The 511,937-nt window shown below is 52.7% G+C and overlaps 25 protein-coding genes, 5 long non-coding RNA genes and 2 other non-coding genes across 70 annotated transcripts; 14 read left to right on the top strand and 18 right to left on the bottom strand.

Moving 5' to 3' along the window:
- Positions 1 to 17,158: 17,158 nt before the first annotated feature.
- Positions 17,159 to 17,231, bottom strand: TRNAV-GAC (transfer RNA valine (anticodon GAC)). Its single transcript has one exon. It is a non-coding gene; the product is annotated as a tRNA-Val (tRNA).
- A 3,520-nt stretch (positions 17,232 to 20,751) lies between these two features.
- YJU2B (YJU2 splicing factor homolog B) lies at positions 20,752 to 33,740 on the top strand. Of its 4 annotated transcripts, none has more exons than XM_072947566.1 (11): positions 20,878 to 21,099; positions 21,580 to 21,624; positions 23,133 to 23,348; positions 24,870 to 24,923; positions 26,044 to 26,126; positions 27,925 to 27,980; positions 29,575 to 29,635; positions 30,476 to 30,618; positions 30,714 to 30,886; positions 32,789 to 32,927; positions 33,025 to 33,740. In XM_072947566.1, exons 3-11 carry the CDS (start codon positions 23,346 to 23,348, stop codon positions 33,519 to 33,521), a joined length of 1,209 nt encoding a protein of 402 aa, XP_072803667.1. In that variant the 5' UTR covers positions 20,878 to 21,099; positions 21,580 to 21,624; positions 23,133 to 23,345; the 3' UTR covers positions 33,522 to 33,740. The 4 variants fall into 4 exon arrangements, with proteins under 4 accessions (XP_015096469.1, XP_072803667.1, XP_072803666.1 ...); XM_072947565.1 differs by having other exon boundaries at positions 21,550 to 21,624; XM_015240983.3 differs by lacking the exons at positions 20,878 to 21,099; positions 21,580 to 21,624 and adding an exon at positions 20,752 to 20,862.
- An 833-nt stretch (positions 33,741 to 34,573) lies between these two features.
- Positions 34,574 to 40,630, top strand: MRI1 (methylthioribose-1-phosphate isomerase 1). 2 transcript variants are annotated; one of them, XM_072947562.1, is made up of 7 exons: positions 34,574 to 34,806; positions 34,883 to 35,121; positions 35,938 to 36,113; positions 37,099 to 37,275; positions 37,353 to 37,577; positions 39,401 to 39,574; positions 40,510 to 40,630. In XM_072947562.1, the coding sequence occupies exons 1-6, from the start codon at positions 34,675 to 34,677 to the stop codon at positions 39,526 to 39,528; spliced, it is 1,077 nt and encodes a 358-aa protein (XP_072803663.1). In that variant the 5' UTR covers positions 34,574 to 34,674; the 3' UTR covers positions 39,529 to 39,574; positions 40,510 to 40,630. The 2 variants fall into 2 exon arrangements, with proteins under 2 accessions (XP_072803663.1, XP_006206282.1); XM_006206220.4 differs by lacking the exon at positions 40,510 to 40,630 and having other exon boundaries at positions 34,575 to 34,806; positions 39,401 to 40,497.
- C22H19orf53 (chromosome 22 C19orf53 homolog) lies at positions 40,564 to 43,144 on the top strand. Its single transcript, XM_006206219.4, has 3 exons — positions 40,564 to 40,719; positions 40,796 to 40,851; positions 42,700 to 43,144. The coding sequence occupies exons 1-3, from the start codon at positions 40,623 to 40,625 to the stop codon at positions 42,841 to 42,843; spliced, it is 297 nt and encodes a 98-aa protein (XP_006206281.1). The 5' UTR covers positions 40,564 to 40,622; the 3' UTR covers positions 42,844 to 43,144.
- A 6,281-nt stretch (positions 43,145 to 49,425) lies between these two features.
- ZSWIM4 (zinc finger SWIM-type containing 4) lies at positions 49,426 to 67,837 on the top strand. 4 transcript variants are annotated; one of them, XM_072947560.1, is made up of 15 exons: positions 49,426 to 49,524; positions 49,638 to 49,817; positions 51,819 to 52,020; positions 53,420 to 53,776; positions 55,106 to 55,254; positions 55,335 to 55,485; positions 56,346 to 56,513; positions 57,153 to 57,515; positions 58,790 to 58,927; positions 59,244 to 59,498; positions 60,017 to 60,152; positions 62,633 to 62,787; positions 64,108 to 64,271; positions 65,361 to 65,442; positions 65,865 to 67,837. In XM_072947560.1, exons 2-15 carry the CDS (start codon positions 49,665 to 49,667, stop codon positions 66,722 to 66,724), a joined length of 3,333 nt encoding a protein of 1,110 aa, XP_072803661.1. In that variant the 5' UTR covers positions 49,426 to 49,524; positions 49,638 to 49,664; the 3' UTR covers positions 66,725 to 67,837. The 4 variants fall into 4 exon arrangements, 3 of the variants coding, with proteins under 3 accessions (XP_072803661.1, XP_072803659.1, XP_072803662.1); XR_012063165.1 differs by having other exon boundaries at positions 49,464 to 49,817; positions 65,865 to 67,053; positions 67,669 to 67,837; XM_072947558.1 differs by having other exon boundaries at positions 49,464 to 49,817.
- Positions 62,410 to 64,116, bottom strand: LOC140688454 (uncharacterized). The gene is made up of 3 exons (XR_012063167.1): positions 63,870 to 64,116; positions 63,220 to 63,318; positions 62,410 to 62,735 (listed from the first exon to the last, which is right to left on the bottom strand). It is a non-coding gene; the product is annotated as an uncharacterized lncRNA (long non-coding RNA).
- Positions 67,838 to 67,962: 125 nt separating the features above from the next.
- LOC116285079 (uncharacterized) lies at positions 67,963 to 82,221 on the bottom strand. The gene is made up of 4 exons (XR_012063166.1): positions 82,067 to 82,221; positions 77,583 to 77,637; positions 69,002 to 70,977; positions 67,963 to 68,912 (listed from the first exon to the last, which is right to left on the bottom strand). It is a non-coding gene; the product is annotated as an uncharacterized lncRNA (long non-coding RNA).
- A 14,541-nt stretch (positions 82,222 to 96,762) lies between these two features.
- NANOS3 (nanos C2HC-type zinc finger 3) lies at positions 96,763 to 99,814 on the top strand. The gene is made up of 2 exons (XM_006206457.4): positions 96,763 to 97,545; positions 99,517 to 99,814. The coding sequence occupies exons 1-2, from the start codon at positions 97,083 to 97,085 to the stop codon at positions 99,582 to 99,584; spliced, it is 531 nt and encodes a 176-aa protein (XP_006206519.1). The 5' UTR covers positions 96,763 to 97,082; the 3' UTR covers positions 99,585 to 99,814.
- Positions 99,815 to 101,694: 1,880 nt separating this feature from the next.
- Positions 101,695 to 118,473, bottom strand: BRME1 (break repair meiotic recombinase recruitment factor 1). Of its 6 annotated transcripts, none has more exons than XM_072947555.1 (11): positions 118,399 to 118,473; positions 118,002 to 118,065; positions 117,412 to 117,463; positions 113,793 to 113,970; positions 111,232 to 111,313; positions 110,892 to 110,996; positions 108,089 to 109,384; positions 104,999 to 105,124; positions 104,687 to 104,775; positions 102,799 to 102,891; positions 101,695 to 102,406 (listed from the first exon to the last, which is right to left on the bottom strand). In XM_072947555.1, exons 3-11 carry the CDS (start codon positions 117,440 to 117,442, stop codon positions 102,253 to 102,255), a joined length of 2,154 nt encoding a protein of 717 aa, XP_072803656.1. In that variant the 5' UTR covers positions 117,443 to 117,463; positions 118,002 to 118,065; positions 118,399 to 118,473; the 3' UTR covers positions 101,695 to 102,252. The 6 variants fall into 6 exon arrangements, with proteins under 6 accessions (XP_072803656.1, XP_072803655.1, XP_072803658.1 ...); XM_072947554.1 differs by lacking the exon at positions 118,399 to 118,473 and adding an exon at positions 118,258 to 118,359; XM_072947557.1 differs by lacking the exon at positions 118,399 to 118,473 and adding an exon at positions 118,316 to 118,349.
- Positions 118,474 to 118,500: 27 nt separating this feature from the next.
- On the top strand, positions 118,501 to 134,613 carry CC2D1A (coiled-coil and C2 domain containing 1A). 4 transcript variants are annotated; one of them, XM_006206217.3, is made up of 29 exons: positions 118,501 to 118,791; positions 120,175 to 120,310; positions 122,014 to 122,129; positions 122,223 to 122,288; positions 122,552 to 122,686; positions 122,782 to 123,016; positions 126,544 to 126,668; positions 126,974 to 127,046; positions 127,223 to 127,294; positions 127,393 to 127,523; positions 127,603 to 127,675; positions 128,354 to 128,487; positions 128,831 to 128,945; positions 129,027 to 129,199; positions 129,887 to 130,009; positions 130,092 to 130,150; positions 130,242 to 130,358; positions 131,553 to 131,626; positions 131,702 to 131,760; positions 131,879 to 131,930; positions 132,017 to 132,116; positions 132,204 to 132,294; positions 132,590 to 132,727; positions 132,816 to 132,880; positions 133,424 to 133,487; positions 133,580 to 133,706; positions 133,782 to 133,858; positions 133,949 to 133,996; positions 134,079 to 134,613. In XM_006206217.3, exons 1-29 carry the CDS (start codon positions 118,732 to 118,734, stop codon positions 134,097 to 134,099), a joined length of 2,859 nt encoding a protein of 952 aa, XP_006206279.2. In that variant the 5' UTR covers positions 118,501 to 118,731; the 3' UTR covers positions 134,100 to 134,613. The 4 variants fall into 4 exon arrangements, with proteins under 4 accessions (XP_006206279.2, XP_072803653.1, XP_072803651.1 ...); XM_072947552.1 differs by having other exon boundaries at positions 118,508 to 118,791; positions 128,834 to 128,945; positions 132,819 to 132,880; XM_072947550.1 differs by having other exon boundaries at positions 118,508 to 118,791; positions 128,834 to 128,945.
- Positions 134,614 to 135,058: 445 nt separating this feature from the next.
- On the bottom strand, positions 135,059 to 140,205 carry PODNL1 (podocan like 1). Its single transcript, XM_072947549.1, has 11 exons — positions 140,158 to 140,205; positions 139,984 to 140,034; positions 139,629 to 139,853; positions 139,023 to 139,116; positions 138,679 to 138,743; positions 138,429 to 138,538; positions 138,002 to 138,158; positions 137,620 to 137,735; positions 136,514 to 137,171; positions 135,658 to 135,806; positions 135,059 to 135,513 (listed from the first exon to the last, which is right to left on the bottom strand). Exons 2-11 carry the CDS (start codon positions 139,984 to 139,986, stop codon positions 135,363 to 135,365), a joined length of 1,728 nt encoding a protein of 575 aa, XP_072803650.1. The 5' UTR covers positions 139,987 to 140,034; positions 140,158 to 140,205; the 3' UTR covers positions 135,059 to 135,362.
- A 14,512-nt stretch (positions 140,206 to 154,717) lies between these two features.
- Positions 154,718 to 162,491, top strand: DCAF15 (DDB1 and CUL4 associated factor 15). Its single transcript, XM_072947548.1, has 13 exons — positions 154,718 to 154,883; positions 156,494 to 156,591; positions 156,681 to 156,816; positions 157,478 to 157,584; positions 157,666 to 157,805; positions 157,890 to 158,060; positions 160,044 to 160,478; positions 160,588 to 160,679; positions 160,784 to 160,912; positions 161,005 to 161,090; positions 161,307 to 161,411; positions 161,493 to 161,608; positions 161,954 to 162,491. The coding sequence occupies exons 1-13, from the start codon at positions 154,752 to 154,754 to the stop codon at positions 162,007 to 162,009; spliced, it is 1,803 nt and encodes a 600-aa protein (XP_072803649.1). The 5' UTR covers positions 154,718 to 154,751; the 3' UTR covers positions 162,010 to 162,491.
- Positions 162,492 to 162,593: 102 nt separating this feature from the next.
- RFX1 (regulatory factor X1) lies at positions 162,594 to 193,005 on the bottom strand. Its single transcript, XM_072947542.1, has 22 exons — positions 192,957 to 193,005; positions 192,310 to 192,762; positions 185,455 to 185,834; positions 178,549 to 178,658; positions 178,251 to 178,334; positions 177,459 to 177,566; positions 176,468 to 176,584; positions 175,417 to 175,512; positions 173,802 to 173,896; positions 170,676 to 171,048; positions 169,034 to 169,215; positions 167,907 to 168,026; positions 167,701 to 167,816; positions 167,355 to 167,473; positions 167,164 to 167,273; positions 166,557 to 166,708; positions 166,380 to 166,477; positions 165,161 to 165,310; positions 164,857 to 165,065; positions 164,292 to 164,445; positions 164,164 to 164,209; positions 162,594 to 164,028 (listed from the first exon to the last, which is right to left on the bottom strand). The coding sequence occupies exons 3-22, from the start codon at positions 185,771 to 185,773 to the stop codon at positions 163,859 to 163,861; spliced, it is 2,928 nt and encodes a 975-aa protein (XP_072803643.1). The 5' UTR covers positions 185,774 to 185,834; positions 192,310 to 192,762; positions 192,957 to 193,005; the 3' UTR covers positions 162,594 to 163,858.
- RLN3 (relaxin 3) lies at positions 192,094 to 205,180 on the top strand. Of its 2 annotated transcripts, XM_072947547.1 has the most exons (4): positions 192,094 to 192,352; positions 193,152 to 193,566; positions 202,820 to 203,024; positions 204,428 to 205,180. In XM_072947547.1, the coding sequence occupies exons 3-4, from the start codon at positions 202,835 to 202,837 to the stop codon at positions 204,655 to 204,657; spliced, it is 420 nt and encodes a 139-aa protein (XP_072803648.1). In that variant the 5' UTR covers positions 192,094 to 192,352; positions 193,152 to 193,566; positions 202,820 to 202,834; the 3' UTR covers positions 204,658 to 205,180. The 2 variants fall into 2 exon arrangements, with proteins under 2 accessions (XP_072803648.1, XP_072803647.1); XM_072947546.1 differs by lacking the exon at positions 192,094 to 192,352 and having other exon boundaries at positions 192,756 to 193,415.
- A 211-nt stretch (positions 205,181 to 205,391) lies between these two features.
- Positions 205,392 to 220,916, top strand: IL27RA (interleukin 27 receptor subunit alpha). Of its 3 annotated transcripts, none has more exons than XM_006206216.2 (14): positions 205,392 to 205,602; positions 206,039 to 206,156; positions 209,000 to 209,157; positions 209,247 to 209,404; positions 210,927 to 211,086; positions 211,181 to 211,254; positions 213,635 to 213,815; positions 213,911 to 214,099; positions 216,327 to 216,428; positions 216,503 to 216,661; positions 219,220 to 219,345; positions 219,711 to 219,804; positions 219,991 to 220,084; positions 220,205 to 220,916. In XM_006206216.2, exons 1-14 carry the CDS (start codon positions 205,509 to 205,511, stop codon positions 220,457 to 220,459), a joined length of 1,962 nt encoding a protein of 653 aa, XP_006206278.2. In that variant the 5' UTR covers positions 205,392 to 205,508; the 3' UTR covers positions 220,460 to 220,916. The 3 variants fall into 3 exon arrangements, with proteins under 3 accessions (XP_006206278.2, XP_072803646.1, XP_031545375.2); XM_031689515.2 differs by lacking the exon at positions 205,392 to 205,602 and adding an exon at positions 206,468 to 206,666 and having other exon boundaries at positions 206,054 to 206,156; XM_072947545.1 differs by lacking the exons at positions 205,392 to 205,602; positions 209,000 to 209,157 and having other exon boundaries at positions 206,043 to 206,156.
- A 151-nt stretch (positions 220,917 to 221,067) lies between these two features.
- On the bottom strand, positions 221,068 to 229,323 carry PALM3 (paralemmin 3). Its single transcript, XM_072947543.1, has 7 exons — positions 229,227 to 229,323; positions 226,703 to 226,751; positions 225,720 to 225,800; positions 225,070 to 225,212; positions 224,822 to 224,906; positions 223,064 to 223,109; positions 221,068 to 222,967 (listed from the first exon to the last, which is right to left on the bottom strand). The coding sequence occupies exons 1-7, from the start codon at positions 229,265 to 229,267 to the stop codon at positions 221,304 to 221,306; spliced, it is 2,109 nt and encodes a 702-aa protein (XP_072803644.1). The 5' UTR covers positions 229,268 to 229,323; the 3' UTR covers positions 221,068 to 221,303.
- Positions 229,324 to 233,775: 4,452 nt separating this feature from the next.
- Positions 233,776 to 236,162, top strand: MISP3 (MISP family member 3). 3 transcript variants are annotated; one of them, XM_031689510.2, is made up of 3 exons: positions 233,802 to 234,949; positions 235,457 to 235,530; positions 235,785 to 236,162. In XM_031689510.2, exons 1-3 carry the CDS (start codon positions 234,382 to 234,384, stop codon positions 235,800 to 235,802), a joined length of 660 nt encoding a protein of 219 aa, XP_031545370.2. In that variant the 5' UTR covers positions 233,802 to 234,381; the 3' UTR covers positions 235,803 to 236,162. The 3 variants fall into 3 exon arrangements, with proteins under 3 accessions (XP_072803642.1, XP_072803641.1, XP_031545370.2); XM_072947541.1 differs by lacking the exon at positions 235,785 to 236,162 and having other exon boundaries at positions 233,776 to 234,949; positions 235,410 to 235,498; XM_072947540.1 differs by lacking the exon at positions 235,785 to 236,162 and having other exon boundaries at positions 233,776 to 234,949; positions 235,373 to 235,461.
- A 2,877-nt stretch (positions 236,163 to 239,039) lies between these two features.
- C22H19orf67 (chromosome 22 C19orf67 homolog) lies at positions 239,040 to 242,460 on the bottom strand. 3 transcript variants are annotated; one of them, XM_072947001.1, is made up of 7 exons: positions 242,122 to 242,460; positions 241,698 to 242,030; positions 240,842 to 240,986; positions 240,628 to 240,728; positions 240,359 to 240,544; positions 239,885 to 240,019; positions 239,040 to 239,425 (listed from the first exon to the last, which is right to left on the bottom strand). In XM_072947001.1, exons 2-7 carry the CDS (start codon positions 242,027 to 242,029, stop codon positions 239,251 to 239,253), a joined length of 1,074 nt encoding a protein of 357 aa, XP_072803102.1. In that variant the 5' UTR covers position 242,030; positions 242,122 to 242,460; the 3' UTR covers positions 239,040 to 239,250. The 3 variants fall into 3 exon arrangements, with proteins under 3 accessions (XP_072803102.1, XP_006206275.2, XP_072803103.1); XM_006206213.4 differs by having other exon boundaries at positions 241,698 to 242,147; XM_072947002.1 differs by having other exon boundaries at positions 240,842 to 240,983; positions 241,698 to 242,147.
- Positions 242,461 to 243,229: 769 nt separating this feature from the next.
- On the bottom strand, positions 243,230 to 246,564 carry SAMD1 (sterile alpha motif domain containing 1). The gene is made up of 5 exons (XM_072947539.1): positions 245,182 to 246,564; positions 244,469 to 244,763; positions 244,282 to 244,378; positions 244,073 to 244,184; positions 243,230 to 243,971 (listed from the first exon to the last, which is right to left on the bottom strand). The coding sequence occupies exons 1-5, from the start codon at positions 246,133 to 246,135 to the stop codon at positions 243,813 to 243,815; spliced, it is 1,617 nt and encodes a 538-aa protein (XP_072803640.1). The 5' UTR covers positions 246,136 to 246,564; the 3' UTR covers positions 243,230 to 243,812.
- Positions 246,565 to 247,874: 1,310 nt separating this feature from the next.
- Positions 247,875 to 264,145, bottom strand: PRKACA (protein kinase cAMP-activated catalytic subunit alpha). 2 transcript variants are annotated; one of them, XM_072947536.1, is made up of 11 exons: positions 263,851 to 264,145; positions 260,419 to 260,536; positions 256,228 to 256,289; positions 255,636 to 255,764; positions 253,853 to 253,951; positions 252,719 to 252,801; positions 251,798 to 251,924; positions 251,609 to 251,704; positions 251,388 to 251,510; positions 249,343 to 249,507; positions 247,875 to 248,922 (listed from the first exon to the last, which is right to left on the bottom strand). In XM_072947536.1, exons 2-11 carry the CDS (start codon positions 260,438 to 260,440, stop codon positions 248,797 to 248,799), a joined length of 1,032 nt encoding a protein of 343 aa, XP_072803637.1. In that variant the 5' UTR covers positions 260,441 to 260,536; positions 263,851 to 264,145; the 3' UTR covers positions 247,875 to 248,796. The 2 variants fall into 2 exon arrangements, with proteins under 2 accessions (XP_072803637.1, XP_072803636.1); XM_072947535.1 differs by lacking the exon at positions 260,419 to 260,536 and having other exon boundaries at positions 263,851 to 264,144.
- On the bottom strand, positions 256,342 to 260,408 carry SMIM46 (small integral membrane protein 46). The gene has a single exon (XM_072947537.1). The coding sequence runs from the start codon at positions 258,870 to 258,872 to the stop codon at positions 258,588 to 258,590; it is 285 nt and encodes a 94-aa protein (XP_072803638.1). The 5' UTR covers positions 258,873 to 260,408; the 3' UTR covers positions 256,342 to 258,587.
- A 1,775-nt stretch (positions 264,146 to 265,920) lies between the features above and the next one.
- ASF1B (anti-silencing function 1B histone chaperone) lies at positions 265,921 to 274,384 on the bottom strand. Its single transcript, XM_006206207.4, has 4 exons — positions 274,126 to 274,384; positions 269,422 to 269,537; positions 267,519 to 267,695; positions 265,921 to 267,137 (listed from the first exon to the last, which is right to left on the bottom strand). The coding sequence occupies exons 1-4, from the start codon at positions 274,232 to 274,234 to the stop codon at positions 266,931 to 266,933; spliced, it is 609 nt and encodes a 202-aa protein (XP_006206269.1). The 5' UTR covers positions 274,235 to 274,384; the 3' UTR covers positions 265,921 to 266,930.
- Positions 274,385 to 274,854: 470 nt separating this feature from the next.
- Positions 274,855 to 294,394, top strand: LOC116285078 (uncharacterized). Its single transcript, XR_004194757.2, has 3 exons — positions 274,855 to 274,983; positions 292,440 to 292,616; positions 294,258 to 294,394. It is a non-coding gene; the product is annotated as an uncharacterized lncRNA (long non-coding RNA).
- On the bottom strand, positions 285,958 to 329,670 carry ADGRL1 (adhesion G protein-coupled receptor L1). Of its 2 annotated transcripts, XM_006206206.4 has the most exons (23): positions 328,548 to 329,670; positions 314,794 to 314,958; positions 311,209 to 311,422; positions 307,488 to 307,597; positions 299,632 to 300,432; positions 298,428 to 298,742; positions 297,591 to 297,694; positions 297,096 to 297,281; positions 296,736 to 296,774; positions 296,388 to 296,571; positions 296,121 to 296,243; positions 295,344 to 295,558; positions 294,872 to 295,042; positions 294,228 to 294,437; positions 293,913 to 294,133; positions 293,690 to 293,756; positions 293,218 to 293,309; positions 292,496 to 292,664; positions 291,008 to 291,136; positions 290,726 to 290,822; positions 290,505 to 290,633; positions 290,331 to 290,348; positions 285,958 to 289,880 (listed from the first exon to the last, which is right to left on the bottom strand). In XM_006206206.4, the coding sequence occupies exons 2-23, from the start codon at positions 314,861 to 314,863 to the stop codon at positions 289,138 to 289,140; spliced, it is 4,407 nt and encodes a 1,468-aa protein (XP_006206268.2). In that variant the 5' UTR covers positions 314,864 to 314,958; positions 328,548 to 329,670; the 3' UTR covers positions 285,958 to 289,137. The 2 variants fall into 2 exon arrangements, with proteins under 2 accessions (XP_006206268.2, XP_015096465.2); XM_015240979.3 differs by lacking the exons at positions 311,209 to 311,422; positions 314,794 to 314,958; positions 328,548 to 329,670 and adding an exon at positions 301,553 to 301,638 and having other exon boundaries at positions 307,488 to 307,518.
- Positions 329,671 to 352,639: 22,969 nt separating this feature from the next.
- TRNAV-CAC (transfer RNA valine (anticodon CAC)) lies at positions 352,640 to 352,712 on the top strand. The gene has a single exon. It is a non-coding gene; the product is annotated as a tRNA-Val (tRNA).
- A 22,912-nt stretch (positions 352,713 to 375,624) lies between these two features.
- LOC140688361 (uncharacterized) lies at positions 375,625 to 376,693 on the bottom strand. The gene is made up of 2 exons (XR_012062999.1): positions 376,637 to 376,693; positions 375,625 to 375,962 (listed from the first exon to the last, which is right to left on the bottom strand). It is a non-coding gene; the product is annotated as an uncharacterized lncRNA (long non-coding RNA).
- Positions 376,694 to 434,516: 57,823 nt separating this feature from the next.
- Positions 434,517 to 449,489, top strand: ADGRE5 (adhesion G protein-coupled receptor E5). 8 transcript variants are annotated; one of them, XM_072947521.1, is made up of 20 exons: positions 434,517 to 434,790; positions 437,906 to 437,956; positions 438,144 to 438,266; positions 438,787 to 438,942; positions 441,663 to 441,794; positions 442,357 to 442,596; positions 442,971 to 443,117; positions 443,205 to 443,248; positions 443,379 to 443,456; positions 444,856 to 445,027; positions 445,109 to 445,222; positions 445,435 to 445,658; positions 446,306 to 446,494; positions 447,241 to 447,432; positions 447,695 to 447,921; positions 448,026 to 448,092; positions 448,231 to 448,322; positions 448,409 to 448,577; positions 448,665 to 448,769; positions 448,859 to 449,489. In XM_072947521.1, exons 1-20 carry the CDS (start codon positions 434,739 to 434,741, stop codon positions 448,886 to 448,888), a joined length of 2,604 nt encoding a protein of 867 aa, XP_072803622.1. In that variant the 5' UTR covers positions 434,517 to 434,738; the 3' UTR covers positions 448,889 to 449,489. The 8 variants fall into 8 exon arrangements, with proteins under 8 accessions (XP_072803622.1, XP_072803624.1, XP_072803623.1 ...); XM_072947523.1 differs by having other exon boundaries at positions 434,519 to 434,790; positions 442,357 to 442,503; XM_072947522.1 differs by having other exon boundaries at positions 434,519 to 434,790; positions 445,109 to 445,216.
- A 76-nt stretch (positions 449,490 to 449,565) lies between these two features.
- On the bottom strand, positions 449,566 to 457,543 carry DDX39A (DExD-box helicase 39A). Of its 4 annotated transcripts, none has more exons than XM_006218305.4 (11): positions 457,405 to 457,543; positions 453,538 to 453,749; positions 453,270 to 453,397; positions 452,344 to 452,436; positions 451,786 to 451,969; positions 451,017 to 451,135; positions 450,540 to 450,671; positions 450,342 to 450,451; positions 450,095 to 450,239; positions 449,810 to 449,957; positions 449,566 to 449,717 (listed from the first exon to the last, which is right to left on the bottom strand). In XM_006218305.4, the coding sequence occupies exons 2-11, from the start codon at positions 453,743 to 453,745 to the stop codon at positions 449,701 to 449,703; spliced, it is 1,284 nt and encodes a 427-aa protein (XP_006218367.1). In that variant the 5' UTR covers positions 453,746 to 453,749; positions 457,405 to 457,543; the 3' UTR covers positions 449,566 to 449,700. The 4 variants fall into 4 exon arrangements, with proteins under 4 accessions (XP_006218367.1, XP_015106718.1, XP_072803630.1 ...); XM_015251232.3 differs by having other exon boundaries at positions 457,344 to 457,451; XM_072947529.1 differs by lacking the exon at positions 457,405 to 457,543 and adding an exon at positions 455,371 to 457,003.
- Positions 457,544 to 461,797: 4,254 nt separating this feature from the next.
- LOC116285076 (uncharacterized) lies at positions 461,798 to 469,012 on the bottom strand. Its single transcript, XR_004194755.2, has 3 exons — positions 468,776 to 469,012; positions 462,862 to 463,022; positions 461,798 to 461,927 (listed from the first exon to the last, which is right to left on the bottom strand). It is a non-coding gene; the product is annotated as an uncharacterized lncRNA (long non-coding RNA).
- PKN1 (protein kinase N1) lies at positions 467,768 to 490,493 on the top strand. 4 transcript variants are annotated; one of them, XM_072947517.1, is made up of 22 exons: positions 467,768 to 468,452; positions 472,984 to 473,287; positions 474,759 to 474,910; positions 476,472 to 476,607; positions 479,444 to 479,589; positions 479,824 to 480,037; positions 480,547 to 480,741; positions 482,589 to 482,698; positions 482,790 to 482,933; positions 484,677 to 484,752; positions 484,835 to 484,976; positions 485,065 to 485,158; positions 486,796 to 486,875; positions 486,951 to 487,026; positions 487,117 to 487,208; positions 488,346 to 488,522; positions 488,695 to 488,757; positions 488,884 to 488,960; positions 489,162 to 489,304; positions 489,565 to 489,672; positions 489,758 to 489,838; positions 490,212 to 490,493. In XM_072947517.1, the coding sequence occupies exons 1-22, from the start codon at positions 467,811 to 467,813 to the stop codon at positions 490,413 to 490,415; spliced, it is 3,456 nt and encodes a 1,151-aa protein (XP_072803618.1). In that variant the 5' UTR covers positions 467,768 to 467,810; the 3' UTR covers positions 490,416 to 490,493. The 4 variants fall into 4 exon arrangements, with proteins under 4 accessions (XP_072803618.1, XP_072803619.1, XP_072803620.1 ...); XM_072947518.1 differs by lacking the exon at positions 467,768 to 468,452 and adding an exon at positions 469,453 to 469,517; XM_072947519.1 differs by lacking the exon at positions 467,768 to 468,452 and adding an exon at positions 471,891 to 471,984.
- A 575-nt stretch (positions 490,494 to 491,068) lies between these two features.
- On the bottom strand, positions 491,069 to 494,015 carry PTGER1 (prostaglandin E receptor 1). Its single transcript, XM_072947531.1, has 3 exons — positions 493,925 to 494,015; positions 492,013 to 492,983; positions 491,069 to 491,419 (listed from the first exon to the last, which is right to left on the bottom strand). The coding sequence occupies exons 2-3, from the start codon at positions 492,961 to 492,963 to the stop codon at positions 491,153 to 491,155; spliced, it is 1,218 nt and encodes a 405-aa protein (XP_072803632.1). The 5' UTR covers positions 492,964 to 492,983; positions 493,925 to 494,015; the 3' UTR covers positions 491,069 to 491,152.
- Positions 494,016 to 496,333: 2,318 nt separating this feature from the next.
- Positions 496,334 to 506,660, bottom strand: GIPC1 (GIPC PDZ domain containing family member 1). 2 transcript variants are annotated; one of them, XM_072947534.1, is made up of 9 exons: positions 506,560 to 506,660; positions 504,290 to 504,344; positions 502,693 to 502,779; positions 499,630 to 499,950; positions 498,758 to 498,989; positions 498,495 to 498,675; positions 497,653 to 497,765; positions 497,279 to 497,360; positions 496,334 to 497,146 (listed from the first exon to the last, which is right to left on the bottom strand). In XM_072947534.1, the coding sequence occupies exons 4-9, from the start codon at positions 499,866 to 499,868 to the stop codon at positions 496,995 to 496,997; spliced, it is 999 nt and encodes a 332-aa protein (XP_072803635.1). In that variant the 5' UTR covers positions 499,869 to 499,950; positions 502,693 to 502,779; positions 504,290 to 504,344; positions 506,560 to 506,660; the 3' UTR covers positions 496,334 to 496,994. The 2 variants fall into 2 exon arrangements, with proteins under 2 accessions (XP_072803635.1, XP_072803634.1); XM_072947533.1 differs by having other exon boundaries at positions 498,758 to 498,943.
- Between the last annotated feature and the right edge of the window lie 5,277 nt (positions 506,661 to 511,937).

Genomic DNA, 511,937 nt, shown 5'->3' with positions numbered 1-511,937 from the left:
TAAGCAAAATAAGCCAGACACAAAAGGACAAATGTTGCATGATTCCACTTACATGAGGTCCCTAGAATAGTCAAATTCATAGAGATAGAAAATAGAATGGTGGCTGCCAGAGGCTGAGTGGAGGGGAAACAGGGGGTTACTGTTTCATGGGTATAGTACTTCAGTTTGGGAGGATAAAAAGGTTCTGAAGATAGATGGTGGTTTGCACATGGTGATGGAGTGTATTTAATAACACTGAACTGTGTTTCTAAAAATGGTTTAAATAGTATTTTTATGTTGTCTATTTTACCACTATTTTTTTTAAATCCAGGGATACAATAATAATTGTTTCAGGCAAGAACCATAGTAGATACTAAAATTAGTGCTCAAGCGTTTGATGAGAGGCGTGGGTATAGCTCAGTGGTAGAACTGGCTTCAATCCCCAATACTTCCAAAAAAAACTTTTAAAAAATTAAAAAAGAAATAGGATATTTGATATTTGCAAAATCTCATAGTGTCTCCCCACAAGACAGTGCTTCATTCCTTTTTATGGCTGAATAATTTTCCCATTGTGTGGATATACAATGTTCAACTTTTCATCCATTGATGAATATTTAGATTGTCTCCACCTTTTGGCAATTGTGAATAATGCTGCTATAAACATTTGTGTATAAGTTTTTGCTTCCAAAATACTTGTTTCCAGTTCTTTGGGGGTACATACCTAGTAATGGAATTCCTTGTGCTATTTCTGCAACTTTTTTTTTTTTTTGGTAAGGCTGAGATTCTTCCCAAATAAAATGTTAGAAAAAAAATTATCAAAATCCAGATAGGATTTGGGAATAAATTCACACTGTTGGAGTGAAATAGAAGGAAAGGTTTTTTTAAAAAAAAGGAAACGGTAAGTAAAAGAACTCCTCCTGAGACAACATATAAAATCAGAATGTGGCGACAGATTTCCTGTGCCCTCCAGTGGGCATCAGGTGCCAGAATGGGTAGCGCAGCTGGAAGTCCGGACTGGTGAGAATCACAGGGGCTCTGAGCCTTTCAGACACTCAAGAGCAGCCGCCAGTGGAGTTGCAGGCAGCAGCGAGGGGAACAAATTGGAAGGACACAGCAGGAGAGTGCAAGTGAAAAGCTGGATGTGGCATGTGTCTTACAACACAGCGCCCTTTACACTAATGATTTTGGGAGCCTCCTAGGGGCTGGAAATGTCTTATCTCTGTATCCTAGTGCTGATAACTTGGATGTATACTATTAATGAAAAATTAATCAGTTGATCTAAGAAAGAAATGGAAAAGTTTATTTGGACCAAATTTGAGGATTATAAGCCAGGAAGGTCATCTCAGAAAGCTCTAAAAACTGTTCTATGAGTTAGAAATCAAGGCACAGTTTTATAAATTTTTGAGACGTAGGGCTGTACATCAAATGATGTATACTTGACAGTTTACATAATCCAGATCTAAGCGTCATCCTGGTGGGTCATGTGACCCCTCACAAGATCAAGAAGGAAAGTTATCTATTTAAGGAGTTGTCTTGTCGATGCTTGGAGAATATTGCTGTTTATGGCTGAGCAGGTATTCCTGCCGATGGGAGAGGTTTGGTCCGTGTAATACAGATACACAACACACAGTGCGGGGAGAGGAGGTCAAGTGGCAGCAAAGAATTTTTTATGTTTAATTTTTTTCTTGCTTTGCCACAAAATATGAAGTTTATTTCACAATACATATGTAAAAATTTCATTAAGCTGTATATTTAAGATTTCTGCATTAATGAACCTGTTTTAGCACCAGCAAGCCTTTCCTGGTCATGCAACCGTTCCCATTCCCAGCTATTTGCCCCTTCACGGTTTTGAAGTCTTTATGTCCACATTTTAAATTTGCCATAATTATATATACCAAGGATTGGCCCACCTTTATCCTTAAAAGACCAGGAAGCAAACATTTTCAGATTTTTAGTGAGATGGTCTTTTTCAAAATGACTCAACTCTGCCCTTGTAGCATGAAAGTGACCATTGACAATAGGTAAACAAATACGCACGTCTGTGTTCCAATAAAACTTTATTTATAAACACAGGTGGAGGGCCGGATTTGGCCCTGGGGCCATAGTTTGTCAGCCGCTGATATTTACCATGTTTGAATTGCTTCATCTATCTTCTCTATAAAGTCTACCTTGAGGCAAGGACAAGTTTTTCCATTCCTGTAGCTTCACCATCTGGTCCAGTGCCTGACACAAAATAAATGATTGTCCACAGACAAATCAGTGAGTGAGTGAGTTAATTGTTTACTCAGCTCACACCTAAATGAGAAAAGGGAGAAAAGCAAAATTAAGCAATATAAGGGCATGGCAAAGGATGCAGCCCCAACACTAGGCATAAAAAAAAAAAAAACCCTCCAATTAGCCATAGTACTATAGGGGTCTGGCTATTGCATTCAATTCATGTTTATTGAGTGCAAGGTTTCCCTCCGTGGTGATGAAAATGTTCTGGAACTAGATAGAGGTGATGGTTGTGTTACCTTAAAACTGGGTTTGCCCCTTGGTGGGCATTAAAGCCAAAGATACATCCAAGCCAAAGAGCAGAAGAAAGGGCTTATTACTTGCCGCAAGTGAGGTGATAATCAGGGATCATTCCCGAAGCAGTGTCTCCCAAACAGCGGAATTGGGGAAATTTTAAGCTAACGGCAGTACATGCACATTTATGAAGGGCTTGAGCAGAGGAGAATTCAGCATCAAAATGGGGCAAAGGTCAACAGAGTCCAAGCTTTAGTTGAATGAAGTCAGGAGGGTCAACAGCATCATTCTGTCCCCCACTTAGGATTGGGGCTTAGCTCCAGCAGACCCCAAAGACCTTATCAGATTGATATGTGCACCCTTGGGGAGGAACTAGGACTCTGTTTTATCTGAACTATTGTTTCTTGACTGCTTTTTCTTTGCTCCTGCACTGTCTCACTTCCTTTAAGATCACTGATTACTGAGACCTAGTCAAGGGCCTGCAATGTAGCTGGGTTGAGATCACAAAATAGCTTAGGCCAAAGATGGCTTCTCTTATGTCAAGAAAGCCATGCCTGGTTCTCTTTTTCTAGGGACCCCCTACCCTATTTGCTTATAGCTGCAAAACCCTGTGAATGTACTAAAGGACACTGAGTTGTTCATTTTTAAATGGTTAATTTTATCTTTTGTGAAACTTTGCTTCAATTTGTTAAAGCAAAGAGAAAAAATAACAATGTGAAAACTTTGCTATAAAGGAAAAACAAAAGCTCCCTCTGGCTGCTGTGTGGAGAATAGACTCATTATGAGGCAGGAGCAGAAGGCAGAGGTACCTAAGTCCTCAAGCATCAGTCATTTGACTTTCATTAGTTCTATTATTTCTAAAATAGTTCTCTCTTTTTTTGTAGTTTTATTTTGGGGGGGTGGGGAGGGAGATAATTAGGTTTATGTATTTATTTTTGATGGAGGTACTAGGAATTGAACCCAGGACCTCATGCCTGCTAAACAGGCACTCCACCACTGAGCTAAACCCTCCCCCTGAAATATTTCTTGAGGGACACAAAATATTGGATCTCATTGCTACTGAGAAGGCTTAGCTTCTTGGTCTTAAGAAATGCCAAGAAATAAAGGTGCTGTCATTGGGGAAGCTGGTGGGGTCCACAATTTGATAGTCTCAGACAGATACTGCCTCCGTATTGGCATCCAACATAATGATAGCTAACACCATCGGAGCACTTGCTAGGTACCAAGTGCTACATTAATTTATTGAATCTTGAGCATACTCTTGTGAGCTGATGGACTGTTTCATCATCACTTCTACAGCGGACCCTCTAGTGCCCCACATCCCTTCCCCTCAGCCCCTTCTGCCTTTGTTACTGTGTGCCTGATGCACGGTGAGCCCAAATAAACTGAAACATCAAAGTTTAGAGCAGAGAAAGGTTTGTTGCAGGGCCAAGCAAGAAGGATGCTTTGAAATCCCAAACTTCCCTGATTGGGGAGAAAGTTTTTATAGGCAAAATTTGGGGTGAGGGCAGCAGGGTGTGTTGCTTTCTTTTTTTTTTTAATTTTTTTTATTTTTGGTGAGGGTCAGGTAACTAGGAGCTGTATCCTCCCTCCTCCATGTGACTGTCTTCTGATTGGTTGGTGTGAGGTAACAGGGCGGTGCTCAGCCTGAAGTTGCCAGCCTCCACCTGGCTGGGAGCCTCAGTTCCTGCAGAAGAACACAAAGGCATCATTCTGTCTATCCCTTGAGGAGGAGCCAGGACCCCGCCCCAAGGCTACACTATTGTTTCCCCAACTGTTCTTCCTTTGTCTTTGTCTCCCTTCCCTTCCCTGATTAGCGATTGTTTGAATCTGCTTGTTGGACCTCAGGGAAGGTCAAGGAGGCTGAATGAAGCCTGTGTCCCACAAACAAGAAATGAGGGATAGATACAAGGAATGACCCCACAGGGTCCTGCTCTGTTTCACTTTCAGCCTCAGTTTCCTGCAAGCTCTGAGTCACCTCCTGCTGACCATATCCCACCTTGAGATTCTGCCACATATCTTTCCACCATCTCCAGCCTTCTCCAATCCATGGGATCGGAGAAAAGTGTGGGGTTAAAGAGCTCCAGGGTGCAGCTAATATCGGTATGTCATATCACATGTTCCCCAGTAGGATATGCTCAAAAGGATTGTTACTTCCAAATTTCATAGGTTAAAATGTAAGCCCCATTGGATGGTATTAGGAGGCAGGTCTTTGTGGTGATTGGGTCATGAAGGTGGAGCTCTCATGAATGGAGTTCCCTTGACCCTTGTGCTACGTGAAAACATAGCAAGAAGATGCCATCTATGAACCAGGAAGCCCTCACCGGATAACAAATCTGCCTGTGCCTTGATCTTGGACTTTCTAGCCTCCAGAACTGTGAGAAGTAAGTGTTGTTTAAGCCACTCCATCTATGGTATTTTGTTATTGCAGCTGGAACAGACCTAAGACAAGGGCACAACATCTATGAACTCCTGCCAGCGATGCATAAACATAGACCTATAATAGTAAAATCCATAGAGACAAAGAAGTAGATGATGGTTGCCAGAGACGAGGAAGAGGGGAATGGGGAGTTAATATTTAATGGGGACAGAGTTTCAGTTTGGGATGATGAAAAAATGTTCTGGAGACAGATGGTGGTGATGGTTGCACAACAGTGTGAGTGCATTTAATGCCACCAGGACACTTAATATGGTAAAGTTTATGTTTAACCTATTTTACCACAATTTTTTAAATTGAAGTATAGTTGATATACAATGTTGTGTTAGTTTCAGGTATATGGCAAATTGATTCAGAGAGATAGACAGATGGATAGATTTTTTTTCAGATCCTTTTCCATTATAGGTTATTACAAGGTATTGACTATAGTTCCCTGTGCTCTACAGTAGGACCTTGTTGTTTACAGAGCTATTTATTTTTGATAGAACATGGCATAGCCCTAAACACCCAGAAAGTGCTTCACACTCAGACTCACTAAAGATTTCTTCCATACAGATGTTGCCGAAATCCTGGCCTCTGTGCCTGCAGCGGAAATAGAAATGGAGACAGAGTTTTGGGAGAATTAGAAAAGAACAGCTTTATTCCTCTGCCTGGCACAGGGAGTACCAGCAGGATAAAGCTTTAAAGACTGTGAGCCCATCTTGGAGTAAGGGTCCTGGGGTTTTACAGAAAAATGGGAACAGAAAGGTGATAACGAACAGGGTGTGAGCAAGAGCTACATTCCTTTCATCTTGATAAGAATTTGTTGTTGTTATGGAGGAATTTAGGAGAGTCTGCCCATTTTCTTGAGGTTATCAGTCCATGATCTTTCAAGATCTCTAGGGTAAAAGGATAAGTTATTCTAGAAAAAGAATGCACAGGGAGGGAAGCGTGTTAGTCATAAGATCAGTTTAGTTACAAGTACAGGCCTGAACAACTCAGTAGCTGTCTTGTTAGTTTCCTACTCATTCACAAATATTTCTATGCCAATATGTTTTCTATGCCAATATATGTGTATGTATGTATGTGTGTATATATATATATATATACACACAGTCTGTTTAGAGAAGCCTCTTAATCAGCCATTTGCTGACATCATATGATGTCATTTAGAATTTATGTCTGAAGGAAAAAAACTGACGAGTCATATGCACAGCCTCTGAGGGGGAGGCATTACATACAACATTCCACAGAAACCGTCCCAAACACCACTAGGGGTCAAGGAACCCAGTTAAGATCCTTTGATCTAGGGTGTCAATAAAAATTCTACCAAAATAAATAAATAAATAAATAAGTAAATTAAAAAAAATTTTTTCAGATTCTTTTTCATTATAGGTTATTACTAGCTATTGAATATAGTTCCCTGTGCTATACAGTAGGACCTTGTTGTTTATCTATTTTATATGGTAGTTTGTATCTGCAAATCCAAAACTCCCAGTTTATCCCTCCCCCACTTTCCTCTGGCAATCATTGTTTTGTGTGTCTGTGAGTCTCTTTCTGCTTTATAAATAAGTTCATTTGGGTCATTTTTTTAGATTCCACATATAAATGATATCATATGATATTTGTCTTTCTCTTTCTGGCTTATATTACTTAGTGTGATAATCTCGAGGTCTATCCACTGCAAATGACATTATTTCATTCTTTTTATGGCCAAGTAATATTCCATTATGTATATATACCACATCTTCTTTATCCAATCATCTATCAATGGACATTTAGGTTGCTTTCATGTCTTGGCTATTGTATAGAACTATGGCCCTATTTCTACAAGCACTTGTAAAATTTAAAAAAAAAAAGCGTAACTCCATTCTAATTGAGAAAACATCAGAAGGGAGGGACATTCTACAAAATACCTGGCCAGGACATGTCAAAAATGTTAAAATCATGAAAGGTAAGGAAAGACAGAGGAACCATCACAGACTGGAGGAGAGGAAGGAGATGTGACAACTAAATGAAACATGCTATCCTGGATGGGTTCCTGGTCCAGATAAAGGACACTCGTGGAAAATCTGGTGATCTCTTAAGAAATTTAGTTAATAGTATTGTCCTAATGTTGATTTCTTAGTTTTGATCAATCTCTGCTTATATCAGATGTTAACATTCAGGGAAGCTGGGTTAAGTATATAAGAACTTTTTGTACTATACTTGCAACCTTCCTGTAAGTCTAAAATTATTTCAAAATAAAAAATTTAAAAAGAAAGACTTCAGCGGGTGGAGGTATAGACAGTGGTAGAGCACGTGCTTGGCATGTACAAGGTCATTGGTTCAATCCCTAGTGCCACAGTTAAGGGGAAAAAAAAAGACTTCAGGTTTGAACCTCAGCCAATGTAGAATATGACCTAGTAGATAAATGTTTCTGCTTCCAGCTTTACAACAGACATTGTTGGGAGAAATCTTTACCCTGCAGCCCATAGCTGTGACCACAGTAATGCACCTTGTCTTGGCTTTCCCCCTTCTCGGTCATATTAACCCAGTTCTCTCACTCTTGCTCCCTGGGATCATCTCTGACAAGACCTCTTTCCTTAACCAAACTTTAGTTAGACTCTTCTGAGCTCTCTTTCTGGCCAGCCCTTGTTCTTGTCCTGCTGAGCCCAGTTGAGCAAGAATCTCCCCAACCTTAACATCTAATCAAATTCCTCTTAATAATTTTCCAACCACAGATTTCCCCACCCTGCCAACCGGCAATAACCCCCCAGCTGTCCATGCTGTATTAGGAGTTGAAGTCAGTCTCTCTCCCCTATTGCCACAGTCTTGAATAAAATATTCCTTGACTGTTTAACATTGTCAGGTGCAATTTTTCTTTAATGTCTCCCAAATAAACAACCTGAACCCAAGTCCTTGTCTCAAGGGGACCCAAACTAAGATAATCCCCATTTAACAAATGAGGAAAGTGAGGCACAGAGAAGTTAAGGAGTTCTCCTAAGGTCACACAGCCAGGAAATGCTAGAGATAAGGCATCAACTAGACAGCCCAGCACCAGAGTCTGCCCTCTTGATGACTACACCATACTGCCTCTAAGAATTAAAGGATTTTCCATTTTTAATTTCACTTATTTAAACCTAGGTTTATGTCCCCATGAGTCCCTAATACAAACGCAAACATCACTGTTCTGCCAACTTATTTGAATAACAAGTGTAGGGCAGAGAAAAGTGACAGCTTGAAACTACTCTAATTTTACCTACAAATAATTGAGGTTGATTCATGCTGTTTTCTCCAAAACCTTCCCAAAAAAAACTGTTAATCTGGTTGGTGTTACAGGATGCCAAATTTGTCACATACATCTCACAACTTCTACAATTCTCCCTTGAAAGCAACACTCAAAAGCAGTCAGTCACAAAACTAGGGTAGTAAACAAGGGCTATTCCAAGACAGGAGAAAGTTTGCTTTCTAAAGCAGATGGAATGAGCAAAAAAAAGAAGGAGGAGGGAAGTGAAAGAGCAGCTTCTGGGAGAAAGAAACTTCAGTGTTCCATGATGTAAAGATCATTGACAGCGGGAAAAAAAACAATACCACCACCTACATTGCTATAACAGACATTCAAAAATGTAGTTTAAATGTAGAAATATGAACGTTCCTCAGGTAACGTTCCCAGATAAGTGGTCCCGGTGTCCATGGCAGCTGCTCTCTGTTTGATCACTCGGGACCCAGGTTCTTTCTATTTTCTTGCTCTGCTATAGTATTAGATTCCTAGGGCTGCTGTTAACAAAGTGTCACAAACTGGGTGGCTTAAAACACCATTTAATCTCTCACGGTTTTGGGGGCCAAGAGTCCAAAAGCAAGGTGTTGGAAGGGCCATGCTTCCTTGACCCGTGACAGCCTCACTTCAATCTCTGCCTCTGTCTTCACGTGGCCGTCTTCTGTCTCTCTCTGTGGTATCCTCTTCTTATAAGGATACCAATCATATTGGATTAGAGCCCCTTTAATGACCTCATCTTAATGTGATTATATCTGCAAAGATCCTATTTCCAAATAAGGTCACTACTGAGATCTTTTTACTCACAATTTTGACACCAAATGTGTGTATTCTTTCCACGCCAATAATCAATTTTCCAACTCTCTGGACACCAACTGGGTGTCCAACAATTCAGTTCAGTTCTGACACTAACTACCCAGACTTCAAGCTGGACCCCAAAGGTTAAAGACTCAGTTCCACAAGACTATTCTTCACGTCAAATGCCAATCACAAATCCTGGGCCTCCTGTACTTATGATCAATTATCTATAAATCAGAGATTCCCATGATTTCCTCCCTAGGTTCAATGATTCACTAGATAAGATCGTGTAATGTAGGGAAACAGTTTAGTTACTAGTACTGGTTTATCATAAAGGATATTATAAAGGATACAGATGAACAACCAGATGAAAAGGTACATAGGGCAAAATCTGGGAGGGTCCCAAGTGCAGGACCTTCTGTCCTGTGGAGTTGGGGTGCACCACATTCCAGGAACATGGATATTTCACCAACCCAGAAGCTCTCTGGACCCCACAGTTTAGAGGTTGTGATGGAGGTCACATTATGCAGGCATGATTGATTAAATCATCAGACACCCATTGGTGATTAACTCAATCTCCATCCCTTCTCCCCCACCCAGAAGTCAGGGAGGTGGAGCTGAAAGTTGCAACCCTCTCATCATACCTTGGTCTTTCTGGTGACCAGCCCACATCCTGAAGCTATCTAGGGGCCCCCAATTACGACTCATCTCATTAGCATCCTTAAGACTCTTATCCTTCTGGAGTTTCCAAGGATCTTAGAAGTTCTTGTGTCAAGAACTAGGGACTAAGACCAAACATTATAACAAAAGATGTTTCTATCACCCCTATTACTCAGGAAATTGCTAGTGTTTTAGGAACTCTGTACCAGGAACCAGGGATGAAAACCAAATATTTTTTTAGTCATATCACAGTCCCATTCACAGGTACCAGGGGTTAGGCTTTCAACATATCTTTTGGGGGAACACAATACAACCCATAACAGCCATCATCTAGGGTATTGTCCCCACTGCAGGGCTGATGCTGGGTTGGAGAAATATCCATGTTCCAGCTCCAAGAAAGCAGAAGAGAGCACAGAGGAGCATACACCTGGAGTATCAAGGTCCAGGTCTGGAGACGCCATGCCTCGCTAGCATTTGTTTTCCATTGAAGAGACAGTGCTTCATGGCTATGCCTGGGCAGTAGGGGCTGCAAAAGGTGGACTCCAGCTGAGCCACCTGCACCGGAAAACAGCAACAGCACTACTGCTAAGGAAGCAAAAGAAGACAGATTTTGGAAGACAGCTGCCATCTTTGTCACCAAAAAAGCAATTGTTGAATAAGTTCAAACTTGTGTATCACTTTTTTAAAAACTTGTGTATTTTTTTATTTTTGTTTAAACTTGTGTATTTTGATATCACTGTAGATTTTCAGAAGAGTTGCAGGGACAGTACCGAGAGCTCCCATATATGTGTCATCCAGTTTCCCCTAATGTTAGCATCTTAAATAACCATGATATATTTGCCAAAACTAAGAAATTAATATTGGTACAATATTATTAACTAAACTATAGACTTTATTCAATATCACCACTTTTTCCACTAATACCCTTTTTCTGGTCCAGGAACCTTTGTTGCATTTAGTCATCACATCTCTTTCACCTGCTCCAGTCTGTGTCAGTCCTCAGTCTTTCCTTATCTTTCATGACTCTGGCACTCTATAAGAGTACTTACTGGTCACATATTTTGTAAAAGGCCTTTCAAGTTGGTTTCTCTGATGTCTGTATTACTCTTTGGTAATGATAGCATTTAAATTTATTTCCTTTGAAACTGACAATCTGTTGCCCCAACAGGTTAAGTGACAGGCATGGTTTCCACATATTTTTCTAATAGCGATAAGGTGTGATGCTAACATTTCAATACTCTTATCTATTTTCCCTTTGACTATATATTTTTGTGCAGCTTCCTGGAATTAGGAGCATACTGGGAAGAAAAAGGTAAGATGTTTTTACTACAGATAAGGTTCAGAAGGCAACACCCAAGTGAGCACCATGCTAAAACTTTCATATTTGTTTCTTGCATTATCCCTCACCACACCCTCTCCAAAGTGGGCATGTAAGCCGTTTTACAGATTAGATTGGAGGTCATCTCCTTAAGTACAAAACTACTTGCCCTAGACTTCCACCTCCAACTTTCCGCTGGGAACTTGGATGTGGAGGCAAGCCAGTTCCTACTGTGTATCTGAGGACAGGCCCTAGGAAATGTAGAAGCAACAAGACGCAAGGAATCTAGGTTCCTGGATGATTTGATGGAGCAGAGAAAAGAGTTAATATCCAACCCTACATGACCTTCTTTGCATCATGTTTAATTTTCATCAAAGACTTGAGTCCACACGAAGTTTGTGGTATGAATGAAATGGAATGAAACATTATAATAGCTTGTCATAAACATTCCATAAAGCTCTCAAAGCCATGCAACTAATTACGGTAAGATTATTATGTGCAGGAAGGTAGCTGGCATATATGGGAACTTCATGCAAATAGAAAAAGGCATACACTGTCATAGAATTAGAAGAAGGTGCGCTGTCCTTCAACTTGGGGAACACAGTCTAGGCTGAATTTCAATTCCTTTTCTAGCCTCTCAGACAAGCACAACATGAACAGCCATACAGAGCGATTTATATCTATATGCAAAATAGGGGGTAGGATCTTGTATATAAATGAATTTTATATAGAGTAAATCGTTGTCAGTGCACTGAAGAAGTTTCCTATTTAAAGAAATCTAGCTGTGAATTCCTTTGCAAAGAATGCTTTCCTAATGGAATCAGTCAACACCGATTCATCGCTGCAAAATTCAGATTCGAGCATGGTCTAAGCAAGATCTGGCCGGAGAAGTCAGATAAATCATAGATGCCGTTAATAAATTATACAGTACTCAAAGGCAAAAGAGGAAGGAAAAAAGTGACGTGAATGTGAACCGGATTGACATCGGGAGATCTGTAAAGTGGTCTACATCAGCGCCTAACCGTGACCGAGATCCGCCGCCCCCGTTGTCATTTAATTAACACATGGTCCTAGGAACAGACAATCAGCTTCTGTCCAACTGGAAAGTGAATGAATGACGGGACAACAAAGAACAACTCGGAGAAGCGTCACCAAATTGAGGGAAAAGGCTGAATCAACAAATTAAGCAGATGCGGTCCAGTTCCCGCCCCGCCGGCCCCACCCCGATTGCGCTGACAACCGCGCTGGCGTCAGGGCGGCGCCTCGGGCATGAGGCCAACCTCCCATAGGGCCCTGCGCGCTCGCGCATGCGCCTCGGAACGGACGTAGCGTCGCAGAGGCCTGATCTGCTGTTAACCCCATGAGTGCTTTGTTTACCTGCTCCTCCTGTAGAGCCTCGTCGAGCGTGGAAGCGGGGTCGCAGGGGCCCAGGAGGGATGAGAAGCCTGTCTGGGTCCCCCTATAGTGCTGAGGGCCCTCCGGGGGAGCTCTGGAGAAGACCCTCACCATCCAGGCCAGCGCCTTCCTTCAAAGCTGTGAGACCGTGCTCCAGGTCCGTGGCCAGTCTCAGTTTCCCCATTAACAGAGCGCGGGTTCACAGCTAGTTCCTACTTCAGAGGCCGAAGAAGAGTCAGAAAACTGGGAACAGGGCGGGCTCCGTGGTGAGCGCTCAGGAGGCCTTTGTGGTGGGGTGAAGGGGGCCCCTTCAACAGCCCGAAGAGGTGGGCATATTATTCTCCTCATTTTACTTGGAAGGAAACAGACCAAAAAAGTGAAGTGAGAGCCACCCAAGGGGCTCAGCTAGTGCCTGGCAGGACGAGGAGGGGGAAAGTGCCCGCCCTGGGGGAACCCCCACTGGAGGGTCTGGGGGTGCGGTGAGCCTTGTGCCTTGTGGCAGGAATGAGCGGGTTGTGTTTAAATGTTGGGGGTGGGGAGAAGGGATGAGGGCAAGAAACAGCAGCCCAGAATGCCCCGAATACCATCCGGACTGTCAAAGGGGTGGGAAAAGTGTTGAGTTTCGGAGCCCAGAGATGCTTACCAATTGAAATACCTTTGCTGGCAAATTCTTCAGCCCACTTGGCATCTCCACCGTCGTCCAGACAGTCCACCAGATTCCAGTCTGAGCTTTTTTTTCTCTCTCTCTCTTTTTTCTGTTAGCTTTTTTTGTTTCCTTTCTTTCTTTCTTTCTTTTCTTTTTATTTATTTATTTTTTTGTGGGCTTTTTGTTTGTTTTTGGTTTGTTGGAGGGGGTGTTTTAGCACCCATCTTGGTTCCTGTACCTCCATCGCGGGGTTTCTCAACATCCGTACTTTCTGGCATTTGGGGCCAGATCGTTCTCTGTGGTGGAGGCCTGTCCTGTGCACCGTAAGATGTTTATATGTCTAGAAGCATATCCAGCCTCTCCACACTTAGATGTGGTGAACAAGATGTCACAGCCAAAGATGCCCCCAGTTGAGAACCACTGACCAGAGCCAAAAATTAAAAGATCAATTGTTTGTTTTCACTAAATTTTGAATTCTTGAACCCAAAGTATATATTATATTCATCCTCTCTCTCTAGAGAGTCTTAAAATACCCTGATTTTCTGGAAACTGGTTATGCCAATTGGATTCTATGAAACACAGTGGATGATGTAGTGGGCAAGTCACCTGTGGAACAAGAATTGGCCAAGAATCAGGAGAGCTGGGTTCTGTACCAAGTTCTGTCATTACTAGCGCTGTGGCCTTGTCCCTTAACCTCTCTGGACTGGTTTTCCCCTCTGTCAGTGAGGATAGTGAAATGACTTCTAAGGACCTGGGAATGCTCAGTTTCTGACAAGACATTCCACCCCACCCCCACCCCCACCCCCACCCCACACCTTAAAGTTATTTAAACGACCCAGCCTCTCTCCCAGTGCCCTCTTCACCTCCAAATATCTTTTGTAACTTCCCTCAGCCTTCTCGCCTGGTCCCTTAAGCACATCTTTCAGAGTCAGTTCTTCCAGGCTGTTGTTACCACTCAGACAAACTCATTATTATTCCTGACTCTAACAAGTAAATTACGGTGGTGTTTACCGCAGCAGTGGCAGGGGCTGGTTTGTGGGAAATTACGGTGTTTAAGCACAAGACACCCTGATGTTTGCATGAAGAAAAAGAAAATAAAATTGAAACTGGCCTTATAAAATGCTCCATGATGTGGTGCTTAAATTATAGGAATGTCCCAAGCCATCCACATAAATTTTTCTGACCTGGCTGGTATTCACACAGAAAGCTGTAGATCATCCCTTAAATTCATCTTCTTCAGCACCCACCTGCCTTTCCACGCACTCTGCAATCGCCAGTTGGGCGGGTAAAAGGTCAGAAGATTCTATGTTCTATCTTCAAAGAGCAGGACCTTGGAGTAAGGAATTGGGATCCAGCTCATAGAGAATGGATGACCCAACCTGAGTTCACTAGAATGTAAGCTCAAGAGGGCAAAGATTGCCTGTTTTGTTTATCCATTTATCACTGTATCTCCAGTGCTTAGAACAAAGCTTGACACCTAGTAGCATTCAATAAATGTGTCAAATCCTAATGGAGGGGGCGGGGGTTGCTGGGTGTAGGTCAGTGGCAGAGCACATGCATGCTTAGCATGCATAGGGTCCTGGATCCAACCCCCAGTGCCTCCATTAAATAAATAAATAAACTTAATTACCTACCCCCCCAACCAAAAAAGAAAAAAAAACAAAAAAACAACGAGCTGTCTATAATAAAAGTCTCTATGTGGCCCAGGGGAGGGTATGGGTAGGGAAGGTCCACTCCATTTCTCCCGTATTTCGACTGTCTGTATATAATGGCTATATCAAGCCTAACTCCCAAACTTTATTTAAGATTTTAATTTGTTTTAAAGGTGATATTCTGGACACAGTTTTCTTTTTCTTTGTGGCCATTTCTCCTACAGGTAATGTTTACCATCATGAATTGATGTAGTGACTCAACTTAGGTGTCCCACATCCAGAAGACCAAAAGTTAAAAGTAGCGGTCTTCTCATTTCAATTGTGATAATAAACATCAGTTAATTGATACAATGGGAAAGGAAAAGCCTATTTTCTAAGCCAAAGACTACAGATTCAACATTTGTGGAATCTAGACTTAAGTACCAAGCATCCTACTAAATGCCTTCCCAGTGTTATCTCATGAAACCTCCTGTGTAACTCTGTGAGTTTTAAGGGTCATCATCTCCATCTTCAGGTGATAGAATTAAGCCTTATTGTAGTTAACAGCTTGCCCAGGTCCCAAAATTAAGAAGTGATGGGGCCCAAATTCAAACCCCTGGATTTGAAGGTCAGATCTCTGTAACAACCAGCACACAGATGATCACAGTTCAAACACAGGACTTCCCTGCACCCTGTCCACAGCTGCTTTACTTGAAAGGGGTCAGACTGGTAGATGCTCTGAAGATAAAGATTACATCTTTTCAGTCCCTTGGACCAGGGCTAAGCAAACCATCCGACCCACAGCCTGGTTTTAGAAATACAGTTTCATTCGCACACAGTCACACTGATTCGTGTATGTACTGTCTGTGACTGCTTTATTCAACAGCCCCGGAGCTGAGTAGTTGCTGCGGAGCTGTGTGGCCCCCAAGTGTAAAATGTTTACTCTTTGGTCCTTTACAGAAAGTGTGCTTACCCTGCTTTAGACTCTAAAGCTTCAAGCCAAGACCAAAGCATGTGTTAGCCCAAATTCTGGCCTACTTGCCTATGACTGATTGCAGGACCCCTGCGCTCATTGTCCCCGGGTCCTTCAGACTGGCCATCAGAGAGCCATGAGTAAATTCAGGCGTTTGTGGGCATTTAATGGTAAATAAAGCACCACTGCAACAGAGCCACCAAGAGAACAGGAAATGCCTTCCTCACGCGCCATCATTCCTGGCCTCCTCCCAGCCATAAGCAGAAATATGTTGAGTTATTCTTTCAAAGGCTTAGAGAGAAACAGAAATGTTATGGGTATCTCTGTGTTCCCAGATCCTTGCTGTCTTCTCAGATTTCTAGAACAGTAGGCTGCGAGAGATTGTCAAAACCTTCCTATGGCAACTCAGTTCAACTAAAATAGCAAGCAGTGGAGCCAAGAATAGAACCCACTGCTCCCGAGAATCCAGTTTTCCTAAACCCACAAAGGCGCAGGCCTCCTTTAAATGTCCTTTGAACTTGGTACAATAAAAGCAGTGCCTGAGTGAAGCGTAGTATTCTTGTTTGGAGGTAGTTTGCAGATGGCATTGAAGTCTTCAAGGTCCAGACCTCTTCCGTGTTCTCTCTTGCTGTTACAGAGCCACAAAGCATGATGGCTCCAAGGTGCCCTTCCACCGCTGGGAAGGGAGGCTCCCTCATGTAAGCCAGTCCTGTCTTCTCTTTAGAGACACAGTCCAATTAAGTAGCTCCCACTACCCTGCGTGGACCCAAAGCCCTTTGCATCACCACTCTCCTCTTGCCACAAATGAAACGAATAGTTCTTTCTTTTCTTAGCTTTAATGATTTTCTTTATTCTAAGAGTAATATTTTTAATTGAAATATAGTTGATTTACAATGTGTTATTTTCTGGTGTACAGCATAGTGTTTCAGTTACATATATTATTCTTTTTCAGGTTCTTTTCCATTATAAGTTGTTACAAGATACTGAATATAGTTTCCTGTGCTGTACAGTAGGACCTAGTTGTTTATCTATTTCGTATAGAGTAGTGTGCATCTGTTAATCCCAAACTCCTAATTTATCCCTCCCCCCATTCCCCTTTGGTAACCATAAATTTGTTTTCTATGTCTCAGTGTCTTTCTGTTTTTGTAACTAAGTTCATTTGTGTCATTTTTTAAGATTCAATACATATAAGTTATATCATATGACATTTGGTTTTCTCTGTCTGATTTACTTCACTTAGTATGATAATCTCTAGGTCCATCTATGTTGCTGCAAATGGCATTATTTCATTTTTATGGCTGAGTAGTATTCCAGTGTGTGTGTGTGTGTGTGTGTGTGTGTGCATGTGTGTATCACAACTTCTTTATCCAGTCATCTGTTGATGGACATTTAGGTTGCTTCCATGACTTGGCTATTGTAAATAATGCTGCTGTGAACACTGGAGTGCATGCATCTTTCCAAGTTAGTGTTCTCTAGATAGATGCCCAGGAGTGGGATTGCTGGACCATACTGTCAAGTCTGTTTTTAGTTTTTTTCTTTTTTGTCGGGGGACATAATTAGATTTTTATATATCTTTAATGGAGGTACTGAGGATTGAACCCAGGACCTCGTGCATGTCAAGCACTTGCTCTACCACTGAGCTATACCTTCCCCCTTATTTTTAGTTTTTTAAGGAAACTCCGTACTGTTTTGCCTACTGGTTGCACCAAATTACATTCCCACCAACAGTGTAGGAGGGTTGCCTTTTCTCCACAACCTCACCAGCATTTATCATTTGTAGACTTTTTAATGATGGCCATTCTGACCAGTGTGAGGTGATACCTCATTGTAGTTTTCATTTGCATTTCTCTGATAATTAATGATGTTGAGCATCTTTTCTTGTGCCTGTTGGCCATCTGTGTGTCTTCATTGGAGAAATGTCTGTTTAGGTCTCCTGCCCATTTTTTGATTGAGTGTTTGGGGTTTTTTGTTATTGAGTTGTATTAGCTGTTTGTATATTCTGGAAGTTAAGCCCTTGTCAGTCACATCAACAAAATGTACATTTCTAAAAAGATGTTCCTTTTTAAGATTGTGTTTCACCCAAAGGCTTTAGCTGCAGAATAAGCCAGGTTCTACAGCTCACAAGTGGAGGTGTGGCACTGAACTTGTTCGCTTTGCAGGTCCTCTCCTTCCCCCTCCTCTGGAGTTGCAGGATCATGCCCAGGACACAAAGTCTCCCTGAGTGCCTCATGTGCTCAGTGCCTGACCACTGGAGGAGTGGCCCACCAGGGACCTGGCTCTGTCCTCTCTGTCTTCTGGCTTGCACCAGGAAGAGGATTTTCTAGAATAACTGGGAAACCCAAGTGTTGCCCTGATCACATCAGGATCTTATAGAGGCAAATATATTGGTCTGTCATTGAGTTTTCTGTTTAGTCTGCAGTTGATTTGAAAATGTGTCAAGCTTCCTTGAGGTCTTGATTCTAGCTTTCATTTTCTCTCTGGACTTGGGCCCCATCAACCACCAAGTACTCCTGGAAAATGTGTTCTCACACAAAGGGAGGGATGGGGGCTGGGCAGGCTCCTCAGATGGTTTTGGTCACAGCCACAGATAAATATAAAATGTCTAACTTATTGGGCCTGCTTTCTGAGCTGCTTGGTGATTGAGAGGATGAAGACAGAAATAGGTTCAAACCCGCAAACCAGACTCTTAAAGGCGGGAGGGAGCTGGAGGGCTGTCATGTGGAAGAGGGATCAGTCCTCTGTGGCCCTCGAAGGCAGGAATAGGGCCACACAGTGGGTGCCAATAGCAGGGAAGTGGGTTTCAGTTTTGTGTAAGAAACTTCCTGATGCTTAGAGTTCACCTCTTCCTCAGTCATTCTGCTCTTGTCCCCAAAAGCCACACCATGGTCTTGGAACACCCTTCCTGGCCCACTGGTTTCCCTCTTCCTATTCAAACTGTTTACAGATACGTTTATGGGCATTTATTGCACTCACTCGTTCCCATGGGCAGAATCGAGATACTCACTTTATAGATGACCAAACAGAGGTGAGGTGATTTGGTCAGGGTCCCCAGAGCTGGAATCCGGGTCCCTTCCTGCCACCCTGCCCAGCGGGCTAATTGCTCTCCTATCCCCGAGTCAGTTCCCTTGGCCTCACAGGAACTGGCCTGCATTTGGCATCTTTATAGAATGGTCTCTTCACGTCTCAGCCTGCCATTTGTCTCCATCACCTGCCCTGCGTGTGAGTAGTAAGAGTGAGGCTCTACATGTCCCTTGAAAGCCAAGGGACATGTAGAGCCTCAGACTTCTCCTCCCCCAAAATATTACTCACAACATAATATTTTGTGACTTTTCAGTAATTAGCTCTTGTGAATGAAAACCATTGCCTGCCATATCAATAAATAAAGGATGCTGTGGCCACCAAGTCATCAGCCACTATTGCCACCCCCAATAGTGAGCAGAAGGAACTCAGGATGGAGACAAGCGGGCAGCCCAGCCTCTGCAGCCACTCCCAACAGTGCACCTTGAGGGAACTCAGGATGTGGAAGAACAGGATACTGGCCCTACATAACTAGATGCATATCAAAGGAATGATTTCAATGAGCCCAGAACTCCTCTGAACCTTCTCATACAGAGAAAAATGCTAAACTCTTGAACTTGGGATATCTGGCTTTCTTCAATTAACAGTACTCTTTTGTAGGTGCCAACTACCTAGTCTTTGTGGCAAAACCTATATAACCTGGCTCCTCCCCTGCCTCTTTGGAACAGTCTTTTAGAGCAATCTGAGAGGCAGCCTCCCAGACTCAAGTCCTCAGAAAGTCCACTGAATAAAACATAACTCTCAACTTTTAGGTTGTGCATTTTTTTTCAGTTGACACTCTCCTTTCAGGTGCAGGACAAGGACTCAAGCAAAATCCAACTGTAGCAAGCGAAATTACTGGGATTGAGTGCAGCTCCATCTCAGAATGTGAGCATTCCTCTGCCCTGCCCTCCTTCCTCTGCCTCCCTCCTCATTCAGCTCACGTGTCACCTCTCACAGGGGTCTCGCTGACCCTCACTCCTGCCCACTCCTAAACACCCCACCCTCGTTAAAGATTCCTCCTGGTTCTCAAAGTCCTTATGTTTAATGCATATAACCCAAAGTAGTATAGTTCAGAGGTTAAGGGAACAAGATTTAGTGTCAGCAGATGGAGGTCAAATCCTCCGTCCCTCACTAGCTGTGTGACCTTGGGCCAGTTGCTTAACCTCTCTGAGCCTGTCTCAACAGTAAAATGGGCATGACAGAGTATCCATCTCCTAGGAATAGCATTCCCTGAGGTGCTACATGTGAATACTGCACTGATGAATGATGCCTTGTAAGTAGTGAGCACTTCATGTGCAGCACTATTGATTCCACGAGATCTGACTTATGAGATCTTTAGAACAGGGCCTGACACTGAATACTACAGGAATAATAGTGGTAGTAATGTCATCATTTTCCACACTGTCCTTGATAAATTGCCATTTGACATGCCTGCCTCATCAGTGAGAAAAGGGTGTATCTCTTGCTTTCGAATCCCTGTAGCCTGGCATCTAGCAGGCACCTGGTAAACATCTGTTGAATGAACAAATGAACAGACAGATTCTGTTAAGGCATAAAAGTACATTCAAAAGCCACTCCCTAGTGCAGAAGGGGCAACAGGCTGGTCTGAAATCTCTAAAGGGCTGACCCACTTCTGTCAAGCTAGATAGTAAACTTTAAGCTCCGTGAGCCATAGGCTCTCTGATGCAACCATTTGACTCTGCCACTGTAATGGGAAAGCAGCCGTAAACAATAGGTAAAGGAATGGGCGCAGGTATATTCCAATAAAATTTTATATACCGGCACTAAAATGTGAACTTCACATCATTTTCACAAGTCATAAAATATTTTACTTCTGACTTTTCTCCCCCAATTATTTAGAAATGGAAAAACAATTCTTAGCTCGCTAACCGTTGAAAAATAAGTTTTCCGATCCTCGCTCCGCAACTTCAGCGAGATCCAGACGGCGCCATCAGAATTGGATGGCTTGCGTGAGGTAAAGTGGGCGGAGCCGAGGGTGGGGCGTCGTGTAGTGCTCGAGGTCGAGAAGGGCAGGCCCGGATTGGTCTACTCCGGCAGCGAGCAGCGTGCAGCGTGTTCCACATTCAGCCAATCAGCGCGGCGCTGCCTCCTCGCCCCGCCTCGCGCAGGCGTCCCTATCACGCAGGGAGTGCGCCACGCCCCCGTGCGCGGTCACCAGGGACTTCCGGGAGAGGCGCGGAGTGACGTCAGGAGGAGGGCAGGTAAGTACGCGCGGGCAGAGGGGCGGGAAGGCCTGAGAGAACTGGGGGTCCGTCCACTGCCTAATCCAGCTTCGGAGCCGCCCAGTGGGGACGAACGTGCTAGGGGCCGCGGAGCTGTGCGGACGTGGGCCCGATTCTCGGAGGCAGCCCACGTTCCAGCCGCGACCCCCGACCTAAAACCCCGGGCCCCGGCCACGACCCCAGACCCAGACGCGACCCCGGCGCATGTTATACCGCGTAAGGGTTTCCTCATCTGGGAAATGGGACAGTAAACCCTTACCTCATTGGGTCGTCGTGAAGATTTTGTAAAATGACGCTTGTAAAACGGTTTGGCATAAGAAATAATCAAAACTACCAATGTTTAAGCCGTCGTCAGGTGCTGAGTCTCACTGAGACTTGACAGCAACCTAATCAGGTTGATACTTTTATAAACCCCATTTTGCAAATGAGGAAACTCAGGCTCAGAGAGAGAGGCAATTTGCCCAAAGTCAAGCCGCTAGCAAGCAGCAGAGTCGGGATCCAAGCCCAAGCACTATGCCCTTAGCCAATGGGGTTTATAATTATCCTTGACACCGAGGAACAGATATTTCTGTACAGCCACCTTATAGTCCCCCTGGGCCACTCACTGGGGTGGTAAAACCACCGTAAGACCCCCAACTCCTGTAAATGAAGTACTTTGCTGTGCAGGCACATCCCAGTGTATTATTTCACTTATAGCAACCCCAGGAAGTCAGTCTTCTTGCCGTGTTCCACTCCTTACAGGTGAGAAAATAAAACCTCAGGGAGGCTAGTGAGATTCAAGCCCAGGGAACCGTGCCCCCAAGCCTGAGTGGGCACTTAAGCCATTTTGTTGGCAAAAGCATTTTTGGTTTGGAAGTGACTTTAGGGAAATCTCTTCCAAGGGCACACTTTACAGATGGAGGATCCAAGGTAAAGAGAGGTTCGGGGCAGTAGGGGAGGTGGAACACTTTGTATCTGAGGCTTTGCACCCCGGCTCTGCCTTCCCATCAGCTTCTGATCGTGGGCAAGTTACTTAAGCTCCCACATCCTCATTTGTCAACTGGAAGTAATAATAACATGGTATAGTGTAAAGAAGGCAATGATAGGCTCAGTGCGGCATGTGGAACATAGTAACAGAGAACACACAGCTAAGTTGACAGAAACAAGTGGGCACTTCCTGACTCTAGCACAGGGAGCCATTAAACTACACCCACAGGCCAAAACCAGACCACTGCCTGATTTTGTATAGCCTGCGGACTAAGAATGGTTTTAACTTCTTAAATGGTTGGGAAAAAATCAAAAGAAGAATAATATTTTGTGACAATCATGTGAAATTCACATTTCAGTGTCCATAAATGAAGTTTTATTGTAATGCAGCCACACCCATTTGCTTACATATTATCTCTGGTTGCTTCTAGTTATGACAGCATAGTTAAATCCTTGGGACAGAAATTCTGGCCCTTGTTGGAGAAAATTTGCCAATCCCCACACTAGAATACACTTCAGTCTCTCATAGTATCTCTCTTTAGTGTCAAGTTGAACTTTTTATTTAACCTGAAAGTCTCCCCTCCTAATACGCAGGGGGAGGAAGTCTCCCTGTCCCCACTTAAAGGAGCCCTGTATTTGATACCTCTGTCACCTGCACTGATTCTTATGGAACCTCAATCAGGTGTCAGTGGTTCATGCAGTCAGTGTTTATCAGGAGCCAGTGATTTAGCACAGTGTGACCTGGCGGAGGAGACAGACTGAAGTAAACAGATACAGGGTGATGCGATAGACATTCCAGGGAAGAAGTGACTTTACATCAGGTGGTCAGATGACGCCTCTAACAGAGAGGATATTTGAGCCAAGACCTGTGGCAAAGAGCGGACAGCTAGTCAAGAGCATTCAGGGCAGTTGGCCTTTGAAGGCAGCTAGGAAGCCAGTGTGCCTGGAACAGAGTGAGCAAGAGGGAAAGGGATAAGAGATGGGCTTGGAGAGGCAGATGGGGGTCCCACAGGCCATGGGGAGGGGTTTGACTTGATTCTCAAAGCAATGGGAATCACTGGAGGGGTTTAAGCAGGAGAGCAATATTTCAGATTTATATTTTAAGAGATCCTTCTGGCCCCTATGGGGAAAGCAGACCATGAGAGTCAAGGGCAGAGCCAGGAGACCAGGGAGGACTATACACATCCAGGCAAGGGATGCTGGGGGCCATGGAGGGATGAGAAGTGTCAGCTGGGAAAAACATGTTGGATGGAGAGTGAACAGGACGTTCCCTTCCCACATAGGCAAACACAGCCCCTTGGATGCCACCTCCACCTGGGGGGAAGATCGTCTGAACCTCCACCACCACACACAGCCCAGCACATCTTTGCAGGGAAGCCGTGGACTCTGCCAGGCTGCCCAGGCACTGGGCAGTGAGTCAACAAAGCACAATCAGCGTCTCATCATCTTTTCAGATTGGCCGTGTTAAAGGCGAGAACCAGTAGGCAGCTCCCAAGATGGTGAGTAAACAGGCTGTGCTCATTGGGTTTCTCTTCTGGTCTTTAGGTGGCGGAAAGGGGTCCTCTAAGTAACCCCTTCCCTCCCCTGAAAGTCTCCTCTCCCTGCCCACCCCCTGCCCTGAACCCAAGCTCTAAGGTATTTTCAAACTCTGAATCATGGTCTTTTGATGCAGTGGTTCTCAAACTTTGCTGTGTACTAAAATCACCCAGGGAGCTTATATCTGCCCCCTCTCCCCCTTTTTTTAATTCTTATTTTTTTAGAAGCATAGTCGATTTACAATGTCAGTTTTAGGTGTACAGCAAAGAAATTCAATTATACATATACATACATTTTTTTCAGACTCTTTTCCATTACAGCTCATTATAAGAACTTGAATATAGTTCCTTGTGCAATACAGTAGGTCTTGTTGCTTATCTATTTTATATATAGTAATAATGTATCTATGAATCCCAAACCTCTAATCTATCCCTCCCTTTTCCCTTTTTTTTTAAATGAAGTTAAATTCACATGACATTAAATTAACATTTTAAAGCATACATTACGATTCAGTGGCATTTTGCACATTCACAGTATTGCACGATGACCACCTCTGTTTATTTCCAAAATTTCCATCACCCCAAAAGGAAACCCTATACCCAGTAGCATTCACTCCCGTTCCCCTGTCCCCAGGCCCCTGGCAACCACCAATCTGCTTTCTGTCTCTGGATTTGCCTGCTCTAGACATTTCATATCAGTGGAATGGTGTACCATGTGTCCTTTTGTATCCAGCTTCCTGCACTTAACATGAAGTTCTTAAGGTTCATCTACATTGTAGCATGTATCAGAGCTTCATTCCTTTTTATGGCTGAATAATATCCCATTTTATGGATGGACCACATTTGGTTTCTGCATTCATCCACTGGTGGACGTTTGGGTCATTTCCACTGTTTGGCTGTTGGAATGAACATGCACATACAAGGAAGTGTATATAAACATGTGTTTTCCAGGTTGCTTTTGAAAAGCCCCTGTGTCCAGGCACGGTATCCCGGAGCAGGTCTTCCTGTCAGGAGAACCCCTGGTGGGGTGGGTGCAGGGCATCAGTATTTTAGAAACTCCTTGGATGGTTGCTAAGTTGCAGCCAAGTTTGAGACCCACTGCTTTGGTGGTTCATTAAGTCAATTCAGCCAGTGGCTGCCAGCATTTAAAAGAGAGCTCGGTAAGCATTCTTTCCTGAAACCCGGGCTACAGCTGTATTATATGTGTATTTGCTTGGCTGCAGTGTTAAATATGTCTTACTGTAAGTCACGGTCCCAAAATAACCATGAAAGCCATTACTCTAGGAGAGTCTGACCTCCATGGAATTTTCCACAGCGACGACAGTGGGTTTTTTTCCCAAGTTGTCAGGCCTCGATCGGACACAGAACCCAGGGCTGTCCTCTAGGATGTCCCTGTCTGCCTCGTCCTGGTCTCGCCCCACAAGGCTGCATGAGTAGGTCTCCTGCAGGACCCTCTCTGAGTCAAGTCTCTCTTCTGCTTTCCAGGGTGAAAGGAAAGGTGTAAACAAGTACTACCCTCCGGATTTCAACCCTGAAAAGGTAAGGGCGCAGGCTTCCTTCTCCATCTCCATGATAGCAAAGCAACCGCAGAAGGCAGGGTCCCCACGCACATCGTCCCCTCCTGGAGTCACAGCCATGGCTGCAGAAGCTGGGTGGCCAAGCTGAGGTCTCAGTACCTTGCACTTGTCACTCGAGTCTCCAGGCAGCCTTTCCTCCTGGATGGCAGATGTGGCTCTCACCTATGACCCATGTAAACGCCAGCCCAGCATCGAGCTTGGCATGTTTCCAGCAGAGTCCAAGATGAAGACCCTCACACAGGCTCTGGGTCAGATCCCCTCACCCACCCAGCTCCAGCTCTCTGTCCTTCTCATTGTTCCCTCTGCCCAGAACCTCTTCCTCCTTTTGACCACAAGGCTCCTTCCCTCCCTTTAGGTCTCTCCTCACAGAGGGCCTCCCTGACCACCATCTCGTTCTCTACTGCAGGATTTAGTGCTTTATTTCTCTTCGTAGCCTTAATAACTCCCTGACGTGTCGTCCCTTTACTTGCTTATTGTCCATATCCCCCGTCTAGAATGTCCATTCCTTGAGGGCAGGGAGGTCTATCTGTCTCATTTATGGCTGTGTCCCCACCCAGGGGCGCTCGGTGAGGGCCTGCTGAATGAATCAGCACATCCCAGCTGCGTGGTCAGGCACACGACTTGGCCTCTCTACACCAGTTTTCCCCCATGTTTCCAAGGGGGAAATAAAGACGACCTGACCTCCCAGAATCGTTGAGGAATTCAGATGAGATGACGCACATGAAATACCCAGCAAACGATTGCCGGTCTTGTCATCTCCCCGAATCCTCCCCATGACACCGGGAGGCCATTGTGATCCGCATCTCCAGTTGACTGACAGGAGAAACCCAGGCTCAGAAAGGCAAATAGTGAGGTCACTACCCAGGGTCACGCAGCTCTTTTAGCTCACAAATGGGAGAAGAAGGATTCAGACTCAAGCATTCTGATTCCAACCCCGCTTCCTTCACCAGAGCATCAGTGCCTCCCATTTTGCTGTTAAAACTCCCATCAGGATGTAAGAATGAGGCCTCTCTCACCTGTGAGAGAGCATGAGCTCCCCCAGCTCAGCAGTGCTAATCTCCTCCCTTGTCCTCTCCACACAGCATGGCTCGCTCAACCGCTACCACAACAGCCACCCTCTTCGGGAACGGGCTCGGAAGCTATCCCAGGGCATCCTCATCATCAGGTAAGGCCCTGGCATCACCTGAGGACCCCTGTTTGTTGTGTTCCATGGCATCAACCTCAAGGAGATTTCAGCAGCCCCTGATTTTGCCCAGTATTGCAGGGTCTTAATTCCATAAAGCAGCAAGTTGCTGTATCAATCAGCGGTTGCTGTGTAACAAAATGATAAGTGTGTATTATGTGTTGGTTATGAGTCTGCAGCTCAGCTGGATGCCTCTGCTGGCCCTTCTGGCCCTGGCTGGGCTTGGCTGACCTGGGCTGGGCTATCTCACATGTTTGGGGATTGCCTAGCTGGGGGCTTGGTTGTTATGACTCGACTTCATTCCAAGTGTCTCTCATCCTCCAGCCAGCTAGCCTGGGCTTGTTCGCATAGCAGTATCCAGGTTCCAAAAGAGAGTCAGCAGAGGCATGCAAGGCTTCTTGAGGCAAAGACCCTGAGCTGGTACCCTGCCACTTCTGTCTTATCAGTTGTCCAAAGCAAGTCATGATGCAGGGGATGGGGCAGCACACTCCACCGCTTGACAAGAATTGCTGCAGAGCCCCATTGCAAAGGGCATGGATATGGGCTGGATAAAGGATCACAGCCATTACTGCAGTCACACCAGGATGATGGCCCTTTCTGCAGGGTTCTTCTCTTATTTGTGGCCAGCACCCTGTGGGTCGTCCATGGTGAGAAAGAGCCAGCTTGTGTCACCCCAGAGGACACAGTGAGGGCAAGCCCTGCCCTGTGGACTCTGCCCTCAGCCTCTAGGGTCCGCCCTGGCCTGAGCAGAGGATCTAGTGGCAAAACCATCAGAGGCAGACATTGAGGGAGGGTAATAGCTCAGGGGTAGAGTGCACGTTTAGCGTACACGAGGTCCTGGGTTCAATCCCCAGTACCTCCATTAAAATAAACAAATAATTAAATAAACCTAATTACCTCTCCCTGCCAAAAAATAATAAAAAAGAAAAGAAAAGAAAAAAAAAATCACAGACAGGAGTGTCTATGAAAAAGGAGTCAAATCAACTACAATTTAAAAAAAATTTTTTGAACACTGCATTTAAAAGACTTAGTATGGAAAAATGTAAAATATCCTCAATTTTTATATTAACTATATATTTAAATGATACCGTTTTATGGATATTGGGTTAAAAATGATACATGATTAAAGTTAACTCTACTTGTTAAAAAAAAAAGAAAAAGAGTCAAGATGCAGAGATCCCAGCAGTGGTCTCAGGAGGCACAGAGCTAAAGGTCAACTCCTGCCCTGCCTCTAGTTCCAGAGCTCGCCTGCCTCGGGCCTGCCCTCATCCACTGTGTGTGCTGAGCCCTCATCTCATCTGTACAATCTCTTTGTTTTGGGTTTTTTGGGGGGTGAGGGAGGTAATTAGGTGTCTATTTATTTAATGGAGGGACTGGGGATTGAACCCAGGACCTCGTGCATACTAAGCACGGGCTCTACCACTGAGCTATACCCCTACCCCCAGACAGACCTGGGGTAAAAAGAAATCCAGTGCTGGCACAACAGCTTAGCTCGGCTGGAATCGGACCCCGGGCCCCTGGCTGCCTGCTGCTGCCTCTGCTTGGAACCCTGTGCGGCTGATGTGGTGGGGCATGGAAGGCCCGGCAGCACCTGGCGGAGCCTCGCACCCAGCCTGGGTCAGCTGGCCAGAGAGTCGCAGATGGGCCTGGCCGGGCTGTAGGAATGGCTATGGTTCTCTACCCTCCTGTGTACAGGCCCCCTTGCAGTGTAGAGCCACGGGCGTGGAGGCCCGGGGGAGCCCAGGTGGACAGGGACCAATGAGCTGTTTTCTGTCTGTAGGTTTGAGATGCCGTATAACATCTGGTGCGACGGCTGCAAGAACCACATTGGCATGGGTGAGCTTCTACACACTCCGCCGCTCCCCTCGCCCCAGCCCCCACCAACACCCCCAACCCGGACAGCGAGCCCCTTAACTGCTGGGCACCGCAAGCGACTGGCTCTGCCAGGGCCGTGATCCGGAGTCCAGGAGGAGGCAGGCCCCTCAAGTGACTGGCGGGCCATGGATGCCTCATTACAGAGCAGTTAGGAGGCCCTGGGTCCAGATCCCATCGCTGCCACTTCCCAGCTGGGTGACCCTCGGCAAGGGACTGAGCCTCTGTGCGCCTCAGTTTAGCCATCTGTGAAATTCAGATGGTAGGAGTGCCTGCCCATGGGGCATCTAAAGGACTTAGCACACAGCACGTAGCACGTATGAGGGCTCAGAAACTCTAGCTGCCACTGCCCTTACTTTAGCGTTTGGACCCCTATGTGCCTGCATGTGCACAGGTGGACAGACAGACGTGGGTCCATGGCCCAGGTGACTCAAACTTCGGGCTTCCATTTCCTTCTCTGTAATACAGGAGTCCTCAGCCCTTCCTACAGTGCCTGACCCCGGGCATCCCGCTTTGAAAACAGGAGCCAGCTGCTGCTCTCAGTGGGAGGGCCCAGGACAAGAAGGAGGGGCCAGGCGACCCCACTGCTGAGGAGGGCGAGTGAGCCCCTAACACATCCCCTGAGTCAGACCCAGCCAGGGGCACATGCCCTAAAGGCCACCAGGCACTCAGGGGACAAAGAGCAGGGCTGGGCCTGACCCCACACATGGGTCACCCCCAGGGTCATGCACGGAAGCAGCCCCCCAAGTAAGGGAAACCCAGCCAGGCCGCACCACCTGCCAGCCTGAGCTCTGCTTTTCTGGTTTAAGCTTTTTCACCCAGTAAGCAAGATCAAACAGTCAAGAGTATAAAATCTAATCAGCAAAAACCAAAACAAACAAAAAAACCTGGATATTCTCTAGAAAAATAATGAAAGCCAACTCCTCTTTTTTTTTTTATAGACAGGCTTTGTTCACTTTATTTTTTGCATATAAAACTGTGTGGTGGCCACAGCTGGAGCCTGAGTCCTCTGCACAGAAACTCTGGTGTGGGTCTTTACGAGATGGTCAGTGAATTCCTGACAGGGAGACTTGGTGAACACAGTTCTTTCCAAAGATCGGGGGTGAGATAGCTGTAGGTCTTGGAGATGGCATCAAAGGTGGCATTAAGCCAACCCCTCTTGAATGCTCGCCGAGTGCCCAGCCCTGTGTTAAGCAATCTGCGTGCATTATTTGCTCCTCAGTTCTCACTTCAGCCCTGTGTGGCAGGCATTATAGCCACCTCTGTCCCATAGATGGGGCCACTGAGGCCAGAGGGCCGGGCAGCTGGCCTCAGGTCGCTCAGGTGGTAGTGTGTGGAACCGGGATTTGACCCCAGACCCACAGTCTTCAACGACCCACCCTTGTCTGTGATTTGAGCACCTGTCACACAGCCATGGCTCTTTCCCACCTGGAATTTCAGTGTCCTCCAGAGGTGTTTCCCTTGCAGGGGGTGGAATACCAGCCCGTCTGCCCCTGACCCCAGGAATAAACATTGGGGTGGACTGAGCCCCAGCCTCATTCTCTCCCCCTCATCCCAGGTGTTCGTTACAACGCAGAAAAGAAGAAGGTTGGCAATTACTACACGACCCCGATCTACAGGTAGAGGCAGCCCGGGGGCCCGGGAGTGAAGGAGTCTGAGGGGAGGGAAGCTTGTACCCTCTGCCTAATGGCCATTCCCTATGGGCCTCTCCTGTAAACTGTCATGGCCTGTCAGTCAGGGGACAGCCTTCTGCCCAGAACCCTCTATGGCTCCCACCTTCCTCGGAGTAAAAGCCTGAGTCCTCCCCATGGCCTTCAAGGCCCTGAAGGCTCTGCTCAGTCCCCTCCCTGCCCTTACCTTCTTCCACCTTCCCACTCATTCACCCTTCTCCAGCCACATGGCTGCCTCACTGGCCCTCACACACCCTAGGAAGGCTCCCACCCCAGTGCCCTCCATCTAGAATGCTCTTCCCTAGACATCTACAAGGCTCCCTCTCCCTCCCGGGGTTTCTGATTCAACAGCACCCCTCAGAGATGACTTTTCTAAAGTGGCGCTCACCGCCAGATACTCTGGTTGCTTGTGCTGAAACATCAGCCCCAACAAGAGCAGGTTGGCTTACTTCACTGCTGTGTCCTCAACAGCTGGTGCCAAGCCCGCCACAGAGCAGCCTAGCTCTGGAGGGTTTGTTGAATGAATGCATGAACAAATGAATGAACAAATGAATAAATGCCTAGATGAACTAGTGATCAGACTCCAGACAGAAAGTCAGTGCTGGGTTGATGGGACCACATCTGTCTCACCCACGACTGTACCCCCAGTTACGGAGCCCAGCATGTCTTAGGTGCTCAGTGACACTTGCCTATGGCACGCACAGATTGAAGGAAGCAGGCGGGGTCACAGGGTGTCCTTGGGGGGCCACAACGTCCTGACTTCTGCCCACTGCCCTCCCCACTGTCCAGATTCCGAATGAAATGCCACCTCTGCGTCAATTACATCGAGATGCAGACAGACCCCGCCAACTGCGACTATGTGATCGTGAGCGGCGCCCAGCGCAAGGAGGAGCGCTGGGACATGGCGGACAATGAGCAGGTGCTGACAACAGGTGAGTACCATAGGTGGACTCCCAGCCTGACCCCAACCCCGACCCCAGCCCCCAGCCGGGGCCCCGAAGGTCCAGCCACGCTGTCACCATTGCAGAGCACGAGAAGAAGCAGAAGCTGGAGACAGATGCCATGTTCCGCCTGGAGCACGGCGAGGCCGACCGGAGCACACTCAAGAAGGCCCTCCCCACCCTGAGCCACATCCAGGAGGCCCAGAGCGCCTGGAAGGACGACTTTGCCCTCAACAGCATGCTGCGGAAAAGGTTCCGGGTGAGCAGAGCTCTGGCCCCTGGTCTGGACCACAGGCAGGCAGTGGGTGCCCAGCATCACCAACATCAGAGCAGGGAGAGCTCCGAACATATTTCATGGGCCCACTCATCTGTCCTGAAACAAAATCCATAGATTAGCAACCTGCCCCCAACATAATTTCCAAAATCATCCCTAGAGTCAATCCCTGGAAAGAAAAAGGGAAAGTCACCTACAGCAAAATATATAACGTGTATCTCAATATGTAAATGCTTGGGCAAGACACCTGTGCCTGATTACAGAGCCACTGAGGGCGCAGGTGCAAACGCAGACCCGGGACCCCAGGGGACGTGGTCCTGGCTGGAGGACACCCCGAGGCATTGTTGTCAGTGACACAGTGGCTACTACAGTTGTGCCAAAAATGCTTGATGGAGCTAAATCACAGGGAGTGGGGGTCTGGGGTCAGATGAGTATAATGTAAATAGGTTTTTCACCTTTGTGGGCATCCGGCGGGGCTCTGGAGAGTCCCTCAGGACAGGAGGACCTCTGCCTCTTCCCTTGCTCTGTGGGGCAGCTCACGCCCAAATGGAGCCCAGACAGGAGTGCCCGGGTGACCCCATAGCAGGGCACAAGCTCTGGTTTCATCATCCTGCTGCCGCCTTCTTTCCACATCTCTTCTTCTGATCATCCTGTGGTCGTTATTATTAGAGGTAAAACTGCTGGTTTTCTTACTAATTATTTGTTACTAAAAGTGTATCCCTCTGGCCAAGCCTGTGCCCTGGGCTCTTGTGTCCCCTGCTTTCTGAGCATCCCCAAATGTTTGAGGGTCTCAGGGTCTAAGGACCCTCAAAGTAACATCCCAAAGAACCCCCTTCAGTCCCTAACCCACCCTGCCTACATCCTCCCCTTCTCAGTAAGGGAGGCATCTCTCTTGTTACAGGCTCTCAGCCCCCAAAGCCCAGAGCCAGCTTTGGTTCGTCTTGTTGTAACCACCACTCCTGCTTCCCCATCTGTCAGCAGATTCTGTCAGGCTCTGACCACTTTCCACAGCCTTCATCAGCTCCTGCCTGGACCAGCACAGTCCCTCCACCCTGGTCCCCAGGCCTGAGCCCTCATTGTCCCCACAGCCTGTTCCCCTCAAAGCCACCAGGGGGCGCCGGCAAGCACCTGAATCATAACATCCTTCCTGTGGTCAGAACCCTCTATGGCTCCCACTTACTTAAAGCAGAAGCCAAAGTCCTCCTCATGGCGCACCAGGCCCAAATGATCTGCCCCTTCCCCTCCCTACCCCCATCTCCACCTTCCCCTTGCTCATTCTTCTCCAGCCACACTGGCCGCCTCATTGTCAACCGCACTAAGCATGCTTCTGCCTCAGGGCTTTTGCACAGGCTGTTCCCTCCGCCTTGAAACACTTTTCCACCAGATACCCACAGGGATCCCTTACTCACATCTTTTCTCAAACATGATCTTCTCAGGGAGACTGTCCCTGACCCTTGCCTCCTGCCCACATGCCCCATTTAAGGTTGAACTCTGCCCACTCCCTGTCCCTACCCAGCACTCTTCTTCCCCTCGTCACTTTGTCTCACTCACCCACTGGAATGTCATCTCCACCAGGACAAGGGTTTTGTCTGCTCACTGCTGTGTCCCTAGTGTCTAGAACAAGACCTGGCACCAGGTGGGCGTTCTGTAAATACTTGTGAATGAGTGAAGGACCCAGTGGCCCACATATTAATGATAGTGTCTCTTGCTTGTTGAGCGACTTCTGTCCCGGGCACTGTGTAAGGCCCTTTCCTCACATAAGCTTAAAGGGAAGGAAATTGAGACGCTGCTGGCTGGAGGGACGCCCCCACCTCAGGTTAGAGGGCATGAGAGAGGCATGGGTTTGACACCCGCCATCCCTCCCCACCCCTTGTCTCCTCCACACAGGAGAAGAAAAAAGCCATGCAGGAGGAGGAGGAGAGGGACCAGGCACTGCAGGCCAAGGCGAGCCTGGCCATCCCGCTGGTGCCGGAGACGGAGGACGACCGCAGGCTGGCCGCCCTGCTTAAGTTCCACACCCTCGACTGTGCGTGGGGGCCGATGGGCACGAGGGGAAGGGGAGGGGGCTGCTGGGGCAGAGGGCAGCTCTGGACCTCCTTCTTCCCCCTCCCTCTCCCCCCCAGCATATGAGGACAAGCAGAAACTCAAGCGGACCGAGATCATCAGCCGCTCCTGGTTCCCCTCCACCCCGGGACCTGGCGGCACCGGCAGCAGCAGCAGCAACAGTAAAGCCGGCAGTGTCCTGAAGCTGCTGGCCCAGAACCGCAGATCTGCTCCCACCGGCTCCCCCATCACTGTGGGACACCTGGGCATTGTGCGGCGGCGGTCCCGGGAGGTCCCAGAGAGCCCCCAGCACACGGCTGAGACCCCCAAGTCTGGGGAACCCCGGGAGCCAAAGGGGACTGCCCAGGACAGGTCCGCATCCCCCCGAGACTGCTCTCAGGAAACAGCTGAGTCCCCCCAGAACAGTGGACCACTGGGGCAGGAGGGGAGCTGTCAGGACAGGCCCCAGTCCTTGCCTGGCTCCTCCCAGAAGGGAGCCAGCCTCCAGGACACACCACAGCTCTGCAGCCTCAGTTCCTCCCTTGTGGCTGACTACTCAGGTTCGGAGAGTGAGTAATTCCCGGAACTGGACCCATTTCGGAGGCCAAGACGCCCAGGAAGCAACTCACAGACTGCAGCCCTGCTCTCCCACCAGCCCTTGGAGAGCTCAGTCACTGCCCCCTCCCCAGACCTTACCTTCTCACAGTGATGAACTTGTTATTTATTTGGTCCTGGAGAGGGTGTTTGTGCCTTGTAGGACGCCCAGCCTCCCGACATTAAAGCCCTGCTTCTTTGCCCCCGCCTCAGGTTACTAGATGAGCCCAGGGACTACACCCCTACCCACCACCCAACCAAGCTTGCCCCACATCTCACCAGCCAGTGCCGATGCTATGATCACAGCGCGGTCCCCACCCAACTTGAGGAGGGTTTTAAGGTTGCTGGATGCAGGGTTGTTTATTATCCCCAGCCTATGGGGACACCTTGGAAGGGTCGTGAAAGAGTCCCAAGCACGTTCCTTCTCCTGAAGGAAATGAGTAAACTGAGAAAACAGCCCAGAAACAGCTGAGCATCCACCAGGAGACTCATGGCCCACCACCTGCCCCAAACTTCCGGAGAAAGGTCACTTCGCAGATATCGATGGAGCACTTGCAGTGCACCAGGCACTATCCTAGCTCCTGGAGATACAGCAGTGAACAAATCAGACACACGGCCCTCTTGGGGCTGATGGTTCTGGCGGCCCCGAGGTGGTGGTAGTAAAGTAAAGCCCTCAGGCCTTTACACCCCGCCGAGATGGGAAAGTCTCAGGGCAGCAGTAAGGGTTCTTTTGGTCTTGGAACGTCCAATTAGGGCCTTACTCTACGTCAGGCGACAAGCAGCATTCACTCTGGCTAGAGGAGTCTGGCACCTAAGGGTGCCCACCTGGGACTCGGGGGTCTTGCTATAGCCAAGCGCTAAAGACAAGACCTGGCATGCGGTAGTTGCCCCATAAATGGTGGCACCTTTGTGGTTCCGAGGGGGTGGCTAACTGTCCAGGCTTGGCGGGGAAGGTTAGGTAGTATCCGCCACGTGGGTGGCTGGTACCGAGAACCTGCGGGGTTGGTGTGCGCACGCGCTTCCTCCTGGAGGCCCGCCCCTGGGGCCCCGGCCTCGCCCCCTTCGCGCGTTCTGGCCCCGCCCCTGGTGCGCGCTGGCCCCCGGAGCGCTCTTGTGGTGAACTTGGCGGCGACAAGATGACTTTGGAGGCGATCCGCTACTCACGGGGCTCACTACAGATCCTTGACCAGCTGCTGCTGCCCCAGCAGAGCCGCTACGAGGCGGTGGGCTCAGTGCGCCAGGCCTGGGAGGCCATCCGCGCTATGAAGGTGGGGCCACGCGGCGGGCCCGGGGTGGGAGGGATCATGGTGCCTGCGGTCCCTGACGCCCCCATTCCCCAACCAGGTGCGGGGTGCCCCAGCCATTGCGCTCGTGGGCTGCCTCAGCCTTGCGGTGGAGCTGCAGGCGGGCGCCGGGGGACCGGGACTCGCCGCGCTCGTGGCCTTTGTGCGCGACGCGCTAAGCTTCCTTGTCACCGCCCGGCCCACTGCCGTCAACATGGCCCGCGCCGCCCGAGACCTGTCCGAGGCTGCAGCCCAGGAGGCGGAGCAGGAGGGCGCCACCGAGGAGACAGTCCGGGAGAGGTAGAGGACCCTTGTGCCAGGCACTGCTCTAACCAGAAGCTATTCATTCAGTTTTTTAGCACGGCGACCTGTTCTACAGATGGGGAAACTGAGGCAGGGCGCGCTTAGTCCAAGCCCATACAGGCAGGGCTGGGACTCGACACCGGGCAGCCTGGCCCTGAGGCCCTTGAACTCAGTCCCTTGACTTACCTTCCCTGAATATGCCCAGCTCTGTCTGCCCTTCAAGGCCCTTTCAGGTGCCACTTCGTTTACCTGGTTTTTGCTTTTGAGGAATTTTGTTCCCAGCCCTGATCCTTTCCCTGCCTTCTTCTCACTCACTCTCCACATCTGCTACACACTCTCCATGTTCCTTAACTGCCAGGCTTGCTCCTGCCTCAGGGCCTTTGCACACACTGTTTATGCAAGCCAGATATCCACCTAGCCAATCCCCTCTCCTTCAGATTTCAGCCTTCCCACCCACTGTATAATGCGGCTCATCCCCTGTCCTCTGTCTCCTGACTCTGCTGCCTTTTCCTTTGCTTTATTGACTACTCATCTGCTTTCCCCACCCCCGTGTCAGCTCCATAGGGGCAGAGATTTTTGTTTTGTTCACTGCTGTGTCCCCCAGCACCTGACACACAGGAGGTGCTTGATAAACATGTGTCTTGAGAGCAAATGAAGTGACAGTTTGGTGGCTGTGACAAAGGATCCAGCCCCACAGCTGTGAGAGGCTTTCAGCACGAAGAGCCCCCACAGAGCAGTGTTGGGCAGGGAAGAGGGGCTAGTGTGGGCCCTAAAGCCTGGTGGCTGATGCTGAGAGTCCCTTGTTGGCCCCAGAGTGATCCACTGGGCTGAGGACATGCTGGAGAAAGACCTCAGGGACAATCGAAGCATTGGGGACCTGGGAGCCCGCCACCTCCTGGAGCGGGCAGCACCCGAGGGGGACAAGGTGACAGTACTGACCCACTGCAACACTGGTGCACTGGCCACTGCTGGCTATGGCACAGCCCTAGGTGAGTGGGCATCCACAGGGATGTGGGAGGGCCATTTTTGGATGCAAGAGAAAGAAACCCAAACCACTTTGTACACCCCCCAAAATATGAATTTATTAGTTCTTGTGCAGAAATGCTCAGAGGTTGTGTTCAGGTATGGCTAGATCCAGGGGTTCAAATAATAGCATCAGGATCCATCTATCCGTGTCCCTAAGCTCTGAACTCCTCCATGGTGGCATCATCCTCACGCTCTGCTAGTCAGTCAAGATTCAACTCATGAGGAAAAGCCAAAGGTCTCTATTCCAACTGTCAAGAGGTTTCCTAATATATCAGGGCCTCTGATGGAGTCCCCTACCCATCCACGATCAGTCACTTGATAGGCCTGGCCTGAGCCATGTGCCTAGAAAGTGTTTTGGATGTGGACTCCAGGAGAACTAAGGGCAAGGACGTAGCCTCCTAAAGAAAGATTAGGTTAGCTGTGACCAGGACTGGGAGGACTGGGTCCTGGGGGTCAAGGCAGCAGATTCCACTTGATCCTAAATTCTCCAGGAGATTTCCTTTCCTGCCTCATCCCACCCTTGTGCCTGGAGACTAAGGCCCTCATGGTAAGACATTCATTTATTCATTCGTTGAACAAATATTTATGCTTAATAAATGCTGATTTACTGTGTACCCCATCATTCATGCAGGCATCTATTCCTTCAGTCACTCAACATTTATTAAGTACTTTCTGTGTGCCCCATCATTCACTCATGCATGCATTCCTTCATTCACTCAACAAACATTTATTAATGTCATGTGAGATGGAGGAATCAGGAAGGCCTCACCAAGAAAGTGTTCTCTAAGCACACATGTACCGGGCAGAGGGAACAACCACTGCAAGGGCCCAGGGTTGGGACTGCCTGGCCAGCCTTTGGAGAACTGTGCCCCTAACCAATGGGCCACCCTGCCTATCTGTCCCTTCTCGTCTCATCCTGGCCTGCTCCCGATGCGCCGGGCCCCACAGGTGTGATCCGCTCACTGCACAACTTGGGCCGTCTGGAGCGTGCCTTCTGCACGGAGACTCGGCCTTACAACCAGGGAGCCCGGCTGACAGCCTTCGAACTGGTCTACGAGCAAATCCCCGCCACCCTCATTGCAGACAGCATGGCGGCAGCTGCCATGGCCCACCAGGGCGTGTCAGGTCAGCAGGCGGGGCGCCGGTGGGCAGGGCTCCAGGTTTCCGGGGCAGGTTGTCACTCACAACATCTCATTCCCTAGCCGTGGTTGTGGGAGCAGACCGCGTGGTTGCCAATGGCGACACAGCCAACAAAGTGGGCACCTACCAGCTAGCCATCGCCGCCAAGCACCATGGCATCCCCTTCTATGTGGCTGCCCCCAGCTCCTCCTGTGACCTCCGTCTGGAGACAGGCCAGGAGATCATCATTGAGGAGCGCCCCGGCCAGGAGCTGACCGATGTCAATGGGGTCCGGATTGCGGCACCTGGTAAGCCATGTGCTCAGCAGGGCACCACAGTGCCTGGGCACCTCAGTTTAGGCACCCTGGCCCGTTTACGGGTGGCAGGTGGCATCTGCGGTGTCATCAACCTTCCTTGGGGTGTCATAAGCAGCTTCTTCAAGCCATTTTTTTAGAGCAGAAGCATCTTGGAGGTCAGATTCAAGGTCAGAAGGTATAACTGATGAGTTGGGAAACCTTGAGCAAATTGTCTTGCTATTCTCTGTTTTCTCACCTGAAGAAGAAATAAGAGTATCTCCTGGCCAGATGCCTATGAAGAGACACAGATATTTCTCATTTTTCCCACACTTCCTGGCTGTGTAGCCAGGTTGCCTAAAACTCTCTCATCTTGGCTGTGACCTCCCCCATACACCCCAGGGCGTTCAGTGAATGAACCCATGTGACATGGAGAACAGTGCCTGGCCCTTAGTGCTCATTAAATATTAACAAGTAGGATTGAAAACCTTTTATGAAAGGGACCGGTTAAAACCTCTAAGCACTGAAAATACTGTGGGGCCACTACTTTCTAGTCCGAATATGGAGTCAGAGTAGAAATAACACTCTACAGCTAAGTGGAGGGAAGTCTTAATATTCTGTTGTTTTCTGCTGTGGTTCCTTACAGCTTTTTAAAAATAGATCCATTAATTCTGAAATATTTTTTTCTCTTTTTTTTTTTTTTGGTGCCCCTGCTTTTCTGGAGGCTTAATTAGCACTGGTCAAAATCCCTAAGACCATGAAAAGCGGAGTTGACAACTCACCTTGCCCCTCCCCCAAGAAAACCGAGTAACGCAGGTTGTCCCGGGGCCCCGACAGTCTGCTCTGGCAATGGTGACAGAGATGCAGACCCCAGGGGGATGGATCTTCTGATTTTTCCAAGAGAAGCCATACTTTTTTTTTAAACAAAATAAGTGCATTTAATGTGTTTAAAGAAATTAACTTCTTTTTTAAGTATTACTTTTTAAATCTTTTTTACCACCTTTATTGTGGTATAATTCCTGTACAGTAAACTACACATATTTCAGATGTACAATTTGACGAATTTTGATAGATGTATATACACCTATGAAACCACCACCACAATCAAGACAGCTACTATGAAATTTCCCACATTTTGAAAGCTGGCAGCTAATTCAGTGGTCTTAAAAAACGGTGAGCCAGAGACAAGAAAGTTACAGGCCACCAGTTTGCAGTCTCTTGTGTAAGAGATTGTTATTCATTCAGTAACTATTTTTGAGCACCTGACCAGTGCTAGGGTCTGGGGATACAGGAGTGAAAAAAGATACAAAAGTTCCTGCCCTCATGGAACTGACAGTCCAGTGGGGAGACAGATGACAAACACAATAAATAATAAAATGAGTACATGTTAGGAAGGAGAAATAAATGAGGTGAGGAAGGATTAAACAGGATGATCAGAGAAGTTCTCACTGAGAAGGTGACATTTGAGCAAAGATCTAGAGGAAATGAGACATCAAATCACATGCCTATCTGAGAGAAAGCATCCAGGCAGAGGGCACAGCCTGTGCAGAGGCCCTGAGGTGGGTTGTTGGAGGTTCCTGGGAGCAGGCATAAGTGGGGTGGGTGTATATAAGACTTTGAAGCTTTCTTCTTGAACAGCAACAATGCAGGAATGGTAGGGGATCTAAATTCATTACTAGGTGTCAAAACCCATGCCTTTGTGAATTTGTGGGATGAGGATCCCCAGATTCTCAAGGATCCCCAACCCCAAGAACCACCATGGGAGAAACAGGTGACAATAGCTTGAGAACTTTCACTGAACCAAATACCTGCGCTCTTGCCTCTCCTTGCCCCTGCAGGAATTGCGGTTTGGAATCCTGCCTTCGATGTCACCCCGCACGACCTCATCACCGGCGGCATCATCACGGAGCTGGGTGTCTTTGCCCCTGAGGAGCTCCGGGCAGCCCTAAGTGCCAGGGGCTCCTGAGTGGGAGACCCTAGATGGACTCCAGAAGTAACCAACCCAGCTCTCCATATCCTGCCCTCATCCCTCTAGGTTTTATAATAAACATATTGAATGGCCTGCCCAAAAGCTGACCTCCTTCCCCAAACCAGTTCTTCCCAGAGCAGGGAAAGCAGACAGGACCTTTGCATGGCTCCCAAGAGCCCAGCAGTTGGAGCCAGGCTGCCCGAGTCCATACCCTAGTCCTGCCACTTTTTCTGCTATGTGATTTTGGCCAAGTCACTTCACCTCTCCATGCTTTTGTTTCCTCAGGACCAATACTAGTACCACCTTCTTAGGTTGCTCTCAGGTGCAAAATTTTAAAGCGGGCACTAAGAAGCTCAGTAATCAAGGTAAATAATAGTTTCATGCAATATTTTTGAAAAGTCAAAATTAATGCAAAAAAAAATCCAACATGAACAAAATATCAAGATATTAAAGGGGTCGGGGGTTATAGCTCACTGGTAGAGCATGTGCTTGGCATGCACATGGTCCTGGGTTCAATCCCTAGCGCCTCTGTGAAGGGTAAAAAATACACATATTTAAAGAGCTTTAAAAAAAAGTTTTTTTAAAGATAATAAGTAAAGTGGAACACTGACCTTCCCTCACTCCTGATACCAAACTCATTCCAATAAAACTTTATTTACAACATCAGGTAGTCAGTCTGCAGGCTGTAGTTTGACGACTTGATTTAATAGTAAAATACTGTTAATACTGAACATATTATTTATCTTGATTACTGAAGTTTGGGGGACCCTAACTTTTGCACCACAGTGCCTCACTCGCCTCACCCTGGATCCTAGACTTGAATTTTATGTATAAAGAGCATAAGACAGTATAAGTTTTACAAAACAAATAAGCGCCCAGTGTTAGCTTATCATTAAAACCTTTACTTCGAAAGTTTTGCTAAACGCTGGGTATGATGAGCCACCATCGTGGGTAACTGTCCCTTTAACTCTTTGCCACGTTGTATCCCGTGAGCCACTGCGCCCTCCGGGCCCACTGTATCCCATCGTGCCCCGCGCCATCCGGCGGCGGCCGCGGCGCACAGCCCCTCCTCTTCCGGTGCGTGCCTGATCATGGCGCAGGGGCAGCGCAAGTTCCAGGCGCAGAAGCCGGCGAAGAGCAAGACTGCGGCGGTGGCCTCAGCGCGGAACCGGGGCCCGAGGAAGGGCGGTGAGGAGCGGGCCAAGGGCTGGGGGCGAGGTGGGCCCGGGGATCTCCGGCCTCACGAGAGCGCATCTCTCCCCAGGTCGCGTTATCGCACCCAAGAAGGCACGCATCGTGCTGCAGGAAAAGCTCAGGAAGGTGAGTGCTGGCGTGCGGGGGTCAAAAGACGAAGCGTGGAGGCTGGTGAGGGGCCCAGTGCTGTGAGCCTCAGTTTCTTCCCCTGTGCAGTGGGTACAGAAACATTACGTACCAATCAACAGGCCTCCCAAAGCAAGGACTGGCTTGCAAAAAGTGTTGAATACACGGTAGCTGCTGCTATTATGCTACTTGATAGTAACTTAGTGGAGTAGAATGCGTGGGAAAGGAGTTGAAAACCCAGCTTTGCAAGAGAGTGCTGCGTGCAAAGCGCAGCTCCATTGACAGTATTTCTTCATCCTGAGCCTCTTCCCTATGAAATAGTCTTAATTTCCTCCTAAAATTGTAAAGATTCGATGCCATAGGATACCTGTAAAACCCTGAGAACAGCATAGAACTGAAGTAAACGTCATTTTTATGATTGTCTACAAGTGTAGCTTTTTAATATACAGATAAGTAGGTTTGAGCTTATAAAGAAGTTAAGAGAGTTTTTTTAATTATAAAGAGAAATTATAAAATATTCTATGGTGGCGTCAAAAATCTGAGTTCAGATTGTACTCCACATCCTAACTTGACCCATACTCTTAAGCAAATTGTTTAGTGCCCCTAGAGCCTTAGTTTTCTTAGACCCTGGTACCCAGTGGTTTGCTTACCTCCCTCTGGCAGGCAGAGAGGGAAAGTGTCTCATGGGCATCTCCGACTCAGTATGTCCAAAACCAAACCAGGCTCCCGATCCCCCCTCTCTGCTTCCTCACCCCATCACCATCCTGCCACAGTCTCTTTCCAGATACTCAAGATTCTCCCATTTCTCTCACATCCAGATTGGATCTCATCCTTTTTGCCTTCTGGATTAATCTGGAATCCACCCACTTCCCACCTCCCTGATCCCCTACCTGTTCCCACCCCATCATCTCCCACCTGGACCAGGACAGTGGTGGCATCCTCCCTGATCTTCTGCCCTGCACCCCCACACCATTCCCCGTAGCAGCCAGGGGGCGCCCGTGAGCACCTGAATCAGGGCACTTCCTCCAAACCCTCCATGGCTCCCACCTCACTCAGTAAGGGCTCAGTTCCTCCCACAGCCCATAAGACCCGGCGTGCTCTGCTCCTGTCTTGTCCCTGCCCTCACCTCTTCCCCTTATTCCCTTCCTCCAGCCTCATTGGCCCCTTGTTTTCTTTTCTTCCTAGCAGCCCTTATCACCTGTAACCATTTTAATAGCTTGACAGAGTGTGTCATTGACAATTACGTTGTCCACACACACACTGAATGTCAGCTCCATGAGGGCAGAGGTTTTTCTTTGTCTTCACTGTTGTGTCCCCTGTGCCCAGGCATGTGGTGACGGTCATGGTGGTCCTGGTTCATTGGAACTTAGAGATGGGGCAAGGGAGCAGGTTAGATAATAATGATTAAACTACTAGTTTTGGACCCAAACACTTGGGTTCTGATTCCTATGCCTTTACTTGCTCACATCTGTATCTCTCAGAGCCCCAGTTCACCATTTGCAAAGGAGAGATGATAAGGGACATGAGAGGGCTGCCTGCCTGGAAGCTGAGGCCAGAGACCCTGGGCAAGTGCCTCCTTGCTGCAGGTGCCTCAATTTCCCATCTGTAATGGGGGTGCATGGAGGTTTAGAAGCTGAGGTTCAAAGATGAGAAGGCATTTTTTGTGTGCAGTGCCCTAAAGACTGCAGGGCAGGAGCAGGACTTCAACACCAGCCACCAGACTCTCGGGTGCAGTTGGCAGGGGAGTTGCCGATCCACCCTGCTCTGAGCTCACAGGAAAAAGTGAGCAGGTCAGGCCCTCCCTCCATCTCAGGTCCCAGTCTGATTGCACCGTGGTTGCTCTCTCAGAACCTGGAGGTTGGGATCCGGAAGAAGATCGAACATGACATGGTCATGAAAGCCAGCAGCAGTCTGCCCAAGAAGCTGGCACTGTTGAAGGCCCCTGCCAAGAAGAAGGCAGCAGCCTCCTCCTCCACCAAGACGCCTTCCTAAGGATGCCGCCCTGGCAGAGGCCATCACCGCAGCCCCCTCTTCTGTGCTCAGACCTGTTCAGGTGACCCCCCGTAGGGAGGAGGGGCCATGCTCCCCAGAGCCTTGTGTTGCTCTTCGAACTCTAGTGGGGGCCAGGCCCGTGACCAGGTGATCAGCAGGTCAGAAGTGCACTGGTTGACTTCCCACGGTGCCGAGAACTCAGGGCAGGCTAAGGCCCAAGGCCAGGAGGATGTCTTCACAAATTTCCTGTCACCACATCCTGCCTCCACTGGTTTAGCGAATAAACCTGACTTTGTCTTTCCTTCTGTGGTCACCTGGTTACATGCTTCTGTGAGCCGACCATGCTGGGGCCTGGGGCCAGTGTCCTAACTGGGTCAGCCCCAGCAGTTTCCACAGGAGACCAGCCACGTGCCCAGGGAAGGACAAATGGGCTTCTGTACCTCCAGGCTCGGAGCTAGGGGAGAGTCTTCTATCCCAGCTTGGGTGACTCACCTGCACACCCTCCATGGACATCCCCGGGGCCATTTCCTCTGGCAGGCACAAACCAGGCAGCTGAGAGAGCCACTTTCCCATCCTCAGGACAAGTACTGCCACCATCTTGTAGAGAATATGCCAGTTAAACCAGAATGTGCTTAGAAACTTCTCGGTGCCACCTCAGTCTTGAAAAGGCAGAACAGCTAGTACTGATGTAGCACTGTCCGTGGCCCTGGCATTGCTCTGGTGCTGTCCACACATCTCAGCTCTCAACGTCAGTAACATTTCAGAGCTGGGACTTGAACCCGCCACTGGCAGAGTCCCAGTTTGTGCTCTCAGCTGCCTGTCTGCTGCCTCTCTCACAAGACCCATTTCTGTCCTATTCTGTCTGGGGCTCCCCCTTCCCTAAATTGTCTGCTGGACTGGACAGTGCCTGTGGAGTCTGCTAGGAACTCTGGTCTGAAGACCTCCCTCCCTCCCTCCCTCCCTCTAATGGGAGCTGGGGAGCAGGTCACAGCTCAGGGACCAAGCAGGGGCTATAGTCTGGGTGACACTGAGTTGCTGTCTTTGGGGGCAGGGGGTGGGGTCTTTGATGTGCAGTGACTGTCTCCCCTCCCTTGAAGTGGGTGACTGGTCCCCTGGTGGCCCGTCCTTTCCCGGCCACCGCCACCCACCCCGGGTGGGTTTTCTTCGTCCCACACTATGGTGTTCAAAAATTTCTGAACTCCAACATTTTTCTAAAAAGCAGAGGACAACCACTGCAGGAAACAGTTTGGTGGCTCCTCGGTAAGTTCAGCCTGGAGTTACCACATGACCCGGCCATCCCCACCCCCAGCCACACACCCCAAGGGATCAGACACAGACCCCCGACACCTCGGACTGGCACGTTCACAGCAGCAACGGTCACAAGTCACCCAAAGGTGGCAGCAACCGAGATGTCCAGCAGAAGGCTGGATAAACAAAATGTAGTTTATCCACGAGAGAATATTATTGGGCCATAATGATGAGCACTTGATACAGGCTCCACCGTGGGTGAACCTCGAAAGCATTCTGAAAAGAAGCCAGACATAATGTGTGGTTGCATTTACGTGCAATGTCGGGAAGAGGCATTTCCATAGGGAGCGCCAGGAACTGGGGGAGGGGTGATGGGGACTGGCAGCCAGTGGTATGGGATCATCTTTGGGGGCGATGAGAAGTTTTGCAACTAGATAGAAGTGGTTGCTAGACACTGAATGTACTAGATGGTGAATTGTACACTTCTAAAGGATGAATTTTCCCTGTGAATTTTAACCACTGGAGAAAAGGCAGGGAGGGCAATTTCACACGCAAAGAAAAAAATCCTAATTTACATCTCAAAAAACCAGGCATCTTGGCATCAGAACCCTAATTTGATGGCGAGACTTTGCAGTTTGGAGTTGCCTGGGCCCAGCACTCAGGGTTTCTGCGGGGAAGGAGGGGCTGGGGGATGCAGCCCAGACCTGGAACTGAGGGGCGAGGCTGCTAGCTTGGCTCTGTGACCCACAGGGCACACCCTTCCTTGAGCCCCATTTACAGGACCTGGCCTTCTTGCCGTCTGCCCACTTCCCCAGCAGTTTCTCCCCTAAGCAGGCAGCGAGTGACTTTAGCCCTTTGAGATGGAGTCAGTTTGCACGTTGGGCATTTAGTGTGTGTCTACTGCATGCCAGCGTCTGAGCTAGATAGAGCTGAGAACTCATATTTTAGTGGGGAAAACAGAAAACAAGCCCCAGGCCACCCCCTCCAGACCCCTGCCTCCTCCCTGTCCTGCCTCCTGGCCTTTTGCACCTCCTGCTCCCTTCCCCTCCCAGGTGTCACCTCAGAGAACCCTTCTCTGTTCCCTGCTTCTGGAAGTGGTCACACTGCCCCTCTCCATTTTCTGCTTTGCATCTTTGTTGTGTTCCCTGCTGTGTCTCCAGCACCTCAGAGGGCGCACAATAGGTCCCCTGTGAACAGGTGTTGGTTGAATGAAAGAAAGAATGAATTGTTTCTTCTTTCTGCAAGGAGCATTTTGCGTCTCAGTGAATCAGTTCTGACCATTCAACACATTGTCTCTAAACAACACGCCCTTCCGGGTTAGCTGATGCATTAAGTCGCCTTTGAACTATTTTACAGCTCCATGAATTGCAAGCAACTAACTGATAGCAACACAAAACCACTCTTATCTGTAGACACGTTCATTCCGGCCCGTCCAGCAGAGGTTCCATTGCAACCCTCCCCTGTGGAAAAACCAATATGCCTCTGTTAGCACGTTTATTTACTGGAGTAGTCTGAGCTGTTGTACAAGTGCCCGTTTTCCAGACTCTCTTTTGAACCTCGTATAACATCTGCCTGGTTCCCACAGGAGTTCAGTGTAAAAATTTAATATGTTTTCATCTTTGTCTGTGAGCGTCATGATTGCACCGCTTTTGAAAATTATCTTTTAGCCTTTTTATCTGGAATCTCCAAAGGGTGAGGGCTGGGAATGGCTGGGCCCTGGCTGCCATCTGGCGCCTCCCTTGGCCACCAGGAGGCGCCTCAAACCCGGGCCAAGTCCACTGCAGCTGGTGGTGCTCCGGGCAGGCCAAGGACCCCTGTAAACTGGCTGCCTTTGGCCCTCTTGACGCCAGCCCCTTTGAGGGGGACCCCAGGGGTGAGGAAGGGCATTCAGGCGTGACAGATAAGAGATCTGGAATACCAACCCCCCCCGTTCCCTCTTCACCCCACTCCCTTGGCCTCCCCAGCCTCGCCACCCCCCCCATATCACTGATCTGGAAAACTTTTCCCTCCCATGCTAGATTTTTCCACCTGTCCACAAATCCCCCACTAGTGCTGCAGCTGAGGGCCCCAAACTTCAGGAAATCCCTCCACCCCTTGTTCTCTTCAAGTCTCTTCACTTCTCTGAGCCTCAGTCTGCATCTGTTAAATGGGGACCCTCACACCCCTCCCCTAGTGTGGAAAATTCGGGAGCCTGAAGGCTGTGAGAGCTGCTTTTGTGCCCTGGGCCGGGAAGGAAGCCCAGTTCCAGCCACCAGGCCCATCTTCTCCCGGCCTGTTCCCTGGCCCCTCCCTGCCAGCTCCAGGGCAGTCATTAAATGTGGCTTTTCAGACACAATTATTCCTGCTCAAGCCTTTTCCTCTCCTGCCTCCACCTTCCCCCTTTGCCTGGAATGCCCATTTTTTCCTGGCACAGCCCTGACACTCTGCCCATGAACTTCTGTTTCAAACAAAAAAGAAAAGAAATGTAAGAAGCAGATCTTGCCAGCCCAGCAGGCCAGAGGGGCTACATCGGGACAGGGACCAGGAAGTGAAACTGCTTTGGCTGGTTTCCTGCCTGAGTCAACACAGGCATTAGGGTGCTGCAAGGGGCTAGCAGAGGGAGTGACCCTCAGAAAGTTAGAGTGGGGTGGCCACAGAACTGGGGGGCCGTGGTCCCCTTATCTGAGCCCTCAGGGTCGCCCTGTTTCCCCTGGGTCTCAAGGACACGTGGGTTTGGGGTCAGGAGCTATGGATGCCTAGACAATGAGCTCATCAAGCGGGCGGGATAAATGTGGTTCCATGTCCCTGAAGCCCAAACTTGCTGGCTGCACTGAGAAGGGAGGACTTGCCGGTGGCTGGAACCCTGCTCTCAACCTCTCTTTTCCTAAAAGTGTTGCTAGGAAGGGGGCAGGCTTGAAATAGGAATGGAGACCTCATCTTGGCACCCCCATTTTCCCAGGGGCCCTTCTGACTTCTCATGTTCTCCTGGGTCGCTGTGTGGCTTGGGCAACTTTCTAACCCTCTCTGGGTCTCATTCCCCTCATCTGTAAAATTCAGGGATCAGAATAGAATGTTGATGTTTCCCAAACTGTGCATTTGATTCCCCAGCCAATGTGACAAGACCAGCCCCCCCACCAGGACTTAAATGCTGATCCTACCTTTGCCTCTGTGGTCAAGTCACCTGACCTTCCTGTTCCTCAGTTTTCTCACCCATGAGATGGAGATGATGACAGTATTAGTATCCACTGTTAGAGAATAAAATAAAACATCTTCACCCTGTGATGACCCATCCTCTGTTCGACTAGCCTGGAGTGCCTTCTCTGATTCAACATCTCAGTACACCCACTGAAGCATCCTCGGGGACAAGGACCAGCCACAAACTAGATGCTGTAGGTGGCCTCTTGGAAAAGCCAGCCCCTGGGTCCTGTTTGCCAGGAAAGCACCTAAAAGACTTGTGTCGCTGAAGTCCTCACTGTTCCCCGCCACCATTACTCTTTCCCCATAAGGCTTTCTTTGCCTCAAATCCTTGCAAGAAAGGCACACTCTAGTAAGTCTAGGGCTTTCCAGTTTAGGTGAGTTCAGGCAAAGATTCCACCTCTCCAAGCCTCAGTTTCCTTTTTGAACACTGTCAGAAGGCTTCAACTTGATAATATGTATGAACAACTAAAGCACCGCAGGAGCAGTCAGTACAGTACTATTATTGTTATTTCCGTTGTCATTGTGGCCTGCTGTGGTTTCTCAAGACCACTGCTGTCTATAGAAACAATGCAAGTCGCATATGTAACTTTAAATGCCCTGATACTACATAGGATAAAATAAAATAAATACAATACAATGAAACAAGTGGGATTAATTTTAATAATGTATTTTACTTAACCCAAACTTACCTAAAATAGTATCATTTCAACATGTAATCAATACAAAAAATTCTTAATGAGGTATTTTTGCTTTCTTTCTTTTTCCTACTAAGTCTGAGAAATTCAGTGCATTTTACATTAACAGCACAGCCCAATTCAGGCCAGTCCCATTTCAAGAACTCAAAGGCCACTTGTGACCAGTGGTGACTGTACTGGACAGTGCAGGTGGGAGGGAGTTTACTAAAGGATGGGTTGGGGACTGGCCAGGAAGTGCAGCTGTGAAACTGGAAATTCCTGGAAGGAAAAAGCCAGAGTTTCCATTTGCGAAGGAGCAGGGGGCCTGCATTCAGGCCACTTAGGGGCCAGCTTGGGTTTTTCCTGCTCTGCAGATCATTGCAGCGGAATGAGAGCAAAGCATGAGTTGGTTCAGTCAACAAGTTATATATAGATTGAATGGCTGCAGCATGTCGGGAGCTATTCAGGTGCTGGTGGTAAAGCAGTGCACCAGACAGACTATTGCCCCTTGGACCTCAAGATGGGAGTGCAGAAGAGAGAGATTAAACAACTGCTGAAATTGATAAAGAAATGTAATGACAATGGAGAGAAGTGTGGTGAAGGGGAAATGTAGGGTTCTCTAAGGACATGGAGAGGAAGGATAGTGGGGCAGGGGGTGAGAGTGGTCTGGGGAGCCACGATGAAGACCACCACTTGCTTCAAAGTCAGAGATGTGTCCTGGATAAGCTGAATCAGAAAAAATAATCATAAGTGATCGGATTTGACAACTATTACGTTGAAGCTTATGAAATTGTCATTTAGTGTATCAAATATGGTCGAAAATCAGTAATTTCATATGACTCAGTGTAATATTTAGGGCATAGAATGGATTGGAGGTTTTTAGCTTGGGGCTCAGGGGCGGGCTTGAATTGAGCTCTATTTCCAGAGGAGTCCGCAGCCCCCATGAGCTCTACCAAGGGGCCTGTTGATCCCTCCATCCCACAAAGCATCAAAACTTGACCCGGCGCCCAGAGAGGCTTTCTCGCGTCACACAGCCCAGAGGGAGGAGGGGCTGAGACGCTCTCCGGGGATCCCGCCGCTCTGTCTCGCTCCCGGGCCGAGCCATGTTGATTGTCCCCTCGCGGCGCCCGGAAGCGACCCTCAGTAAACAAAGCCGTGTGTGGGCGCAGCCCCAGCTGCTGGGGGAGCGCTGTCCAGCCCGAGGAGGGCGGGGGAGGAATGTTGTGAATGAACCCAGGACCCGCCCCGAAACTCTACTTAAGGCCGGCGCCGCGGGGGGTCCTCCCACTGTGATTGGTCTCCGGCGCCCGGTGATTGACAGCACCTCTCGCTGAGCACTCTGACTGGGTCGTTCCAGAAAGACAGGCAGCACATGCAACGAATGAGCAGTGGCGACTTGGAGACGGGTCTGCTTGTGCAGCCCTCGGAGGAGGAGGGCCTCGGAGGCCGGAGGGGGGCCAATGGGGACCGGTGGTGGGGGCGGGACGACGGCGGAGGATAAAGCGGCGGCCGAGGCAGCTTCATTGTTGTGAAGAGTCTTAAAGGGGCCGCATCACCCGACCGGCCCGGCTCGGGGGCGGGGGTGGGTGCGGCGGGAGTCCCGGGGCTACCGAGCGCGAACGAAGGACAAGAGGGCGGGAAGGGGTTGTGGGCGCCGGCGAAGCAGAGCAGGCATCGGACTGACCCCCCCAACAGGCCCCGCCCCAGCCCCGGCCCGTCCGGATGGACCCCCCTGCGGCCAAGCGGAGCCGGGGCTGCCCCGCGGGACTGGAGGAGCGCGACGCCGGGGCCGGGGCCGTGCGCGGCAGGGGCCGGCCCGAGGCGCTGCTGGACCTCAGCGCCAAGCGAGTAGCCGAGAGCTGGGCCTTCGAGCAGGTGACTGAGGTGGGGGGTGGGGAGGGACTCATCCCCAGCCCCTTCCCAGAGGTGCCTTCTTCTCCCCCTATCCAGACTCAGTCTCCGGACCTGCCCCTATCGGAGACACTCCCAGAGATCTCCTCCAGGATCCTTAACCCTGTCCCAGGACACCTCATCCTCCCATTTCACCCCTTTAAACCCTGACCCACCCCCATCCCTTCCCCAGCCAGCCCTGCGCTTCAGCCCACAAGAGTCAGGGATGCGCTCAGTGCCCCAGATCCCAACTCGGGACGCTTTCTCTCCTCCTGCCCCATGATTCTCTCACAATTCTAGACACCTCTCTATTCCCACCTCATCCTCATCCCCCAATTAGGGCACCACATTCAGTCCTCACTCTTCTCTCCAACTACTACAACACGCCCCCACCTGGCGTGAGTCTACATCTCTGTCCCCCAGTAGAGGACTCCCCCATTTATATAGCTCCCAGCCTCAAGACAGCCCTCTCCTATCCCCCATCCTTGCATCCAGCATCCAGAGCCCACCTGTCCCATGGAGACCCCTCTCTTCCCCTGCTGATGCTTCCCTCAAGCCGTGATAACCACTCACCCTCAGTATTTCTGGGACCACCTCCCACCTGGGGCTACCTAGCCCCTCCTGGCAGATTACTTCACGTCAGAGTCTCTCCTCCCCATTACCCCATGCTCACCCTCTTCTTGCCCCCCAGACACCCGAGTTTTTACAGAGTTTGGCAGCAGGTGTAGGGCATGGGTCTCCGTGTCTATAAACAGGTGCACCTGGAATCCTGCCCCAATAGCTTCTGGGGGCCCTGCCAGGATACCCCAGGGCTGGGACAGTAAAGTCTGCTTTCCCAGCTTTCAGGGTGGTCCCCCGGGGAACTGGAGTGGTGGCCAGGACCTGACCAAGACTTCCTCAGCCCCTGTAGTCTCTGTCCTCAATTTGGCTTGGGGTCGGGGGGGCATTCTTTGCTCCCTGGCCTCTCCAGAGTTAGGAATTCTGCTGGGACTGATGGGTCCGGGCCAAGTGTGGATGGGGCAGGCTCTGATTCATGGCCTGGAAATTCCCTCCTTAGTCATCTGCCAACTGTCCCCAAGGCCAGGGCCAGTCACTGGTCCTTCCACTTCCCCCTGAAACCCAGGGCTGGGGGCCTTGGAATGTCCCTGCGCCTTCATTGCATGTGAGACCCACTATCCTAAAACCTTCTCCAGGGTTCTCATGTACCTGCCCTGGGCAGGTCTGGCCCTGGGAAAGCTCTTACCCCACAGAAGCTCATGGAATCCTCTGCAACCCTTTGGAAGTTGTTCTCCTTCTCACTTTGAGGAAACTGGGGCACAGAGAGGTTGAGAAACTTGCCCAAGGACACCCAGCCAGTGAATAGCAAGTCTGTATTGGAACACAGGCTCAACCAGCTTGGTTCATTGCCCAGAGCCCCCAGGGGTGGCCAGGACACCCCTCCCTCCCTGGGGACCCTTAGAAGCTAGAACAGAGATCCTGTCTTAGGACCTGGAGTTTGCCAGCTATGGGACCCTGAACAAGTGAATTCACCTCATCTCTGAGCCTCAGATTCCCCAGGCTGCAAAAGTATCACTGGGTTGTTGCTATGAGAATTAAGGGAAATCGCACTCGTAAAGCATTTAGCACGGTGTAGGCTAAGAATAAATAGGCCTAGTCTTCTTACCACTTTTGTCTTCCTTCCTCCTGCCCCCTCAAAGCCTGAGAGGGGAGACTGCCTTACGTTAGGACTCTGGGACCTGACTTCCAGGAAGGAAGCGGCAGAAAGTTCCAGAACACTAACTATGGGCCAGGTGTTATTGTAAGCGCTGTACACATATTAATGCATATTTAATACTCGTGATACCCAGGAGGCAGATGCCCTTAACATCTCCTTGAGAAAACCAAAGCTCAGAGGGGCAAGTGACTTGCTCAAGGTTATACTACTTGTAGGTGGCAAAGCCAGGATTCCAAGCACCGGAGTATGTAACACACCGGCCCTCCCCATAGGTTGAGGAGCGGTTCTCCCGGGTGCCGGAGCCAGTCCAGAAGCGCATCGTGTTCTGGTCATTTCCACGCAGCGAGCGGGAGATATGCATGTACTCATCACTGGGCTACCAGCCCCCAGAGGGCGAGCACGATGCCCGGGTCCCCTTCACCCGCGGGCTGCACCTGCTGCAGAGCGGGGCTGTGGACCGTGTGCTGCAAGTGGGTGAGTGGCTGCCCCCTACCCCTGCCGGGGAGGCCGGGAGGTCCAGAGCAGGCATGAAAGAGCAGGGAGTTGGAGGGAAGCCTGGGTCAGGGGGAGGGAAGGTTCAAAACTTCAGGCTTTGATGTTCAGGAGGGTTGTACAAGATACTGTGAGCTTAAGAGCAGGGATCTGCCTCGACCTCAGACAGCTTATTTGGGAGTGGGGGTAGCTGTGATGAGGCAGGAAGGCAGGACCGAGGCAGTAGTTTTGAGGAGTGATTGTAAACTGGAAGTGATAGGAGGTTCTAGACCTCAGACTGGGCTCCAGGGATGCTCTGATGCCGAGGTTTAGAACCAGAGGTAACAATGATCCTAGACCTCAGGCAGCAGGGTCCTAGGTCAGAGTTGGTGGCGAAGTTTTAGATCCAGTGTTGAGAGACAGTCTTACACCTCAGGCAGAGAGACTCGGGTTGAGGTTGGGTTCAGAGGTTTAGGGATAGTCTCAGACCTCAGGCTTCGATGGAGGCTAGGGTGGAAGTTTAGGATCATCTGGGAGGAATGATCTTAGAGCTCAGGCAGCAGGGTCCAGGGGAGGGGAGTGGGCAGAGGTTTAAAGCTAGAGATGAAAGATGATTCTAGACCTCAAGCAGCAGGGCTCAGAAGGGAACCAGTGGAGGCTGAGCCGGAAGGCAGGTGCCCTGGAATACCACACGTCCCATGGGAAAAGGTCATGTCTGCCTGCTGGAGGCAGGGGCTCAGCCAACATGACCCTTTCTGAACCCTGTCAGCCTGGGGGCCCCCTTGCCTGGACATGACCCAGCTGGCCACAGGCTCGGCCACCTCCAGCCGGTATGAGGAAGCCGCCGTCTCCCTGCATGACGCAGCCAGGGCCGGCTGGGGCCTGAGCTACCCAACCAGTCGGATGAGCCTGGCATCTGGGCTCCCCAGGGGCCAGGGAGGGGCAGGGGGTGAGGGGGTGACCTGGCCCCTGGCTTGCCACATCCACCCCTCGCCCCCAAGTGTCACTCACAGGCCTTTGGTATCTTTCCAGGAAGGTCCAAGGAGCTTGGAGCCTGGGCTGTATCCACAATTACCCAAGGGCTAAGAAAACCATCTTCAGCAGCATTGCTATAATATTATTCAGAATTAGAGCAAGAATAAGCATTCACTTAGGACTTACTGTATGCCAACAGTGTTCTAAGCACTTGGCAAATATTAACCCATTTAATACTCAGTACAAATGCATGAGGAGGATGTTACTATTTATTCCCATTTCACAGAAGAGGAAACCGAGGCACAGCAAGTTTAAGTGGCTTATGTTAGGTGGCTCAGCTGGGACTGGCCCCTGGTCTTGTGCACCACGGACCAGCACCACCCATCTTTAGGGTGACGCAGCAGTGACCGTTTGGTTTTGGTCTTAGGGTTCCACCTGAGCGGAAACATCCGGGAGCTGGGGGGCCCCGGAGAGCCCGAGCGCCTTTACCACGTCTCCATCAGCTTTGACCGCTGCAAGATCACATCCGTGAGCTGCGGCTGCGACAACCGTGACCTCTTCTACTGTGCCCACGTGGTAGCCCTGTCACTGTACCGCATTCGGCATGCCCGCCAGGTAGAGCTGCGGCTGCCCATCTCTGAGACACTTTCCCAGATGAACCGGGACCAGCTGCAGAAGTTCGTGCAGTACCTCATCAGCGCCCACCATACCGAGGTGCTTCCCACTGCCCAGCGCTTGGCAGACGAGATCCTCCTCCTGGGCTCTGAGATCAACCTGGTTCATGGTAAGGGCACCCAGGGCTCTGATCGGGGTGGTGAGGCCCAGCTAGCAGCCACGTTGCTTGCTATGTGCTGGGCATTTGTCACAGCATCCAAAGGTACCCTTGATCCGTGAGCAGGGATTGGGGAGCATCACTACCTGAGGTCAAGGTCACATACCTAGTAAGTGGCAGATCTTGGATTTAATCTGGCCCTCCCTGGGCAGATGAATGGTCAGAAATCAGCCAATGGGAAGATCCAACCCCTGGGTGGGGGTGTCCCAAGATCACAGGAGCAGACCTGAGCATGGATGGGCGGAGGGCATGAGGAGTGTGTGTGGACATTAGTGGGTGTCAGGTGGAGATAGACCAGGAGGTGTTATGAGTTCTGGGGTGGTTTGGAGCTACAAATTGTGTTGCTTAACTATAATGGTGGGAGGATGGAGTAGGATGGAGGGTGGGTAGATGGATGAATAGTGGGTGGAGGCATGGGTGGATATTTGAGGGTGGCGATGGGTAGATGCAGAAGGTGTTCATGATGGGGTGTTGGGGTGAACTGATGGTGTGGAAAAATAGATGGAATGATTGACTAGGATGGTAGGTGAATGGGGAATTGGTGATAACTGGCGATGGGGTTGGATGGGATAGGCTTTGATTGGAGAGTTTGAGATAGTGGGTAGATGGGATTGTGTGGAAGATTGGAAGGACCAATAGGTGCATGATTGGGGGTAAATTGATGGGTGCATAGAATGTTCTTATGTGTGGTTGACATGGTGGATGTATCATGTGAATGGGTGTTTTGTGTAGGATGGATGGATGGACTAATGGGCTAGTGGGTGTTTTCAGAGATACATATGAATGGGTGGTTAATGGAGAAAGAATGATGGAAAGTTAGGTTTAGTTGGACGGATGATAGCACAACTGTGTGGGTCAGTGGATGAACAGGTCAGTGGGTATTTTGAATGGTTGGTACAGATGAATTATAAAGACAAATAGGGGTGAGTAGGTCAATAGATGGATGGACTAGTGGGTTGGGTATATAGATAGATGAGCAGGTGGGAGTTATGGTAGGGTGGATGGTGGACTAATGGGGTAGGTAGTTATGCTAAGGGTTATGGATCTGTGGGTGGAAAGATGCATGGCATGACATAGGGGTGTGGATAGACAGTTGAGTGGTTTGGATAGGTAGGTGATATTTGGGGTAAGATGGATGGATGGATGAATAGGTGGATGGATGGATGGTGGGTTTTCAGGTGGGATGGATGGAACTTTGGGATGGGTTGGGTGATGTGGAGGACTGGACGACAGTGCCCCTTTTCCCCAGCCCCAGCCTCAGCGTCCCCTCCCTCCCCACAGGTGCCCCAGACCCCACGGCGGGAGCCGGCATCGAGGACGCCAACTGCTGGCACCTGGATGAGGAGCAGATCCAGGAGCAGGTGAAGCAACTGCTGTCCAACGGCGGCTACTATGGCGCCAGCCAGCAGCTGCGCTCCATGTTTTGCAAGGTGCTGCTTGGGCACTGTGGGCGGGGCTAAATGGCCCTGGCGCAGGAGCCCCGCCCCTCCTCACCACCCTTCCCGCACAGGTGCGGGAGATGCTGCGGATGAGGGACTCCAACGGGGCGCGCATGCTGATCCTCATGACTGAGCAGTTCCTACAGGACCCGCGCCTGGCCCTGTGGCGGCAACAGGGCGCCGGCATGACGGACAAGTGCCGCCAGCTGTGGGACGAGCTGGGTAAGTCCCAGACCTCGGAGCGTGGTAGGCACCAGGGCTCACTCGCCCTGAGATTAGGGTCTGGCCCCCTAATCGTTCCTCCACTCATTAGCACCTCCTGTGTACTAAGCTCAGGGGCTGCAGCAAGAAACAAGAGGGATTAAATACCTGCCCTTAAGAGCTGACACCTAATAGGGGAGACAGACAGGAAAATCCTACAAACACATTAGACTAGGGATCGGCACACATTTTCCATAGGGCCAGATAGTTAATGGATCTGGCTTTTCCAGCCTTTTGGTTTTTGTCTCAGCTGCTTGATTTTATCTGTTGGAGCAGGAAAGCAGCCACAGACGCACGTAACCAAGTGGGTGTGGCAGCGTTCCAACAAAACTGTGTTTAGGGGCACTATTTATTTATTTGAATTTCATATCATTTTCCTGAGTCACAAAACATTCTTTTGATTTATTCTCCCCACACCCCCACACATCATTTAAAACACCATTTAAAATGAATTTTAGTTCACAAGCCACTCAAAAACAGGTGGCAGGTTTGATTTTCCCCACGGGCAGTAGTTTGCTGACCCCTGTGATAGACGGTGATAAGTGCTAAAAGGGAAAAAAGAAAAACAACAGCAAGAGGATCTGGCAGCCTGGGTTTGAGTCCTGACTTCTGACTTCCCAGCTGTGTGACCTTCAGCAAGTGGTTTACCTCTCTGTGCAGTAAAGTGAAGAGAGGTTCTGTGGCAACCTCAGAGGCCTGAGGTGAGCATTAAGGGGAGAGCAGGGCCCAGCATAAAGCAGGTACTCCATAAGTGTGTGCTGTTCCTGTTGGCATGAATGTTGAGCCTCCCCATGCCCATGTTCGCCACTCTCCCTCCCCAGGGGCCCTGTGGGTGTGTGTCGTCCTGAGCCCTCACTGCAAACCAGAAGAGCAGAAGAGCTGGCTCCAGCTGCTTGGCAAATGGGACAGGCTGGATGTGTGCCCACTGGAGGAGGGCAACTACTCTTTCGACGGACCCAGCCTGCAGCCCACTGCCACCCTCAACCCAGGTAGGAGAGGGGTTCCTGCCACTCCCCCCACAAACCGTCATCACTGCCTGTGGCCCAACCACCTCATCATACTGTTCTGGGGGAGAATGGGGTCGGGAGTGGGACTAACCCTTTCCTGTCCTCCCAGCCAGGAGGGAGTGAGCACCCAGGGCAGGGGCAGCAGGCAGCCCGAGGGACAGTGACGTGAAATACTTAAGATGCCTGTAGTTCTGGGCTGGTCTTCTGACTCAGCCTCCCGGCCTTGGAGGCAGGAGTTGGGGGTGGGGTGGGCAGGCCAGAGAGAAAAGGAAACAGGTATTGAGAAGAAAGAGACAAGTGAAGAGAAGCAGAGATGGAGGGAGAGAGAAAGATAGAGGAGGAGGGAAAAGGAATGGAGTGGAGGGTGAAGAAAGATGGATGGACAGACATAGTTATTCAACTTCAATTGTCCATTTGTATGAGGGGTTATAGCAGCTCGCCTGACACACACACAACTACACATGCCTTTGAAAGGCTGCCGGAAAGATTTGGGGAGATGACACACAGTCATTGCTGCACCTAGCATCTAGCCCTGAGCTGGCACTCGGTGGTGGTAAGTTGACCACCACCTGATTGCTAGGGCCCCCCTCACGGGGCTGCATTTGGGCACCTTTCCCACAGGCCCGGAGGAGGAGGAGGAAGTGGAGGAGGAGGTGGTGGCTGCAGGTTCCCGCCACACTGTGTTTGGCCGTGCCCTGCAGGCTGGGTCACTGCATTGGAGTGACACCCACCTGCAGAGGATCCTGGCCAGTGACTCCTACGGCCCCAGCCTCACCGGCAACGTGGGCGGTGACAAGCCAACCTTCGACCCCCAGGGCCGCCCACTCTGGTTGGGCGAGCCCTTCCCCACTGCCTGCGCCCGTGTGGACACCCTGCGGGCCCACGGGTACCCCCGCCAGGCCCTGCGGCTGGCAAGCGCTATAGTCAACACACTCCGGCTGCAGCGGCGACATCAGCTTGAGAGCTACAAGCAGCAGAAGAAAGGTGGGCATCAATATTATCATTGTCTCCCAGGGGCTACAGACACAAAAGCCAACTGCGGGGGCTGTGACAACCTGGAGGGTCTGTGGGTAGAACAGGAAAACAGACCACTCTAGGTGTCTTGAGCAGAAAGGAATTTAATAGAGGAGATTACAAAACCAATGGAAGGGCTGCAGGATTGAAAGTCAGGGGAGCCACTGCTTGGGTTCACAAGTTTGAACTTCAGAAGCGCACGAAGTTATGCAGCCTGTAGCCCTCACAGGGGGGCAGTTCCAAAGAGAACAAGTCAGAACCTGCTGACAAACCTCATGTCCGTGTGGTGCAGACAGCCATACACCTGCTGTAGCCACTGCAGGAGTCATGGCCTCATTCCCTCCCACCTTCCACACATCACACAAAGGGGTCTGGGAAGTATGAATGCCTCCAACCACATGCCTTTCAGGAACATGGACCCAGTGTGGCCAGATCTGATTTTTCAAGAGAGACCAGAAATCTGGATTATTTGATGTGGAATTTACTGTTTTTTTTTCCAATACAGGCAACAACTTCAAAATTATATTAGGAAGAACAAAAACCCATAGACTATATTTGTGAACTGGATATGGCAGGCAAGAGGGTGGCCAGTTGTGTCCTCTGGGCGATGGGGTTGGGTTGATGGGTCAGTTACCAGGAAATTAAACACAGGGTGTAATGGGGGAGGAATGGAGTTTCTGGGATCCCAGCAGAGCCCTGACTCAGCCTGGAGGCATAAGGAAAGCCCCCTAGAGGAGGTGAGAGCTAAGCTGAGATCTTAAATATGTATAGGAGTTTCCCAGGAGAGGGGGAGGGAGCAACAATGTTCCAGGTAGAAGGAACAGCATTGGCAGGAGCTCAGAGGCAAGGGAGAGCTCAGCTTGGGAGGAGAGGATGGGCTTCCAGATGGAGTGGGTGACCACCATGGGGAAACTTTTCTATCAGTCCTTAGGAGCCCTGAAAGCTGGTTGGGCCTGAGACAGGTGGGAAGGATTAAGGGTTATAAGGAAAGGATGGGCGCTGGCTGGATGTTTTAGAAAGCACTCTGTGTCCTGCCAGGCCTGGGTCTGGCTGTGGGACAGGAGGCCAGGGCCATGGAGGTGACAGCTACTGTCGAGCTCAAGGGGCAGAGAAGATGGATGCTGGAGGGGCAGGTGGTGGGCGGGCACTGGGAGGCTGGGCTGGGGGTTTAGGGAAAGGAAGCCCTTGCCCCAGGGGCTTGGAGTGGAGGTAGGCATTGAGCCTCCCCCACTTCCTACCTGCAGAGCTGCTGCAGAAAGGCTCCACCTGTATCACCAACATGGAAGGATGGGTGGGCCACCCCCTGGACCCCATTGGCTGCCTCTGCAAGGCACTCCTGGAGGCCTGTCGCCTAGAAGAGGAAACTCTTGCCCTTTATCCAGGTACTACAGTGGGGACTCCTTGGTGGGGGGACAATCATCACCCTTTGGCCATGCCCCTCTCCTGGTACCTCTAGAAAGGGAGGCCACACCCCCTACAATTGGCCGTGCCCTCTGGCCAGTGCCAGGTGCCAGTAGTGAAAGTGAGGCCGCCATAGGCCTATCTGCTGCTAGAAGGTGGGCCCCACCACCTGGTGTGTGCAGAAGCAGCGGGGCTCTCCCTAAACCTCACCCCACGTTGGGCCATGTTTGGGGTCAAGTACCACTGGAGTCCCAGGAAAGGGGGTTCTCCAGCAGCCCTGATGCCCTTCTCCCTCAGACTCAGGCCCCGAGAAGCGGAAGGTGGCCTACCAGCATGTGCCAGTGCCCGGGAGCCCTGGGGAGTCCTACTTGGCCATGGCGCTAGAGGTGGCACTGCTGGGCCTGGGACAACAGCGGGTCCTGCCCGAGGGGCTGTACGCCCAGGACAAGGTGGTGCGCAACGAGGAGCAGCTGCTGGCCCTACTGGAGGAGGTAGAGCTGGACGAGCGGCTGGTGCAGGTGCTGCGCAAGCAGGCGGGACAGCTGCTGGAAGGTGAGGCCCCGCCCCTAGCCCCACCTCCTTGTCCTTACCGTCTCCTGAAAGGTGAGCCCCAGACCTTGGCCCCGCCCCCCAAAGTGCTGGCAGCCTTTAACTGTTGGAAGTGAAGAGGCTCCCATACCCTTCCCAACCCTGTAGCCAATGAGCCTAGTCGCTGATGCCCAGCTGAACTTTATTGGCTCTGCCCATAGTCCTGCCCTGTGAGGCCCCACCCCCTATCTCAGACGTAAGCTGGCTTGACCCCGCCCCCAGAGCAGATGCCACCTCCACCCTCTGCCCCTGCCCTGCATCTGAGTCCTGCCCTCTACCCAGGGGTGCCCAGGGTCTCCTTTTGGATCTTTCAGTGTTTGGCTCAGTCTCAGCCCTGCGCTTCCACCCCGGGGAACTCTCGAGCCCCAGACACTCTATCCTTGGTCTATCCATCCCCCATTGGGAGCCTGGGATGTTAAGAGACCTAGGGAGGGGCCGATGCAAGCCCACACGTGGGGACTGAGCTCAGCCTGCCCCTGCAGGGGGTCCCTTCAGCGGCTTTGGAGAGGTGCTGTTCCGGGAGAGCGTGCCCATGCACACCTGTGCCCGCTACCTGTTCACCGCGCTGCTGCCCCACGACCCTGACCTGGCTTACCGCCTCGCGCTGCGAGCCATGAGGTGAGGAGAGACTGGGGACTCCCCCTGGGCCGGGCAGGATTGGGGGATGGGAGCCTTCTGGGAACCCCATCCTTCCACCTAAACTCACAGCTTGGTTCACTCACTCTCCCTCATGCTGGCATTCCACATTCCAGGCTGCCCTATACTCTTGATTACTAAATATAAATGTGTCCTATTATTTTGAATTTGAGAAATATCCGCACGACATAGATTCAGAGTCCTTTTCTCGGCAGGTTTTTCCAACCTACCCAAATCCCTCTGGAGGCAAGCAATGTTACCAGTTTCTTCTCTATATCACAGGAGACAAGATTTCTGTAAACCTGTAATCTGAAAATTGAAAGTTGGTTCTCCTTCACACCCTGATACATCCTGAACCTATTCTTTGCACCTTGTTTTCACTGAACATTTGCATCTTAAAAGCTTTACCTTATCATATAGCATGTGAACCACTGTAGGGATGCACCACCAAAAAATCGTTCTGGAGCTGATAGACAGACATTTCTGATGTTTCCCAAAAGATGTTGCGTTGAATAACCAGGTTATCATTTCCCATGTGCACCAGCAGATCACAGAAGCAGATTTTTTTTTAATTGAAGTATAGTCGATTTATAATATTGTATTAATTTCTAGTGTACAGCATAGTGATTCAGTTATACACAGATACATATTCCTTTTCATATTTTTTTTCATTATAGGCCATTACAAGGTATTGAATATAGTTCCCTGTGCTGTACAGTGGGACCTTGTCGTTTACTATTTTATGTACAAGAAGCAGATTTCTAAAAGGCTCTCTTTGTAGTAAGCCACACCCAACAAATACAGTGAAATCTGTCCCCCATCCTCTTATCCAGTCCCCAAGAGATACCCATTAACAATTTGGGGTGCATTTTTCCAGAGTATTTGGAAAGAATAATCTGTTAAGAGGCATGATTTAGAGAACACTCTTTCATGTTCTGGACTGTTTTCTAAGCCAGGGCCAGCAAATTACAGTCCACGGACCAAATTTGGCCTGCCACCTGCTTTTGTACAGCCCATGAGATGAGTGTTTCTTATATCTTTATCTTTAGATGGTTGGGAAAAAAAAAAAAACTAATATTCTGTGACATGAAAAATATGTGACACTCAAATTTCAGTGTCCAGAAATAAAATTTTACTGGCACACAGCACCACTCATTCATTTACTTACTGTCTGTGACTGCTTTTGCACGACAGTCACAACAGAGACCAAATGGCCCAAGGAGCTGAAGATACTGACTGTCCAGTCCTCTGCAGAAAAGAGATGCCAACCCCTCATCTAAATCCATGACTCATGTTACCCCATATAATCTACACAACCCAGCAAAATAAATATGTTTACCTTCATTTTACACACAAACAGGCTTAAGGTGTATCCAAACTCACATAGTGAAATTATTTAGATATTTGGAACTAGAATAATCTTGACTCCTATTCCAAGCTGTCAGCTACATCTGACAACTTTGAAGAACTTTCTAAACACAAAATGCATGTAAATAGTGAGCTGCTGAGGGGAGGGTATAGCCCAGTCGTACAGCATGTGCTTAGCAGGCACGAGGCCCTGGGTTCAATCCCCAGCCTAAATAGATTAATAAATACCTAATTACCTCCACCCCAAAATTTTTTTAAAGACATACATGTAAAGAAAAATAGCTGCTTAATAATATATCTTAGGGGGACATTGAGTCAGTCAACAAACATTTGTTGTTTACTTGCTGTGTGTGTGCCAGGCATTGTGCTGGAGATGCAGCAGTGAACAAAATTGTCAAAAATTCCTGCCCTTGTGGGACTGACATTGTAGTGAGGGAGAGATAGTAATTAAATTTATAGGTAGAAAAAGAATATGAAAAAGAAAATATATATGTATAACTGAATCACTGTGCTGTACACTAGGAACTAACACAACATTGTAAATCAACTATACTTCAAGTAAAAAATAATTTATTGGTAAACTGTTGTATGTCAGATGGTGACATGCAAGAAAGGGATGGGAAGAGTTGGGAGTGGGAACCTGCCGTCTGACACGTGTTGGGGATGTCAGGGAAGAGCTCGCTGAAAAATATTTGAGCAAAGACCTGAAAGAAGTAAGGGAGAACCACAGGAGTCTAGGGGAGAGTGTTCCAGGCTTGTGCAAAGGCCCTGAGGTACATGAGGGACATCAAGGGGGGATAGTGGCTGGAATAGTGTGAGCAAAAGGGGCGGGGCCACTTCAGGACACAGATAATCCCCTTACCTATCAGCCTGTGGTGCATGAATAGAGCATCATTTATTTAAGCAACCCCGCAGTGTTTATTTAACAACACTGCAGTGAAAATCTTGAGCTCACATCTTCCATCTTCCTGGGTGCCCAGGGCTTTGCTGGCCCCAGGGCGTAGGCTCTGGCTGTGCAGGAGAACTCTCTCTCCTTGAGAGGATGGAGATTCCAGCCTTGTCCCACTGCAGGCTTGTTCCTTTTCTCACCCCAGGCTACCCGTCCTGGAGACAGCATTTCCAGCTGGAGAACCTCACGGCAACCCACTGGACTCCATCATGAGCAACCGCTTCCCTCGCTGGTTCATCCTTGGCCACCTGGAGACCCGGCAGTGTGAGCTGGCCTCCGCCATGCTGACCGCTGCCAAGGGTGAGGATGGCGGCTGCCCACACCCCCATCCCCTGCCCCATCCTCCTCCTCCACATTTCTCTCCTCCTCCCTTTCCCTCATTCTTGCCCCCCTACTTTTTATCCTTTTACCAAATTCCACAGTTTTCCTTGAGAACTTTCTAGATATATCAGGCACTGTCCCAGGTTCTGAGCCTGTAGCAGTGAACAAAATTCCCAAATCCCTTGCTCTGTAGTGTTAATTCTACTGGGGACAGACAGATGATGAATAAGGTAAAGAAGACTGTTACGTGGTGAGAGGTAGTTAGTGCTACGGAGGGGAATAAAGCAAGTTGACATTTAAGCCAAGACGTGAAGGTGAGGGTGGAGCCATGCCAATATTTGGTGTCTTAACTCAGCTGCCACAACAAAATACCGTCGACTCAGTGGTTTAAACAACAGAAATTTTTCTCACAGTTCTAGAGGCTGGAAGTCCAAGGTCAGGGTGCCAGCATGGTCAGTTCCTAGTGAGGGCTCTCTCTTCCTGGCTTGTAGACAGCTGCTTTCTCACTGTCTGCACATGGCAGAGAAAGCAAGAGCTCTGGTCTCCTCCTCTACTTAGAAGGACACTAATCCCATCCTATGGGCCCCACCCTCAGGATGTCATCTAAATCAAATTACCTCCCAAAGGCCCCACCTCCAATACCATCACACTGGGTGGTTAGGGCTTCAATATATGAATTTTAGGAGGGCACTATTCAGTCCATACCATCTGGGAAGAGCATTCCAGGCAGGGGGAACAGCTAGTGCAAGGACCCTGAGGCTGGACCGTGCCTGGTGTATTTGAGGAACAGAGAGGAGGCTGGGGTGGTTGGAGCAGGATGACAGAATTGTAGGATCTGGGCCAATGATAATTAACAATAGTAATAAAAGCTCACATCTGTGTAGCTCTTGCCATATTAAGGCCTTTACAAGTATGGGCTCACCACAGCCCTGTGAGACACATGCCATTGCAACAGTATTACCCGTTGTACAGATGGGGCAGCCAAGGCACAGAGAGGTGAAATTACTTGCTCAAGGTCACGCAGCTAGTGAGTGGATAGGCAAGGATTTGAACATTAGTACCTGGGTCCAGAATTGATGCCCTTGACAATTAGGGGTCCAGTGGGTCCCTGGATGGCTTTCTCCTACAGGAGGGAAAAGGCCAGTGCCAAGAGTGGTCTAGATCTTCATAGGACTACTGTCAGGTGTGTCACCCTCACACCTTTGCGCCTGTGTAGAGAAATCTGCGAGCAGGTCAGGCAGCAGCAGGGATTGGGGCCAGGTATACCTACAGTGTCCTCTGTCCCCCCCCCCACCACAGGAGACCCCAAGTGGCTGCACGCAGTATTGGGCTCCATCCAACAGAACATCCACTCTCCAGCCCTGCTCTTCAAGCTGGCGCAGGACGCCTGCAAGACAGCCACCCCGGCCAGCGCACCACCGGACACCACGCTGCTGGGCATCGCTCTGGAGCTGGGCCTGCAGGTGAGGGCCGCCAGGAGGATGAGGTGGGGGGGTGATGTTGGGGGAATACATCCTGAGGGCGGGGCCGAGTGAGAGCCACTTGGGGGTGGGGTCTGAGTGTGAGGTCAGCCTTTGGGGGCGGGGCCTGGATGCAAGTGCCTGTAGGACGGGGCTACAGAGGAACAGGGTCTGTGAGTGAGAGTCCTGAGAGTGAGGGAATGGAGTCACTAATGAGGGTGGGGCCTATGAATGAGTGACTCAGTAGCAGAGCCTAAAGTTGAGACTCTACCTCCTGGGATGTGGCTGAGGGCGAGGGCGAGATAGAGGGCTTGGTGACGGAGCCTGCAGTTGAGTGGGTGGGTCACAAGAGGGTGGGCGGGGCTGAAGCTGAGTGGGCAGCCTGCCAATAAGGAGCTTTCTTGGGGGCAGGGCCTGTAGGGGCCCCTCTGGTCACCACTGAGGGGCGAGGTTTGGGGATGGTCCTGCGAATGAAGAAGCACCTGTTTGTGGGGAGGAGCCATTGTAGGGGTAATGTGGGGGTTGAGATAAGGGTGGAGCTTTAGAGAGGTGACCCACTGTTTAGGGGCTTCCAGACGGGACCTGGGGATGGGGCCTCAGGGGAGGGGCCAGCAAGGAAGGTACTTTTAGGGGGTGGGACCTGAAGAAAGTGGAGCCTGAAGGGCAGGTGCTTTGGAGTTACAGGGGAAATGTGCTGACAGGAAGCATGGAACTTTCCAGAGAGGGAGGACAGGTTGGTTTGTCATCCCAGGTGGGATCCACGGGGCCTTAGGATAACACCAACAATAACAGTAACAGTAATGTTGGTGTCAGCTGAGCACTTTGGAGCAGTAGGCACTGTGCATAGAGCTTTACCTACATGCTTTCATTCAGTTCTCACAACTCTATGAGGTAGATACTATTTTTATCTCCATTTTACAGATGAGGAAACTGAGGTCCAGAGAGGTGACACCCTTTTCCCAGATTTTATGGCTCATTGATTCAGCTCTTAACTTCCGAGTTTTCCGGGGCCCCTCGAGATCGCCAACCCCCTCCTATAGGCCAGCCCTGGCTTGAGGTGACCCCATCTCTCCTCCCTGTCCCATGCTGCAGGTGATGCGGATGACCCTGAACACCATGACCTGGCGCCGGAGGGAGATGGTGCGCTGGCTGGTCAGCTGTGCTACAGAAATCGGTGAGAGTCCCCAGGGGGACCTGGCACCCATCTCCTTGTGGAAATGAGCAGTCACAAGGGAGACTCAGAGCAATTTCCCTGACTCGGGCCTATGGTCAGGGATAGGCCATAAGGGAATGTTGGGCAGGGGAACCAAGCTGGAGAAAGGCCTGGAGGCTGGCCAGGCTAAAGTGGCTTGGAGAAAGGGCCATAGCTCCAAAGGTTAGCCCCACCCCCAGCCCACACCCCCAGTTCCCGCCCAGATCAGCTGCCCTATTCTCCTTTGGAAAGGTAAAGTGCAGTTTCTGTCAAGCCTGGAGTGGAGGCAGAGAGGATATGGCTTCAGCCGTGGCTGGTGAGGACGGCAGGCCAGGGTAGACCCATGCACACATCCACATCCCTGCCCCTCTTCCTGACCCGCGTCACCCTCTCACCTTCCCCAGGCCCGCAAGCCCTGATGAACATCATGCAAAACTGGTACTCCTTATTCACGCCAGTGGAGGCGGCCACCATCGTGGCAGTGACGGGTACCACTCATGCCACCCTGTTGAGGCTGCAGCTGGACGCGCCCCGTAGGGAGGAGCTCTGGGCCTGCGCCCGCACCCTAGCCCTCCAGTGCGCCATGAAGGACCCGCAGAACTGCGCCTTGCCCGCCCTCACCCTGTGCGAGAAGAACCACGCGGCCTTCGAGGCGGCCTACCAGATCGTGCTGGACGCGGCGGCCGGCGGCCTGGGCCACGCCCACCTCTTCACCGTGGCCCGCTACATGGAGCACCGCGGCCTGCCGCTGCGGGCCTACAAGCTGGCGACACTGGCCCTGGCGCAGCTGAGCATCGCCTTCAACCAGGACAGCCACCCTGCTGTCAACGACGTGCTCTGGGCCTGCTCGCTCAGCCACTCTTTAGGCCGGCACGAGCTCTCTGCCATCGTCCCCCTCATCATCCGCAGCATCCACTGTGCCCCCATGCTCTCCGACATCCTGCGCCGCTGGACCCTCTCAGCGCCCGGCCTGGGTCCCCTCGGGGCCCGGCGGGCTGCCAAGCCCCTGGGCGCCGACCGGGCACCGCTCTGCCAGCTGCTGGACGCGGCGGTGGCGGCCTACATCACCACCAGCCACTCCCGCCTGACGCACATCAGCCCGCGGCACTACGGCGACTTCATTGAGTTCCTGGGCAAGGCCCGCGAGACCTTCCTGCTGGCGCCCGATGGGCACCTTCAGTTCACCCAGTTCTTGGAGAACCTCAAACAGACCTACAAGGGCAAGAAGAAGCTCATGCTCTTGGTGCGGGAGCGTTTCGGCTGAGGCGCAGCAGGCAGGCAGTGGCGGGGGGTACCCCCTTCACTCCTGCCTCTGTGACACTCACTCTCCATCGGGCGGCCTCAACACTGGAGGCCTATGTGGCATTTCAGTATTAAGTCAGGGAAGGAGCCCGGCTGGAGCCGGGTGGTCTTGCCTGCCATCCCCCACACCCAGAAGGAGGTGGGAGGCGGGGGTGGCATCCTGCCACGTGCGTGCCTAGGAGTGTGCAAGACGCAAGGATCAGAAGCCATGCCACCACCCAGAGGCCTGGAAGGGAGTGTGTGCTTGTGCAGCTGGTATGACCCCGCCTTGGGCATCCCCAAAAGCAACAGGCAAGCTGTCCCACCCCAAACTCCCAGGTCTGGCTGGGGCTGGGAGGCAGGACTTTCCAGAAACCGGCTCTCAAAATCAGTGGAGCAGACCCTCCCCACACCCAACTTTGGGTGGCCAAGGGGCTGGTATTAGGGCATCTAAACTACTTTTGTACCCTCTCCTCACTGCCTCAGGGGCCCCATCCACAGCCCTGCACCCCCTCCAGGCTGCCCAACTGGGACCAATGGCTCACCCCCACTGAAGGATTTGAAGAGGCTTCAGGCCTCGGCCACATACCTCACCCCCCATCCTGCCAGGACTTCCATTCCCTTGGGTGCCAGGGTCCCAGGGCCGGCGGGGGGATCATTAATGTCCCTCCCCCTACCTGCTAGTCACTGGACATAGAACTCAGGAACAGAGCCAGGCTCACACTGTCCTCCAAACCTGGTGTCAAGGGGAGACAAGCACAGGCGAGCCAGGTACCCCTGCCCACGCTAGAAAGGAAAGAGGCCAGCGTGGTGGCATTTTCTGGCTGTCTGTCTCTCTCTTTCTCTTCCTCCCCCTCCCTGCTCCACCCTTCAGCTTACTCTCCCCTCCCATATGTCTCACCATCTAACCTGTCTTTCTGTTTGCAGCCCCAGGTCCCAGCTGCTGTCTCTTTGGCCTCCCTTCCCCAACCTTGGCCCAGGGAGGAGGAGGGAGAGTGTCCTACCCCCAATCACCCTCCTGTCTTCTCCTCCTGTAATTAAGGACAAAGATCACATTTTGTAACTTTTTTTTCTATTTATTGAACCATATATTGTATTTCCTTTTTCCTTTTTTTTTTTAAAAAAGATTGAACACAGCTTGTTCTTTTTAATTTTATTTTGAGACTAAGGTGCATTCCCCCATCTCATTACGGCCCCCTGCCAGGGCCCCCTGTTCACCTCCACAGAAAATCTCCAGCCTCATCTCTGGGCACAGCTTCAGCAAGGGATGCAGTGGGAGCAACTGCTGGTTCCATCCAGTGGTAACAGTATGGATGACAGCAGACAAGCATGGAGAGCTCTCTATGAGCAAGCCTTGTGCTGACACCTATGCTTTACACCTGTCATCAGTTACAGCACTTGTCACAACAGCCCTACAAGGCAGTTGGATTATCATTCCTATTTTACAGATGAGAAAAATGAGGCTTCAAAGTTTAAGGAAAGGGCACGCGTTTTATTTGTTTGTTTTTATTTATTTTTGGCCCTCGTTTTAGAAAGCGACAGAGCTTGATTTAGTACCGTGCTGGGGCGGGGTGACTGATTGCCTACTTCTGGCAAAATGGCCCTGCGGCGCTGGGAATGGCCACTAGGGGGTGTCCGGGCTCCAGATACCCGTTATGGGGGCGTACTTGTCAGCAAGTTTCTGAGCACCAGGCGGGGACGGTGGGCGGTGCGTGTCAGGTGTTGGGTGCAGCTGGGTGGGGAAGGCATGCCGCCCAAAGGTAGGAATTCTGTGTAGACTAGCCTTCGGTGGGCGAGGTTCTGACAAGGCGGGGTGGGCGTGGTCAATAGGGCCGCGGCCAGGACGTGTCTGGGCTCCCAAACCGCGGATGAGGCTCCTAGTCCCCAAATAATGAGATCTGGAGGATAGCAGTAAGGCCCTTAGTTACCTTGCTTTACTGGCTCCCTGAGAAGTCAGGAACCTCCCTGCCTTTAGAGACAGACAGACAGAGGAACAGACTATCTGGGTCACTGTCGGGGCCGGGGCAGACGAGGACAGAGGCTTCCCGAAGGGGCGGGGCTCAGAGCGAGGCTGGACGGGGGCCGACCGCTAGAGGGCGCCGAGGTCCCGTGCGCAGCCGTGGGCGGGGCATCGGTGGCGCTGGGCATAGCGATTGGCTCGTGGCGCCGACCTGCGCTGGAGGAAACCAGTTGGAGTTGGCTCCACCTCCAGCCCCGCCTCTCCAGTTTCCGCAGGTATGCGAGTGGGACCCCAACTGACCTGCATGCACGCTCCTTAGCGCCGCCTGGAGGCCTGGGAGGGTGAGGTGGCAGTCCTGAGAGTTCTGCATCAGCTTTGACCCTTGTGGTCCCAGCTGTCTCCAAGTGTCCTCGGACCTGGGGCACCACTCGGGTCCAAGTCACAGCCATGTCCCTCTTGGGCTCACACACACACACACACCTCAAGCCCAAGTTCCCTGCCAGCGTTCTCAGATACTAGACACCCCAAGTCTTACCCCCAGCCCGAGTTTCCCTTATGTCTGTCACCCTCAACTGTCTTTAGCTCAAACCCTCAGGTCCCAGTTATCTCCAAATGTCCCCTCAGGGTCACCCCACCACCGCCAGCTTAGATTGGGTCCCATCCCCCCAACCCCCAGCCTTGAACATGAGGCATTCCTCATCATAATCTAGTCTAGGTCCTTCCAAGAACAGCTCTTCCTGTCACCACACCAACCCTGAAAGTCAGTCTCCAGCCCAGAACTTCCTACAAGGTCACCCCCCCAACCCCAGGACACTCCTCCAGGTCACCCTTCTACACCAAGGGCACCCTCTCCACCTACATGACTAAAGTGTCACCTTCCTAGAGCAGGTGGGGGAGAGATGGGGCTCCTATGAGGTCAGAAGACCAGGATGCCAGGGCAGTAAATTCAGGCCAATCAACCTTCCCCATCCCAAAAGCCAGGGATGGCGGTGGGAATAAATCACAAACCACCAGACCTTCAGAATGAGGCAGGCAGCTTTTATTTAATTGGACAAAAGAAAGGCTCAACATGTGGCGTAGAGTCTACCCCAAGCTGTTGTCTGCTCCTGCCCCGATGGGGAAAGTGTACACTGGGTCAACCCTGACAGCCTGGGGGGCTTCACTCTGCCTCCCCAGTCTCATCCCCAAAAGAGCCCTACTCTATCTGATCAAGGACAGAGTCTCAATTCTTCTATGCGCTGGGACCACCCAAGGACAAAGCAGGCCTGCTGATCTCCTTTCTGGGCCCACAGGGACCTCATTCCCTGCCCCATGTGTCAGAAGGGTGTCATGGCTCCTCTTCCAAGTTAGGAAGCTGCAGGGCCCAGGGAGAAGGGGCCAGGCAGGGTCAGGGCAGGCAGCCTGGTTCCGGAAGCCCGGAGTTGGCATTTAACGGTCTGAGGGCCCAAGGCAGCTTCCTCTTGGGTAACTGGCTGCTGTGAAGGTGCGGGCCAGCAGTGCCCCAACCAGCCTTGGGAGAGGAGGGGCCGAGGGTCGGCAAGGCAGGGCACTGTTGGCTTCCCTTTTTCATGGAAGGGCCACCCACCTGCCCATCTCCCCATCCTCCCTGCAAGCACAGCCCAGCCTGTGATGGGACTGTGTGGGGGTTCTGAAGTGCAGAATTGGAGGAGGGGGCCTGCAGCAGACAGCTGAGTTAACCCATCCGAGGCCCCACCCATCTCCAATTTCCTCCAGACACAGGTCTGGGGCCGGGTCCTCATCTCTTCCCCCAGGCAGCGACTGGCCCACCCAGGGAAGGCAAGGGCCACAGACTCCAAGGGGGCTCGACTCCTGTTCCTGCTGAACTGAGCCAGTCTGCACAAATCAACTGTGTTTCAGCTCAGTAGGCACGGGAGGCAGAGCCCAGGGAGGCCCGGGTGGTGGGACAGGCAGGCCCAGGGGAGAGGTGGCAGGGCCAGAGGAGGCGGGGCCGTGGGGGGCGGAACTTAGCCACTGTGAACACACTTGCTGTGGACCTGCTCACAAGCAGCTAAGCCCTGCTCCCCAGGCCAGACGCAGGTGGTGGGGGCCTCTCTGCCACCCCTTCCCCATCCCTATCCCTGGGTCGGGGTCCTCGGTAGTGGCAGTGACAGCAGCGGCCCCAGAGGCAGGGCTCAGGGTCGGTTGGAAATCCCTGGCAATGTGATTTGTGACAGGCAGCAAATCCCATCCCCAGGAACCCCAGCCGGCCATGGCACAGGGGTGGGGGGACACCGGGCAGGGCCAGCGGCTGGCACCTAGGAGAGACAAAAGGAGGTAATGAGATTTGAGGACATCTGCCCTCCAAGTCCCCACTTGCTGCCATCCTTTGAGTTCTTGTAGGGAAGCCCTCTTCCCTAAGAGAGAGCTGGACCACCTGGCTAGACACCCTTAGCCACAGCCATGCCTCCAAGGCCCAGAGAGGTAGAGGTGCCTAGAGGGTCACTTTCGGCCAAGGAGCCTGCAGGAACTCCCAGAGCCAAGTTCCCTCCCGCTTTTGTCGCCACCCCCCCACCACCACTGAGCCCTGGGCAGGCTAAATGGGGCCATGGGGAGAGGAAGCTGAGGGGGTGGCGGGCAGGCGGGTGAGGAAGTGATCTCACCCCAGCTGGCGCCACTTCCTAGAAGCCTGAAGGGCAGGAGGAAACCACCAGGGCCTCCCCCCCGTGGCCCTGTCTCCTCGGCGGCCAGGCCTCAGCCCGCGCCCCACCAGAGCGGATGCCGGCAGCCAGGATCCAGCTCTCCCCCCTGGCACACACGCCGCCAGAGCACTGGACCCAGGCTCGAGATTCACATCCCAGCTCGGCCGTTTCCCAAATACCCTCCAAGCCTCAGTTTCCCTATCTGTGAAATGGAGCCAAGAGTCTCTGGGGCATATCACAGTGAGGTTTCACCAAGAGTGTCGCTCAGTAAGTACCTGACACCAGGACCACTGACTGAATTTGTGGAGTTCAATGCAAAATGAAAACCTGGGGCCTCTTGTTCACAAATTAAGAATTTCAAGACATCAACAGCAGAGCATCACACCAAGCTCCCTCCTTCTGAGTTGGGGGAGACCCTGTGAAGCTGGCCTTGTGTTCAGTAAACAGAGACTTCCTGTATAGGAGACCCCAACTCTGGAGCCAGTCTGGCCACATTTGAACCCTAGCTATTCAGCTTCCCAGCTGGTGACTATGAGCAAGTCACTCACCCTCTCTGGGCCTCCATTTCCCCATCAGCAAAGCAGGGCTAATGTCATGGTAAGGGTTCCATGAGTGCTACGTATAATTAAGACGGGGCTACTCTGTCATCATTCACCAGGCAGAAACAGGAAGGATGATGGAACTGAGGATGCTGCACATGGGTAGGACCCCAGCACCCAGATCTGGTGGCTCCCACCACTGGGAGACAGGTGGAGTGAGGTGCCCTGCTGTGTTCCCACCCCTTCCACACACACATACACACACAAACACACACAAACACATACACTGGCCTCCGCTTTATCGTCGGGCCCTAGCCCAGCCCTGTCCCCTCCAGGTCTAGGGGCACCAGCCAGGAGCAGACGAGGCCCCGCAGGGCGGCCAGCCTCCCTGGGCCGCCTCCGGAAGTGAGACAGCACATTCGTGTCCCAGGGACAAGAACGGGAAGGGCGGCCATTTGGCCAGGCCCGTTTCCTGTGGGGTTTCCCCTGCACAGAGCCCCGGGCCGGGGCCAAGGCCACTCCCCGTCCCCGCAGGCGCAAAAGGCCTGGGTCTCAAGTGGAGGGGGCACTGCCATGCAGGTGGCCAGGATCCGGGACCCCGTCACCATAGGCAGGTGACTTGGGCTCACGGGAGATGCTGTCCAGGGAGGGCCAAGGTCCTGGCCGCTGAAAGGGTCGGGGCAGGGCGGGCCCCTGGGCCAGGGGAGCACGGCAGGCCCCAGGCCACATCGATGGATGGATGGATGGATGTCTGAGTATGCGCTGCAGACAGGGCGTGGACTCGTGAGACGGACTCAGGCTCCGTAATGCTACCCCCCCACACCCCATGCTCCAAGAATGAATCAGGGGCAGCTTCCGCCGGGGGCGCCACCACCACCGCCCCCAAGCCTGGTCCCCAAATACTTTCCACCCTCTCAGAGCAGCTGGGATCGGAAAATACCAAGGGCTGCAGGCCCCGCCCTGCCCGCCGCCGCTGCCCGCCCTCCCAGCCTGTCACTAACGCTTTGCCTAATGGGCCTAGACTCTCCGCAGAGGCTCCCTGGCCGGGCCCCAAGCCAGCCGCTAACCTGGGCTGCCCAGCCAAGTGCCGCCTGACCACCAGCCCCCCACCCCTCACCCAAGTCCCAGCGTCCGGCCCGATGGGCAGACTGCAGAGGCTGGCACCCAGGTGGAAGAAGGCAGGGCACTGGCAAGTGGGTGGGCCCCGCTGCCCACCCAGGGCTAGAGGGGAGGGGGGCAGGCTCAGGAAGGGGTGAGTAAGTGAGGACTGAATCACTTGTTATAAATAGGGGAACCATGCAAGTCACATCCCAGCCCCCATTGTGGCCAGTCACACAACGCCACGCTTCAACCCCTGCCTTCAACTTCAGTCCCCCTCAGGCCAGTCCGAGAATTCCTAGGGGACCCCTACCATCCCCACTGTGAGCCCTTAACTGTGGGGTGCCCCCTTCCGCCATGTCTACTTCTGCCTTATCCTCAGATAGATCCTTGTCCAGGCCCTCCTGACCTGCCTTTTGGGGGCCACTGGCCTCAAGGGCAGTCACTGGCTTCCAGGCCCTGTCCTTCTCCCTCGGCACCCCGACAATTCCGAGGCCCAAAGCTCAGGGTTCCCGGGCTCCCCAAGACATTTTCGTGGTGTGGAAGACAACAGTCATTGATGGTGATGCCAGACCAAGGCCCAAGGGGTCGAGCATACCGGAAGTCAGGACTCTGGCCCCTCACCACCCAGGACCCCATCCCAGACCACCCAGGCCTGCTCTACCCAGGGCCACAGCTCAGTGACCACACCCAGGGTGGCGCCAGCTCCAGCACCCTGGGGCAAGGCGCCGATGGAGCATGACTCAGCCATGCCCAGCATGGCGGCATCCTTCTCTGCCCAAGGATTCTCACACACCCACACCCACTGGCCTCCGAGGACGTCCTTCATCAATGACCAGCCTTTCCCTGACACACCTCCGTGTTCACCCAGGACACCCGCTGGCAGGAGGGAAGATGGCCAGGGTGCCCTCACAGGGATCTGAAGGTAAGGGCCTGGGACAGGGAGGGGACGTGCATACGTCTCTCCGCTGGCTTTCCCAATGCTCCCCATATACAGATGGAGAAACCGAGGACCAGAGGATTCAGAGCCAGGCCCAAGGTCACGCGGTAAGTCGAATAAGGAAAAGCCAGGCCTGATTCTGGCATAAAGTGCATCCGAAGTGGGAAAGGGACAGAAGGAGTTTTCTTCAGACCGCCCAGGGATTCTTGCGGCCTTCTTCACTTGGAACAGACTCCCCCACCCACCCTCCCAAGGTGAAGGGCAAACTCTGCAAAATGCCTTACAGTCTATCAAAGCATCACTCGGACCCATGGAGAGCAGGTCACTCCACTATACCCATGGGGCCAGTTACCCCTGGGCTGCAAATGGGACAAGGGTCTGTCCCACAGCTGCGGCCTGCACAGAACATCTGGCCTCCACTTGCAACAGGCAGGAGTTCGTACGGGGGGGAGGTCCCCAGGAGGACCCCTAGAGCATCCAGCTCTGCTGTTTCTTTCCAGTGGGCAAGGGTCAGTGGAGACTCATAGGCCGGGCTAGCACAGACAGGCCCGAACCCCCTGGACACGCCCTGTCACGCATGTGCTCCGCGTGCCAGCCCCGAGCCAGGCCGGCAGCTATTTTAGGGCCCCCTCCAGGCCCACAGACAAGGCCTGCCCTTTGGGGTCTTGAGGGAGCTCCCAGAGGACATTCTGCAAGGACAGAGGGCAATGGATACCCCCGGGCACTAGGACAGAGCTGGCACCAGGCCCTGGGGCTCGTGCCTTCCCAGGACGGTGGCGTGTGAACACATGCACACAGGCTGGCCTGGGCATGGTGCGTGGGCGAGCGGACAGGGTGTGTCCCACATCACCTCGCCTCTAAGCCCGGGCACCTGTTGGGTACTGACCTCCAGCTCAAGCTGGCATGGGCAGGGCTACCAGAAGATACCCCTCATGCCAAGGGTCCCACACACCCCAGCCTCACCCTCAAACAACAGCCATCATAAGCAGGCAGCTGGTTGGGGTTGGGGCAGAGGGGACAGGTGACAGGGAACCAACTGCACCTTCAAGGCATTCAGGAGCCACTGGGTCTGGATCTGGCTGGGTTGCATAGGAAATTCAGTGTAGGACCGGGGACTTTGGGAGCAGTCAAGTCCAATGCTGAGGTCAGAGGTCAGTCTGGGGCTAGGATGGAGGTGTCGGGGTTCCATCTGGGCCCTTTCACCCTCTTCCTGCAGCCCAAGGGCACGGAGACCCCAAAATACACAGGGCTAGGGAGTCAGTTCTCCAAGAATCTCCCAAACCTGGCCCCCTTCCTCTGAATGAGCCCTTCTCCACTGGGCCAGGAGGAGCGAGAAAGGAGGAGGGGGTCCCCCAAGCCCTCCGAAGCCCAGCTGTACTGCTGGGCCCCCAACCCTCTCCTCTATGGAAGGCCTTCCCCCCACTCACCGGCTGACATGTCAAGAACTTGAACCCTTGTCCCCTGCCCCCACAGACAAAACTCTGGGAGACCCCCATCCACAAAGCCCAGACAGGCACCCCCAGGGGCCCCTGCACAGTATAGCCATTCCCCCCACCCCAAGCCAGGGCACATACTCTCCCACCCTGCGGCCAACTCCTGCCCACTGTGACCAGACCAAGAAGCGTTGGGACCCGCCCTCCCCACCACGCTCTGACGAATCTCTGTACGGGGAGTGGTTGGGGGACCCGCAGCGGGCCCCTGGGGACGGGGTAGAGGTGGGCTGCCCTTCCCTCGCTCCGTAGGGGGCGCCCCGGGACTCTGCCACCGCCACCAGCAGATGCCCGGGCCACGCTGTCCCCCCAGCCACCGGCGGCGGGCCGCGGGGCGGCGCCCTCCCCTTCGCCAGGGCCTGGGGGGCCCGCTGGGCGCACCCCCACTCCGCCCACCAGTCCGGCGCGGAAAAGTTGCCGCCGCCGCCACGGCGCCGCCGCCGCCTCCCTCCCGGTTCCCTCCCCGACTCACCCGCGGGGGAGGGGAGCCGGCACTCGGGGCTCCGGCCGCCGCCCCGGCCCGGCCGGCTGGGACGCAAGCCGGCGGGCGGCGGGTCCGAGACGGGCCAGGGGTGGTCGCCGGCCGCGTTCCATCCCACTAACTGGCCGGCCCGCCGCGGGGCCGAATCGCTTTTAAAACCTCCCCGTCTCCTCCCCCCGGGCCGGGCAGGGGGCGGGCGCGGGGCGGGGCGGGCACGCCGTCATGTGCCCCCGGAGCCGGTCCGCCCCCACTTTCTCTCTCCGAGGTCCCCCAACTCAGTCCCGTCCCCAACTCAGCCCTAACTTACTCCTTCCTTGTCCCAACTGTTCCTGGGCCCCAGACTGAGCCCGACTTCCCCCTTCGGGACCTGGACTTGGGTCCAGCCCGTTTTTCAGCGAAGGCTCTGCCGGGATCGGGCGAAAGCAGGGGTCCTAATACCCAGTGTACCCCCAAACCCTTTTTGGCCTAAGTCCTGTCCCTGCGCAGGAAAAGAAACCCAAGAGGCCGTGGACAAGGGGAGAGGAGATGGAGGCACGGTGCCACACTGCCACTGTGGACCCCCTCCTTTCCCTGGGAGGGCATGGGCCTGGGGATTCTGGGATCTGGCCAAACGCGAATCCCTGCTCTCTCCAGTTCCACAGTGCACTCCACAGCCTCAGAGAGTCCCTCCTTTTATCCCACCCAACCCTCTCCTGCTGCACTTGAAGACTTTCTGACCCCAGTCCAGGTGGTCCCTGGGTCTAGGTCCCCTCCCCCCTCAGGCTTCCCGGCATCCCCATCCCCTCACCCACCCAGGGCCTCTGGGAAACTCCCCAGCTCCTAGAGGATCCCTGGGAGAGAGGCCCTGCCTGGATCCCTCCCTCCTTCCCTGCATGCGTGTCTGTCCCACCTCATCCTCCGCGGACCTCCCCTCCACCGGGAGGAACACGGCCGCATTGTTCCCCAGGACCGGGCCCTGCCTTGGGGCCTGGCTCCTTGCCCAGGTGGGGGGCTGGGAACAAAACTCAGCAAAGGAGGGGCGGGGTGCCCTCTGCCGCCAAGCCAGCCTCCTTGGGCATGCCCGGATGCCACTTTGCTCTCTCTAAGATGGGACCTGGACCAATGGTCCCCAGACCACCACCACCACCATCACATCACAGGGTTCTGCAGCCAGAGGATCACTCACCGACCTGTGTGGACACTGCTTTGGGGCACAGTTTTTCTCCCACCCCCAACATTTCTGAAGTCTTATAATTGGGGCTGGGGCTCATAATCTTCACCACCCACCTCCCAGGCAGTAAGAGTAATGCTGAGGGTGGGGGGACCCAGCAGCAGGCCCAGGCAGAAGACTGGAGTGGCCGGTTGGATGCCTCTGGGTCACCTCACACCCCCAAATTCCTCCAGAGCCCCCTATTTCCTCAGTTCAGTTCAACAGGCTCCCACTTTGGATTTTGGTGGGATTAGGGTGAGGGGGCAGAAGCCACACCTAACTACTATCCCATGGGGCCCAGCCCTGGGGGGTTCCTGGGTCTTTCTTCTCTGTGGGGCCCAAGAGGCAGGCTGGCTCAGGCTGCAGGATCTGGCAGGTTGGGGCAGGAGGGGGCAGAGCTGCCTGTGGGGCCCCAGGGGAAGATTTGGGGTGGCACAGAATTCCCCAACTCAGGGTGGGGCCCGAGGGGGGAGGGGGCACTAACCACATGGCCTCCTGAGCAGCTTCAAACAGAGGGATGGAGTTCCTAGGTCCAGGGTCTTCCTGTGGAGACACACACACAATCATTTCAGAAGTATAAAGTGATCAAATTACAATGAGGCATCCCCTCCACTCTGCCCCTCCAGAACACTCCCTTCACACTCCAGGACAAGTTCTCCCATCAGAACCACCCTTCTCTCTTCTCATTATTAGTCCAATCAGGCACACATTAAGGGGAAATGTCTCCTCCATGCTGGCCTCCAGGGATACCTGTGCCAAGGGCCCTCAGCCCATATAAACCATTTTGCCGTTTCCCTGCACATGGCTTAAACCACCCTGACTCACTTAGCATCCCTCAGTCCACGCTTGGAGAGTCCTCCCAGTACCCTCAGTCCTCTATTTGCAGTCCAATGCTCCACCACCGAGCAATACCCCCATCAGCCCTCCATCTAGATCCCCGACATTTGCCCCCACATACCCTAGTTCTCAGCTGGCCAACTGACCCAGGGACAGCAGCCAACAGGGATCGGAGCTCTCCAAACTGGCCAACAGATCCTTTGTAATGACAGGGAGGAGTGAGAGGACAGGGCCAGGGTGAGGCCAGGCCAAGCGGTCAAGTGGCACAAGGCACACACACGCACGCGCACGCGCACACACACACACGCCCATTTGTTCATTCTTCAAACATTCATTGAGTGCCTGCTGTGTGCCAGGTGAAGTGCTGTTCTGGGCACTAAAGACACAGCAGAGAACAAGCCAGAAAAAAACCCTGCCCTCATGGGGCCGACACAATAAACAGACAGGTATAAAGATCTATGGTGTGTTGGGTGGCATGTGTTGGGAGAGGTAATAGAAGGGGGCAAAGGAGATGGAGTGAGGGGGTGGTGAGAAGGTCAGGAAAGGCTACCTTGAGGAGGAAGTGACATTTGAACAAAGATTTATAGGAGGTGAGGGAGAAGCCATGCAGACTTCTAGAGGAAAAGAATTCCAAGTGGAGCAGGAACAGCCAGTGCAAAGGCCCTGCAGCAGCATGTGCCTGGAACATTTGAGAAACAGGGAGGAGACCAGTGTGATGGAGGAGAGAAGGGAGCAGAGTGGACAACTAAGTTTCAAATTCTTGCTTCTCCACTTCTAGTTGGGTGTCTTTGGCCAAATGATCACAACTCTCAGTCTTGCTTTCTTGATCTGTAAAATGGGCCTGAAAATGCGTTTTGAGGTCTGAGGGCCTGAGATGGAGTAGAAGCTGGATAAGCTTTTGCATGCAGTTACACCAAGTTTATGCCACCATGCAGACCTGGGGTGGGGGGCTGGGTCAAGGGACCCTGACAGACCCAGTCACCCTGTAGGTCACCCTGGTGGCTCATACGCAGGGCTGCCTGCCGGGCCCCATGGCAACGCTGCACACAGAGACATCAAACAGGCCCTGCCGAGGAAGTCCCACGTCACTGTGGTTAGGGTAGCTCCTCCCAGCCCAGCCCCCGGCTGGCGCTGTGCTCCTCCTTGCCAGTCAGGGCCCCTGCCTCCTGTCACCCTGGTGACAGGCTGTGTTATGGACTAAGCAGGGATCCCACCACCTGCCCCCTCACTAGGGCACCGGCCACTCCCCACATCCGGGGAAGGACATTATGTGGTGGCCCCCATTCACTGCCACTAACCCTTTCATTCAACCGCCCCAAAATGGTGTTGGGAGCATCAGGAAAGCCCTTACCTACCCACATACAACTCAGAGAGACAGAGTTCCTAGGGACCTGTGGGGACCCCGAGCTAGGTGCCTGAAATCCTAAGGGCAGGGTCCTTCCTGGTGTTGCTCCCAAGGCACTGGAGGGGTGAGTCAAATAGGAATAGCCCCCAAGCCTGGCCCAGCCCCCACCCGGGGACTGAGTCACTACCCACCCAGCACCAGATGACATCAGGGCCTGGCTGGCCACCCTCACTTGGCACCGGGCCAGAATGGGGGCGCCCAAGAGGTGTAACATCTGGCTGCCCTCTCCCCTCTGACTAGGGCCCGGCAGGCTCAGGGTTAAGAAGGGGCCCTCCTGGGGGGTCTCCCCTCTAATCCCATCCCCCCCTTTCCCGGGGATTTCGGGCCCCAGCCCCTCTGACGTCACTGGGGGTTGCTATGGCAACTGGCCGAAGTTCCCAAATAAAATTACCGCGGGCGGGTTAAGTTTCCTAGGAGGCAGCCGACGGGTAAACAATGGCGGTGGCAGGCGGGGCCGGCGCGGGGCCGTCTCCCTCTCCCACCCTTCACTCTGCTGGGACCCGGGGGTCCCCAGGTCGAGGAGCAGGGCCCCCTCTCCGCCCGGTTCGGAGAGCCCGTGGATATCAGGGGCACTGGCGCACAGATGGGGGACAGTGAGGCCACCGCCGAGATGAGCGGGGGCGGGGTAGGTGAGGGGGGATCTCGGAGGGGAGGCTGGGGCGGCTGGGAACAAAGGGGAGACCTGAGGCCTGGGATCCGCCCCCTGCACACCCTGCCTTCCCCCGCCCCCGGCCGGCCGCCAGTCCAGCTGTGGCTGCTCCCAGCTGCCTGGCTCCCCGCATCTGGCGGGCCGCGCGCTCACTTCCTGTCGCCCCGGCTGCATGGAGGGAGGTAAAAATAACCCACCCCCTCCCCCTGCCGGCGGGCGCAGACGGCGGATCCTGCCGGCTTGGAGGAGGGCGAGGCCGAGCCACAGCCGGGGAGAGGAGCCCCCCTGAGGCCGACTGCCGTCCCTCCCACTGCCTCGGTGTCCTGGGAGGAGGGGCTCAAGGGGAGGTGACAGCCTAGGCTGCAGGGGAGGCTGGGGAGTCTACTGCATTAAGAAGGCCAGTACCTGGGCCACCAGAAACCGGGGAAACCCCTCACCCCTTGGAGAAGGGTGGGGGTACCAGCTCTAACTGGCTGGTGAAATGTAACCAACATGCCTGGATTCCAATCGGTCCCACTTACTAACTGTATAGAAAAGTTTCTTCTCTGGGCCTCAGTTTACCTATCTGCAGAATGAGGATGATAGTAGTATCCACTCCAAAGTGCATTTGCTCCATTATTGTTAGCTATTATTATTTCCCCATCCCCAGGGCCCTGAGAACTTAAAGTACTCTTGCCAGATAAAATACAAGACACTTAGTTAAATTTGATTTTCAGATAAACAATGAATCATTTAGTATCTATATGTCCCATGCAATATTTGGGACATAATTTTACCCAAAAAAAATTGTACTTACTCTGTATCCGAAAATCAAATTTAACTGGGCCTCCTGTATTTTTATTTGCTAAATCTGGTATTTCCAAGCCACCATCATCTCTGGCCTGAAAACACTCCAACAGTCTGGTCTCCCTGGTCTCCTTGCTTCCAGCCTTACTCCTTCCATCCATTCTCTAGAGAGAGCCAATTAAATCAAATCACATCTCCCTTCTACCACCCACTGTGAGAAGTTCCTCCATGGTCCCCCCTTGTCAGTCACAAGGCCCCTGCTGATGAGGTCCCTGCCTTCTCTCCAACCTGCCTTTCATACCCACCTGCCAACTCATGGGCATCTTTCAATTCCTAGGCCATCACCTCCTCCAGGAAGCCTTCCTTACCTCTCACCATGATCCTCTGACTTTAGATTCTCCAGAGACTCTGAACTCCTCTGTCTTTCCACTCAACCATTTGAGTGATTTACTCAGTCATTTGAGTAACATGAACACTTCTTAAAGGATGCAAAGGTGGCGACTTCCTAGGCAGCTGGTCACTTTCATGACAGAGGCAGGGTGCCAGGGGGCACGTGCCTGCTCATCCTGCCCCAGTGTTGGCACCTGCTCTTTTCCACACTCCACAATGACTGGGGTCCTGTGGGCAGCTGAGTGGTGACTTGTATGGGTGCTGGGGAGCCTAGAGTGAAGTGATGCTGCCTCTTGGGGAACTCTCCCCCTGCCCTCATTTGAGCCTTGGAGGGAGCCTGGCACAGTCTCCGGAGGACACAACCCTGTGTCACCAGTCCCCAAGGAGCCCACCCACCTGCTACAACTTACATGTCCCAGCCAAGCTCCGACATGGACTTGTCACTCATATCTACGCTGGAGCCTCCCACAGATGTGACCATCCCCAAGAGGGAGCATCCTCATGCAGATAGGTAAACTGAGGCCCCTGTCTGGCTTCAAGCTTGGTTAAGGATTTTGCCTCTCTGTGACTCGGTTTCCCCATGTGTCAAATGCGAATAATACCCATGGAGCATCAGAGGGCTATTGTTAACATTATTAGTATATCCGTAGGTATATACGTGTGTAGAACAGAGCTTGGAACATAGAACGTCCTCATTAAGTGTTAGATCCTTTGAGAGTGAGGGGAGGGTGAAAAGCCAAAAGCCCCCACCGCAGCCCTCCTGATACCCACCCCCAGGCCGGCTCCCCAGATCCCTCTAGGAAAATGGCTTCGACCCCCCCCCCATCGCAGCTTTGGCCCAGCTCCTCAGGGCATGTCTCACCCCACATCGAGTCCCCAGTGCCATCCCCGACCCTGATACCTGCCTCCTGAGAACAAGGGGTGGGCCTGGCTTGGGGAAAGACACCTTCCGTTCGTCCATCCCGCACTGGGCCACTGCTGTTTCCTTCGCCCTCATCCGTGCTAACCATGACTGCAGGTCTGACCTGAACCCCTAATTTGAGTAAAGCCAACGGCTCCCACCAGGCTGGAGACTCGAACTCCGGCCCTAGCACGCTGACTGGGCGGGCGACCGGCGGCGGTTGCCAGGCAACACGCTGTTTGTTGGCGCGGGGGGGCGGGGCCGGCGCGCGAGGTGACTCACAGCGGCGTGATGCGGGCGGGCTCGGCGCCCGGCAGCCTGGCGGGCGGCCCGGCCCCGGCGGGCCCCGGCGGCTGGAGGGGCCCGGCGGCGGGGGCGCCGCAGCCCCCAGGTGGGCGCCCGAAGCCTGTTGGGAAACGGCGGAGCAAGCCTGGGCTCCCGGGGCTTGGTTCGAATCCTGACCCAGCCTCTCACTTTCGGGTGCGACTTCTGCGCTCATTACCTCAGTTTGCTTATCAGTAAAATGGACGCGACATTGTAGGACGCAGTAATCCATTTCTGGTGCACAAGGCAGCTGGGATCATTACCCATTTACACTCCCAGGAACCACTTTGGTATGCCCTGACTTTGGGTTTGATCTTCTTGTGTCTTTCGGCAAACTTCATAATCTCACCAAGCCTCAGTTTCACCATCTGTTAAAGGAGGTAGCAGGAACGCCCCGGTGGTTTCTCCGGTGGTTTGGGGATTCCATGAATCAATAGTGAGACAATAGCCGGCGCATCTCAATACCAAGGGGTCTGCCCCTCTCCCCTCCCGCAAGAAGAGATGGAGTGTGGGAAGTTTTCTCCGTGGTCTAAGCCCTATAGGGCAAGGAGGTCAGGGCAGGGCGGACGCCCTTGGAAATGAGTGCGGGTCACAGGCCAAGAGTTGGGTGGTATGAACCTCGCTGCGGAGGCCCCCATCCCGAAGCTGGCCCTGGCAGCACCTGCTGCAAGCGGGCAGGAGGCCGGGGGGGGGGCGGGGGGGGCTGGGCGTGAGTCACCGCCCAGCAATGAGGCGTGAGTCACGCAGGGCGGGGTCCCCCGGCAGCCCCCCCGCCCCCCCAGCGTCTCAGCCGCTCCCACAAAGGCCCTTTGAGAAGATTTCCCCACCCACCCCCCCCCAGCCCCTAGGCCCTTTGGGGGAGGTGGGCTCTGGGGCCAAGGTCCTGGTGGGCTGCCCCCAGGAGCCCGGCTTGCGCCCGGGAGGCGCCAGCCTGCTTCCGCAGTGTCTGTGAAAAGTCACCGTGGGCAGCTGGGCGTCCCCAGGGAGGGGGCTTCCAGGCTGCCTGAGTCACTCAAGGGACAGCAGAGGGTCACACGTATACAGCGGGCAAATTGAGTCAGGCTGTCTGGTTGGGCGGGTAGCCGGGGCCCTTGGAATCAAGCTTCAGAGCCATCATTCCTCCTACTCTGCGGAGCCTGCAATTCAGGGAAGCCCATGACTTCTGGTAGGAAACAAGGGTGCTGGGGACACACCTGGCCACATCTCCTGGCTTTACTACCTCTGTACCTAGACCTCCCCTCCTTGTCTACCCTGGGGCCTTCTCCCCACCTTAGCTGTCCCTCTTAAGCTTGGTGTGGGAGGAGCAGCAGGGCCTGGACTGGGTTAAGAAGAGTGAGGCCCTCCACTGGGAAGCAAAATTTAAGAGGGCACCAAAACACTCAGTAATCAAGGTTAAGTATTTTTTTTTTATAACAGCTTGACTGAGATAAAATTCACATACCACACAATCAACCTATTTAAAGTATAGGATTCAAATTGTATAGTGTATTCACAGAATTGTGTAAGCATCACCACAATCAATTTCAGAACATTTTCATCACCTGCAAAAGAAACCCAGTACGCATTGGCGGTCACTCCCCCAGACCCCTCATCCTCCCCCAGCCCTGGGTGCCCCTAATCTACTTTCTGTCTCTGTGTATGAATGAACGATACAATGTGACTTGTGACTGGCTTCATTCACTTCTCAAGATGCATTCACGTTGTAGCATGTTACCACTATTTCATTCCTTTTTATTGCCAAATAGTATCTGGTAGAGATATACCACATTTTCTTTTAATCCATTCATCAGTTAATGGACATTTGGGTGTTTTTCCCTTTTTGGCTAGCATGAGTAATGCTGCTATGAACATTTGTGTACAAGTTTTGGTGTGGGAAGTCAAATAATAAAGGCATGATAGGGCTGGGATTACGGAGATGTGAGGTGAGGTGAGTCACACGAGAGCAAAACTGGGTCCTGTCTAGATCTGTGCTTTGCCAGTGTCACTTGGCTGCTGAGCACCTGAAACATGGCTAGTCCAGAATGAGATATGTTGAAAAAAAATTTTTTTAAAGAATGTGAAATATCAAGAGTTTTTTTCATGTTGATTACATGTTGAAACAATGCTACTTGTGATATGTCACATTGAGTCACCTACATTATTGTCAACATTTATTTCACCTGTTTCTTTTTACTTTTTTTTAATGGAGGGACTGGGGATTGAACCCAGGATCTCATGCATGCTAAGCATGCGCTCTACCACTGAGCTATTACCCTCCTCTACTTTACTTTTTGTAATGGGGCTACTAAAATTTTTTTTAATTACACTTGTGGCAGCTCAACTTTGTGGCTCACAGTATACAGTACTTCTGTTGGATAGTCTTGCACTGGGCTCACTGCCTGTTTCCTTCCCTTCTATTTACTTCTCGAGGGGCTGCCTGATCACACCACTGACACCAAGCTGCTAAATCAGGCCAACTTTCCCAGTCATTGCTGTCCTCGGGAGGCTATCACCTTTGCCCACTTCCTCCTTGGCTGCAGAACACTATATTCTCCTGGTGGCTCTCCTCCTCTTCAGTCTTCTTTGTGAAATGCCTCTCAAATGCTCTCCCTTCTGGGCCATACTGGGCCATTGGTCACCACATACTAATCATAATCAACCCCTCTCTGAATATCTCCTTCCCGGTGGCCCGCAGGCTCCTCTGACTCAGCCTGCCTGCCCTTCCTCCTTCGTTCCTCAGCATCTGCACTTAGTCCATCTCTAAGACCTGTCCTTCCCTCTTCCTGAAGATACCCATTTCCACCTGTCCCCCAGGCCTCTGTCCTAATTCAGGCCCAGGTCTTCTCATCTGGTCCACCACAATGATCTCCCCACTGGCCCTCTGCTTCCACCCTGTCCCCCTTGCTGTGTGTGCATGGCTTGGTGCACGTGACCTCACACTCTTGTTTATAACCTCGCACCAAATCTGCTATATTGTGATTCAGGTGGTGGTTATACAACTGCATGCATTTGTCAAAACTCACCTAACTGTATAAAGGCTGAATTTTCCTCTAGGTAAATGATAGCTCAATAAACTTAACTGCAAATGAAAACCCTCTAAATCTTCCCATCCTTCTTAAATGCAAACTCCTCATTGGCTCTCAAGGCCCCACAGGACCTCCCTTCCTCCAGAAGCCTTCCCTGATTACACCTCATCCTCTAGGCTGGCCCCATGACTCCTCTACACTCCCCTGTGCTTCTGGCTTTCAGCACTGAAAACTCTTCATTGCAGTCAGCTAGCTAAGTGACTGCCACCACCCTACCCGCTTTGCCCCACCACAGTGGCAGGCCAATGCCACGTGTTTTTTGTTTCCTAACACATCAGGAACATGGTAATTATCAATATGCCCAAGCAACAGATACTGTCTGAGACTCCGCTCTCAGTGCTACAACAGTGATCCAGAGAAAGCTTCCTGCCCTGAAGGAGCTGACACATGACTACAGGAGTCAGAAACAAGAATATGCAGTAAAACATACATTGTGTTCAAAGGGGGATAGGGTGATGAAAAAAACAGAGCAGGATAAAGCAAGGGGTGTGATTTTAAATAGGGGGCATCAGGGAAAGTCTTACTGAGGAGGTAATGTTTAAGCAGAGACCTGAAGGAGGTGAGGGAGGCAGCCATGTGGGTATCTAGGAGAAGAGAGTCCTTAGCAGAGAGAACAGCTTGTGCAAAGGCCTTGAGGCTGGACCATACAAGATGTATTTAAGGAACAGTGGAGAGGCCCATGGGCTGGAGCAGAGGGAGCAAGGGAGGGAGAAGAGGTGAAGCAGGGAGGGGACAGGGTAGAGTGTGCAGGGCCGAGGAGAGGACGTGGGCTTTTCGTGTGAATGAAATGGGAGCCATGGAGGGTTCTGAGCAGGGAAGGAACATGATGAGACTAAGGTGTTCACAGGTGCCCTTGAACTGCGGTGGAATAGATGATGTGAGGTTGAGGCACGGAGAGCAAGGTAGTGACAACTGCATCAGAGGTCCAGGGGAGAGATGATGGGGGTTGGACCCGGGTGGGGGCCCTGGAGAGGGTAGGATTCTAGATGACTTTAGAAGGGACAGTAACCGAATTTGTTAACGGATTGCATTTGTTAAGAAAGGTTCTGCCCCCAGCTGGAAGAATGGAGCTGCCATTTCCAGAGACAGGGAGGATGGCTGGAGAAGCTGGTTTGTGGTTGAGGGAATGAGCTGCCAGCCCAGGGCCTTGTATGGACCTGGAGCAGCCCTGTCCAGACTCCAGTGGGGTGCAGAGGAAAGCATCCTCACAGCCGGGGGGTCCTTGCCTTCTGGAGCTTTCCTCCCAGATGATTCCTGAGTGTGCAAGCTACACACATATCTGGGCACATATGGGCACCACCCAAGACCCCCACGGCCAGGCATGCCCAACCATGGCCACAGCCTTGGGGGTCCCTAGGGGCTGGGGCTTGCGGGTGATGGAGCTGAGAAGGGCCTTCTGGTTTACACACCCACCACGCCTACATCTGGGTCCCTGAGGAGACCCCCCCCAAGGGGACAGGAGGTGACATGGGGTAGGAAATCTCTCAGGGAGAGGTTCAGGAAGGGCTGCTGCTGAGTCACAGCCGTGGGTCCCCTATGAGTCAGCACTGGCAGGGGCCCCAGGAACTGGGGGCTGGGGTAGGGTGGGGAGGGCAGTTCCCACGCCAAAAGGAACCAGGCGGCTCGGGCACTGGGGCTTCCCCCACTGCCACTCCCGTCCTGTGCTGGGCTCCAGGGGATATTCACAGGACTTTGGGGGTGGGGGTGGGACTGACCACCGGGCCAGGATCCAGCAATCCTCTCTCCTGGCCTGACCCAACTGAGGAATGTAGCGGCTGCCTGCCCAGTCTGTGTTGCAGCAAGAAGGAGGAGAGCTAGACTTGAAGAGAAACCACGTGCAAATGAGTAGGGACGTCGGTTCTAGGAGGCTTTAAGAAGAGCTTCTTTTTTCTGGGGTCCCTGCATTTTGGCAGTGGAGATTCCAGCCTTGGGATAGGGGCGTCCTGGCAGAGTCCTCAACTGCTGGGGGTGGGGGGGGAGGAAGAAGGAACCGAGAGCCAACTTGCCTCCACAGCTGGACAGCTCTGGAGTCTACTGCCCCCTGCTGGTGGCCATGGGAAGCTCAATGGGCTGGAGAGCTGGCTGAAGGGCTTCTTCAAGCTCATCCTGGAAGGAAGGTGGGGAAAGGCCTTGCACAGAATCCCACCTCTGCAGTCTACAGGCTGTGTCTCCCCAGGTTAGGGCAGTCCCTCTCTGGGCTTCAGATGCCCATCTGTAAACATTACAGTATTCACTTCATTGGCTTGCTGTAGAGTCTGAAATGATGGGGATTGAATGAATCACGTTGTACATTTCAAAGCAATCCCCTCCTTTTCAGTTAGAAGGGGGAGGCTACATAGGGGACATCAACAAAGCTGTCCCCACCCACAGAGGCCCAATTACTATTTACTCCTATCCTCTTCCTTGCATGCTCCTCCCCTCCAGGGAAGTATCCCCTACTTGGGGGACGGCAGGTATAGAAGTAGGGCTGAATCCCAATAGCCCCTGAGAGGTCTGGGGATATCAATCCTCCTGGGCCAGCTGGAGCTTGGCTTTCTGGGCTGAGACCTAAAGGGAGCAGGGAGAGTGTGAGAAAGGGAGACCCATCAAGGAGAAACTGAGGCAGGGATGTGGTGAGGGGGCCGAAGGGGAGGGGCATGGCCAGGTGGAGCAGGGCCCTGGTCCCACAGGGGTTAAGACCTGGGCTTGTAGGGGGTGGGGAGGGGCTCAGAGTTTTTCTTTACCCCTTCTGACTGTAGTGGGGGATAAATAACTGAACAGAATGAGAAATCTATCAGCTCAGTCCTGGCCAATAGGAGGCCAGCTGGCACCACAGTCTCCCCAGAAGTGACCTCCTTCTATCAGCCTCGGTGGCCACGGCAGGCAGGGGCTGTGTATGGTTGGGGAGTAAAGAGTCCCTGGAAGAATCTCAGCTAGTGTACTATTCCTGCTGTGTGTGCCCATGTACCTGGTGTGTGTGTGTGTGTGCACGCATGTGTGAATATGGGGGCTCCATGTAAGCATCTCCAGGAGATCAGGAGAGCCCCAACCTGTGTACCTCCTCCTGTATGTGACCTGTGTACCTGGCCTGTGTGTATGCCTACACCAGAGGGTCCCAGGTATACAAGTTCCCAAGTGTCCCTGTATTTTGTGTGCCCTTACAGACCCTTGTGGCCCAGGGGACCTGCTGCCTGGGAGTTTTGTGGGTGTGTTGGTTCTATGAATTCCAGTGAGCCTCTGCCCTTTGTGCATGAATGATTGCGCATATATTTGTGTGTCTGTGAGTTTTGTGTGTCTGTATTTGCCCCTAAGATTGTGTGACTGACATGTCTCTAATGAATGCTTCTGTTCTATGCATGTATCTGTGTGTTGTGTCTGTGTATATCCATGTGCCCTGAGGTGTTGTGTGCCAGGGTCTTCCCAAGGCTGTGCACCTTGGAGAGATATGTCGGTTCTGTGTTTACACCTGAGTATTGGTGTAACTTGTGTGTGCCCCTGGGCTTGTCTCTGTGTGTTTGTGTTCTGTGGCCATTCCTGCTAGCAAGTATATGTGTGTGTCAGTATTTTCTGTGTGTGCCCCTGGGATCCTCTCTATGCACTATGTTTCAGTTCTGAGGACACTCCTGTCCCTTCGATGTGGTGTCTGTATCTTGCATGTATCTGTGTGGCCCTGGTGTCCCTATGTGTGTAGCTGGGTTTTATGGACATCCTCGTATAGCGGGTGCCCCTGCATGTCCTACCATTCCCTCCGGTGCGTTTGTGTCCTGAAGCCCCTTGAACAGCCTTCCTTATGTTTTCGGTCCGCGTGCCTTTGTGCGCGTGTGCTCCCCGTGCGCCTTTGAGGTCTGCGTGCATCTGGGTTCCTGCGTGTGCCCGCTCGCGCCCCCGTGTCCCCATGTCCCCTGAGAGGGGCCTGGGAGCTGCGTCCTGGAGCCCCACGGGCATCCCCGCTTGCGTCCCGGTGAGACAGGCAGGAGGCCTCGGGGCGCACACGGCCGCGGCTGGACCCACCGCCCGGCAGGGCGCGGGGAGGAGGGAGGGGGCGGCGGCGGCGGGGAGCGCGGGCACGTCACCGAGACAGACAGGCGGGCAGGCGGGAGGCGGCGGCCGCGGGTTCGAGTCGGCGCCGGAGCCCGGCGGCCCCCTCCCCCTGCTCGCGGCCAGGGGAGCCCCCGCCCAGCCCCGGAGCCGCCAAAATGTAATTTCCCGTGCAGGCGGCTCGGCTCGGGGGGCTTTTCCGGGCGGGTTTTGGACAGAAGAGGAGAAACGCGGCGGCGGCCCAAAACGAGGTGAGCGCGGGCGCCCGGCGGGCTGGGGGCGCGGGCTGGGAGGGGCGGCCCATGGGGAGGGGGCGCGGCGGGGCGGGGCGGCGGCGGGGCCCGGCCGCAGCCCCCGCGCGCACCTGCTCGCGGCCGGGGGGCGGGCGCCCCGGCCTCTGCAGCCCGGCCCTCCATTGTTGCGGCAGCTGGGGAAGGGGGGCGGGGAGGCCCCGGCGGCATCTCTGCGTCTCGCCTTCCCCGAGAAGCGGCCCCGAGAGGACCAGACCCCCCCACAGGGGACAGACCCACAAGTCCCGAGCCAGAGCCGCCGGGGGGAGGGCGGGCTAAGATGCCCCTGCAGGGCGGGGACGCATGATGAGGGTCGTAGGGGGCAGCAGTACCCCGGCCGCCTGACACCTGACCGCGGGAGGCCCCGGGACAGGGCGGCGGCGAGCTTTGTTCTTGGGGGCGCAGAGCGGGTGGGGACCTCGGATACCCGGGACCAGGAGAAGCTCCGGCCCGGCGCGCACATTCGGGAAGGCGCTCCTGGCCAAGTTCACGGGCGCGCAGGCCTGCACGGGCCCTGCGGAGACCGATCCCGGCGGGGGCCCCGCTCGGGCCTGGCTGCGGCCACGGGTCCTGGGCTGCAGCGGCGCCGCCTGTCGGAGCCCCGGCGCCCTCCGCGGGCTCCCCGCCGGCCTGTCATTACCGGCGGCGTCTGCAGGGTATTTACTGGGGCCAGGGTTTGCTAACAGGAACACGCCCTCCAAAAATGACCATAAAAAGGAAAAAGGGTCTGGAATCCCACTGCTGGGGAGCCCTTTTAAAGCGACAGGGCGCCTTGCACAGGGACCTCGCCCTGGAGGGCATGCGGGGGCGGGGGGAGGGGACGACAGAGAAGACCCTTCATTGGTTGATGGGAGCTGAGAAGTACCCCCACCCCACTACATTTCAGTTCCCCCATCTCCTTTCCCACCCATTCCCCACCTCCCTGCACCGCTCACAGAAACCTTTACAGAATCACAATTAGATATTCTCAACTCGCTGATGAAGACCCGAAAACCCGCACCCTATGCTCGGACATACATCACCCCCATTATTACTCACATCACCTGGAAGAACGCTCACACACACATGCAAACACACAGTCACCCATCATAACACTGCCACGTGGGCACACACATCATCCACAATGACGCGGACATCCAGGGCGGACCCCCGTGAAAACAGTGCCACACAAAAATGAAGCTGCCACCGACCATGGTAGACACAGCCTTGAATATAACACTGACACACATATAGTTTTCTATTGCACACACAGGTACTCCCATGCTCACGGTCTTGTGGGCACCCATGGGCTGTCACCCAGAATAATCATGACAACCACAAATATGTAAATGCTCCAACACAAGTACATATAGGTACCATTATTCACAAGAAGTTGGACATGCACACATGGATATCCACGTGCCCCTGCCCAGGCAAGGACACACCCACAGTCACCCAGGCAACCTGACACACACACACAGATGGTACAAGACCTGCCCAGATGCTGACATCCTGACATCAGGTTATGGTAATCTTGACCTACACACATATAGTTAAACTGATCCTCCTAGACAGCCATTATAACACTGGCACCCACAAACAGATATGAACACTCCAACAGTACCTACACCCAGAGTCACCCACCCTGACACTTGATTATACCCTTGGACACCTACATTAATACTGACCCACAGACAGACACAATAACACATGCACCAGGAAACTGACACATAGGAAAATGACCTAGGTGCATGCAGAAATCCAGAGTCACCTGGACTCCCACAAAGCCAGCACTTGCTTACTGAGGTTGCAGGCACTGTTACAGCACTGGGGATATAAAAGGTCAAAATCCCTGCCCTCCTGGAGCGGAAATTTTAGTAAGGAGGGTCAGGGGCACCATTATTGGGTGATACAGGCCACAGTCACCCACAGTGACACTGACAGATGCCAGACACCCACGTACATTGGCTCACACAACGACCTGCAATTACCCACAATTAGCCTGACACACACCCACAGTCACACTGACATCCACACACAAACAGAAGCTCACGGGAGTGCAGACACACAACTGGCTTAGAGACGGCCGCCCACTATGTTACACACCCACCTGGACTTACAGACACTCACAGACCTCTCAAAATAGCCCACCAGAGTAGCTCAGACCCCAAGCCCAGCGCAGCCCCCCAGTAACAGGCCCAGAGGAAGCAGCTGCTGTCTGCATTTTTGCAGATGAAGCCAACCTTGACCCTGACCCGGGTCACCCTGCACTACGAGCCTCCTCCGTAGGAGTGTCTGAATTTCTCATCAACCTGCCCAGGCCCCTCCACAGCCCCTAACCCAAACGCCGGGCCACCATCTCACCTCCTGCAGCCCTGGCCCCACATCTGGTGGGCTTGGGAAGGAAGCTCAGACTCCTGGCCCACTGGCCGCCCCCAGGTCTGGGAAGGACAGAGGAGCCCCTTGTCTGAAGACAGGCATCAAAAGCCTGAATATCCAGCAGCGGGAGAGGAAGCTGAGGAGACGGCCTGGGAGGGTGGGGTCAGAACCTGAGAGGCCACGCAGGTATCATGGAAATGAGGGGCCCCCTGCCCCAGCCATCAGCAGGCCCCCACATGGGGACCTCCGTGGACGGTGCCACTCCGCATCCCATAATGGGCTCTTTGTCTGCCAAGCCCTGACCATCTCCTCCCCCGTGTGCCCCCCAGGTGCAAGCACATGCACACACAGGGGCACACACACAGGGACACACAGGCCACTAGACACCCCCTGGAAGCTCTGCATCTCTGACCTCACGGTGTGTCCCTGCCACCCTCCCCTGCTGCTCCCTGCACTCCCCAACCACCACCTTGTTCTTCAACTTGACAGCAAAGCTGCCTCCATCCACAGCAGAGCCTGCCCATCTGGCTCTGCTGGGACCTCTCACCTCTGACCCTGACCCCCAGCCTGAGCCAGCTGCCCTGCCTTCCTGAAGCTCAAGGTGGGGGCAGGGATAGGCTCTGGGTCAGCATGGCTTCTGAAAGGCTGCCCACCCCACCCCACTCATTCCCAGCCCCCTGCCCAGACAGACCCAGCTAGGGTGTAGGCCCCAGGGACTAAGGATGAGGAAGAAGCAGGCCCTGAAGGACACTACTGCTTTGCACCAGGACCCAGGATTGGGGGTGGGAGGAGACTGCTCCCTGCTTCCCATCCTGCTGGGCTTCAAAGTCACACTGGAAGCCCAGTCAGCCCCTGAGAAGGCCTCAGGACACTGGGCAGGAGGAACAGTCAGTGCCCCCCTGCCTAAGGGCCCCAGGTCCGGACAGTGAAATGCAGACAGATCAGAGGCCACCTTTCACCAAAGGCCAGCCCCAGACATGGAGGGGACAGGCCGACAGACACAGAGGGGAGATCAGGTGTACTGGGCCAGACACACACAGGCCTAACCCAGACAGCCACAGACAGGCGCACACTGCAGGGCTGGGGACCCAGACAAATCCAGGTCTGTGAGGGGAACAGTCAGACCCAGACAGGAGGACCCAGACAGACACCGAGGGCGGGAAGCCCACACCGACCACCACAGACAAAGGGAGAGTCAGACCGTAGCCTGGGCCCAGAGAGCCCCTCCCCCATAGGATGGGTCTGGGGTCTGCGGGCCTCCCCTTGGCCCGAAGACCCGCCCTCTTGCCCCAGCCCCGCTTTCTTGACTGTCTTCCCCCCGCCCCACCCACCCCCGAGTCAGAGAGACCTCTTTCAGGGACTTACCTCCTTGGTAGGTCAAGGTCAAAGTCCTCAGGGAAGCAAGAGGAGAGAAGCCACAGAAGAAATGGTGTCTTGGGGAGCCCTCCGCCTTGTGGCCAGAGGGCCTCCTGCCCAATTCTAGCTTCATGGTCATTAAGAACAGAGCTTTTGAGGAACCGCCGAGAGAGTTCTGTTCCAAACTCCTAAAACCTCACCTTCCTCATCGATAAAATGGGTATCCTAATAATAGGGCGATGTATGTAAAGCATTATTATTATTATTACCCCTATCCTCCCAACCCACCCTCCTTTCCCAGCATTCTGATTGTTAGAACCACCATCCTCAAAGCAGGAGATCCCCACATGCTCCTTCAGAAGGGCTGGACACCCTGTGCCTGAATGGGGCCCTGCAGGCCCAGAGCTCCAGACAAGGGTAGGAACGTGATTGGACCTGTGGTCCTGGGAGTGAGGGTGGTAGGCGACAGAGTGGCCTCTGGGGAAGGGGCTGCATGAAGTTGGGGAATTTCACGGGAGGCGGATTCTTGCGGGGGTCCGGTTCCGAGGGGGTGGGAGGCCAGAAGGGGTGGGCTCTGAGGGCGGGGCCCCAGGGCAGGCCTTAGGGGAGCTGGGCTCTTTGAGGACCAGTTTAGGGGGCGGATTTTAAGGAGGTTGAGTTTGGGGGCGGGCTACATGGGAGTCTATCTGGGCGGGCTTTAGAAGCGGAGAGCTGTGGGTGGGCTTTGAGGGGGCGGGTCTTGGAGGAGGAGCCTGAGTCGGCGGCTTCCGAGGGGCGGATCTCTGGAGGCGGGCTCTAGCAGGGGATCTCTGGGGTGGGGCTTAGAAGGCTGTGCCGGCTCTGGCCGCCCCCGTCGAGGTTATTTTGTCATTCACTCTATTCAGCACACCTGGAGCCCAGGATCCGCATTAGGTCTAGGCCAGGCGGGGCGGGGGGGGGGGTTTCATGCTTTAGGGCTCAAAATTGCCCTCAGTGAAATAGGAGGGGGCTGGAAATTTGAAGTCCCGTCCCAGGAGGTCTTTGGGGGTCCTCAGATTCAGTTGGGGAGCGGCATCCCTCCCCTGAGACTGCAGGTGGGGGCACCTGAAGGGGCGGGCGCCCAACCCTGCGCCGCCCCTGGAGGGAGAGACTGGGGGCCCGGTTTGCCGATGAAGAAATGGGGAAGGGGCAGCATCTTGCCCCAGTCAGAGTCTGAGCAGGGATTTGACCGCAGCTTACTTTGAGCCTGCATCCCGGGGCACCCCTCGAGGGGCTGTGCACTTGGGCGCTGACCTCCAGAAGGGCCTGAGACCCCGCAGGAGGGCGGCCGGTATCCCCCCTGGTCCTCGGGCTTCTCTCCGGTCCAATGGGCAGGTGGGTCCGCTGGCGGGGACACTGCCGGCCCGAATTTGCAAAGTGGAGCCTCTGCCAGCCCCCCGGGGTTGTTGTGATTCATGAACAATCGTGCCCGGAACACGGTGAGGCTCACAGAAGGTATTACATTGTATTAAAATGACTTGTTTATCGCCTGGTTGCATCGATGCCCCGGGGGCCAGAACCGCTTGGCAGCCAGACATCTTGGGGCCACTAGGAATCCTTCCTCTGCCTCTCACCGGAGGTGCCTTCTGGTCTCAAGTCTCCTAAACTGACAAATGGAAGTAGTATGCACCTTCGAGGGTGAGTTTTGAGGATGATTTAAGAAAATGGGTGGGGAAAAAAACAACCAACCCACCCCACAAGCCCAGGGCCCAGTACTGCTACATTTACACAGCAAAGGCATCATAAATATCTACTGTTATTATTCCTTACATTTATCTCTTGCATTTTTCCCACATCCTGGAACAGAGTTGGCGCCTAATAACTGCTGACTTAATGATTCTATAGGTCCCTCATTCCCTCCCCTCTCTTCCCTCACCCTATCTGGTTCCCTGACCCCCACCCACCCTCCACTCACAGTCCCCCAAGAAATTGCCAAGGGTTTGGGGGAACATTCAACCTGTCGGTGAGTTTGGGCAGCTCAGGCAAACCATCGACCGTTGAGTGGACCCCGAGGCCTGGAACTGCCGTCCACCCATCACGACCCCCCACATTCCAGATCTGGGGGAATCCCGAACACATCCCCTCCCTTAGCCACAGCGAAGGTCACAATCAACATTCATTGTTGTCGGTGGGTTGTGAGGACAGGAGGCCAGACCCACCGAGGGATGAATGTCACTGTGGCTGGGCCATACACAGCGAAAGGGGAATGGGATGGGGGACAGAACCCACCCTTGGACTCCCCCACAAAATTACTCAGCCAGTACTTGACCCTGACCCCAGCCTCTCACCCCTTGTGGAGGGTGGTGTCTGGGATTGCTATGAACACAGGCTGGGTTTGGTGAATAAATCCTGGAGGGTTGGCGGAATGAACCACAGGCTCGGGACTGAGCAGCTGAAAAACTCTTCTGAAAGGGACGAGTGAGCCCTGCTCCCGGAAAAGTCAATAAAGGTTTCTTGAAAAAAATGAATGAATGAGGTGGGTAGGTGGCATAACTCCTCTTCTCTGCGTTCAAGTCCCAGGCCCAGCTTTCTCAGCTCTTTGCCCAGATCCCGCAGAATCCTGCTTTACCTTCTAATTGCCCACCTAGCACCTTGATGCCAGTGGATCCCTCCACCTGCCAGTCTGTGCCCCACCTGGGTGTCTCCTAAGCACACCCTATCCTCCTGAGACTGAGCTGAGGTCTCATTTGAGGGAGAGAGCAAAGCGCTGGCCAGTGCTAGGAGTCCCCCCATTGGCCCAACCTGCGCCTCTGCTCCCCTCCACCCCGGTAATGTTTTGCCTCACCCCCTTTCCACCCCAGGACCAGGAAGGGCTGCCTCCTCTATACCTAGTAACTGGATGGGGTAGGCAGGCTGTGTGTTTGTCTTTGTGAATAACCTTATGGGCAAGTGGCTTCCTACCTCACTTTGTTCATCCATTAAATGGGGGTTCCACTGACCAAGGGTGTGAAAACTCCCTGAGGGAGATCAGAGCTGGAAGCCTTTGTCCTTGTACCCCCACCCCATAAGTTAGACCCATCTTCCTTCCAAAGACAGCTGGAGTATCAGCAGCTCCCCCCTACCCCCCAGCCACAGAGCCCTAGGGTACTTGGCCCCTCCCCAGCCCAGAAGAAGAAAGAAAGAAGTTACTAAGTTACTGGTTACAGCAATGCTAGTCTTTGGGGCAGGGCTTCCAACCCCCCCAACACCCTGTAGGGCAGGAGTGGCAGGCCTCCTTCTAGGAGGGGTAGGCAGGGGTAGCCCTCCCCATGCCCTCTGGGGGGGGGTGTGTAGCTCCGTATTGCTGGTGCCCCCTGCAGCCTGTCTGGTCACCACCCCCTGCCCCCAGCCCACCCGGAGACTATGCATCCCCTTGGCAGGTGCATTTTTGGGGGAGCGGCAGCAAGCTCCCCAGTGCCAATAAGGAATCTCCCACAGCCTGATCCTCCCTCTTCACACCCCCTTGGAGATATAAGGAGGGGACTGACAGCCTAGACTCCTCGGCTCCAGAGAGGGAAAGGGAGGGGCAAGGAGGAAGGGGTAGAAAGGCTAGCTTTGGGGCAGGTTTCTTCTCTCTCTGCCCCTCGGTCTGGCACACGTTGCCCAGCCATGGGGACCTTCAACCTATGGACAGATTACCTGGGTTTGGCACGCCTAGTGAGGGCTATGCGTGGGGAAGAGGAGCCCGAGACCAGGCTAGACCCCCAGCCAGAATCCATGCCAGGACCGGAGGATCAGAGGCCCAGCCCGGAATCCTCACCAGCTCCTGAACGCCTGTGCTCTTTCTGCAAACACAACGGCGAGTCCCGGGCCATCTACCAGTCCCACGTGCTCAAGGACGAAGCGGGCCGGGTCCTGTGCCCTATTCTTCGCGACTACGTGTGCCCCCAGTGCGGTGCCACTCGCGAGCGCGCCCACACCCGCCGCTTCTGCCCGCTCACCGGCCAGGGCTACACCTCAGTCTACAGCTACACCACCCGCAACTCGGCCGGCAAGAAGCTGGCCCGCCCAGACAAGGCGAGGACGCAGGACTCGGGACACCGCCGAGGAGGAGGAGGAGGTGCCTGTGCAGGTAGCTGGGGGGACTTGCTTCGGAGGTGGCCTGCCTTGGGCTGAGCCCCCTGGGGCCTCTGTGAAGTGGGGTTGACCCCAGGGGTTACCCACTTCAGAGGGTTGCGGGGACATAATCCATGTAGGAAGCTTAGAACCATACTCTGGAACTGCTGCCCAGTGTGGGTAAACTGGGGCTGGGCTTCCCTGTGCGGCCTGGGGCAAGGCATTATCCTCGGGGCCCAAAGGGGAAATGCCAACCTCTTCCAGGCACGGGGTGATCTGGCAGGGAGGCGGTGGGGACTAGCGGTGGACTGCGGACAGGTCCAACAGGGACTCCAATCTTGTTGGCATTTAGGAGCTGTGTGGCCAGACACAAATTGCTGAGTTTAGAGAAACCGAGCCTCATTTGTTCACTCATTTGCTAAACAGTGCTGGGCTGGTAGACGGGAGAGTGACAGTTCAAACACAGGAATGGGGGAATCTAGAGAAAGCCTCTGATCCAATGAAGGGGTCCAGGAGGGCTTCCTGGACAAAGTAACTTCTGGGAGCTGAATTCGGTTTGGCGGAGCTCTGGAAGTGTGGCCCAGGCATTTCGGCTTGTTCAGGAACTTTGCCAAGTTCATTGTGTCTGGGACAGAACATGCGTGCATATATAGTAGAGCAGAAGGTGTCAGGAGATTTCAGGGACAGCAAAAGGGCCTATAGGTCCTTACCACTGACCTTAAAGAGTTTGGATTTGGGCACCAGGGGGCCGAGGAAGTGGACAAGAGCAGGTCTGCGGGTTAGCAGCATGTTAGACTGTGAGTGTGTTAGACCCTGGCTAACAAGCTGGACTGCAGGGACAGATCTGAATGTCGGAAGAGGCTGGTTCTCCAGGCAGAGGTGTTCAAGGCAGTGAGGAGGGTGAGTCCCAGCATCCGGGGAAACGTCAGGTTGGAGGGGAGTGCCACAACTTCACTGTGTGTGGATCAGCTCAGGCAGGTGGCTAGGGATGAAACTTGGAAGAGAGCTGTAGCTGGAGCCTCCCTGAGGTCTAAAAGGGCTCTCCCCACACTGCACCGCCCACCACACAGGGTCGCGGATCTTGCCCATCAAATGTGGATTCCAGTTCTGCATGTCTGGGTGCAGGCTGAGCACCTGAGTTTCTAGCCAGCTCCCTCTGACACTGCCATGCTGCAAGGTCATGGGCCCAGCAGGCTCTGAGTAGCTCTGGCTTAAATGGCAGCAGTTATTACAGATGCGAAAGACTTCAGCTTCTACAGGATTTTAAAAGAGAAATCCGTTTTAGCAACTTTAATTGCCTTTGGGGAAGTCAGCCAACAGAGATGGGTCTGACAGGGTGGTGCCGCTGTCCATTTGGGTGCCCTGTGTGGGTGCTGCCGCTCCCATCAGACTGTGAGCCCCTCTGGAAGTGACTAGGGGGGAGGACCCCTCCCCATCTGGGCAGCTGTGCGGTGAACATTTGTTAGAAGGGTGAGAGATTGCCTCCAAGAGAAGATAGTATTTATTCCCTGTGAAGTCTGATGAGAGACCAGGAGAGGTGGGAAGCTGAAGGGACGTAGAGATCATGGTCTCAGAACCTTCCTCTTTCCCCTTAAGTCCGAGCCGAGGGAACACGGAAACTTGCCTCCTGCGGGCGGTGGGGGGAGTGGGGCACGGGGAGACTTCATCACGATATTGGCACAAAAAGGCTGCTTGTCCTCCCTGGTAACATTCTAGGTGTAACAAATCCGGGGTTCTCGAGCCCTGCGGCCGCGAGGGGGCAGCACGACAGCGCTGAGTTGTAGTTTCTGCGCTTTGTGTTTGGCTCTGGGTCCCACCTGGTGCTGCCCTGGTCCGGGAATGTCACAGGGGTGCTATTCCAGAAGTAGCCTCCAGGTGGCGCCAGAGCTCCGACAGTCTCGCAAGTCGAGTCGGTACTTCGGGAACATTGAATCATCGCCTATTATTAAATGTTTTTCTCCTCTCCGCTCTGCTTTTTAAAACCCAGGTTCCAAAGGTGCCGGGACGCCTTCCGGAACTTCTCCTTCTTCCTGCAGTCCCTCCACTTCTGCCTAAGAGGCTGGCGCCGGCAGGACGGGAATGCTGCCTTCACCTGGGGGTGGGGGTGGGGGAAGATCCACCCTTTGAAGATCCGCCCCTAGGCCCTGCCCCCAGCCTGGTGGCCTGGCAGGAGGGCCCGGCCTGGGAGCACAGACGAAAGAGCTCCCCTGAAAGGAAGGAAGTGGTCTCCGGTACCCCCACCCTCCGTCCCCAGCGCTGAGCACCCAGTCAGCACTCAATAAATGCTTGTGAATGGATCAGCGTCAGATGTGGGACAAGGTAGTGTGAACAGCGCCGAAGGGGCTTGGGGAACCTTCCTCTCCTGGCTGCATTCATCAGCCCCCACATGTTACTGTGACCTCTGTTTTCCCCAACTATTTGGATTTCCATTCACCCTGGGGTGCAGGGGTGAGCTGCTTTGTGCTGAGCAATGGGAGTGGGCACCGCTGGGCAGCTGTGGGGTTCTGAGGGCAGCCCCAGCTGGGAGCTTCTGAGCACTTGCTGCTAGGTTAGTGCCATGAGGCTGTTTCTGTGACGTCTGGTGTTTGCAAGCTCTTCCAGCCACCTCTTTCATGTTGACATGTCAGATGGGTGGCATCGCCCACACTAGGTGCCCGATTTGAGGGGAAAATGGAGACAATTAGAGTATCCCCCCACCTGCTGCCATCATCCTCATCTAAGAGGCCCTCAGTGAATGTTTAAGTCACCATGGTGCCCCAGCAACTGGGGGCCATAAAGTAACATGTCAGGGCCTTCAGAGCAAGGGAAGGACTTCTGGGCTGGGGTAGTGGGGCAGTAAGGAGTATGTCCTGGGGGGTGGGGCCAGGCGAGGCCTTGGGTAGGGAGCACCACAGAGGTGATCTGGCTGTGCTAGGGCAGGAGGCCTTGGGTAGGGGGGTGTACTTGGGGACCAGGGCATCCCCATCTCCTGTGCCTCCTCCACCCCCAGCCTCCAGGGGGCAGCAGGTGGCAAGTGTTAACTCACATTCCTCCCCCAAGTGGAGGGCTGGCCTGAGGGCCTGCGCTCCACCTTCAGCTCACAAGCTCTCCCAGGGTTGAGTGGGGACAGGATTTGGAATCACAGGTCCTCTTTGCCCTTGATTTTTCCACCTCAGCTGGAAGCTGAGGCCACCCAAGAGGGCTGGGGAGAGCCAGGGATGGGAGACAACCCTTGAAGACAGCCTGCTGCCCAGGCTTGGAGAGGAGCGGGAAGGTGGAGAAAGACACAGAGGAGGCCTCCTTAGCAGCCCCAAGAGTTTCAAACTCAGTCAGGGGACACGACACTCCAGCCAGCCCCAGCTGCCTGCAGCTGCTAATTGTATAAGCCAGAGCCACTGGGGCTTGATACCCACGGATTGGGCACGTCCTTTTAGGTTCAAGGAAGGAGCTGTACATTCAGCTGGAAGAAGTGTTGGGGGCTCCTGACCCGCCTTGCTCCCTCCTGAATGGGGTCTCCCAGGGTGTAAGAAGGCAGTGGGAGGAGGGCTCTGCCTTGGCTGTAGGAGTTGGGGTGTAGGAGTCACAGGCAAAGCAACTGATAAAGTCTTGGGTCTAGTCAACTTTGTGGTAACCAGTTTAACACACGTCTTCTGTAAAATGGGTTTCACAGCAACACCTGGGACTGCTCACGATGGGATGGCATCAGGGCTGTGTTAAGGCTTGGTGGGGCAGGGTGTGCAAAGCCTGCCTTCGAGACCCTCCAGGTATTAGCTGTGTTTGCATCGGTTACAAGTCCCCAGGACTGCCTCCCTCTGGGCTGGGCCCTCCAAGCAGTTTGTCCCATGGAGAGAAGAAGCCATCTGAGCACTGAATGCAAACTCACAAGCTCTCCAGCTGGACAGTCAGCCAAGATGTCTCATTGGACTGTTCCTTCACTGAAACTGTGTCTGAATGTGAGCACACACGTGCGCATGCGCACATACAGCCACCTGCTCCTGGAGAGTCCTACACAGTCAGTAACTCATGGTGACCCCTGCACTCCTGGGGCCCAGCAGCAGCCCAGCTTGCCTTCCCAGGGAGGATGAGAAGTAGAAGTAAAAGGAGAAAGGGGTGGTTAGGGAGTTCTGTGGGCAGAACATCAAGGAAGTGAAAATGCCTCAAACCCCAAACAACAGGTCACAAGGTCTGAGGTCTGGCTAGGGAATCATTTATTAATGGTCTTCCCAGAAGAAATAAAATGGAAATCTGGAGAAAAACAAGGGTACAACCAACAAAGAGAGCCCTTTTCTCCTCCAGGAAAGAAACAAATTCTGAACCTTCCATAACCTCAGCTAAGGAGCCGAAATTTGCAAACCCAGATAAACATCTGGGTGGCTTTTGGTCCCTGCTCAGAAGCAGCCCGCTTCCTGGGGCCCCAGCCCGCCTCCCGCCTCCAGGCCTCCGCCACAGGGAGGAGCAGGCTCCCTCCCCCATGGCTCCCAAGGGAGGCTGTTGACATGGGCAGGGCCTTCTGGGTGTCCCACGGGAAGCTGACTTCCGGTTTGGCTGAGGGGAGGTTTCTGGGGCCCACCGCTGGAGCATCTTGGAGAGTAACAGAAGACCAGGGGGCACATAGGGGCCTGAGAGCTTTCTGGGGTCTGCTGAGGGATTGTTTCCAACTGTTTGGCAGGAACATCAGGCCCTTCTGGGGGCCGGCAAGCTCGTGTGCACACACACTGCCATCCCCCAGCAGTTGGGAAGCAGTCTACAAATCCCTCCAGGACTGCTCCCCTCGAGGGAGGTTCCCAGCCCCCTTTGGCGTGTAAGGTGCAGGGCCCTTCCTTGCTGTCTTTGCTTTCCAGTAGCAGCTGAGGCGCTTGGAGGCCTCCAGGTCCCGATGGGCGCTCATGATCAGCCGGCTGCATGGAAATGCACATGAGCTATGCGCCACCTCGAGACAGCGGGACCGCACCTCACACCACACACCAGCCTGCTCAGACACGCACGCACACACACGCAGCCTCACACAGGCACACGCACCCCCATAATCAGAATCGGCCTGTTTCAGGGCAGGTTGTAACCCTTCTAGACCCTCTTCAGAACCTAACAGCTCTGTGAAAGATGGGTCTGTGACACACTGAACGGGCTGGGGCCCAGGTGCGGTGGAGATTCCCGGAGGCCCCTCTCTGGGGGGCCCTGGCCCACCCTGGGACCTGAGCCTCACCGCTGCTCTGGGCCCTCTCGCCATCCTCCTGTGGCCCCATCCCCTCCGCCCGTCAGGAGGATCTGTGGCCCCAAGCCCAACCCTTACTTCAGGCTGGAGAGCTCGATGACAAGGCCCCGCACAGTGTCTGTTGCATCCTCCATCCTGGCGGCTTCACAGGTCTTGATCCCCATTTGGGTCCTGGTGGGAAGGGAGGGAGGACGAGAGTCCTGACCTCACTGGACAGCTCCACCAGACTCCGTCCTGGGGGCTGTCTTCTCTAGAGATGAATTATTTTGACAACTATGAAGCCATCATGGGTAGGCCCAGAATCCAGCCGCTTCTCCCACTGCCAGGGCCCTTGGCTGACAGTTGCCACAGCCTTCCCAGTCCCAGCTCCTGCCTCTACTATTATTTGAGCAAAGAGGAGGGAGATTTGTGTCTGAATCTCTGATGGTCTCCATGCAACCCCACATGGATGGCTGGAAGTCTCCAGGTGGGTCCCAGGGAATGGTTCTGTGGCCTGTGAATGGGACAGGCAAGGGACTAAGACCCAGGCTAGCCAGTCATCTCAGGGTGGCCAAGCCAGGTGGAGCAGAACTGGAGTTCCCACAGTGAGAGCCCAGGAAATGCTGCCAGGCTGGGGTGAGAGGCCAGGAAGGCGACCCTCTGCCCGGCACAGGCTGTACACGTTAAATCTGGTGGGTGCCGCGGCCACCTCTTCCATAGATACCAACATCGTGCAGTGCCAGCCCTTCCAGGAACTGCTCTGGGCACTGGGGAGGCTGCGAGGGACAAAACACTTAGTTTCTGTCTAGCTGGGGTGGGAGCAGGGGCGAGTGAGAGGCAGACAATGAGGTGGTCAGATGGCAGAGTGGGGTGGGGGAGAAAAAGACGGCAGGGAAGGGGTTAAAGTTACAACCTGTGGTTATCAGGAAGGCTGCCTCCCCCCCCCCCAAGGAGGAGACATTTGGGAAAGAACATTCCAGAGCCCTAAGAAGTGCTCAGGGAATGGCCAGGAATTCCCTGTCCCCCCATGCGGCATGGAGGGTGGAGGGCTGTGGAAAAGGAAACCCAGCCAAAGTCCCGCCTCACAGCCCTGCACCATCTGCCGCACCTCCAGACCCCATCCCTTCCCTCCCTAACCCCTCCTCCACACTTGCAAGCCAGAAACAGAAACTTGGCCATAAATAATTGATAGGCCACCACTCTGCAGAGAAGCCAGTTCAAGTACAAGGTAATAGGAGAGGATGGTCCCCCAGTGCTACCCACCAGCATGGCTGGGAGAAAGAACACGAAAGGACACAAAGGAGGTGATGGACTGTGAGAGGCTCTGGGGTGGGGGGAGAGGACCCTCCAAAACACACACACCCACACACACACACTCCACAGGCTGGAGGGACAGTGCACCCGGTGGCCTGCAGGAGGGAGAAAAGGTAGACTGCCTTGGGGAAACATAACCAAGCAGGACATAAGACGATGGCAGAGGTCAGAGACTCCGGAGGGCCCGCGGGTGCCAGAGCGGGCATGGCCCCCAAGCTCATGTGGGCCAGTGGTTCTCAAGCCCTGTCTGGGTCCCCTCCCCCTCCTCAGAGACTCAGGGAAAGCTCTGGATCTTCTTTTCAGAAAAATACACAATGCGCATTAAAACAACCCACAGAACTGTGGGCATCTCATCATCCTATGGGTCCTTGGGAGAGATTCTGGCTTGGGTACAGATTGCTGACCACCAGTTCTCCACCTCCAGGGAGCACGGGACATGTGCAGTTTGAAAGCTGGGACTTAGCATACTTACTGGACTGAGGAAAGTACCTCCGAGGGGAGAGCCAGGGCCTCCTCAATCACCCTCACCAGCAAAGTGGGAGCTCACGGGGCTGGGGTGAGGGGGAGCGCAGGGACTCTAGCACCAGGAAGGCAGCCACACTCTCCCCTCCCAGGAACAAGGGAGGACTCTTGCCAAAGCAAGGGTCCTGGGGTGGCCTCCCACCCTGCCTACCTCGGCTGGGCCTTGGCAAGAGGGCCTCCATCAGCATGTGGGCTGGTGCTAGGCCAGCAAGGCTCCAGCCCACTCCCTGCAGGAAACAACTGGAAAGAGAGAGCACACACAGGTGAACGGCCCAGCTGCGCGATCCCTGCATGGGGAAGAAGTCACGCAGGGGAGGCTGGGCTTCTCCTCTGCCACTGAGGCCGGACTACTGCAGGGGAAGAGTGGTGTCGCGGAGGGACGCCTGACCTAGGGGCCACCAGCCCGGGCTGCTCTCACCCTCCCTCCTCAGAAAGAGAGCAGAAGGACAATACTGGGCCTGACCCTGGGGTCCTCTTCCAGGCCTGCGCCTTCTGACGTGCTGATCTGTCCTGGTGCATGGCTCCATCCACACGGTCTCTGTCCCTGACGACTGAGGCGTGGTGCTGCCTCTGGCTTGCCCTGCAGTATCTAAAAGGGTAAAGAGAAGACCCTAGGGTGAGGGGTGACAGCAGCGAGGCGGACATCTGGCGTGGACGGGAAGAGGTCGGCCAGATAAGCCTCACGAGTTTCATGTCAGGAAAAGATTCTGCAAATATATTTTGAAGGGAAAATTCATAATTAATAGGGGGGAAGAGCCAGATAACCCTGAGAAGCTTAAATTTCAAAATGTCAATGGTGGTTTAATTTTCATGGAAAATGTCAGGCTAAATTGTGGAGGTGACATACATCCTTCTGAAAAGAGGCAGGGAGGCTGAGGTAGAATGACAGGCCCAGGGTTGCCGGGCCTCTAGTGAGGAGACCAAAGTCCTGGAGTGGGAGATGGGGTGAAGGGCTTGAGCTTGATCTGCAAAGGGCCCCCGAATCCAAAGGAATGGGCACAATGGACAGCTTGCAGCCTAGCACCTGTGACTTGGGGACAACCCTGCCCCGAGACACTTCACAAAGCCTGGAAACAGTTTTGGTTGTCACGTCCAGGGGAGAGGGTGCTCCTAGTACCTGGAGGGTGGGGGCTGGGGGTGCTGCTCAACACCCTGCAGTGCACAGGAGGCGACCCAGCCCCTAGCACCAGTGGTGCCGAGGTCAGGACAAGGTGCCCGCTGTAGACTATACAGTTTTGGCCAACTGTTCATGGACGTGACTCTGACTTAAAATACAGGCTGATGGCCACAGATTCAGCCAACGTGCAGCACCATTCTTGGTCATGAGGAATAATCTTCCCCAAAGGTACCACAGCTCCAACCAGGGTAGTGTAAATGTCAACAGAGGTGGCACTTGTATCGAATGTGTGGGGGCTGCCCCTGCAGGCCCTGAGAGGGACCTGGGAGCCAGCGTTTTAAATGACACTCTTTATGGGAGGCTCCATTGGCCCTGGGGTGAGCATCATGTCCCAAGGGAGCTCCTATGAGAATAAAACCCCAGCTTTCCTGGGAGGGCACCTGGGTTTGAAACCTGTCCATCATTGCTGCGAGTCCCTAAGTCCCCTCTTCTGAAGTGGTGCTCACAGCTGTGCCACAGTGAGGTCGACGGCTGTACCTCCACCCACCTGTGTTCTGTTCCCATGTGTCCCTGCGCACTCGGCCTTCCTGCCAGGGGCAGTCTGGAACCTTCCCATGGGAACCTGCAGCTGGGTCGCCTGACTTGTTCAGGAACGCCCGGTGTCAAAACAAAACGCGCCTGGGCGTCAGCGGCCTTGTCAGGACAGCGCCTCCTCCCCCAGCAGGCCTGTCGGGTCTGACCACCCCGTTGTCTGCCGGGTCCCCTGAGCTGGCACTGCCGATGCCTTGGTGCTTTCAGAGCGCAGTGGCTGGCGGCATGTCTGGGAGCGCTCGCTCCTTCACCAGCTGGATGATGCCCAATGTCCCACTGCTCCCCCAGCCTTCCCCCCCCAGACACTATCCAAGGGGCCAGAGACTGTGGACAACTTAGCTCTTCTTTCCAAGTGAGGGGTTTGCACTTTTCAAGAGATGAGGCTTTCATGAGAGTTTCAGCTCTGCTCAGCACCTGAATGCCTCCCTCTCCCAGGCAATTGTTTTCAAATGCTGCATCTGAACTGCACTGTGACTTGTGTTCTCGCTTGTCTGGTGATCACAGCAACGCGCGAAGGGTGGTACAAGAAATCTGAGGCAGGGCAGGGAGGGCTAGATTTCAAAAGTCACCAAGTAGGCAAAAGTCACAAGTGACCCTTGGCCATCCCATGGGAAGGCAGCACCTGAGACCCACATTCGCTCAGCCCAGCCGCACTCCCCTCCGCAGCCAGAACAGCTGGCTTTCTTCAGCTGGGCACCAGATGAAGTCCTTTGCCATGTTTCGGGGCTGTGTCATATGAAAAAACTCTTTTAAGTGCCGAAATGACATGGTACAAAACGCTCACTCTGGGAGCGTCAGGCAGGAATGGTGCTACTGAAAACTTCACAGGGGCAGGGACCACACCTGGTCTGTTCACTCTGGGCTCTAACATCTTGAAGCAAAAACACTTTTTTTAAAAACTGGAGTTTTAAAACAGGGCTGGCCAAAGAAACAGAGGCCACACTTGTGAAGCGACTTGGGCTCGTGTTCATTCTGCAGCAGAATGGCTGAGATGCAGCTGTAGAATCAGGCTGACCTGGAGGCAGACCCGGCCTCCTCCCCTCCTGGCTGCCTCACCTTGCACAGGTGTCTGACCTTCTCCAGCCTCTCAGCCACACCCAGTGTGTGGAAAGAGAACCGCCCACCTCTCAGGCACTCAGCTCAGGCTCAGGTGCGCCAGGCAGCGGCCAGGGATGTGGTGCTTTCTCAGGGGGCGGGGCCAAAGCAGGGAAGCCACCTGCCCTGACAGGTGGTGGCCCAGGGCCAGCCCAGGCTCAGCAGGCAGATGCCTGAAGGAAGCAAAGCCCCAACAAATTCTAGCAGACAAACTAAATTCCATGTATATGTTTGAACAACAATCATATCGGGGACCTCAATGACCCTAAAGATGGGAAAAGGTTCCTTCTGGTTGGGAAGTGAAGTCCCCTCCCCCAGGCCCAGCTTTGCAGTTACTCTAGGTCACCCCTTTTGGTCGGCCGCTCTCCATACACCCCTTGGGAACCTGCAGCCAGAGCAGGCACTGAAGAGTGGGGGTGGAGAGCAGGAGCTCCAGGGATTCCAGTTGGGGTTGGGGGCGGAGGGGAGGACCACCGTCGGCTCTGCCTGGGCTGACAAAATACGTGTATGTCACGTCTTGGGGCTCTTCAGCTCCCACACAGAAGGGAGAAAGACAGGCCTCATAGAGAAAGACAGGCCTGTCCTGTCCTTTCCGGAATGTCACTGACTCCACACCCACCGAAGCTGTGACTCAGACCCCTGAACTCACCTGCTGTCTGAACAGACCGCCGCCATGTGCCCATCGTGCAAGATCGTGACAATTTGGAGCTTGCCCTGGGACATCTGGCTGTAACTCAGGGAAGCTCTTACCTGCTCAGGTGGGGCCTCAAAGCCAGGGGCTTCCAGGGCATCCTGTATCTGGCTGTCTGGCAGGAAGTCAAGCTCCATGGCTGGGGACCACCCCCAGATGGCCGGGTCTGAAGAGTCGGGAGGATGTTCCGGCTGGCCAGCTGGGGTGTCTGGGCTGCCCTGGTGTGCCCCGGCATTCCACGGAGCGCCGTCCACTGCTTCTCTGTATACTGGTGAAGCAGTGGCTCCAAGGGACAGACTGAGCCCCTTGAGGTCTTGTTTGTGGCTCTGGCTCCCTAACTCAGCTGCCTTTTCACCCACAGGCTGCGACGGCACAGGCAGCGCGCACACATCTCCCAGTCCCTCTTGATCTGGGCTTGGCACCTGTGTCTGACCTACACTTGGACCCATTTCCCGGGCTAAAGAGCTAGAATCTCCAGCACCAATTGTGGGCTCCTGGATCTCACGAGCCAGACGCAGGGAGGCTGCAAGGCCGCCCGAGACATCACCAGGGGGCTTGTCCTCCTGCCTTGCCTCCCCTCTGCCTCCTGTGGTCTCCCCAGCGAGAGGCGTGCAGCTGAGCAGGGCCCCACTGAGGCCTCCATCAGGAGCCTTCCCACTGGGAGAGGCAGGCACCCTGGCGCTGACCTCCCTGTCTGGCTTGGCTACCTCTGGAGCTCTCTGTTCTGGCTCAGCGGGGTCTGTGCCCATGTCTGCAATGACAACGGCTCCAAGTGGGGAGTGTCTTGGGCTGCTACAGCTCCATTCTGCCTCCCCGCCAGTCCCACTGGGTGTCTGCAGGGGGTCAGGAGGGCCCTGGGCTGCAGATCCCAGCACTGGGCCTGAAGTGTCCCAGCCCAGGATGCCATCTCCTTCCTCCTGGTGCTCCTCAGGCAGGCCAGCCCCTGCTCCCCATTGGGCACTTCCCCCGTGGGGGGCTCCTTGGTCTGGCTCCTTCTCTTCAGCATCACTATTTGGCAGGTGCCCTGTCTGGCTGTGATCGCCTGGGACACAACCCTCCTCCGTGCTTCCACCATCTGGCACATTGGTCCCTTGCTCTGACAGGTGGTCCTGGCTGGCCCCCTCTGAGGCTGAGGACATTGTCCCCCACTTCGGGGAAGCATTGCTGGAGGCTACAGGCTCAGGATCCCCACTGCTGGGCACAGGCATCACAGGGTTTTGGCCATTGGGCTCGGGGCAGGTGCCATCTGCCTGGGTCTGGTCTCCTGGGTCCCTGGCCTCCTGGAGAGAAAGCCCTGGGGACCCCTTCTGAGGCTGGCTTCCAGCCTGCTGGTCACTGGGCTCTGGCAGTGTTTCCTGTGGAGAGAGAAAGACTCAGTCTGGAGCCTTCAGTGATCAACCGCCCTGAAGATTTTTCTGGTCATGACTGCCTCTGCACAAAGTCTCAGGTGCTCCGTGGATGACAGTGCACCCAGACAGGGATCAGAACCAATGCCAGGCAGGGCTTCTCGTGCCAGGGGCTGCAGGGTACCGGAAGCTCAGGAGCCCCTCCTCCTACCAGCTCCTTCTCCCCACCAGCACGAGTCATGTGGGGGCTCTCGGGAAGATCAAGGATAGAAAAATCAAGGAGGTCCTGTGGATTACACCAGGGTCATCAATTGCGTGGTGTTGCTGATGGATCAAGTTATATTAACATGTTACCACTGGGGGATGCTGCGGGAGGGCACACAGGGGCCTCTCTGTGCTGTTCTGTTTTTGTGGTAAAACACAGATAACCTAAAATTCACCATTTTAATCATTTTAAAGTGTACAATTCAGTGGCATTAAGTATATTCACATTGCGTGCAATGATCACCACCATCTGTCTCCAGAACTCTTTCATCTTCCCCAACTGAATCTCTGCTCCCATTAAACACTAACCCTCCCCCAGCTCCCAGCAACCCCAATTCTACTTTCGTGGACTCAGTAGAATTTGACTACTCTAGGGACCTCGTTTAAGCCGGATCATATAGTATTTGTTGCTTTGTGACTGGCTTCTTATCCTACCCCTGATGTCCTCCAGGCTCAACCATGCTGTAGTATGTGTCAGAATTTTCTTCCTTTTAAAGGCTGAATAATATTCCATTGTGTGAATATACCACATTTTGTTTACTCATTCATCTGCTCATGGACCCTTGGGTTTCTCCCACCTTTAGGCTACTGTGAATAATGCTGCAGTGACCACAGATGTACAAATATCTGTTCTGTTGTACGGCTGTAGCACAATTTGCTCATCTATTCAGGTGGTTATGTGTATCACACTAGTTTGTTCCTTTTTTATTGCTGGGTTGTGTTTTATTGTTGGTGTGGATGGACTATGATTTCTCCAACCATTCACTCATTGAAGGACATCGGGGTTTCCCAGTTACAAACACAGCTGCTCGGAATGCCCATCACTCACTTTTTTAGGGGCATGTGTTCCAGAGACAACATGACCCCTGGAGCTCATGGTGGCAAGGACAAGAGAGCACACTGTAATACATACCCCACTCACACAGAAGCCTCTGATAAGCAAAGGGGTTCAGGGGTAGAACGTGGGCTGCCTTTCTGAGTTTCACTACTTTCCTGCAACCTGGGGAAGAGAGCTCTGGCCTCGACAGCTTTAGTGCAGGCACAGCTGTCTGAACACCTCTCACAGGCCGCCAAGCTCCTGGCACAGCACCTGTCTGTCCACAGACATCTATAGCGCTGAAAATGTGGAGGTGGGTGCGGAGATACAGGACTAGCCACTGCCAAGGACAACCATGGTTGAACTCAATTGCCAAGGTTGGGCCAAGAGGTGGAGCATCTGTAGGGCCCAGCCTGGCTGATGGTAGGGTCTTACCGAGCTGAAGGCCCCACTCCTGAGGTCCTCTTCCCTCCTCTCTGCTTGTCTTGTCATTATCTTCCTGGGTTTTGCAAACTGGGGGACAAACCTCCCAACTGAGTTCTGTGAACCAGATATAAAAAGAATAAAGCAGCAATAAAGATAAGGGAGGAATGAGGTCTCAGAGATAAAACAAACACTAGAACTGGTTTCCTTCTTGCAGTCTCAGACCTGGCCCTTGCCTTCCTCCCCAGCACACACTCTCACCAGCAGCTGTTGACGATGAACAGAGACAAGAACTCCAGCTTAAGGGAGGCAGCATCTTTTGTACATACATGAGGCCATAAAACAGGCTCACCTGGGAAGGAGGAAAGGGAACGGGTTCCTTTTCTGGTTGCCCGGGGAGCCTGGAGGGAGCTCCTGCTTCCTTATCAGGAGAGCTGGGAGAAGAAAGACAAAACAGAGGAGGTTCTTAAGTCCTCCTAACGCTGCCTGTTAATTTGCAGAGTAAGACAACAAAGAACGAAATCCAAAGGCAAAGTAGTGCTCAGGGTCTCCTAAGAGGGTGGCCCTGGAGCACCTGCTTGTGGGGGGAGGTGGGTAAGGGGAGCAGCGCCCTGGGGAACATCGGACTGCCAAGAAGGGTACCGAATCCCACATCCCAGATCAAGCTGCCTGCTCTGGTGGCACTTTACTCTTATAATCCCAGGAATTGGCTCCTGAAGTCAGAACGGGAATTCTCATTTGGACTGACTCTCCAGCTCCCAACTCTGCAAATTCTAAAGAAGTTGTAGATACAAAAAAAACACAGTGTCTAAATAAATGGGTGTATTCATAATCAATGAAATGTGGAAGCAACCAAGATGGCCTTCAGTGGGTGAGTAGATAAATAAACTGGTACACCCAGGCAATGGGACAGTATTTTGGTGCTAAAAAGAAATGAGCTCTCAAGCCATGAAGACACATGGAGATGCCTCAAATGCACATTACCAAGTGAAAGGAGCCAATCTGAAAAGGCTACTGTATAATTCCAACTACTTGATATTCCAGAAAGAACATGCTATGGGGACAGTGAAAAGATCAGTGATTTCCAGGGGCTGAGGGGAGAGATGAACAGGCTAGGATTTCTACAGCAGTGAAAACACTCAGTGTGATACTGAGTGATGGATACATGTCATTGCACTTTTGTCCAAACCTACAGAATGTACAACACACAGAATGAACTCTAAAGTAAACCGTGGACTGTGGGTGATTATCATGGGTCAATGTAGGCTCACCTTGGTGAGAAATGTACCATTCTGGTGAGTGGTGGTGGTAACGGGCAGGCTATCCATGCGTGGAGGTGGGGGTGAGGTAAGTGGGAAACCACTGCTCCTTTCTCTCAGTTTTATTGTAAACCTAAAACTGCTCTAAAAAAATACAGTCTTTAAAAAAAAAACTGGTGACACTGATGGTTATAGCTAAATAAATGTGGCTATGTATATTGTAAAAAAAAAAAGGATCAAAATCTGGAACTGAAACTTCACAATTTCAACTTTGGAAGTGGAACAGAAAAAAAGCATGAGGACACACGGTAATAGGCTTGAATTGTGCCAAGAGGGGTTATGGAGACAGAATCAGTCTAGATACTGATAGCAACCGTCTGTTCGAAAATTTTTAATTGGGATGGGTTGTTTGGGCGGCTTCTGGAGTGCTGGCAAGACTTCACTGCTCAACATAAATGTGTTAAGCTGACTGCTTTATGTTGGTTTTTTTTCTGTTATATTTCTGTGCATGCCGTATTTCTTAATAAAACATCAAAAAAGCAAAAACAGAAGACAACAGCGGGAACCCACGTCTGTGGATTCTGACTAGTCTTATGGACTCAGCATGGTGGGCAGCAGCTGCGACCCCAACAGCCCTGTTGGCCTCTCCAGGAGTGACACAGCGACACTGTCGTGTCTGTCTGGGAGAATGGCTTACGTGTGACATGTGGCCCCTCTCTTCATGCCACACATACAGCAGGGCCACCTTTACCCCTAAGACTGCAAAGTCCTGAGATCAGACAGACATACACCTGAGAAAACAGCTCTATCAGTTGGATTGCATGCCTCAATTTTTCACTCAGAAAATATGCTAGTCCAATCCATGATTCTTCTACTGAAGACTTCAGGGAGCAGGAACCTGGCTTCTCCCAATTCCTGCTAACCCCTTCTACTTTGCTACAGTTACATGTGGTTTAACCCTGTGGAGACTAAGCGGTTCTCCAGATCTTCCTTTTCTTTCCACACCCCCTCTACTATGCTTAATTAGATATTTTCTGAAAAAATTAGGGAACTAGGAAACCTCAGTGGTGAAGAGCACAGAAGCCAGACACAGCCAGAACCCCAGCCTGCCTTGTACCAGCTCAGTGGTCTTAGGCAAGTCATTTGACCTCTTGAAGCCTCAGAGTCCTTATCTGCCAAATGGGGATAAAAACCCATGTCACAGTGCCATGAAGATTAAATGAGATGATGTGTGAGAAGTATTTATTATATTATTATAGCTAATAAGCATGCTGCCTGGAACATGAAGATCATTATTCTCTCTTGTGGGTTACTATTTCACAGACCCACGACTCCTTCAGTCCCTTCCTGATTAAGAGGGAGCGTGGGATAACTATGGATTTGACCTGCAGGCAGGACAAGTTGTATTCTGTAACTAAGTGACCTTGAAAAAATCAAGGTTTTCCTTGCCTGTGATTAAAATATTGACTTTTTTTTTGCTAGAGGGGAGAGTCCCCGGAGCAAAACTTTGAGAAGCTCAATCCAAGAACACTGAGCCCCTGATGGGGAAGCATGGCCCTGGATGGGTCATGTCAGTTGGTCCCCTCCCCTTTGCATCCACTGGCCGTGCCCACTGTCAGCAGAGAGGCTTGCTGGAATGTTCCGAGCCACCTACCTGGGGGCTGCCTGTCCTGGTTCCTCCCTGCTCTGCTCTGCAGAGGGAGCGGGTCCTGATCTGCCTGCTGACTCTTCAGGGTGATGCAGATGGCCCAATGTGGAATTCTGGGGGGCCCTATCAGAGTCTCCTCGCCTTGGGTTCTTTGGAAATTTCAGAGGACGGGTTCCTTCTCCTCCTGATTTAGAGACAAAAGAAGATGAAGGGGTTGGGGGTAGCGGGAGCAGGCACTGCCATGGCTGACAACCAAACACATGAGGGCCACTGAGGCAATGTGAGCAAACGTGTGCAATGGGCAGGAAATTCTTGCTCTGACACTTGCCTGGAGAGCAAAAGATGGGATGGAATCTCATCCAGGTGGGACCCAGGAGCTTACCTGACCATGGGATGCAAAGGCTTTTTATCGATTGACTAGTCATGACTGATGCTGGATTCTGAGGTGACCTGGCCTGGCTCGGAAACACCTGGGACAACCTGGCCCAGCTGACTGTCTCTCTGGGGAAGTGGTGAGGTGTGCTATCTCCTGTGTGCCTCAAATGTCCCTGCAGAGGGGCCATCCTTGACTTTTCCTTAGAGCAACTCCTCCCAGGCCCATGCTCTGTTCTATTCACTTCACATCTTTTCTCTACAAGTATCTGATGTACTGGGTCATTTTCTGTCTCCCCTACTACAACCTGTTCCATGCAAGGAGGGGCCTTATCTTTCTCACACTCTGCTGGGTCTCAAGCAGCTAGGAGAGCATCTAGTAAACCGTCGGTGCCCAATAAATACTTGGTAGACAACCGAATGAATGCACATGAAAACAAAAATCAGTTCCCAGGAAATGCAGAGAACAGTAAATTATGTACCACTCTGGCTTTCCATGACACTTGCAGAATATCCATCCTAGGAAAACTGGGGCCCAGAGTCATCAAGTGCTAAGGAGGTGACTTCTCCACTGCCTCTCGGTCCCTTATATCCCCACAATACCTTTTCCCATCACTGAAAGCAATTTAGAGCTTTAAAGGCACTTATTAATATCCATTTGTTGAATGAAGGAAATTCCCTTACACAGAAACTGCCAATAGTGGCTGGCTTGTAAGACCTCTTCATATCTGGCCCCAACCGAACCATCTGTCAATAAATAAAAAAAAGGGTTGACTCTAGTGAGTTCCATGCCAGACACTGTCCTGAGAACTCAGCTGTGTTACGATAAAACCCTGAGGTAGGGTCCTGATGTTATAACCATCTTACAGATGAGAAAGCTGAGGCACAGAGAGGCCAAGGAAGCTGGTATCAGATCCAGGCAGTCCAGCTCCAGAGCCTGTACACTTAACAGTACTTGAGCATTTACTGAGCACCTACTGTGTACTGAACTTCTGACCAGGCAGCAAGAACAAAAAGACAAACCATATCCAGGTCTGATTTTCCTGGAGGTCAGTCACATAGACCCCCGCCGGCGTCAGCTCCTTACACATCTTGAAATAAACCCATTGAAGGAGTTCCCTCCCCACAACATTGAATGGCTAGGGTCTGCCTTAGCATTCAGCTTTTTGGGCTCCACTAGACCACAGTGGCTTTCCTGTAATTTCTCCTAATTCTGTCAGTTACAGTTCTTGTGTGCCCATTTAGAACTTTACCCAACTGCTGTGCGTTTGATTAGCTCTCTCGGTGAGAAGCATTTTTCTTCCCACCCTCCCAACTAGATCTTGAAGCTGTCAAGGGCGGGAACTGAGTCTGCTGCACCCTTTGATCATTGCCCTGCTCCCACCCCCATCTCAGATACCCACCCAGCACCGCATCCAGAGCAAGGCTCCGATGAATGTTTCTTACACACATTCCCACCTTGTGGTCTGTCAGAAAATGCAAAAATACAGCGGCTTCATTTATTTAATTTCTTAAGATGTTTGCTTTGTTCATCCAATGGACATTTGTACCAAATAAAAAGGGAAAATATCAACAGACATGAAGAGGCTTCCATTTCCTTCCTGTGATCTGTCCCCACCGGATTAATTTAAGAAAAACTAACGCAGAACCTTGTGTTCAACACCAAAGGCCAAAGACATCAGGAGGGAAAGGGCTCCTTTCACCCTCTGCCAGAATCATCTTCCTCTCTCCCCACCCCATCCAGGACACACAGAAAGAGCTGTCCTGGGCCAATCTAAGGTCCACTGAGCTGGGAGTCCACTGCCAAGAGAGGCCCCAAATGATCTGCTGTGGGTGGGCCTGGCTGTCCTCAGCTTCCTCCTCCAAGGTCAGAGGAATTCCTGTGTCTCCAAGCAGCCTGCTGCTCATCTCTGTACAAAACATCTTCGATCTGTTGAAAAAATTTCTTTCCTGTCCCACATCTTGGGGGAAAAAAATGAGTGCTACTCTCAAAGTTCATTAACCACTCACTGGTTACTTCTAAATTTTTGAGAAATTTAAATTACCTTAGACAATGACAGGGAAATGGAGCTGTACTATGTAATACAGGGTAAGCTTTCCTTTCCAATGAGGAAATTCTACATGTATATTGACAAGTAAAGATGGTCTTGAAACACACAAAGTGAAAAACAAAGGATGAAGCTCAGTATGTGTGATGATTCTATTTTCCAATAAAATCCCTGTTATTTGTGTATACAAAGGGAAAGTCTGGAAAAGTAGCAGACTGAGGCTCATTTCCTGTTTTTTTTTGTTTTTTTTATGTTCCACTACATGGGCCATCATCATCCTATGGTGATGGGGGATGTTAACATTTGGGGAAGCTGGGGAAAGGGTAGACAGAACTCTGAACAATTTTTGCAACTTTTCTGTAAACTTAAAATTGTTTCAAAATGAAGCTTTCTTTTAATCTGAAAGGATAATCATAACAGCAGCATATGTTTGTGTACTACCATGAGTCTATTCTTGGCGCTTTATAAATTCTAATCCACATGTGAGCTCTAGGGCATGGTTCTCAACTCTGGTACTATTGACACTTGGGGGCCAGGTCATTCTGTGTCGTGTGGGCTGTCCTCCATATTCCACGATTTTGAGCAGCATTCCTGGCCTACACCCACTAAAATGCCACTACCATCCTCCCCTGCCCCCCAACACACATACATCCACACCAGTTCTGAAAACCAAAAGTCTCAAGACATTGCCAGATGTCCTCTGGAGGTCAAACTACTTCCCCCCAACAGGTTGCAAATCACTGTTCTAACTGAAAGGATACATGCCCTTATTATCCCCTACTTATAGGAGGAAAGTGAGGCCCAGAGTGTCATCCGCCATCACACAGTGAGACGAACCCAGGTTTTGGGTTCAAAAGTGAAGCACTTAGCCACACACCAGATGGCCTTACAGTACATCTCTATACACGTGACATCTGGGAGAGTGGGCCTGCCTAGAGGCTGCACTCCTGCCCTGAAGGCTGGGGGCGTCCCCCAGGCTGTGGGATCTCACTAAAGGCTGAAGAAAGTGCCACAAAGCTTTCACTTTTTACGGTAAGTACTCCTCCATATTTTACACTTTTCTACTAGCGTGGATTAAGTCACTGTTACAGCTGTTGTTGTTTTAAGGAGCTTGGTGTGGTCATATTAGCATTTCTGCAATAACCCACACTCCTCCTATAAGCAGAAGCAGCAATAAAGAGGTGTCAACTTAAACATCCAAATACCTGAGGTCCGAAGCTTCTTCCTCTTACTCATTTTATCCCTCCCTAGAGAAATCTGAAAACAAGGAACAAATTTCATCATTACAAGCAGTTCCTGTCCCTGAGTACAGACCCACTGACCTTGGCTGAGGCCACCCCACCCTCACCTGGGCCCATCTGGCTGCCCCAGGGGTCAGTTGGGCCCCCAAGAGGACACAGGGTGGGAGTCATAGCTATGGCTTGGGCTGTGGGTAGGAATTCAAAACTCCTCCATGCTGCAGAGAGCAGAGAGGGAACTGCCTATCTTCCGCCCAGAGTCTAAGAGCACCTGGGCCAGGAGCTGGGGCCGTGGGAAGCTCTGGGACACTCCTTCTAGTCTCTAAGATGGAGCAGCCAGTGTGAAGCCTTCTCCCTCCAGGCTGGGGTACCTGGGGCCCTTCCAGGGACACCCCAGGACTTTCGAGGTGACACCTGGGGTCCTTCAGGGTCATCTGGGGACTTTAGAGGGGCCACCTGGGGTCCTTCAGGGGATGCCTGGGGCCCTGGAGAGGCAGGAGTCGCCACAGGTCAATCAGTTCTTTCCAGCCTAGGGGGCCAGACAAGACCAAACCAACCTGGGGCACAGAAGTTGTCAAGGTCTCTCTGTCCTTATCAGGAACTGGAAAGGTCTATCTGGATCTGTTGGGGGAATAATTTGATTACATTATTTGCGTAAAATCTTTTTGAAAAAAGAAAAGTCAAAGTTGGCCCTCACGGAGGCTGGGCAGCTGGGGTTCCAAGGCCCGAGCGCTGTGGACGCGGCTTCCGGTGACCAAGCCCACAGTAACCCTACCCCAGGCACTGAAAAGTGAGGACTGCCCAGATCAGAACCTCCAGGAGAGGCCGCAGCTCGCAGGTGACCTCGCAAAGAGAACCCAGAGGCCCTCACACCTGCAAACGCTCCTCCTCTTTCCCGCGTACTACAAGGCCCTCTCGCTCGCGCACGCGCGATACCAGCACCGCCTGTCTTACTTGAGGACGCTCCGCCTCTTTCCCGCGCGACTCTGCGGCACCGCCCACTGCTCTGCAGCGCGCATGCGAGCTCGCGCACTGCCTGCTGGGAATTGTAGTTTCAGTGGGGCGGGCCCGGCAAGTCCAGTGGCTGCGCTCCGGTACCGCGGCGCCCAAGGGCCGAGGCGGAAGTTGGGCCGCCACCCGTGGGGCTGAGGGCGCGGGACGGCGGTCGCCAGGCGCCAACGAGGGGCGCGGGGTTCAGGAAGGTCGCGTGCGCGGCCATAGGCCCGGGGGGAGGAGTCAGGGCAAGGCCAGGCCAGGGGCCAGTGGTCCAAGTATCCAGCCTGGAAGATGCACAAGAGGAAGGGACCCCCGGGACCTCCAGGCCGAGGCGCTGCCACCGCCCGCCAGGTGAGTCTGTATCCCATGGCTCGACTGAGGGAAACCTTCCCACCCTTCCGATCCTTTTCACACGTTCAAAGGAGCCCTGCCCACCCCTGCCCCCGCCCCCCGTGGAATCTGATCTTCACCCCCAGGTGAGCCCGGGTCCCCGCCCCCCAGGTTAGGTTCAACTCCCCCCAAAGTGCGGCCTACTAGCCCCGGCTCCCCAGCTCCTGGCGCCCCGCCCAGAGCTCAGAGCCACCTGTTGCCGCAGCAGCTCCAGTCTAGGAGAGGAAGGCCTCGGACCTTGGGTAGTGCTCACCTGACCTGAGCACTTGCAGAACCCTCGCATTAGCCGGGCCAGGTCAGACTTTTTTCATCCCCATTGTACAGACGAGGACACTGAGGCCCAGAGAGGTAAAGACACCTGCCCAAGGTCATAGGGATTAACTGCTTGGCCAGAGCTAAGCGCAAATCCAGAGCTGCTGCCATGAGCCCACAGGACTGTGTTTGGGCCTCGTCTTACTCTCTCATCTCTTTTGCCCCAGGCACTGGGAGAGTTTGATTTTCCTCAGCTTTGATGGAAGGAGCCTAGGCCATAGCTTAGTGCCCAAGTTTTAGAGTCTGGCTGACCTGAAATTTTCTCCTGGCTTCTGCACATTGGACACTTGACTTCATGGCTCTAAGCCTCAGTTTCCTCATATGTAAAATGGAGGCCCTAAGAGTCCCTATGTCACAGGACAATTATGAAAATTCATTGAGATAGTTTATGGAAAGTGCTAGAACATAGCACATAATAAGTGCTGTCATCATCATTGCTAGTAGATGGAGCCATATATAATTGCTGATACTTGACCATTTTTGACTCACAGAAAGGGGGATAATTTTGTGTAGGTCAACTTAATATTATCGCACCATGACTGGCCATTAACCAGAATAGGATAGGAAGACAGGTATATTACACAGCAAAGACCCCACTTTCAACTTCTTTGTTGTCTGGGCTTCTAATTGCTCTTGACACCTCCAGCCTTCCTGCGTGGCTCCCTCTGCTGAAGATGCTGGAAAGGAAAAGACTAGATGTGCAGAGTGGCTTTGCTTTGGAAAGGGCATGGGGCCTTCTTTCCCCCACTGAACTTGGCTAGCAGCGCATCAAGGGTATGGGCTCACAGCCGGGAGCTGGGTCGCTCCACCTGCCCTTTGCCCCACGTTGATCTGTGCCAGAGGGCCTGGCCCATCTTGGGACACCTGTTGTGTTCTGAGCCTGTTCCAGCTTCCTGGCACTCCCCAGGGAAATAGCTTTCCCCAGGAGCCCTGGGTTCCCTTTCTCCCAAGGGAACTCCAGGTCCATCATGGTTGCCTCTGGCCAGTTGAGGTGCATCCCAAGGTCTGACTGTACCCTCCCTGTTCCCCAAGCTGGGCCTGCTGGTTGACCTCTCCCCAGATGGCCTGATGATCCCTGAGGATGGAGTTAATGATGAGGAACTGGAGGCTGAGTTCTTGGCCTTGGTGGGGGGCCAACCCCAAGCCCTGGAGAAGCTTAAAGGCAAAGGTGAGAGTTTCAACACACCCCTGAACATTTTCTGAACTCCTGCTATGGGCAGGGTGTGGAGCTGGGTGCTGGGAAGATGGGGGAATGGAGATAGCGAAGGTCCCTGCCTTCCTGGAACCTACAGTCTGGGTAAGAGGTTAAGAGATTAACTCTGGACCCAGAATGAGGGTTTGAATCCCACCTCTGCAACATACTGTCTGTGTGACTTGATGAATCTCAGCACCTGTGTGGGCTTCGGTTTCCCTGTCTGTAAAATGGGAATAATGACCATGCTTTTATCATAGGAGTTAGTCTTCTAAGTTTATCAGACACTTCACACAGGACCTGGCATGTCCTCCAACCCGAAGCACAGAACAATGGGGGAGGCCTGTGAGCTGGACTGGGATTCCTGGAGGAGGCACACTCAAAGGCACGGGCCATGTGAAGACTTGGGGAGCGCTTCTGTGAGGAAAGGGGTCGGGGCACATGCAGAGGCCCTGGCAGTGATGGCGGGGGTCAGGGGACTCTGCAGTGATCAAGTGGGGCTGGAGCTCAGGGCAAACAGAGCCTTTATACTTTTTAGTAACATAGCTGATCCTCATTAACGATCCCCATATCCATCATTCCTATATTTCAAATTTGTTAATTCACCTACTGGCTTAACTTTATTTGTAACCCCCAAATCAGTGCTTGTAGCGCTTTTGCAGTCCTTCACAGACATGCACAGAGCTGCAAAAAGTTTGAGTCACACCATTTGCATGTTTCCAGCTGAGGCGATACTCTGCCTCCTTGTCTCAGCACATACTATAAGTGTACCCTTTTCTTGATCTGCTTGGTGCCATGTTTTTCTCCTTTTTCTGCTTTTGTTGGTGATTTTGCTGATCCAAATGTTCCCCATGTGTAGTGCTGGCTGTCTGCTGTCCCTAAGTATAAGAAGGCTGGGATGTACCTTACAGATAAGTTTCATTCAGGCATGAGTTACTGTGCTGTTGGCTTCAAAGTTCAATGTTAACAAATCAACTATATTAAGTTAGATGTGTTTTCTTTAATGAGTGTGTAATGCGTGTGGGTGTCTGTGTACGTCTATGTGTATGAGTGTGTGTGTCTATGTGTGTGTGTGTTTGTGTGTATAAATTAGGTATCTTTAAATAGAAACGCACATAAAGCAAGGTTATGTATGACCAGTTGACAAAAATGTTGTGCCCAGAGGCTCACGGGAACTTAGCGCTGTATTTCCTCCAGGGGCAATGGTTCAGTGTTCACTAACTCTGTGTTTGTGGCAACTTCATAAAACATAGATACCACGAATAATGAGAATAACAGGAATAACAAAATGCTGATAATAAGCTATTCTAAGAGCTTCACTTACCTTTAGTCCCCACAGTCTACCTGTGAGGGAGAGACCGTTGTGTCCCCATCTAACACATGGGAAGACTGAGGCCCAGGGAGGTGAAGTGACTTGCCGGAGGTCACACAGTGAGAAAGTTGCAGATCTGGGGCTCCAATTCCAGTTTGATAAGGAAGAGTTCAGGCCAGGGAGGTTGGCGGGGAGTGGGGTCATGCCTGATGGGTCCGAGGGCAGTGGAGTGCCATGGAAAGCCTGGGAGGGGGACTTGCTGCCCTACAGCCTGCTATCCTATTTTTCGGGGCTGTGGGTCACCGGGATAGGAGGCTGGGGGCTCTTCAAGGATCCTGGTCCAGCTGGGGCCTCCCCCTGCTTCCAGGTCCCCTTCCCATGGAGGCCATTGAGAAGATGGCCAGCCTGTGCATGAGAGACCCAGATGAGGATGACGAGGAGGGGACGGACGAGGAGGATGTGGAGGCTGATGACGACCTGCTGGTGAGCACGCAGGATGGGACAGGGGACCTTTCTCCTGCTGTTGCCCCGTCCAGCAGGCCCTCATGACTGGTCCCCGACCATGTGTCCCTGCAGGCGGAACTGAATGAGGTCCTAGGGGAGGAACAGAAGGCTTCGGAGTCCCACCCTCCTGTGGCCCAGGTATACTTCTGATGACACTGGTCCCTGCAGCCCAGGGTTCAAGGCCCTGCTTTTCTTCCCCTCTCAGCCATGGGGCCTGGGGCAGGTGGCAGGATGCCTCTGAGCCCCAGTTCTCTGCCCCGGGAAATGGGATGATGATTTCGTCCCCTCTGGGATTAGAGCAGCCACATGCCTGGTGTGTAGTAGGTATTCAACCAAGGCCGCTGTCGGGGCGGGCCCGAGTAGGGTCACCACCCAGACCATCCGCCTGGCCCCTCCCGCAGCCAAAGGCCACAACCCCCAGCCCAGGGGTGGAGGCCACCTTGCAGGAGAGGCTGGCCCTCTACCAGACAGCGATCGAAAGCGCTCGACAAGCCGGAGATGGTGCCAAGATGCGGCGCTACGACCGGGGGCTCAAGGTAAGCGGGCAGACAGGAGGGTGCTGGGACCTCACCACTGCCCCCTGCACCCAGCTCCAGGCTCCCCGCAAACCCACGTTCACACCTTCTCTCAGACGCTTGAAAACCTGCTGGCCTCCGTCCGGAAGGGCAACACCATCGATGAAGGGGACATCCCGCCGCCTGTGGCTGTGGGGAAGGGCCCAGTGGCCACACCCAGCTGCACCCCTGCACCTGCCCAGCCGACCCCTACAAACCTGCCGGCCCCAGATCCCAAGGTCATCGTGGAGGGTCCTCCTTCCACTGCCCCAGCTTCATCCCTGGTGTCGGCTAAGCCCCAGCTGCCCCCAGGTAGGCCAGGGGCAGGGCTGGGCTGACATGGGGTGGGGGGTTTTCAGTGGTAGGCCTGTCTGTGGAGCTGCAGGCCCTGCACTGAGTGTTAGGCATTTTTAACACCCTTCTCTCCTCAAATCCTACCTTCCAAGGGGTACACGGCGCACAGAGAGGTTTTTTGTGTGGTGACAGCAGAATATGTGTAACAAAACATTTGTGAGAGGCTAATACTGAAAAAGCTCTGTGTCCTTTCATTGGTCACATGTCTCTTCCTAAAGGGTTTATAGTATATGGGCATATTGTTTTTATAAAATGCATGGCTTTGCTGTGTTACCTATGTTACCAAACAGGAGGTAGAGCTTGGCAGTATCTGATTAAGATCTGATTACTTTCTGCCTCAGAAAGAGGGACAATAAATGTCTCAGTTTAAAAAATTAAAAAACAAGTAACTATTTGCCATTTAACCATTTTTCATTGTGCAACTGAGTGGCATTTAGCACATTCACAATGTTATGCAACCATCGCTTCTATCTATTTCTAAAACTTTTTCATCACCCCAAAGAGAAACTCTGTCCCCATGAAGCACTAACTCCCCATTCCCTCTTCTCCAGCCCTCAGTAACCTCTATTCTACTTTCTGTCTCTGGATTTGCCCCCCGTAGATATTTCACGTAAGGAGACCCGTATACTGTTTGTCCTTCTGTGTCTGGCTTCCTTCACTTGGCATGTTGCAGCTAATGTATGTCAGAACTCCATTTATTTCAGGGCTGAGTAACATTCCCACACCTAGAGTTTTAAATGAATAATTCCCAACCCTCAGCTTGTCTGTCTTTTTTCCTAAAACTCACCTCCTGGAGGATGCATTTCCCAAGAAGTTTTGTTTCCCAACTTCTCCCTCTCCCACTTCAGGAAAGGAGTGCCCACGTAATATGGATGCTTCTAGAATATGAACATGGGGCTCTGCCCCAGGGGCAAATTCTATCCCAGCAGGAAACAGAGAAATACTTAAAACAACAGCCGGGGGTTCAGAAACTGAACACCTGGTCTCTAAATCATAATGGGGTGTTTGGTATATAGTTTGGCCAGGGCTCAGGGAATCGCATGATGTCACAATAATGACTCTGTCTCTTCCCATCTATTTGTTGGTGTGAAGCAGGTTTCTCTACACATTAAAAAAAAAAGGAAAGTAGAAAAAAAAATGGAGGAAACAGGAGCTAAATTTTAGGGGGTGGACTCAGCCCCCACCATGTCAGCAAGCGCTACCTTGCCAATAAAATGTTACTCTTGGTATATAAAAATTATTTATCAGAAAGCTCAATATATTTAGGCTTTGCTCAATTTCATGCTAGTAATAATTGTGACAATAATTCGACCCAGGAAGAAAAATTCTTTAACCCTGAGAGAGACTTGCAATGACAGGAAATGAAGCCAGTCAAATGTCAAGGTGTTTTGCTTCAACCTGCAGACACCTTCTCAGGCAAGGCCGCCGAAACTTAAAACTGGGTCCAGTCAGTCTGAAAAAGTCCAACGCGTGCTGTTTTCTGGGTGTTTCTAGGATCTGTAGACGCTGGGTGGTGTATCTATTGTACTTTGGGTTTTTTTATACCAACAATTGTACCTATTGCTTTCAAGTTAGGGATACTTCCCCCTGAAAAGGCATTGAGCCTATCATTTGAAACTGTAAGTAATGCACCATTTAAAAAGCAGCTTAACCGTCTGTTTCCCAACTCTGTTGACACACTGCATAGATGTACATTTCAGCGTGCAATAAGGTAGCCACAGAAAGGCTTTCAAGTGCCCACATATATCACGTTAGGTTAGAGTTCTGTGGGAGACGTGGAGGTAAATAAAAGATCTAAAATTCCCAATTGCTGAAAGTGAACCCTGCATGTGTTTAAAAGTAAATATTGGTATATACACAAGAGAATTAAAAGCAGGGGCTTGGAGAGGTATTTGTACACTCGTGTTCACAGTAATATTATCTATAATAGTCAAAAGGTAGAAAAAAATCCAGTGTCCATTGACAGATACAGACACACCTCGTTCTCAAGCTTTGCTTTATTGCAGTTCGCCAACTTTGTTTTTTTTTTTTTTTTTTTAACAAATTGAAGGTTTGTGGTAGTCTTACTTTGAGCAAGTTTATTGGCACTGTTTTCCCAACAGCATTTGTTCACTTTGTGTCTCTGTGTCTCATTTTGGTAATTCTCGCAGTATTTCAAGCTTTTTCGTTACTATTATATTTGTTATGGGCATTTGTGATCAATGATGTTTTTTTTTTCTTGTGGTAGACAAGCCAAGTATTATCAGTTTTACAATTCACTTGTGCACTCATGCACACACGCACTCACTCACTGATTTGTTCAAACGTTTACTGAGCACTTCTTATGTGCCAGGCATGGTACAAGGCATTGGGTTTAACAATGATTAAGACAAAATCCCTCAAGGAGCTCGCAGTCTAATGGTTCAGTGGTCTCTGATGTTACTACTACGACTTGCTAAAGGCTCAGGGGTTAGTTAGCACTTTTTAACAATGAAGTATTTTTTGATTAAAGTATGAATGTTGTTTTTTTTAGAAATAATGCTGTTGCATACTTAATAGACTATAGTGTAGTGTGAACATAACATTTATGTGCACTGGGAAACCAAAAACATTGTGTGACTCACTTTATTTTGATAACTGCTGTATTGCGGTGGTCTGAAACTGAACATGTAATACCTCGGTGGTGTGCTTGTAAATGGATAAACAAACGTGGACCATCCATACAATAGAATATTATTCAGCCTTAAAAAGGAAGGAAATTCTGACACATGCTACAACATGGATGAACCTGGAAGACATTATGCTGAGTGAAATAAGCCAGTCACAAAAGGACAAATACTGTATGATTCTAACTACACAAGGTCCCTAAAGTAGTCAAGTTCATAGAGAAAGTAGAATGGTGAATGCCCTGGGATAGGGGAGGGGGAATCGGAAATTAGCATTTAATGGAGGCAGAGTTTCAGTTTGGGAAGATGAGAAGTTCTAGAGGTGGATGGTGGTAATGGTTGCACAATAATGTGAATGTACTTAATTTCATTGAACCATACACTTAAAAAGGGTTAAGATGGTGAATTTTAGGTTATGTGTATTTTACCGCGATTTAAAAAAATAAAATGAAAAGTAAATATTGGTGAGTTTCAAATCTCCGTAGTAGTTGGGACACATGAGATTTAAAAGAGTGGAGTGATGGTTTTCTTTTTCGAGTGTCAGTATTTAAAGACACTGGGAATGACAACCCTCACCACTTTTTAAACTTTAAATAAAGTTTTAGATGTCAACTTAGAAACAGGTAGGGATACATAAAGTTTTCCAAAATTCTCTTGGGGGCAAAACAGTAGTGGCTCCAGAGACTGTCATGGGGTTGAGTCCCCATCATGCCATCTTCAGGCTGTGTGACCTTGGGGAGGCAACATTCCCTCTCTGAGCCTTAATTCTCACATCTAAAAAGTGAGCCTAAGCCTAAGAGACTTAAGTAGAAATGGTTTGTGTGCTGTTCTCCCTTCCAGCTCCATGCAGCCCTGGCCCCCTGGCCCAGTTGCAGAGCCGCCAGCGTGAGTACAAGCTAGCCGCCCTCCACACGAAGCAGCAGGGAGATACTGCTGCTGCCGCCAGATACTTCCGTGTGGCCAAGGTGTGTCCAGAGAGAGGGCAGGATGCTTCTGACAAAGCATGAGGGCAAAGATCAGGGCCTCTGGGGTCAGAAAGATGCAAATTTGAATCCTGGTCACTCTATAGCTATAGTTTGCTGCACCTCTTGAAGCCTCAGTTTACCCTCTCTGTGAAATGGGCATAGGTGTCCGGAAGAGGCTTGGGTAAGCTGCTGGAAAGGAAGGGACAGTGCTGGGATTCCTCCATTACGTGGCAGAGCATGGAGGCTCCCCGGGGGGCCTGACTCCCAGCTGCAGCCTCCTCCCCTGATCTCCTTCCTTCTCCCAGAGCTTTGATGCAGTCTTGGAGGCCCTGAGCCGAGGGGAGCCTGTGGACCTATCTCGCCTGCCCCCTCCACCTGGTGAGGACCCCTCCCTGACACCCTCCAGGACGGCTGGAGGCCTCTGCTAAGTTCTTCCTGATGCTGCAACCCCATTGGTCAGGTCCAGGGACCCCCGCCAGGCCAGACCAGCCTGGTTGAGGGGAGGGGGCAACCACAAGCAAGCCCCTCATTGGACGGGCACTGTCTGCTCCTAGACCAGCTGCCCCCGGACCCGCCATCACCGCCACCACAGCCTCCAGCGCCTGCTGCAGTGCCATCCATGCCAGGTGTGTTCCTGGGACCCTGTGGGCTGGGCAGGCTAGAACGAGACAGTCTACCCTTCTCTAGAGTCTTAATCCTGCCCCACTCTCCCGGTCCCGCCCAGAGGTTCCTCCACCCCCAAAGACTCTCCTGGAGGCACTAGAGCAGCGGATGGAGCGGTACCGCGTGGCGGCAGCTCAGGCCAAGACCAAGGGGGACCAGCGGAAAGCTCGCATGCACGAGCGCATCGTCAAGGTGGGTGGAGGCCGAGTGGGTGGGTTGGCAGCCCCTGGAGACCTCACCCAGAAGCCCTAACAACCTGTGTTCCCTGCAGCAATACCAAGACGCCGTCCGAGCCCACAAGGCTGGGCGAGCCGTGGACGTGGCCGAGCTGCCAGTGCCCCCGGGTAGGCCCCGCCCCCGGTCCCCACCCCCCAGCCTCAGAGACTTTGCAGGTGCTATTCCTTCCGACTGTACAGTCTCAGAGAGCTGATTGCTGTACATTCAGAAATTCTGTAAGCTTCTTAAACAATTAGTAGCTTAAGATAAGTCAGAGTGGCAGTGTTTACACCGTGGAAATTGGCAAACACTAAAAATCAGGGGGTTTCATTTGGAGAGCCTGTTCACCAGCCACCACTCCCAATCCCTCCATCTCCTCTTTGTTCAGCTCCCGCCTTCCTAGTCATCAGCTCTCAGCTGTACAGATACCTCCTCAGCCATACACCAGCCCCTCGGTGGGTTGGAGGCATCCGCTGGGATCTCAGAGCTGCCTGTGTGTCCCTCACAAGAGCAATTAGGTCTCTGTACCTTGGCCCCCCGGGAGTCCCTCCAGGCCCAGGACTACCTCTTACGCCCAGCACACCACCTCACAGTGCTTGCCTGTTGGAGTCTGGTCAAGGCCCTGGGTCAGGCAAGCAGAGCCAAAGGCAGGAGGGAGGTTGGAATGGTCTGGTGTCGCCACTGAACCAGCAGCAGCTCCTTCCTGGTGTTCAATGGCCTGAGGCTCCTTAGTGGGGGAGGAACCTTTGTCTCCCCCATTATGGTGTGGGTCTTCCCCTCCTGACTGGTCCCAACTGGCCACCCAGGCTTTCCCCCGATCCAGGGCCTGGAGGCCACTGAGCCCACCCAACAGAGCCTGGTGGGGGTCCTAGAGACTGCCATGAAGCTGGCCAACCAGGACGAAGGCCCAGAGGACGAAGACGATGAGGAGCCTAAGAAGGTGTGAGGGGCTGGGGCCGTGGGGTGAGGCAAGGGAAACAAAGCCCCAGTAGTCCTGACCCTGAGCCAGAAAGAACTGGCTTCACACCCGGCCCTGCCGCTTCCTGGCTGGGGCAAGTCCCTGTGCTCTCGGAGCCTTGGGCTCCTCTGTGCTGAGCACAGTAACAGTCGCCCTCTCCCAGGGCTGTTGCAGAGATTCAGTGTGAACAAGATCCTATGTTGTGTTCACTGCTGAGGAAATAGTAACTAAGACGGTTAGTGTTGTCAGTGTCGGCCCTGACTCTTTTGGGGAGTGGGCTCATCATAGGCTCTGGGAAAGCCCTGACTTCGTCTCCACCTCTCAGCAGCCCAACAGCCCTGCAGCCCCCACGGCTCAGCCCAAAGCCCCACCCTCAAGGGCGCCCCAGTCAGGATCCACCCCAGCAGCCAAATCAGCCCCCAAAGGCACATCCACCAGAGGTAAGTACACCCTCTCCACCCCGGCTGCCTGTTGCCTGGCCATGGTCTGGGCAGCACCTGAAGATGCCACTGTGCCCACAGCCCAGCAGCAGCTGGCTTTCCTGGAGAGCCGAAAGAAGCAGCTCCTGCAGGCTGCGCTGCGAGCCAAGCAGAAGAACGATGTGGAGGGCGCCAAGATGCACCTGCGCCAGGCCAAGGGGCTGGAGCCCATGCTGGAGGCCTCACGCAATGGGCTGCCTGTGGACATTGCCAAGGTGAACCCTCCAGGCCTACCGGACCTTCCCAGGCGCTCGCCCATCAGGCTTGTGCCACTTAGCAGCCATGTGACTTGGAGTGTATTAGTCAGGGTCAGGTTAAAAGTACTCCCTTCCCCCATAAGACAGTGGCTGAAACAAGACAGACATTTGTATTTCTTCCATGTAACATTCAAGGCATGCTGGTCTCTGAAAGACAAAGCCCTCCAGGGCCCAGGTTCTTTCTATCTTGTTGCTTTGCTACCCTAGGAGGTCATTCTTGTCCATATGGTTAAAGTGGAGTCATGTCTTATCTGCATCCAGGCTATGGGAAGTTACGTGGATTTGCCATCACTTCTGCTTGTCTCCCATTGGCCAGAACTGAGTCACATGGTCACACCTAGCTGGGACATGTAGTCTCTTGCTAGGCTGCTGTGTACCCAGCCAGAACTCCATTATTAGGGAAGAGAGGATGGAGATCAGGCTTGGGGGAAAATGGTTAACAGATTCTGCCATTTTGGGCAGGACCATCTGCTTTTCTTTGAGCATTGCTTTTCTCCTTGGGCAAGAAGAAAGAACAGGGACTGGGGGATGGAGCAGTAGTCAGGGAAGGGCTCTCTAAGGAGAGGTGACATTTCCACAGAGCCCTAGGTGGGTCTACCCGTTGCTGACCAGCAGGCCCTTCCCCATGAGCCTCCTTCTCCCCAGGTGCCGCCCGCCCCCGTCAACAAGGATGACTTCGCCCTGGTCCAGCGGCCCGGCCCAGGTCTGTCTCAGGAGTCTGCCCGGCGCTATGGTGAACTCACCAAGCTCATAAGGCAGCAGCACGAGGTGATGGGGGATTCCTTGCCCAGGTCAGCACAAGGGCATGCCCCCCGCCCAACCCTCCCCTCACTGTCTTCTGCTCCCCCAGATGTGCCTGAACCACTCCAACCAGTTCACCCACCTGGGCAACATTGCAGAAACCACCAAGTAAGAAGTCCTGCCCCCATCCCCACCAGACTTCTGCACCCCTAGCCTGGCCCCGAGACCAGGGACCTGAGCAGGGCCCTCTTGCTGGCAGATTTGAGAAGCTGGCGGAGGACTGTAAGCGGAGCATGGAGATTCTGAAGCAGGCCTTTGCCCGGGGTCTCCCTACGCCCACAGCTCGCTTTGAGCAGAGAACCTTCAGCGTCATCAAGTAAGGCCCCGGTGCCCCATGGCCTGGGCACCCCTTTGGAGAGGGGTTTGTGCTCCCTGGAAGCCAGCAGAGGACTTGTCTCTGGAGAAGAGTTTGGGTGGGTGGTGGAAGCACAGTACATGCAAGGGTCCTGAGGCACACATGACATGCCTCCGAGTGAAAGATGGTGATGGGGTATTGACAGTGACATGTTTGGAAATGGGGACGATCTAGTGAGTGCAGAGATGTGCCTCATCCCAAAGGCCTGGACAAGCTTGTGGGATGGTTGTTATTGGTCGTGCTCCTGTTCAGTCTTCTCACCCCAGGGAGTCGGGACCATTTCCCCCACTTACAGATGAAGTTAGGTGCAGCCACTGGGATAACCTGAGGTCACCACCTCAGATAACCCGCATCCCTTACCCTGGCTCCCCCACACCTGCACACCCTGGCTCCCTGTCACCTCATCTCCTCCCACTGTCCCCACTTCACTCATCTCCTGCCACACAGACCTCGTTTTGATTAATCAGACTCACCAGCCACGTTCCCACTCAGGACCTTTGCACCAGCTGTTTCCTCTGCTCAGACCTTGTTCCTCAGGTCTGCACATAGCGGTCTCTTCTTGATGTTCAGAGTGAACTACGATGTTACCTCCCCTGAGAAGCCCTCCCTGACCACTCTGTCAGAAGCAGCCCAACCCTCCTGAGCACACTCCACTCTCTCCCCTGATTTAATTCTCTGCAGAGTTGTTGTTTTGTTTGTTTCTCTACTTACGTGTTCATTGGCCATCTGTCCACTCAGCTGGCCCGGGCTCCATGAGCACAGGGATGGGGTCTCCCTCATTTACTTCTGCATCCCCAGCAGTGAGGACATTGGCTGGCATGTAGTAGGTGTACAAGAAGCATTGTCCAAGGAAGAGAAGACCCCACAGCAGTTAGGTCATTTGTTGGTGAACTCTAGAAGATTCCAGAAATCTTATGCAAGGAAGGAAAGGTCCCATAGCACTGAGGCCACATAGTAGGTCCCAAATAAATCTGTGCCGACTGAAGAAAGGACTTGAAATGTAGCCAGTGGTGGACCTGGATGGAGAATTCTAGGCTAGTTTTAAAACTCAGGCCTAGAGCCTGGGGTGGGGGTTATACCCTGCCCTGCTGAGGGCAGAGAAGGTGGGCAGGCAATGACACTGAGATGCCTGTCTCCCACCTGCCCTCCTGGAAGGATCTTCCCTGACCTCAGCAGCAACGACATGCTCCTGTTCATCGTGAAGGGCATCAACCTGCCCACACCCCCAGGTGAGGGGCTGGCAGGCAGGGGTGGGGCCATGGGGGCCACCCCTCTGCCCAGCTTTGACCCTTGTTTGCCCACAGGGCTGTCCCCCGGTGACCTGGATGTCTTTGTTCGGTTCGACTTCCCCTATCCCAATGTGGTATGTAGAGAGCTGGGGAGGGACAGGCTCAGGCCCCATCAGGCTGGGGAGTGGGTCCATCAGGGGTTCAAGTGCAGGCCCCAGCCCCTGAGTTTTTTTGCCTCCTGCCTGGTCCCAGGAAGAAGCTCAGAAAGACAAGACCAGCGTGATCAAGAACACAGATTCCCCTGGTGAGCCTTGGCAGGAGGCAGTCCCCTTGCAGAAAGAATGTGGAACCATAGCCTGACCCTTCCCTCCTTCCTCCTTCCCCTGGCAGAGTTCAAGGAGCAGTTCAAACTCTGCATCAACCGCAGTCACCGTGGCTTCCGAAGGGCCATCCAGACCAAAGGCATCAAGTTCGAAGTGGTCCACAAGGGGTGAGCTGGGGCCGCCGGTTTTGCATGGGCTCTGGAGGAGGGGGAGCTGCCCTGGGCCCACCATCCTGTCCCCTCCCACACACACAGGGGGCTCTTCAAGACCGACCGGGTCCTGGGCACAGCCCAACTGAAGCTGGATGCCCTGGAGACGGCATGCGAGGTCCGGGAGATCCTTGAGGTGAGAGGTGGACTTCATCTGAATGCTCCAGTGTAGCCATGCCACTCATGAGCGTCACTCACATGCTCCTGCTCTGAGCCTCCCAGGGGTCCCTTCCACTGACCCAGGCCCTCCCCTGGAGTCCCAGAGCTCCCCATTGCCCAGCCCTAACCACTCTCAGCTCTCTGCTTGTTCTGACCAGCTCATGTCTCAGCTGTACCCATGGGCTCCTATTTTGGAAATTGCTCTGGTTTTCCCTGATTCTGGCCCTGAGTCACTGCCTGCTTCCTAACAGCCTCCCCTCACTCCCACCCAGGTCCTGGATGGTCGCAGGCCCACAGGGGGGCGGCTGGAGGTGATGGTTCGGATTCGGGAACCCCTGACGGCCCAGCAGTTGGAGACGACAACTGAGAGGTGGCTGGTCATTGACCCTGTGCCGGCAGCTGTGCCCACAGTGAGACCCCTGCTCATCAGTAGCCCGAGGGAGGGAGGTTTGGTTCAAGGAGGGCCGAGACTCACAAGACTGATTCTGTCCCCTGAAGCAGGTTTCTGGGTCCAAGGGAAAGGCCCCCGCCTTGCCTGCTCCTACGAGGGAGCCAGGGAACAGGTAGGTGGCTGGGCCAGGCTGTGCTGGGGAGACCCCCCTTCTTCTTGCCTCAGCTCTTCTTGGACAGCTTCCCATCAGGCGCAAAGTGGAGCATGTCCCTCCCCCACTCCAAAACCTCTCCTGGCTCCCCTTTTCCTGGAACATCTCATTTAAACTCCTCAGCTTGATCTTTAGGATCTTTTGTGATCTGACCGTTGTCATATATCCAGCTTTCTCCCCGCTTCCTCCTGTTGGTTCCTGGCTACACTTAGTTTTCACTGGCCTTTGGGCTTCTCTGTGTTATAGTGCACTGAGCACCTGTATCCCTACACTTGCTCCCTGCTCCTCTGCCCAACTGTGTTTGAGTACCAACTTGACTGTCACCTTCTCCAGGAAGCCCTTCCTGACACGTGGTATACAGTCATTGTCCCTATTAGGTTGTTGGCTCAAGCAGCACTGAGGTGGGCCTGGCTTATCTCCCTCTGTTCTCTGGTGTGTCTGTTGAATTAACGGGGTCGGGGATGGGGTATCCCTGCAGCCCCTCATCCCTCCCCAACCCCATAGATCAGCCCGGCCCCTGCATAGTCTCAGCGTGCTGGCCTTCGACCAAGAGCGTCTGGAGCGGAAGGTGGGTACCCACCTGGCTAGGCTCAGTGGGGTGGGATTGAGGAGGTCAGCGGGCCCAGGCAGGGCCCTCATAGCTCCATCTGCACCCCCTAGATCCTGGCCCTCAGGCAGGCAAGGCGGCCGGTGCCCCCGGAGGTGGCCCAGCAGTACCAGGACATCACACAACGCAGCCAGTGGCAGAGGGCACAGCTGGAGCAAGGGGGCCCAGGCATCCGGCGGGGTAGGAGCTCAGGGATGGGCCCGTGGGGGAGGGCCGGGGGCAGCCAGCCCCATCCTGACCCCCTTCCTCCCTCAGAGTACGCGGCCCAGCTGGAGCGTCAGCTGCAGTTCTACACAGAGGCCGCCCGGCGCCTGGGCAGTGACGGCAGCAGGGTGAGCCGGGCGAGGGCTGGACGGGTGTTTGGGGGTCAGGGCTGCCAGGGGCTGCCCCTTGACCACCTGTTGCCCACCGCCCCACCCCAGGAGGCCGCAAAGGAGGCCCTGTATCGACGGAACCTGGTCGAGAGTGAGGTGAGCAGATTGGGCACTGGGGGCAGGGGCTGGGCAGCTGCGGCCCTGTCCCATACTCTGACCCCAGCGGCCTCTCCCTCAGCTGCAACGGCTCCGCAGGTGAGGGGCTGACAGCACGGGCGGCCCCTGGAGAGCGGGGAGCAAGCCCGAGGCCCCCGCTCTGGGAGGAGCTAACATGGCCACAGACTCCGACCAGATGAGCAGACAATCAATGGACAATCGGCTCTGGATGGACATGTTCCCCCGCTGGGCCCACCCAGCCTGGCTGGAGCCTCCCTGGCAGGGGGCGTTGGGGATGGTATCCGCCAGCCTGTGTGTGCCCCTCACCCAGGCCTGGCTGGGGGGGGCCCAGAGAGTCCGTTTGCACAGCCCAGGGGTGTGCGGCGCCTTGCCTTCCTCCAAGGTGGGAGGGCTGCTAGGACCAAGCCCCAAGGGCCCCTGCAAGCACTTTACTTCCTGCCCCTCCCAGCCTTAACCCCGAAGTCCACCTACACCCCAAAGAAGCCACTGAGGCCAGCCAGAGCCTGGTTGGCTCCGCAGAGGGTTGCCCTGGCCCAGCTGGGCCCCCAGGGCTGACACACAGAATAAACAGCCAGGGCCACACCCGGCTCACTCTGTCCTGCCTTTGTGTCTTGCTCCTGCCCTCAGTGCCTGGCTGGGTGTCCCCCGACAGCTCCCCTGGGAGCAGACGGAGAGGTGCCCGCGAGGGGGGCAGGCTGAGGGGAGTGTGCCTGTGAGGGATGTGTTCTCCTCACACACTTGCTGTGGGGATACATGTGAAGGCCTTCACGTGTGTCACGAGGGCCTGAGGGCATCTGCGTATGTTTCTTCAGCTGGTGGCCTTGGGACTATCTTGGTTTACCCATGTGGTCAGGTCACACGTGGTGGTGCTTAGTGACCCATGTGTGTCTCAAGGCCTCGAAAGCCAGCCCTCTCGCTCACTGGCCGCAGGACCTGGACCAAGTTGCTTGACCCACTTAGCGTCCCAGAGCTTCAGCTTCCCCAGCTGCACGCGGGGGCGACAAGGGCCCCTCCCCCAAGCTGAAGGGCACTGGTCGGTGGTGAGCACTTGAAAGGGCTAGGCTTTATTATTGCCGTCTCCATCTGCCTGGGCAGTCGGGAAGTGTCTAGCAGAGTCAGAGTTGCCTGCACGTCTGGCGTGTGAGGTGCACGCTTCAGTCTCTCCCGGGCTCCCTGTGTGTCGCTGTGGCGCCCCGTCCCAGCGTCCTGGCCAGCACAGGTCAGGCAGGCCCAACTCTCCATCCCTGGGAGAGCCAGATCGAGGCTCCAGGTGGGTGCTGTCTCCTTAGTCCACGGCCCAGCTGAGCCCCAGGGGTCTGGCTGCTCTGCTTGGGCCCCTCCAGGCTCAGGGGCCCCCTGCCCATGGCCGACGTGGGGCTGTGGGCGGCAGCCGGACCAAGACATGCTCGAGGTTGCCTGTCGTGTCCACCATGCGCAGATGCGGGAGGCCCAGGAAGGCCTCAGGGGCGATGCTGGTCATGTGAAGCCTGTTTGCCCTGGACCGAGAGGCAGGCGTGAGAGTGGGTTGGAGGGGAGGAAGCCACAATTACCCTGATACCCCTGAACCTGCTTGCATCCACCACAGCCCATAGCCTGCCCCGTCCACCTGGACCTGCCTGGCCCAGCCACCCACAGGGCACCTGAGGAAGAGGGCACGCAGGCGGGGCGTGCTGAGGAAGGCTTCGGGGCCCACATGGCTGATGCGGTTGCCCTGCAGGTGCAGCTCCTCTAGGGCCTCGGGCAGGTCGGGGGGCACGAAGGACAGCTCGTTGTGGCTGAGGTCCAGCACCTGGGCAAGCAGGCAGAGATGGCACCATGGCTGCCTCAAGCCCTGGGCTACCCATTCAGCCAAGCCCCAAACCACTCTCCCCCCAGGGCCTCCTGCCCCTCTACCTCCAGCCCAGTCTTTCTGCCCCCTCCCCTCACCTACTTCATGGCTGCCAAATTCCTCTTCTCAACAGAAATAAACTGAGTCCCCTTTGGGCTGGCCCTGTCCTAGATGGTGGAAGGGCCAGACAGACAGGGTCCCTGCCTGCTGTGGGCGCCAGCGATTCAGTCTGTCACTCACAGAGATGGTACTCCCTTGCCTCCTTGTGCCCTTTAACCCTCCACTGTTCACTTGTGGTTGTTGGTTGCTTTCCCCCTAACTAGGGTGTTTGTGCCAGGGACCAGGAGTTGTGTCGTTCTGTGCCCAGCAGCATCTCCAGTGTCTAGAACAGTGCTTGGCACCCACAGGTGCACTAAATTCTGTGGCATCAGCAGTGCTCAGAAGGAGCCAGAGACTGCGGAATTCACTGGGGACTGTGAGGGGGTGGTCGCAGAGGCCAAGGCCTGGAGCCTGGATCTGTCTTGCCCACCCCAGGACTGGCCTACAGTGGGGGCTCTCTTTTTAGCCTCCAGGGCCCTGTCAGGGAGGACTGGGCAGGCCGGGGGCTGCTGGAGGGGCTGTGGGGACACCCATGGACATTCAGCGTGGCTAACCAGTCTACCCCTGACCTGGAGGGCCTGCAGCTCGTGCCAGGTGCCAGGCCCGATGTCGCCCACACGCAGCCGGTTATGTGCCAGGCTGAGCTCCTGAAGTTGGTCCAGGCCAGCCAGCGGCTCAGGCTCAAGGGCTCGCAGCTGGTTTCGCTGCAGCCGCAGGGTGTGCAGGCCAGCGGGCAGGCCGGTGGGCAGCCGGGTCAGCTGGTTGCCGGCCAGGTCGAGGCTGCGCAGGGCACGCAGCCGGCGGAAGGCCCGGGGGTGCACGCGGGCGCTGGCCAGGCAGTTATAGGCCAGGTTGAGCTCAGTCAGGCGGGGGGTGGCGGCCAGGTCGTGGGCACCCAGAGTGGTCACACGGTTGTGGGGCAGCACCAGGGCCCGCAGGCGGCGGGGCAGCGCCTGGGGCACGTGGTCTAGCCCGTTGCCGTACAGGTGCAGCGTGTGCAGGCCACGCAGTGGCCGCAGCGCCCCGGCCGGCAGCCCCGCTGTCCCCAGCTGGTTGTGCTGCAGCAGCAGGTAGCGCAGGCCTCGCATGCCACGCAGCCGGGCCGCCTCCACCCAGCGGATGCGGTTGCGGCCCAGGTGCAGCACGGCCAGGGTGCGGGGCAGGCCGGCGGGCACGGCAGCCAGCTGGTTGTGGGACAGGTCCAGGTACTCAAGGCAGTGCAGCTTGCTGGCAGGAGAGAGAGGGCCAGCGTGGGGCTGGGCACCCAGAATGGGGGGTCAGGGGGATCTTGAGGGTAGGGAGTTGAGGAGGGGTCCTGGGAGTTGTAAGCTGGAGATTCCACCTTGGGAATGATGAGCTGAGAGACCAGAGCAGAAGGTAAACGTGGGGTGATCAGGGCAGATTCCAGTCTGAGGGTTAGAGGTGGGGGTGACCAGGACAGAGTCCTGGGTCTGAGATCTTCTTGTGGCAGCTATGACATCGGGTAATAAGACCATGGCATAGGGTGCCTCCAGGTGCTTGGCTGAGCCTGGCACATAGCAGGCGCTCACCAAGTGAGGCCTTGAGTCAGGAATCTTAGCGGGGAGATGGAGGGCTGGGGTCCCAGACTCTGAGTTCTCATCCTCTCCTGCCAACATGAGGCTGCACTCCCAACCCAACCTGTCCCAGGCCCCACCTGAAGGTGGTGGCATCCAGGCCACTGTCTGCCAGCCGGTTGTGCTGGAGGTAGAGCTCACGGAGGTGGGTCTGGCGGCTTAGGGCTCCTCGGGGCACCTTGGAGATGAGGTTGTCCTGGGAAGGGAGAAGAGAATGAGACTGAGGGTCCAGGATAGAGGGCAGCAGGGAGCCACGGAGGGTTCTAGAGTAAGGGAGGAGGAGCTCGCCTGAGCACATCTGCTCAGAGAGCACCTGTGTATGACCCATGCACAGGGAAGAGACTTGGAGAGAGACATTTCCTATGGCCGGAATTGTGAGGAGGTGGAGGGGTCCCCTAGGAGAGAGGTGCAGGGGGCCCGAGGAGGTGGGGACACGGGGGTGGTGAGGTGAAGGAGGGGTACCTGCAGGTGGAGTCGCTCCAGCGAGGGCGGCAGGCTGGGCGGCACATAGCTGAGCCGGTTGCTGGAAAGGCTGAGGGTGGTGACTGCCTCGGAGCCGCGGAAGGCGTCGGGGGGCAGGCCGGCATTGCTCAGCTGGTTGTTGTGGAGGTACACGGACCTGAGGGGAGCCAGGCTCCGGCCACCAGCCTGGCCCTGGCCTCCCCACCACCCTGCACCCCAGGTCAGGGCTGCCTTCAGTGTGGGGGTGTGAGTGTGTGTGTGCTCCCTCCACTTCAGTCTGGAATTCTCCAGACAGAGCATCCAGGGTCCTGTCTCCCCTCCAGATCCCCGCAGAGTGGGCTCACGATCCCCCTCAGATCCCCAGGGTAAGGAGTGATCCCAGGCATGTCTGAGACCCCAGGGGGACCTGGGCTGGGCCAGGGGCTACCTGAGAGCCGGCTTCTCCCCAAAGGTGAGCGGGAAGATCTCTGTCACTTCATTGGCAGCCAGATCAGCAACACGGAGGGAGCGGGGCAGAAATTGGGGAGCCACAGAGAGCTGCGGGAGCACAGCTGCAATGGTCCAGGTGGTCCCCTTCTAGCCCCACGCTGTCCCATCTGCACCCCTCCTGGGCTGCACCCCTGCCGGGCCAGGCCTGGGCAGGGGATTCGAGGAGTTGGGGTGAGGAGGGGGCTCACCTTGTTGTGGGCCACGTAGATGTGCTGCAGCTGGGTGAGGGACTCAAAGGCCTCATCCGGCAGGCCTGTGAGTGAGGTGGGCGGTGAGGGGACCCCAGTCCTGGTGGGGGAGGGCAGGGGAGAGCCTGTGCTCCCATCCAGCCGGGGACTGGCAGAGGTTCCTCCGAGCACTGCCCCTCCTTGTCCTCAAAAGCCACAGCTCCCACCCCCACCCCCTGAGTTTCCATCCTGCTCAGCAAAGGGCAGTTCTGGGAACTACCGCAGAGCTGCCCACAGACCAAGCCACAGAGAGAGGGCAGCGGGGACCGTGCTGGGGAGAGGCGGCCTCCCGTTGTCCCCCTCACCCTCGGAGGAGATGAGGTTGTTGTGGAGGTTGAGGGTCCGCAGACCACTGAGGCGTGACAGCTCGTTGTAGGGGAGCTCCTGGAGCTGGTTGTTCTGTGGGGCAGGGTGGGGGCACTCACACCCTGACGCCCGTGACCCTGAGCCCTCAACAGATGACCCCGAGCTCTGAGTCTCAGCTTCCCATCAGCCTAAACAGTGAGCCCCAAGGCCCCATCACCCCATACTCGATCCGAAATGCCTTGTTACCTCTTTATCCAGTAACAGCCCAGTAACCAAAAAGACATTAGCCCCCCCACACCCCATCCACCCCTACAGTTGACCCCAAATGCCCCATCACACCAATCCTAAGCAACTCCTAATCACCAAGACATCCACCCCTAAACTCTCAGCCCCTCTCCCACTTCCAACATCTGTACCCCCGCCTCCTCTCACCTCTGACATACAGACCCCTGCGCTCTCAAGGCCAGCTTTCACCAGTGCCAAGACCCACATGCCCAGTGCCTCATCCCTGCACAGGGACCCCACGCCCCAACACCCTCAACTCCAGCACTTCCCATTCTCCTCCCCGCTTCCCCTGGGTGCTACCCTGCACCCCCAGGCCCCACCTGCAGGGAGAGGTGCTGAGCTGCCCTGGTGATATTGTCCGGGAACACCCGTAGGTCCAGGCCATCGCAGTCCACTGTGTCAGCTCGGGGACAGGAGCAGCGTGGGGGGCAGGCCCGGGGCGGGGGCTGCGAGCTCTCCCCTAGGTGGGGGAAGGAGGCGTCCTCCATGCCGAGGGTGGGTGGGTGGCCAGGCAGCAGCAGGAGCAGCAGCAATATGCTCAGCCGCTGGGAGTTGAGGGACGGGTCAGGGTGTCCTCAGATGGGCACTGGGTCACCATGGCAACAGGAGCATCCCTACAGTGGGGTGGGTGGGCAGGCAGGCCCCACCCTCAGACCCTCCCCTGCCCTACCTTACCATAGCCAGCCTCAGCTCTGCCGTCTTGCCCGAACTTCTGACCAGGGCTCCCTAATGGAAACCAGGCGGTCACCTCCTGGAGGTTCTGCTGTGGCCACCACCGCCCCCCATCTCTCGGCACAGGCCACCCTCCCCCCAGCCTGTCCTCCCAGGGGCTCAGGGAAGCTGGCCCACCCTTTCCCCGCCTTGCAGAGGGCGGGCAGGCGCCAGATGGGGTGGTGAGGACAGGCCAGCCCATCCCCTCCGTCCCACCCGCCTCCCCCCACCCTCCGCGCCCCTCCACCACCCCAGCTCTGCTTGCGTAACCTCGGCCAGCCTGGGCCGGGCCACAGGAGCAAAGAATGTTTGGGGGAAAGCTGAGATTCGCCCTGTCTGGTATTTGGGCCGACCGCAGGAGTAGGGGTGGGGGCAGAGGAGTGGAGGACACTTCAGGGCACAGGAGAGTCCTCAAGGAACTGGGGCTGGCAGCGAGGGGTCAGGGCAGGACTGGGCTCAGCCTGCCAGTCCAGACACCAGCCTGGGAGCTCCCAGCCAGGTCTGCCATCTAGGCCTCTCCTCCCCCACTGCCCGCTGGCCTCACTGGCAGTGAGATTCCCCCCTCCCCAAATGGCCACAGCTGCCGCCCAAAGGAAATTACACGTATTGAGGCACCAGCCCTGTGGTTAAGGATGTGCACTCAGGGGCAGCCTGCCTGGGTTTGAACCTGGGCTCTGCCACCTCTCTGGCCTTGGTTTCCTGCTCTGCAAAGTGGGGGAATGGTTGTCTCGCCTCTCGGGAGTGGTGTAAGGATTAAATGGGATGATGCATCAGAAGTAGGTGAGACAATGAATACCCGGCAGCCCCAGGCCCTCAACAGCAGAGTGACATTGTGTGCAGAGGGGTGAGGAAGCCTGTCTCTGCCCAAAGTCTGATCCCCGGAAATGCTCCACTCACCAGTACGGTGACTTCAGACAAGAAGTTTTCCTGCCCGAATATCAGCTTTTCCACGTATAAAATAGAGATGACAGAAGACCCTTCCTCTAAAGGCTGTCACAAGGCAAAACCAGAAAGTTCTCAGCACAGAATCTGCCCCTCCCCCCGTGCTCAGCTTGGCTGCTCGAAGGGCATGAAGGAAGTTGGGATCTCTCAGAAAAAGACTGAGATGAGGATTGAGTGCATTTGTCCTGGAGACAGCAGCTATAGGGGAGCAGCAATGTGGCAGAGGGAAGGAAGGGAGCAGTCAAAAATCAATGAGTTATCACAAGTGAAATCAACTTGTCTGGAACTTGCCAGTTCTAGACCTCAAAATCCTACACCCCATGGACCCTCAGTCCTGGGCAGGTTGGGATTGTTGGTCACTCTCGTTATCAAGCAAATTCCTGCCATAGGCAGCTGGGGTTCAGTCCTGCTGGGGAACACTGGGAGATCAGAATCATCCCACCCAAGGGGTGAGACAGCTGAGGTATTGATCCTCCAACTCTCTCCATCAGTCACTGGTTGAGGGCTGCCCCCAAGGGGCCTAAATTCCCTGGCACTCTGGGTAGAGCAGGCCCCATCCCTAAAGAGATATTAGGTGCCTGATGTTGAGGCCTGAGGGGGCCATGGTAGGCCCTAGACAGTATCTACTATAGGGGACTTGGGGGTCAAGCCATGGAGAGATAAAAGTGAAGTATCTCAGGTGGGTGGGAAGAAGGGACCAAGATGTGGGAGAATGATGAAGAGACAGAGTGTCTGTATTTTGTTTTTAATTTTAACTATTTATCTATTTATTTAGTGGAGGCACTGCAGATTGAACCAAGGACCTTGTGCATGCTAAGCATGCACTCTACCACTAAACTATACCCTCCCCCCAGGGTGTCTGTATTATTAACCCCCACTTCCACAGAGGAGGAAACTTGGACCCAAAGAGGTAGTCATTTGACCATATTTCCCAGGACTGTGTGGCCTCCTGTGAGAGGACCCTCAGGGCTGGGACAGAAGACAGGTCTTAGCTTTGATGAGAAGAGAACAGCAGGCCCCACTCCAAGTTCTCCAGGTGGGACTACAGCCACTAGCTTGGACATCGTGTAGAAGCGACTCAGGCTTCCTAGCAGTATAATGGGACCAGACCCAAGGAGCTACTGAACTATGACACTGATCCTAGCCCCAAGGGAAACAGCAGTGAGAACCAAGCTGTGTGAATTTCTGGCAGGCCTCTTACAGTTGCAAAGGACAGAGAATCCAATTCAAATTAACTAACGCAAACAAGGGTATTTATTAACTCATGAAAGGAAACGTTGAGGGGGGTGTCCTTCAGGCATAGCTGGATCCAGGGGCTCAAATGACATCCTCAGGATGGAGTCTCTCACTTAACTCTCAGTTCTACCAGCAGGCTTCTCTGTGTAGTGCCAAGATATCCCCAGCTTTGTCCAGCTGAAAGCCCCAAGCTATCATTGGCCTAAGCTTTGGTCACATATCCATCTGGAATCAGTCCCTGTGGCCAGAGAGATAGACTGTGTTGATTGGCTAGAAACTTAACCACTACTCTTATAAATGACCCACTGGCTTTATCATCATGTAACGAACTCCCTGCTCTATGCTCTGCCGTGCTCAGCCCAGTTCTGCCCATTCCAGCTCTGCCCAGCCCAACCCAGTCCTCCGCTGCCCTGCCCTGCCCAGGAGGGAGTTCTGCAGGGATAGCAACAGAGTATGGTCCACCAACATAGAGCCTGGCAGAATCAGCATTTAGTACGCTTTTATGAACTGCATGTACGATTGTGTCTGTACCTATGGGGAGATTTGCATAGGGAAGGGTGTCTCTTGGTTCCCCTGAGGCTCTGATCTCAGAGTAGGGAGGACTGTTGAGTCAGGGGGACAAGGGACAGTTGCAGTAACACAGAGTAGATGGTGCAGCAACCTGGTCTCATTTTGGTTAGTGGGGAAGAAGGGGCAGGATTGATGTGGGAGGGAGCAAGAAGCTTATGGAAAATACAATTTCCCAGTTGGAAAGGGAAAGGAGGGATCTTAACTCAGTACCAGTTAACAATCCCAAGACACACCTTGGGCCTGCCCCTCCTCATCTTCTGATGGCATCCAGTCCTGAGACACAGACTAAGGCCAAACTCCTCAATGAGCCTTCGTCTTACTGATGAGCCCTTCAGGATCTGGACCCAATCCATAATACTACTGATACTAAGCTGGGCGTATGGCTGCCTAAAATAAAGAACTACATTTCCCAGGCTCCCTTGCAGGTAGATGTGGTCACATGACTGTGTAAGCAGCTGTGGTATGTGCAACTTTGAGGAAGTGGGGGGTGCCTTTCTGTTTCCTACTGCTGCAATGTAGATGTGATGGCTGGAACTCTATCAGCCATATTGGGCCATGACATTGTCTTGGAACTAGAGGCCTTGAATGGTAGGGCAACAAAATAGAAGGAACTTGGGTCTCACATACCATGGAAGTCTGCGCTATCCATGGACTGACCAGTGTTTTGATCTCTTGCTATTTGCCCTACTGAAAGAGGAATCACATGCCCTAAATAGTATAGATGGCCAAACACATGACACCTAACATTGGATAGCTGAGCTCATCATCATTTAATTAGTCACAAATACTCACAGGCCAGAATTGGAAGAGGACATTGTACACAATGTAGAGCCATATGTGGGAGGTGCACTTGGGAGCAGAGCCAAGAAGTAAGGGCTACGAGAGGTGGACTTGGTGGTGACAAAAGGGTGGGGTGACCTCTGGTTCCCATAGGAGGATGTGATTGGCTTGTTTGAATAACTTCTTGGTGTGGCAGAGAGGTGAAACCCATTAGGGGACCAGATGAGGTGTGGCTGGTCTGGGTGATAGAGAACTAGTCAGGTGGGGAGCCTTTCCCACTGGTTGGGGTAGGGGTGCCTATCTGACAAAAGCACAGAAACTCACATCTAGGCCTTTGGGGCCCTGTGAGGCTCAAAGACACCAAAGCAACACATGGAATTTCAGGCCTTTTCACACAAACAGTGCCAGTCAGCCTGACAGTGAGAGAAAAACATATCTCTCTTGTTTGAGTCATCACTTCTCTTTTATTTCTTTTCTTCTCTTTTAAAAACTGAATCTCGTCCTAGTGGACACAGGGGATACCCACAGACGTGAGAGTTGAAGCCACAGCACGGGTGCTGTTTGCCAAAGAGAAAGCTTAGAAGGAGAAGAGAAGGGAGTCAAAGGGAGATCCCTCAAGGGTGCTTATACTTGAGGTGGGGGCAGAAGAGAAGCACGCGATGGCTGTGGAGAAGGAGGGTGAGAAAGGAACCTGAAGGTATCTGGTAAAACTGAAGATGTGCCTGCCATGTACTTGTGATGGTTCATGTGTATGTGTCAAATATAAAATCATATGATAACATTTTATTGGGTCATGGGATGCCCGGATTAAACATTCTTTCTGGGCTCCTCAGTCCGGTGTTTCCAGAGGAGATTAGCATTTGAATCCATGGACTCAATAAGCTAGATGGCCCTCCCCAGTGTGCCTGGGCATCAACTGAAAGGCAGAGGAAGGAGGAACTCATCCCTTTTACCGTCCTGTGGGGACATGCGTCTTCTCTTGCATCAGGACTGGGACGTACACCATTGGTTCTTCTGGTTCTCAGGCCTCAGACTGGAATTATACCACCAGCTTTCCTGGGTCCCCAGCTTCCAGACAGCAGCTCATGGGACTTAGCCTCTAAAATCACATGAGTCATTTCCTCATAATAAATCTCCTTGTATGTATAGATTTTATATATGTAAAAGGATATACATATCTCAGCTGTATTATATATGTATACATATATACAGGTATATATTTCCTACATATGTATATGTGTATATATACATATGTATAGTATCTCCTTGAACAACATGGATCCACTTATATGCAGATTCTTTTCATTGAATTTGTACTACAGTTGTACATGATCTATGGTGGGTTGAATCTGCAAACCTGGAACCTCAGATTCGCAGGGCCAACTGTAGAGTTATACACGGATTTTTGACTGTGCAGAGGGTCAGCCCCCTAACCCCCAGGCTGTTCAAGGGTTATATATATATATATATATATATATATATATATATATATATATCTCCAAGATCATTCTGCATTACAAACAGCCCCAAACGTCAGTGACTAACATCGGAGCTGGTCATCCCCACGACAGAATCTCAACAGATAAGCAGCAGGACCTCTGAGCCACAGAGTCACCCAGGGACCCCGTCCAACAGGGGCTGCACCGTCTTGAACAGCAAGCAGTCCTTGCTCAGCTGATCCTGTGACACAGCCAGATTCGCCATCACATCTTTTGTGTTTCCACTCTGAAGGGCCACCCGACCCTCCTGCTCCCATTTCATTGGCCAGAATTGGTCACGTGGTCCTACCTGACCGCAGGGAACCAAGAAATGGCTGGGGGCGGGGCGGATCTGGTCCGGGAAAAGGAGCAAGTGAATTATTTGGATTATTACCCTCTCTGCAACACCCAACGACCGGCAATCTGTTCTGGAAGAGTTCTTACACAGCCCCCAACAGGTACGTACAAGGATGTTCCCATACGGGCTTGTTTATAATAGTAAAAATTCCCTCTTTCCCTCCATCCCACAGGGCTAGCAACTTCACTTCATTTCATTCACACAGAGAACCCCCCCTCACCAAATCCGCCGATCAGAAGCAATTTTTTTGACTCTATCTCCTCTTCCCTGCCTTACTTTTGTAAGGGCCGTTGTAACCAATGACCACAAACTGGGTGGCTTTACACAACAGAAATGAATTCATTTCAGAAGGCCAGATTATTTCTTTGGGCTTGTGGAGGCTCGAAGTCCAAAGTCAAGGTGTTGTCAGGGTTGATTCCTTTGGAGACTCCTTCCTGGGCTCTCTTCCAGCTTCTCATGGCTGCTGGCAATCTTTGACGTTCCTGGGCCTGGAGCTGCGTCAGGGAACTCCCCACCTCGGTTTTCACGTGGTCTTTTATCCGCGTATGTCAGTTTTTCTACCCTTCTCCTTACCTTCCTTCCTTTCTTTCTGAGAATAGAAGAGGTGTTTATTGGGTTACGCTGCCATAGACAACAGCGGGCCACATGGATGGAGAGGTGCCTGTGTGAGCGCAGAGGGTCCTCTTAAGCTTTTAAGGACACTGGTCATTGGATTTAGGGCACACCTGGTTAATCCAAGATAATCTCAAAATCCTTCACTAAATTACATCTTTTTTCCAAATAAGTTCATACTCACGTGGTCTGAGGGTTAGGATATCAGCACATCTTTTTGTGGCTCACCATTCAAACCACGACATGGATTAGTCAGTAGAGCTCATCTTGTGAGAAAAAAAAAGTTTCAGAGCAAGGCCAACAGTATTCATTGTTTCTATAAACTAAAAATTTTCATAGCTTGGTGGTCTCTACGGGGAGAACTGGGAGGCTGGGGCCCAGCGGGAAGGGGAGCCTGCCACCATATATCCTTGTATCCCTGTTGAACTAAAGACTTGACTGGGGTGTATATGACATACAATAAAAATGAAAATATTTAAAATATACATGAGACAAAACTCATCATTTCAAAACTCAACATGGATGCACCTGGGAAAAACCATCACCATGGTTCGTGAACATTTCCGTCACCCCCAAAAGCATCCTTATGCTTGTCAGCCCTCCCTCCCTCCTTTCACCTCCAGCCCCAGGCCACCACTGATCTGTTGTCCATCACCATGGACTATGGTACATTTTCTAGAAATTAATAAATGGAATCAAAGAGTGTATCATTTCTGCTGTCCAGCTTATTCCATTTGGTAGCTGTTATGAGATTCATTCATGTTGTCACATGTAACTATAGTGGTTTTTTAAAAAGTCCATTTAATATTAATTGAGATATAATTGACATATAACATTGTATTCGTTTTAAGTGTACCATAGTTCATTCTTTTCTATTATTTGGTAGTATCCACTGAATGGATGAACCAACTTTTTTTTTTAAATCACAGGTAGAGGGACTTTTGGCTTGTTTCCCTTTTTTGGATAATACAAATAAAGCAGGTGTGGATAGTCATATATGAGTCTTTGAGGAAATGTGTCTTTTTTAAAAATTTATTTTATTTACTTTGGGGGGGGGGAGGAAATTAGGCTCACTCATTTGCTTATTATTTTTAGTGGAGGTATCGGGGATTGAACCCAGGACCTCAGTCATGCCAAACACGCATTATACCACTGAGTTATACCCTCCCCTCAAAAGACACAGTATTTGTCCTTTTGTGACTGGTTTATTTCACTTCATATAATGTCCTCATGTGTCTTTTAAAAAGCTTCTCTTAGGTAAATATGTAAGAGTTAAATAGCCGGATCATATGGTAGGTGTGCATTTAACTTTTTGAAAACCTGAGAAACTGTATTCCAGCTTGGTTGTGTCATTTTTCATTCCCACCAGCAGCCTAACAGAGTCCCAGTTCCCTCACATCCTTGCCAGCACTTGGTATAGTCAGTCTGTTTAATTGGAGCCTTTTTAGAGGGTATGTAGCGGTCTATGATTGTGACTTTATTTGCTTTTCCTTAATGCCTAATAATGTTGAGTATCTTTTCATGTGCTTATTGCCCATTCTAGGTCTTCCTCGTGTTGAATTTTGAATTGTGTGAATCTAATACTTATTTAAAAAGTAAACGATCTCACCCATTAGGTTAGCTTGTATTAAAAAACAAAAAAAGAAAACCCAAACCCAGAAGGTAACAAGTGTTAACAAGGATATAGGGAAATTGCAAACCTTGCACACCTTGAGGAATGTAAAATGGTACAGCTGGGGTGGAAAACAGTATGGCAGTTCCTCAAAAAAAAAATTAAACATAGAATTATGTTCCAGCAATTGCACTTCTGGATATACACCCAAAGAAACCATAGCAAGGAACTGACCAGATATTTGCATACCATGTTCATAGCAGCACTATTCACAGTAGCCAAGAGGTGGAAGCAACCCAAGTGTCCATCAGTGGATGAATGGATAAACAAAATGTGGTGTATTCACACTACAAAATATTATTCAGCACTGAAAAGGAAGGCAATGCTGACACACGCTACAACATGCATGAACTTGAGGACATTAGATGAAGTGAAATAAACCAGTCACAAAAGGACAAATACTGTATGATTATACTTACTTGAGGTCCCTAGAGTTTTGAACTCATAGAGACAGAAAATAGAATGGTGGGTGCCAGGGGCTGGGGGAGACAAGGTTAGGAGTAGGTGTTTAATGAGGACAGAGGTCCTGTTTGGAGTGATGGAGAAGTTCTGCAGATGGAGGTGGTGATGATTGCACAATACAAATGTACTTAATGCCACTGAATTGTACACTTAAAAAAAGCCAAGATGGTAAATTTTATGTTATATACATGTCACCACAATTTTTTTAATGTGATAAAGAAAATTTTTACTACAAACAGGCAAGCTTAAATGAAGTTTCTTCAATAAATTGTATTCCAATGAACTTGTTACATATATATTTATACATACACACATATACATAAAACTTAAGTATAGTGGAACAAATTTATTTGTATATGTAACAAACTTAAGTACACTGGAATACAATACATATGTAAAATGTATATACACTATGTACAATGTGTATTTGAAATATGTATATTAAACAATTTCATATACATATTAGTTTGCATACAGGTTTGGCCACAGTAATTAATGGCTTCATGAGGACATCTGTGTCCTTCTTTTGTTCAAGGGGTGTCCCATGCCTGTCCCTGCCCCAGCAGAGGGACCCCTCCTCAGAATCTACAGTGCCTTTCTGTGGGTTCTGCACATGCAGTAGAATGGACATATCTACCTGTGTGTCAACCACAACTCCACAGAAGCAGTAACAGTGTCGTGTTGGGAGGAGGAAGCTCAGGGAGGGCACCAAGTTTGGGGGAGGCCGCTTTTGGGCACAGGTTATATATTTTTACAACAAGAATATGAATACATTGCTTGATTGGGATGTTCCTAGCAGACATGAATGACACAACATGGCTGTGTTTCTGACCTGGTAAAGGACACATCTAAAGAAATCTGACAGTGGCAAGTATTGCTCAGGATGTGGAGCAACTGGAACGCTCATTGTTGTTACAGGTGTAGATTGGTACAACTTCTTTGGACAAGCAATTTGGCACATACCAGCAACTCCAATCCAAGATATGAGCCTCAGATAAACTCTTGCAAAATTTCCCTGGGAGATACAAGAGTGAAGCATTGATAATGATTAGCCCTCAAACTGGAAATATCTGCACTTTCCACCCACAGGACCACGGATAAATCAATTACGGGGCATTCACTACACGGTAGTGAAAATAACTCACTCCCAACTACACGTCATTATAAATCCATTTGCATGAAAGTACGAAACAGGCCAAACAAGTAATATACTATTTAGGGGTCTGAACATGTGAGAATGATAGAACAAAATTCCAGGATGTTGCTACCTTGAGGGCAAATAAAGGTGATGAGATGTTCAAGAATCCTGGTAATACTTTTAGTCTCAAGACAAGACATATGTATTTTAAAATATTATTTTGTATATTCAATATTTGATCATTCAGATGTATCAACATTTGATAAAAGATGACTGGCAGGTTGTAATTTCCAAAGGTGGTCATCATAATATCTCACATTCCACATGCTTTTTAAAAAATATATTAAAATGTTATTGCATAGTTATTTAAATTCTTTTGGGACCATGTGATTTTCTATTTTTTTTTCCTCTAAAAAATTTTTATTTCTAATTTATCCCTCCCCACCACCTTTCTTCTCTGGTAACCAGAAGTTTGTTTTCTGTGTCTGTGAGTCTATTTCTGTTTTTAAATAAGTTCATTTGTATCATATTATAGAGTACACATAAAAGTTATATTATGTGATGTTTGTCTTTCTCTTTCTGATTTACTTCACTTAGCATGATCATTTCTAAGGCCATATGTGTTGCTGCAAACATTATTTCATTTTTTTTTTTATGGTTGAGTAGTATTTTATTATATATATATACCACAACTTCTTTATCCAATCATCTGTCGATGGACATGTAGGTTACTTCCATGTCTTTGCTTTTGTAAATAGTTCTGCTATGTACACTGGGGTGTGTGTATCTTTTTAAATTAGAGTTTTCTCTGGATATATGCCCAGGAGTGGGATTGCTGGATTATATGGCAACTCTATTTTTAGTTTTTTAAGGAATCTCTATACAGCTTTTCTTTTTTTCACATATAACACATTTGTTTCCAAAGAGTGTTTCCCATAGTAAGTTTTTGAAAATAGAAAGTAAACGTAAGTATTCTGTGAAACTATATTCAAGGACTGACAGATTTAGGGGAGAAACACTTTATATACTATATGATATATATATTGAGAACAAAAACAAACATTATAAAAAGTATAAAAATAGACAAAGATACAAATATTTTTAGTTTTGTAACAAACCTCCATACTGTTTTCTGTAGTGGCTGCACCAATTTAAATTCCCATCAACAGTGTCGGAAGGTTCCCTTTTCTCCATACCCTCTCCAGCATTTATTGTTTGTAGACTTTTTAATGATGGCTATTCTGACTGGTGTGAGATGATACTTCATTGTAGTTTTCACTTGCATTTCTCGAGTAATTAGTGATGTTGAATGTCTTTCATGTGCCTGTTAGCCATCTGTATGTCTTCTTTGGAGAAATGTCTGTTTAGGTCTGGGACCATGTGATTTTCTGACAATGCGTCCTTCCATTCTCCCATTAAGAGTTGGAGTCTATGTCCTTTCCGTTGAATCTGGGTGGACCTTTGTGACTAATGCAATCAATAGACTTAGGTAGATGTAATTTAATACCATTTCTGAGCCTAGAGCATAAAAGCGGATACACATTGCTTCTGGTTCTCTCTCACGGGAGTTGCCCTTTGCACCCCTCCACCATGCTGTGAAGAAGCCCAAGACACTTGGACCAGCCACTCGGTTCTGTTCTGACCAACAGACAGCATGTGAAGCACGAAGAAGCCTTTGAGGTGACTCCAGCCCCAGCCACCATCTGACTCTAGCTGCATAAAACACCTCAAGTGAGAATTGCCCAGCCGAGCCCAGCCAACACTTAGGACTGTGCAAGATAATAAGACTAAATATTATTGTTATTTTACACCACTGTGTTTGGTGTTGCTTTTTATATAACAATGGATAACTGATACAAGGTCTCTTTATTGGGGTGGGTGGAGCTCTGGAAAGAGGATGAGGGGGACCCCCTGTCTGCTTTCCTTCATCCCGCTTAAATGGGTCACTGGTTGAAAGGGCTTCAGGCTGCCAGGAGGTGGGCAATTTGGTCAACTTGTTGGGAAGTCACCAAGTGTGGATTCCTAGGAGCTTTCAGGAAAAGCTTTGCTCTCCCAAGACCTGGGGTCTGCATGAGGGAGTGGAACCTCTTGTAAACACATGTCCAACTGACTTGGCTCAAATTGTGTCCTCCCTGTCCTTTCCCACATCAGAAAATGGCAACGCCTTCCCCACAGGCGCTAAAGCCATATTTAACTCCTTTCTCACCTCTACAGTCCATGAGCATCACCCGACAGCTCTGAACATAACCACATTTCTCCATTTTTACTGCTACTATCAGAATTCAAGCCACCATCACCTCCTTCTCTAGCCCCTCTGGAGCCATTCTTGTCCCCGTCACAAACCATCCTATACACAGTGGCCATAGTGTCCTTCCCCCCAGCTCCTTAAAACCTATTTACTTTGAAATAATTTCTGATTTACAGAAGATCTTTGCTATGGACTGAATTCTTGTGTCCCCCCAGAAATTTATATGTTGAAGCCCTAATCCCCAGTGTGATGGTATTAGGAGGTGGGGGCCTTTGGGAGATAATTAGGTCATGAGGGTGGAGCCTTTATGAATGGGATTAGTGCCCTTATAAGGAAGCTTTGGCTCTCGCGCTCTCTCTGTCTGCCTGCCTCTCTCTTGCTCTCTCTTTCTGCAATGTGAGGGTATAGCTAGGTGGCATCTGTCCACAATCCAGGAAGTGGACCCTCACCAGACACCAGGTCTGCCAGCATCTTGATCTTGGATATTCCAGCCTCCGAAACTGTGAGAAATGTGTTTGTTGTAAAACCACTCAGTCTATAGTATTTTTGTTATGGCAGCCTAAACAGACTAAGATAATCTGCAGAGGTGGTTGGTACAGAGAATTCTTGTCAACTCTTCACCCAACTGCTCCAAATGTTAACATCTTGTACAACCACAGTAAATTAACTAAGTTGGTACCATACTATGCACTAAACTACAGACTTATATGAATTTCACCAGTTTTCACTCCAGTGTCCTTTTCTGGTCCAGGATCCCATCTGAGATGTCACATTTCATTTGATTATCACATCTTAGACTCCTCTAAACTGTGCCAGGTTCTTGGTCATGGTTTCTCATGACCCTGACACTTTTGAAGTATATTAGTCTGGTCTTTTGTAGAATGTCCTGTCCCTCCATTTGGGACAAGCATCTGATGTTTTCTCATTAGACTGAGATTATGGGGTTTGGAGAGGATACCAGACAGCTGAGTGTCCTTCTAAATAGGTCACATCAAGGGCCCTTGACATGCACATGACTTATCACTACAATGGTAACCTGGATCCCTTGATTGTGCTGGTATCTTGCCAGGTTTCTTCACTGTCAGCTTACTTTTTCCCATTCTATGCTTTCTTCCTTAAAGGTGAGTAACTACAAATAATCATATGATATCACTCCTATGTGGAACCTAAAAAAATGATACAAATTCTATTTACAAACCAAAAACAGACTCATGGACATAGAAAACAAACTATGGTTACCAAAGGGGAAAGGGCAGGGGAGGGATAAATTAGGAATTTGGGATTAACAGATGCACATTACTACATATAAAACAGATAAACAACAAGGACCTACTCTATAGCACAGGGAATGATATTCAGTTTCTTGTTATAACATGTAATGGAAAAGAATCTGAAAAGAAAAAAAATATAAAACTGAATCGCTTCGCTGTATACCTGAAACTAACATTATAAATCAACTACACTTCAATAAAAACTTTTTTTGAAAAATGAATCACTAAATCCAGCCCACATCCAAGGAGGGGAATTAACTTCCACCTCCCAGAGGGAGGCATATCAAAGAATTTATGAACATTTTAAAAAACTCCCAGTAATTCATAAATATTTTAGGAGACATACTTTTAGGGTAGGCAAGTTTCATCCACTAATTTTAGCATCCATTGGTAGATCTTGCCTGCTGCACTGATTTCTGTGGTAATTGAGAGATGGTAATTTTCTACTTCCCTCATTCCTTCTACATTTATTAATTGGACATCTTCTATAAGGAAGATTGGCCCCTTTCCCCCATTTATTTATTCAATCATTTATTTATATCAGTATGGGCTCATGGGTATTTATTTAATACTTTGAATCACAATGATCTTTAAAATCTCATCTCAGATTCCATAATCTTCTATTAAAAACCTTCCAGGGGCTTCCCTTTATGCTTCAGAGTAAAATCCAAGTGTTTTATTTACCTACAAGCCTCATACGCTCCCTACCTGCTTCTAAGTCCTTGTCTATTTTCCTTCCTTCCTTTTTCCCTTGCTCATTCCTGCTCTGGCCCAACTGGCCTTTTTGTGGTACCTCAGTCATGCCACCCTCATCCCCCTGAAACCTTTGTCTTTGCTGGAATATTCCTCCTCCTCACCTTCACAGGGCCCCTCTCTGACTGTCCTAAGCAGCCTTCTTCCTTCCTCTCTAATCCTACCTGGAATTAGATGATATAAACTTATACCCTTGATTATTATCTGTCTTGTTCATTGCCATATCTCCAGGGCTTAGAACATATTAGGTGCTCAATAAGTATTTGTTGGATAAATGAATGCATGAGGCTGGAAGAATTTGAGAGCCAGATCCACTTGATTCTTCTCTGATTATAGTCACAACAGGTCGCATCTGAGGTATATATGTGCCAGGTATTCAGGAGCGCTACATTGTAGGCCTTAGTTTTAGCATGTGTCAAATGGAGATAATGAAAGGACCTATCTCCAAAATGGCTACGAAAGTTAAATGAGCTAAGGCACAGGAAGAGGATGTACATATCAGACATCAAACAATTGTTATTACTATCATCTATAAAATGGGCATAACAGCGACCTGCTTCATAGAATTGTAAATTCGGAATTGTTTCTGGCAAATGTAAAGCGCTATACAAGTGAATGATGCTGTTATTATCCATCATCATGCCTCCTGGCCGCCACCTCCCCCGCAACCAACCCATCTGAAAGATGTTTTAATCGAATTATATCCTTTTATTTTGCAAATCCCTTTCCTCGGCCCTGCCCGGTGGCCCGGGGATGCTTGCCAGGCCTCCGTGCACCGGGACTTGGCGCGGACATCCCTGGGCTGGGGTTTCGGGCCCTTCTGGACCACAGGCTCCCATCGCCCCGCCTACAGGCCTGGACCGCCTGGGTCTCCATGGAAACCCACCAGCCACAAGGGGGCGTGACGCCGTGGAGACAGATCTGGGCCTCTGCCTATCCGGTCAAAGTCAGCTCGGCGAGGGGCGCAAATGGAGCCTCTGATGGGTGCGTCTTTGCGGGAAGGCGGGAACACGGCGACGGGCCGCGGGGACTGTACAGTCTTTACCAATCAAAGGCCGAGTTGGCTGTGATGGACAGGCGTAGCGGGAAAAGGCCCCGAGTGCGGGCTTTCACCCAACCCGCGGGCCGCAGTGCCGAGAACGGGCCAATGAGGAGGCGACGGGGGTGGGGCGAAGAGACCGGTTGCTCCGGAAGTGGAGGGAGGGGGTGAAAATGGCGCCCAGCTCGAAATCGGAGCGGAACAGCGGGGCCGGGAGCGGCGGCGGCGGCCCCGGGGGCGCCGGAGGGAAGCGGGCAGTGGGGCGGCGGCGGGAGCACGTCCTCAAACAGCTGGAGCGGGTCAAGGTGAGCCCTGGAGTCTGGGAGGAGCGCGCCGGGGGGTGTGGAGGAGGGAGGAGGGAGGGCGTTCGCGGGGTGAGGGGTTGGGGGCGGAGCTCCGGGGGAGGGGGCTCGGATGAAGGGGGTTGGGCGGGGCCCCGGGGAGAGGGATGGATTGGGGGTGCCGGAGGGGGAGCTTGGATGAAGGGAGCTAGGGGCGGGGCCCCGGGAAGGAGCTTGGACGGAGGGGCTGGGTGCGGGGCCCCGGGGAGGGGGCTTGGATGGAGGGGGCCTTAGAGGCCGCTGGGGGAATAAGGAGGAAGGGGGCGATCCAGGGTCAGACTCATTTTTCAAAACCCTGCTCCCGTAGCCTCTCCGTTACGGAGCCTTCCCGCCTCCTTGGCAAAGCCCCTACCGGCTTTGAGATTTCTCCGCCTGGGGTTCCTCTCTCTGTCCAGCGTTCACCACACGGGAGCTGGGAGTTCCTGTAACTGCGTTTGCCTCCCCATTGAATGGGAGGGAGCTCCCTGGAGAAGGCCTGATCTTCAGCTACCTGAGCAGGGCTCTGTCTCCCCCATCAGACTTTAAACTCTCAGTGTGCCCGGGATCTTTCCCCCATCAATCTGGGAGCTCTGGGAGGGCAGACATGTGAATCTGCTGTCAGGTCAGCAGCAACTGGGGCAGGACTGTCTCCGTGGATAGTGGGTAGTGTGCCTTCTCCATTAGGCTGGGAACTCTGTGAGGACAGGGCTATGTCTTCTCCTTTTGACTAGAGTTCTTTGGGCAGGGACAGTCTCCACCCTCAGACTGATTGCTCCTTGGGTTGGGCTGTGGCTCCGCCCTTAACTTGGAAGCTCCCTGGACAGGGATTGTGTCTCCCTGTCAGCCTGGGCCTCACTGACAGGGCTGTTCCACCAGACTGGGATCTCCTTGAAGACTGGGCTGTTTTCCCCCATTAGACTGGGTAGTAGGACCCAAGGTGCTCTGATTCCTCAGTGACCAACTTATACCTGTCTGGCCCCCCAGATCCTTCCTTGGTGAAGTTTTTGGGGTGAGGGAGTTGGTTAGAAGGCAGCAGTTGAGAAGGGGGAGTTGGGACACTTGGTTAGACTCATCCTTCTGTCTGCCTTGATTGGCCCCCAGCTGAGGCCGGGGATGTCCCGAGGAAGCACCCCATGTGTAGGCTAGTGAGTTAGGGACAGCTGAGTGTAGTTGATCAAGCCCCCATCCCAGCCACCTTAGTGGTCCTGGACATCCGCAACTCATTGTGCAGAGTGGCAGCCTTCAGGAAGGCTGCTAGGTGGCCCAGTGTGGGCCAGGGGTGACTGGGGAACCTTTCTGGGGGAGTGATGCTAGTGCTAGTTCTCAGACCCCAGGGGCTTGGGCAAGAGGAACCCTAAGGTTCCCTAAGAGATACGGAGTCAGGAGGGTGGCACGCGTCCCTGGTAGAGAATCAGGCTCGAGCGGTTCGCACCTTCCAGAGCTTGGACCACCTAGACCATTATGGTTGGCAGGGAATGGGCCCGTATGGCTGGGCTGGGCTGAGCTGGACACCAAGGGTGCGGCTCTGCCTTGGGTGAGGGGACTAGGGGGCTGCAGGCCACCTGCGTCAAGAGCCCTGGCTGTCCCTTCCGCAGATCAGTGGGCAGCTCTCTCCTCGCCTCTTCCGAAAGCTGCCACCCAGGGTATGCGTCTCTCTCAAGAATATTGTGGATGAAGACTTCCTCTATGCAGGGTGAGGCTGGGGCCAAGCAGGGGGGGCGGCTGGGTGGGTGGCAGGCTGTCCTCTGACCTGGCCACTCGACGCTTCCCACCACCCCACAGACACATCTTCCTGGGCTTTTCCAAGTGCGGCCGTTACGTTCTCTCCTACACCAGCAGCAGCGGGGATGACGACTTCTCTTTCTACATCTACCACCTCTACTGGTGGGAGTTCAACGTCCACAGCAAGCTCAAGCTGGTAGGGCTGGGCCTGGCACTGGGCTGTCCCTTCTAACAGCATGACTCCTGCAGGTCATGGCACCCCTCTGAGCTGCAGGTTCCATGGCTGTAAAATGGAGACAGTGTACCCATGGAGTCATTGTCAAGACTCCAAGTGTTGAGTCGAACTATAGGAAATTGCCATTTTTAGAGTTGAAAATGGGTAAACAGCAGTAATTTCATATGGTTCAATGGCTCAGGCCAGGAGGGACCCATTAGCTTTGTTAGGACCAAGCGGGCTGCCACTGCCCCTTTAGCCCTGACCTTGACTCCTCAAATGCCCCACCCCAGGAGGTGAGTGCTGTTACCCCAGTTCGCACATGAGCTCAGAGAGGTGAGCAGGTCTCAGGGTGGGTCAGGCCTGGAACTGATGTGTCTGGCTGAGCCCCCTCTGCTTGGGCAGAGCTCCCATTGGCTGCATCCTGTCCTGGGCCCAGCCTCCCTCCCTGTGTCCCCAGCTTGTGAAGGGAAGCACTTGGGAGCTTCCTCAGCCTGTTCTCAGGAAGGCAGAGGGATTTGGGGTGGGGGCGGCTTGGGGATCCCTGGCCTGACATTGGCTGCATCATTCAGCCTCGGGTGGGGCCCCCCCGTAGGCCCCCGGGTATGCTCCCACCCTACCCTTACCCAAACATGCTGCTCAGGTCCGGCAGGTGCGGCTCTTCCAAGACGAAGAGATCTACAGTGACCTGTACCTGACCGTGTGTGAATGGCCCAGTGATGCCTCCAAGGTCATTGTCTTCGGCTTCAAGTGAGACTTGGGGCCAGGGAGGCCGAGGGTGGGTGAGGGTGGGCGCTTGGGCCGGGCTGCTGAGGCTGTGCTGGCCCCCAGCACCCGCTCAGCCAATGGCATGCTCATGAACATGATGATGATGAGTGACGAGAACCACCGGGACATCTACATCAGCACTGTGGCCGTGCCACCACCAGGCCGCTGTGCCGCCTGCCGGGATGCCATCCGGGCCCACCCAGGTGAGGGGCTGCAGCCCGGGGTGCGGGCTGCCTGCCTCTCCGCCCCGGGGCCACAACTGAGCCATGTGGCCTGTGTTGCTGCAGGTGACCCGAGCGCGCAGTGCCTGCGGCATGGCTTCATGCTGCACACCAAGTACCAGGTGGTCTACCCCTTCCCCACTTTCCAGCCCGCCTTCCAGCTCAAGAAGGACCAGGTGGTGCTGCTCAACACCAGCTACTCCCTGGTGGCCTGTGCTGTCTCGGTCCACTCGGCAGGTAAGCCCCGGGAGCTGCCCCTTAGCCTACCCGCTGCCAGCACCAACCTGGACAGCAGGCAGGCCCCCCACGCACTGTCAGCCTCAGGGCCTGTGATCCATGGACTTGGCCAAGCAGCCCCAGGAGGTCGGTCTTGTCACTACCCCCACATCACAGATGAGGAGACCGAGGCCGGGAGAGGTGAAGTCCCTCTCCAGGGTCACAGCCAGGAAGCGGGAAAGTGGGAACCCAGCCATACCCCACCCCAGTGCTGTTCACTAGAACTTTCCACAGGGGCTGGGATGTTCCATATCTGCAGTGTCTGCTATAGTTGCCACCAGTAGCCACTTGAAAGTGTCTCATGTGATTAAATTTAATTTTAGTTAATGTTAGTTCAAATAGTCACATGTAGTCAGCAGCTACCATACTAGACGGTGCAGTGCTTCCTTCTCTTCAGAAAGAGAAATGTTAATTTAAAAATTTCAAGGAGTGGTTAGTGGACAGATGGCTATCTTACATCTTTGTGTTTGGAGAAATGCCAGTAAAAATCAGATGATGTTGCTTGACAGAGTGGCAAACGTTAGGAAGCTGGATAATGCCACTGGCTGGTGACAACATGGGGCCCTGGGGGCTCTCTGATACTCATGGCAACAGAGGGTACCTTTGGCCCAGCAGCCCCACAGCCACGCATGTCCAAGGCTCTGGTGGCAGGAGCTGGGGGCAGCCTGGTATCCACCCCCGGGGATTGGAGAGGTAGGACAGGGTGGGCACTCCCCTTGGATCAGCAGGCCCAAGGAGAGCCCGAGCATGCATGGCTGTAGAGAGCATGCCTTGAAGACATGCTCATACAGAAAGAACACAGGGAGGTCTAGAATCTGATACAGATGCCGCTTATAGATAAATTAGAAATGTGTTCCACTTTTGACAAGAATCCGGTAAATAAAGATCCCTGTTGCCCCTGTGGAGGGGAGGGAGAATGGACATGAAAGGAAAATTGCATGTATATAACTAAGCCCACGAACCAGCCAGGGGCCTCCCGCCCCTGCCCTGGCCTCCTGTGCCGGCGTGGACAAGGCCTTGCTTCTCGCCATGCTGTGAGTCCCCAGCAAGCCAGGCCTGGATGGGGCTGAGGGCCCCTGCCCAGTTAGGAAGGACCACATGGCACAAGATCCGGCCGTGTGCACAAGGCCCAGGTGAGGGGCATTGTTACCCGTGTCTTAACCCTCATCTCACCATAGGAGGGTATTTACACAGACGGGGAGTTTTAACTCGAACATCATCCCCCTTCCCTCTGGAAGTGCTGCCACTCTGGCAGACAAGAGTGCATTGGTTGGCTTGCATTATCTCTCAGCGTGACCTTGGACAAGTTTCTCTGAGCCTCAGCCTCGAGTCTCTGAGCTGGGAGGACAGTTCTCCTATCCAGGGGTTGCTTGTGGTGGCCCAAAGGAGGCAGGGCAGGCAGAGCCCAGGGCCCAGCCACGGTGCTGCTTGGTGAATGTGTTGGGGTCCTCCACACTGACCATACATTCCCCAGGGGTTCTGGCCCCCCGTCAGGTGGAGTCATAGACAGAGGTTTGGGATTCCGCCAGGCTGTGCCTGTGCTGGTCTGGCTCAGGTTGGGGAGGACAGAGGGCTGTGTAGTAAACTCTCAGACTTATGTGGCTTCTATCTTTCATCATCATAGACTGTCAGCTCCCCAAGGGCAGGGGTTTTTGTTTTGTTCACTCCTGTGACCTGAGTGTGGCATACAGCAGATGCCCAAGAATAAGGTTTGAATGAACAAGTCAGTGCATGTGTGCACACACACACGTTTGTGTCTAAAAGTCCTTTTTCTCTTCTGGGTGTTTCAGACTGATCTCAGCATATGTAAGTCTTCTAGAAGGGTCTCCTCAAGGAAGATTTCTAAGAACCCTCCAGAGTTAAGGAGGTCAGGAGAGCGTCCTGATCTTGAACCCATCTGTTGACCCCTTTCCACCTCCATCACTTTTTATTTTTATGTTCCAGGCGATAGCAGCTTCTGCCAAATCCTGTATGACCACACCACGTACCCCCCGGCCCCTCCCAGCTCCCCTGGGCCCCAGAGCCCAGAGATGCCCCCTGTCCTCCCCAGCGTCTGCCCTGAAGCAGCCCCAGCCCGGCCCTCTGGAGCTCCCGAGCCCTCACCCGCCATCGCCAAAGCCAAGGAGTTTGTGGCCGACATCTTCCGCAGGGCCAAAGAGGCCAAGGGTGGAGCCTCAGAGGAAGTCCGGCCACCCCCCTGCCCAGGGCCCTCAGACAGCCGCTGCCGCCTGCCCTCTGAGCCCCTAGCCCCAGGTGGGGAGGCAGTGCCCCGGGACAGCCCCACTGCCACAGAGGCACCTGCCCCTGAGCCTGGATATGTCAACTACACCAAGCTGTATTACGTGCTGGGGTCCAGCGAGGGGACGGAGCCAGAGGATGGTGAGCAGGGGGCCTACTCGGCGGGCAGGGTCCCAGGTGTGGGAGGCTGGCCTGGAGGGGCCTCTAGGCCTCCCACTGCCATCCCTACCCCCACATCCTGCCCCCTCAGAGTTTGAGGATGACAAGATCTCCCTGCCTTTCGTGGTGACTGATCTCCGAGGTCGCAACCTGCGGCCCATGCGGGAGCAAGCTGCTGTCCAGGTTGGTGCTGGCAGCGGGCAGGCCGAGGGGCAGCTCCTGGGGAACTTGCTGGTCTGGCAGTTGGTGCAGGCCTCCTCTTACAAGCCTCTGGCCACTCTCCACAGGGTCAGTACCTGACAGTGGAACAGCTCACGCTGGACTTCGAGTATGTCATCAACGAGGTCATCCGCCATGATGCCACTTGGGGTCACCAGTTCTGTTCCTTCAGTGACTATGACATCGTCATCCTGGAGGTGGGCCCAGGGGTGGGGCAGGGCAGGCCCAGGACCTCCCTCTCTGGGCGGCTTTCTCAATAGCTGTCACCATCCACGCCCCCCAAACCCAGGTCTGCCCAGAAACCAACCAGGTCCTCATTAACATCGGCCTGCTGCTCCTGGCGTTCCCGTCCCCCACCGAGGAAGGCCAGCTCCGGTGAGAGGGCAGGGAGCCCGCCCTCACCCTTGCCCAGTAGGGTCCTGCACTCAAGACACCTCAGTGCTGGGGGTGGGGTGGGAGAAGACTCTCCTGCTCCTAAAACTTTGTTACTGCTCCAAAGACGAAAGCCCCTCAGGGTAGCTGGGTTTCAAGCTCAGGGACCAAGTGGTCCCACCCCCTTTATCTTCTGCTCACCACCCCTCCTCACTGTAGACCAAAGACCTATCACACCAGCCTCAAGGTGGCATGGGACCTCAACACAGGCATCTTTGTGACAGTCAGCGTGGGCGACCTCACTGAGGTCAAAGGGCAGACCAGGTGAGGCAGGGCTGGGGTTGGGGGGGCCAGGGCTGGGGGCAGGTTGGGCTGGTTTGAGAGCTGCGCACCTGTCTCTCTCAGCGGCAGCGTCTGGAGCTCATACCGCAAGAGCTGTGTGGACATGGTCATGAAGTGGCTGGTGCCTGAGAGCAGCGGCCGATATGTCAACAGGATGACCAACGAGGCACTGCACAAAGGTGGGCCCTGTGACCTGACAACAGTCAGGACTGAAGTCCTTATCCTGGGGCTTGGGCCCAGAGCAGGTGCTCACTCCTAAGTGTTGCTGGATGGTGGAGCACGTTGGCTGTGCTAGTGGACACTGTGGCATTGGGGTGAGGGGAGGCAGCTCAGGTGTGACACCTGGGGGCCCTGGCCAGTCACTCATTCATTCAGCAGACATTTATTAACTGGCTGTAGGCAGGAGTCAGAAGATAACTCAGTAGGGTGCTTGCCTTCCAGAACCTTCTGGGCCCATATCAAGTTAGGGGGACAGGCCTGGGTGAGCAGAAGTTCCAAGGCTCCGTCCTCATCCTTCCCTGCAGGGTGCTCACTGAAGGTTCTGGCGGACAGTGAGCGGTACACGTGGATTGTGCTGTGAGGGCCCGGCCACCCTGGACATTGACTCCAACTACCTCCGCGGCCTGGGAGCTGGCCGCCTTCCCAGCAGCCTCTGCCCAGCTGACCGGCTGACCGACTGATGAGACCGATGAGCGGCACTAGTGTTAAGCTGCGGGAAGGGGGCTGGGCAGGGCAGCCCCTGGTGGCCTGAGAGTCTGGACACTTCTTATTTATGCCTATTTAAGTTGGGAAGGGGCAGAGGGAGGGAGTCCCCTGCCCCACCAGCCTTGGGCACCTGCCTTCACCCTAAGCTGGGCACGGGCACTCGTTCATTGTGAGCTTGCCCCTTTCCTCGGCTACAGGTGTGGACATTGCCCCCCAACCCCTAGAGGCCAGATGGACCCTGTATCCTTGCCCTGACCACCCCCAGCACCACCCTCCCAATGGTGAACCTCGTGGCCATCACCCCTCTCCTCCACCCTGTTCCTCTTCACATAATAAATGTTTAATTTCTGAACGTCACTGAGTTCCCTATACTGCCTGCCACTCAGGTGCTTGGGGGTCCAGCTGGAGCCCTCATCCCCAAGGCCCCCACCAAGGCCCGGCAAGTCAGCAGTAGCCAAATATCACAGCGGAATTTATTGTGTTTTAAGAAAGACTACAAAAAGGTAGAAAACAGCTCGGCACACTAGACTACCACACCTGTGGACACTTTCACCGCCAGGGGAGGGGAGGCCCCGAGGGGTAGGGAGGGAGAGTGGGCAAGCCACCCCAAAAGCTGTAGCACACGGAGCACACAAAATAGTGATTTTTATACAATAGGTCAGGTTTTTCTTTTTTTTTCTTTTTTCCTTTTTTTTTTTTTCGCTTTTTGCCAGAAACATCTGTCTCACAGGTTGAAAACACTGAGAAAACCGGAACAGATAAGGCCATGATGGTTGGAAAAAAACCCAACAAGTTACCAACTCCGCTCAGGCGGCGCTCACAAATCGCACAATAGTCATGTGGGGGGCAGGGTCGCACGCACGGAGGAGAAGCAAGGTCTCCAGGGGGAGTAGGAGCATGGAGGTTCCATTACAAACCAGCGGCGAGGAGGGCCCGGGACTCAGGGTCTTGGATCTGATCAAGCGGAGTACCTGGCCCTGGCTGGGGCAGGCACGGGCACTTGGAGCAGGCCCGCTGCCCGCGGCAGGCCCCTCCGGGCTCCGTTGCCCGGTCCAGCCTGCTGCTCTTTGGAAGCTGGAGGCAGTGCCCCTGCTGCCCTCCCCCTATCCAGGCCAGGCAGTGCCCCGCTCTAGGGCTGTGGGGCAAGGGAGGGCCCAGCTCTGGAGAAGATGCGACACCCACGGCTTTAATTGCACTTATACCAAGAAAGGGGAAGCGGTGGGGTTGCTGGGGGAGGGGTCCCGGGACTGCTGCTGACAGTGACGGGTCCCCAGGTGATGCCCACCTGAGCCCACCCGGGGCTCAGGGCTGGGCCCAGGACAGGCTGTGCAAAGCCAGCGAGCTGAATAAGTTAACAGTTCCGCAAGGGAGGGGGCCTGCCTGCCTGCCCCCTGGGGTGGTGGGGGGAGGGGGAGGGGAGAGAGATGCTGTGGCCTTAGGGCCAAGGGGCCAAGCTGGCTGCCCCAGGGGGCACCTGGGCACGGCGGCGGGTTCCTTAAGGCACGTCTTTTGTGTCAGAGTTTGCAGCTGCGGCTCCGCCCGGCCCTGTGATTGTGCGGCCCCATAGGGGGCGGGGACCCCCTTGCCTTCCCTGTCTCGGAGGCCCCCTCCCGGCCCTGGCCGAAACTGGAGCGGTGACAGCGAAGCCACAGAAGCTGTGAGGGACCCTGGCGAGGAGGGGCGGCGGGGTAGGGTGGGCGGGCGGGGCGGGGGAGGCCGCGGTCTTAGCTGGAGGGCAGCGCTTGCACGAAGAGGCCGCGCGCGTCCGTCCGCGCCAGCTTGGCCGGTGGCTCCAGAGCCTCGGGGCCCAGCGCGGGCGACTCGCTGCCGGCCGCGAGCGAGATGTCCTGCGGCAGCTCATCCTCGCTCTCGTCCTCCTCTTCCTCCTCCTCGTCTGTGGCACACGGGCCAGGCCTGGCTCAGTGCGGGGCAGCGGCGCCACCAGGCCTCCGCTGGCACCTCCTCCACCCCAGCCCCCCTGTACGCCGCCGCCTCACTCAGGCCCTGGGTAGGGAAGCTCTTCACCTACCTTTGTCCGGGTCCAAGGAGTTCAGGGAGGTAGCCAGGTTGGCGAACTGGAAGGAGGGGAGAGGAGAAGGGGTGAGGGTCCAGCTGAGGGACGCCCCGCCCGTGCCCTCAGCGTCCCGCCGCGCGCACCTCGCCCATGACGGCGATGGGGGTCTCGCCCTTGGCCTGGGCTACGCGATGCTCGATCAGGTAGTACATGTACTCATCGTAGAGCAGTCGGATGAGGTGGAAGGAGCCGAAGCTGGCGGCGCTGCGCAGGGTCAGGTCCCGGATCACCATGGAGCTGGGGCAGTGGCAGAGAGGAGACCCTCAGACCCGGACTCACCCCTTCGCCCCCATGCCCTGCCGCAAAGACCCGAGGCTTGAGCAAGCCTAGCTACCACAGCGGGGCCCCGTCCAGGCTTCCCTAGGGCGTCCATGAAAGATGGAGGAGGGCCCTAGCCCCGCCCATCGTCAGCAAGACCCCGGCCTTCAGAAAAGGCCCGTGAGCCCTCTGGAGGCAGGGCTTTCTGTGGTCCCACCCTCAAGGGGGCGTGTTCTCATATAGGCCCACCCCACCCCCCCGAGGAGGCGGGGCCTTCTCTGGTCCAATTTTGGCCTGGCCCCAGAACCTTTTCTGGGTCCAGCCGCGGTAGGAGGAGCCTCCTCTGGCCCAGCCCCTTTCCCGCCCGTATCCCGCCCAGCCAGCGCGCACCTGTAGAAGGACCACTTGAGGAGGAAGAGCTTAGCGGCCTTGGGGAAGCCGGCGCTGCCCTGGTATGGCTTGAGCACCTGGCTCACGACGCCGTCCAGCCAGGCTGCCCACTGCTCCAGTGAATTCTGCTGCTGCAGCGTCACTTTGAAGTCCTGCTCTAGCCGCTGCACCACGCGGTCCTCGCAGCGGCACACCCATGAGGCCTGCTCCTGGGACACAGCGGAGCGAGTGCCCGCGGCTCAGCTGACGCCCCAGGCCTGTCCCACAGGACCTACCCGTGCTCGCCTGCCCCGTCCGCGCTCACCTGCACGTTGGCGAAGTCCACACGGTTGAGATCGCTCAGCATCTGGTTGATCTGCGCGGTGTTCTGCAGCACAGCGCGCGCCGCTTGCGCCAAGTGGTTGAGCGACGTGTAGCGCCGCAGTGTCTGCGCGAAGGCGCCGGCCGCTGCCACCTGTGGGGCCCGAGGCTTGTGGCTTCAGCGGAACCCACCCGCGCCGTCCCGGCCCCACCCACTGCAACCTCTGTGAGCCTTCCTCCTAAAAGAGAGGGATGTACCTTTTGCTTTTACTGGGGGGGGCCAAAGGGTCGGGATTTCCAAACTTTGGGTGTCCACCAACTCAAAGAATGGGTGCAGATAAATCAATGTGGGTCTGAACAGCATTATTATTTTTAATGAAAAAACACAAGAAAATACCAGAAGCCACGGCTCAGAAAGGGCATTGCTTCCATAACCTTCTGTTTCATTTTGTTTGGATATTATTCCCCTGAATGTCAGCTCCGGAAGGGCCAGGGTTTTGTCCATCTTGGTCACTGCTATGGTCCCAACACTGAGAACCATGCTGGGCACACAGCAGGTGCTCAATAAATGCATATATAATAAATGAATATCTAAATCTTGCCAGATCAGAAGGGCTTCCCCCCTAGATCCAGCTTCTACTCTCCCGGGGCCCTGCCCTGTGTCCAGCATACCCAAGGGTCATTCTTCAGACATTTAGTTCTGTTTAGCTGTCTTGTTAGCATCTTAAAGACTTAAAAAAAACAACTTTTTCTTTCTTTTTATTATTATTGTTTGCTCAAGAGCAAGCACATCCCATCTAATTCCTCACATCTTGGTAGTTAGTGAATGTGCAGCCTTGATGAAGAGGGCCAATATTGTTGCCTTATAGATTTTCTTTTTTTTTTTTTTTGTCTTAGATTTTATCTCATTCTGAACACAAAAGCACTTTCTGTTGAAGTTATCTGAAAAGAACTAGTTCAAGTTTGCACTGGGTTTTTATTTTTTTAAGATGCTGTGTTGCATACAAAAATACCACAAATGGGTTGTTTCAGAAGTGTGCACCCGAGGAAGCTCGTTTGTAAAGACAACGCCCAAAGTTCATTCCGAGGGAACAACATGGGGACAAATCTTACTGCCTCTGTCGGGCACAGAAGACCGAGGCCCCAGCCCACAGCCCCTTAGCCAGAAAGGAGGAGCCAGGCTGTGGGCCCAAGCTGGCCCTCAGCCTCCCTCACACACTCACCTTCACCCGCAGCATCTCCTCGGGTATGTTCACCATGGCATGGGTGAGCCAGCTCTCCAGGCTCTTGGCAAAGTTCCGGATCGCTTGGGTCAAGGCACCTGTGGGTGGTAGCGGGGACTGGTCGGGACTCGGGGGTGGGGTGGGGCGGGGTGGGGGGACCAGGGGCTGCGCACTCACTGGGGATGGGCCGCAGCACATCAGGGATAAGGATCTCCACCAGGCCCTGGTACAGCACGTTGTCACAGTGCTTGGTCCACTGGAGCACAGGCTCGAATTTGGAGAGGAGCACCAGGATGGCCTTTGGCAGCCGCTTCTCAGCCTCATCGTGCCTGTGGGCACCCACCCCACCCCAGGGTCACAAGGACATTCCATGGTCTCATATCCAGAGTCAGAAGGGCACAGCACCCCCACCCCACCCAGGGATCAGGCAGGTACTCCCTGCTTCTCGCAGACCCCCAGGGTGAGGCTGACCCAGGCCACGATGCCCCTAGGGTCAGAGAGGGACCTTACACCCTGCATACCAGGGCACAGGCACCTACCCACCCACAGGGAGGAAATGGCTTGGGGGTCATGTCATCCCATACACCGAGCATCAGACTGGTACACATGCACATGCTTGAGCGGGGCTCAGAAGGCATGTGCACCCCACAAACTGCAGGGGCAGACAGGAGCCCCCACCCCTGCACGAAGTCTGAGCTCTGGCCCCCTCAGCCTTGGATGCTGACTCACATGGTGCCCAACCAACTTCCTTTCCCACACCCTGCCTCAATGCAGAGGCACTCACACAGCCAGCGGCGGCGCCTCGCTGGGCTGGCTGAGGTTGTACCTCCAGAAGGTTTTCCACAGCGTCTCCACCAGGGTGAACTGCAGGTTCACCATGACATCGACGATGGCCTGTTGGGGAGGCTGGGTGTTCATGAGGCTGGGCGGCTGCATGGCCCTCCCTTGCCCCTGCCCGCTGCCCACAAGCCCTACCTCACAGTGTTCCCGGTACAGGACCTGGAAGGCCTTGATGTCCCCAGGCCCGACGCCCTCGGGCAGCACTTTGCCCTGGAGGTCAAGCTCTGAGAAGTCAGGGAGGCTCCTTGAGGCATCTGGGGACAGAAGAGACACCATGAGGCCCCTCATCCCCCACATGCCTGCCCCCTCAAGCCTCATCCTGGGACCCCATTAAGTTGGCACCACGCTGCTATGAAACAGAAGTTCCCCCATGTGCAGTGGGGCTGATGAGGTCCAGGGAGGGCAAGTGAACCATGCACACACTCTCCAGGACCCGAAGACCCTGCCATAGGCCCCACCCCAGAGCCCAGGGAGCCCTCACCCAGAAACTGCTGGTACTGCTGGACCTGGGCACTGATGTCCGACAGCCCAGTGGCCTGCTGTGGGCCCACGGCCACACCGTTGGTCATGCCCTCCATTTTCTGAATGGGTTTGAGCCTGGGGAAAGGATGGGCAGGAGACTGGAGCAGGTACGGGCTGCCATGCCCTTCCCTGCCCACCAGCACTGGGCCCGGCCCATCCTCCTACCTCTGCTTCTGTGAGAAGGGTTGGCCCCGCATGGCCATGTGCTGCTGGTCTTCCATCAGCCGCAGCAGGGGAGAGCTGGCCTTGATGCGCAGGCCGTAGTAGTGGTACTTAGAGTTGCCCCTAGAAGGGAGGCAGAGGGTGAGGGCTGGGTTGGGGGAGGCCACCAGTCGTCCCCTGAGAGGGTCACATCACACCCACCTCCCCTCTGCTAGGGGGCCAAACAGAGCCCCATTTTCCACATAGCTAGGGGTGCTGGGCTGGGGAAGTGCAGGGACTGTGGGTGCCAGGAGAGGCCCCCACCTGCAGACTGAGCCCTGTGAAGCCAGGGCCAGCGTCAGGGAGCGAGTGCTTAGCAGTTATTTGCTGACTGCTACTCGTAACAACGTGCCAGGCACTGTTCTGAGCACTTAGCACATACGAATCCATGTGTTCCTCATCCCTACCCTACGAAGCGTGCTCCTGGCATCCTGGATTGACAGATGAGGAAACTGAGACACAAAGAGATGCAGTACTTTGCTCAAGGTTATGCATGTACGTATGCTTGAATGAATGAATGAGGTGCTGCCTAAGGCCTAAGCTGGGAGCTGGAACCAAGTGACGAGCAGGGCTCAGTCTGGAGAGGTGTGAGGGGGTCACAGAGGAGAAGCGGGGAAGGGTGGGATCACAGGATGGCTCCTTGCTCCTTCCTAAGGGAATTCACTGCCCCACGGCCCTGAGTAAGTACTGACTGTGTACAACCCCCGCCCTCTCAAGGGATGTGCATTTCAGCACTGGAAGACAGATCAGAAACAAGAGAAGAAACATAAAAGGCCTGTGGAAGGTGCTAAGTGCTGAGGAGAAAAAGTAAGGGGGAGTGGATGTCAGAGAGGTGGTGGAAGGCTGCAGTTTTATTTAAGTGGGCCAGGAGGTGTTTGACCAGGAGATGGGGAAAGACACACAAGGCACATGGCACAGCCAGTGGACAGGTCCTAGGGTGGGAGCATGCACGTGTCAGAGGAGCTGTGAAGAGGCCAAATGGGGCTGGAGAGGAGTGAGTGAGGGTACAAAGGGGAGCTGAAGCCCTCAATAATGTGGGGGGAGGGTGAGCCTTGTGGCTGCTGGGGGCTGTCAGGGGCAGGTGGCCCCACCTGGTACCGAGACGTCGGGTGCGCAGGCCCATGAAGACTGAGCGGATGAGCTTGCCGAAGGACGCGGCGTTGACGGGCTCCAGCTTCTGCTCCTGGCAGTGCAGCAGGTAGTGGCAGTAGAGGGTGCTCCGCGGCAGGCTCACGCCCTCAGCAGTCTCGTAGTTGTCCAGAAGCCACTGGACCTGGGGCCCGATGGGGGACAGGAGAATGCTAACTGCTACCATTTCTCAACTGCTCGCTGCTCAGCACTCTCTATATTTCTGACTGTGATCCTGACAACCCCACGAGAGGGCACGTTGTCTCACAGTCACCCATGGGAACTAAATCCGATGGAATTCTCTAGGACTGCACTGTCCAAATCAGTCACCACCAGCCACATAGAACTATTTAAATTAATTTATGCTGAATGGAAAATGCCAATGTCAAAAGGTCACATGAAGTAGGATTCCGCTCACAGAACACTCTTGAAATGACAGTGTTACAGAAATGGGGAACCAATTCATGATTGCGAGGGGTTAGGGATGATCGGAAGGAGGAGGGCAGGGGTGACTCTAAAGGCGGGAGATCTTTGCGGTGATGGAACAGTTCTGCATGTTGATTATGGTGGTGGTTTCCCACATCTTTCCATGTGATACAAAGACAGAAGCAGACACCAGCCTGGTACCAATGTCAGTTTTCTAGTTAGATACTGAACTGCAGTTACATAAAATATAATTAGTGGGGAACCTGGGGGAAGGGGCCACAGGGATCTCTGTACTATTTCAGCAGCTTCTGTGACTTTACAATTTTTTCAAAATAGTTTTTTAAAAAACCACTCAACTCAGTTCCTGGGGCCTGGAAACTCACATTTCAAGTGCTCAATAGCCTCACGCAGCCAGAGGCCTCTGCACTGGGCGGCACAGAGAGAACATTTCCATCACTGGAGAACGTGCTGTCAGATAGCACTGTTCTAGTGAGCCATGTTTTCAGGACCCATTAGTGGGTCATGAGATCAGTTATGTCAGCATTTAATAAAACAGACTAGAAGCCAGGCCACATGGCTTGAGGGAAGGTTGGCCTTCCTAGAAAGCTTCCGTCTTGGTTATGGGGTCCACAGTGGGTCGCCATGGGAGAGGGCAGTAGTTAAAAATGAGGGGAAGCCATCGTTCCAGACCCCAAGCTCCAAGAGGGACAGGGACCACTCCAGGAGCACCCCGCCACAGTAACAGAGCTGGTGAGGGGCCCGGTCAGCGTTAGGATCTAGGGCTGCTCCACAGAGCTGCCTCTGGGCAGAGGGAGTTTATCTCTCTGCCTGCCAGATGGACACAAAACCTTGTTCAGAGCAGCTCCTCCCATGGTGGCGTCTGCCTCTCCATCCCCTTGCCGTCTATCCGCCATCACCATCTACTATCTGAGTAGATGATGCTTCTGGGGTATCACCTCTGAGAGCTTCATGCAATTAGCTGAGGCCCAGAGAGGCTGAGTAACTTGTCTGACTCCACACAGCGAAGATTTAATTCCAGGCCACCTTCACCTGAGCACCCTGGCACCAGGCCACCCAGGCTCCTGTTGATGGTGGCCCACAACCACCACCCACCACCTCCAGCCAGGGTCTCCCCACCCCCACTGCCCTGCCTCCTCCGGGCCCTGGGCTGGCACTTACAGTGGCTGGTGAGGCACGGGTGGTGTGAGAGTAGGACTGGCTGGCACTGCCCAGCATGTAGCCGCCTTGGATCACGTAGGTGCCTGCTCCACTGCCACTGCTGCTGCCACCGCCGCCGCCCCCACCACCGCCTCCGCCGCCGCCACTGCCGCCGCTACCACCGCTGCTGTTGCTGGCCCCACTCCCACTGCTGGTGGAGCTGGCGACCACCTGGCTGCCAGACACGTACATGGGCACAGAGCCACTGCTGGCCACCGCCTGGGAGGTGGCAGGAGTGCTGACCTGGGCAGCTGTGCCCGCGGCCTCGTAGTAGCTGGTGCTGGCGGTCTGCGTGTACAGCGGCGTTTCGGGGTAGGGGTAGGTGCTGGAGCGGCTGTGAAAGGAGAGGGAGAGAGTCAGGGGACAAGAGGTGGGCGGCCGAGGGGCATGACTGAGGGGAGTTCTGCAGCAGGGGGCCTCCCAGAAGGGGAGGGTGAAGCAATAGCCCTCCATATTGGACCAGTCATCACCCCAAGTGCTTGACGAGCAATTTTTCATTTAATCCTCAGAGCAGCCCCTGACTTGGGAGTCCCCACTTCAGACATGAGCAAGTGGAGCTAGAAGGGCTAGGTAACTTGCAACAGGCCACACACTTCACTCAATCATAAAAAGAACTACTGAGAGCTTGCTGTATGCTGGACACTGTTCAAGGTATGGGAAATCCAATAGTGGACAAAGCAGAAAAGGCCCTGCCCTAGAGGAGTTAACGTCCTAGGCGAGGGAGCCAGAGAAGAAGCCAAGTGCAAGGGTAAGTCAACAGCACTGCGGAAGGTGGTGTGCACCAAGGTACACGAGTCAGGAAGGGGGTGTGGGGGGCTCTGCTTCTAAGTCCAGTAGCCACCTGGAGGGGCTGGTTGGTGATGACTGTCGGAGTATAGATGGGTTTCCCTTTGACCCAGTGATATATCCCGCCCCAGAGAGTTCTCCAGCTACCCCAGAACCTGCATCAGGTGAGGTGGGCTCAAGGCTGCAAGTCACTGCAAGAGAGTAAAAATGACTGGGGCTGCATCTTTAGTGGGTTGTTAAGGTAAAAGGTGATGGAATCCTACACAGGGGTAAGGGAGGAGGAGGGAGGTTTTGAGGTCCTGCCAAAGAACAAGCCCCAGAACATCCCATTAGGTGAACAAAAGAGGTAGGGAAGGGTGTGGATGGTGCCTTGGGAAGAAAGGAGGGATGATGTGGCATTTCATAGCTACATCTGCCATCTGAGGGGGTGGAGGGCCCATGGACATGGGGCAGGCACCTCACTAGACATGGTTGGACACAGTTTTGATTTTTCAGTCCCTCCTAATATATTTATTAGTGATTTTAAAACATACATTCAACTTTTCAAATTCAGAAAGAGAGGGAGGCCAGTCAGGAATAGCCTGGCTCAGAAGGTGCCAAAGGATGAAGGGGAGGGAGTCTTGCGGGCCTCTGGGGGCAGCAAGGAGAGGGATTGGGGTGGGGGGGGTGTGGTCACTCAAGGTGAGCATCGCCCATCAGACCCCAGGATACAGCTCTTGCTCACTATTTCCTGGTTCAGATGCATCCACATCTACTACTCAAGTGACACCGAGTGCGTGAACTGAGCCAAGTGCTGCGCTCCTGCCGGCCCTCCTCCCCCAGCAGGGACCACAGTGTGCCCAGCACCCCACACGCAACACGTGCTCCCAAGAAAACATTGCTTCAAGAGCTATTTGCTGAAAGAATAAACAAACGTGTGTGTCTCTGGACACAACCTGGACAGGCCCAGGGATGGAGGCCCAGAGACTATGACTTTGGTTAGGGCGAGGAACAGGGCCGACAAAGGGCTGGGAACATGGTAATGACCCACTGTGAGGGAGAGACAAGAGATACAAGAACTTCACAGCAGAAGAAGCCGATGGCATCGGTGGACTATGTGTGATCACGCACTATAATCAACAGAGGAAAGAATTCAATCAGAAGCAAAAACAGACCAGGGGAGGCAGAAGGAGCCCCTATGGGCCTCGAGAGCCAGGCTCCTCTCTGGAATGCCCTCTGTGGTCCCTGCCAGCTCTGGTCAACTGCACAGATAAGACTGGCAGCACCAGAAATAAACTGACAGAACTCCAAGGAAACTGGATGCCACGACTCAGGTGCTGGGGCCACTCCCCTGGGGTCAGCCACAGCATCATGACCCAGGGTCCGAGTCATTCCATGAACTAATCCACCCCCAGTGGCATGCCCAGAGGGACAGGCGACAGGGATATAAGGAAAAAAAATCAGGTAAATGCAAAGAAAGCCAAATGAAACTTCCAAAACACAGACACAACAACTACAGTAACTCTAAGTCCTGGAATTATTACCACAGAAACTGGGAGATGGAAGGTGGTGTATGGAGGGTCCCCGGTAAGAAGCCAGAGCCAGGGTGAGGGCAGGCCTGGGGCACGACATCTGCTGATGCGGCCCATGCTAATGCTGAGATGTGTGCAGCACCAGGGAGTGGAAGTCACCTACGGGTTGCCTGGGTGGGGACTGGCTACGTCATTCAGGCTGTGGCTGTACAGAGGAGTATCATACAGCGGTTAAGAGGTGACTGGTACCCACATGGTCTAATTAATAGTGGAAGAGCTTTGAGATAGGTGGCTAGGGAAGAAATTAGGGACAGAACATGCTGCCTCTATTTCTGAACAAAGAATGTGGGTAACTTCAATTCTCAGTTCCTCTGGGAGGAAACAAAGAAACAGATCACAGCATCCCCTCCGGGGCAGGGTTGCGGGTCAGGAGTGAAAGTTCTTTTTTCACCATTTAGCACTCCCTATTACTTAGAAATTCTTATCTTGTAAAATTTTTTTTTAATTTTTCACTTTTGTTTTTTGGGTTTTTTTGCAAAGAACCAGCCCCACCTGACTCCAAAGCCCTAAGCTATGCTGAGATGCTTTTCCCAACGTGCCAGGGTCCCTCTGTTTTGCCTCTTCCTGGTGGTGGCAGGCTGCCGTTTGGGAGTACCCACCATCTGATTTGTCACCTGAGGCCTTGAAGGCTGGCTGCTTCACTGAAGGCTGAGGCCTCAAGTCCTGGGGGATCCTGGGCAGACCCATGCCCCTCCTCCTGTCCCCTCCCCCAGCACTCCCCCCCACTCACATGGCGCTGGCCGTGTAACTGGCATCGCCGCCCTCCACATACTGCACTTGGCTGGAGTACACATGTGGGACTGGCACCTGCTGGAGCTGCTGCACCTGGTGTGGGAGGAAGGGTATACAGGGTCAGGGGTGGGCCAACTCCTTGCCTCTGCTTCTAAAGGTCTGGCAGCTGCCTAAGTTCGCTGGGACACCTAGCTGGAAGGCTGCACTTCTGGGCTCTCTGAACACCCTGGACTGGGCCAGGGGTCAGAGGCCCACAAGCTGGGAATTAGGCACAACTGTGTCAGGAGAAGCCAAGACTCTCTGCTTGGGCTGGGGACAGCAAGGGTGGGGCCTGAGGTAAGGTGGCCAGAGGGGACCCCAGACTCCTACTGTTGAGTGTGAAAGTTGAACTCCAGGGGCAGAGCCAAGTTCTGGGACAAGGCTGTCACTAAAGTCGATGCCTGGAACTACAGACAAGGCCTCAGAGTTGGAGCCTGCATCAGGGACATACTCCTATGAACAGGGTCGGGGGGGGGTGCGGGGGGGTTCACAGGATGCTAGGGGTGGAGTCGGGGCCAGGGGTGGGGCCCCATTTGTGGGCCAGAACCTGGAACTACAGACAAAGCCTTAGGGGCGGGGCCTGAATTCCCCCACCCCATCCCCCACCCCAGTCTGTAGGGGCGGAGCCTGGGACATGGAGCCCACTTTAGGGGAATCAGAGGCAGGTCACCAGACTGGCTGGGTGGAGGTGGGGGTCTACAAGGCCTGCGGGGGCCGGGCACGGGCCGGGGCCAGCGCATCCCGCCCCGCCCGCCCCTTGCACCCTGCCCGTGCGTCCGCCACCTACTTTGAGGGCCGTGGCGGCCGTGCCGAACACTAGCACCTGGGGGACTCTCTGGATCCTGACCCTCTGGTCGGGGCTGGCTTGGGCCGGGAGCCCGGGCAGTGGCTCGAGGACCACTTTCTGCTGCGGCAGGAGCAGGTGCGGGGGCAGCACACCCACCAGCTCCACCCATTGCTCGGCGCCCGGCTCGTAATGGGGCGGCGGCGGCTCGGGGCTGCCTAGCTGCGGGGCCTCGCCGCTGCACGCGGGCGGGAGCGGCGGTGGCTCCTGGGCCAGCACGCCCGGCCGGGGCCCGGGCGTGGGCGGCCGGGGCGGCGGCTCCGGTGGCGGCGTGGGCCGGGGCTCTTGCTGCTCTGCCTTCCTAGCGGGAAACTGACTGCCTGAGCTCTGGAGGACAAACAGAGACACTGTGGGGTCACCGGGGGCGGCCGCGGGCGGGGCTCCAGGCCTCCACCGCCCACCAGGCTGCTGAGCTCAGGCAGCAACCCGACCAGAAGATGCCCACCCCGAGTCAGGGAGGGGAGAATCCGGTATCTCTTAGCAAATCCTGGGCCCTGAACTGCCAGGTGCGGGGAAAGAGGAAGGCTACAGGACCGCGTCTGCAGCCCACGGAGCCCAGGGTGAGGCTGGGGTTCTGAAGGCTCCAGCTGCCTCCCCCACACCCAACTAAATCCCCTCAGGGTAGCTCCACACCCTCCCTGCGGCCTGAAGGGACTGCACCTCTCCCCTCCCCAGCCCAGCCCGGGGCCCAGCCCTAGTTTGCCCAGAAGTAGGTGGGGGAGACACACACCTCTTGAGCCACATGGACTGGCTGGAGCCCTTGCACTGTGAGCTGCTGCACGGGGCCAGCTTTGGGCACCTGTGGAGTGGCCTGGACCACAGACCTCTGGGGAAGGAAAGGTGAGTCAGAATATGGTAACCATGGTGAGGATGGCTGCCCACTTGTCCCCAAGCACCACCCTCTGCCCACATGAACTCGTAAGCCTCACAGCAGCCCGGTAAGAAAAGAGTGAGTCCCTGCTCTCCACCCCAGCTCCCTATGTGGGTTATCTCACACCCACACCTCCATGATGCGGACTGTCCTCACTTCTGTTCTCACTCTGCGTCCTCAGGCACAGAGTGAGGGACAGAGGCTGGGGGGAGGGTAGATGCTGAGTGATGGAGCCAGGTCTTGAACCTAGGTCTAGAGGTTGAGGGAGGCTGGGAGGCCAGGCAGCAGAATACCTATGAATCCCAGGGTGGGATTTCTGCTCTCCTCCAGGGAAAGGGTCTGTGGCTTTCATCTGGTTTTCCAAGGGGCTGGGAACCCCTCAACTTGAGTGCTACCAACCAGATGACAGACAACCTTTGCTTCTTAACCTGCTCTGGCCGCCATGGCTGGCAGCTCGAATGAGGCCTTCTGCAGAAGATTGGGCATGGATTTGGAGGCTGAGGCCTCTCCCTGAGCCCTTTAGGGGTGAGCCAAGATTTGGCCTTGGGGTTTTCTCCAGGCAAATGGGCTCAAAGAGGCTCAGGTTGTTTTCTGAAGCCATTTCCAGGGCCCGTTCAATGCGAGGTGCTTTCCACCAGGACGGCATCTCATCCTCACAGCAGCCCCAACCACACTGCTCCCAGGCCCCCAGGCCCCCAGGGCAGAAGCCATTATTTAGATGAGAATGCACAGTCTGGAGAGAAGCAGAGGTGCTTGCCAAAGGCCCAGGTGGCAAGGTGGGGCTGGACCCCCATCTGCTTGTCTGTCACTGGCCTTCCCTACTGCAAATCCCACGGACAGCTGAAGGAGGACGCAGAGGCCGCCTGGCCAGGACCCCTCGCCCCTGCCACTGCCCGCCTTGGCCTGGTACCTCTTGGGTGACGGGGACACTCTGCGGGACACTGTGGACTTGCAGCTGCTGCGACACCGTGCCCGTGGGAGCCCCAGCCGTCTTGCTGGAGGAGCTATTGGCCTGCACCGGCGACCGCTGCAAGGGAAGGAGACACAGGACTGTTGTGTGGGGCAGCCAGGACCTGAAGCAATTCTGCTCAGGAGGGCTGTCCTGAGAGCTATCTGGAGAGGGTAGCAGCCAGTGGGGATGTACCCAAACCACCAAAGCTGGTAACCAAGTGCATCCCATGGTCCCTCCCACAACCCCAGTCATCCCAGGGCAAGGCTCAGAGTTCATCCCAGAAATGCTGCCCTGGGATGAGAGAGGGTAGATGAGGGGATCCCCACTTTCCAGATGAGGCACAGATGGGAAGGGATGTGTGCAGAGCCACACACATGTGAGTGGTGGCGCCAGGCACTGAACCCAAGTGTCCTGGCTACAGAGCCCCCATTAGCTCTGGGCCATGTTATGTCAGCACGCCAATGGGCAGTTTGTATCATCAGCTATTTTACACACAGAGCACTTTGCGCTCAGAAGGCTCCGAGGGCCTTCCCAGAGTCCCCCAGGACTAAAGGTCTGAGCTGGGGGTCTGACCTTGAGCTCCTGATGCTGACACCCATGCTCCTGGCCACCCATGGCTTGCCTGCCTCCAAACCCTCCTTGGTGGTTGGGGGTCCCCAGAATCACCCTGTGCTTGGAGGAGGAGCCTCTCCCCACCCTGTCAAGGGTAAAGGGGCCCACTTTGCTGCCTGGGATGCAGTGCCCTGAGCCAGAGCTTCGAGGCTTATCTTGACCCAGTGAGGGAAGCTGCCTCCTCCTCCTGGAGCCCGACACTCAACTCAAAGCCAGCAGAGCTAAGAATCTAGTGGTCAAGCCATCCCACCCAGGGTCTGCAAGGAGTCTGGGGGAGTGAGTCCTCATGCCTTTGGGGAGAGGGGCAGGGAGGGTAGCCAAAGGGGCCACCACCTACCTCAGGGGGCGAGTGCACCTGCTGGGTGCCATGCACTGTCAGGGAGACCTGGCCACCCTTGCCGCCCGGGGCTGTGCTCTGCACCACCAGACGCTGCGTGGGGAGAGCCTGGAGCCGGGAGGGAGAAGGACCACAGTTCACTGGTGACAGCGCATATGGTTTTAACAAGCACCTGTGTGGTACCTGGCGACGTCCTGGTACTGCACACATATTAGCTCACGGAATCGTCCCAACAGTCCTGATGCCACAGTCGCTCCCCCACTTCACAGAGGGTGACAGTGAGGCCCAGGAGAGCGGAAGTACTTGCCCCAGGTCCTGGATCCCATAAGAGACAGAGCCAAGGTTTGTGTCCAGGGAGCCTGGCTCCACAGGCCACTTGAAATGTGCTCTCACCCTTGAAACCAGACAGGACTTTGTCCCAGACTGTGCTGGGCCCCGGCACCCACTGTGCAGCCTTCCAGGGGACAGACCACGGTGCACTCACAGCCCCTGTGCTGGCTATGGGCTCTTGGTTCCTAACTGGCTCTGGTTCTCTGCTTTGGGACATTGGGACTGGACCCACAAGCCACACTCCTTACAGTCAATCCTTAGTTCTGTTAAGATGACTCCTGCAGTTCCTCCTTCCCTGACGGGCCCTGACACAGCCTCACCAGCTGGAAGCAGCAGGCGGGGCAGCCCCTGGATAGGACCCATGTCCTCGATGCTGGTGACAGCCCATCCAAGTAGGCCATAGGGGTTGCTTCTCCACCCTGCGGAGGCTGCAAGGGCGGGGACTGGATGCGGAGCCCTTACCTGCTGGGGCACTGGGATGTTGGTGAGCTGGAGGGGTGACACGTGGCCCGGCTTGGCCTGCACACTTGTCTGGACCAGCAGCCGCTGCAGGGGAAGGAGTAAGGACCTGAGCCATGCTGGCTTCCCCAGGGAGGCCAGGCCCGGGTGGGTGGAGGGGCGGTAGCAATGAACATCTTGATAAGAGCAGGTGAGCAGATGGTTCTGGCAGCGGAGGGGGGAGCAAGGTACCTGCGGCCACAGCCCCACTGCCCCCTCATGTGCCCCCTCTACCCACCCCTGGGGGAGGGGCGTGTCCTACCTGCTGGGTGCCCTGCACCTGCTGAACCACCTGAGTGGGGACTCCAGTCTGGCTGGCCGTGGAGCCTGGGCTGGCCTCTGACACAGTCTCGCTGGCCCGCATGGCACCTTCTGTGAGGAAAAGGTCACCAGGTCAGCTCTGCCTGCTGCCCCTGCCCCTATCCTGAGCCTGAGCCCCATGGGGATGGGACGATGCAGCCTGAAGCCACAGCTACAATGGGGCCAAGCCTCTCCGAGAATCCTGCCTGGCCCCCACCAGAGCTGTGGCTTCAGAACACTGCCCATTGGGGAGGACTGGGGGCCACAAGGAATTATAATCCTTAACCTCCTCCTAGAAGCAGCCTCACCCCCACCCCTACCCTCATCGACCCGAAGTCAGACCAGAAGGGGTGACTGAAAAGCCATGGTGAGGCTCAGAGGGATGATGGATTCCTTTAACCAACAGACAGGACTGTGGATAGTAACTAACACCGCCCTCCCCACCCCCTACCCCGGCCAGGGTCCTGGCAGCCTTGGAAGGTGTTGGAGCCACCATCCTTGAGATAATCCCTGGCTTCCCAGGTATGGAAGCTGGTCAGAGGAGTAGCCCCAGAAGGCCTCCTAGCCTATGGCCAAACACCCCCTTCCTCTCCAGCATCCCGGCCCCCCTATCCTCAGAGCGGTGGGGGTGGCTGAGGGCTTGGAGCCGGGCAGGCAGGTACTCACGCTGACAGGCAGCCGAGAAGAGGGAATCATGGAACATGGTGCCCACCCGCTCCCACCCAGCCCCTGCCCCTCATCCATCCAGGGGAGCCTGCCTGGCACTCCTTGCTCCTTGCCCACCTCTTCAGGAACAACAGGGCGCGTGGGCGGCTTTATACCGGCAACCTTGGGGAGCTAATCCCCCCAGTGGATGCAGAGCTCCTGGCTGCCCTCTTGGGATAAACATGTCCCTCCCAGCAGGCACAGCCCGAGCAGGGCCCTTGCAGGGCTGGGGCCACGCTGTGGGGTCAGGAGGGAGGCTGGTACCTGGAGATGTTATCAGGAAGGCGCAGGTCAAGTTTCAAGCATGGATTGCTAAGCGATTAACGGGGAGCTGGGGTGGGGAGAGGCATGGAGTTCAAGTGTCCCTGACAGGCACTGGCTGGGAGACCCTCATCCTAGCCAGGACACCATCTATCCCACCTGCTGTGTGGCCTGGTTGCTCCCAGTAGTTTCTGAGGCATGGTGGGGCTAGAGGCGCACATGTACCTGTCCTTCCGCCAGCGTGTGGCTGGAAGGAGCCAAGGTCCCAGCCCTGCCCTCTGGGGGCCCCCTGGCAGGATTGGAGGGAGGTGGGCAAGGAGTAATAGGAGGAACTACAGCATTTCCGGTGCCCTGGGCACCGCACTAGGTCTTCCTGGGCAGCTGGAGGTGGAAAGAACTTTTATTACCTCTGTTTTCAGAGAAAGCAACAGAGACCAGAAGATAGGAAGTGACTTGCCTGAGGTCACCCAGTGGGGAACTGGCAGGCCAGGACACAGGCCCATGTCTGTGCCCACATGAACCCCACACCATGTGTGGAACCCAGAGTCATGGGTCAGGCCTAGGCTGAGGCCCCAAAGGCAGTGGTGTGCAAATTCAGGCACGCAGGTACAGGAGGACAGTGAGCTGGGAGCCTATGGGGACAGCACAAGGTCCAGAGCATCCCTTTGGGGTTCAGACTCCAAAGCTGAGAGCTGGGCTTCAGCTGTGTGGAGAGACATGGAGAAACACCTGGCCAGGACAGAAAGGTCATCCCAGGTAGAAGCAAGGAGATCAGGGCTGAGTCTGGGGCAGAGCATATGCATGTGTATATGTTGGGTGGTGGGGAGTGATGGCCAGAGGTGGGGCAGGCACTGGGACAACCCCAGCCTGCTCAGCCAGCTGCCTGTGCAGCCAGTTCCGGGAGGCACTGATCCCTCTGTTTTGCTGGAATCGTTCTTTGCAGCCACTTGGGTTCCCCTGAACGGTGACAGAAGAGGCCCTCACTGAGCTGGCCCACGGGGAGAAACCTGAGAAAGCCCCGAGTCACGTGACAGGCCCGACACACCTGGGTGTACACGGGGCACAGGGAGCCAGGCACAGCCCAAGGGACAGTGCCTAACCAAGGAGGCCTGTGGCAGGTTTAGCCTGGCTCAGGGTGGGCAGCAAGTGGAGGGCTGGCCCCGGGCCACCTCCTAGGCTCCAGGGCTCTGATGAAAACACCAGGATTGATTTCTGAGTGGGACCCTGAGAAGTGGGAGGCCTGGGGACTTGCTGAGATCAAGCATTTGCCTGGGACAGGGAAGGCCCGGGAAGCAGTCTTGCCCATCTGCTGCCTCGGCGGTGGCCCTCACGGCCGAAGCCCCATGCTTGCCAGGCCAGGAGGGCACACCGGGCCACATCATGAAGATGAACAGGTGACGTTCCAAAGTCTACTCTTTGGACAAAGGGCCTCCTATGTGTGAGCCCATCTGCCTGTGACCAGCGTGTCTTGCCCCTGCTGTGTGTGTGTGTGTGTGTGTAGGGGGACACCTTTGAGTGCTCGTATCAGTGTGCAGATTCCATTCTGAGCATATGCACGCCCAGAATGGAGGGCCCCGCCGTCTCAGGTCTCTAGTCCGGAAGCGGCAGCTCATTTCCTGTCCCTCGATCTGATAAGCGTCTCTTCCTCCCTGGCCGTACACTTCCTCATTGAGATCTACTCGTGCCTCAAATGCCACAGTCTACTTGGAGGAAGACAGAGGGAAGCCTGAGAGGCTTGGCTCCAAGCAGGGGCCCAGTTCACCATGGACAACAGATGGGGCAGTCTGGCCCTCCCCTTCCTGAGCCTTTGCTCCCATGGATGACTTCAGTCAAAGGCTCTTTGGGGGGGCCTGTGGGTCCTTGCTGCCCACAGGGTCCTAGGTCCTTTGTCTGCCCTGATCTTTGTTTCCCCATCTATGCTTGGCATACTGACAAACACCCTCCCTGTCCCTCTCCCGGACACAAGTCTACTTGGATTCCCAAGGACTCCCAAGTGAGAGAGAAGCAGGCAAGAGAGTCTGGACGTGGTCCTTCCTTCAGCCCAGCCCGATCCCCTTCCAGCAGGCTGGTTTCACCTTCTGAGGAACGGCTGATAGAGACTCACAGCACCCTCCTTCTGTTCGAGTTTCGGGTGAGAGTCTGGTGGCCTCTGAGCATGGGGATTTATGGATCTAGAGGACTGTCCCTAAGCAGGGAAATTTGAGCTTCCTGCCCACCACCTCCAAAGTCACCTTAGGGCAGGGATTGCAAAGATTGGGCTAGATGAGCTGCTTCTGGGGCTGCTCCTGGCTGGCTTCCAGCCTGGGCTCCGGGTCTGGGTCCAGGGCCCCTCCCTGCTTCCTCCCTGTGATTCCCTGGGTCCCTGGTCAGCTCAGATTGCTTCTGGCTCTGGAGGAGCCCCAGGCGCCTTGTTGCAGCTTTCGCTGGTGTCAGTTACACCCCCACCTCCACCCCTAGGAATCGCTTACATGGCCCCAAAGCCACCCTTAGATAAAAGGGACACTAACCTGGGGGAGGGTTATGGGGGAACCCTGGGAAATCACTGCAAGGGGATGGGGGGTGGTCAATGGAGCAGCAAGTTTGGTGACAACGGCACAAGTCAACCTCCTCTTCCTCAGAACAAATGAAGGAAGCATCGTCCAGCAACCCTTCTGGGGACAGGCTCGCTCCTGTCAGGACCAGAAGCAGAAGGGAGATGAAATTCCCTAGGACCACTATGAAAGAGAAACCACTGCCCAGCCAAAGAAGGGAGGCTGAGATTCCAACCAACAGCCCGTCACACCAACACTGCAACCTGTCCACAGAGTGCTCAAAGCTTAACAGTTGGAGTGGGGAGGTGGGACAAAGCCCTTGACCTCTAAGCACCAGGGCTTCTCTCTAGGAACGCTGGGAGGAACTACAGAAGCCGAGGGAAGGAGAGGAGGCAGGCTGGGACTTAGGGTGTTCTGGAGTCTTAAGCCATGCACCTATTCCAGACCCTTGCTCTGGGGACCCTGGACACCCGAAGCAGCGAAAGCCAGCACTCAGGAGGTCCAGGGCCAATAAGATGTCCTGGAGGCTATGAAAAGTCCTCCAGTGGTGACAAGCAAGCCCTCCTACTTGTTCTTGGCTGTGCAGGGGCTGATGGGATGTGAGGGCTGAACTGGGTCAGGCCAGTATCCACAAGAGATGAGCCACCACAAAGTCTGGGGTGGGAGTGCTACAGGCAGAGAGCACCACAGGTGCAAAGGCCCAGAGGCGAACTGAGTCTGGAAGGTTTGCAGAGACCCAAGAAGGCCAGTGGGACTGAAGCAGGTATGCAAGGGGGCAGGTTGGTACCAGGTGGGACTGGATGGCCAGCAGTCCTTAAAGCTAGAGTCAGGAGGTTGGACACTTGTCAGCAGGGGGACAGGGAGTGTGGAGCTTTTAAAGCCCTTTCCTGTGGGCTACATGGGGCCAGATCTCCTATGGCCAAGAAAGACCAGACCAAGGTTTCTCAGTGGAAACATCTGGGTTGAACTGGGACATGAACCTAATCAACAGTTGTCAGGGGACTCCCTCTGGTTGTGGTGGGGCGAGCTGAGGCTGGACCAGGGTGGGCGCTGTGGAACTGGGGGAGGTGGTGGGTTCTGGCTGAATTTAGGAGATGGAACCAAGAGGCCTTGCTTGCTCAGGATGGGTAAGACAGGCGCGAAGGCTGACCCAGGCTTAGGGGTATTATTTACTAGGTCAGGGAAGTCTCGAAGGAGGCCAGATCTGAAGAAGGAAAAAAACCCCAGACTTCTCTTTGGCCATGCTGGTTTGAGAGGACTCTTTGACTGAGTGGATGGGCTGCAGGTGGTGCGGGCTCAGGGCTGAGGGCCAGGGCGCAGACCTCAATGTGGGCACTATCAGCATAGAGGTGGCATCAAAAGCTGAGACACCGGACAAGGCCACCATGGAGGAGCAGTCACTGGTGCAGAGAGGAGGCCTCAGGTCACTGCTGAGCTCACTGCTGACAAGGTCAGAGGAGGAGAAAGCAGCAAAGAGTACCTAGAAGGGGTGGCAGGGAGGAGGGCAGAGACCAGGGCAGGAGGACTCCTCTGGGAGGAGGAGGACCACTGTGCCAGGCGCTGCCCAGAGGCCAAGGAAGAGGAAGAATGAGTGATTTGTGGATCGACAAGATGGGGGCTGTGGGTGGCCCTGACTGGGATGCTGGGGAGGGAAGATGCAGGCAGCTGAGGAGAGAGCACCAGGTGAAGGGAGGAAGGTTGAATCCCTTGAGGAATTCTAACTTCAAGGGAAGATAAACAGGTGGCAGTTGAAGGGGGTGCAGGGACTGGGGGGGGGGGTCCTAGTTAAAATGGAAGCTGTTTCCTCTTTGCAATCTGGTGGAAGAGACCTGCAAGAGAGGGACCAAGTGAGGTGGCCAGGATGGCTGGAGCAAGTCCTGGAGGGGGCAGCCTGGAACAGGCGGCAGGACTGGGTGGGGGGGTGCTTCACCCTTTGAGCAGTGAGAAAGCAGAGCTGGTGGGTGCAGATAGACCCAGGAGCTAGAAGGCTGGCTGCGGTGGAGATGGAGTCCTTCTTGTCATGTGATGATGCCTTGTCCTCGCTGAGGTCAGTATCAGGGTCAGAGGTCAAGGGCACAGAGTGAGAAGGAGGTGATGGAGGTTAGGGGAGACAGGGCGGAGGGAGTGAGCTTCTCGGAGAGTCGGGGGGTAGGTATACTGGCGAGGAAATGTGGTAGGATCCTTGTGCAGCACGGAGAACCCACAGGAGATTTGTGGCCTGGCCTCACTCGGTGCCGGTGCACTTAGCATGACTCTCCACCATCCCTCCACACCAGTCTGTGTGGTAAAGAGTCACTGTCCTGAGTTCCTGTGTAGCCCTAACCCCTGGCCCTCCCTAGGGACCCCGACACTGCCAGGAGCCTCTAGGACACTTCTGGGGCCCAGCTGCATCTGTTCTGGTCCTCCGGGGCCATGCCAATTGCCACAAATTTTGGCTATTGTCCAATGGTCCTAAACGCAGTCTTGACCTGCTCCTTCCGCAGCTTCCCAGGATGCCCTTAGGATCCGCATTACCTCCTTGTCTGCCCTGGAAGGACCGGGGCCAGCCTCAGCGTGGGGTTTTGCCCCATGCTCTGCTCTATACAGAGCGCATCAGAAACCGCTAGTGATACCCAGTCCCGTTCTGAGCCCCACCTTCTCCCTCAGGGGAGTGACTGCCTATCCTGACCCTCTGCTCCCACTTCCTCCTGCTCAGCCCCTCCCCATCCTGGAATACACAGGCATGGGGAAGATGCTGTAAGCAGGAATCACCCAAGCTTCCTGGTCATTTGCTCCATGGCCTCAAAGGGCGGCCACAGTGACAAACAGGAGCCCTGGGCCACATCACATGGTCATGAACTAGCCCAGCCAAGAGCCCCACTTGGCCCGAGTCTGGCCAGAAATGAAATGGGCAGGAAGGGGAAGTGATGTCTCCAGGCCTCCCAGCAGACCTCCTCCAACTGCCGCAGGGAACACCGCACACATGTCCCCTGAGCACACGAAGCTGTCATGACCCCTTTGTGGATGACGGTGGTCTGCTCACCCTCTATCTTCAGCAAGTGTTTGCAAACTAACTCCACTGCCCAATCCTTTCTTCAAGTGACATCTTACTTGAGGCTAGAGACAGAAACAGCTCTAAGAGCTGCCCTGGTGAGAAGGAGTTGGGGGGCACAGAGGCCTCCCTGCTTGGCCTGACTTCTCCTTCCCCAGAGATGCCCCCCAAATCCCACCTGGGAACTCCAAAGAGTTTGAAGCTGCCCTCCTGGTGACAGGCACAGTAAGTGACAGTAGGAGGGCATCACTATGCTCCCCCATCCAGGATGCTAGGCTCCCCAAAACTCCTTTCGGAGTTGTTCACAGAGTGCCCTGGCTCCAAGCACATGTCCACTTACCAGAGACGGTGACCACGATGTACTGCTGGGATGCTGGGGACGGGGCGGGTGCGCCGGCCGGCTGCGAGGGCGTGGGGGCGGCCGGAAGCTCTGTCACATACTGCTTCTGGCTGCCCGGTGCCTGTGCCTGGGGCTGGGGGTTCTGCAGCTCGGTGACATATTGGGGCTGGGGGGTGGCGGCGGTGGCTGGGGGCTGGGGGGGTTGGGGTGCTGCTGAGGGTGGGGGTGGCGGCTGGGGCTGGGCCTGTGGAGGGGCCTGTGGCGGCTGGGATGGTTGCGGGGCTGCCTGTAGCTCGGTAACGTACGCCTGTGTTGCCATGCCAACAGTGGGGAAAATGATAATAAATAAGGCCTTTTTTTTTTTTTTTTTTTTTTGCTTGCTTGGGAAGAAGAAGGGGAGGTGGGGAAAGAAAAAAAAAAGAAGAAGAAGGAAAAACAAGAATTAATCTACAGGCAGAGGAAACCAGGGACAGATCCTGGCTCCCTAGAGACACGTACGGGTTCATCAGTAACTTAATTAAGTCCCAGGGCTGGCAAGATATAACCAACCCAACACTGCAGGGGAACCATGAACTGAGGCTAGTCTGTACCTCTTCCACTCACCCCTGCCCAGGAGTCCTGCTCTCGTCCTCCCAGCACCCGGCGTGTGGGAGATCCCTGTGCTGGGGGGAACTCTGGCTTTCACCCGGTAACAAATAGTACAAATAGTACGGTTCTCCTGAGGGATCTGCCAGGCTGGGCACTTTCTTTACATTTATTTCATTTTAAACTTTGCAACAACCACATCTGAGTTTCTGTTTGGTCCGCCAGAGGAGGAGCTAAGACTCAGAGAGGTTAAGGAGTTAGCCTCATGCCACACAGCAGGGAAGTGGCAGGACTGAGTCTGAACCCTGGGCATTCTGAGCACTTGACTAGTCAGCTAATTGCCGGAAAGGAAAGTCATGGGGCAAGCTGTCTCCCAGCCAGCCTGTGCCAGTTCCTGCACAGCCACCATCTGGGCTGGGATTCTTGGCTGAGTATCATCCCCAGTGGGGTGCCAGACACCGGGAAGGTGTTTGAGTCCAACAAACCCCTGAGCTGCTCACAGCCACAGAAGTGAAGGCAGTTAAGGGTGGCGATACCAGATGTGAGCTCATCACAGAGAGAGGGCCCTTGAAGGGCCAGGGGTAACCAGGCTGGGAGCAGGCCATGGCCACAGGGCAGGCCCAGCAGCCGCTGCTGACTTCAGAACGGGGCCCACCTGACCAGGCAGAGGCAGCTTTTCTGGCTGCTAAAAAGTTGAGGTTCCTTTCCCAAGGTGCTGGGTGAGGGACACTGTCTCTCTTGTGAAGCCCCATCCCTCTTGCCAAGTCAGCAGCGGGCAGGGCAGGTGAGACACAAGCTCTGGTCCAGTCAGGGCACGACTTGAACTTGGCTACCTCCTAGGTGTGACTTGTGCAAAGGGCTTCCTCTCCGTGGGCCTCCACTGCCCCATCTGTGAAATGGGAAGACAGCAGGCCTACAATACAGGGTTGCTGAGTGCAGTCTGATCATGTGGGCAGTGCTTGGCCAACACCTACTGCAGCGTGAGCACTTAAAAATGGCTCTGATTCCCGTCATTGCCCAGGGCCCTTTAACAAGGCTCCGAGTAAAACTACAAAAAGCCTCTGGGCCCTGCCTCCCTGCTTTGGGTAACTGTCTACAAAGGAAACAGGAGCTTCTGTCTGCACATGGGTGGGCTCTCTGGGCTTGGGGTAGGCTGGGAGGGGCTGCAGGGCTCTGATGGCTGGGGTGAGTAGAGCTGGCAGAGCCCTGGGGCCACCTTCCCTGCCAAGCCAGGTCATTATAGAGAGAGGGGCAGAGATAGGAGGACTGGGCCCTGGTCCAGGTGGTGAGGAACTGTCCTGGGCTTTCCCACGGGGCAGGATCGAAGGGTGGCCTGCTGGGGACTCAGGCAGCAGGGGGAGCTTGCCCATCTGGAGAGGGAAGAGGCTACTGTCTGCCATGCACACAGAGAAGACATCTTCCCCCAGCCCCTGCCTTCCTCAAACTCCTTCCTGCCAGCATTAGAGGGGCCCATCTTTGTGGGCCTCTTTGCACTACTGAGTCCAAACTCTGGCCCAGATCAGTTGCTCCAGTTACTGCACATGATCAGCACCTGTCTACCCAGTGTCAGTCCCACCTCAACAGGAACCCTGGCCTGTCTCTTAATTCATGAACATGTAAATGACCTTCCTCTGGGTCTCAGTTTCCCCATCTGTTACCTGGGGATGATGAAAACACCCAATTCATAGGGCTGTTGTAAAAATCCAATGTGATCAGCCCAGTACCCAATAAGTGCTGAGAAGTGGAAGCTGCTATTATTATTCATTCAACAAACATCCATGCTATATGGGGCTGGAGGGGGAAGGAGACAAACATGATCCTCAAGCTCTTGGAAAGAGGCACCAAGGGGAACTCTGACTCTTGTGTTCATCAGCCTTATGCAGGGAGCTGATTAAATGCAGGTTCCTGGGCCCCACTGCCAGAGTCTGGGATGACCCTGGAGTCTGTTGTTTGAGCTAGTCCCCTGGATGATTCTGAGGCAGGTGGTACTGGGGGCACTGAGAAACCCTGGCCTAGGCTTTCCCAGCTCAGAAAGCTGGCCCCTTGTGGGCCCTCCCACCACGAAAGGGCTTTAAAATCTCCACACTTGGTGCTTTCTCCCCCTCGAGGTGGAGAGCCTTCAGGCTTCCTCCTTTCCAGTCAGGGGCAGGGGAAGAAAGCGATGAGACAGCTGAAAGGCTGAGCTCAAAAGGGGGAAGTGGAGATGGATAAAACAGTTAAACTGATTTCTCTAATGGAGACCTTCTCAGCACTGTCATTGTTAGTCTTCAGGAAGAACGATGCAGGATGTCAAGTTTCCCATATTTATTTCACCAGGGAACCCCCCCTTTTTTTTTTCCATTTATGGAAGACTAGATTCAGAGTTCTGTAGGGTGTTCCCTGGGGAGGCATAAGTCACAAATATCTATACAGGATGAGGCATTCCCCATCTATTTGAGCAAGAGACCACTCAGCAAATCTTTCCTTAGCAATGAAACTGCCCCCCGCAAAAAAATCCAAAAAAAACACCAATGGCTGCACCTGCCTTCAAAGCCAACACCTGTTTTTGGAGAATGTTTGAATCAATTCCTTAGGTCAGGGGCTGGCAAATTTCTGTGAAGGATCAGACAGTCAAGATTCTTGGCTTTGTGGACAGACAGTCCATTGCAATGATTCAACTCTGCCACTGAAGTGGGAAAGCAGTCATAGACAATATGTAAACAAGTGAGTGGCTGTGTGTCAATAAAAGTTTATTTTTAGACACTGAGATTTGAATTTTATATAATTTTCACATACCGTCATATATTATTCACATCACAAAATACCCCTCAAAAATGTAGAAATCATTCTCCGCTCACAGGCCATAAAAAGCAGGTGGAGGCTGTAGTTTGCTGACTTGTTTTGGATGCCAGATCCTTAACCAAACGGTTTACACACAAGGCCCTCCCAAGGAAATGGAAGGAAAATCTCACTTTCCTCACCTGTAGAATGGCTTCAAAAATGAACTTTCCGGAGAATGAGGAAATTAAATATAATGATGTGAGATTCCTTCATTCTCTATATCCAGTTAGTTTTTAAGGCTTGTCAATAATTCATCCAAAGTAAATCCTAAGGCTGGGCATATCACTCCATCTTCATCAGCGCCGTGCTAGTCTGGGCTACCATAATCTCCTGCACGGGCCCCCTGCAACAGCCTCATCACTAGCTCCCAGCTTCATTCTTGCCTCTATATGATCTATACGATCCTTTGAAAACACAAACTCCATCATGCCACTCCTCTATTCAGAAGGCTCTAAGGCTCCCCATCACATTGAATAAATAAAATTCAGAGCCCTACCCATGACCTGCAGGGTCCCATGGGGATCTGGCCCCTCCAGTCCCCTTTCTCACTCTGGTTGTGCTCTAGCAACACTGTCTCTCCTTCCCAAATGCTCCAGACCTCCTCCTGCCTCAGGACCTTTGCACCAGCTCTTCTGCCTACTCGCATGCTCTCCTCACCTCTACCGCTGGCTCCTTCTAATCACTCATGTCTCAGCTTATATGTCACCTTCTCAGGCCTCAAGCATCCCCCTTCCATGTACTCTGGAGTACATATTCCTGTTTTATTTTCTCCCTGGCCCTGTATCCTGTTTGTTTATTTTCCTCTTCCCTCCATGACCAGAAAGGTAAGCTCCCCAAGGTTGGAGATCTGGACTGCCTTGCCCATCACTCTAACCCCAGGTACCAGAACACTGACAGGCATACAGTGGGGACTTAACTTTTAATGTTAAATAAGTGTCTACAATGCTGGGAACACCCTGCTAGTGAGTGTCAAAAGCCAGTTCGAATCTACCAACTGGTAAGACCTTGTGAAAAAGCTACTGCTTCCTGCCAGCAGCAAGCTTGTGGTACAGGGGCAGGTGATGCCTCCTGGTCCAGAAGAGGCCCCTTAGGCCAGGAAGACCACACTGTGTAGTTGCTGTCTGGAGGCCGTGTCCCTGGGGAGGGTCTGCCTGGCCCATCCCCTGTCTTCTGCCCCAAGATGCTGGGGTGGGTGGCAGGAGGGGAAGGTGAGACCCTCAGCTCCAGAGACACCTTTCCCAGGTCCCTACTTTTCCCACAACACCCACACCCCCCAGCTCATCCAGCTGCCTCCTGGAAGGTTGAGTCTGAGGCCAATTTTCTTTCTGGCTACTCTCCTAAAGCTGGAGGAGGACCTTAGAAGAGTGACACTTTCTCACTATAAACTCCTGGGATCCCTGTCATCGTCCCACACAGCCCAACAAGTGAGTCAAGCTTTAAAGCCACTAGGCTCTCGCTCGATGCAAAATGATAAAAATAAATGCGAATGGTGTAATTGTAAGGGCTGAACAGGAAGCGACAATCATCATAATAACAGTAGCAGCCAACATACTTTGAGCAATTACTATGTATCTGATGCTCAACATGTATTCCATTATGGGATTCACAGCACAGTAATATAAGATTAAAATCATTACCAGTGAGCACTGCAGCTAGTTTAGATGGGAGAAAACTCAGGCCCAGGGAAGTTAAGTTATTTGCCCAAGAGCATACAGCTAAAAAGCAGTTGATTGTCTCAAGGACAAGCGACCAAAGCCAGTGTTCCCTTCTGTAGTCAAATGACCTCTCTGGGCTTGGGCCCTTCAAATGCATAAGATACAGTGGGGTGGGAAGGGCAGTATACAGGACTAGATCACGGGTAACATCACTTTCTGCTCAGAGTTCCCCTTTCTAATAGATGCCAATGATCTGGCAACTTGGTTATTTCTAGATCTTTACTGAAAATTAATCTCAACTCTTCCTAACTTTCAAGGGGTCCTAACCACCTCTCAAAGAGGGCCTGGGAAAAGTCCCTGGAGAAGTGACATCTCCCACCCTTATCTCAAATTTTTGGGGGAAAGCTTTGTGAGAACCCAAAATGTTCCTTCTCCTTGAAGTGTATTGATTGATGTTAAAAGAAAAAAGCTGCAGTTTGCACTTGGCTCTGTTAATACCAAGCTCCAAAGCAAGACAGAGAATAAGCAAAGTGGACTTGGCCTGGCTGCCTATTTAAAAAAAAAAATCTTCCCCAAGCTGGCAGATCTTGTCACCTGGCAAAGCAGTCACGCAGACTCTCTTCTAACCAACATGGAGAAATTCCCCTTTCCTCTGACCTCAGTGTCCCGCTCTCTGCCCACGTGGCTCTGGAAGCTGGTACCTCCTCAGTGACATGTGACCCACTTGACACCAACTTGATTGACACAAAAACATGTGTCTGGCCAAGAGAAGCAGCTTAAGAAACTTCCTCGAGCACCATTTACTTCCCATTCTCAGAAAGGAAGACTAGGATGGGCAATACAGTTAGGAATGGTCCCATCTCCAGGAACAAGCCCCCTGCCGAGGGACAACAGGAGATCTTAGATCTTAGAGCTGCCCACAGAGAAGCGATCAAGTTTCTGTTCCTCTAACTCAGGCATCCAAGATACTCCTCTCTGCCACAGGCTTCCCTTTCTGCAAATCAAATCGTCCAGACTAAAGCCATACACCCTACAGCTTCATGTTAATGTCTACCTTCACCTCCTCTCAGAAAGAAGGTAGATTTAGGAGCAGACAGCAATGTTAAAATTAACATTAACAGTCAATCTATTTTTTTTTAAAAAAGCATTCAGAAACAGTAGATAGGAGTAAAAAGTTCAAGGACGAACCCTAGAGAAATTCCTGAAAGGAATTAGGAATCCCTGAAATGCAGAAAAGAGGCTATGGCAATAATTCTCCCCACTCTACAGGATGGAAAACTGAGGCCTCAGATGTGGCAGGCACTCAGTCCTGGCGGGTTCTAAAGGGACGCGGCACAGGTGGCCTCCCATTGCCTAGGGCAGCCGGAAGGCCTAGACGGCAGCTGCCCCACCCGGTTCCCGGGGCACCGGCCGGCCCCGCCCACACCTTACGGCCTGGCCCCGCCCACCCACCTCGGTCCCGCCTCGCTACCCCCTCTCTCCCATTGGCCCAGCCTTCCCAGTCCCGCCCCTCCGCACCTCCCGACATATAAAAGCCCCCCACCCCGGCCGGCCGACCTCCACTAGCTGCCGGCCTGCGAGCGCCCGCCCCTCGCGGGGGCCGGGCCGCGGGGCCCGGGGGCGGGTGGTGTCGCCCCAGCCGGGCCCCGGCCCCATCCCCCATGGCCCCGACAGTCGCCGCCGCCATTTTGACCGCCCGCCCCTTCACCCAAGACTATGATTACAGCGACACCCGCCGCCCGGGCCCCGCCGCCCTCCCCGGCCCGGCCCGCCACCCTAGGGCCGTCCCAGTTACCTCGGCTTCTCCCCACTTCTGTCCGCGGAAGGGCTTTCCAGAGGTCTCGGAGGCGATGTTGGGAGGGGGACAGAACGTGCCGGGGTCCCCGGGCCTGGCCGGGGGGGTGGGGGTGGGGGTCGGCCGGGCGGTTGTTGTTGTTGACTCGCGTTGCCGGGTTGCTTGGTCGCCACGACTACCGTGGCTATGGCGCCTCCGTTTCCCTCACCGGGGCAACTGTTGCTACCCACCCTACTTACGTCACGCGCCGGGGCGGGGTCCAGGGTGATTGGCGGCGCCGTGAAAAATTACTGGACGGCGTCGGGCCCTGCCGCTAAGTTATTGGCTCCGAGGCACGCTTTTCAGTGTCCTCTCGACTTTCCGGCGTTCTGATTCATCAGTATGACTGTCCATCAAAGGAAACTGAGCCCTCAAAGGCATCCGAGCCCGTCACTCCCTCAAGGAAGCAGAGGGCTAAGAATAAAGGGGTGGGGTCTGTGAGGTCGGGATTGGTTTGCGGCTGTAAAATCTACCTTCTGGTTCGACTAAAGGGACGTCAATCTACCCCAAGGTTTGCCGCGCTCGTTCGCTGGAGGCCGTGTGCATGCGCGGCACGCACAGCCAGCTGGGAGTGGTAGTCCGTTCCTTGCGTACTTTAAACGCCTTACCAAATATAAAGAGCGAGAAACCAACGATCTCTCCTTCAGACTTCTCCCTTCCTTGGTGGACCACTTCTTGGCCTCGTGCGCTGACGTCACGAAAGAATGCGGTGACGCAGCGCTGCTCGTCTGTGACGGCGGCGGCGGAGGCCGGCTCGGGGTTCGATGACATCACCGGCCCTCTTTTCCTCCCCATGTTGGTAGGATGGACGTGCGGAGCCGAGACAGAGTTCCATGCCGCAGCTCAGCCCCAGAGTGACGCCTCCGCCACCGCTTCTGCCTAGACCCGGCCGAAAGGGCAGCCGCCCTCGCTCTCCCGCCTCCCCGCCCCATTAGGCTCGGAAAGGTCACCGCTGCTCGGGCGACCGCGACTATCTCGGCCCCGCAGGAGGCGCGGGCCGCCCTGGGAAAGGTCTCCCGCAGGCGGGGGACTTAATTAGCTGCTTCTACCACGGGCGATAAATAAAGGTCAGCTCCTGGCCCCTCCCGGGGCAGCTTGTGCCGCTCAACAGGGCTCCGCACCAATCCTCTATCCCTATCCCATTCCTACCCCTAGTCCTCCGTGCCTCAATTTCTCTAGGGGAGGAGAAGAAGAGGTAGAAGCGGGGCCTACACTACGGTGAGCGTCTCGGGTGCAAAAACTCAATCAAGATAATATTCGAATGCAATATTTTAAAATATCAAATTTAATAGGGAAAAAATAAACCCATGGTGAACAAAATAGCAAAATTTTAAATAAAAGCAGGATCTGCCAGGACTGACAGAATGAGGTGAGTCATGCAAGTGCAGGGTCAGATCTTTTTTTTTTTTGCGTTAATTTTTAATTTTTAAAAATATTTTCTTGGTGACTGAGTTTTTTGACACCCCTTAAATTGTGCCCTAATCCTCACCCGAGACAAAAGAGGGAGGAAAATGAAAGGGAAGACTCAGAGCCTGCATTTATAATTCAAATTCCACTGTGTGACAGTGAGAAAGTGGCTCGCCCTCTCTGAGCTCCTGTTGCCTCCATTCAATCAACATTACACTTCCTTCATGCAAGACCCTGGCTGTAAAAATGAAGAAAGACAAGTCCTGAGACTCTGCATTCTACTACAATAAGAGACACAATAAGCAGCGAGATTAATATTTAAGGTTCATAAGGACTGTGAGAGCAACGTTAGAGTCTGTACCGTAATGGTGAGAGAACACTGTTGGTTGTGTAACTTGAGGAGGGGTCATTCAAAAGGCCTGGGGACAGGAAAAACAGCTGGCTGGGGTGGAATGAGCAAAGAGGAAAGTGCTAGGAGGTGAGCTCAGAAATGTAAAAGTAGAGGGTGGCTCTACAGAGCACAGAGCATATGCTTAGCATGTTTGTGCTAGGTCCCAGGTTCAGTCCCCAGTACCTCCATTGGAAAAAAAGAAAGAAAGAAAGAAATGTAGAGGTAGTCATGACTGCAGAATTCCTCCCAAGAACCCAGCAATGTGGAATATTGCCCCTAACTTGACAGGTAAGTAGACAAAGTCTCAGAAGGGGAAGTAGCTCCTCCAGGATCATGCAGACAGAACCTAGACAGTCTGTTTCCTTTCCTGGGACTTTCCAGTATGCTTTGCTGCCCCAGAGTGTGACCCTCGATGATAGACAAGAAGCAGCAGTAGTTCCACCTGCCTCGATATTCTAGCTGAGCCCCGAAAATAAATGAGACTTCCAGGCAGGAGGCGCCTGGTTTAAATCTCAACTGGCAATACAAGTCACTCAGCCCCTGCGAGACAGGTTGGGTCCCAGGGCCAGCCGTGTTGGTTGGGGAGGAGGCCTGGAGCCCTATTTTTATTGCCCATCCATTTCCCCACCTTCCTGAAGTCCTTGAACCCCACGATGGGTACAACCAAGCCTGGAAATCATTCCTTCAAACAAAATTATTCATTGCAGAACTTAAAGGCAGGGAAGGGAGTGTGGGGCTAGAAATGGTCTGTATTTTTATCTGGTGGTGGTAGCACAGGTATATGGATGTAAAAATTCCCTGAGCTCGCTAAGATCTGTGCACTATTTTGTATGTTATACTTCAGTTTGAAAGTTACAACACACACACACACACACACACACACACACACACACACAAACACATTTATGAACCCATTGTAAGTAGCTCTCAACCGATTCCTTTCTGGAAACGTTGGTAATTAAAAGTAAGAAATTAAGCATGATCTTGCCTTCCCTGTGGTAGCTTTTCATGGTCACCAAACAGCCCAATAATGCCAGCAAAAAAATGTGGCAGGAATGAGAAAATTAGAAAAATAACCATTTTGCAAAAGTCAGTGAAATAATTAATTTAGTCAGTGCTCATCAATGGGTGTTATAAAACATCAGGTGGGGAGCAAGGTATGCACAGGGCACCAGAGCATTCGCCGGGTGTAGGGGCACAGACTTTACCGCAGGGGCCAGACTGTGACCAGTGTCAGCTGCAGTGAAGCTCAGCAGCACAATAGAGGGACCCTCGGGCCTCCTGATGTGATACCAAAGGAAGGTCACAGCTTTCCCTAGGACATCTCTTGCCAAAATGTTGAACCTGACACTGATCAAGTCTCTCAACCTAACGTCCAGTTTACAGGAAACAGCAAGGGTAGAGAAACAAGTTAAAGGACATCAGGAAGCAACTGACAAACCCCAGGGGTGGAGTGTGCTACAGAACAACTGTCCCAGTCTCTTTAACAAGTTGGTCATGAAAGGAAGTGGGGACTATTCTAGGGCAGGTGACATCATTGACATATGGGGCCAAATTGTTCTCTGTCACAGAGGGCTGTGCTGTGCACTGTACAGTACTGAGCCACATCTCTGGCTACCACTCACTACATGCCAGTAGCATCCCCCTGCCAGCCGGTGTGACAACCAAAGGTATCTCCAGACACGGCAACTGTCCTTGGAGATACTGCTCTAGAGGATGGTGGAGCAACTGACAGAAGGACCCAGGGTCCGCAGGCTGTCTGCCAGCAGAGACAAACATTCTCTCTTGTTTAAGCCAGTTATTGGGTTGCTGTTAGATTTAGAGACCTTTGGAATTCTGTTCCAAGTTTTATAGTCACTGATAGTTTTGCCCCAGATAAGAATACTCATTGACGCAGGAAATTGGAGGCAATGTAGGCGTCCATCCCTAGGGGACTAGAAAGATGCAGTAAGAAGGCTGCGTAATACAGAATACTAAGCCAATGGTGAAGGCAACAAAGTAGCTCTTAAAAAATAGGATGCTGATGGGGTGAAACTCAGACACAACAGCATTTTAAAATAAGCTAGCCTTGCTCCTGACCCAGGTGTCAAGGTTGAGAGGTCTCCATGGAATTCTGCCCAAAGGGAGAGAAAAAAATTAAGAACCATCCACTAATGTGGATGTAATGAAATAAGAATCTGACACTTGGTGCACTGAAATCCAGACAAGATGTCCTTCTATTTTGCTGGGAATTCATCATGCATTTCTGCTTATTATACATGAGTTGTAGTGAATGATTAGCAAGCTGGTTCTTCTAACTTTTCAAACTATATTCACAATAGGATTAAATATATATATATATGGCATATAAACACTATGCAGCTATATCCATGGATCTAATGGAATCTAATGTCAGGGGACATGTGCTCAAACAGGTTTGGGAAAATATATTGGAAGCAGGATTTTGATGGACCAAGACAATCTTGGAAAGCTATTCCTGGAGGCACTGTACCATCACACTGAAAGGAAGATTTGTAAAAGAAAAGAATGGATTGAGATTTCAAACTCAAAACAAAGAGAGATGATCCCCTAAATACTTGAGCTTTTTGAGAAAATGCTTGGGACACAAGCATATCTACATGAAACTCAGGGGAATTTCAATATCTGCTTTGGTGTAAGATGATACTGAAGAATGATTGTATGTTTTGTTAGGTGTGAAAATGGCAGTACATTATGTAGGAAGATATCCTTATTTTTCAGAGATGTGTGTTATAGTATTTAGAGATAAAAAATGCTGTCAGTAAGGTTGAAAAGAAATGGTGTGTTTAAAGCACCTAGGACAAAGCCAGGCATGTAGCAAATCCTCAATAAGTGTTACTGGTCATTGATTTAAAAGTTTGGAGAAATGACAATGTATTTACTACTCATTTCATAACCATATGGTACATCTCCTTAATATATAAAGAACTCCTAGAGATCAGAAAGAAAAAGATCAACAAGCTAAAGGAATAATGGGCAAGGACATTGACCAGACAGGAAAGAGAAAACTATAAATAGTCTTAAACACATGGAAATATGTTCCCCCTCAGTGGTGATAAGGGAAATTTTCTCTACTCTGAGATACAGTTTTTTCACCTGTCCTGTTGGCAAACATCCAACATTTGGTTAACACTCTGTTGGTGAAGCTGAAGGGAAACAGGACCTCTCATCCATTGCTGGAGGGAGTGTGAATTAATCGCACCCTCAAGGAGGGAGATTTGGCAAAAAAAATTACAAATGCACATAATCTTCAAGCCAAAAATCTCACTTTGCGGAATTTACCTACAGATACACTTGCATATGTGTGAAATGACATTTGAGCCAAGTTCTTCATTGTGGTGTTAACGTAAGAACAAATGGATGACAAAATGTCTGTCTCTGGCAGTGAAATTAATTATGGGGCATCCATACAGCAAAATACGACGTGGCTGTAGAAAAATGACAAGGATGCATAAAGAGAGCTTCGCAAAGGGGAGATCTCCAGCATTTGTTGTTAAGTAGAGGGGCGGGGGAGGAAGGCATAGAAGAGTTTGTAAAACATGCCACTTGAACTGAAATCCTGACACATTCTACCATGTGGATAAACCATGAAGCCTCATGCTAAATCCAAGAAGTCAGACACACAAGGGCAAATACTGTGTGGTTCCACTTCACAACGTAAAGAACAAGCAAATTAATAGAGACAAGAAGTAGAATGGTGGTTACCAGGAGTTGGGGAAAAGAGGAATCTGTGTTATTGTCTAACTGAGTGCAGAGTTTCTGTTTGGGAAGAGGGAAAAGTTCTGGGGCTGAATGGTAGTGATGGTTGCACAACAGTGTGAATATACTTAATGCCGCTGAACCGTACACTTAAAAATGGCTGAAATGGTATATTTTATATATAGTTTACCACATTAAAAAGAAAAAACTTTTTAATGCTACCTTTAATGTAAAAGCAGGTGTGGGGACGGATAAGAACTCGTATTCATATTTGTTTGTGTATGTGCACAGGAATTCTGGAAAGCAAGAGTGCTGGGTTACCAAGGGGGCAGAAAGGAAGGAAACAGACTTGGGAGGGAGATACTGTAGCGTAAACCTTCAGTTTTTTGTTTTTTGAAGCACATGAATGTACTAGCTATTCAAAAGTAAAATTAGTTAAGACATTTGAAGAATTACTTTACTTAGGATTCGTAAGATTTGGGTGCATTTTTATGCTCGGACCATAACAACAATGATGATAACAATAATGATATTGGTAGCAGATAACATTTCTCAATTCGTATGTGTTAGTTTCCCACAACTGCTGTAACCTTTCGCCACAACTGAGTGGCTTACAGCAATGGAAGTGTATTCTCTCATAGTTCTGGAGGCCGCAAGTCCAAAATCAAGGTGTCAGCAGAGCCCTGACTCCCTCCGAAAGCTCTAGGGGAGGATCCTTCCTTGTCTCTTGCAGATTCTGGTGGCTCCTGGCATGACCTGGCCCTTTTGGCTGCAGCACTCCAATCTCTGCTTCTGTCTTCACAGGGCCTTATCTCTTCTGTCTGTGTCTTTAACACTTGTCATTGGATTTAGAGCCCACCCAGATAATCCAGGATGATCTCATTTTAAAACCCTTAATTACATCTGCAAAGACCGTTTTGGTTTTTTTTTAATCCAAATACCATCACGTTCACGGGTCTTGGGGGATTAGGATGTGGATATATCTTTCTGCAGGTAACCATTCAACCCACTGCACTGACTCTGCTATGGTCGGTGCTAAGCCCCTGAGGTAAATTCACCCAAGTCCTTCAATAGCCCTGTGAAATAGATCACTTATTATCGCCATCTTACTAATGAATTCAGAAAGGTGAATTACTAATGAATTCAGAATCTTGCTCAAGGTCACACAGGAAGCTGTGTTGGGCTCAAAACTGATTCCCGTGTGAAGCACAAAATAAGCTTCTGGTTCTGGAACAATTGGTTAAACTCAAACAATCAGGCAGCAGATATTTCCTGGTGTGTTTGTTCTTTGGCAGCCCCTTGGCCAAGATCAGGGTTATGGAGAAAAGGGCAGAAGGGTGCGTCCCTTGAGAGTCGCTGGGAGAAGAGGCAGAGAAGGGGAACATATTATTCATCAGCCCTTTCGAAGCAGAACAATCAGATATGATTCCTGTCTTCTGGAGCATTGCCCTTGGCCTGAGACACCTCGGGGGCAACCAAGGCCAGGCATTTGTCATGAAGAAAAGGACAAAGGAATAAAGTTCGAATCCAAAGGGAATGCATCAAGTAGAGATAACATTTAATTAAGCAGCACTTCCTGCATGCTACTGACTGTTTTAAGAATTTGATGCACTCATTGAATCCTCCCTGTTTTACAGGTGAGGAAACCAAGGCACAGAGAGGTTAAGTGACTTGCTCAAGGCCACACAGCAGGAACAAGGCAGAAATGGGATTCGAACCCAGCTCTGCCCATCATCAGAGCCCTTATTGTTGTGTTTTTAAGTTGAGATGAAATTGACATAACATAAAATGAACCGTGTTAAAGTGAACCATTCAGTGGCGTTTAGTATTTTCATAATGTTGTACAACCACCACCTCTACCTAGTTCCAAAACGTTTTCATCACCCAGAGGCATACCTGATAGCAATTACTCTTCATTCCTCCCTCCTCCCAACCCCTGGCAACTACCAGTCTGCTTTTTATCTCTGTGGGTTTACCTGTTCTGTACATCTATATTTCCTTTTTTCTTTTTAGTGGAGGTACTGGGGATCGAACCCAGGACCTCTTGCATTCTAAGCATGAGCTGTTTCCCTCCCTCCTCTGCATATCTCCTATTAATGGAATTATACACAATATGGGACCTTTTACGTCTGGCTTCTTTCACTCAGCATAATGTTTTCAAGGTTCATCCACATGGTAGTGTGTGTCAGTGCTTCATTCCTTTTTATGGTGAGTGATATTCCATTGTGTGCGTGGACCACCTTTTGTTTATCCATCCGTCTGCTGATGGGCACTTGGGCTGTTTCCACTTTTTGGCTATTGTGACTAGCGCTACTATGAACATGCGTTTATATGGAACATCTAAGTGGTTAATTTCATTTCATATGGATTTCATCTCGATATTGAAAAAATAATAATACTATCAACTGAGAGAGCTTAGAAGCAACCACATCAGCCCCCACCCCCAGTAGCAACGAGCAGAGTCGGCATCCATGTCTTGGCCTCTCAGTGTCACTCTCCAATAAAGTGAACCCAGGCTCCCTGGGGAGAGTGGCTGATTCTAGGACTGGGGCGGAGAAAATTCAAGATAAGCCTGGAACATCTTGTGGTGCCAGAAAGTGAGGAAGTGCTTTAAAAAAAAAAAATGAAGCTGTGCCAAAAGAGCAGTGCCTGAAATAAAATGCTTAGAGCAGGGGCCAACGGAAAGCGCTCCCAATGGCCAAAGTTGGAACAATTTGGACAATGAAATAAATAACAATAGCACTGGATTTTAACCCAAAGAATAAAAATAAGTGTTCATGAGTCCATATTAGTATAAATGATTGAACAAATAAATAAATGGAGATAAAACAACTCTTCCTGATAGCAGATTCCAAATAATAAATAATAGCAAATGTAAAAGGAGAGAGGTAAATGGAAAATTACTAATAAACAAACAGCACAGTAAGAATTTCTACACACACAATCCATCAACTAATGTGAAAATCGGTGAGTGGAACTTCAAAGAGAAACAGAATCTTTGCAGAGCTTGAAAGTGTCTCACTCAAAGTATTTATCACTTAGCGTAGTTTTAACATCTGTTCACAAATTCTTCCACACTCCTCCCAGGAGGTGGAGCTTAATTCCCCTGCTCTGGATGGGGCTGGGAATTTTGGATTCAGAAGTGTGTTCAGTTTGTGAAAATTCTTCTAGGTGTCCACTTACTATCTGGGCACTTTTTGGTGTGTGTGTCATACTTTGATAAAAAGTTCAGTTTGTCAGCATGGAAAAAAAAAGAAAGAAAGAAAAGAAATAGATGCAGTTATCTGTTTCAGAAATGCACATGTTGGTATTAAAACTGTAATGAGCTTTCCCCTTGAGAGTGTACTATTGCTTAATAAACCCTCACTTCACTTTCTTGAAAAAAAAAGTAATGAAAAGCAAGGAAATGATGATGGATAAAGTCAAGATGGTCACTTTTGCAGGGAGGAAGGGACTGTGACCAGGGAAGGAGGACATCTGTGGTACTGGCACCACCCTACTTCCTATCTGGGTGATGATGACATGAGTGTCCTGTTTATAATGATTCTTTAAATTGCACAAATTGCAAATGTACGTTTTTCACATTCTGGTGGCATCCTAGAGCAGGTTTATAGTAACCTGTGAGAACCGATTTGTTAACTTTTAGGAATTCGGAGACATCTGAATTCCTAATATCTGATATCACGTTGGTAGCTTGAAATTGGCAGAAACCTATAACTGCTACAAATCGGGGCCTTTTTTTTTTCCCCTGGAGAGCCCATTGTTAAACATTTCCCAGCACAAAACAGTTTCTCTCTATTTATGATATTATATAAACACTTACAAATTATTTTAAAATTCTGGTAACATACCCATAACATAAAACGTACCATTTTAGCCATTTTAAGGGCCCAGTTCAGTGGCATTAAGTACATTTCCACTGCTGTGCAACCATCACTACCATCCATCTCCAGAACTCTTTTCGTCTTGCAAAACTGAAACTCTGTCCCCATAACAATTGTTTTTTAACCTTTTAAAGTTTTCCCTTGCAGAACATGGATTCTGGACACAGAGGCTCTGTTCAAATTCCAACGCCCAGCCCCATTTACTAGCTGACCTTGGGCACCTTATGCCACAACTCTGTTTCCACATCAGTAGCATGGGGGTACTCTTAGTCCTAATCTCATAGTCCAGTGGCTCTCAAAATTGTGGTTTCTGGACCAGAAGCATCAGCATGGTCTGCAAATTTTTTGCAAATGTAGGCTGACCCCAGTGAGCTGGGGGGTTTTGTTTGTTTGTTTTGTCTTTTTGTGGGGGAAGGGGAGGTAATAGGTTTTATTTATTTATTTTTCATGGAGGTACTGGGGAATGAACTCAGGATCCTGTGCGTGCTAAACACACACTCTACCACTGAACTATACCCTCCCCACCCCATCCCCAGCGAGCGGTTTTAACCAGCTCTCCAGGAGATTCTGAGGTTTGCTCAAATTTGAGAACCATTATTATCATAGGTTTAGGGAGGATTAAATCATTAAACAAATGTAAGTATTTAGAACGGTGCCTGGCTCCTTGGCTCATGCACTGTAGACATTCACTGTTGTTATTACCAAGGAGTCGAGAGACACTAGCAGTACAGCGGTGTTGGGCGGTGTTGGGGGTGCTGGCTGTGCCCCCTCTCCACGTCTGGTGGGGGCTCTGGGTTCCTTGTCACTGCTGAATAGAGGCCTTCTCGCCTCTCTGTTGACGATGACAGTGAGCTGTACCACATCACCTCATCCTTGATGAAAGGTTATCACTCGGTCCGGGAAACGGGAAAGGTTGGGTTGGGGGGGACCCATGCCCGCCTCCCCTCTGCTGGAGGAGATAAAGGAGGTCACTTGGCTCCTCCACCGCAGGTAGGGGGAGCTGAGAAGTATAAATGGGGGGCCAGGAGGGAGTGGAGGAAACTGCCTCACTGCACCCACTCTCACATCTCAGGCAGCCCCGTCCAGCATGGCCAAGCGCCCGCTGCTGCTCCTGCTGGCTGTGTGGGTGCTGGCTGGGGAGCTGTGGCTGAGGACCGAGGCCCGAACAGCACCCTATGGAGTGAAGCTTTGCGGCCGTGAATTCATCCGAGCAGTCATCTTTACCTGCGGGGGCTCCCGGTGGAGACGGTCGGACATCATGGCCCATGAAGCTCTGGGTGAGACTGGGGAGGTAGTGTGTATGACGGGGAGGGGGATTGATGGGATGTGGGATAGGTTCAAGGAGAGATGAAGGGCCAGGGCAGGAGAGTCCTTCCTTTCCTACATGCAGCTGGGAAAATGGGCCAAGGCTGGGGGAGCCAGTTAGCAGAGCTGTGGAGCTGGGATGGAGGGGTGGGTCGGCCAACCATTTCCACCTGCTAAAAGTCAGAGAACAGGCTACTGTTTCTGGAACACCTGCTATGTTCGAGCCCTGCGATAGGAAAGGCTGCTGTTTGTACGACCCTGGTAGGCACCATTCAGAAGCCAAAACTGAAGTGATTTCCAACTCTTTAGGGAAGGTAGTGTGAGGGGTGTGGTGTATACGATTTGCCCCCTAGGAGGTGACCTTCCTTCCTTATTGCTTTCCCTCCTTGATCCTCTTTATCTGCAAAGAGGAGGCAAGACCCTGTATCTTGCAGGTTTGTTAAGTGGCAAAATCGAGTCAAAACAGATTAGGACACAGTCTAAACAGGTCAGTAGGCTCAATCTGGGCTCAAGCAGAGGGCAGGCAACTGGTAAAAAATAGATGATGATGATGATGATATGAATGTGGACTTAGAAGACACACTGCCTGGATTCAAACAGCAGGTCTGCACCTTAATAGCCGTTTGTCCTTGTGAAGTTACTTTACTGAATTGGGCTTCAGTGTTGTCCTCTGGAAAATGGGGGTGATAATAACAGCATGGAGTTGTCGCTGAGAAGGATAAAGGACTTAATCTGCTAAAGCCCTTACAGCAGTGTCTGGCGGGGAAAAAAAAAAAAGAAGCAGTGTTTGGCACACAGTAAGTGCTCAATAAATAATCAGTGCTATTTTGTGCACTTGCCATGTGCCAGACACTAATTTTTTAAATGGGTATTAATTAAGTCATCTACTCTGTATAAAACCCTAGAAGGTCCGAGTTATTATTATCCCCACTTTGCAGACAAGGAAACTGAAGCTCAGAGAAGTAAATTTACTTGTTCAGGATTATAACTCAGAGGCTGGATCAGTGCTTAGTTTGGCTCCCAAACACATGTTCTTAACTATCAGGTCCTCCATAAATAAATAGTAAGGGAAAAGAGGGGGAGGGTAGTAGCTCAGTGGTAGAGTGTGTGCTTAGCACAAGGTCCTAGGTTCAATCCCCAATACCCCCACTAAAAACAAAACAAAACAAACAGACAAAACAGTAAAGGAAAAGTCAAGTTTAATGGAGTTGAGTAAGCTGCCTATCAAAGCTGGAACCCAGGCCTGACTGGAATCAAAACCTTTACCCACGAGGCTGAGTCATAAGAACAGAGAAGTAGCTGGACCAGCCAGAAACCTGGACTCTGGGTGTGACAGGAGTGAGTCCTAAGCATTAAGTCTTTCCATCTTTTGCAGGGGATGCCTTCCCAGATGCAGACTCCGAAGCAAACAGCGAGCTGGATGAGGCAGTGGCTTCCAGCGAGTGGCTGGCTCTGACCAAGTCCCCCCAGGCCTTCTACGGGGGCCGACCGGGCTGGCAGGGAATCCCCGGGGCTCTGCGGGGCAGCCGCGATGTCCTGGCTGGCCTCTCCAGCAACTGCTGCAAGTCGGGGTGCAGCAAGAGTGAAATCAGCAGCCTCTGCTAGAATGGAGACAGGGGAGGGGCACTGGGGTGAACGCCCCAGCCCTGCCATCCACCTAACTGGTGTCCAGCTGGGCACCAGGCACTGTGGGCTCCCCCTACCCAACCCTGACCTTCGTCCAGCCTACCCTGAACCGTACCTGGCCAAATGGGGACCCTGACCTCTCCCCAACCTGTATCATGCCTTTCCTGGCCTATGCTGTCCCCTGATGCAACAGTGCCCCTACTCTCCCCAAACTGGCCACACTGAGACCCTTGCCCAAACTGTGACTCTCTCCTGCCCTAACTGTGGCCACTGTCCCCTCGCTAACCCAAATTATAGCCCTGCCCCATTCCAGCCTTTGCTCCCTCCCTTCCCCCTGCCTTCCAGCCCCTCTCCCTCTAACCCCGCCTGCTGGGGTTCTAATGCCTTGGGCCCGTGTTGGTGATCGGACCCCTCTGTTCTGTTCATATCCTGGGGTGGGAAGCTTGGTGGGGGGAATGGATCAGAACCTTCTACGACCCCCAAAATAAAAGTTCCAAAGGACTTTGCAGGGTGTGCGTGGTGTTTTGTGGGGAGGGGCGGGTATCAGGGGAGCGAGGCCGCTCCCTCAGCGCCCCCCCACGCCCCAGACTCCCTCCTCTCCCTCCCCCACTCCTCCTCTCCCCTCTCCCCGCCCTCCCCCTCCCCAGCCCCAGCGGGGACTTTCCGGCACAGCGAAGGGGCGGGGAGCCGGAGCGCAAGGTGCGGAGGCGGCGGGGAGGGGTGGCTCCGCTTCCCGTCGCCGCTCGAGCGCTGGCCCCGAGAGCGCGGCGAGCGGCGCGGCCGCGCTGGGCCGGGCAGGGCCGAGCGGGACTGGGGGGCGCGGGGGCGCCATGCCGGCGGCCCGGGCCGCCCCCTTCCCGCCGCGGCCGAAACTGGTGCTGCTGCTTCTGCTGTTGCTGCTGTTCCAGTGGACTCAGCTGCGGGGTGAGTTGTGGAGCGAGCTCGTGTCGGGCGCTCTGTCGCCGCGCTCACCAGAACAGCGCATATCCTCCAGGGTGAACCGCAGGTTTGCGGAATGAATGACAGAGGTCCGGACGCCACTCGGCTCTTCACCCGGGGCAGGGATCAGGCGGAGAAAGGACTCGGGGAATAGGCGGCAGCGAGGGGGGAGCCAGAGGCTGGGGTTGGGGGTAGGGGTAGGGGCTCTTGGGGTGGTAACAGGATGTGGCGGGCAGAGGGAGAGGAGTTCTGCCTAAAGCCTGGGGAGCGGTGCCCAGCGGCCGCTTCCTGCTGCTCGCTTCCGTCAGGGACTCTGAATCGCCCTCCCCGATTGTCAGAAGTCGGGGAAGTTCAGGTTCAGGTGTGTGCGGGCGCCTGGGGGAACTGACCGTCCCTCGGACCCTCCCGCCTCCCTCTCCAGGCAGCCCTGGGCCACTACAGTGCTATGGAATTGGACCCTTGGGTGACTTGAACTGCTCGTGGGAGCCTCTTGGGGACCTAGGAGCCCCCTCCGCTCTATACCTCCAGAGCCAGAAGTAGTGAGTACAATGGGGTGACGGGAAAACTGAGGCTTTGAAAGGGTGACCACTCAGGTCCTGGCATTCTCAGGTTGAGAGGTCCCCAACCCTGCCCCACTCTCAAGCCCTTCGATTCCAAATTTCCTCATTTCCTTGCTGTGTTACCCTGGACCAGTCACTTTCCCTCTCTGAGCCTCTGCTTCTTCCTCTGTCAAATGCTGATAATAAAGAAACCTGCCTCCCGGGGTTGATTCTGAGGATTCAACTCAGGAACTTGGTAAAGAGACAATGCTTAATGATTAGAAGGTGTTTTTATTGCTGTGTGACCTTAGGCAAGTAGCTTAACCTCTCTGAGCATATGAAAAGATCATTCTGTATGGTGCTGAGGATGCAGCAGTGAGAGACACAGAAAGCCTCGTGGAGTCTGCAGTCCAAGGGGGTGACTGATGTTGCTTCATGATGAATCACACCTGATGAAACTCAAGTTTGTTTCAAATTTGGCTGAGTGGAGAGTAAAAGGAGCATTTAAAGGTGGGAACTGGGGGAGACTTTTTTTTATAATGGTGGTAAAATACAAATAAAATTTAGAACTTTTTTTCTCAAGCATCTATAAGCGTACACTTTAGTGGCAGTAAGTGCATTCACATTGTTATGCAGCCATCACCACCATCCGTCTCCAGAAGTGGGGCCTAGTTTTATTGGTAGAGGATGAGAGAATAAGAATAAGTCCCCCATTTTTTTAATGAGGTAAAATTCACATAAAATTAAACATCTTCAAGTGAACAATTCTGTGGCATTTAGTATGTTCACAATGTTGCACAACACCACCTCTATCTAGTTCCAGAACATTTCCATCACCCTCAAAGAAAGTTTCACCGCCAATAGCAGTCACTCCCTAGCCCCTGGCAACCACTGATCTACTTTCTGTCTCTATGAATTTGCCTGTCGTGGACATTTCGTATCAATGGGATCATACAATATGTGGTCTTTTGTGTCTGGTTTCTTGCACTGAGCTTATTTTTGAGGTTCATCCATGTCGGAGCATGAATCAGAACTTCATTCCTTTTTAATGGCTGAGCAATAGTCCACTGTATGGATATACTGTGCTTTGTTCATCCATTCATCTCTTGATGGACATTTGGGTTGTTTCTGCCTTTGGGCAATTGTGACTAGCAGTGCTATGAATATCCCTGTGTAAGTTTTTGAGTCTTTGTTGTCAGTTCTTTTTTTTTTTTTTAATAAATGATGCTTACTTTTATTTATTTATTTTAATGGAGGGACTCAGGATTGAACCTAGGACTTCATGCATGCTAAAGCATGCGTTCTACCACTGAGCTATACCCACCCCTCTGTTGTCAGTTCTTTGGGGTATACACCTAGGAGTACAATTGCCAAGTCACATGGCAATTCTGTGTTTAACTATTTGAGGAACCACCTAAGTGTTTTCTGCAACAGCTGCTCCATTTTAGGTTCCCACTAGCCATGTCTGAGGGCTCCAATTTCTCCACACATATTTGCCAACATGTGTTTTTGTTGTTTTTGATGAAGGCTTTTATTTGAATCTTTGAAATCCAGTCCTTTGAGACATCTTCATGCCTTTCTCTCTCACCCATATCTGATCCATCAGCAGGCCTTGCCAGCTCCATCTTCCATGTTATCCAGAATCTGGCAACTCCTCGCCTCCTTGGAACCCACCATGGTCCAGTCCCCATCAGCGCCAGACTGGACCACGTAGTCACCTCCTCCCTGAACTCTGGTTTCCAACCTCAGCCCCACAGTCTGTTCTCCGCCCCAGCATGCAGAGGGCACTTGTGAACTTCTGCATCAGGGCATGTCCCTCCTCTGCTCACAGCCCTCCAGGGCTCCCACCTCACTCAGGGTAAAAGCCAGAGTCCTTCCTGCAGCCCACCAGGCCCAAGACGATCTGCTTGTCACCTCCCTGCCCTCACCTCCTCCCACTCCCCCCCCCACTCACTCTCTTCCAGCCATGCGAGCCTCCTCCTCACTGTTTCTCATAAAACCGTAGGCACAGTTTGGCCTCAGGGCCTTTGCACTGGCTGCTCTGTCTTTCCCCAGGTACTGCATGGCTCTGCCTTCACATCCTTCAGGCTTTTATTCAAATATCTCATCAGAGAGAACTTTTCTGACCACCCTCCCTAAAATAGCACTGTCACCCCCATCCCATCATCACACTGCATCCTCCTCACCCTGCTTGATTGTTCTTTACATCACTTATACCACCATCAATTTTATATTTACATGCTTCTCATCTGCCTCCCCCACCGGAACACAAGCTCCAGAGAGCCAATCCTTGGCTGCTGTGGGCATATTCCTACTCTCAGCTTCTACAACAGGGCCTGGCACAAAGTATCTATTTGCTAACTGAACAGTTACACAGAAGTAAATGTGGATATGTATATAATAGATGCTCAATTAAAAAAAACAATGCTCACATAACATGTATGGTGCACCTGACACTCGCTGTTCTAAATGCATTCCGTTTTGAGGGGAAGGGTCTAGCTCAGTGGTAGAGTGTGTGCTTAGCATGTATGAGGTCCTGGGTTCAATCTCCAGTACCTCCTAAATAAACAAACAAACAAACCTAATTACCACCCCCCAATTTAAAAAATGAATTCCATTTCTTATCTCATTGATTCTGCTCCCCTATTCAGTCGTCTCAGTGGGTACATTTATCACCCTCATTTTGTAGATGAGGAAACTGAAGCACAGAGAAGTTAAGTCACTTGCTCAAGGTCACACAGCTCTGAAGCAGCAGAACTGGGACTTGAACCTGGGCAGAGCAGATGTTATCGTTACGGCTCTGGGCCCAGCCCACTGTACCATTCCTGCATCTCTCCTCACAGCCATTCCAACAAAATCTGCACTGTGACAGTGCCCACCGGGCAGAGCTGGGTGACCATTCCACGGGAACAGCTCACCACGTCTGATGAACTCCTTGTCTGGGTGGTCAAGGCGGGCCAGCCTCTCTGGCCCCCAGTGTTCGTGAACCTCGAAACCCGAAGTAAACAGGCGGGAGGGTGGGTGAGCTATCTATGGGGTGGGTGGTCCTGGAGGCCCCAGCTCAGTGGACCTCCGCCTGTCCTTCCTCAGTGAAGCCGGATGCTCCCCGACTGGGCCCTGATGTGGACTTCTCAGAGGATGACCCCCTTGAAGCCACTGTCCAATGGGCCCCTCCATTGTGGCCACCCCATAAGGTTCTGGTCTGCCAGTTCTACTACCGAAGATGCCAGGAGAGGACCTGGATCCTGGTGAGTATCAGGGACCCTTTCCCCTAACCTATTCTGGGTAGGGCCCGGGATGTCTCCAATCAGAGACCCAGCCCAGAGCTCCTTCCTCACCTGCCCCTGGAGTCTGTCCACATTCCTCACAAAGGATCTGTACATGCATCTTGTTCAGCTGAAAAGTTCCCCCTCAAGATGCTCTATAAATTCCATTCAGTCCCAATCTAAATTCCATGTGAAATTTTTGAGAAACTCAATAAACTGCCTCTAACATTTTGGTGAATGAATAGAAATTCTCAAATTGCTTACATTACCCTTAAGATAAGAATAACATAAAGAGAGAGGGTATGGCTCAGTGGTAGAGTGAATGCTTAGTATGTAGGAGGACCCGGGTTCAATCCCTAGTACCTGCTTTAAAAAAGAAAGAAAGAAACCTAACTACTCCCCCCCCAAATAAATAAATAAATTGTTAAAAAAGTTTTAAAAGTTCTAAAAAATGAAAACAAACAAAAAAGAATCACAGCAGACACTTAGCATCTACTCTACGCCAGACACTGTTCTAGGCTCGTTATTTACAAGAACTCATTGAGATAGGTGCTTTTTATAGCTGCCCACTTTGCAGGTGAGGAACAGAACAGAGCCTCGTTTGCAGTAAATACTCAAAAATAATAAAAGCAGCTCACATGTCTAGACACCTGCCATGTATCAGGTCCCCAGCTAAGCAATCTGCATGGATTATCTTGATAAGTACCCCCGAATCCCCTATATAGTAGATGCTTTTAAGTGCTCTATTTTATAGTGGGGGAAGCTGAATCTCAGAGAAGTTAAGAAACTTTCCCAAGCTCACACAGCAAGAAAATGGAAGACAACTCCAGAGCAATGGGACCCCAGGAGTTGAGGGGCCTGCCCATGTATTTTAAGAGCACAGCCAGGAAGTTGCATATATCTTCCCTCTCCTGTCTCATTAGCCAGAACACAATCACATGATCTTGCCTGATTGCAAGGGAGACTGGGAAGTGTAGTCTTTACACTTGACACGGAAGTTCCCAACTGATAGTCAGGGGTTCGGTTTCCAAAGGAAGAAGGGGATAATGGATATTGGGGGTAACCCACTGTCTCAGTCACAACTTTCGATGCAAAACACTACAGTATAGAGCAGAGTTGTTGTCACTGTGAATATTTATACAATTCAGAGCAATGCTGAGATGCAGGCTTTGAAATCTGCCTGCTTGGATGTGAATCTCAGCTGCAGCACTCATCAGCTCTGTGATCTTGGGCATGTCACTTCCCCTCTCTTGGCCCTGTTGTTTTCCTCATCGGTAAAGTGGAAATAATAATATAATTTGCCACCTTTGGCTATACCTGGCACAGAGATGATCGACTTGTCTTTTGCCAGAGATTGCCCCAGTTTTAAAACCAAAAGCCCTGTGTCGTGGGAACCCACTCTGTCCCAGGCAAAGCAGGACAGTTGGTCATCCTACTGACATATAAGGTCAAGTACTTTCAATTCAGTTATAAGCCTCTTCACTCTCCCCTGTCTCTCCCCTAGCTGGAGCCAGAAGTGAAGTCCATACCGCTGACCCCTATTGAGATCCAGGACCTAGATCTCGCCACTGCCTATGAGATGTCTGGCCACTGCCAGGTGGAGAAAGAAGAGGATCTATGGGGCGAGTGGAGCCCCATTCTGTCCTTCCAGACACCTCCCTCTGGTGAGGATCTCTGGGCTTTACTCTCATCCCCTCTCCAGGAAGTCTAGCCAGTCATGTCATTCCCATTTGTCCCTCCTTTCCTCATCCCTGCCAGCTCCAAAAGATGTGTGGATATCGGGGAACATATGTGGGGCATCAGGTGGACAGGAACTCCTGCTTCTGTGGAAGGTGAGTTGTGGGGATCGGTTACATTTCTCTGCATGTGTCAGGAAACCCCAAATAACGATGTAAACAAGACAGAGGCCACTGTGCTGCCCTCTTGAGGTTGCTTCAAGGCTTCAAGGAGGGGATGTTCAGAGAATTCCTGGCGCAGTGCTGGGCACAGAGCAAGACTCCAGCAATGCTGGCTAAATCTAGGAGAGCTGAGCTAAGACAAGAAGATGGGTACAGGTGTTCCAGGTGGGGGAACATGAGGTGCAAAGACTTAGAAGTAAGACAAGTCTCCACAAAATACAGCACAGCATGCTAAGGCTGTGATGCTAGTGTCAAAATGGCATCATGAAAAAAATATATATATACCAAAAAAAAGGCATTATGAGGTAACAGACAAGGGTGAAACAGTTCTCACTGATCCAAATCTGCTGAGCACCTACTATGTTCCAGGCATTGCTAGGCCTTGGCTCACAGTAAATATGGCAAGAAACAAAACAATAGGACTCATACTTTCTTGGGTCACTCAGTCTAATATTACTTATTTCAACCATACATACACTTACAGAGCTCTTCCTGTATACCAGGTCCTAGCCTACGCACTTATTTGTATTAACTAACTGTACTGATGAGAAACATGAGACGCACAGAGGTTGCCCCAAATCATACAACTGATAAGTGGCGGAGCTGAGATTCACTGGCTTTCAAACAGCGATTCACAGTTTTAGTGCCTCTATTTTATAACACATACTTTGTAGTGTCCCTTTACTATACTGAAATGAAATATATAGATAATATATAGAATATATGGATAATATATAGAATATATAGATAATATAACCCAAATATATACATATTTTAAAATATATATAATACAGTGTTCTAATTGTAACATTCAGTAGAAAATAAAGGGGAAATAAGGCTACTACATAGTGGAAAAAGATTTGGTTCACCAGTATGATATGAGTACTAAATCTGTATGTACCTCATAACATGGCTTTAAAATACATAAAGTAAAAATTGATAGAACTACAAGGAGAAATGTATGAATCCACAACCATTGTGGGAGATTTTAACATGTGCCCATAAGTACTTTCATAATAAACAGATGGAAAACAAGCCAAGATCTAGAGTATCTGAATAAGTGAATAACAAACAACCTAATGGACTCACGTAGGAAACGTCAGAATGTGCATTCTTTTCATACATAAATAGGATATTTACCAAAAATCAGCCACATGCCAGGCTGTAGAGCCAGTTTCCAGGAACTTCAAAAGGATGAGGTGATGCAGGGCACATTGAAAAATTCCCTGATCAGAACACAGATTGTGCTCAAAATTGATAATAAAATCTGTTTGGAAAATCCCCATTTGTTCAGAATGTTTTAAAATTCAGTGACTATTAAAACCAGGTCCCAAGAAGCTTTTGTATTTATACGTCAAAAGAAGTCTGGTTCTAGGATCAATCAGGCTTTTCATCTACAGAAGTATCCAGTGGGGATGCCATTCAAAAGTCACAAGGGACATGGAACAAATTTTTGTTTCTAAGAGAGCGTGGTTCCCTAGCTCTTGCCTGCCTATCACTGAGGCAACCAAAAACTCTCACACGTTTCCCCAAAGCATTCTGGAGGGTGCCATCCTCTTTGCTACACATAACCACTCCTTTATACAACAGTGGGAATTTTGCAATCCGTAAGAAACTGCATGCGACCGGTGAGGGTGAGGTGGGTGAGGCAGTGTCGTACAAATGCAAGGTGAGATCCTGTCTTTACTTAAAATCTTGATTATTTGTTTGTCATGGGTTTTTTTTCTTTTGTATTAATTTTGATTGATTAGAATATTGTATTAGGAGGGAGGGTAGAATGCGTGCTTAGCATGCATGAGGTCCTGGGTTTGATCCCCAGTACCATTAAATAAGTAAATAAATAAAAATAAACCTAATTGCCTCCACCTCCACAAAAAATTGCATTAAAATGTAATTGATCTTGCTGGATCTTTGGTATCCTCTCTTATTTTGCACACTCACCTCACCCTAGTTGCGGCCCAGGAGCTGTATTCTAATTCCACCTCTGCCGCTGAGCCTTCCTGAGACTCTGCTTCTTCATCTGTTAAGTGAAGCCAACAAAAATATTTCATTGACTGGTTTGTCAGGTGACCTCACTGAGATGTATGTGCCTGATAAATGGGAGATTTGTGTGTGTGTGTGGAGGGGAGGTAATTAGATTTCTTTTTTGAGGGAGGGACTGGAGATTGGACCCAAGACCTTGTGCATGCTAAGCGCACGCGCACACACACACACAAACACACACACACACACACACACACACACACACACTACCACTGAGCTATACCCTCCCCACAATGGGAGATACTAACCCCTTCTTCTCCTCATCCCGCAGGCCTCGGGGCACTGTGTGCAGGTGAGCTATAGAGTCTGGTTCCAAGTTAAAGATCAGGAGCTGATCCAGGAGACGCCCTATTGCAACCTCTCCATCCCCACCCAGGCGGAGTGGGCCAGGGTGTCTGCTGTAAACGCCACAATCTGGGAGCCTCCCACCAACCTCTCTTTGGCCTGCTTGGGTAAGAGGCCGTGAACTTCCTCTGTGCGATGCCCTGGAGGTGCACGCAGGGACTTCTGGAGTGGACAGCTGTGATTTCTCTTCTCTACCCTCTAGGTCCAGGCTTCGGCCCCTGTGATGTGGTGGTCAGAAGCATTGCTAGGAGCACAGAGCTGCTGGTGACTTGGCAACAGGGGTCTGGGGAGCTGTGGGAGCATGTGGTGGACTGGGCTCGGGACGGGGACCCTCTGGAGGACCTCAACTGGGTCCGGCTTCCTCCTGGGAAACTTAGTGCTGTGTTGCCAGGTGAGGCCCCAGGACACCTGGGTTTCCATTTCAGCTGCTGGAGAGCAGACCCATGGATGGATTTGCAGGAGATAGTATTAAAGTATCATTAATTCATGCAAGAAATATTCACTGACCCTGACCCACTGTGTACCAGGCCCTGTTCTAGACACTGGTACACAGTGATGGTAGCTGATGCAGACTGGCATTTACCATAAGCATTAAGTCATTCAAACTCCCTTATAAAGTAGGTTTCTTGGGGGAGGGTATATAGCTCAGTGGTAGAGCACATGCTTAGCATGCACGAGGTCCTAGGTTCAATCCCCAGTAACTCCATTAAAAAATAAAAAGATAGATTTCTGCTGTTATCTTGCAGATGAAGAAAAAGGCCCAGGGAGGTTAAGCAACTTGCCTAAAGCCATACAGCAAGTAGGCAGTAGAGCCAGGATTTGGACCACATAGTCAGGCTCATGAAGCCAAACCCTGAACTATCACTCTGTTCTCTTCTCAGCAACATCCCCGCTAACATTCTTTCTTATTTTTTTAACTTTTTTTTTTTTGGTGGGGGAGGTAATTAGGTTTACTTATTTAAACAGAGGTACTGGGAATTGAACCCAGGACCTCGGGCATGCTAAGCATGTGCTCTACCACTGAGCTATACCCTCCCCTACCTGCTCAACATTCTTGTAGGGCAGGCAGCCAATGAAACAGAAACAAGTACCTCTATAATGTAATTGGGGCACAAAAAAAATGTCAGCGTAAAGGAGAGGAGGGAGGAGAGCTATTTTAGAAAGGAAAGGCCTCTCTGGCCTGGGAAGGGTGTAGCTCAGTGGTAGAGCACATCATTATCATGATGGAGGTCCTGGGGATTGAACCCAGGACCTCCATTAATAACAAAAAAAAAAGTAGAAGAAAAGTCCTCTCTGGGTATTTGAACTCAGACCCAAAGGTGAGACAGGGAGCTAAGAGGATGTCGGAGGGAAAAGCAAGAGGGAACAGACTGCACAAAGGCCCTGAGGCAGGAATGTGCCTGATGCGTTAGGGTGATGGCAAGGAGTCCAATGTGGCTGGAATAGAATGAGCAAGGGGGAGGAGGGGGAGGAGGTGAGGGCAGGGAGGTGATGGGGCAGATTGTGCAAAGCTTTGTGGGTCATGGAAAGAACTTTGACTTTTGCTTTGAGTGAAGTGGGAGCCAGAGTGTTCTGAGCAGAGGAGGGATGTGTCCTGCCTCAGGTGCTCACAGGCACCCCCTGGCTGCTGTAGGGGGAACAGACTGGGAGGGAGAGGGCTGGAGCTGAGAGACCTAGAAGGGACTATGCTTGTCCAGGTGGGAGATGATGGGGACTGAACCTGGTGGGGACCGAGAAGAGGAGAGAAGCAGGCAGGTTCTTGCTGGGGATTCTTAGAGCTGAATTTGAGAGACACATCTGGATATGTTGCATCTGATACGCTTATCCAAATGGAATTGTCCATGGGACGGTCAGACACTCAAGTCTCAGGCCTGGCAATAAGTTCCAGGCTGAGACTTGACATTGGGGAATCTGTCCTTGGTGTAAAGGACTTGGCAGAGCATGAGAAGGTGTTGAGTAAGAGATTTAGGATAGAGTCCCAGGACCCATAAGTATATACAGATAAAAGAAGAGGACCCCAGTTCTGGAAAATTCCCGGTTGGGGAAGGTCACATGGCAGCAGTAGGTTTTGAGAAGGAACTTCAGGAGCCTCATTTACTCCGATGGGTGGTGTCGGGGCCCCACTCATAGCCTGGTGTTTCTCCCAGCCTCTGGCACCTGCATTCCTGGCCTGAGGGATTTTTCTGGTCTGAATCACTTTGCCTGCCTAGACAGCTGGAAATGCCGGGAAGTCAAGGTCCCCTCAGATGCAGCCCTCTACAATGACCCATAATGGTTGATGGATAAATACCCCAGCTCCCTCCCTCCTGCGGTGGGCTGGCTCTCAGGCCTGCGCTCTGTGCTGCCACCCAGAGGCCCCCAGCGGGACTGAGCCTTGGTTGGCCATATTGGGAATCTGTTCTCTAACACACCGTTAACTGGCTGCCTTTCCTTCCCTGCCTCGCTTCCCCACTGCCCTACTGGTGTTTTCTGGGGTTACCTCCCCAGAAGAATTACTTTTACCTAAATCCTTATCACAGGGTGTCTTTCTGGGGACACATATGAAAATTCCTACAAAATAAGAAATGAGTGGAGGAAGAGAGCCAACTCTAACTGGTCTTTACTCTTCCCTCACCCAGGGGATTTTGAAGGAGGGGTCCCCTACCGAATCACGGTGACAGCAGTCACTCCTTGGGGTTTGGCCCCTTCCCCCTCAGTCTGGAAGTTCAGAGAGGAACTAGGTAAGTGGTGAGGCTGGAGGATGGAGGGTCCTGGAACCCTGGCAGACCTTGACTCACTGACATTCTCTCCCCAGCACCCTTAGCAGGGCCAGTGCTTTGGCGACTCCAGGATTCCCCTCCAGGGACCCCTGCGGTAGCCTGGGAAGAGGTCCCAAGGCATCAACTTCGGGGCCATCTCACCCACTACACTCTGTGTGCCCGGAGTGGGACGAGGCCTTCTGTCTGCATGAATGGTGAGCTCCACTGTGTTGTGCCCCTGCTCCCTGCCCATACTAGACACTCCTATCAGTCTACCCCTCCTCTTGCCCCGGGATGGGACCCTTTGGTTCCCTCTCAGCCCCTAGGAGAACACGTGGTATCATTGGTTCCCTAGTGAATAATAACCCTGGTGGCTATCAATTTAATAGACTGCCATTTGGCCATTAAGAATGAAGATACCAATCTATATTTATTGACATTGAAAGATGCCTGTCACATTACATTAAGTGAGAAAGATAAGAGGTTATAAAACTCCATAGGATGGTTCCATTTTTATAAAATAAACCTGGCACTGAGCAAAGCAGAGGCACAAATATGAAAAGAAATTCCCCCACAATGTCCATAGGCATTGTAGAATTATGTATGATTTTTATTTCTTTTTCATACCTTTAGGTATATGCTAAATTTTTGTTCTGAGCACAGATTTCTTTTTTTTTTTTTTAATTTCTGGTTTAAAAAAATTTTTTGGAGGGGAGATAATTAGGTTTATTCATTTATTTTTAATGGAGGTACTAAGGATTGAACCCAGGACCTTGTGCATGCTAAGCACATTTTCTACCCCTGAGCTATATATCCCTCCACAAATTCATTTTAAAAAATATCTTTGTTACCCTTTCCCCCCCAGTTTTATTGCAATATCATTGATAGACATCACTGAAAGTTTAAGGTGTACAGCATAATGGTTTGACTTACGTACTGTGAAATGATTCCTATGGTAAGTTTAGTTAACATCTGTCATCTTATATAGGTACAATAAAAAGAAAAAGCAAGGAAAAAAGTGAAAATACCCTTTTTTCTAATGACAAAAGTTATCTGTTCTTGTTTAAAAACTGACACATTAAAGAAGTATACTCGTGTATCAGCATCCTCCTCAGCATCCTCCTCATTTCACAGATCCTGACAATGCAGCTTCCATATTTTTCCATGCATGTATTAACATAGAGATAGGAGTTGTGCTTTTTGAAAGTTTTAAGCATTTTTTTTAATAGAGGTACTGGGGATTGAACCCAGGACCTCCTGCATGCTAAGGATGCATTCTACCCCTGAGCTATACCCCCTCCCCACTAAACTTTTTTATTATAGGAAATTTCAAGCACAAACAAAAGTATGGTGGGGGACAGTGTAGCTTAGTGGTAGAGTGCATGCCTAGCATGCAGGAGGTCCTGGGTTCGGTCCCTAGGACGTCCATTAAAATAAATAAATAAATAAGTAAACCTAATTGCCTCCCCGCCACCAAATAAAAAATAAAATGGAGAAAGAGAAATTAAAAAAAAATTTTAAGTACAAAAAAAAATAACATACCCTCATGTACCTACCATCCAGTTTCAATAATTACCTCTTTTCCCAATCTTGTTTCAGTTTATCCCTCACATTTTTTTTTTTAGAGTCTTTGGTGCCTTTTCACCCCTAAATAATTCAGAACTTCAGCATTTGTCTCTAACTGATAAAGCCTATTTTTTAACATAGTTACTTTGCCTATGTTTGTGCATAGTATGATTACACCTTGCATGTGTAGATAGATAGATAGATATCGTTAGGTTAAAAATCATGTATATTTATTTATATATACCTGTACCTGTTATTATTATTAAAAGAGGACCATGTGCTAGGCCCCTGAGGCTTATGACTGATGTTTTGCAACTTTCTTTTTCTCACCTGATGACTTAGCTTGGACATCTTTCTGTGGCAGTTATAGCTTGATCCATGTTCACGTCTCCTATAATCCTGTAACAAACCAAAAAGCTACTTCCTCTTTGGGCCTATAAACCAAAAAGGGCGATTCAGTTAAAAAGTAAACAAAAACAATTCCGAGAAATGCAAACCTCTTCCCTTCACCTGGTGTGAATTTCCCTTCACTGGATTCCGTGCAGGTGAGGGATACGATACTCATGCAATTTTTTTATTTATTCAAATATACCGTTGATCCGTGAACGAAACAGGTTTGAACTGCGCAGGTCCACTTATATGTGGCTTTTTTCAAGGATAAATACTATATTACTACACGATTTGCATTTGGTTGAATCCACGGATTTGGGACTGAGGGTACAGAGGAACGGTGGATAAGGAGGGCAGACTATAAGCTATACTCAAATTTTTGACTGAATGGAGGGTCAGCACCCCTAACCTCCATGTTCAAGAGTCAACTGTATATCATTTTTGAGTGTCTTCTATGTGCCAGGCACTGAGCCAGGTCCTAGGAATACAGCTTTTGTGGAGCTGACTTTTTAATGGGGGACATGCAGGCATAGACAAAGTAAACAGTATCTAAGCAGTGTGTTAAATAGTGATAAGTGCTGGATAGAAAATGAAGCAAGGAAGATGGGTAGTGAAGCAGGTGCTATTTTAATTTGGGTGGAGGGGAAAATGGTCAGCGAAGGCCTCACTGAGAAGGTGACCTTTGAGCGAAGAGCTGAAGGAGGTAAGGAGATAGCCATGTGAATATCTGGGAGAGTGTGGCAGACTGCATGGCATGTGCAAAGGTCCTGAGATAGGACTTGACTGCTACCCTAACCTCTCTTGGTGTGTCCTTCAGTGAGTGGCAGCACCCAGACCATCACCCTGCCCGACCTTCCCTGGGGTCCCTGCGAGCTGTGGGTGACCGCGTCCACCATCGCGGGACAGGGCCCACCTGGCCCAAGCCTCCGATTTCACCTACCAGGTAGAGGGGCTGGGGTGTGACTGACATGGAAGGGGCTTGCTCCATTTGAGGGGGTTATATATTCATTACTGAGCTCCAGTGGGTGGGCAACCTTTTAAAGTGAGGGGGTGGATATTTATAATTCCTCAGAGCATTTTGATTCTGCTAAATACTGTTTTGGATTATCAGGTGATGTGTGTCTCTGACCCTTTCCCACCATCCCTGACTTTGACCTTTCCGCTAGCTCCCCCCCCCCATTCTTAGCCCCTACCCATTCATAAGCCCTGCTCTTTTACCCACCTGCTCCCTGCCCCATCTATGAGCCATACCCCACCCTTCCCAGCCGCCCCAGTGTCCAAATGTTCTTCTGCCTCTCCCCCCACCAGATAACACCCTGAAGTGGAAAGTTCTGCCAGGCGTCCTTCTCCTGTGGGTTTTGCTCCTGACAGGCTGTGGCCTGAGCCTAGCTGCCTCTGGAAGGTGAGGCTGTCAGACACGTGGGTCTGTTCCCAGGTGGGGAGAGCAGCTGGGCATTAGCTGTGCTTGGGGGGAGGGGGTAGTTAGGGGACGACACCTTGGGGCTCTGCAATGTTCCTGGACCCTGTGATCTGGGCCTGGGTGTCTAGCCACCCGGATTCCCTGCCCTGAGTCTTACCCACTTGCCAGGTGCGTCCACCTACGGCACAAGGTTCTACCCCAGTGGGCCTGGGAGAAGGTTCCTGATCCTGCCAACAGGAACTTTAGCCTGCCCAACATGGAGGTGAGCAAAAAGCCTGGCTTGTCGAGGCCCTCTGGGGGTGCTGGGGAAAGCTGGGGCAGTGGGGGATAGGTGAGATTTGGTGGGTAGGAGGGAAAGAATCTCAGCCTCCTCTATTCCCAGGAGGTGCCCCAGGCCCAGCCCCCTGGGGACTCGCCCATACTGGAAGTGGAGGAGATGGAGCAGGTACCAGATATGGAGCCCCCTCAGACCTTGGCCCCACTTGACTCTGGGTATGAGAAACACTTCCTGCCCACACCCGAGGAGCTGGGCCTTTTGGGCCCCACCCCGGGCTCCAGGTTCTGGCCTGAAAACATCCCAGGTGGGGAGAAGGGTGCTCATTTGACAGATGAAGATACTGAGGCTCAGAGAGGCTGAGTCACTTGCCTGAGGACACCCAGCCAGGAAGAGCTGCGATTCAAGGACCCCTACAGTGAAGGGCCTGGCCCTACAGGGAATATATGGATGGATGAGGGAGCAAAGGAAAATATATGAAATCCAAAGTGGCAGCTGCCTCCCCAAATCCGTCCTGCTGCTATAATAGAACTGTAGCTGGGCGCACTCCCAGCCTCCCTTGCGGCTGGGCGTGGCCAGGGACTGAGTTCTCACGGGTGGAGCGGAAGCAGAGGGGACGTGTGCCAATACCGAGTCTGGGCATTAGCCGGGGCTCCTCTGCATTCTCTTCTCTTTCCCATGAGTTGGAGCATTGCTGTGCCCTGTGATACAGCTTTGGCCATACCCAAGGTGAAGGTGGGGCAATAAATGGAAAGGAACCAGAGTTCCCGATTGCATGGATCAGAAGTGCCCAGAGAAATAAATTTTTAATGTTTTGATAGCTACTGGATCTGGAGGTCTTTTTGTTACAGCAGCCACATCTACACTCTCACCGACTCATAATCTTTGATTCTAGCAGACAGAAGCCCTCCACTTCTCACCAGGAGACGGTGAGGTGGTTCTGTGTCAGCAGCATATGTGCTCACACCATCTGAATGCTTAACATTTTATTTTCAAGTATAAAGGCTTTGTCACCGAAGGGAGCCAGGGTCAGAGGCAGCAGGCAAGGGGTCCGGAAGCCCAGGTGGAGGCGGACATGTGGGCCAGCTGGCTCCCAGGTGCCAAGGCCCATCCCATGGTGCCCTGTCTGAGCCTGGGACCCTCTGCTGGATGCCAAGAGGCCGAGGTAGCTGTGAGAGGAGCTGGGAGTTGGGTGGAGGGCACAGGCTCACATCACCGCACAACACTGGCACGTCTTCTGCTTAGGGCCCCTCGCCTCTTTGCCCTCAGGAGGGGCAGATGGCTCTGGCTGCCGAGCAGGTGCATAGGTGGGCACGGCGTGGGCACTGGGGTTAGCCCTGGGCCCCTCCACCTGAAGCAGTGGCTGGCACTCAGCAGGCTGCTCCTGAGCTGGGGTCTCTGCCAGGAGGGGTGTGGCATCCCCAGAGGGGTCCTGGCCCTCAGCAGGGGTTTGGGGCTTTTCCGCTTCCTCCTCCAGGGAGACTTCCTGCTTCTCCTGGGGCTGCTGTCCTTCTTCCTCCAGACTTGGTTCCTCCTTGGTCCCCAGGGAAGCCCCTGCCTCGCTCACCCCCTCTGCCTGACATTCTTTTCCTCTTCCTGACTCTCTCTCCTCTTCTGGACTCAGATCTTCCTTGACCCCTTGGGTCGTCTCTGTTTGCAGTGGTTCCTCACCTCCCGTTCTCTCTGCCTTCAGTGATGCCTCATCTCCTTTTGTCTCTGCCTCTACTGGTTCCTCACCTCCCATTCTCTCTGCCTTCAGTGATGCCTCACTTTCTTTTCTCCCTGTCACCAAAGGTTCTTTGATTGCCTCAAGCTTTTCCTCACTTCCTTTCTCCCCTACTCCCAACAGCTCCTCACCTCTTTCCCTCTCTGCCCTCAAAGGTCCCTCAACTTCCTTTCTTTCTGCCAACAATGGGTCCTCGCCTCCTTCCTGCTCCATCTCCACCTTTTCCTCATCTCTCCTCTCCGGCTCCAAGGATTCCTCGCTTCCTTTCCTTTTCTCTGCTAGCGACATCTCTGCCCCTTCTGGCTCTGTGTCCACCTTTCCCTCGCTTCCCTTCTTCCCAGCAGATTCCTCTGCCAGCCCCCTCTCTACCGCCCACGTTTCCTCCTTGCCTCCACCCTCTGCCCCCAGTGGACTCTCATTTCCTCCCTCCCTTCCTAGTGACTTTGGCTCTTCCAACCCCTCCACCACCAGCTCCTCCCACTCCTCATTGAGAGTCACTCTCTCCACCCAAATGAAGGACCCCTCCTCTCCTCCCAAGTCTCCCCGCCCATTACCGTCAGGGCTTCCCCTGGGGGCACCTTCCCCTCCTGCAGAAGCTGCTCCCTCCAGTCCCCCCTGGAGCCTTGCGGAGCTGGTATGTGCAACCTCCAGGCCCTTGCCCACCTCCCCAGTGGCCTCTGAGTCGCTGCCCTCTGTGCCTCCCACCCCTTCCCAGACCACCTCCATGTCGCCCCTGTCCTCCTTGACCCACACTGGGAGCTCTGGGCGCCCGGCTTCCTGCCTGTCCCCGATGGCCTCCAGCACCATCTCCTCCACCTTAGCCTCCAGCTCTGGGCCTGTGGCCCCCATGGCACAGTCCTCTGTGGTCCTCAGCCCCTCCCACACCACCTTCACCACACCTCCCCCTTTGGCTTCATTCACTCCTTGCTCAGACGCTGTCACCCCGTGACACGGCTCCTGCTCTGTAGTGGGGGTGGATCCACTGCAGGGGCCATTGGCTTCTGAGGCAGCCCCTGCTGCCCCAGGGACCAGCCTCGGGGTGGGTGGAACCCCAACAGCCTCATCTCTGGGCTCAGAGTGGGGCTCTGGGTATGTGACCACTGGTCCAGCTGGTAGGGAGGCTCTCTTGTTTAGGTCAGTCTGGCCTGGAGGAGTCAGGGGAGAAGGGGAGAGGAGAGATGGGGCAACAGAGTGAGATTCAGGCCCTTCCTCTGGGGACCCCCAGACCTGAAAATACCCACCTGCAGGACCTGCCTCCACAGTGGGCTCAGAGAGAGGACGGTGACCCTGCAGGAATGGCAGGAACAAGGTCAGGCCAGCCCATCTCCACCACCAGCCTCCTGCATGCCAGTGCCCCTCCCCTGCTCAAAAACCCTCAATGGCTCCCCATTACCTTGAGGACTAAACCCTCTATTGTACCTCAGGCCTTCCTCATCTGTCTTATCTCCATCTGCTCCACTGCCTTGCACACAGTAGGTGCTTAATCAATACTGTGTCCATGCAGCCAATCCCTGTGTACTGGGGACCTACTCTGCCAGCTACTGAGCTTACTTAAGAGACACTTAAGCCTTTTGCTATTGGACTTACACTCCAGTGGGAGGAGGCAGGTGATAAACATAAATACAAATATATATATATAGTCAGGGAGTGAAAAAGGCTATAGCAGGAGAAAAAATGCAGGATGAGGGTCTGGGGAGTGCCTGGGAAGTGATGGGGTGCCTCCTTCAGGTATAAGATGCTAGAGGGCCTCCTGGCAGAGGTGACATTGAACAGAGTCCTGAAAGGTAAGAAGAGCCAGCCTTGAGTCAAGAGGTGGGAAAGGGCATTCCAGATGGCAGGGACAGCAAGTGCAAGGGTCCTGGGGTTGTAATGAGTTAGGTAAGTTCAAGGAATAGAAAAAGGGGTCAGTGTGGCTGGAGACGGGGGTAGGGAGTGGAAGGCAGTGAGAGGAAGATGTGAGCAAGTGGAAGAAGAGCTCAGGGAGGGGAGCTGGGGACAGCCTTGCAGGCCAGCTAGACCAAACCCCACAGATGTCCTCACAGTTCCCTGATCCTACCCTCTTTTCAGCCTTCAGGCCTTTGCATAGGCTGTTTCCTCTGCCTGGAATTCCCTTTCTCTTAGTTCCTGGTTCCCACCCAGATTCAGCATAGATGTCACTGCCTCCAAGAAGCCTTCCCTGAACTCCCAACCTCACTCAAGTGCTTCCCCCACATCCTGGGCTCCCCCTCACAGACTCTTTGTACCCCATCTCCTCATCTGGACCGTGGGCCAGGAAGCAGGCCTTGCACATCTCTAGCAAGGAACTCCCAGCTTAGACTAAAAACCCAACAAGTGCATCCCATCCTGGTTGAAGTTCTCCTTTTCTGTCCTGTGACAGCCATCTGGGAGCCAAGATAAGGCACCAAGAGAGGTGGGGACTGTGGAAAACCCACACCTCACTGTGGCCAGGCACAAATGTTGCTGGAACTTTGGGCTCCATGGACGACCCAGAGAGCCAGATTTTACTGTGAATGTGTCCTGATTTTCAAAAGCCTGCGTGTTGTGCGGCATGTGGACTGTATCTTTATAAAGACATTACCAAAACAAACCTTCAAAACCCAGAAACCCTATATAGATGCCTCAAATTATGAGAGCATCTCGTGGTGACCCTTTCCTACCTTTAAGGCCAAATTCCATGAGCACTTCCCCACATTTTCTGACTACTTTCCTCATTCAGAACATACCAGCAACCATATATCAAAATGTTCCCTCACGCCTGTGCCGGGTACTAAGCTATGATCTCATCAAATCTCTCTCACATCTCTTCCACATGTGTGCTGTTCTTGTGCTCAGTTTAGAGATGGGGAAACTGAGGCTTGGGCACGGAAAGCGACTGGCCCATAGACCACAGAGCAAAGAAGTAGCAGAGGACCTAGCATATAAACTGTACTTGGAGGCGTCCTGCTTTGGGCCCTGCTGGCCACACCCCTCCCCCCACCATCTGCCCCCAAGCTCCTCACCTGTCTGCGCCAGGTGGGCCTGCCTGAGGGCTTGTGCTGGGCACCTGTGGATGCACTTTGCAACAGCTGCAGCTGAGACTGGAGTCTGGGGAAGAGAGGGGCTGCTAGGACCCTGGTCCCCAGGCTCAATGGACCACTCCCCCTCCCTTCCCCTGCAGTCTCAACTTGCTGCCTCCCCAGAATGGTCTGGGGGTGGGTCTCAACCTAGTCAGGCTGGGGCAAAGCCATCAAGCAGGGACCCTACTCACGTGAACAAGCTGTCTTCCAGGTTCCGGATGCGGGCCTGAGCCTGGCCCTCAGGTGACTGGGAGTCTTGCGAGGTGGGGTCTTGGGGTCGCTCTGGCTCCTCAGCCACCCCGTCCATTAGCCAACGTTCCCGGAGGGACTTCCTCTGGACACGGGCAGGGCATATGGACTATCCCACCTTATGTAGGGCCCCCTCCAGATCCCCCATGCTGGGCAGATTTCTTATTGCCCCACAATTACCCAGATGGAACAGACATCTCTCCCTCAGGCTGGGGTACGTGCCCTCACTGCCCTCCATCCCCAACAATGCCAGGTGGGACAGACACCCCATTACCAGCCCATAGCATTCCCAAGCTGGGAAAAACACCCATCCATCTCCTCAGCCTTTCTAGAATGGGACAGACACCCCCAAAAGTGAAATCAACGTCCCCATTGGCCGCTCCCTACCCCAAAGCTGAACAAACATCTCCACTGCCCCACACTCTTCCCAAAGGTGGAACAAATGTCCCCATCACCACCACCCCCTCTCTCAAGCTGGAAATCAATAAACCCCCATGATTAGGCAGAGGCTCCTTTGGTCCTCCGAACTGACTCTCACAGACACCTCCACTTCATTGCCCGGGTTAGGCAGGCGCCCCCTCCCGCCCCCAACCTTGAGCCGCTCCACGCGGAGTTTCTCTTCTTCCAGCTCCCGGCGCGCGGCGCGGATCTCCTCCTGCAGCCGCCGCTTCTCCTGCGCACAGAGGATCCGGGGCTGCCCACGGGCCGGGCGGGGCCGGGCGGTGCCGCCGCCTCCCCGCCACCCTCCCTCCTCCGCCGGGCTCGCGGGGGCTCCCGGGGCTGCGAGTTGCGCGGGGTAGCGGAACACACGTCGGGGCTCCAGGCAGGGAGAGGGCACAGGACGTGCTGACTCAGCAGCGAGTAGGGGCGGGGCCGGCGGGGGCGGGACCAGCCGCGCCCGGGAGGCTGCGGAGGCCTTGTTTGCGCCAAATGGGGGGTCTGTGGATGGGGAGGGCCTTGTAAGGGTTATCTGGGGGGCGGTGTCTGAGATATGGGGTTAAGAGGGACGGGGTTCAGAGAGATGGGGGTCCAGATATGACGATCAAAGGGAGAGAGCTAGTGAGATGGGGGCTCAAAAATGGAGGTGAAGTCATGGGGGTCCAGCGAGACTAGGATGCAGAGATAGGGTCCAGACAGATGGGAGTGCAGAAGTTGGGGACCAGAGAGATGGGGCTTAGTGAGATGGGGGTTCAGAGAGATGGGGTCCACAGAGATGAAGATTTAGATATGGGAGTTTAGAGAGATGAAGTCCACGTATGGGGGTCTGAGACACGGGGTCCAGACGTGGGGTATTTGGGAGACAAGGGTTCAAGAATGGAGCATTGGATGATGCAGATTTCAAGAGTGCGGAGCCCACAGCTCTCCACTCTGCAGGGAGTAGTGACCAGACAGAGAGGAGGGGCCTGAGGACTTAGGTGGGGCGCCCCAGGGAAGGCTGAAACTGAGGGTGCTCCCCTCCACCTTCACCGCACTAGGCCTGCTCCCCATGATGGGTGGGAAGTGAGGAAGAGGCACTGGGCACGGCTAGGGGTGCCCAGGGCTCTGGGCGGAGCTCTCTATTAGGGCTTCACTTACCGCGATGACCTCTAGCCGCTGCCGGTAGAGGGAGCTCTCGGCCATGGGCCTGCAGGGAGAGAGCAGGGATTGCGAAAGGGGTCTCCCAGGGCCCCACCTCTCAGCAGGCCCGTCTCTTGAATATCCCTCTTTAAGCCAAGATCCCTGAGCTGCTTGGAAGTCAATCAAAGCCCAGTGTTTTCCTCTATCTCCGCTTTGCACCTGAGAGGAGTCGGGGCAAGGGGCAGGGGTCCTGTGAGGGGAAGAGAGCAGAGACCGAAACAGGTTGAGCTAAATCCCTTCCCAGGCCTGACATCGCCTCTCTGAGCCTAAGTTTCTCCATCTCTAAAGTGGGCCGGGATAGCTTGACCCTCACCTCACCTTGCAGAGAGATGCCCTTCCAAGGAATTATCCGTGCAGGAAAAATCTTAGGACCTAGTGCTCCAAAATCAGTAGCATTGTTTATTATTAATAACTTTAATCATTTCCAATAACTATAATAATTTATTAATTATAATGATCATTCCCAGTCTGTCCTACAGAAATCCTGCAAGACCCCAACATGCACAGTGTTTGCTTCCAGTTCCACACCCTCTCTGGACCTTGGCTCCTACCCAGCCAGCATCCCTTAAGCACTAGAGGGTGAGGAAGCCTGAGAAGTGTCCATCCCACTGTGGACACATACCATTGCCATGGTAACTCCGGAGCTGCCTCCTCCACCAGCAAACCACCCTCGCTGGGGGTAAAGGTCACCAGGTCACACTGCCTAGTGCTGGACTCTGAACTGGAAGAAGGGGGAGAATGACTGGCCGTTTAAGGTTTAACCTGAAATTCCCCCATCACTGTCCTCCTCAGAGCACCCCAGGATCCTCAGTGTCCAAACTCCAGGGCCACCCCCTAGCCAACCCAGACTTCCCCTGGAAGCTGAAGGCAGTTTGTGGGTGCTTCGGGGAGTCATCGTCACATCAACCTATCATCACAGACCTGCACTGAGTGCTGACTATGTGCAGGCGCCTCACAGGCTGATTATCTAGAAGGATATATCCATCTACCTGTTGGCCCTGACATTTAGCCCAGGGTGGGCACAGAGTGAGCCCTCAAACATTTATTAATTTGAGCACTAACCTACTGAGTGAGCGTTAACCTCACTGCCCAAACTCTAGTGGGGCCTCCCGGATCTTCTCTGGCCTCACCATGAAGGCATAATAGCCAGCTCACATTTAACACGTACTATATATAGTGCTCTAAGTGCCCCACGGTGCTTCCGCTCGGCTCCCACAGCCACCTCCCCCTCCCTGTTCTGATCCTGAGACACTGTAGTCGACTCTACTGAATTGACATTCCAACTGAGAATAAAATCAGCCAGCCATTAGCCAGTGCACACCATGTGCCCAGCACTGTTAAATGCTGTACCTTTACTCATTTAACCCTCTCTACCATGCTAGGAGGTAAAATCATACTGTCCCCATTTGACAGATGAGGAAACTGAAGCTCCAAGAAGTGGTGAAAAGACTTGTCTAAGTCTACTGAGTCAGGATTGAAACTCAAGGCTCTCAGGCCCAAAACACTGGAAACGCTTTGGGGAAGTGGGGAGTCCAGGCATCCTTGTCTTGGCAGCAAGGAGACCAGAGATCAACTAGGGGGTCCCTGACTTCTCTTAGAGCAGAGTACTGAAGTCATGCTTTACAGGGTATCCCAAAGGAAGCTCAGACCCCCTGCTAATAAGTTTGCCCCTAGGGGAAGGCTGAAGTCCCCCCTTCTGCTCTCCCACCCTCAAGATGTAATCTCCCTGCCTCTTCCTTGCTGGGGGGGGAATCAGGTTCCCGTTGCTAGGCAACCAGGTTTGTAGTTGGTGAATAATGCAACAGGGAACCCAAAAGAGTGAGGAACCAAACTGGGGTCCCTGGAGGGAGCCCCTTTTCCAGAACTCTTTGCAAACCTCTAGAGCCCCTCCACCCTCTTACTTTAAAAAGCCCTCATACCTTGAATATTAAAATACCCTGCACACCTCTTGAGATGTTATGTATCTGTAACTCTACAAGAATAGCATTCATAGTGGTGGCCTTTTTTGCCCCACCAGGAACAGTTGGTGGTCATTTCATTAAACAAGTGATTGTTTCCATTTTGCCCTCCTCTTTCCCAGTTTGGGAGCTGTTAACTTTTTCTGTTGAATCTTAAACATTTTCTCCTGAACTGGATACTCAGGGATGATTCTAGAGGCAAAATATGGGAGTGAGGGGACCCTGACATTCCCCGCCCCCACCAGGTAACAGCTCCACCCCCAGGCTGGACTTTGGGCTTGAAGCCTGCCAGCGGAAAATCCCCAAAAAAGAAGAGGGTGGGAGTTCACATCTCCCACCTGACTCTCTGGGGAGGGGGCATTGAAAAGCCTGTAAGGTTGGCTGCTAGCCTCCCTCCACTCCTCCTTGGGAGAGGTTAGCTGGGACTCTCACCACCCCCCATCTCCCGACGGTAGAAAGGTCAGCGTATTCCATGAACCCCTCCCAGGTCCTGCCCACCGGCCCCCCTGACCCTGGACACTTACATGAGTGTGGCTGGAGCCCACACCTGGCTCTGCAGGGCCATCTCTGCCCAGAAGCCCACGTTCTGGTCTTCGAGTTCAGGACCCACCACCCGCTTGCGGAAAGTTGCCCTAGAGGCTGTGACTTGGCTGTCCGGAGTTGGGGGGGGGGACTGCAGGCGGGCACTGGGAGAGCTGGTCCAGCTGGTTTGGGCCAGGAGGCAGGAGACACACGGGCTGGGCTGAGGGGGGCTGGGGGCTGGCGGGCAGTTCTGGGGAGGTACTATCAGCTGTCCTGATCAATTATTTACCAGCTACTGGCCTCCTTGCTACACTCAGCTGCCTCCCGGCAAACACACACTCACATGCACGGTAGAGCTTGTGGACAAGAGCTGGGAGTCCCTGACCCCCCTCAGACAACAGCGCCTCCACTTGGCACCTTAGAAACTTCAAGTCCGGCTGCCCACCAAGGGTCACCCACTTTTGAGCGTTGTTGTACACACACACGAGAGATACTTTCACACACTACTGCCCTCCCTCCTTGGACCCTTGCTTTGGGAAGAAAGGGCTGATCTGGCTAGAAGATTCTAGAGACCAGAGCCTGTGCCCCAGGGAAGCCAGAAGGCCTGGACTCTGGACAACTCTGGGCAACTTCCCCCAGGTTTCTAGGCCTCAGTTTCCCCTTTTGTAGAATGAGAGAATTAGATCAAATGACCTCCAGGACCCTGGACACCTCTTAGATGCTATTACTATTGGAGAGGGGGTGATGAGGAAAGTCTAGAGAACTTCCTACCCAAATTTTGAGGGTCCCTGTTCTACCCTCTATCTCATTCTTAAAGGGCCAGCACCTCTTTCCTCAGCTGATTATGAGTTTCCTTCAACCACCTCTTTGGGAAAAATGTCTCCTACTCTCCAGGCTGGTCTCCTGCAGCCCCCAGCACTTCCCTCATCACAGCCCTGGTCACACTGTGCAATTCTGACACGAACCTCAATGAGAAGGCCCTTGTCCTTGGGCCCCTTGCTTTAGAAGGCATGCTCCCCATGGGGCAAAAGGAATGTACCCAGCTAAATCCTCCCTCCCTCTTCTAGATCCGACTCAGGGTGGCCAAGAAGTGGCCAAAGGCAGCTGTTGGCAGAGGGGTGAGGAAAGAGCTTGGGCATGCAGGGGGGTGGGGTCCCTAGGTGTGTGCACAGGGCTCCTCGCTGTGCAGAGTTAGGGGTGGGAAGCAAAAGGGGCCAGATTGAGGGCTGGGGTTTCCCTGTGCCCCGCATTCTAGCACAAAACCCCTAGGGATTCAAAATGTTTTCCATTGAATCTGGCCTTCTAGGTCATTCTAAAATTTTTATATTTATATTTGCCATGATAGGAAAAGAGAATATATTTTTTTAAATTAGTTTTTAAATTGTGGTAAAATACACATAACAAAATTTACCATCAGTGGCATTTAATACATTCACAATGTTTGTGCAACTTTCACCAGAAATTTCCAAAACTTTTCATCATTCCCAAAGGAAATCCTGTACCCATTAGGCAGTCACTACTCATCCTCCCACCCCCTGCAGTCCTTGGCAACCACCAATCTGCATCTGTCTCTATAGATTTACCTATTCTGATTATAGTATGAGCTCAATTGTATTAAAGATGTCTAGTCAGCACACACACACACACAGAAAAGATTTACCTATTTTGGACATTGCTTGTCAATGGAATGCACAATATGTGGTCTTTTATGCCCAGTTTCTTTCACTGAGCATCATGGTTTCAAGTTTCATCCAAAGTGTAGCATGAATCAGTGCTTCATTCCTTTTTAATGGCTGAATAATATTCCATTATATGGATATATCATATTTTGTTTATCCATTCATCTGTTGATGGAAATTTGGATTGTTCCCACCTTTTGGAGGAGAAAATATTCTAAATACTGGCTTGCAGTTTGATTTTGTAACTGTAAAATTTAGATGTGTAGTATATAGGCTTCCCTTTGTACTCTTGTCCTGGGTTCCACATTGAGGCAAGATTGTTCAGTTTATAACTGAGTCTGTCTCCCAAACTCAACTGCAACTTCCAAGTCTGGCTTCTTTCTTAGTTCCCAGCATTGAGAACATCCTTAAACAACTGTTCTGTGTCAGGTACGGTTCTAGGCATGGGGGAGTTGGGTGAGCATGACAAACAGAAAATGTTGTAATGCAGCTCACTTTCTGGTTGGGGAGGGAGACAGATAATATACAAGTAAACAAAGAAATAAAGGTGATTGATGATACCTGCAGTATTGGGTGAGTTACAGAAAATAACAGGGATAGGGTTATGGGGCAGAGCTGTGTGTGATGTAAGCTGGTGATCAGAGACCACTTCTCCAAAGAAGTGATATTTGAGCTAAGATCTGAATAGCTGAAGCCAACCATGTGATGAGTTATTCCAAGCAGAGGGAAAGGCAAGTGCAAAGACCCTGCAGTGACAATGCAGTTGGGTGGGTGGGTGGGGGGTTTGAGGAAAGCATGAAGGCTCAGACGGAGGGTATCAGAAGATGACATCTGATAAGTGGAAAGGGCTTTCTGAGCCACAGTGGGAAATTCGGAGTTTTCTTCTGAGTTTGATGGGGAGTCATTGGAGGACAGTGAATGGCTGGGACAAGGGTGGAGATAAGTGGATGAATTCAGAGTATGTTTTGGAGGGAGAGCAAACAGCAATCCAATATATGAATAATTGGAGAGGGGTAGCTGAAGGAAAGAGAGTAACGGAGGCTAATTCAATAGCGTTCAGTTTGACATATCTATTAAACTGGGGACAGTTGGATATGAGTCCAAAACCCAGGGGAGAAAGAGCGAGAGTTATAAACTTGGGAGACATCAGCATGCAGATGGTGTTTAAAACATGAGACTGGAACTTGTCAACATCTGAGTATTAGCAGTAAAGAGATCTTATACTTAAACTGAGTAATAGATGAGAACTCAACAGAAGTTTTACAAAGGCATAGTAGGGAAACAAGGCATAGTACACAGCCTGAGTTGGTAACAGCTCCCTGGACAAGGCTTGGAGGGAGGGGGGCATGGGATAAACATCCTGACCTCACTCTCCTCTCTCCCATCAGCCAACTTCAGTGGAAGCCAGAGGGGAAGGAAGCTCATTGATGCAGGTGAAACCGAAGTCCGAGAAGGGGTGCCCAAGAGGTAGGAGGAAAATCAGGAGAGGGTAATGTCCTTGAAGACCAAGGAGCTAATGGAGAAGAAATCACGGAGGAGCCAGGGACAGGGTCTGGCAAATGGTCATGGGTGTCCCTGGACAGAGAAGGTTCAGTGGCATGGTGGAACCAAGAGCCCAGTAAGCATGGCGAGAGGAGGGACAGAAGGTGATAAAGGGGAGAGTCCACTATAGAGAGAACTCATTCCAGAAGTATAGTTTGAATCCTCATCCTCTCTGAAGGCAGTAGGAGCCATTATCCCCATTTTACAGACAAGGAAACTGAGCCTTGGAGAAGGCTGGCACCTTGCTCAGGTTATAAGTGGGATAGAAACCAGAGGGGCCTAATTCCAATTAGGTCAAGGGTAGAGGGAGGAAGGAGTCAGATGGTCAAAGGGAGGAGGATAGCAGTTTAAGACTGGGATCCAGGAGAGAGTAGAATGAGGGTGGACAGAAGGGAGTAACAGAGGTAGGAAGAGAGTTGGGGGAAGATAATTGGATTATTGGGGGTTCCTGAGGCTGTGTAGCCCCCTGCTTTCTCTAGGTAATTATATATTTTTTCCTGGTTACCCTAGAATGGTGGGGGCGGGGGAAGGGGTTTGGAGACAGCCCAGGGGAAGAGAGAACTATGTCCCTGGGGGTGGGTCGCCCGCTGAGGGCATCGATCCTGGCCTTGAACACCACAATCTAGCCCCAGCAGGGAGCTACTTCCTCCCGCAAGTCTGGATACCTCTCTGGGCCTTCCCAGTCTCCTGGGCCCAAGGTGACCGCCTTTCAAACCTCAGCCGCTCCGCTAAGCCCTGGACGCGCTGTGCGTGCGTCCCTCCTCCCTCGGCCCCAGTAATGCACTTGGCGGCGGACGTCTCGCGGACTTTTCCGGGAGGGGGTGAGGGGAGGCTCCCTCTGGGCTTGGCGCGGGCGCACCGCCCGGAACCATGCTGAGCCCAGGCACTGGGAAGGAGACTGGAGAGTGCGGTGAGACGGTTCCTGGCGACCCCTTCAGCCCGAGCTGAGCGCTGCAGGGGCGGAAAGTGGAAGGACAGCCCAGAGGCTATGGGCGTCGCTGCCCACCGGCTGACACAGACTGGGAGGGACTGGCAAGGCCCCGGAAAGATGGCTTCGGGAGACACTCAACCAGAGGACAGTGATTCAGAGGCCTAGTCAGGCGTGCAGCTGGGGCCAAGCCTCCAATGCCGAGGACGTGGCGCCCACTGAGTGAACACGGCACCCAGGTAGCAGGTTATGTCTAGATAAGCCCTCTTGCAAGAAGTCCAATGCCCTGAGCTGACTGACATGAGGCGCGCCAGTGGACGAATTCTGGTGCGGAGCCGAGGCACCCCCGCTTCGAGGGCGGGGCCAGGGCGGGGCCCGGAGTCCTCTCGGCAGGTGCAGGAGGCGGTGCTCGGTCCTGCCCCCGGGGGCCGTTCTTGGAGGCCAGGGGCGGGTCAGAGAAGCGGCCGGTGCCGGCGACGCCTTGGAACCCGCGGGCGGCGACTGCGGGCACAGGTGCCGCGCAGGCACTGTGACCCAGGTCTGGGCATCAAAACTCCAGCGCTAGGAGCTAAGGCTTCCGAGCTGCTTCTAACCCTGGACACCGAGGCCCCCGGGCCGGAGAGCGGAGCCCTGGGGTCGTCTGAAGTGCAGGGCCCTGAGCCCCCTGGGTCAAACAGCGAAATCCCCGGGCCTGCAGCTGAGCAGGACACTGAGGTCCCTGCGCCCTCCCTAGAACAGGGCGCAGAGATTCCCGAGCGAGAGAGCGAAGTCCTCCGGTCATCAGCTGGGCAGGACTCAGAACGCCTCGGGCGGTCAGCAGCTGGGGCCTTTGAGAGTCCTGGGCCAGGCAGCGAAGACCCTGAGCCGTCTGAAGCGCAAGGCAGGGGGGTTCTGGAGCAGTGTCCCCCTCAGGATCCCGAGACCTCCTCAGAGTCAGACTCGGAAGCACCCCAGCTGCATTTTCTATTGCGCTCCGACACCCCACAGCAGTCCCGGGAGGGACAGCTCATGGAGACGCCCATCGAGCGCGAAATCCGCCGCAGCTGCGAACGCGAGGAGAGCCTGCGCCGGAGCCGAGGCCTGAGCCCAGGTCGCGCGGGCCGCGAACTCGTCGAACTGCGCCTGCGGCCGGTGCTCAGCCTGCCGGGCCCCGGCCCCGCGCTCCCGCGCGCCTTGGAGCGCGCTCGGGCGGGCGCGCAGATGCAACGAGACATCGAGCGGGAGGCCAATCGGCAGGCGGCGCTGGCGCGCCCCGCGGTCCCGGAGCAGCGCGCCGGGCCGCCGCCGCAGCCCCTCGGAGAGCTCAAGCGCTTCTTCGAAGCTGCTGGCGGGTGTGGCTCATCGCCAGCGGCGAAGGGCAGCGCGGGCCCGCAGCGACTGCCTGAGTCCGGAGGCCGCCCGCGCTCAGCCGTGCAGGGCCGTTGCCCGGTGCCGACCCGCTCCCCGCCGCCCATCGCACCATCGCTGCTGGAGCAGGAGGTGCGCGAGGTGAATGAGCGCGAGCGGGAGCTGCAGCGCCAGCGGCTCAGCGTCTACGGAACCGCCGAGTTCAAGGAGCCGGCCCCCAGCCTCACCGGTAAGTCACCGATGCCCGGACGCTGGGGACTCCTAAGGCTCCAGCTGCCCTCACCGACTACCCAACTCTAGTGGCCCTCTGATCCTCAGGGTCCCCATTCCTGGCTCCCGGACTCCTGAGACTCCCCCCAACTCTCCTCTCTGCCCACCCCTTATGGGCTGCCCACGCCTATGCTCCACACCCCCCACCTTGGACTCCCAGATCCACCCCCACCTAGTCTCGTGGTAAGGGAAGGGAGGAGGATTCCAGATGTCTTTGTTGGGTTCCAGGGAACCCTCCCTGGGTTCTGGCACACCTGGATTCTCCCTCTGAATTTTCGGGTTCCTTCCTCCCTACTCTGGGTTTGTTCGTCTCCCTCCTCCCTCAGGATGGAGGCCTCCATGGGGAGGAGGGGAAGGGGGCGAACGCCTGTGTGTGTTTAAGGGGTGCGGCCAGTCTCCTTCGTCCTGGCTGCCTCCAGCTGGTGAAAGGAGGGGCAATCCCGGCTGAGCGCCCCTTCCCCCGCAGCGAGCAGGGGCGACGGAAAGCTGGCAGTGACCTGGCCTCCCCGCAGGAAGGCTTCGGAGAACGGTCTGGATCAGGTGAGATCCCTTTTCTCCTCGTGCCTCAGGCGCTTGTCGCTGCCCCCACCTCTCTGCGCGGAGAAGGCTGGGCAGGGGAAAGGGTCCCCCTGGGAAGTCACTCTGCTCTAGGACACAAAGTCCAGGGCGTGGTCGGGGGACTGACGAGGCGGCGGTGGTCCTGGGGCCCAAACCGCTCCACCCTGCTCCTGGATGTCCTCACCTGTGGTGCGGAGGCCCATGAGGCAGGCGTTCGATTTGGCCCCTCTCCCCAGGAAGAGCGGAAGCCTTGAGGTTCGAGCCGACTGGGATCCACGGACGAAAGTAACATGCCTGTCAGAGGACTCAGGCAGGGACGACCAGGAGTGCCCTCCGGAGGGGCGGAAGGGGCTAGAGGTCTGCACCGGAGAGGATGAAATCGATCAGCCCATCCTTGAACCTGATTTTTTGTGAAATTGACTGGTATCTTCTATAAAAATGTTAGTCCCTATTGGGAAACACCACCACCACAGCTCCGCCAGTAAAACAGTCCAGCCCTTCTCTGCCTAACTGCAAACAGAACTAGCTTCTCCTTACGGCCTTTGACTGTTAGAGGACCGAGGTCACCTCCTCGGCTGCCCCCACTCCCCAATAAAGCCCCTTCTTTCTGGGCAGTGCAGGCTGTTTTCTTCTAGGTCCTCTTCTGGGGTGGGGCGGGACCGCGGCAGGCGGAGGAAGACCTGAGAAAAGGCTGAAGGCGCTGGCGGGACTGAGGAACGGCCCCTTACCGCCCTGTTCCGGAGCCGCAGGTCTCCCCAGGCCCGGCTGAGGTCTTAGTGCCCCCTGGCGGCGCGGGTACGAACTGTGGCCTTCGGAAAAACAGAGCTCATGCCCTCCCTTTACAGATTTCATTAACATTATCGGTGCCAGCGGCGTACCCCGCTCAGTGTGCTGGCTAGACAAGTGATAAGAGGTTGTTCCCGCCCTAGCGACGTAAACAATAGCTATCAAAAAAAAAAAATCATAGGGAGTGGTGTTGGTGGTTCAAGCTCCTTAGCAGGGCATACAAGGCCATTTATAATCTGCCTAGCAATTACAAACCTCACATGCTACAGACTCCAGACAGATATTAAGAGAGAGATGGGATGTGTTGTGAAATAAATGCCTCACTTCAACGGACAGGTAGGTGTTTGTATCACCAATGCTAATTGAGCTCAGTGGTGTCAACCTGCTTTTTTCCAAAAGCAATTGAAAACTAACCCTTTAAAAGAGAAATCTACTGAACTTCGAATAATTTTGACTATTTAGGAAACTTTTTTAATTGGTGGGGGGCAGGAGGGGACAGCAAGCAACATCTGTTTGCAATAGGGCTTGTGGTTGTCAATTGGCAAGCCCTCCTTAATTCCTCTCTGTCCCCAAGACAAGGGGTTCAAGGCCTCCCTGGATGAGGTTCAAGAGGGTCTGTGAACATACTAAGCTGTAAAATTGTATCTGTGCAGTATATTCTGTGGTTTTAGTATACCAGCTTCTTAGAGGTGCACTGAGATACAGACAAGATCGAAGAGCCAAGAAGGTTTTAGAATCATTGTTTAAACTCCTGGATTTATCCAACTCTGTATGTCCTGGGTCTTGCTCACACAGCACTGCACCTCAAGAGCTCAGTGCAAAGACCCACCCTGACCCCATCATCAGCACACTGACCACATGCTTGACTGTTACTCTAGGAGGCATGGAAAGAAAGGCAGGAAAGAGGGAGCACTGCCAAGGTGGAAAATGGAAACACTCAAGGGCCTGTTCTTAATTCCCGACAGGGGAGCTAAGAACTGAGCATGTAGAGTTGACAAAACCGCTTAAGTTTAGACCTGGGTTCTCTAACTTTCTTGAAGAATAAAATTACCCAAGTTACCCTTATGCCAAGTAGATCACATCTATTAAGAGGCCTTGACATTAAGAGAGCTCGGCAGGTACTTCTGACATGGAGCCAAGTTTGAGAGCCACGATGTTGATGTAGGTTAGCATTTCTCAAAGTGTGGTGTCTGGACCAGCAACATCAGTATCACTTGGGAACGTGTTAGAAACATCCATTCTTGGGCCCCATCCCAGACTTGATGATCAAATCCTCCATGTGATTCTGAGGTATGCCAAAGTTAGGGAATCATGGGTGTAGACAGTTCCCAAGCAACAGGACCCAGGAAATCAAGCCTGTTTCCTTCCTCTCCCAGTACTCCTACCACCCACAGGAAATCTAGTTTTAAGTGGCCTGTGGATTTATCTTAAGGGAGACAGATTAAAGCTGCATCTGGCTAGTACATCCGTACTAAGATGTGCTCTAAGTGTAAAATACACAAAAGATTTTTTAAAACTAAGTATGAAAAAAGAGGGATATCTCAACTTCTTACAATGATTATATGTTGAAATGATATATTGGGTTAAATAAATATCTCACTAAATTAGTCTGACCTCTTTATTTTTTAAATGTCACTACTAGAAAATTTGAAATTACAAATGTGACTCACATTTGTGGCTCACTTTAAATTTCTATTGGACTGGGCTAAACGGTGGTGCTGAACTCACAGGGCCCTCAAATTAGTATTAGGGAAATTCAGAATCCCTTTGGACTCATTCAGACTTGGGTTGTTGACTAAAAAATCCTTGATGCAGTCAGAAATTGTCACCAGAAGGCCCCCCTCAACCCAAAAGAACAAGAGTTTTGGTCCAACCCTGATTCAGTTCACGTCTCACTTCCATTTTTGTCATTTATAAACTGGGATAATAATAGTTACAATAATACTATGTGCCAGGGACTGTTAGGTAAGCGAGTGCTGTGCTCAAAGTCATGAAAGCAGGCTCCAAGTCACTCCGACTCTGAAAATGCTAGCGGGAATCAAAGGTGTCCCCCAGTTTAAAGAGGGGTAACTCGCAGCTGGGTGACAGCCAAACCAACAAGGACACCCCTCGCCTCGCAAGTGACCAGTTCCAATCAGAATGAACCCAGTTCAGGTCCAGGCTCTGCCACTTGGTCACAGTAGGTCTGGACAGGTGAATTTCACCTTTCAATACAAGTCTCCTCTCCTTAGCGACCCCAACTTGAAGTGCCTTACGGCTCTCCCTCCCTGCCGAAGCCCTGGACACCCCAGGGGGTACACCAGCCCATGACCCCAAAGCTGGAAGAGAAAGATCTAACCGCCGCTCTTAGGAAATTGATTGCTGGCCCTTTCCTGGGGCACGTCGGGAAATGTAGTCTTTTTTGGTACAGGGAAATAATTTCCGGGTCAAAACATGACAGTGGGCGTGGTTCTGTGTCCCTTCCCACAGTGGGTGTTGAATTTCCCCGCTACCCGAAACTTGCGGTTTTCTGGGTTCCGGTTGTTGACAGGAGCCTCTACTTCCCTTTTTGCTTCATGCGCCCTCTGCGCATGCTCTGAGCTCCCGTCCGCCAGTCGGTGGACTATGGTTTTGTTTCCAGACTACACTTCCCAGAAGGTCACGCGAGCGGGCGTGGCCTCCTCGCCCCAAGGGGAGGGGCGCGGCGCTCCGAGCGGACGCTGAGCTTGTGACCTCTTTCTTTTATTTAACATGAAACTGGTGTGTCCACACGCAGGGCAGCGGCCGGGCTGGACCCGGTACGGACGGGTCAGTTCGGCCTGGCCCCTTGGAAGGCGAAGCCAAGCTGCACTAGGAGAACGAGTGAGCCCCTTCCCTACCCCCTCTCCTGGACTTTGGAACTGTCAAGCCCCAGCTCCCAGGACCCCCTCTCCAGGTTCAAGACCCCTGCGCGGCCCACGCCGCTGGCCCCGCCGCGCTCGCGGGCCGAGCCGTTCCTGCTTGGCCCATGAGGATCTGCACCAGCAGGTCGGTGGCCAGCATGTGCGACGGCTCCTCGAAGCCGATGGTCAGCAGCTGCTGGTAGTCCCCAGGAGGCTGCGGGCACAAAATCCTGGGGACCGGGGACAGAGAGGCCTGGACATGAGGGCCCCCTGCTACTCGGGAGCCCCTCCCCTTGAGCGAGAGGCTGTGGCTGAAAGAGCCTTTGTTTCAGTTGGGGGTGGGAAAAACCCTGGGGGAAAGTGGTTTCCTTGTTGATGAGAAGCCTAGAGGGTAATGGCTCTGGGAGGCTGAGCAACTCTAGCCCTGATCTGGCCAATTACTCAGCTAGCTGTGTGTCCTTGAGCAGGTAACTTAACTTCTCTGAGCACCTGTTCTTTGTAAAATGGGGTAGTAGTATAGACCTCAGTGGGTTGTTACACGAGTTTGCATAAAAGCAGTTTTCATGGCCCAATAAAATGCTATCATTATTACCAAGGGAAACAGTGTTGGGGAAGATAGATGGTCTTTGGTTGTGTTCTGTCCCTCCCTCCAGACCTCACACCCACTTTGGCATTGCCCTAGCTCGTACCATGAATAAAGGTCATCCTCAGCTGGTCCTAGGGGTACCCATCGGCCGATGGACCACAGCTTCTGAATCTGGGGGCATGAATTGGCTGGACTCTTGCCTGTGTCTTCCCATGTATCTCGATAGCACAGGAAGTAGCTGGAAAGGAAAGGGGCAGCAATTAAAAGTGAGCAGTTTCTTAGTTTCTGCTGTGAGGGCTTTAATTCTGGAGGTAAGGTGGAAACTTATCAGAGGTTGCCTTCACGTTCTCAGGTAGGGATATGACTTAATACTGAGGGCTTTTCTCTCTGCCAGCCTCCTTTTAAGATGAAGACTTTTATTTTGATGGGGGCATATATTTTTTTAAGATGAAAATGACCTTTCAAAGTTCCTTGATTTCCTGCTTGGCTTTCTACACTTTTGTGGTGATGGTTCGGAGGGCCATACTGGCATTCTGCATAGAGAGGGGAGGACTCTGATTCTGGTAAGGGGACTCACTAATCCACATGGGAATCTTGTCCCCGGCTGCTGGGCTCTGGGATGGTTTCCAGGTTCCAGCGCATCTTCTTATATAGGTATCGGGGGAAGCGGCCGGCGGTGTAGGCAGCAGGGGCACAGTATCTGAAGATGGACACCTCGTGGGAAGGACTGATGGAGAACCTCCCACAGAAGAAACAGGAGATGCTGGCAGGAGATGGGAGTGTGGAGAATGAGGCTGTGCCCCGGACTCCACCCCCAACCCCAATCCCAGTCTCCTACCATTTTACCTTAGGGGGTCAGTCTCCTCCAGGTCCACAAACCCAAATGAGGCATACATGAGGACCAGCTGTTCCAGGCGCAGGGTCAGCTGTTGGGAAATCTCCAACAGCTGCATGGAAGATGGGGCACAATGAGATTAGCTGGCCTGCCAGGAGCATCCTCCCCATTACGCAGGCCTGAGGGATGAAGGGGTACGGGGTGTAGGAAACCTGTTCCACACACCGCCTTTCGGATCAGCTCCTGTAGAGCTCCATAGATGGGGGGAACACTCCGAGCAGCTGCCTCCAGGTACAGGAAGTAGGGTTCACACATCTGCAAGAAGGTGGGCATGGCTTTGACGAGCTGTTCCTTCTGCACTCGGTCCCTGCTGAAAGGAGAAGGGGGCCTTCGTCTGAGGTCCCTCACCCGCCCCGCCACCAATTTCTCCTTTTCTACTCATCCCCCACTGTATCCCTGGCCCTGACCCCCATTGCGAAATCCCTCAGTGTCAGACCTTCTCAGAGCATCTTCCAGGACCACCAGCATCAAAAACATTTGAAAGACTTGTTAAAATGCAGGCACCTGAGTCCCGCGACTGAGTTTGATTCAGTTGGTGAAGCCCAGAAATCTAAGGTTTAAGCAGCCTCCCAGGGGATTCCAATGAACATTGAAATGTGAGAACCACAGTCCGCTTTACCATGGTCTGTAAATCATATTATCCTTTGGGGGTCTCAAACTGGTAGTCAGCAGGCCAAATATGGCTCAGATAGGTTTTATGTAGCCTGCCCAAGGTTCAAAACCTAAGCCAAGAGTTAAAAAGTGGGAGAAAAGTTCTAGTCTAGTGATTCGGCAATCCCCAGGGTCCATATAATAGCAGACACTCCCTAACCCCAAATTTCTTTTTTTTCTAACCCCGAATTTCTACAGTCCTCATAACTCTTTGAAATTGGGTTCCTAATCAGCTAGCTTCCGGTTCATAATGTTTTTATTTTGTCCTAATGTTCTTGAGTTTGCAAACCTAGTGTATATCGCCTATCTTGTAACCCCCTCCTCTGTCTCCTTATCCATGGGCAGAACCTAGGACCCTGTCCAGCATCACCTGTAGAGCAAGTAGCTCTGGAAATCATCTGCCTTCTTGAGCAGGTAGCGGAGCTGTTCGGTGATGGGGCTGAACATGGTGTCCAAGGATAGGCGAGGGGCGGGCCCGGGGCCTGGGGCCAGAGGCTCAAGGGAAGGCGAAGAGGTGGAGGCCTCGGGCAGCTGCCCCTGGACGTCCTCGGGCTCCGCCTCGGGTGGGTCCCCAGGTTGGCCAGAGGGGGGCGACCGCAAGGGGTCTCCACAAGGCTGTGCCCCAGGTTGAGAGTCGTCCAGGGGCGGCGTTTCCCCAGAGCCGGCGGGGAACGGTCCCACGAACCACTGCTCGGTAGCCATCCTGCGGCAGGAGGCGGGGACCGGAGTTCTTTAAGCCTCCGCCTCTCACATTGGCCGCGGGTTCGACCCCGCCCAGGGTACCTCGGACTTGCCTGGCTTGGGAGCGCGTCCCTCTCCAACTCACCCTGATCTCGACCTCTCTGCCCGCGCCGCGTGGAGGGAGTTCGCCTCATTTGAATTTCAACACGCAGGAGGGGCGCAGCCGCTCCGGCCCGAGCTGCGCGCCCGCAGGACCCCGCGCACAAGCGCGCTCCCGGAACCTGGCAGTGGGGTACGCGTGCAAGGGAAGCGATCTGGGACGCCGCTGGCGGCGTGTTCTGGGGGTGCGGCCCAGGGGCCAGTGCCTTTAACTCTCCGAGGTTGGTTTCCTAGGGAGGAGGAGGTCTCTCTACCGGGCGTCCAAACCCCGGGGGGCGCACGTATAGAAAGCGAGGACGGCCCCACCCCACTCTGAGCCTCTTGACTCCCAAGCCCCAGAATCTGTATTTTAAAAAATAGAACTCTAATGGAGTTGAGAAATTGCATTAGAACTTAGCAGGCACTTGTGATGTAGTAGCTACTACTACTACTAACAATACTACAAATCTTCACGTGGAAAAATTTTCCCACCCCATATCTCATCTGATGCCACAATCCCTTCTGTTCCTTTTATGGAAAGGACCGTGAGGCCTGGAGACCCTTCTATGGACCCAGAACAGATCCCTGCCCCCAACAGTTGTAGGCTGGGTTCTTTACAGCAGGCAATGGTTGTCAGATACATAGTTATGAAGCGAAATACATTAATTAAAGACTCTGGGTAAAGCACTCAGACAGGTGTCAGACTCCACCCTGTGTGACCCTGAGCAAGCATCTTTACTGTGCTGAGCCAGTTGCCATGTCTGTAAAGTGGGCTTTTAATGAGCTATGCCTCATGGGGCTATGGTGAGAACCCAGAGAATGCTTGTAAAGTTTAGTTAACTGCTAGTCACTTAGCAAATATTTGAGCACCTACTGTGTGTGCCCAGGCACTGTCCTGGGAATGCGGAGATGTCCTCCTGGATTAGTTACAGTTACACTCACAGCTGGCTTTGACACAGCCCTCATTCACTGTCTCCCTGCCTCAAACAATTCTGTCCTAAGCCTAGACTCCCAGGAGGCTGGTGTGGCTGTTCATCACCTTTCCCGGACTGCATTCATAAAATGACTCTGTAGCATTTTTCCTTCTCTTTTTTTAAAATTTTATTTAAAAAACCTTCGGTGCAATATTAAAAAGCAATACAGCCAGCTGGAGCGACAACAAACAGAAAGAAAGAGGAGGGGTAGGGAAGACCCAGGGACCCCATCCCAACTGCTCCCAGGGGCTGGAGGCCAGGGACAGACTGGGGAGGGGCCTGGGTGGTGGGGGAGAGAGGAAAGGCCACCCACCAAAATGAACAGGCAGAACAAAACATTTATATAGGAAACATCTGGCTGAACTGAAGAGGATCAGGGGAGGTGGGAAGACCCCCAATCTTTTTTTTTTTTTTCCCAAAAAATGTCCTAGATTGGGGAGAGGGTTGGCCGCCTGGGGTGAAGTGAGCAGGCCTTGTCCCACCCCACACTCCTCTGTCATGGAGTACAGGATGTGCTGGAGGCCAGAGGTGTGTGTGTGGGGGGAGACACAGGGAAGAGATGAGTAGGAAGGAATGCCCCCTCACTGGAATCTGTTAGGAAGGCTAGGGTGTCCCTGTCCAGCTCCTGGACTCTGGGGATCTTGGGTGAGATAGGGACCGGAATGGGTCGGGGCAGGGGTGAGGCTGGGCGCTCAGCCTAGAAAGCCATCAGGGTCATCATCCTCAAAGTGGCCTTGCTGCAGCACCTTGATGTGGTGCTCGTAGATTTTCAGGGCTGGGCCAAGGCGGATGGACAGGCCGGTCAGCACATCTGTGCGCTGCATGAGCAGCAAAGACTTGCCATCAATTTCCTGGGTGGGACAGAAAGACAGAGAGAGAGAGAAGCAGGATCAGAGCATACCCTCGCTGAGGCCCTGGAACGGAGGGGCTAAGCTGAGGGCTGGGGACTCACCTGCTCTTGGAAAGCTGTTGCCTGCTCAGGGAAGCCTGCCTCGGTGAAGTACTCTACCACGTCGGTCACCGTCCACTCCACAGGATCAGCTGGCTTTTCCTTGCGCCCAGAACTGTGTCGGAACAGAAAGAAGCAGTGAGCAGTGCTGCTCCTCTGGTTCTGTTACACGTACCAGGGTAGCGCCCCATGTCTCAAACACCCCAACTTACGGACAGCCAAAGGGGGTCCCATCTGCCCCAGGGAGGGCTGGTTTTCCTGGGGGCAAAGGCACAGGGGATGGGGAGTCTGGCCCAGTGGCAGCAGAGGCTGGGAAATAAAAAGCATATGCCTGTGGTTTTGTCTTGGGGCTTGGTTCCTTCACACCAGATGCCCTCCTCCACACAGAGTGGTCCTTACCTGATCCCCCTTCCTTATTCATGGCAGCCATGGAAAATACCTGGCGGGAGCCACTGCCTGGCGCTGGCCCTCGCCCTTCCTCCTGGCCCTGGTGGGGGCCACAAGGCGTCCACTCCTTGACCCTCTCCTTGGCATTCTGAGGGCCCCGCTCTCCATTAAGCTGGTGGTGCTGGGCACCTGCAGGACGGTCACCCTCGGGCACCTCGGAGCCCTCAGATACTTCATCTTCATCGTCTTCATCTTCATCATCTTCCTCCTCCTCTTCCTTCTCAAGCACTCGCTCTTCTCCACCTCTCTGGTGTAAGGGAGAGAGGCACCCAAAGTTAGGAGCTGTTCTGGCCCTGGGCCCCAATCCCTGGGATCCAGGACCGAGTGGTGTGCCTAACCGCCACCTTTATTACCAACACGTACTAACTTTTACACATTCACTCGGTGCCAGGCTGTGTTAATAAAACCCTCAGTGGCCAAATCTCACTAAACTCGCTCAACAGCCCCAAGGGGTCGCTACTGTTATTAAGTCGTGCTTTACAGCCGAGGAAACTGAGGCTGGGGAAGATTAAGTCACTTGCCAAGGTCACCACGCTCCGAGCTCGCAGAGAAGCAGCGCAAAACCCGGTCCGCCCGCCGCCAGATTCCTCCCGGGACTCCCGCCCCGCCACCAACTTCGCCCGCACCTGCCCACCGCGCGGCGCCCCCCTCCGCGGCGCGCTCACCTTGCTCCGCGACGCGCGGGCGCTGGCGGCCGGCGGCGCCCGCCCGGGCCTGTCCCCGCGGGGCAGTGCAAGCGCTCCGAGTCGGGTGCGCTCCAGGCGGCCCCGCGCTGCCGCCTCCTCCTCTAGCAGCCCCTGCACGCGGCCTCGGGTCAGACGGCCGCCGGCCCCGCCGCTGCCCCCGAGGTAGCGCACGACTTCCCGCAGGCTCACGGGCCGCGCCGGGCCGCCGGCCCGCGCCGCGCCCCCCTCCGGCGGCTGCTGTGGCTGCGGCGGCGGCGGCTGCTGCTGCTGTGGCGGCGCCGGCGGCTGTGGCGGCGGCGGCAGCGGCGGCTCCCGGGCGGCGACGGAGGGCGGGGGGGCGCGGCGCGGGCCGGCCGGGGGCGCCACTGCCGGAGGAGCAGCGGGCGCGGGCGGCGGCGCGGCCAGGGGCGCGGCCCGCTGCGCGCGGGGGCCCGGCTGCGCGGGGCCGGGCGAGGGGGGCGCTGTGGCGGCGGCAGCGGCGGCCGCGCGGGGCGCCCGGGCCGGGGCGGCGGCGGCGACGGGCGCGGGCGGTGGCGGCGGGGCGGGCGTGGGCGGCGGCGCGGCGGCGGCGGCGGCGGGGCCCCCGCGGGGGGCGCGCGGCGGGGCCGGCGGGGTGGCTCCGCGCCGGGGCGGCTGGACGCGCGCCGCGTTGCGGTACGAGATGCTCCCCTTGTAGCTGACCCGGAGCACGGCGCGCTGCTGGATCAGTTTCTCGAGCTCGGCGCGCGTGCGCTCCGGCTCCGGGCCGTGCCGCCGCCGCACCATCCGGCAGATGCGCTCCAGGTCCGGCCGCGCCTTGCGCGAGCGCAGCGAGTCGATGGTGTCCAGGATCCACTCTTGATAGTGCGGGGAAGCGCTGGACGACGAGGTAGCGGCCGCCGTGGTGGCGGCCGCCGCCGTCTCCGGCGGGGGTAGGGCCGGGGGCCCAGCCATGCCTCCCGCCCGGCCCGGCTGCACCGTGCGCGCTGCCTCCCTCCCAGCGCGGCGCCCCCCTCCCCGGCTCCCCTCCCTCCGCCGCTGCCCGCCTCCTCCGCCTCCCCCCCCCGGGGGGCGCAGCGCTTCAGCGGAGCGGCGGCGGCGCTGCTGTTTCTTTGCAAAAAAAAAAAAAAAAAAAAAGAAGAACGAGAGAGAGAGAGAGCGAGAGAGAAAAAACAGTGAGAGAGAAAGAAAAGAGAGAAAAAAATATGCACACACTCACTCACTCGCACGCACGCACACACAGACCCGCTTCTGCTGGGCGCGCGCGGGGCCGGGGATGCGAGGAGGGAGGAGGGGAGCGCGGCGCGGCCGGCCCCTCCCCGCCGCCGCCGCCGCCGCCGCACGCGCGCCCTGCGCCCGGGACACTCCGGCCCCCCTTCCTTCCCTCCCTCCCTCCTCCCCGCCGCCCGCCTTCCTCCCTCCCACCCCCACGCGCCCGCTTTTAAGGTGGAGCCCGGGCCCCCCGCCCGCCCCCTTTACCCTGCGCTCTCGCTCACTCCGGCTCGCTCCGGCCCCCCCTTACAACTCCCGCGCGCTTTTTAAGGAGGCGCCGCGGAGTTGGCGCCGGGGCGGGGGCGGGGGAAAGCGGCGGGCGGGGGAGGGGGAGGGGAGCGCCGGGGGGAGGGGAGAGGGGGCAGGCGGGGCGGGCGGGCGGTGCTCGGCCGCCCTCCAGCCATTGGGCGCGGGACCCAGACGTCCCCGGCGCCCAGCCCCCCTCTCCACGCCTCCCCGGCGCGCTCCGCTCTCGGGACCGCACTTACCGGGAACTCGCAGCCCGCGGGCCGGCCCACCGCGCTCACCGGGCGCGGCGGGGACCCTCGGACCTCCGCCGCCCCCGCGCACCTTGGGCGCGCTTGGCCCCGCTCGGAGGATGCGGGGAGGGGCGCGCACCGTCTCCCCCACCCTACGCCCCGCTTGCCAGGGCCGCCCCCGCCGCCGCTCGGCCTCCGGGCGCGCCAGCCCCAGCGTCTCCCTAGAGCGTCCGCCTTTTCGGCCTCGGGCTGGACGCAGAGGGAACGCGCCTCAGAAATGTGGGGACCCCTAATTCGGGGTCAAAGGGCAGTTGGGCGCCCCCTTCTCCTGCGGGGCGGGGGCAGTGGCGAAATTCCAGCTAAACCCAGTTTTACCAGGACTCAAGGCCAGGTGCTGATCGGCCTGGACGCTGGGGTCCGAAATTCCCTTTCACTCCCCCTGGGGCTGTGTGGGTGGGTGACCGAAGTCGAGAACACCAGTGACACTTTTTTTTAAACAAAACTTTATTGATAATAGTTTTCAAATATGTTTACAACAGCACACTGTTCAAGAGGAAGTTGCGTCCTTCGCAGCACACAGGTTGAATCGCCCCCGCGCCCACCCAGGGCCCCACCCCAGGCCTGAGAGCTCCTCCTGGGATGGGGAGAAAATATAAGAGGGACAAATGTGGGGGTGAATGGGGTGGCTCCCGACTTTTCTATTGAGAGAAAAAACCACAAATGGGGAGGGAGGGAGAAGGGATGATTGATAGCTGACAGCTAAGCAGAAGAGGAGCGCCCAGGATGGGGCAGTGGGGGGCGGAGGCTGCTGGGTGAATAAAACAAGTAGCCCCTCCCCAACAACCCTGGCCTTGAACCCGGGGCCATCAGGGGGAGGAGGGGCTTTGCCTCCATTTGCGGGGGCGGGGGGGGGTGCCTTCCCAACTGAGAGGAGGCTGGACATTAAAATCTCGCTGAGAATAAAATTAAGGAGTTTGGGGGGAGAGATGCTGGGAGGAAAGACCCTGGACTTGGGGCTCCCCCTCTATTTTTTAAGCGGACAACTCTTTGGCAGGGAGAGGGACAGCTGCTTTGTCTGGGTCCCGAAGCCCAAGGGTGAATACAGGTCTGTAGGGGCAAAAAGGGGTAGGAGTTTCCTCAAGGGGTTGAGACCCTTCCTGGCTTGGCAGGGGGACCCCCGGGAGCAGGGGGGGTGGGGGAGATTAGCAGCTTGGGGGAGAGGTTAGAACCCCAGCTCCTTCCTTTACAGTCTGCTTCCCAGCCTTGTTAAAATGGATTTGGGGAGGAGGGGCATGGGAAGGGGTGGGAGAGGAAGGAGGGAGAGAGGCATTGGTGGAACTTAAATAAGATTGTATATTGTTTTTTTAAAAAAACTCTAGCAAGTGGCCCACTGAACATGTCACTAAAATCCCTCCTTCCCTGGCAGGATTGCTCTGAAGGGAAGGGTAGCTTTTCATTCATTCGCTCTTAGAGAGTGGCGCCTGTGGTTTGTGCTGGGGAGATGGGGGGCTGGAGTTAAATTTGGGCCCCTCTTTCCATACCTTGTCCCTGACACAGCAGCATGACCTGGTCTGACTGGAAGAACTGAGAAACTCGTTTAAAACAGGCAGAAGTGGGCTGGGGTTAGGGGCCGTGGAGAAGGAAGGCAAAAGCGGTGGGAGAGGCAGGAGGGCAAAGGGGATGAGGGGGAGCAGCTGGTGTTTCCATCCCTCCAAATATCTGGGCTTCTGCTCCCCCTACCCTGGAGGAGGGTGGGGGTCAAATTAGATGCAAGGAACTCTGGGGCCCTCTGGCTGTTCAATCCAACCCTCCCACCCCCCCCACCAAAAAAAAAAAGAAAACCCATGGGGGTACAGGCACACCCCTAAAACTCAGAAAACTCCTTGCCACACTTCTCATTGATGGAGACTCGGATCTCTTCCTCCTCATAGTCGTCAAAGTTACTTGTGTCCCCAGGGCCTTTAAACTTTGGTATGAAGGGAGCTTCCACCTGGAGAGGGGTCAAGAACCACTCAGACCTCAGCAGTCAACATAATTATTGCTACAACAATAAATGTGAATGGGTTAACATTCATGAGATAACTTACTCTGACCCAGGCCTGAGCTTAGCATTAGGGTGTGGACTCAGCTTAACAGCCCAAGAACCTTGTTACAGCCAACTCACTGATGGGGAAATTACTTTCGGGGAGGGGGGGGTCTCCTGCCTAAGGTCACAGAGTGGCCAAATGGCTCCACAATTCCACTTCTTAACTCCTATTGCTCTAAACTGCCTCATCTAGATTGACCCAGACCCTGCAGGATTTTTTCAAACTCCTCTTTCCTTTCCACCTCTCCACTGGCAACACTCCCTGGCTCTTGGCCTTCCCCTCAGAACCCTCAGTACACGGGGGGATGGGTGGGGGGGCCCCACCTTCCTCTGGTAGATAGCAATCCAGTCAGTCGTGGCAAACCACTTGTGGTTCTTGATGTCATTGACCCCATTCTTGAGGTTCCCAAAGCGTTTGGTGAGGTCAACCTGCAGAAGATTCCGCAGCAGATCCTTCAGGTCAGAGCTGAAATGGGATGGGAACCGCACCTGGAGAGGGGGCAACACAGACAAGTTGGGAAACTGGCTCAGAGCTTGGGGAGCCCAGAACACTACCTTTACCATCCAAAGTCTTATCGGGTGGAGGATGCTAAACCGGAGTGTGCATCGGAAGCCCATTGAAACAGCTTCTTGGGCCTGCTGGAGATTCTCATTCAGGAGGTCTGGGTGGGGCCTGAGAAACTGTATTTCTCACTGGGTCATGTTGATGCTGCTGGAGAGGGGCGCACTTTGAGAACTGCTGCTCTAAGGTTCCCATTTTAGAGAAGAGGAAACTGAGGCTTGGGAGGGTTAAACAGCTTGCCCAAAATCACATAGAGGAGCAGGAGCGGGTAGTTCCATCTTGGGTCTGTTGGACTCTAGAACTTCCATTCTTAGCCACTGGTTCCTAAGGTGGCTCTGCTGGGGTCTGGGGACTTCTGAAATATTCATGTTTCCAAGAGAAATCATTGTTTTTCTTTTTCTCTCTATCTCTATATAGCTATAGCTCTTTTACTCTTTAAGGCTCAGTTCAACTCTTCCAGAAGCTTTCCCCAAATGCTTTGAGCCCACAGCCTTATAGACAAGCAGTCACTGGATTTACAGCCATGAGAACTGAATTCCAGCATTGCTCTGCCTGTAACATGCTGTGTGACCTTGACCATGGCCCTTAACCTCTCTGGGCCTGTGCCTGCCTCTCTGGCATGGGGCAGATATCCTGGGGTTACATGAAGGAGATAATCCCACTGAGGGTGCGTGGGAACTGGAAAACGCTAAAAAGAAGGGAGCCACGCTCATCTCCACTCCCGCCCTGAAACTTTTGTGGCTTTTCCTTTTCCTTGTTTCTCCCACCCCTGGGCCATTTTCTCGGCAATTTCTATTCTGCATAATGGCAGATACCTCATCTTCCCTTTTGTAAAAAAAATGTATTTATTTATTTTTTGAGGTGGGAGGTAATTAGGGTTTTCTTAAACTTATTTATTTACTTTAATGGAGGTACTGGGGATTGAACCCAGGACCCTGTGCATATTAGGCATGTGTTCTACCACTTTAGCTATTCCCTGCCCCATCTTTCCTTTCTCAGTGGCCCCACTTTGCAGTTGGTGATTCTCTCAACTTCCCTGAGAGGTAAGTGGCTGGTCCCCCAGTTCTGAGACAGATGAAACTCAGAGAAGCCAAGACATTTGCCTGAAATTTCAGAGCCGAGACTCAGAGACAGGTCAGCCCACCTAGGCTGAGCTAGGAGCTACTCCCCCATTTCCTGGGCCAGATGGAGGGATGGCTGCTCCTCCTGGTGAGGTAGGTGAGCTGAGGGCAGAGGTGGGGTTCCCAACCTCTTTTGGGATGAACCAGACATGTCTGTTCTCTGCTCTTCCAATTCCTCACTCCCTCAGAGTGCTGGGGTGGGTGCATCGGGGCCCCCGGCACTTAATGCGCTCCAGGGATCTAACAGTTTCCCCACCCCTTCCCCACCCGCTCTGAGTTAGGAAGTCTGCATCTGGGAAAGGAGGCAGGGGCCTACACCCTATGTGACTCCTGGGAGAGGTCTGGGGTGGCACCTGGGAACCCAACATACTCACTTTTTTGCTCTGAAACTTGTGAAAACTCATGCTAAGGGGGCTGAGTAGAAGCGAGAAGAGCCTCATGACAGGCCAGGCAGGAGTCTGGATGAGGCTTGGGGTTTTGGAAAACCTTGGGATTCCGACACTATGGGTCCAGGACCAGACAGCAAGGCTGTGTGAAGGGGGGCTTCAGCGAGCATGGCGGGTATGCCTGGCCTCACTGCCTGGTCTGACATAATGAACTTCTAGATTGTTCTGACAGCGAGCAGGGCTCCTCAGTGAGCAGGGAAGGGTCTGTCTCAGGGTGAAGCCCCCTCATCCGGGCCTCACCTTCCCAGAGACAATCTTCTCGTAGATCTGGATGGGCTGGTCCGCGAAGAAGGGCGGGTAGCCTGCAGCCATCTCATAGATGAGAACCCCCAGGGCCCACCAGTCCACAGCTTTGTTGTAGCCCTGGAGTGAGATGGGGGTGCAGGTGAGGGGAGAAGGATAAGGAGGGGGCACTGGTGGAGCAGGCCTCAAGGCAGCAAGAGGGGTAGGGAGGCGCCTACTTTACTCAGGATGATCTCAGGGGCCAGGTACTCGGGGGTCCCACACAAGGTCCAGGTGCGGCCTTTCACACGCTTGGCGAAACCGAAGTCCGTCACCTGTGGGCACAAGAATGGGATGTTGTCTGGATGGTGGGGGAGGGCTCAGGCCAAGGCCACTGGGGGCCGCCCCTCACCCAGCCCAGTTGGCACCTGAATGTAGCCCTGCTGGTCGATGAGGAGGTTCTCTGGCTTCAGGTCCCGGTAGATGAGATCGAGCGAGTGCAGGTACTCGAAGGTCAGGACGATCTGGGCTGCGTAGAAGCGGGCATGGGGCTCACTGATGGGGACAAGCAGGGAAGGGATGGGTGAGTGTGGGCGGCCACACCAGCAGGGCCTGCCCGCTCCCCAGTGGTCCAGCAGGTGGGCCTGTAGAGCTGCCTCCAGTCCAGCTACCCAAAATGCATAAGCAGAACAGCCTGATTCATATATAGCCCCAAACTGGAAACACCCCAAATGTCCATCAACAGAGGGCTGGAATCACAGATTGTGCTAGATTCATACAATGGAATCCTACCCAACACCACCACCAGGACAAATGATGAATATACCCAACAATGTGGCGAGCTCTCAAAATGATTATGTGAAGCAAGAGGAAAAAAGGGACAAAAGAATATGGACTGTGTGATTCCATTTATATCAAGTCCAAACCCAGACCAAACACATTTACGGTGTTTGAAGCCAGAAAGGACATTTGCCTCTGTTGGGGCAGTGATTTGCCAAGAAAGGCATTCGAGGGAATTTTCTGGGGTGGTGGTTACACAAGTGTGTGCAGCTGTCAAAACCCATGGAACAGAACAGTGAAAACCTGTGCATTTTATTGGATGGAAAGTGCATATCTACGTAAATAAATAAAATAAAACGATAGCACAAATTTAGAAATGACATAAAATTGCCCACTTAAATGGTGACACCTAAGTCACTATGTTTGTTTTCTGTTGTGGTAGTTGAGACATCGCAGATTCCTCAGCCCAGGGGGAACAAGAACCCACAGGGACCCTGAGAGGCCACTTCCATGGATGACACCTGTGGACACCCCCAAGCCCAGTGCGGCAGGGGGGGCGGCTGGCTCACCTGAATCTCCCGATCCGCCGCAGGTGTGAGAACATCTCCCCACCGGGCACGTACTCCATGACCATGTATAAATTTGAATTGTCCTGTGGGAAGCAGTAGTTGATCAGGGCACTACTCCCCCAGCCCTGGGCCCCATCTGATGGCCTGGTGACCTTACCTGGCAGGTGTTCAGAAATAAAGTGAGGGCAACAATCTTGGCTCCCATGTGAAGCATGTTCCAAGCACCAGGCACTCTTCTCACTGACTACCTGTCTCATTTCCTTTTGCCCGTGAGAAAGATGGGGCAGCCATCCTGCTTACCGGGGCCAAAAGTGAGGGCTAGCTCAAGGTACGCAGAGGACCTGGCCAGTGTACCCAGGGTGCAGAGAAAACTCCATGATGGCTCGTGTCTGTGACTATCTTGAGCAAGGCTCTTGGGGCCATAGTTTTGTCATCTGCCAAATGGGACTGGGATGGGCTACAAAATTTGTGTCCCCCCGCACCACGCCAAAATAAAAGTGTGAGGCTTCTTTTTAAAAATGATTATGAATTTCAAGACGGTGGCAGCTGAGCCTTAATCCAAGCGTGGGGCCCTTGTGACTGCTGGGGTCACAGACCCAGAGTGGCCTTTTCCATCTCTCGCAGTCATGGCTTGGGACAGCACCCCAAATAGCTCACGCAGAGTGCTCATGATGTGCTCGGAACTGTAATGGCAGTCCCGATTGTTGGGGACTGCTACGACCCCCATTTTACAGATGAATAGACAGAGGCTTAGGGGAATGAAGTTGCTCGCCAGGGTCACATGGCCAGGAAGTGCCTGGCTGGGATTTCAATCCAGGCTGAGTGGCACAGTTTGTGCAGCTGGCCACATTTCAGGTTCTTGCTGAAAACAGAGCGGAGATTTTGAGGGATGTTATCTGGGTTGGGTGACTTGCCCAAGGTTATCAAGCTGGAAGTTGGCAAGCCTACTTGAACTTGGGTCTGTCAGAGACCCAGACTCACTTGCCCCTGACCCCCAGGGGGTTTCCTTCTCCCCCATCAGTGGGCCCGCCTTCACAGGTAGCCATTGGTTATTGTTGGCCCAACCCCAGCTCTAGGAACCCAGAGGCTGCTCCACCCGGCAGTGGCCCTGGTTCGCGGCCGCTGGGACCCCACCTTGAAGGAGAACTCGAGTTTGACAAGGAACGGAAAGTTGACCGCCTGTAGGATGCGCTTTTCGTTCAGGGTATGCTCAATCTGTTTCAGCTTCACCACCTGCAGGGGTGGGAGAGGAGGGTGGAGAGGAGGCAGTGTGAGATGGTCCTTGTCTTCCCAGCTGCCCACAAGGAAGGGCGCCAGGGCCAGGCCTGTTCCTGCCTCCAGAATCCTTTGAGTGTCTGGGGCCTGTCAGGCACTGGGTTGGGTGGCTGACCTCATATGGCATGCAGTTCAGGGCAAGAACACGAGTCATTGGGCCACAGGGTCAGACTATGGTAGGAGAAGCTCAGGGCCTATGGATGCCCAAATAAGGTGCCAGTCAGGGTCTGGGGGAAGGGGAAGTCAGAGAAGGCTTCCTGGAGGAAGAGGCAGCTAAGCTGAAACTGAACTGACAGGCAGGAGTAGCACTCAAGGAGTGGGGGTTTTTGTGGGAGGGTAATAGCTCAGTGGTAGAGTGCATGCTTAGCATGCACAAAGTCCTGAGTTCAATCCTCAGTACCTCCACTTAAAAAAAAAAAGATGGCAGGGTAGGAGGCTTAAAAATACCTTCCCTGCATTTAGAGCACCCCCACACATCCACCTGAACCCCAGGCTAATTCCTCATCAGCTCTCAGCTGTCCCCAGCAGGTGTCTTATGTGCTGTGACAGGCACCCTGAGTGGTTCACACTGGGAGCATGCCAGTCTGGAAGCCTAGATGAGGGGAAGTGACTTGCCTAGGGTCACATGCAGCTAGTCGACGTCAGGCCAGCTTGTCACATGCAGGCGGCCTGGCCCCTCAGCCAGCTCTAAACCACTGCATTGGGGCTTTTTCTGTTTTGCTGACAGTTGTATCCTTTGGGTCTACACCTGCACTGTCCAGCAGAGTTCACACTAGCTGCTGAGTACTTGAAATGTGGCTGGTTGACTGGGAAACCGGGTTTAAAATTTGACGTCTCTAAAATGAAAGTTTAAAAACTGATACTTGATGTGGTTCCCAGATAACTTGCAAGCCTTTTGGAACAATTTGGCCTATGTTGGTCTACTTTTTCGTTTGTGTGTGTGTGTGTGTGTGTGTGTGTGTGTGTGTGTGTGTGTGTGTGTAGATAATTAGATTTATTTACTTGTTTATTTATTTATTATTTTTAATGGAGGTCCTGGGTTCAATCCGCAGGACCTCGTGCATGCTAAGCACATGCTCTACCACTGAGCTATACCCTCCCCAGTGCTTTTTTTATTTCTCTACTTTTCCTTGTCTTTCCAGTGCAAATTGACATCTGAACGGAGATGTGTTATGAGTGTAAAATGCACCCTGGATTTCTAAGACTTAGTAGGAAAAAAAGAATGGAGAATGTCTCATTAATATTTCTACACTGGTTACATATATTGAAATGATAATATTGCAGATGTAGCATCTTAATTACAACACACTGTTAAAATGAGTTCCTGCCTTTTTTTTTTTTTAACCTTTTAAATGAGGGGTCTAGAACATTTAAAACTGTCTGTGGCTTGTGTATATTTCTCCAGGATGGTGCTACTCTAGAGCAGTGCCTGGGGAAAAGTAGAGTCTCAAAAATATTTACGGAAAGATGGTCTGTATAAAAGCCACTTCCCCCAGGAAGATTCCTGGGGTCCTCGAATGAGGCAAGGTGTCTCACCCTACGTCCAGTGCCTGGACTGGCATTGGTGGCTACCCTGGAGGGGAAGCTTCCTGAAGGCAGCATGGTACCCTTCCCACTCTTGGGTGGTGAGGGCTGGCCTCACCTTCTGTTTGTCAAGGATCTTCATGGCAAAGTGGTTTCCGCTCTCCTTGTGCTTTACTAGCATCACCCGTCCGAAGGAGCCCGTGCCGAGGGTCTTGATTCGTTCAAACTGATCCAAATGGGCTGTATTCTGTAGGCAGAGGGGGTCCGGAGGGTCAGGGACTCCCTGGCTTCCTGCAGCCTGCTGGGCCAAAGTTTGGGGCATCCCCCCTGACACCAGCAGAGGGGGCCCTGAGGACCAGGTGGAGCCAGGCGGGTGAGGACGGGGCGGAAAAACAAGATGGTGGAGGGCGCATTCCTCAAGGCTGGTGGCAGGGGCCAGATCCGGCCCTGGCCTGGGGCCCAGGAGCTGCTGGCAGCTGCCTGGGGGGCAGGGGCTGCCAGTTGGAAGGGGGTTATGGGGTGGGGGAGCCCAGCAGAGGGTGATCAGGGGCCTCCGCCCAGGAGCCCATGGGTATCTAGGGAGCAAACGAGGGCAGGTCTGCAGCCCTCCAGGGCCCTAAAATCCTAGCTATGTCACAGGGATGCAGGTGGGGGGTTGGGGGGCCGTCAGCTCAACCCTCCCAGGGCTCTGTACCTCCCAGGGGGCTTACCTGAGCAGGATTTTCCCATTTTTTAAGAAAATCTTCTTTGGCTTTGGCTAAAAACTCTTTCACTGAAAGGGAGAGAGGAGAGTTAGTTGGAGACCCCATCTCGTTGGCCTGGGCCTGGGCTATTCCTGGGGGGATGCAGATTTGTGGAAAGTGGGGTGCAGTCGTCTCAGCCCAGAGCCTGACCTTCTCCCAGTGTCTTCGGATGCCCTGACTGAGTCTGAGGGTAGCCTGTCGGGGGGTGGGGGCTGATCTGGGCTGGGGCCTGGGCTCCCTTTACCAGAGAGAGGTAGGGTCCAGCCTGCACTCTGTCCAAAATGGGGGACAGAGCAACTTGGGGGTCACTCTCAGGGGGACAAAGGGCGGCGCCCAGGCCGGCCCACCCCCCCTCGCCCCAGTTCTGACCGGCATTCCACGGCCAGCGACGCCGCCGGCCGAGGTATTTATAGCCTCGGGATTTGGCTGCTCCTCTGGCCCCTTCTCTAGGGAGGCCAGGCCCTGGGTGGAGGCCTCTGGGGCTCGGGTAGCAGGCGCCCTTGGGGGGTTCAGCTGTTGCCTTGGCCCCTAGCTGGCCCCATTCCCGCCTTTGCCAATAGAGGGGCCCTCACTCCAGAGCAGGTTCAAGGGAAGCTTTGCCTGATGTCCGCCCCCTGCAGGCCCCTCTGCACCCCAAAGCAAACATCACCATCCGGCTAACACTGAAGCCTTCTTGGGGGACCCTGGGCTTGCTGTTCTGTGTCCACTATCTCATTTGTTTCACTTGCCAACTTTCCTTTTATCCATTCTCCCCATTTACCATCCCAGGAAACTGTGGCCTGAAAACAGGCATTCCCGCCAATGTGGAGAGGTAGCCCAGCAAAGCAGTTAAGGACCAGGATTCTGAGACGAGATCAAGTTCGGATCCTGGCCTGGTCCCTGATGAGCTGTGTGACCTTAGGGAACTGATCTCACCTCTGGGCTTTGGTTTTCCTCATCTGTAAAATGGGGACAATAATAATCATGACCTGGCAGGGTGATTGTGAGGACTGAATGAGTTAACCTTCGTAAAGGGTGTTGGACGGTGGCTGGCACAGGGTTAGAGCCATATAAGTGTTAGCTATTAATTTTACTTTTAAGTATTTTTTAAAATGGAGGTATAAATCTTAAGTGTGCGGCCAGATGTATTCTTACATTACGGACCTGTCCTTGTAACTGCCACCTGGGGCCAGGCGCATGGTTGTTCAGGGACCCTCCCTGTGTGCCAGCTCTGTGCTGAATGCTTCCTGTGTTTACTTCCTACACTGATGGCTCAGAGCTGCTCTTACTCCCGTGGTACAGGTGAGAAGACTGGCCTGGGATCACTTCCCGGGCCCCACTGCCCATGAGATTAACTGCTTTATTTCTGACTGGTCACCAGGCATCAGGGTGGCCCTTGGACAGAGCTGTCCTCAACCCTGATGTTCCTGGGACAGTTGCCATCCTGAGGGGTCCTGCACACTTTTACTTTGGCTTTGCCTATCATTGGCTTATCCCACCCATATACAGTGCCAGGAATCCCACATAGCCTCATGGGTAGCCACAACCCTGTCCCCTCCAACTGTCCCCAAGTCTTTCCCTCAGCGTTCAAAGTTAAGAGCCTTTCATGGGGCTACAGGAGTGGCAGATTCAGGAAAGACTGTTAGCCAGAAAAGCCCTACAAAGAATGACTGAGCAGAGGGGGTGATCAAGGAATGGCCAGGAATCCTAGGCTGGTGCCTGGTTGGGCCACCAACTGTCAGACCTCTCTAAGCCTGGGGGCTGCACCACATCCAATGCTTTCATTAGCAGAATCACCTTCCTTGGAAATCTCCAAACGTACACACTACATTCTGGACGCAGGTGGGGGTGAGGTACCCTTTTGGGTCTCTACTGTCACCCACCCAAGAAGTCAGAGAGGAGTGGGCTTGGGAGGAACCCAGGAGAAAGCCTGGTCTTGCTTCTCCTTTTGTTCCCAGCTGTCCCTGAGAACGGCCACATCCTGCTTTCCCACCACTTGGTGGGCCTGCGCCTCTGTCTGTCTGCTGGTGCCTCTGTCTGTCTGCTGGTACCCCACTGAGAGGCTCCACAGGGCACCCTGATCCTAGCACAGCCCTGCTCTAGCCTTTCAAAGTGCAGAACAGCCCAGGCTGTGTCCTCTCTGGTGCCATCGGTTTGCCAGATTTGGGGATGGGGCACAGGGTGTGGCAGTGCCAGGAAGAGTGGGCAGATAGAGATAATGATGGGGGGAATCCCAGCCAGGAGCCCCCATACTCACCTCTGCTTCCTGCCTCTTCCAGCAGAGGGTACAATGAGGGGTGCAGTGGGATAGGGTGATCTGGGGCCTGTCTGCCCCTGGCCAGGGAGGCTCACGGTGCTGGCTGAGGCTTAGGTGCCAAAAGGGTGTGGCGCAGGTAGCCCAGGAAACGGACAATCAGGTGGCCCCAGAGGAGCAGCTGCAGCCACAGCTGGAAGGTGGTCTCTGAGTCCCCACCCCAGCTCCTGCCTGAGTCCAGATCCATCCCAGGCTGCTCTGAGCTCTCCCTGGAACCTTCCCTTTGCAGAGAAACCAGGAATACACAGAGCCTCAGAGCTGGCTTCCTTGGGAGGGCCTCGGGGGACAGGGGAGGAGGAGCTGGTTGCCAGGGAAGCATTTATAGGTACCTGCTCCCTGCTGGCCAAGGTCTGTAAAGGCGCTCCTTGGCAGGAGGCGGTGGGAAGATTCTCCTGAGGGTGTCCCTCCTGGCTGGCCTGCCTGCCCTGGGGGCGGGGTGCTAAAGCTAACTTCCTTTTCCAGGGACTTCACTGCTCCTGGGCTGCCAGGCTCTGCCTTTCTCAGTGGGTGCTGGACTACCCACAGGATGGCACCCAATGTGCCCAGGGCGGAGCCCACTGGGCAGAGGGGAAGGAGTTAAGGCTCAGGCCCAGGCAGCAGCCAGGGGCTCCCTGGAGGTCAAAGAGGCCCCAGAGCTCCATTAATTAGCTGAAAGAGCAGCTGGAGAGAAAGGCAGGGGTGGGAGGGGAATGAGAGCCACCCTATTTTCTCTCCCAAGTGCTCTCTGAACCTGGGGCACCCCCAAATTTTGCTGCTCCGAGAAAGAAATGGGTACATCTAGCTTTGTCTTGCTCGTATGCAGGGGTAGAGAGGGGAACGGCATCCCGGGATGTCCTTGGCCTCTGTCAAACCTTGCCCTGTGCTTGGCTCTGCTCTCAGCCATGAAAGTCCAAACCGGAAACGAAATGCTAAACCCAGGGGTGGGGGAGGGGGAAGCAGCCTTGACCATCTTCCTCCTTCTTTTCAGATCCCAAAAGAAGTGGAGGGTCAGAGGCAGCTTCTCCTGAGAGTGCCCGGGCACCCATGGCTCCTGCTGACAACAGGAAGTGGCAGAGAAGGGAAACCCAGCTGGCTTCTGGAGTCTGCCCGCCTGTCCATGTCTTCTGCGGGAGGGGTGCCAGCTTCCACACTGGTCCGGATTTGATTTGGGCTCACAAAGAGAACATCTCTCAAAAAGCCAAGGCCACAGCAGAAGGCAGGGGCCCAGTCTCAGACCCCTGTAGACAACAATTTCAGGACCCTCTGCTCCCTGAAACCTGGTTGTCCTGGAAATTCTGGGGCAGGAATGCCCAGTATGGGCTGAGATCCCTACTCGGGGCTGGATGACTCCTCCAGTCTAGCTTGGATCCCTTGCTCTCAGCTGGACCATTCCCCAGTCTGAGCTGGACACCAACACTGGACTGGACCAACCTCCATTCTGAACTGGACCCCTATTCTGGACTGGATAATCCCCCAGTTTGAGCTAGATCTCAACATTGGGTTGGACGACTCCCCAGTGTGATGGACCCCTTCATTCTGTACTGGACCACTGTCTGTTATAACCTGGACTCCATCACTGAGCTGGACCAACCCCCATTTGGAGCTGAATCCCAACACTGAGCTCGACCACCCCACTGTTTGGGTCTAAGCTGGATACCCCCGACTCTGGGTGGACTATCCCCCTTGTCTGAACTGAACCACCCATCCCCCCTGCTCTTTCCCAGGCCCCCCAGCCCAGGGTTGTTAGTAAAGGAGGGTTTCCAGGGCCAGCCAGGAGCTCAGTCTTATCCTCTCCACCTGCTCCCTAAACCCTACTGCAATCTCTCCCTGACTTGAGGGTCAGATAGTGCCTGGGAAGTTGCTATAGCAACAGGGCTCAGCCTCACCATCGTTGGTATTAGAAGCCATCGCTCGGTCTTCCTCTCTGGGCACCAGGACTACGGTGGCTGGGAAGGCTCATGAGACCTGCTGCACCAGCTTGGCTGCCCATTGCCAGAGCCCTGCCTATAGGGGGAGCCAGTGAGTTGTGGGGTAGTGGCTGGGAAAGAAACCCAACCTGGGGGCCAGTGGCTGCAGGGGAGGGGCAGAGGGGACCTTCAAGTTACTGTAGGCCAAGTTGGACTAAGGCAAAAGGTGCGTTAGCAGGGCCCTCTTGTGCACCCACACAACTGCCAATGCACAGAGGCTGTCTGGCCCTCTCAGGCCTCTGTAGGATGTTAGAGGGCCACAATTCTTCCCATCTAGGGACCTCTTGGGACAATTCTCACTCTCAGAGCCTGGATCTTCTTTTCCCTCTGGCCTGGGGGTGGGGGGTGGTTCTGGAGGGCTCCCTCTCACGAGCCCTGTCCTTTCTCCTATGAGCTCTCAGGGGTGCTTTTGGCCAGGGCAGCCAAGGCCTGAGCCCCATTTAGCCTCCTGTCCCCAGGGCCTCTAGGGGCCACTACCGTTTCTCAATTCCTCCAGCTTGCTCAGGGCCCAGGGTTTGGTCTTTTTTCTCTGCCTTCTTAGCATCTTACCTAGGCCCCTGCCAATGGCTGTGGCATCTTTGGGTATACACTTCCCCACCCCACCCCAGGGTGTGTTCTACATCCCTGCCTTCTTGGGAGTAGGCCAATGCTGTCCTGTCAAGGCAATGGAGATGGTAGCACAGGGGGCTACAGGATGCTAGACAGGTTCCTACGGAGGTTTGGGCATTTTCCTTACTCTCATCGGGCTCGTGTCTGGCAGATGAAATTCAGGTGCCCCCTGCAGGCTGGCCTGACTACTACCCCTGCCCCCACCCGGCTCCCACCCCATCCTAGTTACAAGAGGGCAAATTTTGTCTAACTCCATCCTCTCAAAATCAGAGCTTGGAAGCAAAGAGGGGCTTCCTTCCTCATCCGATTTCCTTCTCTGGGAGCCCCTGCAAGGCTCTGGAAGGAAGTACAGTTTAGGGCGTTTCCCAAAATGTGACATAGGTCCCATTGGCAGGGCCTGAAATGATTTTAGAGATGTTTCACTTTTCTAGTTACTTTGTATTTCAATGTGTATCAGAGAGAATATAACTGGCACAGCAATCCCATGATTTAATTTATATTATTGCTTAGGACGGATCAAAATTTACATCTGGACGAAAGTGAGTCAAAATTTTTATTTTACGTTAACAAAATAGAAGTGAATAGAGTAAAAATCAGGGAGGCGGCTTGAGAATGTTGGAGATGGGAAATCGTGGGGTTCCAGAAGTTGGCTGGGAGGTGGATCTGATGTGAATCCTACCTCTGTGGCATCATCTATGTCAAACTCAGAGAGCTTGTTTGGAAAATTCGGATTAACAGTCCGTTATGAAAATTACTTGAGCAGACAGATCTATGGAGACCACTTAGCCTGGCCCATCCTGGATGCCCAAGACCTAGTGGCTCTATTTCATCTTGATAGTCAATTCTTGGATGTCCGGCCTGTGCTCTGAGAGACTTAGCGGTTCCTTCTGGAGCCTCTGATCATTTTCTTGGGGATCCTTTTCCCTGTGCAGCTTTCCACTTCCCCCCTCCTCACTACAAGTGTTTGATACGCCCTGAAAGTTTTCCAGGACTATGTCATCTCCCCAACTTTCAGCTGAGCCACTGAAATATATAGCTGTCTGCCTCCATCTTCCACCTCCCAGCCGGTCTCACCTGCTGGGGGCCTGGCCCCTCCCCCTCTGCCTAGTCCCCTCCAAGCTCATGCCTAGACCTTTTTTGGTCACTACCCACCTGCTCCTCTGTCATCAAGCGCTCAGCTACAGGCACTTGCCTCCCCGTCCCCCGCCCATCGGTGACATGTCAGGCCTCTCCATGGCTGCTTGGCGATTCTGAGTTCTGCCATTTGAATCCGTGTGGGAATAAAGTTCCCTGACTTCCATGCCTGGGTCCTTCTTGGGGGGAGCATTCAGGGAACCCAGATGCTGGGGTTTGAGACCAGTAACCGGGTGAGGACATATATGTACGTGGCTTCCCTTTTCAGCTCTGTTTCTGGGTAACTGGAAGGGGATCCTAGCTGAGGTCCAGCTTTAGGCCTGGAGTGATGACAATTTAACAGCTGGAGGAATTGAGGAAGGGGCTCAAGACCATTTCTGAAGGCATTTCCAGGTACAGAATCTCTTTCTTTGGCTGGCTGGAAAAGGCCACTATAATTTGGGGGCTGAGGGGGAAACAGGCCCATCTCTGGCTGAACCCTGGGAATGATCATAATCTATCTGTCCCTTGGCAAAGCAAGTCATTAGATGTCACTCACTACTATTCCCAACTGCCATCCCTCTTTCTCAAGCTGAATGAGCCTTGCTAAACCCAGACACTCTTCATCTCCTACTTTCCATCCCAAGCCAGGAGTGGGTGAAGGAGCCCAGGGGACTGGGTGAATGATGGAGCCTCAGTTGTGAAACAACCATTTATTGAGGGGCCCTCCAAGGAGCCTAGAGCTCACTGCATAGCAGGAGATGGGAAGGGGCTCTCTGCTGACCACCCTGCCCCCTGCCCCCCGCAAACTAGGAAACAGGACGCAATGGATTCCATCAAGATCGGCCCAAACTTGGCTTTGGAAGCACTGAAGCAGTTCTCGAGGTTCATAAACAGTCTGCTACCCCAGCCAGGGACAGACGCTTGCTTGGAGGAGGGAGCACAGGCAGAGAAGCAGAGAAGCAGAGTGACAGAGAGTGACAGGATGAGAGCGCGGCAGAGGGACCCAGAAAGATCCTGTCCCCCATGCCAAGGGACACAGAAGGGAAAAACAACGCTGGAGGTAGCTCTGGGAAATGCTCAGGGGGAGCAGAGTGGGTTTAGAGGGGGGCTGTGATAAGGTGAAGAGGGGAAGGGCAGGAGAAAGATGGCGGGGGCTGGAGGGGGGAGGGGTGTGGTCACCAAGTGGCCAAGGTCCCTCCGGTGGGAGGCAGACCCCATAGCACTCCCAGACTGGCAGAAGCCTGGGTTGGGGTATGGCAGTGGGTCCCATCCGTGGGAGAGGGGAGTGAGGAAGTAGAGGGATCAGAATCTAGGGAGAAGGGCCAGGAAAGGAGAGGGGGTGGTGACAGGGCCCCATGTGGGGCTCCAGCGGTCATACGTGCCATGGTTGGCAGTGACAGCTGGGGGGGCACAGTCTTTGCAATGGGGGGAGGTCTTTGGCACGGGGGTTCCTACAGGGTCCTCTGCGGGCCTTGGGCCCCAACCTTGGTCAGACAGCGCGAAGGAGTGCAGGGGGGTAAGCAGAGAGAAATGGGGGGGCGCGTGGGGGGAGGGGCCAGGCGGTGATGGACAGGGAGGGGGATGGCAGCGCGGGGCCGGGATCGGGGTCACGGCCCCGGCACTCACCGCTCTCCTGCTCGCTGCCCTTCTTGGCGGCGGCGGCGTTGCCCATCGCGGCTGCGGCGGCCGGGGCCGGTCCCGGAGCTGCGGCGCGGAGGGTGCTGGAGGCGGCCCGCGGCCCCGGAGCGCGCTGGGCGGCGGCGGCGGCGGCCCCTCGGGTTGGCTGCGCTGGCTGCGGCGCCGCGACCCCCGCCCAGCCCCTGCTTCCCGCGTCTCTCCGTGCCCGCCCGCCCGGGAACCTCAGCCCAAGTCCGCTGCTGCTGTCCGTGACGCCCCCGCAGCCCGCCGCTCATTGGCCTAGGCTTCCCTGACTGACGGCACTGAGCTGCCGCCCATTGGCCCTCCGCGACCCTCCCGCGCCGACATAGGCTCTCGGCCCCGTGACGCGCCCCTAGGACGCCCGGCCACTCGCGCGCTCGCAAGGCCTCAGCCAGGCGGGCCGACGCGCCTGGTTGGTCGAGGCTCCCGACAGGGCCCGGGGCTCGCCCAGCTAGGCCGCCAATTGGCGGAGGCGCGCTGTCCGGCAAGCCCCCCGCAGAACGTTCAGTGTCAATCCCGGGGTGAGAGGGCGGGGCGGAGGTGCAGCCTGCTGCCCTGGCCGGCCGGGTGGGGCGGCCGAAGCTGGCGGACGGCCGCGCAGCGCTCCGAGGCCCAGGAGGCGGTCCAGGCGGGCGTCCGCCCGGCCTCGTGCGCGCCGCAGTCTCCCGCCCCCGCTCAGTGCGGCAGCGGCTGCTGGCCAGCCAAGGTTGGCGCCGCGGCCCACCCCCAACCCGGCGCAGCCGCTGTCCACCTGCCAGCGGGGGAGGGGCGCGGCAGGCGCCGCGGGTCACAGGTCGTCGGGCCGCCGGTCGTCATTCATAAGGCCTGGCGCAGGATAGCAGCAGCAGGCTCGGAGTCCGGGCCGGGGTACTCTGGGTCTCCCTCAGCCACAAACCGAGTTTCAGGAGGATGCTGGGTTCCGAGAGCCAGGGGATGTTGTGAGAGGGGCGCTCAGTATCCATCCCTTTGCTGGGCGCCCACCTGGACTCATGCCAGTAGTATGAGCTGGCACTCGTTAAATACATTACTTTGTTACTACACTCCTGTCACATAGGTACTATTATCATCACTCCCATTTTACAGATGAGGAAGATGGGGGTGCAGCCAGGCTGAGGATTCCCTGTCTGGGCAATGCAAAAGGAACCTGCCTTCCTAGAACATAGTAGCAAGATGCCCCTTCCTTTAGGGTGCCCTTTTAATACACAGCCTGAGGAGGTCAGTGTCCCACTGCCACGTTACTGACGTTCGGGGCCGGATCATTCCCTGCCGAGGGGCGGGGGGCATCTTGTGCACTGTAAGGTGTTTAGCAGCATCCCAAGTCTCTCTGTCCACAGTAGAACCTCCGTCTCCTATGCCACTTTTGACAACCAAAACCATCTCTAGACATTGTTACATGTGCCCTCGAGGGCAAAACTGCCTCCAGTTGAGAACTACTTAAGTAGAGGAAGGCCCAGAGGTGATGGGAGGGGCGGGAGACTAGAGCCAGTCCTCCTGGGCTTGGAGGGGCTAGCTAGACTCAGGTCCACAAGCCAATTCACTGCTCTGTCTCTAGACTTGTACAACCTGCACCCCACCCAGCAGCTGTCTGGACCCACATTCCTAAGGCGACCAAAGTCTCAGGGAGAGGAGTCAGGGTTTTTCTGTGAATTATGGGGAAATGGCTCACTAGCCAAACCACTCCATCTGGGCTGTGGAGTTACAAAGTAAGGTTAAGTAAAATTTAATAAAAATGTTACTGTGTGTGTCCTTGGAGCACAGTGTTAATTTCTTCCTGCAGGTCAAGGTCAAAGTCTGAAAAATCACTGTTTATGCTCTATCTACGGAACAGCCGGCTTGCTTAAGTTTTGTCAAGAAAAACCCTTCCCTGGACCTCAGTTTGGAATACAACTATAACAATTAAGACTAGAGTAAGAAGCTGTACAAGGAGACAACTAGTAGTCAACCTGCTGGCTGGGGCAAGAGGCTCCCTGCTCTCCTTTAATGAAGAAAGATGGACAAAACTGCCTCAGCCCACCCGAGACAAAAGCAGATACAGTCTAGATGAAGTGCTTTTTATTTTTAGACCAACCAAACATATTTAATATAAAAACCCTTTAATATACAAACTGTAATCACAACAGCATCCACATAGCAGCGAGGGGACGAGGGTGCAGGTGGGGAGCATGGCGGCGGGAGGAAAGGTTTTCAGGGCCCCTACTACTTCCCTTGTCTGTACTCTGTGGCCTATGAGAGCATGAGTTCTTAGCAGAGGGCAGATCAAGGCAGCCAGAAGCAGAGGGGCCCTGATACCGACACTGGGACAGACCAAACACAGCAGGCCCCTCCAGCATGCCATCCTGTCACAGTGGCAGCCTCCAGGGAAAGCCACATCCAGTTAGGAGGTATCAGGAAGGTGGTTGTGACTGAGAGGAGAGTCAACCATCTTTCCTCAGCATCCTGCTGATCACCCTCAGGAACAGTTTTCCAGAGAGCTGTTTGATTGAAAAGAGCTAAAAATCATCTTAGGAGAGGGACAGAAACTAATTCCAAATCCACCTCTACAAAGACTCCTGGCCTGTGACTCCAGAAAGCTGGGTGGTTCTGCTCAGATGTTTGGGAAGGGAAAGAAATGACAGAGCCTTTGGCCCAACAGGGCCGGAGCCTTGCCAGGCATTGACCAAGAAAGCCTCAGGGCAGGCCAGCGAGGTCTGTGGGAAAAGAGCTTTGGGTCAATGGTACTCATGGGAGCACCATGGCACAATGGCCTGCAGGTGGAGTTTACAGTGCGCGTGGAAGACAGGAAGAACACAAGTCAGAAAGAATGAAGAACTCAAGTACCTGCTTCTTTCAGGCCTGGGCAGTAGAGGTGAGATGATCCTTCTGGGCCAGGGCTAGGAAAGACCCGAGGCCCCTTCCTTCCTCGGGGCCAAGTTTGACTGGCCTGGATATAGCTGACGGCCCCAAAGTCCTCAATATGGCCTCCACAAGACTGTCCGTGAGGCCTGGCTGCCCCCTCCAGATGTGCCAGGAGACTGGCCGTGGTCCCATCTGGGCCCAGAGTCCCACAGTTAGATGCAGTCCATGGAGTTCTCAGGGAGGAGGCCAGGGATGCAGCCAGGGAGACCCAAGCCCTTGATGGGAGTGCAGCTGAGGGGGAGGCCACAGCCCAGGGTGGGGTCCTGGTTCTCTATGGCCTCCAGCCTGTCTGTGTTGTTGTCCCAGTTGATATGGAAGCGGGTCACCCGGGGGTTTGAAGCCAAGATGTTCCGCTGGAGCTGGGGCAGGAAGAGGAACATCAACACTTGTTAGCACACCGTCTAGCTACTCCCATAAAGCTGGGGCATTCCCAGACCCCCACCGCAAGCCCAGGAAGAGCAGACCTTGCTTATTCCATCACCACCAACAATACGTGTAGAATGCAAGGGAATGCCTGTGCAGTGATTCAGGGCCGGGGCCTATCTAATCTTTATTCTGTGAGGCAAACTTCTGACAAACAAAGACCTTTCTCTCTCCTGTTCCAGCCCCATGCTGCCAGATCTGAGCACTACTTGAAAACTTTAAGAAGTGACATTGGCTTCCAAGTCCAAGGACTCAACTAACCCCAGGTGCAAAAGAGCCTGCCTATCTGAAGCAGGAAGTGCAGAGACAGGCCCCACCTGAGAGAAGTCTGGCTTCAGGGGTGGGTTCTCCCGCAGCTCAGGGTTGGGGTACTCGTTGTTGACATAGTAGCCCACTCGGATGAACTCCTGTCCATGGTAGGTGCAGGTGATGAGAACCACGGTCACACCCACGGCGTCGGTCTCCGGGATGAGGGATGGATTGGGGGCATCAGCCTAGGGGGAACATATGCTGGGCCTTAGCACTGATTGCCAGTCACGCCTTAACTGGTAATACGATTCTCAGGCAACACATCTTTACTGAGCCAAAAGTATGGTTTCTGCCCTTGGGAGTTTTCAATCGAGTAGGGAAGACAGAATCAATCATACAAATGGCTGTAAAATGCCAAATGTGACAGATGCCATCCAGGAGAAGTACATGGTGCTAAGGAGGAGTATAGTAAGCAAGGAGGAGATTGGTATAAAATGAGGCTGAACAGGTGGTCAGGTAGGTATCAGGGCAATCATGGCCTACTGGGCCAGTTCAAGGGCTTGGGAAAGACCGAGAACATTTAGCAAGATGTAAGTATGGCATCGCTCCTGTCTGAAAAGCTGCCTCTGGAGGCCAGTGGAGCTGTGATAGGAGGAGGTGTCAGTGGGGTCAAGGAGACTAGGCAGGAGGCTACAGAGGTCATCCTGAGAGAAGGACAGTGGCCTGGACCAGGCAGTAGAGAAAGACAGAAGTGGACAGATCTGGCGTGTGTTGTTACTGACAGGATCAGCTACGTAAATGGTGCAAAATGAGACCAATACAAAATGAGACCAATACAAAATGAAACCACGGAGCCTCCTGTTCAAAAATTGTTAAGTTTCAGCCAGTGACAGCAGAACATTATAGCAAGCGTGGGGCCCTGTGTGACTGCATGCCCAGGAAGCCGGCCCTGCTTGTTGGGTAGACAGGGCTGGTGGACTGGATGTAAGTGGGTGAGGGCTTAGGTGATGGGATGAGGTTGCTTAGACTGGGGCTGGAATAGCCAAGGTGGAAGTTAAGTGAATGGATTTGAGCAGAGGCTCTCAAACTTAAGTGTGCCTAAGAATCACACTGAATCTGCATTTCTGACAACCCCTGTGATGACGGGTTAGAGAGCCATTGAGCTGCTGCAGTGGATCCTTCTTATTCACAGATTCTGTATTTGTAAATTCGACTACTTGCTAAAATGTACTTATAACCCCCCAATCGATATTCTGGGGCTTTCACGATCATTCGAGGACATGCACAGAGCAAGGGATTTGAGTAGCCCAGTGTGTGTGTTTCCAGCTGAGGTAGAACGAGGTAACACTGTCTTTTTGTTCCAGCTCTCAGACTGTAAACGTGCTTCCTTTTTTGTGGTCTTAGTTTTTTTGCATTTTTTGTGTTTTGCTGGTAATTTTGCTGTTTAAAAGGGCCCCAAAGCATAGTGCTGAGTGCTGTCTAATGTCCACAAGAGCGAGAAGGCTGGGATGCACCTGACGGAGAAAATCCGTGTGTCAGATAAGCGTTATTCAGGCGTGAGTTATAGTGCTGTGGGCCATGAGTTCAATGTGAGTAAACCAACAATACTACTAAGCCAGGGAATCTTTAAACAGCGAAACACACAAGATTAAGTATTGACTGGCTAACAAAAATGTGACTCACTGGAACCTAACCCTGTATTCCCTCTAGTATTCACTAATTCAGCGTTTGCAGCAACTTTATAGAGCAAAACTCCCAGGAATAATGAGGCTCAGCTGTCAGTCAGTGGCTCCTGGTAACAGCTGTGACATAGAGGTGGAGGAGAGAAAGGTATTTGAAGCACCTTTGAGGTCAGACAGGGCTTGAGAGCAGAGCCAGGGTTTGAACCTGCACTTTGGACCACTGAACCACTGTGCGTGCTTCTGGGTAGAAGAGGATGTTTCTAGGCGTCAAGGCCTAAGGGATTCTTACCTGAAAGATGAACATGTGTCTCCCTGCTGGGACAGGGCCAACCAGCACCGAGTCTAGGATTTGATCAAACTCCTCACTTTCAGCTGAGCCAACATAGATGATCTTCCACTCTAGGTCTGCAAGGATACGGGGCGTTAAGGAATTGAAAGAGCTTGATAGCAAGGTCGGGAAGGGGGTCTTCTCGTGTTAGTTTTGGAATAAGTCCTTAATGCACATAGATTTTTATACCCAAGAACACCTGACATCCACTGGGTATTATATGCCAGGACTGTGGTCCTGAACACTGGGGGAGGTGCAAAGCTCTATTTCCAGTGGGAAAATTTCTCCTGTGAGCCTAGCTTTGCCAGATGACCTTGACCCTGCACCTCTGGGGAAAATCGGGCCTCGTAGAGCCTGAGGGTGAACTCTATGGCAGAGGTTGAATTAAGAGCCACGTGATGGAGGCACAGAGGCGGGCCGAGGAGGGAATGGCAGGGATTTGGGCCATTTCAGGGCCCTGCCCTCTGGGTGCTGGGATAGGAAGCAGCATCCTCTTTCACACACAGGGACCGGTGCCACCGAACTGAGTAGATCCCTCGACAACTGGGGCAGGGCAGTAGACTGCAGTCCAGCAGGAGAGCCAGCCGGCAGGAGAGGGAAGACAAGGTCGCTGGGGGAGCCGGCCAGTTCCCAGGTCCTCCAAACCCGGCACCAAGTCCTGCCTGCTCTCAGACATTCGGGCAACAGTGACTCGGTCGACAAATGTGGCATCATAAGTCAAATCCTCTGAACCCCAACTTTCTTGCATCCTGTCCAGTAGGGGGACCCCCATGCCTGGGTATGTTCCAGCAAGATAAAAGGAAAAGGGCTTAATGAGACCCTGCCCATCAATCACAGGAAATTCCCAGTGACTGTGGCTGCTTGCTGGAGGTCCAAGTGTATCAGGGACAAGGTCACGCTAGTACAGGGAAATTTGGCAAGAGACCTGAAACTTATTTTAGGTTCTTTGAAATTACACAACCCATGGCTCCAGCAGCCGGGGAAAGTTTCACAAGTGGCAATTTTCACAGGAAGCAAACTGTTCCTTGGTCCCATAAGAGCATCCAACTTTGGAAGTACAGCAATGCCGGGCCATGACTAGGGAGGTTTGTCACCTGAGCTCCAAGCTCTTCCTCGACACACTGGCTTCACATCCCTTTGCAGTTTATATACAGGCCTTCTACTCAGAGACCCTAGCAGGTCTGTAGGATATGGTGGCCACTGGGCTCACTGGGATTCAGTCAAACTCATCTCTTATTATTTGTAGGGAGGAGTTAAGTTTATTGATTTGTTTTTGTTACAAGTAGTGACAAAATTAGATACAACATGTTTTTGGACGAAGAGAAAACAAGCTAGCTTTGTTCTCACTCTTCCAACAAGCTCTATCATTTGGTATCTTTCCTTCTGGCCTTTTCCCCCATCACCAGTGGAGTCACGGAACATGCATGTGCATTTAACTAATGTGCTGGGGGGAAACAAAGATTTAAATAGCACACAGGCCTTGGTGTATGCCATGGGCGCTCCGTGTTCAATACAGTTGGCAAAACCTAAACAAAGACTGTGGGTGCAGACCGGAAGAGAGAAACGCAGGCAGCCAGGTAAACGGGCTGCAATGGCTCCCTCTGCACAAGCCGGAAAGAAACCAGAGAATTAACCAAGGACCACAGAGAAATCCTGACTCAAAGAGTTAGAGGAACTGATAAAATCGTCTATGGAAGAGAGAAGATGACTGAAATGAGGACCTACAAGTTGGAATCTCCTTAAACCTGCTAAAGCTGTAAGCAAAAGCGTACTTAAGCGATTCCAGTTTTGAATTAGATATGGGGCATCAATCACCTACACAGCACAAGCTCATTTCTAGTGAGGACAGGACACGATTGCACACACGTGACATTGTGTACCTAACCTTCCAAGCAATTTCAAGGGTAAATTGACTATGTTAAGTTTTGTTTTTATGCCTTAGCTTTATAATCTAACCACTGCATAAGATGCTCCTCCACCATGTATGAAAACAAAACTAAAACCAACAATAAAAGACATGTAAAAAAAATTATCGTAGTTGAACTAGCTGGAGAATCTGTTTCCTGCCTTAAGAAAAAAACACAAAAAAACAAAAAAACTTATCTAGTAGGTATTTTTGTGTATCACTTTGCCTTTGTTTGTATCATACAGATAAACCTTGGCCTGACCACTGCATGTTAGGTGTGGGTCAGAACGTCTGGATCCAAGACTTGTTCAAGCAGTATCTGTTGAATTCCTCAACCAAATAGGGGAACAGCACATCTAATGTGTTGACTGTGGACCAACGCGTTGGAAGCATCTATTTCCAGATGCTGAGAAGAGAGAGCAAAAGGGGTTTGGAGCCCTTGGGATAATTGGTCAACTGACTGAATGGTGGCTGGTGTTCAGAGCTTCAGTCACCAGTGTCAAGGTGACAAGACTGACTGAGATTTCTCCAAGATCTAAGAGACTTCTAAAGCCAGGCTCACTCCATCTGTTTGGGAGACAGGAAACAAGTTCTCTCTGCTCTGTGGGAAGAGGCAGAAAGCAAGTTGGCAGGTCAGAGTTAAGGAGAGCCCTAGGGCTATAGCCAAGGAGTCTCAACTTCCAGGCCAGAGTTGGCTTTCCAACTGGAATTTCTCTGAACAAAAGCTTTATTGTCCAGGTATAATTAATAATAGCACCCCATTTTCCCCTTTTGACAGTGTTCTTATGTGGAAACAAATTCTATGCTCAGTCCTATTTATGCTGCACTTCTAAAATAGGGGATGCAATCTTTCTTTACCAGGTTATAGAAAAGATAAAGAACCCTGGACAGAGAACTCAAAGACAAGACCTAGCGTCAATAATTCTACAAACCGGCTATGTGACCTTGGAGAAGTCATTCCATTTCTCTCTATTAAAAAATAATGACCAGCAGGTTGACTTTAGTCTTTCCTGCTCTCATTCTATGAACAAAATAGTAAAGTAACAGAGCAGGGGCGTTGTAGGAATAAAAGTGCTAGATAATGACCATGCAACCATTTTTAAATGCAGGGAGCACAAACAGGCTGATTGAAACTTGATCTCCTGCCATCTGGGAACTGTGAATCCCTTAACCTATTAGCTCCTTACATCTCCTCCTGGCTTTAAAATTAAATCTTATTCCACAGGGTCATTCTATACTTTATTTATTTATTTACACCCTGTCTTGTTCCAAAAAGGATTTAACTGGGCTTATTCTATAGTTAGTCACAAGTAGACTCCTTAATTTAAAAAGGAGAGAAACCAGGGAGAGACTGATCCATTGGCCCAGCCCAAGCACACACACACATCAAAACTGCATCAACCCCAGCCTGGTCCAAGTGGCCGATCTGCGGGCAAACCACCTGCCTACCACTGAGAGGTGCTAGTTAGCACCCCCCTGGCCTCACAGAACTCCACCCGCTTGGCTGCTGCCTCTTCTCTTTTAACCACCAAGTGAAGTGGTCAAATGGAGTACTTCCTCCTGAAAGTGGTGCCAAGACTCACTCAATGACCTGAGATTTTTCGATTTTTATAGACCTTTACTTGAAAGGTCTTTTCCTCTTTGTGGCTCCCGTCTTCTCATCTGTGAGATGAGAGCCATGTCCACCTTTATCGCACAGAAGAATAAGTACATCTGTGAAAGCACCTTGGAAAAGATACACAAAAGGTTGTGACCTCCCAGCTGATTGTTTAAAGCCTGATCCTGCCAGGGCTCAACCTGGCACACCCACCCCCAAGACTAGGTCAGACCATCAAAAGTGTTGGGATTCTGCTGCAGTAGGTCAGCAGGAATCTGGCCAGCAAACAGTAGGAAACTGCTAATGCTCTCCTGGCCAGGCCGCCCCTCAGATTTGAGTGTGATCATTGAAGTCCACAGAGAGGCGGGAGGAACAGGAGCTGGGGAGACCGGTTATCTTCAAAGCCTGAAGCCAGAAGCCAGGCCATACTCCCCAGGTGGAGCAGAGGGCTGGGGCCAGACTAAGGAGGGAAGCCTGGTTAAAGGTGTAGAAAACAAACAGAAGTGGGTGAAGTTGGGGTTGTTTAAATATCAGCAGGTAGGGGAGGAGATTATGGGGAGACAAATGGGGAGGTGGAGGTGAGTGAGGTCTTGCCATAGGAAGAGAGGGTCTTCACAGGGAAAATGGGGAAGGGGGCTGAGATTTCCATATGGGAAATAGGAGGGGGCTGGGGTTTCCGTAGGAGAAATTTGAGGGGGCTGGATGTTGGGGTTCCAATAGAAAAAAAATTAGGCGGAGTGTCTCGTTACAGGGGAAAAGGAATTGGTGGGGAAGACTGGGTGGCTGGAATGGCAATCTGCTCATACAGAAATAGAAGGTGGGGGTGTTTCTTACTACAGGGAAGACGGGGTGGCTGAGGATCTCTGCAGGTTAAAGAAAGGAGGCTGAGGTCTCAACATAGTAAACGGGTGTCCAGGAGGAGCGCCACAGGAGAAAGAGGAGGATGATGAGGTCTCCACGGGGGAGAACGGGAGTAATCGTGAGGGTGGGGGGTGGGGGTAGTCTCCAAAGGGAGGTTGGGGCTGGAGGGGGGTTGGTTCACGGGAGATCGGGGTTTGGGGAGAAGGGGTGTGTTTCACAGGGTTGGCCTCCGGGTAGTCTCCAAGGGAAGGTCGGGGTTGGCCTAGGGGAGGGGGGTGTCTCCACACAGGCCCAGTCTCACCGTCCGCCAGGGCCTCATTGCACTCGAAGCTGATCTCGAACCGGAAGGGGCTGTGGAAAGGGCTCGGATTCTCCAGCACCGCCACGTTCAGCACCGACACCTTGGCCATCGCCTCGTCGGGCAGCGGCTGAGGCTAGAGCTGGGGCTAAGCCCGCGTCTGGTTCCCGTAGGGTCAGCAGAGCAGCGTTGCCCAAATCCACTCCCGCCTCTTCTGACCGCGGTCTGAAGTGCGTATCTTGTCCGCGCGCCTCCTTCAAATAGCCGGCCCCACCTTCTGGCCAATCACCGTCAACGCTCCCCGACGGCGCGAGCACTCCCTCAGCCAATCCTGGAGCGCCGGTCGGCGCGCGCTGACTACCGGGACCAATCCGTGGAGCTCCCTCTCCAGGATGCGGGAGGGAGGTGGGACCTTTTCTTAGCTTCTTTGGGTGTCCGCCGGGAACCAATCCCCAGAGTCTCCGACTCGGAAGTCAAGGGCGGGGTGGGCGGGGTCAGAGCGCGGGGCTCCTCCTGGCCAATCCCGAGGGCCCCCGCACTAGGGTGTTCGGCGCTTAGCCCCGCCCTTCCGGGAGACGCATTCAGCAGTGGGCAACGCTGCCAACCGCCGAGCGGTGGCGCGCGGCGCTCGCTCAAGAGGGCGGGAAGGGCGGTGCTTGACCCGCGGTGATTGGCAGGGAGGAGTGGGGCGGGGGTAAAGCAGGTTCTTTAAGAGGTGATTGGCTGAGTCGGCCGCGGGGCGGGAAGAGGTAAGATTCGGTTGGGGATTCGTGCGAGACGATCGGAAGTTGGCTGCTGTCGCGGTTGTGCCTGGTGTTCGGAGAAAGGAGGAGCGTTTGCGGACTCGGTGTCTGTCAGCAGGTGAGAGTTGCCGGAAGTTTCTCTAAAGGGCTCCCGGCCCTTAAGGCCCAGCGGCCTGGGAGTCCGTTGTGAACGTTGTGAACGTTTAACTCACCCCTGAAGGGAGAGAGTGCGGCGGTAATGCGGTTCGCTGGGGCCTGGGACCCGGGAGTCAGGCCTGGTTCGAATGCCGCCCTCGCCCTCGCGAGAGCCTCTGGGAGGTTTCAGGTGGACAACCCTGTAAATGGGAGTTCGAATCTGATCTCTGCCACTCACCGCTCGAGGTCACGTTTCCCCGCCGTTTGAACCGGGTCATGAAATTTTACTGGCATGATTTATGGCTACATGATAGAAACTTCTAGAAACTTCTCTCCATCCACACGCCTAGCCCGGACCACCGTCGCTCCCTGTCTGGAAGACTCCAGGAACCTCCACACTCAGTCTCTCTGCTTCCAGACGCAACAACATCCCTAATTTTACACTTTTCTATAGTATTCACGTTAAAAAAAAAGTTAAAAAAGAATAGGCTAATTTAACTTTAATATATGTAACCCAGTATAGCCAAAGTGTCATTTAAACATGTGATCCATATTAAAAAAAACATCTGGGGTATGTTACATTTCATTACCCAATATTAAGGATCTGAAATCCTGTGTGTGTTTTACACTTAAACTGCATCTGTGATTCAGGTGCTACATTTTTACCGGAAATAGTTTAGGTTTCATATGGTTTACCGCTGAAGTATAGGTTCACACACCCAAGCTGTTCCCAGCATAGTTAAAAGTTTTTCATGAGCCCAATCTTTTTTGGTTTCTTTTAAATTGAAGCGTTACTTGATTTAAGTGACACAGAATGTTCGCGTTTCACAGTGGCACTAGCCACGTTCAGGTGCTCATGACCTCCTGTGCCTGCTGTATTATTGGGCAGTGCAGCTCTGAAACAGATTGGATCAGTCACAACTGCTTAAAATGTAAGTGGTTTTCTATTGTTGTCAGTGTGAGAGTACTTTCTTCAAGGCCCTACATGCATTGTTTCTTACTCCCCACCCAGCTCCAACTTCAGTTCAGCAGACTGACCCTCTTTTTGTTCCATGAAAATCTGACATGGCACTCCCACCTTTTCTCCCAGCTCTTGGCATGGCTGGTACCTTCTTGTCATTCAGGTCTCTGCTCAAATGTCCTCTCCTGGGGAGACCTTTCCAAGGATCTCCTAGACAGTGTTCAGATTCACAGGGTGTAAGCCTGAACAGTTTCAAGCCACTAGCATTTCTTATCCAGCCTCCTCTGTGGCCTCTTGATGTCAGGCATTTTTGTATCTACATCTCACAATAAGTGAAAAAAAATTTTTGTTTTTTAATTGAAAGAATTCTTTTGCTTTCCCCATTGAAAAGATTTGACTGCAAGAAAATTCACATTATGATTGGCTATGATTTCTTGGCAGTCACTGGGCATACTTGGGAATTTTTGTGACTTGAGAAAATCTAATTTTCAAATTATTTCCGAATGTAATTTGATTGTTTAAGAATATGAAATTTAATGATGAATGAAATTGTTATGATGTTATGTTTTCTAGACGTTTGATTAAACATTTATTCATTCCAACTTTGTAGTTTTCTTTTTGCATTATGGAACTTTTTTTTCCTTTATCCCCCAACCCCAGCCTTTTCATAGCCCCTAAAAAGCTCATCAGCCATGAGTATTAATGTCTGTGGTGCTAATGAAGAAAGTGGCCCTGTCTACAATGCCTTCTCCCTACAGCTGGCTGAATAATCTTCATTTGTAAACCAGATCATGTCATTACTCTGCTTAAAACCTTCAAAAGCTTATCATACCTAGAATGAAACTTAAGATCTTTTCTGTGGCTTAGGAGGCCCTGCATGGTGGCCTCAGCTGACCTCTCAGGCCTCATCTATCAGTCTCTCGTCACCACTCTCAAGCCCTGCTGGCTTTATTTCCCGTCTTTCAACACACCGCATTTATTCCTGCTGCAGGGCTTTGCACTTGCTGTTCCCTCTGCCTGGAGTGTGCTTCCTTCACGTAATTGTGGGGCTGTTTCATTCTCATCATTTATGGTTCACCTCACATGTCCCTCCCAAAGGAGCCTTCTCAGACAACCCTAGTTAAAGTAGACCTTCATTAATCACAAAAGCCTGCTTTCTTATCTTAGGAACACTTACCAGAATCTGTATATATATATTGGTTTTACTTGTGTTTATTATCTCTTCATCCTTCAGTAGATTGAAAGCTGACTGAGGGCAGAGATCCCACCTGTCTCACATTGACCTCTCTGTATTTTCAGAGCTTAGCACAAGGCTTCACATATAGGAAGTCTTCAGTGATTTTTTTTTAAAAGAATAAATGTATATGAAGGATTAGCATAAGGGGGAGGTATAGCTCAGAGGTACAGCACATACTTAGCATGGACAAAGTCCTGGGTTCAATCCCCCAGTACCTCCATTAAAAAAATAAAATATCCTAATACCACCCCCCCAAAAAAAAGACAACTAAAAAGGAAGGGGGGCTAAGCATAGTACCTGGAATGTGAAAAATACTCCATAAACATGAACTGTTAGTAGTACATAGTAATAAGTCAACATTTTTCTTAGCTAATATTTCAGGTGCACTCACACTCAAAAAAGTATAAGAAATGCTGTAACAAAATACATTCTTACCCATTACCCAGCTTAGAAGTCAAACTTACTCATGCAGTTGAAAAGCCTTACATACCCCTGCCTCAAACTCATTCCTCTCTTCTTTTTCTCAAATGTAACTACAATTCTGGATTTGTGTATTCTTCTGTGTGTGTTTGTACATATTTAATATATGCCTTTAAACTATATATAGTATTGTATGTCATGTTCTCCAATTTTACATAAATAATATCTGTGCAAAAAGAACTACTAGAGCAGGCCTAAGCCTGCTATCCTTAGAAAGTCCTATTTGAAAGATTGGCCCTTGGCTGGTGTCTAGGAACTTGGATTTCAGGAGGTGCCTACCATTTCCTAAATGATACAGGTGGCTCATGGTGCCAAAACTGTACAGTGTGGTTTGTGTTGAACACCTGCTTTCCTTCTGGAGTCTGGAAGTTTGGTACTTGACTAGCCCCCCAGAATACCCTGGGCACTGAGTCTCTAATGAGCTTTCCTGATGGACAACATTTCACACGTGTTATCATAGCTCAGCTGTAGGAAGTAAGCACATCCCGTGTGACTCCACTGGGAGAAGACTCTTGGAAGCTTGTGCCTGGTTTTCTTCAGACTTTGCCCCATGAGCCTTTTCCCTTGGCTGATTTTGCTTTGTAACCTTTCACTGTAAGAAACCATAGCCCTGAGTAGGCTATATGCTAAATCCTTTGAGTCTTCCTAGTAAATCATTGAACCTACGGGTGATCTTGGGGGCCCCTGACACAGTATCATACCGGATATATCCTGACAGGGCTGGAACTAGGAGGAGGAAAGCAAGGGCACAAAATTTAAGGAGGCACTCATTGTCAGTCACACAAGTGCCAGCCTGTACCTGCATGACCCTGAGGGTGAGCGCCTCCTAAAATTTTCACTCTAGAAAACTAGCTTGCTTCACTCTGGTCCCAGCCCTGCCTTCTGAAGCTTGCTTTTTTTGGTCTAACATAATGATTTTGAGATGTATATATGTGACACGTGTAGCTCTAAGTCATTTTCACTGCTACATAGCTGTGCTGTTTGATGTGGTGGCCACATGTGGCTATTTGTATTTCAGTTAATCAAAATTAAATGAAAAATTAAATTCCCCAGCCACTTAGCTACTTTTCATATGTTTGATAGACACCTGTGGCTAGTGGCTACCACATTAGAAAACTTAAAGAATACTTCCATGATCACAGGAAGTTTTGTTGGACAGTGTTTACTTATCCATTCACCTCTTGCTTGATACTTGGTTTCCAGTATTCTACTCTTTCAAACAGCACTGTAGTGTTCATTGTTGTGTTGTGCACGCTCTCTGTGTACACATGCAGGAGTCTCCCTAGGATACGTATCTAAGAGTTGAATTGCTGGGTTTGGGGAATATTCACCTTTACTTGATATTGCCAGTTCTTCAAAATGATCACTCCAGTTCTCACTACCACCGGCAGTGTTGCTCTTGCTCAGTATCATTATCAACACTTGATATTGTCAGACTTTAACATGTTTGTATCTCTGATGGGTGTGAATTAGTGGTTTCAGTTTGCATTACCCTGATTATGAGTGAGCTTGAGCTTTTATTTGTGTTTATTGGACCATTTGCCTTTTGTGAATTGCCTGTTCATATCTTTGCCCATTTTCCTACTTGATTGTCCATCTCTTGAGTGCAGGAGTTCTTACATCTGAGACTTTTCCTCTTCATTTGTATGGTATCTTCTGATGTTCAGAATTTATTATTATCAGAATTATAAATCTTCTTACAGTTTGTGTTTTTGTGTGTGTGTGCCTTGCTTAAAAAATCTTACTCTGAGGTCAGTAAGATATCCTACTGTGTTTTCTTCTGGAAGTTCTACTTTTCATATTTAGCTTTAAGAAGAAATCTACCTGGAATTTATTTTTGTTTATGATGTGTGGTAGGACTGTGTTGTAAAAATTTTAATGTGGTAACCAGTTGTCCAGCTCTATTTACTGAGGAGTCCAGTGGTTCTTAAAATGTGATCCCCTGGGGATCCCCAAGAACCTTTTAGGGAATTCATGAGACAAACTAAAAGAATGATTCTAAGGCATCATTTGCCTTTCTCATTTACACTATGTGTTGTCATGTGCACTATTGGTACAAAAGTAATGATGGGTAAGGCTGCTGACCCCTCAAGCAGGAATCAGCGCAGTGTCACCATGATGTGGTAGCGGTTGCCATTGTATTCCTCACCACCACATACTCAAAGTTAAAACAGTTTCACTTAAGAATATCCTTGAAGAAGCAGTGAAAGTAGTAATTGTGTTCAAGCTTAGCCCTGCAGCAGGTCTAATATTCTGTGTGGCGAAATGGGAAGTTTGCATAGAGCAGTTCTGTCGCATGCTGGAGAAGGATGGTGGTTGAGGTAAAGCACTTGTGTAGTTGTTTGAATTTAGGTGGAACTGCTAACTTTTTTCATGAACACCATTTTTTACTTGAATAGTTATTAATTATTCAGATTAGGATATTTGGCATATAGTTTCTTAGACATGAAGTGAGTGATCACTTAGAGTACAGTTGACAGTTTGTTGCCAATAATCATATTCGAATTTTTAAGCAAAACTTAGACATTTGGGAAACTTATTCACCACCGTGAGTCTGACAGCTTTTCAGGATTTAAAGGCTTTCCTGATAAGATCAGTGGTGATATTAACAAATATGATTGTAAAAATACTGTATAGTGAAATGCAAAAACTCAGTATATCAGTATTTTCCAGAAGACCGATGCATGATGTTACAAAATCAGTCATGAGTAAAAAGATCAATTAAAATTGTAAGATAGGCCAGTGGGTTTCATTGTAACAGTATGAAAAGTTTATTGATACAATTTCACATTGTAACTAACTTTAATACACCACTACTTGTTGAGTTTTGGTATAGTAGCAAAGTAGAATATCCCCAATTATCTGAAAAGGCTTTAACACTCCTCCCTTTCCCAATTATGTATCTATGTAAGGCTGGATTTTCTTCATATATTTCAACCCAAACAGCATATTGCAACAGACTGATTGCAATAAACTGTGTGACAGTCCAGCTGTCTTTCATTAACACCAGACAGGAGCTTTACAAAAATGTAAAACAATGCCATTCTTTTCACTACTTTAAATGTACACAGTTATTTTAAAATAAATAGGTTATTTATATTAACATTTAATAGATTTATTAGCTAATTTAATTTAGTTAAATATTTAAAAGTTTTCTGAGTTTTAATTTCCAGTTCAGTAAATATAAATACATATAGTCTGTATCCCCATAAACAGCAGCTCGTTAGGGTCCACATTAATTTTTTTTAATTTAATTTTTTAGAGCAGTTTTAGGTTCATAGCAAAATTGAGAGTAAGGTACATGGACTTTTCATATACCCTTTCCCCCTCCCACGTGCATATAGTATCCCCAAGCATGAGCAGCCACCACCAAAATGGTTAATTTGTTGCAATTAATGAGCCTGTATTGATACATCATCACCCAAAGTGTATAGCTTACTTAAGGCTCACTCTTGATGAACATGTATCCATCATTACATTATTGTACAGAGTATTTTCACTGCCCTAAAAATCCTCTGTGCTCTTCCCAGTCATCCCCCGCCACACTCACTAATTTTTAAAAGGCTAAAGTGATCCCAAGACCAAAAATTGTAAGATCCTCTGAATTAATCCATCCTTTTCCTAGTGATCTGTAATCTCTGCCTAGAGCAGGTTTCCATCTAGTCACATGTCTTCCATTGGACTTTTTGTTTCTTCCTGTGCCAATACCACATTGTCTTAAATATTACCACACCATAATCAATCTTGGTAAGGCTAGTTTCCCATCTTGTTCTTCTTCCATTGGTGTTGGTTATTCTTGGCCTTTGTTTTTCCACAGAAATTAGGATGCAGAAATACTTTTTCCTATGACAAAAGTATTATGTTTAATGCAAATAATTTTTAAAATACAGAGTTGTGAGAAAGTTATTATTACCCACAACAGATAAACTGTTAATGTTCTGGTGTATAGCTTTATATTCTGCATGTATTACATATATATACACACATACACATACATGCACAATACACAGTTTCACATATGTATACATACATTTTTGTATATATGCGCCATCAAAACAAAAGTGGGGTTATACTTTACCTTGTTTTTATATCTAGGTTTCTCCCCTTAGTATTATACATACATTTCCATGTCATTTAGTATTCTTCTGCATTATCATTTTTAATGGCTTCATGGTATTCTGCTTATGAGTGTGTAATTGTTGTTATAATTTATGTAACAATTTTCTATGCTGAAATTTTAGATGATTTCTTGTTTCACCTCAGAAGCCTGACTACAGCTAACCTTCTTGCCACTGTCTTCATGTACATGTGTGATTCCTTAGGGTCAATTCCCAGGAGAGGACTGGTTGGCTTAAAGTGAGGGCTTCAGTTGTGAGAAGCTGGGATAACTTGAACAAAGGCAAAGGGTGGTAGAAGACAGTGGGGCCAGGCAGATACAAAAAAGTGGGAGTTGCAAGGGTTTTGGTTAAGAAAGTCCCAGTGAAATAAGAAGGGATATAAATGGGGGAAGGAGAAGCCAGCAAGGTCCTGCCATCACAGCTCACTGACTGAGATGTTTGAAAGGGTAGGAGAGGAGCAGAATAAGCCTGAGGAAATTGTAGTGATGAAGGACTAGCCTCAGCGCAGCTGCCCTAGAGCTTCCCAAGGGCTCATGGGAGAGAGGAGGTTTTCTCAAGGACAGAGGTGCCAGTGCTTTCAGTCCTTTGGGGATCTGAAGAGAATACGCTGTTGCTCTGATTTAATGCTTTCCCTCTGGCTTAACTCACATGGGTCTACTCTGGACAATCCTAAAATACTAGCTACATAGGGACCATCAGGCTGTGACACAGTTAGTGGGCATCTCCTCTGATGTAGGGAGCCAAGCTGAGTGGGGTTGGCGGGCAGTGATGGGGGCCTGGCAATGGCAGCTGAGGGCAGGCAGCCCCTGGGATCGGAAGACCAAGATGGAGGCCTGGCCCAGCTTTCTCTTATTAGCTGAGTGAACGTGGGTATATTCTCGAACCTTTCTGAGCTTCAGCTTCTGCAGCTGTAAAACGGCTAAGTAAAACCTGCCTCACAGGTAGTTGAAAGGATTAAATTGGACAGCAATCGTAAAGCATCTACAGGGTGTGGGCTCTTTGAACTGCTTAGTAATCTTATTTGAGTAAGTTATTTAATCATTCTAACTTCAGTTTCTTCATCTGATAAATGGGGATAATAATACACTTCTTGTGATAATTAAGTAAGATGAACTGTAAGAAAGAGCTTTGAAATGAATCTCAACATGTTATTGTTTCTGGGCATGTGCAAATGGTTGCCCCAAGTGTGTACGGGTGCCAGTAACAAGGACTGAAGGTCACAGGTTGTCAGGCACATCAGGTTTTACTGTGTATGTGGAGGAGTCGGATGTGTGCAGTGCTGGGAGAGTAAAGGACACAAAGGCGGAGGAGTTGGCCGTATTGTAGAGTCTCATCTTATGCCAGGATTAAATTTTAGAGTCAGAGCATGAGTTACGTTTACCCTTAAAGCTCCTCACTTGTTCACAGAGCATCTCTCAGTAAGTTCAGGAGAACCAGTTCCTCTTCAGCATAGGATTGGGTTGGGCACCAGCTAAAATGTTGAGCTTAGGTTTCAGGGCCATGCTGAATTAAAAACAGCTACCCACAGTGAGAGATGCATGGGAACTGAGAGCAGCTGAGGGAGTGGTCTTAAATCCTATCTCAGGGCCTCTGGGTCTTATGCTCAATACAGCTTTATGTCCTTTAACAAATATTTATTGATCACCTACTGTGTGCCAGACACTATACTAGACAATAGGGAACAGCAGTTAAAAAGATAGACCATTGCACATTATCTTCTAGTCAGGGAGGTGGACAATAAACAAACAAAAATGATAGTTTGTGAGATGGGAGTACTATGGGAGACAAAACAAGACAGGGGTTAGGAAGTTCTGGAGTGGCCACTTGCAATTTAAATACAGTAGCCTGGGAAGCTGGGAAACTCTGATTTTCATAAGCCCTGTAGAAGAATAAATGAACCCTACGAACAGCCAGTGCAAAGGCCCTGAGGCAGGGAGGAAGGTGCCTGCATGTTTGTGGACAGTGAGGACCCCAGTGTGGCTGGAGTGGCGGGAAGGAGGAGGAGAGCCGTGGGGATGAGATCTGATGCTGTAGGGCCTTGCTGATCTTGGCCAGGCCTCTCACCTGGGTGAGAGAGGAGGACTTTGGAGAGTTTAGAGCAGAAGAGGGACAAAATATGCTTAGTGAGATCACTCTGGTTTCGGTGTTGAGAAAAGGTTGAAGAGGGACAAGGGAACTACTTAGAGGACTGTTATAGTGATCCTGGTGAGAGACAGCAGTGGCTTGAACCAAGGCAGTGAGAACTAGTTAATTCTGGATATTTTTAAGTTAGAGCCTACATTGCATCTACTGTCAGATTAGATGTGGGATATGAAACAGTAAATGAGTTCAAGGGAAGCTCCAAGGGTTTTAGCTTCAGTCTCAGGGTGGAGAAGCCTGTGGGAGGAACTGGAGCAGCAACTGTGTGCGTGTGTGTGTATGTATGTAACTGGTTTAGGACAGGTTAAGTTTGAGATCTTAACTAGACACCCAGGGGGAGATGTGGAGTAGATAGTTGGATCTAAATGAATCCAGAGCTCAAGGTAGAAGTGTTGGCTAGAGCTCTATGTTTGGAAGTCATCGGCATGATAGACAGTGCAGCTGACCCTTGAACAGTGCAGGGGGTTAGGGGTTCTGATGTCTGCACAATCAAAAATCCACATAGAAGTTTTGACTCCCCCTCAACTTAACTATTAATAGCTACTATTGACTGGAGACTTACTGATAACATAAGCAATCAGTTACACATATTTTGTATGTTATATGTATTAGATGCTGTATTTTTATAATAAAATAAGCTAGAAAAAATGTTATTAAGAAAGTCATAAGAGAAAATACATTTACAATACTGTACTGTATTTATCTATACTGTAAGTTTACATCATCTGTTTACAGGATGAATCATCTATCAGTACCTACATCAATATTGCCTTATATGATACAAAATACTGTAGATGTTACACATATTAATTAACGCTGTACATCAAAAATGAAAAGATGATGTGAAAAAGAAATTCATATTTATTACAGGTATAATAATTCATGCATCGATAATGAGGAAGCAGCAAGGATTGCTTTATGGCAGCCTAGTGAATTTGATGATGCCATGTACCATCTGTGTTTTTGTGCATAAGTTTTGATAAATTTTAACTTTTTATAGTAGGTTCATGTATATTTTATGGTAGTAAATGATGAAATAGACTAGTATCTACATATATTTTATGTATTCATGACATACCTTTTTCTTAACTTTTTTGATATTTCTAGGCTACGTGGTTCATCTGTGAGTTTTTATTTAAATTGTCACAAAATTTTTCCAACATACTTATTTAAAAAAATTCACATCTAAGTGGACCTGTGCAGTTCAAACCTGTGTTGCTCAAGGGTCAACTGTATTTAAAACCATGAGGTGGGATGAGATCACCCAGGGAGTGGATGTTGGTAGAGAAAAGGTCCAAGGCTAAGTTGGGCTTGTCAACATTAAGAGGTGAGATGAGAAGGAACCAGCGATGGAGACTGGGAAGGAGTAGCTTTGGGTGGAGAGGAGGAATGGGTGAGTGTGGCATCCTGGACGACTGTGTTGAGGGCAGAGGGGCATGGAGAAAGGTGTTTGCACTGTTAGGTCATTCCTCTCTCTCTGAGCATTGACAGTGTTATTTGAGAATGTGAAATACACATGATGCAAGTCCACTGTCATGATTGAAGATACACAATTCCAGTAACGTGTGGGAGTCTAGGAACGGCTATGGGAATCAGACAGGCACAGCTTACAGTTCCTGTGCTATGCTTTAATATAGCCTGTGGACGGTGTCCAGGCCGAGAAGGGCTTCTCTGAGAAGCCACATGGCACAGTGCCCTGGCCCATTCAGCCTTGGATGTACATCCAGGCACTGTAAGCCTCAGTTTCCCTATCTGTAAAATGGAGCTCTGATAACCTCCACCCAGAGCATTTATAAGGACTCAAAGAGAAATTGCACCTGAATTGCTCAGCCAGGCCCAGGAACCTCCCAAGGTTCCATAAACAGTAATGATTCTGTGACTTACCAGGCCTCCACTGTGTGATCTAAATGCTGCAGTGCAGGTGCCTCACTGTGTCACAGCCTCACGGGGATGCTCCATGCAGATCCACTCACCCATTCCTCTCCACCCACCCCACCAAATGAGTCACACCACTCTTGTCACTCCAAGAAATCTTAATTTCTTTATTGTTTGATTTTTTTTGACTCAACAATTTTTTTTAACTTTTTGTTTTTTTCTGAAACGTTCTTGTTGTTATGAGCCTTTTGTTTTGTTCTCGTTAAATGCACTCGACCCAAAATTGGTTTGGCATATCGAAAAGGAGACCAAGGAGGGACTGAGGGCATGGGAGAAGGGGGAGGAGGCCCGAATGACAGAGAGAAATTGAGGGTGAGAGAAGAGGAGCACAGAGACAGTGAGAAAGACAGGGAAAGAGGTGGAGACAGAGAAAAAGGAAGGCAAGGAAAACCAAAACCAAAACCAAAAAAAAATCCAGAGAAAAATAATTAACAAGATTTAAAAGCAAATGAATTCAGGGGCCCAAGGAAGGGAGTAGGAGAGGAAACCAAGACCCTTCCTTCTCTATACCGTCCCAGCTGGGGTGGGGGCATCAAGGCACCAGGTCTGGTTGGGGTGGGGGGACACCTGGGCTCTCGGGGTAGCTTTGTGCTGGACTGCAATGGTGTCCAGCCCTACCAGGGGGGCCCTGCCACACAACTCTGAGGCCTGGGAATCCACCTTGGTGATTCTGGCTAGAATGGGAACCAAGGGACCCCCTGCACCCTCTCTCTCCCTTTGATTGTCGGAGTCTGGAGAGATAAAAGGAGGATTGGGCAGGGGAGAGGAAGCAGGACTCGTTGCTTGCCTCCAGTGCCCCTGGGAACTCTCCCATCCTGCCCTCTCTTCCAGCCCTCTCTGCTAGTGTCAGAGGCAGCCTCTGACTAGCTGGGTTGATGCCCAGACTGTGCCAACTCCTCCATTTACCCTTGTCTCCCACCAGCTCTTCACAGGTCTCTAGCCACCACTCCCTACAGAGGAGTTCCTGGCCTAGTGAAGCCAAGGAAAGCCATGGATCTGTCTCCTGCCTCCCTCACAAAGCCATCTGGACAAGACCTTTCCCATCCTTCATCTCCCTGTCCAGACTCACCCATGGTCTGGTGAAAGGGATTAATTAAGCCTTCCTACCCAGAAAAAAACAGTTGGAACCCAGCCTTACTTTCTCCCCACACCTACCCCCCTGCATGGGACAAACCACCATCTTTGGTCTGACCCCTTCTCCCCTAACTGATGGGGACAAGCCAACCCCAGCTCCCCAGGAGGAGGGGCATTCTAGCAGCAAAAAGGGCCCCTCCAGCCACTTATCTGTCCCTTCCCTCAGTTCCTCCCTAGAGTCCCTCCCCCTTAACCTAAAGAAATTCATGGCAGCAGCAGGCTAAGACCCAAAGATGTTTGAAAACTCATGGCACTTGTGAGAAAAGAGGGACAGAGATGAGAGGTCAGAGCAGAGGTGGAGGGCCACCCCTGGGGAAATGGCAATGATGGGGCTGGGCTAGTATGGCAATGGGACTATGCTACCCCCAGTGTTGGGGGGTTGTTGCTGGGAAGGCCAGGGTGACAGACTGGAGAGGAGGGGACTGGGAGAGGTACTCAGGGGACATCCCAAGCCTGGAACTTCTGGTATCTGCAGGTTTGGGGTTGAGCCCTCAGAAGGTGGGTGTCCTGACCCTAGCCAGGCCTGGTACCTGGTTTTGCCCTCCCCTGTGGGAGTATGTAGGGTAGGGAAGGTGATTTCTCACCTTTGGCCTCCCCAACCCCTGAAAGAAGACAACCTCACCACTCCCAGCCCTCCCTTCTCAGTCATACCCACCACTATCAAACCCTGCTGCCCTCTTTTTCCTTCCCCCGTCAACCTCTCTAGGCAGGAAATCAGCCACTTCCCAGGCCAGAGTCCCAGAAGCAATATACAAGAAGCAGGAACTCAAAGGGACAGCACAGCCATCTTGGCAAAAGCATCTTTGGGTGTGAGGGTGCCTCCCCCGGGCCAGTGGGGAGGGGTGGGGGAGACAGGCCCCGAGTCCTGGGGCAGGCAGTGAGGTACACGCCCCAGGAGGGCTGAATGATGCCAGGGAGAGGCGGAGCGGGGAAGGAGGCGACAGAAACAGGTGCCGGGAAGGAAACGGGTTTTTTGTTTCGACGTTGCTTCTAGATTTTGTTTTCTGTCTCTGGATTGTAAAAAGCTGCTCTGGCGGCCCGCCCACCCCGGCTGGGATGCACACATACATGGAGAAGTCCTGGCTGCCAGGGCCCGGCGGCGCAGCTCTGCTCCGGAGAAATCCCGGGCTGGCCGGGCCGCAGGCTCCCGGTGGCTTCAAGTGATGAGAGTTTCTTTTTTTTTTTCTTTTTTTCTTTTTTTTTTCTTTTCCATTTCATTGAAATATTTACAGCAATGGGGGAAGAGGAGGAGAGAGGAAGGGGTAAGAGGGCCCCCTAGGGAAAGATCCAAGCCCAGGACCCACTCCCCAGGGAGATCCAGACCCAAAATCTGCTCCCCAGATAGCCGAGCCCACAGGACTGGGAACTGCTCAAATATGGCCACCCCTGTGGGCTGGGGGTCCTGCGGGGAGTTGTGCTTCATCAGGAGTCGCCCCAAGGGAGGGGGTCATTGGGTGCACTCAAGGAGGGCTGAGGGGGGCAGGCTTGCTGGGAAGGCAGGGACAAAGAGCAGAAAGAAGGAGCTTCAGAGAAAGATCTACCTTTAAACCACCAGCCACAACTGCCCATTCCTCTTGCCTTGGGGCTTTCTCCCACCTAGGGGTCTCTCCCCGGCTAGAGGCCCCAGGCTCCTCAGAGCAGGGAACTGCAGTGCAGAGGAACCTGTCCATCTGTCCTGCCTCCACTGCTCCCTCCCGGTGCAGCTGGCAGCACTTCTGGCTGCAAAGAGAGGAGCAGCTGACAGGTTCCATCCAGCAGGGCCTTTGGCCCAGGGAAACTGGAGCCCTCATTTCCCTCCAGGGAGTAGGAAGGGTAGGGGGGAGGGGGAGGTCAAGAGTGGGCTGCACCCTTCCAAATTTTCCTTCCTCACTCCCCTGGGGACCTCTTGGCTCCTCACTGCACTTCCCCCAAATTGAGCTGGTGCACATGGCTGGTGGGAAACCCTGTCTGTGAACCCTGCACCTTAGACCCCCACAGCAGAGCCCCTGAGGGGCTTGGAGGGCCCACGGCCAAGGGGTGCCTGGAGAGAGTGGTCCATTGGCCACTGCCTCCATCAGTCTCCCTCTCCCACCAGAGCCCCGCCCAGGGTTCCCTCCCTGGCCTGGGCCACCAGCCCCTGGTCCATGAGGTCCCTTAGAGACTGGTAACCAGTTGCATCTGCCCATCCCCATCAGGCCCTGGCCCCTCAAGGCCTGGGGCCGCCAGGTAGCCCTCATGGCTGGGCCGCCGCACCTGGTAATAGCCCTGCAGGGGGTTCCGGGCCACCAGGGCCGGCGGGTGCGAGGTGTAGTAGATTTCGGGGGGACCAGGGGGTGCGGGTGGGGGTGGGGGCAGGGCCTCACTGGGCCCCTCAGGGCTGCTGTCCGGGTAGGAGGGCGAGTCCCGCAGGTTGGCCCCGCTGGCATAGAGGGAGTCCCGGCCCGGAGGGGAGGAGAGGGGCCGGCTGGTGGCCCCATCCTCCGCCGTGCAGCTCTCCGACTCGTCCAGATCGCTCTGGTACAGCACCGACTGGGCCCGGGGCAGCAGCAGTGGCTCCTCCAGGGCCTTGTAGAGAAGTTCGATCTCTGCCCGGTCAGCACCCCCGGGCCCACCTGCCTCTTCCTCGCCGCTGCCCCCCGGCACAGGTGGCACAGGGGGCTCAGGTGGCGGAGGGCCCTTGGCTCCGCTGCTGCCGCCCCGCAGGTTGTTGTGCACCAGCTCCGAGATGATCATCTTCTCGAAGGCAGCAGCGTCGGCCAGGTTCCGGCCTCGAGGTGGCTCGGGGCCCCCATCCCCTGGAGGGAAATCCCCACTTCGCAAGGAGTAACTGTTGTTGAAGTTGCCGTTGAGGGGCAGCGTGTCCATGCCGCAGGCTTCCCGGCCTCCCAAGGGGTGCTCTGCAGGCAGAAGGGAGCTGCTCAGAAGGAGAGCCAGGCAGTGAGAGGGGCGCAGGCCATGTGGAGGGGGTTGCCTGCTTTCATCTGGTTTTCCCTGGGCTGACCCCTGCCCCTGGGGACTTGTATTTGCTCCCTTCCCTGGCAGTGGGGACACTAGCTCAACAGTTGTTAATGGAGGTGGGTGTGGTAACCAGTTTCCCTAGGGTCCCCTCCTAGCTGGGGGCTCAGAAGCTCAGTAATATGAGGAGATCTGAGTGACCAGGTCCATTTCCCATGGTCTGACCCCCATCACCTTCAATCCCCACCTAATGCAATACCATCCAGAGACTGTATGTGTGCTTGGTGGGGGGCATCTGAGTTCTCTCTAAGTGAAGCCATCTGAGGAGGTCACTGTTGCGTTGCATTCCCCTCCCGACCTTGGAAATGTTACTAGGAAACAGTCACACTTACTGGGTTCCCGGTAGCTCCCTGCAGGTGCCAGTGAGGAGGGAAAAGAGAAGGTGAGAGTGAGCTCAGAATGCCAAGTCCAGGTTCCAGGTCAGGAAGCATGAGGTTGCCCCAGGTGGAGACCCCACACTCCCTGACCTGGGCCATCACCCTCTCCTGGCACCAACATGCTCTCACCTGGGGAGTTGAAGACAGGGGGCGAGGAGGGATTGAAGCCCACCGACTCAGCAATGAGGGTGTTGTAGGGGCTAGTGCCCCCACGGGGCTGCAGAACAGGGTTGGTCAGCAGATGGTTCCCCATGGTACCTGCCCAAGAGATCAGAGGTCACAAGGCAGCCAGGAGACACAGGCCTGGGAATCTTGAGGGACTGGAGCCGGGGCGGGGGATGCCATCTCACCTCGGTTCAGGGTAGGGGTGCTGTTGATGTCGCCCGCCATGAAGGAGGATTCCGTCTGTTTCCTCACGGTGTCATTCCACATCCTCCGGATTCGGCTCTGGGGACACAGCCCAGATGTGAGGGGGCTCTTGGGCCGCCTACCCACCAGGATCCTTCTGAGACCACTTGCCTGATGCGCACTACCGGGGACCTGGGTGGAGAACTGCCCTACCTCTCGGGCTCTCGGGTCCAACACTCAGCCCCAGGGAGCCCTGCCTGGTGCCCCAGCCCCAGCCTGGATACCTGGGTTCCCGTGTAGTAGCGGGTGTTGCTCCGCATGGCTGAGGTCTTGAGCGAGCCATGAGTGCCCCCGGGCGGGGAGCGGATGCAGCAGTAGGAGTGACGCAGGCACTTGCTGTACTCCTTATGCACCTGAGGGGCGAGGAGGACAGGCAGTTGGCAGTGGGTACCCCGGCCTTGGGAGTCCAGAGACCAAGCTCCCGGTGGGCATCAGAAACCTCACTATCTCCTGTCCCCTAACAGCCAGCCATGCAGGCTCTCTCTTCCCACTCAGGCCCATCCTCCTTTCTCCACCTTCACCAACAATTTCTCATCCATTTATTCACTCAGCAGATCTTTACTAAGCATCCTCTGTATACCCGGCATGGTTTAGGCCCCGAGGATAGACACAGATCAGACACAAAGCCCTACTTCTCAGAGCTCGTATTTTCTAGTAGACAGAGATATAACATATGTGCAAACATCAGAACTTGATGTTGGGTGTTTGATGGTGTGAAGTGCTGCCAAGACAACCGTGGCTGGGGGTTAGGCTGGGGTAGGGGTTGGGGGGTGTGATTTCAAATAGATCAGGGGAGGCCTCACTGAGACGTTTCTGCAAAGACTTACAAGAAAAAAGGCAGTGAACCCTGCAGATATCTGGGAAGGGGCAGGGTACAAGCCCTGAGGAGGGTCTATGTCTAGGTGTCTAAGGGAGCAGAAGAGGGCATGGCTGGAGGGAAGGGAAGGGAAGAAAAGGGGAGCCCAGGTTGGAGCGTGTGGGCTTGGGGCTCCTATAAGGATGCTACTGGCACTGTGTGAGGTGGGGGCCATGCAAAGATGCTGGCTTTGACTGTGTGCCTCATGAGGGCTATGTAAGAATGTCATTGTCCCTGTGTGATGAGGACCATGGGACAGTTCTGAGCAGAGCAGGGATATAATCAACCTTGCAGCAGGGGACTCCTTCATCCCCTCCTTAGTCTTACCTACCTCACTGTTCCCCCCAGACCAACAACGGTCTGACTGGAGCTCCCCACTGCCTTCAGGATGAGTCTACAAATGCCTTGGCTCAGTCACCCTGGCTTTAGTCTTGAGCCTTCTGCCTGTATACCCTCACCACATTCCTCTGCTTCTGTTATCTCCTTATTTTTTATTTTTTTTAAGTTTCAGACTAACATACAAAGGAAACCTCCTATCACCACAAAACTCAGTTTGTCCCCATTACAGCAGGAAATGTTCTGTCTGGGTGACAGCACCCAGTCATCTCCCTCCACATGCTTGATCTGTGCCCCATGCTGTGGGGAGGGTCTATCATCATGGCCGTGCCCTGTGCACTCCCAACTCCCCAAATCTGTCCTGCGGTCTCGTTCCTCCAGGCCACTATATCGTGCTCTTTTCCAGAACCCTCTTCACCCCTGGCTAAAACCTCCCTGACCTTGAGCCCGTGCTTCCCTCCCAGCAGACACATGTCCCACCACAGAAGGGAGGCACCTGGGCCCCTTCCCCGGACCTCACCTTCTTCTGTAAGGCGCAGTGAAACACGAAGATGAAGACCCCCTGGAAGGCGTTGAAGGTGGTGAAGAGATAGGCCATGACCACCGACTCCTTGTTGATGAAGAGGAGGCCGAAAGCCCAGGTGAGGCCCAGCAGGAAGAGCAGCGCGATGGCCCCCAGGGCCCAGGATCTGGGGATGAGTGGAGAGGGGACAGGGATGTCAAATGTCAAAGTCCCCACTAGCAGAGACCCCTCCTGCAGAGCCTTGCTACATGTCCCGCTTTGGGTGGGCCTGGATACTGCCTGCAAAGACCCGCTCAGGGTGCGTGGGCCTGCCCAGCAACACTTTGACCCAGGCTGATCCCGAGGGGCAGGCAGAGGTCAGGGGCCAGGGTTCCATGAATGGCCAGTCATTCCCCTGCATCCTTCATCCTTTTGGCCATGTTTCCAGGCCTTTAAACTATCTTTTGCTCCCTATTTCTCTTTAAGTTGCCCTGAAAGGGACTCAGCCTCACCCTAAGCAGTTATGTGCCTAAGACTATTGTTGGATGTGTTAATGCCACGTTTTCTAATACTTTTTAAATAGCTACGTAAACAGCACAATGAAACAACAATTTTGTCCTTAAAGTCACAGTATGTGACACCAGAGGTGAGAACACTAGCTTTTAGGAAACCCTGGAAGAGGCCTGGCCCAGCTTGGGGGGCTTGGGGCTTGGGGCATGGGTGTGTGGGGGGGTGCTCACTTAATGTTGTCGAGGCGACTGGAGTCGGGCTTGAGCACAGATGAGCTCCGGATCATCTTATGCAGAGTCACCATGAGAAACACCAGGTTCACCTGGGGATGGGACAAGGGGAGGAGCTGGGCCGGGGTCGCTCTGCCTCTTGGCGTCAGCTCCTGGCCAAGTCTCAGCCTCAACCCCCCTTCTTCAGGGCCCCCTCTGCTGGTGTACCTGTCCCCAGGTGCCTGCTGACCGGTATCTCTTAATGTGGCTCCTGGGGCTGGGGGGCCAGGGCCCATGGCCTGACACAGAGCAGGGGCTCATGTTACAGCTCCTGGATGGATGGCACTCTACAGACCCACTCTGCTTGTTTTCTTAGTTGGCTGCTCAGTTCTGGTGGTTTTCAAGGGCTTGGGGAGAATGGGGGGCTTGGGGTCAAAGCTAGCCTGGGTGAAGGACAGGGATTCAGTACTGGGGATACTTCCTTCCAACTTACCACGATAACAAAGGACACGGGCCCAATGAAGCTCCAAATGAAATAATTGTCCACTCGGAGCCAGCAGCTGTAAAGAAAGCAGGGCCAGGGTAGCAAGAGGTAAAAGGGTGGGCTTTCCCCCTCTCTGACTCCAGGAGCCCAGTGCCCCAAGGTCCTGGCCCAAGGAGTGCTGCTGAGCAGGGAGCCAAGGACGAGGAGAGACTTGGGGGTGAGGGGCACTCACGCCTTCTCGGTGCCGTAGCTGCGGTAGTCGATGGCGGCTGCGATGCCCACCACCAGGGCTGGGAAGCAGTACCCGCCCAGGTAGTAGTACTTGGTGCGGGAGTACTCGCTTTCAAACACCTCCACCAGCAGCAGATAGAGGTGCACGCCCTCCAGGCACAGCCAGGAGAAGGCAGCCAGGAAGAAGTAGTGCAGCAAGCCAGCGAAGATGGGGCAGGCAATCTAGGGGGGTGGGGAGCACCACAGGTGAGGGGCTGCCCCCGGCCGGCTGGGGTCACCTCTCCCCCAACTGCTCCTGCCCCAGAGTCCTGCTCACCTCATACTGAGTCTTGTCTATCCCAACCAGGAAGAGCAGCTCAGCCAGGAAGAGGTTGATACACAGGTTCTTGTGGATGGTGTTCCGGTCAGTCTGCAGTCCCCGCAGGAAGCAGAAGGTGGAGATGCAGATTGCCAGGCAGACCAGGGAGATGACGATGCCCACCCAGGTGATGACCGACAGCAGCAGCTCATTGATGCGGCCCTGGTACTGGGGAAGGAGCAGGGAGTGTGCTTAGCGCCTCCGACCTGGCACACAGCCAGGGCTCAGCCTAGGTGTCAGCTGTGGGCAAGGCTGGGGGCCACAAGCACCACCAGTGCAGCCCACCTGGCCTTCTGCCCCCTTGGCTAGCTTGCCAGCCCCCACCCCTCTGCAGGCGGCACGCTCACTTCCTCATGCTCTGGAAGGCTCGTGGAGAGATGACAAAGGTGACACCAACTTGCTTCTCCAGGGTGCCTTGGGAGAAGGTGGGACCATGACCAGAGAGAACCAGACATATGGCCTCACGCCCCTGGCAAGACTCGGGCCCCCCATGCCCGCGAAGCTGGCCTTCCCTGGCACCGCCCATGCAGCGCTCTCTATGCCATGCAAAGCCGGGCCAGCAAGCGGGCCCGCCCGGAGGAGCGGAGTGCTGGCCAGCTTACGATCTCGCGGTGAGCCATGAGCACGGCAAAGTTGGTGAGGTGGCTGCAGGCACACATGGTATGGGTCTTGTTGGACTCCACCAGGCGGCAGCCCTGGGTTGACCAGTAGCCCAGCATGGAACGCTCCGAGTAGTTCCAGAAGGAGCAGTTAGCATTGAAGTGGTTCTTGGCCTGTTGTGTGGTGGTGGCCGGGGGGTCAGATCCAGGGAGTCCCACTCCAGCCCCCACACCCAGCTACGGGGACAGGGGCAATCACAAGAGAAGTGCCTGGGGCTTCGGGCTCCAGGCGACAGTCTAAGATCTCTGGGGATAAATGGCCCAAACTGCTGGATGAGGGCTGGGAGGCTGGTGCCCCAGGGAGGAGTTGTAACTTGCTCTTGGGGTGGGTGAACACACAGTGGGGGTGGGGTACAGAGCCTGGGAAAATGGAGGATGCTGGGACCCTCACAGAGGGAGGGGCACTTCAGCTCACCTCTAGGTGGGCCACGGTGAAGACGACAGGGTCCATGAGGAAGACGCGGCTGGACTCCTTGTTGATGGATGCTGCGATGACCTGCGAGTTCACCACCAGGGAGGCGCCGCCCGGGCCCCCAGTGCCTGCTTCGCCCGCCAGCTTCACCGTGGCGTTCTCGGTGGACAGGAAGAGGCCCAGGTTGTTGTAGAGGATGAAGACAACTTTGACCACTCCTGGGGGAGGACAGGCACGGCAGGGTGCCATCAGCCCCTGACTGGTGCAGCTCCAGCCATACTAGCCATACTTCGGGACTTCCAAAGCCAGGCTGTAGCCCAGGCAAGCGGGGCTTTGGTAGCCTTTCCACGGGAACACTGTTCAGTTGTAGGCATTTCCAATGGCAGGGCAGTGGACCAGGACACACACGGCTGGGTCCCTGGCCCACCTCTCACTTGCCGTGTGACCTTGGGCAATTCCCTAACCTTTCAGAGCCTTAGTCTCAAATGGAACAATCCTCCCTGAGCTATGAGGATCATCTGCTACTGCCCAGGAGTGAGCCCCAAATACTCCTAAGTGGCTTAGGTTCTGTGGGGCTTTGGCGGGGGGTGGGGTCCCCATGAACCCCTTGGTATGTTACACTAACTTGAGTGGAGCTATGGCTCTGTGTGTTGAGACCCATAGGTCTGTGTGTTGTTATGGGTCCCGATCTCTTCTCAGATTCTTCAACCTGATAAAAATTAAGAACTGCCATTCTCTATAAGAGGAGCAGAGATGCCTGCACAGGACCCACGCACTGACCGTTGCGGCTGTTCTGCTTGATGGTGTTGGCGGACAGCTGGATCGAGTTCTCGCTCGGGTACTCCTGGGGGAACACCAGCTCCTGCACTTGGCCCTCCGTGTTCAGAACTGTGACCTCTAGGACTGTGGGGACAGGGAATGGCAGGGTACACATGGTTGGGGTCTGTCCATAGTCCAGGAGCCCGGGCTACATGGTCCCCAGCCTGGGCAGGCCCCCCTGTTCAATATTTGTGTCCAGACCTGCCCCACCATGACTGTGGCACTCACCCACATTCTGCTTGGCGGCCAAGAAGCGGGCAGGTTCCCTGACGTTGTCAGCCAGCAGGAAGGCACCCTCCTCTAGCACGTCCAGGAGCATGGTGGCCGTGTGCACCTGCTCTGTGGCATTCATGTCCTTCCAGGACTCAAGAGCCTCCGGCCGCAGCAGGTTGTCCACTGTCTCCACCACAGCCTGCAAGGTTGGGGGGCAGTACTGTGATTGCCCCTAATCCTCCAGTTCCTCATGCTGGGGTCTGTGTCTCGTCCTAACCTCCACTCCCAGTGCCCCCGGCGCCTGCACAGGAGCAGCGAGGGCTGTGCCATGCCCCTTGGCCGGCAGAAGCCCCTGGGCCTCACCTTGATGTAGTCCTTGCAGGTTCTCTCTCGCTTGTGCATCTACAGGAAGAGATGGAGGTGCTGTCAGGCCTGGCCTCCCAGCCCCACTCCTCCAACCCTGACACTCACGTTTGGGCCTTGGGGAGCTTGCTCTTTTGCCTCTGCTACTGACCTGGGGCTAGGCCATGAGCAAGAGCCACTCCTAAGGGATCTCCCACCCCCAGGACCATGCAGGGCAGTCCATAAGGGAGACCTAGTAGGCCTGGGGTCCATCCTTCCTCTCTGATCACCATGGGTGGCAGCTCTGTGGTACCAGGCTAGGTATTTCCTAAGTGCCCAAGGCAGTGCCCCCTGCCCCCTTGGCCCTGCTGCCAGGCCCACCTTGTTGTAGTTCTTGCCAGCTGACTCGCGCTCGATGGGCCTCAGGGCCTGCAGCTGGGCATCCAGGATGTCCAGCAGTTGCTCCATCAGCTTCACAGAGGAGGACACATCACCCGCATAGATAGAGCCCCGGGTGTGGCGGGCCAGCTCGCTGGCAATATTGGCTGCATTCTCCCCGCTCTTGATCTGCGTGAGGCGGGAGTGTCAGCCCCTGCGCTCTGTCAGGGACCATCTGGCTTCCCACGCAGTCCCTCCTCACAGACCCAGCCTGCTGAGCCCCTCTCATCCCTCTCTCTGCTGCCCCTTCTCCCTGTCTGCCCTCTCCCTCCCCATCTCTCTCTGCTCCCTCTGTAGGCTCAGGAGTGGACCCCACAGTCCTGCCTCCCAGAACTGCTGGCCCCGGTTTGTCTCGCCAGTTGTTCACTGTCCCCACTGTGCCCAAGGCCTGCTGTGTGAGCACACGGCCTGCCTGGGAGGGGCAGCTGCTGCTGGTACCTTCTGGGCCACCTGGTTGACCCAGGGGGAGGTGCAGTTGCTGAGGTCAGGGCCCCGGGGGTTCCAGAGCCCCAGGGCTGGTAGACACTGGAAGGAGGCAATTCCTGTAAGGACAGACAGAAACAGAGAAGGGAGCCACAGGGAAGGAGAGGAGAATGGGCCAAAGCAGGGAGAAAGGAGATGACAAAGAGGGATGAGTGGGTGAGGGGAACACGGAAGACCAGATATGAAGTGGGCCAGTCAAGAGAAGTGTCACTCTAAGGTGACATAAGCTACCCCTACTTCCCCTCCCTCTTGGCTCCCCTTCCATCTTTGCCTACCATGTTTGGAACCTTCTATCAAGGCCCACCTCGGAAGCCCCACCACTTCCCCCATGAAGCCTCTTCTGATCCTCCCCTCAGATCCCTGGAGCGTGTGGGCGCGGCCCCACCCCCTCGTCACTTCAGCTGCTCTCTGTCTTGTCACCAGCTGCTCCTAGGCCTGTTCCATTTCAGCCTAAGCCCAGGACCCAAGTCATCTCCTATGGGCTCCCTGCAGGGTCCACCCAAGGTTCTGCATACAGCAGGTGCTTAGTATTGTAGGCAGGGAACAGGGTAGCGAGGGGGCAGTGTCTGAGCTGCTGCTGCGTTCTAGGAGCTCTCTTGGGCTCTGAGGCTCCAGCTGCAGACATCAGATGTGACCCCGCATAAAGCCCACATTGGCAAGAGATGGACAAGGTAAGTGCATCTATGCTAAGCTGAGCGATTGGGCATATCCCCTGTCCCTTCCCTGGCCAGACCAGCAGTAGCCATTCCCCAAGCCAGCTGCGGTGGAGGTAACTTTGGCTTCAGTACTCACCTCGAGTCCCCTTGGGGCAGGGCCTCTCCACCAGCATGCCCTGCTGGGTAGCTGGCCACTGGACCCGCCGCACCTCTCGAGGTTCACAGAAGAGCTCTGGGGACACATGCAGATTGGGGGCTGGGGGCCGCCGGGTGCTGGGGGCTGGGGCAGTGGCTGGAGGTAGGTCAGGTCCCAGCTGGTTGATGGCACCCACGGGGTGTGTGGTGAGAGGTGCCCGGCGGAGTGGGGTGGTGGCTGCGGGCGAGGCCGTACTGGTCAGGGGTGTGGGCCGGGCAGTGGTGGTTGTGCTGAGCGGTGGGGAAGTGGCTGGGCCTAGAAGGGAGAGAAGATACGAGATAGGGTTACTCCTCTGCTTGAGGCGCTGCCGTAGTGTGTCTGGGCACGCAGTCCCTGGCATCTTAGCGTCTCTGTCGCCTACTCAAGTAAAAAGATACCCTGGTCTGCACTGGGTCTGGGATACCTCCCTTGGCCTCTCTGCCCACAGAGGGCCCTCGTACCCCTGGGACCATCTAAAGCATCAAAAGGTGGTAAGTTTACTCATTCATACTCTTGAGATCTAAGAAAGCAACCACAGAGGCCAGGAAGGAGGTGTCTGGGTGCTGCTGAACACAGCCACCTCCCATCTTCATTCCACCCTCTGGTCTCTCTTACCTGGCCACGTCCCTCTGGGGAACCTCAGTTCCTCCTTTTGGGTTAGACCCAGCTCCCTGGAGCTGAGGGGCTGCTCTGAGCTGGATTAGGGCAGCTGAGGGGGCTGTAGAGGGACCCCCCCCACCAGTTCTAGTCAACATCAGCAGCTCAGCTTTGTTCTGTTTTACTGATGTTGGGCTTCCACTCAAGGTTTTGGTTGAAGGGGTTCCAGGGCTCAAAGTGTACAGGTCTCTGGGAGATATAGTGCAGCTTAGATAGGAGCCCAGTGTCCTGGGTCCAAATCCTCAAATAAGTAAGCTAATTCCCCAGCCATCCAGTGCTGGGTTTCCTCATCTGTAAAACGGGGACAATAACAACCCTGTACCTGTCTCATGGAAGATCAGAGGAGTCAACTGTGAAGCCTTTAGGACAGCCTCTGTCACGTTGCCATTATGTGACTGACCTCCATCCAGGGCCTCCCCAAACCCACCTCCAGAGGTCAGAGTGCACTCCTCACCCTGGGACCAAGGTTGGGGGTGGGGTGTTGGAAGCAAACTGGAGCGGTCCTCACCGGCACTGGGGTCAGGTGGCCCGAACTCCAGGCTATAGCGCACCACGAAGTAGTTGTTCCAGACATAGAGCTGGTTGTCGCGGGGGTTATAGTCGACAGAAGAGACGAACTGGTAGGGGTTGGGGAAGGCCAGGCTGACGGGCTCCTCACGGTTGGCGTTGGTGTTGAAGGCATAGTCCACGCGGTTGCCGGCCGCCTCGCTGTCATCGTCCACATACACGGAGCGCAGCACATAGAGGACGCCGCACACCATGAAGGCGTTGGACGCCGAGCGCTTGTCGTAGCCGGTCTCCCATGTGCCCTCGAAGCGCAGCGTGTAGGGGTTGAGCTGGCTCACCACCAGCCGCCCGTTGTTGCCCTCGGTAGCGTAGATGACCCACAGCCCGTTCTCATCCACGGCCAGGTCAATGTCAGTCTTGCCCCCCCAGCGGTAGGGGGAGGTATCATGGTAATTGGCCGTGTTGATGACCGTCTCCCCACTCTTGATGCGCGTGCGCAGATCGTACTTGACGATATTGCGCGTGCGTTCCTTGTTGTAGAAGACCGCGCCGTCATAGACCACAAAGCCCGTGCCATCCACGCGGTTGGGCAGGCGGTAGGTGGTAGTGTGGCGCGCCGCCACGTAGTCCTCCCACGAGGCGTACTCGGTCAGCGTGTCCGTGCGGTAGGGGATCCAGGGCATGACGTAGATGCGGTCACCCGCTTGCAGTGGGTCTTTGCACCATGCTCCAGACTGGTGCTCCGACTCGTGCGTTGAGGTGGGCTCCAGCACCTTCTGCAGGGTCCCTGGGCACACGAAGACTGGGCCAGGCGGGTGGGCGGGGCGGACATGGGGAGAGGAGGAGCAGAGGCGAGGGAGGGGGAGAGAGAGAGGCAAGTTGGTCACGAGGCCAGAGGGGAGCCAAGCTGTCCCCTCCTGCTGCTGCAGTCACGGTTGCTTGGTAGGGCTGGTGATGGGAAGGGGGTTTCCGGGCTGGGACCCCTGCCCCGCCCAGCTGCCCCTCTCCCTGGAGATGTCAACCCTGGAGGCCATTAAGAGCAGGGTTAGTGGTGGGAGGTGGTGCCCCTCTTTCCTTCCCTGGCTGCTAGAGACCCCACAGGCTGGGGATAAGGGGTTTGGCAAGAGCCATCCCAGAGACGTTCTCATGTGCCTAAAGCGGGGGGGTGGAAAAGATTTCCTCACTGCAGCCACTGGTGATTTTGAGGTTCCAGGGACTCAGAGCCCTGCCCCTTCACCATCGTCTGCGCCCCCTATGGAAGAGCTAGGGTCAAGGGTCCCATCCTTCACCAACCACACCAGGACACATTTTTTTTTTTAAACTCCATTTTCTTCCTCCTGCAAAAATTGCAAGGTAGAATGATGTTTCCGTACTCATTGTGGGTGGGCGTCAGGAGTGCACTCCTATTCCAGGGTGGGAGAGGCACCCCCACACCCAGTAGCCATGAAATCAGTAGCTGAGGAAGGGTTTTTGGAAAAGTCTGGCCCCTCCTGAGGGTGCCCAGCCCTGCCCCCAGCCGGCAGGGTCTCTCATGGGGTTTATTCAGCAGCAGACACTGACACTGGTGCACAGGGGTTGTGGGGAGGACATGGGGAGGGGTAGGACTCCCAGGAGAGTTGGGGAGGGGGAAGGAGAGCTGTGTGGAGGGAAGAGAGACAAGGTGGGGGAGGGGGCCTCCTCGAGGTCCTGGCTCCAAGGGAGTCACGCTGGAGAGCACCTGGGAAGAAAGGGTTAGTGCTGGCGAGGAGAGAGGGGGGTGAGCAGAGAATTCACTCCAAGGCCCAGGCCCGACTGAGGGTCCCTTGGGGGGGCAGTCCCAGGTCCAGCTCACAGGGGGCAAGGGAGGGAACCAGGTGCTAGGATAAAGACCCAGCCCGCCCCCAACAGGCCCCCCCACCTCCCCTGTCCCGACCCCGATTTACCTGCAACCATCCCCGGCTCGGGAGGAGGGACCAAGGCAGCGCTGATGTCAGAAAGGTGGGGGGCCCCCGCCCCACCCCCCCATTCCCTGAAAAGGAGGAAAACCTCAACTGCATCTCGTTGGCCGCCAATGGCCTGCCCACCCTTGCCCAGTCATGTCCCAGTGCCACCTACTCCTGGCCTCCCCTTACTGACCCAGTGGGGGTCTGGACTTTCAGTCAGTGTGACCAGGCTCCCCTGTTCCTCCCACGGTGGTGGCATCCCTCCATCCAGGATGGCTGGGGCCTCCCTCTCACCTCCCTGCTAGCAGAACCCACAGACAGGCCAGGGTGAGAGTCTGCAGTGAATTCTCTGCTCCTGCTTGGCCTGTCATCAAAGCAGCTGGCCCCAAGGGGATAACAAGGGCCAGGACTTGGCACCGACTTGGGGGGCGGGTAGCCCCAGTGGCTAGAGGGGCCGGGACAGGAACCACTCCTCATTCCCTCACTTTCAGCCTCACTCTTCAGCAGGCTTTGGTGGGTGGGTGGGGATATCCAGCCCTCCCTTCGCAGCATAAGGGACAGTTTGACCCCAGGGTCTCGAGGCACAAAGCAGCCAGGGGCATGCTCTGTTTTAGGAAGAAGAGGGGAGCCTGGGGCACAGAGGTGGGCAGGAACCAGAAGGATCCTGGCCTGAGCTCTGGGGCTCCACCATCTCACTGTCCCCAGTGCCGTGAGGGGTTGACCTGCACTCTCCGTCCAGCACACCTGGCCTCTGCCCTTTCCTCCTGTGCCTGGGTCTCCCCTCTCCCCAAGCCGAGCCCCCCTGCCAGCTTTGTGACGCCTGAGCAGATGTGTTTGTGTGTGTAAGGGGGGCAGTGGGAGGTCTCAGAACCTGGCCTGGTTGGAAGGGCATGGAGGAGGAAAATGTGGTTAGAGATTACCCTGGGGAAAGGGGAGAAGGTGAGGAAGGGTCTGCTTGGGGCCTTAGCCAGCAAGGACCCCTCCCCAGCACCAAGCTTCCAATACCTCCTATTCCCTCCCACCCACCCCTTGAAGAGAAAAGATCCCAGGCTGCCGTATCCAAACCACCACCGGGCCTGCAAGAAGAGTGTCTGGTGCTGGGTGGGAGAGACTCCAGGAGAGAGAGAGGTGGGGAGAGTGGAGGGGTGCAGTGAGGGGCAGGGTGGTGGGCTGGCTGCCCAGGCATCTATGAGATGGGGGAGGGGAAAGGGGAGGGGAGCAGCTCGGAGGGACCCCGCCCCACCTCCCTCAAAGGGGATGCTCCATAGACCACCGTAATTTCAAGGCAAAAGTGATCCTGAAAGGTCATCTCTTCCAGCCCTGACCCCTGCCTCAGAGCTGTCAATTTCCCAAAACTTTCAGGGGAGGAAGTGACCATCCCCAACATCCAAGTCCTCCAAGCCTTTCGGCTGCAGCTCCGCACACCATGGAGGGCTTCCCTCCTCTGCTGAAAGTTTAACCTGCGGCGGCAAGAAATTACGGTGCTCATGGAAGTCCCCAGACCCAGCCTGTACCTCCCCCGCCCCCCTCTCCCTGGTCCTCTAACCACAACAGCCCAGAAGAAACCCTGACTGCAGCTTCGCAAGTATTTCAGAACCAGAGAAAATGCTCCCCCGCCCGTCGCTCCCCCCACCGTGAGGCCCGCCCCCGCCCCCTTGCCCCGATTTGGCAGGCTGCCCTCCCAGGGCTGGGGACAGCTTACACCCCTCCCCAGGGCTGGGCCCCCAGCTGGTGGAGGACAGGGGTTGGGGGTGGGGGAAACTGGTGCTCCGTGCTCCAAAACAGCTCTGGGCCTTGGAAACGCCAAACCAGAAGGAACTTAAGCCACCAGGAGCCAGAGAGAGAGAGAGAGAGAGAGGAGGAATCTGCTCCCCAAAAGGAAAACAAAGGTGTCCCCTCCACCCTGCCTCCCCAGAACCAGACACATGTTACAAAAGTTGGGGCAGGAAGAAGAGAGGAGAGAGACGGCTCACCCAGTGCCCTCCGCCCCCAATCGGGAGCCAGGGAAGGGGGTCCCTCCCTCCCCACCCGCCCTGGATGCTTACACACTTCTCCTGAAGGAGGCAAAAGAAGTATGAGAGAAGGCCAGGTACCCCCGCAAGGGCGAGGGACTAGGAATGAGGAGGGACAGGGAGAGAGAAAAAGAGAGAGAGAGACAGAAGGTCCTGCCCGAGCTCAGAGAAGAGCTTCCTCAGGTGTCTGGAGGGTGGAGTTGCCTGGCCGAACCAGGGCTGGCCCCACTGGGGGGGACACCGGGGTAGGGGATAGCGACTGGACCAAGTTGGGGGTGGAGGAGAAGAAGGGGCCGGAGGGGAGGGCGGGTCACATAAGTATGGTACAGGTAAAACAAAGTCTGAGTTAGGGGTTAGCATTGGTAACAGTGCGTTTACCTTTCTGCTCCACTTCTACTTTAAGCATCGGAAGAGAGAGAGAAAACAAATTGAAAAAAAAATGTGCAAGAAAAAAAGAGAAAAAAAAGATTAAATTGCTTTTGTTTCTTTTCTGGCAACACGCCCCCTTTTCTTTTCTTTCCTCATTCCTGGTTCCCCACACCCCGAAGGTAGCATCAGCCCCCACCCCCAAGTCCTTTCCTCCAGGGAGGGTGTCGGGGAGACAGTCACAGGGAGGGGGAGACACATGGGAGGACAGAGACCAAGAGAGACACGGGGTGGTGGGGAGAGGGAGGTTGGGGTGTGCAGGCAGGTGGACAGAGCCCTCATATGGGAAGGGGCACCCTCAGTGCAGCAGGGGCTGAGGAGAGGGGAGCCCCAGCTGGGAGGCGGCTCTGCTTAGTGGGGGCACCAGGGAGGGATGGGGGGGTGGAGGAACCACTTGGATCCCTTCCAGCCCTGCCTGCTGCCCTCCTAGAACCAGGGGCCCAGGGGAGGGGGTTCAGTGCCTCCTTAGGCCTGGTAACCCGAGCTTCAAGAGCACACTGAACTACTACTCCCCTTTCTGCGCTGGCCTTGCAAGAGTCCAGCTGAGTTTCCCCAAACCCCCAGAACCCAAAAATAGCCAACACAGAGAGAGGGTGGCAGCGTCAGACATGGAATGACGGAGAGGCAGACAGGCAGCGCCCCCTGGGCCTCAAAGAGCCCAGTGGGGGTGACAGAGGCAGAGAGGGAAGAGGCTGGGGTAGGGGACATCACAGATGGGGCAGGACAGCAGGTGGGGGCACAGACACGCTCCCCCGCTCCCCCGGGGCAAGCCCAAGGCTTAGTTTCTCTGCCCAGTTTTCCCCCTGGGGGCCCAGGAGCTGGGAGTTCCCCAGCCCGCTGCTGGGGTGGGCGGGCGGCACCTGGGGGAGGAAGGGGGCACGGTTAGACTGTGCTCAGCTGCAAGGCAAATCCAGCGTTAGTCGGGCCTGTCCGGTGTGTGTGGTGGTGGGGTGGTCCCACACACCCACAGCTCCCTTCCCACGGCAGGCCCTGCACCCACCCCTGACCAGCACTGGGGTCACCCCAGCCTCTGAAGCCCAGGGCAAGATGGCTGCCCAGGCTGCTCCCCCTCCAGGCTCTGTGTTCCTGGCCCCTCAGGAACCTCTGACCAGGGCCTTGCTCTCTGGAGGGGCAGTGTTTGGCTTCCTTCCCAGCGCCTCATCCAGGGCCTGGTACACAGGAGGTGCTCAGCGAAACGTTTGGGGCCCCTGTTCTGTGGCGTGGCTTCCATCACCTTTGTAACTCCAACCCTCTTCTTCTGGGGCCAGGAGCTAGCTCAGACACCCTAACACATCCTCCGTGTATGTGACAGTGTGTATGTGTGTCCCCTGTCTCCCCAGGGCTCAGGGTAGCTCTCTTCCACCAGACTGGGGGCTGTGCATCCCCTGGACTGTCCTGCCCTCCATCCCCTGAGCCCTCCTAGTCTCTGTGGGCCGTGACCCCCAGCCCACACTAGGAGGTTCAGCTCCAGGAGCTTTCTAAGCCGCTCTCCTCCCCACACCCTCTAACTTTCCTGCTTCTTTACCTGCATGGTAGCCACTTGCTTTGGACGCCACTTGGACCAGGGGACTTTTTTCCTGCCCTTTATCTTACCTGCCTCGGGAGAAATTGGGTGTGTCATCTGTTACTAGTTTTATTTTTGATTACCAATAGCAATGATAATAATTGGTAGAAATCATGACTGCCAAGTGCTGTGCTTACTAGGTGCCAGGACCACTATAGGCACCTCCTGGGCAGCCTTTCGAGAACCTTGTCAATAGGTGAAGAAGCAGGATCAGTGAAGTGAAGCGACAAGGCTGAGGCCGCACAGCTGGCAAAGGCGGGCACTGCTCCCTTCACACCTGTGGCTGAGTGCACACAAGGGGCTTTCATCCACATTCTCTGAACTCTTGGCAGCATCCCAGGGAAGGCATCTGATTCCCTCCCACCATCACAGAGAAAGGTACAGACTCAGCCGGATGGAAAGGGCACCCAAACCATTACTGAGCACATCCTGAACCAGGCTTGGGTCTGGGCGCTGGGGGGTGAAGAGGAGGCTCTGCCCTGGGCTAGGCGCTTCACACACATGACCTCCTGGACTCTTGCCTCTTTCTGCAGCGGCGCAGAGAAATGAAGTCATTTGCTCAAGTTTAAGAGCCAGAAAATCTAAGAGCTGGGGCCGAGCCTTGAACCCAGCCTGATTCTTCCACTGTGCTAAGCTCCCCAACTCCTGCCCCGCTTCCCCGCTGCCCCAGCCGCGGGGGTGGGCAGTGTCCCCAGTGCTGTGGGGAGGCTTCAAGAATCAGATGGGCGGCCCCCTCAGGAAGTGGTTGGAGGTCTTGGTCGCTGAAAGGAAAGGGTGAGGAGTAAAAGAAGAAGGTTATGGAAGCACATAAGAGATCCTGTCTCCCCCAACACGTCCACGGTCACCTGCGCGGAGAAATCAAAGGTTGTGGGGGAAGGCAGGGGTGGGAGGGGAGAGGAGGGAGAGTCGCAGGGCCTCCTGCTCCCCCGCTCCTGCCCCCCACACTCAGACACCCTTGTGGCCCTGCCTCCTCCCCCCTCTGCCTGGAGGCCCTACCTCCAGGTTGGCTAGGAAGCTGGGGGGTGGAGAGGAGGGAATGGATGAGGGGAAAGGGAAGGAGGAGTGAGGGCCGGAAAGAAGGGCTGTGTTAAGGGTTGGGTGCTGAGGAGGAGAGACCCTGTCACTGTTTGCTCCCCTTGGCCAGGTGCAAGAATGGTAGGCCCCTGGCTCCCCGGATCACCTTCCTCAGGCTTCCTGGGTGCCACCCTCAGCCCAACATGGTGGCACTTCCTTTGCAGACAGGAAGTACTGCCGTGGTAATGGGCAAACAACCGGGAGTTAGAATCTGTGGAAGATGCCCCTAGCCCTTCACACCAGACCTGCCACTAGGCCTCAGAGGCTGGTGCACCGCGCTATGGGTATAGAGTTCAGCTGCCAGGACTGGGAAGGGGCAGGGGTAGGGGCATGTGAGGGGTGAGGGGGACATGGGAAAGGAAAGGGAGCTGAGAGGAAGTGGGGTGAGTGAGAGGAAAAAGCAGGCGTGTACGTGGGGGTCAGGAAGGGCAGGGATGTGAAAAGAGGAAGGTGGCAGAGGGGTTAGAAGGCGTCAAGGCCCAGGGAGAGGAGAGAGAGATGTAAGCGTGTCAAGTGGAGTACTTGGCCGTGGCCTTGAAGAGTGTAAGTAAGCCAAGTGCGTGTGAAGAAGCAGGGCGAGCCGGCCAGGGTGACGAGGGTTGGAGAAGGTGCCCTGTGGATGGGGACAGTCTTCGGGGGTGGGAGTGGGGCAGCAGCGGGTGGACGAGGGTGTCTGGGAGAAGAGAATGTGTAAGGGAGGGAGCAGGCCCAGCCGTCCCGTGGGCCTTGCCGCCCCCCTCCTTGGCCGTGTGTGTGTGTGTGTGTGTGTGTGTGTGTGTGTGTTTTCAAGGTGTCTCCTCCTCACTTGCTTCTGGGAGGGGGAAGGGCCCGTGTCCGCACGAGGAACAAGATGACTCACTGTAGGGGACACAGTCGTACTGCACCTCCAGGTACTTGTAGGTCCCAGGACAGGGGTCAGGAAAGGCGTCGGAGCCGGCGACCACCACGCACTGGGTGCGGTTGTTACACCTGTGGAGGAGAGAAAGGCAGCTGGGAAAAGACAGGCCTGGAACCGGGGGGGGCAACTCCAGGGTCAGGAAAGGAGCGGACACCCCCAAAACTGAGAAGGAACCTGGAGATCACACCAGGGGCCTTGGGTGGCTGTTGTTTTCTGTTCCCTGCCTGCTCTCTATTGCCAGACAAGATTCTTCTGTTTCCAGCCTTGGCACGGCATGAAGTTCAGGGTGGGGCCAGAGGCGTCGCCCCAGAAACTGCTTCCCATAAACTGCTTCCTCAGCTACCCTTCCTTCAGCACTTTCATCCTATCTGAGTGTCACCAGTGCCATTAGGTCCTTGTGATTCTTCCTCAGTTGACCGTAAAACCCCTCCTTTGTTCATGGAAGGGTAAGATGTGAAGCTACACATGCGAGCTGGTGTCTTTGCAAACATGCTATTGATGAAAGGCTCACAGCGTTTGCCTGTGTCCCCCTCAGACCTCGTCTTGACATGCCCCACCCTCTGGACAGCGCTGCTGTGAGGCTCTGCATCCTCGATTCCCCACGGGGACACCCTCGAGTCCCTGTCAACTTCTCAGGAAGCTGGCTAACACATAAAGGAAGGCCCTCTTCTTCTTCTTCCTTTTAAAAAAATTTTTTTGTGGGGGTAGGGAATTAGGTTGGTTGCTTGGTTTGTTTAAAGGAGGTACTGGGGCTTGAACCCAGGACTTCGTGCATGCTACCCATGCACTCTACCACTGAGCTACACCCTCCCTGCAGAGAGGCCTTCTTAATGATAACAAAAAGATGTTTCTTCTCTGCTATCTGTTTCCACGATCAAGGTCTGTTTGCTGGAGCAGGCTGGGCAGGACAGCAACCTGACTAGGGGTGTGTACAAAGCAGTTTGGGGGAGCTTCCCAACAGCTACAGGGCAGAAGGGGCTGCTGTGTCTTCTCTTCAATCCTGTCCTTAACCAGTGAGTACTTAACTCATACCCACTCATCTCAACCCCTTCTTTAAAAATATAACACTGATCTCAAAAGGTTAAACAAAGAGATAGTTACCTATGACCCAACCATGACATCCCTAGTTATAGTCCCCAAAGCACTGAAAACAGGTGCTCAAAATGACTTTTCATAGCAGCATCATTCACACAATCACCAAAAGGAGCAGACAACCCAGATGTCCATCGATGGATGAGTAGATAAACAAAACACAGGACATCCACGCAACAGAATATTATTTGGCCATAAAAAGGAAGGAAGCTCTAACACAACGTGGCTGAGCCTTGAAAACATCACACTCAGTGAAAGAAGCCAGACACAAAGGCCACATGTTTCATGATTCTATTTATATGAAATGTCCAAAACAGGCAAGTCCAGAGACAGAAAGTAGATTAGTGGTTGCCAGGGACTAGGGGTGGGGGGGGTGGCCAATGGAATGGGGAGTGACGGCTGAGGGCAACAGAGTTTCCTTTTGAGGTGATGAAAATGTTCTGGAAGGTTGCACGACATTGTGACCATAACTAACGCCACTGAATTGTTCGCTTTTAAACGGTGGATTTTCTGTTATGTGAATTTCACCCTAACTTAAGGATGAAAACAAAGCCCAAGCCACAAAAACTCTGGCCTTTTAGCGGGAGATGGCACGTCCCAGCCTCCGCTGAGGCTGGAAGGGCACGTAGACTGAGTCCTGGCCCGGGAGGCGGGAGCTGTGCTGCTGAGATGGACAGAAGTGGGTGCTGAGGGTCTTTTCAACTCTGATCTTGTGGAGGTCTCTGTATTTATTCTGGGGTGTCTCTGAGTAGTGGAGATGCACCCTTAACTAATATAAAGAGCCTTTGGGTTTATGACAGGGGTGCAGCAGCCCATCACGTTCCCTCAGCCCTCGACAGTGACCATAGTGCTCAGTGTCCCCCCTCTGGAACTGAGAACCCAGGCGCATCAGGACCGAGCCAGTCGCTGTGCTGGGCACTTGGGGAGACCACGGACTGTGAGCCCCGTGCTGACCAAAGCGGCCAGGGAGAACCTAGAAAGGCAGGAGGGAGGTGGAAAAGATTCTGGTCTGGGACCGTCCCTGCAAGGGTGGCGGGAGACAGGAAGTGAGGAAGAGGGACAAGACTGCTGGAGGGCAATGGCCGTCTGAGAGAGGCACGGTGGGAGGGAGGCGACGAGGCGGCTCTGGCCCACCCCTTTGAGCCGCCTGACCGTGCCCAGGCCCGCCCAAAACTCTTGGGAAGCTTTCACCGACCCCACCAAGTGACATAGCCTAGAATCCCCAAGGAGCTGCAGAGCTGGCGCAGGCCTCCTTCCCCTTTCCACCTCTATGCTCAGGGTCCTGGAGTGAACCCGGAACTCTCTCAGGCATTTAGCAAAACTGCAGGGAGCACCTGCGGTGTAGCTGGCTGTGGACATAGCAGTGACAGGCAAAACTCCCTTTCCCTGCGGGGCTGACAGCCCAGTGAAGGAGGACATAAAATAGACATGATAAAGAGGCAAAATATCCAACAGAACTGTGCATGGAAGTCAGGACCAGGAGAGAGAATGCAGGGAAGAGGCTGGGAACTGGGAGGCTGTGATGTTACAAGGTGGTCAGGCAGTCCTCTCTGAGAGGTTAGGTAAAAAGAAATCCCTCAGTAAGGGTAGGGAGGAGCCAGGCGGGTGTTGGGGAACAGCATTCCAGGCAGGGGGAACAGCCGGTGCAAAGGCCTAGAGGGAGCCCTTGGTGGAAGATGCCTGACGTGTGTCAGGTAACTGAAGCCCAGTGAGTGAGGAGGAGCGTGAGGAGGTGAGAGCCGGGAGAGGATAGGGCAGAGTGTGCAGGGTCTTGTGGGCCTGGGGGAGGACTCAGGCTTCTGCTCTGAGTGAGGTGGGAGCCTAGGAGGGCTCTGGGGTGAGGAGGGACAGGCCCTGACTTGGTGCTCACAGGCGCCCCCTGGTGGCTATGAGGGGAACAGACCACAATAGGCAAGAAAGGGCAAGGAGACGCGGCGGAAGATACTGCAGCAGCCTGGGGGGCTTGGCAGTGGAAGCAGTGGTCAAATCTGGGTATAACTTGCAGGAAGAGCTGACCAGCTCCAGGTGGTCTGGCTGTGAGAGAGGCTTCTGCAGCTTTGCACACGCAGTGCCTCTGCCTGGCATCCCCCTTACAGACACGCAGAGAAGCAGTCTCACACCACCTCGCTCCCTCACGTTCTCACGCGTTCTCTCAGACACCCAAAAGCACATACACTTCTGTCACCTGTGTTCAGATGTCACCGCCTCAGGGAAGTCTGACCAGACGTCCAGGCTGTCCCTTCAGCTCCCATGACACCTCACTCTGTCCTGCCATGGCTTTTACTCTGCAAGCCCCCAGTTAATCTTGGCGTGAGCTTCTGGAGGTGATGGGCTCTTGGTGGGGGCAGGGGGTACAGGCTGAGAGGTGATAGGCTGGTGGGGGGATGAGCAGGGTCCTACCTGCTGTTTGCACAGGACCCAGCACCTAGTGGTTGCTCAGGAAACACACGCTGAATGCGTAAAAGGAAGACTGAAGGTGAACGAGGTGCGCTGGCCAGTGGGTCACGTGGAGGACATGTACTTTACTCAGGGACCCCAGGGACTGCTGCCACCCCTTCTCCTGGGAGACCCGCGGGGTGGGGCCCCTCACCTCTGCGACATGATCTTGAAGGCGTCCGGCAGGTAGCACTGCACGTTCTCCATCTGGAAAGGGTCGGCGTCGCAGATCTTGTCATCGGTGCGGCCATAGTTGGCGTTCTCCACCATGATGACGTCGCTGCCCGGGCACCGCAGTTCGATGGGGTAGCCTTCACATGCCAGCTCCCGGCGCATCAGCCCGAATGGGAGCCCGGCCCGGCTCAGGCCTGAGGGCAGGAGAGGAGGGAGTCACACCTGGGCCGGGAGGGGAGGGTAGACCCTGCCGAAGAAGTGCCACCTCCAGCCTGACTGTATCACGATGCGAGCTGTATGAATTTCAGCTTATTCATCTGCAAAATGGGCTTCTAAGGGTGCCCACCTGTGTAGTAAGGCCATTAACTGGGCCCAAAGAGAGTCTGGCCCAGGCCTCAGCTCCTGGGAGGTGCCGCCTAAGCCCCTGGAGTGTCTTTGCTTACCTGGGGGCTTTGAGCCATGCCGGACAGTGTGTTACAGGTTGAATTCTGTCTTCCCTCCCTCTCAAAATTCATATGCTGAAACCAAGTTCCAACCCCTAGAACCTCAGAACATGACTGCATTTGGTGATAGGGTCTTTACAGAGGTAATCAGGTTAAATTGAGGCCATTAAGGTGGGCCCTAATCCAATATGAACGGTGTCCTTGGAAACAGAGGAAATTTGGACCCTGAGGGACGCCCAGTAGGAAGACGATGTGGAGACAGGGAGAAGACAGCCGCCTACAAACCAAGGAGAGGGGCCTGGAACAGACCGTTCCCTTGTGGTCCTCGGAAGGAACCGAGCCTGCTGACACCCTGACCTTGGACTTCTAGCTTCTAGAACAGGGAGGGAATACTTTTCTGTTGCTTAAGTCCCCAGCTCTGTGGTACTTTGTTACAGGAGCCCTAGGAAACCCATACAGTAACAGTGTGGTTTCCGCTGGCTTCTGGAGGGGCTGGAGACCGAGGCCAGCCCGTGGGTGGACAGCCCGGTCTACGTGACTGAGCCCCAGTGAAGACTCTAGACACCAAGGCTCAGGGGAGCTTCCCGCATTGGCAGGCAGTACAACGTGCACGCTGTCACTTGTCGCTGCCAGGAGAGTTCCCGCTGTCCGCGACTGCACTGGGGGGGGGACAAGCAGAAGCCCCATGCGTGGAACTTTCCTGAATGCTGCCCCATGCGCCTTTTCTCTTGGCTGATCTTAATCTGTGTCTGTTCACCGCCATAAACTGTAACCACGAGTATAATGGTGTTTCTGAACTCTGTGAATCCTTCAGGCAAATCATCAAATCTGAGGGTGGTCTGGGGGATCCCCAAACTTGCAACTGATATCAGAAGGGAGGGTAGCCTGGGGCCCTTCCCCAGCTTCACACTGCCCCATGCAAGGAGCAGAGGGGGCAGAGGGGATGTGCTCATTTTCTGGAAGAAACCACAGAGCCTGGTATTGCCACTTCCCAGCTGACAGGCCAGGTGTGTCCTTTGGGCCAGGGCTTCTCACGCATGGTGTGGCCTGAAAATCAGCAGTACCAGCATCCCGTTCAGAATGCAGATTCTGTGTCCCCTGACCCAGGCCTGCTGACTCAGCATCTGGGGGATGAAACCAGGACCCTTCAACGCGCCCACCAGCGATTCTGCTACACACTGTAGTTTGGACGGCCACTGACGGAACCTCACCAGGCCTCAGTTTCCAGATCTATAAAATGGATCACCATAGCCCAGTGCTGTCCTAAGAGGATGCTGTGCTAGAAAAATTGTTTTTTAATTTATTTTATTTTTTAAGACTTTTTTTGGGGGGGAGATAAGGTGATTTTTTAAAAAATTATGTATTTATTTATTTTAATGGAGGTGCTGGGGATTGAACCCGGGACCTTGTGCATGCTAAGCACACGCTCTACCACTGAGCTATAACTTCCCCATAGAAAATGATCTGAAGGAGGTACGGTGCCATGCACAGTGAGGGCGCCACAGGGAGGGGCCTCCTTGCTTTCACCTGGAAAACCTCCCACGGTTGCCCTGACAGTGAAAGAACATGCTATGGGCATGCCCAGTTCTCCGAGGGGTTGCACTGTGACATGTCAGTTCCCATCCTGTGCCATTCGGGGACTGAGAACTTGGATTCAGGAGCCAGGTGGTCGGGCTTTTAATCCCAGCTCGGCCACTCCCTGGCTGATAGCCTTGTACAGTCACTGATCACCTCTGGGCCCATTTCCTTCCCTAAGGAGCTGACAACTCCTACCTCGTAGACCCAAGCAGAGGGTGCAGTGCACCCGGTACATAGTGAGGCAACAGGCCGCTAATTACTGTTATCATTAAGATCATTAAGGCAGCTAGTCTCTGTCGGACAGGGCCGCCTCAGTCCATGCCTGCAGGGCGGCCACCTTCTTAGACACTGTTCCCAGCCAGACCTTGCAGGATGCCAGAGGGGAGTGGGGGTGCAGAGTGGCCCCGAGGCACCATTGTGGGGACTGTCACTTGCAGATGAAGAAAAGGTACCCCTGCATGATGGCAGCAGAGCCAAATGGGTCCCTTTTCTGAGATCTGGTCCCTCCAGTGCCGGCTGGGGGCCCAGAGGAGTTGGCAGCTAGGCCCTTGAGGTTTTTTGGGGTGAGCTGAGTCCCACTGGGGGGAAAGTTTTACATGTGTTCCTCTAGCTCCATCTGCTTCCACATCTAATTTTAGCCCTTTCTGGGCTTGGGAAGGAGGCTGGGTGTGGAGGGCTGGCTCAGATGGGTCTGGGGGTGGAAGCAGCCCATCCTGGCCCAGCTGGGGCTGTAGGGCAGGACCTGGATGGGTAGAGAAAACCGGTGCTCCAGGAGCAGAGGGTACCAGTTGGTTGGGGCAGTGCCAAGGCCCTGTGGCATGGCTGAACAACACCCCTACACCTCTGTGGCTTTCTGGAGCATGGGGCTATGTGAAGGGGCCCTGGGGGGCAGGGTCCACCACCAGTGCCCTCCAGATGGGCTGGGAGGGGCAGGCAGGGGGCACACCCAAGGCAAGGGCAAGGCCAATGGGCCTCTTCCCTCTGCCTCTCCTCTCGTCCTGCTCTGGCCCCTACCTGGGCCTACCATGGGGACTATAATTGAGTAATCGGCGAGGGTGGGCGGGCAGGCTTGGGGCACTAATTGTGGCGTGCACAGGATCCCGGGGCCGGCATAGGGCCGGGCCGGGTAATTAGTTGTTTTTAAATAAACGTCAGCGGGCATGCTTTAATTAAGCCTTCTTCCCAGCGAGAGCCTCGGAGATGTAATCACATGGAGAGAGACACACACAAGATAGAAGGCGTCTGCTCACCGGGAAGGCCTGTCCCGGTCCCAGAAGGCCACAGCCCAAATCCCCGGCTCCAGGAACCCCCATGGGATGACCCCTGGTGCTCTGGGTTGGGGGGTGGGGGGCTGATCCAGGGACCGCGTGGTGGTGCCGGGGGTGTAACCATCCAGTCTTCCTCTGGCCTGGTTCCGCCACCGTCCGGGCCCAGGTGGGGGCTGTAGCTCTTTAACAAGTGGTCGGGGGGTATTTCAGTGTTTGATCCGCCCTCCTGGGAGGGTTTTGGAGGCGCAGCCCGTCCCCAGCCCTAGCAGCACCTACCTTGGGTGGCCGAGGTGACCAGGACCGCAGTGATGCAGAGACTCCAGAGCACGGCAGCCAGGCGGGCCATGGCGGCGGCCAGCAGTGTGTTCCGGGCGCTCAGTGGCCTGTGCAGGGGGCCTCGCCCCGCATCACCAGGTGGGCACCACGACCTGGCCCACCAGCCTGGGGAGGACAAGGAAAGTGAGGTGGGAGCTGAGGGGGGCCTCCAGCAGACCCAGGAAGAGGGGTGTTTGGGCTGGTCCCCTCTCCTCCTGCTGGCTGCCGAAGGCTTCCATCCTGCAGTCCTGAGAGGGGCCAGTGGATGTAATTCCCTCAGGCCAGTTGTATCTGACAGAAGCCACACCCTGGGGGCACAGGCTGATCCCCCTCCAAGACCTCTGGCTCACACTGCCCACCCCCCATCCCCACTCCGGCAGACAGACCCACCCACCTGGGCACCTCAGGCAATACAGTATCTCCTAGAAGTACCTCCTGTGGTCTGGCGCCCCCCTCGGGTGACTCATCAGGGTGTCAGGGCTGTGAAGGACCCCCCTGCACCCAGGCAGGCCTCAAAACCCAATACATGGAGGACAATTCTCTGGAAGCCTCTTCCCCAGCCTGAAATTGAGACCCTGCGTCCTCACCCAGTGAGGCATCCAGGGTGGGGGACCCAGGCATCTTGGCCCCAGCTCGCAGTCTCCCGATCTTGGGCAGGAAGCCAGGTCCCCACCCCCAGCCCCCTGCTTCCTGTCTCTCTGGCTCTGGTAGCTCATTAGAATCCAGCTGGCTGGCGCCACAGATCGGGGACCAGGACAACCAAGTCCCCTCTTTCCTCTCAGGGGGACCATCGGGGTAAGCTGGAGACAGGCAGGTGGGGCGAGGGGCGGGTGCAGCCCCTGGGGAACCAGGGAGGGTGAAGGAGGGTGGGAGTTGCCGTCCTTCCCCGCTGTCTGTCTGTTCCCAGACATAGTGGCTCCGAGTGACAAAGCCTGGTTCTGAACTGTTTCCTCTCCCTCACAGCCTCTCCTTCCCTTCTCGTTCCCTCCATCTCCCCTGGATACTCTCAAGGCTGCAAGCCCAGATCTCTAATCTCGGACCTCTGCTTTGTCTACACTCGGGTTCTCCAAGGGTGGCACCAGCCTGGCCAGGAACTTGCTAGAAACACACATGCTCTGAGGAGGGCCAGCACCCTGTGTTTTAACCAGCCCTCCAGTGTGCGAACCCCCTGCTCTGTCCTCTCACCTTCACCCTAGCCTGTCCCACGGTCTTAACACCACAGACTGGCCAATACTTCCCAAATCTCAGTTTGGAATCTCTCAAAAGAACCCCAACTACTGTTTTTTCCCCCCAAATGAAAGCCTATCTATCAGCCCAGTTAGCTTCCTGACCCCACCTCTGCTCTAGCCACTCCTGCCTCCTGCTATTCCTCAACCCCACCAGGCCCTGCCCCAGGGCCTTTGCACTTGTTACTTCCTCCGCATGTATCTCCTGCCTGCTAGTTATTCGCATGGCTTCTCCCTCAGCTCCCTCACCTCCTTTAGGCCTTGGTTATAATGTAACTAGTAATCTCTTTTATGGAAGGGCCGCTGCACAGACAGGGATCATTGCATTGTTTTGCTCTCGACCCCATTCCCAGCTTCTTATAACAGATCTGACACAGAGCAATGAATGTTGAATGAATCTCATACCCTCAACTTAAGAATCCTCCTCAATTCCTCCCTCCTCTCTTCCCCTCCCATTCATAAGCCGCTCCATCAACAAGTCCCATGAGCTCTGCCTCCAGAGTATCTCTCCAACCTGCCCACTTCTAGCCCCCGGTGCCACCATCAGGACCAAGCCACCATCCTGCCACACCTGGATGCTTGTTTGGCCTCCTCCTCCCAGCCTCCCTGCCTCCACTCAGTGCTAAGGGATCACTTAATGATGTAGGTCTGAGTATTAACCTCCTCCTCTGCTCTCCCCTGAGGTCTCTGTTCCTCACCAGGGCCTAGAGGCCTCTGATTCCCTGGTGCCACGACCCTCTCCAACCTGCCCCTGTCCCGCTCCAAGAAGCTCCAGCTTCCTTCCAGCTCGAGCCTTTGCCTGGGCTGTGCTTCTACTTGGAATACTCTCCCGGCAACCCCGCATACCTGCAGCAGCTTCTCGCCACTCAGGGCTCAACACCAGGGCCACCCCAGTGGAGTGACCTACCCCCACCAGCCCGACCACTCCCGCCACCTCGCCCTTTAGCCCCATTTTTAATCCACGGCACCTGAAATTACCTTCTTCTATAAGCAGGTCATGTTGTCAGCCTCCCCCACTAGACTGTGAGCTCTTGAGGGCAAGGACTCAGCACAGGTTCTCAAGAAATAAAGATGTGAGCGGTCTGCCCACGGGGCAAGATCCACACCTCCAGGCCTGTCTCTTGAAATGGGAAGGTGGTTTCCCAGTGAGCCCTGCAGACCTGCTCCCGGACCCCACCTCGCAGCAGCAATCTGTGCCCCCTCTCACCACCTTCCCGCTTTCAGGAAACTACCTGCTCTGCTTCCTCAGCCCACAAGCATCTCTCATCTGTCGCAACCCTGCCCAGGTCAGGCCTTCGACAGTTTCAGTGCATTCCATGGGGTTTTATGAGTTTTCGTGGTGGTGGTGGTGGTGGTGGAGTTCTTCACCACTCATTTCTCCCCCTCCCTCATCTTCCAGCCATGGTCAGGCTCAGGGGAGGCACCGACCCTAGGCTGAAGGACACTCTCCCTTAGGGAGCTAAACTGGTTAGCATCTGGTGACTGCTGGAGAGACTGCCAGATGCCAGGGGCAGCCGGCCAATGTGGGTCTGGAGCCTGAGTCTGCCATTTCATGCCCAGTGACCCTGAGCTGGTTCTTTGCCCTGCCTCATCTCCGTTCCCTCGGGGACTCAAATCTGCAGGGTTCGGGAAAGGACAGCAGTCTGCACACACAGTAGGCCAGCACAGCATCGGACCCACTGGAGGGTGCTGTCACAGCACAGCATGAGTCAGGGCCCCAGGAGCATCCGTCCAAGCACCCTGGGATGTTGGGACGCTGGACTCCAGGCCTTCTCCCCACCCACATCCCCGCCTCAGGGATCCAACCAGCCTCATGGCTTTATTTATTTAGTTAATGGAGGTACTGGGGATTGAACCCAGGACCTTCTGCATGCTAGGCACGTGCTTTACCACTGAGCTATACCCGCCGCCCCCCAACTCATGGCTTTAGACACTATCTAGACCGTGATGACTGCCACATCTGAGTCCCAGCCCCATCTCTCTCCTCATGTCCACACTTCCATCTGCGTCTCCAAGGCACCTTCAGCCTGCTCTGTTTCCGAAGAGGGGTCTTTTTCAAGACAATCTCAACACATCGCTTCCTGTTGAAATCCCTGCCCCCGCTCCTACTCCACGGCCCATGAGGCCACACATGCCTGGCTCCTGCCCCTCCCATCCACCCCTCCAGCCACGCCGGGTCCCATTGTGTAGTCTTGGCCTGGGTCCCCATACTCGTGTCCCTTAGATCTCAGCTCATGGGGCCCCCGCCACCCCACATCATAGCAACTTGCACTCCCATAACCTCCCAATTCTCCACTTTCCTCTGGGTAAAATGCAGATACCTCGCAGGGGAGCTGCCCAACAAGGTGAATGCACACCCGTGGGACACTCAGGGCACCAGTGCCTCAGGGGCACAGAAAGTGTTCCCCACGGGCTGCCTGGGGAAGCCCCCTCCCTGGAACAGCTCCTCCAGGAAGCCCTGGGCACCCCCAGAACTGTCCCCACCTCAAAGATGGAGTCAGCCGAGCTGGGCACTGCAGTCTGTGTTCCCTCTCTTCCTGGCCCACGGGGCCCAGGGAGCTTCACCCGCCGCCCGGTGTGCACCCGGGCGAGGAGGAAGGTGGGATGTGATGGGTGGAACCACCTGGGAGACCCAGGCCTGCACATCCCTGAAGCCTTGGGCAGGCATCTTATGGATGGAAGTGTGCCCCGCCCCCAACAAAAGAACATATACTGGAGTCCCGTCCCCCAGCATCTCAGAATGGGGACTTACTGGGAGACAGGGTCTTTAACGAGATAATCAAGTTAAAATGAATGAGGTCACTAGGGTGGACCCTCATCAAAAGGGGACATTTGGACACAGACACACACTCAAGGAGAACGCCACATGAGGACGGAGGCAGACGTCAGGGTGACGTGTCCGCAAGCCAAGGAAGGCCAAGGACTGCTGGCAACCACCAGAGGCCAGAGGAGAGGGTCTCCCTCAGAGCGCCCAGGCGGAACCACCCCTGCCTTGGTCTTGGACTTGCGGCCTCTAGAACCGGGAGACAATACATTTCCATGGTTAAAGCCGCCCAGTCTGGGGTCAGGGGTCAGGACACATGGCAGGGGGTGGTGGAGGCAGAGATGGGGGCAGGGCCCTGACCACATGGCTTCAGGGGAACCTTTTACAAACTATGGGGTGTCGGGGGCCAGCTGGGACCTCCAGTTCGCCAGAACTGCCCACAATGCCAGGGACAGTGGCTGACACTTCTCTGTTCCATTCTGAGTACTGCATGCCTGTGTCTCATTTAATCCTAATAAGAACTTAGTAAGGGGTGGGGGGTGTGTACCCACATTTTACAGAAGAGGAAAGTGAGATCCCAGGGGCATCCAACCGGCAAGGGGGCTTTAAACCCCAGGCTGGGCACAGAGAGCTGGGAAGACCTGGGGGTCCAGAAGAACCCCCTCCTCTGGGTCCCCACTGCACCTGTGTGACTGAGCGTCCTCAGAAGTGGACACACTCAGAGGTTCCACACCCACAGAGGTCGGTGAGCCCACACCTGCGTCCATCCCCATCTCGGGCCTCAGTGGATTTGGGTGAGCGCATGGGAAACAGGGCTAGGAGGGGGACGGGGTCCCAGGTGTGTCAGACCCCCAGGTCATGCCGGCTGCCCACTGGCCCCACACCTGCTGCTGAGCCCCACATCAGTCTCAAGTCAAGACGTGAGGGCAGGAGGGTCCCAGGGGCAGGTAGCCTGGCCCAGGCTCTGTCCTTAGGTGCCCTGGGATGGGGCACGGAAGGGTGACAGGAGGAGAACCGGCTGCTGGAGGAGAGGGGGTGCTGCTAGCCTGCCCTAGAGTGAGGTTGCCATGGCAACCCTCTGTGCATGAGTGGGTGGGAGTCTGAATGCCTGGGGGGGCACCAACAGGGGGGTTCTGGGCCTCTCAACACAGAAGTCTCCTGCCTCTTGCTCCCTCCCCAGCAGCCTTAAGTCCTCCCCAAATTTGGCAACCTGAGAGCCCAGCTCCCCAGGCCCTCCTCCTACAAGAAACTCTTGGGCATAGCCAAGTGGGTAAGTGGCAGGCCCTGGGATAGGTACAAAGACTTGGTTCCTGGGTTTGAATCTGCTGTGCAGCCTCAGGCCAGGCTCTTGGCCTCTCTGAGCCCATTTCCCCATCCCTACTCTAAGACTAATAGATTTCCCTTGCAGAGACGAAGCAAGTGCTCAGAGTGTCAGGCACAAGGACTCCTTCAGGAAGGGGGCTGTTGGTTCCAGGAAGGCAGGATCCCCACCAAACCCTCAGTTCCGCCCCTCCATCTTCCCACATCTCAGCAGAGGGCAGCCCAGTCCTTCCAGGCACTCTAGAACCGTACAGTCAATCTAGATCCGGCTTCTCTCATCCTTACAGCAGCTCCTGCGTAGGAATCCCTATAGCAGATTCTGTCAGAATCTGCTCACTTTCCCCCTACTCCCTGGTCGCCTCCCTGGTCCAGCCCCATCATCTCCCCCTCATCCAGCTCTGTCCTCTCCTCGCCTGTCTCCTGGCTCACCATCCTCGCTGCCCAGCCTGTTCCCCCAACAGCGGCCAGAGGGCGCCTGTGAGCACCTGAGTCCCAGCATGTCCCTCCTCTGCTGAGAACCCTCCAAGACTCCCATCTCGCTCAGAGCAAAAGCCAAAGTCCTTCCTCAGCACACAAGGCCCTGCACACTCTGCTCCAACCCCTCCTTACCCTCACCTCCTTCCACTTTTCTCCTTACTCACTAGGACCAGGCACAGTCCCCTCTCAGGGCCTTTGCACAGGCTGTTCCCTCCTCCCCACATACCTGCGTAACTCCTCCCTTGCCCCTTTCCGGTCTTTGCTCAGATGCTGCTGTCTCTGGGCAGCCCTTCTGGCCCCAGCACTCCTGCTCTGGCTTTAGTACGCCACGGAACTCACGCTAGCACACCAGCCACGTGTTTTACTTATTTGCTTATTATCTCTCTCCCACTAGCTGTTGGCGCCACAGGGTGGGGTTTGTCTGTCTTGTAAATTTTAAAAGGTCACTCTGGCTGCCAAGTGGTGCTGGACTGCAGGGGGCTGGAACCATTCAAAGCATCCCCTTCTCCCTGGATGCCTCCTCCCTGCTCTCCTCATCTATCTGCCACTACCTCCCCATCTGATCTCCACTCTGCAGCCACAGTGATCTCTGCAAGGTGAAAACCTGATCACATCCCTTCCTGTCTACAATCCTCTATGGCTCCCTATTGCCTGAGAGGCCTCAACACAGCATTTCAGGCCCTGGTCTCCTGCCACCTTCTCATCATCTTCTCTGCTCTGGCCTCCCAAGCGGCCTGTTCTCTCCTCACCCCCAACACCTCTCTCTCACATACACAGAGAATTCCCACCCTCTGCCCCTTCTTCCTTCAAAAGGCTCTGCCTGACAGGACTGTGTGGGTCCCTCCAGTACCCACACCAGCAGCATACTGCTTCCACATTTTGCTCCCCTCATTGAACCTGGGCTCTGCTGTTGAACATCTTTCCATCCACCAGCTGCAGACTCTGCAGGGAAAGTTCCATCGCAGGTTGGCCGGGCTCTCTGTTGCCTGCCCAGCCCTGGGCAAGGAGAGGGTACTTGTTAATTTGTTTAATGAACAAAGATGAAATAGACCCACAGGATAGGTCTTCCATTTGGTGGACAGTTATCTGGTCCCCACCTGGTCACAAGTGCTTTGGAGGACAACAGGCTTATGGGGGTGGGGGGGAGTGTGTGGGTGCCAATGTAGATGGGTGGTCATGGAACACATCACCAAAAACATTTTAACAGAGGTCTCAAGGAGGTGAGTCATCCAGGTACTGGAGAAAGAGTATCCTAGGTGGCAGGAACAGCACATGCAAAGGCCCTGAGGTAGGAATGTGCTGGCTTGTGGCTTTGGCCCAGTGAATGAAGGGAGAGTGAGAAGGGGTGGGGATAGGTTTACAGCGCCAAGCGCCAAGCGAGCAGGGCCTGAGGGCCGAGTGAGGGAATGTGTGGGAGTGAGGTGGGAGCTGCGGAGGTTCTGAGTGGGGAAAAGATATGCCCTGACTCAGGTACTCACAGACTCCGGCTGGCAAGGGAAGATTAAACTGTGTGTGTGTGTATGTCGGGGCAGTGGAGGGGGCTTGTTGCTGAGAGCAGAGGGTGCTCCCCACCCCCACGTTCTTCGTTTCTCTGGGTCCACCCTGCTGTCAAAACCAGAAACCTGCAGTTTCCCCATCCCCCCTTCCCTCTGCCCTCCAGCCCGTTAGCCACTAAATCATGTCAACTCTGTCTCGAAAACTTCACACTGGTCCACCTCTACTGTCTCAAGGCCTCCACCCGAGCCTTCACCTTGACAGCCGCAGTGGCCTCCTCCCCCCACCGGCCTCCTGGCCTCCCTCCCTGCCCTCTGCAGTTCTCTCCCACAAAGCAGCCAGAGAGAGTGCGTGCTGAACATTCCAACCCTGTCTCATGGGGCCTTGACCCCTTCACAGGCCTCCCCAGCTCCATGGACAAGTAGAAACGCAAACCCACAAACAGTCCTTCGGCCCCCAAGACCAGCCTCCTCTCTCCATGCCTGGCCAGATGTCTTTCCTTTTCCTTTCCAAGCCATCCGCCTTCTTTCTGACCTCAAGGCGGGCCCCTCCCTCTCATAAGCTCTCCGTCCCCTTCATTTCATCCCTCCTTGTCCTCCAGGCCTTGGCTGGGAAGCCCCCTCCACCAGGAAGCTCTCCCTGACTTACAGGCCAGCTGGGCACCTCCTTTATGCTCCTCACTGCAGCGGGTTGGTAACACAGTGGCCTGGGGTCCACTTCCACCCCAAGGTGTATATAGTCCGGCCATATGCCTCATGGGCACAGGAGAGCAGTGCTGAAAACTTTCACAGGAGCCAGAGCCTGAGGCAGAGGGCAAGGGAGAAGGTGCTGGGCTCCCAGGAGACAGGCGGTAAAGGGGCAGGGTGGGGACGCAGAGACCAGACGGAGGGGGAGACGGTGCTCAGCAGGGCAGGAGGGAAGAGGCCCTGGTTCTCAGGGTCCAAGGTTCAAATCCCAGCTGTGCCCACTTTAGGCTGTGTGACGTGGCCGTTCCTCCTCTGCAGTCTGTCTCTTCCCCCAGGGGGGGAAACGGGACAAAAGCCTCACAGTGGTGGTTATGAGGCTTGGAAATAACATTCAGCAATTCTGTATGTCTCTTTTAGAGCACCTACTAGATGCCATGCACTGATCTAGGTGCTGGAGAGACAGTCTGGACGAGCCAGACACAAAGAGCATTAAAGATGTCAGTCCGTGAGGAACTCATGTTTTGTGTGTGTGTGCATGTGTGTGTAGGGGGGGTGTCATGCAATCTTAAGGAGGGTGGTTGAGAAAGGCCGGACACTTCAGCAAAGCTCTGAGAAAGTGAAGGAGGAGCCACAGAGGTGCCCAGGGAGAATAGCATTCCACATGGCGGGCATAGTTTGTGCAAAGGTCCTGGGGCTGAATCAGACCTGCATGTCTGAGGACCAGTGAGGCAGCCAGTGTGGCCAGGAGGGAGCGAGCACGGGGGAGTGGGAGGAGGTGAGGGCAGGGAGGTGAAGGGGACAGACTGAACTATCTGATGGGGGTGCATCCATGGGTGACCCGACCTCCACCATCAGAGGCAACTGGGGTGGGGCGTGATCCAGGACAGAGTGAGCCACCTGTGGCCTGGGCACTGCCCACAGCCAGTGAGCTAAGAATGGTTTCGCCACTTTCAAACGGTTAAGAAGAAGAGGCAGAGGAAGAACATACAACAGAGCTGGAAAGCCTGAAAAAGTCTCCAGCACCTACTACCTGGCTCTTCAGAGAGCAGCGGCTCTCACCTGGGAGGGCGCACAATTCTGTCCCCCTCTCCAGGCCATTTGGCATTGTCTGGAGACACTTTTAGGTGTCACAACTGGGTTGGGGGATGCTACTGGAGTCTAGAGGGTGGAGGCCAAGGATGCTGGAAAGTCCTACAATGCACAGGTCAGCCCCCACCCCCAAAGAATGATGTGGCCCCAACATAGAAACGCCACAGTTGGGAGACTCTGCCCTGGGCCCCTCCCCTCCCGGCACCACCTCTCTGACACGGTACAGGAGTGCCTACGGGGCTCCCTCCCTGCCTGCTCCTAACCTGCGGGGTATTTTTCGCCTCTGAGGGAGGGGCCCTGGCTGTTTTTAGCTTTGTGGGGGCAGCGTTATTTTTAGCCTGGGCATTTATTGATTACAATTTTTATCTTCCCCAAATTTTAGAGATGGGAGGAGGGTAGCAGGGGGCTTCGGCTTGGCTGGTTCCTCAGGGCCAGGGCAGACCAGTGAAACATGGGTGCGAGAGACTGAGTCAGTGTTCCCTTGGAGGAGGAGCTGCTCAGGACTTGACCCTGGGGTTCCTACCCCTCTCAAAGGCAGGGGGCCCCCAACATGACTCTCCTGGCTCTAATTCCTATATGGACGCAGCCTGGCAGGGAAGTCGCCTGCCCACAGTACACCCCCACATATCGCAGCACCCATGAGGCCACCTCAGGGAGAGTCCTCAAGGTGTGTGTGTGGGACAGGTGCAGAGCTGGCCTGGTCACCCCCCCCAGGTGGGGAGCCATCAATCCCCCAAGGGGACCAGCTTGATGGGGAGCCCCTGGAGTCTCCAGCCCTTTGAGAGCCCCCTTCCCATTCATTCAGTTAAGAATTCTCAAACACCTAGTGTGGTCCAGGCTTGAGTCTAGGCACCTGGTGTCCAAAAGCAAACCAAATAGCAAATTCCCTGAGCACTTGGATCCCGGTCCAGGAGACAGACAATAAACAAACAGGCACAATCAATCAGGAAATTACAGAGTGTGTGAAAAGCCATCCATGCTGTCAAAGTCAGGAGGCTGGTGGGAGGCTGCATGGGGTACAGGTTACTGAGGAGGTGACATCTGAAGTGGGTGAGGGGGCAAAAAGCTTTGCAGATGTCTGGGTGAGGGTCCCCAGGTGAAGAGCTGGCCAGTGCAAAGGTCTTGGGGTAGAATCAGGCTTAGCACATTGGAGGAGCAGCGAGGAGAGAGGGGGAGAGGGGAGGAGGTGATAGGGAAGATCATGCAGGTCTGGACCCCAGGACACTCCGTGCTTGGGATAGCTGGGGTGCCAAGACGCAGGGGCTGCTGCCTCCCGAGTCAGGGGCTGCCCTCCCCAGTTGGGACTCCAACCACTCTGGATGGGGAGACACAAGACTTCTCCCCAACTTCTATGATAGGAGCCCCTCGACTAGAGTTGCTTGGGTCACTAGACTGTGAGCTCCCTGAGGACAGGACTTGGGCACTGTCCCCACAGCATCTCGAGCACGGCAACTAGTGGAGAAGACACCTGGCAGATTTTCATGGATTCCATCAAGAGGTGTGCCCAGCCTCGCTCCAAGAAGCCCCATGTACACACACCTGGGCACATGCTTGCAGGTGTACACAAGATGCAGACAGCAGCTCACACATGGACACGGACACACACACACACACACACACACACACACACACACACAGCCAGCCCCTCTGCAAAACTCACAAACACCAGCACACAGGAGACCCTTATGAATACAGGACCAGCCTAGTGGATACATGGCCACTCGCAGGTCACCATCCAAATCACATAGAACAGGAACACACAGGTGCAGATGTGTAACAGAGGACTGGATTCTAGCGGCAGAGGGACCCAGTCCCAGGCTTCTGTTCAGCAGCCCCCTCCCATCTGGGAGCCCGCTTCCTCTTTCATCAGGTGGCCAAGCCCCGGCCCAGGAGAAACGATGGTGCAGTCAGGTCCAGTTCCAGACCCAGGGAACCCCCATCTCAGGAGCTTCCCCCTCCTGCCTCCAGGGAGGGTCTGGAGGAGGGGAAATGTCTGGCGTCTGGAAACTGAATACTTGAGAAGAGCCCACACAGAAACCAGAGCCTCCTGTGTGTCCTTGGCCACACGTCTGGCTGGAGATATAGGAGGGGGCCGAGACAGTGAACTTCAGCTCCCCATGGCCAGTGGGCGGGGATGGCGGCGGGGATAGCACTCCTCCTGCTCTCCATCGGGGTACCCACTCTGGAGCCAAGCAGCACAGCCTCCTGGGATCAGCACCCCTGCCCCCAGGCCCCCGGACGCCTAGGCTGGGGCTGAAGTGCCTCACTCTTCCGCCAGGCTGGGCGCCCAGGGAGGATGCAAATGCCAGGCGCAGGCTGCAGGCGGCCCTGCACAGGCAGGTGGAGCCCAGGCCAGGACCAGACCCGCTTGATGCAAACAGACTCCAGAGCAGTCAGGGGGCCCCCCTGAACCCTCCCCTTGGGGGCCCCAGGACAAGGGGCTCCCCAGGGCAGGCTGGGAATAGAAGCCAGGCTTCGAGTCTCCTGCCTTCGCCCTCCTCCCTGCAGGCTCCATGGCCCAGGTGCGCTGGTCCCCAGCTCCCTGCCCTCCCCCAACCCTGGGTACTATCTCCGTGCCCAAGGGCAGGCGTCAGCACTGCTGATGCCTTAGGCCTACTCCCCACAAGTGGGGGTTGGGATGGGAACCCCGTGGAGGGAGGGAGGGCCTAGCGGGGCATAGGAGAGCAAGCGAGCTTGGGATGACCTGAGGTCCTGCGGGAGGTCACTGAGGGAGAGGAGGAGGAAGGTGGCCATGCCAGCAAGAGGCCCGGGCACTCACATGTGAGCACACACGTCTGTGGTTTGCTGCATGGGGGCCACTGCTGCCAGCCAGGGATCGAATTAGTTCCCTTTTCCGCTTTCCAGATGATTTTTCATCTCTGTAATTAATGGGCAAGTCAGTTCTGAACAGCATGGCAGGCAAATTACTAGTTAGGAAAATCATGGATAATTTTCTCGATATGATAATGAAGGTTGTATTCCTTCTCTTATTCTCCCTGTTTTCATCCTACTTTTAAGTAATAAATTCGGCATTAGTGGGAGGGGAGTGGGGAGGTAGGAGAAATCACCTGCCCCTACAGCTGGAGCCTGACCCAGGCCCACCCCAGAGTCCTCAGCCCCCGGCCATGAAGCAGATGGAGTGGATGACAGACGGCGACCCTCTGTGGGGCATCCTGACACCCCAATGATCTATTCAGGGAGCCAGGCCTAGGAAACCAGGTGGACGGCAGGGAGCCCCCAGGCTGTTAGCCAGGGTGAAGAAGTTGGGTCTGAGGTCAGGTTACAAGCGCATGCCAGCCCTTGGGTGCTGGAGAGAGGAGCAGTGACCAATTGCCTCTCCCCAAGCAGCATCCAGGGTGGCTGGCCCAGAGCAGATATCCACCCTCAAGTGTTGCCCACACCTGTCCCCACACTGTCCAACCTCTGCTCCTCAGTGACTCCCGAAGCAGCTAAGAGAACATGGCAAGCCGAGAGAAAGAGAGAGAGAAAGAGAGAGAGGCGGAGAGGCAACCAGCCATCTTGGCAGCCATTTTGAACCCCTCCCCCTGCTCCCCCCGGAACACCACATGTTTGGATGTGGGCAGACAAACCCAGGCCCTGGGTCCTGCAGAAGCCAGGAGGAAAGGAGGCCCTGTCTCAAGACTGGGATGGAGGGACACCCACTCAGCTGCCATGACTGGGGTGGGGGCGGTGTAGCGGAGAAGTGGACCACAAAGGTACAGGGAGGTGCTGGGCAGGGATGGGGCTGGGTGCTGACCGAGACTGTAAGACCAGGGACACGGATGTGCTTGGGGGCTGTGTACAGGCTGGGTGCTGTCTTCAGATGGGTGCCAGGGGTGCAATGGAGTAACGCCCGTGGGGCCACTTTTTGGCGGCGGCTGGAGCACACACAGCACCGCCCACCCTCTTCTGGCAAGGACTCCTGTCCCAGGACCCTCAGATAGAAAGATGACAATCGAAACCCCATCGTTCTACCCAATGAACAACCTCGAAGAGAGGGAGGGCTTGTCCTCAAAGCCCGAATCCGGGTAAATCAAACCCAACAGCTTCCCATGCCTAACCTGGTACCGCGAAGGAAGATGCTCGTGGTGGCTGCAGTCAGCCAGACACCGAGACAGACGCCTCCCCATCCCCCGCGCCTCTGCCTCCCAGAGAAAAACAACCCCCAGCCCAGCATCCTGCGGTGCCAGCCCCCGATACGGCTCCTCCGGAGTCCAGGGCCCTCGCGAGGCGCGCACACGCACCCTCTCCGCTCACACCCAGACACCTACACAAACAGGGCGCCAAGCACCCGCGCGCACACGCACCGGGGACACGCAGGCACCGCCGCGCCGCTTCCCCACAAAGGCTGGCGCGCGCGCGGGCACACGCAGCCACGCGCGGGCACACTCGCCGTCCCCTCCCCCTACGGGCACCCCGCGGCCGCTCATCCGCACCCCCGACGCTCCGAGGGGGCTTTCCCTCCCGGTTCCCTCACCGGTGGGGGTGAGGTGCAGGCCGCCCCTGGCTCCCCTCGCGTTCAGGTGCGGTGACCCGCGGCTTCAGCATCCCCTCCCCCTTCCCGGCCCGGACAGGCCCCAGTTCCCATCCTCCCCACCTCGGCCGGCACACCTGGCCCAGGTACGGCGTCCCCCTCGCCCTGGGCCCGCAGACACTCACCTGTCCAGCGCCACTCCGGGGTCGACCCTGCGCGTCTCTCCTATGGCTCCGTGAACCCAGGCCCCCCGCCCGGCACATCTCCCGGAACCGGGGCCGTGGGGGGAGGGAGGGAAACGGGCGAGGGGTGGCGGGGCCCAGCACCGCCGCCACCAACCAAAAATTGAAAAAAAAAAAAAAAAGCGGATTACACAGCTCCAAAGGCGGCCCCTTCGCGGCAGCGGAGACTCGGGGCTGGGGGTGAGCGGGTCCGCGCCCCTCCCGGGGAGGGAGGCGGCGGAGGCGGCGGGGCGGGGGCGGCGTCAGAGCTCCGGGGGCTGGGGCAAGGCGGAGCCCCCCGAGGCGGCGCCAGCAGTGGCCCGCATCTCCCCCGCAGCTCCGCGGCCCCGACGGAGGCGGCACGTGTGCACCCAGGCGACTTCCCAGCCCCCTCCGACGGCAGCAGCCAAGGGGTTAACGGGGTAGCTGGGGCGCCCCAGCAGCCCCGGGCCGCCCGGCGGCGCTGCTCCAGGGCCCGCGCGGTCCCATCCGCCGGGGCCTCCTCGGCAGACAGCGGGGCGGGGGCGCCGCAGCGCCGATAGCTCCCGCGCCGACGGCTCGGGCTCCCCGCAGTAGCCGCGGGGGGCTCGGGTAGGGGGCGGGCGGCGCGGAGCTTGCGGGGGGCGCGGCTGTAGGCGGGCGCGGCGGTGTCGCGCCCCCGGGGTGGCCGGAGGAGTGGCGCGGGCCGGGCCCGTGGGCACCGCAGGACGCGCGGACCGAGCCGGCGCGGGGCACCAGCAATGACAAGCCGCCTGCTCGCCCCTCTCCCCGGCGCACCCGCTCCGGGAGGGGGGCGGCGGGCGCACAAAAAACCCGGCCCGGAGCCGCCGCCCGGGACTGGTCGCCGCAACCTGCCCGGGCGCACCGGGGCGGGCCCGAAAACCCGGGGTGGATTTCCCTCCCTTTCGCCCCCTTAGCCCCCCCTGGAAAAAAAAGGAGAGAGGGAAGGCTACGTGCTGGATCCCGGCGTTGGAACGGGAAGTGGGGGAAGGGAGACAGGCTCAAGGAAGACCCGGAGCGGATTTCGCCAGTAGTGAAGTAGAGGAAAGGCGCAGAGCTGGTGAGGGGAGAAATGAGAGAGATCTGGAAGGGGTACGCAAAACCCGGGTTGGATGAGACAGAGATGGGACGAACGAAGGGAGTTGCGACAGGGCCAAATGCACCCGGGGCAAGCAAATTTCGGTCCGGATTCTTCCTCGGGAGACGGAGTAATGCGTCATGCCTAATACAGAGGGAATAAGCAAGACCTGGCCTAGAGTTCCTAGACCTGGACTCGCAGGGGGGGCTCCAGGAGGGGGCTGCTTAGTGGCTGAGGCGGCGTGAGCTGCCCCCATCTTCCTGGCAGCGACGTGCAAGAAGGAGGGGCAAAAGGAGGGCTGGACTTGGGCACGGAGGGATCCGGAGCTCTGGCTGCGCCCAAGCGGGCAGGTAAAAGCGGTTTCAGGATCCAGGGGCAATGCGAAGGGAATGCGATGAGGAGGCCGCTACCCTGGGAGACCAGACCTACAATAAAAGGCGAGGGAGGGCTCCAAAGCCAGGACTGGACTATGAAGGATGGGACAAGACCCCTGCAAAAGATCCCTGGCAACTGGACAAGGGCTTGGAGCCGACTAGGGTGGAGGAGCGGGGAGGGAGTTGTTCGGGGAGGTTAGTATCTATAAACGCCTCAAACGTCTCGCTTTGGGAGGGGGGCGGGGGAAGAGAAAAAATTGAATTTTATATTCTCGGCAAGAGTAAAAAGCCGGTACGGATTTCCACAGCCTGGCAACTACACTGCAGCTGGTGGACTTGAAGAAGTAGGGCAAGGAACCAGCGGGTTCCTAGGCACTTGGCTGAGGGTGGCGAGGGACTGGTTTCAGGCTGAGGCCACAGAAGGGAGCTCCGCACCCCTCCTCTGGGGTGGGGAAGGCAGTCCGACCCGGGCTTGGATCCCCGGAGCCAGAGCTGTGACTGCCAAGGCCCTCAGTGGGGGGGGGGGGGGCTATAAAACTGGGCTCCAGGCCAAAAATAGGCACTTCAGCAGAATAGATAGCTCAACTCAGGGTGGGGGCTGAGGAAAAATTGGAGGGGAGGGGGCAAGAATCCTGGAGGGTGGGCGGGTACAGGCAGGTCCTGAGAGGTAAGATCCGGTGAGGATCTTGGGAGAGCGGATTTGGAATCCTGGCTCCTGGCTCCATTTGATGAAAGATGGGTGCTACTCTAAGACTGATGGATGGAGAGGAGCAAATCCCTGGCTTGGATCCGCGGGGAAGGGAGTCTCTCCAAGGGCAGCCTAAACAGTAAAAAGGCCAGCTTGTACAAAGTCCAGGCTGAATCTTGGCCAACATGGAGGGGGCAATTGTTGAGGGGTGGGGTGGGCAGGGAGGGCAGACAAGTCTATCTGGATTCTAGAGGAAGGAGACTGGCTGAGGATGGGGAGAGGGGCTAGCCCTGGCCTCTGGTCTCCAAGGAAGGAATACCTTGCCCCCCTAACTTGGCTCTGAAGAATGGGTGACGAGTAGGGAAAGAGTGTGGAAGTAACAGAGTTGGGGTGGTAAATACACAAAACTTGGGGCATGCTTGGATGGGAACTGTGAATATCTAAGAACGCTGAACATCTGGAAGTGAATTAACCTGTCCTCTAAGAAGCCCTTCCAAGAAGCATGTCCTGGTGGCTCAATTTAGGAAAAGGCGAAGACACCACAGACTTCTAGGCTGGCTGGGTAACTAGGGGCTACATCTATGGCCTCCCCTTTCCGCTTTCTGTGGACAGCCTTCATTTCAGGACTAGGCAGGGATTCTTACAGCCTGGACAAAATTCGGCCCCTAAACTTAAGGGGTGGAAAGTGTAGGTGGGCTATCTTCATTCCTCCATCACGCCCAGGATTCCATGGCTGCAGCTTGGGCCTTTAATCTAGGTGACCAGGCCCATAAGCTGGGTCTGAGAGACCAAATGTGTATGAAATAGAGGTGGGTGGGTGCAATCCCATCCATCTGTGGTTGGTCCTGTAGAGGGGCGGGGGGATGGGAGAGGTTCCATCTCTTCACATCTCAATTGAGATATCTCGACACCACCTGGTAGGACCCATGGAAGGCTTTGGGATGCTGGGGAGACAGGGCGGTGCCATGGGGGCAACCAGGACACCGTCCCCTACATCCACACGGCCAGGCTTCTATAAACCCAGAAGGATTGAAAGGGGGAAGAATGTGCAGTTCAGGGAAAGCTGAGCATCTCCAGAGTCCTCTGGCTCTAAGCATCTTCCCACCACCCCACCTTCCAGCCCTGAGCAGTCCATCCACCTCCCTCTGTGGAGCGACCCTAGGAACGTATGAGTGTGCCTGGGAGATTGTTCTAACTTGCATTCTTAAGTGGCTACGAGAGGGGTGTCTTTAACTTATATGAGGGGAAGGGGTAGCATGCTTTAAGGAATCCCCTCCCCCTACCCGGCTCAGTTTGGAAAAATCCCAGCCAGGACCCCCTCCCGGCCCCTCCTCTTTCTCCCAGAGCCGGTGGTCAGCGGAGAGCCCCTGGTTATGGCCGGGATCGGTTCACTAGCCTTCATTCTATCCCGGCCCTCTGGCCTCGCGGGCTCACGAGGCGAAGAATCAGCAAGAGGCTGGCTGCGCGAAAGAGCTACAGCGCCCCTTCTCCCCAAGACCCTCGGCTGCGCAGCCGCAGTGGAGGCCGCGCCAGCAGCTCGGCTCTGGGAACTAACACGTCCGCGCGCGCGCAGTCTCGTCCCCGCGCCGAGTGCCCAGTACCGCGCGTGTCGGTACCCAAGCCCAGGACGCCCTACACCCTACTCCCGGGGCGCTCCTCGCTTTGAGCATCCTACCTTATTACTCGGGATTTCTACGCCCAGAGTAACCCAACGTCCTGTGCATACCACCTTTCCGTGCACCCAGTGCCAGAAAACCCCCACACCCAGGTTACCCCGCGCCGAGGACACCTCACGTACCGATCCCCCCCACGTCAAGGGGACCCTTCATTCTGAGCACCTAGCACCTAGAGCACCCTGGCCTCAGACCTGATAGCTCCGTTCACCGTGCGCTCTGCCCTCTTCCTGTGCCCTCCATGTGTTGTGCCCACTGTTTCAGGCCCCTATGCTACTGTCCTGGTGCTACGCTCCCCCTCTCATCCCCTGTCCGCAGTGCTCTGAGTCCTCTGCCACAGGCCTGGTGCCTTCAGTCATGGGTGTCCTCCCTTGGGTTCCTTGGGTCCTGAGGAGGAGCAGAAACCTGGAACACGTGGGAGAGGGCGGGGGGGGGGGGGGGGGAGTTGGGGGTGGGGATGAAACAGTTTCTGGGCTAGAGGAAACCAGGGCAACTCCACTGCCCAGAACTCCACTGCCCATTGGGCCCACTGGGCCCCTTCTCCCCAAGACCATTGGCTGATTCTTCCTAGAACCCACTAGGCATTCCTGTCCTCATGGGTAAGGCAGACGCAGAAAGCATGTTGGAATTAGCCCTGGAAAGGGAGCAAGGTGTTAGGGGAGTGGATGGTGAGCCTGTCCAAGCCTTGAGGGCTGGGTTGGTGGGGTTCTGTGTGCCCCTGGCTCCCCTGGAGTCTCCCTGTATCCCCATCTTGGGCAGTGTCTCAGCCCCATCTCATCCTATGCCCTAACCTAATTAAAAAGCCAGGTAAAGAAGTTTCAGAACTGAACTGGGAAGATACTGTGTGGGCAGGGATTCATTCCAACTGCTGCCTTTGGGGCTGAGTGGCGGGTGTGCAGTCAGTGATGTGTTGAGCACCTACTGTGTGCCAGGCACTGTGCTAGATGCTGGGAGCACAGCAGAGAACAAAGCAGATGAGTTTCTCTGTTCCTGGGGCTGACATTCTAATCAGGAACACAGACGAGAAATCAACAAAAGATACAGGATGTGAGATGTTGATAAGTGCTATGGAAGAAAATTAAGGAATGAAGGCAGAAGACGTGGTGATGGCTGCAATTTAGATAGAGGAGGTCAGGGAAAAACTCTCTGAGAAGATGGTATTTGGATAAAGACCTGAAGCAATGAGGGAGGAGTCATGGGAAGGTCTAGGGGAAGGGAGTTCCAGACAGAGGGTACAGCTCATGTAAAGATCCTGAGGCAGAAACATACTGGGTGTTCAAAGGATCAGTGAGAGGGCCTGTGTGGCTGGAAGGAGTGAGTCAGGGCAAAAGGAGGAAGAGGTGAGAGTCGGGAGGCGATGGGCCAGGTCATGATGGCCTGGTGTGCTGTGGGGAGAACCGGTTTTTGCTCAGTCAGCTGGGAGAAATGGAAGGTTCTTAGCAGAGGGAGGAATATGCCCTGACTCAGATGTTCACAGGTGCCTTTTGGCCATTGTAGGGGAACAGAGTGTGGGGGTCAAGAGCAGAAGCTGGGGGACCAAGGAGGAGGTGACTGCACTGGTCCAGGTGCTCAATGCTGGGGTAGGACCAGGGAGGTGATAGTGGAGGCGAGGGTAAATGAATTCTGGGTGTACTTTGAAGGTGGAGCATATCTATTGGAAGTGGGATGCGAGGGAATGAGGCAAGTGAAAGCACTTGGAAGGATTGAGACCCTGGAGGGAGGGGCGGTTGTGGAGGTTAGATCCAGGAGTTCCACTTGGTTTAACAAATATTCAAGGGGAGGTGTCAAGTTGGTGGCTGGGGAGAGAGACCCAGGCTGGCTGAGAAGTGATCCGAGTTAACATTACGGGTCTCATTTACTCTTTATGATCACCCCGGGTTGTGCTTACTTTCTCCCCATGTTATAGGAGGGAAATCTGAGGCTCCATAACTTGCCCAAGTAGTTAAAATTGGAGTCAGCTTCTGAGCCAGGACTGCATGACCCAGGACCTCGCTTGGAGCTGCTGCCCTGCTGAGCTAGTGTTGGCGGTTGCCTGGCTCCCAGCTTCCCTCTGGCTCATCCATTCATTCTCAGACACCGACAGATGGAGAGAGTGAATCCGAGGTTCCAGGCAGGACCGGTGCTGGGGTGAGGCGAATGAGGCACTTCCTGGGCCACAAAAAGAGGACACCAAAAACCTCAGTGATCAAGAGAAATAATATTGCAGTGCAATATTTTCTATTGTTATTTGCAAGGTAATACTTCAGAAACCCCAAATTTCATGTAAGAAATCCACATGGGCCAAAATAATCAACTTTAAAATAAAGGCAGGATCAATAAGAGTGCCCTGTGGAGCCACGTTGAAGCCTGAGGGGAAAATGAAGTTGGGAAAACGGATACTGCCTTTTTCTTGAAGATTTCAACATTTGGTTGTTCATCATGAATTTTCACATGAATTTTGATATTTTTAAGTATTGCATTAAAATATGATTTCTCCTAAGGGCTGAGATTTTTACCTCATCCTGGTCCTGGTTCCCAGCCCTGTTCTGGAAGCTGAGGGTCTGACAATGAATAAGAGACACAGTCATCGTCCTTCTGGGGCTGACACTTTATTGGGGAGGCTGATGATTCACGATTAACGAGAAGAAAATTTTAGGGCGTGATCAATCAATGAAGGGAAAAACAGTGAGGAATCATCAGGTGGGATGTGGGTGAGTATGATTTAGGCTAGGATGGCCAGAGGTGGTGGTGGGGTGTGTGTGGAGACATTTGAACAGGGACCTGAAAGCCGAATGGAACTCAGCATGTGAAATCTGGGGGAAGGGTGTTCCAAGAAAAAATAACAGCATGTGCAAACGTCCTGTGGTTGTAACAGATGGGAATATCTGAAGAGCAAGAGGGCCAGCTTGGTGGGACCACCAGCCACAGCCTGAGAGGCTGTGGGAAGGGTCTGGATTAGATTCTCAGTGACCTGGGGAGCCAAGGGAGGACTATAAGCAGGGGGATGGCATGTTCTTATTTGAATGTTTAACAGGTTATAGGAGCAATTCCTCAATAAATACAACACAGAATTACCCATATGACCCAGCAATTCCACTCTTAGTTATGTCCCTAAAAGAACTGAAAATGGGTACTCGTACACCAGTGTTCACACCACCATTCACATAAGCTAGAAGATGGTAACAACCCAAATATCCATCAGTGGTTGAACAGATAAATAAATGTTGTATAATCATACAAGGAAATACTATTCACCCATAAAAAGGAATGAAGTTCTGATACGTGCTACAATGTGGACGAACCTTGAAAACATTATTATGCTGAGTGAAAGAAATCAGACCTAACAGGTCACGTGCTGTATGATTCCATTTATAGGAAATGTCCAGAATAGGCAAATCCATAAAGACAGAAAGCAGATTGGTGATTGCCAGGGGCTGGGGAGAGGGGAGGAAGAGTGACTGCAACTGGATACAGAGTGGCCTTTGGGGATGAGGGAAATGTCTTGGAACAAGATAGAGGTGGTGGTTGCACATTTTAACATTGTGAATGTACTAGATGCTACTGAACAGTTTACTTTTAAATGGTTCATGGTTAATTTTATTTTTATGTTATGTGAATTTTACCTCAATTAAAACAAAATTATAGGGAGGATTTGGGAGGTAGCCAGGAGACTGGGGAGATGGCCTCCAAAATCAATCCAGGTGAGAGGCGATGGAAGCCTGGAACAGGATGCTGGGGAGAAGTGGTCAGATTTGAGGCATATCCTAGGGACAGAGCCAATAGGACCCCTTAACTTTTGCACCCCTCCCGCCATCAGGACTGCTCTTGATCATACTACTGAAAACTGCAAACACTCCACCCTCCTCACTCCCAGAAAGCAAGAGTCCAAGAAGCCGCCAGGGTCCAGTCTGAGGAGCAGCAGGCAGGCAGGAATGAATGGTGGTCCACCCCAGTTAGGCATCAACTGGGAAGGGAGCCCAGTTGGGCTGCGCTTCCCGCCCCAGCCGCTAGGGGCCGCTGCCCTGCTGCTCTGCGGCCGCCAGGTGAGGAGGCCCCGCCTCTTTCCTCCCCAGGTGCACTGAAAGTGCGGCCGCGGGGCTAGGGGAGTGGGGGGAAGAGCGCAGGGCTAGGTGAGCGGTTGGGGGTGAGGGGACGAAGTGGGGGTGAAGGGTGAGAGCTGGACGTGTCTGACGTGGGGGCTGCTGAAAGGGAGAAGGAAAAAAGCCCTGCGGAGATTGGAGAGGTGAGGAGGAGAAGGAGATGGTGGCTGGTGCTTGGGAGACAGAAGGGGTGAGGAGGGAGAGCTGAGGGGGCTGGCGGAGAGAGGAGGTGGCATGAAACTACCGAGGGCACAGAGCAAAGCTGGGGGCGGGAAGACAGGTGAGCAGGTGAGGAGTCAGGGGGAGTCCTGGACGTGAAGGGGATGAGACTAGGGGACATTTGGATGTTTGGGGGGTGGGCCTGGCCTGTGGGAAATTAAGGACCCCAGGGAAGGGGCTCTGCACTTTGCCAGCCTTGGCTGGTAAGGACTGTGGGGGGCGGTGCCGGGAGGATAGTTTCTCAGGCCTTGACTGGTTGTGCCAGCAATGGGGAAAGAGCTTATGAGGAGTGAGGTGTGCGTGTTAAGCTCCTAGCAGGCCAGCTTGCTTCTGCAACCTGGCACGAGGGCTCACCCCTCTCTCTCCTTCATGCACAGGCCTCATGGCCAGTAGTCAGTGTGCATTGAGCTGGATGCTGGGCACGTGGCAATGAACGAGACAGATGCAGTCTGGTTGACTGGACACTGGCATGAATCCACGAAGTGAGGGGTGGAAGACAGGTAGGGGCTGTTGGAGAGTTCAAGCGGGAGGTCCTCCCCAGCCAGGGGCTCAAAGAAGGCTGCCCTGGGGAAGTGACTTGTAAGCAGAAAGCAGGAACCCACCGGCTGAAGACAGGAGACCCTGGTGATCCCGGCAGAGAAGAGGTTCTGAGGGTATTCCAAGAAAAATCCCAGCAGGGCCCAGGCTGCAGCAGGGGAACACGAAGGTAAAAAGTGATTCCTGACCTTGCATGGGCCCAGGATGGGGGCTGCAATGCCAAATGCCAACCAGGGAACAAAACTGGAAATGGGGCAGGTGTGAGGCAGCAAGGAGGCAGGGTGACAGCTGTGGGGAGCTGGAGATGCATCTCCTTTTAAGATGACAGCCGCTTGCTACTACTCAGCTCCAGCTGAGAGCTACCACGTGGGAAGCCAGGCCTGGAATAGTCAGCATGGATTCTTTAAGAGAAGCTAGAAGTTGGGGGTTTGGGGCAAAATTCCTGGAGCTTTAACTCTCACAGACTGATCTACTAAAGTTCAATTGCTCTGACCCAGAAATTCCATTCCTGGGTTTATTCCCAATGGGAATGGGCACTTACTCCACCAAAAGACAGGTACATGGATGTTCATAGCACCTTAACCGTCTCCTGATGCCAGATACCAGCCAAGTGGCCATCAACTGGCAAACGGAAATCAATCGGGGTCTATTCATTCAATGGAATATGATGCAGCAATGAGAAAGTATGAACGCATACACAGCCCCGTGCAGCTGAGCGTGATGCACGCAAGACACAGATGGGATGCACTGCGTGATCACATCCCTATGACATTCAAAGGTGGGCAGAAGTAATCTGTGGAGCCCAAGGTTTCCTAACTATGGACCATCGACATTTGGGACTAGACGTGTCTATGTTGTCGGGGGCCTATCCTCTGCATGGAGGATGTTGAGAAACATCCCTGGTCTCTCCCCACTCAATGCCAGTAGCATTTGCCCAGTTGTGACAAATGTCCCTTGTAGGGGGCACTGCACAATCACCTTCAGGTGAGGACCGCTGACTGGGAAAGTGATATTTTGGGGCAGGACACTCACCAGGAAGTGGCCTTGGGAAGGTCCTGAGGGACTGGAGTATTCTATATCCTGAGCTAGGTGGTGGTGATCAGGGTGGAGCGTATTTTAAAAATTCACAGAGCTGTATTCTTAAGAGTCTGTGCTTCACAATAAAAGAGTGAACCCTGCAAAGTGGATGACCCTCAGAAACGTGATGCGGAGTGAGAGAAGCCAGACACAAAAGGCCACATATTATATGACTCCGTTGATATGAAATGTCCAGAACAGGCAAATCCATAGAGACAGAAAGCAGATTAGTGGTTGCCAGGGGCGGGGGTGGGGGGGTGGGTAATGGAGATTGACTGCTAATGGGTACGGGTTTCCTTTGGGGTAGTGGGAATGTTCTGGAATTAGATACTGGTGAGAGTTGCATAGCACTTGAATATATAAAAATGCACTGAATTGTACACTTTAAAAAGATTTATCTTAGTTGAATTTTACCTCAAAAAAGAAATTATTAAAAAAAAAAAAAGAGTTAACCCAAACAGGCAGAACAAGACTGGTCCCTGGGCCAGCTTGGCCACTTTGCAACGGAGGGAGGGGATGACGGGAAGTGAGGTGATGGCAGGCCTCTGTCTGTCCGGAGAAAGTGCAGAGGAGAGCTGTGGGCCTTCTTGGCGAGGGGAGGGCTGAAGCAGCTCGGAGGCAAAAAAGTATGTCTCGGCTCAGGGGAGCGCTCCCTCTTAACCCAACCTGTCAGCCCTGGAAAGAAATCGCAGGCAGGTCAGAGGCCAGCCTGCGAACTGTTGAAGGGAGTGCAGAGTTCTGACGTGTGGAAGAGAAATGACAAGCGCTCAGCCCAGCCTGACGCCACGGAGGGATGATAAACACCCCCGCAGTGCTTGCAGCAGGAAGGGGGGTTCTCTTTGAGCTGGGGGGAAGGTGGGGGCTCACCCCAGCTTTTTGGCAGCTCACAGAGGAGCAGGTTTCCTGAGGGCTCGGCCTGCACTGGAAATAGAGAGCTATCAGGTGACATTTGGACCTATGTTCTGCCCCCTCATTCCCACCTCCAGCCATGGCGCGGGTGGGGAGGAGGGAGGATCATCCACTGTGGGCCAGGGGCTGGGCTTCTGGGGTCTGAGTCTCCACAGGCTTCCACAAATTGGATGAGTGAAGAGAGAAAGCAAGCTGGTGGGCCAAAGGAGGGCCCCCACAAGATATGTCCACAGAGAACCTGGGACTGTGACCTTATTTGGAAACAGTGCCTTTGCAGATGTAATTAGGGCTCTTGTGATGAGATCACCCTGGATTAGGGTGGCTCCTAAATCCAAAGACACATGTCCTGAGAAGAGAAGGGGCGAGGACAGAGGAGAGGAGGCCATGTGCTGATGGAGGCAGAAACTGGAGCCACAAGGCCACAAGCCAAGAACCACCAGAAGCTGGAAGAGGGAAGGAAGGATCCCCCCCTTAGAGCCTTTGAAGGGAGCACCCGCCCAGCCAACACCTTGATTTCAGCTTTGGCCTCCAGAACAGTGAGAGAATAAATTCCTTGTTTTAAGTGCTCCCATTTATAGTCCTTTGTTACACAGCCCTAGGGAGCTAATACAGGCCCTGATATTCAATTCTCCAAACATTTATGAAGGCACTGGAGGGTCTCGCAGTCCAGTGGGGAAGGCAAATACAGGGATAGATCACTCCAGCATGCTGGGGTCACCGTTCGTGGAGGACAGCATGCATAGATGAACATGTGGTGGGGTGGAAGAGGGCCTGGGAACTCTCGACAGCAGAGGTGACAACACAGAGCTGAGCCTGGGGCACATCGCAACCAAGAGAGGACAGCAGCCAAGTCAAGGAGATGACCATGTCAGCAATGGTGCAGGTGACCTTCAGATGGGTGTCGGGGGGGGGGCAATAAGGAGTGGTGAGGACTGTGGCAAAGAATCATACTAATTGTTGACATTGATCAGCACTTGCTAAGCCCTCTCCTGACACCGTATTAATTCATTTATCCTCACACCAACTCTAGAGGCAGGTATTGTTCCCATTTACGAGGTGGGTCAATTGAGGCAGAGAGGCTGTATCACAGTCAGGGCCCCAGGCAGGAAACAGATGATACATTCAAGTTGGGTAATTTGAGCAGAGTTCAGTGAAGGGATGGATTTACAAAATGGGGATAGATGGTAGGGAACCACAAGGAATAATACCATGCCTTGGGCTAGTAAAAGTGGGGAGTCCTGAGCACCCCAAGGCCTGAAAGGCAAGGGGAGGGAGCCATTGCCATAACCTGGAGACACCGCAGGCTGCGTGGATGGGAAGACCTGTGACCTCTGACAGGCATGCAAGTGGCCCACAGAAGCCACAGGGTGGGGGGTCCAACTGGGAAACGAATATCCCCCTCAGTCCACCACCCCCACCCTCTGCACTGGCTGAACCCAACCTGAGCTGGAGGACCCGGGAGCCCGTGGGTGGGGTCCACACAGCCCAGCCTCCCGGGACACCAGGCTAGGTGGGCAAGCAGAAGATTCCAGAACAGGAAAGCTGAGTGATTCCGTCTGGGTCCAGAGTCCCCTTAACTACTCACCACATGAGAATGGGCAAAGCTGTGCCCTCTCCTCAGGGTGGGCTGCCCCTCTCGCTGGGCACGTGTCCTCAGCTTCGCAGAGGCTGCCGCTCTTGATGAAAAGCCAAGAATACAGATTTTCATGCAACAGCCGCCTGATATTTAAAAGCTGACAACTCATTACCATTTTTTAAAACGCTGCATGGGCCAAACAAATCACATCTGTGGGCTGGATTGGGCTCTGAGTGTCACACCCTCAGGCTCCAGAGGTGGACACGGAGGGGTCAGGGCATCCAAGTGCCGAAACTGCTTGGTTCAGAGAGGAGGCTGCACAAAGAAAGCATTGTGAGTGAGATGAGGACCAATGATCAACCAGCAGGTTTGACTGGAAAGCGCCTGGGGCCCAGGCAGGTGCGGAGTGTTGGGATGAAACTGAACAGGTGTTTTGGGTCTACACTGGGAAGGGCCATTGGAGCCACGCTAACAGGTTTCAGGTTTGAAGGAGAGAAGTCACCGATGGCTTTTAAACAGCCAAATGACTCAGTCACGTTCGTGTCTCCCCCTACCCCAAAGCTGGCTGTGAATCAGGCTTTCTTTAGGGGGTAGAAGGACCGTGGATCCATAAATGAGTGAAACAAATGCAACAGCCCCCTCCTTCGCGTGTGCTCACAGCTTGGTGGGGACGGCGGGGGCATAAATACCAACGTCAGGACACGATGCGCCGGGTAATAGCGGGTCAGCCCACGTCTGCGGATATTTGAGCAACTGCTGTGTGTTCCACGCTGGCGATGAAGGCACAGGATGCGATACTGCCTTCAAGGAAAGGGGCAATGGATGAGGGAGGAAATAAAGGAAGAGGGAAAATCCAGGTGGTGATGAGAAAATGTAAAACTTAAAAGAAGTGGTTGGGGGAAGGGGCTCAGATCCGGCAGCCCAATTGCCCAGGTGACAGAGCAAGAAGTGGGAAGAGGGACAGGGGATCCTGGGTGGGTCCCAAGCCTCTCTCCGCTCCCGGGGCCCAGCAGCCTGACAGGGCCCCCTCCCAGAGTCGCCCCCATCACATGGAGAACAAACCCAGGGCCGATGTGGATTCCTGACTCGGAGCCTGAGCAGGAGGGGAGAGGAGAGAAAAAAAAAACACCCATCTGTTCTTTCTCTGATGGAACGCGATTCTTCACCCAGTGCTTAAACCCCACGCTTCTCCTCCCATTTCCTGTCGGCAGCCGCGGTGACACGATATAAATCGCTGCAAATGGGTTCCCCCAGCGATCACCGTGCTGTTTTAATAATGGTTCATTTTCTGCCCCGGGTGGGGGGAGGAATCCGTCAAGAAATTGGGGACTAGGGGCTCATTCTGAGTGTGTGCGCATGTGTGCACACCCTGTGTTCCCATCACCTCAGAGAAGATTCCAGAACATCCACTGAGGCACCAAGTCACCTGTCTGGTTGGGTGGTGACCAGCACATCCCCCTGGACAAAAGCATTCCTTCAGAAACTTGGGCACGTTTACTGAGCACCTGCTCTGTGTGTGTGTGTGTATGTCTGTGTTACACCTGAGCTAGGTGCAAGGGACACAGTGGTCTCCCAGGCCCACATTCTAGAAGGGGGGAGATTGAAATCTGAAAATAATTGTGCAAATGAACTTATTTTCAAAACAGAAATAGACTCACAGACATAGAAAACAAACTTATGGTTACTGAGGGCACAGGGGGTGGGGAGGGATAAATTGGGAGTTTGAGATCTGTAGATACTATTATATATAGAATAGATAAATAATAAGTTCATACTGTACAGCACAGAGAACTATATTCAATATCTTATAGTAACCTATAATGAAAAGAATATGAAAAGGAATATCTGTATGTGTATGTATGACTTAAACCATACACTGTACACCAGAAATTGATGCAACATTGTAAACTGACTACACTTCAACTAAAATAAGTAACTCTGAAATGAAAAAAAATTTTAATTGTGCAAGACTAGGTAATTACAATTATGGAAACCGTTTGGGAGAGTGTATGGGGTGATAGAATGAATAATGGAATCTTGGCATAACTAAGGCCCCACCCACGAAGGAAGAGACCCTCAAGCTGAAACTGGCAGGAGGAAATGTCATCCAGGTCGGGGAACTTTCTAGGCCAACATCTTGAGGTTTCAAAGAATGTGGTGCAGGTTCAGACTCAGGAGAAAAGTCATGAGGTCCAGTGTAGGTGAGGGCCAGGTGGGTGCCAAGGAATGGCATGTATCTCCGGCCTGGGTCAGTGGCCACAGACCTGGGGGCATTTGCCCTGTTTCTGGGCAGAGAGGGTTTCTCTTGTATTGAGACATGGCTGTGACTATTCCATGTTTATTTAACCTCTTAGTCTCAAGGCCAGTGATAGTCCTTGTTTTGCTGATTTGGAAAAAGCAGCTCTGAGAGGTCGTGTGTATTGTCTAGGTCACCCCCTCATCCCTCCCCACCCCCAGCCCTGTTCCTTTCCTCCCTGTAATGGGTTGAATGGTGGCCCCCCAAAAGATATGTCCAAATCCCTTCTGTCAGTACCTGCAGATGTGACCTTATTTGGAAAGAGGGTCATTGCAGGTATCATTAAATTAAGAATATTGAGATGAGATCATCCTGGGTTAGGATGAGCTCTAAATCCACTGACAAGCATCCTTGGAAGAGAAGAGAAAGGGAGACAGACACAGAGACATACGGGAAAAGGCCACGTGAAGATGGAGGCAAAGACTGGAGTGATGCAGTCACACACCAGCCGCCATCTTGGTTGCAGCTCTGTGGGAGACTCTGAGCCAGAGGCACCCAGCTAAGCCACATTTGGATTATTATTCCTGAAATAATAAGTTGCATGTTGTTTTAAGCCACTGGGGTTTGGAGTAATTTGTTACATGGTGACAAGTGACTAGAAATGCTGAATGCCACAGGGACATAGAAGGCACATAAACAGAGACCATATCTACCTGATCCATCTAGATTCCCCCTTTCTCTCACCTCTCACGTCCAGTCCTTTAGCAAACCCTGCCAACTCCAACTCCAAAATCTATCTTGAATCCACAGACCTTTCTCCATCTGCACTGCCACCAGCTCATGCCAAGCTATCCTTGTCTTTGCCTTTCATTCAAGCAAGGATCTCTCTTCCCCCTCAGTCTCCATCCAGCTGATTCTCCACAGCCAGAGAGGGCTTTTAAATCATAAGTCAGATCCTGGTGCACCAGTAATGATGGAGTGAAGTCAGGTGTCAAGTCAGGCTAGACTGGGTCTCTCATAACCCCTAGGTCAGTCAGCCCTTTTGCCTTCCTGCACCTGCATAAGGAAGGGAATGATATAAAAGGATAGTTCTTAGGCCACTAGTGTGACCCTTCTGGCCCCTGGGGGCAGCCTGCTGGCCTTACATCTTCCTCCATGCACACATTCAGCCAGTGTTGCCCACCTGTGCGTGGCACCAACACACCATCACTCACTAAGAAATTCTTCCTGTGCCTCTGACTTCTGAATATCTGACAGACATGATCTCATTTAATCCTTGAAATGAGCTGGAGAAATCCTGAGAAAGAACAAAGCTGGATGCATCACCCTATCTGATTTCAAACTATATTACAAAGCTATAGTAATCAAAGCAGTATGTTACTGGTATTTTAAAAAAAAAAGACACATAGACCGATGGAACAGAATCGAGAGCCCAGAAATAAGCCCATGCAGGTAGGATCAACTCACATTTGACAAGGGAGCTGAAAAGATGTGAGGGAGAAAAGACAATCTCTTCAATAAATGGTGCTGGGAAAAATTGGGTATTCATATGCAAAAGAATGAAACATACACTACTGGCAAAAACAAACTCAAAATGGATTAAAGACTTAATCTTTGAAATAGCACTCTAAGGTAGGACTGTTCCCCATTTTACAGTCAGAGAAACCGAGGCACAGAGCAACAAAGCCACTTACGTACAAGTGACTCAGCCAGTCCAAAGCAAAACTGAGATTTGAACCCAGGCAGTTTCAGTGAAATCTTCATTGAGATTTGGCTCAAGTGTCCCACAAGTGAATGCTCTTGCTTTCCACCAGATGGGGCATTTCTGAGTGCCTGAGACCTAAGCAGGTTTGCACACCTTGGTTTTGTCCAGAAGAGGGTTCTGTCATGCTGGGCTGCATTGATGAAAAGGCCATTCTCTGCCCTCAGGGAGCTTCCCGCCTTGCTGGGGAGACAAGGACATCGATAACCTTAAATCTGCAGCAATGACAGCAGCCACCTAAACCCGTGCTGAGGGCACCTGGGATGTGTTAGTTCTGCCTAGGGAGATTCTGGAAGGCTGGAAGGGCTTCCAGGCACGTGGAGTGATGCTGTATCTGTGGACCAAGGACCCTTGTTGTCCCTCTTTGTGTCCTGGGCCTGCAGAGGGTGCTAAATATAACAAAGGCCCCGAGTGGACAAATGATTTGCTCCAGGTCACAGAGCTGAAAACCAGAGTGAGCCTCCTGCATTAGTTTCCTAGGGCCAGCCATCACAAAGTACCACAAATGGAGGGTGCGGGGGTGTGTGTGGGGGGGTGCTTCAAACCACAGAAGTGTATTGTCTCACAGCTCTGGAGGCCAGAAGTCTGAAATCAAGGCATGGGTGGAAACATGCTCCCTCTGAAGGCTCTAGGGGAGGATCCTTCCGTGCCTCTTTCAGCTTCTGGTGGTTGTCAGCCATCCTTGGTGTCCTTGGCTTGTAGACACATCACTCCAGTCCATCTCCATCACCGCGTAGCATTCTCCTGTCGTGTACCTGTGTCTCTTTTCTTATAATAAATTTATAGCTCAGACATATTGGATTAAAGTTCCACCCTTCTCCAGTATGATGTCATCTTAACCAAACACATCTGCAACATGGAAGGCTCTCTTCAGAGAAGATCACATCCTGATGTACTAGGGGGTGGTGAGGAAGTCAACATATCTCTTTTGGGGGACACAATTCACCATGTAACACTCTCCCTCCCTGATACACAGTCTGTAGCCACCTCTCCCAGGGCTGCACAGGGGCCCAGTTAAATGCATCCACTTTCCCATTTTTTTATGTTGCAGTGTCTGAGCCTCACTCCATGTTTTGTTAACTTAAAAAAAAATTAATGAACAGCTACCCTAGGCTGAGCATTTTTGGAGATGCAGAAAAATTCAGTATCATCATTTGGGAATGCATTGGGCTGCAAGTACCAGAATAACCTGAGCTGCAGAGGCTTAGACCAAAAGGTTGCTTCTTCCTAAACAGTCTGGAGTTTGGTGCCTGGTGCTGCTGCAGGCCAGTGGTCAGACGGCATCAAGGCCAGCACCACCCAGGTCCCCATGGTCACCTAGATATCCCTTGAGACCAGTGGTGTGCTCCTCACCCCAGCTGGTTACTGTTTTTAATCCCCATTTTATAGATAAAGCAACCAAGTCTCAAATAACATGCTCACCCTTCCCTGAATCCCCCAGCCAACTTCTGTGTGGATCTCATTGACCAAAAGTCTGACACTCAGCCACCACTAGAAGCAAGGACACATCTCCATTCAACGAGCAAGTGCTCTATTAGCAAAAGAAGCAAGCAAGAGAGAATGTTGGAGGCAATAAAACGTGTCTCCCACAATTATCCCTGTCTCTACATCTAGGTCAAGTACACTGAGCATCCTCTAGGTACTAGGCAGTATGGAGTAAGCTTATTGTGAATTATTGCTAAAAATAGTAACACTAGTACTTATTTCATGAAATCATCAGCATCTCTGAAGTACATGCTATTATCATCTCATTTTACAGATGAGGAAACTGAGGCTCAGACAGGCCCTCATTTATCCATCCCTTTAACAAATAATTATTGAACATCTATTGTCTACCAGGCCGTTTGGACCCTGAGAATATGGCTGTGACTACAAAGAATACTGGACCCTGAAGTTTTAGCCCTCAGGAGGGCCTACATTCTAGTTGGGGCTGGGGACTGGAGGGAAGGGGAGAGGGAACCCAGAAATAATAGAAACAATATTGGTTCTAGGGATAACACCCAGTGTGGGCCAGGCACTGTTCTGAAGGCTCTCCATTTACTAAGTCGCTTATTCATCCCAACAGCTGTATGAGGTAGGTTTTATTACTATCCCCATTTTATAGATGAGGGAACTGAGGCTCAGAGAAGTTAAGTAACATGTCCAAGATCACACAGCCAATAACTGTGAAACCACGATTTGAAGCTAGGCCTTTGCGTTCCAGGCCTAAGCTCAGGTAAGTAATAAAATGTCAGGTGGCAATAAAATAGGTGACAGTAAACAATGTGGTGATGGCTAAGTGGCCAGGGAAGGGGCTTCTGAAGAGGTGGCAGACTAGCAGAGATGTGAATAAAGGGAGGAGCGAGCTGTGAGGATATCTAGAAGGAGCCAGGGGTGAGAAGCCCAGAGGTGGGAGCATGCTGGGTGTGTTTGGGGCTTAGTGAGGGGCCGATGCGGCTGCAGCAACAGGCCTAGGGATTCTTGTACTCACTTTGCACATATGACCTCCTTTTGGCATCATAAAAGCCTCATGTCATAGGTTTTCATAATGATCCTCATTTGACAGGTGGGGAAACTGAGGCTCTGAGTGGTTAACTGAGCTGCCCAGGGACACACAGTCAGAAAGAGGGGAGGCCTGGATCTGAACCCAGGTAGCCTGACCCCACTGGCAAACCCCAAGGGAAACAGTTGGGGGCCAACAGCAGGCTGGGAGGGCTGCTTGGAGGAGGTGTGCGTCACCAGGACCCAGAGGGGCTGGAGGAGCAGGGAGTGGGGAAGGGAGGGTCCTGCATGAGGACCCCCACTGAGCACAGAACCTGAATCCATCGGGGGCAGTTCGTTGAGGACAAATCTCTAGGCACGTTCTGGCATGGTCGGGTCCCCCTAGGCTGTCTCTGCTTAAAGAAAAGGCAGCGACAGGAGCTTCATTAGCACCTTGGAAGCCCCAGGAGCCCCTGGGGTGGGGGATGAAAAGGACCTGAGAAGGGAGCCATCCTAATTTTGGCACACCTGGCAGGGGGCACAGGGACACTGAAAAGGAAGCAGCTGGGGCCGGCTGGGCAGACCCGTCATTGTTCCAGCCGGATCCGCTGTCTGGGCTTCAAATGTAAAACCAGAGTAAGGGGGGAGTGGGGGCACCAGTGGCCTCTGCTCCTCCTTTAATAGACCAAAGGACCCTGGCGGCTTAGCTCTTTTTCCTAATTTAAAGATATTTTCAGGCGTTCGGGAGCTCCCCTATGGAGAAGCAGGAAGGTTGGAGTGGGGAGGGGGGGCTTGCAACTCTCATCGTGGTTGTCAGGGAGGATGAGGGAGTTGGCTAGGGGGAGGTGGCACTGAGGGTGGTATGGGGACCAAGGGCAGGACCCTTGGAGGGTAAGGAGACCATGCTGAGTTCTTGGCTCGCTTCTGCCTCAGTTTCCCCTTTCTGGAACCTTGGCATGCGTCTCCTGAAGGTAGGACGTATGCTGATGGACCCATACATCAGTCCCTGCTAAGGAAGGCGGGGCTCCTTGGGGTCATCCCTGGAGACCTTGAGTTGGGAGACACTGGGGGTACTGTCCCTTGCCAGCCCCCGGGCATGGATGGGTGGAGGAGGTTTGGATGCAGAGGTGTTTCCTCTCAGTTTGGCACTCCTGGTGCCAGGATGGGAAGGAGGGTAGGGTGCCAGGCCAATGCGGTGCAGCCACCTCCATGTGGGGCGGGGCTGGGAGTGGGGTGGGGGCTCGTTCCTTTGCTCATCTTCACCGGGGTTGGTGCCCAGGAACCAGGAAGGAGCCTGCGAGGGGAACCGGCTGGAGGGCGGGGTGGAGCCCAGCGGCAAGCTGGGGGCGGAGTTGCCCCTTCCCTCCAGTCCGGGCTCCCCTCACTGCCTTTTTCTCCGATTTTCCCTGTCTCTCTCCTTCCCTCGCCCCTCCCACTCCAGCCTGCTTCCCTTCCTGGCCCCCTGCCCTACCCCCTCCTCACCTCTCCCCTGCCTCCCTTCCACCCACCCCCACCCTGGCCTCCGCTCCTGCCTCTCTCAGTGCCACCTCCTTGGGCTGCCTTTCTCTTCCCTCCTCCGGGTTCCCAGCCATCGCCGCCCCCCTCAACCCCCGCCAGCCCGCCCTCCTCCCTCTGACGGGTTCCCGCCTCCCCATCATTCTCCCAGCCTCCCAGCCCCCTCTTCCCTCCCTCCCTCCCTCTCTCCCTCTCCCTTCCCTTCCTTCCTTCATCCCAGCCTCTCATCCCACTTTCCCCAGCAGGAGAGAGGGCCGCACTTCCCCCCTCCCACCCCCTCCCCGGGCCGGCGGGCTCGGCTCCGCGCCCTCCGCTGGGGCCGCCGCCATCTTGCAGGATGCAGGGGAGGGAGCGGCCAGCGTGCAGTCGAAACAATGCATCTTTTATGAAGCGCCCCCCCACCCCCGCCTGGAAGTCTTACATTAACGCGGCATTGATTTCCCTCGGAACAGAGGGGCCTCGCGGCCCCCCCACTCCGGGGCTCGAGGGCGGGGCGGGACTTGGAGGAGAGAGGGGGGCCGCCCCGGGGGTGGGGGCAGTCGTCGTTCGAGGCCGAGAGCCCGGCCGCCAGGACCCTCCCACCCCCAGGTCCCCGAGCTCCGAGGGGCCGCCCCCGCAGGTGGACTCGCTCCGCGGGGGGACGCCGTGAGCGCGGCAGCCGGCCTCGGGGTTCCCAGAAGAGGTTTCGGGCTTGAGCTTTTCTAGCAACTCCTGCACTGTGGGCACCGAGCATCGGCCTTGACATTGGCCAGAAAGGGCTCAGAAGACCCTCGGCTGCCCCTGGGGCCCGCTCTCTGCGGCCAAGCCATCTGGGACACGTGTCTTCCCCACCCTTCAATCCGCCGTGACTCCGCCTTCCTCCCAGCCCGGTTTCCTTCCCCTCTTCTCTTCCATCTTGCCACCTCACTCCCATCCTTTCCAGTTTCCGCCTCCCTTCTCCTCTCTCGTCCCCTCCCGGTCCCCCTCTGCTGACTGCTGCCTCCCCCCCACCTTCCCTGCGTGCTAATGGCCCGGTGGCAGGCGGCTCCGCGGCTGTTTCCGGGGGAGTTGAGTTTGCAGCCAGGGGAGATGCTGGAGCGATTGGGGAGGGGAGAATTATACACATAAATCTGGGATAATGACGGTGGTGCTAATGGGGCTGGCAGCCGCAACGCCGGAACCCCCCACCCCCTCCCCACGCAAAGACCAGCCAGGGCTTCCAGGCTACAGTGAGGACCCATGGTCCCCGTTATCTTCCCGCATGGGCCACGCTGGGTATACCGGGTCCTGGCTAGTTTGGGACACCTCTGATGCATCTCCCCGCTGGATCTCAGTTCAATGTGCAGCTTGCCACTTGTCTGCCGTGCAGTCCAAGGGCAAGTAGGGACCAACAAAGGGAACGGTGGATTTTTCTGGGTCTCAGGCCCCCTCCCCCTAATACTCTACCACCACTCTGGATCCCCACATCTCTAGGTTTCCTGAGGTCACGCCACCCACAACAGGATTTCTTGCATACAACTGAATAGTCAGACTTGGATTTTCTTGCCTTTTCTTCCGTTTCGGAAATATGTGGCCTTGGACAAGTCACTTAACCCCTCTGAGATTCTGTTTCCTCTACGTTGAGGATGATAACAACCATCTGCAAAAAGAACGTGAATTCACGCGCTTCTGTGGCCTCTACCCCAGTCCTGCCCCCGTCATGGCTCACCTGGATTACTGTGGTTAGGTTGCCTCTGCCTTGAACTCCTTCCTTCTGCCTTCACCCCTCTCAGGGCTGAGTATTCAGGATGCTGCGATCCATCCATTCCTATGGCTCTTAGATTCAATCCAGATCCCTCACTCAGCCTCTTCTGGACCCCTCTCCCCATTGCTTACTCCACTCCAGAGCCACTGAGCCTTTCCACAAGCTGTTCCCTCCTCTGGGAACACCTTTCCCCCTAGATCTCACATGGCTGGTTCTACCTCCCTTCTTGAAGCCCCTGCTCCATGTCACTTCCATGGGCTCTTCCCCACCACCCCTGGTCACTTTCCATCCACCACCTTTCCAACACTTCCCACCTTCTGTATTGCCTTGTTTTCTTTGTTTTGGTTTTTGTGGGGGGAGGTAATTAGGTTTATTTATTTATTATTCAGTTTAACATCGTGCATACTAAGCATGTGCTCTACCGCTGAGCTATACCCTCACCCCCTGATATTGCCTTGTTTTTGTGTCATGTTTGCTGCCTGCCTCACCACTCCCCACTGGAAGACAATCTCTTTTTAGACCCTGATTCTTGTTCTCAGTGTGTCCCACAATATCTGGTATCTATTTGCAAATATGTGTTGAGTAAGTGGACTCAATAATTGAGTGTTGTGACTATGTAAGGGTATGTCTGATGTAAAGTCCTTGGCATATCACAGGTATTCAATAAACCAGGGCACCTGCCTTCTTCGTGAGGTTGGAACCTAAAAAGGATAATCTGGCTGCATGCTCTGTGGCCATTCCCAGTCCAAAACCTGGGGAGATAATTTGCAGTAGGACATATTCCCTCAGAAGGAAAATGTTTGCAATATATCTGACAGGTATATCTGACAAAGGACTCATATCCAGAGTATATAAAGAGCACTTACAAGTCAATAAGAAAAAGACAGCCAAATTTATAGAATGATAGAAGACTTGGACAGTTATCAAAATGACCAATAAGCACATGAAAAAAAAATGCTCAGTGTTATCAGTCATCAGAGAAATGCAAATAAAACCACAATAAACTATCAGACACACCCACCAGAATGGCTAAAGTGAAAGGATGCTGATACCAGGTGTTGCCAGGAGCAACTGGAACTTGTATGTTCTGCTGGTGGGAACGTAAAATGGTACAGCCACTTTGGAAAACTGGCAATATTTCCTAAAACTACACATAGACCTGCCTTATGACCCAGCAGTTCCAATCCTGGGTATTTATTTACCCAACAGAGAACATGAACTTGTGTTCCCCAAAAGTCACATACAAGAATGTTCATAGCAGCTTTAATCACAGTAACCAATCACTGAAAACAATTCAAATCTCCATCAACAGCAGAGTATGTAAACAAATTGTGATTCATCCCTACAGTGGAATACTACACAACAAAGAAAAAGAACAGGCTAATAAAACTTGCAACAGCAAGGATGAGTCCCAGAGGTTTAATGTAACATGAAAGACACCAGACACAGAAGAGGACACACTGGATGGTTCCATTTATATGAAATTCAAGGACAGACAAAACTAATCTGTGATGACAGAGTCAGATTGGGGAATACTGACTTCTAGGAGAGAACACGAGGGAACTTTCTGGTGGGATGGACCTCTCTTGATCTGGGTGGTGGGTATACAGGTATATAACATGCAAAAATTCATTGAGCTGAAACTTAAAATCTGAGCCCTTTACCATATGCAAATTATACCTCTTTCAAAGGAAAAAAAATAAAAGGGAAAAACAGAAAAGAAAACATCCCCTAGAGCAGTATGTGACCCAGATGCTGGGTCAGTCCTGACACTTCCCTCCTCAGAAGTTTCACAGCAGTCTTCCAGTGTGGACAAAAGTTGGAAAATTTAAGCAGCTGCCTCAGATTCAGGAGGGAAGTCCAAGGGTGGGAGTGCCCCTCCCCCATGTCCCTGCGGTGACTTGAGCCTCTAGTCTCCAATGGCCCTAGGTGGTCCAGTCTGAGGGCAAAGGGAAGCTCTTGAGGTCTCCTTTCTTCTACTTCCTCATTCTCTCCCATCCCAAGCTGTGGGTCCAGGCAACTCCTGTACCAGAAACTGTTAGTGAGTCTGGTTGCTATGGTAGCGGGGCTGTGAGGCCCCAGGAACCCACTGCTCAGCCTCCTTGTCCTTGCAGGGGGAGCTTTTCCCCCTTAACAGTGAAATGGGACAGGGAGGGTATAGCTCAGTGGTAGAGCGCATGCCTCACAAGCACAGGGTCCTGGATTCAATCCCCAGTACCTCCATTAAAATGAAGAAAGAAAGAAAAGCTAATTACCACCGGCCCCAAGAGTATACAGTGCTGTATGTCAATTATATCTCAATAAAATCTGGAAGAAAAAGATTTTTTTTCTAAGTGAAATGGGAGCCAAGAGAGGAGTACCCCTTCCCTCTGATCTTGAAGATGCTTCCCTCCCCTGTTTTGCCACAAAACTCCTCTAGTTTGGAGACGAGGGTCTGAGTGGAACACAGACAGTGGTTAAAAATGGAGAGGGAAGGGGTACACCTGATCCCTGGGTTTTACCAGCCCTTGTAGGTCCTAGAAAACCCCCTCAAGATGTATCATTTTTTTTCCAACCTTGACATCCTGTTTGTTCATCTGTTTTTTGTTTTTGTTTTTTCCTAAGGGAGATGGTGGGTGTAGGTAGAAAGGGCATTGCATTTGGAGTCAGAAGGAAAGAAAGGTCAAGGGTCCAGCAGCCTCACTGTGTGGCTTCAGCTCATTCCCTAACCTTTCTGTTTCCTCTTTTATGAAGTCAAGACAATAATTCTACTTTATAGCATTACTCTGAGGACTTAAATGGATTAACACACGAAAAGCGCTTAAAACAACTTCTATCATGAAATTGTCACTCGATTAATCTGTTATTGTTTTTATGTTCCCGGTCCTGTGCCAATCACTTTCACGTGTAATAATGTGTGTAACCTTCACAATGGCTTTGTAGGAGAGCCGTTATCATACCCATTTCATGGATTAGGTAACTGAGGCTCAAGTGCCCTCAAAGATGAGGGCATTCTCCAGGATCCCAGAAATTCTGGACCCTTGAACTATCCAAGCTTTCAGCTCAGATGTGAAATGGGCTGGTGGCTTCCCACTGAGGATACAGAGCAGGAAATACACTCAGTATGTACCCAAAGACAGTAAAGTTTGCCCACATTTCCAGCCTTAAGGAAATCCCTGTTGATTTTTAAGTGTTTATCCTTCTAGTCTTTCTCAGGGCAGGACTTTGTGTCAGGCAGAGCTGGGCGTAAGTCCCAGCCTGACTACTATATGCTATGTGATCTCGGGCAAGTTTCTTAACCTCTGTGAGCTTCAGTTTCCGCATCTATAAATGGGGTTATCATAGCACCCACTTCATTGGATTGCTGGGAGGTACAAATACCATGTCAGCTCTTATTATGTATATCAATAGTAGTTTTTCAAATAGCTATTCAGGCTTTCTGTAGCTAATGGGATGTCAGCCCTCCTTTATGTGGCAGAAACAAGTTCTGATCTCATTCCAATAGTCCTAAAACCTCACAAGGTTGTTCGTAGGCTGCCATGCTTTTCTGAGAACTTATATCTGTTTTTCTAGTTTTTCCATTGGCCCCCTCGCAAATCCAAGTCAATGCTAAAGTTATCTGAGCACAGGCACCATGCTAAACTCTTGACAGACATAATTTTCTGTAACCCTCATAGTAACCCATTTTATTGCAGGAGGAATCAAGGCACAGTTAGTAAGTGGTGCAGGCAGGGTTTCTTCTCATCTCTTGCCTTTGTCACTGTTGGTTTATCCACCTTGAGTAGCTCCCTGTGCCCATTTAACAGAAACAATTACTATGGTAGTTATTATTGTGTCTAAACTATGGGTAAATAGGCCATAAGTAAGGCCCACACCCATCAGTCCAATTCAACTACACAAAGATATATTGACCATGATATATTGACCAAGATATACATGCCAGACATCATGCTTCTCCAGACAAGATAAATGGGATCCCCATCTTTCTGGAGCTCACAGCTGATGCATAGACTTTGTGGAATGTGCCTCAGTGTATAGATGCTTTTTCCTTGCATTGGGATGCTCAGTTGAGTTCCAGATGGTTAAAGGTGCCAGAAAAATGATGGGGGACAATATGGTGGTGTTATGGGTGTTACTTTGTCTAGGAGTTGGGGCAGGTCACAGGGTGGGGAGGGGGCAGGTCACAGGGTGGGGAGAGAGCAGAAGAAACTGTAGTCCTGAAGGGTGAGGGCCCAAGCTTTGGACCCCAAAGGCCTGGATTTGAATCCCAGATTCATCTTTAAAGAAAAAAATTTTTATTGTAGTATAGTCAGTTTAAAATGCATCAATTTCTGGTGTGCAGCATCATGTTTCAGTAACACATATACATACATAGATTTGTTTTCAGATTCTTTTTCATGATAGGTTACTACAAGATATTGAATATAGTTCCCTGTGCTAGACAGAAGAAACTTGTTGATCTATTTTATATCCAGATTCCCCATTTACTTATGATGTGACCTGGGACAGGCGGCATTATTTTTCTGGGCCTGGGTTTCTCCATCGGAGAAGTAGACCTGGTGAGAGCAGCCTGCTTCCCAGAATTGTGGTGAGAGCTATGCAGCTAACTAAAGCTTAGCGGCACACAGCAAGCACTCAATAAATGACAGTGACTATTTCAATGATTCCTCCAGACTCCCAGGGGAGTCGCCAGAAGAGAACCCAGATTCTAACCCTGCAGGGCTGGTGTGGAGGAGGAAGAGGGAGCCAGGACTCCAGCCCCAGCTTTGGAGGGACTGCTGGGTACAGGGCGGGGGTGGGGGGTGGGGGGCTCTGGCCCAACCCCAGCAAGCCTGTTAATTACCTCTCAGGGTCACGGGTCTTAAGGAGCCCCTCTGAGGGGATCTTGGAGCAGCCCTCTGAATATTGATCTCATCTAATCTCTCAGCAGGCGGGCGGGTCTCTAAATCCTCCTTAACTCTCCTTTCCTGCCCTTTCTGGGCGGGGAGCCCCAGGCAGGGTTTAACTCACAGGAATGAGGGCTGGGAAGCAGAACGCTCTGTGGGATTTCTCGGCCCCCCGGTAACAGAGGAGGGGCAGTGTGTGGTGGGTACACGGGGACATCCCCCTGGGGAGGGAGGCCAGGCTGGCACTCCTTCCCCGCTGCCTGCCAGAGCTCCAGGACACCACTGCCCATTTCTCTCCCCTATTTGGGAATCTGCCATTGTGGCTATGGAACCCAGGTCCCTGGCCCCTCCTGGCCAGGCCGGCCTTGGCCTCCCACCGATCCCACTAGAGCTAGATGAGGATTTGGGAGCTGGCAAGAAGCCAAAGCTGCGGGAGGAAGCCGCCTGGCCTGGGGCCTGGCTGGACTCTGCTGGGGGAATTAGGCTGCGTCCATGGAGGACACCTGGACTTTCGTTCGAGTTGCCAGTGCTTTGGGGGCCCTTGTGACGTTGATCATTCCGGGCAGGGGGTGAAGAGTTCCCTGGGTTCCTGGGAGGCCTCGGTTCCCACCTTTGAAGAGCTCTCTGGCTGGGTGATGGGGAAACCGGGAGCTCTGCAGGGCTGCCTGCTCCCATGGGCTGGGTCAAGGGGAAAGTGTGCTTGTGGGAGGTGGGTGGGACAGGTGGGGAGCACATGGGGGGCACAGAGGCAGCCTCAGAGAGGCCACTGGGTGACATTTTGAAAATCTCTAAAGACAGAGCAGCCTGGGTTTGAATCCTGCCTCCATCACTTCCTGTCATTCCCACACTAGAGCATTGAATTATGCACGAAATTTCCAAACTCTTATTTCCTTCTGGCGTGACAGCCAACAATGATTCAGAACATTCCAGAATGCAAATGCTTCACTAGTGACTGTGATGAGTAAAGCCTCCCCCCAGTAACCCCAAAGGGATGTGAAGCATGAGTGAGAACTAAACTTTGTGACTTTCAGCCACTGAGATGTTAGGTTTCTTTGTTTCTGCAGCCCAACCTGGTCCCTACTAACCAGTAGAAATTACACACCCATTTTACAGATGGGAAAACTGAGACACAGGTACTCAGCCCTCAGGCACCCAGCTAGTGACTCTGACAGAGTCAGAGTTAGAATCTAGGCAGTCTGATTCCAGAGTCTCTGCTCTTATTTCTAAATTCTTTCTCTGGGTGAGACACAGTCATCCTGGGAGCCTGGAATGTATGGAAAATTCATAAACTGCAGTGGATTCTGAGTGTGGTGGGTTTCTCCTATCCTGTTTCCTCTGACTGGGGCTCTTCTTGTTTGTGGCTTTTCATTTCTTTCTCTTTTTAAAAATTTTTTGTGGGGAGGTAATTAGGTATACTTATTTATTTTTTTAGGGGAGGTACTGGGGATTGAACCCAGGAACTCACACAAGCTGAGCATGAGCTCTACCATTTCAGTTATACCCTCCCCCCTCATTTCTTTTTCTCTTGAGCACTGGCTTTCCTGGAAGGTTTTTCTCTATCATGTCCTCTGGGGGAGACACAAAAGGCTGAATGACCAGGAAACTTTCTCCTCCCGCAATCCTCACTTAGAAAGTTTGATTTATTCATTGCAGCCTTGACCTTCTGAGAGACCAGTCCCTCAAGTCCTTGCAGACCTCCACCCCATTTCCCAGCTCCTCTGACACCCTCCTTGTAGGAGTCCCAACCCCTCCTCCACTGCTGCCTCTAAGAGCCAGAGGTCAAATATAACAAGGGAGGAAAACCCCCAGGCCAGACAGCGGAGCCCTGACCTGAGGTTCCAGAAATGTCTTTTCACCTCTTCACCCCAGGCTGCTTCCTTTCATCTTCCAGGGTCTCTGAGGTCCCCCTGCTGTCTCCAGAGAGCCAAAACCATGCCCCTTACCTGCCCTCGCTGGTTCCCAGGGAAAACTAGCCAGGCAGGGCTCAGGACGCCTCCACGCAAACCTCAGCAACTCCTGCCCTGACCAGTTAACTTGACACTTACTCTACATTAAATACCAATTGGGCCAATTTTCTGCTGTAATTAAAACCTCTGCAGATGTGTTCCCTGCTCCTCAGTGATGAGTTTATTAACCTCCAGCTCTGAAGAAATGTGGGGCAGGGAGGAGAGAAGGACAGAATAGGGCTTGCTCTGGGACAGGGAGAGTGGATGCTGGGAGAGCCTGGGTTGGGAACAATCCAGTCGTCTTCTCTGGTGCCAGGCAGGGGGCAGGTGGCCATGTTTACAAAAGTTTCAGCAGCTCTGGGTTTGCTGCTTCTACTGTGGGAGACTCAGAAATATCTGCCCTGTCACGCTGACCTGCCGTAAACTTGGACCTGCCATATAACTGACTGTCCTTTGAAAGTCCCATTTTCTGTTTGCAAATGATGCGACTAACAAGGGCTTAACTTCCAGAATATACAAACAGCTCATACAACTCAATAACAAAAAACCCCAAACAACCCAATCAAAAAATGGGCAGAAGACCTAAACAGACATTTCTCCAATGAAGACACACAGATGGCCAATAGGCACATGAAAAGATGCTCAATATTGCTAATTATCAGAGAAATGCAAGTCGGAACTACAATGAGGTGTCTCCTCACACCAGCCAGAATGGTCATTAAAAAGTCCACAAATGATAAATGCTGGAGAGGGTGTGGAGAAAAGGGAACCCTCCTTCACTGTAGGTGGGAAAGAAATTTGGTGCATCCCCTATGGAAAATGGTCTGGAGATTCCTTTAAAAACTAAAAATAGACTTACCATGAGATCCAGCAATCCCACTCCTGGGCATACATCCAGAGAAAACTCCAGTGTGAAAAGATGCACCCCCATGTTCACAGCAGCACTATTTACAATAGCCAAGACATGGAAGCAACCTAAATGTCCATTGACAGAAGATTGGATAAAGAAGATGTGATACACACACACACACACACACACACACACACACACACACACACACACACACTGGAATATTACTCAGCCATAAATAAGAATGAATGCCATTTGCAACAACATGAATGAACCTAGAGATTATCATACTAAGTAAAGTAAGTCAGACAGAGAAAGACAAATATCACATGATATCACTTATCTGTGGAGTCTAAAAAAATGACACAAATAAACTTATTGACAAAGCAGAAACAGACTCACAGTCACAGAAAACAAATTTATGGTTACCAAAGGGGAAAGGGGAGGAGGGATAAATTAGGAGTTTGGGATTTGCAGATACAAACTACTAGATACAAAATAGAACAAGGTCCTACTGTATAGCACAGGGAACTATATTCAATAGCTTGTAACAATAACTAAATCACTATGCTGTACACCAAAAACTAACACAACATCATAAATCAATTATACTTCAATTTTTAAAAAGTTCCATTTTCTTGATTACTGACAAGCAGCATGTCTGGAACCTGGAAACACAGCCTTTTCTAGCTCAGCAAGCTGGGCTTATTTGTTATGTAGCATAACCTAAGCTGCCCTGACTACTACATATCATATCCCCATTTATAGATGGTGAAACCAAGGTCCAGTTTGCTTACTAATCTAGGAGAGACCAAGATAGTTCTTGCCAAGGGCATTCAGGTCTGGGAGATAGATCCTCGAGGTTGATAAGGGAAGCAGGCCAGGCTAGTCCCCAAGTTTGCCCAAAATGAGAAGTTCATGGCTGCCAGCCCTAGGGCCTGGAAGCTCAATACCTGGTACACCCATGGCAGCTCAAGCAATCAGCTCATTGTATTCATCAGAGAATACCTGCACATTGGAGCAGGATCCAGCCCCAAGCAGCCAGTAGATTTTATTTTTTAGAGCAGTTTTATGTTTACAGAACAGAGTACAGATAGCACAATTTCCCTACCTCCCCAATTTCTCCTATTATTAACATCTTGCATTAGTGTGATACATTTGTTACAATTGATGAACCAACACTGATCCATATTACTAACTGAAATCCACAGTTGACAGGAGAGTTCATGTGGTGTTGCACGTTTCATGGGTTTTGACAACTGCAAGATTTCATGGATCCATCATTACAGCATCATACGAAATAGTTTCACTGCCCTGAAAATCCCCTGTGCTCCACCTGTTCATCCCTCCTTCCCATTTCCTCCCTTATGCACTCCTGGCAACAGTGGTTCTTTTGACTGCCTCTATAGTTTTGCCTTTTCCAGAATGTCCTATAGTTGAAATCACGGTCTATAGCATTCTTGGACTGGCTTCTTTCACTCAGCAACACGCATTTAAGGTTCCTCCATGTCTTCTTGTAGTTCATTTCTTTTGACTGTTGAATACTGCTCCATCCTTTACTTTTAAAGATCCCCTTCACCAGCAGGGCTCAACATTGTCACCTAACGTCTGTTGCCTTGTAGGGAAGGCCCCAATCTAAGAGACACCTGGGAAGGGATAAACTCATGGAATAAGGGGGCTGTTTGGGACATCTGGAGTGGGGTCCAAGCCCCACCATGGCTCAAGATCACTTCCAACCTCTCCTTGCCCTGAGTCCTTCTGGCTACCATCTCCACGTTTCACCCTTTTGGGTGTGCTGGAGTATCTGCTAGCAAGTCTGCACCTCTAGGAACTACATGTCCAAAACTCTGTTGTCAGCAGGGCTATAGGGTGGAATCTACAATTAAGAGGCATTCATGTGAGATTTATCAGGCAGAAGAGAAACAGGAGCCATCATTGTTCTGGTCCCTGGAAAGCAGCAAATCAGGCCTCGGCAAATGACAGTTGTAAGGTTTGGCTGACACTTTCTGGGCACCATCCTTCAAATTGCCCACTTTGATGTTGAGAACTGGGAGTTGAGATACCCAACAGGAATTCTTCATGGTTCCTGTATGCTCTGCCTTCTTGGTTGCTGGTGGGACGTCCCTCAACCCTCCTAGTGAGTTTGCAGGCTCTGATTTCCCTGCATTAAATCCCTTCCTGTAGAAATACCTAGGGTGGCTTCTGTCTTCCTAGCCTGAGCCTACCCAATGCTATGGGATTCTGGGGAGGAATGGAATATCAGGCTACTGAAAGGAAGATCTCCAGCCTGGCCATGTGGACTTTCACCTGCTCTCATCTCTCAGTTCCTGGCTCTTGTCTAGGGTCACCTGTCCACTGCCTTTAGCAGCCATCAGACCAATGCACAGAAAAGTCTTAGCTTTCCCCCATCCCTAACTTTACAGTCTACTTTAGAGGGTCATTATCTACCCAGTCACTAAACATTGGGTTTGTGGCTCTCCACCAGTGGTTAAGTCATGACTGCTATTCTCCACATATTTCTAGTCCTCCTCATTCTGGGCAGAATCACATTTCCTGGCCCCCTTGTAATTAAGTGGTTACATGGTTTCTGGCCAATGAATTTTGAACAGAACTAACATGTGTCACTTCTGGGTTAGATCATGTTATTACCTGTCTCCCTTTCTCTTCTTTTATGAGAATAATTGTCATCGGATTTGGAGCTGGCCCAGGCAATCCAAGATGACCTCATCTTGAAGTCCTTAACTTAATCACATCCACAAAGATTCTTTTTCCAAATACGGTCACATTCATAGGGTCCAGGAATTAGGACATGGACATATCTTTTTGGGGCCACCATTCAACGCACTATTATTAGCTCCATTTTAAAAGTGAAGAAACAGAGACAGACAAGAGCCCAAGCATCTTGCTAAACATCTCACAGCCTGTAAGAGGGGAGGGCAGCACGCAAACTCAGGCACTCTGTTCCAAAGCAGGGGATCACAACTACCTCTCCTGTGAAAGGAAAGCAGAATTAAACCCCTGCCCTAATGGACTTTCAATTTTGGTGGAGGAGGTGAGAACAAATAAGCAAATAAGTGGACATATAGCATCAGGGAGGGCTGTGAAGAGAAATCAGGCAGGATAAAGAGCATGAGGAAGAGCTATCTCTTTAGCTAACGTGGTTAGGGAAGGCTTCCTGGAGGAGGTGGAAAGGGAGCAGAAACCTGAATGAAGCATTGGAGGGAGCCATACAGCTATATGGGTAGAGGGACAACTCAGAGAGACAATAAAGCAATAAATGAACCAGGAATAACCCTTTCTCAGACTCCTTTGTGCCCCCAGTACCAACAGCAGGATCTGGCATCCAGACAGCGTGGACAACTGTTTGTTGACTGAATAAATGAAAGTGTAAAGTGTTTTCCACAGACCCAAATATCATTTCTTTTATTCCTTAAACACGTGATCTAGGGACAAAAGCTCCAGAGCAGCCCTGTGCCATAGAACTTTCTGTGATGATGAAGATGGTCCATTTCTGGGCTGTCCAACTGAGTAGCCTCCGTGTATGGCCACATACAGCCACTGAGCTCTTGAAACCTGGCTAGTACAACTGAGGGACTGGAGGTTTAACTTTGTTTCATTCAAATGAATTTAAGGATAAACAGCCACAAGTGGCTTGTGGCTACCATACTGGGCAGTACAGCTCTGGACCAGAGGTTTGCAAACTAAGGCCCCCAGGCCAAATCCAGTGGGCTGCTTGGGTTTGTAAATAAAGCTTTATTAGCACACAGACACGCCCATTCCTTCCCAGGTAGTCTATGGCTGCTGTCAGTCTACAATGGCAGAGTTGAGCATTGCAACAGAGATCCTATAGCCCGCAAAGCTGAAAATATTTACTCTCAGATCCTTTACAGAAAAAAGCTCCCCCACCGCTCGGCTGTTCTAGACTCTTGTTTGGTCATTCCCGTGACTAATAAGTTAGCTGTATGATCTGGAGCAAAGTCTTCCTTCCTCTAAGCCTTTTCTCATCAGTCAAATGGGTGAGTGCTTCCTACTATTGCATGAGCGAGCTGGGCAATTAAAATTGGATGCCATGGGCGAAGGGGCTTTGGAAGAGGTATAGCCCCTGCCTGGGATTGTAGCATCCAAGCCTCCTGGGGACCCCCCTACTAATGCCTTTCTCAGTGCTGCCCCTAATTTTCCTTTCCTCGTGTTCATTTTTTTTCTCCATCCCCCTCTCCTCGCTCCCTCCCCCGTCTTTCCGTCTGTTCTCTCTTCCCGTCTTCTCTCACTCGCCCCTCCCCTGCTCTCCACCACTTTCTTGCCCCAGACATGGGGATGTGAGAAAGTTCCGGCAGAAATTGCAATCTCCTCTCCTCTCATGTGGCTCCTAGATAAGACAGTAAAAATCCGATTTTCAGCAATTTGCTTCATTTGTGAGCTCTCCCGCGTCTCCCTTTCTCCCCCTGACACCAGCTTAGCAAAATTGCCTGGGCGGAGCGGATATTTTTAACCACTTAGTAGTCAGGGGAGGTTCATAAAAAGTTTGGTGAGAAACTGGCCCTGGTCAGGGCAGCCGGATGCTAGCCGTATGCTCACTGCATTAGTAGCAGGGAGTTCAAGGAAGGGACAAGGGCAAGTTGAAAGGAACCAGGCAAGAAGGGGCACAGGGAGGAAACACCATTACCAGAACCAGAAAGAGAGAGTGAGCTGTAGGGAGAGGGTCCGCCAGATGGGAGATGTGGCTGAAGAGGAAGCCAATCTGGGGACAAGGCATCTTGTCTGGAAACAAAAGGGATACCAAAGGCTTTTCCCCAGCAGTTTGGGAAGGAACATCTCCTTTCCTAACCAGAGGCGGCGGCAGTGGTGGTTGGTGGCTAACAATGAACATTTATTGAGCACCTACTATGTGCCTGGCGCGTGCTGGGTGCTTTACATGTATTCCCTCATTGAAGCCCCTACCATAGTCAATGAAGGAAGCAGTTTTCTTTTGTGGGTATTAGTTAAGGTAAATGTTAGGCTGCTGTAACATCAAGCCCCCCTCCACCACTGCAGGTTCCCTCACTGTCCAAACGTTTGCTGTTGGAAAATGCAGTCTTGATCACTGTCTGAACTTGCCTTCCAGACTCTTGTCTTCTGAACTCAGGAGCTGAATGGATATAGAGAGTGAAGGAAACATTGCTGTAGCTTAAAGGACACCCAAGGTTATTTCTGACTCACATAATAGCCAGAGCTGGTGCATGACCTGTTTTCCACAAAGCCAACCCCTCTCCCTAGAGCTGCAGGCTGTCTTCAAGGATATCACAGATGGCAGGTGTCTCAGTCTGTTGGGGCTGAGAATACCACAGACTGGGTTGCTTATAAACAACAGACATTTATTTCTGCCAGTTCTGGAGGCTGGAAGTCCAAGATCAAGGCGCTGGCAGATTTGGTGTCTGGTGAGAGCCTGCTTCAGAGATGGCTGTCTTCTTCCTATATCTTTATACGGTGGAAGAGGCCAGGAGCTCTCTGGGGTCTTTTTCAAAAGGGCACTAATCCCATTCATAAGGGCTCCACCCTCATGACTTCATCACCTCCCAAAGGTCCCACCTCCTAATACCGTCACATTGGGGATTTGGTTTCAACATCTGAATTTGGGGGAACTCACACATTCAGTCTATATCAGCAGGCTTCCTAAAGGTATTATCCCTGCATAACAAGAGCTGTCAGCTTCCCAGCCTGTCATAGCCAAGTCCTCCCCAGCTGCCCACTTAGTAAGGAAATGCCATGTATTTTAGGTTCTGTTACCAAATTTGTGTTAGTTCCAATATTATTTTGGCTGCTGGAACAGAAACCCAACATTACAGTGGCTCAAAAAGAGATAACTTTGGGGAGGATATAGCTCAGTGGTAGAGCTTGTGCTTAGCATACACAAGGTCCTGGGTTCAATCCCCAGTACCTCCATCTAAAAAAATAAGTAAAACCTATTTACCTCCCCACCCAAAAGAGAGAACTTTATTTAGCACTCAGTTAGTAATCTAGATGTAAATGGTCCAGGGCTGGAATGGTTAGCTACATTGTTGGGGGGGGACTAAGGCTCTGTCTTCTGATCTTCCATCTCTAACGTGGGCCAAGATGATTCCTCACATTCACCTTCCAGCCAGCCGGAGGGGAAAGGTCAGGTGAAGTCTCCGCTCCTTCCCCCTCAAGGGCATTGCCCAGAAGATGCACACATCACTGCTGCTTACATGCCATTGGCCAGAATGCAGGCACATGTCCACAGTTTCAAGGAATGCTGGGAAATGTAGTCTTTTTCCTGGATGGCTATGTGGTCCCTTTTAAAAATGGAGTTGTCCTAGTAATACAAAAGACAAAGAAGATGGAGAGGGGGATGGGAAGTCACTACTTAATGAATGTGGGGTTTCCACTGAGAGTGACAAGTTCTGGAACTAGACAGTAGTGATGGTTGTGTGACATTGTGAATGTAATTAATGTGCTAAAATTTTACATTATATGTATTTTATCATAATGAAAAATAATTGCTTACCAAAAAGAAAAAGGAAAATTGGGAAATGGTCTGTGCCCCAAGCAGAAACTTGAATGAAGAGAGAGAGCAAGCCCTGCAAATTCCAGGGGGTAGGTTTTTCCTGTTGGGAGGGAAAGCATATGCAAAGGCCCTGAGGCTGGAACTCATTTGGCATGTTTGGGAAACAAGGGGGCTGGAGTGAGGTCAAGGAAAAGAACAGTGGTAAGAGATGAGGGCAGGGAGGCGATGGGGTCTTATAGGCTGTGGGGAGGAGCCCATTTTTTTCTAAGAATGATAAGAAGCCAATGGTGGGTTCTGAGCAAGAGAGTGACTGGGTCCAATTTAGAGTTTAAAGCAACCACTCAAGCTGCAAAACTTTGGGGTGATCTTGGTCCCAAGTAGGTTGAAGTTCAGGTTTCCCCAGTCTCAGTCTTCCTGGGAATAGATCAGGCCTCTCCCATGATCCCCACCTGCCCTCCCTCATCCACTCTCCCTTCCCCTCTGCAGGTTTTCTGCTGCTCCATTGGCTGTAAGAAGCAGTGGGTAGTAGCTTGGGCTTGAATCTCTACTCTAGCACTAAACAGCTCTGTGATCCTGGGCTATAGACTGAATGTGTTAACCCCAAATTTGTATGTTAAAGCCCCAGTCACCAATGTGACTGTCTTTGGAGTCCAGGTCTTCATGGAGATAATTATGGTTAAATGAGGTCATAAGGGTGGAGCCCTGATCCAACAGGATTAGTGTCCTTTTAAGAAGAGACAGGAGAATGCTCTCTCTCTCCAACTTGTGAGGACAGAGCAAGAAGGTAGTCATCTACAAGCCAGAAAGAGAGCCCTTACCAGAACCCAAATCAGCTGACAACTTTATCTTGGACTTCTAGTCTCCAGAACTATGAGAAATAAATTTCTGTTGTTTAACTCGCTCAGTCTATGGTATTTTGTTATGGTAGCCCAAGCTGATTGATGTACCTTATTTAAGTGGCTTAACCTCCCTGTGCTTCAGTTTCTTTATCAGAAGGATAGGCTTATTAATAGACCATAGGGTATCTTGAGGACCCTAAGGAAATAAAGGGCTTGAACAGTGCCTAACAGTTACAAAGTTCTCAATAAATATCAAAGTATTAGTCAGGACAGGCTGGATGAACAAACACTGTGGGTGTCCTGCTCATGTCCCCCTGACATTGCTGTGTCAGTACTGTCAGCACCTGCAACTCTCGGTCTGAGGGCTTTTTCTCATGAGAAGTCACATGGGAGTTAATGCCCTCAGGAGAATTCTCAGCCAATGACAGATGAGAGTTGGAGCATAAATACCCCAGCTCTATCACATCTCGGGTGGAGCCCAACTCTGAGGTGCATTGTTGCAAAGTTTAAGAGTCCCCAAGACCATTCTCACTTCTACCAGTTGCAAATATTGGGGTCCCCCAAACCTCACTTCTACCACCAACAGCAAGTTTGGGGTTCCCAAGACTTCCTTCAGATTTGATCATTCTCACTGAGAGCTCTTGTACTCATGGTTATGGTTTATTACAGGGAAAGAACACAGATTAAAATCAGCCAAGGCAACAGGTGCATGTTCTGTTAATTTTGCTCCTGAAACCAGAAGCAAACATTCCATTGTTCCCTCCCAGTGGAATCAAGCATACAGTGCTAACTTCTCTCAGCATGATGTGGGACAACACCCATGGTATACTGCCAACCTAGGAAGCTCACTCCAGCATCAGTGCCCAGAGTTTTTAGTGGGTCTTGGTCACATAAACATGGTTGACATCTATATGGCTGAACTCAGTCTCCAGCCCCTCCAGAGGTCAAGCTGATACTGGGTGGTCCAAGGCCCCCACCATAGATAACACTGTTACTATCCAGTGTGGCTTAAGCCTCTGAACATAAATCACAGTGTTAGCATCGACTATCTGGCATCACCAAGGCCCCAGATAAACAAAGATACTCTTATCAGGCAAGACATTCCTAGGGCTTAGAGGTCACCTACTGGGAGCTAAGGGCAAAGGCCAGACTTGTCTTTTTGGTGGATGGGGGGGTGTTGGGGAAATAATTAGGTTTACTTATTTATTTATTTTTTGAAGGGACTGGTGATTGAACCCAGGACCTTGTGCATGCTAAGCACGCACTCTTCCACTGAGCTATATCCTCCCCACCAAGGCTTGTCTTTGGTTGAGGTTAATCCTTTACTGCACAGTTCCACACTCTTTCCCAGAATTCTCCAGTAGGATTGAGCCTCAGTTGTCCATGGCAGTAATCTCAGTAACATACCCATTCTTGGTTTCCCCATTTCCTCACTCTCCTTCCCGGAGTCACTTCCCAAATAAACAATTTTCACCTGAATCCTGGCTTCTAGGGAATCCACTGTTGTAGGCTGAATGATAGCCACCCAAAGATACTGGTTCCTGATCTCTGGGACCTAGGAATGTGACCTTCTATGGCCAAAGAAGCTTTGCGGATGGAACTCAGTTAAGCCTCTTGGAATGGGGAGATTATGCTGGATTAGCTGGGTGGGCCCCAAATGCAATCACAAGTGTCCTTATAAGAGGGAAGCAGAGGGAGATGAGACTACAAAAACAGAAGAGAAGATCATGTGACAATGAAGCAGACAGAGAGAGAGCTGACGATGCTCTTCAGCGGGCTTTGAGGATAGAAGAAGTCTCTGTGAACCAAGGAATGAAAAGGACACGGCTCTAGAAGCTGTTAAAGGCCAGAAAACAGCTTCGCCCTACAGCCCCCTAAAGGAGCAGGGTCCTGCTAACACCATGGTTTCAGCCCAGTGAGTATTAAGCCATTAAGTCTGCGGTGACTTGTTACAGCAACCATGGAATTCAAATATACTAAGTGAGATGCTAGGTTATGCTACAATAACAAACAACCCTAACATCTTAGTGACTTAATAGTTTCTTTCTTGTTCATGCTACATGACCATTTGGGGTCACCTGGGGTCTCTTTTTGGGTCACCCTTCTGGCAGGACTCAGGCTGATGAGGCAGCAACTCTCTGGAATGTTCCTAGTCATTGTGGCGGAGAAAGAGAGCGAAGGGTCTTGCACCCGCAATTAAATGCTCCAGCCTGGCCAGTGACATCATCACTTGTGCTTGCAGCTGATTGGTCAGAAGTCATCACATGGCTCCAGCTAATAACAAGGCAACCAGGAAGTGCCACCCATCATGTGCTCAGAAGGTGGAGAACTGAGAATATTTAGGGGGCAACACCTGTGATCCCCAAAGTTGGATATTACTAGAGTAACAGGATGCTACTAAGATGGACATTTTCACTGAAATAAGCAGACACAGCCAACAGTGGCAGGTGCCAGACCACAGAGAAGATTTCTAACATTGATGGATCCCAGTGTGTTTCGTGCCTTTTGCCTTGACTAGGGTCTGAAAGGTTTGGGGAAGGCAGGTTTGGAGAGGATTTCTTCAGAGGGGGCTGTGCTATAAGTCTCATGCTCTCCCCTTCAAGAGAAAGGGGACAGGCCAGGGTGCCCCTCTCACCTCAAGCCAGGGTAGGAAAGACATCTAGCAGGATGGCCTGGAGAATCTACTGTGGGTCCCCTGGACAGGTCCTCATGACCTGTGAAGGGCTGGAGAAAGGTGACTGCTCTGATGGATCCAAATATGGGGTGCATCCAGGAGGGCTCCCTGGAGGAGGTGTTGGGACTCCAGTTGCCAGTATATGACTGGTTTCCATGAGGGAGAGAGTCACACTGAGCAGAAAGCAGGTCTCAAGGGAGTGTCAGGGGCCAGGTCAGAGGGTTCCTTCAAAGTATATACAAGAGAAAGGCTCCACTCTGAACATCTGCTAGGCCCTGAAAGGCAGTGTCATTTGACAGCGGAACCAGTTCACAGGAACCACCTGACCCCAGGAAACCAGGACCATGAACAACAAGAATGTATTCTCTCACAGCTTCGGAGGCCAGAATGTGAAGTCAAGGTGTCTGGCCAGGACGTGCTCCCTCTGAAGATTCTAGGGAAGAATCTTTCCTTGCCTCTTCCAGCTTCTACTGACTCAGGCGTTCCTTGGCTGTGACTGAATCGCTCCAATTTCTGCCTCTGTCTCCCTCTGTGTCTGCTTTCTTCTCTTCTGTCTCTTCTAAGGAGGCTTGTCACGGGATTTAAGCCTGCCCAGATAATCCGGGAGGATCTCAAGATTATTAACTTAATCATGTTTGCAAAGACCTTTTCCCCAAATAAGTTCATAGTCGGAGGTTCCGGGGATGAGGGTAGGGTAGGGCATGGGCATATCCTTTGGGGGACCACCACGCCCCTCCCCTCCCTGAGCTCAGATCCTGGGTCTTGACAAAGATTGTCTCCTTGACCCAACTTCACTCGGGCTCCTCTGAGCGATCTTTTCAGCTAGGCTTCAAGAAAGGACCAGGCTCCTTCCTTGCAGAATCTAGCTTTCGCAAGAATCCAACGAAGTCACTGGAGTCAGAAGCCCTGCTACCTCTGACGTTTCCTCTTAGTAATTTTCCAGCCACTGCCCCCGACCCTGCTCCTTGGCTGCCAATCCCCACACGCCCAGGCTGTGCTCCGAACTGAGCCCACCTCTATACCGAGGTCTCTTTTCCTCTCCTGCAAGAGTTGTTTTAAAAAATAAAATGTATCTTCACCACTTTGTGCATCAGGCTCTGGTTTTCTTTAACAGTGTGACGGGAAAGATGAGAAAGGGCACAGGTGAGGATGGAGCCAGCACCACTCCAGGGACCCAGAACCTGGCCCTGGGGATGGGGGAGATTATTTAAGTCTAAACTCCATCGCTCTGGGCTTGGGTCTGAACATTCTGAATCGTGCCCAAGCTGCCATGTGACCTAAGGCAACCCAGGAGCATCTGTTATCTGAGATGAGTGGGGGAAGCCGGGAGGTGGAGTTTATTTGGTGGTGGCAGGCAGGGGAGGTGCTCCGCCCCACCTCCCCAAACCTAAGCACATTACAGGGGCAGAAGGAAGCCAAACTAGGGTTGCGATGGATCTCACAACGTGAGTAGGACTGATCTGTGCTGGTTCATGTTCTTTACAGAGTTCTCTTGACCTCTAGGATTCTTCAAGGGCTCATTTTTGCTCTGCCCTCCCTCATACTGACCCCTCTTGACCTGTCTTCCTGCCTTCCACGGGGCCCCTGAGTCCCCCTCTGAGCTGGGGCCCTGCCTGCCAACCCTCATTCACTCAACGAACTCTCATTAAGCACCTGCTGTGTGTCAGGGGCTGGAGTGGGGTTAGAGGGCGCTGAGGAGTCCACAGGGAACTTCCCAGATGGAGCTGATGTTGGAATGAGGGAGGCAGACAGGTGCCAAGACAAATAACAAGTAAACATCCTCAGCATATCCCAGGGTGGTGAGTACAATGGAGAAAAATAGAGCAGTGATGGGAATCTGTGGTGGTTGTAAATTGGGGCGAGGGGGGTTGTGTGTGTCAGGGAAGGCTTCCCTGGGGAGAGGACATGTGAGGGGACACCTGGAGGGGGCGAGGGTGGAGGCATGTGGATATCTGGGAAAGGAAGATACAGGCAGCGAGAACAGCCTGTGCAAAGGCCCTGAGGCAGGAATGTGCCTGGCAAGTTTGGAGAACAAGGAGGCCCATGTGGCAGGAAAGAGGGATTGAGAGGGAGAAAAAGGAGGGAGATAAGGGGAGAGAGGTGATGAGAGCAGAGTGTGCAGGGCCTCATGGCTTCAGTCAGGACCTGGGATTTTGCTCTGAGTGAGGAGCTTGGTAGACAGAATAATGCCCCCCCTAAAGATGTCCTAATCCCTGGGACCTGTGAATATGTTACCTCACCTGGCAAAAGGGACTTTGAGGATGTAATTAAGTTAAGGATCTTCACACAGAGTTATCCTCATTATGGTGTGGGCCCAATCTAACCACACAAGTCCTTAAATGTGGAAGAGGGAGGCAGAAAGGGAATGAGAGAGACACCCTGTTAGGACTCCCCTTTGTTGGCTTTGAAGATCAAGGGAGGGGCCACCAGCCAATGAGTGCAGGCTCGGACAGCCAGCTAGAAAAGGGAGACCTCACTTCTACAACTGCAAGGAGCTGAATCGTGCCAATATCCGAATGAGCAGTTAACAGAACCTTCCCTAGAGCCTCCAAGTCACTGTCCTCTAGATCTTAGCCCACTGAGAGCCGAACCAAACTTCTAACCTCCAGAACCTGAGATACAGGTGTGTTGGCCATGGAGGTAGGAAGAAGTGAAGTCCAAGGTTTGGATGAGAGTGGACAGAGAGAGAGAGAGAAAGGAATCAAGCCAAGGGTGACCTGAGGCTTCTTTCTGAACCCCCAGCCTCCTCCAGCTTCCAGCTTCGCCAGCATGCGCCTCCCTCCCGTGTCCCCCCAGCCTCCATCAAGCCTTTTCAGGTGGAGGCCATATGCTGCCTTCTCTGAGTCTGTGATCCTGCCCTGAGGCCCCTTACTCAATGCATCTGAGCTCTTCGTTTCAAGACAGGAAGTCAGATGGAGGCTGGAGAGGAGCTGGGAGACCCCAGCCCCCAACAGGATTGGGACCTACCTCCTCCTTTCATCTGAGCCCAGCCCAACTTCCTGATCTGTGCCTCTTTTTCTCTCTGAAATTTTCGTTCTCTTTTCGGTAACTGAATTATCCCGTCTCTGTCTCTCATTGGGGGCCCTCCTGCCACGGCATGGGCGAGAAGGGGCCCGGGTCGCAGTGTGAGTTATTAAGCCATCAATCACCCACCAACGCTGACTCCCTTGAGCGGGGAACCCTCCGCTGAGCTCAGCCCCTCCCTGAGCCCCGGGACAAGAGGCAGCTCCAAGGCAGGAATGGAGGCCTGGGGACCTCCATCGAGGTCTGGCCTTGGAAGAGGCTCATAGACCTCACCCACCTGAATCTGCACACAGGCGTCCTGAGTTCAAACCCAGATCAAATCTAAATCAGTCCTGCCTCTTGTCATCTTGGCCAAGACAGTTCATCTCTCTGTGCCTCAGTTTCTGCACTTGAAAAATGGAGATAACATTTTTGATGTCATTGGGGTTCCCTGTGAGGATTAAGTCACAACAGAAAATTAGATAAGACTTCTTGTCTTATCTGCCACCCTATTCACTCATTTAATAAAAAATGTTATCCCCATTTTTCGAGTGCAGAAACTGAGGCACAGGGAGATGCTGTTGTGACTATTGTCCTGGTCCTGGCATAGACTGTGGATCATGGACCTCTGATATAAATGCAAGACTTTTGGCTTTCGGGGAGATTTGATGGCATCATGCCTCTTGGCACTAGTCTGTCATTTCTATCACTGGTCCATGATCCATAGTCTATCCCAGGACTTGCACCCTTGTGCAGTGAACAACCTACACAGCTGTTCATGGCAACCCTGCCTGTATGGTGCATCACCTGAGCAGCCAGGAGGTAGGGACTGTAAGAAATCAGGAGATGTACCCCCTGACCTAGGCTTTCAGATGGCCAGTCCCCAGTCTCCATGCCCCAATAGCCCCTGTGGAAAATCTGCCAGAAAACTGGGCCACTCTGGGTGGTGCCCCAAACTCTCCCTTCCTGTTGCCCCTAGCTATGCAGCCCAGGACCCTCCAGACTCTGGGGGCCCTCATCTTTCCCAGCCCCTCACCCCATCTCCCCTCTGCACGTGTCTCCACCTACCTGGAGTCCCACACCCGCCTACCTTTTCCAGCCCTCTCTCTGTCTCTCCAGCACAGTGGCTATTTTTATTTTTCCTTCTTATTAAATTTCCAACTTCTGCAAACACCATGGCCCATGCCTCGCCGCACCCCCCGCCCCTTTCCCTCGGAGCGGATTTGATTCACTTGCGTTTTATTAACAGATTAAAAAAAAAAAAACCCCGCAGCTGCCACCACACTCCGCTTTCTTGGAGGTTTAGGGAAACTAGAAGGAGGGGAACTAGGCTGCAGTTTCCCTCTGGGGGGGGGGGTTAAATTCTCTCTCCTCCCCACACCCGAGGATGTCTGGACCTTTCCATCGCAGCCTGAATGGAAGGGAGGGGAGGGGCTGGGGAGTGAGGTTGGGCCACTGCCTGGGTTTGGGAAAATTTGATGGATGTCAGGCCTCCTGTGCTGTCTCCCATCCAGTGCCCTGTCCCAAGGAATTGGAAATAAAACTGGAAAAAAAAAAAAAGGAATCCATATGGAGGCCCATCCCCCTCCCGCCAACGAGGGGTGTAGAAGGCTTAGGGTGGGGAGCACGCAGCTGCCCTGGTGGGCCTCAGAATTGAGGGCTTAGATTTAGAAACCTCCACATCAGAGCCGGAGATGCCCTGGACCCCTCTCCCTTCGGATGGCTGGTGGGAGCCACAGAAGACTCCAGACTCCTGGACCCTACCCTGGTCAGGCTCGAACTCTCTCTCTGCTTTTTCCTCCTCAGGAGATGCTCATTAGCGTTCTCCCCCCAACCCCCTGCTTCCCAAAGCTGAGAGCAAATTGCTTCTTCATGCCCCCAGGGTGTTCCCCCCCAAATTCTTTGTGGCAGTCTCCATGGCAACAAAGAACCCAGCTGCACTTTATTTCCCCAGGATAAAGGATGGGGGTGGGGATGGGGAAACCCACTGGGTCGGTTCAGCTGGGACCTTCCTACTCTACTCGCCCTTCTCTTGGTCCCCCTCCCCTCCCCAACAGGGCCTGGTCCATCCTTGGTCCACAGAAGCCAGGCTGTCTGTCTGGGTGTGTTTCCCTCTTAGGTTGCTGGGTTGCAGCTCCCCAGGGTCCCTCATCAGTTTGAGGAAGGCCCTTCATTTCATCAGAGGGCTAAAGGTAAAAAGTGCCCTGGTTCCCAGTGGAATTCCTTTCTCCTTTTTCTCTTCCCTTTTCCTCTCCAATCCCCTAATCAGAGCTGGCTGGTATGGTTGTGCAGGTTGGACACTGCACAAAAGGGCACTGAGCGAGCTCAAACCATGCTGCAGGGCACCCTATGGACTAACCTCTGCCCTGCCGTAGCTGACACCTACTCTCAGTTCACTCTTAGGAGAGCCAATTATGTCAGTAAAAAAATCCTAGTTCCGGTCATACCCCAAAACGGAGGAGGAAGGGAAGCCTTGTCAGGAGCATGGGGTTTTGAACAACACAAGCTACAGATCCTTCAGGACCTTAGAGATTAAACCTGGGCAGGAGGAACTTCTACAGGGGCCAAGCCTGGGGGCAAGGACTGTAGACTGACTTGGAATGACCAGGGATGGACAGGGAGTGATTATCAAAAACTCCCAGAGAAGAAACAGGGGTGGTGTGGATTAACTGCAAAATGAACCCAGTTCTATGCCCCTACTACCCTCACTCTTTGCTTCCTCATTGGGTAGCTCCTCCCATTGGGAGGAGGAGCCTATTTCCACATCCCCTTGAATCTTGGCTGGCCTTGCGGCTTGCTTTGGCCAATCAACTGCAGCAGAAGTACTAGGGCAGTTCTGAATCTGGGTCTTAAGAGATGCTGCCCGTTTCTGCTTGCTGTCTGGAAAACCTTGCCTCTGTCACATATCCAAAGCTGGGGCTAGCCGGCTGGACGATGAGGGACATGGAGGAGAGAATATTAGCCCAGCTGAGGCATCCTAGACCAACCAAGCCCCAAACACGGGAAGAGCCCGACATGGGTAAATCGCGTATGCCTCTCGCGCCCACAGCTGACCACAGACTCATGAATGAGCCCAGCCAAGACCAGAAGAACGGTCCAGCTGACCCATGGACGGTGGAGCCATAATTGATGCTGATTGTCTAAACCTCTGGATTTGGGGGTTGTTTGTTATGCCGCATAATGGGCAGTAGGTAACTGACTGGGGGTCTGACTGGTACACATGTGCGTTGGGCACAACTTGCCCCTCCTCATGAAAGAGCCAGATTCAAATCCTGGGGCCTCTCTTTCCATTCAGCCACATCAGCCTCCTGGCTGATCCTCACACTTCCCAAGCTTGTTTCCACCTCTGGGCCTTTGCACCTGCTGCTCCCCCAGCCTGGAACCGTCTTATCCCAGATCTTCCTGTGGGTCCCTCTCTGGCCTCCTTCAGGCTCTACTCACATGTCCACTGCTCTCAGAGGCCCTTCCTCGCTCAGACAGGTATGCTGCCCTCTGATCCCTCACCAACCCCTCTAACTTTTGTTGTTACTCACAGGACTTACCCCTACCTGAAACTGTCTCCTGCCCTCTCCTGTCTCACTTCCCTGAGCACCTCCTGGACACCTCCCAAATAAACTACTTGCCTGCAAATCCTTGTCTCAAGGACAGCCTCTGGAGGAACTCAACCAAAGACAGCTAGAGAAGATTCTAGATTTGACGCAAGGACACTTAGCGGTGCAGGATACCTTCTGCTGCTCCCACCAGAAGCCACTTCCCGTCCAGCTGTGCCACATTTAGGGATGCTAAGGTCGACCCAGGGCCTCAGATGGGGGCAAAAGAGCCCTCCACGAATACGTTCCTCATCTGCCTCTCCCCTAATGATTTCCCCGTCCACAGATGATCATGTCCCAGAGCCATGATTTCACTACCAGTTGCATAATAGTGCTATTCCCAGTCTATCAGTGCATTTCCCAATTTATACAGCTGTCTTCTCCACCAGGCTGGAAATCTCACATTGCCAGAGACAGAGCCACCAGATACCACGGAAACATTTGCTAAAAGAATTTGAAGTCAGGAGATGGAGCCTGAAATTTGGGAAAAAATAAAACAAATAGGTATTTATTATTTAGGGGAAAGGAACAGGGCTCCGCTCCTCCTGCTTCTGGGATCAGACACTGCCCAACTTCAGCCTCCTCTGGACTCCAATCTTGGCCAAAAGTCCCAGGACAGAGCTTGGCCCTCCGCCCATCTCCATCCCTGGAGTCGTCCGATGGATGGACTCAGGAATTGGTGGGGGCTTTGGGGAGAAGAAAGATCATCTGTCTATAGGTATCAACATTGCTTTCCTTTAAATTTTTTTTAATTTTAAACCTCCCTACAATTCAAACGTTTCTCTTATTATCTTCTGCCGAGGGAAAAAAATTAATAACATGGAGCAATATAAAATACTAAATTAAAGGCATTTTGGAACCAGCAATTATTTCATAAGCTTCTCTTTTATTGCTGTGCTAATGTGCCTAATTGCTGTCTTAATGAGGACATTAATTTCTTGCTAATGTGATGTTATTATAGAAATTGCAGTCAATCTCTTAAAAAGGGGAAAGTGCTGGAAAGCTGTCCCACGAGGCAGGAGTTCTGGTCACCCTGGGGCTGAGGGGCAAACGAGAGGGGAGGAGATGGCACTGGAACCTAGGCTGGGGCAGGGGTGCCTGGGCACCAAGGAAGGAGGAAGGCAGGGGACTCTCGCCTGTAGCCTGTAGCAGGCAGTCTGGGGAGGCTTTGATCACAGAACCAGCTGTTGCCATGCCTGGGGACCTGGGAGATGAGACCAAATAGGGGAAATTGTTAGAACAATAGTAAAATCTAAAACATCAGTGGCAGGCACTGTTGGAGCATTTTATATCTTAATTCTTGCAACAACCCTATGAAACAGATAGCATCGTTATCTACATTTCATGGACAAGTAATCTGAAGCACAGAGAGGTTAAGTAACTTACTCAAGGTCACACAGCTCATAAATGGGGGAGATGGGATTTGAATTAGCTCTTCTGGCTTAACCACTGAGTTACATTTCCTCTTGGCCAGTGTCCCACCGCCATCAATGATATGTTAATAATCTCAAACATTTATTGAGAGTTTATTCTTTGCCCAGCACTGCACCAAGCCCCTCCCACATCAGATGAGGGTGGGTTCCTTTTAGAAGAAGAGCGGCGGGTCAAGGCACATGTGCACACTGCCTAATACAACAGGAAGATGAGGCTGGGGTCTGGGGCTCCTAGGAAATCCACTGCAGAGCGAGAGACCTCAGGGATCAGGGAGGAGAAATTTCTTTGTGCTGAGTTCACCTTCTGGCAGGTTACTGTGGTGGGTCAGAGTGGGCTGGGTTAAAATTTTAGCTTTCTCATCTCCTGTGTGACCTGGGGTGTGTGGCTGACCCTCTCTGTGCCTCTGTTTCTCATCTCTAGATCAGGGATAACAATGGATCTTACCTTAGAGGGCTGTTTTGAGGATTAAACAAGTTCAAATATTGCATTAGCCAGAATAAGTCCACTCTAGTGGCTGTGACAACCAGTCCCCAAGTCCTGACAACATAATGCACTACAGGCTTATTTCTCACTCACATGGCAGGTGACTATGCTCCACTTGCAAACCCAGCCTCCCTGTGAACTGCAGTACCATCTCCTTCTAGCACCTCAGAACCTTCCAGGGGACCCTCTCTGTCCAGCCAGCAGGTGACAAAGGAAGAGGGAGCACGTGGAGAGAGGAAGTGGTGGGGAGCTTTGGAGGCTTGAATGTAGAGTGTTTACAGGCCACTTCCAGCTGGACAGAAGCTGATGGGGAAGGAGAGGAGGAGTGGGTGTGAGGGCAAAGCAGCCCAGGTTGGAACCCCAGTGTCCCCCAAAGTTCAGCCACTCACCTCCATCTTCTTCACATCGTCTTGTCAAGCACACGACAGGCACAGCCTGATGGATTCACATGGTGAAAACACAACAAGCCATTTAAAAATTCTAACAGTTTATTGCTTAACATGAATAGTGAAAGGAGGAGAAGCCCCTCACCCCCCCCAACCAAAGCCCATATCCTACATTCCAAAAAAAAAAACAAACCAAAAATCAAGAATGAAACAAAAAGGGGCTGATTCTCTGCAGTTCCAGCCTTTGCCGGCACGACCAATGGAGATATGTTCAAAGTCGCCCAGGCGCCATGGTGGAGACGTTTGATCAAACATTATTTGGGATGTTTCTATGAAGATGGTTTTTGTTGTTGTTGTTTTTAAAAGAGAATTAAGCCTTTATTTTCTTGTTTCACAAAGAAAGCTGGCTGTGTTGGTTGTTTTTTGGTGATTAGTCAAACAGACCAAATCCCACATCCTTGTCCAACTCCTCTGACTCTTCCTTTGCTTCAACCTTGGCTGGGGCTGCAGTGGCGGCAGCAGGAGCAGCAGCCACAAATGCAGATGGATCAGCCAAGAAGACCTTGACCTTTTCGGCAAGTGGGAGGTGTTTTTTGAATGAGGTTAACATTTAAATCAGTGGACTATGTGGAGAGAAAATGACCCTCCATTATGTGGGTGGGCCTCATCTAATCAGTTGATGGCTTTAAGAGAACAAAGACTGCTGTTCCCAGAGTAAGAAGGAATGCCTCTTCACACTTCTAAAATTTTATTTATAAAATTGACTTTACTTGATCTTAAGCTGAAACTAATTCACTCATGAAAGGAAATTTCTCTCCGGACTCACTATGAGTGGCCACAAATACAAAGTGTAAAACAAATATAATGAAAGCTAAAGAGTGCTGTCAAACTCTCCCTAGGGATAGAAAGTGTCCTGGGTCTCCAAAGATCCCAAGTTATCATTCCCTTCTGTAAGCCTCGGTTTTCTCATCCATAAAGTGGGGGTAATGGGTTGATGCAGACTAGAGAGACAATTTATAAAGTTCTGCTGTATTAGTCAGGGTTCTCCAGAGAACAGAACCAACAGGAACATATATATTGAGACAGAGAGAGATTGCTAAGAAATTGGCCCACACAATTATGGAGGCTGGCAAGTCCAAACTCTGTAGGGTAGACCAGCAGGCTGGAGACCCAGGGAAGCGTTTCAGCTCAAGTTCAAAGGCAGTCTGCTGGCAGAATTCCTTCTCGCTCAAGGAAACTCAGTCTTTGTTCTCTTAAGGCCTCCACATTATGGAAGGTCATCTGCTTTCTGCGAAGTCCACTGATTTAAATGTTAATCGCATCCAAAGACACCTTCACAGAAACATCCCAAATAACGTTTGACCAAATATCTGGGCACCATGGCCCAGTCAAGTTGATGCATAAAATGAACCATCACACCTGCTCAGCTGTGAACTTAGTTTCTATTATGGTGTCGCCATTGTGGTTGGTGCTCTTTCTATGTCCCTGCGGCCCATACCCTCCTGGGTTTCTCTGCCTGAGGCTTTTACACAAGCATATGGGACCTGCAGGCAGAAAATGCTGGGAGCTGACATTTCCAGAAATGACTGTCATCAACAAGAGACAATTTTAGAGGATAAATACCTCAGCTCTCTCCCCCATGGGTGAGATGGCTCTGAAATATGTGCTCTCTTCCACCTCCCAGAGGTCCCCAGTGGAACTGCATGCCCGTTTGCCCACATTGGGAACCTGCTCAGCCACACACGCTGTACTGGCTGCCTTCTCTTCCCTGCCTCACTCCACCTCTCTCCCACCTGTGTTTCTTGGAATCACCTGGCAGATTAAACTTCTTGCACTTAAATCCCTGTCTCAGGGTCTGCTTTAGGGTAACCCAGCCAAGATCTATGGGATTCTCAATTTAACCTCTTTCCCAGCCCTATAGCAACAAAGTATAAGTGGGAAAATCAATAGACTAACTTTTCTCCAAAAAGCAATACACGCTCACGATAAAAGGAAAAGGTATTTGAGCCCTGTTGAATGGGGAGCATGTTGAGTTGAATCTCCCTCTGTGCTGCTCCCTTCACCCTGATACAGCCCTGCTAAGACCTGCCCAGTGTACCCACCCAGACGTTTTATATTCACACGCCAGCATCTGTATGAATAGCCTCTTTTCCTTTCACAAATGGGGATTGTTGCAGATGCCCTGCTCCACACTTGCTTTTTCTCCAGCTAATTATATACCTTGGACACCCTCACCACATTGGCACATCCAGACCTGCCTTATTCTGCATAATGACTGCAGAGTATTGGAAGATGTGCTTTAAGAGAAAAAAGGACTTGTCTGGAATGCTCCACCTGGGAAGTCCCAGACCTGAACTAAATGAGATGGAAGACCACACTCCAATGCCTCACATCTTTTCTGTCTTGGGAACTTGCAAGTTCTCTGGCCGGTCCCACCTGAGTGGGACAGACAGGCTGTGTCTGGGTCAGAGTGAGAGGGTCTCAGGATCTTGCTCCAGCCACCAACAGTCTGTAGAGAAACAAAGCCAAACTAAACCCCAGAGCTGGGTATCTGCTCTGTGCACCTTGTCACTGCGGGTAGTTGGTGTCTTTTTCTGGCCTTGCCCATCCCTGACTCACAACAATCTAGGACGGTGCAGGGAGGCCAATCCACTTCCATTTCGAGTCGTCATGTGCTTCAGAGGGCTTCCCTCGATTGGTCCAGATCCACCAGGCACTCCCTCCTCCTTACTGATGATTGGTCGAGCATCTGAAGCCATGGGCACACTATGTCCACTCAGCACTGAGTCCACTCAGCCAATGCAGTTTTATTGGCATGCAGCTGTGCTCATGTTTTACATATTGTCTATGGTTGCTTTTGCACTACAATAGCAGAGCTGAATAGTTGCAACAGAGGTGGTCCAATCTGAAGAGCCGAAAATCTTTACTATCTGGACTTTACAAAGTTTGCTGCCCTCTGGGCATGTGTATGCTGACAGCATTCTTAATTACCTGCAACTCTCCCCCTGGGAGCTTTCTCCTGACCTACAGGCAGCATAGGTCAGAAGTAGCCCCAGTAGCAGCCTTCAGTTTATGATGGATGGGAACAGGAGGATACATTCCCCAGCTCCTTCTCCACCTCGGTGCGCCATTCCTGAGGTGTGTGTCCTACACAGTCTCTGCAGCATACCCCAGCGGGATTGAGCCCTCATTGCTGGCAGGAACTACTCATTTACACTTTGCATTAGTTGCCTTCCCTTGATCTCACTTCCCTTCTCTCCATCAGTTTTTCCTGGAGTTACTTCCCTGATAAATTGCTTGCTTTCAAATTCCTACCTCCAAGCGTACTTCTGGAGGACCCCAAACCAAGACCACATGTGACAGATTTCAGGTTAGGGATAACCAGGAAAGGGTTCTTTCCTATTGAAGAAAGACACATTGAAGACAGTCTTTTCTTCCACTGGAATCTGTTATTTCTGCATGTGATGCCTGGAGATGTGGAAGCTATCTTGGGACCATGAGGAGAGTCAGCCTCAGGACAAAGCTGAGATGTGAAGAAGGCAGAAAGAACCTGAGTTGATAATGTCATTGGGTGACTGAATAACCAACCTAGGAGCTACCCTGGCTCTGAACGTGTTGTTCAATTAGATGGTGACTATTGTTATATTGTCTTAAGTGGGGGTTTTTTTTCTTTTCCCTTTCAGATAGTCAGGGAGACCTGGTTTGGGAGTGGGGCTGGTCATTCTATTGGAATAAACACTGGCCTATCACCCTTCTGGTTGGGTGAGGTCAGAGGACAGGTCTTTGCAGCATCTAGAACATTTTTTGTTTGCACATAAGAGAACTCTTAATTGCCATAACAAATTTAGAAAGGAAAAGACATTGGCTCATACAACTGAAAAGCACAACAGTAGTATAACTTCAGGCATGGCTGGATCCAGGCACTCAGATTATGTCACCAGGAGTCCAGTTCTGCCCATCTCTCACTCGGTTTTCTCATAGTAGCCTCTCTCTCAGGCAAGCTCTCTACAAGTGGTGGCCAGATAGTCCTCCTCATTCCTGACTCACATCCTAGCAGATATAAAACATCTCTTTCTCAACAATTGCAGCAAAAGTCTAAGGGCTGACTCTCACTCACCCATCTTGAGCCACAGTTCCATCCCTGAACCAGTTGGGAGGGTGGAATGTTCAGATTGGCCCTTGCTTGGGTGCAGTGGGGCTAGTATTTCACCCTGCTGGCTGAATCTGCTCCATCTTGGAGTGGGCTCTACCATCCAGGACCACTGGCCCCAAGGAGAGGGATAGGCCATCCCCACTCCACACCCCATATCCTCTCTCCATGCATGCAAATTATGTGATTATTTATTATCATTTATTTCAAATTTTAATTCTTTAAGTTTTTATTTTAAAATAAGTTATTATTATGTATTTGCTTATTTATCACTATTTATTTATGTATTGATGAGTGCTGAACAGGATAACATGGATAAAATACCTGGCACTTAGTAGGCTCTCTTGAAATATGGCAAATACAGAGTCATGGTCTGAGCAAATCTGTTTCCTCTTCCTATACACATAGGAAGACTACATTTCCCTTATGGCTGGGTGGGGTCATATGACTGAGTTCTGGCCAATGGGATACAGAGGAAGTGATTGTTCTACTTTCAGAACAGGACCCTAATGTATCCTTGCCAGATCCTCCCCTCCCCTTCTCATCATGCATCAGCCAATCAGCCAATCACATGTGGAGGATGCAGGGGAGGACTCTGAGGCTCTGGGGTTTGGGGAGGAGATAGTTGTCTCTGGACCTCTATATCCTCATGTAGAAAAGAGGATAATAATAGCCTCTACCTCATAAGACTATTTTGAGGATCCAATGAAATGAATTAATATTTGAAAATTGAAATGAATTCATTGCACTCTTAATTCATCTCCCTAATAATTGAAAAGTGAAATCAATTCATCTGAATTCAATGGAATCCACACTTGAAAAATGCTTAGATTAACAGGTGGTTCAGGGCTCTCTAATGTGTTCAACATATTTTAAAAGGTATCATTTAATAAATACACACCTATATACCTGAAACCCTGGTTAAGATATAGAATGTGACTGATAAATCAGACACTGATGAAATAAATACCTAAGTGACACAAATTTATCATTAATAAATTGTGATAAGTGCCTCAGAGAAAAAGAACAGGGAGCTAGGAGAGTAACCCTGGGGGCTCATTTAGATTGGGAGGGAAGTCAGGACAGACCTGTTCAAAACATCGAGTTTGAGCTGAGCTAAGGGGAGCTAAGGGTGAAGGAGGGAGGGCGTAGCCTTTAAGGGGGTGACAATGAGTGGAAAGCCTGGAGATGGGCTAACATGTGGCACACCCATGGAAAATAGTCCGGGAGCCATGAGGAAGGGAAGGTGGCAGAGATCAGGGATGGAAAAGGCCAGCAGAGGCCAAATGCCATGTTGGTTTGGACTTTATTTGAAAAGCCACAGAGAGTCATAAAGGCCTTTGGTCTGATTTACATTTTGGTTGATGGCTCTGCCACCAGAATCCCACACACTGGCAGTGGGAGGGTATATGATAAAATCACTTCAGAAAACTGTTTGATTACATCTACTAAAGCTGAATAGTCACCTCCTTCATGACCAAGCAATTCTGTTTCTGGATAAATAGCTCCAAACTGGAGACCAGCCAAATGCCCATATTAGTAGAATGGATGGATTGTGGTGTAGTCAGATCATGGAATATTACAGAGCCACGAAAAAGAGCAAATGTCCCTACCTGCAACAACATGGATGGATCACACAAACTTAATATTGAAGCAAAGGAGAAAATACAGAAGAAGACACACTGTCTGATTCCGTTTACATGAAGTTAGAACAGGCAAAACTACTCTGTGGTGACAGAAATCAGAATAACAAGGGGGGAGGGCCTAGCTCAGTGGGAGAGCATGTGCTTAGCATGCACGATGTCTGGGGTTCAATCCCCAGTACCTCTATGTTTTAAAAAAATCAAGATAATGGTTATCCTTAGACAAGGAGGCAGGGGCTGGAGGGGAACATGAGGTAGCATCTCTTAGGGCTGGGAATGTCCTATTTTTGATCTGGTGCTGGTAAAACAGGAGTATTTCTTTCATTAAGATTTATCAAGCTGTATGCTTACGATGCATATGCTTTGCAGTATATTGGTTATGCTCCCCCCAAAAAGGATTTTTTTTAGTTAAAAAACCAAAGATGGCTATGGCCACTTTGAGGAGAAAGGATGGGGAGAGGCTTCTATTTTCTCATTGAATCAAGAGGTAGGGGTGGAAGGTCAGATGTCGCCAGTGCTGGACCTGGCTCCTAGGGCACTCAGCCCTTCCTAGCACTATGTTCAGTGACATCACATTGGCTGGAAATCATCCATGGCAGGAGTATTTACATCATGGAACTTGGCAGAGGCTACAATATCAGGGCATTTTTGATTTTTAATTACGAGCCAGTTTAACATAGAAAACAAACTGATGGTTACCAAAGGGGAAGGGGGTGCAAAGGGATAAATTAGGAGTATGGTATTAACAGAATTAAACTAATTAAGAAAAAAGAGCCCGTTTACGCACCACTCATGACACCTCTGGCTGTAGATAACGAGATGGGTGTGGCCAGGGCATGTTCTCAACCATCTCTATTTGTGCTGTGTCATGCCAGCCCTGAATAGAAACCTGAGGACAAAGAGCTGAACAAGACTCACAGAGAAGGCCTCGGCCAAGTTCATAGACTGCTGGGGGGAAGAAACAATTCAATCTACTCAACAAAAGAAGAAAATATCTAGCAGGTGTTCCAGGAGAGTTTGGCTTTGGGTAATTTCTGAGTTTTGCAGGATGAATAGGAGTTTTCCATAAGAGTAGGTGGGCAGGCCAGGCAGAGGGAAGAGCCTGTGTAAAGCCTTGGAGTTTTTGAAAGGTATGTCAGGTTCTTCGAACTGTAACTCAAGTGGATTGCTGAGGCTGTGAACTGGTCCAAACCAGCCCAAAGAGGTGCTTTAAGAACTATTTGGACAGACTGCCAAGATCTAAATAGTTAGCGGTTTTGGTTTGGTATAAAAATCCAGACTTCTGGGGGTGGTCATAGCTCAGCGGTAGAGCTCATGCTGAGCGTGCATGAGGTCCTGGGTTCAATCCCAAGTCCCTTCATTAAAAACAAACAAACAAAAATTAAAAATCCAGATTTCTGGCTTTTTTACAAAAATCAGCACAGCTGGGGAACTCTGGGCCTGCATTCTCACAAAACATGATGGAAATGTGTTCTCCGGTTCTCCATAGTCCCCACCACTCCCCCTTCTCTGCCAACACAGTGGCCAAGGGCCCATTCCCATTTTACCGTCTCACTCACAGCATTTGCTACTTTCCTTACAGTAGAGCAAGATCTAGCCTTACACATGTCTCCATTTCAAAAGGAAAAGTTTTTACAGAATGGGAAAGGAGATGGGGGAGGGATAAATTAGGGGTTTGGAATTAGCAGATACAAACTGTTATACATAAAATAGATAAACAACAAGGACCTACTGTGTAGCATGGGGGACTCTATTCAATAGCCTATAATAAAGCATAATGGGAAAGAATCTCAAAAAGGACATGTATATGTATGTTTAACGGAATCACTTTGATGTACACCGGAAACTCACACAATATTGTACATTGACTATACTTCAATTAAATAAATAAATAAAAAGGGAAAAATTTTAAAGTCCAGGGCGACTACACCCTCGACTGGCTTTGCCCTTTGTCTTTCCTGCCTAGCGGCTTCTGTAGATGTTTGAGTTTGTCATCCCTGGTGCAGCATCGGGACGTGAAGCTGGGTCACAGCGGTTTTATGTGCCAGCTCAGAAGTGTGGGTTTTGTCCTTTAGGCTACGGGAAACAATTGAAAAATTTCTATTCAATTATTCAACTAATAGTTTGGAGCAGAAGCTATTGATGCCCCATTCATATCCCTCCGGCCTTACCATTTCAACAGGCTCCTGCTGCCGTCCAGCTGCTGCTGTCTGCAGCAGCTCTTGGCCGGAGGGCTTTCTCCAAAGCTTTGGAAGGCTTCTCTGCCCTGAGGATGGCGGGCTGGGAGCGCCAGGGATGATCTCCCTCCCCCAGGATCGCCCCGCAACCTGATGAGAGTTGGCGGAAAAATGGGCCACCTTCTTCACCTCCACTGCCTCCCAGAGGGTCCCTGGCACGACTGAGCTTCAGTCGTGCACAGTGATCACTGGTTGGATGACACACCCATCACCAGCTGTTTCCCTCTCCTGCTCCCCCACTGGCATTTCCTGGGGTCACCTCCTAGACAAACTATTTGCCTTTGAACCATTATCTCAGGCTCTGCTTCTGAGAAACCCAAGCAAAAATCTAGTTCTTAAGCAGATGTTCTGTGCTGGGGAACAAAGAGGACAGTTTTTGCTTTGGGGGAACTTATACTGTAGCTGTAGACGAGAGAGCCCACAAATAAGGAAATACATACATATTAGGTGACTATATGAGAAGAGAATAAAATACCACAGGGTGTGGGGGTGTTTTTTATTTGCATGTTTTGTTGAAGTCTAGTCAGTTTACAGTGTTGCGTCAATTTCTGGTGCACAGCATAGTGTTTCATTCAAACATATACACACATAGATTCGTTTTCACATTCTTTTTCATTATAGGTTACTACGAGACATTGACTATAGTTCCCTGTGCTGTACGGTAGAAACTTGTTGATCTATTTTATATATAGTAGTTAGTATCTGCAAATCTTGAATGCCCAATTTATCCCTTCCCACCCCTTTCCCCTCCAGTAACCATAAATTTGTTCCCTATGTCTGTAAGTCTTGTGGTGATTTTAAAATATGTCCCCTCACTCCCATTTCACCCCTGGATGAAGGTAGTCAAAATGTACAAACTACTAGTTATAAGATAAATAATTCCTGGGTGTGGAATCTCCAGCACAGTGACCAGAGTCAACAATAACATATTGTATACTTGAAAGCTGCTAAGAGAGTAGATCTTGAAAGTTCCCCCTCACACACACACACACACACACACACACACACACTTTTTAACTTGTGTGGTGATGGATGTTAGCTAAATTATTGTGGTCACAATACCTGGGTTGCTTACGGCATTTGGATGTGGGGGCAGGGGCACATAACACCCCACACTGTGACAACTCGTCACAGATCATGAAGGACTGTCCTGCCAAACATGCCCAGATCAAGGCTTAGGAGAATTTTGAGCAGGGCAGCCCCATGATCCTAGTTATTCTTTTAAAAGGTTTATCTGTGCAGAACAGAATGTAATGTCTACTACCTTATTTGAAAAAAAAAGAGGAGGGGACAGAAAAATCGGAAAATATATTCATGTGCATAAAGACATTACTGAAAAAGACATGTGCCTCTGACAATAGTGAGCATCTGTGGGGGGCTGCAAAGTGGGCCAGCGGGGGCTTGGGGTGAGAAAGGAGAGCTTTCAAAGAACTCCTCTTTGTATATTTAAACGTTTTGAACATGTGAACATATTACTGATCAGATAAATAATTAGAAATCAGTAAATCGATTACCTCAATAACAATTTTTTTTGAAGATTAAAAAAAAGGGCTCAAAAAGGATAATTTTGGCAAGGAAGAATTCAAAGAGGATGAGGGCGGGGGTAATTGTGAGTTGGAATAGTGGGGGCCTTGGGAGGTCAGCTTGGAGCTGGTAAGGGGTGGGGTTCAGTTTCGGGCTGGCGTTCAAGCTGGTGTGTGAATAGCTGGCTTTGCGTAGGAAGGTGACCATCTTATTAGGCTAGGTTCCCTGCTGTCCTGGTCAGTTCAGGCTGCTATAACAAAATACTGTAGATGGGGTGGCTTAAACGACAGACATTTATTTCTCACAGTTCTGGAGGCTGGGAAGTCCAAGATCAAGGTGCTGGCAGATTCAGTTCCTGGTGAAGGCTCTCCTCCTGGCTAGCAGAGGGCTGCCATCTCCCTGGGTCCTCACATGGCAGAGGGAAAGGGAGTGGGAGAGGGGGAAAGGGAGGTGGAGGGGAATAGAGAGGGAGAAAGAGAAAGAGAGAGACAGCAAGGGAACTCTGGTCTCTTTTTCTTCTAAGGACACTAATCTGATCGCAGGGGCCCCACACTCATGGTCGTATCGAAACCTAACCACCTCCCAAAGGCCCCACCTCTGATTACCATCCCATTGCAGGTTAGGGCTTCAACATATGACTTTGGTGGAGGGACGCATATATACAATCCAGTCCATAGCATCTGCCTAGAAGCAGAACCTGAATGAGGACTTGGATGCCTAAAGTTGGGGTGGGGGGAGGACTCTCAGGAGAGAGAGAGAGAGAGAAGCAGGATGTGACAGAGGAAGGGGCTCAGGCAGGATGTGGGTTCAGCTGGGTCCAGCTCCAGCCTGATCCCAGGGAGGGCGGGGAGCTCTGCAGTGAGAATTGCATCATTCAGTTGTCTCAACCAGAGGCAAGAGGGCTGGCCTTTAGCACCCCCATATCAGACAGCCCCTGACTGTGGGCTGCACGTGGGGGGAGTAGCAGTCCCCCTTACCACCCCCACCCCCACATCTCCAGAGAAGGGGACACTCATGAGCACAAGGCATTCTCCAGAGAAGGGGCAGGTGAGAGCCACTGGCCGCCAACACAGAAGCAGGAAGTAGGTGAGCATGCCGGCCCAGAAAAGGGGATGTGGTCTGGTGGGGGCGCTTGCAGTGGCTCCTGAAGAGGCCAGCAGCCCTATATAGCTGGGGGGGAGCAGTGCTGAGCCCCATCACTAGTCTTATTTTTGTTTAGCAAACACTTATCTATCATCTTCAGTGTGCCAGGCACTGTTGTAAGATCTGTACACATTGAAATCTTCACAACAGCCTATAAAACAGGTACTGTTTTACCACCACTCGGGACCACAGTCTCAGGGACCCCCCTCGCCCCTGCCAGTCACCCACATCCATCTTGTGGCCCAGCACCCCCAGCTCTCACTGACTCCGCCTGGCAAATCCTCCTTCCCGCTCTTAATTGATTCTTAATCTGCAGCCTTGGGGCAGCGCTGCTGAGAAGGCAGGTGGAAATCATTTCCTTCAGGGCCAGCGCTGCTTAGGGCATCTGAGTGGGAGCCCCCGCCACAATTTTTTTTTTGGCAGTCCTGGTCCTGCAGCCCCTGCCAAGCTGGGTCCCACTCCCACTCTGTTCCCCTACTTACTCTCCTGGCCCCAGGGGCTTTGGGGGAGGATGTGGCAAAAAGAACCCTTCCCCCAAGCAAGGACCAGAGCTTTCTGGGGATACTGGGGGAGACTTCTGGCACCCATCCAGGCCTGCTTGTCCCCCAGGTCCAGAGGTGCTCAACGGGGTGATTCTGCCCCCCAGGAGCAATTTGGCAATCACGGAGCCATATTCGGTTGTCACAACTCAAGGTGGGGGGGCTACTGGCATCTAATGGGTGGGAGCCAGGGATGCTGCTCGACACCCTACAGAGCAAGGGACAGTCTGGCCCCAACTGTCAGCGATTCCGAGGGTGAGACTCTACTTCCAGACTCCGGGTACAGCCTTCTCACTGGGATGCAGCAGGGTGGGGGGCCAACACGGCACCAGAGACATTTTGGAGGTCCCCCTGTTGCCTCCAATGTCAGCCGCAGGGAGCCGCGGGGGGCCGCGGAGGGAGGGTGGGTTTTCAGGGTCCCGTTCCCCTTTCCTCATCTGTCAGCAGAGGGCGGGGAAGAATCTGCGCGTGGAAAGAGTCCCACAGCCCCGGTCTCCCCCGTCTCCTTCCACCTCCCTGGTCCCCGGACCTCCAGGGGTGCAGAGGACTCCACAGTGCCGGGCCTCCCCACCCTCCTGGGAGGGGGGAGGTGATGGAGATGGGGGATGAGGCAGACACAGACCCCAGTAGCTCAAGTGTGAAGTCAAAGTGCAAGAGTTAAAAGAAGGGAATAGGAGATTGGGAGGACGGAAGAAGTAAGACCCGGGGAGAAGGTATGGATTTAGGGAAGGAGAGGTGGCAAGAAGGGAGGGAGCCTTGTGGGTCGTTCCAGAGGGGCTGAGGCTCAGGGTCCCTGGACGTCCTGAGCAGGCAAGTCACTTCGTCCCCCAAACACACCATCACACACCCAGTCACATATGCACACACACTCACGCTCATAGTCACACACTCACACCCCCTCACGTTTCCATGCAGTCCCACATTCTCACACATCGACACACTCACATGCATTACACACACAGTGACACCCTCACACACTTCTAATTCTCACAGTCACACATTATCACAATTTAGACATTCACACATACACACTCACACAGTCACACAAATCCACAATCACACCCTCACACAAATTCTCATGCATCCTCACACACATTCACACACTTACACCCTCAAATTCTCACAGTCGCATAGTCTCACAGCTCTGCGCTCACACACATCCACACACAATCACACACCCTCAAATTCTCACACCACCTAGTACAGGCAGGGATTTTTATCCCATTCACATGGGTGCCCAGAACCGGGTCAGACACACAGGAGGTCCTTGGCCAAATATGCCAAAACTCACACAGCCTCCAGTTCTCACACATCACCCTTTCACACACATTCACCCCATTTCTCGCAGTCCCACGTTCCCACACTCTCACGCCATCGTACCCAGTCACGACCCTCTCACACGCTCAGCATCCTCACACGCGCACGCATGGGCTCTGCAAACACCCGCGGTTCCCCCTGCCTGGGCCCCCCCACCCCGCTCCGCCAAAGCCACCCTAAGACTCTGTAAATGTCACCGGCTGCGCTGCTCTGGCCCAGGCAGAAGTAGGCCGGGGGAGGCCTGGGTGGGAGGGGAACAGTGAGCCGGGCCCTGGCCCCCTCAGCTCCCCACAAGCTTGATGATGCCCAGATCCCTCTGCTTTAGGACCCGGCAGATTTAGAGAGCGAGCCACCCTTCTGGAGCCAGAACCCACCAACTTCAGCACCCTGTGGGCCTCGGGGGTGTGACGGAGCTGGGAGAGGCTGGAAGGAGGACCAGTCCTGCGGATGGAGTGATGAGGACGACTGAGGTCCTTTGTCACTGTTCACTCACAGATTCATTTTGCATATTTGATTGAGCATCTCTAGTGTCCGACCCCGTTCTGGACTCTGGGGGCACTCAGGTGAACGAGGTAAAAATCCCCGCCAAGTGGGGCTGACATCCCGGAGAGACAGACATTGCACAAACACGTGTGAGTCTGTGAGGTCGCCATAAGGGATATTAAAGAAAAATAAAGCCAGAATGGGATGTGATGGAGGGAAGTAGGCTAAGATCCGAGTGAGGAGAAGTGAGGAAGAGCCACAGGCAGGAGGGACAGCACAGACAGCGGCCAAGAGGCAGGTGTTCAGGTGGCCACAGGGAAGCCCATGTGTCTGGGGCCAGAAGGAGGGACGTGTCGGAGGAGGCCCGGGCAAGGCTGAAGGGGGGTAGCGGGGGTGGGCAGGGGGGTGAGGATGGATCTGGGGGAGGGGCACAGCCTGGAGTCAGCCCTTAATTCTAAGTGAGCTGGGTCTGTGGAGGGTTCTAGAAACAGGGGCTTCCTGGGGCTGCTGTAACAAATGACCACAAACCACGTGGCTTAAAACAACAGAAATGTATCCGCTGGCAGTTCTGAAGGCCAGAAGTCCAAGATCAAGGTGTGGGCAGGGCCGTACTGCCTCTTCCAGGTCCCGGTGGCTGCAGGAGCCCCTTGGCTTGTAGCCACGTCACTCTAGTCTCTGCCTGCGACCTCACCCCGCCTCTTCCTCTCCATGTCTCTCTGTGTCCAAAGATCCCTCTCGCTTTCCTATTCAAGACACAAGTCCTTGGATGCAGGGCCCCTTGTTTAAGGATCTCATCTCCAGATCCCTAACCAATTTCATCTGCAAAGACTATTTCCAAATAAGGTCCCATTCTGAGGTCCCCATATGATAGGAATTTTGGGAGGGAGGGAAACTGTATTCAATCTGATACACTGGGGTTGAAAGAGTGGGGTCCCATTCTCAGGTTGGGTGCACCCCTGGGGGGGGTCTCCCTCTCTGATGGTCTCCTTCTACCCAATCTGGATTCCCCGCCTGGGGGCCCTGTCCCCTGAGGCCCCAACCTAGATCATACCCAGCCTGGCAGGATTCAGCCCCGTGGTTCCTTTTGCTTTCAATGCTGGACGCCTTCTGAGTGGGCTGCACCCCATCCCACAGCCCCCACCAGGAAGGACCAGGGGCACTTCAATCCTGTTCTCCACCCCAGAGACTTTGCTGGAAAAACAGCTAATTATACCCTTCCCGCACAGCCGGTCTGGTGGGGCTAGGGTGGTGTTGGGCGAGTGTGCCCTGTGTCCGCAGCCGGCGGCCCCCGCGCCAACACACAGAGATTTCTATATATTTTTAATTCCACAGCAATACTTTGATTAGAGAGCCGATGTGTTGTGTATGACCTCGGGGACCTCATTATTTTTCTAACTCAAATAAATACGGCGTTCGGAAAGCAGGGAGGGTGGAGGGAGGTAGAGGAAAGGAAAGACTCGGGAAACCTCATCTATAAAAAGGATTCAGGCCTTAATGAGCTTTTAAAATTTGCCAGCCCCCCTCCCCACTCACTGATCTATAAACAGAAGATGCGGCTTATGGCTTCAGCTGTGGGATTTACGGGTGCAGGGTGGGCACAGCAGGGGATGGGGCTCAGCTGGGTATCTAAGATTTTGGAGGGGTTCCCAGCTGCTGGGAGGATGGAAGTGGCCCAGTCCGACGTCAGTGGGAATCACCCTGTTTGGGCACCCAGCTTTACCAGAGTGCTGATCTGAGAAAGTTCTAGAATTTCCTGATCCCTTGGGCCCACTTGGGCTGGACCCTCACTGGTATGAGGAGGAACAAGGGAGAGGTGGCATTGTATCATTCTTGTGTGTCAGGAAATCCCTCTCCAAAGCCTCCTCCAGGAGAGGCTGGGGTGAGCAGATGGGGAAATCGAGGCAGGGCAAAGCGAGGAAGGCTGGACCATGGTTGTGTACTTGGTACCCTTCCTAATCCACTCTCAAGCTTGGACAGACAAGCCTTGGGTCAGCACAGTGGCTATTGGGGAGAGGGGCTACCACCAGCCTAAGAAGCCCCTTCAGTGGTTGTGATATTGGGGTGGATGGAGTGAGACAGTGACCATGTAGACCCCAAAAGTGCAGGGTAACCTTCAAGTCACTGCCATATGTGTCCTTTCCAACAGGAACAAAGAGGCTTCCCAGAGCAGGCAGCAAAGCCAATCTCGGGTGAAAGATGAGTTCTTTGGGTGGAAATGAGCTTGGATCTGGCACTTTTCTGTGTGATAAAAATTTCAGGGAGCAGGACAGACCCAGGGCATCTGGACAAGGGCTTTGAGAAGGACCCGGGTGTGGGCAGAGGAGGGGAAAGGGTTCAAAAAAAAAAAAAAGATTCAGGGCATGCAAAGACATGTGTGGCTGATGGGGGAGGTGTGGGACGCAGGAAGATGCAGGGCAGGTGGGGTGGAGCTACATAAAGGGCAGAAAAAGATGCTCAGTCTAAACTAGTAGCCTCTTATATATCCAGAGGAAGCTAATTCAAAAAGATACATGCACCCCAATGTTCATAGCAGCACTATTTACAATAGCCAAGACATGGAAGCAACATAAATGTCCATCAACAGATGATTGGATAAAGAAGTTGTGGTATACATATACAATGGAATACTACTCAGTCATGAAAAAGAATGAAATAATGCAATTTGCAGCAACATGGATGGACCTAGAGATTATCATACTAAGTGACGTCTGTCTGATGGAGAAAGACAAATACCGTATGATATCACTTATATGTGGAATCTAAAAAAAGACACAAATGAACTTATTTATGAAACAGAAACAGACTTACAGACATAGAAAACAAACTTATGGTTATGAGGAGGGAGGAGTGAAGGATAAATTGGGAGTTTGGGATTTGCAGATACAAACTATTAAATGTAAAATAGATAAACAATAAGGTCCTACTGTATAGCACGGGGAATCATACTCAATATCTTATAATAACCTATAATGAAAAAGAATATATATATATAACTGAATCACTGTGCTGTACACCAGAAATTAACACAACGTTGTAAATCAACTATACTTCAATTAAAAAATAAAATAAGTAAAATAAAATAGCAGCCCCTATTCCTCACTTTCTCCTTACCCACTGTTGTTTTCTTCACGACATTTCTTTTGTCACTCTCTGACACGATCTTTGTCATCTGCCTGGTCCACCAGGCTGGCCTCCTGCCTTGCCCCACCTGAGGGTGAGGGGTTTTGCCTGTCTTGAATGGTGGGTGAAAAGGTGTCAGCTGGGGTAGCCGTCTGAGTGTAAGCAATGGTGTGCGGGGAAACCAGCTGGGGTTTGTAATGTTTGCCGATTTCCATAGTGTAAAGTCTTCTACTTTGGTCAGTTTCAAGCTGTAAAAGTCATGTCACTGAAGGGGTGAGGGGGATGCTAGGGACTGAATGTTTATGTCCCTCCAAAATTCACATGTTGAAATTTCAACCCCCAAGGTGACGGTGTTTGGAGGTAGGGCCTCTGGGAGGTGATTAATTCATAAGGGCAGAGCGCTTGTGAATGAGATTAGCGCCCTTATAAAAAACCCCCAGAGACATCCCTCACCCCTTCCTTCATGTGAGGACAAGGCCCATTCATGAACAGGAAGAAAGCTCTCACCAGACACCAAACCTGCCTGTGTCTTAATCTTGGACTTCCAGCCTCCAGAACTGTGGAAATACATGTTTATTGTCTAGGAGGGTGGGTATGGGTCAGTGGTAGAGCATGTGCTTAGTATGCATGAGTTCTTGGGTTCAATCCCCAGTACCTCTGTTAAAAAATAAAACAAATAAACCTAAATACCTCTACCCAACAAAATTTAAGATAAATAAATAAATAAAAAATAAAATTTAAAAAATGTTTATTGTTTATAAGCCACTCAGTCTACAGCATTTTGTTAGAACAGCCCCAGCGGACTGAGACAGGGGTGTGAGGAGGTATGTGTAAGCCGGAGTGTGCTGGCAAACCAGCTGGGGTGAGGGGACCTGATTTGTAGTGTTTGCCAATTGCCACGGTGTAAATTCTCCCAACTTGGTGGATTTCAAGCTGTGAATGAAATATCCCTGGGCCCTGAGCTAGGAAGAGATGTGCACAACTGGCTCTTGTGAGTCAGTTTGATCCAACTCGAGAACACCCCTGGGTGTAATCTCCTGGCCTGGAGTTGGCCCTTTTGCAATTTTGGCTCAGGAAGAAGGGCGGAGAAGGAAGGTGAAGCAGGCTTTCCTGACTTCCTTCCATTCCAGGGCCGTCACAATCACTGTGCCCTCACACTCACTGTGCCCTCACCTGGCATGTTCTTCCTCCTGGTAATAACTGAGTCTTCCCCACCCACTCTGGGCAGACCCCATCCCACCCTCCTGCCAGCCCTGCCCACTAAACAGCCCAGCGCCTCTGGGCCCCCTGCAATGGCTACCCATGCCTGCATTACTACCATAGCCCCATTTTATGAATGGGGACACTGAGGCACTGGGAGGTGAAGCTATAGGCTTTAAAGTCACAGAGCCAGAGAGTGACAGGCTGGCAGCTAAATCTGCCTGCACAACCAGTGGGCTTTATTACCACCCACCTCCAGTCTCCTCCCCAGTACCCCATGGGCACTTTTTGCCGTTTTGTCTGCTAGAGAGCAGTGTGAGCACCAGCTCTGCTGTCTGAGCATAGCCAAGTCACGTCCTCTCTCTGAGCCTCAGTTTTCCTTTCTGCCAAATGGGTACAGAATAGTACCTACCTACCCCCGACGTGGTGGTGTGCACCTTCACAGAGGGAATACTTGGCTCGTGTACCTCTAGAGGAGGGTTTCTGGACTTCGGCAACACTGACATCTGAGGCTGGGTCACTGTTCGCTGCAGGGTCCTGCCTTACGCATTGCCAGATGTTCAGCAGCATCCCTGGCCTCCGCCCATTAGATGTTGGCAGCATCCATTCCCCGAGTATGACAACCAAAAATGTCTCCTGGGGACCGGAGTGGGCAGAGGCCCCTCTGGTTGAGAAACGCGGCCCTAGATCAACGACTTTTCAGACTGTCTGCACATTAGAATCACCTGAGAGTTTGAAAACTCCCCAAAGCCAGCTTCACCCAATTGCCTTAGATTCTCTGGGGGTGGGTCCGGAGTCAGCATTGTTGAAACTCCCCAGGTGATCCCAGTGGGAGGCTTAGGTTGAGACCAGTGGCTGGGGACAAGTGATGCACCCAACGTGGGCCAGGGAGGAAGCTCAGCAGAGGTGCGGGCCACCTCCAGGGAAATCCACAGGGGTGGTGACGTACCCCAAGGCTGACAGGAGCTGGGAGCTGTTACCACCCTGTCTTAGCCAGCTAGGGCTACCATAATAAAGAGCACGTTGCTTAAGCAACAGACCTTTATTTTCTCAGTTCTGGAGGCTGAAAGTCCAAGATCAAAGGGCCAGCAGGTTTGGTTTCTGATGAGTCTTCTCTTTTTGGCTTGCAGACGGCTGCCTTCTCACTGTGTCCTTACGCGGCCTTTTCCCTGGGTACGTGCCGAGAGAAAGATCTCTGGTGCTGCTGCTGCTGCTTTTATAAGAAGAGCACCGGACTACTCAGCCATAAAAACCGACAACGTAATGCCATTTGCAGCAACATGGATACTCCTAGAGAATGTCATTCTAAGTGAAGTAAGCCAGAAAGAGAAAAAAAAATACCATATGAGATCGCTCATATGTGGAATCTAAAAAACAAAAGCAAACAAACAAACAAAAACAAAGCATAAATACAGGACAGAAATAGACTCATGGACAGAGAATACAGACTTGTGGTTACCGGGATGGGGGGCGGGGTAGAGGGTGGGAAGGGATAGACTGGGGTTTCAAAATTGTAGAATAGATAAACAAGATTACACTGTATAGCACTGGGAAATATACACAAAATGTTATGATAAATCACAGAGAAAAAAATGTGACAATGAGTGTGTATATGTCCATGAATGACTGAAAAATTGTGCTGAACACTGGAATTTGACACAACACTGTAAAATGATTATGAATCAATAAAAAATGTAAAAAAAAAAAAAAAGAAGAAGAAGAGCACCGGTCCTATCAGATTAGGGCTCCACCCTTCTACCTCATTTAACCTTAATTACTTCCTTAAAGGTCCTGTCTCCACCTACAGCCACATAGGAGATTAGGGCTTCAACATACGAATTTGAGGGGAACACGATTCAGTCCATAAAGAAGGCACACATCCAGACTGGGGCCAGACTGTGAGCTCCAGAGACACACGGTGCTGGGCACGCAGCCGTTTTGTGAATGTGGGCTGTTGACTGAGGGCAGGAGGGCTGAGTGGGGCCTGCTGGGCCCTGCAGTGGCTGATACAACTCTGGACGGGAATGGGGGACTGACTGTCAGAGGTCCCTCCAAGGTGTGATTCATGCAGGACAGGGTCCCAGAGCTGATGACCACACCCCCAACCCACACATGGGTTCCCAGATCCCTGCCCCTCAAGGCTGGCCAGAGACAGCTGCAAAAAGGGACAAGGGACCAGGCCCAAGCCAAGTTCTCCAGCTCTCCAAGTCCACACTCAGTAGACAGAGATGAATGCGGTCTGGTCCCATAATTGAGCAGGAAGGGGGTTTCCCATCCCTGAAAAATTCCTGAGAAGTTGGGAAGATGGGAAAGGCAGGAATGATATTCATACTGTTCCACTCAACAGAGAGATGGGGGACACCCAGGACCCCAGCCCATGACATCTGACTGTAAAACCCAAAGCTGATCACCAAGCCCCACCCCCAGGGGAACAGGATGGCACAGTAAGTGTATCTTTGTGTGTGTGTGTTTAAATATATATAACATAACATTTACCTTTTTTGGTAAATGTTTGTTTGTTTTTTCTTGTTTTTTTTTTAGGGGAGAATTAGGTTTATTTTTATTTATTAATTTTTAATGGAGGTACCGGGGATTGAACCAAGGACCTTGTGCAAGGTAGGCATGCATTCTACCACTGGGCTATATCCTTCCCTCCCCAACACTTACCTTTTTTAATTGTAACCACTTTAAGGTGTACAGTTCAGTAGTATTCAGTGTGTTCATGCTGTCGTGCATCCATCACCACCATCCATCCCCAGAACTCATTTTATCTTGTAAATCTGAAACTGTATCCTCATTAAACAGCAACTCTCAATCCCCCTACCCCCCAGCCCTTGGCAACCGCCATTCTCTCTTCTGTCTGTATGATTTTGACTAATCTAAGAACCTCGGATAAGTGGACTCATACAGTATTTGTCTTGTTGTGGCTGGCTTATTTCACTTAGCATAATGTCCTCAAGGTTCATCCAGAGTGTTGCATATTGCAGAATTCCCTTCCTTTTTGAAGCTGAACAATATTCCATTGTATGAATGCACCACATTTGAATAATCCATTCATTGGTCGATGGACACTTGTGTTGCTTCCGCATTTCAGCTATTGTGAGTAATACTGCTGTGAACATGGGTGCACAAATAATCTCTTTGAGGCCCTGCTTTCAATTCTTTTGGGTGCACACCCAGAAGTGGGATTGCTGGGTCAATAGTAGTAGTGTGTTTTTAGATCTAGTGAGACCTACTACGAGCCCAGCAGTGTTCTAAGACTGAGGATGCAGCAATGAACAAAACAAACAGAGGCCCTTGTCCTCCCAGAGCCAATGTTTCAACAGAGAGGGGGAGGCAATGAATTAGTTAAATAAAATAGAAGGTGGTAAGTTCTAGAAGGAAAATAAAGTAGAGAAGAGGAATGGGGTGGGTTGCAATTTTAATTGGGTGGTCAGGGAAGGTCTCATGGAGAAGTTGATTTTTGAGCAAAGAGCTGAAGGAGGTGAGAGGGTTACATGAGTTATGTATTGCTGCATAAAAAATGACCCCCAAAATCTAGTAGGTCTAAACAACAACATAGATGATCTTGTGATGATTTGGGGTCAAGAATCTGGGTGCCACTTAGCTGGTCCTCTAACTCATGAGGCCACAGTCAAGGTAGCCACTGGGTCTATTGTCATTTCAAGGCTCAACTGGGGAGAATCTCACAGAGGGCTGATGGCAGAATTCAGCTCCCCACCGGCTGTTGGCTAAAAGCCACTCTCTGTTCTTTGCCATGTAGACCTCTCCGAACGATGGCTCACCTCATGGCCACTGGCTTCACTAGAGCAAGAGACAAGAGAGAGTGCCAGCAAGAAGGAGAATCCAGCAGGACAGCAGTCCTGGAAGTGATATCCCATCATTTTTGCCGTGTTCTACTAGGTAGAAGTGAGACGTTCAGCCCACATGCAAGATGAGAAAATTATACAAGGGCATAAAAACCAAGGGGCAGGGACCATTGGAGACCATCTTAGATGCTGCCTACCACAGGAACCATGCAGTTATCTGGGGGAAGAGCATTCAAGGTGGCGGGAACAGCATATGCAAAGGCCCTGAGGCAGGAACAAGCTTAAACTTTGGTGGGGACAAGGACAATGTGACTAGAGCAGAGACTAAGGGGAAAGAGTAGAACATGACGGCAGAGACCTGCAGTCATTCCGAGGGCTGTGGGAAGAAATCCTACATTTTTTTCTAATAGCCATGAGAAACCAATGAGAAACTGGCCAATTTCAAAGCAAGACATGAGCCATCTGATTTACATTTTGAGAAGATTCCTATGATACTTGCAGAAGTAGTTTGATACCTGGGGTTTGCTTTAAAATATTCCCTTAAAAAACAGGTTGGAACCTAATTACTGCCCCTCCTACCCACCCCCCAAAAAACACAAAAAAACAAGTTGGAAGGTGAGAGATGAAACAAAATGGCCAAAATGTGGATTATCATAAAAGTCAGGCGATGGGACCCATATGGGCTTTGCACACTGTTCTCTCTACTTCAGCATGTGCATGAAAATTTTCTATACCAAACAGGGAAATCTTACAGACAAATCATGTATCTAGTTTCTGAGGAGTGAAAGAGAACTGTTGGGAAGCCAGGGCAAAAGCAGGGCTTCAAGGCAGGGGCGACAGCAATGGTCCAGGCTATAAGACACCCACATGCCCAGAATTAGAGGCTGACGATACCAAGTGTTGACAAGACGTGGAGGAACTGAAACTCTCTTCCACTGCTGGTGGGCATCAAACAGTCTGCCAGGCTGGTTTGCTGGTTTTTATAAAGTTCCATGCTCACCACACAGCCCAGCAATTCCATTTGTGGGTATTTACCCGAGAGAAATGAAAACATGTCTGCACAAAGATCTGCTGGCAAATGTTCACAGCAGCTTTATTGGTTTTTGAAAAAACAAAAAAAAACAGAAACCCAAACTGGAAACATTCCAAATGTCTAGGACAAGAGAATGGATAAACAAATTGAGGTCCATTCATACCAGGGAATACTCTGCAGCAGTGAAAAGGAACAAACCTCCAACAGAGTTGCTGGATAGAGCTCTCAGAACACTCGATGTTGAGAAGAGGCCGCCCTGTGTGGTTCTATTTGTACAAAATTCTCCGAAAGGCTGCGCTAACCCATGTGGATAGAAGTCAGACTCAGGGTTGGGGATGAGAGGGATGGAATACTTCTGAGAACTTCTAGAGGGAACGTTCCATACTCTGACAGGTGGGGCCCAGGGCCAGAGGCAAGTGCAATGCAGGCGGACATCTGACCTTACAGGATGTAAATGATCTCTCAACAAAGGGCCAGGAATAGTGATTCCAAACCCGGGTGAGAAGCAAGTGGGATTTCATACTCAGTGCCGAGGCAGAGCCTGCGAGCCTTGCTGGTGGGCGGGACGTGGGGGTGCGAGGAAGCCCCGTGGCCTCCCCCCTTTAGGGGAGGGGGAAGCCCAGACCCCTGCCGCTGGGCGGGATGTACTGGCGGGTCTAAAAGCTTCCCTGCAGTGGCCCAGGCGGTCGATAGCAGACACCCCGGCTCCGTCCTGTCCCGCCTGCCAGGCAGCCCAGCCCCTTCCCGCCAGCCCAGCCCCAGGGAGGGGACCCCGCCGCCGGGGTGGAGTCAGCTCCGGAGCCCCGCGCCTGGCTCTGGTCCCCCTCCCCTCACGCCACGCCTTCTCTATCCCCAGAAATCCCAGCCACTGAAACTTGATCTTGTCTAGGGGGCTGGAGGGGGTACCCAGGCAGCCGCACCTGGCGCTGCACTGTGGATGGGCCTGCCCACTTCCCCCCCCATACACAGGGAGCCCAGGTGACTCCACGAAAGTGGGAACTGAGGTCTTCATGTGGGAGCCCCCAATAAATCTTGACTTAAAGCCACCTCTTTGATGTCATTCAGGCTTGGGCTCATTTGTCCATTCATCCATTTATTCATTCATTCATTCATTCATTCAACAAATATTTATTGAGCATCTAAGACACCCACACCTCCTGGAGCCGACATCCTAGACCAGCGCCAACCAACGTAAATACGATGAAGCCACAAACGAGGGCACAGATGTAATTTAAAATTTTCCAGTTGCCACATTTTAAAAAGTAGAAAAGAATTAGATGCAATTGCCATCATACATTTTATTTAATCCAACAGAGACAAAATATTCTTTCAATATGTAATCAATATTAAAATTTAATTTATGAGATATTTTACGTCCTTTTATGAGTCCTAAGTCTTTGAAATCTTGTACATTTTCAATTAGAGCATACCTCAATTTGGACCAGTCATTTTTTTAAATTGAAGTAGAGTTGATATTACATGTTACAGGTGTACAATATAGTGATTCACAATTTTTAAAGGATATATTCCACTTATAGTTATTATAACATATTGGAACATACAACTATATTCCGTGTTGTACAATATATTCTTACAGCTTAGTTTGTACATAAGAGTTTGTACCTCTTACTTCCCTACCTCTGTATTTCCCCTCCTCCCTTCCCTCTTCACTCTGGTAACCACCAGTTTATTCTCTAAATCTGTGAGTCTGTTTCTTTTTTGTTATATGCACTGGTTTGTTGTATTTTTTAGATGCCACATATAAGTGATGTCATACAGTATTTGCCTTTCTCTGACTTATTTCACTTAGCATAATACCCTCCAAGTCCATCCATGTTGTTGCAAATGGCAAGATTACATTCTTTTTATGGCTGAGTAGTATTCCATTGTGTATATATACCACATCTTCTTTATCCACTCATCTCTTAATGGACACTTAGGCCAGACTAGTCATCTTCAAGGACTTAGGAAGCACACATGGCTGCTGGTGACCACGTGGGCCGATGTAGGTCAGGAGGATGGTGGGAGACAGGGGAGAGGGGTAAGGGGGTCCTGAGGGCACAGTGAGTCCTTTGAGTTTCACTCAAGTGAGACAGGGATCCTGGGGAGGTTTTGAGCAGGACTGGAGCTTGACTTGACTGTTAAAAGATCGCTTTAACTACTGTGTTAAAATAGATGGGAAGGAGGTAGGGTCTTACCTTGAAATGCATTAAAAAGTGAGGTGGGGTAAATGTCCTTCAATAGGTGAATGGGTAAACCGCAGTGCATCCAGACAGTGGAATATCGTTTGACACAAAACAAAAATGAGCTATCAAGCCACGAAGTGACCTGGGGGAGCTTAAATGCATATTACTAAGTAAAAGAAGGCCATCTGAGAAGACTGCAAACAGTATAATTCCAACTGCGTGACATTCTGCCAGAGGCAAAGCTATGGAGACAGTAAAAAGGTCAGAGGTTGGTGCCGGGAGGAGAAGGATGAACAGGTGGAGCCCAGGGGACTTTTAGGGCAGTGAAACTCCTCTGCAGAGACCACAATGGTGGGTTCACATTATTATCCCTTTGTCCAAACCCAGAGGGTGTATAACACTGAGTGAACCCTAGTGTAAACTGTGGACTTTGGGCAGTGATGTAGGCTCCTCAGTTGTAACAAATGTATCGTCCGGTGGGGCTCTCGATGGTGGAGGAGTCCGTACGTGTGTGGGGAGGAGGGGGTCTCTGAGAAATCGCTGCATCTTCCCCACATTTTTGCTGTGAACCTATAATTGCTCTAAAAAATAAATCCTTAATTGAATGAGGTGGGTGGATAAACGGAGAGCAGGACAGAGAGTGACAAATAGAGCCATGCGTCAATGGTAGCCTCTAGGTGGTGGGCGTGTGAGTGAGTATTCACTGGACAATTTTTGCAATTTGTCTGTAGCTTTGACAACATTGATGCTAAAATATGGAAAAATCAACTGTATTTGTTTTCTGTGGCTGCTGTGACAAATGACCACAGACTGGGTGACTTAATCAATGGGGTGTATTCTCTCATGGTTCTAGAGGCTAGAAGTCTGAAATCAAGGTGTGGGCAGGGCTATCCTCCTTCCAGAGGCTCTAGGAGAGGATTCTCCCTTTCTTCTTCCAGCTTCTGGAGGCTCCAGGCGGCCCTTGGCTTGTGGCTGCATCATTCCAACCTCTGTCTCCATCGTCACATGGTCTTCTGCTCTTCTTGTGTCTTCTCCCCTTCTGTCTCTTGTAAGGACACTTGTCAGTGGACTTGGGTCCCACCTATATAATCCAGGATGTTCTTATCTTTTGGTCCTTAACTTAATGGCATCTGCAAAGACCCTGTTTCCAAACAAGGCCACCGCCACACAGTCCAGGCAACAGGACTTGGACACGTCTTTTGGGGAGCACAATTCAACACATCATGTAGGTAGAGTCTTGTGTATCAGCTGTGGGCCCCCAGCATGGCACAGCCTCTCTGAGCCCCTCTCAGCGGCATACAGCAGGGGTTCAATAAACTGAAGGTACTCTTTCCATCATCCCCAGGGCCTCTCCTGGCAGCTGGTCTACTTGTAAGCAGCCTCGGGGACCCAGGTACAGAGGCTGGTGCCATCCAAGGGAGAGGGCAATCTCCTGGCTGATGGCTCGGACTCTGGCCTCAGAAAGACAAGCGTTCAAATCCTGGTCCCATCACCTGAAAAATACAGTGACCTTGGACAGGTGGCTTTGAACCTCTGAGCTTCAATTTCCTCATCTATAATGGGATGGGGGTGTCATTCATGTCTTCAACAAATATTTACCCAGCACCTACTGTGTGCCAGGTGCTGAGTGCAAGGGGTGGGGAGACAGTGGTGAATAAAAGAGGTCAGATCTGTCCTCACCCGGGGGAAGAGGGATAAAAACAAGAAACATACTACTCAGAAAATTTAAATGGGCAGATGGATTGGTGTAGACAGGGCAATAGAGAGGGCTTCTGGGAGGAGGTGACATTAATTGAAGTCTGAGTGACAAGGAGGAGCCAGCCATGTGAGGGCATTCCAGGCAGAGGAAGAAAAGGCAAAGTGGTCCTGGATCCCGGGGTTGGATGATGGAGTCATTTATTCATTCACTCATTCATTCAGCAAATATTGTTCAGCACCGTCCATCTGCCACGGATACAGCCCTGGACGAAGAACACTTGCTACAGGTCCTGGCCACAGTGAAATGCTCAGTAACCATCAGCAGTTAGTGATGGTCAGTAAGTTCAGGGATCTCTCCATCCTCTCTGTCCCCGGGGCTTTCCTGAGGGAGGTACCTCTGCCCAATGGCCTTCTTTCCATAGTGAAAATGGCTTTCTTGTTTTTATTCTGGTTGTAAGATGACACATTCCAAGAAGAGAAAATCCGGACAAGTACAAAGAGAGGGGAAATACCAGAATTCTCACCTCCTGGAAGGAAGTATCGGTAACACTCTGAGGGCATCTTTCTGGATGTTTCTGTGTCCATGCTGGTGTGCACACACGCATGTGGGCACATGCTTGTGCTCACGGGTACATACCACACATAGGAGTGCACACAAGCATGCAAACACACCTGTGTTCACACCCAGGGGGACCCATGTGCGTGTGCACAGGCGTGTGCAATCACATGCAGGTACACAGGACCAGGATTAGGGTCAGGTGGGTGTGGCTGAGTCTTGAAAATAGGGTCAGATCCTGGCTGTATTTTAAACTGTGGTGCCTTAAAAAAAATAATAAATAAAATGTGGTGCTTTGTTCATATGAATTTTATTATTATTTTGCTTTTTGAAAATATAGCATTAAATGGAGTATAATCTGTAAGAATAGTGAGTCACTATGTTGTACACCTGAAACGAATATAATACTGTAAGTCAACTATACTCCAATTTAAATATATATATAATGCAGTAAAATTTTTTTTTTTTGATGACTGAGTTTTTCAATACCTCCTTAAATTTTGCTCTTGAGGTCACTGCCTCACTCCCCTCACCCTCGTCCCAGCCCTAGTGCACACACACATACACACGCACATCCACATGTATGCACATACATGGCCGTGTGCACACACGTACCCAGGCAGTCACACGTAGACACTGCAACCCACTAGTGGGGGTGAAATCAAACCACTGCATCGGCACTGTCACTTCCTCTGTTCCCTGCACCCTTTTTAAAATCACTATTTAGATACCACCTTTTACTGGGGGTCCCATGACATCAACCAGAACGCTGGAGAGAAAAACATTGTACATATGAGGAAGACCTCCTTTCAAACGGAACAAAGGAGAACAGAAAATATCAGAACCCATTGCACTGAAAAAGGATAAATACCCCTTCATAACACTTTTGTTTCAGTTCCAAACCTGGGTAGACTGCATTGCAATGTGGAAAATTAACTCCTGAATTCCGGATCAAAATGCTTGAAATATGTGGCTATACATGACGTTGGAAATCTGCTTTCTTTTTGTTTTCCATTAATAGATCACTGAGGTCACGTGGTGTCAGTGAATATAGGTTTGATCATTTTCATTTTTTACTGTGTATCTGGGCAACCCCCAAGGCACAGACATTTCCATTGTTTCCCAGCTTTTCTTAAAGGTTTTCACAATGATGATAATAATAGGGAGCACCTGTTATGGGCTGGGCAAGAGACTGAATTTCGCACACATTACCTTGTGGAGTCCTCAAGATACGTTGATTGTACAGGTGAGAAAATGGAGGCTCTGTGACATCAAGTCATGTGCCTGAGGTCAAACAGCTTGCAGGTGGTAGAGACAGGATTTGAACCTCTGCTATCTGACTCTGGGACTCTTAGCCAACCTTCATTACTCTTTACAGATCTTTGCATCTTCCTAGAGGTGGACTTCCTGGGTCAGAGAGTTCACGCCCTTATTAAATGTTTAACGCAAATATCTGCACTGCTCACCAGTGTATCAGTTGACACTCCTGTGAGAGTGCACGAGTGTGTATCCCCAAAATTTCACATATGCTTGTTAAGTTTGACAAGTAAAAGGGCTTCTTTAGCTGATGAATGGTCAGATGGAACATCCTTACAGTGGTTTGTGGAATTTTTATCATTCCTTTGTGAGCCCCGTGCCAATTTCACACTTGGGATGTTTGTCTTTTTCTTATTGATTCATAAGTGCTCTTTATATATGAAGGCTCTTAATGCTTTGTCTGCCATATATGTGGTCAACAATGTAATCTCCCTTGACCTGGGACCACTTCAAAAGGCCAGCCAAATCTGCTTTTATGGGATTTCTGGTCTCAATGACTGTTTCTGTTCTGACAAGATATCACTGCAGCCTGCACTTCATTGGTGGGGTCTCCAGAAGCAAAAGTGGAGACCCTGAGACATAAACTTCATTCTTATCTGGACCAACATTTGAAGGACCCCTCGGCTTTCCACAGCAAGGAAGTTCAGACCTGGGCATCAGGAGCCCCAGCTTTGTGTCCTAGTTCTGCAGCCCAGCTGATGATGTCTCAGCTCCTGCTTCCTCTAGGTTCAGAGGGATCGGTAAATCCAGTCACACCCACCTCGCCATCAGGCCACACCCATTGTACAGAAGGTCTCCCATTCAGCTCCACCCACCTCCTCTAGTAGACCTAGAAGTAGCAGATAGAGAGGAATAGTGGCACCTGAAACTCAGTCAGGGAAACTGTGCAAGGGTGAGACAGGCAAGAGGGGTCCTTAGGCAGCCCCTTGGGGCCCCCTGCACCCACCTGGTTAAGGAAAGAAGGAGGCCCTTGGCTAAATGAACCTACCTTTCTAACCCACTCTCTAATATATTCCCATCAGGGCCCATGGTTTCTCTGTGCCTCAGTTTTGCCATCTGTAGAATGGAGATAATTTTAAGGAGTCCATGAGTTAGCATCTGTAAAGGGGTTGGAACAGTACCTGGCACATAGTAGGCACCTGGAACCAGCCCCATGGGGGCAGGTGGTGCTCTGCACAACATCTTTACCTGGTGTAATCTGGAAAGACCCTCTAGGGGGAAACTGAGGCCCCCAACAACACCCCTCCTCTTCCACGTCCCTGTCCCAGACCCTTGGAGGCACAGAAGGGTCCCCCTGGGAAAATGGCGCCATGAGGACTGCAGCGCTGCCCAGCACAATTACCGTTTTCATCCTCATTAAACCACATTTTCATTCTAATTAGAGTTTCACCGCCTCCCAGAGAGAAGGGCCAATTACTTTTCACATCATTACCAGCCTCTCCCTCCCTCCCTTCCCACCCAGCCCAGGTGCCTATTCCACACCAGCTTGTCTCTCTACTCTCCCCCAACCCTCCATCTCTTTGAGGACTAGACAGAAGTGCAGAACATTTATTAGTGGCCTACGGGATGCCGAGCTCAGAGTTAGGAAACTTCACCCACAGCATCATCACTGAAGCTTTGCCCTGCTCTCATTGCCCTTTTTCTCTCATTGCCCTTTTTCTCTCCAACACATACCCCCTCCAAACATGCCCTGCCATTTACTTGTTCTGTTTAGTGTCTGTCTCTGATCCCCCCGAATGTCAGCATCCACTCGTATCCTCATAGCACTTCACTCCTGGGCACACTAACCCTACAGCTTCCAACATCCAGCCCCTGGCTGCTGGACATCCCCAGGGCAGGCAGAAAGGGCTGGAGAGCAAACACACTGCTGGAGCAGCCCTTGCCCAATGACTGGCAAAGGTGGGGTACGAATACCCCAGCTCCCTTGCCTCCTCCTGGTGGGAAAACTTTGACGTGTATGTTCCTCTCGGTGTCTCAGTATTCCCCAGCAGGACTGAGCGACAGTTGCCATCATTGGAGACTCACAAACACATTTTCATGCCTCACTCTCCCTTCCCTCCCTCAGTCCCACCCCAACACCACCCCTGCCACCATGCTTCCTGGGGTTACCTCTGAGATCAACCACATCCTGGACTGCTCAGCTTTCTTGGAGTCTCGGGAAACCAAATCTCCAGGAGAGTCACTTCAGTACTCAGCACCCAGGGGATGGGTTAAGAAAGCTTCTGCAGCTCTCCCTGAAACAGAAGCTCCATTGCAACTAGAATGCAGCATCATTGGGCAGCCCTGATCCACGGGTGAATAAACTCTCCAGAAGCTCCCGTTTGCAATGGGGGCAAACTGCCCAGCACTTTGAGAGAGCAGCTTGACAGCTTGCATTAAAATGTAAAATGCACAAACCCTCCACCATCATTCATTCACTTTCTAGGTGGCCTGCCACCAGAAATAAGCGGTCTCAAGCATGGAGGCAGGAGCCAGGATGTTTTTTGGATAGGCCTGTTTGTGATCATGCAAAATAAGAATTTCTTCTTCCACGGTTCTGGAGGCCAGACACCCAAAATCAAGGTGTGGGCAGGGTTGGCTCCTACTGCAGACTCTGAGGGGGGAAGTGGTCTCATGACCTTCCCCCTGCTTCTGGTGGCTTCCGGCAATCCTTGGCGCTCCTTGGCTTGTGGCGACATCACTCCAACCTCTGCCTCGGTCTTCACACGGCCTCTCTGTATTTGAATCTTTGTGTGCCTGTCACCTCCTCTTCTAAGGAGGACACCAGTCATATGGGATTTCGGGCCCACCCTGATCCAGGATGACCTCATTTTAACTTAAATAATGACAACTAGAAAGACCCTATTTCTGGTCTAGGTGTGTAACGTGTGTAACACGGTCACACTCACAGGTGCCGGGGGTTGGGACTTGAGTTTATCTTTTGAAGGAACACAACTCAATCTGCAACAGTACCCAAGGGACCAGTCCTAAGTATGCTCTGCTTCCCTTTATGTGATCACAGTCAGCCTTCATCAGGAGGTGAGCCTTCTCCAGACACCCCTGTCTCCAAGCTTTAGCCCCATGACAGCTGTTTCTTTTCACCCTTGATTTAGCCAGTGTTCATCATGCACTTATATTCAGCACTGTCTTAAACATTTCAAGGGCATCACTGTATTCAATTTTTGCAACAACCCCATGAAGCCAATACTGTGTTAGCCCCATTTTACAGTTGAGGAAACTGATACCCAGCTACACTGAATCCCTCTTTCCAGGTCACTCCCCTGGTAAGTGGCAGAGCTGGCCCCAGTGGCCCTTTGTCACCACTGTGGCTACTGGTTACTGACTTTCCTGGTGACAGCATGTACCTTCCAGGAAATACATCTGGTCATTTATTTTTTTAAAAACCCAGCAAGGCAGAAATTACCCTCATGTTGACAGATGAGCAAATGAGGCAAAGAGAGAGTAAGTAAGTTGCCTAAGGTCACACAGCAGTGCCGGAGCAGGGATGGAAGCTGACCATATGAACTTTAGAGGGCCCACGGGCTCCATCTCCTGGTAAATGGGGTGAGGGTCCCCTCAGGCCCAAATGCAGTGACAGGAAGATACAGGGCCTGGGTCTTGGCCTCCTGGGTTTGGGCTGGGGAGCAGCCCAGACTGATTGAGGCCAATCAGGGATGCCATCTGTGGGTCCAGGTCTTGGAGCATCTTGGGCCCAGTAGCCCTTGCCACATACCAGGGACCCAAGTCAGACTCTAGGTCTTTCAGAGCCTGGGGAGCCACAGGCACCGCCCTCATCCCGCAGGGGGGTATTAATTAATGTTAATTAATGTCTGTGTTCACAGAGCCAGCCAGGCCCCTGGGCCTGGAGCATCTGAGGAAGAAAAGTATGAGAAAGCTGGCACCCTGCCAAGCCATGTGGATTATTCAGATTGCCACCAGCTGGCTCGCAGGGAAGGGCTCATGGTGACCAGAGGGGAAACTGAGGCACAGGTGAGGACCAAGCAACCCTGGCTAGCTTCAAAAGTGGTCTGCCATTTTGAAAGAATGAGTAGACAAGCCTCGGAAACCCAGGAGCCTCTGGCTTCCTGTGAGCTCTGGGTCCCAACCGGAGTCTCAGCTTCTTTATCTGTAAACAGGCGAGAATTCCTTTTCTTCCATGTGCAAGGAGACTCGTCGAGCTTTCATGCAAGTAAAACGCTTTACACATCAAACTCCCTTTCTCTGGCTGCCTATGGAGAGGACTTCCGCGGCCGTGTGCCTCAGTCTCCCCCGTGTGCACACAAGGAGCAGGCAGAGCACCTCCACCCCCACCCCCGCCGCTGCTCCTCCCTTTGGAAGCTTCCCAGCACAGGGCCTGACTTCACAGAAGGCTCTGAAAGATCACTTCTGATTGGCCTTAAATTAATATCGCCTTTATGAATGTGGCGCTGAGGCAGTTCCCTGGCCACTGATTAAAAACAGAAGTTTCCCCCCACGTTGGCGGAGACGGAGCAGAAGGGAAAACAAAGACGTGCACACTCGCGCCAGATAAATACAGACGCAAACACATGCACGGCAGATAAACACACACTGGCGCACCAAACATACACACAGCCGGCTGCAGAATTTCGGGTGGGCTGGCACAGCCTGGCTCAGACAGCCCAGAGACCCCCCCAGGAATGGCCACACAGAAGGTAAAGAAACCACCCCTTTCTGGCACACCCCGCCCCCTGCAGAGATGCTGCCAAGCCTGGACCACATCCGGGCCTGACCATTGCAGTACACATGGCCAGGAGCCAGACACGCGGGAATGAATGCCCCTGGGAGCAGTCCTTGGCTGGAGGCGGAAGGGACTTGGGGGATAAATGCCTCTGCTCCCTCTCCCAGCACATGGTCCATGGGTCTCCCAAGGCCCTAGGGGTTCTGCCAGCTCTGTCTCCCCTTCTTTCTCCCCTCATCCCCCACCCCAAGTGTCCCTGATCATCTTCTATCTTAGTCTGTTCAGGCTGCTGTAACACAATAGCATAGACTGGTGACTTATAAACAACAGAATTCTATTTCTCATAGTTCTGGAGACTGGAGTCCGAGATCTCAGTGGGGTGTCTGGTGAGAGTTCTCCTCTTGGTTCATAGAAGGCTACTTTCTCGCTGTGTTATCACATGGCAGAAAGAGGGTAAGGGAACTCTCTGGGGTCCCTTTTACAAGGCACTAATCCCATTTACGAGGGCTCCACCCCCGTGACCTAATCACCTCCCCAAGTCACCACCTCCTAACACCATCACATTGAGGGTTAGAATTTCAACATAGGAAGAGGGAGGAGGAAGGCAAACATTCATTCATCTCCCAAATAAACCATGTGCCCTCCACCTTTGTGTCAGGGTCTTTTTCTTGGGGAAGCCAGACCAAGGCACCCACAGAGAAGCAGAAATGCACAAGTGTACACGGACCACGTATGCGTCTACCAGAAGGGATTACAGCTGTGGAGCTCAATGCGGGTGATTTTGCCCCTCAGAAGATGGGTGGCAAGGTCTGCAGACATTTTTGGTGGCCACAATTGAGAAGATGCTACTGGCATCTAGTGAGTCAAAGCAAGTGAGGCCACTGCACCCTGCAGTTCGTGGAATAACTGGCCCCCAACATCAAGAGCGCTGAGGTTGAGAAACCCTGGTTTACAGGAACCCACCTGCCTTATACACCCTGTCACCCGAACTGACTCTCAGTAGAAACACATCAAATACAGACAGTAGGGTTCACAGGCGGCCTCAGCCCGCACAGATATGGTATGCACCAGGCCCTCACGCTAGGGAAACAGCAGTAACACTCAAGAATGGTGTGTTTCCCACCAGGATATATAGAGAGCCACAGGGTACCCACAGTCTGGGTGCAGCCCGTGTGCCAAGCTCTGCTCCGAGAGCTTCTCATGGGAGTAACCCATTCAATCCTCACAGCCAACCGGGAAGATGGTTCAATGACCATCAGTTCCATTTCACAGATAGGAAACTGACTCCCAGAAAGAGGAGTTTATGCCCAGTGACCCAGCCAGAAACCCAGAAGCCTAACGTGGCAAGTGTAGACACCTGTGAAGACAGAGAAAGTAGGCTTTGTGGTTAAGCCCCTGCCTCCCCTCTCCCCACCGGCTAGGGTCTGAGATGAGGCTTTCTAAACAGATTCCTGTATCACCTTGGGTAACTAAGAAATCCATTATTTAATTTTTTTTTAACCGGCTGAGCCTGAAGTTGGACACACCTAGGGCTCCAACCCTAGCCTCACCATTTTCCAGCTCTGTGAATCTGTGGGAGCCACGTAGCCTTCCCGAGCCTCAGTTTCCCCACCTGTAAAATGGGAACTCCTCCATTCACTCACTCACTATTCCACAAGTGTGTTCCGAGGGCCCACCGAGGACCAAGCGCTGTGCCGAGCTCTAGCCTCTAGAGGGCTAAGGCAGGACATGCGCATAGTAAGCGCTTTTCCCCCACCGTCCCCTTCCCCAAGCGTGGGGCTGCTTAACTACTTTCGTGCGGAGGAGGAACAAGCATGGGGCGGAGGGAGGGGCGGAGCCCTCAGCTCCCCCCACCCCTCAGCCCAGCATCCCCGTACCTCTCAGACCCGCAGAAGTTGGGACCCTAGGAGGTGTCCAAATAGAGGCCAGGGCTGACCCCAGGGGGCGGACGGGGGCGGTTAAATCTGCAGGTGCCTGCCCCCACCCCCCACCGCCACCAAACGCTCGCGTTTCCCCACCTCTGCGTCCCGCCGCCGCAGCGCGGGGAGCGAGCGCCACCTGTGGGTCACCGGAGGGAGGTGCGTGCGACTCCCTGGAAAGTGGGTCGCCCCTCCCTTTTCTCCCCACCCAGGGCACTGGGGGAGGAGAGGAGGGGGCTCAGCAGTTTGAGACTCAGCCCACGCCTACGAAATTCTCCTCCACGTCCTGCTTTTCCCAGCCGCTGTTTCCACACTATAATCTTGTCCATTTATTCGTCACTACCAACAGTTATTGAACACCTACTGTGTATCAGGCTCTGTTCTGGGTTTAGAGGACACAGAAGGAACATAGCAGGTAAAATCTCCTGCTATTCTAGAGCATACAGTCTAGGGGAAGATGGGCAAGGAAGGGGACAACAACCCAGGAGGCCACTGCTGGTTGATAAAAGTGTTCTGAAGGAGAAAGTAAACAGAGGGCTGTAACGGGACAGGGAGCCTGCTCTGGATAAAGTCAGTAGGGAGGACTGTCCCAGGGGGCAACGTTTGCACTGAGGCCTTAGAGGGATGAGGCCCCAGCCATGCCAAGACTGGGGCAAGGTGTCCCATTGCGGGAATAGCAAGTGCAAAGGCCCTGGAGCAGGAAAGAGCTTGGGGTGCTGGACAGCAAGAAAGGATCAGGGTGCCCAGAGCTGAGAGATGGATGGAGAGGTGGGATGGGATGTCAAGGCCCCTTTTGGAGACAAATCCGATCCTCCACACTCCCCTGAGAAGTCATCTCTGAAGAGCCTGAGGGGAAAAGAATAAAACGCACACTGAGTTGAAAGCCCTCTCTCACCACTTGGCTCCACACAGCCACCCTCCTGTCACACTCTCCCCACCCATCATGAAGACCTGGGGCCAAGTGTCCCCCACAGGGTAGCACCCCACTCCATGTGCCCCACATCCCTCTCCTGGGCCTTTGCCCCTGACCATATCGACTTCAGTTATGCTGCCAAGGGGCATGTGTAGTGGGGAGGAATGGGACATGGTGACTGGCTTAGGGCTGTGGGGACCTAGAGTTGGCCTCAGATGGCTCCTTGGGGCTAGACTGATGGGGTGGAGGCAAGCAGGGGGTCTATGTAGACCTGCATGTCCCAGCTGACCCACAGCAGGCACTCTTGGGTCACTGGCGCAGGGGGTTGGCTCTGCTGGCAAAGCCCCCTCCTTCCCCCTGGCCGCCTCTCTGGGAGGCCTGGGAACCACACAGCCAGTCTGACTCCTGAAACCCATGCCTCTCAGCTGTGGTGAGCGCCCCACCAGAGGGCATCTCTGTCCTCTCTGAGCACCCCCAGAGCTGTCCCCATCCTCTCTGCGGTCAGCCTGCATCCCTGGCCTCCTCACTCCCCTTTGAGGCTGGGCTCCCTGCTCCAGCTCCCCTCAGCCAGAGAGAAGAGCCCTTAGGGTTGCCGCCAGCCCCACACCCCAGACCCCTGCCCAGCCCCATATCGCCATCTTCATGCCCCCCAAAAGCAAAGTCCCCTTGTGTGGCCTGACAACCCTAAAAAGGGACTGCGCAGGGAAATGCTTGGATTCCACAAGTGCTGTTCCCTGGGTCTCTGCCTTGGGGGGCCTGGAGGGAGGCTGCGAGGCTCACTCATCCCCGTGAGGGGAACAGAGCCCTGTCCCCAGTGCTGGCTGGCCTCAGCTTTGGGGACTGCCTGCCTCTTGGGGAGGGGGCGGAGCCTCCTGGAGCTTCTAATTGCGGTTTCAGAGGCACAGACTTAATTACTGCCTTGCGAAGGGTTAATTACCCCTAATCGGTTGGGAAGCAGGCAATTCTCCTGCCTTCTGAGAACCAAAATATTTCCCCTCCCAGAAGCTCCCCCGTCTCCCACTTTGGATCGTCTCAATTTCCCTGTGTGGTGGTGTGTGGTGGGTTGGGCAGAGTTGAGACTGGATGGTGGAGTAGGGAGGAATCTGAAACCACCAGTCTGCCGGTAGAGCGACCACTTTATGGGCAGAGAGGAGACCCAGGTGGGCGCAGCGGTGACTCACCCCGCAGAAGCTCACTCAGCACCTGAGGCCACGCTGTTCCTCCCAGAGCCCCCTGCCTGGGCTCCTGAATGTCAGGAACTGCCCGCCTCCCTGCTTTTCTCCAGATCCCCTTCCTGGTCTCTAAATACATCCGCTGCTTCCCACGTCAGGCCCTTTGCCCTTCCAGGTCCCCCTACCTGGCTTACTTCCCCTGCCCCCACCCCATGGTGTTGTATCTGGGAAGCTCTAGCTCTAAAATGTAATCTCTTCCAGGGAGCCCTCCCTGACCACTGTCTCTCCAGCCACCATTCCCTTCCTGGGAGTTCTCCAGCACATCGTGCTTTTACCCCTCTGAGCAATTACCTTGTTTATATCCTGGCTGGATGGCCAGAGGCTCAGTTTCCTCATCTGTAAAGTAAGGGTGATGTCAGCAGTCCCATCAGAGTCCTGGGCTGTGACGGTGGTGACCTCAGGGGTCAGGGTGCATTGGACCTTCTGCAGGGTCCCATGGGATGGACTCAGAGATTCAGAGCAAAGCTCAAGGGCAGTGGGCCGAGGGCAGGCAAGAGTGAGGTTCAGGTGAACAGATGGTCAGAAGAGGTTAGGAAGGAGGCAGACCTAGGAACAGCGGTCAGGCTGTTTGCCCGTTTTACAGATGGGGAAACGGGCTCAGACAGGTGAAGTCACTTAGCCAGGGCACAAAGCCCTCTAGTGGGAGAGCTAGGCTTCACACCCACATTTGGCAGAGTCCCAGAGGCACTGAGTTAGGGAGGGGTGAGCCTGAGGAGGCAACAATGGGAGAAGAGTTGTTTGGAGAGAAGGTAAAAAGTACAGTTTTGATTTGGCTGTGGTGGGCGTAGGGCAGGAATGGTGGTTCAGGGCAGGATAGGATATGGATTAAATTAGAGGTAGAAGGAAAGAAGGGAGAGAGGGAAAGGAGGAGGGAGAGGAAAGAAAGAAAGAAAGAAAGAAAGAAAGAAAGAAAGAAAGAAAGAAAGAAAGAAAGAAAGAAAGAAAGAAAGAAAGAAAGAAAGAAAGAAAGAAAGAAAGAAAGAAAGAAAGAAAGAAAGGAAGGAAGGAAGGAAAGAAGGAAGGAAGGAAGGAAGAAAGGAAGAAAGGAAGGAAGGAAGGAAGGGAGAGAGAAAGAGAGAGCGAAAGAGAGAGAAAGAAAGGAAAGAAGAAAAAGAAAGAAAGGAAGAAAGGAAGGAAGAAAGAAACAGGAGGGAGGAAGGAAAAAAGAAAGGAAAGGAAAGAGGGAGGGAGAGAGGAAGGAAGAGTTGGTCAGGACTATTTCAGTTGCAAGGGAAAATACAAACCCCACACTGACTTAAGAATAAAAAAAATAATAATAATTTATTGGTTCATGTAACTGAAAAGGATAAGGTAGGTTGGCTTCAGGCACAGCTAGATCCAGGGGCTCAAACAAAATAATCTCCCCCTCTTAACTGAGCTCTTCTCTAGGGAGCTTGACTCTCAGGCAGCCATTTTCCATGGGGATTAAATGGCCTCCGCAATCCCTGGCTTATATTTTATCAGCCCAGAAACTCCAGGGAAGATGGCTACTTTACTAAAAGCTCTGGCGAGAATCCTGGGGCTACCTCTCCTTGGACAGACTGGCATCCATGTTATATAGGTACCAATCACTGCAGCCAGAAAAAAAATGGAATGTGTCCATTGTCTAGGCCTGGTCGTGTGATCACTCCTGGTGATGGGGGTGGGGCTGGCCTCACCAGGTCTAAGTGGACAAAAGGTGGAAGAGAAGGAGGAAATTCATTCAACAAATGTTTATTGAGCACCTACTGTGTGCTTGGCCCTGGCCTTGGTGCTGGAAATACAGCAGTGAACAAGGCAGAAACACCCCTGCTCTCATGGGGCTGATACTCTAGGTAAAGATGTGAATTACAGTGATTTTAGAAGGTGTGATAGAAAATTAAAGCAGGGGCAAAGGACAGAGACCACTGGGGGAAGGGAGCTGAGACTGTTAAATAGGAGGTGGTATCTGAGCAAAGACTTGACTCAGAAGGGGGAAAATATCTGGGAAAGTGTATTCCAGACAGAGGGAACAGCCTGTGCAAAGGCCCGGAGGCTGGCCTGTGTCTGGTGTGTTTGGGAAACAGTGAGGAGGCCTGTGTGGCTGGAGGGAGTGAGTGAGGGGGAGAGTGGGAGGGGATGGGGCAAATTGTGCAGAGCCTTGTGGGCCAAGGGAGGACTTTGGATTTTTCCCTGGGTGAGGTGGGAGCTACGGAAGGTTCTGAGCAGAGGAGGGATGGGACCTGACTGGACTCAGGTGTTCAAAAGAAGAATCATGATCAGACCAACAAGGCAGCCATCATATATACAGAGATTAAGGCTGGGTCTCTAACCACTCTACCCATCTGCCCACTGTCATCCTCAGCCTGTGTCTCCCTCTAGTTAGGTTTGTTACCTTTTCCCATGACCCACGGGCAAAGGCACAGGTCGGGTGAAGGGCTGGGGGGACAGGGTACTTCAGGGTTCTCCTTCCCGGGAGCCCCCAGTCCCGCCCTAATCCAGGACACACTTAGGCAGGGCTGCAGGGGAATGTTGGCCTTTTGCCCTCTCTTGGCTTGTGGGAACAGGTGTGGCTGAGGCCACAGGGAGGCACGACCCAACTTGACTGGGACAGGGCTGGGGGAGAAGGAAGCCGGGTCACCGAAAGGACAACCCAACCGGGGAAGCCCTGCGGAGACAGGAGCTGCCCCCTCCGAGAAGGCACCGGGGTCTGGAGGCCTCGCTGGTGCCTTGCTCTGTTTGGGTCTCAAGGCTCTTGCTGAAGCTGGGGGCCATAGGAAGGAGCAGGAGCGGGGTGGCAGGCCCTGAGGTCAGGCTTGGTCAGGGCCCTCGATGCAAGTGCTGATAAGGACCCTTGGGGTTGGATTCCAGCGCTGAGAGTGATAAGCAACATCCCGTTTGAGCAGTTCTATGGCTTTGTCTCCTTCCTCCCTGCCCTGGCCCTGGCGGGAGAGTTACAGGAGAACTTAGACTCTGCTTCCCGTTCTACACAAGAAGAAACTGTAGATAGATTACAGACCGAAAACTATAAAACTTCTGGGAGAAAACAGATGAGGCCCTCATCACGACCTTGGCTTAGGACAAGGTTTCCTAGCTACGTCGCCAAAAGCACGACCCAGAAGAGAAAACACGGATAACCTGGATTTCATCAAAATGAAAATGTTTACTCTTCAAAAGACATTCGGAAAATGAAAAGACCAGCCACACACCGGGGGGGACCATTTGTGCAAATGATGTACCTGGTAAAGGACTTGTATCCAGAGTATGTAAAAAAAGTTCTCCAAACTCAATAATAAGTTGTAACATCCACGTTTGAAACTCTAAGTGAGGTAGAAATAGAAGGGAACTTCTGAACTCTCGTATAAGGCACCTACTCCAAAACAACACACAGCAAATATCAACCTTAATTGTGAAATGGTGAAAGATTTCCCCCTGAGATGAGAACAAGGAGAGGATGGCCGCTGTCACGCTGCACAGGGCAATGAAGAAAGAAAAGATAAAGGAGATTTAAAGGTTGAAATGCAGTAGCTAAAACTTTTGCTATTAGTGAATGACACTATATGTACCTAACATATAGAATAAAATCTTCTTTCAAACTATTAGAACTGAGTGAATTCCATAGATCAGCAACAAGTTGTTGAAAAGCAATTTTTTTAAAAACTCCATAGTAAGATATTGTACAGCATGGGGGAATATAGACAATATTTTATAATAACTATAAATGGAGGGTAAACTTTACAAAGTATGAATCACTATATTGTACATCTGTAACATATAATACTGGACAGCAACTATACTTCGATAAAAAATTAAAACATTCAATGAAAAATAAAAACAAAAAACCCTCAATAATAAGCAAATAAAACCCAATTTAAAAAAGGCAAAGGATTTGAACAAATAGTTCAGCAAAGAGGACATTTGAATGGCAAATAAGTACAGGAAAAGATACTCGGCATCATTAGCGATCAGAGAAAATGCAAATGAAATCCCCCATGAGGTACCACTACACACACCTTTTGGAAGAGGTAAAATAAAAAAGACTGACAATTCCTAGTGCTGGTGAGGATCTGGAGGCACCGGAATGCTCGTCCGTTCCTGGTGGGGATGTACAATGGCACCATCGCTTCAGAAAACAATCTGGACAGTCTCTTAAAAAGTTAAACACATGTTCACCATATGATCCAGAAATGAAAGCATGCTCTACACAAAACCTTGCCCATGAGTGTTCAAAGCAGTCTTATTCGGAATAGCCAGAAGGTGGCAACCACCCAGATGTCTACCAAGAGATGAAAGGATAAAAAAATATGGTAGATATTTTTGGAATATCTGTAATGTATAGTAGTACAGTAGAATACTACTCATCAATGAAAAAGAACAAAAATTCATAAACACAGCAATGTGGGTAGACCTCAAAAATATTATACTAAGTGAAAGAAGCCAGACACAAAACATTACCTCTTTTTTTTTTCTTCTTCAAGCTTTTTTTTTTAATTGAGGTATAGTCAGTTCACAATGTTGTGTCAATTTCTGGTGTACAGTGTAATGTTTCAGTCATACATATACATACATATATTCATTTTTATATTCTTTTTCATTGTAAGTTACTATAAGATATTGTATATAGTTCCCTGTGCTATACAGTAAAAACTTGTTGTTTATCTATTTTATATGTATTAGTTAGTATCTGCAAATCTCAAACTCCCAATTTATCCTTCCCACCCCCTTTCCCCCCTGATAACCATAAGTTTGTTTTCTATGTCGGTGAATCTGTTTCTATTATGTAAATAAGTTCATTTGTGTCTTTTTTTTTTAGATTTCTCATATAAGTGATATCATATGGTATTTTTCTTTCTCTTTCTGGCTTACATCACTTAGAATAACGATCTCCAGATCCATCCATGTTGCTGCAAATGGCATTATTTTATTCTTTTTTATGGCCAAGTGGTATTCCACTGTATAAATATACCACTATTTCTTTATCCAATCATCTGTTGATGGACAAAATACTATCTCTTGAGTGCTCCCACTTACGTGAACTTTTTTGAAAAGGCAAAGCTAGAGAGACTGAAAGTGGACCAGGAGGCAGTGGAGATGGACTACAAAGGGGAACCAGGCAACTTTTGAGGTGTTGAAAGTGTTCCCAAACACCAGACTGTGGTGATGGTTGCACAATTCATACACAGGCTGAATTATACACTATGTAAATTACACCTAGATAAAGCTATAAAAGAAGTTGCCCAACAGTCTGCAGATGGGATTGTCACCATTTGGTCAATTAAATCAACAAGTACCTGTTCTGTGCACTGGGAACTCGGCAGAGAATAAAACAGACAAAAATCCTTGGTCTCCTGGGACTGACAGATAGGCAGAAAGATCAAAAACTAAAATCTACAGAGTTGTTGGATGATGATGTGTTATGAAAAATTAAGCAGGGATGGTGAGAGCGCAATTTTAAGTCGGGGATCAGGGAAGGCTCTCCTGAGGAGGTGATGTTTGAGGAAAGGTCTGAAGGAGGTGAAGAAAGCCATGTAGAGCTCTAGAGGAGGAAGGTACCAGGCAGAGGGAACCACAGGTGCAAAGGCCCTGAGGTGGGAGCACGCAAGGAATGGTGAGGAAGTCAGTGGGGCCAGAGGGAATAGTGAGCAGGAGAGAGGAAGGAGGTAAGAGCAGGGAGGGGACAGGGCAGATTGTGCAGAGCCTTGTGGTCATGGGGAGGACTTTGAGTTTTGTGCTGAATGAGGTGGGAGCCATGGAGGGTTCTTGAGCAGAGGAGGGACAAGACCTGGTGTTCAAGGGTGTCCTCTGGCCACTGTTTGGGGAACAGCCTGTAGAGGGGGAGAGTAGGAGCTGGAAGATCAGGGCAGAGGTGACTGCACGGGTCCAAGTGGAAAATGATAGGGCTGGACCAGGGTGGGTCCCCGAAGGAGATAAATGAAAAAAGGATGGATTTGGGGTAGATTTTGAAAATAGAGCCCTCAAGGTTTGCTGATGTCAGAGGGAGGGTGTATGGAGAAAGAGAGAAGGACAGAGACAGAGAGAGACACAGATGGCCCCAAGTATTTTGACCTAAGCACCTGGGCCATAGGAAGGAAACTGAGGTTCAAAGAGAGAGAGGAGGTATCAGGTTGCACATGGGTCCCTGGTGGCCCTCAGCTGAGGTGTCTCCCTGATTCGAGAGTTCTGGGGTGTGGGTATTGTTAAGGGCAGAGGCTGCTTAGAGCCAGGCACCTCCTCCCCGCTGCCTCCCAAGTCCTCATCCCAGGACCCCCTCTGGCTCTGTTTTCTTCTTCTTAGTCTCTCTTCCAGAACTTCTCCCCCCTGGGGAATCCAGCCCATGCGCTTCTGATTCCTTTGTCCTGAAATCATATGGCATCAGCACCCCCCGAAAGCCTTATGTGGAAGAGTGTAGAGGCAGGGGATGGGGAGCAGGGCGCATTCCTTCCATGAGAGGGGAGCAGGGCCGTGTCCAGCAGCCCAGTGGCATCTCCAGGGTGTCCAGCAGCACGGGAGGCATCTTCCCAGGCCGGGCCAGACGGGCTGCCGCCCAACACAGCCTTTCTTTGGGGCCTGGCCGGCACCCGCCCACAGCCCCAGCTCCAGCTGCCCTGATCCCCACTCGGCCTCCCACACATTTCCTCCAAGGAGCCATGACTGTGGGATTTGGTTTCCCCCACCCTCCTCTTCTCTACCCAACTCTGCCAATCCTGCTGGTTGCCTCCCTGGTGGCCACAGTGGGCCTGGCTTCCCAGCCAGTCCCAAAGAGCTGTGGCAGGACCTTTGTGTGGCCAGAGCCACAAGGCAGGCATCCAGCTCTCCCTGGAACCTCTCCCATCCTCTGGCCTCTGTGCTCCCTCTGCATCCCCACCATCTGGGTGTCTCTGGTGCCCCCCCACCCCCCGCCTCTCTGTGTCAAAGGTTTTCGGAGAGGTCACTTTAATTCATTTGCTCTTTGCTAAACACTGGCCCACCAGACCCTGCTCTCACGACTGGGGAGACAGAGTGACAAAGACGTAAAAGCTAACACTTGTAGAGGCTTTTCTGCGCATAATATATCAGCCCATCCGTCTCCTGATGACTCTAGGAAGGAGGAACGTGGGTTCCTGTTCCCATTTACAGACAGGGAGACTGTAGCACACAGAGGTGATGCTGCCTGCCCAGGGTTACACCGCCAGAAAGTGGCCACGCTGGGATGAGCCCTTGACCACTCTGCTCTTCTGCCTCCCATAAGAGCGACAGGCAGGGTCCTGCCCTTCCAGAGCTCTCGATCTGGGGACAGAGACAGGAAACAGCAAATGAGCAAGAATACCATCCAGTGACCAGGGTGAGGATGATCTCAAAGAGGGTGGCTGGAGGGATGGGAGCTTGGATTAAAAGTCCCCAAAACCACCCTCGGGGTAAGTGACTCACTAGGACTCATAGAACTCAGAAAAGCTGCTCTACTCACAGTTACGGCTTATTACAGGGATGGGAGACAGATTAACATCAGCAAAGGACAACGGGGTCAGAGTCCCAAGAGGCCAGGCACAAGTTTCCAGTAGTCCCCTCCCAGTCACACAGACAGCTCTAAATTCTCCCAGGAATAATGTGTGACAACATGCATGGAGTATTGCCAATCAGGGAAACTCACCCCAGCCTCGGTGTCCAGGGTTTTACTGGGAGCCAGTCACGTAGGCATGGTTACCATCCAAGGGGCTGATCCCAGGCACCAGCCCCTCCAAGCTGATAGTGCATGGTGGCCCAGGGCTCCCACCATAGATCACATTATGAGCATTGGCTGTCATGACTAAGGTCCTAGGTATATACAGACACTTATCCGGCAGGACATTCCAAGGGCTTAAAGATGACCTTCCAGGAGGAGGGCAGGGGCCATTCTGTGAAACGTGCGGGACTGGAGCACCTCAAGCCCGCTGAGTTCGCTCTTTACTTCGCAGGCCTAAATGTTACAGTGGACCAGGAATGCATCTTTAAGCAGTTTGTGTTAAAGCTAAGGCGGGAAAGAAGTGGGTCCTTACCTGACTGGTTGAGCCTTCAGATAAGACGGCAGCCCCAGCTGTCACCTGGGTGGCAGCCTTGTGAGAGAGCTTGAAGGAAGAGCCACACAATGTCTCTGGGAAGAGAATTCCAGGTTGCGGGAACAGCAGGTGCAAAGGCCCTGAGGTAGGACTGAGCTTCCAGGAAGAGAAGGAAAGTCAGTACAGCCATCGCAGGAAGAAGGAGATGAGATCAGAAGGGCCTTCTGGAGTCAGGATAGAGGGCCTCATGGACAGAATGACAGAAAGAGGGGAGTCCAGGGGGACACCATCACTAAGGGCTTGAACAACTGAGCTGAAGTGGAGCCATGCTCTACAAAGGGGGAAATCAATGGGCAAACTCCAAGATGGCCCCCATGACCCTCACTTCCTGGTATCCACATCCTGTGTGACCCCTTCTCCTTGAGTGTGGGCGGGATCTCGTGACTCACTTCTAAAAGCAGAATAAGACAAAAGTGGTGGCACGTGCTTAGCGTGCAGGAGGTCCTGGGTTCAATCCCCAGTCCTCCATTAAAAAAATAAAAAAAAACAAAAGTGATGGGATGTCACTTCTCAAATTTGGTTACAAAAGATTAAGACTTCCCTCTCTCACTCTCTCTCTGCCTCTGATGAAGCCGTGTTGTGAGCTGCCCTGTAAAGAGGCCCACATGGCGGGTTGCTCAGAGCCAGTTTCTCAACAGCCCATGAGATACTGAAGCCTGCCAATGACACATGAGCGAGCTTGGACGTGGATCCTTCCCTTAGCAATCCTCCGGAGGACAATGCAGCCCCAGGCGACACATGGATGGCAGCCCATGAAAGACCCTGAAGCAGAGAACCCAGTGAAGCCACACCCAATTCCTGACCCAGAAATAAAACCCTGTGAGACATAACTTTGTTGTTATTATAAGTCTCTGCATTTGGGGTGACTTTTGCTTTGATCACTCATGCAGCAGGTTTGGCCAGAGTTTAGGAGGGGAATCAGGGGTTATTGGGCTTACTGTGCTAAAAAAAAGAAATTGTAACAGGCCTCGGCTTTGACTTTACATCCCCCAGTTGCCGAGACTGAGACAAGAATCTGAGTGCAGGTGCTTGTTAGAAAGAGGTCCTAGAAAGCGTGAGTAGAGAAGAAGGGAAATGAGATAGGGAGGGGCGGGTGGAACATCCTGAGGGTTTGAATGAGTAGATCTCTGCTGTGAACACCCGGGACATATTCCCTCTGGGGACCTCTGAGGACACACACTTCAGTTATCCCACATGAGGGGGGAGGGAGCTGGGGTACTGATTCATCCAAAGTGATTGAGGATTATTCCCAGGGATATTAACTCCCTATCAATTTAGACCTGTGGCTGTGTGGTCCATAGAAAGCTCCCAGACAGAGCACCTTAGGTGTTTACCAGGGCCGAGACTAGAGTGAGGGGAGTGAGGTACACAGAATGATTTTTTCCCCTTTGCCACAGGCTCCAACATGTCTAAGCACATCACTGTGACAGATCGCATCTTCATTTAAAATTTTGCTATTTTATTCCTTATGGATGTTTTGCATTCATTTTGATTATTTAAAACGTTGCATCAGAATAACAAATTGCATCACTTTGACTATTAAGAGGATGCTCCCTTACATTTTGCTGTCTGTGGATAAATGCCTCACTTTTCACCTGAGTTCCAGTCCTGGGGTTCACAGTCCGACGCCATCAGTGCACACAGGAAAGGGCTCAGATGCTGGCTACCATATCAGAGGCAGGGAAGGCTCAGTTCTGCTGCAGTAACAAGGGAGCCCTGAATCTCAGGGGCTTAAAACATTGGAGATTTTACTTCTTACTTGGCCACCATCTGGCACACTCCCCATCGCAGAAGGAAAAGGAAACACAGCTGAGCCAGCACCAGCTCTTAAAGCTTCCACCTGGAAGTGACATGTGTCATAACTGCTCACTTTTCATTGGCCAAAGCAAGTCACACAGCCACACAAGTGCGCAGGGCAGTGCCCCCTTCCTTTGTGCCAGAAAGGAGAGAGAGCTGGGATGCTAGTAACTGACCCCAGTGACCACTGTAGGAGCCCCGGGCGAGGTCGAGGGGGAGCTGGGTGTCTGAAATTAGGTGGGAAGGTCCAGGTAGGGTGGAAGTGTCTGAGGCTTCTGGGTACAATTGGTGTTGACTCCTTAGGGGACCTGTTGCAGACTTCGTCATCTGATGAACTCATGGGGCTGGTGGGTCCAGCCTCAGTCCCATCTTAACCTGCCACCTGGATTTTTTTTTTAATGTCGTGAAATACACATAACAAAATTTACTATCTTAACCATTTTCAGTGTACAGTTCAGTGGCGTTAAGGACATTCATACTGTTGTGCACCCATCATCACTGCCCATCTCCAGAACTCCTTCCATCATCCCCACTGATTCTGTCCCCATTAAACACTAACTTCCCACCCTGCCTCCCCCAGCCCCTGGCAGGCACGCTTCTGCTTTCTGTCTCTGTATCTTGGCTGTTCCACGTGCCTCATGCAAGCCATGTCATACAGTCTTTGCCTTTTTGTGACGGGCGTATTTCGCTCAGCAGAAGATCCTCAAGATTCATACAAGTTGTACCCTGTGTCAGAATTTCCTTCCTTTTTTTATTTTTAAGTGGTCAAAAAACACATAACATAAACTTTACCTTCGCAACCATATGCAGTGTATAGTTTAGTAGTGTTTAGTGTATTCACACTGTGGTGCAACCAACCTCTAGAATTTAACTTCGCAAAACGGAAACTCTGTACCCACTAAACAACTTCCCATCCCGCCCTGCCCCCCAGCCCCTCGCAACCACTACTTTCTTTTTCTATGAATTTGATGACTTTAGTTACCTCCTATGTGTAGAATCATGCACTATTTGTCCTTTTGTCTGGCTTATTTCACTCAGCATAACGTCCTCAAGGTTCAAACACGTTGTAGCATGGGTCAAAGTTTCCTTCCTTTGAAAGACTGAATAATATTCCATTGCATGGATAGACCACATTTTGTTTATTCATTCAACCATTGATGGAAACTTGGGTTGCTTCCACTTTGGGGCTATTGTGAGTAATGCTGTTATGAACATGGGTGTACAAAGATCTCTTTGAGACCCTGCTTCCAATTTGGGGGGCTACATACCCAGAATCAAAATTGCTGGATCAGATGCTAATTCTATATTTAATTTTTTAAGGAACTGCCATACTGTTTCCCACAGCATCGGCACCATTTTACCTTCCCACAAGCCATGCATGAGGGCTCCAATTTCCCCACATCCTTGCCAGCACTTATTTTGTTTTCTTGACAGTCACCATCCTAATGGGTGGGAGGTGGTATCTCATTGTGGTTTTGATTCACATTTTCCTGATGATTAGTGATATTAAGCATCTTTTCATGTGCTTGTTGGCCATTTGTCCTGCCAAGGTTTTTAACAACTTGGTTTCAAAGGAAGCTCAGGGCATGGCTGCCAGTCTCCTTGTCAAGGCCAGGGCCTCCTGGCCTTGTGAACATCAGGCGACCTGGGAGGTGCCCAGAGCTGGCTCCTTGAGGCAGGCAGAAGCTGGGCACGAGAGGCAGGCATGATGGTAGCATATCCACAAAGGGATTGCCACTGAACTTTGTTACTTGGCACCAAGACCCACACCAAGGGCCGTGGAAAACCCGTGATACCCTCGCCCCCGGTATGGGAATACCAACAGGAAATGATCTCAGAAAAGCTATTCCTCCGACCACTCAGAAAACACAATGCTGTCTGCCAGGAGGGACCCTCTCCCCAACCCCTCCAGCTCCCAGTGGCATCACCTACAATTTATTAAAAATTTTAATTTATTTTTTATTTTATTTTTTTTAAACAGTGGCAGTGGGGATTGAACCCAGGACCTCATGCATGCTAAATATGTGCTCTACCACCGAGCAATATCCACTCTCCTACAAGACATTTTTGACTGAGGTGGCATCACTCTTGCACACAGAACCCAGGCACACCACCCCATCCTCACCTCCTGCAGCGGGGAGTCAATTGGCAGCTCATAAGCACCATTCATTCCTCTCTCCATTGACCACAGATTGTTCTTTCAACTTTTTAAAATTCTTAAATGAATTTATTTTGAAAGGAACCTTTATCCCACTGCCACAAAAGGAAAGCAGGGCCATTTCCTGATGCAACAGGGGCAGCAGGAAAAAAGAATTACCCTGGTGGGGGCAGTGGGGAGGTGATACCAAATTCGGTTCATGCTGCTGCCTTCATAAGACTCAGAGCTAGGACTGGGGTGAGGAGAATGAGGCACTCGGGAGCAAAATTTAGGGGGTCACTCGCTCGCTCTCAGAGTGGCACCTGCCCTCCTTAGAGCCCCAGCCTCATCTGCTAGTCCAGCCATGGATCAAAGACTACTTCCTTTGTTAAAAAAAAAAAGAAAAAGAAAAAGATAAAAAGGAGAATTAATGAAAACAGAAAGAGGTCAGTAAAATATTGAAAGATGTCAAAGATTTAACCACACTAAACTCAGACTTTGACCTACATCCATGCAAATGTTAATGAGCACAGCTGTGGACCAGGCACTGTTGAAGGTGCAGGGGACACAGCCTTGACCGCAGCAAGTGCTCTGGACAAGGAGGACTGTGAAAAGTGAATACCACAAGCGGAGGGCTCAGAGGAGGCTGTTAGTGATTAGGGGGACACGTGGGGTTAACACTGCTTTATGTGGTCAGCCTCCACACCTTTCTGGGTATTAAAAATAGTTTGAATGTCACCTCTGACTTTAGAGCTGCTGCACACAATCTCAACCCATGATCTCTCTCTCTCCAACTCCCCTCGCCTTGATCATTCAGCTTCAGCCACCCAGGCCTCCTGGCTCTTCCACACCAGGCATGCTGCAGCCTCAGGACCTTTACACAGGCCATCTCCTCTGCCTGGACAGCTCTTTCCCAGATCACTTCATGGCTCCTCCCTCCTCACCTCCTTTAGATCTTTCCTCAAATGTCATCTTCTCAGTGAGGCCTTTCTGACCACCTCGTTTAGTTCAGCAACCCCTCAACATGCCCCCTCCTTCATGAACCTACTTAATTTTCCCATTCCATAATGTTCTTTCTTTAAAACACTTTTTTAAAATTTAAGTATAGTGGACTTATAATGTTGTGTTAGTTGCAGGTGTACAGAAAAGTGATTCAGTTATACATATATATATATTCTTTTTTCAGATTCTTTTCCATTATAGGTTATTACAAGATACTGAATATAGTTCCCTGTGCTGTACAGTAGGTCCTTGTTGTTTATCTGTTTTATATATAGTAGTGCGTATATGTTAATCCCAAACTCCTAATTTATCCCTCCATCCCTCCCACTCGAGCTTTCTCCTTTGTCATAATGTTCTTCTTTGTCACATTCGCAGTCTTCTCCTGGGCTGAAATGTCAGCCCCACAGGGGAGAGATTTGGGTCTGGCTTGTTCACATCTGCACCCCCCCCCAGTGCCTAGAACCATGCTTGGAATGCTATTGCTTGTCCAGTGAATGCATGACTGTCAGATCTGTAAAAGGAGGAAGGTAATGCCTAATTCACCTCAGTGAAAAGATGAAATGAGGGGCAACCTCTGAGAGGTTGTGGCACGAGAGATGCCCACAGTGCGGTTGGGGGACACCATCATGACCTACTCAGGATTTTTTAAAATTGGGATGAGTCACATAAAATTAACCATTTGAAAGTGAACAACCCAGTGACATTTAGTACATTCACAATGTTGTGCAGCCACCACCTCTACCCATGGGGTAGCAAGTATCAGGACTTCATTCCTTTTTTTTTTTAATTCTTAATTTTTATTGATGTGTAGTTGATTTGCAATGTTAGTTTCAAGTGTACAGCAAAGCAATACAGTTTTACATTTATGTACATCTATATTGTATTCTCAGTTTCTTTTCCATTATGGGTCATTATGAGAAACTGAATATAGTTTCCAGTAGGTCCTTGTTATTTATCTGTTTTATATATAGTAATGTGTATCTCTTAATCCCAAACTCCTAATCTATCTCTCCACCCCTCCTCTCCCCCCTGGCAATCACAGTTTGTTTTCTATGCCTGTGAGTCTGCTTCTGGTTTGTAGAACTTCACTCCTATTTAAGGCTGAATAACATTCCACTGTGTGGATGGACCACGTTTTATTTATCCATTCATCCGTCGTTGGACACTTGGGGTATTTCCACCTTTTGGCAATGTCTACTCACACTGCTATGAATGTGGGTGTGTGAATGTATATTGGAGTTCCTGCTTTCAATTTTTTCCGGTATCTACTTGAGAGTGCAATTGCTAGGTCATAAGGTAACTCTATGCTTAACTTTTTGAGGAACTGACAGAATGTTTTCCACAGCTTTTGTTTTTTTTTTTTTCAATTGAAGAATAGTCAGTTTACACTGTTGTGTTAGTTTCTGGTTTCAGCAGAGATTCAGTTTCACATATATATATATATAATATATTCCTTTTCATATTCTTTCTCATTATAGGCCATTACAAAGTATTAAATACAGTTCCCTGTACTTCCACAGCTATGGAAAGCAGACCCCCATCTGCTACGGTGCTGGAGATGGGTTTATTCTTACGAAGCCCCTGTCTCCAGGAATACATCACTTCATTCCAGGACTGGTCATGACCATCAGCGGCATCCGTGGCCTCATTACCTCGGACCCTGGAAACCTGTGTCATAGAGGCCCATATGGGGAAACTGAGGCACAGGGAGAGGTTGACTGGGGCACTCAGCCTAAACCTCCTTTCATCCCCGCCCTGCCCCACATTCCCGGACCCCTTTGCAGTAATCCTGGGACCCTGAGCCCACCCTCCCTGGGCACTGTCAGCCCCTAGCTGGCGGCTCGCAGAAGCCCTTGCAGAATGGGGAAGAAGCAGAGAGCAAGAAAGAGGCGGAAACGTGAGCGAGCGAGAGTCAAGGGTCGCACCATGTTCCCAGCTCAGCACTGCAGAGCTTCCTGTGGGGGCTGCCAGTTCCCCTCCCCACCGCCCGCCCACCGCTACTGCCACCCGCGCCGCTCCCCCTCCCCAGCTATCCCAACACCCCGGCCACCTCTGGCCACCTCTCTTTCCTTTGCTTCCTCTAACTGCTTCTCAATAACATTTAAACATTTTGAAATTTTGAAACAATTTTTTACAGGGCCTGGGTCACAGAATCGATGAAACAAAACGTCATTCTCAGGGCGGACTGTCTATCCATGACCCATTTTACTTCACTTTATTCATGAATAAGGTACACGGAAGCCCCTCCCCCCAGCAAGAACGGGGACGTGGCCCGTCTCCCTCCCTCCACCACTCTGAATTCTCTCGCTCATTTATTTTATTTATTTATTTTTTAAAATACGTCCTTACCCGTGTTGGTATGCTGAAAACTTGTTTCATTTTCTCTGTATCTCAGCCTTATGACTAGGGTGCCTTTCGTGTGGGCTTTGGGGACTTCTTTGTTCAAAATTCAACTAGAATCAAATCCTCAGGTTGTGGGCTTCAAGTATGTTACAGTTTTGTCAGTTAACCTCAATAAAGCAGGGGGAGAATAAAGATTCAACTGTGAAATCCGTCCAGCAGCATATTGATTTTTGCACGGCACCCAATTTTTAAAATTAAGAAAGGAGTGTGTTAACAGACATAGAAAACAAATTTATAGTTGGGAAAGGGGGGAGAATGGGCGGGGTGGATAAAGTGGGAGATTGGGATTTGCAGTTACTACCTACCTCATATAAAGCCCTACTGTATAGCTAGAGAACTATATTCAATACCTTGTAATAGCCTATAATGAAAAAGAGTATGAAAAGGAAAATATATGTATAACTGAATCACTATGCCATACACCAGAAATTAACACATTGTAAACTGACTATAATTCAGTAAAAAAATAAATAAGGAGTTTGTTGTCACAACCCAACCCTCTGGTGGGCTGCCCTTGGTATTCTCTTATTCACAGCTGTGTGATATTCCACTCACTTTACCCAGTTGCTGCTAAGGAAGCATTAAGATTCCATTAAGGTCTTTTTTTATTGTTAATGGAAGTACTGGGGATTGAACCCAGGACCTCGTACACGCTAAGCATATGCTCTACTGTTGAGCTATATGCTCCCCAACCAAGGTTCCATTAAAGTTTTAACAGCCATGATGTTGATTGCTCCCTTAAAGAATCATTAGTGTTGCTCCTTTTAAGCAACTCGCCCCCTCTGTTCTCCCTTACGTCCCCAAATCTTGGGGATCCCTAGGAGGGGGTGAAGCTGGGGACATTTTGGGGTTTAGCTACCCCTGAAGCCCTCTCTGACCTGGGGCCAACCCCTGTCCTGGGGTCCCTGCAGCTGCTTATAAACTGGCTATTTATAGCCCCACCTCCCCAGCCCTCTCGTCACTACCCACTTCCTGGGGCCACCAGTGAGATCAGTGCCCATGGGAAAGGGGAAGTGGGTTGCTAGGTGCTGGGGTTTGTTTGGGGTTTGGGGGTGCCCCTGCACTTCCTGAAAGCCTCCATTTCCTAGAAGCTGAGAACACTCAGGTGATGGCTCAACCCACTTTCCTTACCTCAGTCGGTGGCAGTTGAGAGGGAGGAAATTGAACAGGGCACTGGGACCCTGTGTCCTCTCCTCGGCCCTCAGTGCACCCCTCTGAGGCATCCCAGCCTCTTGCTTCAGCTCTCATTTGCTTTGGGCTCCTCTGCCACATGTCTCTCTGTACTTCCATTCAGATGGGGTTACAGAGTGACCCTGAGACCCCCATGGCCCTAGCTCCAGGAGACTGAGAGGTCGGCAGTCTTGGGAGCCCAGGCTAAAAAGCACATGTGTGATGTCCTGCCCCTCCTCTGCCCAGGGCCAAGGCCCCAAATAGTTCAGCTTCTATATTTAGGGGTTTGCTCAGCAGCCCAGGGAGCTATAAATATGGCTCAGCGCAGTGGCCGCCTCCCAGCTGCCCAGGCTGGGCAGGGCTAGGTGGGGGCCAGGGATTAGGGGATGCCAGCTGGGGTTGGGCGGGGCCTACCGGAGGAGCCCCTGGTCAGGTAGACCCTGGAGGCCTGGCCTCAAGGGAACCCAGGTGTCCATCCTGCAGGAGGAGACAATGGTCCATTGTTAGGCCTGCCCCAAGTTTGAGGGTCAGGGCTGGCCACCCCCTTCCCTCACTCCTTGGGGTTTCCTGGCGCAGGGACAGCTGTCTGGCCTCACAATAGCTGTGCCGCCCTCTTGGAGCCAGCAGCTGGGCTCATCCGCGTGGGGGCCAGCCGGCCTCTTCCTCTGCCATTGTCTCCCAACCAGGGGGCTTCCTGTTACGCGCCCCCCACCGCCCGAAGACCCCATCTGACCCCCTGCCTCAGCCTGGGCTTGCAAGGGTCCTGGGCTTGGGTTTGTGGCACAAGAAGCCAGGGGGCAAGACATTACGGTCCCCTCATCACCCTCCCCACCACAGAGGGCAGTGAACACGGGGATCATCCTAACAACCTCTGCTATTAAAGCACCTGCTTCCAGCTCATTCACTTCTTAATGATCCTCACTGGCCCCCCTGGCAGGGTTCTGACCATTTCACAGGTGGGGAAATGGAGGCCCAGAGAGGTCACATCACCCACCTGAGACCACACGGTCCAAAATAGGAGGAGACTGGGTTTGCCCAGCACCTCTGATATGAGATGGGGGTGCCCTGTGACTGTGCCCTCATTTCACTACTCCGTGCCTCAGTGTCCCCACCTGTCAAATGGAAATCACAACACCTGCCTTCAAGGGCTACCAGACAGCTGAGTTCAACCCCTGTGAGGTGCTTAGAAGGAGGCCAGGCGCTGGATGAACGTGGCCACGCCCCGTGATGATCTGTTACCGTTGCAACTATAATCATAAAAATAAAAATATAATAGCATTAATAATGCTATCATGTTATGGAAGCATTACATTAACATACATTTGATATACCCACAAATTGTGCATTATGTATTCATGCTGCTGGTCCATGCTGTTTTTGGTTTTCTTACTTCTAGTGAAAATTTCCAAGTAAAATGTTTTGGAGCATATAAAATAAAAAAAATATACCCCCCCACCAAATTAACAATAAATAAATAAATAAATAAATAAAATAATACTATCATGATTATCAGTGACTAGTCCTGGATGAGCAACTTCCCAGCTGAGGAATCTCGGGTCAGCGACCCAGCCTCCCTGACCAGGGCCTGCTTTCCCATCTGAGGGATGGAGACCCATGTCCCCGCCTTGTGGAACAGAGGTTACAAGATTGTCCAGGAGCTGTGGGGCTGGAACTTCAGGGCAGAGGGGAGAGGGAGGAAGACTGTTGACCCCTCAGCAGGGGCAGATCAGGAAGCCTGTAGGGGATTTCCGTCAGTGGGAGGTGGTATTACTAATTCTGAAGCCCTACTGGGTGCAGGCTCTGCGCTGAATGTCTAGTGGGGTTGGGGGGATGGTGAAGGACTACAGAGAACGGAGAAAGTAGGGAGTATTTGGGAGAGTGGGGATGAGAGAGGATTAAATTTATGATGTGGGGGCAGAAGGGTAGGTCAGGAAATGCTTGGGCAAAAACCTGGAAAGGAGGGAGGGAACTCTGAGTTTATCTGGGATAAGAGTGCTCCGGGCAGAGGCAACAGCCTGTGCAAAGGCCCTGAGGTCAGACCATGCCTGGGGTTTTCCATAAGGAAAACTGTAGCTAAGTGACTGAGGGGAGAGTGGGAGGAAGTGAGGGCAAGGAGGTGACAGGGCAGAGCAGGCAGGGTCTTGTGGGCTGAGGGAGGACGTGGGGGTTTACCCTGAATGAGGTGGGAGCCATGGAGGGTTCTTGAGCAGAGGAGGGATGTGACTCCAGCATTCCCGGGCACCCTGGGCCACTGGGAGGGGGAAAAGTTTGTGCAGGGTAGGAGCTAGAGCATGAAGGCAGGAGATAATGGGGCTAGACCAGGATGGGGGCCGATAAAGAGGAGAAGTGGAAGGATTCTGGGTCTATTTGAAGGCAAAGCCATAGAACTTGCTGACAGGTCAGATTATGGTGGGTGGAGTGGGAGTGGGGTGCCTTCCTCAAACCCTCTCTCCTACATAACTGGTTCCTTCCTTACCCTGCTCTGTGAGGCCAGTACGAAGGCATTATAATCCCATTCACCAGAAAGGAAATCTGAGTCCCAGAGAGGTTAGGCCTACCCCAAGGGCCCAAGACACATCCGCAGGAGGAAAAGGCGTGACTGCAACCTTCAGCCAGCAGCTCCCCCAGGCTAGAACCCCCACCCCCAGCTTTTCCAAGCACTAGCTGTCAGACCTGGGACCTGAAGTGATCTCCAGCCCTGCGGTTTCCAGTTTTCTGGTAGAAAGGCCACAAATCCAGCAGGGACAGGGTTGGAGGAGGTCATAGGTCAGTGGTAGAGTGCCTGCTTGGCATGCACGGGGTCCTGGGTTCAATCCCTTGTACCTCCATCAAAATAAATTAAACCTAATTTCTTCCTCCCAAAAATAATGAATAAGTTTTAAAAATAAAATAAATTAAAAAAAAATCCATCCGGGACCTGGTCTGGCCCCCTCCCTTCCCAGTCTCCACCCATGTCCACTCCCCTCCCACAGACCCCTCAGGTACCCTGGCAGGACCCCTTCCCACACCCTGTCCAGGTCACAGCCACAGCAAGGACAGGAAGAGGTTAATTTTAGGAGTGGGGTTGCTCCACCATCCCCAGGATAATGCTTCCCTGCCTTTGGCCATTGGTGACCTTTTTTTCCATGACTACAAGCCTCTCCTTTTGAACTATTGTATTCTTAATATTTTATTTAATTTTCTACCCTGTTGCATCCTTGAATCCATTGACTTTAAACAAGGGAACTTTATGCTGGTGTCATCATTGGAAACCTCTCCTCCTTGCCCCCCACCAATAGTCCATAAACTTAAAAAGAAAAAATAACACAAAGAACATAAAAGCATGGATTCCAGCTGGATAAACCTCAGGGCCACTAAAGTGATAAAGACACATTAGCACCTAATAGAGACATTGGCTCTCCAGGACCTTGGGCTCATTGCAGGGACCCGGGGACTGAGCTGCCTGCCTGCGGATCTCTGCTCAGCCACTTGTTAGCTGTGCCTCAGCGTCCCCTCCTGTAAAATGGGAATCCTAGCAGCACTTGCCTCTAAGGAATTGCGAGATGGAAATGAGTTAAAAATAGAGAAAGAAATAGTTCAAGAGCCAAGCCTGGATCAGATTAAGTGCTTTAGAAATAATGTTAAAAAAATTATTAGATGGCTCCAGAGACAAGCCAGTCATAGGACTTATTTGAAAAGGAAACAATTCCCTTATCATGTGATTCTCTGTTGATTAACGCAGTGCCCAGGAACCCCCCAACTGTAAGTTTCCCATCAAGCGAAACCCTGGCCCTAAAAGGCCAGCTGCCGGAGGATGGTGCCCCGGAGCCCTGCAGTTTTTCTCTTTGGTGTCTGCTGGACATCCACAAAGGGCCCCTCCATGCTCCCCCAGCTCCTATTTGGACTCTGGCCTCTCTGTGCCTCGGTTTCCCCATTTGGAAAAACAGAAGAGGAAGGTCCTGTTAGAGGCTGGCCCTGGAGCACAGCCAGCCAAGGCAGTGAGCATGGGGTGATCCCACCCACCTACCCCCCGAGGCAGGCGCCTGGAGGAGAGCTGTTTCTGACGTGGCACCTCCCTAGCCCTCAAAATGCCTCCCACCCAGACAAGCCAAGCAGGTTCTGGGCTAGACTCAGCCCTTCCCCCTGGGATAGGCCAGCCCATGTCCACAGGGACCAGAGAGTTGATCAGACGTTCCAAGGGCAGGTTGTACCGCAACACCACGTGTGAGTGTGTGTGTGTGTGTTTCTGTGTGCAGGGCCCCTGGGTCTGTGTTTTTATTGCATTTTCCTGTTGGCTTCCAGCTGCCCCGCCAGTTCCGGGGAGGGCCCTGGGCCACCGGCTGCTCCTCCCCCCCCCTTTATAAAGGTCTGGCGGCCTCGGAAAAGCCCGCCCAGCTGCCCAGCCTGGGGACACAGAGCAGCCCTGCCCCATCTTCTGCATCCCGCGTTGGCTGCTCAGACCATGGGAGGCCCCCACCGCAGTGGTGCCTTTCCGTCCTTTCTCTTCTTTCATGGTGAGAATTTGGGGGCCCTGCTGTGGGAGGGAGTTGGGGCAGAGGACAAGGGGACCCCTGGCAGCACTGTTCAGTGCCACAACCCCCTCTTCTCTGGTGAGAAATGCCAAGTGCAGCTGGCGGCTCTGGGGCCGGTCTCAGAGAAAGCCACATGGTCAGGCGAGCACTGAGGGCACATGGGGAGAGGGGCTGGCACCCCCATGCCGTGGCACGATCCCCCAGGGTGCTCTAAGAGCCTGTTCCCCCTCCCAGAGAAATCTGAGTTCTCTGCTGGATCCACTTGGGAGGTGTAGGGGAACTGAGGTTTGGGGAAGGAGAGGGACAAAAGTTTGTGCTGGGACCTGGCAGACAGCTGCTCTTGACATAGGGCATTTGGGGGAGGGGTGCTAGGCAGCTGGAGGGTGGGGGGCTGGGACCTCTCCCCTATGGGCGTACTCCCATGTCCCCCCCACCATCTCAGTAGCAGGGGCAGCCCCAGAGACCCACAGTCTTGCTCCCTCAGACCCAGCTGGAACTCAGCTGTGGGTGGAAAGGATTTGCCGGCTCCAGGTTTGAACTTGACTTCTACTGTAACTTCCCCAGGGCCTCCCTGCCTGCCCCACCCAGGGTGGCTCCAACGGTTATCAGGGCAGCTCGTTGCCTGAGCAACCAAGAAACAAAGAGAATGTAGAAATGGCATTTGAGGTACCAACCAGAGCTTCCTGGGGCCTCAGGGACAGGGTTCCCCGTGCCTGCCAGGGTGGCAGGCGTGAGCTCAATGGCCTCCCAGGACTCTCAGAAGCAAGAAACAGGAGTCTGCGTGGGACACACCTGATGGGGGACAGTGTGTCACTGGAGCCAAATCTCAGGGCCCCTGAGTCTCACTTTCCACATCTGTAAAATGGAGTTCGTATAGAAATTATTCCTGGTTCTCAGGAGGAATTAAGTAAACAATATTTATTATTATTATTATTATTTTATTATTATTATTATTATTATTATTATTATTATACTACTACTACTACTACTACTACTGTTATTTCACTGGCAAGTCTGGGGGATGCAGTGGGGGGTCCTTAGCAGGAGGAGCAAGGAGAAAATGACTGCCCCACCCCCACCCCAGAAATCTTACTGCTCAGGGCTCCGCAGGGGGAATGCAAACCAGATGGGGCTGGGAGTAAATGACCAGCAGCTCCTCTCCAGGCTCCTGTTTGGGTGACTTCCAAGGATCCAGCTGGAAAAAGCCTGGCCCAGGAGCCTCCGTGGTAGGGGAGAAAAACCCAGCCCACAAAAGAGCCCTCCCACTCCCCTGCAGGGTCTGGAGAACTTGACCCCTCAAGTCCATCTTCTCCAGGCGCTTCTGTTCACCAGATTCCTCCTGAGCCTTTTCTGGGTGCCAAGCCTCAGTCTGTCTATCTGTAAAATGGACACGGAGCCTGCCTCCTAAGGCAGTTGTGAGCATGAAAGTGGCTGTTGGAGACTTTGGGAGCCGGGGACGAACCAGCTCAGGTCCTATCCTGCCAGGGAATGTCATTCTGCGGTCTGTCCTGCAAAGAGGAACTGTGCCCTGGCCGAGGGGAAAACTAGCCAAGCTCTGTGGCCAGAGAGGAAGAAGAGAGAAATCCTCACCCAAGGGAGGGGAAGGCATTCTGACCTCAGTTTACCCTGGCTGGGAGGGCTTCTGGGAGGGTGCCTCTGCTTTCTGCCGGCCAGAGGGATATCATTTGGAGCTAAGGGCTGAGTGGTCAGGGGACCCTCCAGTCTGCACCCCACCCCAGAGCCCCTCAAGCCTGCTCACAATGAAAGCCCCCCAGAATTCCCCTGGGAGCTTCCTCCGGGGGCAACCAGCCATGAGTAATCCCTTCCCTTGGCCCAGGAAGTGACTCATGCCTGCCCTTCCTCCTCCTGGCCCCCATCCCTCCTCCCACTATCCTCTTTGGGGTCTTTCTGGATCATTGGGGTCTGTGCTGCCCCCTAGAATTCCCAGATGGGCAGGGACTGGATGCCTCCCCCAGGCTCTCTCCACACCTCTACCTGCTACTGAGCTGCTCTCCCTCACTCCCTTCCCCTGTTTCCACCCCCTCTTTCTAATTGTTCTAATTGTTTTTCTCTACGTCACTCTCAATCTCTGTATCTCTGTGTTTCTCTGTCCAATCTCTGCCGTTTCTGTCTCTTTGAGTTCCCTATTTCTCTGTTCATCTCTCGCTATCCCTGTATTAACTTCAGCCTGTTTCTCTCCCTCTGTCTGCCTGTCTCCTTGTCTTTCTCCCTGTTTCTCTTCTCTATTTTCTCTCCATCTCTTGTCTTCTCTCTCTCTCTGGTGAGCAATGTGGAGATCCGCATCTCTAAGGCCCCCGATAACTTGAAGAGGCCCCCCCAAAATCATGCCCTGAGGGTAGGGTGCCCCTGAGCGGCAGGAACTTCAGGGGAGGAGGACTCCGTCAATACCACCCCAGAGTGAACCCACAGCGTCTTCCTGTGCACAGAGAGCCTGAGGTGAAATGTCACCACCGGGTCCCGGGATGGCCATCGGGGCTGACAGATGTTGTGGGTGTGGTGTGCATGCACCTGGGTCCCCAAGGAAGGGTGGGGAGCCAGAGGATCTTGGCTTTGGGGGGCAGTTAGCTAAGAAAACACCTGGTTCAACACCCTCATTCTTATATAAAGACACGATGATGTGATGACAGTAAACACTTTGACACACCAGGTGATATTTGCAAGCTTAATTCACACACTGCTCTAGGAAATGGGTCCCATGGCCATCCCCATTCTACAGAAGGGAAAACTGAGACTCTGAGAGCCAGGATTTGAACTGGGGCCGCGTGGCTCCAGTCTGTTTACTGAACTGGTGCCCACCCAGCCCACAGTCAGCAGGAGCCAGAACTGCCATGATGCTTGGGCCCCCTTTCCCATTCGGTTTCTGAAACCCACCCGCAGATGACAGGTGGCAGACCCTCTGGCCGTAGGTGTCATATCCCAGGGAGATGCCATCTACTCACTCTCTCCTTGAGCAGTGGACAGACCTCAAGCCTGGGAGCGGTCAATAGCCTTTTTCTCTTGGTTTCATCACCCGTAAGACCCAATCTACCCTTCTCTGCTCCAGCGTCCCCCCTGAGCCTCCCTCTCTCTGTTCCAGTTCTGTGTGTCTTGCTGACTCTACCAGAAGCTGGATCCCAGAACTCCACGGGTGAGTCTGCTGGGAGCAACTCAGTCCACAGCCGGGGCCTGGGGAAGGGGCCCTAAACCGCCACTCACACCCCTCAGCCCAAACAAGAGAGAGGCCCCCAACACCCCTTTCTCTAGCGATGATCCTGCCCCGCTGTCCAGCCCCTGGCTCAGCCCTCATGTTCTGACCAAGGTCTCTGCCCCCGCAGCCTGTGCTCGGTGGTGCCCTCCGAACTCCTCATGTGTCGACGGTACCTCCTGTCGCTGCCTTCCGGGATTCAGTTCTTCATCTGGTTCAGAGATCTTCACCAGCCTCTTGGAGAGTTGTGATGGTACAGAGACTTGGGGGTGGTGGACGGACCTGCAGAGCTTGTGGGGTACAACGCAGTGACTGTGGGGGACATGAGTATTGGTTGGGGACCTCACCCTTTGTCCTCAGAATTGTCATCAAGGACAGAAAAAGGAGGAAGGAAAACTATGAAAGTGGAGAGATAAGAGGTGAATAAGCATGGCTCCCTGGGGAGAGAGGAACTGAGACTCCAGCAGTCTGTGCCTCAGTTTGTCCTTGCAGGACTGGGGAGGGGGATTCAGACCTTCCACCACCCCTGACTTCAGCACTTCTCACTGTGTCCAAATCCAGAGGGCCAAGAAGAGCAGATTTCACAGCTTCAGGAATGGCTTGCTCCAGGTGCAGCCCAGCCTCTGCAGTTTTGCCTGGGAGTCTAATTCTTTCCAAAACGACACTGATTAAGCATCAGATCCAATGCTGAGGAGTCACGTAGGGGATGGGGATCTCTGCCTTGAGGGAACTCATGCCTTTGGAAGGTGACCCTTTGCCCTGTTGTGTTCCAGACATCAATGAGTGTGGACCACCCTCGACAGTGTCCTGTGGACAATCGGCAGACTGCAAGAACACAGAAGGGAGCTACTACTGCACGTGCATCCCAGGATATGCGCTTGTTTCTGGGGCACCAACATTCAGGAATGAGAGTGAGAACACATGTCGAGGTAACGATGACCCTGTGTTCCACCTCTCCATCCGTGAGGTCTGGGGTCGCCCAAATGCAGAGTCATTCCTGCAGCATCTGAGAGGCGGGGCCTAGGTTACAGGTGTAGCGCCCAGGTCTGAGCTGGGACAGGTGTACCTGTGCCTGTCCCACCTGCACAGAGAGGCAGGGTGGCGTGAGCCAAGGGCCCAAATCCTGACTTCTGTGTGTGAGGCCCTGGCCAGGATACTTATTCAGAAATCACTGATAACATGCTAGGTGTGAGAATATCATTGTGATTTTATGTTTTCTTTTTAAAGAGTCCCTAAGTTTTACATATAAAAACAAAAGTAGCTTTGCCTTTTGTTAACTGTTTGATCTTGGACACGTTACTTCACCTCTCTGTGCTTCAGTTTACCTATCTGTAAAAAGGTGGTGACAATGGTGCTTACCTTATAGAATTGCTGGGAAAGTATGTAAGATCATAAAGCACAAAACAGTGGTGGCTGTTGGGTTTTACACTTATAACCGTTATGATCTAACGCATCTTCTCCAGGGTGGGCATTCCTGGGGGCTGTGCCCCAGGGAGGGTGCTCAGAGGGCAGCTGTCCTGGTCCAATCCCTCAGCAGAGACCTGAGGAGGAGTCTGGCCTCCACACATCTCCATGCTTTGCCCCCTTTCCAGGGGGAGCAGGCACGTAGGGGAAGGGGCTTCAGGCATCCAGAAGGGCAGATGAAGCCAGCAGTGGGCAGATGGGGGCCACAGCTCATCCAGAGAGGGGGTTGGAGCAGAAACCTGTAGCCTGGGAGGGGAGGAGAGTGAAGGTGGGAGGTGAGGAGGAGGGTGAGGCCAGGGTCCGGAGGACTGTGAGGAGGGTCCTCAGTCCCACCCTGCTGCAGAGAGGAGAGCCCACTACCTTGGTCCCAGCCCCTTCCCTCCTGCCCTGCAGAGGGAGGGCAGCCGAGCCCCCTGGTGGGAGGGAAGAGGGGACCTGCATCTGTGTGGAGGCACCGTTGGTACATAGGTGCCTCTGTGGGTGGATGTTGTCTTGAAATGTGGCCTGGCCAGAGCCTTCCTGTGAATTGGGAAAAGATCCCTCCTCTCCAGGTGAACACCGTGTGTTTGGGGAATGGAGAGTGAGCTGGTTTTCAACCCGACTTGCCCCTTGTGCAGTGAGCAACCTGCACAACCGCATATGATGGTCATGGATCCCACTCAGTGTGTCTGGACTAGGGATGCCACCCACCCCTGTTGTGAGCCCCTGCAGAGACGCAGATGAACAAGAGTGAGGTGGGTGACAGGGAGAGAGCAGCCATTGGTTTGGATCAAGATCAGCCACCTAAAGACCTACTTCTGTGATGGGCTCAGCTGGACTGTCTGTGCACCCCCACCTCGGCATTCCAGCCCTTATGGCACCGGAGGATGCGTCCACCCATATTCTGGCTGTGGGGTGGGGTCTGCTACGGGCTGGAGACCCCAGCTGCTCCCTCAGCTCCTTGCCCCACTTTCTCCAGGCACCTACTTAGTCTCCCGACCATCTCTGAACCTTGGCCCAAGGCTCAGAACCTTCTTCAGAGGGTCACTTCCAAATATTTGGAACATCCCTCCTGCCCACTTGGCATCTTATGTGCATAAAGCAAAAGAGAGGATAGCATTCAAGATACTGGACAAGCTCACAGCACCGTGTGTTCCAGAACTGTATCTGTCCTCTTCACCATCGTCAGTGACTGCTGGGATGAGACCTGCCCCCACGGGGGCCCTCTCAGACCCCCCCAAGCCATGGTGGACCGTGGGACCCTGAGACGATCACCCCAGGCCCCATGATGACACAAACCACTTGGGGACAGAAGATGGAGGCTAAGCCCCACTCGGCAGGGCCCACAGGTCCATGTCCTTGGTGGGAGGCCAAGGCCCAAGATGGCAGAAACGCCTGCCACCCCTCGTCCATCAGCACCTGCTCCCTGCTCCAGCTACCCAGCCCTCGCCCCCCGCCGGCCTTGCTCAGATGGGGACTCTTACTGCTTCCTGCCAGTTCAGGGGATGGATGACTTCATGGGAATCAGACAAAGGCACCTTCACAGCCCAAGGCTGCCTGGATGGACATCAGCCATACTGTCCAGCACAGCCTGGGGCCCACTGTCCATGTGGCCCTGGCCTCTCTGGCATCATCCTCATTTTCTGTGTCACTGCACAAAAGCCTCGTCCTTGAGGGGCCTGGCTCAGGGGTGGGTCTTGGCCCACCTCCATGGAGCTGGAGCCTCAGAGTTAGCGTGGATGGGAGAGCGCTGTCCTGCCAGGGTCACCAGGATTGCAAGGAGAGCTCAGCTGGGAGCATCTGCCCTGGGGGAGTCAGGACAAAGGACCACAGCATTTCCTCTGCACTCGGTTCCCAGGAAGGCCCACCCAGACCTCTGTCGGAGTCCTCAGGCTGGGACACAGGCAGCTGTGATGTTCCCCCTCCAGCTGGGAGCTGCCCAGGGAGGCTGAGGGAGCCAGAGTTGGTAGAGTTGGCAGATGAGGAGGACTTGGGCCACTTCTGGTCACATCGGGACAACAGAATGTCTGGGCCACCATGCTCACCAATAGGATGTCTGCATGTGAATTAGAAAAGGCACTTGCCCGCCGGGGAAGAGAGAGTGGGGCCTTCCAGATGCTTCCATGCCAGGAAACATGGTGGACCCCTGAACCCGGAAGGCCGTCTGCAGCCGCAGGCATCCATCACCCTCTCCTTCCCGTTGCAGACGTGGACGAATGTCAGCGGAAACCCCGAATCTGTAAAGGCCGCAGCATCTGCATCAACACCGAGGGCAGCTACACCTGCCAGTGCCCGCCCGGCTTGGAGCTCAACCCAGAGGGCCCGGAGCCATGCAAAGGTAGAGGCCCCAGGAAGACTCTGAGGCCGGACTAGAGCTGGGAAAGGAGCCGAGGCAGTTCCTGGAGCCCAAAGAGGAGGGAGAAGGAGACCCCCAGGTTCCTGCAATGCCAAGGCCCTGCCCAAGGATTCGCCTCCCTGAAAGCTCCCACTGTAGGCCATGGAGACGGCAGAGCCTTCTGAGCCTGGGGTTCCCTTGTGGAGCCCTTGTCAGCACCCCCTAGACCTCACCCCTTCCTCATCTGTCACATTTGAACAGAGGAAGCTGTCAATTCCTGTTCCTGGAAGGGGAACCTTGGTCCAGGGCCCAGGACGGGGCAGTCAAGGGTCCTTGGTCAGGAAATCCAGCCCCCTGACTCAATTTCCTTCCTGTTTTTACCGCCTGTAAACTGGGGACCCACACTCATCTTGCAGGGAGGTCACCATAAGGTGCTTGGAAGGTGAAGTTGAAGGTCACCAGGTGATGGCACATACAGTCACGATGGGGTCCTTGGTGCCAGGCAGCGAGAATCGGGTACAGTGAGAAGTGGACGGGACGCCTGACCCTCTGGCTTTGTCCTCAGATGTGAATGAATGTACTTTGGGACCAAACCCATGCCACAACTCCACCCACTGCCTCAACTTCGTGGGCAGATATGAGTGCCGCTGCCGCCCCGGCTGGAAGCCGATTCCCGGGTCCCCCAACGGCCCAAACGACACCATCTGTGAAGGTTCAGAGCCCAGATTCTACACTCCTGGGGACCAGCACTCAAAACATCCGATCACGCGTTCAGCGGCCCCACACAAACCAAGCAGAATGAACGGTGGGGGAGGCCCTGCTGTGCCAGGCGTTCTTTTGAGGCTTAATGTGAAAAGATCTGGGGGGTCCTGGGGAAGGAGCCGGGGTACCAAGGGGAAGGCTCCCGGGAAACCCAGGCAGCAGCTAATTACTAACTGGGATGAAGAAATTTCAGTAGTTTCACAACCCTGTACAGGGCTCACCTGCTGTGTGTCAGGACTCTGCACACTTTCTACAAATAACCTCAGCATTCGCCTCTCAAGGATGTGCGGCCACCAGGCCGCATCATCTCTTAGGCGGAATGGGACATTATTATGGGAAAAGGGAGGTGGGGCACAGACAGCAGAGGGGCCTCATCGGGGCTGGGACAGAGCCTGACCCCCTTCTTCGTGTTCCCAGATGTGGACGTGTGCAGCTCCGGGCAGCATCAGTGCCACAACTCCACCGTCTGCAGCAACACGGTGGGTTCATACACGTGCCACTGCCGCCGAGGCTGGTTGCCCAAAGCCGGATTCCAAGATAAGCAAGTGACGACCGTCTGTGAAGGTACCTGTCCTCACCTGACCCGAGACCCCGCCCCCAACAAACACAGATGCTCTCACACCTAATGAACCGCTGTCCTCTCCCCTGCAGAGATCTTCGCCACCTGGACCGCACCCCCTGGAATCAAGAGCCAGGTAAGGGGCCCCAGCAGGAATCAGGAGGCAAGAATCCTTCCCAGCAGCCCACCCTGCCTACCCATTTGCCTCAAGCCCCCCCACCCACACATGAGGCTCCCTGACACCTCCCCCCCAAACCTCTCCCTAGAATCTCTCTCGCTTCTTTGAAAAAGTCCAGAGTATGAGCAGAGACTTCCAGCCAGACTCGGCTCAGGAAACTATACAGGTAAGGGCAGACCCTTGGGGGAAGCCCAGGACCATGTGTGGGGTGGCAGGGAGACACTTCAGGGTCAGTGGAGAAGCCGAAGCAGGGGCCTCTGGTCAGAGAAATGCGTGTGACTGTAGGCACAATATACACACACCAAATATATACATTATATGGACACAGACATACATATACATCCCAAAACACACACACACACACACACACACGCACACCTATGCGCGCGCGCACACACACACACACACACACATACACAGTAGCTTGAGAGGCATATAATGGTAATAGGATGGAGCAGTTGAGAATTTTGCCTCTGGAGCCAGGCCACAGGGTTCAAATATATGCCATCCCACCTGCCACCACTTCCTGCTGTGTGACCTGAGGCAAGTGACTCCCTGTTTCTGGACCTCAGTCACCTCACTTCATAAATGGTGCCTACTTCATACAATTGGTGAAAACGTTTAAATAAACTAATAGAAGTTAAAGCTCAAAGAACAGTGCTTGGCACACAATATAAGCGCTCTATGTAAGTTCTAACATATGGGCATAGCCTGGTAGAATTATGTGGACCCCTGAAAAATAATCATACATTAAAAAATAAATAAAATAAATATGTGAGCCCCTTATGGCATTTGAAATTTCAGTAGCTACATTTTTTAATTAAAAAAATTTTTGTTATCATTTTTTGGTGTGAGATAATTAGGATTTTCATTTATTTATTCATTTTAATGGAGGTGGTGGGGACTGAATCCAGGACCTCGTGCATGCTAAGCACTCGCTGTACCGCTGAGCTATACCCTCCCCACTTAATCAGTGATTTTTTTAACGCTGTTTCTTGGCAGGGTCAGGGGAGGTAATTAAGTTTAATTTTTTTTTCTTATAGACATACCAGGGATTGAACTTATGCCTGCTAAGCACACAATCTACCGCTGAGCTATATTCTCTCCTCCAGTAGCTACGTTTTTAAAATGTAAAAGTAAAAGATAAATAAAAATTAAAAGGAAAAGAAAACAAGTGAAATTAATGTTGAAAATTGCATTTAACCCAGTAGATCCAAAATATTACCATTCTAGCATAGAGCCACATTTCAGTTGTCACATGTGGATCGTGGCAACTTTCCTGGGCAGTGCAGACTTAGAACAGGGCATGACATAAAGAATGTGCCTGATAAATGTTAAGCGCTGTTGAGGTTGTAACATGTGCACAGAGGCAAATCCTCAATCCTCTTGTCTTCTGGCTACTGTAGTGTCTAGAGGATTCTCCTATGCCTGTGCCCCAGGCAACCCAGGTGGTTCTCCTGTGTGTACCCCAGTTCGGGGGGGCAGGGAAGGAGAAGGGGAGATCAGGATCCTTCAGGTGGCCCCTGTGGTACAATGACCCAGCAGCTATCACTCATCACCCTCAGGACCTCATCACGTCAGTGGATGACCTGCTGAATATCCCAGGGGACCTGGGTATGGACCTGGCTGCCCGACACCGCATAGCCACCTTCCTGCTCTCAAACCTTGAAGAAGTCCTGAGGATGCTGGCCAAAACCATGAACGGCTCCTTCACCTACCATTCCCCTGGGGACACAGGTGAGGCCTCGTCCTACCCTGCCCCAGTGCTGAACCCCTTCTTCCACTTAGAGCTCCCGATCACTGTCCCTCTCCCCTCAGAGCTGTCCCTGGTGGTCCAGGAGCCGGTGAATGGAAACATCACTGTGGGCCAGAGCCATGCACGGATGCTGCTGAACTGGACCATGGCAATTGGAGCCAGGGAGTCGGGTAACGGCAAGGATCCAGAGTGGGCACCCGAGGGAGAGGGAAGGAGGAGCCAGGATGTGGCTAGGGGTGAGGTTCAGAATGTGCAGCAACTGGAAATGGACCAATCAGGAGGGACTCTGGGCATCACGGTGGACTGGCGAACCTGAATTAGATGTCTTAGGAGGAAGGACAGGGCATGGGAGGAAGAACCGAAGGTAGCCAGCATGTCTGTCCCCCAGGCCCCACTGTGGTGGGGATCCTCTCCAGTCCAAACATGCAGAAATTGCTGGCCAACGCCTCCTTTGACCTGGACTCAGAGAAGCATGCTGAGCTGGAAAAGATCCATGGATGTCCTGTCCGAGGTGCCAAGGTCAGCCTTTTCACAGCCGTCAGCTCGGTCTTTCTGAGCAACAGGAACACGGATAAACTCGACTCCAACGTCACCTTCGCCTTTTCTCACCTTGTGAGTCTTTACTGGGGGGCGAGGATCAGCCCTGCTGCTCACCCCATAGTCAAGGTCACTATGGTCCCACTGCAGCATTCATTTCCCCACCTCCACCTATTCTGTTCCTTACTTAAATGTACCCCAGGGCCTTTGCACTTGCTGTGCCCTCTGCCTGGGACATCTTTTCCCCATGTGATTCGGTCCTTTACCTGTCTCCGGTCCTTGTTCAGCTGTCACCTCTTCTAGGCCTTCCCTGATCTGCTTATTTTAATGACTATCTGTAGTCACGCCACACCTTTCCCCTTTGCCTGCTTGCCTGCCTGCTTGCTTTGCTTGCTTGCTTTTTCTTCCTTCCTTCCTTCCTTTCTTTTTCTTTCTCTTTCTTTCTTCTTTCCTTCCTTCTTCTTTCTTTTGCACTCATCACCTTCTAACACACTATCTAGTTTACTTATTTATTAGGTTTGTTATTTTCCACCTGTCTCCTCCACTACTATTAGGACTTGTGTCTTCCCTGTTCACTCCTGTGTCCCCTGGCCTGACACACACAATAGGTGCTCCATAGACAATTGTCAAATGAAAAGCAGCCCTCTTTGGTTTCAACCCAAGCCCAGGACACAAGAGTGGGTTCCAGGCTAACCTCTATGACCACCTCTACCTGCCCACAGGAAGAGACACAGCAGAAGCTTGGGCCACGCCAGGAGCTCATCTGTGCCTTCTGGAAGAATGACAACAGCGGGAGTGGGTCCTGGGCCACTTCGGGCTGCTGGAAGCTGGGCAGCGGGAACAAAAGCACCACCTGCCAGTGCAATCACCTGAGCAGCTTTGCGGTTCTCATGGCCCACTACGACGTGGAGGTGAGCAGCCCAGGGGCCACCCTCAAAAGCCCACAGGTGGCATGGTTGGTTTAGGCAAGACAAGCAGCCAGTTCTTGGTGGTGTGCTACATCCCGCCCCAGCCCTTCCCCGGGACCCCCGGACCTCCATGTGACCCAGCAGCTAAACAGAGTGACCTGGCACTACAGGCCCTGCTCCTGCCAGTGCCCCTCTGACTGCCCACCCTTAGCTAGTTGTTAAATATCGCTAGTCTCCTAAGGGAGCACAACTTTCCGTATGTGGTCTCAGAGGGATCCTCAGATAAGCTGGGCCAAGTGAATGAATGGGATGGGCCAGACAGAGCAGGAGGTTAGCAGTCCAGGAAGGGCCAAAGTGGGGTTTGATGAGCTCATAGGTGTGGCCAGGTGTAGGAGGGGCATGAGATGAGGGTCGGAGAGGTGGGCCCATCAGCGTTGGAAAAGGTTGCTGCCATTAAGGCTTCACTGGGGAGCCTCTCACAGGAGAGCAGTCTGGATGTGCAGTGGGGAGGCCCATCTGGAGGAACAGGGGATCCCTGCTGCACCCATGGGTGTTGGGGTGGCGGTATTTAGGATGAGACGCACAGCAGGCTTACTCAGATGTTGATGGTAGAGGAGGTAGCGGGAGGTGAGCCACCTGATCAGAGTCCTGCAGGTCAGGTCCCAGGTAGGTCTGGGTGGTAGGGCCCACAAGGAGGGCAGGAAGGCCTTAGGGTGCTGATTGAGCCCTACCCACCATCCTGCATCTAGGACCCGAAGCTGGCCCTGATCACCAAGGTGGGACTGGCACTGTCGTTGGTCTGCCTGCTGCTCTGTATTCTCACCTTCCTGCTGGTGCGGCCCATCCAGGGCTCACGCACCACCGTCCACCTGCACCTCTGCATCTGCCTCTTCGTGGGCTCCGCCATCTTCCTGGCGGGCATCGAGAATGAAGGAGGCGAGGTAAGGCCCCGCCCCGTGGAAGGCCCCACTCTCACCTGAGCGCTAGGCCTGCGAGGGCCAGGAGTCACCCTGCTCACCCCGGGACTCAGTCCGGTTGACCCGCCCTGGCAGCCTGTGGCCCTGCCAATGCGCAGGCTTTAGCGCCTGCGTGGCCACGCCCCGCCCAGATCTGGCCGCGGACCCGCCCACCACTGACGTCATCCACCCGTTTCCCCCCAACCCCGCAACTCTGCACCCCCCCACCACTCCCCACGCCCTGCAGGTGGGGATGCGCTGCCGCCTGGTGGCGGGACTGCTGCACTACTGCTTCCTGGCCGCCTTCTGCTGGATGAGCCTTGAGGGCGTGGAGCTCTACTTCCTAGTGGTGCGCGTTTTCCAAGGCGAAGGCCTGAAAAAGCGCTGGCTCTGCCTGATCGGCTACGGCGTGCCCCTGCTCATCGTGGCCATCTCGGCCGCCGTCAACAGCCAGGGCTACGGCCGCACCCTCTAGTGAGTGCGGGGTGATGGGGCAACACGGGAGAGCGTGGGTGCTGCTCCCCTTCAACTCCACTCTAGGCTCAGAGTGCTGATCAGATCCCTCCCTTCTCACCCAGCTGCTGGTTAGAACACGACAAAGGCTTCCTCTGGAGCTTCCTGGGACCTGTAACCTTCATCGTTTTGGTAACTTCCCCGCCCCCACCCCACATCCACCCCACTGAAAACCTGCGCACTTAGCTCCACACTGAGCCCCAATATAGAAGCTTTCTCCCTGGAGTTCCGAGGACGCTCCCTAATCCACATTCTATGCTCCCTGCCCAGTGCAATGCTGTCATCTTCGTGATTACTGTCTGGAAACTCACTCAGAAGTTTTCTGAAATCAACCCAGACATAAAGAAATTAAAGAAGGCCAGGTGAGAGCCGGCGCAGGGAGGGGGACTGGCAGGAGTGGATGTGTGAGGTAGGGGCCCCCATGCTACAATTGCTTGCCTCCCGGTAGGGTGCTGACCATCACAGCCATCGCCCAGCTCGTCGTGTTGGGCTGCACCTGGGTCTTTGGCCTGTTCCTCTTCGACCCACAGAGCTGGGTGCTGTCCTACACCTTCACCATCCTCAACTGCCTGCAGGGCCTCTTCCTCTTCGTGCTGTACTGCCTGCTCAACAAGAAGGTGGGCTGCGGGCCAGGCTGTGGGCAGGGCTGAGCCCCTAGGCCTGGGGCACCCTCCTCCCCTGACCCAGCACCCTGTGCCCCGCAGGTGAGGGAGGAATACCGGAAGTGGGCCTGCATGGTCGCCGGAAACAAGTACTCGGAGTTTACCACATCCACGTCGGGGTCTGGCTCCAGCCACAGTCAGACTAGGGTAAGGGCTGAGCCCGGGGCCAGGGTGCAGGACAGAAGGCACGGGCCTGGGCTCAGGGCTCAGTTCTCATGGGGCTCCCTCCTTTCCAGGCCCTCAGGCCATCAGAGTCAGGCATGTGAAAGCCATGTTCTGGCCAGGCCAGCAGCTCCCGTGGCCTCAGCAGCTTTTGCACACGCTGAAGAATGTCTCCTCTCCGACTGCTCTGCTCCCTCTGCCCTCTTGCCTCCTTCCTCGTGTGTACCATGGAGAGGGGGGTGACAGCTGCCATCTGCCACTGACCCCAGAAGACCTAGCAAGGGTGGACAGTTGGACCTACTGGGCCTGCTTCTGGCTGCCTCTCAGCTCCAGCCCGGCCAGGACCCAGGGTAGAGACAGAAGCTGGCCCAGGGCTGTAGCCCTTTGCCCTGGTACGCAAGGCCAGGAAAGACTGAGGGCTCCTGTGCCAGGCCTGGCTCTTTCCCCTCATCTGTCTTTGCTACAGAACGAGAGGCCAGAGTGCTGGGACTCAGCTTCCCAGTTAAGCTAAGACTGAAGTCAGAGGTGGGTGAAGGGCAGGGCCCTTCCCAGTCGCTCACCAAGGCTCACGGTACAGAGGCCTATCTGCCCCAGGGCAGAGGATCCTCACTGTTGTCAAGACTGTGGATGTTGTATAATGTTATTTCATCTGTATAAACCTTTCCACATTGACTTAAAATTAAATATCACGCTAATATCTTGCTTGCTGGCTGCAGGCTCACTGCAATGAGGTCCTTGAAATGCTAAGAGCTGACAATAGCAGATGGGGTGGGAGCCAGGCTTCCATAATAAAAATTTATTCTTACACAAACCTACAACTTTCAAACAGTAAAAAGAAAGGACCACAGTCGCCTAGAAAGAGGACTTGAAGCAGCACATGTGAAGCAGGGCAGCTCCAGGCCGTCAGGGCGCATGGTTACCGGCTCTGTTCAACTGTTAAGACACACACAGGAGAGGCCAGTGAGAAGGGGGCAGGGGGAGAAGGACCCAACACCCTGGTCCCCAGCCCGGTCTGAGCCACTTACTGTATGTGGAGATGTCGATTTCTTCTGGAAGCTCTGCCACGTTCACTTCAAACCGGTCCTGAACATCATTGAGGATTTTGGCATCATTCTCATCAGACACGAAAGTGATAGCCAGGCCTTTGGTACCAAAGCGACCTGCACGGGCCACCTGCAGGGAGACAGAAGCAGGGGTCAGGCACAGAAACACAGGCTGGGGCTCTAAGAACAAGCAAAACAAGGTCCTCATCCAGGCCCTACCCTGGGAAGGGGGCATTAGCGAGCTGACACTTCCATGGGGCCACTCACCCGGTGGAGGTAGGTATCTGAGTCCTCGGGCATATCATAATTGAAGACAATGTTGACACGCTCAATGTCCATCCCTCGGCCAAAGAGGTTGGTGGCCACCAGGATCCGCCGCTGGAAGTCCTTGAACTGCTGATAGCGTGACAGGCTGGGTGCAGGAGGGACAAGGGGCAGCCATCAGATACATGGCTCCCGGGTGGCTCTCCCTACAAGGGTCCTGCCAGGGGCTTTGAGAGCGGTGAACACTCACCGCTCCTCCTGGGCCATGCCCCTGTGGATGGCGATGGCAGGGAAGTTCTGCTCCACGAGGAGCTGGGCTAACGCCATGCAGCGCTGCACCGACTTCACAAATATCACCACCTGCGAGGAACGGAGCAGCAGTCAGGGCCAGAATCCCTCCCAGAGGCCTAGAACCCTGGGACAGGCCACAGAAGTGCAGAAGCGTCACCTGGTTAAACTCCAACACGTCCAGGAGGTCAAAGAGCTTGCGGTTCTTCTCACTGTCCTTAAGTTTGACATAGTACTGCTGCAGCCCATGCAGCGTGAGCTTGGTCTCATCGTCCACGAACACCTCCATGGGCTGTGCGGGAAGGAGAGCAGGAAGGGACAGGCAAGGCTTACTTCCGTGCAGGCCTCCTGCCTGCCCAGAACCTTCCAGCGGCGACTCCTTTGCTGTGGTATTTCCAAGAGGGCCTGCTGTGCCCTAGTAAATACTTCTCTCCCAACAGCTGGATCTAAGGTCTGGTCTGGCTCTGGTGCAGGCCAAGCTCAGCTCCCAGTTTGACAAGAGAAGAAGAGGGCTCCGCTGGCCTCCCAGCATCCTTGTGCCACGAGGGCAGTGCGCGTCGGGGAGCGGCCAGAGCCCAGACCCAAGGCGGCCGCGGCTACTGCTCTGAGGTCCGGGCCACTCTCTCGCCCTACTCACGTCTTGCATGAACTTCCTGCAGACAGGCCGGATCTCCTTGCTCAGGGTGGCGCTGAACATCATGCACTGCTTCTCGTGCGGGGTCAGACGGAAGATCTCCTGCACGTCCCGCCGCATGTCTGCGTGGGAAGGGCAAGAAACAGGTGGGCATGAGTGACCACCAGACCACGGCCCCCACCCGAGACCAGATCCAGCCCCTCCCAACCTGTGCCATGGAGCCCGTTGGCCCCATGAAGAGGGCAATGCGAGCGAGGACTGGCGGGAGGGGAGAGTCCCAGGTGCGTGGGGCCCCGGACTCAGGGCGAGCACAGGCGCGGGAGGAGCGGCAATCCACTTACACGCTGCCAGAGCGGAGCAGCCGTGCCAGCGCCTCGAGCCACGCTTCAGGGAGGGGAGCCTGAGGCAGAGACAGCCGCTGGGGTGAGAGCTGCAGCCGCCTCCCAGGACACAAGCCCCATCTCCCACCAGCCCTGTCAGGGCTCACTGAGGGCCAGCGGGGGCCTAGAACTAACTCCCCAGGCGGCAAGGCCATGGCACTCAGGGCTGACATGGATGTGTGCCGGGACACGGCTCGTCTGGGCCCTGTGGTCCCACTCAGCTTAGGCTCGGAAGCAGCAGGCCACTCCGCCAACACTAGAACTTTCCCTAAAATCATTTGCGGAGACCCGCGTGCTGGCCACCCACGTGACACCACTGGGGGGGACCTTCCGCCTGCCCCGTCAGGGCCCGCGTAGCTCTGACGCCTGGGGTGCTGCGGGCGGGCACTCACCGAGCTGCTCCAGCATCTTGTCGCATTCATCCAGCACAAAGTGCTTCACGTTCCTCAGGTTCAGGCTCCTGTTTCGCACCAGCGCCAGGATCCGACCTGGTGTCCCCACCACAACGTGGGGACAGTTCTTCTTCAACACCTCCTCATCTTTCTTGATAGAGAGGCCCCCGAAGAACACAGACACCTGTGCCAGTGGAAAGTCGCTTTCAACCATCTGGCGGCCAAAAGCTCACACCTGACTCTGTTGACAGCTACTCAGCTAACGGCCCCGCCAGCTGGGGCCCCAGCAGCACCCCTGACACCCTGGGCCTGGTGCCTGGGGACAGGAGAGGCCTGAGAGCCTGGCGCCAGCTCCACTGAAAAGCAGTCCCAGAGTGGGACTGGCACAGGCCTCAGGGGCCATGCATAATTCATCGGGCTTTTAAGGAGCAGAAACCACCACAAACCTCAAAGGCCGCTGCTGCAGCCAAGCTTGGTTAACAGTGGCTGGGGCAGAGCCGAGGCCAGCAAGGCAGCTGAGAGGACCATGTGGCACCCAACCCGGCCTGAGGGGCTCACCTTGACACTGGGCATGTACTTGGAGAAGCGCTCATACTCCTTGCTGATCTGGAAGGCCAGCTCCCGGGTGTGGCACATAACCAGGACCGTCACCTGGGGGGCAGGTGGGGGAGAGACACTCAAGGCAGTGTCCTAAGTCCTCCCCTGGCCAGAGCCCCCAGCCCTCAGGCCTTTGGTTGGCCCAGTCCAGATGCCTCCATCTTCTCACAGCCCTTCGCCTGCTGCTCACCCCCTCTGCCTATCTTCTCACACTACTGAGGTGTGTCTCCCGACACCAGGACCTGCACCGAGGCCTCGACGCTAGGACTTAGCCCCAGCCTAGCCCGTGACACGCCCCATGCTAACAGCTTCCTGAGAGTCTGCCCTCGGGTGGCCAGTGGGGCCAAGGGGAAGGCTGCCCCTGCCTTCTAAGCCACCGCACCAAGCACTGAGACCACACCACGGCCTCCCACTAAGCCCTCCTCTCCTTGACATTCCACCCCCAAGGTCGGTAATGAGGGCTCAAGCACCCACCCACACCCCAAAGATGTGTACCCCAGCATGTCACGAACAACACACCAGTATACATCTCAGTGGCTGCCCCCCAATGCAGTGGACTACAGTGTTCAGGACATGCGGACAGCTAGGCCCCATCAGCAGTAACAGCGGGAACAAAACCGTGTTCAGTGGAATCCTACCTTCACCAACGCGTACCACCTAGAAAAGCACACGTGGAAGTAACAGCCGTATTGCTGGGTGGTGAAACTGTGGGCACTTCTGTTTTTTCTCTTGGTGTGTTGTTTTAGGGGGATTTTGTTACAATTAAGTACAGTACTTAACTTGAGAAGTCCACAAAAAGAATGTGAGCGTGAGAATTTTTAACAAGAGAAGCCACGACTCCTGCTGCCTTGGGTAGCTTGGGCCTGGGAGGGAGGGTGCTCACCCACCTGACCGTTGACGGGCTCAATCTGCTGCAGGGTGGCCAACACAAAAACTGCCGTCTTCCCCATCCCTGACTTGGCTTGGCACAGGACGTCCATGCCCAGGATGGCTTGTGGAATACACTCGTGCTGGACTGAGGGGGAGAGAGCGCGTGAGCAATCAGAAACCGGATGGCCCCTCTGTGCAGGTCCCTCAGCAGGTGGCTGAGGGGACCATGGTGAGGATGAGGGTGGTCAGAGGAGGGCCTTGGCGGGAAAGACCAGGGAGGCATACCCTCAGATGGATGCTCGAAGCCACAGTCCACTATGGCCCTCAGGAGCTCTGGCTTCAGGAGGAAGTCCCGGAAACCAGAGCTGTGGATGGAAACGTAGGACCCCTTGACATCTTTCTTGGGAGGAGCTGGGGCGTTCTCTGGAGGAGCCTGGGGCTCTTCATCTTCCTCATAATCCAGAAGCTCGTTTTCCACATCCTGTTCCGCCATGGTGCTGAGGAGGGAGGACGGGCAGAAAGAAGCAACTAAGATGCATGCAGGAAAACCCACACAGCAAGGGAGGAGAGGCCGCAGGCTGTCAACACAGGTCTGGGAGGGGCAAGGTGCTGGGGTCAGGTCTTACGAGCCGATGAAGCTAAACCTAGACCTCATTCTCTGGTCCCTCCCTATCTCACCCCTGACTCCTACTCCAACAGTAGGTCCCACCACTCCATCTGGGTAGCACCTGCCAGGTTCAGCCTATCATGGCCACATCTCCACCACCCTCCGCCAAGCCATCTCACCTCTCTCTGTGCCCCGGCAGCCACACCCACATGGGCACACATGCCCTCTACTTCCAAGGGCCTCCCACTGCTCTAAGTGAAATCCCAACTCCTCTCCACCCTCCTCACTGGCCCCTGCCCACCACATCCCACACCACCCCTTTCAAACCACCCCCAGCCTTATGTGGCTGCTGATGCTCTTGGAGCCCCTATCCTGGCCGCCAGGAACACACTGCTGCACCGCCTTCAGGTCTTGGCACAAATGCTTCCTTCACAGCATCAGGGTCTCAGCTCTAAGGAATGGCCTCAGACCACCCAGCCTCAAGGAGTCCCCTCCCCTTCACTCCCCAAGGACCCCACTGGCCTACATGGGGAGAGACACCTCTCCCACCCACTCAAGACCTGGAGATGCTGGAGAGACAGGACCTGGTGAGAGAGCAGTGTCTGCCCAGCCCCAGCTGCTCCTGCTATTTGTGGTCTGCACAGTGACTAATTAGGTGCTCTCAGGAAAAGACCTCCCATTGGGCCTGGAGCCAGTAAGAACACAGCTGAGAGGATAAACTGAATTCATTCAAAGCTCACTCACCTCCCGCCTTTATTTAATCCAATACATACAGAGCACTTACCGGGTGCGAGCTACAAAGGACCCGAACAGGAGAATGCTGTTTTCTGTCCTCCCTGCTGCACCCCCGCCTCCAGTCTAGGGGAGAAAGTGCTACAGCAGCCCCTCATCTTCCTGAGCTGGATGCTGAGCGTCCTGGGCCCCGTTTCTGGCCCTTCTGCCACTCATTCTCTCTGACCTCATCCAGCCCCTGGGCTTTAACTGCCGCTGTAAGGTCTCTCAAACTTGTCTCTATGGACAAACTCTCCCCTCAACTCCAGACTCAGTTACCTAGCTGCCTTTCACATCTCCCCTTGGAAGTTGAACCCAAAACGCCCAGAGCAAAACTCTCTATTTCTCCCTGCAAGTCTGTTTCCCCCATCTCAGGAAAGGTAATTTCATTCTCTATACTGTTCCATCTTTCTCTTTACCTCTTCAGTCAGCCAACACATCCCACCAGGACCATGAGGCGACCTCTCACTCCTAGTACCTTGCAGGTCCCAGGCTGTTATCACCTTTCTTTTCAGATTAGAATAGCTTTATTGAGATAGTCACATGCTATACAAGTCATCATTTGAAAGCTACAATTCAGTGATTTTTTTTATACAGTCACAGATATCTGCAATCAGTGCCACAATCAGCTTTAGCACATTTCCTCATGTCAAAAAGTCTCTGGACCCTTCAGCCACTGTCCTATCCCCCAACTCCCTTAGCAAGCACCAATCTGCTTCTTTTTGTATGAAATTGCTTACTTTGGATATTTCATATAATGGAATCACAGAACATGTGACTGACTTCTTTCACTCAGCATAATGTTTTCAAGGTTCCTCTATGTTGCAGCATGTATCAGTCCAATATCCCTTTTCATGGCTGAGTAATATTCCGTTGTACTGGGATATCCACTGTCAGCTGATGGGCAGGCATTTGGGCTCCATCATCTCTTGCCTGGATTATGGCAACAGCCTCCTCATTTGTCTCCCTGTTTTCCATTCCCTACTCCCTCCAATCTCCTCCATCTCTGGCAGCTGGAGGGAGCCTATAAAAGCTAAGTCAGAGAATGTCACTCCTCTGCTCAAAACCCTCCACAGGTTCCCACTGTGTTCAGAATAAAATTCTCAAGAGTCCTCACCAAGGCCCATCAGGCTCCAAATGAGACTCCCTCAGAGCTTATCCCCTCATCGCCCTGGCTCACTGGCCTTGTTGCGCTTCAGACATGCCTCAGCACCTTTGTATTTGCTGTTTCTGCTGCCTAGAACAGTCCTGAATCCCACTTCTTTCAGAACTCTGCTGCTCCAAAAAGCCATTTCCAGTCTGCCTAACTAAAAAAGCACCCTCTCCAGTTCTGCCAGCCCAGGACCCAGAACAGGGCCTGACATACATCAGGTAAGCACTAAACAGCAATGGCTGAGTGAATGGAACTCGAATCAAGGCCTCAAGGCAAGGTTTAAGGCCTAAAGTTAAGCACGTAGCCTTATCAGAATCTTGAAAGAGGCCATCTGATACTAGCACTGAGATTCCAACTGGCAGAGACAGGAAGGAGTCAGTTCCCAGGCCGCAGAGAGAACAGGAGCCAGGAGAGGCCAGTCCAAAACACACCAGACCCTCTTGGGGAGTGGAAAGTAGGGCTGGCTGCTTGAAGTAGAGGCAGAAGACAAAGCTGGAAGAGATGGTCAGGCCCAGAACATTCATACTTAATTCGCTAGCAATATGGAATCGCTGATTAGGTTTTTGAGTTGTGACTCAATCAGGATTTGCTCAAGAGCAAGTTACTCCAGAGAAGATGGAGTGGCGGAAGAGACCAGCAGCAGGGAAAAATAGGCACCAAATGAAAGAGAATTACCTAGTGTGAGGGGGTTGTTATGTAGGGAAAAAGAGGGTGGAACACTCCACAGGGTGGGACTATCCCCTGGGAGAGCCCTGTACAGGAAAGAGACAGAGTCATCTACTCCGGGCTTCAAACCTGGGTGAGTAACAGGAGATGGTGTATACAAAAGAATAAAAAATTAGGACTTCAAATCAAGTCGTTTTGTTTTGATGGGAAGACAAATTTAGGGACAGAGTTTGAGGCACAAAATTTTCTAGGGAAGTGGCTGGGCAGGATCTAAAACTCAAAACAAATTAGATCACGAGGGGATCGGCGGTGTTTGTTCCGCCCAGAGAGGGTGGCCGAGACAGCTGAGGCCCCAGGAAGTGATGAACTTGAAAGTTGACACCAGAATAAGTCACAACTCATACTCGCATGCTTACCCTTTCACCCTCTAGTGCCACAGGGGAGAATTCCTATCTCAGAGTTTGTTTCTTACTAGGACATCTTTTTTGCCCTAAATCTGTTTCACAAATCTGCCCCCTATTCGCAAAGAACACAGAGTGGGGGAGGGGGAGTCCCTCGAACTTGGAGACCTTCACGCCTACAAACTCCGTCTTCTCCTACCACGGCCCCAGACCCCAGCGTCGCCTCCTCGCCCCCTCTCTAAATCGCCCCGGGCCTCCTCGAATAGGCAGAATCTCCCCCCAAGTCGGGGTCAGCCCGCAGGCGGCCATGACAGCCCCTCCCGGAAGCGGACCCCGCAACCCGCGCGCCAACGGCCGGCCCACACTTTGCGCATGCGCCCCAACGCCCAACGGCCACAAACGCACGCGACGGACACCCCAACCGCCCCGCCTTCCTTGTCTCGCGTCCCCTTCTCCTTCCCTCAACCCTAGACGTCTCCCTTCGCCCGCTCACCCGCAGGCCCGACGTCCCCGCACCGCGGCCCCGCGGCCCCGCGCCTGGGTGCGCCGCTCACCTGGTTCCTCGTTCGCCTCCGCGTGCTGCGAGTAGAGCCTCCCAACTCCGGTTACCGGTCTCGCGCCGAGACAAGCTGTAGCACTTCCTGTCTCCAATGTCTGACTGCGGCGCCGCTCACTGGACCGATGGCTTTTCATTCAAAAGAGGCGGAAGCGATGATTGGATTCTGTAGGAGAGGCCTGGAGGCTATTGGTGGAAGAGGAAAGAGGGCGCGCCTCATGCCTCAGATTCATTGGTCAATCTAAAAGTAGGCGCCCGAGTGGGTTGACTGAGGCCGGCGTCCGCCGGCGCGCCGTCACGTGACCTGGCTTGTGCTCGCGGTGGGGTGCCGCCATCTTTAGTACTGGCAACTGAAGCCGGGAAGATGGACCGGGAGCCGGTGTCGCACCCTAATCAAACGTGGCCTATACGCTGAGCACAGAACTCAGTTTTTTCGGAATGTACATCCATCCGCGGCCTCCTAGTCCTACAGAGTGGAGGCTCTTCAAGGGTTCTGAGAAGGCTTGGGAGCTTGGAATGACTCCAGCGTGGAGAGGACATTTTCCACCCGCAGTGGGTAAGGGGCCCCCTCAGGTCGTGGAAGTGAGAGAAATGGTCCAAAGCAACAGTTCCCTTTTGCTGAGAGTAACGTCCTGGGTCAGACACTGCTAGTGGCCATGCAGGTTCAGGCCAAAAAACCAAAACCACGATGCTTTTCGTCAGGAAACTTTTTTTTGTTAATTTTACTTTCCCTTGTATTAAATTTTCCTAACCTTTTTCAACCCCCTCTCCCTCCCCCACCTCCGAAGTAAAGTTTATTGTAAAAGGAACAGGTCCATGAGTTTGGTTTTGGGGAGGGAGTTTTCATTTATTTTCTTAGTGGAGGTGCTGGGGATTGAACCCAGGACCCTATGCATGCTGGGCAGGCACTCTCCCACTAGACTATACCCTCCCCATTCCAGGTCTGTGAGTTTTGACTACTGACACCCAAGTGACAATTGCCTGGTGAAGCTGTAGACCATTTCCAGCACCCCAGAAAGTTCTGTGGTGCCTCTCTGAAGTCAGCCACATCCCTTACTCCTGCCCCCCACCAGGCAACCACTTATGTGGATTCCTATCACTAAAGTTTTGTCTTTTTTTAATAATTGAGTGTCTTTTATTACAACTCTTTTATTTTTTTTTAATAGACTTTATTCTTTTAGAGCAGTTTCAGGTTCCCAACAGAACTGAGCAGAAAATACAGAATTTGCACATAGCCCTCCCCACCCACACATATATACTCCCCTACCCTCAACATCCCTCATCAGTGTGGTATATTTGGTACAATCCGATGAACCAACATGGGCATATTATGATCAACGAAAGTCCATAGTTTACATCAGGGTTCACTCTTGATGTTGTACATTCTATGGGCTTTGACAAATGCATAATGACATATAGCCACCACTATAGTATCATACAGAATAATTTCATTGCCCTAAAAATCCCTTGTGCTCCGTCTAGTCATTCCTCCCTCCCTCCCTCTCCCCAAACCCCTGGAAACCATGATCTTTTTATTGTTTCTGTAGCTTTGCCTTTTCCAGAATGTCATTTGGTTGGAATCATACAGTTTGTAGCCTTTTCAGATTGGCTTCTTTCATTTAGTAATATGTCTTTTGAGTTTTTTCTATGTCTTTCATGGCTTGATAGATCTTTTTTTTTTTACTGCACATATATTCTTTAATTTACATATACGTACTGTTCATTGTTTCTAAGAACAATTTAGAGCTTTAGCTTTTTAAATTTACATAGTTATCAAAGGAATAAAGTCAACCACAAAATAAGAATTAACTCAAAAATATACATACACCCTGCTATTAACAGCAACACTATTTATAATTGTCAAGACATGGAAGTATCCCAAGTGCACATCAACAGCTGAATAGATAATGGAGATGCAGCATATAAATATATATGTAATGGACTACAACTCACCCATAAAAAAGAAGAATATTTTGCCATTTGTGGCCCTTCATTCACTTTTTTTTTCACTTCAAAAACCAGAATTTTATAACTGGCAGAGACATTCCCATTACATCAAAAACAACAAAATACTTAGAAATAAGCCTAACCAAGGAGGTTACATATATTCTGAAAATGGAAATGACACAAAGAAATGGAAAGATTTCTTGAACTCTTTGATTGGAAGAATCAACACTATTAAAATGGCCACACTACCTGAAGCAATCCACAGATCCAACGCAACCCCTATCAAAATAATCGGAACATTCCTCACAGAACCAGAACAAACAATTCCAGAATTTATAAGGAATCACAAAAAACCCTGAACAGCCAAAGCAATCTTTCGTAGGTCTCTTTTTTTCTTCTCTTTCTTGTTTTTGTTCCCTTTTTTTATGGTTTGATGACTAGAGAAGGTCCTTTAACATTTGTAAAGCTGGTTTGGTGGTGCTGAAATCTTTTAGCTTTTGTTTATCTGTGAAGCTTTTGATTTCTCCATTAAGTCTGAATGAGAGCCTTGCTGGATAGAGTATTCTTGGTTGTAAGTTTCTCCCTTGCATCACTTTAAATATATCATGCCACTCCCTTCTGGCCTGTTGAGTTCCTGCTGAAAAATCAGCTGATAACTTTATGGGAGTTCCCTTGTATGTTATTCCTTGCTTTTCTCTTGCTAGTTTTAATATTTTCTCCTTATCCTTAATTGTCAATTTGATGAATTTGTGCCTTGGCGTGTTCCTCTTTGGGTTGATTCTGTGTGGTAGTCTCTGCACTTCCAGGACTTGGGTGACTGTTTCCTTTTTCAAGTTGAGGAAGTTTTCGGTTATTATCTCTCCAAAAATTTTCTAAGGTCCTTTCTCTCTCTCTTCTCTTCCTGGGACCCCTATAATGTGGGACCCCTATAACGTGAATATTAGAGTGCTTCATGTTGTCCCAGAGTTCTCTTAAACTATCCTCATTCCTTTTTATTCTTTTTTCTTTTTTCTATTCTGAAGTAGTGATTTCCACTAATTTGTCTTCTAGCTCACTGATCCGTTCTTCTTCCTCCTTTAGTCTATTCTTGTTCCTTCTAGTATATTGTTCATTTCAGTGATTTTATTCTTCAGCTCTGTTTGGGTATTCTTTATATTTTCTAACTCTTTGCTAAAAATTTCACTCTGTGCATCTGTACTCCTCTTGAGTTTTCTGAACACCTTGGGCATCATCACTTTAAACTCTTTCTCAGATAAATTACCTATCTCCTCATCACTTGTTTCTTCTTCTGGGATTTTATCTTGTGCCTTGGCCTAGGAGATATTCCTTTGCCACCTCATATCTTTCTGTGTTTGTGGATTCCTTCCACAGGCATTGGGATTATTGTTTTCTTATTTCTAGTATCTATCCCTGGTGGATGAGGCTGGACTAGGGGCTTATGCAGGTTTCCTGACAGGAGGAGCCAGTGCCTGCTCACTGCTAGGTGAAGCTTGGTCCTGGACCTCTGGTGGATAGGGCGGTATCTAGAGGCCTTTGTGGCTTAAGAAGTCTGCTGATGGGTGGGGCTGTGTTCCCACCCTGTATGTTGTTTGGTCTGAGGCTTCCCTACAGGCTGTTGGGTGGGGTTAGGGCTTGGTGCTAATGATCCAATCAAGATGTCAGCCCCTAGGAAAGCTCATGTAGATTAACACTCCCCAAATGTCCACCACCAGCTTTTGTGTCCCCTGAGTGAGCCACAGCTGTTCCCCATGTCCCCAGAAGACCCTCCAAATCCAGCAGGCAGGTCTGGCCCAGGTTCCTATGAATCACTACCTCTGCCCTTGGACCTGGTGCACGTGAGTTTCTGTATATGCTTCTCAAGCGAATGGAGTCTCCGTTTCCCTTAGTCCTGTGAGGCTCCCAGAGCCAAGCACCCCTGGCCTTCAAAACCAGATGTCCTGGGGTCTCCTTCTCCTCCCAATGTCAGGACTCAAGTTGGGGAGCCCCTGACGTGGGGCTTAGAGCTCTCACTCCCGTGGAAGGGCCTCAGCGCCTTAACAAATCTTCAGCTTGTGGTTCGCCCATCCAGGGGATATGGGGCCCAAAACTATCATGAGCATGCGCCTCCTACCGTCCTGCTGTCGTTCCCTCTTTATGTTTCCAGTTGCACAAGATCTTCTTTGCTAGGTTCCAGTCTTTTTTTTTTGATGGTTGTTTAGCATTCAGCTGTGGTTTCGTTGTAGTCGCAAGGACAGGCAAGCTTGTGGTTCTACCACTCCACCATCTTGACTGGAACCAAGTTTTGTCTGTTTTTGAATTTTGTATAAATGGAATCCTGCAGTAGATTGTCTTTTGTGTCTGGCTTCTCTTGCTCAACAAAATATTCTGAGATTTTCCACATTCCTGCACATCTCAATACTTCCTTCTTTTTCCTTCCTGAGTAGTAATTCCACTGTGCAGGTATGCCACAATATAGCCAATATAGTTTCTCCATTCACCTGTAGTTGGACATTTGGTTTCTCCCAGTGTTTGGCTATTATTAATGAAGCTTGTACAAGTCTTGTCAACACAAATTTACTTCTCTGTAGGAAATACCTAGGAGTGCAATGGTGGGCTGTAGGTCACGTGAGTGTTCAGCTTTTGTAGATCCTGACAGTTTAGCTAAGTAGTTGTCCCACTTTACACTCCCACTAGCACCCTATGAAAATTCCAGTTACTCCCAACCCTGGTACTCCCAGTCTTTTCTCAGCTGTGTTTGGATTGGGGAGTTTAGGGGAAGGAGGTGGGGGAAGGTAAGGCACGATAAGCCTGCTCCAGCATTCCAGTCTCCCTAAGCCTGTGACACAGTTAAACCTTCCTCCACAGTTTTCCCCAAAAGTTCTAACATTTCCTTTTCATGTAGTGTAGGCTATCTCAGGGGTCCATGCTCTAGACAACAAATTCAGAGCTGAAGTCAAGTAACTTCAGCCAAAAGCCTAATGAAGAGAGACCAGGGATCCAATCCAATGCAGAGAACGTGGATACAGAATAATGTACAAAAAAAGGACTCAAAGGTGGGTGGTTTTTGATGCTCGATGAAGCATGGAATTCAGAGAACTATCTTCATTTGTATTTGGACTTGACGTTAATGTGTAACTTTTGATTATCTTACTTTATGAATACAGCTATATACACCTGATTTCATTTAAAAATACTGTATTTAGGTATATATTAATAGTTTCTATAAAGATATTATTTTTGTTCAATTTAAAAAAACCTAATGATGAACAAGATATCAACATTTTAAGTAAACACAGGGTCAGTAACAGAGCTGCATGGCTCCTGAAGTAAAAGGAAGTGATTAGGACTAGTGATCCTGTCTTTATTTGGATTTTTAGCATTAATTTTGATTTTTTAAAAAAGTGCATTAAAACGTGTATCTTAAATCTTGTGTCTGAGGCAAGTGCCTCACTCTCCTCACCCCAGTTCCTGTCCTGGTGCTCAGCCCTTTTCTGAGACATTGAAATACATCAACAGATTGAATCCCCACCTGTAGCAGATGAGGTGCGTGTATTAGCACATCCATTGTTCCTATCCGTTGTCAGGTGGGTGACCTGAGCTCCAGAGAGGGTTTGTCCTGATCCCAAAGTCACACAGTTGACAGAGATTCAAGCCCAGGCCAGGCCCGTTCAGTCGATTTGGCAGAAACCTCTGCAAGTGGAGACAGAGGTTAAAGGCAGGTAAGATGGAAGCCTGGGGAAAACCATTCCCCAGGGAGACAGGAGGTGCTCCAGGAAAGCAGGTGGGAGGTGAACTTGAAGTAATTAGATCATCTGAGATGATACAGGAGGAGGAGGCTGAAGCCAGTTGAGTCCAGCAAAGAAGTCTGGAAAAACGGAAAAAAACCCAGCGCACCCATCATCCATGCAGCCAGGGGGTAGCTTCTGCTATTCAACAAACAAACAAAAACAGGAAACAAACCAAACGAAAAACAAGAAACAAAAAGCCCCACAGATTTTAAGTCCGGAAAAGATCAGAACCTGCTAAATACATCTGCCACCCAAGATTAACAAATGTTAACATTTGTCATATTGGCTTGATTCACTTCAGAATTATTTTAAGATATAAAAGATTTTAAAACACCCACTCAAATGGCTAAAAAGGAAAAGCCTCCCAGTACCGAGCCTGGATAGGCTGTGGAGTAACCAGAGTTCTCATCCACTGCTGGCAGGCCTGTAAAATGTGAACACCACTTTGGAAAATAATTTGGCAGTTTGTACTAAGGTAAACCAGGGTATCTCAACCCCAGCCCTCTTGACATTTCGGCTGGATCGTTCTTTGTGGTGGGAACCATCCTATGCATTGTAGGATGTCAGGCAGCATCCTAGGCTTCTAAAAGCCAGTACCCTGCCCCCCAACCCCTCAATGTCTCCAAAAGGGTCTCCAGACATTGCTAATGTCCCTCCTGGGGGAGGGGATTGAAAAACCATCCCAGATGAGACCTATTGGGTTAAACAGGCACCAACATCATGACGAAGCAGCCCTCCTAGATATAGACTTAAGAATAAACAAAACATTTTTTGACCACAAAAAGATATGAACAGTGAACATTCTTTAGACATAACAGCTCCAAACTGGAAACAACCCAGACATCCATCTACAAACGAATAGATAAAGAAACTGTGGTCCATTGACACCGTGGAGTACCACTAGAAGTAAAAAGGAATTAACTATTGATACACACGGCATTTTGGATGACTCTCAAAAACAGCATGTTCCCTGGATATACTAAAAATATACTAAATATCACTGTATTCTACATGTAAAAAGGGTGAATTGTATGGTGTGTGAATTTTATTTTAATCCAAAACAAAACATGTTGAGCAAAAGAATCCAGACTTTTTTTTTTAATCATAAAATTATTCCATGAGGTATGAAGTTCAAGAATAGCAAAATTAATCTTTGGGGATAGACTCTACATGAAGAGGTTGCCTGAGAAGGAACACAAGTAAAACTTATGTAGCAAGGGAGTGGGCTGGGTGGTGGCCACAGGGGTTTAGACATATAAAAATTCATGGAGCTGCACACCAGAAGATTTGTGTACTTTACCATATGTAAGTTGCACCTCAATCAAAATAATGAATAATTAAAAATCAAAGACATAACACATTATCGTTAAAGTGGAAGCCCCCCAAATCCATTCCCGTCCACTGCAACAGAAACATCCTAAATAAAAATAATGACACTAAACATTATTACTGCACCCACATTCTGTGCTTTACAAGAATCAATTCATTTAAGCTTCCCAGCCGCCCTATGCGGTAGGCACCACTGTTAGCCCCTTTTACAGATGAAGACACTGAGGCACAGAGCAAGAGAAGAAACTCTTCTCTTTGAACCCACAGAGCCTGGCCAGCCTCAGCCAGAATGCCAGGCATACTGCAAACACACGCTTCTGTACGGGTCCAAAAACTTGATACACAGTTTCACTTTCTGTTTTTTTAAGTAATTGATAGAAATAATATCAAACTCATTTTTTAGCTTGCTTTTTATCTCCCCTCCACATGATATTTTTGAACTTAATCATCTTGATACATTTAATTCTTCTGGTGTCAGATGAATCTATTCCCATTTCTTTCAGGGGTGGGGGGGCCCTACTGATGAAGACTTGGTGTGCAAAGAGCCTTATCTTTTGAGAAACAACCCTCTTTCAGTTCCTCCCCTGCTAAGAATCCAGCAGTGGTTCCCACAGTCCTCAGGGTCAAGTCTGAATTCCACTCCCACCATCTGCAATATCTGGAGCCTTCCCTCTGCTCCAGGTTCATCAGCACTAAAAACCCCGGCCACACTTTATCATGCCGGTTGGCTCATCCATCTGTTCATCCAGCAGCTGTTTCTTGAGTACCTTCTGTCTGCTAGATCCTGTTTTAGGAGCCAGAGACCCAGCAGTGAACAAGACCATGATCCCTGCCCTCCGGGAGCTGACATCTTCCTGGTGAAGTCAGACAGAAAAGAAAATAGTCAAGTCAAATTTATGAAAATTGGCGAGGAAGACAAATCAAACTATGTGACGGGTGGAGTCTGGTAAGGATGGGTTGGGTCTTGTTTTAGGTGGAGATGCAGTTGGGGAAGACTTTTCCAAGAAGGTGACACTTAAGCCAAGATGGAAATGAAGTGAGAGAGGCAGCATGCCAAGATGAGAAGGAAAAGCACTGCAGGCAGTGAGAACAGCCTGTGCAAATGCCCTGAGGTCAGAATAGGCATGTGTGAGGAGCAGTGAGGAGGCCATGCAGCGGGAGTGGAATAAGTCAGGGGATTCAGGTGGGAGATGAGGGCAGAGGAACCAGGGCCTGCCAGGTTCTACCTTACCCACCTTTAGGCCTTTGCCCCTGCTGTTCCTTCCACGAGACACCCTATTCCACTTTATCTACTTTGCAGTTTCCTAATTTGTCTTTTAATGCCAGCCCTTCTGCCTCCTCTAAAGGGGTGAGCTCTCTCCTCAAGGCACTCATTGACCTGGGATACCTTTCTCCTGACACCTCACACCACATGTATTCACTCTTTCCATGAAGATTGAGTGAGCTTAGACCAGAATCTGGGAAAATTCAGAGAAGAGTGGTATTTTAAATAAATAAAACAGAGCCATGGGCGAGAGATTACAGGCTTGGAGTTGCTCTGGGAAGGTCTCTCAGAGGAGGGATATTTAAACAGACCTAAATGATCAGCAGAGGCCAGCCGAGGGGAGATCTGAGGGAACAGCTAGTGCAAAGGCCCTGTGGTTGGAAGTAAGTTGAGGGTATTTAAGGAACAGAGAGAAGGCCAGTGTTGCTAGATGAGGGTGAGGGGACTGAAGAGAGAGGTGGCTAAATAGGTGGGCAGAGACCTAACAGGACCACTTTGTAGACCAGATGAGGGGCAGGTGTTTTTCCTAAGAGTGTCAGAGAGCCAGGAACAGATTTTCCAGCAGACAAATACGAGGGTGAGCATGTAATGTAGGGTTTCTAAGGGCCCCACAGAGGATTGGCGAGAGGCCAGAGGAGCTGCAGGGAGGTGCTTGTGCAATTATCATATTTGGATGAGATTGTACCATAAGTCCTTGGTCTCCCTGTTTAATGCCTGGAGTGCAACTCTGTTTCCACTGCCACCAAAGTCCCCAGTGGGCATCGATAAATATTCACTGAGTAAATGAATGCCAGAAGGTTGGAGTGAGAATTTGGCAGGGTTCCCCAGCTCCATCCGGGGAAGGCAGCCTGGAACCCGGCAGGCAGCATAGGGCCCATCCCTGGATAAGGTGGCCCTGTTCCTGGGCTGACTCAGCCTTGCTTTGCTACATCATCCCCATCTGTAAAATGGGTGGGCTGGAGAATTTGATCATAAACATCCTGACTTCATAATTGGGGTGAGGGGCGTCTCTCTGAGCCTCAGTTTCCTCAACTGTAAATCAAGAGCCAAAGAACTAGCTCAAAGAGTTCTTTACCCCAATGGATAAATATTTGAAGAAATGCCAAGAAGCAGGTGTAGCTTGAGGGAGTGAGCAAGGGGAAGAGGTGGAAGGAGAGAGGGAAGGTGAAGGCCTCGGACTGTGCAGAGCCTTGTGGACTTTGGGTTTACTCTGGGGAAGGTGGGAGCCAAAGAGGGATCTAGGTAGAGGAGGGATGTGACCTGATTCAGGTGCTCATAGGCGTCCTTGGGCTGTTGTAGGGAAAACAGACTATGAGGCCGAGGGAGGAGCCAAAAGACCTGGGAGGAGGAGACTGCGCTGGTCCAAGTAAACAGTAATGAAGACTGGAGACCTTGGGAGGTTGAGAAGTGGAGGGATTCTGGATTAGGATAATTTCTCCTTCTCTTTCCTTCTCTGTTAACTAGCCGCCGCCGCCCCCCCCCAAAGAGTCGCCCAAAGGAAAAAGGGAAACAAAACATCTCGCCCCGGTCCCTGGGACGGTGCAAATCACGCACAGCATCGGGTAACCAAGGTACCTACAGCCCTCCGCGCTTTGACGGGTCCCGGGAGGGCGCCACAGTGGAGGCGCCACCACGGAGCGCTCCCCGCCCGGCGCCCAAGGGACCGCGGCTTGGCTCAGTCACCGACTTTGAAAGGAAGTGCGGGGTTGACCACGAGATAAAAGCTGTGCGCTCCAGAGACTCCGGAGACCCTGGAGAAGATCCTCAAAGGTCTCCACCCTCTGCCTCCGATCTGGCACGAGTCTGCATTTGTAGAGCGCCATCTGCATGCAGCAGCCCCGAAGAGGCTGGTCCCCATTTTACAGCGGGGAAAACTGAGGCTCAGGCGCCACAGGGCCCACAGCAAGTCCGTGACGGATTTAGGGGTCAAACCCCTTTTGATAACAACGCAAAACATTAAAAATCGCAGCAGCTAACCTTTATTGAGCGCTTACTGTGTTCTCAGCCCTTGGCATGCACTAATTTTATCAACACCTAAGGGGTGGGTGAGTAAAGCCTTCCCGTTTCACAGATGAGGCGCTTCTAGGGTTTGGGGACATGGGGCGCTGGGTTTTGAACCCACGCCTGCTCAGAGTTTGTCTCCAGCCTATGGGGAAGCTCCGGTGCCTTGAATGGGGGACCGTTCTAAGACGCTTGAACGTGCAAACACCGAGGGGGTTGAATTGTTTCGGGTTTTTTTTTAGAGAGATCCCTGGAGGCTCAAAGGCCTCCACAGCTCCTCGCTTTAACGTGGCTCACTGTCTTCTTCGGGTTCCCGCGCGCTCAAATGGGGGGCCCGTGAGCAGCGGGAGGATCCAGAAAAAGGCAAAGGCGGCGGAAGCAGACGACGTGGTTTCGGCCAAAGAAGGCGGGGGTCCGACCGGCAGGACCCCGCAGCCCCGGGGGCCGCCGGGAGCCGCGCCCCCTCGGCCCCGCCCCCTCCCCGGGCGCCGACCTCGGCGGTCACGTGACCCGGCCCGGCAGCCGCTGGGGCCGCAGGGCGCGGCGCGCGGACGCGGCGGCCTGGCCAGGCGGGGCCGAGCGGAGCAGGCCGGAGCGGGCCGTGCGCCGGGGGGGTCGTGCCGCGCCCGCCCCCTCCCCGCCCCGCGCGGGGCGCAGGCGCGCTCCTCTCACCGCCCCTCCCTCCGCTCGGGGACCCCTGGAGGGCGGCGCGTGGACATGGCCAGCGACGCTGTGCAGGTAGGCGCACCTGCGTCCGCAGCCGGCCAGCGGCCAGCCGGAGCCGGGAATCCCCGCCCGCGCGCTGCTGGGGCCCCCGGGAACAGGGCAGTCAAGGCGGGGGCCCCCTCAGCCCTGGGTACCCCCTCCCTGGGTCGGCATCGTGGAGCCAGCACAGTCCCCTTCTCGGCAGGTGGAGGTACGCACAGTGGGGGAGCGGGGAGCTCCCGCAGCATCCCCAAGCTCCGCCCTTCCCGGAAAATTAGAAGGGGCGCGGCGGAGGCTCGACTTCGGGTGTCTGTGGCTGGTTGTGCATCCCGGTGCCTGTCGCCCCCGCCACTCACCCCCGCCTCTCCAGCGTTCGGTTCCAGGCAGGTGCCGCTCCACCTGGGCAGGTGCCTGGCACGGTGCTCCGGGAGGGGAGGAGGCCGCCAGGCCCGTTCTCCTCCCCCGCACAACAAAGCTCCAGCGGCGGGCCTCCCTCCCTCGCCTCCGGACGCTTTATAATGGTCCCGACGCCACCCAGATTGGCACCTGTTGGCGGAAGTGCCCGAGTCACCTCATTAGGTCTGGGGACTGGGAACCCACACAACCAGGTGAAACCTTACTCCAGGTGAAGAGTGTCCAGGTCAACAGGCTGGGGATTCTCTTATACTGGGAATCCTGCTTGGGCATAGATGGCAGGGCTGGGTCACCCCCCTGCACAGACACATATACACACAGGCACAGGTGACTGGCACCAGTCGGCCTCCCAGCCAGATTCTCTGTGTGCCACCTTGTGGACATCACAGCCCTGGACTCATCTTCCTATCTGTGACAAGCAGGGTCAGGGTGACTTCTGACCTTCTTTGGTTCAGTAACCCAAGTCTGAGACATGTCTTGTACCTCTGGTGTCCCCAATAGTGCCTCATCATCCCTCCATCGTCCTGTGGTTGCTGTGTAACTGGGTTCTCGTCTCCTTCTGCACCTGCCCCCACATCCCCTCTGTGTCTCCCCTGTGACCCCCTGTCCCCCACCCCAGTCCTGCTGATGGCCTGCCAGCCTTGCCGAGGAGCTGGGCGTATCTGGTGTTGCCGATCACACAAGGTCAGACCTTGGGGGCTGGGGAGGGCTGGGGTCCCTGCCTCTACCCCTCAGCCCTGGGAGGGCTGTATAGGAATCCCCTGGCGCATGCATGCGCTTGGTGTGTAGCAAACATGACCCAGACGGAGGCTGTGATTCCTGGAACGAGGCTGGACCCATGCCCTGGTCCCCTTTCCCATCTCCTGCCTGCTCTCTTCCCTCTTCCTAGTCATTCCTTTCTCGTGGCTGCTTGGGTCTGCTAACCTGTCCCTCTGTCTGTCCCAGTGTGTGCCTGTCTGTTCTGTGTCCGGCAAACGGATGTCCTGTCCAGATTCCGGAAACACCCAAAGCATTGAAATCTCCGGACATGGGGTCTAGGTCCCTGGCCACTCTGGGAAGAGGGGAATTCTGGGAGATGGGCCCTCTCGACTTGGGATCTCCTGCTTCATGGTGGGAGTTGAGGGAGGAGGGATTCTCCAAGGCCAGGCCAGGCTCCTGATTCTTGGGTTCATCTTGCTGGCCTTCAGGTGACCCCTGCCCTGGGTAGTAGTGAGTCACCCAAGGGAGAACCCAGGAGGCCGGGCCTCTCTCTCTGCTCTGCATATTCTCAAGCCTCAGCTGCCAGAGGAGGTGGGGCTGAGGGAGCCTGCTCCACCTCTCTGCCTGGACTTCCCCATTTTACCTGGCCCTGCTCCTGGCTGTACCCCTGCTCTGCCTGCTGGGGATGGGGTGGAGCTGGGGGGTGGGTGGTGCCTGGTTGGTAGCAAGTGGTATTAGGTGAGCCTGGATTTAAATTCCAGAGCTTTCACTTCCTCATGGTGTGTGGTAGGCCCAGTGCTTTTGTTTCTCTGAGCCTTGGTTCTGCCGTCGGAAAAATGAGGCTAAGAGGGTTTTCATGGTGGGGAAAGGCAGAGACCAGGCCAGCACACTCTGCAGGTGGGGCTGCTGTGAAATCCTTACTGGTGGTCACAGTCAGCAGCTCAGGGTGTGAGTCTCTGTCCTTTAATCCAGGGTTTCTAAGCCTCCACACTATTGACATTTGGGGCTGAATCATTCTTGAGGTGGGGGCTGTCCTGTGCATTGTCGAACCCCGTAGATGCCAGTAGCACCGCCAGTTGCCAAAAATGTCTCTGGATGTTGCTGAATGCCCCCCAGAAGTGGCGTGGTGGTGGTGAAACCCCCTCCCCCCTTTGAGAACTGCTGCTGCCATCTGAGCCTCAGTTTCCTCACCTGCAAAGTGGGGCAGAAAAACGGCAGCTGCCCAGGCTAAATGTGAGGGTCAGTCAGTTCGTGGGAATGATGCTTTTGCCCTGAAGTAAATCCTCCCTGGGGGCAGCTGCCTTTGAGGTTGCTCGGGAGCCAACCATGACTTTCCTCATCTGTGAATTGGCTTCTCACGGTGGCAGCAGATAATGCATGTGGGGGTCTTCATGTCATGCTTGCCACCTAGCCAGCGCTCAGATTCCAGGCACTCCTGTTTGAAATCCCAGTTCTGCCTCCTGCTGGCTGCAGGACCTTGGGCAAGTTATGTCACCACTTCAGGGCTCAGTTTCCTCCTCTTTTTTGGGGGGTGGTAAGGGGGGTAATTAGGTTTATTTATTTGTTTATTTTTCACTTAACGGAGGAACTGGGGATCGAACCCAGGACCTCATGCATGCTAAGCATGCGCTCTACTACTGAGCTGTCCCCTCCCCCATTCTCAGTTTCCTCCTCTTGAAGATGGGGTGATAATAGCACCTGCCTCATGGAGTTGCATTTGTTGACCCAGGGGCAGCTTGTCGTAACCGCCCTTGTTAGTAGGAGTCATACTTGAGCCTTAGCGGGCCGCTGGTATTGGTGGCACTCTCATCGCAACCCTCCAGTGCTGTCTCCCCACCATGTGGGCCTCGGGGAGGTGCCACTGGGCTGGCCGGGCCTTGAGGCCCCTGAGCTGTGGTCAGCAGCAGCCAGAGGCCAAACTTAGCAGAAGCCGGAAGTTGGGACAGGCTGCATCTGCGGGAAAGAGGCTGGCCCGCCCACGTGAGCACTCATGGGCGTTTACATTCAAGTGTGCACAGGGGTAGGCGTGGGGGTGTGCACACACTTGCCAGCCCGTGTTCCATGCACGTGCCTATAGGTGTATGAGTGTATACACACCCAGGTCCAGCCTGTGTACGCCAGGGAGGCTGCTCTTCATGTCCATGATAGTGGGCTTGTGAGTGTGCGCATGCTGTGTACCCCTTGGGCATCCTCTTGGGACAGGGAGCTGGGGCCATCCCTGGGACACCTCTCGAGAAGCAGGCTCATCCCAGGAGTGGGGGCCAAGAGGAAGGTCCTCTAGATGCCCCCGAGCCCCAGAGCTGGCCTGTCGCGAGAGTTGCTGGGAGTAAGCAGGAAAGAGGAAGTGGCAAGCGAGAGGCCCTGGCCAGGCTGAGGTTCAGGAAGAGGGCGGGGTCCTCAGCCGGGACCCAGGATGGCGGAGGCCGATGCCCCTTTGGACCAGGAGCTGGAGGTGGGGGCTGAGGTCTTGGTGGGGGGGTAGGCAGAGGAGGACCCCAGTGGCACAGGCTGGAGGCCCTGCCCTCAGTACCTCTCGGTTTTGGACCTAGAGGAGAAGAGATGGTGGCGTTGGAGTTTTTGTTTGAAAGATGAAGCTGTTTGGGGCCCATTGGGCTCCCAGCTTGGGGAGATAGAGGAGGAAGAAGACAGGGCTCTGGTCTTCAGGGTCGTGGTTGTAGAGGATGAAAGGAGGGGAGATAGGGACTGTCCCCGGGATATTCTAGCTTGGGGGTACAGCAGAGGGAAGGTGAGGACGGCCCTCAGCACCTCCTTGTGTGAGGGCACAGCAGTGAGGAACAGAGGCCTGCTTTTCGGACCCCAAACTCATGGTTTGGGGGCACATCAGAGGCCTGTGCTTGATACTTCCTTGTTTGGGGAGCCACAGGGGGAAGATGGAGTCTGCCCTCAGGACCTCCTAATTTTGAGGAAAGGGGTGAGGAGATGGGGCCTACCCTTGGGACCTCCTAGTTTAGGGGGGCAACAGAGGGGAGAAGGGGGGTCTGCCCTCAGGACCTTATCATTTGAGGGGCAACAGAAGGGGGACGAGTCCTGTCTCTGAGACCCCTTAATTTGAGAGGACAGTAGAAGGGAGATAGAGCCTCTCCTCAGGGACCCGCTAGCTTGGGGGGGCACAGTGGTGGGGTGATGGGGTCTGCCCTCTAGATTCCCACTGTGTAAGGATGGATGAAGGGAGACAGGACTCTACCTATGGCCCCCTAGTCTGAGAGGACAGGGAAGAAAGAAGGCCCTGCCCTTGGGACCTCGCAGTTTGGGGGTGTCAGAAAGCTGGGACAGGGCCTTGTTTCACCTCCCAGTTTGGGGGGGGTGTCAGAGGACATGGAGCAAGCCCTGTGCTGGGATTTTCAGTCTGGGAGGAGGCCAGGCCAGGCCTGAGCGAGGTCTGCACCGCAGAGTCCCCCTGGCCCCACTGACCTTGCCCCGTCCCCCACAGAGCGAGCCGCGCAGCTGGTCCCTGCTGGAGCAGCTGGGCCTGGCGGGCGCGGACCTGGCGGCCCCTGGGGTGCAGCAGCAGCTGGAGCTGGAGCGGGAGCGGCTGCGACGAGAGATCCGCAAGGAGCTGAAGCTGAAGGAGGGCGCCGAGAACCTGCGGCGGGCAACCACCGACCTGGGCCGCAGCCTCGGCCCTGTGGAGCTGGTGCTGCGGGGCTCCTCACGCCGGCTCGACCTGCTGCACCAGCAGCTTCAGGAGCTGCACGCCCACGTGGTCCTGCCCGACCCTGCAGCTGCCGCACACGGTGAGCCAGGCCCACCCCACCCCAGGATGCGGGACTGCAGGGGTTCCACTGCCCGGGGCGCCCCTGCTGTCTTCCAGAGCAAGGCCAGCCCCATCGCCACTGACCCCCCTGGGGAGACACACTCGGTCACGACAGCTCCGAGCTGCAAGGTACAGTCAGGCCAAACACCAAAACCAACACCCAGGGAAAGGTACACACGGTCACACCTAGACAACAACAGAGGGCTTATACAGTGTCACACACATTTCTAGGCTCACAGTCACACCACCACCTGGACAATACCCAAAGACTCTAAAGTTTCTTTAATTTTTATTTATTAAAAAAATTTAAATTGTGGTCAAAAAGCACATAAGATACATCATTTTTAAGTGTAGAGTTCAGTGGTCAGTAGATTCACAGTATTGCGCAAGGGGTCTGCAGAACTTCTTCATCTTGTGACCAAAGACCCATACACACGTCACATCAGTAACCAGGGACCCTCACACACAGTCATGCCAGCACTCAGACAACACCCAAGGACCTACACATTATCGTATGGATACCCAGAGGCACTCACACACTCACCACAACACCCAGAGACTTCCATACTGCCACCCAGCACCTGGAGAAATGCACACAGTCACACCAACACAAGGACAACACCCAGAGACTCACACACACTCATGCCAAGCCCCAGAGATTCACACACACACGGCTGCCCAACCCTTACGGAGGTCCACCAACCCCTCAACAGCCTGAGACTCATGCACACAGTCAGACAAGGCCAAAAGACTCAACATCCCTTACCCCAACACCCATACACCACCTGGGTATGTCAACAACTGGAGACCAACATTGTCATGTCAACACTTAGAGATAGAGCTCACCCAACACCCAAGATCTCATACAGTCACATCTGCACCCGGAGTCCATAGAGAGTCACATAGAGCCATGCCAGCATCCAGACACGCATGTCCAGCTGTACCAACACCAGGCGCTTGGACACAGTTGTACCAGTGCCGGGAGATCTGAACACCCGACGGTCGGGAGCACATGCATCGTCACGCCAGCACCCAGAATCTCACACAGGCATTCTGACCCCTCATACTCACGGGTGTACCAGCACCTAGGGAGACTCACACTCACTCAGTTACACCAGCACCCACAGGTCACAGGTGTAACCACAGCCACAGCCACAGATGCCTACACAGCTGTGTAAGTAGTGGACTTCCGGCCAAAGGTGTATCCAGTCACACCAACACCAAGGACTCAAGCACACCTGGATGCTTGCAGGACACTTGTTCTTTCATGCTGGCCCTGCCCCAGCCCTGAGGGGTTTCCCTGGGAGGGCTTGGGTAGTTGGGCCCTCTGGGCCCTGGCCCCCAGCTTTTCCTCCCCCTGGCCCTGGGGATGGATCCCTCAGCTGGGGCAGAGCCTCCTGGGCAGAGGGAGGTGAGGGCCCTGATGACTCTGTCCTACTCACCCCGTCCAGATGCCCCCCAGTCCCCTGGTGCAGGCGGCCCGGCCTGCTCGGCCACCAACCTGAGCCGCGTGGCTGGCCTGGAGAAGCAGCTGGCCATCGAGCTGAAGGTGAAGCAGGGGGCAGAAAACATGATCCAGACGTACAGCAATGGCAGCACCAAGGTGGGGGCAATGCGAGTGCACATGTCACTGCGTGCACGTCCCAGGCTTGGGGGTGGGGGTAGTCCGTGGGACAGAGGGCTGGGGACAGGGGCTGGTGGGTTACTGCAGCAGAACTAGGGTGTGGGCAACTCGTGGGGTGTGTGGGAAACAGGGTGACTGTGGGTGATGTCAGACGGACACACGGCAGAGACTGTCCCCCCCAGTCTCTCAGTTACCCCCAGAGACTCAAGGGCATCCACAGTCAGGGCGACATGCAGCCTTTCACTGCTGGTGGCGTCTCTCCGACACACGTACACATGGTCAACCCTCATGCACACACACCATCATCCTCACATCTAGAGGCACACTCATGGTCATGCCAACATCTGGAGACACATAGAGTCATATGAGCACCTAGAGCACTGTCATAACATCTGGAGACACAGCAGTAGCAACACTCAGAGACATGTGGAGGGTAACCACTGCGGCCACCTCTAGACACGCAGAGACACACACCATCGTACAACACCCAGGGCACACAGCACAGGCCAACAATACACCCAGACACAGACACACAATTACATATACACCCAGAGACCAGAGTTGTCACACAGACACTCCTCCCAGTTCTGCCAACACCCAGAGATGCTTACATCAACAAGCACATTCAGACCTACAGCTGGAGACCCCTACTCACTGTTGAGGGAGCACCCATGCTTGTGTGCACACACAGGTGTGAGTGTTACGTGGGAGGGCACAGACAATGCAGATTTTTTTTTACCTTTTATTGAGGTGTAACATACAGACGTAAAGGGTGGAAGACATAAGAGTACAGCCCGATGAATTTTTATCTGCATACACACCACCTCACCAGAATTCAGAACATTTCCAGTCACCCAGAAAGCGCCCTCCTGCCCTCTTCGGTCGAGCCCCAGGTTTCTTTCACCACAGATTAGCAGTGCCTGGTTTCAGCACCAAGTAGATGGAAAAAATCCACCACCAGCTTCTGGGGCTTGTATACACACACGGGGTCCTCGGCCAGGCTTAGTCGTCGCTGAGTGTTGAACTGCACACGCAAACATCTGGACCCCCACTTACTGCAGACTTCCTCACCCACCCACCCAGTCCCCCTTGGACTCACCCACGTGGCTACAGGCAGGGCGACACCCACCACGGGGAACACTCACCCACACGTACGCCACTCTGACAGCTGACACAAATACAGGGCCTGCTGGTGCCAGGCACGGCTCTGAGCCCTACACACAGATTAGCTCCTTTAATCCTCAGCCCAGTGGTGGGTGTTGCTAATATTACTCCCACTCCTGCTGATGGGGAAACAGGCCCAGAGCGGTTGAGTGGCTTGCCCGAAGTCACGCAGCTTTTAGGTGGCAGAGCCAGGATTCAAGTGCCATGGGCTGCGTCTTCCCTCTACACCTGGGAACACAAAGACACACATGCAGTCAAACCCACACATGAGCGCTCTGTCACATGGCCGCCCTGGGCCTGCACGGTGTGGACGGCAGGACTGGTGGTCAGCCCCCGTCAGCCCAGCCTTCTCCTCACGGCCCCTTTCTGCCTCCAGGACCGGAAGCTGCTGCTGACGGCCCAGCAGATGCTGCAGGATAGTAAGACCAAGATTGACATCATCCGCATGCAGCTCCGCCGGGCACTGCAGGCCTGCCAGCTGGAGAGCCAGGCGGCCCCGGATGAGGCCCAAGGTGAGTCCTTGCCCTGAAACAGCCTGGCCTGCACTCCACCTTGCAGAGTTCAGTTCCCAGCCCCGTGAAGGGTCCCATTCTGAGGCAGGGAGTTGGGTACTGTGACTCATGATGTGACTAGAACCCCATTCCTGACCTCCGGGCCTCAGGGTCCTCTTTTGTCCCACTCAAGATTTGCACGTGGGCCAAATCTGCTACTGACTTTTTTTTTTCCCTGCAAATAAATTTTTATTGACACCCAGCCATGTTCATTCATTTACCATCATCTGAGGCTGCTTTTGCACTGTGACAGCAGAGCTGAGTAGTAGCAACAGGGCCTGTGTGGTCCGCAAAGCGAAAGACATTTACCTTTTGGCTCTTTATGGGAAAAATGTATGCACTGCTGGACAAGGTGGTTGCCTGGTCACCCCGGCCCCTGTGGTGTAGCACTGTGGGTTCCACAGCACGTGTGTGACTCTGCATGTGTCCCAGTGATGATTGCCTGGGAGTGTGTCAGCCCGATTGTCAGCCTGAATTTGTGACAGGGTCTTGATGTATTGTGTGCAGGGGTGAGTGTGTCTGGGCTACTGATGTGTGTGTCAGTACTAATGTGATGCCGACTGTGGGGACCGGAGGTTGCAGGCATGCCCTGTAACTGTAATACTTTGTGTCACCGTGAGAGAGAGAGGTGTCAGCTGTTGGTGGGTGTTAGTGCACTTGACTGCTATACCACAATACCACAGACTGGGGGCGCAGACCTTTTAAACAACAGACATTTATTTCTTACAGCTCTAGGAGCTAGGAAGTCCCCAAGATCAAGATGCCAGTCGATCTGGCCTCTGATGAGAGCCCTCTTCCGGGTTTGCAGACAGCTGCCTTCTTGCTGTGTCCTCACTGGCCAAGGGGGCAAGGGAGATGTCTGGGGTCCGTTTTATAAGGACACTGATCCCATTTGTGAAGGCTCCGCCCTCATGACCTAATCACCTCCCAGAGGCCCCACCTCCTGATACCATCATCTTGAGGGTGGGGTTTCAACATCTGAATTTTGCAGGGACACTAGCATGCAGCCAATAGCAATGGGGCCTGTAACTCAGATGACAATGTATGTGTCACTGTAGGAGGGAGATGTCAGTGTGACTGTGTGATTGTACCCTGAGTGCCTACATGGGCTTCTCAGTGACAGTGTGTGAAGGTATGATCACATTCTTGTGCCCCTGGGTGACCCTGTAACCTTTGGTGACTGCTTGATTTTGTCCCTGTAAGTGTAAAAGTCTTAGTGAGTGGGCACATGTGACAGAAGGCCCGGTGAGTACCACACAGCTGTGGGTGACTGTGACTCTGACCGAATGCCAGAGTCTGAGTCTGGGTCATTATACAGGACAGCGAGACTGTCCTTGGGATCTCTAGCTATGGATAAGGGTGACTGTGACCTTGTGTCTCTGGGTGACAGGTTTCCTACACCTGTGTGATGATGTATCCTTGTACCTGTCCCCGGGCCATTAGGTGACCGTGCCTGTGTCCTGTGTCGGGGTATGGCTGCGTCCCTGTGACTTCATACTGGGTGTGGTGGCCAGCCTGTTTCTCTGTGACACTGGGTCTCTGTGTCTGTGGGTATTGTTGATGCTGCCCTGCCTGTGTGGCAGTGTGATGGCATTTCCTTACCGCCCCTATGCCTTACCCATGTGGCAGTGTGATGGTGTTCCTGCCATTCTTCCTGGGCTGGAGTTAGAGCCCTGGGAGTTTTGCCACCATGTGACTGTGTCCCGTAAGAGTTTGTGTTTCATGACTGTTTCCCTCTGCCCTTGTGACAGTGTCCATTTGCTGGGGGTTGACAAGGCATCTATCTATGTAATGTCGGCCTCACCCCCGTGACAGTGTCCCTCTGTGGCAGTGTGACGGCATCTTTGCGAGAGTGTCTGTTTCTCTGCCTGTGGGTGGGTATGTTCCAGTGCCTACACTGGTGACAAAGTGATAATGCCACTGTCACCTTATGAGTGACCGTGTCCCTGTTCCCCCAACTGCATTGTATTTCATGGTGTGGGTGGTCACCATTCACTCAGACCCCTACTAGAGGAAGTGAGGTTGTTTCCAATCTTTCGCTCTTAGAAAGAAAGCTGTGAATAATTGTGAACATATGTCAAGTGCAGAGGTGTGTCTGTGGGATAAAGCCTCTGAACTGGAATTGCCAAATCGAAGGGTAAATACATGGGGGAGGGTAGAGCTCAGTGGTAGAGAGTGTGTTTAACACGCAGGAGGTCCTGGATTCAGTCCCTCGTACCTCCATGAAATAAATAAATAAACCTAATTACCTCCTCCCCCTCAAAAAAAAAAAAAAACGAAAACGAAAACAAGAAAGATTTTTTTTAAAAAGGGTAAATACAATTGTAATTCTGATCGAAATGGCTGAAGTGCCTCCATTGGAAAGCAACTTGTATTCCCATCAGCAATGAATAAAAGTTACTATTTTTATTAAGTGTCTCTGTGTCTGCGTGACTATATCCTTGTGGCTCTCCAACTGCCATGGTGTTCCTGTGACAGTCCCTGGGGATGAAGTGGGACCCTGACAACGTATCTGTCCCTAAGCCTGTGTTAACAGTGTGCCCTGGGTGACAGTTTACATCCCTGGGTCCATCCATGTGGGTCACGGTGTCTGGGCAAAAGAGTGACAGCATCAAGGTGGAAGTGTGGCTGTCTGCCCGTGGGTGACGGTGTGACTGTGTCACCGTGACCCCCTACCTTGGGAGAAACTGATGCATGTTGGTGGTGGTCTGTCTGTGGACAGTGCTGCGAGTCTGGAACCAGGCTGGTTGACCCGAGGCCCAGGGTGGCCTCACTGCCTCGTGTCCCACGCCCACAGGGGGTCCGGACCTGGGGGCCGTGGAGCTGCGCATTGAGGAGCTGCGGCACCACTTCCGAGTCGAGCACGCGGTGGCCGAGGGCGCCAAGAACGTGCTGCGCCTGCTCAGCGCCGCCAAGGCCCCGGACCGCAAGGCGGTCAGCGAGGTGAGGGGCGGGGCGTCCACCCGGAGGGGTGGCTCTTCCCCGAGAGGCGAGCTTGAGAGGCGAGCTTCCTTTTCTGGGATCCCAGGGGTGGGACCCAGGTGGTTTGAGGGCTTGGGCTTCGAGCGAGGAGCCGCAGGTAGGAATTAGACCGTCCAGGGGAGGGCCCTGGGTCTGCCCTCGGGGAGGGGCATGCCCGATCCCGCCCCCAGCCCGGCCAGGCTCCTCCCACCGCAGGCCCAGGAGAAGCTGACAGAGTCCAACCAGAAGCTGGGGCTGCTTCGGGAGGCGCTGGAGCGGAGGCTGGGGGAGCTGCCCGCCGACCATCCGAAGGGCCGGCTGCTGCGAGAGGAACTTGCTGCGGCCTCGTCCGCTGCCTTCAGTGCCCGCCTGGCCGGGCCCTTCCCCGCCACACACTACAGCACCCTGTGCAAGCCCGCACCGCTCACAGGTAGGTCCCGACGTTCCCACCTGGACCTCATTCTCACGGTTCTGAGCTCCTGACCCCTCCGAGTCCCACAGCCCCTCGACCGCCAACTCTGATCTTCACTCTCTCCAACCCTGGACTTCCATCCCACTGTTTTCTCCCTTCCCCGTTTACCCTAACCCTCTAGCCCTGGGCCCGCTTTCCTCAGGCCAGACAGCCCCATGAACACTGGACTTCCCACCCCACCTTGCCCTCTGGTTCTGGACTCTTGCCCCATCTCCCCGTCCTCACTTTCCCCACCCCTCCCCAAATGGCCCCTTTTTTCTCTAGCCAGAGCCCCCAGCTCCGTCTCGCATTCGCTCTCAGAACCCTCAGCCCTGAATCTCTGATCCCTCAGCCCCAAGCCAGCCAGCTCCACCCTCCTTAGATCCCTCAGCCACTACCTCCCCAGACCAGCCCTCCCATAGACCCCAGCCCGTGTCAGACCTCTGATCTGACGTGACTCCACAACTATGAGCCTGCCCCTCCCTCAGGGACCCTGGAAGTACGTGTGGTGGGCTGCAGGGACCTTCCAGAGACCATCCCCTGGAACCCCTCACCCTCGGTAGGGGGGCCTGGGACCCCCGACAGCCGTACCCCATTCCTGAGCCGCCCAGCCCGGGGCCTTTACAGCCGAAGTGGAAGCCTCAGTGGCCGGAGCAGCCTCAAAGCGGAGGCCGAGAATACCAGTGAGTGGGCTTCAAGGGCTGGGAGGGATGTCACAGTGTGGGGGGTCCTGGGATGTCCCACGCTTGTAACATTCTAAAAAGCTAGTGCCTCACACCTATTAGGATGGGTACTATAAAGCAAAACAAAACAGAAGAAAACAAAACAACAGGTGTTAGGGAGAATATGGAGAAATTGGAACCCTCCTGCACTTCTGGTGGGGATGTAAAATGCGGGAAACAGTATGGCAGGTCCTCAAATAATTAAATAGGGAATTACCATATGATCCAGCAATCCCACTTTTGCGTAAATACCCAAAAGAGTGGAAAGCAGGGTCTCGAAGAGATAGTGGTACACCCATGTCCATAGCAGTGCTATTCACAATGGTCAAAAGGTAGAAGCAGCCCAGTGTCTATTGACAGATGACTGGATAAGCAAAATGTGATCCATGCATGCAGTGGAATACTATTCAGCCTTAAAATGGAAGGAGATTCTGACACATGCTACAACATGGATGAACTTGAGGACATATATGCCAAGTGAAATCAGCCAGTTACAAAAAGACAAGTAGTATATGATTCCACTTACATGAGGGAACTAGAGTGGTCTTCTTAGTAGAGATGGAAAGAATGGTGGTTGCTAGGGGCTGGGCGGGGAGGGAGACTGAGAGTTACTGTTTAATGTGAACAGAGCTTCAGTTTGGGAAGATGAAAAGAGTTCTGGAGATGGATGCACAACAGTGTGAATATACTTCAGACCACTGAGCTGGCCACTTAAAAATGATTACGATGGTAAATTTTTTGTTATGTGGATTTTACCACAATGTGAAAAAAAAACCCCACTAATATGTGCATTAAAAAAGAATGAATAAAAGAAGAGTAACAATAGAGTAACCACCTGTGTTACCACCACCCAGGTCAAGAAATAGAATTCCCTGGAAGCCCCCTCATGCCCCCTCCTCAATTCCAGCCCCTTCCTCTGTCCTCGAGGTAGCTACTCTCCTGACTTTGATGGTTATCATTTCCTCACTTTTCTTTGTAGTTTTAGCACCCACATACACATTTCAAAACAATATAGTTTAACTTGCCTGTGTTTGAACTTCATATATGTGGAATCACACAGAACGTATTCCATGGTCATGGCTTATTTCCTCCAACTTTGTCTGGGAGACTTGTCCGTATCGTTGCATGAAACTATCATTCATTCATTCATTTTTACTCCTCTGGGATAGTTCATTGTCTTGGGCTGAGCCATATCAAATTGCTGTCTTTTTTTTTTTTTTAGGTAAAAAATAGTTGAACATCAGCAATTTCACGGTTTAGCTAATAAGACTATCTTACCATGTATATATTAATTTTGTTTTGTTTTTTCTGGGGGGGGAGAGGTAATTAGGCTTATTTATTTATTTGTTTGTTAATTTTTAATGGAGGTACTGGGGATTGAACCCAGGACCTTGTGCATGCTAAGCACACACTCTACCTCTGAGCTATACTCTCCGCCACTTTGTATATATTAATTCTCCTGTTCACAGACAGTGAGATGTTTCTAGTTTAGGGCATTATAGAAGCATTGTATTTATGCACCTCCTGATGTACACTTGCCTGCATTTTTCTAGGGTGAGCACTTAGATTGCTATATTGCTAGAACTTACATTTAGAGTAAAAGTGAATTTGGATCCCCCACCTCACACCATACACAAAAATCAACTGAAGGTGGGTTAAAGGCTTTAACATGAAAGGCAGAACTGTAGAGCTGGGTCAGACAGCACAGTAGACTGTGATGGGTGAAGAGAGGACTTCTTTAATAAGATATGAGCAACTACCCCCACCAACCCAAATTTCCTGACACCCCACCCCCACCCCTATTCCAGGTGAGGTTAGCACGGTGCTCAAACTGGATAACACCGTGGTGGGGCAGACCTCCTGGAAGCCATGTGGCCCCCACGCCTGGGACCAGAGCTTCACCCTGGAGCTGGAGAGGGTGAGCTGGATTGAGGGACAACCAGGCTGGCAGGAGGAGGGGCTTGGGGCCTCAGGCATCCCCAGTGATGGCCCTCTTCCTCTCCCCTGAGGCTCGGGAACTGGAGTTGGCTGTTTTCTGGCGGGACCAGCGGGGCCTGTGTGCCCTCAAATTCTTGAAGCTGGAGGATTTCTTGGACAACGAGAGGCACGAGGTGCAGCTGGACATGGAACCACAGGGCTGCCTGGTGGCCGAGGTAGAGCCTGACCCCCACCCTCAGAAAATGCTTTTTATGTCTCCTGCTCCTGGTTTTCTAGAAGGAGAAAACATGTTTTCTATTGGTCTCTGAACATTGATAGAAAAGTACATATCATTAGTTACATCAGTGCCAACTTAAGCTGGGATTGGTTTTGTTCTGGCACAAGATAGAAAAAAAAAAAAAAAGAAGAAGAAATAACAAAATTTTGTTCAAGTCAAAAAAGAAAAGCAGAACCCGGCAACATGTCATGGAGATTGCTACCTGGGCCACAGTTGGGAAGAGAGAGTCCTTCTGCAGCGATGTTAGTGTTAGGGTCCAAATCAGGGTCGCCCCTCCCTCCCCTGGCACTATAGTCATTCTGGGTTGCAAGGCCCATCCTGTGCACTGTAGGATGCTGAGCAAAATCCCTGGCCTCCAGCCACAGGATGCCAGTAACAATGTCCCCTCCCCCAAGTTGTGACAACCAGTCTCCAAACGTTGCCAGTGTCCTCTGGTTGAGAGCCCACGATCTGAATAACATTGCTAGCTGACCCCTGTCATATGGCCGGGCCCTGTCCTAAGTACTGTGCTGGCATTAAGTGTTTAATCTTCACAGTAACCCAATGCAAGTGGGACTGTTATTGGTCACATCTAACAGAGGAGGAAACTGAGGCACAGAGGAAGAAAGTCACTGGCCCCCTCATTTAACCAAAATCATCCTCACAAATTATTTAAGTTTGCCCCAACATATAAATGTGACCTATTTTATGTATATATGCATGTGCGTGTGTGTGCGTGTGTCTCCCCGTGTCTAAATACCCAGGCGGAAGTTCCTATATGATCTCATAACCAAGGACCCCTGAAGGAAAGGAGCAGAGTAGGGCTAACTTCCAACGGCAGAGCCATGAAATTAAATTGTTCTTCCATTAGGAAGACCGTCCAGAACCCACATGGAGGATGGTGGTGGGTGGCCCTGGGGCAGATTCTGAGGCAGTCCTGCCTGCCTTCAAGGTTTACTTCTAACATTCTGTTTTGTTCTTGTTCCTCCCCTGAAGTGCCATCCAATAGAACTTCCTGCAGTTCTGCTGTCTATGAGCCGATAATAGTTGAGTTCTGTTGTAGATGGAAGTGTTCCATAGCCGTGCCATCCTGTGCACTAGCTGCTAGCCACTCGAACCACCACACAGTTTGGTGACATTAGCACCTTCTAGAAGATTCCTTGGAGTTGGGAGAATACAGCTAGACCTGTGGTTCCCCCCCCCCGTGGGTGGGCAGCAGCGTCCCCTGGAGGGCTTGGTGAAACACGAGCTGCTGGGCCCCATCCCCAGTGTTTCTGATTCAGAGGGTCCAGTGGTGGAGGAGGGGATGCGATTGAAAACCTGCATTTCCAGCAGGTGCCCAGGTGATGCTGATGCTGCTGGGCTGGGACTGCACTTCGGGGAATTGGGACACTAGACAAAGTGTAGGACCTGTTTGCTGGAGTTGTACGTACGTCTTGTTGGATCAGACCCACTGCCCACCCCTGGAGAGGGCCTGCTTGCCTGCTTCTTGTCTTTCCAAGATGACACTTCAGGAGGTGGCCCTGTTGAAGGATAACTGGGTTTTCTGACCCCTTAACACGTTGCATAGTACCCTGTGGTTGGACGCAATGCCACAGTGATCGGACCCCTGCAACGTTCGCACACCTGTGATCCCGAGGCCCTCCCCACCAAGCTGCCCGGAGGTGGGCAGCGGTCCTCACACGCAGGCCCGTCCCCGCAGGTCACCTTCCGCAACCCTGTCATTGAGAGGATACCCCGGCTCCGAAGGCAGAAGAAGATCTTCTCCAAGCAGCAAGGTGAGGGGAGGGACCAGGGCAGGGGAGAGACCGGGCGTCCCGGGAGTGTCCTGGAGGGTGACCCCTGCCCCCTTCCCCACAGGGAAGGCGTTTCAGCGCGCTCGGCAGATGAACATCGACGTTGCCACCTGGGTGCGGCTGCTTCGAAGGCTCATCCCCAACGCCTCGGCCACCGGCACCTTCAGCCCCGGGCCTTCTCCAGGACCCGAGGCTCGGTCCTCAGGGTAAGGAGGGAGGACCCTGGGGTTCCGGCTGCCCTGGCTGCTTCCGGGGGTGCTGGGTCTTAGATGCACCCTCCTGCTTGTGCTGCAGTGACGTATCTGTGGAGAAGCTGCACCTCGGGGCTGACTCGGACAGCTCTCCCCAGAAGAGCCCTCTGGGCCCTCCTTCCAGCCCGTCAAGTCTGGTGAGCTTCCCCTTGGCCTGGGCAGTGTCGGGGGACCTCCTTCCCAGCTCAAGACCCAGAGACCACCAGGAACTTCCCTGGGTCACACAGCACATCTCTGCCAGAACCTGGGTCCTATTCTCTATTCTGGATAAAAACGTGAGCTCAGGAGCCACCACCTGGGTCCTGTCCCTGCTCTACTGCCTCCCAGCTGTGTGACCCACACCAAGCAGCTTCACCTCTCTGTGCTTAGTACACTGTCCTGTAAAACAAGCACGTTTAAGACTCATGTCAATGACATAAGTCAAGATGGTGGTTTTCTCTGGGTGGTATGGGGCAGCATTGATAGGAGGGGACACAAGAGAGCCTGCCAGGGTGATGGTTACTTTCTGCATTAAATTAAATGAAATGCCTCATAAAATTCAATGAGTTGGATAACAAAAAAAAAAAATCCGGAAGTTTAATAACATTGAATGCTGGGGAAAATGCAGGGAAACAGGCAGTCAGTGGGAGGCAAGGGAATCACTCCGTCTCCTTCAGAGGGTACAGCTGGCTCAGTTAAAGATGGGCAGTGTTGAGGGGTAGGTATAGCTCAGTGATAGAACACAGACTTAGCATCACCAGGGTCCTGGGCTCCATCCCCAGTACCTCCATTAAAGATTTTTTTTAAAATGGGCAGTATCTTGACCTGGAAATTCCACTCCTGGACATCTGTGAGGAACATTCACACACATGCACAAAAACACACATGCAGATGTTCACCATGGCAGTTCTGTGTGGGCAAAAAAGTGGAAACAACCTCAAGGTCCATCCTTGGAAGCAGTGCTAAATAAATGACGGGATGGAATAGTACACAGCACTGGAAAATGAGGCTGCTTTCTGTGTGCTGGCGTAGACTGATTTCCAAGACAGATGGTCCACTGGGAGAGGTGAGATTGGAATGTGACCAACAATGGGTGCAAGGAAAATGGAGTCTGTGCCTGCACTTTTGCTTGAATGGGTATAGAATACATCCAGGAAGATACTCAGGAAGTGAGTAACAGCGGCTGGCTCTGGGGAGGCCGGCTGGGGCAGGAGCAGACCGTGTTTCCTCCTGTACACCTGTTTGCACTGACTGAACCTTTAGAACTGTGTCTATAGTGGAGAATGATGGACCAGGAGGTAATTTTTTTCCCTCTTAAATTAAAGATTAACTTTGATTCTTTTCAAAGATACACATGCATGTGATATAAAGCGTTAGGTAGTTCCATGGGGCTAGTGCCAATAAAGGGATAAGTAGATAAATGATAAAACATATTTGCAGCATAAAATGTGCTGGGAAGAAAATTAAAGCAGAAAAGGGGGACAGGGAGTGTTGGAGGTTCTGTTAGTTATTTAGTATGGCAGTCAGCTGGCCACCTGTGAAGGTGACATTTGAATAAAGGCCCGAAGGAGGTGAGGGAGGAACCGTACAGGTGTTGGAAAAAGAGAGTTCTTGGTGGCAAGAACAGCCTGTGCAAAGGGCCTGGAGTGGATACGTGCCTGGTGTGTTCAGGGCACAGTGAATGGAACACTGTGGCTGAAAGGGGATTGAGGGAGGAGGTGAGTGGGAGGAGAGGTGAGGTCAAAGAGGTGACAGGAGCCTTGGTGGCTATCCTGACCTCCTCTCTCCGCCACAGAGTTCCCCGATCCAGGAAAGTACCACCACTCCCGAGCTACCTTCGCAGACCCAGGAGACCTCAGGCCCCACCCTGTGCAGGTGATACCCCTCCCCTCTCCGCCACCCGCCACCCCTGCCCGCTGTCCCAACCCCACCAGTCTCCTCTTTCCACAGCCCTCTGAGGAAGTCACCCCTGACCCTCGAGGATTTCAAGTTCCTGGCAGTGCTGGGCCGGGGTCACTTTGGGAAGGTGAGGTGGGGGGCAGGGTGTTGGAGGGTCCAGACCCCCAGGGCTTTGGGCTGGCCGCTAAGGCCTCCCCCTACCACCCTGCGGTTCCAGGTGCTGCTCTCTGAATTCCGGCCCAGCGGGGAGCTGTTTGCCATCAAGGCTTTGAAGAAAGGGGACATTGTGGCCCGAGACGAGGTGGAGAGGTGGGGACCCTGCTCAGGCCCTCTGAGCATTTTGGTTTTCTCTTCTGGGAAATGGGAGATAGAGCTGTCCGCTCCTTGCAGCTGCTGTGAGAGTGACTCCTGACAGTCTTTCATACTTATTAAACTAGCCCTGACAATAATAATAATGACCCTTAGGAAGCACCCAGCATGTGCCTTACATTCAGTAACTCCTTCCTCAGCTCTAAGAGGTAAATACTGTTATTGTCTCCATTCTGCTGATGGCACAGAGAGGTGGAGCAAGTTGCCCAAGGTAAGCTGCAGGTCCGCGATTTGAACTTAGGGACTCGAGTTCTGAAGGTTGTGGTATTAATAGTGCCGTTGTACATCCTCTTCTTTGGGTCAGGACCCTGAGTTCAAATCCTAACCTTAAGGAGGTCCCTTCACCATTCAGAACCTCAGCCTCCCATCTATAAAAGAGGAGTAATAATGCCGTTCTTGCAGGGTTTCCGGGTCCGTTAAATGAGAGGATGCCTATAGAGCATTCTGCAGTGCCTTGCCCCCTGTAGATGCCCAGTAGAGACACTGAGACTGTCCTGTCTTTTTGACACCCTTTTATTAACTAGGAACCCAATTTAGACAGGTAAATAGAAGAATTTATTGCTCTGGATTAGAAAAGGCTAGGGATGGACTACCTTCAGGCATGGCTTTATCCAGGTGCTCAGTTCATGTCTCTCAGTTCTGCTTTCCTCTGTGTGGGCTTTGCTTGCTGTCCCCTCATGGGGGCAGAATGTCCTCCACCCCAATAGTTTAAGGCTCATCTGCCATCTTTAGCCCTTCCTCCTTAATAACTCCAGCAGAAATCTTGAGATTCAGCCCCATTGCCTTGGTTTGCCCATTCGTGAACCAATTCCTAGTTAGGGAGACTGGGTGCTTCAAAGGGAAGTAACAGCCCCCCAGCGTCTCCCCAAATGGAAGTTGGGGGACTGTTACTAGGACAATGGATGGATTCTGAGTATCTGTTCAGCAGATTCAGAGATATTAAGCATCTTGCTCAAGGGTGCACAGCCATGTGGGGCCCTTGACAAATATCTGATGATTGAGGACCTCTAGGGCATGGGGGAGTCGGGGTTAGGGAGCTGCTGTGGTCTCTGACCCCCACCTCCTCACCCTGCCCAGCCTGATGTGTGAGAAGCGGATCTTGGCAGCTGTGACCAGCGCAGGACACCCCTTTCTGGTGAACCTGTTTGGCTGTTTCCAGACACCAGAGCACGTGTGCTTCGTGATGGAGTACTCGGCCGGCGGGGACCTGATGCTGCACATCCACAGCGACGTGTTCTCTGAGCCCCGAGCCATGTGAGCCTGCCCCCCCCCCACACACACACCTCCACCCGCAGGCCCTGCCTCCCCCCAACCCCGGCTCCTGGAACTTGGGGGAACTGGGGGACTTTTGAGGACGTGGGAGCCTTATGTGATCCTCCTCCCTTGCCTGGAGGCCTGGCTCCCTCACACCAGCCTTTCTCCATAGCTTTTATTCGGCCTGCGTCGTGTTGGGGCTGCAGTTTCTCCATGAACACAAGATTGTCTACAGGTGTGTGTGTGTGTGTGCATGCACGTGCTCATGCATGCACGCTCTGCCCACTTGGGGGGCCCTCAGGTTTCAGGCAGGGCCCAGATCCCCACTCATCCATCTCTACATCCCCCCACTCCCTCACAGGGACCTGAAGTTGGACAATTTGCTCCTGGACACCGAGGGCTATGTCAAGATCGCAGACTTTGGCCTCTGCAAGGAGGGTGAGGGGCGGGGCGGGGATCTGAAGGGCTGGCCTCTGGGGTTTAGACAGAAAGGGGAGGGAATAGAGTCCCCAGCCCTACCTGGGTTACCCTGTACTCTGGTCCTAGGACAGGGCTGGTTGGCTGGACCACCTCAGGCTGGGCTGGGCTAGAGCTGCCTCCCCTCCCCACCATAACCTCATGTGGCTCTGCTGTCCCCAGGGATGGGCTATGGGGACCGGACCAGCACATTCTGCGGGACCCCAGAGTTCCTGGCACCTGAGGTGCTGACGGACACATCGTACACCCGGGCAGTGGACTGGTGGGGGCTGGGCGTGCTGCTCTATGAGATGCTGGTTGGCGAGGTAAAGCAGGCCCCAGGCTGCTCCCTGGTACCGGTGTGTGCCCGGTGGGCAGGGGTTGGAGGGTGATCAAAATTGGCCTCCCCATGTGCTGTCTGGTTGGGGGCAGGTGGCCCTGTCTCCCTGACCTCAGTTTCTGCATCTGTAAATGGGGTACTTACCCTCCCAAGTGAGCCATGTGAAGGCACAGCTGGGGCTCTGGGTGGAGCTGAGTATGGTGCCACCAGAAGGGCCTAATTCACCCCGGCTCTCCCTGTCCGCAGTCCCCGTTCCCAGGGGACGACGAGGAGGAAGTATTTGACAGCATTGTCAATGATGAGGTTCGCTACCCCCGCTTCCTGTCAGCTGAAGCCATTGGCATCATGCGCAGGGTGAGGACTCCCAACTTGGGATGGGCCAAGGGAGTGGCTCTGGGGCCCGCAAGGGGAAAACTGACACGGCACTCCCTTCCCCCAGCTGCTGCGAAGGAATCCAGAGCGGAGGTTGGGGTCCAGCGAGAGGGATGCAGAGGATGTGAAAAAACAGCCTTTCTTCAGGGTGAAGTCCCACCCCCCAGGCCTAGTGGCTTCACCTCCAACATTGTCACCTCTCCTTGATACCTGCCTGCTTCTCCTTCCCCCTCCTTCACCCCCGCTGGCCCTCCTACACCCACAGTTGCTCCAGGCTGGCCTGGTCGGGAGCACTTCCTGTGTATGAGCCCAGGATTGCCCGGAAGGGACCCCCAGAGCCTCCCTCCATCACTCACACTGTGATCCTTCCTGGGTCCCCAGGCCTCCCACTTTCCCCCTCTATCTTGTGACTCCCTTTGTTGACCCCATAGATCTAGAGCTGGACAGAGAGCAAGGAGGGGACCCCTCCTGCGGTCTGCCCACAGCCTCCCCTGCTGACCTCCCCTCTCCCTTCCCTGCAGACACTGGGCTGGGACGCCCTGTTGGCCCGGCGCTTGCCGCCGCCTTTCGTACCCACGCTGTCTGGCCGCACTGATGTCAGCAACTTCGACGAGGAATTCACAGGGGAGGCCCCCACGCTGAGCCCACCCCGCGACGCTCGGCCCCTCACCGCCACGGAGCAGGCCGCTTTCCAGGACTTCGACTTCGTGGCCGGGTGCTGCTAGCCCCCTCCCCCCGACCCTTGCCCCGACAGAGCTGTTAGTAGTTTTTAAAGGGCCTTTGGGGTTTTCCCCATCCATGCATCCTCCGTCTCATCTTGTGCACAGTAATGAAGTGGGGGGCGTGCTTGGAGGTGGGTAGAGTTGGGATGGGGGTGGATGCGAAGAGTGGCGAAGGAGTGATGGGGAGATGTCTTGGATTATGGTGAGGGCCATCTGAAGAGGGCCAAGTGGTGGTGGGGACTCGGGACTGTTACTATGGTGGGGAGCGTAGGCAGGCCGCGATGGGAGGGGGCTCGGAGCTGTGTTGAGGGATGTGGGGAGTTAGAGGCCTGTGGTGGGGCGTAGTTTGGGGGTAGGGCCTTGGGATTGTTTTGGGGTAGTCAGGGCCATAGTCAGTGAATGGTTGGGAGAGTCAGTCCTGGCAGCTGCTGGGGCAAGAAGCACCCCTCAACTCCCTCGCTCTGCTCCCAGCAGAGCCCCCGCCCCAGGACTGCGGTCGGGGCGTTGAGCGCATGCTCCTGCGGCTCCGGCACTGCGTCTCTACGCCCCCTCGTGGCAAGCCCAGGAGCCACACCCGAGAGACGCATGAAGCGCCTCTGCCGCCCCCGCGCGGCCATGAGGGTGCTGCATCTCCGACGGGACACACTGCCCTGGGCTTGTCCACAAAAACCTTTATTCCCCGAAGTCTCCACGGTGCGGACCCGAGGCCCGGGGTGGTCTAGTTAAGCCGCCGGGCGCACCTAGAATTGACTGAGGCCACTGTGCCGGGAGCTGCGCAGCGAGCTGGCCTCCCAAACGCTCCTGGTTAGGTCCAGACCCGCGGGACTGCCCTTGGCGCCGGCCCTTGAGGGCAGGAGGCGAAGCAGTTGGCGAAGAACGGCTTGGCGCAGGAGAATGTACACCCAGGGGTCCAAAATCTGGTTCCACGAAGCGAGGCGCACGGCCAAAAACAGCGGCCGCTGCAGGGAGTTGGAGCCCCAACCCGCGATGGCCAGCACCACCAACACCTGCGGGAGAAGAAGGTGTCAGCAGTGGGGTGGTGAAGGAAGGGGGACCGGCGAAGGGTAAGGGCTGTGATGGAAGGGGGCGTGTCTGGAAAGTAAGGTGGCTGTGAGGAGGCACGGAGCGCCACAGTGAGAGTAAACAGGAGTCTAATTGGGAAGGAGCTGTGGAGAGGGAAGAAGCGAGAGAGGCGGGGTAGAGGGCGTGGCAGAAGCAAAGGCCTTCGGCGGATGTGCGCCCAGGCAAGAAAGAAGTCTTAGGTATCCCAAAGGACAAAGGGGTTAAAGAGAAGAGAAAAGGGGTGGTGTTAGTGGGAGGAGGCTAGGGAATTAAGGCACCTAGACGGGTGGGGTTGAAGGGGAGGCTTGCATGGGCCGGGATGAACTACAGAGACCCCAGGAAAGAGTAGGATAAGGGGACTGGGAGAAGTGGGACATCAGAAGGAGCCAAGGCAAAGCGTGGGCTGGCAGGCGGGGCCTCGAGGGGGCAGAGCCTTGGCTGGGTCAGGGAGAGGACCCAGGTATCCCAGGATGGAAAAGCGTGGGAGGGGCGGAGGAGGGAGCAGGAACAAGGTTGGAGGGGCGTGTGCGCCCCTCACCAGCAGGGGGCTCCAGCAGAAGCAGGACACCACCATGATGCCCACGAGCTGGCCCACCATCTCCACGTCGTGGGCGCGAGCTCTGCGCGCTGAGCCGCGGCCCAGGGAGCCGCCGGCGACGGCAGAGGCCGAAGCGACGGACGAAGAGGACGAGGCGGAGGCCGAGCGGGGTCCGCGCCCTCCCCAGTGACGGCGGCTGTCAGGGCCGGAGGCCGGGGAGCGCCGTCGAGAGCGGCGGCGCCATCGAGCGCGCAGCAGGGCCAGGCCGCTGAGCGTGTTGCACACAAGCGCGGCGAGCAGCGCGGCTAAGCCGAGGCCGGCGAAGAGGCCAGCGAGCAACGCCTGGCGCCAGCCGCCCCCCGGACCCAGGCCGATGAAGCACCACGTGCCCGGGTACTGCAGCTCGTAGCGGCCCACGCGCGCCAGCGGCAGCAGCGCCACGGCCAAGGCCAGGGCGGCCAGGGCGGCCAGAGCCAGGCGCGCGCGGGCCACCGAGACGCGGGCCGCGTGCAGCAGCGGCCGCGTGACGCCCACGCAGCGCTCCACGGCCATTCCGCAGCCCAGCAACAGCGGACACAGGCCGAAGAAGACCATGCAGCCGCCCAGGAAGTGGCAGGCGCCGCCGGCCGGCGAGCGCCCCGCCGCGTACAGGCGCAGCACCAGCGCGCCCGGGATCACATGGCCAGCCAGGTCGGTGGCCAGCAGGCTGGCGACGAACAGCAGGAAGGTGGCTGCCGAGCGGCGGCGCCGCAGACGGCCTGCTGCCTGCGCCAGCAACGCCAGCGCCAGCACGTTGGACACGGCGCCCAGCGTCATGGAGAAGATGGGCAGCGCGGGCGACGCGCCCGCCAGGCCCGACGGCGGTCCGGCAGACGCGTTGGGGGCCCCGGGTGCCGTACACGTGGTCGCCTCGCCTGCCAGGCTCAGGTTGAGGGGCCCGCAAGGGCTCATGTCAGGTGCCGGGGGTGGGGCTGGGGAGAGGAGAGGAGGGGATGGTGAGGTCCCACCGCTGGGCGGAGACCAGCCGGTGGTCCCATCTCAGATCATCAGGACCCATTTGACGCCATGGTGTTCTTCGGTGGCCCCTCTGCCCCTGGTAACTCCAGATGACTCTGGCTGTCCCATTCCTGGCCCACTTCTCCTCTGCCTCTCACCAGCCCATCTCTTGTTCCTGGCCTCAGTCTGCCCTCATTGCCCCCTTCACTGTCCATCACGGCTCAAGGGCTCCAGCCCCACCTGTCTCTGTCCCCACCTCTGGCCTTACCCACCTGCCTCACACTTTCACCTCCTATCTTGACACCACAGCAGATTCCTGGCCTCTGGCCCCATCTGATACCCACTGACCCATCTCTGACCATCACCGTGTCACCTTTAACCCAGTCCCATCCTGGATGCTCACAGCCCCACCTCTGCCACCATAGGCACATCTCTCCCCACCACACTGTCTCTTTCCTCATAGCCACATCTCTGTCCCCACACACCCATCTCTGCCCCCACAGCTTCGTCCCTGTCCCCAGAAACCCATCTCTGTCCCCTTGGCCACATCTCTGTCCCCACAGCCCTTTCCCTGTCCCCAGAGTCCCATCCCTGGACCCCACATTCCCATTTCTGAGCTCTATTGCTGTCTCTCACCCAGGCTCTACCTCTGACCGCTGCTGCCTCACCCAGGACACCCATAGTCCCGCTCCTGCCAGCTCCATGTCTCTGCCCCAAAGGCCTCAAGGCTGACCCAGCCTTGATACCCCACTGGTGAGGGCTGAGAGGACTGAACTGCCTGCTGGCTCACATGGGGAGGGAGGTTGGACAGACAGATGGGGCTGAGAATCAAACACAGGACAGACTAAAGAGCCAAGGCCCCATCCTTCCTTGCCTTCCTCCCCCACTGGAAATCCTTCTGCCCCAGCCTTCTTACCCGGCACTGGCTGGGACACAAGGTCCCCATTGCCTGCTTCTTGGCCCCTGCTGCCCCGCTGCGCCGGCTGCCCCGCTGCGCCCGCGCCTGCTTCGCCCCAGCTCTCCGACAGGCCGCTCCCTCTCTCCCTCCCTCCCTCCCTGGGCGGCTCCTCTGCTCCCTGCCTCCTCCCGCTGCCCGCTCCAGCCTCCAGGGGCTGGTTCATTCAGCACGCTGCCCGCAGGGGGCCTGGGGTGACAGCGACCCCTCTCGCACTCCTGGCAATGGTCAGGGGCCACTCTGGGCCCCAGCTCCCTCATGAGGAAGGGGGGACCTGGGAAGTCGGCCTGGCCCCACATGACCCTCTCCCCCTGGCGGGGTGGGAGCAGCCCCTTCCCACCACCCCCAGGCCTGGGCCTCTCACCCGCCTCATTAATAAAGCGGATAAAATCTAAACACTGGAAAATGTGAGTGTCGCTCAAGGCAGGCTGGGGTGGCTGAGGGGGTGCCGCTTCCCCCACCGGGACTGCCAGGTTGGAGGGCTAGCTCTGGGTAGGGACAGCAGCAGCCACTTGCCCTGCCAGAGCCTTTGTGGGTGGGTGGTGGTGGGCAGTGCCTTGGGTGGATCAGCTTGGGTCAGGCCCAGCCTGTCCAGGAGATCCGCCCATTATTTACACAGGGGCTTAAAGCCCAGGCTAGGGCTGCAGCGAGTCATACCCTGGGAAGAGAGAGGAAGGAGGCTGAAGAAGGGGCAGGGGAACCAGGAGGTCCGGTGACCAGTGGACTCTCTCCTGCATCCTGCTTCAGGACGTGATGAGCGCGTGCATATGCACGCAGAAGTCCCAAGCCCTCGCCAGCCACACCTGAGGACACACAGCTGCAGCCTCACCTCCTGCCCTGAGAAGTAGGGTCACATCCCTGAGGGGCACACGGATACAGTCTCACACCTGAAGATACACAGTCATATCCCTTAGCACCCCAAGAACAGCCATCATCACTCCAGTGCAGCGACAGCCACGCCCCTCGGAGACTTGGGGTCAACCATCGTCACATGGGGACAGTCTCACCCCTAGCACCAGAGGTGCCCAGTTACCGACTCTAACACCCACTTTTCTCAACATCCTGAAATACAGTCCCCTGAGAATGGGGCCATCACACCCCTCAGTGCTGGCAAATACAGTCTCAGCACCCTGAGCAAGGCACACGATCCGCTACCACTGACACAGCCCCTCAGCCACACCCCATATCACCTGCAGATGCCCTCTAATGGTCCACGACAGGGCCCACAGGCACACACGCCACACACCTGAGACACAAGGAGTGGCATCCCCTGGACACCCCAAGATCTAGCCACTCAGCACCTCCCCTAGAAACAGCAACACCCAGAGACACACAGCCCTGAACAGCCTGAGATGCGAGCACCGGGCCACACCCTACACGGGTTCTGCCAGTGATATCCACAAACACCCTGGAACCTGAAAGCAGTCGTCAAACCCTGTTCCCCTGCACACAGACCACCAACAAATAGGCCTACCCACTCAACACCAAGACTCACACAGCCACACCCCTTTGCACCCAGAGCTATTAGCACAGACACATGAAGTGCCAGCAGGTGCCCAGGGATGCCCGGAGTAACCCCCCGTCCCTGCCCCCAGCCCAGCCGGTCCTCCCCACTTCCCCCTCTCAGGGCCCATAACCTGCACGTTGGAAGTGGGGAGCAGGAGCAGGCTGGGCTCAGATCTCCCCTCTCAACTTGCCCCCAAACATTCCTGCGGGGACCTCTGGCCCGGTTCCCCTCGCTCCAATCCTGGCTCTTCCCTCCAGGTCTGGCCAGGGTCCCACCTCCCCCTTTCCTGATCCCGCTCTCAATCCTCAAGGATCAAGTGGGTTGTCAAAACAAGCACGCTGGGTTTATGTCCAGCACAGAGCACGGCGCGCCATAGACGCCGGCAGACCCCGCACATCCAGAGTCAACTGGGGCAGGGGTGCATCAAGGCACTCCCCAAGGCTCAGGGCGTGGCTCCTCCCCAACAGCACTCATGGGGACAGACCTGAGACTCCATCTTAAGCCCACCCCATCCTGCTTTCCCCATGCCTCCTGCCCAGGGCTGTCTGCAGTCCTGGGTTGTAATGGGCAATAGCCAACAGCCTCACACCCACTGTTCACATCAGGCAAGGGGTGGCGGGAAGCCTCTTTCGAGAGGGACCAAGATTTGCACCCTCAATAGGGCTGAGAAGCTCCAGCCTTGCCTGGAAGCCTGGTGGCTTGCAGCCAAGAGCCTCGTCAGGCGGAACGAGTGGGAGGGGGCGGGTGGCTGGGGCCAGCTCCTAATTCAATTTGGAGCCCGAAGAGGATGGATTTCAGCTGCTGCATTCTTTCCCAGCACCGTCCCATCCTCCTCTCCCACCCCGAAACCACCACACAGGTCCAACAGCAGATAGATTCTTCATGTTCAAGGCGGCAAATTCAGATACAAAAGCCCACCGCCATCATCCCTCCTGCCCCTCGGTCCGGTCCGGGGCTGGGCTGAGGGAGACACAGGGGGCCAGGGAGGAAGGGAGTTTGGGGGCTTCACAGCAGACTCATGTTTCAAATGCGGAGGTAACAGACTCCACAGTGAGGGGGCTCCTCTGGGGGCGGGGGGTGGTAGACGGGGAGGGTATTATTGCATTTGCTCAGGGGGAACACCCCCCTGCTGCATTCCCTGCGTCAGGAAACTAGGGAGGTCACGACCCCCAAACAGAATCTGAGGCCCCAGGGAGACAGAGGGACCAGTTTGGCAGCTGATGCGGAAAGTGTTGGGGGTTGGGTGGCCGCCCAATCTGGCTGGTCCCTCCCCGCGCCTGACCCGGCTGAGGTAGGTGGGGAACAGGGCGGAGGTGGGGGGCTGGGGACCCCGCTGGGAACTGACGAGAGGGTGGTACCGATTGGAGTGGGGCAGAGGCCCGGCCCCCCACCCCAACTGCTCCACATCGTCCTAGGGCTACTGAGCTAGGCCCAAGCTGGATGCTGGGGTCCGGGCTGTGGTGTCCCCACCCCAGAGGTTCCCACCAGGCCTGGCCCAAGTCATCTTGAGGTCCAGCAGGAGGCCTAGTAGCGGCCAACCTTGGCGTCCCCAATGGCCCCCCAGACGTCAAAGACGAACTCGTCCGGGAAGGCAAAGTCACCAAGCCGTTCATCCAGGGCCTCAGCCAGCTCGTCCGGGTTCCTTTTGTCCTTTCCAAGCTCCACCATGGTGGCCGCTGGAGGGTGACGGGGAACAGAATGGAGACACAGATGGCAGAGATACTCAAGAGAGACCCAGCCCCATGGGACCTAGAAGCCCCTTCCCCCAAACTCCCACCCCTCCCCAGACCCAGGTAATCCCCACTCACCCAACTCTGTGTCCCTGATGCCCATGTAACTCTCCAAAAGGTCATCCACCTTCTCAATGGCCTTCTCCTCAAAGGCTGAAGGCTATGGGGTGGAAGGAGGGACATCATAATAATGTGAATATAACTGTAAAGTGTATACACTTTCAGTATATAAGCCCACAGTTCATCCTCACCACAACCCTGCAGCTGTCAGTATTATTACCCCCATTTTACAGATGGGAAACTGAGGTCCATTTGCTCAAGACAAGTCCCAGGGCTAGGAGGTGGCAGAGGTAGATTTGCATCCAATGCTCAGAGCCCCTCGGCTAACAGGTGATGCTGCCACCTATGAATTTCACAGGGAAGGGGGGCTGGGGCTTGACTGGAACACTCACCAGATCCTCTACTGTGGCAGGTCCCCGGGATCGGAGCCGGAGGGTCCCACGGCCAGTGCCCAGCTGGGGACCGGAGCCAGGGCGGCCACCCCCTGAACGCATGCTGATCATGTCTGTGGGAGGCAGGGAAGGGGTGAGGGTTGGAGAAGCCCAGTTCCAGGGCATTCTGGTCAGGAACCCAGGGGGCCCGGCCTCAGGCAACCGTCTACCCTCTCCAAGCTTCAGTAGGCTCTGGGGGAGTTGGGGGCTGCGGTGACCCCAGGAGGGCAGGACTCCTGACTTGGGCTCAGCATGGGTGGAGGAGGCGCAGTCAGGGGCTGGGAATGAAAAAGGCTGGAGGGGGGACTGAAGGGGCCTACTTCTGCTCCCAGGGCCCAAGGGACAGGAAGTGGGTGGGTTCTGGGTCTCCAGCTGCTTTCCCCAAGGCCGAGGGGGTATAGCCACAGACCAGCCCTATCTGCCTGGGGAAGTGTTTTAGAGTCCCCCACCCCCACCCCAGGGACCTTGGGCCCATTCCTGGGAGTTAATGAAGCCAGGCAGAAAAGTGGGGAGGCTGGCACAGGGCAGCCAAGCCTGGCTTCTGGGAGCTGGGGTGCTGGCCAGGGTTGGGGGCGCTTGGCTGGGCTAATGGCTCCTGGAAGCTGGGTGTGGGGGCAACTTCCTCCTTGCCTCCATCCTCCTCCCAGGCTGGGCAGCCAGCCAGCACCCCCTTCCCAGGGCAGGGTGGAGCAGGCCCTCCCTTTCCACTGTGGCCAGCTGGGCTTCGGGCACCACCTTCTGGTGGCCCTTGGCACTGCAGACTGGACCAAGTCAACAGGTGACCAAGCCGCACAGCCCCTCACCAAAGGCCTTGCGGGGCTCCGTGAGCTTCAGCGTGAAGGTGCGGCCTCGGGGCAGCTCCTTGAGCAGCCGGGCCACCTCGTAGTGCCGGCAGCCCAGCAGGCTCTGTCCGTTGATAGCCTCGATCATGTCACCCACACTGATGAGCTGGATGTGGTCGATCACGCTGCCCTCCTTAATTCGCTGTGGGGAGAGGAGCTGTCAGTCCCCGTGCCTCTGCCCTTGGGTCCTTACCCTCAAGATCAGGTGCCCCACCCCCAGGCACCTTGATGAAGGCATAGCCGGCCCCGTTGTCTGTGATAGTGAGCCCCAGCGCCTCCTCTGACTTGAACACCTCCACCTCCTTGCGCTGCCCCTTGACATGGGCAAAGATGAAGTCCTCCAGCCCGATCTGGCCCCCGAGGAGCTTGTCCATGTCCACTTTGTGGGTGTTGAGGGTGCAGAACATCACCTGCAGGGGTGGGAGACATTCAACCCACGTCTCCCTCCTGCGTCCTCTGTTAATCGCCACCGGAGGGGGAAGAGAGGAGAGCTGGTAAAGGCCTTGGGGGGTCCCCACCCCAGTGCCTGACCACCCATGGAGCCAGGGCAGGGCCCCCACTAGGATGTCAGCTCTGCTAGGGCTGGACTGCTGTCCTAGCAAAAACTCTGCTGTTTCTAGGGCACAGAGCCTGACACACCTTGGGTGCTCAGAAAATGACTGTGGAATGAATGAAGGGGCACAGATACCCATCCTGCCTACCGAGACCCGTGCATCTACTTCCTGTTCAGTCCCACTGTCACCCTTCTTGTCTCCCTTTGACCACCAAAGTCCTTGGGGTTGGACCTCCCGATGAATCAAGGAGAAATGAATCTTGCATCTGACCTCCAGCCCCCACAACCCACTGGGGCACAGGCCTCCCAATGCCTGATGGGAACTCAGCACCCAGTCCTGGTCTCCAGTTCCCCACAATACACTGGGGTGCAGGTCTCCTAATGCCTGACAGAAACTCAATATCCAGCTGTGGCTATCAGCCCCCACGACTCACTGGGGCACAGGCCTCCCACTGCCTGATGAGAATGGAGCATCTAGCTGTGGCCCCCCAGTTCCTCTAGCCCAGCATCAGGGACGCCAGTGCCCAGCTCCCCAGTGGGTACCTCGGCAGCTGGCAGCCGGAAGGCCTCGGCAATCTTGCCGTACAGCTCCTTGACGTTGGTGAAGCCCTCGATGCGGCCAGTGGGGCTGCCGTGGGCCAGCTGGGTGTGGAATACGAGGCGGGGCCGCAGGGCCGGGGGAGGGGGGGGCAAGCCCATTTGGGGCCCCCCAGCCCCACCTCCGCCCAGGGGCCCCGGCTCCCCAACGCCCAGCCCACCACGGCCTGGCTCAGCCTCTTCATTTTCCACCAGAGGCGGCGCCTTTTTCCGCCGCCCCAGTCCCAGCGGCATGAGCAGCGAGAAGACGGGGCGTGCCCAGGAGATCTGCAGGACAGAAAACTGGGCTCAGGGCCTGGGCCGTGGCCTCAGGCTGCCTCTCCCCTCCAGGTCCAATGAAATATTTAGAAAACAGACTGGCCTCGATTCAAAATCCAGTCCCAGCACTTACATGCCTGCACAGAAGTAATAACAGCAGCTAGTATCTACCACAACCCCATGCTAACTGCTCTGTGATCTGAATCCTAACACCACATCATGGGGACCATAGTATCCTCCCCACAATGCGGTATGTGATGACGTGGATATGCCAGAATATGTGATCATGCCCATTTAGCAGATGAGAAAACAGTGGCTCACAGAGGTTGTTTCCCTTTATTTTCCTATCGGCTGTACTTATAAGTGCTGTGTGCCAAAAATTTCTGATTTTCCTCCTTCAAAGCATATAGGCAGATGGCACTTACTGACCTCTTTGTGCCTGGGCAAGCATGTGACTAGTTCTGGCCAATGAGTTGTGAGAGGAAGTGACACATTACATTTCTGGGTTGAAGGATTTAATTACTGGAGCAGATGCCTCTAGAGGTCTACTTCTCCTGGTAGGGTGACCAGCCACATCTGATATGGTGGGAGCCCCATCAGGCCTGGCCCTGAGTGACCACGATGAATGGAACTCCCCGCTGAGCTGCAATGGACATGTATCAGGAACAAAAAATAAACCTTTGTTGAGTTTGGCCGCTAAGAGTTTGGGGGATGTTTGTTACTGCAACAAAACCTATCCTAACCAATATACTTTTTTCTTTCCTCTCTCACCACTCTCTTTCAGTTTCTTTCTTTCCCTCTCTGTTTCTCCCTCCCTCCCTTCAAACAAATATGTTTTGGGGACTTACTATATTTCATGCACCTTCCATAAGACAAGCAAAGTCCCACATTTCCTTACCCACAGTAAATAAAGAGACTGTGATGAGTGGGTAATGGATGAAGAAAACAATCTCACACGGATAAATTCTAAGAGTTTACAAACACACACACATATACACATACACATATGTATACATATGTGTATGTGTATATATATAATATGTGTGTATGTGTTTAAGTGGATACATATACATATGTGTGTGTGTATATGTTTTCAAAAGATTTATGAATCATAATTCAAAGCTGTAATTAGTAACTTCAAAAGAGTTTGCTACAAGATACACCTATGAAGGTGAGAGAAGCGGGGAGAATATAGCCCAGTGGTAGAGTGTGTGCTTAACATGCATGAGGCCCAGGGTTCAATCCCCAGTACCTCCATTAAAAATTAATAAATAAATAAACCTAATTACCTACCCCCCTCAAAACAAAACAAAGCAAAAAGATAGAAAATCTCCATGAATATCTCAAGCATACTATTGAACTCCTGTGCAAAATGTATGCTGATAATATTAAAATAGCTTCTGTTATTTAATGATAATAATAAAAAAGGACAAGCAACAAGGTCCTTGACTAGGGCCACCATGAGCAGTTACACAGGCAGTTCACTGTGCAAAAGCACCAGACTCTGGTGCAGTGATGTGTCTGCTGGGAGGAAGTGCTGCCTTTTTCTGATTTACTCCCAGGTGCTACACAGGCTAGCTGGGGCTCTGTCCACGCTGTCCAGAAGCACACAGTCCAGAGAAGATGCACAGTGAGCAAGCAAATGTGTAAATATCTAATATAATTTCTAAGAGTGTATGAAGACAATAAAATGAAATAACTGTTATAGACAAGGTCAAGGAGGGCCTCTCTGAGGAAGTGAAGCTGAACCTGAGGCCTGAATGACAGGAAGAAGTACCCATAGGTGGATGTGAGGCAAGAACATTTGGGCAGAGGGAATAGCCAATGCAAAGGCCCTGAGGTGGGGAAGTGCTTGACAGGCTTCAGGAATAGCGAGGAGGCCCGTGTGTTTGGATCAGAGAAAGGGGGTAGCAGGAAGAGGTGACAAGCAGATCGTTCAGGGCCCTGTGGGCCAGAAGGAGGACTTGGGCATTTGGTCTGAGTGAGGTGGCAGTCATGGGGGATTCTGAGCAGACTCATAGATCAGCTAGAGATCTGTGGCTGGCGTGGAGTAAGCAACGGGAGAACAGGCAGAGGGCAGGTAAAAGAGGTGACGGTGGTCAACTCCGCAGGGCCTTACAGACTCAGAAAGAGTTCAGATTTCACTGTTAAGTTACACATCCTTAAAAAAAAGATGTTTCACAGGGAACTATACTCAATATCTTGTAGTAACTTGTGGTGAAAAAGAATATGAAAATGAATCTATGTATGTATATGTATGACTGAAGCATTATACTGTACACCAGAGATTGACACAACATTGCAAGCTGACTATACTTTAGTAAAAAAAAAGAATATATATATATATATATATATGTGTATATATATATATATACACACAAAGTAAAAAAAATCACACATCCCAAGTCACAGCTGGCTGCACCCTCCTGTCTGACTCCCAAGCCTGAGGTCATAACTTTGATCCTGTCCCCAAAGCAACTCAATGTCCCTGGATCTCAGATGCCTGGTCTGCATGGGGAAAGTCTGTCCACCTGGCCAGCTTGTGGTGAGGATCAAATTATGCCAAATTATATTTTTCTGTGTAAAGGGGACTTCCTGCTAACCCTAACCCTCCCTTCAGACCCCTCTTCCAGGGGGCTGTCCTGGATTCAGTCGAGCCCTTGGGCTTCACCCATCCCCATTCATTCATTCATTCATCTGTTCTCCAATACCTCCTCTAGTGCCACCTGGCCCAGCCCCATCACCACTCACCTAGACTAGTGCAGTTGCCTTCTCTGTGTCTCCTGGCTTCCACCTTTGCCCTGACGCTCTCTTGTTGATACAGCAGCCAGAGTGAGCCTGTAAAACATAAGTCATGTCACATTGGTTCTCTGCTCCAACCCGTCCCAGGGCACCTACGTCGCTCATTCCCTGTAGCCACATGGGCCTCCTCCCTGTTCCTTCAACACACTAGGTAAAGTCCATCCTCGGGGCCTTTGCACTGGCTGTGCCCTCTGGTAATCCACACAACTCTCACTTCTTTCTGGTGGAAAACATATGTCATTCATTCAGCTTGTTTACTGTTTTCTGAAGGGGCAGGGAACTTTGTCTGATTTATTCCTTCTTCTAGTCTTAGTGCAGAGAACAGTGCCTGGCACATAGCAGCTGCTCAATAAATATTTGTGGCATGAATGAATGGATGGACGAATGATCCTAATGTTCACCAGCCCACCAGTCTCTGTGCCCATCTCTGGGGAGACAAAGAAGCCCGAGCCATAGTGCCTGCCCTCAACAGGGTCTCCTTGTCTCCTTCGCAAGAACACAAGCCCCACCTCTATGGTCCCCCATCCCTCACTTCCCAGCCTCATGCTGGACACAGAGGAGGTGCTTCAGAAGACAGGGGGTGCATCCCTCTCACCTTTTACTGTGGTTTTGTTTCTCACTCCCCTCCTAGTCAATGATGCTGAACAACTTTTCGTGATTTATTAACCACTTGGATTTGTCCTTTTGTGAATTGCCTGTTTAAGGCTTTGACCATTTTTTAAAATTGCAGGGTCTGTTTTTAATTGCAGCTCCCATCGTTTTTCTTACTGGTTTGTGGGAACTCTTAATATGTTCTGGGTACTAAAAATAAAATAAATTCTGAAGGAATAAACCATTACTGCTCCGTCAAGTTACTTCACTACACTCAATGATGCTACCAAAAAAAAAAGGGGAAGAGAATAGCTGAATGGTAGAGTTGGCACTTAGCATGCACAAGGTCCTGGGTTCAACCCCCAGTACCTCCGTTAAAACAAACAAACAAACAAACCTAATTCTTCCCACAAATACAAACAAATAAACAAAAAATCTCAAAAAAAAAAAAACCCACCAAATCCTCACGTCATCGCCTCCCCTGGTTCCCCTTCCACCATCCCCTCATACATCTTAGCAGAATGCTAAGAACATAAATCTGAAACCTGGATTCTCCACTTACTAGCTGTGTGGCCTTCAGCAAGTGTCTTAAATTCTCTGAGTTCCAAGGAAATCATGCATGTGTCGGGAAAAGTTCCTGGCACACAATAAGGGTTCTATAAATGCTGGTGATTATTACCACTACTTCCATCCATATCATCCTTCAGTCAATTGCCAAGATTCAAACTTCCTTCTCTTCCCCAGGGCCCCACATCCTGACCATCAATTCCCAACCTCCTTACTCTGCGTACACTTGATGCCCTGGTTCAGCCTGGCTTTGTGTCCTCACCTAGGGAATGATGGTGGTGAGGGAGGGATAATGGTGGTAAGGAAAGTGGGTGCTGATTAATGAATTTGCCTTCCAGGCCAGAAGAGGCAGAGTGGCCTGGGTTCAAATCTCATTCCTGTCACTTACCAGCTGTGTGGCTGTGAGCAAGTCACTTCACTTGATGGGGCCTCAGTTTCCTCATCTGAAAAACAGGCAGAATTCCTGTCTCTTGGAGTGCTTATGGGAATCCAAAGAGATCACGCAACTAACTCGATTAGCACTTTGCCTAACATTCGACTTAAGAAAGTTGTTATTATTATTGTCATCATTATTATTGCCTCTTCCCTTGCCCAGAATATCCCAGTCCTCTCTGCATGCTAAGGCCTACTCCAGGCCACCTCCTCCAGGCCGCCTCCCCGGCTTGCCCCAGCCTATTGGAACTGCCCCTGTGGTCCAGACGGCTCAGGCCCATGAAGTTAAAATTACATGTTGCTCTGGCAGAATGCTTGTCTTTCAGTCTTAGGCTGTTATTTAACTTCATGTCTCTATTTTAAAATGTAAACCAGATCGCATCACTCTCTGGCCTCAAATCTTACGACATTTTCCCACCTGATGGAGGAAAAACTCTAAACTCCTTCATGTGACCCAAAGACCCCTGCAGAATTGCTGCTTTGGGTGCATCCTGGCCCAGCCACACTATTCCAAGTTTGGTCCAGCCTCAGAGCCTCCTCTGGCTGTGCCCTCTACCTGATCTTTACAAGGCTGGCTTCTTTTTGTCATTCAGACCTTGACTCCAAAGTTGCCTCCTCCAAGAGCCCCCTTGCCCATCCCCACGGAACTACCAAGCCATCCTCTCATAGTACTTATCACTCTCTTTAAGTATCTTCTTTATTTACTTGTTAACTTGTCTGTTGCCTATCTCCCCCTGTTAGAATGGCAGCTCCCCAAGAACAGGGATTTTTGTCTGGTTCACTATTGTATCCTCTGTGCCAAGAAGAGTGCCTGGCACATGGTAGGTGCTCAATACATATGGGTAGCATGAATGAATGTCTTATGCCCCCATTCTGACTATTCGCTGAGCCCTCCTATCCTCAGAACACGCCCACTGTAGAGTTGCTAAGTGCCACCTGCCCACCACATTCCCCGTCTCCCCTCAAACCTGAACACCGGGTCGGAGAAAAGGAGTTTCAGCCCCAGCACAGAGCATGTTGGCGGGATCCCAGCATCCCCACCCATTCTTGCCTGGGAAGGGCCAGAAACTTAATAACCCCACAACCACACAGAGTTGCAGTGGGGGGAGCAGGAAGGGGAGAAGGGGGGAAGAAAGGGAGAAGCTCTCATAAGCTCACATAAGCTGGGGGAGGGGGGCTACCACACCCAAGCTCCCCTTTTTCAGCAGGGTTACTGCTTGGCAGAGGAGGGCGGGAAGCCTCTGATTCAGTCTTGAAAAACCGGCTCCTGGGTGTTACCGGGGAGAACGCCTACTGTCCTCAACCCAGGCTTCCCGGGGGGCCCAGCAGGCACAGGACCCTAGCGTCCTGGCCTTCTGCCCATCTCTCCCGTAGATGTCACTGTCTTCTCAGGACCCAGGTAGTCTGGCCTTGGCTTTCCAGCTTAGGGGAGAAGGGACATGGGGGCAGCTTTCTGTTTGAGCACCTGGTGTCTGGCGACCTCTTGGGGGAAGCAAAGACCAGCAGGTGTGGCATAGATGGCCTGTCTGGTTGGAGGGGTTGGAGAGGGAGGAGCTAGTCTGAAACACCTGAGCCTTGGAGCCACTGGGCATCTAGTCTAGTGATTGAGACCAGTTCTGGACACCGAGACATGGGTTTGAATCCCAGGTCTGCCATTTACTAGCTGTGTGACCTTGGGCAAGTCACTCCACCTCTCTGGGTCTGCTGCTTCACCTCTGAAAGTAGGAACAGCACCTTCCGTGAGGTGTTTAGACTAAGTGATACACGTTGTAAATATCTGACACGGAAGTGTTCAATAAATGCTGGCCAGGATGATTTTTTTCGTTATTATCATCCGGACCTTAGTCCTCTCCAGGCCCCTCTAGGCCCTGGAGGACCGCGATGTGGCCAGCTCCGGAAAGCTGCCCGAGCAGGGCTCAAAAATACCGACCCTGTGCCTGTCCCCGATGGGACCATAACTGCCCAGAGGTGCAGAGGGCTGGGGTGCGGCTGGAGACCTCATCCCGGCGGCAGGAGGCGTGTACCCCTGCCCCTAGTAGGAAGACAGACGACCCGCTGGGAAGGGGCCCGGGGCATCCCCCGGCTCAGCCGAGACCTCCAGTCGCGTCCATGAGGCCGGCCCCACCCTGCAGGATCGGCCGGATCCCTGCGGGTCCGCGATTCCGCGGGTCCACACCCGGGTCCTGCGAGTGGCCGCGATTCACCCTGTCCACGGGGAAAACTCACCTGCGCCGCCACCGCCGCCACCGCCCTGCGCGCGCCCGGCTCGGCCCTCGGCAAACTCTGGCCCGGGCCTCTCCGGCAGCCGCGGCCAGGGGGAGGGGCCAGCGCCGGTGTCCGGCCAATCAGGAGCGGCCGCCCAGCGCTCGCGGCCAATCTCGCTCCACGCCGCCCCGCTCCGGGTGGACCCGAAAGAAACATTCCAGAGGGATCCCTGAGCCTCACCCGGCTTCACGACACTCCCCCGCGCCGCGGGGCATTGGATCTTCCCGCCCCTCCTAAGCCGCGGCGGGCTGTACCACCGCAAGACTGCGGAGGGGGGAGCAGTGGCTGGGCCCCGGCCAATCTCAGGGAAGGAAAGAGGTCAGCGGCCAATGGGAAGCTGGGACCCCTGGACCACGTGCTGTTGGCCGAGAGTCCGCGTGGGGTGCCCTGGGTGGTGAGGGGCGGGGGACTAGTCGTGGGAGTCAGGTGACCAAGGCTGAGTTTCGGGGAGAGGCTGCAAACTCCCAACGTCCAGAAAAGTGGACCCTTTAGCAGACCCGGGAGGAGGCCAAGGGCTGCCCCCAATCCAGTCCTCCCCGCCCCCGGCCTGCCCCTGCCCTAGCCCGGCAATCCTCGAGGAGGATAAAAAGATGCATTCATTAGGGGAGGGCGGGGAGTGGGGTCTGAGATGAATAGGAAGGGTCCTGAGTGTCCCTGCGCCCTGGATGTACAATAGACAAGGGCATTCATTCATTCATTCATTCACTCACTCATCAAATATTTACTGTGCCCTTGCTCCGTGCCAGGCTCTATCCTGTCTCTACAGACACATCGACGAGTAAGCTGAATGAATGTGTTCCTGGTAAAAGAAACAGCGCGTGCAAAGGCTTGGAGGTCGGACGGAGAGCACACTGTAGGAGAATACAATATCGCAGGAGCTAGCAAAGCAGTGTGAAAGGGTGCAACGGAGAGGAAGACAACAGCAAGATGGCCTGTTTGATTTTTGGTTGACTAAATTTATTTATTGCGAATATTTATTGAGCACATACTATGTGCTAGACTACAAAGGATACCCAAGCCTCTGCCCTCAGGGAGCTGACCTTTCATGAGTCTGTCTCCTCCATCTGACTGTTCCCCTCACCCCAGTCTGGCACAGAGCAGGGTCTCACTACACGTGTGGATGAAAGAAGTAGGTAATTTCACCATCTCCAGGTTTGGCTTACAACCGGGATTTTTCAGGTGGGAGCAGGTCCAAGAAACAAAGACACAAACATACTTTGCCTAGGCCAGGACACTCAGTTCCCAGGACAGGTGAGATTTCCTTGTTCTAGCAACAAGCCATCCACTCAGGCAGCTGGGGCCCGACCAGGAGTTCGCTCTGTATTCTGGGAATTGTAGTTCTAGGAGATGTCTAACTGCTTGAGCCTCATTGAATGATTAGGTCTTTGTAGCCCCTGCGAAAGCTGCTCCACATTCCAGCCCTGCTAGGGCCTGCAGAGGGACAAAGTGAAAGGGAAGAGTGGGCTCTGGGCTTAACTGGTGAGGACTGCCCAGCCGGCCCCACCCAGCTGGCAAACACCAAGACTGCCGCGGCAACAGGCGCAGCTATTGTCCTTCTCTTCCTGTTCTGCTAACCTCTGCCACCCACACTGAGCGATCAGTTGCCTCTGGCTAGGCTAGCGCCCTCGGTGGGACTGTGTCTACTGCCCTGCTTGTGCCTGGCATCTGAGCTGTCTCCTACGCACCTGGAGAGGACAGTATGTGGGCCATGGGGACAGCAGAATCCTGAGCAGAATCCACCTGAATCCACCTGTTGACTGATGAGGAAATGCCCAGGGAGGGGTTAGGGGGTTGCCCAAGGGCACAGAGCAACACTGGACATCTCCTACTTGATTTAATAGCTCAAGAGACATGCCTAAAAACAGGCTAGGAGGCCCAGCTGGTGAGGAGATCAGATTTGAGTGCTACCTCTGCCCCTTTCGGGGTGGGGAGTTCCAGAATGCCAACTAATACCTGCAGTAGGAACGGATGAGTTAGAAAATCATCATTTTGCAGCCGCCAGAGGAATGATTGATTGAGGCACTGCCTGTCAATGGGGAAGTGGATATTCAGCCTCAAAGGACCAGAACACAGGTAATTTGTACATTTCAGTGGAGGAAAGGTCCCTTGGAAAAGGCACAGTGGAGAACCTGGCAGTCACCACCTTAACCAAGTGATCGAAGTTAACATCACCACTGATGGAACAGGCAGTCCTCAGTATGCCCCCTGCTATGCATTATTACCAAGAAGGACACAAAATTACCTTCGAGGAACTTGGTCCTGCCAAAAGTAACTTGAATCTAATCACGAGGAAAAAAACCAGACACATCCTGATGGAGAGATATTCTTTAAAGAAACAAAAACAAGCTGAAGAATTTCTGCCTTTGTCAATAAACCCTATACAGCAAAACAAAACAAAAACAAAAACAAAATGATCTGAACTCTTCAAACAGATCTATGTCATGAAAGGCAAAATCAGTTCTTTACTTATATGAATGAATGTTCCAAAACACCCAAACCTAGCATCATACTTAATTATGCAAATTGAATGACTTCTTCCTTTTATTAAAATTAATTTTACCCATTTCTTTCTGCTATCTTAATGTGGTGGCTAGAAAATTTAAAATCACGTATACATGGTTCTATTGGATAGTGCTGGATTGTCAAGCCCTTTTCAGTTTCAATAACGATAATGTGTAGACAGAGCTCCCTATGTGCCAGGCACTGTTCTAAGAACTTTAGTGAACCATTCAACTCTCCTAACAACTGTGTGAGGTGGATACAGTGTCAGACATTGCAAACATAGTCTACCACTGTGTCAGGTGATGATTCGCTTTCTCCGTGTTATCCTTTGTTGGAAGGAAATTGTAAATTTCAGAGTAACAGAACATACACATTTTGTGTTTTGTGCCTGTGAAATTTCACTGAGGAGGCCCTTTCCACCCTTAGATCACAGAGATTTTTTTTTTTAAAAAACCCGTTCTATGTTTTTTCTTTTCCTGTATCTTTATTCCATCTCTAGTCTACTTCATGTTGTAGGGGAGGATACACTCATATTTCTCCATAATCTGCTCTGCTCACCAGCTCTGTGACCCTGGGCGAGCCCCTTCCCCTGTATGCCTGCCCAGTTTCCTCTTATGTAAAATGGTGATCATAATAGGACCCACTTCTTAAAGTTCTTATGATTATATTAAGATGAAATGAGCTATTCTGTGTCAAGTGAAATGAGCTCTTCTTTGTCAAGTGAGCGCTCAGTGAACACCAGTTACCATTATTAAACTGTTGAGGGCATAAAGATGAATAAACAGTATTCATAATAGAAACGTGATAGAAATAGATACATATATTAAGCTCTTACTGTGTGCCGGGCCCTGTGCTGGCTGCTTGTCAGGAGTAATTCCACTGGATATTGCCTGTATTCTATAGAGGAGGTGACTGAAGCTCAGAGAGGGGCAGCTACTGGCTCAAAGTTGCACAGCAACTTTGGGTGACGCTTTAGCTCCATCCCCAGCACAGGTGATATCTCTCTGCACTTTCCTCAGAGCAGAGCTTGTTCCTGAGATGTGGGGGACAGGTTGGACCCAGGACTAACAGCGCTGATGGACACTGTTTTGGCCAGTGATCTTGGAGTTTGATGGCTTGGCTCTTTGTGGCCTGGGGTTGGGCTCCCCCTGTTAGCTTGGCAAGACTAGACTCAGCGGGATGGGCCTGGAGGGGAGGCAGAGGAGGTGTCCCTAACTAGGCTGGGTCCCGTGGCCCCAGGTCTCAGCCCCAGTGCCAGCACCTGCCTTTGGCTGCTGGATTTCAGGAAGTCATGATAGAACCTGACTAGTAGTGCTGCTTTCTGGAGGGCCAATGGGCAGTTCTCCTTTCAAAAATACATCTCCAGCCCTTGCCCACCACCTCCTCTGCCCCCACCTGATCCAGCCTCATCACCTCTTGGGCTTGATTTCTCCTGATCTCCCAGCCCCGCCCTGGACCCATCCCTGTCTATTCCCTCCACAGCGGCCAGAGGGCACCTGTGAGCACCCAGGTCAGGTCCCATCCTTTCCCTGCTAAAGACCCCCACCAAGAGGCCATATGCCCTTCAAATCCTTCCATGAAATATTTCATCCGGAGTCAGGCCTGGCCACATTGCTGTCCAGCATAATCTTCTCCCAAAAAGTTAGACCCCCGTTGAGACAAACTACCTAGATCTTAACTCCAACTTCCAGGTGAAAGCAAATCACCCACGTCCCTCCTGACTCAAACTTTTTCAACTGGCTTCTCCTCTGCCTCAGGCATGCGGGCCTGCCTCAGCAGGGCCCCAACTCCGGCGCTGTCTCATTACTGGGCACAGCCCACTCTACTCTCTCCTGCTCTCTCTGTTCCAGCTACACCAGGCCTCAGGGCCTCATGCTCCTGGCTGGGCTCAGCCTAGCCCCTGGCCTGCCTAGGAGCCTCATCCACGGGGCTGCAGCTCCAATGGCCCATCTGAGCCCTGACAATCTCCTGTCCCTAGGCCCGCATGCCCAGGGCCTGCCAGACTTCCTCTCTCCAAACTCTTTGGTCATGGGAAGTACTTTGCCCGTTGTAGGTTGAATGGTGGCCCCCCCAGGAGATATGCCCGTGTCCCTGAACCTATGAGTGTGACCTTATTTGGGGTAAAGGTCTTGCAGAAGTAATTAAATGAAGGATCTCAAGATGAGATCATCCTGGACTAGGGTGGGCCCCGAATCTAACCAGTCTCCTTATAAGAAACAGAAAAGAAGACACCGTGACATAAAGAAGGAAGAGATTGGAGTGATACAGCCATGAGCCAAGGGACTGCCAAGGACTGTTGGCAGCCGCCAGAAGCCAGGAGAGGCGTGTGTAACAGATCCTCCCTCATGGCCTAGAGAAGGAACCAACCCTGCCCACACCTTGGATTCGGACTCTGGCCTCCTGAACCGTGAGAATAAATTCCTGTTGTTTTAAGACACCCAGTTTGTCTTCTTGCGGAAGCCACAGGAAGCTGAAACAGAGGTCTGTGTTTCCCGGAAGACTGTGAGCCCCACCCCCACCTCCACCCCCTGCCACCACTGCTTTATCTGCCTCTCGCTGGTCTCCTGGGGCCCAGTGTGGAGCTGGCCCTCTGGAACTGTGCCCAGTGACTAACACGTGAATCGTGAAGTAGGAACAGGACCCTAGGAAAGAGGGGCTTCCTGGGGCTAGAGAGAATATTCACTTCTTCCAGGTAGGAACTGGAGGAAGTGGGGTGTGGAGAACCCCTTGCCGGGAGGAACCACCAGCAGACCTCAGGGCTGGGTGGTTCTTCCTCTGCACACTCCCTGACGTGAGCAGTGACAAGGTAAATACTGCAGGTCTGAATCACTTTGTCA

This window comes from Vicugna pacos, chromosome 22 (genome assembly GCF_048564905.1).
Source record: "Vicugna pacos chromosome 22, VicPac4, whole genome shotgun sequence".
In the NCBI taxonomy this organism is placed as follows: Eukaryota; Metazoa; Chordata; class Mammalia; order Artiodactyla; family Camelidae; genus Vicugna; species Vicugna pacos.
The sequence above is the reverse complement of the archived record's forward strand: the minus strand, read 5'-3'. Positions and strand labels throughout refer to the sequence as shown.

Bases quoted from the DNA above. Each gene is read 5' to 3' on its own strand.
- YJU2B (XM_015240983.3), top strand. The intron at 29,636-30,475 runs GTAGAGGCAGCC...CCCACTGTCCAG, and splicing joins TACACGACCCCGATCTACAG to ATTCCGAATGAAATGCCACC. The intron at 30,887-32,788 runs GTGAGCAGAGCT...TCCTCCACACAG, and splicing joins TGCTGCGGAAAAGGTTCCGG to GAGAAGAAAAAAGCCATGCA.
- MRI1 (XM_072947562.1), top strand. From the start codon at position 34,675: ATGACTTTGGAGGCGATCCGCTACTCACGGGGCTCACTACAGATCCTT. The intron at 34,807-34,882 runs GTGGGGCCACGC...TTCCCCAACCAG, and splicing joins AGGCCATCCGCGCTATGAAG to GTGCGGGGTGCCCCAGCCAT. The intron at 35,122-35,937 runs GTAGAGGACCCT...TGTTGGCCCCAG, and splicing joins GAGGAGACAGTCCGGGAGAG to AGTGATCCACTGGGCTGAGG.
- C22H19orf53 (XM_006206219.4), top strand. From the start codon at position 40,623: ATGGCGCAGGGGCAGCGCAAGTTCCAGGCGCAGAAGCCGGCGAAGAGC. The intron at 40,720-40,795 runs GTGAGGAGCGGG...ATCTCTCCCCAG, and splicing joins CCGGGGCCCGAGGAAGGGCG to GTCGCGTTATCGCACCCAAG. The intron at 40,852-42,699 runs GTGAGTGCTGGC...TTGCTCTCTCAG, and splicing joins TGCAGGAAAAGCTCAGGAAG to AACCTGGAGGTTGGGATCCG.
- ZSWIM4 (XM_072947560.1), top strand. From the start codon at position 49,665: ATGGACCCCCCTGCGGCCAAGCGGAGCCGGGGCTGCCCCGCGGGACTG. The intron at 55,486-56,345 runs GTAAGTCCCAGA...CTCCCTCCCCAG, and splicing joins CCAGCTGTGGGACGAGCTGG to GGGCCCTGTGGGTGTGTGTC. The intron at 59,499-60,016 runs GTGAGGCCCCGC...CTGCCCCTGCAG, and splicing joins GGCGGGACAGCTGCTGGAAG to GGGGTCCCTTCAGCGGCTTT.
- NANOS3 (XM_006206457.4), top strand. From the start codon at position 97,083: ATGGGGACCTTCAACCTATGGACAGATTACCTGGGTTTGGCACGCCTA. The intron at 97,546-99,516 runs GTAGCTGGGGGG...TTTAAAACCCAG, and splicing joins AGGAGGAGGTGCCTGTGCAG to GTTCCAAAGGTGCCGGGACG.
- BRME1 (XM_072947553.1), bottom strand. From the start codon at position 115,610: ATGTGTGTAAGAAACATTCATCGGAGCCTTGCTCTGGATGCGGTGCTG. The intron at 113,971-115,561 runs GTGGGTATCTGA...TCTCTAAATCAG, and splicing joins TGCTCTGGATGCGGTGCTGG to GAGGAGAAGGAACCCGTCCT. The intron at 104,776-104,998 runs GTCAGGCCCAGT...CTCTCTTTCCAG, and splicing joins GCCTGGAAGAGGACCCCAGG to TTGTTTCCTGCAGGGAGTGG.
- CC2D1A (XM_006206217.3), top strand. From the start codon at position 118,732: ATGCACAAGAGGAAGGGACCCCCGGGACCTCCAGGCCGAGGCGCTGCC. The intron at 130,010-130,091 runs GTGATGGGGGAT...CTGCTCCCCCAG, and splicing joins TCATAAGGCAGCAGCACGAG to ATGTGCCTGAACCACTCCAA. The intron at 132,117-132,203 runs GTGAGCTGGGGC...CCACACACACAG, and splicing joins TTCGAAGTGGTCCACAAGGG to GGGGCTCTTCAAGACCGACC.
- PODNL1 (XM_072947549.1), bottom strand. The intron at 138,539-138,678 runs GTGAGCCCCCTC...GTGCTCCCGCAG, and splicing joins TCTACGTGGCCCACAACAAG to CTCTCTGTGGCTCCCCAATT. The intron at 135,807-136,513 runs GTCAGGGGTAGA...CTGCTTGCCCAG, and splicing joins ACGAGCTGCAGGCCCTCCAG to GTGCTGGACCTCAGCCACAA.
- DCAF15 (XM_072947548.1), top strand. From the start codon at position 154,752: ATGGCGCCCAGCTCGAAATCGGAGCGGAACAGCGGGGCCGGGAGCGGC. The intron at 156,592-156,680 runs GTGAGGCTGGGG...ACCACCCCACAG, and splicing joins GAAGACTTCCTCTATGCAGG to ACACATCTTCCTGGGCTTTT. The intron at 161,609-161,953 runs GTGGGCCCTGTG...CCTTCCCTGCAG, and splicing joins CAACGAGGCACTGCACAAAG to GGTGCTCACTGAAGGTTCTG.
- RFX1 (XM_072947542.1), bottom strand. From the start codon at position 185,773: ATGGCAACACAGGCGTACGTTACCGAGCTACAGGCAGCCCCGCAACCA. The intron at 175,513-176,467 runs GTACCAGGCCAA...TTCCTTCCCCAG, and splicing joins GTGTCCCCGTCACCCAAGAG to AGGTCTGTGGTCCAGGCCAC. The intron at 164,446-164,856 runs GTGCGCGCTGGC...CCACTGCCCCAG, and splicing joins CTCAAGTGGTCCTTCTACAG to CTCCATGGTGATCCGGGACC.
- RLN3 (XM_072947547.1), top strand. From the start codon at position 202,835: ATGGCCAAGCGCCCGCTGCTGCTCCTGCTGGCTGTGTGGGTGCTGGCT. The intron at 203,025-204,427 runs GTGAGACTGGGG...CATCTTTTGCAG, and splicing joins CATGGCCCATGAAGCTCTGG to GGGATGCCTTCCCAGATGCA.
- IL27RA (XM_006206216.2), top strand. From the start codon at position 205,509: ATGCCGGCGGCCCGGGCCGCCCCCTTCCCGCCGCGGCCGAAACTGGTG. The intron at 216,429-216,502 runs GTAAGTGGTGAG...TTCTCTCCCCAG, and splicing joins GAAGTTCAGAGAGGAACTAG to CACCCTTAGCAGGGCCAGTG. The intron at 219,346-219,710 runs GTAGAGGGGCTG...TCCCCCCACCAG, and splicing joins CCTCCGATTTCACCTACCAG to ATAACACCCTGAAGTGGAAA.
- PALM3 (XM_072947543.1), bottom strand. From the start codon at position 229,267: ATGGCCCTGCAGAGCCAGGTGTGGGCTCCAGCCACACTCAT. The intron at 225,801-226,702 runs GTAAGTGAAGCC...CTCTGTGCGCAG, and splicing joins AGCGGCTAGAGGTCATCGCG to GAGAAGCGGCGGCTGCAGGA. The intron at 225,213-225,719 runs GTTGGGGGCGGG...GCCCGTGTCCAG, and splicing joins TCCGCGTGGAGCGGCTCAAG to AGGAAGTCCCTCCGGGAACG.
- MISP3 (XM_031689510.2), top strand. From the start codon at position 234,382: ATGGAGACGCCCATCGAGCGCGAAATCCGCCGCAGCTGCGAACGCGAG. The intron at 234,950-235,456 runs GTAAGTCACCGA...CTTCCCCCGCAG, and splicing joins GCCGGCCCCCAGCCTCACCG to CGAGCAGGGGCGACGGAAAG.
- C22H19orf67 (XM_072947001.1), bottom strand. From the start codon at position 242,029: ATGGCTACCGAGCAGTGGTTCGTGGGACCGTTCCCCGCCGGCTCTGGG. The intron at 240,987-241,697 runs GTGATGCTGGAC...TTCTCCTTTCAG, and splicing joins CAGAGCTACTTGCTCTACAG to CAGGGACCGAGTGCAGAAGG. The intron at 240,729-240,841 runs GTGTGTGGAACA...TCTTCCATGCAG, and splicing joins AGGAGCTGATCCGAAAGGCG to CTGTTGGAGATTTCCCAACA.
- SAMD1 (XM_072947539.1), bottom strand. From the start codon at position 246,135: ATGGCTGGGCCCCCGGCCCTACCCCCGCCGGAGACGGCGGCGGCCGCC. The intron at 244,764-245,181 runs GTGAGCGCGCCG...CCCTTACACCAG, and splicing joins CCCGCGCGTCGCGGAGCAAG to AGAGGTGGAGAAGAGCGAGT. The intron at 244,379-244,468 runs GTAAGGACCACT...TTTATTTCCCAG, and splicing joins GAATAAGGAAGGGGGATCAG to CCTCTGCTGCCACTGGGCCA.
- SMIM46 (XM_072947537.1), bottom strand. From the start codon at position 258,872: ATGCTTCCCTGGCAACCAGCTCCTCCTCCCCTGTCCCCCGAGGCCCTC.
- PRKACA (XM_072947535.1), bottom strand. From the start codon at position 263,896: ATGGGCAACGCCGCCGCCGCCAAGAAGGGCAGCGAGCAGGAGAGCG. The intron at 252,802-253,852 runs GTGGGGTCCCAG...TGCTTCCCACAG, and splicing joins AACTCGAGTTCTCCTTCAAG to GACAATTCAAATTTATACAT. The intron at 251,705-251,797 runs GTGCCAACTGGG...TTGTGCCCACAG, and splicing joins ACCAGCAGGGCTACATTCAG to GTGACGGACTTCGGTTTCGC.
- ASF1B (XM_006206207.4), bottom strand. From the start codon at position 274,234: ATGGCCAAGGTGTCGGTGCTGAACGTGGCGGTGCTGGAGAATCCGAGC. The intron at 267,696-269,421 runs GTAAGAATCCCT...TGTTCCCCCTAG, and splicing joins GACACATGTTCATCTTTCAG to GCTGATGCCCCCAATCCATC. The intron at 267,138-267,518 runs GTGGGGCCTGTC...TTCCTGCCCCAG, and splicing joins TGAAGCCAGACTTCTCTCAG to CTCCAGCGGAACATCTTGGC.
- ADGRL1 (XM_006206206.4), bottom strand. From the start codon at position 314,863: ATGGCCCGCCTGGCTGCCGTGCTCTGGAGTCTCTGCATCACTGCGGTC. The intron at 293,310-293,689 runs GTAAGTTGGAAG...TCCCATCCCCAG, and splicing joins CCGTGTCCTTTGTTATCGTG to GTGAACCTGGTGTTTCTCAT. The intron at 290,634-290,725 runs GTGAGATGGCAT...TCTCTTGGGCAG, and splicing joins CACCCCTACCCTGAACCGAG to GTACCATGGGGAACCATCTG.
- ADGRE5 (XM_072947521.1), top strand. From the start codon at position 434,739: ATGGGAGGCCCCCACCGCAGTGGTGCCTTTCCGTCCTTTCTCTTCTTT. The intron at 443,249-443,378 runs GTAAGGGGCCCC...ACCTCTCCCTAG, and splicing joins CCCCTGGAATCAAGAGCCAG to AATCTCTCTCGCTTCTTTGA. The intron at 447,922-448,025 runs GTGAGTGCGGGG...CTTCTCACCCAG, and splicing joins GGCTACGGCCGCACCCTCTA to CTGCTGGTTAGAACACGACA.
- DDX39A (XM_072947529.1), bottom strand. The intron at 450,672-451,016 runs GTGAGTAGGGCG...CTTCCCGCACAG, and splicing joins GCAGGAAGTTCATGCAAGAC to CCCATGGAGGTGTTCGTGGA. The intron at 450,452-450,539 runs GTGACGCTTCTG...CGTTCCTCGCAG, and splicing joins ACGTGTTGGAGTTTAACCAG to GTGGTGATATTTGTGAAGTC.
- PKN1 (XM_072947517.1), top strand. From the start codon at position 467,811: ATGGGGCGCTGGGTTTTGAACCCACGCCTGCTCAGAGTTTGTCTCCAG. The intron at 482,934-484,676 runs GTAGAGCCTGAC...CCGTCCCCGCAG, and splicing joins AGGGCTGCCTGGTGGCCGAG to GTCACCTTCCGCAACCCTGT. The intron at 489,305-489,564 runs GTAAAGCAGGCC...CCCTGTCCGCAG, and splicing joins ATGAGATGCTGGTTGGCGAG to TCCCCGTTCCCAGGGGACGA.
- PTGER1 (XM_072947531.1), bottom strand. From the start codon at position 492,963: ATGAGCCCTTGCGGGCCCCTCAACCTGAGCCTGGCAGGCGAGGCGACC. The intron at 491,420-492,012 runs GTGAGGGGCGCA...CTTCTCCCGCAG, and splicing joins TCTGCTGGAGCCCCCTGCTG to GTGTTGGTGGTGCTGGCCAT.
- GIPC1 (XM_072947533.1), bottom strand. From the start codon at position 499,917: ATGCCGCTGGGACTGGGGCGGCGGAAAAAGGCGCCGCCTCTGGTGGAA. The intron at 497,766-498,494 runs GTGAGGGGCTGT...TGCCTCCCACAG, and splicing joins GGAGCCCCGCAAGGCCTTTG to ACATGATCAGCATGCGTTCA. The intron at 497,361-497,652 runs GTGAGTGTTCCA...TCCACCCCATAG, and splicing joins CTGCCACAGTAGAGGATCTG to CCTTCAGCCTTTGAGGAGAA.